Source organism: Pelodiscus sinensis, chromosome 3 (assembly GCF_052426305.1).
Source record: "Pelodiscus sinensis isolate ZL-2025 chromosome 3, ASM5242630v1, whole genome shotgun sequence".
NCBI classification, from domain to species: Eukaryota; Metazoa; Chordata; order Testudines; family Trionychidae; genus Pelodiscus; species Pelodiscus sinensis.
In genome coordinates this window covers 164783868-165360583 of record NC_143054.1, presented here as the reverse complement: position 1 = coordinate 165360583, position 576716 = coordinate 164783868, and the positions used below count along the sequence as shown (strand labels likewise).

General features: G+C 44.8%; 1 protein-coding gene across 1 annotated transcript; it reads right to left on the bottom strand.

Moving 5' to 3' along the window:
• Positions 1-236420: 236420 nt before the first annotated feature.
• Positions 236421-569087, bottom strand: LRFN2 (leucine rich repeat and fibronectin type III domain containing 2). The gene is made up of 3 exons (XM_075925386.2): positions 568716-569087; positions 312180-313572; positions 236421-239079 (listed from the first exon to the last, which is right to left on the bottom strand). Exons 2-3 carry the CDS (start codon positions 313550-313552, stop codon positions 238161-238163), a joined length of 2292 nt encoding a protein of 763 aa, XP_075781501.2. The 5' UTR covers positions 313553-313572; positions 568716-569087; the 3' UTR covers positions 236421-238160.
• Between the last annotated feature and the right edge of the window lie 7629 nt (positions 569088-576716).

The window sequence follows — 576716 nt, the reverse complement described above, 5'->3', positions numbered from 1 at the left end:
TGGAAGGGATGGGGCCAAGGGAACTGTGGCCAATGGGAGCTGCAGGGGCAGGGTGCAGCTCCACCTGCCCCTCCCCCTAGAACCTACTTCCAGGAGTAGTGTGGAGCTTGGGCAAGCAGGAAGCCTGCTTTTAGCCCTATTGCCCCAGAGCCCAGGAGCTGCCTGAGGTAAGTGGCATCCAGCTGGCGCCTGTCTCCCTGAACCTCTCCCAGACCCCTACCCCAGCTCCATCCATGTTCCCTCCCACACCCTCTCCCAGCACCTGCAACCTGCATTCCAACCTGCAGTCAGAGCCCCGAGACCACTCCCAGAGCCTGTATTCTGAACCCTTGCGCCCCAACTCCCTGAGTGTGGTGTACTCCTGCACCAGGCTCAGCCTGGAGTTCTTCCCACACAGCCCCAGCCCAGAGCCCACACTTCCTACCACACTACCAACACCCTGCACCAGCCCAGTAGATCCCTGGGTTGTGCTTAAATTAAAAAAGTAATCCTATGCTTAAAGGTTGGAGACCACTGGTCTAGTTAATACTTAATCCATGAGTGCAGGGGACGGGACTAGAAGATCTCTTGAGATCCCTTGCAGCCCTGTAATACTATAAGTGACTGTCTTGGAAAGCAGTGGCTCAGAAAAGGGCTCAGGGATCACTGTGAATAATTACTCGACTTTAGCTCTCTGCGCAACGCCATAGCAAAAATGGGCCAATGTGATGATCCTTGGATGCAAAAAGAGGGAAGTATGCAGTAAAAGTGATTTTGCCTCTGTGCACAGCACTTGTCAGGCCACTGCTAGAACACTGTGTTCAGTTCTGGTGTCCACTCCTCAAGACATATATGGAAATGCTAGAGAGAATGCAAAGGAGGGCCACAGAAATGATCCAGGGGCTGGAAAATAAGCCTTCCCATTATGAGGGTCTAGGAGGTCAGCCTATGCAACTTATCAAAGACCAATTTGTGGGGGACTTGATCATGGTGTATAGGTACATGTATAGAAAAGATACCTGGCAGAGGGGGCTTTTCAACCTTGCTGACAAAGGCAGAATACCCTGCAGCTGCAGGATGAAGTTAGACAAATTCGACCTTGAATGGCAACACAATTTTCTAGCAGTGAGGATAATTATATATTGGAACAGCTCACCAGGGGAGGTTGTGGACTCACCAAGGCTTTTAAAGAAGAGATCAGACAGGTTCTCTAAATGGTATGTTTAATCCAGTTACTGGAAGAAATCCTACAGCTTGCCTGTGTGTGTGTGCATGGGTGTGTGTGGTGGAAGTGATGGGGGCAGGGCCTTTGTTACTGTCTATGTATCCCCCTGTTCATTGTCTCCCTTCAAGGGCCTTGAAAGGAACGAAAAACTCTGCATTTTCCTCACTAATCTCATAAAATGTGTAGCTCTGCAATGAGACAATGTCTGTGTTTAAATCTCATGCTTCACTTCAGCCAATCCACTTACAGGTGTCCAGGAAGGATGTTTTCCTCCTCAATCCATAGATACCAACATAGTCTGAGCTCCCTGCCTTCAACCGAAGCATCAGGAATTGACCACATCTGAAGGCAGGACATTGGATGTGGTGGACAAGTGCTCTGAGGTGGCACGGAAAATCCCCTCTCTCTTAGGGCATATCTACACTAGGAAATTATTTCAAAATAACTAAATGCAAAATAATAACTCCCGAAATAACAAAATCAGAATAGTGTGCCCCCACTACGGGGAAACCTTGAAATTAATCCGAGGCAGGCTCTATTATTGTGGATGCACTACCTCAACTTAGAGCTCCAGGAAGCACAGGGGAGTAATTACTTTGAATTACTCTGAAGAACAGTTATTTCGAAATAGCAGCAGCGGAGCATTCACACTAACACTATTTTGAAATAACTATAAAATAAGCGTTATTCCCTGAGGGAGGCAGGAGTGCAAATTTTGAAATAACTAGCCCATTACTTTGAAATAACAGTCTTGGTAGTGTGGACGCTCCACTTGTTATTTTGAAATAAGGGGGGTTATTTTGAAATAACTCCCTTGTGTAGACCAGGGCTTAGATGCCTGGCCAACGAATCTTGATCACATGACCAGAATCAAACAGATCACCATATGCGGAGGCAGGAAGGAATTTCCCCTCAGGTCAGATTGTCTGGGCCTGTGGGGGTGTAGTCTCTCGGTGAAGTATGAAGGTATAATTCAGCTTCTGGGATCATCTCTACCTATCCTCCCTGACCAATTCCCTGTCTCTGCAGGGCTGTCAGACATTGGTGGTGCCTCAGTCTCTCCTGTTCTCAGCCTGTGGGTCTCAACTGTTTAATATTCTGAGGCCTGAAATGTGTAACCCAAGTGATTGGGCTCAAGTTATGGGTAACTGGCTGTAGTTCAGTGGCCTGTGATAGACAGAAGATCAGACTCTGTGAAATCTATAAAATTTCAACTAGTCCAGAGCCATTGGGATTGGCTTGGACATTGGCCCTAGCATATAACACAGTTACTAGTGTAATGTCCAGACCTAGGCTATGTCTAGACTGCAGGCTTCTTTCGAAAGAGGCTCTTTCGAAAGATCCTCTTTCAAAAGATCGCGTCTAGACTGCAGGCGGATCTTTCGAAAGAGAAATCCGCTTTTTCGAAAGAGAGCACCCAGCGAGTCTGGATGCTCTCTTTCGAAGACGGCCTCTTTACATTGAAGAACGCCTTCTTTCGAAAGAGGAACTTTCGAAGGAAGGCGTTCTTCCTCGTAAATTGAGGTTTACCGCCATCGAAAGAAAAGCCGTGTTCTTTCGAAATAATTTCGAAAGAACGCAGCTTGAGTCTGGACGCAGGGGAAGTTTTTTCGGGAAAAGGCTACTTTTCCCGAAAAAACCCCTGAGTCTGGACACGGCCCTAGTTTCAAAGTCAGGCCAAGAAAATGCTCCATGGAAGTCCCTCAGCAAAGTCTTCAGCTCAGAACACACTGGTATTGCAACATTGGTGACATAGCAACTTGCTGTGAGAAGGCAGCAGCCTCTGGATGGAAGGAGGTGGCTTGGCCAGAGGGAGTGATTATAGGACAATCTGGTTCTGAGTGTCCCCCTCTGACCTCAGGCACGTCACTTTTCTGTGCCTGTTTTCCCATTGTCACCTTGATGATACCTCTAGTCATTTCCCTTTGGGTCAAAATGATCTTGTCTCTGGCGGACTACAGTTGGTGAGGTTTCTTCAGATTTTTTTGTTTGTGTTATTCACAAGAGGTAGGTGCTGCTTAGAGAATCAGGGAGGTCACGCCGTGCCCCATCCCAGTGTTCTGCTGACATAATCCTCCCAGCTTCTGAGCCTTGCTTTACTGGATGACAGTTCACTTTAATAGACAACTTATGCCTATGCATGGCACTGCCCTCTTGCTGGACATGCACTCTGAGGTTCTTTGGTGTCTATATCAGTGCTCTCTACTAGCTAGGCTAGTGTAGCTGTGCCTTTCAGCTTGCTGTAGAGCAGTTGCTGGCATCTCTTGGGTCTGAAGGCTGTGAGTTCTAGCTTCCTGATGCTGTATGTGCTGCTGATGAGTATGGCAGATCATTACAAACCCACGATTGTGGTGGCTCCAGCTTTGTTGTCATGTTGCCACTGCTGTGACTAGCAGCGTGGCTGCACTCTTTTAAAGACAGAGGTTGGTTCTTAACCAATCTGTGACACAGCCATGGCTTCCCCTCTTGATAACTGATGAGACCCTGTCTGATCGCTTTCTTTTTGCATCGTGCCTGTGTGCTCATCCCCGGTGCTGCTCACCTACCTCTCAGCATCTGCGTCAGAGGGGAATTGGAAGGACGGTTTGAAGCAGATGCTTCACATGCGTAGCTTTGACTCACATGGCAATGCTGATGGGATAAAGCCACCGACAATCTGCTAAGTAATTCCTTATTGATCAGAGCTCTTTGAGGGCAGAACGCCCACCCTGTTAATACACTAGGCAGGCTGGGATTTTTGTAATAGGACAAGAATGCATGACCATAGTCAAATAGATATAAGCAATGGTTTGGAAGACAGTCTTCATCAGACCTAGGCGTGACTGGGAAGGTAAGGACAGCAGGCCTGGCTTTGGCGTTTCTGACCTGTCATGCTTGTGCTGTACTATGTGGATTGGGTCTGATGGGAACAACAGGCAGAACATATGAGGTCTGACAGCCCTGGGAGCACTTGGGGCGACTGCCAAGTTGAGAGCGAAGTTGCCCAGACATGGCAGTCTGCCTGCCCACAGCTTTTCAGAGATCTGTACTGTTTGCTCTGGATTCTGTGCAAGCTCAGGGAGTGAGGAATCAAGATTCCCTGGTTCCATTCCTGGCTATGCCATGGGCAAGTCCCTCCAACTCTGCCCCTCCATTTCCTTCAGAGCAGTATGATAATGCCAGTTAAATAGATATGTAGCCTTGCCGTCTGTTTATTGGGGGACTAGCAGACAGGCATATTCCCAGAATAAGGATGCAGGCACGAGTCAAGTAAGCGAAATAACCCTCTGTTCATTCTTGGAAGAGGGCATGTGCAGCTGCTGCTGCTGGGACATATATTTTCCCTCAGATGCATCCCTGAACTTCCTCTCCAGAGTGCACCCCAATCCCGGAATCTCCTTTGAGTTGATGTCATCCTGTGTACCAAGGGGCAGTTGTTCACCTACGCAGATAAATAATGCTATTGCTGTTGATATAATTACTAGCTGGGGGTGTCTAAATGGCTAATATTCATGATGGGGTTTGTGTTCCCCTGCTGGCAGGTGCTATCCATAGAAGTGTGAAGTACTGTAAAAAGTTAAAATCCCTACTGTCTCATTACTGGGTGCTGTGTTAACTTGCAATTCAACATCCTGCTAGCAGAGGGCTCCGTAATCCCTCCAGTAAATGGAAGGAAGGTAGAATCTGAGATTAAAGGGGGACCAGAGGCCGCATGGTAGCAGGAGCCACTGGTTGGAGGCAGCAGCCTGGGAGTTGGTTGGGCAACTTGGGAGTTGAGCCTGCTGAGCAGCTTGTTCCTGGGAAGGGGCCAGCACTAATGACAGGTGGATACTTAGGAAGCAGCCTCCAAACAGGGGGACCAGGAGGCTGGATCCGAACAAGACAGACTAAAGAACTGAACGCTGGCTGGGGATAAGATTGTGGACTGCAAGCAGCAGGAGGAGGCATCCAGCAGAGAATACAGGCTTCAATTAGAGACGCCTCCTCCAAACATCCATCCCTCGGAGTCGTAGAAACACATGGGCTTTTGTTGATCTGGTCAAGAGCTGACCTAACCTCCTGCAGTCTGTCCCTGGGGGAAGCTCCGGTGTCACCTTAATGCAGGGGTGGGGAACCTAAGGCCTAGTGGCCAGATGCGGTCCCTGGTTCACCTGGATCCGGCCCCTGAGGCCCAGGGCTCCTGCCCCCCAGCATTGGAGAGCCCTCACTGTCTCCTGCCTGCCTGATTTTTCCATAGGTCAATGGCCCCCGACCCAAAAAAGACTCCTCTCCCCTGCTTTAATGCTTCCATGCTGAACGAATCAGGGAAAACAGCCCAGTCCTTTCTTTGAAACGATAAAATGGCAAAGCCGAGCTTGCTGAAAAGGGAAAGCTTCCCTTGCATTGCCACGGGAATCTGTAATGATTCTCAGCCTAAAACTGTGCAGCTCTCAGCCATGCATTAGAATCTGCCTTGCCTCACTCGGGCGCCGTTTTGGATAGAGAGGACAATTCTCCCCACCCCTCACTTCCACCTCGTACCATTTTAAGAAGGGGGTTAAAGAAAAAAGTTTGCCCTGTACACGAGCAAAAGGTTTGGAATGGCTTCTTAAACTCTAGCACAGCATCAACTGGCAAACCTGGTAAAAATCCCTCTTTATGGGGAAAAAATTGATTCCAGGCACGTGAAGGAAAGAAGCCAGCCTGCTCCCCAGGCCTCCTTCAGGATGTGAAATGAGCAGCATAATCAATGAAACGCCATGAGACTGCTGCAGTGGCTGCTAAGCAAACTCGACCGATTGTTTAGGTTTCCTCAACCCCACAGCATCCAGTGCCCAGAGTCTCTGGGTTTGCAGCCTGCTTGTTACAGCAATCGAGTCTTCATGTTGTACCAAATAAAAGCAAGCAGGATCTTATGAGGGGGATAAGGCAAAAAGCCACATTTATTGTAAAGATAATAATAAAAAATAAAGAAAAGATAGAAGCAAACAACGTTGTTTAACTACTTATTCCTAACACTACTTAACCCTTATACACTTATATATATATATATATATATAACCATTCATTATACACAGAACTTGAATGAATGGATGTATGAGTTACCAGCCTGGAAGTTGCTTGTGACAGGATACTGGCCAGGTACTCTGTACACAAGTGATGGTAGTGGGGAGCGAAGTCCTGATCAGATGCGCATCTGAAGCTCCTGGTGGGCTGGCAGCAGAACCTTGGACTCTGATTCCATAGTTTTTTAGTCCAGTTCTTATAGGAATTTCTTCCTATGCCAGTCTATGGAAATTGCTGTATCATGCTGATGTCTCCAGGGTGGCTGCCAGGTGCTCATCAGTGATCTCATCGGGTGGACCTCCAGTTTCTCCACTTGACACCTTTTGGTTGCACTGGCACCTGACGCCTTCTTCAGCCCTTTGTTGCTGTATTCTCAGGCTGGCACCTCTCAGAGCCATTCATTCATCATCCAAGCACTCTCTCATACATTCATACAGTATTTTGTATAATAATAAAAGTTGTAGTTACAGAAAGTTTCTGGGTGGTATTGCTTAAAACATTCTCTGACTGCTAAGTAAAGTTAACAATGCCCTTAGACAATTACAGGGCTTGGCTCCCATAGCAGAGTTAGTGGCTTGACAATGCATTGTTACAATGTATCTCTGCAATGTCAATTTCAAGCAGCCCCTTGCACAAGCTTGAGCATGCCCTGGAGCACGGGGGGGGGGGCTGTTTCTGGTTACATAGGATTATATTCTTAACAGTTAGGATTATATTTTTAACAGTTCTAAGTTACATGACCTAATATATTATATTCTAAAGGGGCAATAATAATCATAAATCTAAACATTTAACAATCTTAACAAATAATAATAATAAGAAGAATTAATAATAAATCTAAACACTTTAAGTTGTGGGGAACAAATTATGGGGGGTCACTTCCATTTGGGGAATCATTTTCAATACATTAATATGTTATCCCTACATTCAGTCCAGAGCCAGCCACTTTACCAGGCGAACAGTAAAGCAGTCTTAGTCAGGCTAAGCCTTTTTGAGTGATACTGAGTTTGTAATTTTCTGAACACCTTAACTCACCTTATCTGTTCCAACCAGCTATGTAAACAGGACACCATTTATATACCAGGTCTTCATACATTGCTATTAGATCCTGAATGCTAGTAGCAAAACATTTCATCATATGGTAACGGAACAAAGGGCCCTCCCAACTTCAAAAGGAAGCTACTGTAAATATGGGCTAGCCCATTTTATTCCCTTTAGCCCTGGTTCCATCACTTGTGTTTCATGCTACCATCATCACAGATGCTACATCTAGACTACAGGCTTCTTTTGGAAGAGATCTTCCGAAAAAACTTCTTCCGAAAGAGAGTGTTCACACTGCAAAAGTGCATCGAAAAAGAGATCTGCTTTTTTGAAAGAGAGTGTCCAGACTGAATGATGCTATCTGCATGTAAGCTGTGATTGTTATGGATGGAATGGCCACCTGGGCACCTGTGCATTTTCTTCTTTCCTCTTCTTCCGAAAGTACTTCCTCTTCCCCGTCCAAACGTGCCTTTTTGTGAAAGAGCTCTTTTGCAAACAGGCTTCTTCCTTGTAGAATGAGGATTACCAATACTGGGAAAAACCCCTCTGTTCTTTCGATTTTCTTGTGGAAGAATACAATTGCAGTGTGGACGTTGCTCAAGTTTTGTCAGAATAATGGCCGTTTTTGCAACAAAACTTTGTAGTGTAGACATACTAAGAAAGAGCAAGCAGTTGTACTACAGCCATAGGGTATGTCTACACTACAAAGTTAGTTCGAACTAACGGACGTTAGTTCGAACTAACTTTAATAGGTGCTACACTAGCGCTCCGCTAGTTCGAATTTGAATCGAACTAGCGGAGCGCTTAGTTCGAACTAGGTAAACCTCATTTTACGAGGACTAACGCCTAGTTCGAACTAGCTAGTTCGAACTAAGGGCTGTGTAGCCCTTTAGTTCGAACTAGTGGGAGGCTAGCCCTCCTCAGGTTTCCCTGGTGGCCACTCTGGCCAACACCAGGAAAACTCTATGCCCCCCTCCCTGCCCCGGACCCCTTAAAGGGGCACGGGCTGGCTACGGTGCCCGTGCCAGGTGCAAGCCTGCCAGCACCCAGCTAGCAGACCCTGCACCTGGCACAGCACAGAGCCACCCACCCGATGCCCCCCAGCCCACCCCCTCTTGCCGGGACCAGGTTGGCGGGTCCCGGGAGCTTGCCCTGGACCGCAAGAGGCGGGCACCTTCCTGGGCTAGTGCGGACATCGTGGACCTCGTCCACGATCTCTGCACTAGGCACAGGAAAGTGGCCGTCTAGGGCAGGAGAGCTGCCAGCCTGGCCACCCAGGACCAGGTGTGCATGAAAATCAAGGGGGTCCACTGAGACCCCCGACACTGAGCCCTGAGCTTACAATGGCCGTCCTGGGTCAGACCAAAGGTCCATCTAGCCCAGTAGCCTGTCTGCCAACAGCGGCCAACCCTAGGGACCCTGGAGGGGATGGACCGAAGACAATGACCAAGCCATTTGTCTCGTGCCATCCCTCTCCAGCCTTCCACAAACTTTGGGCAGGGACACCACTCCTACCCTCTGGCTAATAGGACTCCATGGACCCAACCTCCATCACTTTATCTCACTTCCCTTTAAACTCTGTTCTAGTTCTAGCCTTCACAGCCTCCTGCAGCAAGGAGTTCCACAGGTTAACTATTTGCTTTGTCAAGAACAACAACTTTCTCTTACTAGTTTCAAGCCTGCTACCCATTCCTTTCCTTTGGTGTCCTCTAGTCCTTCTTTATGGGAACTCAGGAAGAACTTTTCGGAATGCACCCTCTCCACCCAACCCCTGCTTTTAGAGACCTCTATCCTGTCCCCCCTCCGTCTCCTCTTTTCTAAGCTGAACAGTCGCAGTCTCTGTAGCCTCTCTTCATCTGGGACCTGTTCCCAACCCCTGATCATGTTAGTTGCCCTCCCCTCTCCCAGCCTTTCTCTTCCCCTCTCCCACCTCCTTTTCCCAGTCTCCCCCAGTTTTTTTCAATAAAGACAGAGTCAATGTTGGAAGAAACGTTATCTTTATTTTGTACATCAATAAGAAGGGGGGCTAAGGAAGGGTAAGTGGAAGGAGGTGAGGGAGGAATGGGGTACGAGCCCCCGATGGGGAGGACTGGGCTGGCTCTGCGGGCTTCTGGGGGTGGAAGCTCTCCTGCAGCCCCCCAATTACTCCCTCTCCCCAGATGGCAGCCTGCGGCAAGTGCAGCCGGGCTGATGGCCGAGTGGTGTGATGTGCCCAGTGTGGGTACTCCGGGCACTCCAAGCCAGAACTTCTTTGCAAGCGGGGCACCCCTTAGAACTGTGTGTCCGGGGTGGGGGTCGGGACCCTTTAAGCGCAGCCCTCGGCTAGCCTGAGACAGTATCTCCATGCTCTAAGTCCTCCTTTTATGCCCTGCCGGCACTGCTTCCGGCCATCCTTAAGCCCTGTTCAGAGTCCACTCAATGTGGACTTACTAGTTCGAACTAGCAAAACGCTAGTTCGAACTAGTTTTTAGTTCTAGATGCGTTAGTTCGAACTAGCTTAGTTCGAATTAACTAATTCGAACTAAGTTAGTTCGAACTAGCGCTGTAGTGTAGACATACCCCCAGATATCAGAGTTGGAATAAGACCTAAGGTCATCTTGTCAGAGCCACACCTGGCCAATGCAAGGTTACTTCCCAGTATATTCTCAAGGATTTTGTCCCTTTTAAGGGCTCAGTGCTCATCGGATGTATGTAGTTTTATTAACATTAATGGTGCTAGAATGGTTTACACATCTGAATATCTGGCCGTAGGTTTGGATGCTAAATTTTGAAACAGTGAAGTTCCAGTGCACTTGCTATATTCTTGCATCTGGTTTCTATAATGGCATATTCAAATAGATCATTAGAAAACCACCTCTGTGCATGCAAAATCATTGTAACTGCAGGTATAACTGTAGTAAATGTAGATGCAGCATTGTGCATAGAGGAGAGACTCTACCCTCTGACATTGTACTACTTAGAGCACAGATGGGCTTGGTATTCTCTGCTTGCCATGGAATTTTTCTGCAGCAAAGTTGCCTGGAATGTATCCAGCTGTGAAATAATGTCCGAGACTAAATGGGAGCATGCTTAAGGAATGTGTCCTATCATTCCAATTTATCTTTTTACTGCTAATGGCATCCAGGGGGAATCCCCTAAATGATTCCTTCTACTTGACCTTTGTGTCTGTAGACAGTTACCACAGTCAACCTGGCCAGTGTTGTCACACCCAACGACTGTGGACTTCAGATCCTTGGCCAAATAGGTTGCATGTGGCCTAGTAACTTCAGTTACTTGGAATGCAGCCATGAGCAAGTGTAACTGCATAAAGGGCATCACTGAGGTCTTAAGATATGTAGGTGTTTATACCAAATACATGATCAGTTCACACCCTCCTTTCATAATCTCCACTTTACACATGCTGTATGCACCTGTCATCAGCAGTTAGCTATGGACGCAGGGCTGGAAGGAACACATTTTGGTATTACCTCTCCTCTTACCAATGTAGTAGGAACTAAAAGGCCATCCTTTTACTCCATACAGGGTCCAACAGAAACATGGCAAGCATAAAGATTAGTTTTTAAACCACTCTAATGCCCCCCATGATTGCACTTGGTGCTTGATTTGTGCACACAGCACACTAATATTGTTAAGGGTAATCAGTACTGCCATCCCTATTCTGCAAAGGCAGGCTGCAGCAAAACCAAGCGACACTTGTAATGTAGATCACGTGGGCAAGTATAGCTCATAATGTGTCCCTGTAGTCTGATCTACATTGGAGAAAATCCAAGGCCAAGATCTTGTTAGGGTCTTGCAGCACAAAATGCTTAATTAGAAAGGATGCGAGATAGAAGTTGGCCTGTGGGCAAACATCTTAATGAGACAGCCCATTTCCTAGGTTTGGATCTACCTTTCAAATAATTGGCATGCTATGTCCCTGACAAACACCAGCATGGGTATTGATTGAATGTGTATCAGTGAGAGCAGGAGATAATTCAGCAGCAGGAAAGATTGTGAAGGAATCCTTCTATAATAACACTTTCTCCTCCTCTAGCCCTTTTCCTATGAGGCTTACAAAGGCCTTTTTACACAATGAAAACATTAATATGTTTAGACAGACAATACACCTAAGATTTAGGTAAGGATTATTAGTGGGACTGGTCAAAAACACTAATTCTTTTTCATGAGACTATTTCAAATTATTCTGTTTTCAAAAGTTTCCATGTTTATTTTTTAAGGCAACCCCTAACATTTTTACCACATAAATAAAGACTTTTTTAAAAGCAATAAGCTTTCATCTTCCAGTTTTTCCTTGAAATAAACAGAGAATGTTGAACAAAATGAACATATTCTGAGCAAATTTTTGGTTGGACAGAAAAGCTGTTTTTCATCAAAAAATGTTTAGATGATCAACTTTCAGCAAATTCTAATTAGCATCCACACTGTACTCATAGGAAGAGCCTTGCATGGATACAAAATTGGTGCCTGCCTCTTCATTTGTATCATAGATGTGTGCAGAGGGTGTGCCGGGTGTGCCCAGGCACACCCTAATGTCTCAAAAATAAGTGGCTTTACGTTTTAATTTAATTGTATGATGCGCTCTTTTAAGTAAAGTTTTAAAAAAATTAAGTTTAGTTAAGTTTTAGTTTCTTTAGTTTGTTTGATGATGTGACGGGGTGCCAGGCTCCAACGCAGTGGAGGCCTCGGCCCCCCACACTCTCTGACCCCCCCCCCCACGGGGCTGGGGGAGGCAGAAGCTATAAGGGGGGAGCTCACCCGCATGGAGGGGGAATCCCCCTGTCAACCCTGAGCGGAAGCACGACGCGCATACACTGGCGGGGCTGGGAGAGCCGGTTGTGCAGAGCCGCCGGCTGATGTCATCAGCCTGCGCCCCGGAGGTAAGGGGGCAGGGCTAGGGTTGGTGGGGGATTCAAAAGACCGGGACGCTGGCCTAGAAGGGGGGAAAGAGGAGCAGGGATGAAACGGGGACAGGGGCCCGGGGAAGAAGCCCACAGCAACGCAGGTGGTGGATCGGCAAGCGGAGGATGGAGCCTCCACCCTGAGAAGAACGTCCTGGCAGGCAGGCGAGACCCCACACCAGAACCTAGAGGGAGGTAGGCTCCGGATTGCACCCAACACCACCGAGGGGCTAGCCGGCAGACTGATCGAGCCGTCGGGTAACGGGGAGGAGTACCCAGAGGACCTGACGGCCTGAGACTTGGAACTAAAAAGCACAGGGGAGAGAGGGGGTTGATTTTGGGGTAAGCGACCCCAATGATGATTGGGCTGTAAGCCTGAGGGGGAGCCTGAACCCTGACAGATGGTGGAGAATATGGGAAACTGATCCTCCACCCTCGGAATAAAAAAAATTGTTTTTTAAGTAGATATAGATAAGATGGAGGTAAAGGAAATCTGGCAATGGCTGTCAGAGCAGCAACGCCAGCAACAACAACAGCAGGCTCAGTTGCTGCAGCAGTTGGCTGCACAGCAACAAGAACAGCAAAGGCAGCTAATTAGGGAACTCACGGATCAGCAGCAGACTCAAAGAGAGATGTGGCTCTAGCAAGGGGCCGCATTAGCCAGAGTAGGGTCCGATGGGGGCCATGGAGGGGTGCCCCAGCTACCCGTTCGCTTAACTAAGATAGGAGCCCAGGACGACCCAGAAGCCTTCCTCAAAACATTCGAGAGAGTGGCAACAGCAGCCAGTTGGCCGGGCGACCAATGGGCTTCTTTATTGGCCCCCTATCTATTGGGACCGGCCCAGTTAGCTTAGATCCACAGGAGGCGCTTAATTATCACGAAGTAAAGGAGGCAATCCTGGACCAAATCAGGGTGAACCCCGAGACATTCAAACAAAAGTTTCGCCAAAAGCAGTATCCCCCCAGGGCATGCCCTAGGGCGGTCACCCAAAGGTTACGGGAGGCATGCTGGAGATGGCTGGACCAGAAAGACGGGCTAGCGGCCAGCTAGTCAATGTTTTAGTACTCGAGCAATTTCTGCAGATCCTGTCAGCAGATGCCCAAAGGTGGGTGCGGCAGCAGCAACCCTCAACATTGGCCGACGCGGTCGCACTGATGGAAGCCTATTTAGCCACTGAGGGCCCCGGGGAGGCCGACTGAAGGTTGAAGGGCAAGAGGTCTGGGCGCTGGTAGACAATGGTTGTGGGCAAACTATGGTGGTGGACTCCCTGATTCCTCGCCCAGAACCTGCCGGGGTCCCTATATGATTGAAATGCGTACATGGGGATGTAAAGCCCTACCCCACAGCCTGGGTAAGATTATCCGACCGGCAAGATGAGGGGATATGCAAGGTAGCCTTAGCCGAAAACTTAGAATACTCGGTGTTGCTGGGACGAGACTGGCCCAGCTTCAAGTGGCTTATCGAGGGGTGGAACCCTCGGGCAATCTGGAGGCAAGACAGCAGCCCTCTCGAGAGTGCGCTAATCGTACGCCAGATTGAGCAAGCCCTGAGCACGAGCTCGAGAGCGGCAGAAGTAAACGTGGAAGGGTCAGGGGAACCGCAAGAATGGAGCTCGACCCTGGAGGATGGGACCGAGGGGGACTTCATCAGGGAACAGCCGGATGATCCATCACTGCAGCAGGCTTGGGAGCAAGCCAGCAGAACGGACGAGGAGGTGGATGAGGAGGAGAAGCTGAAACAAGGACCCTTTTTCGAGGTACGAGGGGACCGACTTTACCGGGTCACCAAGGCTGGGGAGGGCGGGGGTGTCCTCCGGCAGTTGTTAGTACCGGTGATTGGGCGCCGAAAGGTATTAGAGTTGGCTCATTCTAACCCATGGGCCGGTCATCTTGGGTGAGAGAAGACATTACAATGTATTATACAGAGGTTTTTTTGGCCCGGCGTGCATAGGCAGGTGAGGGACTTTTGTAATTCCTGCCCCGAATGCCAGCTCACCCACCCCCGGGAGATAACCAAAGCTCTGCTGGTCCCGCTGCCAGTGATACAGTTAGATCACGTCGCTTTAGATCTAGTGGGATCAGTTGAGTGGTCAAAGGCTGGACACCAATACATCCTGGTGTTGATAGACTACGCCACTCGATACCCTGAAGTGGTGCCGTTGAAGAACACTACGGCCCAGACCCTGGCAGGCGAGCTAGTAAATGTCTTCTCCCTGGTGGGTATTCCCCGCGAGATACTCACTGACCAAGGGACAAATGTGGCATCTAAATTAATGGTTGAGTTGTGTTGCCTCTTGAGAGTTAAATCCCTACGCACCTCAGTTTACCACCTGTAGACAGATGGGTTGGTTGAGCGTTTCAACCATACCCTAAAAACAATGCTCCGTCAGTTCACGGAAAGTGACCCGCAAGAATGGGACAAACTATTACCTGCACTGCTGTTTGCGGTCCGGCAGGTCCCCCAAATCTCCACCGGGTACTCCCCATTTGAGCTCCTTTACGGGCGACAGCCCCGAGGGATTTTAGATCTGCTGAGGGAAACCTGGGAGGACCAGGAAACCTGGGTTCAGGGGACCGTCTCCTACGTTCTCCATTTGAGGGAGAGACTACGTCAGCTGGGAGACTTTGCAAAGGCCAACCCGATACAGGCTCAGGCCAAGAAGACATTCTACTATAACCGGGACACCTGGGCATGGGAGTTTAAGCCAGGGGACAGAGTTCTCCTTTCTCCTGCCCTCCAGTGAGTTGAAGCTATTAGCAAAATGGCAGGGGTCGTTCGAGGTCGTGCGGAAAGTTGGGGCGGTCGACTACGAGGTACGGTTGGTGGGGAAGCGAAAAGGCACCCAGGTTTAAAAGTGGAATCTGAGAGAGAGAGCCTCTTCCTGGATCCGCAGCCCCATCCCACGGAGCTGGGACCGTGGGCTGGAGACCTAGAGGCAGCACTGGCTGTGGACATAGGGCCTGAATTGACAGAGGCTCAAAGGAAGGACATCTAAGAGCTGCTCCAGGAGTTCGAGTCAGTCAAAGCCATGCTTGGCTGCACCACCTGGGCAAGTCACCATGTAGCCACCAAACTGGGTTGTAAGGTGAGGGAACCCGTATGTCCCCTTCCGTGGAAGATGTGGGATACAGTGAGGGAGGAGGTCCAGAAAATGCTGTGACTGGGGGTAATAGAAGAGTCCCATAGCGACTGGCGCAGTGCTATTGTGCTGGTCCCGAAACCGGATGGGACTATACGCTTCTGCATAGACTTTCGAAAGGTCAACGCAATCTCGCGATTCAACTCATACCCTGTGACCCGGATGGATGAGCTCTTAAAGCGACTGGGTCAGGCCCAATATATCTCCACCTTAGACCTTCTCAAGGGGTATTGGCAAATCCCCCTGACGCCCACCTCCAGGGAGAAGACAGCCTTCTCCACCCCCTATGGGCTATACCACTTTAGGACCATGCCCTTTGAGCTCCATGGGGCCGCCGCCACTTTCCAGAGGCTCACGGACCGAGTACTGAGGGGGCACCTACAGTACGCAGCTGCGTATATAGATTATATAGTCGTGTACAGTAGATCATGGGCAGACCATCTCCAGCACTTGCGGGCCATTTTGGGCTGACCGCGAACCCCGACAAATGCCATCTGGGGCAGTGAGAGGTAAGAAGGGGACAATTGAAGCCCTTAGCCAGTAAGGTGCAGGCCCTGGCGGACTTCAGCCCCCCCCCCCCCGGACAAAAAGGCAGGTCCAGCAATTCCTGGGGTTGGTGGGATACTATAGGCGGTTTATCCCGGGGTTCGCATCAGAGGCCGCACCTTTGACGGCTTTAACAAAGAAAAACAGCCCAAAGCAGGTGGTATGGACAGAACAGTGCGCCCAAGCCTTCCGCCAGTTAAAAACAGGATTAATGAAGGCGCCCGTCTTGATACAGCCAGATTTCACAAAAGAATTATCTTACAGACCGACGCGTCCGCCGTGGGTCTCGGAGCCGTATTGGCTCAGCAGGTAGAGGGAGATGAGCACCTGGTGGCCTACTTGAGTCGTAAACTATTTCCCCGCGAACAGCAGCACGCCACAATTGAGAAAGAAGCACTGGCGGTTAAGTGGGCAGTTGAGATATTGAAGTATTATTTACTGGGAAACCCGTTTAAATTGGTAACAGACCACGCCCCTTTACGATGGATCCAAGCAATGAAAGAAACCAACCCTCGGATAATGAGATGGTATCTTGCCTTGCAGCCATATAAGTTTGAAGTACAGCATCGCCCGGGACTAAGGCATAAAAATGCCGATTTCTTTTCCAGGGTAATGAAAGAGGAAGAGGGGCTGCCTGGGCGGACTGTGAGTAGCATAAAGGGGGGGATGTGTGATGGGTGCCAGGCTCCCACGCAGCGGAGGCCTCGGCCCCCCGCACTCTCTGACCCCCCGCAGGGCCGGGGGGGGGGGCGGAGGCTATAAGGGGGGAGCTCACCCGCACGGAGGGGGAATCCCCCTGCCAACCCCGAGCGGAAGCGCGATGCACATACACTGGTGGGACTGGGAGAGCAGGTTGTGCAGAGATGCTGGCTGACGTCATCAGCCTGCACCCCGGAGGTAAGGGGGCAGGGCTAGGGTTGGCAGGGGTTTCAAAAGGCCAGGACGCCGGCCTGGAAGGGGGGGAAGAGGAGCAGGGACGAAATGGGGACAGGGGCCCGGGGAAGGAGCCCACAGCAATGCAGGGGGTGGATCGGCAAGCGGAGGGTGGAGCCTCCGCCTTGAGGAGAACGTCCTGGCAGGCAGGCGAGACCCCACACTGGAACCTGGAGGGAGGTAGGCCCCGGATTGCGCCCGACACCACCGAGGGGCTAGCCGGCAGACTGATCGAGCCGTCAGGAGTACCCAGAGGACTGGACGGCCTGAGACTTGGAACTAAAGAGGACAAGGAGGAGAGGGGGGTGATTTTGGGGTAGGCGACCCCGATGGTGATTGGGCTGTAAGCCTGAGGGGGAGCCCGAACCCTGACAGATGAATAAAAATAATGTCTTTTTAAATTGAGTATTCAATAAATGTTCACCTTAAAAAAATATTCCTTGGGTGCACACCCTAATGAAATGTGCTGCGTATGCCTATTATTTGTATCTGCATCTGCAAAAATGATTTGTGGATATCCACATCTACAGATGCAGATGCCCGCAGATATAAAGCCAATACCAATATCTGTGGATTTACAAGCCTCTACTCATAGGAAAACTGAGGTAGAGAGCATTGCAAGGGCTGAATTTTAAAGGTGTTAAGTCTCTTTAACTCCCTGGCTGTGTCTAGACTGGCATGATTTTGCGGAAATACTTTTAACGGAAAAGTTTTTCCATTAAAAGTATTTCTGCAAAAGAGCTTCTAGATTGGCATGGATGCTTTTGCGCAAAAAGTGCTTTTACGCAAAAGCATCCATGCCCACTGAAGACGTGCTTTTGTGCAAGAAAGCTCCAACGGCCATTTTAGCCATTAGGCTTTCTTGCGCAAAAAATTAAGGTGCCTGTCTACTCTGGCCCTCTTGCACAAGTATTCTTTGCAAAAGGGCTTATCCCTGAGTGGTAGCGTCAAAGTATTTGCGCAAGAAGCACTGAATTCTTACATTAGAACGTCAGTGCTCTTAAGCAAATTCAAGTGGCCAGTGTAGACAACTGGTAAGCTTTTGCACAAAAGCAAGTGCTTTTGCGCAAAATCTTGCCAGTCTAGATGCACCCCCTATGAAATCAGTGGAATTTAGTCACCTAAGAAAAAATCAGGCCCTAAGTAACTTGAAGCAAGACTTGTAGATTTGGAAATAGAAGCCAGGAGCCCTGCTTGCTAATAGTATGCCCTAATCTAACACTTTCTCCCTTGCCTTTCTTTTTCAAGCCTATACATCTTCTAGAGAGACTGAAAATTACCGTGCAATTCATAGGTGATCCATGGGGTGGAGGGTCGGCATGTGGGGTCACATGCTCCACTAGGTGAGTCATGTGCTCCCGTAGATTTTACTTGATGAAGCCAAGTGGCCTCTCCTGTCCCCTCCCCTGTCTCCTCCTCTCACAAGCGTGGGTCGCATCTGGTGCAACTAGCTAATTTGTGCGAGGCCATGGATTCTAAACTGGGGTATCCCCGGAGAAGGTGCAATATCATTTCATGGGAAATTTTTTCATTTTGAGTTTGCACAAAAACAAATTACAAAACTGAGAAATTCCCTGCAAAATGGAACTTCTGTTTCCTGCATTGCTTTAGCTGTGTCTTAGAGTATAAGCTAGCTCAATATATTAAATGTAATGCAGAGCCCAAGAGAAAACATCTTGTCAGCACAGGCTTACTCTATGGAAATGCAATAGCCCTCTTGTTTTACTTAAGCTTAGATGTGTTAGGCAGGCAGCCAACACCGAGTCCACTTTCCTTGCCTGTCATCAGAAGCATCTACTTTAGGCAAACTTTTCAGATTCTTAGCCTTCTCAGACTTTAAAAAGCAGCTACAGTCAATTTCACCAATGCATTATCCCTTCCTGCTTAGATATTTCATAGAGTTTTCTTCCCAAGGTAAATTTCCATTTAGTTTTCCATTAATAAAGAGGGCTCCATGACTAATTACACTGTGTCTATAACCATCTCCTTTCATTTGGAAATCAAAATGAATTTGGGCTGTTGACAAGATTAATACCATATCATAATCTAGTAGCATATTGACCTGATCCCCAAAGCCCACCAAAATCAATGGGAATTTTTCCATTGTCTTCAAGGAGCTCTTGACCAGATCCTGAATCACCTTCTACCTGAAGGTGTCATAGCACTTTAAACACACACTAATGAGACAGACTTTACTACTCCATTTTACAGATGAAGAAACTAAGGTACAGAGAGAAGTCAGATGTGTTTCCTGTTTGCCTATGGTGGTGGGAAACCTTTCCCACTCTGTGGTGGTCTTAGATCCTGATTGCTGGTTTGGGAAGAAAGTTGTTTGGGAATTTCATTGTTTATCTTTCCTTCACTCTTTCCCCTCCAGTGACAAGACTGCAGGTTGAACGTCTCTAAACCAGGACTCTCTAGTTTGACATCATCCGTGCTCAGGCAGGATCATGAATGTTCCAGGACCAGACCCCTGTGGACCGGTAGGGCAGTGGGCTGCTGGCAGCCAACTGCCCAGCAGGGCAGGGAAGCCCAGTGGGGCTGGTAGGGCAGCAGGGCTGGCAGCAGGCTCCAGATGCTGGCTGGGCCAGGACTGGGGGTGGGAGGTGACAACCGGTCCAGAAATGACTTCTCCTGGTCTGGCAAAATTCCCCATTCAGGACTAGTATGGTCCCAAGAGTGGTCCATCCTGTAGTTCCTCTTCCCACACACCAGCTATCTTTAACACATTGCTGTTGTAAATCCATGTGCCAATGCCCGGCTAACCAGTCTTAATTCTCTATCTAGACTTCATTGATTCTCAGGAAACTTTCAGCACCATAATCACCTCAGCTAGCTTCAGCACCGTTTATTCACCCTAGGAGCATTTTTTTCCCATCTGGAGGGCAAAGGCAGTGGGTGGAGCAGCAGATTGTTAATGAGAAAGATGAATTATGCAGATTAAGTATTGTTTTAAAGATTATCATCAACAAACTGTAAACAGTTTATAGTCAGTCATATGCCTCTCCTGAACAATTTGAACCTATTTGTTCAAGATCAGACAATTGCGTTTAGACACAAGCTATCTCTATTGGCAAAGGCATTTACTGATAGTCCAGTATGAATTTGCATAATCCATAGCTGCACACAGTGTTGTTAATGTATCTCATTCTGCTTCTTTGAAAGCAGTTTGCAAAGAGCCCAGAGAAAAACACACACAAGCAGCCTTATTTTGTTCCTCCTTGGATTCTCATGCTGCCTGGGGATAACTCTGAGATGTGAGAGCTTTCGGGGTAAAATATGTAAATGAGCACCCAAAACGTTTCCTATTGTTTTAGAGCTCTGATAAAATCCATCCACAACACACAGTTTTTTAAATGTGTGCTGTGTGCATAAGACACCATGAGAGGGTAAATCAGTTCTCAGAAGTTGCAGATCATGCAATTCTTAAAATCAGTGGAAATGTTTTTGATTGCACTCTGCCACATTAATTTGATCTTCTTGCATCTGCTGACTGGGTTTAGTGTATCTCTCAGCAAATTTATATTGGAGAGGATTTCAGATGAAAAGTCTTGGATTTGGATGAGAAATCTGCATCCAGAGAAGTGAAATCATGCATGCTGGAGACAAAGAAGAAGTTATTGCTTGTTGAGTTTTCATGGGTGTTGCTTGCAAGAGTGCATGCTAGATCCAGGTGGCTCTTTGCTAATGAAGATACCAGTGACATTGTTGGAGTTAATTTCTAGAAGAACAAGGTGTCAACTTCTTTTAAAGAAGCAATTGTATGATCTTAGCTGAAAAAGTCATCTCTTCATTCTCTTGACATGGAGGCAGCCTACAGTAATTGTCCTATGATTTTAAATATTCTTTATTGGAGGAAGATTATTGAGAAGGGCGTAGAGAAACAACTCTACCAGTTTTTGCAGTCATCAAGTCTCCTTACCTCAGACAGTTAATGTTAGGTCTGGACATACTACAAAGACTGTGTTGATTGTATTGGCTGATGACCATCTGCTGATGGATGAAGGCCCAGGCTGCCACTTTTAGATCTGTCAGCTGCCCGGCATTGGCAATAACATTTGACCTTTGCACAGGTATGATAGACAGTGTCTACTATCATTGTGTCTCTGCTCTTATTTCTGAAAAATCTCCGAGGATGCTGTTGAGTAATTGCTCTCTCTGGCTCTTAGTCCTCATCTCGCCTGTTCAATGTCTTCTTGTTTGTACCCCCTCAATTGTCACCACCTGCCTCACGTTGCTAGGAGATATAACTAGGAGTAATATGATTAAATGTCTTAAGGAAAATTTAATCTGAATATCAAGAAAATCTTTCCCAATCATGAGAGTTACTAGACTGGAAGTAGTTAATAGGAATATTGTGGGCCAAATTCAGATCCCCCGAATATGGAATTAGGTGCAATTTTGCTTTTCATCTCTGATTTCTAGATGTGGTCCTGAGACTGGGTCTAACCTGTTCTTGGAAGTACCAGAAGTTTGGATCAGTTTCATATCAGAACATTGTGGCTTGGGCCCATCACTGCTAATTTCTCTTGTTTCATTACATTCAGCACGTCCTATTCTAATCACTTTGTGTATCTGGCAACTACTTCAGCTTTTAATATGACAATGTAACCTATCAGATACTTACTCATTTATTATTAGTGAGACTCATAAAAGCAAGAATTAATCCACAAGGACAATCTCCTGAATACATTTTCTTATGAAGTATTTCCTAACAACAGTCATTAAATGCAACAGCCATTAAATTGAGTTCCCCAATAACCTTTCAGTAGTGTTATAACAATCTCCACAATGATGCGATCGTTAAGGATTAACAAGACCAATCCCTTATTATTGGTAAACACAGTATTGGTGCTCATAACAATCTTCATAAATTCCAATTTTTTTTACAAATTCTAGTAGGCAATTTTTTACTCATAAATAATAGAAAGCTGGATTATTTTGTTTATTTTAATGAAAAATGTCTCATGCAAATGTTTATTGCTGAGTCTTTTCACTTAATCTCCCAGCATTTTTCATAGTTTACATGAAAACTCGAAACAGTTGTCAATTAAGAAACATTATCAATGTCTATAGGTCAGGTGATGTAAGCATAGGAGCCAGGAGATCATAATCTATGCGTCCAAAAGTTCTGATAATCCTCTGAATTTCATAATTATTATTTACAAGCTAAATATCATGACATCATTACAAATGGGTAAACTGAGGCTTGTCCAAAGTCACACAGTAAATCAATATCACAACTTCTAGGACTGGAACTCAGGTTCACTACTTGTTAAAGACATCTAATCTACAGAGCAGGCCTCAATCCCTCTCTGTGAAATAAGAGAAATTATATTTACTGGAGATGTCCATAGCCACAAATATATAGGCAAGTTTTATTAGCTCCATTTTTCAGATTCAGAGAATCTAGTCCATAGAAGTTAAGGAACTAGCCAGAGAAGAACTGTGGTTGGTGGTTAATTTTGCAAGCCATATCTTTTTTTGGGGGTGGGGGGAGGGAAGGAGACGGGGAAGGTAGGGAGGTGCATAGGGAAAGAACTAAACCTTTCTCCTGATATTGCTAAATCAACTTCATAATGCATACATAAGATCTTGTGGAAGTACATGGAGTAACATTACACTGCATCCATTCATTTCTACCAGGCAGTAATCAGAGTTCTGATGGAAATCCACACCTTGCCATTGAGGTCCTACCATATGAAATCCTATAGGGCCTTTCTCCCTTACTATGTCTACTTCCGCAATGATGCAGCCTCTGCTATCACAAATCTGGCTGATCTCTGGCTGGTGTCTGAAGTGCAGTTCAGACCAATGCCAGGAGAAGCAGAAGTGGTGCAAGGGAGGAGAAACATTTAAAGAACTTGTTAGAACTGGTGCAGCACTACTGGTTAAAGATATCAGGCCCTAGATTGGCAAGGCAGTGATAAGCTCCCTGGTATTCCTGAGGGTCAAAGTGACAAGGAACTCCTTCCTCCATCTTTGACAGGTTGGTATGTTATGTCTTTTCCTCCAACACAAGGGCTGTGTCTAAACTGCATCTCTTTTCTTGAAAAAGGGATGTAAATTAGATACTTTGAAATTGCAAATGAAGCCAGGATTTAAATTTCCTGTGCTTCATTTGCATAATGGTGGCCACGGGTTTTTTTTAAAACGGGGCTTTTCGAAAGAAAAACGACTGTTTACATGGGGACTGATTGAAAATAAAACCCTTTTTCGAAAGATCCTGTACTCCTCATTCGAAAAAGGGTTTTATTTTCGATTGATCCCCATCTAAACAGCCGTTTTTCTTTCGGAAAGCCCTGTTTTGAAAAAACCCGTGGCCGCCATTATGCAAATGAAGTGTGGGAAATTTAAATCCCGGCTTCATCTGCAATTTCGAAGTGTCTAATTTACATCCCTTTTTTGAGAAAAGAGATGTAGTTTAGACACAGCCAAGGATCATGGTGTCATGATTCAGCTGTGTTACTTCCTGGGGTGGAAGGAGATCCAGCTGGTAGTGCAGTGGTGTGGGCTTCAGGTGAAATAGGTTCAATTCCTGGCATGGCTGAACTTCCTATATGTAGCTTTTGGCAAGGTACTCATATATCCCTGCCTAAGTTCCTGATCTGTTAAAATGGGGGAGGCACTTTCCTATACCACAAGGCTGTTCTGAGGAGAAAGCCCATTAAAATTGTTTGTAGGATGCTCAGATTCTATGGAGAGGAAGACCACATGAATTCCACATGGAAGTTCCAGAGGAACTTATAAGATGGACAGAGAGGTTTTACTGCTGTCACCAAAAGGCTGCTGTTGATCCAGGTAGTCCATAAACAGAAAACTACAGCATGAAAATATCACATGGATGCTTTGCCAATTCCACTACTCCCTGCTTCTGCACCAGATCTGAATTCAAAATCCTCATCCTTAGCATACAAAACCCTTCGTAGACTGGGCATGGTTCTCTCAGACTTTGCTAACCTCCTTCTTCTTGAGGAATTCTGCTCCATAAAGATGATGAAACTGGAGCGGCAGTAGTGCAGCAGGACTCTGGGCATGGAGCCCCAGTCTGATTGTTCAGAGTGAAATGGAAGGCACAACATCTTCAGGAAAATCTTCCCAAGGGTCACCTAGAATTTATATAGAACAGCTTTTTGAAGATTTCCAAAAGTTTGCATATTAGGGACCAGAAGTTCATAAGGTTGATTTTGTGTGTTCTCTGCTCCTTTGGTCCTCTTGAGAACTTGTGTTGTGGGGCTTTTTATACTTATTGTTTGGCCATTTCCAAGGTGATTGGCACCTTAGAAATTCATTAGTTACATACCTTAGATTCATAGGCATAAATATTTCTTATGAAAACCTAGACCGATGGTAGTTCTCCTACACCAACCCATCAAATGGATCCACCTTCTCCTAGCACATTTCCAATCAAAAGCCCTTTTACTAGCTTGCAAATTAGGTTTCATTTTGAACAGTTTTGTTATTAAGTGGACTGAACAAAAATAATGGTTCACTCTCTTACTTTTCCCTCACCACCATTCTCAACATTGTCTCCACTCAGCCTAATAGGATCAACTGAGAGTGACTATTCAGTCAGCTATTCAGTCAGCTTCAGTAAGTTCCACTGCAGCTGCCTTCTTTGGCTCAGTGCAAAAAATAAAAAAAATAAAAAATAAAAAACCCAACCTCTTAATTCATTTGCCTGGAGTGGGGGAGGGAAAGAAAATTTGCATATTAATATGAATTATTTCCACCCTTTTTATTTGGAACCAAGATAACTCATTAGCCATAACCTGGCTTGTATTGTCAAATGTGTCTGGCCTAGGATTCAATTTCATATTGTCACGTAATAAAGAAAAAAAGCCCTAAATAATTTAAACTCATTATTCTGCTAATCCTTCCATTCTCCTGGGCTCCCTGGAGGTATATTAGGAGGTAATTGAAAACATTTTAATACACTGAAAAGATATTCAGGACTAATATAGTCAGACCTCAGTAACTCTGACTTGATTTTTTTTACACTGCTATTTAATAATAAGGAAGAAGAGTTCACTTGAGAAAATAATCCAACCAGAGATAATGCTGGGCATGTACTGTAAATAAGAAAACTGACTTTATATTGTCATCTTCAGTATGATAAGAATTTAACAGAGCTATGGACATCCAGAAGAGTATGCGGATCATGAGGTGTACTGGCTAGTGCTAGGGAATTAGCCACCAGGACTCCAGGGACCCTATTTCTGGTTCTGTCACTAAATCAACATGTAGCTTTGAGCAAGTCACCTCATTGCTTTATGCCTTAGTCTCCACCTCTGCATTCAGACCCTGAAAGGTATTTAGGAAGCTAATGGTCATTGATTTCAGTAGAAGTTAGGAATCTAACCACCTTTGTGGATCTAGCCCTCTAATACTATTTACCAACTTTAAATAATATGTGTAAAATGCACTGAGGTCCTCTGATAAAAGCTGCTGTTGAAGTGAAAGGTGATGGTGTTGCTGCAACATCCTGCCGCAGAGGAAGGGATTTAAATGCAAATGCTATTTCAGTGAGGTAGCACTTTGATACTTTAGGGCCAACTGGTGCCATTTAAACACTATCTTTTGTTAAGAATGGTGCAGTGCTTCATTACCTCTGGGAAAAGTTACGAAGAGATTACTGTGGCATTTGCTTTCACTTAATCATATGTTTAACTTTTCAGAGTGAGGGAGAAGGAGTCTTTGCAGAGCTATTGGACACTACATTTTATGAGACCTGTGATTTTCCTATCATGGTGAATTTATGATTGAAAAAGCCAACTTCCAGAGCTATAAATTTGCTCTCAAGGTTGCGTTTCTGCCGCCAGTTCACATGTTGCAGGTCGGTACTAGCTTTTTCCCAACTCTTCTTGTTGTTGCACAACGATTTATGAATCAATAAAGCTTTCATGGGTTTGAAAAGGTCTGGGCACAGGCGCCCGATGGCTCATGCAGTTGAGACTGGATTACAGAGGCTCTTGCTTAGGTCAGTGGTTCCCAACCTTTTTGAGCATATGGACCCCTTCTCAATGTATTAAAATTTCACAGACTCCCTCCCTAGGGGAGAAAAAGAAAGAAAAGTAAGGAAAGAAAAATAAAATTAAGGCTCGCCTGAGCCTTATTTTTAAACTTTCCACGGACTCCCTGCAGTACCTTCATGGACCACCAGGGGGTCCATGGACTACAGGTTTAGGTCATGTGTTTGAGCCAGGCAGTGGTAAGTAATACCCAAAAGTTTTTGCTACTAGATACCTGGTTGGAGGTGTACATAAATTAAGTGGGTGGTTTTGCATCAATTCCATGAGGACAAAACTGTTGGCACTAACTCCCCTTTGTCTCTGTGTGGTTATTTCAACAGAGAAGCCAAATATTATTAAACAGATATGTAGGCACAGAATTCCCCTCACCCACTGGAGGTGATCAAGGTGGCAGAGCAGCATTGGTAGACACTTGCAATGTTGCAGTCTGTGCTCTGTAGTTAAATAGAAAATTACTGTTTTCAGGGCTTTCAAAGCAGCACTAAGCTCGCTACTTAGTTTTAAATGAAGCTCTGTGTAACAGTTTCCTGCTCCCTCTGGCTCAGACCTTGTCCATCTTCTGGTTAATATACTAGAGTCTTGCCTAGGGACTTGGGATGCTTGCTTCAGTAAATAGTCTCTTTCACCCTGACAGATCTAGAAGGTAAAGTGCAGTGAGTAATTTATCTCCCTATATGTCCCTTTGTCACCCTCACTAACTAACCGTGATGGTTTAAAAGGGCTGCCACTGAGTTTAGTTTAAGGTAAATCAGATGATTTATATACAGTGACAGGTTTGCAAATTTACTTATATTGCCCCCTTGTTGGGTCTCAGGTTGTCTGCAGGGTTTAATTCAATAAAATACAGGATAGATTTTTTTGAAAAGCACCCATCTTGACTAGTCATCTACCTGAAATTAGCTTAATATCCTATAGCATCCCCAGAGTTCGGTGAAAAACTTGGGTTTTGGTCTACAAATATGGGCTAGAGTCACCCATGAGAGGGTGTAGGTGCAGATACACAAGGGAGCAGCTAGCGTGTGCATCCCCTGTTCTGGCATGATGAATGCAGAAGTGGGGGCCTGCAAAAGTACCCCAAAACCTTATCTTTCCAGGCTTTGGTAAAAAAAACTTCCTCAAAAAATCTTAACAACCTAGATTTTGGGGATAAAAACTCCACTGCCACCACCCAAGTACTGATAAGAAAATCAGGGGAGAGATCACTTGAGAAATCTCACCCCTAAAATACAAACTAGTACACAAAAATTAACCAATACCGGTTAATAGAAAGAAAAGAGAGAGAACTTTTATTATCATCACAATATTCTTGTTGCAAGCATCATGACTAGATGGTAAAGTCACCAAGTAATATACTCATGGAATTCCACCATGGGCCCAAACTTAGTTGCAAAAGAGAGAAAAACCCATTTTAAATGCACAGACATCAGATCCCATTTCCCACGAATTTCTCTAAACTTTACCTTATTTACAGAAGAGTCAAGAGTCTTTTCTTGGAGGGAGACATTCTGTCTGTCTCCCTTAGTAGCTGGAGAGAAACTGCTCAGGAACAAAGAAGGGAATAACCCAAAATTCCTTTGTCCCAGTTTGAAATTCCTACGTACATTCCTATTGGCCAACTCTATCTAGCTTAGGTATAGTTAACCCTTTAGAGGCTGCTGGCTAACCCTCATCATCATGACAGATGGCTATAGGGCAGGGATTCCCAAACTTTTTGATACGGGGACCAGTAAATCCATTCATGACCTTTGAAGAACCGGTAACATTCATTTACATATTTGCATATTCATTAAGCAAATGATGAATATTCAAATAAGTTGTTTCTGGTCCTCCCAAAGCCCCCCAGTGCCAGCGTTATCAAAGCTTTTGATACAGTCACCCACAATATTCTTGCCAGCAAGTTAAGGGAATATGGATTGGATAAATTGACTGTAAGATGGATAGAAAGCTGGCTAGATCAGGGTTTCCCAAACTTTTTACTTTAGTTGGAACTCGGTTTTTTTCAGTACTGTTTTTTGCAGCCCAAAAATATAAATGCATATAAAAAAAAGAATGAAAAATGAATAAATGTTCAGTGTTTCACCCCATTGCATCCTCCACCCAGCCTGGACCAGGGCTTGGGGGATCTGGTGCCGTATGGGCACTTCAGGAGGTGGGAGCAGGAGCAGATTGGGTATAGGGTATCTGGCTAGGAAGGTGCAAGGAGGGGTAGGGTTGTCAGGTGTCCTGTTTTGTACCGGAAAGTCTGGTATTTGAGGGTTTTGTCTGGGAAACAAATTGAGAAATTACCAGACATATAAAATGTCTGGTATTTTCTAATTAGGTAAGTTTTACAATAATTAGGTGTATCAGTCCTTAGCTGTGAACTGCCTGGCTGGTAGATGTGCTCACGCTGCGTGAGTGTGTCTACCTGCCAGGCAGTTCGCAACTACTCGAGGGAGGGTATGTGGAGGGGGGAGGTCGGTGGGGGGGCAAAATGGAATCCCCGGGGCCAGACTCACTTGTGTGCCCGGGTCTGCACGTGCCTTGGTCTATCCCGCTCCTGCCCCCTTCTCCTCCCGATCTCCCCAGTTCAGCCCTTCTGCCTGCGTCCAGCCCTGCTTCCGGCAGCCAGTTCCCCCTCACTCTCCACCAATCTCCCTTGGTCAGCCCCACTCCCCCAACGAAATCTCCGACCAGCCCCGCTGCCCCCGTCCAGCCCTGCTTCCGGCAGTTGGTTCTCCCATTCTCCTCCTCCTGATCTCCCCCGGCCAGTCCCCTCTGGCCCCCGGCCAGCCCTGGTTCTGCCTGCCCTCCCCGATCTCCGCCAGATAGCCCCGCTGCCCCCAACCCTGCTTCCGCTGCCTGCCCACCCGCCAGCCCTGATCTCCACGGGACAGCTCCGCTATCCCCAACTCTGCTTCCGCTGGCCCACCAGCCCCAAACTGCCCCACCGCCCCCAACCCTGCTTCTGCTGGCCAGCCGCCCGCCCGCCCCCCCATCTCCGTGGGACAGCCCTGCTGCCCCCAACCCTGCTTGCCAGCGGCCAGTTTTCCTCCCCACCTCCCCCCCACACCTCCTCCCAGCCTGGCCTGCTCTGCTCGCCTCCCAGCAGCCACGTTGAGGCCCGGTATTTTTTTCCCATGGCCCGGTATTGGGCTGCGGCCCATAGTTTGGGAAACGCTACTATAGGGCAATGATGGTTAAGACTTGTAGAGTGTCTAGGGGGGCATCTTTCCAAAATGTTCCATATGTCAGAATTAACTGAATTTGGGTGCTGCCCAGTTTCCCATGCCTCCCAAAGCATCAGCAGCTGCATCTTTCCAATTGCCAGGCAGAGACTGAGAAGGTTACAGAAACACCCAGCTCCATATTACTATTATTACTTCAGACATTGTTTAAATAAAAGCAAAAATGTGCTAGTTGCTTTTCAGACATACAAGAAAAGAAGGGCCTCGCTTGAAGGTGTTTGCGATTTAAAAGGCTGAGGTAGAGTTGGGATAAACGGAGGAAGGGGCTTCAAGAGGGAAAAAAATCAAAGGCCAACTTCTGCCTCTGTCACACCAGTGTCAGCCAGCACCTCAGTTGACTCAGTGGCATTTTTCCAAACTCACACTGAGGTCTGGTCTACCCTACGGGCCTATATCGCTAGGCCTAAATCGCTCAGAGGAGTGAAAAATCCATACCTTTGATCTAGTCCCCCTATGTAAACAGTGCTATGCTGGGGGGAGAGCGTCTCCCATCAACATAGCTACCACCTCTCAGGGAGATGGAGTAATTATGTCTACAGGAGAGCTCTCTTTCTCTCCCATCAGCATTTTGGGTGTGTTTCACGAGGCATAAAGGATCTGCCAACGAAGGATTCTGGGGTCGGCAGATCACCCTCTAGACTGCTGCGCTGTGCCGACAAACAGCTGATTGGCACAGCGCGATGGCCATTTTGAGGTAAATGAAGTGGCGATTATTTAAATCGCCACTTCATTTGCCTTTGACGAGTAAACTCATCTCCATGGGTCCGTCGATGGAGCCATGTAGTCTAAACACACCCTTTAAGTGTAGACATGCCTGAAGACTGCTGGCAGAATTTAGCCTCCAGTTCTAGTTGGTGGTCAGCATTGATCATGTTAGTGCCCTGGCATTGGGAATGGTGGTCCCTTAGTGGATATCAATGTGTGTTTAAAGGGAGTGTTATGGAGGAAGCTAATGAGCTCCTCTGGGCTCAATCACTACCAAATGGACACGCCTGCAGAGCCTGCTCCAGTTGGAGGAAGCAAGCCTGAAACAGAAAGCTGGTGACCGGAAGGGGCAGCAACCAAGAGGAAAGCTGCTGGGCCTCAGAAGGAGCTGACTCTTGTTACAGAGTAGCTGAGAGGGAGACAGCTGACAAGCCTCTACCAGCCAAAGACTTTCCAACCCCCTCACAAAGATCTCTGAAGGGGGGAAGGGGTTTTGAAACCACGTGAGCATGACCCCTGAGAAAGCTCTACCTAGCACAGGGAAGTCTGGGGCTGGAGGAAAGGGGTTCAGGCCTTGTGAACGAAGTGAGTGACAGGAGGCATTTGAAAAGGAGTGAAGGAAGGCAGGATAGATCAGGGAGGCCACCAGAGTATACTCTGTTGTGGGGACCAGGGCATTGTGGGACAGCTGCTGGAGGACTGCTAGAGTGGACACAATTCATGTAGTGTAACACTCATGCTGCATCATCCCGAGTTGGTTAACCATGGCAAAGTGGTGTAATGGGATGCATAGATTGGCAAGGGACACATTTTGACGAAGGCACCTGCACAACAAGCTTGATGAAAGATGTCTCAGGTCAATCTAACCTTGTAGTGTAGACCAGTTCCTAGAGAGCCATTGTGAGGATAAGTAATTGTTTGTAGTGTGCTTTGAAGTTTATGCTCTAAATGCTGTTCAGAAACTGCTTCTTTGACAGCTTGACATATTTTCGGAGACTGGTAATGCAGCTGCATTAAGATACTGTTCAATGAACCCTAATACAGCATCTAAATAATAGAAGTTACATGAAACTATTTTGGAAGTCCCTCTGCTTTTTGTGATGCATTCAAATGTCGAGCTCTATTGTCTGTGTCTAACTACATCATTTGTCAGATTGGAGTTGCAGCTGGAATGTGTCAGTAAAAGGCCAATTCTCATTGAGAGACATCAGCACCACCGATCTGTCAGTGCAAAGTACTCTTATTACTCACAGTTATGGTGACATCGAGACTATGACAGGTATTTCTAAGCGCTCTTTGGAAAATTATGGGCCAAATTCTGCTCTTAGTTACATCGAAGAATATCGGAGTTACTTCAATAAAATCAGTGGAGTTATTCTCGTTTGAAGGGACTAAGAGCAGAATTTGTGTCTGCTCCAGCAATTTTTGCACTGTTCAGGTGGCACATAGGGTTATGGCTGTAAATGACTGGCAGTAAGCTCTCCTGTCACTGGGAAATTCCTTCATAGCATAAAGCCTGCAGAGCCAGTTCGTGTGCCAGGTAACCTATTCCCATGTTAAGGGACAGAGAATGGTTAGACTGTGCTACACCTAAGCCTCACTGGCATGAGATACATAGAGACTTTCTGCCAAAGGTGTACATTACAGCAATCAAGGGGTTGCTCTAAACTCCTGCTTGGAGCAAATGAAACAAGGGGGGTTACAACTGGCTCCCTGACAATCTCCCATACTTGCACATGTTTCCCTGCATTTAGTGGGAATCTGACAAAAGGGAAAATATAGCCAAATAAGGTAAAGGCTTTACTATTGTTATCAAACTGGAAGTCTGCTTAAGGGATAGCAGCTTAAGAGAGCTCTGGGAAGCCAGACATGGTCACAGTATGACATGCTCCTATAAGACTCTCCAGCAATGGGTATGGAGCAAGCTGTGATTGTGTGTGCAGATGTTGGAATTGTATTCTAAATTTAATAAAATGGTCACATTTTAAATAACCTTTGGTCTCTGAGTGTAAAAAGGGTACCAATCAGAAATGTAGCTAATGCAGGGTATGGCCACCCTTCTTAGCAACAGATAAAACACAGAATGTATTTTGACTGTGGCCCACATACTCACTAGTTTCCATTTTGGGACCTGATTGTCTTAGAAATGACCTTTCTGACTCTGTGCCATCACTTGATTTCAGCTGGATGGGATGCTCTTTTGGATGGTTCAGGAATTGAATGCTGGGGAACCTGGAGTAAGGACTTTCTCTGAGGATAAACTTAAAAAACAAAAACTGGTCTGGTAGCACTTTATAGACTAACAAAACATGTAGAAGATGGTATCATGAGCTTTCATGGGCATAGCCCACTTCTTCAGATGACTAGAATTTTGAGTTTAGGATGTGCAGACCCAAAATAAATAGGGGAGAAGGGGGAAGAAAAAAAGGAGGGATGTGTGTGGAAACAAGGAGCAGAGGTTATGAAAAAATCATAGAAAAGCAGGAAGGCAGAAGGGTTATCAGTAAGCACCTGAAGATTGGCCAGTTAAAACAAAGCAGATAAGGATCAAAGTCAATAGATGGGGGGGGGGGGGGGGAGAGAGGGTGTGTTACTAACACAGGAATCTATACAAAGAGCTGTTTGCACCTTCATTGAATATTAGGCTGGTAATGACCCAGCCACAACCTTATCCCATTGAGTCCATTAGCATGAGAATTAAACTTGCTATTTTGGATTTACATTGGAGTGGCTAAGAGCAAAATCTTGCCTCTTTGTCTCTGGAATTGGTCCATCAAAGGCTGAGTTAGTTGATTTTTCAGGGCATATTGCACAACCCTTCAGGGGTTTTGAGTGTCTTTTGTGAATCAAATAGTTTCTTATGGAATTCATTTCCAAGAGATGACAAGATTAGAAAATGACTCTTCCCTCTTTTGAGGTATCTTTATACTGGGAGCTATTAAACTGTACTCTCAATATGATGATGCTTCTTTATAGCCTCAAAAACAATTCTAACATCATAATCAAAGAGGCAGACAAAGGGGGCACTGTGGTCATCACGAACAGAACAGATTATGAACAGGAGGCGACCAGATGACTCAACAACACCAGATTCTACAAGCTTCTCTCTTATGATTCCACTAAAGAATACCAAACAACAACCACCCCTGAAACAACTACTCATGAAGTTCCCTGATGCTACCCAGGACCAAATTTAAACTAACACCCCACTGATCCCCAACCAGGAGTTTTCTATCTGCTACCCAAGACATACAAACCTGGAATTGCTGGACAACAGATCATCTCAAGCATTGACACACTTACAACAGGGGTGCGTCTAGGCTGACAGCCGCTTTTGCGCAAAATCTTGCCGCTTGTCTACACTGGCCGCGAGTATTTACGCAAGAACACTGACTTTGTACTGTACAAAATCAGTGGTTCTTGCACAAATATTCCGACACTCCCGCTCAGGGATAAGCCCTCTTATGCAAGTATTCTTGCGCAAGCGGGCCAGTGTAGACAGCCAAGTTAATTTCTTGCGCAAGAAAGCCCGATGGCTAAAATGGCCATCAGAGCTTTCTTGCACAAGAGAGCGTCTACACTGGTACGGATGCTTTTGCGTAAAAGCAAATCTTTTGCCCAAAGGCACCTGCCAGTATAGATGCTCTCTTGCGCAAATACTTTTAATGGAAAAACTTTTCAGTTAAAAGTATTTGCGCAAAATCATGCCAGTCTAGACGTAGCCCAGGATTATCTGGCTATATTGACTTTCTCCTCAGACTTTATGCTACCAGCACTCCTAGCTATTTTTGGGACACCACTGGCTTGCTGAGGAAACTTCAGAACATCAGTAATCTTCCCGAAAACACCATTTTGGCCACCATGGATGTAGAATTTCTTTACACTAACATTCCACATGAAAATGGATTACAGGCTATCAGGAAAACCATCCCCGATGATAGCACTGCATACCTGATTACAGAGCTCTGTGACTTTGTCCTCACCCACAACTACTTCCGATTCGGAGACAATTTGTATCTTCAAGTCAGTGGCACAGCCATGGGCACCTGCATGGCCCCACAATATGTCAACATCTTTATGGCTGACCTTGAACAACGTTTCTTCAGCTTTCGCTCCCTAGCACCCTTACTCTGCTTATGCTACATAGATGACATCTTCATCATATGGACCCATGGGAAAGAGACACTTGAAGAATTTTACAGGAATTTCAACAACTTCCACCCCACCATCAACCTCAGCCTGAATCAGTCCACATGAGAGATCCACTTCCTTGACACCACAGTACAATTAAATGATGGACAAATGGAAACCTACCGACCACTACACTTACATTCATGACTCTAGATTCCATCTTAGACACATTTCTCAACCTATTGTATACAGCTAAGCCCTAAATATAACTGGATTTGCCCCAATCCCACAGACAGAGACAAACACTTTCAGGGTCTATATAGATCATTCATAAAACTGAAATATCCACCCGGAGAAGTGAAAAAACAGATCAATAGAGCCAAAAAAGTACCCAGACATGAACTACTTCAAGACAGGCCCAAAAGAGAAAACAACAGAATTCCACTTGTCATCACCTAGGGTGTGTCTAGACTACAGGGTTTTGTCGACAAAAGTGGACTTTTGTCGACAAAACTATACTTGTGTCTACACTGCCGCTGAGTTCTGTTGACATAACGTCGACAGAACTCAGCAGTTTTGTCGACAGCTGTAAACCTCATTCTACGAGGAATAACACCTTTTGTTGACAGAGTTCTGTCGACAGAAGGTGTTATTGCATCTACACTGTCCTTTGTGTCTACACTATCATGTCGACAAAGCTGAATGTAGTCTAGACACTCTTTGTTGACAGAAGCTTTGTCGACAGTATCTGTCAACAAAACTTCTGCGGAGAAAACCCTGTAGTCTAGACATACCTCTACAGTCCACAACTTAAAACCCTCCAATGCATTATCAACAATCATAGAATCATAGAATTATAGGACTGGAAGGGACCTCAAGAGGTCATCGAGTCCAGCCCCCCACCCTCAAGGCAGGACCAAGCTCTGTCTACACCATCCCTGACAAATGTCCATCTAACCTGTTCTTAAATATCTCCAGAGAGGGAGATTCCACCACCTCCCTTGGCAATTTATTCCAATATTTGACCACCCTGACAGTTAGGAATTTTTTCCTAATGTCCAATCTAAACCTCCCTTGCTGCACTTTAAGCCCATTACTCCTTGTCCTGTCCTCAGAAACCAAGAGGAACAAATTTTCTCCTTCCTCCTTGTGACACCTTTTTAGATATTTGAAAACCGCTATCATGTCCCCCCTTAATCTTCTTTTTTCCAAACTAAACAAGCCCAGTTCATGAAGCCTGGCTTCATAGGTCATGTTCTCTAAACCTTTAATCATTCTTGTCGCTCTTCTCTGTACCCTTTCCAATTTCTCCACATCTTTCTTGAAATGTGGCGCCCAGAACTGGACACAGTACTCCAGCTGAGGCCTAACTAGTGCAGAGTAGTTACAATCTACAACCTATCCTTGAAAATGACCCTTCACTCTCAGAGGCCTTAGGGGAAAGGCCAGTCCTCACCTACAGACAACTTCCTATCCTCAAACGCATTCTTTCCAGGAACCACGCAACACACCTTCATCATAATCATCCAGGAACCCACCTCTGCAATCAGCCCTGTTGCCAACTCTGCCAACACGTGTACACTAGAGATTTCATCACTGGACCCAACCACATCAGCCACCAAATCAGAGGCTTATTTAACTGCACATCCACTAATGTGATCTATGCCATCAAATGCCAGCAATGCCCCACTGCCATGTATCTTGGCCAGACTGGACAGTCTTTACAGGAAAGAATTAATGGACATAAATCAGATATCCAAAAAGGCAATACACAAAAACACGTGGGAGACCATTTTAATCTGCCTGGACACTCATTAATGGATCTCCAAATCATCGTGTTGTTTCAGGCCAATTCCACAAGCCAAATATACAGGGAAAGACTGGAACTTAACTTCATTTACAAGTTTAATTCTTATGTAAATAGTATGAAGAGGGACATTAGCTGGTTCACACACTACCATTGTCCTGCATTTTGCTTCAACTACCACAGACTAACACGGCTACATTTCTATCACTATTCCACATCCTAGTGACTTAACCAACCAACCAAGCAACGAAGGTGCTAATTGTTCTTATCAGCCTGTTGTAACTATTTGAACCATCTACTCACTGTCTCTCCTTTTCCCCTCCTTTCCCCCCCCCCCCCTTCTGTTATTTATTCTTGGATTTGGACTTCTAATACTCCAGTCATCTGAAGAAATGGGTTGCGCCCATGAAAGCTCATGATACTATCTACATGTTTTGTTAGTCTTTACGATGCTACTAGTCTATTTGTTGTTTTTTAAGTTTTTCATGTTACAGACTAACTTGGCTTCCCACTGAAGCTTTTTTTATTGTATTAACTCTTATGAAACCTACTATAGTTTTTACATAGATGTACCTGTGGGTCTATTTTGTGAGAGACAAATGCGAATTTCTGGTTGTGGGAGAAGGGGCAGAGACCAAAATACAGGAACAAATAAGTTTTATGAATTGTAGTTGTGTAAAAGAAAAGGCCCAATGCTACTATAACACTACTATTAGTGAAACTTTGGTTAAATCAGCATTTTCCAAACTTTGCAAAAGTCATCTGTGTTTCATTTCTTTTAATGACTTCTCTTTTAAATATATGGATGAAGCAAATTTGATGAAACTGCTCATTAAAAGATATAACAGAGACATCTTTCAAATGGGTTAAAAGGACCTTTTGAATTGTGGTTATTAAAATATCTAACAGTCTCATAAAAAACATTTTTAAAAGATTGATTTTTTTCCCTCCTACAATTTAAAGAGACATTGTCAGCTGGTCCTAGAATCCCAATTAAATATGATTTCATTTTTTAAAGTCTTACAGAAGCAAATATAGACTGAAATGTGTTCCTGATATTTTATATTTCAGTGCAGTATATCTTGTGTTTGGTCTTTAAACATTCTCTTGTGAGTTCAGAACCCAAAGAGAACTTAATTCACCAGACAGCGTTGCCATTGGCCAAGTGCATGAGAAACAGAAAATGAACCTGACCTTTCTATTAAATTGTCCAAGAAGATTTGAAAGGCAGAAAATTAAGTAAGAACATAAATGGTGAAAAATTTAAATTAGATTATAAAATAATTTATTGTCAAAAGTTAGGAAGCAATTATTATTATTTTAAATATAAGCCTTATATGGACAGTGCTCCATCCTGCTGAAACAGAGCATGTGTTCATATCCTTTTAGAACAATCCTGTCTTGGCAAAGGGAATGGACAACATGAGCACTAATAATAAAATCCACACTAATGCCCTATAAAGGGTGGCTCAAGAAATCCCTGGAATAAGCAGGCACAGTTCCAGCAAGGACTGAATTATGCCCAGAAGTCTTTTATTACATCTGTCTTTTCTGATTCATGGCATGTCCATTTCAAGTTTTGATTAATATCTGAGTTAACAAAGGTAGACAAAGTTGTTTCTTATGTTCTAGAGGGAAGACTGAATATCATAGCTAAAGATGGTTGCAAAGCTAAGTATAAAATCCTGTTTCCGCATGTGCAGTTCCTTTTGATTTCAGGTGGAGCTTGTGCGTGAATCCAAGGGCATTGTGTCCCACCAAGGTATGTGGCTTTGGTCACAGTGGGTGAAATCCTGACTGCTGTGAATCAATGGCAAAATTCCCCTTGACATCATTGCAGCCAAGCTTTTTGCTTCTTGTGTCATTTTCTCTCAAATGTCAGCATGGATCAATGGCTAGCACATCTGTCTCTTAGCTGGAAGCTTGTAGCTTCAGGGTGTGCACACTAAGACTTAGGGTGCACCTAGACATCACCCTTCTGTCAGAATAAGCTACGCAATTTGCACCATGCAAATTGCATAGCTTATTCCGAATGTAAATTGAAAGAGCTTATTTAGAAATTTGGTGCTGTCTACACAATGCCAAATTTCAAAATAAGGCACTATTCCGACATACCTCTTAACACCTCATGGAATGAGGATTACAGAGACGCTGGAATTGCATGCCCTCAGACTTTACTCATAGCAGTCATTGGAGAGAAGGACTGCATTGTTAGCACTGATATACACTAGGGAGTTATTTCAAAATAACTCCCCTTATTTTGAAATAACAAGTGGAGCATCCATACTACCAAGTCTGTTATTTTGAACTAAGAGTCTGATTATTTTGAAATGATAACTCCTACTTTCCTTGGGGGGAATATGCTTATTTTGAAGTAGCTATGTCAGGAGTTATTATTTCATTTCAAAATAATTTCCTAGTGCAGACATGCCCTTAGTTACCACCCAAGTCCCAACCACAAAAGAAAGATGATCTGGTACCAACTACACCCTTAAGTGTTGTAGCTTTTTTATCTGTTGACACTGTATTATGTCTTGACTCTAACTTTACATTGTAAATGGGCAAGGACTTTTTCTATATCTTTGCCTTTAAAACATCACACAAGTACACAGAATAGCCTTGAGTAGGGGACAATCTTTTGTCCAGGCCAACATTCTGTCTCTCCATAAAACATGCTGGGAGGTGAGTGATTCACTACCGCATGTGATTACAGGATTTGCCTTGAAACGCTATGTACCGTTACACTGGAGAAGAAAGCAAAAAACAAAACCAAGCAGCTGACACCAATTAACCAATCATCATAGAGGCTGCTGAGAGTGGAAAGGGCTGAGGGTCTATATTGGCTTGGTGAGAGGAGAGGCAACATTCAGGAAGACTGGGATGCTGAAGTGTCAAAGGGAACATAGTCCCAGAAGGGAATAGAAGGAAAGGTAAAGTTTTGGGAGAGTTGGGCACCAACTGGATCCTGCCTCTTGCCTGGGAGGTAGGCGAATGTACGAGGAAAATGGTATTAAAGACTTTGGATGCAGATGATAATAACCCAATATTAATATACCCCTTGTGTGAGCACTCCTGCATTCCATCTAAGGTGCTTTTTCCTTCCACCCTTTCTGTGGTGGTCAGCTCATCCTGACTGACCTGGCAATGGTAACACATAGAGCTGTGGGGTTTGAGGCTAAGCTGAAGCATCAACTTATTTTATAGGTCAACAGTGGCAGCCCGTCAATACAGGTAAACTAGGCAGTCACCTAGGGTGCCAAGCTTAATGGCCGTTGAAAGCTTTGGAGGCAGGGGCGCTGATGGCGTGTTTCACCTAGGGCACCAGTTGCTGGCAGCTCATCTAGGGCCACCCTTGTAAGTCAACCCATGAGTTCCTTGGGGCTGGTGGAACTCCACCAGTCCATATGCTGCTATGGTGACTGAAATGAGACTGGATTGAGTCTTTCTGCTCATTTCACAGAGACCACTAAACAGCGAGGCATATACTGGTCATGATTGTTGGACTACAGAAATGTGATGCATCTAGCCTTAAAACCTACAGTGCTTAGAAAATGTTAATTAGTTCTACAGCATGTCTCCTCAGCAACACAGGCAACTACAGATTGTACCTCCCTGGTCTGGCACCCTTGGGACCTGATCAATCCTGAACCAGGGAATCTGCCAGCCAGGAGAAGTCAATGCTGGCCCCTCTGCTGCTGCCATTTGTGGGTCTCTGCTTCGGTGTCTTCAGAGGGGCCAGTATTGACAAAGTGGGAAATGGGGTGGGTGCTCAGGGGAAGAAGCAGGATGGCTGTGAAACCCCACAGCTGGAGCGGGGGGAGGGGAGCGGGCATATGCACAGCCCTGGGGGAATGCACTGAGCCTGTGCCTATTGGACTGTGCTCCTGGCCCCTGCTGCCAGCCATGGAGCTGTGCTCCTGGCCACCAGCCGTAGGGCCCCACAGCCACCCTGCTTCTTCCCCCAAGTGGCTATTTGTGGCACTCCAAAAACTCTGGGAGGGTGGGGGAGGAGTTGCTGAGCGCAGGGCCTAGATTTTCCCCATTAATGCTCCAGCCCAGAAGCACCCACAGGGATGCCGGAGCACAGATGTTGCCAGACAATAGAAATCCAGACTATAGAAGGTCCACCCTTTATAAGCATATCACACCTGTTCTCTGTTTTCTACACTGGCTTCCCAGAATATTCAAATCAAGTTCAAGGTCTTTGCCCTTATCATCTAGATGCTCCGTGCTGTGGACTAGGACTATCTAAAAAAGATTGTCTTATGCTCTGGGATGAAGACAATGGTTGCCCACTTCACTCTTCTGGTACAATGGAACTGACAACAGCAAGAGTAACACACATCTATGCAGGATCCAGAACCTTTCTGGGGAATGGCCTGAGACCAACAGGAACTAAAGACCCACACAAATCTCTCCAATTTCCTAGTGCAAGGTTCATCTCTTTGATCTTGCCTTCCCTAACATAAGCACAGAACAACCAGTAAAGTTATTTAATAAAAATAATAAAGGGAAAAAAACTCCTACCAAGCCAAAACACTGCATATGCATCTCCATCTGGGGAAAGGAGGAGAGACCAAACAGCAGGCATGCTGCTTACTGCAGTGTTTCCTGACATCTCCCTGACCAGTTTAGAACAGCAGCAAGCCAGTCCCTAGTATCAAAGGTTGAAAAATGTAGACTTAATGTATTAATGGAAGGTACTGAGAGAGTGCAGGGATGAGAGTAGTATAGAAACTGATATACAATAGAACAACGAAAGGTAGCCTAAACTCTAGAGGCAATCTACAGGGGAAAACCTTTATAAATCATTGATAGTCTACTGAGTCATCTGGTCCCCCATTCAGACTATAAATAATAAAATAATAATTTTAAAAAGTAAAAGGAAGTTGTTGCTACAGGTTTAATTAAAGTTCTGAGCTAATTTCACAGTGCAGCCATTGGGGCTTGATAACAACAGATCTTGAGTCTCATTACTGTCATACCAGGTGGCCTGCTTTACATCTAATTGCTTCCCTTGAGTCTGACAAGAGACTGATTTGGAAAGTCAGCTCTGTTTCCAAAAGAGTATGATTTCATTTGAATTAAAATAAAATAAAATTAAAATAAAAAGCCTTCCCTACAGCTAAGTGGTTACTCTGCTCCTTATCTGCACTAAAAAGGAACTAGATTGAAGCTTGAAATAAAGATGTTAAAGGGCTTATTTAATACAGGATTAAAATTACCAGCATGAGTACTTATTTAATACTTTTATATCCTTTGCCATGTCCCTGGAAATGTACCGCCACTGCCTGTAGAAAGTTACTGGCCTAAGATGGAGGCAGAGTCACATGAGCATATCACATGTGCTTGCATGGCTCAATGGCTCACATGGCGTAGGCATTGCCCAAACTCTTGGGGCACGTCTATGCTTACTGCTAGATTGACACACCGGAGGTTGATCTTCCAGTGTTTGATTTAGAGGGTCTAGCATAGAAGGTCTAGCCTCCGCTGGCATGCAGAATTCCTTTTTTTGTGAGGAGTAAGGGAAACTGACAGGAATGTTGCTCCCGTTGGCCTCCCGCTGTGTGGATGCTGCCAAGGCTCAGCTTAAGGTAAGCTGATTCCAGCTATGCATTTTGCGTAGCTGGATGGCGTACTTTAAACCAGCTTGCCTGGTCTGGCATAGATCAGGCCTCACTGAGGCATCCACAGCAAGAGATATCTCCGTGGAATGAGTTTCTTCCATGGCCCATTGTGACAACAGTGTATCCTTGATGAGCAATGAATACATAGCTGTTGGGCCTTAATGTAAATTTTATTTTGTGGTTATTAGCCAAAATTACAAAATATATTTACAATGCCAGGACATAGCTAATATTCAAAACTTTAGATACAAAAATGATACATGCATGTAAACAGAACAATAGTATTTATCCAGTCATAACTTTTCCGTTGACATCTTAAATGACATATTTTGTGCAAGATTTGTTGAACTTGTATAACATCAGTTATATAAATGGTCATATTCAATCATATAGCCTCACAGGGGTCAACAAGTGTTCAAGGTGACACTTTGCTTAAAGATGGTAGCACCCCATAGCAGGAGTGTAATAGGGCACTTCCTGTAATGGGAGCAAGTATTGCAGTACTACCCAGCAGCAAGAGTCTGGGGGCCACTTTCTCCAGCAGCAGTATTGCCTAATGGGAAGTGTGAGGAGGGAAGGTGAACCTCAGCCATCCTAATGTACTGAGTTTTGACTCAAAGTCCTATAAAACCAGTTACTCTGTTACAGGGCTCAGGGCTCCATACCCCTAAGCACATCCCTGGGCCACTTTTTATACTTGATTCTGTCTTTGGCAGTTCACTGGCTCATTGTGGAGCATCTTCCTCTTCTGTTGCTATAGTAAACTGGCCTTCTGCAGAACAGTCAGGGTGATCAACCCTGGTGGTTCGGACTCCCGATGGCTTCTGGGAAGAGCCTGCAGCACATAACCACTCTTCTCCTCAGCCAGCCCAAACTAAGCTGAGTTGCTTCCTTTTGTATGCACCCTCCACTGTGACCAGGCCCAGCAAAGGTGAATGAGCGTGGCCTTTTGAGCCCCATCTCAGTGTAACCTTTGTGTTGCCAGTGCTGGGTTGTCACAAAGAGGATCTAGCTTTATTGTTGGCTAAGGAAGAGGTCCAGGTTGCTTATGAACATGAGATGATCTGTATAGTTTAAAGGCATCCATTTATATTCCTAACACTGAAGCTGATGGATTGCTCAGAGAGATACTTATTTGGTACTTAGGGACCTGACATATAAGAAATGATGCCAATGAGCTTTGCCTAATGTGCATCAAGGAAAGGCTTTCCATATACTCCAATAAGCTATGGATCAGGTCCTAGATGATGGTTGAATTTGATCCATTATGTAACTTTTGCAATAATCATGAGAACTCATCAAGAAAGGTGTTGGAAATATGTATGTTTTGTGAAAAAATTCAAAATAATCACTTTCTTTTTGTTTCATTCTCAATTTTTCATTTTCAAATACAAATTTTAAAAGTGTTGGGGGAAAATGGCTGCATTTTCTCTCACTTTTTAATTTTTTTCTATATTTTTCCATTGATACCGATTCCACTCCCGGACTGAGTGAAAGCTGATTTTTATAAATTGTGTGCAGTTCCCCGCAAAGGAAATGTAAGTACAAAAATGTTTATGTTTATATGAATTTGGGAAGCAGGCCCAATAGTCACTCTCTGTGAGCCTTTGTGTGGACAGAACTTGGGCCTCATAGATGCTAGGGAAAAGGGGAAAGGACAGGATGCAAACATGGTTGCATTGTAATCCTATTAAAGTTTAATTATTACTGCAGTGTTCATCCAGCTCTGTTACTACATGTCCGCCTCTTCTCAAGCACATGCTTATTCTGCTGAATCAGGGTCAGTGGATGGGATTTCTTATTTAAAATCTTTGGCAGCACTGAAATAATCCTCTTTTTGTGCCCCAGCAGAAACTCCTCCAGACATCAGATAGACTTTCAAATTTTTTTGCTGAGATAAAGAAAATGGTGTGTGTTAAAAACACAGGAAAACTCAAAACAAATGATTAGGCAGAAAAATACTGCTAAGCACTTTCCAAAGTTTGGTGCATTATTCAGAAAGGAAAAACAGGAACAACCGGTTCTTCAAGGCATTGATTGTCACATATATACTATCCATACAGTACTATATACTTAATGCACACACAATGATGACGCATTAGAATAGGAAAGCTGGCAATATTCATGGAAAGAAGTTGAATTGTGTTGACAGAAATTAATGGTCCATTTGATGACAGCAAATATATTTCATTATGTATTTGTGGTTTTGGTGGAGATCAAAAATCAGATGAGCAGCATGAAAATCATAAGAACATACAGGGAAAATGCATGGCTCAGAGAAGCAAGGGTGGGGAATGCATTCAGTGCTTTGCACCAGGCCCAACTCATTGGCAAAACATAAGTCACTGTTTTTTATTTAAAAAACTGTTCATTTGGCTTATGTGAAAGGTGTGTAGTGGGTCTCTGGTTTCTGGATCAGTTGTGAGCCATACCTAGACTGCAAAATTATGTCACTCTAACATATGTAGACCTATAGCCACTGAAGTTTTAAAATCGCTGGTGTGTGTGCACCTTTGGGTCCTCGTATCAGTGGTTTGTATCTTCCCAAGGAGCACTTGTATTGATTGTATTTTCAGTGTGAGGCATTGTGGAATGGCTCCCGATAGCCATTAATGGTCAATGTAAATAGCATAGTGTCTACACTGACTTTACATTACCTAAATTACATTGACTGTGGTTCTATGCTGCTTGGGGAGGTAAGGTTGCTAAATCAGCTTAGAGAGGTATTATGTTGATGGAACTCATATGTAAGTGAAGACTCTGCCACAGCTAGGTCAACACAAGGCAATTTACTTTGACCTAACCATGTAGTGCAGACTGTTCATGTATTAAATAGTGTCCTTAGCAGAGTCCAGATTTTGAATGGGCCATAGTGACTGAATTGTCCTCTCAGTGATAGAGGATGGGGTCTTCCCATACCAGAGTTGAACACCCTACTGGGGCAATACTGCCTGATCTCCTTATCCATCCCTTTATCTACCCTTAATTATTAGAATTACCACTCACTTAACCAGTGGGGCTGACAACCTCACCAGGCCTCTGGGCAAGGAGGGGGGCAGCTCCACACTCTTGGCAGGGCTGAGGCAGCCATTCATATCCCCCCTCTCCTGGCAGCTCTCACAGCTGCCTTGCGTGCTCCGCAGTGGTGCTCCGGTGGCAATTGAAAGGACCTGCTCTCTTTGACCCCCTCATCGGTGGTTCTGCGCTTAGCCATTCACCCCTGCTCTGATATCAGTTCTCCATCAAGTCACTTGACTAACTCTCCTTCCCCCATCACATTCCTCCTCTGTTCCCAATGCCGCACTTTGGAATTGCCACAGAGTCCCAGGCAGCTTTGGGAATGGCTCCATTGAGAACTAACACCATCTTTTTGTTAAGACGACCAGCCTTGAAGGCTTGGTCCTCGTTTGTAGTTGGTTAATGACCTACTTGCAGGTTTGAAATCATGTCTTGCCTAAAGTCGCAAGGAAAAATAAATTTGATGACCCAATCCAGGTTCCATCACGGAGCTGCCATGCAGCAAGAGTCTCATTTTGTCACAATAAATAGTCTCTGCATAGGAGCAGGCCAGGACTGGAATAGCAGGAGATGTGTGTGGGGTGGGGATGGGTTTCAAAGCTGAATGGAGGCCCAGGACTAGATCTCCAGACTCTACTGCAGGTCCCAGGATACTTTAGCAATGCTACATTATACCAAATTCACACTGCAGTCTTTTTATATATCTTTAATATGAATGTTTGCATGTTTGTGCTCTAATAACTTGGACACTGTAAGAGCTACCGCAACCAAACTTTGCATGGGAGAACCTTTCCTCCGGGAGAAGGTTTTAAGGGGCTGCCCTGCCCACCCTAGGTCCCATGCCTGCCACCTGCAGCTCCCAGTGCCATCCAGGACTCACCCCCTCTGTGACAGGACGCCCCCACCCCGCACTGAAGCCCCCGGTGAGAAAGCCCTGTTCGGGGCCGTGGGTGGGGGACCTCGGTGGTGTGCCGGGTGCTCCTGTGCCGCTGCACAGCTGACGCATTTGGACACCGCGGTGAGCAGCACCAAGAGCATTGCCAAGGGGGAGGGAGGATGTGCACTTCAGCTTCTCCCCCTTGACGTCCAAAAGTGTGGGTCCCACCCCGGGGAGGGGTGGAAGCGGTGGGACTGTTGAAAACGCCGCCGCCATGGCCGAGAGGAAGAGAGACGGAAGCAGGGTCAGTCGTTTGCAAACGCCACCGCCCAAGTAGCAGCAGGGGAGGAGGAAGGAGCGGTGCAAGTGGCGCAGCTCCAGGAAGCCGGCGCCCCTGACCAATGGCCACCCTAGAGGCACCCTGTCGACCAGGGTGGAGGTGAGCTGGGGGGTGGGCAGACCCTGGGGCAGGGGTGGACGAGGGGAGAGGAAGTAGCCCATGGCAGAACCAGGAGTGGTTGGTGGGCTGACGCGTTTCGGCAAGATGCCCCGTCAGCCGGACCGGATCACAAAGGACCCGTGTCCTTAGGGCCCTGGACTGGGGCTCGTGAGTGAGGGCAGGCCCGGGCCCCCCTCTCCTTCTCCATCAAGGAGAGCGTTGTACTTTCCTTCCAGCGCCTAGGACATTGGACATGGGTTACACCTGCGTGTGGGGGTAGGGTAAGCAGTCGTGGCCGAAGGGTGTCAGCCCCAAGGGGGGGGCAGACCTCCACCCTGGACACGGTCACACCCTCCCACCCATGAGGTTACATAAGCGACCCTCTCCCCCCTCCCCCCAGGCCAGCATGCAGTGCCCTGACCCCTATGCGCACAACAGGGCTCGGGCACCCGCCCTGCCCCCCATGGCACCTGCAGCCCTGGGCATGAGCTGGGGTGCCCCTCCCACATGTAACTTCCCCTCCACCCAGGGTCACACTCCCCCCGCCCCCGGGGATGATGCGGACCTATATTTTAATCCCTATAGAAATCAGTGCAACTTTTCTACCATTCAAAAAAAGATAATGGACTACTGTTTTTCTACATTTTGTTCTTTCAGTTTCCCGAGCAATGCCAGGTAACTCCATCTAGTATATATGTATAATATAAACCCCAGTGGCGAAACCCTGGCTTCACTCAAATCAGTTGCAAAATTCCCATTGACTTTAGTGAGGCTAGGATTTCAGCCCGACTATGAATTTAAGGAGAGTCAACATATTACAGTGTACTCAATATGTCAGTATGCAGTTTGGAGCTAGGAGTATTTATATTCCAGTGCCAGACCATTTTTGGCACAAAATTCTTTCATGAATAATTTTACCGGTGTGTGCCTCGTTTTCCTGATCTATATGTAAATAATCCACCTTTTAAAGGCTCTTGTGAGGCTTAAAGAGTTAATGTTTGCAGATTGTGTTGGAAAGGAAAAGTACTAGGGATTGGTATAGACTATTTTGAAACTTCCTTGGTAATCCAACATAAGCTTTCATTCCTTTATCTCTTAATCAGCTACGAATTCAAATTAGCAGTGGTCTTTTGCTCCTATATGTACAATGAATGATGCACAGCAATCTTTAAATCATTCCATCTATAGCAGCCTTCATCAGGAACACAATGACTGAACATCCCTCAAATGCTCCAAGAAATCAAAATGTAAATAGAGTTGCAGTGCAAACACACATGTTAATGGCCACTGGTTAATAACATTGTGTGCTCAAAATAGCTGCAGATGTGTGGCTATACAAATGGGAAGCAGCAGGAGTCTAGCTTTCAGATGGTAAAATTTTATCTTATCTAAAACATCAATAGTAACTAGTTAAGAACACCCTTTGGTGCAATAAAAGCTGATATTCAAAGCACCATTTTTTGTTCAATCCTTATAATGCAGTTACAGCCAGAGGAGCAATTTTGTAGGATTAAGAAGTGAGCTACAGGTTGAATCTCTAAAAATGGGAACTTTCTGATCTGGCAGGACAACAGATGCTCTTGGCTTAGAGAGCCCTGGTGGCTGGGAGTCAGGTGGCAGGACAACCTGCAGCTGGGAGCCCTGCCAGGGCTGGGAGTCTGGTTGGAACTGGCAGCAGTGGGGTTAGTGGTCAGGAGTGCAGCCAGGGCTAGCAGCATTGGAACAGGCAGCCAGAGCACAGCAGGTCACAGAGGGGTCAGCAACCCAGCTGGGGCCGGGAACAAAGCTGGGAGGGGGCTGGACTTGACCTTCCCTGGTCTGGTAAACTCCCTCATTCAGGACCAGTCAGGTTCTGAGGGTGTCACATCAGGGAGGTCCAACCTATAGTATTGGAGCCATTTTCCTGTCATCTTCCCATCCTAAACTTTGGGATTCAGGTTAAATGTATTGTTGATTCAAACCACACCAAGTTTAGATTTTGATTTGTCAAATCTAAAATCATCCCTAATATTGCCAGTCTTCATATACAACCTGTCTAACATCTGGATCCATGTATGATTTTTCTGCAGAGGCACACTCATGATAATGATTCTGGATTAACTACAGGTATAAACTGAAAATGAATTTGTTAAACCTCATCATTCAATCCCTGTGTTGAAACTTCCAAAGTTAATTAAACTAAACTGAAGCAAGGCCTCTTTAATTTGAATAAGGGGTAGAATGCCTTTTATCTAATCCACTTTAAATTCTCATCTTTAGGCTTGGTCTACATGTCATATTTGTATAGTAGCAGCAAAGTTGGTCGGGGTACAAAAAACCCCTGACTCATATAGCTATGCTGAGAAAACCCTCAGTGTAGATACTGCTACACTGACAGAAGAGTGCTCTGTTGACGTGGCTAACAGTTTGAGGTGCTTGTGTCCCTATGCCCACAGAAAACCTCCTTCTGTCTGGATAGGCTCTCTACACTAGGATGCTAGGTCTATATAGCTATGCCAACCTATCTCTGCTGACATAGGTTCTGTAGCACAGACATAGTCTTCATTAATTTGGATTAATTTTTCTTGAGGTTGACTGTTTAGACAAGCCTTAATAGTTAAAAATCTGTCTCACACTTCTGGCAAATGTCAGAGATCCTCCAACCTGAATAGTGTTCCTAGAGTTTCTGAGGAAAAAGTTTAGTGCCCCTATCAGTTCAGAGTTCAGCAGTGATGGGTGGTGTGCGGTGATGTGCAGTAATTGGACTATATGCACAGGCTATGTCTACTGAATGAGCTAGGAATATGATTCAATGAGAGGTAGTGGAAGTATAAATAATAATGTTACTATGGTACAGTGGGCAATGATGGCACAGCTTAGCAGTGCTGAGCCTGTACCCTTGGGCTGTGTCTACACTGCACCCCTTTTCCGGAAAAGGGGTGCAGTGTGGACACAGCCTTGGGGTTTGGGTAGGTTTGTGCTTGGCACAGCTAAGCCATGCCACTGAAGTCTATGTTACAGCGGCTACACTGCTGCTCAGACTCACACTAGCACTCATTGAACAAGCATGAACTGGGACTCACACTCTGAGCTTGCAGTGTGGATATAGCCATAGTTACCCATTTGGGTTGGATGGGATCTCCATTCCCTCATTGCTAGTAACAGTGAGGAGACTGGAGACAGAGACTTGTCATAAATGTACTTTCTAGGGGACTAGATTTTAACTAGTTCCTACACAAGTGCCCTGGGGTGGGAAGTGAGAATTTTCTTCCCCAATTGTATGTTCAGTGTAGACAGAAAGCTAAATCTGTTATAGCACCTGCCCTAAAAAGGGGCTCAGTGAATACATAGTCCTTTGTTCCCTACAACCACCTCTGTAAAGAGCCAGTGGAGCTGGTGGGATGTCAAATAGGGAGCACATAGAGAATTCCTCCTGGGTGCAGTGCAGTTGTTTTATACCTTTCCAGCTTGCCACGGATACCATCAGGCTCCAAATGTGTCCTCTACTGGACAGATTGTCAGATTTGCTCAAGTGTGTAGCCTGTCTGTGGCTGCAAGGATGTAAGACCCAGTGCTACAGCTGAAGTGATATGCTCCTGAATGGCTTGGAAACTGCTTTTCGGTGCCAACAGTGCAGCATTCGCTCTCCCAAACTTGCACAAGTCACAGTAGCCATGGACCATGACGCCCGTGCGTTTAATACAAATCCTAAATTCTTAAAATGTGCCGATGATATTTTAGAGCTTTCTGCCTCACACTAGGACCCCATGTTTTACCCATATGCTTCCACATCTATAGTTCACCACAGTGGACATTCCTTATCTTTCCTCAAGCAATAATACAGTAAAAATCGGGCTTATTTTGTCTTCTTTGAGGGTTAGTCAAAGAAAATTCCCTTGAATTTCTAGATCCTTTATGCTCATACTTTTGCTGAAGATGTCTGTTAGGAACAGTCCCCACTGTACATTGTTTCAAATCTTCCCTGTAGTTCAGATCCTTATTCCTAAAATCAAGACTAGCAACCTGCTCCATCCTCATGCCTAGTGGAGGTCAAAGTCAGGGAATGTCAGAATGCAATGGTCTATGGCTTTACACAAAAAGGCCATGGGGACCACATTCAGCTGCTAACCACATTTAATAAGCAGCATGGAATAGAGCATAGGAAGTTTTACACCAGAAACAGTGGCCTCTACCTGAGGAGGGAAAGATGCAACTTCACCAGAGGAGAGGCTCACAGTCAAATCTGCCATCCCATCCATTGAGGAACCATGATACAAAAACTAGCGTGGAGCTTAATGGAGTGTATTTATGATTCAAAGGAATTTCATGTACGTAGCAGTCAACAGTCCATAACTGTACATGTATATCCCATTGCAATCTGCTGACTCTATAGCTGGTGCCTGATTTTATAAAAGTCTTCTTGTGCCCCCATGTATTTGAACCTTTTTGCAGTATCCAAAAAACATTAGATGTTCAACTTCCTAACTGTCAGTGAAGTCTTTCTATTTACTTTAATGAGTGCAAGATCATGCACCAGAACAAAGCAGCTGGTTAGGACAGAAACACAATCCGTGCTGATAACCTGGTCTGTTCACTCTCTTTGCGGCATCTGGAATTGGCCACTGTCGGCAGGCAGGTTACTGGGCTAGATGGATCTTTGGTTTGATCCAGTATGGCCATTCTTATGGTTAGAGCATCTGGTCCTATCCATACCCTTAGAACTTACAGAGGTATGGGGGAATGAAAAATGAATGAAAACATGAATCTGAATGATAATTTTTAAAAAAGCTATAAGATTTAGGTTTAGTTGGCAAGAAGCTACGTGTCCCATTTATTGAACCCATTTCACCCAGGGCGAGTTGATAATGCAAAGAATAATTTGGTCATTGCTGTTGGGTTCTAGATATGTATTGCCAAACACAACTTTCCCATCAAGGACACTGCCTTAGCAAATGACATGCAAACTGCTGATGAGCATTTGACAGTGCCTGCTGGGATAATAAATACAATAAGTTTTGTAATTGCAATAGCTGTGAATTGTCTTAAGAAAAAAACATTCCTCCCACCAATTATAACTGGTGTATTAAGTATTGCAGTTATTAATAACATAGAACAAGAGAAAGAAAATGTAATTATCCCATCATCTGTTTACGTGGGTGGATGGCTGTGTTCACAAGCCGAGTCAAAGAGCATAATTTAAGTAAACTTGTGCTGATTGCAGAAATCTTGTCTTCTGAGAAGTGGTGTGCCCAAGTGGTTAGCAAAGGGTAGTAGGAGTCAGGAAATTTGAATATTATTTCACTGGCATACTGTTCCCTTGTACAAGTCACTTCTCCTCCTATAACCTGCCACTTAAATTGCCTTGACACAGGCCAGAAAATGCAACTAGATCATTTCCTAGTTCTTGTCAGCCTCTAATTTCTATAGTCTGACTGCCACATTTTCTCCACAGGTGAAATGGAGACAGTTCTATTAATAATATGACAACTTTCCTTCTTGGGAAGATTTGAGGTTGGACTGTTTTTTGGTAGCAGATTTAATTTTTTTAATTGACAGTATATTGAAAACTGCTGCACAAATTTTAAAAAGTTCAATATTAGGTTTAAACAGTAAATCTAGCAACCATGCCAATTTGCACAGCAATTTTATCAGAATTTATGCAATATGGGTCAAATTGTGCCTTCACTCACATGGGTGCAACTCCCATTAACACCATCAGAATCAGTATGCTTGTGAATGAGAATAGTTTTGGTCACAAGCGGTGTCAAATTTGGCCAGTTCTTGGATGGGAAATCTTCAAGGAAGATACAGGTGCAGTAGAAAGTCATGTTAATAATTCACAAAGTAACACTTCACTTTAAAGTGCTGATCTTAAAGACATTTCCGCATATGTGTAACTGAGTCCGACTAAGGTCAATGATGACCCATGTGAGCAAAGTTACTTATGAGAACGTTTGCAGCACTTGAACCTGAGGGTATGTCTACACTACCCCGCTAGTTCGAACTAGCGGGGGTAATGTAATGATCCGCAGTTGCAAATGAAGCCCGGGATTTGAATTTCCCGGGCTTCATTTGCATGAAGCCGGCCGGCGCCATTTTTAAATGCCGGCTAGTTCGGACCCCGTGCCGCGCGGCTACACGCGGCACGGACTAGCTAGTTCGGATTAGGCTTCTAATCCGAACTAGCTGTACACCAGGTGGAACGAGGTGTACAGCTAGTTTGGATTAGAAGCCTAATCCGAACTAGCTAGTCCGTGCCGCGTGTAGCCGCGCGGCACGGGGTCCGAACTAGCTGGCATTTAAAAATGGCGCCGGCCGGCTTCATGCAAATGAAGCCCGGGAAATTCAAATCCCGGGCTTCATTTGCAACTGCGGATGACTACATTACCCCCGCTAGTTCGAACTAGCGGGGTAGTGTAGACATACCCTAAGTTACTACCAAAGGTATTGTGTATCACTGTTGTCATTAAATCTTCAGGCTTTTGCAAGAGTCCGTGTGTCCTGCTCAAATTAAAAGACAGGTCATTACATTCCATTTACTATATCTTCCATTAGTTTTAATAGCATGTTTGTTATTTTTCACTGTTTCACCTAAACAGTTTTGTAGTGTCTGTGTGCTGGGTGTTCCAACAAAGATCTGGATGCAATACAGAACTGGAGGGAGGAAAGCAGTTCTTTTATACAGTCTTTAAAGCTTGCAGTGATCTCTCTATGGCTGTGTCCAGACTCAGGGGTTTTTTCGGGAAAAGTAGCCTTTTCCCGAAAAAACTTCCCCTGCGTCCAGACTCAAGCCGCGTTCTTTCGAAATTATTTCGAAAGAACGCGGCTTTTCTTTCGATGGCGGTAAACCTCGTTTCACGAGGAAGAACGCCTTCTTTCGAAAGTTCCTCTTTCGAAAGAAGGCATTCTTCAATGTAAATAGGGCTTCCTCGAAAGAGAGCATCCAGACTCGCTGGGTGCTCTCTTTCGAAAAAGCGGATTGCTCTTTCGAAAGATCCGTCTGCAGTCTAGACGCGATCTTTCGAAAGAGGCTCTTTCGAAAGATGCTTTCGAAAGAGCCTCTTTCGAAAGAAGCCTGCAGTCTAGACATAGCCTATATGTTATCAGCGAGACATGACATGGAATCTGTTTGCTTTCAGAAATCAGCATAGCAGCATAGAAGGAGCTATACAGGATATTATCCATTCTCTTGACTCTACACTAAGATGTAGAAAGGCAGATGTGTTTTGTAGCTGCTAGAACCTGTATCGGTTTCATATGAGCATCACACAGGAGTCAATTACAATGTTTTAGCCTACAGGTGACAAAGATACTAATTACTGTAGTGACATCTACCAGAGCTACAGAAAAGTGGACTTCCCTAGATCTAAAAAGCACAATGGGAGCTTTATTGACAATAAGAGGTCAGGCCTTTTGTTTTATTACTGCTATCCAACAGGCATTTCTCGCAGCACAGCAGCCCCAAACAAAATACTGGAGCATTGATTCAGCGCTACCTAGGGGTGGAAAGAGAAAAGCGTCTCCCACTGCATCACTGATGTAACAATTATGAAACTTGATGACGATAATGATGAAATTCTTAACTCTCAGGAGCTCTTCTGTCTCATGTTAAACAACTTACAGAGAATAATGGACAGCAGGACATAATAGCTTTGATGAGACAACAATGAAATTTGTTCCTCTAACTAGGCAGCAGCAGTTTTGATTCTTGTGCGTTTGGTGCTGGTGATAAATGCTCACCTCTTTGACTTGTGGACTGGTGGGCAGAGCCTGTGAAAATGATAAAAAGCCCATCTGCACTGTTGAGGGAGTAGCTACAAAGCCCAGAACTTGACAGATGATGGGGATAAAGAATGCAGGGGCAGTAGTGAAGCTACAAGTCACAGGGTGAGAAGAAGTGCCAGCGTGACGGTTCCGCTACTCATGTTAGAGAACATGTGAAGAAGATATGGCAGCAGCATGATGCAACCCAGGCCTTCTAGGGACAATTTAGCTTTATCTCCATGGCTCCTTCATTTCTTGGCAGAAGGGAGTCAGTTGTGATACAGAGTGGCTAATTTTTTTATCATAGGCTCCTAAATGACTTTCAGACCATCACCACCTATGGTCACCACTGATCTGGCTTCCATTTGAGCTATCAACCCTAGGCATGGTTGCCTGTTTGGAATCCTTGGAGCCATCCGCCCCCAATATGAGGAGAGGTTTGTCCTTTCCCCTCCTCCCCACAAGACCACTTCCCAAGCTGTGCAGGTGAATTCCAGTGGTAGGAGATAGATAAGGTAGGGAGGAGGAAGTGGAAAAGCCTGTTTGTCTTTTTCTGGAGTGAACTGCAAAATCAAAAGCTGCTCATGACCACTCCTGTGATCTCCCTGCTGACTGATGTACTAGTTGCCAGATGTATCATTTTTGCCTTTGTAAGTCTGATTTTACAGCACTTATTGGATTCAGCCTCCTTCCCTTCCCACTCTCCTGCTCTTCCGGTGCACGTGAAGACACATGGGGTATGCTGCAGCAGATTAAAAGGGACTCCCACCAGAAATAGATTTTCAGATCATTTTCACATACATATGGGCTACGTCTACACTGGCCCCATAAAACGGAATAGTCATGCAAAGCAGGTAAGTCAGAATAGGGAAATCCGCGGGCGATTTAAATATCCCCCATGGGATTTAAATAAACATGGCCGCCGCTTTTTTTCCGGCTTGGGGAAAAGCCGGGAAAAAGCGTCTAGACTGGCGCGATCCTCCGGAATAAAGCCCTTTTCCGGAGGATCTCTTATTCCTACTTTCAAGTACTTTCAAGTCTAGACGCTTTTTCCCGGCTTTTCCCCAAGCCGGAAAAAAAGCGGCGGCCATGTTTATTTAAATCCCGCGGGGGATATTTTTCACTGTTTCACCTAAACAGTTTTGTAGTGTCAGTGTGCTGGGTGTTCCAACAAAGATCTGGATGCAATACAGAACTGGAGGGAGGAAAGCAGTTCTTTTATACAGTCTTTAAAGCTTGCAGTGATCTCTCTATGGCTGTGTCCAGACTCAGGGGTTTTTTCGGGAAAAGTAGCCTTTTCCCGAAAAAACTTCCCCTGCGTCCAGACTCAAGCCGCGTTCTTTCGAAATTATTTCGAAAGAACGCGGCTTTTCTTTCGATGGCGGTAAACCTCGTTTCACGAGGAAGAACGCCTTCTTTCGAAAGTTCCTCTTTCGAAAGAAGGCATTCTTCAATGTAAATAGGGCTTCCTCGAAAGAGAGCATCCAGACTCGCTGGGTGCTCTCTTTCGAAAAAGCGGATTGCTCTTTCGAAAGATCCGTCTGCAGTCTAGATGCTTTCGAAAGAGCCTCTTTCGAAAGAAGCCTGCCGTCTAGACATAGCCTATATGTTATCAGCAAGACATGACATGGAATCTGTTTGCTTTCAGAAATCAGCATAGCAGCATAGAAGGAGCTATACAGGATATTATCCATTCTCTTGACTCTACACTAAGATGTAGAAAGGCAGATGTGTTTTGTAGCTGCTAGAACCTGTATCGGTTTCATATGAGCATCACACAGGAGTCAGTTACAATGTTTTAGCCTACAGGTGACAAAGATACTAATTACTGTAGTGACATCTTCCAGAGCTACAGAAAAGTGGACTTCCCTAGATCTAAAAAGCACAATGGGAGCTTTATTGACCATAAGAGGTCAGGAATTAGGGGCCAGTCTAGACGTAGCTTTAATGTTAGTGTAAGGTACTGGGTTGATCCCACTTTGTGTCCAAGGTCCTGTATACACACAGAAAGGATACAGTGGGAGTCCGCAGCTTCTCCTGCCACTATCTTTTGCCAATGCACCCCATCTTTGGCCTGGAAGTTGCAGCTCTTAAACATGAGTGCAACATACTTCCGTCTCTATGATCCATTCGACCCCGGATCTGTCTGCTTAGATTGCAAACAAGGGAGCCAATTGTGGAACAGTGTTTAAGTGACATGACTACCTTCCATCTGAAGAACTGGTGAAACTACCTTATTTTACACAGGACACACTGTAGGGGGCAACAATTTGGGGTTATTCACTTTCAGCCAGGGTGAGGTTGAGACCAGTGATTCAGAGATGGAAGGGCCCTAATCCCATTACTGAGGTTTCAGTAATGTTAAGATAAAATCAAACTGGTTATCATTTATGACATAATCAGCTAGGAGTTTCATTTGTGCCATTGCAAGTGTGACTGAAAAGATCCTGCCACATATGACGCACATGGACAACAGCTGTCCTGTTCAGATTATGTTTGTCAGATCTAAGGAGGTGAGATATATCTCAGACCCAAAATGCCATGCCAGTTCATCACCAATGCAGGGGAAGAGCACCGCGGCCTGAATTTCTGCTCCTCACTGTGCACTCTTAGGGTGGCTCCCTGCAGTTTGTGACTAGTGTAGCTTGAGGAGGAGCATGTGATTCCAGCCATAAGTGCTACTGCGACAGCTTGGAGAAAAACGTACCCTCCGTCTATAATTTATTATACTCACATATTTTAAATACCTTTTTAAAATCTCTACTCTCCACTGGATTTTAGCGGCAGCTTTTAACAAAACAACTATGTGCTGGGAGCTTCTAACTGATCCCTGAGGAAACTTTAAAGGAGAGATTTAGACTGAGAAAAGAGATAAAATTCAGGAGGATGCTGAAGTAAACATCCCCATTGCATGTAATGACTATCTGCTTAGTACAAAGGACATGCACTGAAGCCCTTTATCATTTGTATATAGATTGCATCTAGATGTGGTTTTATTTTTCAGTAGACATTTAGAATTCCGCTGATTTCTCTCTAACCCTGCAAAATGAGGCTGCTTCCTGTAAATGTCATCAGCTACTCAGATCAGTGTATGAAAACAGGTAAAATAAAGCTTTTGGCTTAATATGGTGTAACTCTCTTTCGCTATTTGTCTGTGGAGTGTGCAGAATGGTACTTGAATTAATCACATGCATACACATGCAGGGCAAGGCTGGCAAGTCCAAGCCATGCAGCAATGTCTTTTCATGAAGGCGCAAGTAGCTGAGGGCCAGATGATGCTCTACAGAAGAAATATCCCCACAGGGGGTAGGAATCAATGTGGGTCTCACTCTCCAGAGTTTCTTCTGAATTGCTCCATCCAAGAGCAATGGGATTTGCTGTCCTGTCGAGGAAGACAAGGCCAGCAGCATGGACATCAGGGATGGGCAAGGAGCACAGAACTATCAGTGCAGTGACCTGATGGCTTGGCCCTAGATCCCTGACTGCCTGATTTCTTTGACACTTCAATGTCAGTTGTCCCTAATGCTATATTAATTCCCTCTGTTACTTGGGAGGGGTACTGAGGATTCACATCAACCCTCATGATTCCACATTCCCCATTTTCTGATCCTTCTGCAGTGCCTGGGAAATTGCTCCCTACCCTCCTTCAGAGTAAGAAGTGGGAGAGCTGTACATGGAAGATCCCTTCTGCATGTATGTGCTATTATGGGCATGATCTGGTCCTGAGAAACATTTGTGGAGGAGGTCATACCCTTGCAGCTCTTCCAAAGTGCACAGCAGTGACACTCACTAGCAACTGTTTGGAAAATAGATAACATTTTGTGCAGTCTGAGGAAATAATTGTCCTTTAGAAGCCAGAGATAATAATCCTGGTTGAGAATATTCTATACTCCCCATAGAGGGGATACATTCCATTAAAAATGGACGTCTTAGACACTTTCTTTGCGATTACCTGCATGTTTTCAGTTGTGACTTTGTCCAAGATTCTGGTGAATACATTTTCAAAGGTAACATACTTCAGTTGAACTGCTTTCTCTTCTCTTTTCTGGGATTACTTTCTACTTTATTTTGGGGTCTTTCCTTTGGGTATGTCTACACTACAAAGTTAATTTGAACTAACAGACATTAGTTCGAATTAACTTTAATAGGCGCTACACATACAAACCGCTAATTCGAACTTAATTCGAACTAGCGGAGCGCTTAATTTAAACTAGGTAAACCTCATTCTACGAGGACTAACGCCTAGTTCGAATTAACTAGTTCGAATTAAGGGCTGTGTGGCCACTTAATTCGAACTAGTGGGAGGCTAGCCCACCCCAGCTTGCCCTGGTGGCCACTCTGGGCACCACCAGGGAAACTCTTCTACCCCCCTCCCGGCCCTGGAGCCCTTAAAGGGGCACGGTGTGGTTACGGTGCCCGTGCCAGGTGCAAGCCTGCCAGCACCCAGCCAGCAGACCCTGCACCTGGCATGGCACAAGCCAGCCACCTGCTGCCACCCAGCCCTCCGCCTCTTCCCGGGACCAGGATGGCGGCTCCCAGGAGCCTGCCCAGGGCCGCAAGAGGCGGGCGCCCGCCTGGTCTAGTGCGGAGATCGTGGACCTCATCCATGACGTCCGCACTAAGCACAGGAAAGTGGCCGTCTAGGGCAGGAGAGCTGCCAGCCTGGCCACCCAGAAGCAGGTTTGCATGAAAATCAGGGTGGTCCAGTGAGACTCCCGACCCTGAGCCCTGAGCTTAGAACATAAGAACATAAGAATAGCCGTACTGGGTCAGACCAAAGGTCCATCTAGCCCAGTAGCCTGTCTGCCAACAGCGGCCAACCCTAGGGACCCTGGAGGGGATGGACCGAAGACAATGACCAAGCTATTTGTCTCGTGCCATCCATCTCTAGCCTTCCACAAACAGAGGCCAGGGACACCATTTCTACCTCCTGGCTAATAGCACTCCATGGACCCAACCTCCATGAATTTATCTAACTTCTCTTTAAACTCTGTTCTAGTTCTAGCCTTCACAGCCTCCTGCAGCAAGGAGTTCCACAGGTTGACTATTTGCTTTGTGAAGAACAACTTTCTGTTATTAGTTTGAAGCCTGCTACCCATTCATTTCCTTTGGTGTCCTCTAGTCCTTCTATTATGGGAACTAATGAAAAACTTTTCTTTATGCACCCTCTCCACACCACTCGTGCTTTTATAGACCTCTATCATATCCCCCCTCAGTCTCCTCTTTTCTAAGCTGAAAAGTACCAGTCTCTTTAGCCTCTCTTCATATGGGACCTGTTCTAAACCTCTGATCATTGTAGTTGCCCTCCCCTCTCCCACCCTCTCTCTTCCCCTCTCCCACCTCTTTTTCCCAGACTTTCCAGAGGTTATTTCCCCCCCACTCCGAGTTTTGTTAAATAAAGAGAGTTTCTATTTTTGAACACAAGTGTCCTTTATTTTGTACATCAGGAAGGGGGGCTAGGGAGGGGTAAGTGGAAGGAGGTGAGGGAGGAATGGGGTACGAGCCCCTGATGGGGAGGACTGGGGTGGCTCCTCAGGGTGGAAGGTCTCCTGCAGCCCCCCGATTGCCCTCCCTCCGGATGGCAGCCTGCGGCAAGTGCAGCCGGGCTGATGGCCGAGTGCTGTGATGTGCCGAGTGTGGGCATTCAGGGCACTCCAAGCCAGGACTGCTTTGCTGTCCCTCATCGAGTTAGGCAAGCGAGCGGGGAACCCCTGAGAACTGTCTGTCCGGGGTGGGGGTCGGGTCCCTTTAAGCACAGCCCTCGGCTAGCCTGAGACAGCAGCTCCACGCTCTAAGTCCTAACCTGATGCCCTGCCGGCACTGCTTCCGGCCAGCCTTAACCCTGGTTCAGGGTCTACTCAATGTGGACATGCTAGTTCAAATTAGCAAAATGCTAATTTGAACTAGTTTTTAGGTCTAGATGCACTAGTTCGAATTAGCTTAGTTCGAATTAATTAATTCGAATTAATTTAGTTCGAATTAATGCTGTAGTGTAGACGTACCCTGTTCTTCCTTCCACTTTAATCTTTCTAGAATATTGATTGGTCCTTTCTGGCTGTAAAATCTATGACTATACTATCAGCTTCCAGTCTTCCCTGACATTGCTTTTTTGAGTAGTACAAATTTTCATACTAAATTATTGGATTAACGTTTTCCCAGCACTGGTGGGGGTGAAGTGGAAGGTGGTAGAGAATGGTGTTTGTAGCTAAAATAATTTTTCCCATTCTCTCCCTCCCCCAACACAGATGCCCTAAAAAAGAAGTGTGATTAATTTTCAGTTTGCCCTTTCTTTAGCATAGCAAACTTTCACTTTTGAGGTTTAATTTGACTCTGTTCTAGGATGCAACAAAAAGTTAGTAGAAGATAAAAGGGGCATATCAAGAAAAAATATTCAAAGTGAATAATTTAAGATCACATCCATAATTAATGGCATTTGGAAGGCTTCCTCTGGTGCTCTAATCATAGCTCAAAATGTGCTAATTAGAGCAGTTTGGTGCAAATCAGACCATGCAGGTGTTGAGCTGCAACTTCTGTTCTTTATAAGAAATGCTCCTGTAACTGGATCTCCCCACATTAGTGTTCACATTTAATAAATGTTTCTCCGTTTAAAATATATTTGACAGCTGCAGCACTTGCTTGTAATTATTACCTTGTTAAGCTTGGTTTGATCATGGATGCTGAACAAAATCAGATGTTTTTAATATAGAAGGTTGGTGAATGTTGTAACCGTTGACGCACATTGTAGTGGTCCCTAGGATTACTACGAGCAGTGATGGAATGGAAAAGACAGGGATTCAACAAAGCACTTAAGCACATACCTAAGTTGTCCCATGGACTTCAGTAAAATTGTTCCCTTGGTTAAAGTTAAGGAAATACTTAAGTATTGTTGCCCCTGTAATAGCAAACATTAGAACTTTCACATTTCGAGCGGAAATGCAAAGCATTTCAACCAAGACAATGGGATCTTGAAAAAAAATGGGTCACCAGTCCTCCGCCTGCGCGATTACTGTGCAACACAAAGGAACCTAACAAATGTTGACCCTCCACATTGATAAGAAACAAGATGCTTAAATATTGATGACTTTACTGAATATAACAAATAGTCTAGTAGCACCTTACAGTCTAACAAAACATGTAGGTGGTATCATGAGCTTTTGTGGGTAAGTAGGTTATGCCTACAAAAGCTCACGATACCAGCTACATGTTTCGTTAGTGTTTAAAGTGCTACTAGACTATTTGTTGTTTTTTAAGTTTTTCGTGTTACGGACTAACTCGGCTACCCCTCTGAAGCTTTTACTGAATATGTCACTTTGCCATAAATCTTGCTGAACGGATGCCTCTAGTCTATCTGGAAACTTCCCAGCTTTAAAATCTATTAGGCTGTGAAACAGTCTGCAGGGATATGTTTGTGAGCTCATCTGCTTGAGACTAGAGCTGGGTGAAGATTGCAGAAGTAGTCTGCAAACCCAGAACCATTTTGGGCGCTAAAGGTCAACTCATCAGCTATAAAAATGTCATTGCTATCAATGTTAGGCACAAATCGGGTGATCATCACATGGGCGGCTGTAGATGCTAGAAGTGATGCAGCTTTTCTTTATGACATAATATTTTAAGTTATCTATCAGGCAGCCAATCAAAAATAGAAAATCATAAAAGGGGTCAAAACTCACATAAACATAATTTAATTTTGACCAGAATTCACAGAAGGCTTCCAAATAAATTGATAATGCAAATAAGTACTAAAAATAGTACTGTTTTGGAAATTTGGGGAAATAGTGATTGGTGATGTATTTTATACATTTTGCTGTACTTTTTTGCCCTGGGTTAAAGCAGAAGTCTGTGGTTACACGATAATATGAGCTTGTTTGTACCATGTACTACATCAAAATATTTGCTATTATTTGTAGAATGGTCTGATTTAAGAAAAAGATTTTCTATCTGATATTTTTATGAAGCAATGCAGAGATAACAAGATTCCGTCGCTTGATTACAAACGTATTTTTGGTGTTATCTGCTTGGCTGGAGACATATTTCTAAAGTATATATGACACAATTGTAATTAACTTTTTACTATCACTGAATGCAATGGCAATACATGTAAACTATTTATATAACAGCAATGACTCTTAACAGAAGGGCTATGGAACATCTTGTATGAATATAAACTTGTATATTTATGTAACCCTTACATGCAACTATGAGTTTTTGAATGTCTAAAGCAACTATCCAACAAGACATATTTACTCACACAAATTGACACCATAATTTGCAGATAATGTAAACACTTCTCCCCAGAAGTTGTGTCTGATGTGTTCAATAGTGTGTCACAACACACATCAATGGCACAGTTGTATGCATGGTAGCACACCCAGTCTTCACTGCAAGAACACGAGTGAATCTGCTGCCATGATCTGCCTCAAATTTGGTATTGCAGAATGGTTGCCAGAATCTCCTTTTACTGCTCATGCACTCTTGTGAAACTGACTGGCAAGGTATACTTCAAAATCAGGTAACAATTTCTAGTCACACTTCAGGACCCAGTCACTGAGGAAGAAGTTTGCAATGTCTGATCTAGTCTTAGAATTTGAAGTCATCTTCGAGAGTTGGTGTCAAAAGGGGAGCGGGGCCAGGTCTAATCTTCTTGTATTTGCACATTCCCGTGGAGGGGACTCTCACCAGATTTGATCGATTCTTTGTTTATCATAATTGTCACCAATAGCAGCAGTGGATTGACATTTAGGCCCAGGGATAAAATTCAGCAGCCAATCAGACAGCTCCCCAAAAGTTTTGCATGCGTCAAGGTCAGTGCGTACTATCTGCAGAAGCATTGTGAGGCCAATAATAGCTAGTGTTGACTCACCATGTACTGCTGGTAACTCAACTACTGACGGATTTTTCTCCAGCCCAATACAGTGTGTTGCTTGGAGATCCATCCAAGTTGAAGAGGGAAGGGTGCCAACTCATACTTCATCAAACCCTTGATATCGACATCTCTGGATAGACAATAATTGTCAGCTTGCTGAATATCAGACAATCAATAGTCATTGCTTGTGCTATCTGATCCTTCCCATACCCAACTGCTTTATTGAAATTACTACATAATTTAAAATTGTGCCTTTTTATGGGATCACAGAGGTCCACCTCATCATTTTGCAGGCTACTGGTCACTAACTGCTTAATTTCTTGTGTACCAGTCTTTCTTATACTGCACAAATTTGCTGCAGTTTCAAGTGGGGTCACAGTACATGTTGCAACGTGCATAAGTATCTGTGTGTTGCCTGGGCTTGTTCCAGATTCAGTGCTCAAAGGATTTGCCATTCTTTTATTCACACATTTATAATATCTTGGACAGAAGTTTTCATCTGCAGCCATGAGCTTTGTGGTGTTTCTTTGTGGAGATCTGTTAGGCTACGTCTAGACTGCATGCCTTTTTCAACAGTGGCTTTTTCAAAAGTTTTTTTCGAAAAAGTCTCTGTTGAACAAAAGTGTCTAGATTGCATTACACGGATCGAAAAATTGATCCACTTTTTTGAAAAAGAGTACCCAGACTGCCAGACACTCTTTCAAAAAAAAAAAAAAAAAAAAGCCCCCCCGGAAGTGCTTCTGGCAGGGCATGGGGGCAACCTTTATTTCCAGGTGCTGCTGCCTGCCCTGTTCAGAGACGCGTGCTTAAAGGGATCCCCCTAGACAGCCGTTGCTCTGCTCCTGCTTCTGATTTGCCTACCTCCTAGAGGGAAAGCAAAGCTGCTGCTGTGCTTGCTCTGGTTGCCCTGCTTCCTCGGACACCACAGTAGTTTATCTTCAGGGTTTTTTTTCTGCTTTCCACTGTTTTTGGCCATGGAACCTCAGCTGCCCCTGGGCAGGTGATGGCCCCATGCTGCCATGCTGCAGCTTCTGCTGCATCTTCATGATGCATCTTCATGATGCCGTCATGAATCTCCTGCCCCGTATGGACCCGGACTGCACTGAGGAGACCCTCCTCCAGGATGCAGGAGCAAACTTTTTGCCCCCAAACTTTTTTGGGGACAGGCAGATTTGGAGGCACGAGATGAGTTCGGATTGGTTGGACTGGCTTGTCATGCAGCTCTGGAACGACAACCACTGGCTCTCCAACTTCCGGATGCGGAAGGCCACATTCCTGGAGCTGTGTGCCTGGCTCGCCTGTTCTGGAACACCAGGACACCCACCTGCAGCCCGCCATCCCCCTGCAGAAGTGGGTTGCAATCGCCCTGTGCAAGCCGGCCACCCCCGACAGCTACCGCTCCGTGGGACACCAGGTTGGCGTGGGGAGGTCTACTGTTGGGGCCGTCTTGATGGAGGTAAGTCATTTTCAGGGGACAGGCACTTCTGAGTTGGGGAGCGGTTGAGAAAGGGGGACTGCCAGGCAAGGGCAAGAGGGAGTGGGGGATGGAGTGGCACTTGGAAGCTGTTCCTCGGCCACCACTGCACTGATGCTAGGGGGAGGACATCCTGACAAGAGGAAGGGTGTGTGTGGGGGGAGGGTTCTCCTCCCAAGCACTTAGGTAACCTGTCTAACTCCCTGGTTTCTGTCTGTCTATTTGTCTTGTGCTGCAGGTGGTAAGGGATATGAGTGCAGAGCAGCTGAAGAGGCTCATCCGTCTCAGGGACCTGGACAACATCCTTGCCGGGTTTGCTGCCCTTGGCTTCCCGAACTGCAGAGGAGCCCTTGATGGGACACACATCGCAATCCACGCACCACCCCATCGAGCAGCCCAATTTATAAATTGGAAGAGCTACTATTCAATGGTGCTGCAGGCTCTGGTTGACCACCAGGGACATTTTATGGATATTTGCGTCGGGTGGTCAGGGCAGGCACATGATGTCTGCATATTCCGCAACTCCTACCTGTACCGCAGGTTGCAGGCAGGAACATTTTCCCCCCAGTGGCACCTCATGTTCGGGGACGTGCAGATGCCAGTGTGCATAGTGGCCGATGCGGCCTACCCCCTGATGGCGTGGCTTATGAAGCCCTACACCAGCCACCTGGATGAGAGCAAGGAGCTTTTCATCTTAGCCAGGCTCGCATCCAGGCGGAATGTGCCTTCGGCCGTCTGAAAGAGAGGTTCCGTTGCCTCCTCACATGCCTGGAGGGCACCCCTGAGAACTGTTTGTCCAGGGTGGGGGGTCGGGTCCCTTTAAGCACTGCCCTCGGCTAGCCAGAGGCAGCAGCTCCACGCTCTAAGTCCTCATCTGATGCCCTGCCGGCACTGCTTCTGGCCATCCTTAACCCCGGTTCAGGGTCCACTTAATGTGGACATGCTAGTTCGAATTAGCAAAATGCTCATTCGAACTAGTTTTTTAGTCTGGATGCATTAGTTCGAATTAGCTTAGTTCGAATTAACTAATTCGAACTAAGTTAGTTCGAATTAGCGCTGTAGTGTAGACATACCCTCACAGTGTACAAGTGCCAAGATGGGGAAGAGATTTCTCATAGTAGATGGTTCTTAAATATATTTTAAAAAGGCATAAAGAGACGCAGTGGCTGGAAGCCAAAGCTGGATAAATCCAGATTAGAAATAATTTTTAACAGTGAGTTTAATTAATCAGTGGAATAATTTACCTATGGCAGTGATGGATATGCCATCTCTTGCTGCCTATATTTAAAGTCTGGATGTCATTCTGAAAGAGATACTCTATCTCAAACAAAAGTTACAGTCTTCATGCAGAAATTATTGGATGAGGTCTTTTGGTCTGTGTTATGCATGAAGTCAAACTAGATTGGGGTGGTCAATAATTTTTGATAGGGGGGGCACTCCAAGAATTTGGTAAATAGTCAAGGTCTGCACTCTTCCATGATATTAATGGAGAGAGTACAGGGTCTGGGATGGAGAATGGGTGCAGAAGAGAGCTTAAGGTAAGGAACTGGGATGCAGGATGGTGTGTAGGATCTGGAAGGGAGTATGGGTGAAGGAGGGAGTCATGACCTGGGGCAGTAGATTGTGGTGCAGGGTCTGGGAGGGGGTTGTGACCTGGGACAGGAATGTAGCAGGAGGTGCAGGGATTTGGGTTGTGATCGGGGGTAGGGGATTGGGTGCACAGTCTAGGAGGGGCTTGTGACCTGGACGAGGAGTATAGGAGGGGGGTGCAGAGTCTGGGAGCAGATATGGGTGCAGAGGCAGGGATGCAGAGGGTTTGAGTTACATGGAGTAGGGAGCGGTGGAAGGGGGGCAGAGAGTTAGGAGGAAGAAGGAGCTGGAAAACCCAGAGGCAGGCTCTAGCCAGGAGGCGCTTAACTGGGTGGCTCCTGGCCAGCAGCCCTGCTGATTTCTCAGCCTAAGTCTCTGCCTTTCATGCTCCTACACCAGCTGCAGGGGCCATGTATGATTCTGAATACTGTGAAACCAGAGGGGGGGAATGGCATTTTGCCTGCTGCCTGTCCTACAAATAGGCAGCTCCCATTGGTCAGAAACAGGCTAATGGGAGCTACAAGATTTTGCTGAGGGTGGGAACAGTGCACAAAGCCTCTCTTTCCTTTCTCCTGGACTCACAGCATTCAGAAAGTGGCTCTGAGCAATGTGGGGGATGGGGCAGGCAGGAAGCTTGGGGGAGGCCCACACAGGCCATATCTGATGGCTTAGCATGCTGGATCTGGCCCTTGGGCCGTATTTTGCCCACCCTGGACTAGATGGACTTACAATCATCTGTCTTTAAAATGTATAAATCTACTAATCTTTTCTCTATGGGTTATGCTTCTTACTCTCTTAGGGTATGTCTACACTAGCTTGTTAATTCGAGCTAGGTAGGCCAATAAGGCAACCGGAGTTGCAACTGAAGCCCGGGATTTAAATATCCCGGGCTTTATTTGCATGTTCCCGTCCGGTCGCCATTTTGAAATTTCACTAGCCCGAACTCACTGCCGCGCGGCTACACGCGGCAGTGAAACGTTAATTCGAGCTAAGTCCTTAGTTCGAATTAACTGTTACTCCTCATTGATGGAGGAGTAACAGTTAATTCGAACTAAGGACTTAGCTCGAATTCACGTTTCACTGCCGCGTGTAGCCGCGCGGCAGTGAGTTCGGGCTAGTGAAATTTCAAAATGGCGACCGGACGGGAACATGCAAATAAAGCCCGGGATATTTAATCCCGGGCTTCATTGCAACTCCGGTTGCCTCATTCGCCTACCTAGCTCGAATTAACGAGCTAGTGTAGACATACCCTTACTTTCTCTGCTGTAATTTATTATTTGAATCAAAGTAAAGTATTTGGGAATACACTATCTTTTAAAGATGCTGTGATATATAGAAGAGAATTCAACGTGAATATGAAAGCAAAAGAGACATTGCCATAGTTGCACTAGCAGAGAATCTGTCTAATATAGTCTGGATTTTTTTTCATGGCCAGCATGATACCAGGCTTCTGTTTCTAGTAGGCACACGGATCTCTGGAAGAATTATCTCATTAAATGCTATCACACTAAATGACCATGTCACCCTTTCTTTTAGCATCAGAACTGTATGCTGCACAATCAGTCTTTTTGGAACATTGGAGATTTATGGAGACAATGAACAGTGACAACTATAGTGAAAGATATTGGGTGTTGCAGGGCAAGAACAATCACAAAACCTATTGTTGTTAGAATGCCCAGCCATTATCTGAGTGCTGTGGTACATATGGATCATTGAGACCTATTGCTTATTATCTGCGAGGCTGGCAGGATTGTCACAATGAACTTGATTTACCTCAGTGATGGTAGGAGGATAATTTAATGACAAAATGGCCTACAGATTTCACAGATAACTATTTAGTGTCCTGGATTAACTCTCTTGTGGGCTGGGGTTATTAGATTTTATAGAACCCCTGGGAGTTTGGAGTGTAGGAGTGGGTTCGTGGCTGAGGCAGGAGATTGGAGTGTGGGAGGGTGTGGGGGATGGGGTCTGGGAGTGAGTTGGGATGCAAAAGTGGGCTCCAGGCTGGGGTAAGGTTGCAAGAGGGCATGTGTGGTGCAGGCTCTGGCTGGGAGGCACTTACATCAAGCAGCTCCTGGTTGATGGCACAATGGGGCTAAGGCAGGATCCCTGCCTGGCCTGGATCCATGCTGCTCTGCTTCCTGAGGTGGCCATCATGTCCAGCCCTAGGTGGAGGAGCCAGGACACCCTGGACTGTGCTTTCTGCCCATGCCTATAGGTACCACAAGTGCCACCTTTGCAGCTCCCATTGGTTCCCAGCCAATGGGAGTTTTGGCACCATCGCTGGGGATTGGGGCACCATGCGGAGATTCCTTGAACACTTATCTCTTAGGGTACGTCTACACTACAACGTTAATTCGAACTATCTTAGTTCGAATTAGTTAATTCGAACTAAGCTAATTTGAACTAACGCATCTAGAACTAAAAACTAGTTCGAATTAGCGTTTTGCTAATTCGAACTAGCACGTCCACATTAAATGGACCCTGAAGCGGGGTTAAGGATGGCCGGAAGCAGTGCCGGCAGGGCATCATAGGAGGACTTAGAGCGTGGAGATGCTGCCTCAGGCTAGCCGAGGGCTGTGCTTAAAGGGTCCCGACTCCCACCCCGGACAGACTGTTCTCAGGGGTGCCCCGCTTGCAAAGCAGTCCTGGCTTGGAGTGCCCTGAGTGCCCACACTCGGCACATCACAGCACTCGGCCATCAGCCCGGCTGCACTTGCCGCAGGCTGCCATCTGGGGAGAGGGGGCAATTGGGGGGCTGCAGGAGAGCTTCCACCTCCAGAAGCCCACAGAGCCAGCCCAGTCCTCCCCATCGGGGGCTCGTGCCCCATTCCTCCCTCACCTCCTTCCACTTACCCTTCCCTAGCCATTCTTCTTGATGAACAAAATAAAGATAACGTGTCTTCCAAAATGGAATCTGTCTTTATTGAACAAAACTGGGGGAGACTGGGAAAAGGAGGTGGGAGAGGGGAAGAGAGAGGGTGGGAGAGGGGAGGGCAACTAAAATGATCAGGGGTTGGGAACAGGTCCCATATGAAGAGAGGCTAAAGAGACTGGGACTTTTCAGCTTAGAAAAGAGGAGATGAAGGGGGGACAGGATAGAGGTCTCTAAAAGCAGGAGTTGGGTGGAGACGGTGCATACAGAAAAGTTCTTCATTAGTTCCCATAAAGAAGGACTAGAGGACACCAAAGGAAAGGAATGGGTAGCAGGCTTCAAACTAATAACAGAAAGTTCTTCTTCACAAAGCAAAGAGTCAACCTGTGGAACTCCTTGCTGCAGGAGGCTGTGAAGGCTAGAACTGGAACAAAGTTTAAAGGGAAGTGAGATCAAGTCATGGAGGTTGGGTCCATGGAGTGCTATTAGCTAGGGGGTAGGAGTGGTGTCCCTGCCCAAGGTTTGTGGAAGGCTGGAGAGGGATGGCATGAGACAAATGGCTTGGTCACTGTCTTTGGTCCATCCCCTCCAGGGTACCTAGTGTTGGCCGCTGTTGTCAGACATGCTACTGGGCTAGATGGACCTTTGGTCTGACCCAGCACGGCCATTGTAAGCTCAGGGCTCAGGGTCGGGGGTCTCAGTGTACGTCCTTGATTCTCTTGCACACCTGCTCCTGGGTGGCCAGGCTGACAGCTATCCTGCCCAAACCGGCCACTTTCCTGTGCCTAGTGCGGAGATCATGGACAAGGTCCACGATGTCTGCACTAGCCCAGGTGGGTGCCCGCCTCTTGCGGTCCCGGGCAAGTTCCCGGGAGCCGCCAGCCTGGTCCCGGGAAGAGGGGGAGGGCTGGGGGGCATCGGGTGTGTGGCTCGATCCGTGCCAGGTGCAGGGTCTGCTCGCTGGGTGCTGGCAGGCTTGCACATGGCACGGGCACCGTAACCACACCGTGCCCCTTTAAGGGCTCCAGGGCCGGGAGGGGGGTAGAAGAGTTTCCCTGGTGGTGCCCAGAGTGGCCACCAGGGCAAGCTGGGGTGGGCTAGCCTCCCACTAGTTCGAATTAAGTGGCCACACAGCCCTTAATTCGAACTGGTTAATTCGAACTAGGCGTTAGTCCTCGTGGAATGAGGATTACCTAGTTCGAACTAAGCGCTCCGCTAGTTCGAATTAAATTCGAACTAACGGAGCGCTAGTGTAGCGCCTATCAAAGTTAGTTCGAACTAACGTCCGTTAGTTCGAACTAACTTTGTAGTGTAGACATACCCTTAGGGGCTGCAGGCACATGCTGCTGAGCCAGTGCTCAAGGCTCCAGGGCCAGAGGAGGGGAGATGCTGAAGCTCTGGGACTGCCCTGCAGCATGGACACTTGCTTCAGGCCAGATGAAAAGATGCAGCAAGCCACATTTAATCTGCAGGGCTCCCCTTAGCCAGGGACCATGGGCTGTAGCCCCTAAAGGCCTTTTGTTAATCCGGCTCTGCTGGGAACCAGCAAGTTGCTGGTGGCCTGTCCTGGCAATGCTTGCTGGCATCCCCTATCACCTGTCACATACTTGGGTCATATGTTCTGCTTGTACTAGAAAGGCTTTAATTTATACACTCCATGCTGAGTGTCATGCTTTTGTTTTTAACCTCTTTTGCCTCCTTTCTTGATGCTGAGCTTGCTAGGTTACACTGTTTCACCAGAATGTCAGGAATGGGGAACGATGGCAGTGATACAGTTAAAAATGGCAGGAAAACATCCAAAATGGTGCAATGGTGCATCTACTGCTGTGATTTTCATCTCAGAGAATACATCTGAGCCTGGTGTGGAAGGACAACACAGGCAAGCTATGATTTATTAACTGGAGTGGGGTGAGGCTGCTTGCTCATTTTCTTTCTTAAATCACTGTGAAGTGTTCGTGACTTTTCCCTTTAAAAGAAAGAAAGAAAAGAATGTGGCTTCTGGCTAGCAGAAATTTTGAAACAAGCTGGTCCCAGATTTAGCCCACAACCTTGTGCATGCCATGGCTGATCCTGCTGCGCAACATACCACGGAGTGCCAGTGATAGGCGGATGCTCCAAACTAGGATGTGAGGTCCCGTTAAGATAATTATCCCAAAGATCAGATGTTGATGTGCCATGTTGAGTGCCTCCTGGATGTGTACGAATGGGCTGGAATGTTTCTGAAAAGCAAGCAAATGAGTCAAGGAGGCAGAGCAATAGAGGACACCTGCTCCATATGGTAGGAGAATTCTAGAAGGCTTGTGTAACCTTACCCTTAGTTCTCAGCAAGCTGGGTTGAGAATGCACCTCACTCTTACCCGCTGTGCCTGTCAAAGCAGCAGAGATCCCATGTCAAAGCAGGGGAGATTGAAGTTCCCCAGGGAACTTTTAGAGTGTGGCAGCAGGGTCTTCATGGACACTGAAGGGTGGGCTACTGCGGGCTAAACTCACAGCGCATCTTACAGTGAAAGAAGTGGTTGTTCACACAAGCCCTTAAGTTCACACTAGAGCCATGTCTCCATTACAGAGCCTCTCTTCTAGGGTATGGCTACACTACAAAGTTAATTCAAAATAACAGACGTTATTTCGAATTAACTGTAATAGCTGTCTACATATACAAACCTCTATTTTGAAATTATTTCAAAATAGCGGAGCCCTTATTTCGAATTAGGTAAACCTCATTCTACAAGTAATAACACCTAATTCAAAATAGCTAATTCGAAATGTGTGCTGTGTAGACACTTATTTCGAATTAGGGGGCCTCCAGCCCTTCCCAGTTCCCCCTGGTGGCCACTCTAGGCTAAACCAGGAAAACTCTCCTCTCCGTCAGCCCCGGGGCCCTTAAAGGGGTAGACTCTGATCAGATGGCACTTGCCAGAGCCAGGCCTGCCAGAAGTCTCTGCCACAACCCAGTGGCCCCAGGATGAGCTAGGCAGCCAGTGCCAGCCAGATCTCCCCCGCCCAGTCTCCCAGCACCCAGGGGCCGTAGACGGCACACGCCCTCGTGGACTAGTGCAGAGATCATAGCCCTCATTGAGGTTTGGGAGGAGGCCCCCAATGCCCATGATCTCCGCACTAGGTGGAGGGATGCAACTGTATTTGGCCGCATAGCGGCCACCATGGCCCAAAAGGGACACAGTCGCACCCAGGAGAAGATGCGCCTGAAAATCAAAGAGCTGCGGCAGGCGTACGCCAGGGCCACCAGGGGTGGCGCTGCAGCAGGGGCTGCCACCTGCCCCTACTTCCCCACCCCTGAACAACTCCTGGGGGGATGGAGCGGTCCACGCCAGCCTGGGAGGCAGAGAGCCGGGACCGGAGGGCCTTGACTCAGGCGCACCAGAGGGGCCACCGCCAGCTGTTTTGGCACCAGAGTCAGCAGGGTTGTCCAGGGAGGCCATACCAGGTATGTGCCAGCACTGTCCCCTGCCCGGGGACATGGATCACTGTCCCCTGCCTCCCATGGATCACGCAGCCACCTGCCTTGGGCAGGTGGCTCCAGCTGCATGACACCAAGGGGCCGTGGCCCAATAGCCACATGCATGTGTGAAGAGACCTGACATGCTCCCGACCCCGGGGCGGGACCCAGCAGGACGCTCTCCCGTCACACGCCTCCTCTACACAGAGGCAGGGGGCATCTCCCCCCCACCCTGGCCACACTATACACGGCACAGGGGCATAGGCGTGGTCTTGGGGCAGCTCCCAGTCCTGGGGAGAGGCAGACATCCTGACCATCGGCTCTGACAGTGCAGGGCACGATCGCCCTCACGTCGCGGGGAGGAGGAGGGGGCTGGGCATCATCCACTGCATCCCTAGGGAGAACTGATCACTTTTCTTCTTTCTCTGCAGCTGCACTAGCTGCTCGTGCAGGGTGCACCACCCCGCCCTGGACACGATCTCGCACCTGCGGCCTGCTCCAGACCGCCAGCACATGGCAGGAGTACTGGGACCAGCACCTGGGGGCCCTGTGAGCCCTGCACCGCACCGTCCAGGCCTCGATGCTGGAGGACCTGCAGCTGCGCCGGGAGCAGCTTGCTCAGGACCGAGTGCTGAACTCAAACCTGCAGGCCCTGCTGCAGAGCATGGTGCCCCGTGCCAGTGCTGCGCCTGCTGCCCCCCCAACTACTTTTCCTCCTCCCACTCCTGGCCCCCCCACTGCTTCCTCCTTAACCTCCACACCTTCCTCCTCAAAGTCCACACCCCCCCACCTCATCCTCCGCACCCTCCTCCTCATACCCCCCAGGGATGCCGAGGCCCCCTCCCCCGCCGTGCTGGGAGGCAGTTGGCCCGGCGAGACCCCCACCACTGAGCCCTGAGCCTCCCCTCCCCCTTCTTCCCCTTGCTTCCCCCTTCCAGCTCCTTCCTCACAGTTTTCCCCCTCCCCTCTTCCACCCTCTCTCCTGCCCTCACCCACCTCCTTTCCCCCATCTCCCCAGAGTTTCATTCCCTCTCCCAAGTTAAATTGTGTTAAATAAACCCAGTTTATATTTTTGAACATACGTGTCTTTTATTTGACATCGGGAAGGGGGGGCTAGGGAAGGGTAAGTGGAAGGACAAGAGGGAGGAATGGGGCATGAGCCCCCGGTGGGGAGGACCGGGGAGGCTCTGAGGGCTCCTCGGGGTGGACGCTTTCCCTCAGGACCTCCTGGATCCTGACAGCCCCTCGATGGTCCTCCCAGATGGCAGCTTGCAGACAGTGCAGCTAGGCTGCTGGCAACTTGCCCACAAGACGCAGCAGAGTCCCTGGGGGCAGGTCTGGTTCCATGTTGCAGAGCGCCGTGGTGTCCCGAGTGAGGGCAAGCAGAGCACTCCGAGACACAAATGTTTTGCTGTCCCTCAGCGAGGTGGACCAGCAAGCAGAGAAACCTGAGAACTGTCTGTTCGGGATGGGGTGTTGGGTCCCTTTAAGCACAGACCTCAGCTAGCCTGAGGCAGCAGCCCCACACACTAAGTCTGACCCTGATGCCCTTTTGGCACTGGTTCCGGCCAGCCTTACCTTCCATTCAGGGTCCACTCAATGAGGACGCACTATTTCAAATTAGAAAAACGCTATTTCAAATTAGTTTTTGTGTCTAGATGCGTTATTTCGAATTAGCTTATTTCAAATTAACTAATTCGAAATAAGTTAATTCAAAATAATGCTGTAGTGAAGACATATCCCTAGATACACCAAAGAGACAACCTGATTATGGTGTGCAGCGTTATATGATCCTGTTTCCTAGGTACTGCTTCTTTAATTAAAAGAATTCCGCCTACCTCTCTGCTAAGGGTCAGGGCTATGAGAGGATGCAACACAGATGATCTTTGAATGAGAAGTACATTCTGGTCTTTTATTCCCCTGATGACATAATGTTCTTCCTTTATTTATCAGGCAGCCTGAAAATGCATCTTTTACTCTTTGTGCATAGGAAATGAATGTGAGGGAAAGACAATGGTTTTTATCGCTTGTGATGTATGGGCAAAAGTGGCTGAAATGCAGCGATCTGAAAGCCGCAGCAGCTGTGTGTTGTTCTGGGTATGCCGTGAGGAGGCGTGATTCCCAGCCTGGGTGGACAGAATTGTGTGCGCTCATTTGAGCTAGCATGCTAAAAAAAGCAGTGTGGACATTGCAGCCCGAGTGGTAGGTTTGTCGAATCACCCAGATACAGGGAGTCATGTGTAGGGTTGCCAGATGGTTTCAACAAAAATACTGGACACACTTGATATTACATCACAATCTACATTACATCTTATTTAGAAAATACCAGACATTTATATTTTCTCATTTCTATTTTCTCAATTTGTTTCCCAAACAGAAAGCTCAAATACTAGACCGTCCGGTTCAAAACCGGACATCTGGCAAACCTAGTCATGTGGGCTTGGGCTCAGTTCCTTGACACAACTTCCACATTGTTCTTTTTAAGGTAGTAACTCAAGTCTATCTACCTGCACTGAGGATCACGCCTCCCAAATGGTGTGAAGATGACTGTTAAGAAGAGGCCAGCGCACTATAAAAAGAGCACATTGGAACCCAAATAATATCATGTTTACAAGTCACCTGTTTCTGCTGCATTTTGTTACACCCTTCCTGGTTCACTCCCATATGCAGCAATCATTCATTTTTGTATAGACAGAGAGAGAAAAAGTGAGATGCACAGTCTGAGTTTTGCTTTCTCACAGGCCTGCTTTGAACTGTTCTCTGGCTTCTCTCTGCAGGCAGCTGGAAAACTGGAGATGATACAGATTAGAGCAGCAAAGCTGCAGGAGTTCGTCAGGAGCTAAAACAAGGAAGAAAGTGGGGGAGGAAGAGGCTGGCAGTCACTGGAAAAGAAACAAAGCCGGTGTAATGGGCAACATTTCTGAGAAGGTGGCTGTCACATGACTATTTGAGAGGGTCATAGGCTCAGAAATAAGACTGACTGACCTGAGGTGCAGAATGAAGCAAAGGGAGCTCAAGTGACCTCTGGATGCTGAGGGAAATCAATGAGTAGAATGGATAACCTTCAGCATTGGGATGGGGTGTCTACCCCACACAGGTCAACACAAGTTAAAAGGATTTGGAGAGATCAATTTGCCCAACTTGAGGCATCTAGACGGTGTGTCAGGCTTTGACTTGTTATTAAATTCAGCTGGACAGGAGATGGGTCTCCTTCAGAAGAGAAGGGTGTGAAAGCTGCAAGGCAGGCCCAGCAGTGGGACTACCCAGGAGCAATGAATTAGTGGGCTTCCTCTTTCTGGGATGGGCCTAGGGAGAGACACAAACAATCCGGTGGTGGGCCTTGGAAAAGAGGGAAGGCACAGAGGGGCAGTCTTGAGGGGTTGGTGTTACAGCAGAGAAAGGAGGAGCAGGGTGTAGGGAAACCTGGATGGCTTGGCCCCGACAATAATGTCTGCCGCGACTTGAAAAGTAAACCCCAGGCCTGGTTCAAGTCTGATGTGCCAAAGCAGGCAGGCAAGGCTTGGGTTAAAGGAAGCTGTGAGAGTCAGGAATTGTTTTGCATAACAATGAAGATTAAGCCTGGTACAGTGAGACTACATCAAAAACACACAACAAGCAACCTTGTACTGGTACTTCTGTTCTGATAAGCAAAAATTACAGAGTATAGCCATGAAACTGTTAACTACGTATATAGTTTTAGCAATCTCCTGTGTGGCAGAATGTACTCCAAATATGTGAATAATAGATGCCTTATACAATACGTAATTACCAATACGTAATCGATTGATAGAGATGATTAGAATGACCAAGTCGAGTATAAATATAGGTGTAGAAAACATAATCGGTGGAAAGGATAGGATAAGGGGTTTGCACTACCTTAATCACTGCAATTAAGTTGATGCCTGTTCCTACCCGCAAATGTATTGTGGGGAAAGAAAGCGTGGGGAAAGAAAGCGACTATGACCTTCTATCTGACAACTGTATGTTGCTAACGGTGGAACTGTGTGTGATTTATAGAAATAAGTTTCCCTGAGCTCTGCAATGTTATTTTGGCTGCCCTTGACTCCCCTATGGTGTAGTGCAATCCCAGAGACTCATCTTGGGCTAACATTACTGGCCTCTCAAATTCAATTTTGTTGTGTATTACCAGCCAGGCTGGTTCTTCTGTCTTCAGCCCATTCCTCTTCGATTTGTAGCCACTGTTGGTTACATCCCCTTTGTATTGACATCAAATCTGAAGAGACATAGTTACACACGAAGTAACATTATACCAAAAAGATAGTCATTAGCATATAGACCTTCCCCATCTCCATCTATCCTCTCAACCTATAGCTACACAACAGTCATGGGGAGGAGGAGGGAAAAATCAGCAAGCAAATATCAAGGTAACCAAGTGCAATGTGATTTGTCTTTAGAACCTGCAGATGCACAATTGACCCAGCCTTCTTACAAAGGAGATTCTTATATTGTCTGAGAAACAGAAAGAGCACCTTCTGAAGCTACAGCATTCTGTCTCCAGGAAAATCGGTCACAGTTAAAATAATCTGCTAAAGAAAAAGAATAACCCAGAAACTTGGCAGAGTCCTTGTCCCCAACCATGAATGTTGTGTTGCATTTAAAAATTCAAAAGGCACATTGGCGTCAAATATTAGTTCCACTCTTTTACTAATGAGATTTAACGGTCCATAATTTAATTGGAAGTGAATGTATCCCCCCCGCACAACTCTTGATAAAGTCTTTTGGAGACCAATGTCAATATCTACAGGCCTTCAGAGAAGCAGCTATTGATTACCTGTCTAAGACAATGATCATTAAAACCCAAGGAGATTCAGAAGAACATCTCACTATTACAAAAACTTGCATCTAATAAAATTGGCATCTATTGACTGGTCCACGGTGAAGCCCAGATTGTAAATAAATTATGTCATCTTCTCCTGAGAGCTAATTGAATTTGTGTAGCATCCAAAAACTGTAAGCTAATAACATCCACAATAGCATTAGTGTTCCCTGATTGGACTGGAGAGGCATTTCAGGACATAGTGTGGGTGTTTTTGTACATGATGGGCATAAACATGCCAGGTTTTAGAATACACTGACTCCTGCCCATTAACATTGTGATCTTTTGTCTCCTTGAGATTGAGTAATAATGTCATGTTGTGTTTTTAGATCTCCTTTCATCTAAAGGGTCTTTGCACACTGCATAGAATAGCTATATACACAAGAATCATTGCCTCTCTCTCTAAAATGAAGCCCTTTATGCAATTATTTGCCCCTCTGTGGAATGCAGCAGCTGTTAAACTATACAGAAGGTTCAAGGCAAAAAGCAAGGGAGAATAGAGTATCCAACTGAAGCTGCACGAGGCGTGCGAGCTGTACGTGACATAAGCAGGAATTCAGTCAGGAGTGAACCTAACTTCTCTATTACTGCAACAAATGAATAAACAAAAAAGATCTAGAGTCTTTAATGACTCTACGTGTTTAGGACCTAGTGTCTCATCTGAAAGACGGGATCCTTCGACACAATGATAGAGCACTACTTCAGGACTGACTGAGATGGAAATGTGTGAATCATGTTCTTCAGTATGCTATAGGGGAAGGGAGTGGAGATCTTCCATTGAAGAACAGATTAATTTACTCTTTCTGAGATTTAATTAGCCAGAATTGCATAGCAATGAGACTCATACCATAACTTAGAATTGCAAAAGGTTACAAGATTGTCTTAGAAAAATACTAAGATTTTTCTTTTGTAGAATTAGGGATGTCATGGGCAAAAAGAAGCAATGTTGAGGATATCAGTGAACATTTTTGAAAAAAAAAAAACCCCCTTTTTGTTTTATCTGGCATTTGTTGGGGTTTTTTTTGGAGGGGGGAAGTGAAAAATTTCACTTACACTTTTCGGATTTTTTTTTCTTTTCTCTTCCTTCCTCCCCTCTCCAGAAAAATAGCTTTAGGGGCATTTTTTAAGTTTAAACAATTAGAGAATGTAATGTAATACTTTCCCTCACTTTTAATGTTTGTTTGGTTTTTTTACTTTTGAAGTGAAAGAAAGTTAAAGAGTGAAGCTATTTTCCCTTTCTTAGTCTAACTTATTTAGTTTTTTCCAAATGGAAAATAAGGTAAACTGAGAGAGTGGTATTTCCCACTATTTTAAAAAAGTAATTTTAAATGTCTAGGAACTTGAACAAATATTCCATATCTTCACTTAGTTTTGTATTAGAAAATATTGTCAAATTAATTTTTGATTAAAAATCTCTTTCACTGAAAGGCAACTTTCTTACAGAAAAAAATCTTTAAAATAATTTTAGCCATTCCTATTTAAAATAAAGCAATATTTGGCAGAGAAGAAACTCAATACAGTGACAGGTAGAAAATTAATTTGCTCACCTTCCCAAAGGTGGAGATAGAATAAAGCTACATGTCTGCAGTAGAAGGATTGTCAGAGATCCATCCATGAAGAGAATAAAATTGAGCTAAGGTTAGTGAATGATGCTGTGCTTTCTCAAGCTCTATTATAGCTATATCTTCTGAGGACTCTGGACTGTGCTATGCTAGCAGTGTGGCTCATGTTATGAGCGAAGCTAGTAGATCAGGTCAGGTCATCCAATACCTCCCATAATAAGGCTCTCATTTCAGTTGCCTATAACTTTGTTAAAATTATACCACTGAAATTTCTCATGTGGGTGTCTGCCTGTGGCTGATTTTATTTCCTAAAGTTTCAGCAAAAAACTGCTCAGCCATTTCTGAGAGAGAGATGTGTGATGGAATGCAGTGTTTTGTTGATGTTAAAAAAATCTTAAAATTGTTTAATTGGAGAACTCTAATGTTATATGATATGTGGGGAATGGAGATCTTCCACATAAGTGCTGACTTATGTCATCCTTGCTGACATTTGATGTTGATTAGCTGCTAGGCCAAGGAAGCATAGCAGTGAGCCTCATACTACGACTTGGAATTTCAAAAGGTAACAAGCTGTCTAAGATAAATACTAGCATTTCCCTTTTATAGAATTAGGAATGGCATGGGCAAAAAGAAGAAATGCTGGGGTATGTGTGAAAATATTTGAACTCCCCTTTTTGTTTGATCTGACTTTTTGGGGGTCCATATTTCCTTTCTCTTCCTCCCTCCCCCCAGAAAGGTGGGGTTTTTTTTTTTTTGCTCGACAAATTTTTGTTTAAACAATCTGGCAACCCTACAGGTGAGCCGGGCAGTTGCCTGGGGCCACCAATTGGTTAGGACCAGCCCTGCCTGCACAGCTCCTGGGTGTCAATCAGATTGCATATGCACCATCTTCACAGAGTGACTGAGCGTGCTCCATCCTGAGAAATCATGTTCTGAGCAGGACTTACTTTGTAGTTACCACTCCCGGTTCTCTATGGTGCCAGAACTGAGAGTAGGCAAAGTGTCAAGTTTTAACCATTCTTGCTGAAAGTTTCCATGTAGAGACCCGGGAAAAGAGAAACCCCTTTTTGAACACACTGCCTGAAGGAAACCTTTTTTTTTTTCCTCTTTGTTTGGCCATTCCCTCAAAAATCCCAGTAACCAGCTTGGTCTCATTTCACTCCTGATGCAGAAAGATACTTAAGGAAATGCAAACTTTGAGTACCTAAATAATCTTGATATCAGCTGTTGTACTCATGTTTTTAAAATTAGGTACATGCATAAGTATCTAGGGGTGTGTCTAGACTACAGAGTTTTGTCGACAAAAGTGGACTTTTGTCGACAAAACTATACCTGCGTCTACACTACCGCTGAGTTCTGTCGACATAACGTCGACAGAACTCAGCAGTTTTGTCGACGCTGGTAAACCTCATTTTACGAGGCATAACACCTTCTGTCGACAGAGTTTCTGTCGACAGAAGGTGTTATTGAATGTAAACTGTCCTTTGCGTCTACACTACCATGTCGACAAAGCAGCTTGCTTTGTCGACAGAACTCAATGTAGTCTAGACACTCTTTGTCGACAGAAGTTTTGTCGACAGTATCTGTCGACAAAACTTCTGTCGACAGAAGCCTGTAGTCTAGACGTATCCTAGTTGAACAGCGGCCATAATTTATCATAGGATGTTATGCAGCCAATTAAGCAATGGAGCTTTGAGAAAGAGTAGAGTCTGCACATTTACCTAAAAAACCCCATAAAGACCTTGGATCAACTTTACCACTGCTGTAATTTTACTGATAATAGCTACAGCTACAGAGTTTTACCATCAATGTAGTGACCCAGTTTTACTCAAGGAGGGAAGGCCCCTATCTCGAAACTCCTTGACCTTATTCAAACATGCCAGAACCTCTTTGTGGGCTACTGAAATTTCTCTACTTTAGTTTTAAACATTAATTCAGACCAGAGAGAATTAGCGATGGCTTTTTGAGATTAGAAATATCAGCAAAAATCAGCAAAAAAAAAAATACTTATTTAGTATTTTGATGTGGAACAGGAAAAGCTTGTATGGAACCAGGCCCATAGCCTCATAATCTGATGACATTTTATCTCTTCAAGACTGTTTTTCTAAATGTTTAAATCTTAACTGTTTGTATGCCACAGGGAATGACAGTGTGACTAGGGAAACAGGGTTTACTTAATGGAAAATGTTTCAAATCCAGATTCTGTAGTTAGAAGAAGAATGTATATTTTACAGCCAGTTTTCAGAGAGGGGCAAGAAGAAAGTGGGTTCAGCTGATTTCAGGAGGTAAGTGAAAACTGCGGGACAGAAATGCAGTAAGAAGTACAACAAATGTATACCAGTGGGGGGACAGATCAGCGGACCCCATTGCTCCAGAAGGAGATCAAGGGAGTTAGGGGAGCCAGTGCTTGTTTTGTGATGGTACTGCCTGGTATGCAGTACAGGCACCTCCAGTCAGAGCTCAACAACTTTTCCCCTGGAGTACCGGCACCTTTTTTTTTCTTAAACAAAAAAAGCACTGGAGCCAACAGTGATGGCCTAAGGGGGAAATGAGGTTGACTTGGAATAACTCAAGAAGAGTAGGGCCAATGGTTGAGCAAAGAAAAAAAAAAGCATGAGATACAGAGCCACAAACAGCACCCATTGCTTGATGAAGAGAATAGGATGAGTGGATCTGAGGATGCTGTCAGATGAAGGAGTTCAAAAACCAATGACAAGGGTCAACTAATGGTGGACAATAGATAATAATAATAATAAATAATTAATAATAAAACAGACCTGAAGTGAGCCTTTGGAGAGAAAACAAGGGATCCAGCAGGGAACACTGCTCAGAGAATCCCCAGCAACATCCCAGCTCAGAAAAGAAAGTAGGGGGAGTTAATGGAGCTGAAGGTACAGGAATGACAAACTCGAAGAACAAAGTCCTCTCTTTACCCACACCACAGGCAGCTGAAGGGCTATGCTGTGCTACCAAAGCTCTACCCCACCTGCTTGTGTGTCTCAACCATGACTCGGAGAGAACAGCTCCAAGAGTAAGAGGGAAGTGACTGCCTGTTTAGTCATTAACATCTTGGTTGAGGGTCCATAAAGAGGAAAAGCTAGTACCGTCTTTTAGCAAATATACCCCGCACCCGAATATACCCCGCGGTTTTTGCTGTTTGAGTAAAAAAAATCTTGTATACCCCACGCATGAGTATAACCTGCAGGGTATACAAGACTTTTCTGTTCTGGGGGTATATTTGTTGGGGCTATATTTGCTAATTTATGGTGTGGGGAGGGGGGAATTAGCCATCCACTCACCACCCCGGTTCCTGTGCAGCCACCAGCTTCCAGCCTCTGGTGGGGAAGCGCTTATCCCCCGGTTCCTCCGCAGCCGCAAGAAGGGGTTGGGGAGCAGGAACCACCAGCCTCCAGGCGGGGGAGCGCTCACTGCCCGGAGAGTTGCTGGTGAATAAACCCCCCATATATATATATATATATATATGCTGGTGAATAAACCCCCCATATATATATATATATATATATATATATATATATATATGCCCCGTGGGGGTGGGTGCGGGGTTTGTAAAAACGAATATAACTCACGGGTTATATTCACTAAATTACGGTACCAATTGTGATCATCTTCAGTATCTGCACCCCCCACTCCCAGTGAAGCAGGGCAGTGCTATTATTCCTATATTGCAGATGGGGAGCTGATGCACAGAGATCTGCCAAGATCATTCGGGAAGTCTATGGTAGAGCATGCAATTGGCACACCCCTCCTCCCCCAACCCCAAGGGCTGATATAGGCTGAGGTTTTTGGTAAACTGGGAAACACTTTGTCCATCCAACCAATGTTTCTAAGATCAGATTAAAATAGAGACACTAAATTTTCAGAATAGATTTGTACATGACAGTAAGACGATATTTCAGTACGATTTCAAATAAAAATGCATTAGAAATGTTAATTATAATTTGTATTATTACAAATCCAAAACAGTCCATTATGCTATCCTGCTTTAACTGCCACCACCACCACCACATCTGGAGAGAGGGAGGCTGCGGATGGAATTCTGTGGTTGGGGAGAAGGGGGCTGGGGAGAGAGTTCTGTGGCTAGGGACAGGAGAGTGGGGAGAGGGGAGAGGGAACAGGGTGCCAGTGGAGGGAAAGAGAGTCCCCTGCACCCACCTCTTCCCAGGATTCCCCCCCCCCCCCGAGGGAAGCCAGTGCGCACCTCTCCCAAGGCTGAGCCCCCGTCCCGTGGTGCAGGGGAAGCTGGCGTGTGCCTCCCCCGGGGCCAACTTCCCGCGCTCCTCCTCTAGGGCCGACTCACCCCTCTTGCAGCGCAGGGAAGCTGTCGTGCTCCTCCAGGGCTGACGCCAGGAAGGGGAAGTGGCAGGGAATTTGGCGCCCCATTTAACTTGGCGCCCTAGGCGGCTGCCGAGTTTGCCTCTAGGCATGGGTCGCCTCTGACTCTAGGTCTTGCAGTGGATTAGTTCTCTAAGGATTATTATCCTGCTTCTCCACATGCACTGACCCATTTCAAATAACATGCAAACCATACATTATCCTCCGAACAACAATCAGAAGGTAACAACTTTTATTCATTGCTCTCCTGTGCTAGATTGTAACTGGCAAAAGAAAGGCTCCATCAAAACCCCTTTACCCAATCCATGGACTCATCCAGTCCTCTCTTTCCTACAAATCCTGTTTTTGCTGTCAGCAGAAAGGTATGACACAGTAGGACAGGAATGAGAAGGAACTTTATTCACTGGCACTAGTCCGCTGACCTGGTTGTTGTTATAAAGCTTCATTAGAATCCCTGTCATGAGTAATAGTTACCATCACAGTGACCTACTGAAAGCATGAGTTTGAGGTTGGGTGATTGTTATTGGTTGTGGTGAACTTTGTTTTCGGAAAAAGAAAGCAATAAAAGAAAGGCCCTAAACAGCAGAATTCAGTTACAAAGATGGCAATTGTTCTGTATCTCCCATCTGAGAATGCACAGTAGACTCATGGGAAGCTGAGATAAGGTTGGTTTGTGCAGTGACCAAGAGTCTTTCAGGATCTCAGTTCAGGCAGCACAAACATCCTGTGTTTAATTGAAAGCAAATGTCTGCTGTGGGAAGGCTACACGTAAGAGATGACACCGAAAGGTGAAAAAAGTAATTTCCAGATAGCAGAAGTTGTTTAAGCCAAAGTTTCAGAATAGTTTGCTGCAACAATAGAGCTTCAAATCCAAATATTTGTGGATCCCTTTATCTTGACACTCTCAAACTTTGTTCCAGCATCATTGCTTTCCTGCCTATGAGCTGGAAATGGCAGCCTCTTAGCGTTTAGTTGAGTAATGCTGATCATATTAGGACCAAATTCTTTCCCGGGGTACAGTCATGCAGTACCTACTGTCTTCTGTACAGTGCCTATTGACTTCACATATACAGTAGCTCTTAATGTCTTTCTCACCCAGCTAATTTTTAAAATTTAAATCCTTGCTGTGATACTCTGTAAAGTAAGTTGGGATACAAAATTAGGGCCAACTGCTGCAAATCAGTGGTAGTTGAGGATGGTCAGCACTCAGCATGATCAGGCACTAAGATTGCATTGGTTGACCCAGAGAAATGCTGCATCAGTGCCTTAACCTTCAAATTAGGGAGGAACCAAGATTGCACAGTCAAATTGAAGTTCTGTAGAAGGAGAAGTCAAGGGATTTCAGCTGCTTTCTATCTTCCTATTGAGTTACAGAAGAGATGGGCTCCATTCTAAAGTGCTGCCATTAGGTTGTGCAAAATGGCATCCACCTCTCTCCAAACATCTGGGATTAAACAGGCATTAGTAGTCAATGGTGCTCCACCTGTGTGGACTCAGAAGTGCAGCGAGGCCCCCATTCGATTCTGTGTAGGATACGAGGAGACCTGAGTGGGGGAAAAGGGTCCCAGAAGTTAAAGAGAAAGAAAAGGTGCATGTACATAGCTATGGCAGCAACTTCTGAAGAAGAAAAAGTGAAATATCATCACAAGTGTGTCAGAAACAGAGTGCTGCTCTCCAAGCTGTGGTAGAAACTGATTTTATATTGAATTTTTCTCTCTCTCTGTGTTGGAATCAATGCAGACTTTCCACAAGGTGAGCTCTGAAATAGAGATTGTTAAAGGATTTCCTGTAATGCTTTAAACCTAAAAAGGCCTAACATGTGCAGAGAAATAACAGGTTACAATTGCCTACAATTCTAGGGGCTTGATTTCTCAGCCTATTTTGCACAGGAATATGTGTGCTGGTGAGGGATTGGCATATATGTACAGCTAGGGAAACAAATGTTGCACAAGGTGACAACACTGCGGAGTATACAGTTCTGCACATGCAAAGTAAGCATTCACTTATACACCCAATTTTGAAAACTGGGTTCAAATGTTTCCTAAAGAAGCATGGGCTATTCAAAATGTGAATGGGGTATAGGGCTAGTAGGTTTTTTCCACTTCTGCCCCTGCACTTCTCTAAATATTTGTAAATCTGACTTTAAAGACTCTATTCTCTTTTAGTTAGATTCTTATAATGCCCTCAAACTCATCATATCTGAGGCCCGTCCAATAGTGTGCTGAGTAATGGGTAATCTGAAGAAGAAGAAGAATCTGCCATATGTGGTTCATTCTTTCTCACCTCCTTTTACCTCAACTGTACTTGATCTGTGCTCAGAAACATTCTTCTCCACTTCTTCTGCAGTCCAGCCTGATACAGGCTGACCCCTATGCCTGCTAACTTTTCCCATCAGGATTTTTGGGATTTACTACTCAGTACTGGACTCTGTTCCTTTAGTGTCATGATTACTGGGGAGCACAGGAACTAAAAGATGACCTTTTAGACCCACTCATTGCTCCTTACTTTCTGGGTGCTCATTAAGTTCAGGGGTCCTTCCGATCCGGGCTTTACATCCTCACTTTGGGCCGGTTTTGGTTACTATCTCATTTACATGATTGCAAATTCACAGGAACCCTACTGACGACACCAGCTTTATTTGCCTGTAACTGAGACCTGAGTTTGGCCCCTCTCTACCTCTGATCCTGCCAAATGAAACAAACAAACAAACAAACAAAAACCACACACCAGTAATCCCATTTAATACATCTAATATACCTACCAGGAAACTTGCTCTTTGGATGCCATCTAATAGACCAAGGTCCTTGTGAGTTTCCAGCTACATGAGCCCAACTACATTCTTTGGAAGTTGCTACTGTTTGGTAGGGATGTAAATTAGATGTATCACAATTGCTAATGAAGCGGGGATTTAAGCTTTTTTTGGCACGGAGCTTTGTCGGAGAAAAGCACCAGTCTAGACGCTGATATTTTGAAAAATAAAGCCTTTTCCGAAAGATCCCTTATCCTTCTTGAAATAAGGGATAGTCTTGACTACACCTCTCTGTCGACAGAGAGATGTAGATTAGGCACGTCGAAATTGCTAATGAAGCATGGATTTAAATATCCTTAAATATCCTAAACATGGCCACCACTTTTTTTCAAAATGGAGGTTTTTCGAAAAAAAAAAACAAAAAAACAATGGCAATCTAGACGCGGATCTGTCTAAAAATAAACCCTTTTTTGAAAGATCCTGTAAACCTCATTCAAGATAGCTTGGGTAGGCAATCTTATGCATAGTTTTTGCTGTGTACATGAACCTAAGTGTTTTGAACCCCAAGATACATCCTATAGATAAGTCATAATACAGTCACAATCTTTCTTGTGGCCTTGGGCAGCTCTCTTGTAGCTCTGTGTCTCACCTGTAATACAGAGATAGAGCTTCCCTACCTTACCAGGGTATTGTGAGAATAAAATCCATCCCCAGCTGTGTCTCAGATATTACTGCACTGAGGACCATGCTTAACAAGTGTTTTACAGACACAAAACAATGATATCCTGACAACGTCAGCATTTCTCTTTTCCTACACAACCTAATGCTGTTCATGACAAAGTCAAAGCCCCACAATAACCCATAGCATGTCAATACTCCTTTATGACACTGGTTGCAGAAAGTCACCCTTCGCTGCTGAGTCTGAGTCATAAGAAAACTGACATTTATCATGGCTGGCTTTGATAAAGGTGTGTTAAATGCTGAGGGTGCACCTACACAGCAGCGCTATTTCGGAATAATGGCTGTTATTCCTAAATAACAATGTGTCTACACAGCAATTCCATTATTTTGAAATAAATTTGAAACAACAGATGTCTTATTCTGATTTCTCTAAACCTCATTCCACAAGGAATAATGCCTATTCCGAAATAGCTATTTTGGAATAGCAGTAGTGTGGATGCTCCACTGCTGCTATTTCGAAATAGCTCCTCCCCAGGGCCATTCAAAGTAATTACTCCCCAGTGCCTCCTGGGGCTCTAAATCGAGGTAGCACGTCCCACATTAGGGAACCCTGCCTGAGACTAATTTTGAGGCTTCCCTGTAGGGTAGATGTGCTATTTCGAAATTCACTATTTTGGAGTACCGTATATACTCGAGTATAAAGCCGAGTTTTTCAGCACAGTTTTTGTGCTGAAAAATGCCCCCCTCGGCTTATACTCGAGTCAGCATCGGAAGTCGGGGCGAAAGCTGCTCCGGTGCCCCTGGTCTGCTGGAGACCGTCTCCAGCAGACCAGGGGCACCGGGCGGGTTCCCGTGCTTCTGAGGCTTTGCCAGAGCAAAGCTTCAGAGGCGCGGGACCCCCCCGTGGCTGCGGCTTCAGTCCGGGAGCCTGTGGTCTGCTGGGGACGGTCCCCAGCAGACCACAGGCACCCAGATTGAAGCGGCAGCAGCGGCGGTTCCCCGCACCTCTGAGGCTTTGCTCTGGCAAAGCCTCAGAGGCGCGGGACCCCCCCGCGGCTGCGGCTTCAGTCCGGGAGCCTGTGGTCTGCTGGGGACCGTCCCCAGCAGACCACAGGCTCCCGGACTGAAGCCGCAGCCGTGGCGGGGTCCCTCCCTCTGAGGCTTTGCCAGAGCAAAGCCTCAGAGGCTCTGCTCCCCGTGTCCCTGGTCTGCTGGGGAGGGGGGGGGGCGCAGCTAGTGTGCTCCCCCCCCCCCAGCAGACCAGGCTTTTGTTTTGGACTCTGGGGCAGAGCAGCTGGGGCGCTGCCGATTGGTCCTGCAGCGCCCGCTCTGGGCACTACTGGACCAACCCGGCAGCACCCCAGCTGCTCTGCCCCAGGTCCTGATTCAGCCGCTGCTGGTCAGTTTCAGCAGCGGCTGAATCAGGACGCCTGGGGCAGAGCAGATGGGGTGCTGCTAGGTTGGTCCAGTAGCACCCAGGAGCGGAGCTACTGGAGCAACCCAGCAGCACCCCAGCTGCTCTGCCCCAGGCGTCCCCAAATCAGCTTCTGCTGAAACTGACCAGCGCTGACTACAGGAAGCCCCAGACAGAGTTGCTCTGCCCCGGGCTTCCTGGAATCAGCTGCTGATCAGTTTCAGCAGCAGCTGACTTGGGGACGCCTGGGGTTCTTAAGTTGATTCTGTATGTAAGTCAGAACTGGCGGTCAGTTTCAGCAGTGGCTGAATCTGGACGCCAGTTCCGACTTACATACAGATTCAACTTAAGAACAAACCTATAGTCCCTATCTTGTACGTAACCCGGGGACTGCCTGTACTGTTTTATTAAAAATATTTAATCTGTCAAACTGCTGAATAGTTTCATATTAGTACAGTAACTTACGCCAGATTGTTAGTGCACTAAACACAAGAAAGACTGAATACTAGGACAATTGTCTGAAGAAATGTATTTAATACAACTGAATATTGGAAGGTACGTAGAAACAATTAAAGGGTTCTACTTTAAAAGAAATTACTGCCCTTCCCTGGTGGATTTGACTAAATGTTGTAGATAGAAATTCATTATACTCTTGGGTCTCGTTTATATACCAGTTGAATGACAATTGGTTTTGCCAGTATTTCACAATAAACTTTTAAAGAGAATTTATAATCCAGAGCATATTAAAAGTGCTCAGTTCAGTTGCTAAAACTTGTGAAAAGAAATGAAATGCCACATGTAGCTTTATAGGAACTTTTTGAAAAATGATATATTAAAAGGGTATAAAACATTTCTAAGATTAAGTTGGAAGTATTTTACTTAAACTTTCATGTACTTGAATAGCTGCTGTAGATTGGCAATGATGCTACATTAGGTGCTATTTTTACTTGTTGTGGAAGAGGGCAGATTTACTATATTTTTCTTTCAACTTTTTCTACATACTGCATTTTGATGTTCGTAGAGCTGGGACTGCTTCTAAGTGAGTTAAATACATTCCAATATGCTTTCTTTAAAAACTACTCCATAATAGTTTGTCAGTGATGATGACAATGTCTATGCTGATAACCTCACACCAGCTGAAGCTCTGTTTGGACATACAGATGATGAGGAGGAGAACTCCAGTTTTGAAGGATTTTAGCTCTTGTGTGTTAGCTTGGTTGCTGATTGAGCTAAGGTTGTTGTACTTTTAAAGTTACGGTATTTTGATACCATATTGTTTTTGTTGACCCCCTTTTGCACTTACAGAGCTAGGTTATTGTTTTTCTTTGAAATAAATATTCATGTAATTTTATTGGTATCTATCTTCATTTTTTACATTTACCAGTAGCTGCCTCATTTCCTACCCTAGGCTTATACTCGAGTCAATACTTTTTCCCAGTTTTTGGGGGTAAAATTAGGTGCCTCGGCTTATATTCAGGTCGACTTATACTCGAGTATATACGGTATTTCTTCTGGAATAGCTTATTTTGAAATAAGTGTGCAGTGTAGATGTACCCTGATTGTTTCCTGGAAGTACACAGAGGTTGCTGAATTCTCCAAAATTGTATGCTTGGTTTGTAACATTAGAAGCCAAGTTGATTTGACTGCAAGCAGGACATGGAAATGATCATGGAAAAAAAGCCATCTTAGGGAGCAATGGACACATTGTGTGGTTTTTTTTTCCTATCCAGCAGGGGATGAGGTCATTGTTAACAGCAAGATGGCTCACAAAGATAGCTGCTTGCAAGAACAGATCAGAGACTTATTGTGCTGCCAAGCTACATCACTGGGGATTTCAGAAGGGAAAAGAATATGCATGAAGCTTGTCTGGAGATTTACGGGAGAAAGCCAGTTCTAGCTCAATTAAACTCACACAATATTTAGCCAAAAAATAATCTAGCTCCACTTGGGTGCAAGGACCCCAGCCTCTGCTCAAGCCAATCCCTCCTAAAGCTTCAGTGTATCAGTGAGGCCTACAAACAAAACAATAGAAATATGAACATGAGAGAAAGGGAAAATAACTTGCTCTAAATCTCCCTATATGTCTTATCTGTCTTTGTTCTCTATGGCAGGAACTGACCATTTCCTGCATGTCACTGTGCACTTTGGCATTGATACTCCAATAATACTAATTAAATGTATTACAATTTGCATGCAGAGAGTTTTCATTCTAACCCTCTAATTTGCATAGATCTTTTCTTAAGCATAAAAGCTGGATTTATTCTGAAGTTTTATAGGCCAGTTTAATCCTTAGTCCATATACCACATGAACTTGATTGAAGTCAATAGAATTACACCAGGGGTTAATTTGGTCTTTCATGCTCAGTTATAAATTGAAGGTGTAGTCAAAGTATAGCTTTTACTGGGTTATGTAAACAGCTACAAAGTTAGCCATTTGAGTTAGCTGTGATTTGCAAGGACTTCACCTTCTTGGTATGACAATTCAGTCGCCATTGTAAGGTTGCTCTTGTATAGTAACTCAGTTTCACTCAGCATATCTTTCTGGGGACTCTGTATTTAGCAGAGGGAAGTGGCTGTAGCTGAGACTCTGGAGAACCAGGTTCTCTTCCCATATGTGCCATGGACCTGCTGTTAGACATTAGGCAAGTAATTTTCCTTCTCTTTGCCTGTTTCCCTATCTGTAAAACAGAGAAAATAGCACTGACCTCTTTTTTAAATCACTTTCAAACTTATCCAGAAGAAGTAGGTATTTTTATTTGTTATTTTGTAACTCGCTGCTGCTTGTTGCATATTTTTGTATCTTCCACCTAGATACAACATTCTAAATCCTGATTAGACTATTTCCCTTTTTATTTCCAGGAAGATGGCCTATCCTTATACCCCCCTTTCCCATTCTTAAAAAATTAAGTGTGTGTGTGTGTGTGTGTGTGTGTGTGAACAGCACCAAAACAGCCAAAGAGTAAAACTTTAAATGTGACATGTTTAGTAACTAAACTAGCATTGGAACAGGAAAGAACGGTTTCCTACTTTTAAAGTTATAAAGCTTGAAATTATGCCTTTGTTTGTCTGCAAAGAAAACGATATATGGAGAAGCACAGAAGTGAACCACGTGTATTCCCTCCTATCTATGCTCGCATTACAGACAGCAAAAGAATAATTTTTGATTATTCTTTCAGAAGGTAAAAGTGTCTCTGATGAAAAGTCCAGCCTCTCACATGCCACATTTTAAACCTTTTCTTCAAAACAAGGGGGCATTAAAGCTTCACAAAGAACGGGGCACAAGAATTTTTTAACATGGGCAAAACAGTGTGTTCTCCCAAGCCTTGTTCTCAGAAATGGCTGAACTGTTCTCGCTGAGAATTTTCAGATGTAGTCAGCCTGAGGCAGACACCTGGCATGGACATTTTCAAGCTAAATGGCTAAAGTTTGGCAAAGTTATAGTAGAACTGCTCAAAATTTGGAATCTCCAGTCCAAGGGAAAGCCAATATTTCAAAATGTCCTTACTTCCTCAATCAGAATGAAAAGTCAAAAGTTTGTAATGATTTGTGAAATGAACACTCTGAAAAACTTTGAGATGATCTTACAGAAGCACTTCCAGAGGTCTCTGCAGTACACAGGCAAAATGCTAGGGTAGAATAAACCCCGAAAGAAGCCATTCCAGAAAAGGTAGGTTAAATGAAGCGAAGGAAAGTAGAAACAGCCATGAAGCCAGAGATGATCGAATAGGAAAACTCCCTTAAATATTTCCATTCAGGAGGCCAAAAATACATAAATAATCCAAAACACTGGAGCAATGGGGCATTGTCTTGTCAGTGCTGCATTTATTCTTATTTTGTTGCTGTTCCAAGTACTAAGCTGATAATTAAAGCTCTGACTCTGGCACTTCTCAGCAGAATATGGATGCCAGCAATGAGGACGGGGAGAAATAGATAAATGCTCAGGTTTAAAGAAGGCTTTGCAAAAGCAAAATCAGTGATGCAGACAACCAATGAAAGGACTTTGGGTTAGAGGCATTTTTTGCTGAGAGTGAATTTCTGCATGGATTTGTGGTTTATTCTGATAGTTTGTTTTTTTTTATTAATAACAAGGGACATTAGCATGATGAATCAGACCTTTATGGTTTTTATTGCTCCCTGAAGTTACACTGGGAAAATTTAGGCTACGTCTACATTACGGAGTTATTTAGGGATACCTTTGGTATCCCGAAACAGCTATTCTGTGACTTAAGAGCAAGCCCGTTATATTGAAATCTAATGGTCTTACTATTCCAACATCCCTATAAACCTCATTGTGCAAGGGATAAGAGACATTGTGGAATAGCGTCCTATTTCAAAATTTGAAATAAGCTATTTTGAAATAAGTTCGAAATAAGCTACATACTTTGTGTAGCGGAAGTTGTGTAGCTTATTTCTAGGTAAGGATGTTGTGTAGACGCACCCTAAGAGCTGCTGTTTCTTTGAGGAAAGAAGGTGTATGGCTGTTAACTAACCTTAGGGATCTAGTATTATGAGAATGCTTCCCTACCTCACAAGGCTATATAGTTGGGGGATGATTGATATGAATGAGGTGCTCAGATACAATCATGCCTCCTATCACCAATCTAGAGAACCCAATATGACCCATCCAGCCTTTGGTCCCACTGAGACTTCTAAGCAGGATGATTATATGGCTGGTATTTTGTTGTGAGCCACTAGGAACCAGACACACAACTAATTTCCCATCAGGTGCTAGACGCTATCTATCTTCATCTGCTAAGTCTTCCAGCCTGTGACTTTTCTAGCAATATATCCCATTACTATTCCTCTGGGTCCTCCATCTCCCGCTGCCCAGGACCCCTTTGAAATAGCAACCTTTAAGGTAAGCTGCAACAGGCTTGAAATTCAATGTCGTTTACCTGAACGAATGAGTGATCTTCAAGTGTGTGTTCTTTATATGTAGACCAAAGAGATCTTATCAGGGCTTTTTCTTCTCTCCATCAGTTCCCCTCCACTTAACAATTAAATCATAGTTTGTCTGCTTTCATATCAGATCTCCACGTCAATCATTTGGGTGCATGTATACATATCTAATATGGTCACCCCAAATGTGTGGCAACACTATCACTGATTCCTCCTCATTCTTTGAATATCTCTGTGTCTGTTTCCATCACTTCCTGCTGGTCTTATTTTGTTTTTCCCTTGCATTTTGAGTCCTGGGTATGACCAAAGTTAACATCTCTAATTGGGAACTGGCTAGAAGTTTGCCATTTGCCTCTCCTTAGAGCTGTCTGTCCCCTGTCAAGTCCTGCTTAGTATATACAGCTGCACATTTTATGCATGATCTTTCTTCCCCCACCTCCCACAGATATGGCTGGAGCTGATTTTCCTTTGATATAATGAGTGTGAGGAGATTTGCCTTCTTATTGGTACCTTTCCTCTTGTGAGTCTGGCACATTTCAGCAGTTCCAACACTGTATGGTATATTGTAGCTGCTCATTTAGTCCTGCTCTCATTGCTATTTGGTCTAATTACTTCTGCCATAACACTGTCTTTAGGGCTTTTTTCCATTCATTTTTTACTGATATGCTTTATTCTTTATATGCTTTTACACACTGGTGGCTCTCCCATTTGTAGTTTCACGACTGTGTACTTTTAGCTTATTCACATGCATTACAGGGGACCTTCGGGAGAGGACAGAGAATGTAGCTCTATGGGTGGGCTGTGAATGGCATTTGTATAGTATGAGAGGAAGGGGTGTGTGTATGTGTGTGTGTGTGAGAAAGAGAGAGAGATAGAATGTGCATGCATCTGCCTGAATGCAGTATGAAAGAGGTACATGTGTGTGTGTATGTGTGTGAGTGAGTGTATATAAGAGAAAGTTGTACGTATGAGCTGAATATGTGTACGGAGGATGGCATTTCAGTAACGACACCTCAAATCCATTGTTGATGCAGGATTGGGGTGGTGCTGGTTAAAAATCTGTTGGGCTTCTCTCACAAGAATATTAGTGGCACTAAAATAGCAGCCAAAGGGTTCTTCCTCCCTCCCTAACGGCAACCTGTCATAGCACCCAAAGCCAGGCATGGGTTTATTTTTCCTATAAAGTGTTGACAAAAGCGCTTGTGTCCAATTATTAAATGTGCTCTGCCATCGTGTTGCTGCTTGTCTGAAGCTTTGGTCTTTGAAAAGCATCCGTGGGTTGCCAGTAAGGAAGCTCACTTTGAGAAAAGGGAAAGCTGCGAGATGATGCTTTATTTCTCCCCTATAGCTTTGTGTTGGGCTATTTCATAAAGAGAGTTGGGCATGGTTCTCAGCAAGGTCTCTTCTCAGATGGCCAGGAGACAGGGTTTGAAGCCAGGAGGTGCTGGGCAGTGGGCAGCTACCACTCCCCTTCTGGTTTTGGGGAGCAACACTTCCCAGCTCCATGCTCTCCTTCAGCTGGTATGGAGAGAGGCCTTCTCCTATTCCAGTCTAATTTATCCACAGCCAGAAAGGGTCAATTGAGAGCAATATGGAGCATTCTGTCTATAGGTGTCCCAGCAAGATGGTCATGCACCTTCCTTTGTCATTGTCTGTAAGAAATGAGATCCATATTAACACTTAACAGTCTCATTATTAGCCCTCTGTTCTCAGAACTTCTCATCTTTTTTATTCCCAAAAAGAAGAAAATGACTAAAGAGGCAATTTTTCTAATCTTAGAGCATGGTCTATGGTAAGTCTGGGACTGAAGCAAAGAGAGCTGTCTGGGTTATTTTCCCAACAATGTCAGTAGTTAGTTCTGTGACCTTGAGGGAGTCATTTCACCTTTTCATGCCTCTGTTTCTCTGCAGAAAAGAGAATAATGAAACTTATTCTATCTCTAGGATTAATTTGTTAATGTCTGTAAAGCACTTTGAGATTTGTGTGCTGAAATGAGAGACTTATGAAACTAACTGCAAAAGTTGAGTCTGAGCTTTGAATTTGACCTTCCTCTAAAGGGGATGTTCTTGTGAGGGCTTTCTTGGGCACATCTCTGCCAAAAACAAGATAGCTGGAGAAATATTATTTTATAGGACCGACTATAGCCTCCCCTATGATTCCATTTGTGTCTGTGCCGCAAGGCATGATGGCTGAGGAAGGACAAAAAACCAGATGAGTAAGAGTATTTCAGCTATTTCTTTTCTCCTCTGTGACTAATTGTTACAGAGAGCTTGTCTCTACTACAGCTGGTATCCATGCTGTAGCGATCGATCCACCAGGGGTCAATTTAGTAGGTCTAGTGAAGACTCACTAAATCGACTGCTGATCATACTCCAGTAGACTCCAGTACTCCACCAGTACAAGATGAGTTTCTCCCATCAACCTACCATGGTGTGGACCTTGCAATAAGTAGATTTAAGCTATATTGAATTGATTTATGCTACTAATATTACTCAAATTGCATAGCTTAGATTGATTTCCCCTTAGTATAGACTTGCCTGAAGAATCCTGTCTCATAGTTGATCTGAGAAATTTTTTTTTGAATATACTGGACTAGGAACAATGAAATACCATATAATCAGGGCTCAACAAACCACTGAATCTACTCGCCCGTGGCCCCATTCACCAGCACTTCGTGCATGCGCAGTGCTGGTCTTGCGCATGCACAGTGCGGGGCTGGCGAGTGGCTCTCGCCAGGGTTTGTCAAGTCCTGCATATAATCAATGTTCCCTCTAATTTTTTCCATCCGGGAAAAGATTGTTATATTCACTGAGGCATGTGCAGATGTACATTACCAGCAGAAACACATATTGCTGCCTGTGGCAACTGTGGTTGTTCTGCTAATAAGCTGAGCAGTGTTTGAATCTCTCTTGGGTGGACACCCAAATGCTCATCTTACTGGGAATACTGCATACCAGAGGGAAGTCTGTGGTGATGGCTACATATTATTTAGATTGCTGCTGCAAGACATTATTCAAACAGAATACAAAATCCTTTTTCTAAAAAGCCTGAAGTCAAGAAAAACAAAGACATCAGGGAAAGGTACAGTGTACAAGCAAAGACATCACAGAATCATAGAGTAGTAGGACTGTAAGGGACCATGAGAGATTACCTTGTCCAATCCCCTGCACACAAAGTAGGACTAAATATTATCTAGAGACTTCTAGACCATCCTGGACAGACATCTGTTTAGCCTTCTCTTAAAAATTTGTAGTGACTAACATCCCACAGTCTTCCTGGGTAATTAGTTCCAGGCAGTTTTGCTTAATGTCCAACCCCAAAAGCCCTTACTTCAGTTTAATCCCATTGCTTCTTGTCTTATCCTTACAGGTTAAGAGAAACAATTTTTCTCCCTCCCTGTGATCCACTGTGACGCTGAGATCCCTTTCTGCAGTTCTCATTCTTAGGCAGTCATTTTGTATTTTGTATGTGTGTAACTGACTATTCCTTCTTCAGTAGAGTACTTTGCATTTCTCCTTATTGAATTTCATCCTATGTATTTCAGACCATTTTTCCAATTTTTCCCGATAAATTTGAATTTTAATCCTATTCTCCAAAGCATTTATAACTACTTTCACCTTCGTATTATCTGCAGAATTAATGAATAAGTGTACTTTTTACACCATTATCTAAATCAAAGATAAAGAAGTTGATGAAGAACTGGACCCAGAACTGACCCCTGCAGGACCACACTCAATATGCCCTTTCAGCCTGATTGTGAACTACAGATAACTACTGTCTGGAAATAGTTGTCCTGTTATGCACTCACCTTATATTAGCTTCCTCGGTTGTATTTCTCTAGTTTGTTTATGAGGTCATGTGAGAGTATCAGAGAGAGGATAAGAAAATTGGCCTCACAAAGGGTACATCTACACAGCAGGGCAAAAGTTGAATTAAGATACACAGCCTCAGCTATGTTAATTGCGTTGCTGAAATCAAAATAGCTTAATTCACTGTTTACACAGCAGGTGATGGAAGAACACTCTCCCTTTGACTTCCCTTACTCCTTGTGAAATGAGGGTTACAGAAGTTGGAGTAAGAAGTCCTCCAGCTCTATATTATTTTGAAATAACGGCTTTCTGTATAGATGTGCATGTTGTTATTTTGAGATAATATCAGTTATTCCGAAATAACATTGCTGTGTAGACGTACTTGAAGTGAAGTCAATCTGGAAAATGAAAAAGTAGTCAGCATGTTGCAAATTACTGCAGTCAGAAAGGATACACCCAGCATCATAAGCAAGAGATCAGAACATTCATCCAAGCAATGTAGAAGCCAATATGTAAACATACAATCATGTATTCATGAAAGAAAAATCAATGGGATCTCTTCAGGTTTCAGGACTTTCAGTGTCTATAGACTCATAGACTTTAAGGTCAGAAGGGACCATTATGATCATCTAGTCTGACCCCCTGCACAGTGCAGGCCACAAAATCTCACCCACCCCTCCTAGAATAATCCTCTCACCTATATCTCAGATATTGAAGCCTTCAAATACTTTGAAGACCCCAAGATGCAGAGAATCCTCCAGCTGTGATCTGTACCACATGCTACAGAGGAAGGCGAAAAACCTCCAGGGCCTCTGCCAATCTACCCTGGAGGAAAATTCCTTCCCTACCCCACATATGGCAATCAGATAAACCCTGAATGGACGTATAAGGGATAATGTCAACCCTAAAAGACCCTAAAAGACTGGTTACTCCAGAGATACCATACCTAAGCATCATTCCCTTCTATTATCCATTTAGCCAGGCAACACTGACAGCATCTGGAGAACTTTGATGACATTACTGCAAAAGGAGAGAGACAGAAACCTTTCAAAACTCAAGCTGCTGCAGTTGGAGGAATTGCAAAAGGAGGAATTCTGGCAGCTGGGATCTATCTGATTTCATTAGTGAATGTGTAGTTGATGTAATAAAAATAATCTGTTTGCATCTCTAATGGGTTTTTTAACGCATGATGTGGGTATTTAAAAAGCTGGGAGAAATAAGCTACTGAAAATAAAATTAATATAGGACTGATTCTGCCTCCTGTACTTGCACCAAATAGTATCTTACTGTGCATGGAATTCCTTTGTGTGCCAGAAGAGCACTACAGAGTTAGGTACAATTTAGCATGAGGGAGGGTGGCTAAATGTAGCCCTAAGAATTCAGGTTTGTTTGGACAAATTTTCTCTCTGCTCATCCATTTAATGAATTTAATTGAAAAATTCAATACTATTGTAGAGGCTTGGAGGCTGGGAGAGTCTCTGGACTCATTTAATAGAAAATACACACTATCTTGCACACAGTGGAGTTATTCAGCATTGAGAATCATGTTAAGTATTGGAGAATTGGCTGCAGAGTCTGTAAAACAGGACATTTATGCAGAGTGTTGCTCACTGGGCTTGTCTCCAGACAGACTTCACTTTCAGGTCTTTCTCCAACATGATATGTTATAAGAACTCAAATTATATTGTGCAGCACCTTTCATCCGAGACTCTCAAAGTGTGCTGCAAACATGAATTATTGAATCCCCCCCCCCCCATCGGAATATAATAGCACCATTTTACAGATGGGAAAACTGAGGCAGAGTGGGCTTGGGCGGGTTTTTTTGAGCCCATATTTTCAGAAGCATCCACTAGTTTTTCTTGTTTCAGTGTTTAGGTGCCCAACTAAGGCCTGGTTTTCAGAGAGGCTGAGCACCCATGAAGCCATTCAAATGAATCAGTGTTCAGAGCCCCTGAAAAATGAAGTTTTGTGTGTCCTAGACTGGCTCTCAAAATAATGACTTGCTTGAGTTCTCACAGTGAGTCAGTGTGGAGCTGGGAAAAAAGAAGCAAGAAACCCTGACTAACCACTGGGAGACACTGCTAGGTACACAACCTGAAACAGCAGACAGCAGCAGTGAGTTTGTCCCTACTTTGTCACTATGGTTTCTTAAAATGAGAGACTGAAAAATCTGGAGACCAATTTGGCTTTGATGGAGCAGGTTGGGACTTTGTATGCCCAAATTTAATCCCCAGAACATACCAAGTAATAGAACTCTCTAAATACAGAGGTTTATATTTTAATGGAAATGCTGAATTACCTGGGATTCTAGTGTAAATCCTGAGTAATTTTTTATTTCATTGACATTACTGCAGATCTTTACCAAGATAACTGAAATCAGAGTCTGACATAGCTGTAAATCACTGCCATTCCCTGTTTCATATAGTGAGATCTTAATATTCTAAGATGGGTAGCCATATTAGTCTGTATCTGTAAAAACAACAAGGAGGGTGCAACATGAGTCCTCGTTGTCCTGGTGTTCTAGTTGCTGTTACTGTTGTTTCATATTTCTCCAAAATCATATAAGAGGTTTTTCCATCATCCTGAAGCATTTTTCCCCATCAAAAGCCCAGTTAGCTGATCCCTCCCTCACCCCCTCCCCACCTGTGATTCTTTGTTGGTATTCTCCCAGAGCACATAGCCATGATTGAAATCAGCTGGCATCTTCTTGTGCCACAAATGCATTCCAGCTACTGAACTGATTGAAATGGACAGAACATTTGCAGCTGGCTAGCCCAGAATATTTTCCATCTCTGCTTTGTGTGAGAATTGCCAGAATTGTTTGGAGTACACTTAAATCTAACTGAGTTTTGTACATCCACCTAGACACGGAAAATGTGTGATCATCTCCACTCTCTGTGCTATGACACTGCTGTGCTTAGAGTGTCTGGGAGATTCTACTGTCCAGGGCAGGAGAGTCAAATCAAATGGACATGGATGGATGTGGGTATGAGAGGGCAGACAAACCTTCACCCTTGATTCTTCCTCCTATTTTCACTAATGCTTATTGTACACACCATAAACAACTGACTATGTGCCTTATATCAGCTCGTGGCCAGTTTGTTCCCATGGTTTAGTTTCCATATCCTGGAACTGGAACACTATAATCCACAGAACAGTGACATGGATCTTTCATTGGGAGTAATGCGATTTCTCACAGAAGTCTTTCCAGGTTGCCCAGCTGTGAGACTCCCCCACCCAGTGGTAGGGGAAGCTGAAACAAAATACAGGACTATGTAGCACTTTAAAGACTAACAAGATGGTTTATTAGATGATGAGCTTTCCTGGGTCAGACCCACTTCCTCAGATCAAATAGTGGAAGAAAATAGTCACAACCATATATACCAAAGCATACAATTAAAAAAAAGTGAACACATATGAAAAGGACAAATCACATTTCAGAACAGAAGGGGGATGCGGGGGTGGTGGGGGAGGAAGGTAAATGACTGTGAGTTAATAATATTAGAGGTGGGGAAAGGTAGATGTCTGTGAGCTAATGGTATTAGATGTGATAATTGGGGAAGCTATCTTTGTAATGGGTAAGGTAGTTGGTGTCTTTGTTGAGCCCTCCTTGAAGAGTGTCGAATTTTAGCATGAATGACAGTTCAGAGGATTCCCTTTCAAGTGCAGATTTGAAAGTCTTCTGAAGCAGGATGCAGGTAATTAGGTCGTTGAGACAGTGTCCTTTCTGGTTGAAATGGCAAGAAACTGTTTTTTCTTTGTGAGCCTGTCTAATATCTGTTTTGTAGGCATTGATCTTTTGGCAAAGTGTCTGAGACATTTGTCCAATGTACATAGCAGACGGACACTTTCGGCACATGATAGCATACATTATATTTCTGGATGCACAGGAATATGTGTTCTTGATCTTATAACTCACTTGGTTAGGCCCAATAATGGTATCAGCAGAGTGAATATGTGGACAAAGCTGGCAATGGGGTTTGTTGCAAGAGAAAGTACCAGGGTTGGTATTAGTGTGGTATGTCCTGTGGTTGTTGGTAAGAATCATCTTGAGGTTAGGTGGTTGTCTATAGGAGACTATGGGTCTGTCTCCCAGAGCCTCTCGGAGTTTAGTATCCTGTTCCAGTATAGGCTGTAGTTTATTGATAATGTGTTGGACAGGTTTAAGTTGGGGGCTGTAGGTGATGACAAGTGGTGTTCTATTGTTGGTTTTCTTGGGTCTGTCTTGAAGTAGATGGTTTCTAGGTATTCGTTTGGCTCTTTCAATTTGCTTTTTTATTTCTCCGGGTGGATAGTTGAGGTTTATAAATGCTTGGTAGAGATCCTGAAGTTTCTGGACTCTGTCAGTGGGATTAGAGCAGATGCGGTTGTATTAAAGGGCTTGGCTATAGATGATGGATCGTGTGGTGTGTGCTGGATGGGAGCTGGAAGCATGTAGGTAACTGTATGAGTCAGAGGGTTTTCTGTAGAGGGTGGTGTCTAATTTTCCATTGTTGATTTGTACTGTGGAGTCCAGGAAATGGATCTCTCGTGTGGAATGGTCATGTGGAATGGTGCTACATAGTCCTGTATTTTGTTTCAGCTACACCAGACTAACACGGCTACATTTCTATCACTATTCTACATGTAGGGGAAGCTGTTTTAGAGTTTGGGAGGAAGCAAGCTAGACTCACTGAATTTCCACAACATCAAGGGGCAGCAAGGAATAATACTGTCCCCAAATGTATCTAGTTATTGACAGTCATTGCCTATGTCAGGGGTGGGCAAAAGGGCCTCTGCGAGCCGGATTTGGCCCACCAAGTGGGTGGATCCAGCCCACAGAGGCCATGCTGCTCCCCTGCCCCCAGACCAATCATGGCCTGGGGGCAGGAGAGCACTCAAAGCCTCTTCCCATCTTGTCAGGAGCACATGGCGCGTTTAAGCACCACGCACTGCTTGCAGGGCGGGGGCAGAGCGGAGGAAGCTTTTCATGCTCCCCATCCCCAGGCCCTAATTGGCCTGGGGGCAAGGGAGTACGAGAAGTCTCCTCCCACACCAGGGCCATGGGCACCTGGAGGGAATGTGTGAGGGGGTGGGTGGTGGCTAAGGCACTCCCTCACCCACAGACCAATCATTGTCTGGGGGAGGGGAACCCAGAAGTATCTCGGCCCCGCTCCTTCTGCTTGATGCCATGCACCTTCATGTGCGGCCCAGGGCCACTTCAAAAATTTCCAAAGTGGCCCCCGGCAAAAAATTATTGCCCACCTCTGGCCTATGTTATATAATCCAGGGAGGTGTAAATCATACCTCCCAGTGTGAGCTAGGCTTACTGTGGTCTATGAAGTACTTATCAGAAGAGAGAGCAGGTACCCAACTTCTGTATTACCACTGAAGATGGGACACAGCAGGCTTCATGCCTATGGAGATTGCTAAAAGGATGCTGTAAGTCAATGCTTCTCAGCATTACCATCTGCATGCCCATTTCCTGGCCAGTGTTCTCTCATTTTGGGCTCCCACTGTCTTCTGGAAGGTTTTCCTGCCCTGAGACCTCCTTTTGGCCTGACACATGGGACTCTCTTTGCAAATTGAAAAGTTTATATGTAACTTCTATTTAATTATTGTGATCCAAACATCAGCATTGACCACAAGAGAGAAATTCTGAAGCTCACAGGACATTGTGAATTAATATTCCAGACTACTTTGGCTGCAAAAGGTGACTTGTTTATTCTGCTCCAGCTGTTGATTCTCCCCAACTCCTGAGGGTGGCTATGTCTAGACTGCAGGCTTCTTTCGAAAGAGGTTCTTTCGAAAGCATCTTTCGAAAGAGCCTCTTTCAAAAGATCGCGTCTAGACTGCAGGCGGATCTTTCGAAAGAGAAATCCGCTTTTTCGAAAGAGAGCACCCAGCGAGTCTGGATGCTCTCTTTCGAAGACGGCCTCTTTACATTGAAGAACGCCTTCTTTCGAAAGAGGAACTTTCGAAAGAAGGCGTTCTTCCTCGTGAAACGAGGTTTACTGCCATCGAAAGAAAAGCCGCGTTCTTTCGAAATAATTTCGAAAGAACGCGGCTTGAGTCTGGACGCAGGGGAAGTTTTTTCGGGAAAAGGCTACTTTTCCTGAAAAAACCCCTGAGTCTGGACACGGCCGGTATGTCTACACTACAAAGTTAATTCGAACTAACAGACGTTAGTTCGAATTAACTTTGATAGGCGCTACACAAGCAAACTGCTAGTTCGAACTTAATCGAACTAGCGGAGCGCTTAATTCGAACTAGGTAAACATTCTACGAGGACTAAGCCTAGTTCGAATTAAGTAGTTCGAATTAAGGGCTGTGTAGCCACTTAATTCGAACTAGTGGGAGGCTAGCCCTCCCCAGCTTTCCCTGGTGGCCACTCTGGGCACCACCAGGGAAACACTTCTGCCCCCCTCCCGGCCCCGGACCCCTTAAAGGGGCATGGTCTGGCTACGGTGCCCATGCCAGATGCAAGCCTGCCAGCACCCAGCCAGCAGACCCTGCACCTGGCACAGCACGAACCAGCCACCCGCTGCCACCCAGCCCTCCGCCTCTTCCCGGGACCAGGCTGGTGGCTCCCGGGAGCCTGCCCAGGTCCGCAAGAGGCGGGCGCCCACCTGTTCTAGTGCGGAGATCGTGGACCTCATCCATGACCTCCACACTAGGCACAGGAAAGTGGCCGTCTAGGGCAGGAGAGCTGCCAGCCTGGCCACCCAGGAGCAGGTTTACATGAAAATCAGGGTAGTCCAGTGAGACCCCCGACCCTGAGCCCTGAGCTTAGAATGGCCGTACTAGGTCAGACCAAAGGTCCAGCCCAGTAGCCTGTCTGCCGACAGCGGCCAACACTAGGGACCCTGGAGGGGATGGACCGAAGACAATGACCAAGCCATTTGTCTTGTGCCATCCATCTCCAGCCTTCCACAAACAAAGGCCAGGGACACCATTTCTACTCCCTGGCTAATAGCACTCCATGGACCCAACCTCCATGAATTTATCTAACTTCTCTTTAAACTCTGTTATAGCTCTAGCCTTCACAGCCTCCTGCAGCAAGGAGTTCCACAGGTTGACTCTTTGCTTTGTGAAGAACAACTTTCTGTTATTAGTTTGAAGCCTGCTACCCATTCATTTCAGTTGGTGTCCTCTAGTCCTTCTATTATGGGTACTAATGAAGAACTTTTCTTTATGCACCCTCACCACACCACTCATGCTTTTATAGACCTCTATCATATTCCCCCTCAGCCTCCTCTTTTATAAGCTGAAAAGTCCCAGTCTCTTTAGCCTCTCTTCATATGGGACCTGTTCCAAACCCCTGATCATTTTAGTTGCCCTCCCCTCTCCCACCCTCTCTCTTCCCCTCTCCCACCTCCTTTTCCCAGTCTCCCTAGAGGTTATCCCCCCCCCCCCCCCACCCTGAGTTTTGTTAAATAAAGAGAGCTTCTATTTTTGACCACATGTTTTCTTTCTTTTGTACATCAGGAAGGGGGGCTAGGGAGGGGTAAGTGGAAGGAGGTGAGGGAGGAATGGGATACGAGCCCCCGATGGGGAGGACTGGGGTGGCTCCTCGGGGTAGAAGCTTTCCTGAGGCCCCCGATTGACCCTCCCCTCCAGATAGCAGCCTGCGGTAAGTGCAGCCGGGCTGATGGCCAAGTGCTGTGATGTGCCGTGTGGGCATTCAAGGCACTCCAAGCCAGGACTGCTTTCCTGTCCCTCATCGAGTTAGACAAGCGAGCGGGGAACCCTGAGAACTGTCTGTCCAGGGTGGGGGTTGGGTCCCTTTAAGCACAGCCCTTGGCTAGCCTGAGACAGCAGCTCCATGCTCTAAGTCCTAAGCTGATGCCCTGCCGGCACTGCTTCCGGCCAGCCTTAACCTCGGTTCAGGGTCCACTCAATGTGGACATGCTAGTTCGAATTAGCATTTGAACTAGTTTTTAGGTCTAGATGCACTAGTTCGAATTAGCTTAGTTCGAATTAACTAATTCGAATTAAGTTAGTTTAAATTAGTGCTGTAGTGTAGACATACCCTGACTGTTCTTGGTGGCAGGTTTTACTCCAGTCCTTTATTACATTTTCTTTGGCTCTCTTTGCCCACGGATTCCAAGGATGCCACCAGCATCCTTTACTTCTCAGGTCAAGCTGGACAACTCCCTTGTTTGTCTCATTGCTTATGTTTGCTGGTTTGGCATTGCTGATTAGCCATTGGCATACACTTCTCAAGTGCCTTCACAAAGATATCTTAGCATGGTGCTGTGTTGTTCCACCATTTGAATTGGTTCTGGTCTTGATTTTTGGCCTAGTCCCTAGTAGATGTTTATCTACTGGCAGCATGTATTCAGGAGAGACCTAATGTTGGAATAAAAGAGAAGGCTATTACAAATCAGGGCAAGGTGCACTGGCATTGCTATGTGTGGAGAGGCTCGGACGGGAGCATTGGAGATTTTAAAGTACTGGTACAGCTGTTGGGGAAGAAATGGTGATTGAGCAGTACTGGAACTGCAGAGATGGCAAGAAAGGGCAGATCAGCTTGCACTGGCAGAGTTGTGTTGAGAAAGAAGAGCATCTGCTCTCATTACTCCTGGCTTTCACCGTGCTCTCAGACCCTTGCCAAAATTGCAAAAGCCAAACTGAGATACATTTAGCAAGCAGCAAATTTGGGTTTGAGTGCCAGACTCAGTCTCTCACTTCCTAGGGTGGGAAAGATCTGAAAGACCTTCCTTACCAGCTTCTGTTCCTGCAACAGACCTTTGTCCCTTGAGGCAGGGAGAGACTGGTTTGGCAGAGACAATGCTTGGAGATCAAACGTGATTCAAGCTGCACTACCAGAGTCTGCATCACTTTCCAAGACGACTAATCTGCAGAGGTGAGGCAAGAGAATTATCCAAGATTCATCTAAGTTGTCTTGCTGTCTCCACCATGCTATGCAGCAGGAGAATCAGAGCATGTACCAAACCCAGAGACAGCTCAGCAAGCCATCTGTGTTTCTGGAGCAGAGGTTGGTGACTCTCGTGTGTATCAACGCTCGCTCATTCAAGCTGTTTCTGCCACGTTTCTGGTAAAAGTGTTTTTCCCTCCTGACATCCCCTGTGGGACTGAAGAACATCTGTGCCCTGACAAAATGCCAAACCACATGGGTTCCTCAGAAAGAAGCAGCAGCTTTGCCTTTATCTACACTAATACGTCACCATGAGTGAGAAATGCCAGGCCTCACTGGCAGCAAGGAAAGCGGCTGTGGATAGCACAGCAAAAGAAAGAGCTTAAAACTCTTAGGGATGAAAATGACTGGGTAGGAAAGCTACCTGTTCAGATGCCTTTTACATTGGGTGCCATCTGGGACAGTTGGAAATCCTCAATGAGGGAAAGGTTATCAAAATAACTGAACTGATATGTTGCAGATTCACATATTTGTTATGTTAAAAAGTTCACAGGAAGCTGCAGATTCCAGCAAGGACTCAGACACAAGGCTGTGGGATGCTTGTTTTTTTCCAAGTTAGTGGATGACCTAATTCACTGGTCAAAGTATCAGCCCACTGAGGAATGGATAGCCACCCCCCTCTTTAATATAAAGGAGCAGCCCACCAAAGCTTTAATGTTCGTCATACAATGGTCCATCTTGCTCCAAAGTGAGACATTGTTCTGAGCACCCACTCCAGTGTATCTTCTCGCCATGTCTTTGCTCTAGTGATTAGGGGTTAGTGAACTCATTCATATAAAATAGGATGAATTCTTGGAGCATAATCTCTTCTGGGCTGGCCCTGAGATTCCAGCATCATTATGTCAGGGTACAAGACACACAGGACTCAAGCTTGTGAATCTGAGTATCTTTTATGTGAAATCAGACACAGTCACATAGGAGGAGTTAGGCTCTTTTCTATTTTCTTCCCGCAGCTTTACCTCCTACCATCACTTCAAGTCCTGAATACACTTGGATATTTTTTTCTGGGAAATGTAAGACTTAATAACCACAGTGTATTTATTTCTGAGACAAACAGAATAACTGAGGATGACCTACCACTGGAGAGCTCAATGCATCATCAAAATGAAAGCTGCAGCCAAACTCCTTTAAATTTTAAAGCATGTAACTTTTCAGCGTGCAAAAGCGGCAAGGAGTCCTGTGGCACCTTTTCAGAGTGCTACATGTTTTGTCTTCCTTCTGCTGCGTACCAGTAACTCCTGTGATACCTTCTAAAGTCTCAAGATCTGATGGTGTTCACCCAAGAGTTCTGAAAGAACTCAAATATGAAACTGTGGAACTATTAACTATGGTTTGTAACCTATCCTTTAAACTAGCTTCCGTATCTAATGTCTGGAAGATAGCTAGTGTGATGCCAACATTTAAAAAGGGCTCTGGAGTTGATCCTGGCAATTAGACCAATAAGTCTAACCTCAGCACCAGGCAAATTAGTTGAAACTATAGTAAAGAATAGAATTGTCAGATACATAGATGAACATAATTTGTTGGGGACAAGTCAACATGGTTTCTGTAAAGGGAAATCAGGTATCACTAATCTAATAGAATTCTTTGAGCTGGTCAACAAGCATGTGAACAAGGGGGATCCAGAAGAGCTTTAAAAGGATCCCACAAAACGAGGTGACAGGGCAACAAAATGGCAAATGAATTTTAATGTTGATAAATGCAAACTATTTCATATTTGAAAAAATAATCTCAACTATACATACAAAATGATGGGGACTAATTTAGGGTATGGCTAGACTAGCTACCCTAGTTCAAACTAGGGTGGCTAATGTCATTTGAACTTGCAAATGAAGCCCAGGATTTAAATATCCTGGGCTTCATTTGCATGTTCCCGGGCGCCGCCATTTTTAAATGCCCGGTAGCTCGAACTACCTGCCCGTGGCTACACGCGGCACGGGCTAGGTAGTTCGAATTAGCACTCTTAATTCAAACTACCATTACTCTTCCTGCAATAAGGAGTAATAGTAGTTTGAATTAAGAGTGTTAATTCTAACTACCTAGCCCGTGCCGCGTGTAGCCGCGGGCAGGTAGTTCGAGCTACCGGGCATTTAAAAATGGTGGCGCCCGGGAACATGCAAAGGAAGCCCGGGATATTTAAATCCTGGGCTTCATTTGCAAGTTCGAATGACTACATTAGCCACCCTAGTTCGAACTAGGGTGGCTAGTGTAGCCAGACCCTTAGCTATAACCACCCAAGAGAGAAGATATTGGAGTCATTGTGGACAATTCTTTGAAAACAGCTACTCAATGAGCAGCAGCAGTCAAAAAAGCAACTAGAATGTTAGGAATCATTTAAAAAGAGATAGAGAATAAAACAGAGACTATCTTACTACCCCTGTATAAATCCATGGTATGCCCACATCTTATATTCTGCATACAGATGTGGTCGCATCATCTCAAAAATGATATATTGGTATTGGGAAAGATTCACAAAAGGGCAACAAAAATGATTAGGGGTTTGGAATGGGTCCCATATGAAGAGAAATTTATCCTTCATCTCTGAACTTGTCCTTAATATTGATGTCATGCGTACACTCATCTCTCTACCTACACACTCACAGGAGAGGGATCACTTGATGATTACCTGTTCTGTTCATTCCTTCTGGGGCATCTGGTATTGGCCACTGTTGAAAGACAGGATACTGGACTAGATGGACCTTTGGTCTGACCCCCGATGGCTGTTCTTATGTTCTTAGAGATGCATGGCGTAACAGCAGTGCCAGTGTAACATGAGAGCTAAGTTATGTATATTTATACATGAGGGCATTTGTAGAAAATACTAATCAACATGAATAAGGAGAGCAGGAGCAGGTCCTTGCTCAGGGTTAGACTGTGAAACTCTGACATGAGTGAGTTTTTGTTCCCCTAAGGAACCATACTGACTTCAAAGGCTCCTGCATATGAGTACAGGTTGGCTGCACAATCCAGTTTTTAGACATGCACCAGCTTCTTAGTGGTAGAAATGTAGCCGTGTTAGTCTGATGTAGCTGAAACAAAAAACAAGACTATGTAGCTCATCACCTAATAAACCATCTTGTTAGTCTTTAAAGTGCTACATAGTCCTGTTTTTTGTTTCAGCTTCCCAGTGTGTGGCATCCTCCCCATGTACATATCCCCTTGGCATTCAGCCTGCTGAGTCTATCAAAGCAGAAGTGAGGCGGTCAGAGGAGAGACGTCTGAGAAGAAAAGCAATTAAAGAGAGGAGGGAGGGCAATAGGAAGGTGCGAGTTAGCATTTATCAGCTATGCTCTTTAAAGTGCAATTTGCACTAATGTAAGGGCTCCCATTGACTTCAGTGGGCTTAGGATCAGATCCTAAGATTCCTTTACACTAATGTAGCTTTCTGCAGACCACTAGCAATTTCTCTGTAGCATTTGGAAATGCTATCTTAGATAGCAGAGTAAAATTGTCCCGGTATTTATAGCGTTTCCTGTCATAAGTGTATGGAAGACAATGTTGTTGTCATTGTTTTACCCTTAGAAGGCACTCTGGCCCAAATCCTGAAAAAGGATGGCTGTTTGGAGCCAAAATACCTCTGAATCGCTGAGCTTCTGATCCTATGATGATGGGTATCTATATTAAAACCATGATGAATGGCTGCATGTGGACGGAATGCTGCAAATATAGAGGAGGAATGGTCTGCACGTAGCTATCTCAGGGAGAACTGGAAAGTTTCTAAGCATAATTAGTTCAACCACTCAACTTTGTGTAAGTTTAAAACAACAAAAAACAAATAAGAAAACTCTTAACTCCAGGAAACAGCAATTTGAAGAAAGTGTGCTGCATTCTGGGAAAGAAGCTAAAATACCTCATCATATGGAGGAGGGCTTTGGCTTGGAGCCTGCAAACAGGTAGAGACTAATTGTTAGCCAACGGTGCATCTCTGAAGAAATGAAAGCATGGGGAATTTTAAAATATATTAATCTTCTACATTTTTAAGTTGAAAGGGGACACTGATAGGTCCTGAGCTGTGTGCAAGGAAGTCTTGCTGCCAAGACAGCTGATGTAAAGAGCTTCTTTGTTTAGTCTTTTAGTCTTTTTTTTTAAAGTGATAGGTTTTGTCTCAGTGTTCCTTGTTTTCCTACAAAATAAGAGTGGCATGTTCACACAAACACTTAAACATGCAGTTTTGCTGCAAATGCAGTGACATTTCTCTACCACAGTTGAAATATTTTGCTTTTCTTATATGACATGTGTAAACATTTTCCTATTAATTCCAACATGGGATTTTGTCTATTTTTTTTTTGCCTTGGCAAACAAGATTGATTGGAGAAAACTGTCAGCTTTGACAAAAGTTGTGAATTCTTGTGAAAACGCATCCTAACTTTTGATGCTTCATGTTAAAATTTGCAGAGTAAAATCCAGGATTCTGCAGAAAAATGAACAACTTAAAAATAGTGTTATTTATAATTATTTCTGTTGTTTGTAACCCCTTAGAAGCCTTAAAGCAACTCTGATTTCCTACTATTTTTTTAAGACAGTAATTGTAATGTTTAAGTGAATTCTATTCTGGCAAAAGGGTTTGCATAGACAATACTACAAATTATTAATAGTATATTTTATTCCTGTAGCACTTAGGAGATGTAGTCTTGCACCTTGTGCAAGGTGCTGTGCAACCACAGAAGAAAAATATGGTTCCTACCCCAAAGAGCTTTCAGTCAAAGTACCAGACAAGAGACAGTGGGTGGATACAGACAGGAGAGCACAATGAAACAATATTGGGCAATATAACAAATGTGCCCACCATTGGCAAGTTTTTCACAGGCTTCAGAGCAAAACTGGTTTTGGAAGAAAGATGATGAGTTCAGTTCACAGTGAGCTCTTCCCAAGAGTGAGGGGCACCATGGGTGAAAACGTGACAGTGCTTGCTTGAAAATGTAACAAGTGGGCAATGGAACTGGCAACAGGCCAATCAGAGGTGGCTGTCAGCCTCTCACAAATGAGTGAGAGATGATAAGCAGGGAGGGCTAGACTGTGAAAGGCACTGAAAGTGGAGCCGAGTAGTATATGCTTGATATGACAAGAAAGAAAGAACCAGTGCAAGGCTGCAAAGGGAGGCATGACATAGGCAAAGCAATGGGCTAGGTTAGGACAATCTCTGCACAGGATTCTGAATGGATATGAACAGGGCAAGATCGCAAAAAGAAGGATGTTGCAATAATGAAGAAATGAGATGATGAGAGTTTTAGCTGTGTTGGCTGGTTAGGAAAGGCCCTCTCTTAAAGATAGCACATTGGAGAGGTAATATCTTTGATTGGACCAACTTCTGTTCATGGTAGCTCTTCTCAGGTAAAAGACATTACCTCACCCACCATTTCTCTCCGCTACGTCTAGACTGCAGGTTTCTTTTGGAAGAAGCTTTTTTCAGAAGAGATCTTCCGAAAAAACTTCTACTGAAAGAGAGCGCCCACACTGCAAAAGTGCATCGAAAATCAATCTGCGTTTTTGAAAGAGAGCATCCAGACTGAATGGACGCTCTCTCGCATGTAAGTTGTGATTGCTATGGATGGAGTGGTCACCAGGGCACCTGTGCTTTTTCCTCTTTCCTCTTCTTTCGAAAGAACTCCCTCTTTCCCATCCACACACACCTTTTTGCAAAAGAGGTCTTTCGCAAAAAGGCTTCTTCCTTGTAGAATGAGGATTACCAATGCTGGAAAAACCCATCTGTTCTTTCAATTTTCTTTTAGAAGAACGCAATTGCAGTGTGGGCGTTCCTAAGTCTTGTCAGAAAAACGTCCATTTTACCACAAAACTCTGTAGTGTAGACATACCCTAATACACTGCAATCGACACGTCTACAACACTGCAAGCAATATCTTAGTGATTCTACATGAATGCTCTCATCTCACATTCCTTGCAACTCCGGGAGCTCCACAGGTTGCAGGATTAGGCTCTTTATTCTCTTAACATAAGTCAAATTTATTTTTCCCTACATTTCAATTGACATTGGCATTTAATGCAACTTTTTTTTGGTTCATCTTTCTTCTTTGGAGCCCAGGTGCCAAATCCCAAAACCCAGTTTCCAGCCTGGGTGGTGCGTGAGAGTGCAGGAATGTTAAGAAAGGAAGGAATCCCCACCCCCATTTAAAGCAACTTTCTGTGGCCCCACAACATCCCTATTAAAATGTGTGTGTGGGGAGGAGGGGGGATGACAGGGACAGGCCTGAAAAGTCCTACTGTTGCAGAAACTTTGACCTTGGCCTGACACCTCCCTCACAGCAGTGTTGCAAAGGAAGCATCAGTTCCATCACCCAGGAGACATTTGTAGCCATAGAAGATAGAAGTGGGGCTAGGTTTTCCCTATAATGCCCTTGGTTATGTCAGCTCAGGGAAGAGATGACAGCTTTGCATTACCTCTTCTGGCTTTCCAATCACAGAGCACAAAGCACTGTAGCTCCTACTTAAACAGTGGCAATGGAAAGCTGCAAGAAATGTTTCAATGCTGAAGTGCGTCTCAGTATGTAAATAATCAAAGCAAATGGTTTGTGGGAGATCAGTATGTGGAGAGTATATATCATCATTGTGAAAAATGATATATTTTTAACATGAGCGGGTGAGACCCCAGGGCTGGAATAAACTAGATTCCACTGTTTAAACTTCATTATGCAAAAATAAGGAGGTGGAAAATGGGAAAAGAAATGCCGTAATAAAACTGTTGTGAAAAGAGAAATAGTATGAACTGAGTCAATCATTTCCCCATGTGCCTCAGCAGCAACTATTGTCAGATACAGACTTCATTCTAGCTTCTATTTTTTAAAATGATTATTTGAATTTTGAAAAGGGGTTTAGTTTTCTGTTTCAAAAAAACCGAGTAAAAAACTAAATAACCATAGCAAGAGATGGAGAAATCATCACAGGCAAGAATGAATGTAGAGAATTTAAAGTGTAATAATGAGATTTGGGTGTCCAATTCTCTTTGGTGCCTTCGAAATCTTTACTTAGCTCTCTTTCTCTTTCTCACACCCATTTGTTTTATTACAAGATGCGTTGTGTTTGAGATACATCTGAGGATGGTGGCCTGTGTTTTTTCTTTAAAATCATACACAACATGAAATTCACCCCAGTGTAGAGGGCTGGTATAAGCCCACTTAAGGATTCCTATAGCTTGTTCAGGCCTTTGCATAGGGGTGAATCTTATTCCTAGGGGGTGGGGACATAGATATAACAGATCTATGCATCCACATCTGTGGGTTACCAGAACTGATTTATTTACACTCCTGTGAAACAGGCATATTTATTCCAGTTCACAGATGGGGAAACTGAGTCACAAAGAAGTTAAAATCTGGTTTGTTACCATTGAAGTCTATGACAAAACTCCTTTTGCATATCAACTGAAGGACTGGGGGTACGTCTACACTAAGCTAGTTCGAACTAACGCGTCTAGAACTAAAAACTAGTTCCAACTAGCGTTTTGCTAGTTCGAACTAGTAAGTCCACATTGAGTGGACTCTGAACAGGGCTTAAGGATGGCCGGAAGCAGTGCCGGCAGGGCATAAAAGGAGGACTTAGAGCATGGAGATGCTGTCTCAGGCTAGCCGAGGGCTGCGCTTAAAGGGTCCCGACCCCCACCCCGGACAGACAGTTCTAAGGGGTGCCCCGCTTCCAAAGAAGTTCTGGCTTGGAGTGCCCTGAGTGCCCACACTGGGCACATCACACCACTCGGCCATCAGCCCGGCTGCACTTGCCGCAGGCTGCCATCTGGGGAGAGGGAGTAATTGGGGGGCTGCAGGAGAGCTTCCACCCCCAGAAGCCCGCAGAGCCAGCCCAGTCCTCCCCATCGGGGGCTCGTACCCCATTCCTCCCTCACCTCCTTCCACTTACCCTTCCCTAGCCCCCCTTCTTATTGATGTACAAAATAAAGATAACGTTTCTTCCAACATTGACTCTGTCTTTATTGAAAAAAACTGGGGGACACTGGGAAAAGGAGGTGGGAGAGGGGAAGAGAAAGGCTGGGAGAGGGGAGGGCAACTAACATGATCAGGGGTTGGGAACAGGTCCCAGATGAAGAAAGGCTACAGAGACTGGGACTGTTCAGCTTAGAAAAGAGGAGACGGAGTGGGGACAGGATAGAGGTCTCTAAAAGCAGGGGTTGGGTGGAGAGGGTGCATTCAGAAAAGTTCTTCCTGAGTTCCCATAAAGAAGGACTAGAGGACACCAAAGGAAAGGAATGGGTAGCAGGCTTGAAACTAGTAAGAGAAAGTTGTTGTTCTTGACAAAGCAAATAGTTAACCTGTGGAACTCCTTGCTGCAGGAGGCTGTGAAGGCTACAACTAGAACAGAGTTTAAAGGGAAGTGAGATAAAGTGATGGAGGTTGGGTCCATGGAGTCCTATTAGCCAGAGGGTAGGAGTGGTGTCCCTGCCCAAAGTTTGTGGAAGGCTGGAGAGGGATGGCACGAGACAAATGGCTTGGTCATTATCTTCGGTCCATCCCCTCCAGGGTCCCTAGGGTTGGCCGCTGTTGGCAGACAGGCTACTGGGCTAGATGGACCTTTGGTCTGACCCAGTACGGCCATTGTAAGCTCAGGGCTCAGTGTCGGGGGTCTCAGTGGACCCCCTTGATTTTCATGCACACCTGGTCCTGGGTGGCCAGGCTGGCAGCTCTCCTGCCCTAGACAGCCACTTTCCTGTGCCTAGTGCGGAGATCGTGGACGAGGTCCACGATGTCCGCACTAGCCCAGGAAGGTGCCCGCCTCTTGCGGTCCAGGGCAAGCTCCCGGGAGCCGCCAGCCTGGTCCCGGCAAGAGGGGGTGGGCTGGGGGGCATCGGGTGGGTGGCTCTGTGCCGTGCCAGATGCAGGGTCTGCTAGCTGGGTGCTGGCAGGCTTGCACCTGGCACGGGCACCGTAGCCAGCCCGTGCCCCTTTAAGGGGTCCGGGGCCGGGAGGGGGGCATAGAGTTTCCCTGGTGTTGGCCAGAGTGGCCACCAGGGAAACCTGGGGAGGGCTAGCCTCCCACTAGTTCGAACTAAAGGGCTACACAGCCCTTAGTTCGAACTAGCTAGTTCGAACTAGGCGTTAGTCCTCGTAAAATGAGGTTTACCTAGTTCGAACTAAGCGCTCCGCTAGTTCGATTCAAATTCGAACTAGCGGAGCGCTAGTGTAGCACCTATTAAAGTTAGTTCGAACTAAGGTTAGTTCGAACTAACTTTGTAGTGTAGACATACCCTGGATGAGGATGTGATACAACTGAGTACAGGTGCCAGCTTTGTAGAGTCCTGAGCCTATGCTGTCAGCACAAGCCTACCTCTCATTTGACAAACTATCATAGACTATTTCCCCATCAGCTCCAAAATTCTTTGTCTCACTGTTGCACATATGTAATGCTTCAGAAGAACAGCAACTTCACTCCCTCCATAATAAACCCAGCCAAATTTGCAGTGCTGTCCATTGGAGAGACTGGCGAGGGGAAAAATCCTGTGGCAATGGGTTTATGCCATGACACATGGTTTACCCTGAGCATACACAATTCCCATTGTTATTAGTGGCCATAGAATTATCCAGGCTTCTAAGAATTCAGATGCCGTGTTTGTTAGTTCCCCTGCTGCAAAATCTCACAGGCCTGACTATGTATTTCTCTCTTCATCAACAGGTGCTACACAGAGCCATGAAAAGAAGTTGCCACATAAAACCCCTTTCTCAAAAGCCTTTCTCTATTCCTGGTAAGAAGGATGTATTTCACATTCAGGTTACGTCTACATTGGCAAGATTTTATGCAAATACTTTTAAAGCAAGAGTTTTTGCGTTAAAGTATTTGCTCAAGAGAGTGTCTACATTGGCATGTGCTTTTGCGCAAGAGATGTGCTTTTGTACAAAAGCATCCGTGCCAGTGTAGACTCTCTTATGTAAGAAAGCTCCGATGGCCATTTTAGCCATCAGGTTTTCTTGCACAAGAAATTCATGTTGCCTGTCTACACTGGCCTCTTGCGCAAGAACAGCTGCGCAAGAGGGCTTTTTCCTGAGCGAGGGCATCATAGTTCTTGCGCAAGAAGCACTGATTTCACACATTAGAACGTCCATGTTCTTGCGCAAGAACTCCCTGCCAGAGTAGACAGGCAGCATATTTTTGTGCAAAAGCAGGAGCTTTTGAGCAAAATCATGCCAATGTAGACACAGCCTCAGTGGTTAGCAGGGAGAAGATTAAACTCTTCTCAAACAGATTATCTAGCACAGGTGTCTTCCCCCATTGCAGATTGGCAGGAATCTAGCCATGGGCAAGAGTGATTGGGTTTGGCTGTGCCAATGACTGTGTATCAGGAGAGGGCTACAAGAAAATATCACAGAGTGATGAGGAGCCCGGATGAGGGCCGGAGTCATGGAGCAAGCAGCTGCAGCATATAGCTGCCAATTAGGGCCCAGCCATGGGCTGTATAAATAAGGGCTCCTGGAACAAGGAAGGGAGAAATTCACTCTTGCTTTGGCTGGAAAGTAGGAGGGATCTAGGTGCTAGGTAAGGTAGAGGCTTCCTGATTTAGAGCAGGGCTGGGGAAGCTCTGGCCAGGCAAGCTCCTAGGCTGCAGGGCCTGAAGCAAGGTCTCAGAGTACTAGGGCTGTGGGGAGGCAGCCAGGATAGGCAAAAGCAGCAAGTTCACAACCCCTTGCTGATGAGTGGCCATTTCAAATGGCAGTTTGCCCCAGTGGTAGGGACTAGATGAAGACTGGCCATGGGTTACTTAGGTAAAGTGGGCATAGGGGGATTGAGGGTCTCCAGAGTGCGGGGACACTGTTAGGGCAGTACCTAGCTAGGAGGGTGCCACAGTCTGGGAGAGATGTTGGCCCTGACCTAGAGTGGTGAATAACAGTAACGGGGGTGAGACACCAGCCAGAAGGAGGTGCTGCTCCAGCACCAAAAATACTAATTCCTGAAATGACCAGCAGGAGGTGTCCTTGGTAGTGAGTCTACCCTGTTACACAGGGTCAAGGGTGGCCCTAGACTAACTGGCGCCCTAGGTGAACCATGCAATCAGTGCCCCCACCTCCAAACCCCTCAATGATATTGTGCCACCATTTGGTGCCCCATTTAACTTGGCGACTTGGGTGACCACCTAGTTTGCCTATATGGATGGGCTGCCCCTGCACAGGGTCATACTGCCTTCAGGTCTGGGAAGATTTTAGTTTTCTCTGCCTCCAATTATGCTACCCCATGTGGCACGGCAGCCCATGAACAATACAGTAAGAAAAACTGAAATAGGGCACCTGTTTTAGAAGTAGCCTCTATTCCTGTTGGGGGAACATAGACCTCTCTGATGGTTGAAGTGATAGGAAGCAATTTGCTCCTCCTATCAACAAGGGATATTCAAATTTGAGCAAGAGTGGCAAATGCTTCTTTACATTTAGGGTGTGTCTAAACTACATGCCTCCGTCGACGGAGGCATGTAGATTAGCCAGATCGGCAGAGGGAAATGAAGCCGCGATTAAAATAATCGCGGCTTCATTTAAATTTAAATGGCTGCCCCGCTCTGCCGATCAGCTGTTTGTCGGCAGATTGGGGCAGTCTGGACGCGACGCGCCGACAAAGAAGCCTTTCTTGATCGGCACAGGTATTCCTCATGAAACCAGGTTTACCTGTGCCGATCAAGAAAGGCTTCTTTGTCGGCGCGTCGCGTCCAGACTGCCCCGATCTGCCGACAAACAGCTGATCGGCAGAGCGGGACAGCCATTTAAATTTAAATGAAGCCACGATTATTTTAATCGCGGCTTCATTTCCCTCTGCCGATCTGGCTAATTTACATGCCTCCGTTGACGGAGGCATGTAGTTTAGACGTACCCTTACTGAGTATCCAATAGTAAATATGCATGTGTAGGATGGGCTTTGGGATATTCTGGTTCCTAATCACACACAAAACAAAACAACAAACAGATTATAGCCAAGGTGATAATGTAAAAAAATTTTGGAAGGGATATTATATATTTTGAAATTCATGGGGTAAACCAGTCTCTAATTCATAAGAGGTCATATGACCTAGTGTTGGGGTGGATCATCCTATGACTTCCTGTTGTGGTGTTTTTTCAAGGATACTGCACTAGATGGGCCTTGATCCATTCCCATATTCCTAATTACGGTGAGGCTTGGATAAACTAATCTGGATAAGTTTCAAATGAGAACCTAGAAGCAATTTCAACACTAGCCTAAGGGGGTGTAGTTTCCTTTGAAGCCAACAGTACATTTTGTCCTTATTTGAACTGAAATGCCAAACTTTCAGTGGTTCTTGCATAACTGCAGCCTGCTAAAGTTTGCCAGAATACTTGAAAACTGGTGAAGCATGGATGATAGTGATCTGGATAAACTGCAGTTGCCAACTGAATTTTTGCAGCCAGTTCTTTCACCATGAAAAGAAAGATCAATAGGAAATGCCCCACTGAGAAGGAAAGAATGTAGGATTGTTTACTAGTGTTCATAAAATTGTCACTATTTTCACATTGAACAAGCAGAAATGTGTCAGTAAATTGCACATTTAGTAGGTAGTAAGTGTAATGGAAGACTATAAAGGTATTATGTTTGTTGCCCTGAAGCCCCAAATTATGGGTGTGGAAGTTGTAAGATGCTAAATCAAGCTATTGAGAAAGGGTTAGGGTTTTTAGAGATGAAAGTTATTAAATCTGTTCTGGTGGCAGGCAAATTATAGGGTTACTTAGGGTATGTCTACACTACAAAGTTAGTTTGAACTAACTTTCATAGGCGCTACACTAGCGCTCCGTTAGTTCGAATTTAATTCGAACTAACGGCGCACTTAGTTCGAACTAGGTAATCCTCATTCCACGAGGATTAAGCCTAATTCGACCTTACTAGTTCGAATTAAGGGCTGTGTAGACCCTTAATTCGAACTAGTGGAGGCTAGCCCTTCCCACCTTGCCCTGGTGGCCACTCTGGCCAACACCAGGGAAACTCTACTGCCCCCCTCCTGGCCCCGGAGCCCTTAAAGGGCCACGGGCTGGCTACACAGTTTCTGCCGGTTGCAAGGCTGCCAGCACCCGTGCCAGCACACCCAGGAGCTGACACCCCATGAGCCAGCCACCCGATGCCCACCAGCCCTCCCCCTCTTCCCGGGACCAGCCTGGCGGCTCCCAGGTCCCTGCCCGGGGCCGCAAGAAGCGGGCGCCCGCGTGGTCTAGTGCGGAGATCGTGGACCTCATCGAGGTTTGGGGGGAAGCCTCCAATGTCCACGATCTCCGCACTAGCCACAGGAACGTGGCCGTCTACGGCCGCATGGCTGCCAGCCTGGCCGCCGGGGCCACCAGCACAGCCGGGAGCAGGTGCGCTGGAAAATCAAGGACTTGCGGTAGTCTTACTCCCGGGCCTGCCTGCCAGGGGCCGACCCGAAGGCGTGACCCCACTTCCAGGCTCTGGACCGCCTCCTGGGGGCTCATGCCGTCCCTGCCCCCCGGGACGTGATAGATCCTGGGGCAGAGGGACCGCTCCCAGAGACATAGGAGGAGGAGGAGGAGGAGGGCTCCAAGAGCCAGGAGCCTGCCGGCAGCCTGCCCAGGACCCGGGACCCCCGAGGCACCCCACAGAGCCGCTCGCCTGTGTCATCCAAGGCCGGGGAGGCGTCCACATGTGAGTACCATCGTGCTCCCCTTATGTGTATGGGGGGCTGAGGCGAGAGGGAGCCCCAGGACCATGCGCCTGGGCTTTGCCCACCACGGAGCAGCAGCTGGGGATCCTGCAGGGCCCTGGCCTTGCAGAGGGGAGCTGGGTTTCACACACCTGGGCCCCTGGGGTAATTGACCACTGGTCTTGTTTCACCACAGCCGCAGCACCTGGGCCTGCAGGGCACACCACCCGCCTGCAGCAGCCGCCCACGCCCGGGCCAGCAGGAGAGCCAGGAACCAGGAGGAGTACCAGAGGCGGCACCTCCGGTTCATGGACCACCAGCTCCGCACCCAGGACCACTGGGTCCAGGAGGGCCTGAGGATGAGCAGGAGGAGCTTGGAGGCACTGGAGGAGCAGGGCTATGCCCTGCGAGGCCACCTCCAGAGCCTGCTTGACCGCTTCCCAATTCCTCCTGCTCCCCCTGCTCCCCCTTCTGATCTCCCTGCTCCCGCTCCTGCTTCCTTCCAATTCCCCATCCCTCCTGCCCCCCCTCCACAACCATTCCCCACCGATGCCCCCAGACCCGCAGTGTTGCGAGACAGGAGAGGCAGCCAGACCCCTACCCCTGAGCTTTCCTTTCCCTTCCTCCCTTCCCTCCCCTTCCTGCTCCCTCGTCCCAGGTTTCCCCCTCCTTTCTCCCACCCTCCTTCCTCCCTCCCCCCACCCCAGTTATGTTAAATAAAAAGATGTTTTTGTTTGAAAAACAGGTGTCTTTATTTGACAGTAGGTAGGGAGGGGAAAGGGGAAGGGGGTAGGATGGAAGAAGGCCCCAGTGGGGCATGCAGGGAGAGGTCAGTCCTCCTCCTCCACCAGGAAGCTCTCCTGCAGGGCTTCCCGGATCCGGACGGCCTCCTGCTGGGATTCCCGGATGGCGGCGGTGCGGGGCTGACCGTAGTGGCCAGCCAGGCGGTCAGGCTCAGCCATCCAGGCTGGCAGGAAAGCCTCCCCCTTTCTCTCACATAAATTGTGGAGCACACAACTTGCTGCCACCACGGGAGGGATGTTGTGCTCGGCCAGGTCCAGATGGGTGAGGAGGCATCGAAGCGGGCTTTCAGTCGCCCGAAGGCCCCCTCCACCACGATGCGAGCCCTGGTCAGCCTGGCATTGAAGGCCTGGTGGGAGGGATTGAGGTGCCCCGTGTAGGGCTTCATCAGCCATGGCTGCAGTGGGTAGGCGGCATCCCCCACCAGGCAGACGGGCATGTCCACGTCCCCGACCCTGATGTGGCGGTCGGGGAAGAAGGTCCCGTCCTGCAGCCGCTGGCACACGGAGGAGTTGCGGTACACCCGGGCGTCGTGTGCTTTGCCGGACCAGCCCACATTAATGTCCGTGAACTGTCCCCGGTGGTCACACATGGCCTGCAGGAGGATGGAGAAGTACCCCTTGCGATTCACGTAACGGGACGCCTGGTGTTCCGGGGCACGGATTGGGATGTGCGTCCCGTCAATGGCCCCCCCGCAGTTGGGGAAGCCGAGGGCGCTGAATCCCCGGATGACGGCGTCCGGGTCGGCAAGGCGGACCACCCTGCGGAGCAGCACCCGGTTGATGGCCTTGACCACCTGCGGAGAGAGACACAGCAAAGCGCCAATCAGTGGGGCACCCGGGTGGCTGGGAGCATTCGTGCCCTGGAAGTGCCCCGCGCCCCACTCCAGGAAGCAACCCCCCTGGCGGCGTGTAGTACGGCCGGGAGAGACCGACCCCTCCGGTGCGGGGCTCTTTCGCCTCCTCCCTCCCCCCCTTTGTCCCTGGGGCGGCCCATCTCCTCCTTTCAGCCCCCTTCCCCCCCCCCGGCGCAGTGGCTGACGAGTGCTATACCTGCATGAGCACCGCTCCGACGGTGGATCTCCCCACGCCGAACTGGTTCCCGACGGATCGGTAGCTTTCCGGCGTGGAGAGATTCCAGAGGGCGATGGCCACCCGCTTCTGGAGGGGGATGGCGGGCTTCATGCGAGTGTCCCTTCTGCGCAGAGCAAGGGCGAGCCACTCGCAGAGCTCCAGGAAGGTGTCCCTCCTCATCCTGAAGTTCTGGGTCCACTGTCGGTCTTCCCAGCACTCCAGGATGATGCGGTCCCACCAGTCGGTGCTGGTGTCCAGACGCCAGACACGGCGGGGCACGCCGGTGCCGGGGCGCCGCCGCGGCTCCTCCACGGCCCCCAGGGCGGCCAGGCGGAGAGGCAGGGGGCTGACGTGCACCAGGAGGTGCCAGGCAGCCTCGAGCCATTGCTGGCAGGCTTGCAGCAGCAAGTCCAGAATGTGCACCAGAAGGTGCAGGGCGAGCTCTGGCTCCATGTTGCCACCTGCGGCAGTTCCCCAAAGGGAAGCACCGACACACATGGGCGCAGAGACCAACGCTTTGCTGTCCCTCGGCAAGATTGGCAAGCAAGCAGGAAAAGCTGAGAACCGGCTGTCTGGGGGGTCCCTTTAAGCACAAGCCTCAGATAGCCTCAGACAGAAGCCACACAAAGCAAGTACTGACCTGATGCCCTGCCAGAACCGGTTTCAGCCGCCCTTAAATGCGCCCTGTGTCCAATCAGTGTGGACGCGCTAGTTCGAATTAGCAAAACGCTAATTCAAACTAGTTTTTAGTTCTAGACGCGTTAGTTCGAATTAGCTTAGTTCAAATTAGTTAATTCGAATTAGCTTAGTTCGAATTAACTAATTCGAACTAAGTTCAAACTAGCGCTGTAGTGAAGACATACCCTTAGAGAGGAGGCTGAGGGAAGAGAAAAGAAAGACAAATCCATCTAATGCACATCTCAAGCCTTTCAGAGCCATATCAAAGAATATTCCATTTCCAGCTGTTGAGCTACTCAAGGTGAATAAATTCTGATGTGTTTAGTCCTTTTTTCTTCATCTGAATAATTCATGATCCAGTCCTGGTTGCAGGGAATGTTTTCATTATTCACACCTATTACCCAAATAATCTAAATGAACATTCTGGGGGATCTTCACAAACTGTTCATTTTGATTTATCATCTGTGGTGGTGTCTGGCTCCCTGAATCACAAGATATTATTTCAGCTGCTAGATTGGATGAATTAAACTTTGTAATCAGAAGAAAGATGAACATTTTGATTTGCAGCAAAAATACCCTTGTTTACCCATGAGAATACATCTGTACGAAGAACCACCCCCATTCTCCTTCAACCTGTGTTCAGGAAAGAGAAACAGATTATGTCAAAAGCAAACAAAGGGATCAAACAGCTGTTCTGAATTTCAGTGAATGTTTGGCAATGCTGATCTTTAATGCTAGTATTATGTGCATACAAGCAACGATAATAATGGGAAAGACTCTGAGGTCCAAACCTTGGGTTTAGATAAGCACGTAAAAATTGTGAGGCCAGATTCTACTCTCTTATACTAGTGTAAATCAGGAGCAACTTAATATTTGCTAGTAGTTGCACTGCCATAAAACTGGCGAGACTCAGATGCATTTCTGGAGCTTTGGGGTCTGCAATGCGGGGCTGAGTGTTTCACAAGAACAGATTTTCCCCTCTGGTTTCTGACTGAAACATATATTCCACAAGATCAGTTCTTCTCATGGGGCTCTGGTACTTCTACTCTCCTCCAAAACACAAAAGTGTGAAGAAATGAGAGAACATGCAGGCTGCGTCTAGACTGGCATTATTTTGTGGAAATAATTTTAACGGAAAAGTTTTTCCATTAAAAGTATTTCCACAAAAGCGTGTCTAGATTGGCACGGATGCTTTTGCCTAAAAAGTGCTTTTGTGCAAAAGCATCCGTGGCCAGTCTAGATGTGATTTTGCGCAAGAAAGCCCCGATCGCCATTTTAGCCGTCGGGGCTTTTTTGCACAAAACAATTCTTCCCTGTCTTCACTGGCCATCTTGTGCAAGTATTCTTGCACAAGAGGGCTTTTTCCCAAGTGGGAGCATGAAAGTATTTGCGCAAGAAGCACTGATTTTGTACATTACAAAGTCAGTGCTCTTGCTCAAATTCAAGAGGCCAGTGTAGACAGCTGGCAAGTTTTTGCACAAAAGCGGCCACTTTTGCGCAAAATCTTGTCAATCTAGATGCACCCAGAGTGTTTCTGTATCTCCTCATCTGTGACAATGCTGCCTCACTGACTGCTTAAGCTTGTTCTTAAAGTCCCATGGAAATTAATGGGACATAAGCGAAAGCTTAAAGTTAAGCACGAATGTAGGCACTTCACTGAACTGGGACTCTATTACATAAACTGTTGCTACCCTTTGTATAGCTACCATTAGTTTTATTTGCTGAGAATTCTACACAACTGTTTGTGGATTGCATCTGAAAATCACCTCATTATTGTGATGAACCAGGGGAAACATCATAATAATAATGATGATAATTAATAACCTAATTCATCTTTGGTGTAGCTCTATAGAAATTCAGTGGAGCTACACAGAGTTCAGTTTGGTCTATTATTGTATATTTGAACCATCCCTTGGCAGATATGGAATGTCATATGACCACTTAAAAATACAATAGAGTATCATTATCATGCCAATTGTGTGCTATCTAGACAAATAAGGTTATTAGCCTGCTTCTCCCCTGGCTAAGCAGAGTGAAGGAGTAACTTCACTGAAGTCCCTGTGGTTATTTAAATCAATGGAAGCACAAATACAGTCAAACTCCCAGTCCATGCTCCAAACTTTGACGGTGTAGCCTAGACACAGATCAAAGACAACATGAGCAGCAGGTATAAGAATGGCGCAGAGGTCATCACGGCAAGGCTTTGCAAAGGAAGTTTGTGCTGACTGGGAATCGGAAGGCAGACAAGGACAATACGAATAAAGAAGGCTATTTCCAATTAAATGAGCAAAGAATTCTTCATTAGGATTCATTTTTTCGCACATCTGCCGATTCTGGTTTCATATGCTGCTGACTTACCTCGGATATATTTGTGAGAATTCTGGCTGGGGCGCGGGACAGAAAAACCCTTGCAATACGCTCTGATTTCTGAGCAGTTTCTCGCAGCTGTGAATACAGTCATCAGAACAAAAGACTGTCTGAATTCATGACACACATTACTGCTGACTGCAGCAAAAAACAGCCCTGAGCAACTGCCGGCTAGGCTGAGCAGAAGATGAGCATCCTATCATCCCCAGAGGTGACTGGGAGAGATGTCAAAAGGTTCTGGTATCAAATGTCTGCATTTAATTAAAACAAGGGGAGGAGGAAAAGGTCTAACTAATAAAGCTGGTATCCTCCCAGTTTCCATGAGGCCGGCTGTTCTGACAGACAAACATAAATTCCAAGCCAATTTTTTATTAATGAAATGTGTTGTTCTGACTTAGCTGAGCTAAAGGTGCCTGCTTCTAGGCCTCCTGCTGTATCTCAGAGCTTATTATTAGGTATAATTAGCCTGTCCTGATTCCAGTGATCAGACTTGGTTAGTAGCCACTTTAAAAAGCAGAGTTTACTGAAGGGGAAAAAGAAATAAAGAAGCAAACAACAATGTTGTGAAGTTTTTTTTTATACAAGCTGCCTGCTTAATTCAGATTTCATGCCAGTGTAAATCCAGAGTAAGGCCATTGGAGATGGACTAGACCAAAGCAGAGTAGGATTGCGATTGGGAAAATGTAAAGTCACATTGTCCTGGTCCTCTGCTCAATTGATCTGAACTTATCTCTTTTCCTGAAGATATGGATGGCTGTAAAATGCTACCTAAACAGAATTGTCCTCTCACAGCTGTGCACTTTGAACAAGTGGCTCTGTAAGATGCATCCATGACTAGGGCTCCTAGGCGCTATGTTAATATAAACACATAATAATGCAGAACAGGGAAGAATCACCCCCATCCCCTCACCTTTCTGTCTAAATTAGTGGCATGAGAGCAGGAAAGCTAGTACTAGAGCAGCAGAGAGAGCAAAGGGACTGGAGAAAGAGAATGAGCCAGATTCTGATCTCAGTTAGAGCTGTGTAAATCTGCACAGATGATCTCAGAATTAGGCTCAACAGCAGTAGCATCTACATTATAGGATGACAAACCAAATAGTATAAATTAGGAGCAATCACAAATGTTTGACCTTTGAGGGTTTGGAGAGATCTGGTTATTGTTTGCATATTCTTTTCTATGGACCATATTTCTGTCCTTTAATGTTTGCCTAGGGCTAGAAGTAAATATGAAGACCTATATCCTCAAAGGTATATAGGCTCCTTACTACCATGGAAGTTATAAAATAATAAGGGTAAGGCTATTCAGATAGCAGCTTAGCCAGTTGAGGGGAAAGCAAGTTTTCTCTGTTGCTATTATAATTTATGTACATTATGCCATTACATTATGTACCTCAAGGCCTGACCAAGATCAGGTCCTATTCAGCTAGGCAGTACACAGACAGTCCCTGCCCTGAAGGGCTTACAGTTTATGTAGATAAGGGAGATACAGGATGGGGGAAAAGAAGTATTATCTCCTTTTGAGAGATAGGAAACTGAGGCAGAAGAGAAGCTTATGAGACTTGTCCAAGACCTCACAGGAAGGCTGTGGGAGAGGAAAGAATTGAACCTAAATATATGCAAGACCCAGTACAGTGCCATAATCAGAAGACAATGTCTCATCTGTACCCTTGCATACATATCCCTCAACCAGACCGAAAAAGATAACTTTTGACTCAGGCTCTCGTGTTTTGGCTGTTTCTCTAAACTAAACTTTCTGAGGTCTGATTGCATTTCCTAATACGTGCAGTGCAGTGACACCGGCAAAAGCTACTCTATGCAAGAGGTAGCAGTGAAACTCCACACTGCTGTTTTCAGCAAAGGGAGATGTAGGCATCTGCCACTTTGTAAATCCACAGATTTCTGAGATTATCCTTCAAGGGCATTCTTTTTTACTAGTGTCCTGAAAAAATAAGACTCTCAGAGAGCTTTCATGGCAAAGTCCCGTTGACAAAATGTTAACTTTTTTGCTACTAGCCCTGTCCTCAAAAATTAAGAGTCCATTGAACTTAGTGGAGCAATAAGATGTTCTTGGAACATTTCGCACAATTGCAGGTAGTTAATTCTTTTAATTATTGATAGAATATTTGGCAATATTTTAGGATTATCTAGGGGGAAGGGGATGGGATTTGGAGCTTGTAGAAGAGGATCTGTTCAGAACTGGGTAGGAAATGCTTTTCTTAACCCACATGTATTTTTGAGATTTTGAATATTTTTTTACATCTTGAATCAGGACAACTCCCCCCCCCCCCCCCCAAAAAAAAAACAACAAAAAACACAAGAACAATTTCATGAACCAAAATCTGAATTTTTGAGAGGTTCAGTCAAAATATTTCAATTTGGTCATTTTGAAATGCTTCTTTATATATATATAAAAAAAGATTTTCCAGCAGGATGACAGAGTGAAGTTATCACATCACTCTGTGTCCCGCTTGTCTCCTCCTTCCTTCCCTCCCCTTTCCCCTGTGCTTGGCTGCTGCATGGGGCCTCGGGAGGCCCTGAAGTGGCCCCCCTCCCTGGAGAGGGCCGAACCTGTGAGCTTCACAGCCTTTCCTCTCCACCCTTCCCTGGTGCTCCAGGGGGGCACCCCCTTCTCTGGTGATCCAGGGGGATGGGAGTTGCACCCGCTCCCTGCACCCTAGCTCCCTCACACACCCCCTAGGGTGGGGGGAGAGCAGGGCCAGCCTTCCCCTGGCCCTCCTTCCTCTCTTCCTGGCAGCCAGGGGGGAAGGAAAGAGCTAGGGCCCAGGGATGGTGTGGAAGAAGCTGGTGGGTGGGGGAGAGATGGGGCTGGCCTGGCCTCTGAAGGGCCTGTTGACTGTCCGGAGAGAGCTGGGGCAGGTGAGGGCTGACACGCCTCGGCCTGGCCCTCCCTGGCAGCTGTGGGGGAGGAGCCAGGGTGGCCTATCCCTAGAGACAGGGGTTGGTGAGTGTAGCAAGAAGGGGGCACCGCCCCCTAGTGATCTTTTAATTTTTTAAATTATAAATTAGCTTCAGGTTTTGAAATAAAATCATTTCAACATAGTTCCAAAATGTGTTAATTTTGAGTTTTTTTAAAGAAAACATTCAAAACTTTTCCAGTTATCTTTCAATGGAAAAATTGGCAAAAAGACTCTTTCCCACAAGCAGTTTCTATTTCAACTTACTGGCATTTTCTGATTTACCTACTGTGTTTCAGGGAGCAGTTTTCCTTTCTGGCTTTTTATTCAGGGAGTAACATAATGAAAACAAATTTACATGAGTCATTGCATGATCATGCAAATCACAGAATGCTAATTATTTCCACATGCAGGGTCAGAACCCTTACTGATTGAATGATATAATCAATGGAGTTGCATTGAAATCAGTAGAGCAGCCCTGATTTACTCCATCTGTGGATTTGGCCCTCAGAACTAACCAAATATGGAAAATGTTAACTGGTGCTATGCAAACATCCCTCGCCTCCACTTGACAGGAAATTTTTATGGCTGCCATTCCCACACTCTTGTGGTGCTAAGCATCCAAATGACTCTGCCAACGCATCTCACTTCTGACCCGCAACAAACACCCTCCAAAACTGTCATGACATTGATTAGAAACATTGAATCAGCATTGTTGATTCATCTTGATGTGATAAATCTACAAGATTTCACTAAGCATTTCAGGGTGTGTTTTCAGCACCACCCCACTGCTACTGCTGATCATTGAAATAGGACATCTAAACCCAAATTCTTACATAAGTGCAATCTCAATGAGGTTAGTAGGATTTTCCCTGTATAAATTAGAGCAGAATTTGTCCCCATACAATGCACACACCTGTTACTGTATCCCCATCAGAATCTAAGAGAATGAAACTAGAGAAATTTTGTCACACAGTGTGTATTGTCCATTTCCTCAGTCTCGTAAATAAAATCTCTTCTCCCAAAGGTGTTTTCCTGGAAAGCTTCTGTGTTCCAGATATGTACATGAAACTGTGATGTGAGACAAAACAAATTCATTTGGGGCTCAATGAACTGTTTCATTCTGGAACACTTTTTATTGTTTCAGGTTATTTTGGGGTATTTTTCACCCTTTAAAAAATTTGCTAATTTTTGAAATGCAGTGCCATTTTGAACAAAAAATGGAAACCTTTCAAAAAGGTTGAAATAAAGCATTTTGTTTTAAAAATGGTCAAAATGAAATGAAAACCAAAATGTTAAATTTCAGCATGTCTGGAACTAACCATTTTAACACTTTCTCCGCCATCTCTGAGAGTCTTATTTTGCTCCTCCCAATTTTTTAGTCTATTTGATGCATTTGTCCCCAAATTTGTGAATAATTTCAGTGCATCCTGTTACCTTATTTTCACTAAGGACTAACCCAGGGTTACACATATAGATTTTATTAAATGCTGCTGTAACATTAAATGGAAAAGGGATTGAACCTGATTGCACACACACATCCATACACTCTCATACAAATATATAAACCCCGTCTTGCTTTTGCTTAAAGTTACAAGTCTGTTGCTCACACTAATTCATTGGCCAGGTGAGTTAAATGCTATGGCGGGGAAAGGGGACTTCTCTTGGTCAGGACTGATGCTCCAGTCTTGACAAGACAATACCTGGAGATTCATGCAAGACGCCCCATCTTTTATAGGACTTTTCTCCCATTCTAGGCTATACATATTGCTACATCAGTTCTTAATCAATCACCATTTTAGCATCTGTTTATCTAGAAGTCATTCTTCTTTGCCAGCTGACATCAGTATGTTGGTGCCTCCTTCCCAGTGTTGTTTCAAGACTGTCTTGTTTGTAAAAGGGTGCTCGCTTTTAACACTCCAAGGCCTTCCATAATGTCCTGTATTGGTCTGCTTTGTTTTGGGCCTCAGTTTATGGTACTTTGATGCCTTTTCTCCAAACACATTCCAAACTCATCCCTCCCCCAGGAACTACACAATCATTTCACACACAGGAAAAGGGTACAATTGTCCATATAAAAGGTATCAATCTATTTCAATACAAAGAATCATTCATCATATTTTCTTTATAACACAATCTATATTCTAATTATTTCTAAGAGCAACAGTGTGATCATGCTGAATCACAAGACTCCTGATCTCTTTCTCACATAATGGAATATTACATAGCTTAAAAGGTCACAACATTTACATTCACATAATACTGAAACTTACATTTACATTATACTGCATTGAGCGGAGGCTTTACACAACACACCCAAAATACATTTCCCATCAAATTTACTTTTTGCCAAAAAAAAAAAAAAAAAGAAAAAGAGAGAGATAGAGAAATCACTCAACTCTATTGCTGGGCACTGAGCATTTTAGAAACTCTAACCCATATTTAGGTGCTTAAGTGGGAGGAGAGCCTATATGAAAATCTGGCTCTAGGGGATTGGATCCAGAGTCTGGGTTTTTCTGTATTGATGATGGACTTGGACTGTCATCCTCACAGGATTCTTGGATTGTGTTCTTAGGTCAGGTCTACCCTGCAGGAGAAATTCAATTTACGATACACAGCTCCAGATACAGTAATAGCATAGCTGGAGTCAACATACCTTAAATTGAATTTCTGAGGCATCCCCACTGCAGGAGAAACTCTCCTGTTGACTTCCCTTACTCTTTACAGGAACACCATCAGCTTTCAACTTAGTGTGTCCTTACCAGACCAGCTAAATGAAACCCGGGAAGATTGATCTCAGGAGTGTTGCTTGCTGGGTAAGTATAGACAAAGCCTTAGTCCAACTCTTCATCTCCCCTACTATAATGGTCACTACCCAGCCCTCTCTTAACACTATCTTCCCCACTCTTATCAGTGCTACAGGTATTTTCTGTTCACTGCACTACTTTTAAAGGCACACTCAAGATGGGGAGTTTGCAAGGCTGTATTTTGGGAGGAGCTAGGACAAAGCAGCATGAACAAATCGCTGGAGAAATCCAGAGTTTAAAATACATTTTATTTAACAGCAATTGCACTCAAAGCTGCTGTTCTTCTTGAGAGGAGCATTAAATATTTTGGGACATTAAGTTTTATAAATGTTTCATACTTGGTAATTCTCATAAGTGGGATTCACTGTATTACTATGCCTGTAAATGCTCCCAAATCTCAGCACAGTCCCTATTAGTTGAATTGGTGATAGCTCTGCATAGCAGGATTTATGTTTTCAAAACAGAGAATAAGACAAGAATAGAACTTAGTTTAGTGACGTCCCTATTGGTACCAATAGGAAATATCACCAGAACTAGACTCCCAAAAGCAAAGCCCTGCCTAGCTGGTCTTCCAGGTCAGATTTCATTACTGGTAGACATGAGGTACATATAACCTTCTTCTTTCCTACTCCAGATCCTCTTTGCTTAGCTATTTGCAAATAGATTCATAAGTCAATGTATTATATGGACAATGGGGAACAGGGCGATATTCTGATTCAATTGCAACAGGCTGGTTCAGAAGCCTGGTCTGCTAGGCCCCTTATGCTCACAGCCATGGACATAGGGACTCAGAAGAGCTGACTTCTTACTGACTCCTTCAGTCTAACCTCTGTGAAAATTATGGAACCAGAATTTAGCTGGATATTGCATCTAGTCCAGTCTCTTGCACTTAAACTGGGATTAAATATTATTTAGACCAGTGTTTCCCAAATGGTGTTCTGGGGAACCCCAGGGTTCTATGAAGTGAAAATAAGGGTTCCGCGAGAAAAATCCATTACAATAACATGTTATTATTTAAAAAATAATAATTAATATTAAGCATTTATAAATTTTATTGAAAACAATTTTCATTTGTGTTGATCTCATGACCTTGTTTAGCATTTGTTTATTATTATCCTTACTTATTTGTGGTCTACTTTTTCAGCTCCATATATGACTGCTATTAGGGGTTCCACAAAATTCTTTTGAGTTTAAAAGGGTTCTGTGGCCAAATAAAATTGGGAAACACTGATTTAGACCATCCCAGCCAGGTGTTTGTCAAACCTGTTTTTACAACCTATAATGACAGATTCCACAACCTCCCTAGGCACAGGTGCCTGGTACCTGTGGAGGGAGAAGGTGCAGGGAGGTCCTCTTAGAGGAACAGAGAGGTGGCACCCCATTTAGCAATTGAGATTTTGGTGGGAGTACAGAGGGTGGTGCACCTCCCGAGTGCTACTACAAGTTGCCTAAGCATTTTTTTCCAGTGCTTAATTACCCTGACAGTTAGGGAGTTAGGCACCCTTGCTGCAATTTAAGCCCATTGCTTCTTGTCCTATCCTCAGATGTTAATGAGAACATTTTTTCTCTCTCCTTGTAACAACTTTTTATGTATTTGAAAACTGTTATGTCTCCCTTCAGTCTTTTCTTTTGCAGACTAAATACCCATTTTTTAATCTTCCCTGTCAGGTCATGTTTTATAGACCTTTAATCATGTTTTGCTGTTCTTCTCTGGATTTTCTCTAGTTTTTCCACATCTTTCCTGAAACGTGGTACCCAGAACTGGACACAATATTCCATTTGAGGCCTAATTGGCATGAAGTAGAGCAGAAGAATTATGTCTTGTATCTTGCTCGCAACACTCTTGCTAATAAATATCAGAATGATGTTTGCCTTTTTTTTTTGCAATGGTATTACCCTGTTGACTCATGCTCATTTTATGGTCCACTATGATCTTCAGATTATTTTCTGCAGAACTCCTGCCTAGGCAGTCATTTTCCATTTTGGATGTGTCACACTGATTGTTCCTTTCCACGTGGAGTGCTTTGCATTTTACTCTTATTTAATTTTATCCTATTTACTTCACACCATTTCTCCAGTTTGGCCAGATTATTTTGAATTATAATCCTATTCTCCAAAGCACTTGCAACCCCTCCCACTTTGGGGTATTATCCTCAAATTTTCTAAGTGCATCCTCTATGCCATTAAATAAATTATTGCAAAAAATATGGACTAGAACTAGCCCCGTTTTTCTTCCTCAGCTGTCTGCACTGCTTGAGATGGCAATCATAAAAATGAACCTGATTAGTGACAAAATTCTGATGCTGTCATTCTGATTGCACTCAGTCAAAAATCTCATTGAACTATGGGGTGATTGCCTTTGTCAGGCTGGGATCAAACCTAAACCAGGATTGCAGGAAACCAGGCCCGCTGACAGTGTGGGACAAGAGGGGTAGTTGCCCCAGGGCCTAGCAATTCAAAGATGGTGGCCATACCACAGGCCCTTTACATTGCTGTTGGAGTACTGTGTGGTGTGCTTAAGAGCCTGGGGCAGCATGCTCCCCTTGGTGCTAGTGGGGTGCAATGGTCCGGGTAGTGCTGGCTCTATAACACAATCAGGAGCAGTTCTTCCAAAAGGCATCACTATGGCCACTTTTATGATCATAATCACTCCTTTAAGAGTCACTGAGCCTGCACTGTAGGTAACACTTGCAAGCACATATGAATTGAGCAGCCTGGGTGCCCCATGATAGGTGAGCAAAGTTACTTACTAACAACTAACTCCTACACTGTACTTTGTGATGCAGTGTAGCTAAAGCCTACAGTGAATCAAAGCATGGTGCCTTTTCCCTCATCATACCTGAATCCTTTGTGTGGTCGATCACATCTGTGAGACCAACTGACAAAATCTCCGACAAACCCTGAAGGATCTACATGACCAGTGAAGCTGTTAGGTGAGTCAGCTGGGCTCTTGCCTTCCTTGTGCACCGTGAATAGACTAACCTACTAAATTCTTCTATGAGGATCCAGAGGGAATTCAGATTGATTCTCAAACCACTGATTCCTGTAAAGGGAACAGTCCTGATCGAGAAGCTAGTAAGAGAAAACAAATATGGGAGGGCTTCTTGTCATATTTTACAGTCACTTTGTCTGACTGTACAGAACATGGGGGAAAGTTCTGGCTGAACTCTGTGGCACATGACACTGGTAATGTGACAGCTGGACTGCTAAGTGCACTCCCAAGAAGACACTTGGGGGAGATCTCAAGGGAGAATTATGCCATGTGGACAGCTCCCAGATTTTCCAAAGAGCTCCTTTCTGAGTAGGTGGCAATAAAGGCCAGATTTTCACACATGTGCGACATCCTGTATATTGAGATCTTTTGAAAATCTGACCACTTATTTTAGTGCCTGAGTGGCAGCAGAGAGCTCTTGAAAATCTGTTCCTAGCGAAGGGTGCTGAGGTCTTTAAGGGCAGGACTCCTGCATATCTTCTCAGGAGTTCAAAATGTTTTTCTGAGACCCTGTCAGTTTCAACAGACCTTTCCCCCAAACTCTTTTTCCTCAGCACTGAGAAAAATTATCTAAAGGAATGAATACTGACATATCTTGTATATGCTCTCCCCATAGAACATTTGAGACCATGCACGTTTTTACAGGTCACTGTGTTTTCTCTATAGGGTATTGATTTTCTCAAGAGGACTTAAAGAAGATTAAACTACTGGGTACTGAATATTTTAAAGATGCTTACAGGAATAAAAAGCAGCTTGTCCATAGAAGAAGTTCAGCAAATGTCACAAGGATGAGCACAGTATGAAGGGTTGTTTTCTATGTAATATTAATAATTACTAACACTATTAGCTCCCCAAGTCTGATAGGGGCTTAATGGAAAACATTTTAAAAAGTCAAATTCCAGCCATAAAGTTCTTGCTATCCAAATGGTAGCATTTGACAGACAAGTGGGAAATCTGGACTTCCCATCCTGATTCCACGTGCTTCTGAGACTCTTTCTGATGTCATATGTACCTTCTGAACCCAAAGCAACAGGTTCTTCAGTTTTAATAGCAGTGACTTGAAGGCCGAAGTTTCATTACAAAGTGTAGTACAAACTGAGCAATAAATTATCCAAAGCTTCTTATGCCATAGCGAAGCATAACTGCCAGCTAATCTATAGCTGGCTAAGGAGAAGGTCAGGGATGTCAGAGTTTCATCTCTAAGCTCACTTGAAATCTATATTTGCAGTAATTTTATCTGTTTGACTCTAATTCTGTGGCTTTTTACTTTCAAAGTTTCTTCAACACACTGGCTGCGTCTAGACTGGTAAGTTTTTCGACAAAAGCGTCTGCTTTTGTGGAAAAACTTGCTAGCTGTCTACACTGGCTGCTTTGAATTTGCGCAAGAACACTGATGATCTAATGTAAGATTGTCAGTGTTCTTCCGCAAATACAATGACTCTCCCGTTCGGGAAAAAGCCCTCTTGCGCAAATGCTTTTGCGCAAGAGGGCCAGTGTAGACAGCTGAGAACCGTTTTGCGCAAAAAAGCCCTGCTGGCGAAAATGGCGATCGGGGCTTTCTTGAGCAAAACCGCATCTAGATTGGCACGGATGCTTTTCCGCAAAAAGTGCTTTTGCGCAAAAGTGTCCGTGCCAATCTAGACGCTCTTTTCCACAAATGCTTTTAACGGAAAAACTTTTCCGTTAAAAGCATTTGCAGAAAATCATGCCAGTCTACACGTAGCCACTGTGTTTAGTATTCTGTGTACTGAGTGGAATGGAGGTAGCTGAGGGTATGTCTACACTACAAAGTTAATTCGAACTAACAGACGTTAGTTCGAATTAACTTTGATAGGCGCTACACATACAAACCGCTAGTTCGAACTTAATTCAAACTAGCGGTGCGCTTAATTCGAACTAGGTAAACCTCATTCTACGAGGACTAACGCCTAGTTCGAATTAAGTAGTTCGAATTAAGGGCTGTGTAGCCACTTAATTTGAACTAGTGGGAGGCTCTGGGCACCACCAGGGAAACTCTTCTGCCCCCCTCGTGGCCCCGGAGCCCTTAAAGGGGCACGGTCTGGCTACGGTGAGGAGTAACGGTAGTTCGAACTAGGAAGCCTAGTTCGAACTACCTAGTTTGTGCCCCGTGTAGCCGCGCTGCACGGGGTTCGAACCAGCAGGGTTTTAAAAATGGTGGCTCCCCGCTTATGCAAATGAAGCCCGGGAAATTCAAATCCCGGGCTTCATTTGCAATTGCGGTATGCCTACATTACCCAGTTAGTTCGACCTAGCGGGGTAGTGTAGACATACCCAAAGTTAGTTCGAATTAGTGCTGTAGTGTAGACATACCCTGAGCTATATAAGAAAAATGCAGTGATTACTTATAATTCAGGGAGAATAGATACATATTGAATGTATAAGAATCCATATTCCTGCTGCTACTTCCTAAAATCAAGAATCTATCTGTAGATCTATTCTTCATACACTGGTATTTAAAGCACAAGTATGGGCAGTGTCCTAATTCTGCTACAGATTTTAGAAGGGCCAGGTATTATACTACCCAATAGTGGTATTTCAGAGGACCAGTGGCAAAAGCAACCCTAAAGCTGGTAGAACCAGTCTTTTCCTCCTTCCTAATCCTTGGGTGGCTCTTCTGCCCCTCTCATCCCTTGCACACAAACACAAGCTGTTGGCACAGGGAGCACAGCTGGTGAAAATCCCTGGGTCTATGTCTCCATTGATTATTAGCTACTATAATGACTGCTGAGAGCCTGTGGCAGGAAACACAGGAAAACGGAGCCTTCTGGATGTTCTTCCTTCTGTGGGGGGGGGCCATGCCAGTGCCAGGGGCCCTCTGGCCAGACAAAGATGATTTAGAGTATGTCTACGCTGTAGTCAGACAACTGGAGCTATACTATGCCAGCAGACTCAGGCACCTAGGACTCCGCCGAAGGGGCTGCTTAACTGTAGTGTTTGGGCAGAGTTTGTGATCAGGCTGCAGCCCAAGATCTCGGACCCTCCGTGCAGGGTCCTAGATCCCAGGCTGTAGCTCAAGACTGAATGTTGATGACACAGTTAAAGAGCCTCATAGCCCAAGCCCTGTGATCCCACATCCACTGGCACAGGCCAGACCCATGTGTAAGGCAGACACACCCTAAGTCACCTTTCCCCCACAATCCTCTTCTGACATGTGCAGGGACAAAGTCAAGGACTTGTCTACACTTAAAACAACACAGTGGCATATCTGTGCCCCTACGACTTCCCTGCTGTAGCGCTTCTGTACAAACAGCATCTACACCCACGGGAGGGGCTCTCTTGGGGTGTGTCTAGACTACATGCCTCCTTCGACGGAGGCATGTAGATTAGCCAGATCGGAAGAGGGAAATGAAGCCGCGATTAAAATAATCGCGGCTTCATTTAAATTTAAATGGCTGCCCCGATCTGCCGATCAGCTGTTTGTCGGCAGATCGGGGCAGTCTGGACGCGACGCGCCGACAAAGAAGCCTTTCTTCATCGGCACAGGTAAACCTGGTTTCACGAGGCTTACCTGCGCCGAGGAAGAAAGGCTTCTTTGTCGGCGCGTCGCGTCCAGACTGCCCCGATCTGCCGACAAACAGCTGATCAGCAGATCGGGGCAGCCATTTAAATTTAAATGAAGCCGCGATTATTTTAATCGCGGCTTCATTTCCCTCTTCCGATCTGGCTAATCTACATGCCTCCGTCGAAGGAGGCATGTAGTCTAGACACACCCTTGGTGGCGTACATAATCCACCTTTCCAAGAGGCGACAGCTAGATCGATGAAAGAATTATTCTGTTGACTGAGCACTGTCTATGCTGTGGGTTAGGTCAGCACAGCCTAGTAGTATGGATTTTTCACATCCCTGACTGACCTAGTTAAACTGACCTAAATTTTTAGTATACAACAGGCCTGAGCCAGACAAAAAAATCTGGTGCAATCATTGCATGTGTGTTAGTACCCATGGAGGTGAGGGACTCTTATCAGTATCTAAGGCCAGTAACTATGAAGGATGCAGCTCAAAAGTCTTGAAGAGGAATGATTTGCAAATATTTGTTTTGAAACTGCCATGCATTCTTTTTGGAATTTGAAACATTTTGACTAGCTATAGTTCAGAGAGTCATTAAGGTAAAAAGAGAATCTAAAAGTCCAGGTGCTTATGCACATTATCTAAATCAGAAACATTGGGCAAGAAATCACCTGAAGATCAATTGAACTTCTATTAATTGTTTTTCCAAAAAATGTGGGTGAAAATGGGAAAATTCTACATTGATAAAAAGAAATAAAATTATGTAATGCACAATTAGCCCGGGGGCTTAATTGCCAAGAGATATCACTGAGGCAAAACGCTTAGCAGATTTCAAACATGGATTATATATTTGTATCCAAGAGTATTCAATGGAAGGAAAGTAAATCCTTAGCTATATTCCAGGTATATTCCAAACTCAAATTGTTGGGGTTGAGGAAGAAACTCTCCTTAAGGCAAGTTATCTCACATGGCAGGATTTGGTCTTCTGAAGCATTTGGTACTGGTTATTGCCAGAGATAGTATACTGGACTATATGGACCACCGGTATAGGTCAGTAGGGAATTTCTATTTGCTTTAATTAATGAAGTTCATTAGTATGCAGACGGGCTGCTTTGCTTTTCCATACCAGTGACAAGCTAAAGTGTTCATCTAATTTTACTTCCATGCCACAATGTCTTGGATGGCATGATCCGCATGCCAAGTGTCCTACACGGCCGTGGTAATCACTAGGAGATGTTACCCTGGGAAAACAACGGTTGGCCTGAAATCACAACTATCAAAAGTGGCAGAAACTGCCTTTACTTTTCATTATGTGGTTTGTGCAGCCAATACACTTGTGCTCTATCATCTTTATGATACATATTTCTGAGGTGGGCAGCAAAATACCAATGGCAAGTGAATTTAACATGCTAAGTGCATGCCAGCCCAACCTTCCACAGAAGGTTCTGCATTCACCGAAGGCACCTCTGTGCTTTATCAGTTTAAAGTTGAGACATGTACCTCATGGCAGGGAGAAAAAAAGAGAGCAAGGAAACCATTGCCATAGAATGTTAATATATCAAAGCCTGTGAAAAAAATAATCTTGCTTTGGACTCTCTAGTTCCTTTTTCCCTCCTTGCTCTAAAATTAGGCAGAGCCATTTCAAAGGGAGTCATCTAGGCAATCCTGAGTAAAGAGAGGGAGACCAGGCCTGACATTCTCACAAGTTCAGTCAGCATGAGCAAGAAAACCATTTATCTTTTCCACCCACCTCATGTTTTGAAGAAAAAGAAAAAAGTCTGGGTCCTATTGTGAGGCAGAGTGGGGAGCAGAATTGTCAATTTTTGCTTGTGATACATGGAGGAGGGGATGCTTAACCACCAGGGTCCTGATTTTTTTGTATTTATGAGATACCACTGGCAAACATTCTGCATGATATAAAGAACTGAGTCAACAATACCTCTTTATTAAAAAACGCATGTAAGCACATGTTTAAATGCTTTCCTCGATTGGAATCTAAGAGCCCAATACAGGTGATGTTTTCCACAGCTCTAAATCTCATTTAGAAATGAGATCCACACAGACATACTGTTGTCCCAGGAAAAATGGGGAAAATTCTATTCTCATTGTTTCCAGTTTATACCAGAATGATTCCACTGACACAACTGGAGTTGCTCTGGATTAACACTAGTATAACTGGAGACCAGATTTTGGCTTTGAAGTGTTTCCTGTCCCAGATCAGAACATTGGTCTATCTAGGACAGAAAGTTTTAATAAATATGGAATACAATTGGGAAAAGGAAAATGTTGGTCAAATATCAGATACCATTTCCTAATGGGCTATGTCAATACTACAAGGCTCTTGCAGAAAAGCAATGCAAATGGAGCACTCATTTGCATATGCAGCACTCTCATTTGCATTTCCTCTTCCTTTCCCTTTTGCTCAAGAGGTTTTTGCACAAAAAAGCGCTGTGTAGACGGTGTCTTTTTGCGCAAAAACCCCCTTTTGCACAAGAGCCGTTCTTCTTAAGTTTGCAGATGATACCAAACTGGGTGGGGTTGCGACTTCTTTGGAGGATAGGGACATAATTCAAAATGACCTTAGCAAGTTAGAGAAATGGTCAGAGGTAAACAGGATGAGGTTTAATAAAGAGAAATGTAAAGTGCTCCACTTAGGAAGGAACAATCAGTTCCATACATACAAGATGGGAAGCGACTGTCTAGGAAGGAGCATGGCGGAAAGGGATCTAGGGGTCATAGTGGACCACAAGTTGAATATGAGTCAACAGTGTGATGCTGTTGCAAAAAAAGCAAATATGATTCTAGGTTGTATCAACAGGTGTGTTGAAAGCAAAACTCGTGAAGTCATTCTGCCGCTCTATTCTGCACTAGTTAGGCCTCAGCTGGAGTACTGTGTCCAGTTCTGGGCGCCACATTTCAAGAAAGATGTGGAGAAATTGGAAAGGGTACAGAGAAGAGCGACAAGAATGATTAAAGGTCTAGAGAACATGACCTATGAAGCCAGGCTTCATGAACTGGGCTTGTTTAGTTTGGAAAAAAGAAGATTAAGGGGGGACATGATAGCGGTTTTCAAATATCTAAAAGGGTGTCACAAGGAGGAAGGCGAAAATTTGTTCCTCTTGGTTTCTGAGGACAGGACAAGGAGTAATGGGCTTAAAGTGCAGCAGGGGAGGTTTAGATTGGACATTAGGAAAAAATTCCTAACTGTCAGGGTGGTCAAATATTGGAATAAATTGCCAAGGGAGGTGGTGGAATCTCCCTCTCTGGAGATATTTAAGAACAGGTTAGATAGACATCTGTCAGGGATGGTGTAGACGGAGCTTGATCCTGCCTTGAGGGCGGGGGGCTGGACTCGATGACCCCTCGAGGTCCCTTCCAGTCCTATTATTCTATGATTCTATGATTCTATGATTCCTCAATGGGACCTGGACCCCAGATAAATCCATCTTACTCTGTATGAAATCTTATAGAAAGTAAGCTCATGTTCACCCTCTTTCTCAGGCTCCTTGCTGCCCCCCTGGTGACAATGATTTACCCTGGGTTTGTTAATAAACAAAAGTGATTGTATTTAGTATACAAGGTAGGATATAAGTGGTCATAAGACACAGCAGACAGATCAATGTAGGTTACAAAACAAAATAAATCAGAAAAGGCAGCAAAGCTTAATGCACCGAGAAACTGGTTACATGTAATATCTCACCCTCAGAGTTATTCTTATAAGGCTTTTTCATAGCCTAGGAAGTCTCCCAGTCTGAGCCCAATCATTCACCCTCATTCCATCTTAGATGTTTCCAGCAGTCATCATGGGTGGTAAGTAGGGGGTGCCTGATGATTGGCAGTAGCCTTTATTCTCCTACCTTTTTTTAGGTTTTGCAAAGGGCTGGGGGGGACCCTTTGTGTTCAGTTTAAACTTTTTCTCACTTTCAGTGGAAAAGTACAGCATTCAGGATGGGTCCCTGCATCAGGACACATAGCCACATGTCTTGGTAGGATCAACCATAGCTCCTCCTCTCAGACTTACAAGAAAAACAAGTCTATTTTCAGATCATTGTCCTGAGTATTAAATCATTAAGTTCCTTGATTACTACTAATGGCCCTCACTTAGCATAACTACATTAGTAAGATAGGTTTATACTTCATATTTCTAACTTCAAATACAGGAAAGACACATGCATGCAAATGGGAAAACCATATTCAGTAGATTATAATTTTTCTAGTGATACCTTACATGGGGTATTTTGCATAAAACATATTCTAGTTATGCCATATTCATAGGAATATCTTCATAAAACCTTTGGAATGTCCCATGATAGATGATATTTTCCATCTCTAAATTGATAATTCTGCTTCTGGGTGGGGACAAAATCTGGTATGCCAACAGCAACTGAACCTACCAAAATTGTATCTTGCCAACTGTACAAAGCTGCTCATTGAGTGAGGAATCCCTTAAAAATATCAGCTGAGGCCCTGAACTATATGGGCTCGTCTACACTGGCCCCTTTTCCGGAAAGGGCATGTAAATTTCATGAGTCGTAGTAGGGAAATGCGCGGGGGATTTAAATATCCCCCGCGGCATTTAAATAAAAATGTCTGCCGCTTTTTTCCGGCTTTTAAAAAAGAGCGTCTACACTGGCCCCGATCCTCCGGAAAAAGTGCCCTTTTCCGGAGGGTCTTATTCCTACTTCAAAGTAGGAATAAGACCCTCCGGAAAAGGGCACTTTTTCCGGAGGATCGGGGCCAGTGTAGACGCTCTTTTCTGGCTTTTTTAAAAGCCGGAAAAAAGCGGTGGACATTTTTATTTAAATGCCGCGGGGGATATTTAAATCCCCCGCGCATTTCCCTACTACGACTCATGAAATTTACATGCCCCTTCCGGAAAAGGGGCCAGTGTAGACGTAGCCTAAAAGTTAGCTTAGGTACATAACCCCAACTGTTGGTATTGGCCATTAATGTATATGGTCCCTATTTGAATCCAGCCATAGTAGTTGGCATGACCATCAATGGTACATAATTCCAAGCCCTGTTTTACACTACATTTTCTGTCCTTTACTTCTGAGTCATCCTGGATTTCTCATATGAAGACACACAATGAAATGAAGGGACTGATCCATTTTCATTGATCCTGTCATAATTTTGAATGCTTCATTCATACCCCTTTCAATTCTAGACATTCCCCTTCCAGCCTAAAAAATCCTCCCAGTCCACTAACCTTTCCCTAAAGATTTTCAATCTTACTTTTCTATTTCTTGGAGTGACGTGACCAATTTTTTTGCAGTGTGCTTGAGCTGACTTTTCCAATATAGCATGTCAACACAACATATGCTTTGCTATTGTCTTTCCCTGCTTTAATGAACCTGTTTGTTCTATAACTCTATGCAGACATCTGCACTGAGCTATCTATAAACTAGGCATGTACACCATGTTCATCAGCACAGTATCTCAGCCACCCATGGGGACTCCTCAGTCTCTTTTCCCACAGTGGATCCTGTAGCTGGGTTTATAGTCCCTTAGTGCATATGAAAAGGTTGGAGGCTTGTAGAGCATCAATGCATCTTAGTTTCTACTTACTAAGATTCATGTAATCTCCCATCATGTTGCCTAATCTTCCAACTAATTTAAATCCAACTGGATTTTTTTCACTATTCTCCATACATTGTTATTTGCTGAAATAACAAGTCTCATATTAGATTTCAATAGCTTGCTGTCCTCTTTCACCTCCAAATTATTAATACATTAAATAACATTGGTCTCAATACCTACCCTTGGGGCTCATTTCTAGTCACCTTTGTTCTTGCTAAGGGACCTTCCTTACCTCTTTGTTTCCTATCACCAAATAGTCTTTTAATCTCTGGCATTCCTTAGCCTCTTTTTACTGTGGATATTTATTTTTTTCAAGGTTCCCTAAACAAGCTACAAAAACAGCTTTTTGAACTGTCTCCTAATTCACCTCCATCTCCACTTTAAATTATATTTTTCATTGTACTGTTATCAGGTGAGAACAATAATTTCTCCATTTATGATTAATAAGTCATATCTCATCATGCTATAACTTTTTAGCACATACAGCACATTGTATCCAAAGATCTCAATTTGATTTTTAGAGAATTTTTCCCTCTATGTACATACAGGGAAATTGAGGCACAGAGCAATGAACTTTTATAGGCCATTTAATGAATCATTTGGTTGAAAAAAATGACAGCTTGTTCTGGGAAGGGAAGAGGAAGAAAAGGAAGGTAACGGGAAACTATAATAAATGGAAGTCTCATCTTGCCATCTGTCTGCTCATCCTCCAGTCATTTGAGCCTATTTGATAGTACTGTAACAAAAGTGTGGTGCCATAAGATTTTTTGGATTGTCACTCTGTTGCCCATCATGGTCACTAAGAACTCAGAGACAATACATAAGAATGGCCGTACTGCATCAGACCAATGATCCATCTAGCCTAGAATCCTGTCCGTCGACACTGGCCAATACCATATGCCCCAGAAGGAGGGATCACAACAGGTAATCCTTATGTGATCCCTCTCCTTTCACCCATTTCCAGACAAACAGAGGCTAGGGACACCATTCCTACCCATCCTGGCTAATAGGCATTGATGGACCTAACCTCCATGAATCTGTCTAGCTCTTTTTTGAACCCTGTTAAAGTTCTAGCCTTCACCACATCCTCTGGCAAGGAGTTCCAAAGGTTGACTGTGCGCTGTCATACACTTTCATTGTAATTAAAAACCCATGGGCAACCCATGCCAGAATGACTTAGGTTCATGGGGTTTAGGCATGGCTGTTTCATTGCAGTGTAGACATCTAGGCTATGTCTATACTGCAGGCTTCTTGTGCAAGAACTTTGTGCGGAAGATCTCTTCCGCAAAAAGTTATTGCGCAAGGGCGTGTCCACACTGCAATGTGCTTTTGCACAAGAGATATGCTGTTGTGCAAGAGCATCCATGGCAGTGTGGATGCTCCTTTGCGCAAGAAACCCCTGTTGCACATCCACACATGCCTTTTTGAGCAAGAGCTCTTGTGCAAAAAGGCTTATTCCTCATAGAAAGAGGAATAATAACTTTTGTGCAAAAAGCCCTGTGTTCTTGTGATTTACTGTACTTTTTCTTGCACAAGAACGCACTTGTAGTGTGGATGCTCTACAATTTTTTGTGCAAAAATGGCTGTTTTTGTGCAAAAACTCTGCAGTGTAGACATAGCCCTAGGCTCAGGCTATAGTCTGATCTCTGGGACCCTCCCTTCCTGCAGGGCACTCAAGCCTAGGCTCTTAGCCTGGAAGTCAACCCAGCAATGAAACAGCTCAAGCCCAGTGATCCCGGGTTAGCTAGGAAGGTCCCTCTATGGGTACTTAATTGAATGAAAGACATTTCCTCAGAACTGCCTTGTAATGGGACGGCCCATCCTTTTAAAGGCCAGAGGCTTGGAGCTAGCTATCCCTAGGCAATTAGTCCTGCCAGCCACACTGAGGTGAGATGTGGGGTTTAATTACAGCCAGCTGGGGATGGGTCAGGAGATTCCCCTATACAGTCTGCAGGAGCTTGGGAAATAATAGAGAATGAGAAAGGTGTTTGGCCAGGGGCTCAGCCTATTAAAGCAGGAAATGCTGTAGGATAACAGGGGAATTTAAGGGTTGTGCCTAGTTTAAGGAAAACTTTGTGGGTTTTTTAAAAATAAGCTTTCATAAGTCAGACTAGGGAGATTGTTGTTACTAGATTTCTAAAAGTCTCTTTTTATTTAATTGAGAAAAAATGGGGGAAACTGAGGCAACTATGAGACAATGTGTGTCTCTGGGGGGGACACCTTCTGTTGACACTTCTTCTACAAAAGCACAGACCCCTAGCACCTGGACAGAAAAGAATCCATAGCTGCTAGTGCAATAATTAGTACCATAGGCAGCTTGCAGCCCTGCTTCCATGCAATAGAAAGCAGTTATATACATGCCCAATACCACTAGGAAATGTTGCTAGTTATTTCATTGGATCTGGCATTTGATTCTCAGGGGCTGATTGGGTTCAAGTCTCCTCATGACTTATGGAAATGTTTCCTGCATGGAGAGACTGCAGGCTTAATTCATTTTCTGGCTTTCCCCAGAACCAAAGGGAAACTCATTGGTTTGGGAACTTCCCAGGATCCTCAAAGCTCCAGTTATTAAAGTGGCAAGACAATCTATCAACTTTCAAAGCCTAACTCTGGGGGCAGGAAACATGTTTTCTTGCCTCCTTCATCTCTGCAAGCTCATGAGTGAGGCACAAATCTGTTCCTTAGTTTCTGGCAACACAAGGCTTATACGGCTATGTCTACACTGGCGGATTCTTGCGCAATAACCTGCAGAGCGTCCACACTGCCCGCCTGCTCTTGCACAAGAAGATTTACAGTACAGCATTGGAAGACAGGGCTTCTTGCGCAAGAGCTAAGCTCTTTTCTAACAAGTGCAAGCCCTCGTGTGTGAGAGCTCTTGTGCAAGATGGCAGTGTGGACACACGGAAGAGGCTTCTTGCACAAGAACTTCCTCCAGGAAAAAAAACAGGTGATTTCTCCGACACTCCATACGCGGAATCACCACTCACTGGTTCCCCCTAGCCGGCCCCTCCTTAAAGGCACAGGCCCCCTGCGGAACCGCGCAGCACACGCAGCCTGGGTAGCAGCCAGGGGAAGTGATAGCAGCCACCCAGCCACCGTGACATCCTGTAGGCCCCAACCAGGAGCCACCCCAGAGCACCCAGCAGGCCCATAGGAGCACCAAGCGGCATGCTCCATGCTGGGGCACTGCTGAGATGGAGGCCCTCTGGGACCCCAAGTCAGGAGGCGAAATGCAGAGATCTTCTCCAGGATGGCCCAGGAACTGACCGCACAAGGACACCTGGCCCGGGCCTTGGAATAGGTCCTGGCCAAGGTGAAAGACCTGTGGCTCACCTAAGTGTGGGCCAGTGAGCATGGGGGCACCAGAACCACTGCCTGCCCCCACTACCACCGCCTGCATGGCATCCTGGGGGACACGGGGGCCGAGACCCTGCAGGCACAGGTTGACTCAGCAGTGGCCACCCCGGTGGTCCGGCCACTGGAACCACAGGAGGTGGAAGGCAACTGGTCCACGGAGGAGGATGAGGAGGAGGCGGAGGATGGCAGCCAGACCTCACCAGCCCGGATCGGCAGCCAGGACGTGTCCCGGGCCTCCTCAGAGGTTGGCGAGGGATCCTCCGGTGAGTGTTGCGGCTGCTACTCGCAAGGGGGCAGGAGGGCCACAGGGTGGGGGATAGGGAGCGGCACATTGCTCTGCCTGGCCATGTGCTGTGCAACGGCATGCAGCATGTGCAACCTCGTGCAGCCAGACCGAGTGGCACAACGACGTGGCAGCCAGACCCAGCACACGCCTGGGAACCTGGGAGTTATGCACGCCCAGTCTGGGAGTGGGAGGGAGGGGGCGGCCGGCTGGGAGCAGCCCAGCCCCAAGGGCACAGCCCTGACCCCACACAGCCCGAAGGGTGCCACCCACAGCATGCAACCACGGCTGCCCATGGGACACAGTAGCTGCCCCAGGGGAGGGCACAAGGGGCCCCCCAGGAACCTCTGGGCCACCTCGGGCCCCCCCTACTGCTTTCGGGGGAATCCCCCCACGCTGGCCGCACCTGTCCCCAGGCGTCGTGGCACATGAGGATCTGGGAGGAGGGCATGGGGTGCCTGGAACACCAAGGGGCAGGGCTCACTGACTGCCTCACTGTCGTCTGCCTCCCCTGCAACAGGACCCCTTGCCAGCGAGGGAACCCCCAGACCCGTCCTACCAGTGCTAAGGAGCCAGGACTCCCGGGACCACTACGACCTGCTCCACCACCACATCTGCACGATTGAGCGTATTGAGTGCTCACTCGCTGCCAAGATCCGCGCAGATGAGGAGTGGTGGGAGTGGGTGTGTGGCCAGTAGCTGTGACTGCGTGTGCACCCTACTGGGCACAATTGTGGAGCGCATGGGCCCTGCACCACAGCACAGCGCAGCAGTGCCTCCCCCCCCCCCCCCCGCTTCCCTTCCTGCTGTGCCCATGCCTCCTCCCACGGCCCCTCGATCTCAACACCTCTTGGTGCAGCCTGCACCAACCCGGAACGAGGGGCACTGGTCCCCCTGCAACCCTGAGGGCGGGAGAGGCCACCCCTCCCACCCATGAGGCCCCCCTCGCTGTTAGGAGCCCTCCTCCTCCCCACAACCCACCCCCTTCCCCTTGTAAATAAACCTGCATTACATGTTAACTGAGTGCATGATATTTATTGGGGCGTGAGGAAAGGGTGAGGGGAAGGGGTGGTGATGGGAGCAGGAAGTGGGTGCACAGGAGGAGCCCCGTGGTTATAGGTGTAGGTGTGGCCTACTGTGGGGCCTTGTCGTGCAGCACCTGGAGGGCTTCCCGGATCTGCACCCCATTGCGGTTGACCTGCCAGGTGGGAGCTGTCTGCGGCTGCTGGTAGGCCTGGCTCTTGACTGCCATCTACCCCAAGAGGAAGGCCTCCCCCTTCCCCTTAATGATATTGTGCAGCATGCAGCATACCGCGATGACCTCTGGGATGTGCTGCACCCCATGTTCAGGCAGGTCAGGAGGCACCTGAAGCGTGCCTCCAGATGCCTGAAGGCACACTCCACAGGGTTGTGGGCCAGGTCCAGTCTGCATGGTAAGCACTGAAGGCGGGTCATGCGGTCCAGTCAGCCTGCGTACGGCCGCATGAGCCAGGCCATTAGGGGGTAGGCCGCGTCCCCCACAATGCAGACTGGCATGCTAACGCCCCCGATGGTGAGATTTTGCTGGGGGAAGTAGGTCCTCGCCCCCAGCCTGTGGCACAAGCCTGAGTGCCAGAAGATGCGGGTGTCATGGGCTCAGCCGGACCACCCCACATAAATGTCTTGGAACCGGCCCCGATGGTCCACGAGGGCTTGGAGCACTACTAAGCAGTAGCCCTTCCTGTTGATGAACTAGGCCGCCTGGTGCTCCTGTGCCCGGATGGGGATGTGGGTCCCGTCCACGGCTCCCCTATAGTTTGGGAACCCCAGGGCGGCGAAGCCAGTGAGGGTGGCATCCAGGTCACAGGGGTGGATGACCCTCTGGAGCAGCACATCATTGATGGCACAGATGACCTGAAAGGGGCACATGGAAGCACAGGGGACACATGGAATGAGACATGGTGGGTATATGGGCCCTTGGGGCATGCCCACCCCCCACGCATGCCAGGGCCCCCTCCCCCGGGGGTTCCCTCTCCTCTGGTGGGGCTACGTGAGGGAAGGATGGCATGACCCCCTGGGTGTGGGGCTTCCCCCTACCTCCACAGCCTCCCCCAGCCTGGCGGGTGTCCTGCTTCCAGAGCACAGGGGTGAGCTAGGTACAGAGCTCATGGAATATCCCCCTACACATCTGGAAGTTCTGCACCCAGTGCTGGTCGCCTCATTGTCCCAGCACCAGGCGCTCTCACCAGTCCCACTGGTGTTGTGGCTCCACAGGCGCCTGTCGGTGGGGGCCTGGGGGTGCCCGAGCACAGCTGTGGCATTGATGGTGAGGGCCTGCAGGTGCTGCCTGGTCTCCAGTGCCCGCTGGAGCAACGGCTCCACGGCCTCGATGATGGCTGTGAGGGGACACTGCTGGCCGGGGTCCTCCTCCAGCTCCATGGCTGTAACGGGGGGTGGGGGGAGAGTGCCCAGGGGCACTTGCCAGGGACTGTGGTGCCCTAGGGGTCTTGAGACAAGCTTTGGTGGGTGTGGCTGTGGCTCTCAGTCCCTCAAGGAGGTTCCTAAGCACACAACCACAGGAAAACGACTGTCCAGGGGTCCCTTTAAGCGTGTTTCCCGGTGGGAGTCCAGCGCACGCCCACAGATGCTGCTGGAGACCTCTTGCCATGACCAAAGTGATTCTGGGGCCGCCACCTTGTGCAAGGGCATCCCGCCAGTATGGATGCTTTCTTGGGCAAGAACTCATCATTCTTGCGCTGCGCTTCTGGCTGTGTGGACGCTCTCTTGTGCAAGAGCTCTTGCTCAAGATATTCTTGCGCAAGAACCTGCCAGTGTAGACATAGCCTAAGGCTACGTCTAGACTGGCCCCTAATTCTGGAAAAGTCATGCAAAGCAGGTAAGTCAGAATAGGGAAATCCGCGGGGGATTTAAATATCCCCCGCAGGATTTAAATAAACATGTCCGCTGCTTTTTTTCCGGCTTGGGGAAAAGCCAGAAAAAAGCGTCTAGACTGGTGCGATCCTCTGGAATAAAGTCCTTTTCCGGAGGATCTCTTACTTGAAAGTAGGAATAAGAGATCTTCCAGAAAAGGGCTTTATTCTGGAGGATCGTGCCAGTCTAGACGCTTTTTTCCAGCTTTTCCCCAAACCGGGAAAAAAGCGGCAGACATGTTTATTTAAATCCCGCGGGGGATATTTAAATCCCTCGTGGATTTCCCTATTCTGACTTACCTGCTTTGCATGACTTTTCCGGAATTAGGGGCCAGTCTAGACGTAGCCTAAGTGTCCAGCATGACCAACCTTCCCAAATGGGTGAAAAATAATATCTGCTGCCTTTATGCCTTGGCTCTTTCCCCAGTGAAATTACTTGGCTCAGGCAGAAGGTGCTCTTTGCAAACCATCTTGTTGCCTGCCAAGTGCAGTTCAGCTGAGCTGCCCAGCAGAATGTTCTGTGGATACTAATCTGGGCAATGTCATTTCAGCTGGGAGAAGCCTAAATGCTGCATTTGTGTGTAAAACACCTAAAAGACATGATGCCTGCACCCTTCTAAAACATTTCAAGCAACAGATGTCTAGTTTCACCATCTCTTCCTGTGGACTCCATCCACTCAAAATGGGTGAACTGGTTGTTAAAAGAAGAACCTGACCAGGACTCAAACCAAACCTGAGCTGTGGGGCACATCTGAAACAAAAAAACCCAGCAGCTAATAGTTGTTGCCTCTTTTTATTTTTGTAAATAGACTTCTTTGTGTGTGTGTCAGTGTAATGGGGTATCCAACTCTCACAAGACTTGAAGACATTAAGTGGGCCAGGTTGGCCATTTAACTGGCTGTGTTGCACTGGGAGGAGGAGCCAGGGAACAAAGATTAATTGGAGTGAAGGCTCAGCTAGACAGGAACAGGAAGGGAATTCATAAAGCTGAATAACTGACAGCAGCTGGGGCTTGTGGGGAGAAAAAGGGGGAAAAAAAGCTTCATTCACTCTCATGGTGATCAAAGGCAAGGCAGAAAATAGCCCAGTAATACAGCAGTGAGGTTCTGGGCTGTGTAGACCTTGATTGCTTGTTGTAGGGCTTCTGGGCTGCGAGCCAATGTAGTGGGCAGGCCTGAGTTCCCTGGCCAGCCAAAGGGGAAGTGGCACTAATAAGGGACCGTGAATGGGAAGATTCCTAAGAGACTTTGGTGTCCTGAAAGGGGAGCCTCACAGTGACCTGGCTGGCAGGCTAAGCCATGAAGTGGGAGTAGTGGAGCCCTGACACAGCAAGACACAGAGGGAGTGTGCATCTGCAGGGAGGAGCATAGCAGATCTAATCCTCACCTAAAGCCAGAAGGAGGCACCACCCAGCGTGAGCATAGCCACCTTGTGATGGTGAGTTTCTGAGTTTTGGGTGTAAATAGCCATGAGTGCTGCAGGTAAGGACTGACACATATTGGTAGATCGCATGTGGGCTTCAGGACTAGAACAGCAGAGAATACTGTAGCTCAGTACTGTACTACCATTCATTGGCAGAGCTGAGTAGAGGCTACAGTAGAACAGCTGCAACAGGATCAGGGTTCTGTGCAGAAACTTGCTCATCAGGTCACCTAGCTATTCTATGCCTGACTGGAGCCAATTCTATCATTCCCTTGAGTATTAAAGCTTGGCCTCAAATTGAATCTTTGTGTGATCTGTTCTCCTTTGTAAAAAGATGCCCAATTTTTTCCCAAACAATTTCCCAAAAGCTGCTGCTGATCAGAGCTGCTTGAGTGTGAATTCTCTTTCCTTACCAAAGTGATTATTCATTCCTTTGTGAAACACACTGGTTTGTTATTGTAGGATTGTTCACAGTACATGTTTTGTTTCAGTAGATTTGGTTGTGATTAGAGGAGGACTGTGAGCATATGCATAGAATTATAGATTTTGGGTGAGCTGAGCTCTATATACCTGTTCATTGTTCAGGGCCCATTAGGTTCTATATACTGCATTATTTTATAGGGGTGCTTATGAATCTTGAGCTTTGCAGGCCTGTTTGTTGTTGTAGGTTTGCTCTTTGTGCATGTTGTGTTGGGTGGCTATTTAAAGGGGTGCTCATGAATCCTGGGTATGACATACATAATTGTGAGTTTGCTCATAAAAGGTGTACTGTGCACTGCTCTATTTCTGTAGAACTGATCATTAGTATACACTTGCTGTGGAATTGTCTACCAGGGCCATGTAGCTAGAACCTTTGCTAGACTGCTAAATAGAGCAGATACTGCATAATGTCCCATCCATTTTAATGCACCACAGACGTACTGGGGCACCAGTTACAGAAGATACAAATATATACTGGGTATTATAACATACAACTGGTGTATACTTCTCAGAGGCCAGAGATTATCAGTGTGAAAAGGACATGCATGGTTAAGCCGATTGAGATGCCGTTTAAAGTGTTACTGAGCAGCTCTGGCAGTAGTATGGCCATTGTAACCGAAAATGAGGATCCTGGGGAACATGTGCATAGATACATTCACAACAAAAGGAGGAATGGAAATGACTGGAGGAGAATGCCCTGGAAGGGTATGGAAAGATTACATTAACACAACAACACTACCGGATCCTGCTGAAAATCAATTAGATGCTGTGCTTGTTTGAGCACCTTTGGCATTTCCACTTGCAGTTTGCTTTCTGGGGACAGTTCTAGCTGGAGGGAAATGGATGGTATTTCAATACTGAGCACAGTTTAAACACCTTAGTCATAAATGTGGCTAGCTCTTTAAGAGGTTTCTTCTTTAGAAATAGGAGACAGGAAGGAGACCTAGGCAAGGGAAAGTGTGGGGGGCGGGTGGTGGTAGAAGGAGCTCAGATGCTCTGGTGATGGGCACAGGACAGACAAACACACAGAAAAGAAAGATCCCCTCCAAGACCAAGGAATAATTTCTCTGCCTAAATATCCCCGGCACTGTCATTTTGCCATTATAAGATTCTTCTAGCCTCTGTTCATTAAAGAACAATGGTGAGTTAGTCCTAACACCCTGTCCCATGGTGAGCCCATGTGAATGACAAGCCAGAAGGGCAATGACCATCTTTCACAACACAGGCATCTAAGTTTACTCATAAATCATCATAGTCCCTACTGGAGCAATTAACCTTTTAGATGGCTTATTCTGGGAAGCCTCAAGCTCTGCAGAGGCTAGAAAAGTCTCCTCTGCCCAGCACTAGTAGAACAGAAGGGGATGGTCAACAGGTCTTTCCTCTCACTATCAGAGAGAAGGCTGTACCAACTCTCCTCCATCATTATGACTTTCCAAGTCCCACAGAACTATGTGCTCTTCCCCCATTTCATTTGACAACTCCCTACAGCAAAGACACAGAGGGAGTGCATCTGTAGGGAGTAGCTTGGCAGGTCTAATCCTCAGCTACACCCTGCCTCCTCTCTCCCCCGGCTCCTACTGCCTTTTAAATTGCAGAGCCACAGTGGGGTTTGGTCCTGTACCTGGCATAAGCCAGGACTGAGCTAGGCTGCCTGCCCAGCTGGCAGAAGTCCCTGTGCTTAAGGGTCCTAGCATCCTGAAATACCAGAGCCATGTGCTGCTCATGCCTAAACACGTTGTGAAGATAAATTCCAGAGTGGACTGAGAAGCTGAGATACTGTTGTGATAGATTCCACAGAAGTGCCTTGATAGGAAGACCGTTGCTGTCTCAGACACCATTTTTATTATCATGGACTTATATGAGAGAATGGCAGAATGTGTTATACCAGTGTTTCTCAACCTTTTTTAAATAAGTATCCCCTCTAAAAAAAATTTAAGTACCCTCAGTACCTACAGTTTTCAGACACAATTTTTTTCTGCCATTGCAACACATTTGTTTAAGCGACTTAATCGTAGCTGGGTGGGCGATGACATTTTTTGGGTGTAAAAAGTAAAAAATAATAAAGCGGTGTAAAACTTAAATTCAGTCTTCTCCAAATTTCAGTTGTGTTGACGAACCCCCCCCCCCCCCGACTTCTGTTGAGTATCCCTAAGGGTACTCGTACCACTGGTTGAGAAACACTGTGTTATACCATAATGTGGTAAATGTAGTTCACTGTACTAAAATCGTCACCTCTCTTTGTGGATTTGGAGAGTTTTTGGCTTCCTCCATAGAAACAGGGAGGATTTGCCAAAGGCCAACCATTTAGTCCATATTAAAGCTGGGATTAGGACTCTGGAGCTCCTATCTTCTAGTCCTATGCACAATCCACTGTGTTGCTTGATGATTCTGTTTCCATTCCTGAGTGAAATACTATGAGACAGGGGGCATAAAAAATGGAAGACAACACACAAACGTTAATGGAAGCTGTGTGAACTCCAGTCATAAACAAGTTCAGTTTGAGATTGAGATGCATGATCAGTTCAATTGTTTTTCCGATCCTGTTCCACCCATCCCTCTAGCGACAAAGTGCCTCAAAGAGTCAGTTACTCTATTGTGCATCCAGAAACGTGCTGCACTCTGGGAAAGACATTGCAACAGTACCCACATGATTAAGAGAAATGCCACCACAAACCATCTAACATATTCCTCAAATTACCGAAGCTAAGTGTATACACAATTCATAATTAATGAGCCCATTTCCTGTGTAAATGGTACAGAATTCAAGAGAGACTAGCCTGCATAATGCAGTTAAAGTCAAGCTAATTTGTTTGTGAAATTATTGCCAAGTCAAAATTTCCTTTGGAGTTTTGTTATGAACAGGGGTGAGGAAGTTCTGTGCAGTCAACACTGAGGTAATCAATTTAACTTCATTCTTGTCAATATCCCTGGCTGCGCTGGGGAAACTAAACAGGCCATGGACAGCACAGATGAACTCCATGGGGGGTCAATATGCAGTACAAATATCTGCAGGGTTGGGTCGATGGAGAAATGTCAGTGCTCAGGGTGGGGTGGGAATGGACGGCTGGAGCAGCTCTGAGGCTGAATCAGAATTTATTAAATATTAATGGGAGAGCAAGAACTATAGGACTGGGATGCTGTCTGAATTCTGCTGGGTGGGGCTAATAATCAGGGCTGTTTGGAACCAGTGTATTCTTAATCTTCTTTCAAAAATATGTACAAATGGTTCTGTCCTATTTTTCTGGTGCCTCCCTCCTTTCCCCTGTTCTCATATACTCCTTCCTTTCAAACATGTTCACTTCCCTCATAAATACAGTGGGGTACAACTTTATCAACAAATGTGTTTTTTCAGGTATCAGAACTGTTAGCAAATACAGGTCAAATTCAACACATCACTTTGCTTGAAAAAACCTGGAAAAATTGTTTTGACATTTCCAAAATGAAAGATTTCACCCACTTCAAACTGCAACATTTTGTTTATGGTTTTGAAATGAAAGGTTTTGACTCTTCATTTTGAAACAGAATTCTGTTTTGAAACATATCAATTTCTTTTAAGAGGGAGAACATCCCAAAACGACCTTTCAAACGAAACACATATTTTTTTTAAATAAAATCAGTTTCTGTTGAAACCAATTGTTTTCACTTCAGCCTCCTATCTGAAATATCTTGTTCACTCACCTCCACAGATTTTCCCTCTAATGCTCCACCATCATTCTGCTTCTTTTTCTTTTACATATGCTTACTCCACTCAGGTAATGAATGTCAATCTTCTATTCTGCTCCCTCAGTGCTTTCCCATTCTCTCACCCATCTCTGTGTTTTTGCTGCCTCAACCCTTGGGCTCATTCTTTGAGATTTGAGAAGGGCACGCTTTCTACTGAATTCTGGTCCCTTGATGTGTGTGAGGAATTTTGCTATTCATTTCATTGTGATCACGATTAAGTCAAGCGCTGGTGCGAGATGCTGGTGACAAGTCCTTCAACCACACAACAGGCTGAAAGACTGGTGAACTTCCCTCACTGCTCTGCCAATATGTCCCTGCTTGGATGAGAACTGGAGCCAGGTGGAAGACAGGGGTTTTACCAGGAAGAGATTTCTAGTAAAAAACCTTTGTTGAAAATTCTCAGAGGGGTATGTGTGTTTGTGTCACGGTCTCACAGGTAGTGTTCACACTTGGCCTGTTGGTCCCCAAGCAGAACCCTTCCCCCCCATCCAGTGCGACAGCCCCTTCTTGGGGAGTCTGCATTCTCCTTGGGGTCTGCCCCTCTGTCTCTGGGATGGCATTTCTCAGGGCCTTCAGCACACTTATCTCTGCAGTGAGCCCTCTCAGGTGGAGGAGAGTCCACTTCTTCTGGACTTCAGGCTTCTACACCCAGAGGGAATAGTGCAACCCTGTTCTCCAGACCAAAACTACACTCAGCCAACTCAAAGAGGTGGGTTTATTGAGCTTTGAATGCAGCGAAGGAACTCACAGGCCTGTAGGCCTGGTCTCCCTCAGCCTCCCATGTCTGAGTCTCCCCTGCAACCAGGTGGGCTCTGCCTGTTCTCTCGCTGTCCCGTTCAGAAGCCCCCTTCTTCCAGCTGAGCCTCCAGTATTTCCCCATAGTGGCCCTTCCCCGTCCATTGTCTTCTATCTAGGGAAGCAGGGTTGCCGGGGGCCCTCTTTTCTCTACCTCGCCTCTCTCCTCCTTCCTTTGTTCTCCCTGGCTGAGACCAGCTGAGCAGGTCACTGAGGTCTTCTCTCTGTAGCCCATTGTCCTCCCTCTGGCCAGAATTGGCTGTGCCATCTGAGCTGGGTCTCCCAGTCGCTGGAGTCGCCAGTTTTGTGCTGTTCCCTGTAACAACAAACTCCCTCTCCCCATACCTTTTAAACCAGTAATACCCAGGGACACTGCGCCCCTCTGTATGCAAACCATCTTTGAACTCCCCCCAAACTCCCACAGTTTGTATCTACAAAAACAATGTGGAGTCCTATGGCACTTTAAAGACTAGCAGATTTATTTGGGCATACGTTTTCATGGGTAAAAATGCATCTGATGAAGTGGGTTTTACCCACGAAAGCTTATGCCCAAATAAATCTGCTAGTCTTCAAAGTGCCATAGGACTCCTCATTGGGTTTTTGCTGAAAATGTTTTGATTTTCCCATGGAAAAAAAATGACAATTTTAGTTGAAAGTGTCATTGTGTTTCTTCAAGTAAAAAAACCATTGACCCCACAATTTTTGTCTCATTTTGATGTAAAGCAATTTTTATTTTGATTCAACATGTGTCTGTGATATGAATTTTCTTTCAACTTAAAATATTGGGTTTGGGTTTGGGTTTTTGTTTCCCCACAGAAAAAGTGTTTTATCTGTATCAAAAGTAGCTTGTTTCTTGTGAGGTTTTGGTGAAACCAAAAGTTGTAAGTAAGTTGGCATGGTGCCCCAATAAGAGATTGGTTGTCTAGTGGTGGGGCTATAGCACTCTAGGTGCTGTGGCCACAGTGTATTCCGGCACCAGATATGGCTGCTGAGCAGCATGATAACCATAATTCCAGGCCTGAGCCCTTTACCCTTCAATCCCCTACTTTGACTCCTGCACTCCCCATAACCCACCCCCTTCCCTGAGGGACCCCCCATGCACACACTCCATCCCACATTTAAATTTCTTATAGGAACTGTCTTATTGCAACACCCTTGACCCCCTTCCCTAACTCCTCTGGGGAACTGGGGAGTTACAATAGGACAGTACCTGTAAAATATTTATTTTCATCCCTGGATAAAACTTATTTTTGTGATTTTTTGGGGGGGCGGGATGGGAATTCCCACTTGAAAATAGGCCACTGGCCTTGCTTAGACGACTGGACTGAGAGGGAGTGTTGACTCTCCATAGGTCCTTCTGTCTTTAGGTTCTGTACCAAGACAGTCCTCATGGGGGGCCAGTTTTGTCAGTTGTACTGGTGGTTTTATGACCTGGCCATCAGGAAATCAGGTGAAGCACAAAGGAAGGAAATCAGATTAGATTTACACCAGAGTCCTAAATGTGACTCAGTATCCCATTATCAATCCCTTAAGCAAAAATGGTTATCTATAAAAATCTCAGTATTTCCTTACATGTGCCTTTTGGAAGGCACATAACCAGAACAAACTGCCTCAGATAGCATTGGAAGGTGGCAGTAGATGGAAATTTAGCAGTAATGGACCTCAGAGCCTTCTCGTACAGAGAGATTACATGTTTTTTGAAAGGCAGGAGATCAGGTGAAGTACAAAGTGGTGTTATTCCCAGTCACCACTAATTGCTGACTCTGAGCAGCCTCCCTATTCGTGTTTGCTGGTGGATGTAGGAATTTTTGCAAAATGCTCTTAAAATTGCTTTAAAGCACAGGCTTTGAAGAGGCCACAAGGTAATTTCTCTTCTATTTTCAGTGAATTTCTTTTCTGAGCCCCATTAGTGCATGACAGATGACTGAGTAGTTTTAAAAATTTTAGCTCTCATCCTTCATGTTGACCAGTAATAAACTTGAAGATAATATCCTAGAGTGAGGTGTAACCATAGCTCTGTCCATTAGTCCAGCTACTCTTACCTTTGCACATTTAGAATCTTTGCCATTTATCTTTCCCAGCTTGGATCAAATGGACTTAGAGAAATCAATGCTTCTGTGCTGTCCCTGAACCAATTTTTTTCTCCTGTGAAGCAGAGTAATGCCTCCTCTAAACAGGTTACTAACTAATGGTTAGGCACTCTGTCTTGGCATCAATGGAGTCAATAGGAAACATTGCATTGGACTTCACAGGGAGGAGGACCAGTGGATAGATCTGTGTTGTATCATTTTACAAGGGTCTTGATGAATTTTTTCATCAATCTTCAATCAGATGGTATTTTCAGTTATTCCCTTCTGATCTAAGTTTCAGGTTCAAATCCTCTGTGATTAAATGGAAATTTAAAAGTAAACCGAGTTGTGATGAGCTCTCTAGTTCAGAAGGGTTCAATCTTCCCAGAACATAACTCTCTTAAAAAATGAATTGGAAAACTGTCTAAAACTCCCTGTTCATCCAGACAGAGCAAAAAGAATTCCTCTGAATTGTGCTCTAGGCTCATTGTGGATTGTACAACCAATGCTTAAGCATGGGTAGCAGAATCAATAGGCATCTTAACCATGATGAAGTCAATTCACCTTTATTACTTTATGAAGGAATTTGAGTATACTAGGCAGGAGCAGTTGAAGGAAAACCTTTGACTATTGAGTATGTTTACAGACTGTGTTTTGTGAAGTTTTTCTTTTCCTCCAGTGACTGACAAACTTACTCCTGAAGAAAAAAGCAACAAATGGTCTGGTAGCACTTTATAGACTAACAAAACATGTAGATGGTATCGTGTGTTACAAGACCATTTGTTGTTTTTTTCTGTAACAGACTAACTCGGCTACCCCCTGTTACTCCTACAGGGTAAACTTGAAAGACAACACAAATGGTCTGGTAGCACTTTGTAGACTAACAAAACATGTAGATGGCGGTATGATGTTTTGTGGGCACAACCCACTTCTTCAGATGACTGGACTGCTACCAGACCATTTGTTGTCTTTTAAGTTTATCCTGTATAGAATAACTTGGCTACCCCATGAAGCTTACTCCTATAGGTACAACCTCTGTCCACACCAGCTCTTAGCTTCCTCATTCAATGGAATTCCTACTGCCCTCCATGTTCTCTCCATCCAGGCCTCCTGCTCCTCCAATCCTTTGTACATCAGTGCCCCATTCTGCTTGTGTTTTCTTTTAGTTCCTTCCTATTAAGCAGACTCGCCACCCCCCACCACCACCACCGAAAAGGGGGGGAAAAAAGCAGAACTTAATGTTTGCAAGCTATCAGGTTATGTGTTCTGCTTCCATGTTATAGCTTCCCCTCCCCTACACCTCACATTTTTCAGTCTTGTTTTATTAAACTAAATATGCAACAGTCTATACAGCACCTAGCACAACAGTTTTGGGCTTAATCATAATAAATTAATAAGCATTTGCCAAGGTACATGATGTAAAAGTGCAAGTACTGGATTCCAAGGGGTGTGTGCTGTTCTTGAGGTTCTTCACTTCCTGTGGAGAGTCATGTGGCTTAGGTAAAGAGGCTTCTTAGCTCATTGGGAGAGGTGCTTGAAGAGCTAGAAGCACACATTTTAAAGAGTTAAGTACCCCCAAAAGATGCATCATCAGAAACTTAACATTAATTTTACTCATATAAAGTATTTCAGTTGCTATTCTAACTATTGTAGAAATGGCAAGAGAAATGTGGTATGCAATTCTTGGACATGTTAACCTTATCCATTAGAATGTGAGAGCTTTAGTGGCCCTTTTAGATAGGGTTGCTCCCCCCGTCTGCCACTAAAGGAATTTGAGATAGTGATGACATCACTTCTGAATGACACCAAAACGGGAGGTGGTCACTCAACACTTAATTCATTGTAACTGACATTTCTGGTGTCCATTCCCCACCTCTGTTTTTGAAATATGTTGAATAAAAAACCTTCCCCCTTTATTTGAAATTCAGACAATTTGTTTTTAGGTTGACTAGCTCTACTCATTGCTCTCAGTGAAGCCAGATTCCTCTCCCTGTGCCTGATCCCATCACCTCCTTCACAGATGGCAATTCTCCAGGTCCCCTTTGTTGATAGTCCATGGCATCTCAGGTCCATTGTATAGTTTGCTGAACTCTTCTTCCACAGTTTCTTTGGCTCGTATGAGATCTCCTGAGGGGGCCCAGGATAAGTATGAGTTGTGAAGAGGAAGACCGCTCAAGACTAACACAGAAAGCCAGTTCTGCTTAGGTCCTCATTATTTGAGAAATTACACAGCATGTTGGGGTACATTTGGGGAGCTACTTCTGTGAATTGATCTATAGCTTTAAAAATGAAGTATGTCTTGGAGATTTGGGCTCATTCACCCATATGTTAGAAGACAGAAAACAAACCTAGGGATGGGCAAAGCGCCAGAGTTCAGGGTTTGTTTAGATGCCAGCCTGAATGATCAACACTTTGAGACTAGTCCCAGACTCCTCAGTTCTGGCCCTTGCTCCTTAACCCCTACTTAAAACTCTTCCCTGAAACAATCCTGGGATGGCAGCTGCATGGCTTGGGGCCTTTTTATAAAAGTACTGGGTACGTTTTGCACTGCACAACGTGACCACCAGTCATTCTACTCCTTTCCCAGACTCTTCAGGGTGCCACCAGTTGCTGAACCACCTTTACGCTGTGGCTGACCAGCTGGCACACTCCTCTTTTATTCAGCAGAACCCAGCAAAACCTGCTCCGTCCCACTGAGCTGTCCATGGGCGGTGGATAATGACATCAAGGGAAGGCATTGCCTGCCCAAATAGACATGAGTGGCCCCACCTATTCTGTGCTCCATTAGACCTCCTCCACTCTGTGTGCTGGAGGCTGCTCTTGGCCTGGCATTGGGGCTTGCAGCTGGGGTCAAATCTGACAGCCTGACCTGCACTTCCTGGCTTCTTGGTGCTCTGGGATCAGGAAGGCTGGGGATGAAGCATTCAGCATTGTAGCCTCTGGCCCTACAATCTAGCACTCCAAAATCAGGGGAGGGTGGGAGCATGTTAGCCTTTGGCAAGATCCAGCCAGCAAGCTCAATGGGGGTGTGGGAAAGGGGCCGATGGCTACAATGGGGGCTGGGTGGGCTCTGGTGGGCATGGAAGGGGTAGGGATTTGAGTGGAAGGAGTGAGGCTGAAGAGAGCTTGCCTCCCCAAGCCAGCCATTCACCCACTGCCCATGGAGCTGTCTTTGTAAGGTTAAAAATGCACAAAAGAGCAAACTAGCTTTCAGTCCCTCCAATGAAGAGACTCTCATTGCTTTACTATCATCCCATATCTGCCAAGGGCTAATTAGGAATCCCCTTGCATCCCCATCTTTTCTGTGAGAGATGCTGCATCCATCTTGGAGCTACTGTGTGTTTAGTCTTCATGAGAAATAGCTTTGGCTGTTGGCCTTCAATGAATGGGGTTGGCTGTGGGAACTCGGACAACATGTTCATAGCAACAGCATAATTAACAGTGCCTGTTCTGGTGCTGCTTGAATGTACAGATGCACACCTTCCCAAGCTGCTATTTGAGGCCATTTGAAGCAGCAGTCCCTCCCCAGTCTTGATAAAACTCATCCTTGGAAGACAGGCAGCCCATTTCTGCCTAGTTTTAAAATGTAAATGCTATTTTATTCTCTCCTGCTGTTATGACCAGTTCTGGTGGCTTTGGAAATTTTATGCTCTGTAAAGGGTGAGGATCACCAGAAATTAAAATAATACAACCTAGCTAATTTACAACCATTCTGGCTTGTCCTTCTCTCCATTAAAAGTTAGTTTTATTTATGATTTTGTTATTTATTTACTTCTGGCTCTCAGCTGTTCTTGAAATTAGACTCATTGTAGCAGTATAATGTGCAAAGAGTCTACTGACTGTGTCCGACTGAACTACATAATATTTTATGTTGATTGAAAGAGCATACACACTGCCAGTAATAAGTATTTGCTGCCCTCGGGCCCAACTCCTGCAATGTATTACAGATTTCGGAAATGTGGTCATTACTTTGTCTTAGCTGCAAAATTACTTTTATTGAATTGCAGTTAAGAAAACCAATTTTTAAAGGGTGTTGCATGTTTTCTCCACCCTGCTACATAGGACTATAACAATACCATTTAACCTCCATGAAATTCTGGAGCTGGATTTTTCAAATAAGAGAAGTCAAACCGATTTCAACCTTTTACGACCATGTGCTTTATGATAATTGAGAGGAGCTGGCTGAACTATTAGGAATTTTACCTGTGCACAGGATGGAAAATCATTTGCAAACTAATTTTGAATTTTTCGATTGAACCTTTTATTTGTGAGTATTCACTGTCTAGTTTGGACAATTTTCAAGATGGTGGTGGTTCATGATTTATCTTCTATAACTATGTGTTATATTCAGGTTTTCTATCTGGTCACTGAAGTCATATGCGATTGTTTCTGTTCTGTAATTATAACACACACTCCTACATGTCACCCAAGTTATGGTGGGTTTTGTTTTTGTTTTTGTTTTTCTTGCTCCCTTGTTGGCTATACAAAACATTTTGTAATCAAAAAATAAGTGAGCAGGACACATTTTAATCACTTCTTAGTAAATTCATCACACTTTAATGAGTACCAGGAAAGTGATCTGAATACTCCCTAATTAACTCAAGGGCCTCACAAATTGCAGCAAACCAACCTTTACCTCTCCTCTGAGATTTTACAAACTTTCCTGTCCCAGAGAGGGACAAAAAGCTACAATTTAAAAGCGCAATTAAAAAAATCCCAAAAGTTTGGTTCAGTTGAAATGCTACATTTCAATCGCTTCTACTTGGTCTATTTTTAATTTTTTAACTCTAACCTAAAGTTTCTAATGTAGTCATTTCAAACTTGAAAATCAGATTTTTTTTTTCCATATCAAATAATGAAGAGGAATGTTTTGACCATTTCAAACCATTTTTTTTCACAAAAGTTTTTTTTTCCATTGCAAGATAAATTGAAACAAATATTTTTATTGAAAAATTCCTGACCTGCTCTAATTACCAGTTTGAGTGGACCAGTAGTTTGGCTGAGTAGGGCAAACACTATGCTCCATTTTATCCAGTGCAGTCCTATACACTAATGCCAGTTTTTGTGGCTGAAGAAGGAAAGAACCAAGAGAGTCTGGTGATATGATATTTCTAGCCCCCCCCTCCAAAGGCAACATTTCAGTGTACTAAAGGTTCCAGAGGCTGGGTATGGATTTTATTTTGTTTTCTAAAGGAGTCATCGTAATCCTCGATTAGCATTGGAATTTCAATGTTCTTGTTGACGTAGATTGCAAACATACCCAGAAGATAATCATTAACCACTTTATGTAAAGTAAATAAAAAGAGAAATAAGCTCCCAGATGTTCAAAAATTTACCCAAAGGATCCCAGAAAAAGAAATTTTCTCCCAACTCTTTCTGATTTCACACCAAAATTACCAAGAGAACTGCCCTTCTCTTAAGATTTTGCTACTGTTTTCATCTGGTCTTGACCAGAACCAGAGTATAGGGATTTGTGAAATGGAAAAATAAGAAATAAAAATGTTACTAAAATACTTTCAAAACTCCCCAAAGGGTCTGATCTTTTGAGCATGGATTTCTAGTACAAGATTAACCAAACATTAGAAGCCTGCATGGAAAGATCCTCTTTGCGATACAAGTTGGGTGACGTTCACCTCATGCAGAAGAGCATCACAAGGCCATTTCAGGTGCCTTGGGGTTTTAAGTGATATTGTCCTTTTAAAAATAGGTGTAATTTGTAATTTTACCCATAAGAAGGGACATTTATATGCAAGGGTCTGAACCACTACTCCAGTGCAACCAGCTGAAAAGGGAAAGGAGTCCTGGGTGTGTTTATGCTCAATCAGTTGTTTAGCCAGCAAGATAATCAACTGTTGATATGTAAATACAGCTCATGCTGGAATGGGAAAGAGATCCTAGGTGTGGTTATGTAATCCACTTCATAACCAGTGCTATAGGCCTGATGGATGGTCAATTGTTAGAATGGAATGTGGTGTATTGTAACTAATTTGGCTATTGTGGGGTCACAAACCATGTTAACCCTAAATGTAGGAATTGTAAAATATGGCCACCAGTTCTTGCAGGAGAGACACTGTCATTGTAAAGAGTCTCAGATAGACAAGACTCCCCCTTCCAGACTCAAGTGGACTGGACTGGACTAGAGGGAAGGAGCTTCAACCAGCAGGCTTCATGCTCTCCAGGTATGAGCTATAAGACTGGTTCAACCTGTCTCTTCCCTCTTCTCTCCCCCCCTCCCCCCCCATTCTAAGGATAGACCTAAAACAGTCTCCATAAGGAGTCTCTTTGCTATTTTGAAATATTATTCCAGTGGGAGCTGGAATCTTTTGGCCAGCCTAGGTGGTGGGCCAAGAGCTGAAATTGAGAAACTGACAAAGAGCTGAAATCACTATGTTTGGTCCAGAGCCAGACCCATCGTTGAAGAAGCAGCTGTCAGGTGCAAGCAGCTGGCAGGAGTGACCGCTAGGAATAATGGCAGGTGGCCGGTGGAGGCGGGAGCAGCAGCAAGTGGCCAATGGAGTGGGTGAGATGCCTCCTCTCTCTGCCCCCCCAAGAGTGGGAGGTGAACTCTGAAAATCACCCCGAGCTCTGATCTGCCCTAACCAAGGGCAGCAACTGTGAGTGGAGTATGGAGGAAGTTTGGGCATGTGAATGGGACACTTACATCGCTGGACTTGTGAGTCTGAGGGGCAAAGGACATTGCTTGATCCACGTGAGCTGGGATGGCTACTCATGGGTTGGTTATGAACTCTGGTTGTGGTATTTTCCCAAACTAATCCTGTTACTTCTCTCCCTCTTTCATTAAAAGGTTCTTTTCTACACTCAGACTCTGTGCTTGTGAGTGGGGAATCATTGCCTCTCAGAGGCGCCCAGAGGTGTATGAATTTCCCAGGCTATTAGGTGGGGGCTCGAGCCGATTCTGTTTGAGATGGATGAAAAGGAAACTCTAGATATTGAACACGGCCCTGGCTGCTGCCGACGCTACCTGGCAGATGGGTTACATTTATAACTTTGCTTTGAATACAAGACATTGCATGTTGGTAAATCCCACTTGCATACCATGGGAGTGTTGTGTTAGAGTACCACGTCTTGTTTGAGTGTGGGGGGGGGGTTCTTATGTATTGCCCTGTTCTTAATGGGGTCTTTTAAAAGATTGATTTAAATAATAAAAATGAATTGGAATAATGAGATGGCTCTTGGTATTTTGTTCCCAAACCCAGGAATTTGTTTCTGTGTTTGACCAAGAGGAACTATATCTTATTTGAGGCAAATAATTCATCCTTCCATCAGCAAGGGAGCTTTTTATTTTCTTCCTTGACAGAGAAAAATTACAAAATGTATATATCATGTCGAATGAAAGGAGTTTCTGACAGACTCATAACATTAAAATAACAAAGACTTAATCATAGGAAGTGCTGAGCAATTGACTCGAATGAGTAACACCATGCCAACAGTCCCACGGTAGTATTTTGAGTCTAGTCAGAGAGCTAACCAATAGCAAAGTGAGGAATAGAACCCAGGAGTCCTGGCTACTAGTCCCCTCTCTCTCCATTAGACTGTATGTACTCTGCATAGCTAGGAACTTGTATAGTTTTTAAAAGCTGTATTTTGCGCACTCCTGCATTTTCTCGAGTCCTATCATTTTATTTTAAAGCTATTTTATGTAGATTAAATGTATTTTAGCAACTTTCATTATAAACTTTATTATTGGCATGATACAAATACCTTTTTTGTTACAAAAGCAAAGGACTTACAACTTGTTATATCAATACACTAATGAACAATCTGTCTTCCTTTGCCACCTTTCATATCACATAGTCCCAAAATACTTTGTGGATTTGGGGCCTGATCCAAAATGCATTAGAATCAAGGAAAGGCCCTTACTAGTTTCAAACAGCTTCAGTAAAGGTCCTTCATTCGGATATCTTTTCACATAGATTCTACACCTGTGTGACCCCTCTGATGTCAAGAGTTAATCAATGATGTGAAATCAGGACTCTGACCTAGTAGGCAAGGATCACTTCATCCACTACTGAAATGCACCCCACCCACCTTTGGGTGCACATGTGCCATTCAATACAATGTGGGGAGAGACAAGTAATTCAGCCACTACAGTGGGGTAGGGGGCAGATTGAAGAGGCAGAATAATCACTTGAGATGGATCTTGTAATGAAGGAGAAAAAGAAGCCAGACAATTATTTTTTTACAACAAACTTGAACCTTTTAAAATACTTTGATGCATTTTATAATTCCTATTTCTAGCCCATGGTTATCACTCTTTCCCTCCCCCCCCCCCCCCACTTTGGCTATGGCTTTTGAACAGCATGGGGTCAGCATGATTACAAGCTTAAAATGAAAAGAAGAAAAGCAGTATTTTATGCACTTTTTCTCTTGCCACTGCAATTTGTATACATTCCCTTTAACGAGGCATAAACATTATCCATAGATTATAGCAGCGGGCTGCTGTGCTGCCATACCTTGACCTTTCATATAATTTATATCCATGTGGTTATGAATTTTAATGTACTTGCTCCTGTGTTTTCCCCTAGTGTTTACAGCTTCTTGCTGGCTATTAAGGGAAAGGAGCACAAAGACTAGCCAGTTAAAGGCCTGGAATGCACGTTAAATAGTATTTGTATTGCACACAGTTGGATGGATTTCTTAGATCACGCAGTGCAACAGATAATGTTTGAAATGGTAGGATCTACTTGCTCGGCTCCTGCAGTAAAGCACACAGCCTCCTCAGCTGGGAGGGCACCCAGGAGCATTTAAAGTGTGACGCTTGTCAATCACGAGGGAGTAACAGAGCCCATCTGACGCGGCATGCCCGCTCCTGACTGTAACCTACTCATGCAACTTAACACATGCAAAATTGTTGTTGCCAGCATACATTTCCCACTGTGTGGTGTTTTGTTCTGTTCAGGCTGCTTACCTGCTCTGCTATGCCTGTGAAAGAAATCAAACTGGTTTTAATAGAATTATTTTTAGTTTTAGACCCGTGCATGATGCTTGTTTCTAAAACGGGTGAGGAAATAAAAGTGACACCGTGTATTTTCATGAGCATCTCAGAAGAGGGGTCATCTCTTCAGTGGAAATATTAAGCCCTCTATACCACTCTTAATCTGGCATAACTCTGAATTCAGGGGAGTTACGCTGGGCTAAATCTGATATAAAGCAGAGTGCAAAATCATCGCCCCTCCCCATCTATGCCCATTTGTGGGACTCTACTGTGTAAACAGTTATAGCTCTAATGCCATAGGCTTATGATAGACACTAAGCCAGGGGAGGCCAACCTGTTAGAGACGAAGAGCTAAAATAGTGATGGACAGGGTGAGAAGAGCCACATACTGGGGTGGGGTGGGGTGGGGTGGGGTGGGGTGGGGGAGAGGGAAGTTGTTGAGTGTTATGATGCTGAGCCAATTGGGGGCTTGTTGGCCAGGCTTCATTTTTAAATAAAATATTATGTCAACCACAATATGTCACAGCATTGTCTTTATTTATGAGAGGGGCGGGGAGTCTGTTTTGAGTCAGGGGTCACTGACCCACAGAAAAGTCAGTTGGGCCCACACAAGTGAGATGCAAAAAACAACTCCTCCAGAAAACCCCAAGCCTCACTGTGCTATTAAGGGAATGTGGCCCCCACTGTGCTGGTGGGGGTAGGGGACAGAGTGCTGGGGCAAGGTGCTGGTGGGTGCTGAAGCAGGGTTCTGGTGGGTGCTGGGGCAGGTGGCAGGGTGCTGGTGAGGGCAGGGAACCCTGTGCTGGTGTGGGGGCTGTGGCCAGGGCGAGGGGACAGGGATAGCTTGGCCGGTACCTGGGGTTCCCAGGTCTCAGGAAGCGTGCGGGCTGCTCTTTCCTTCCCCTCTTCTCCCGTCCCCTCCCATAAACAGATGACATGCTTCCTGAAACACCGGGTCTGTCGCTTGGCTGGGGACTTCCTTCCTCTTGATGCCTGCCTGTGCAGGGGGGTGTCTGTCTCTGTGTGTGTTAGAGAGAGAGTATCCTGGGAATGCATGCCAGCTCCAACGTCTCAGGAAGTGTATACTCTTCCTCTGCTCCGCACAACAGCTGCATGCTTCCTGAGACGTTGGAGCTGGCATGCGGTACTGGGATTCCTACTCCGTCTCCATCCCTCCCACTCTAACCCAATCCCCCTGTCCTCCCCTCCCCCAGAGCTAGCCCCCCCGCTATAACCCAATTCCCCTCCTCTCCCCCAGAACCAGACACACCCCCTCCCCTGCTTTAACACAATCTCCTTCCCTTGCAATCTTATGCCTGGGTCCTGGAGCCAAAGCTGCTGCTACCACCACATCTCTCTCCCTACAGGCACTAGGTACATGTGTTGAGTGGCCAGCTTTGAGCATGTGCTCGCAGGGATACCATGTGCACCCCCTAACCTGATACCCTCCCCTCCCCTTCCTCAGAGCCAGACACTTCGTCTCCCTGCTCTAACCCAATCCCCTTCCCCGCTGCCCCAACCTTATGCCCGAGTCCTGGAGCCAGAGCTGCTGCTACCACCATGCGCATCCTTCTACAGGCGCTGGGCAGCCGGCTTTAATCATGTGCTTGCCGGGACACCATGCACACACACCCCTACCTACCCGATACCCCTCTCCTCCCTCTCCTTCTCCAGAGCCAAACATCTCCTCTCTTCCCCTCCCCGCTCTAACCCAATCCCTCTTCTCCCTCTAATCTAATGCCCAGGCCTCCACCGCAGATGGAGCCAGAGCCACCGCCGCCTATGCTCAGTGGCCGGCTGCTAGCATGTGCAGGCTGGGACGTTGAGTGCAACCAGGCCTGCACATGTAGGATATGACGTCATGCGCTGGGGGTCGTGAGCGGAACATCATGGGCCTTGAGCATGCATGTGGCTCTAGAGTGGCCTGGCCATGAGAGCGACTGACCTGGGCGGTTCTGGCTCGGTTCCATTAGGAGCTGCAATTTTTTTCTTCGGGAGCCCGGGTTGGCCACCGCTGCACTAAACCAACAGTGCACGTTCCCTGGTGCATGTGCTCTCTCACAATGTTCTGTCTAGTCATGTGTAACTGAGTCACCTCCTAGAGTAGAACTCAGCTAGTTTATAACCAGTTATTTGAAATGTGACACTTTTTGTGTGTGCTGCTGCTTGTGGAATGCCTGTGAGACGAGTTGGCTATTTGTGTGTGAAAACTGGAGGAAAAATTGTTTAATTGAAATTTCAAAATGTCACCCAGTCACAGAAGCAGGCAACACTGTGACCAATAAGCCCAATGGACTCTAAAGGTCACAGCGATGATTCACTGGCAGATCCAGGATTAGAACACCATTCTTTTGAACCTCTTGATTGTGAAGTCTCTCAGACCCATACATTGGTGATGAAACTTGGGATGTTACCACACTCCCTGGCTTGAGGTGGTTTCCATTCTACGCAAGGGTTACAGTTTGAATGGCTCTCAGCTATACAAATGGTTCCAGCCCCCCGGACCAATCATATGCAATCTTTCTCTCATGTTCTGGTCTTTACACACTCCCCTACTCTCCCTCTCTTTCTATGTCTTTTCACACACACAACTCCCTCTATTCTTTCCCTTTCTCATGCCTACCCACACACCTCACTCTGTTCTCACTCATCCTCCACACTCACTCATTTTCTCTCTCACATACACACACACCCTACTCCTCCCTCTCTTCACTCTGCTATTTTTATGCAGTTGCTTGGATAACAGATAACCCCCTTCTGTCACCCTTCATTGCTTCTCGACGAGCTACCATCGTCTAATTCTGAACGTCCACTACAAATTTGTTTTGAAGGGAAGGATTTTTGGTCTCAATGACTCCTTTTGTCTCATGCACTGGCACTGAAATATTTAGACTTTTAAAAAGCTTTTGCAGCAGTAATTATTTCATTCACCTGCTTGCGGGTCGGGGTGGGGTGGGGGAACACTGCCAATGCCTTTTTCCTCTTGGGTTCACTCGTAATCTGCTGTTTGTTACCCACAGTAGAATTTGTCCTCAGGCTTCCTGTATCATACTGATTTTGACATGAGTTGCATGTTTGCCAGTTTCACATTCAGTCTCAGCACAGAGACAATATATAGTGTCCATGTTTTTGCTTTCATGCTTTTGTTTTTATTTATACTAGCTGTTAGCATAGGCAGCTGTTGGTGTCCAGATGCCAGAGGCTGGTTTCTCTAGTCTAAAGACCTCTTCATGTCAGCACCTTCACCCCTGTGAGAGGAAGGAGATGTGAAGAGCTGGGGTGCCATGGCAGTGGGATGGAAAAGAGAGAGGTGTCTTGGAGCGGAGAACTGCAATTCCTGATCTAATTTGCAGCCAGTGCTGTGAATCAGAACTGTCCCTGTGCACATGAAAGTTATTGTGCTAAAGGTTCCTGTCAGGACAGGAAGCTACAGCCAGCTCCATGTGTAGCCCCCTGCCTCTGCTTCGTTTGCATGGAGACCTGAGTCCTATGGTACTGGAAAATACATGTTACGGGGATGGACACCTTAGAAATGCATCAGTAGACCAATTGAGAGACAGTCCTGTGACCCTGATGATCCACTGTTTAGTGAACATAATACATGTGGGTGTTCCGTTCACATTCTCCAAAATATTTATCCAAACTTTGGGCCCAACTCTCCTGATCCCCCTAAAGGTGAAATTTTCTTTGGGGCTGATTTGTCATTTACACTAAGGCTGTGTCTACATTGGCATCCCTTTCCGGAAAAGGGATGCTAATGAGACACTTCGGAATTGCAAATCCGCGGGGGATTTAAATATCCCCCGCGGCATTTGCATTTACATGGCTGCCGCTTTTTTCCGGCTCGGGGTTTTTGCCGGAGAAAAGCGCCAGTCTAGACGCGATTCTCCGGAAAATAAGCCCTTTATAAGTAGGAATAAGAGATCCTCTGGAAAAGGGCTTATTTTCCGGAGAATCGCGTCTAGACATGCGCTTTTCTCCGGCAAAAACCCCGAGCCGGAAAAAAGCGGCAGCCATGTAAATGCAAATGCCGTGGGGGATATTTAAATCCTCCGCGGATTTGCAATTCCGAAGTGTCTCATTAGCATCCCTTTTCCAGAAAGGATGCCAATGTAGACACAGCCTAAGGGTATGTCTCCACTGGAGGCAGAAGGTAGAACTTCAGCTCAGGTGGATATACCCATGTTGGCTCTGATAAATCAATGAGCTAAAACCAGAAGTGTAGCTATGACAGAGTGTGTGGCAGGAGACGCTAGCCACAGAAGTATGGACCTAAGACCTTGAAAGGAGGGTCATACACAGACCAACTATCCTGCTGCTAACACTGCCACAGCTGTACTGTTATTTTCTGTGCACTAGCTTGATCAGAACTAACGGGTATTTCTGCTCAAGCTGGAAAGTACACCTATTTTCACTGTAGATAGTTCCCAGTAGTGTGAAGGTACTTTTCATTTACATTTACATACACTTTAGACCACTTTATAGCCCATTATGCTGACAGCTTGGTGTGAAGGAGTCGTATGTCTACACTACATGGCTCTGTCGACAGAGCCATGTAGATGAGCTTTGTAGACATGGCAAAATGAAGCGGTGATTTAAATAATCACCGCTTCATTTACATCAAAATGACTGCCGCGCTGTGCCGATCAGCTGTTTGTCGGCACAGCGCGGTAGTCTGGATGCTTGGCAATTGACATCAAAAGCCTTTATTGCCCGCCCCAGTAAACGTCATCCCACGAGGCATAAGTGGGCATTCGACAAAGTCTTTTGATGTCGATTGCTGAGTGTCCAGACTACCACGCTGTGCCGACAAAGAGCTGATCAGCACAGCGCGGCAGCCATTTTGTTGTAAACGAAGCGGCGATTATTTAAATCACTGCTTCATTTTGCCATGTCTACAAAGCTCATCTACATGGCTCCGTCAATGGAGCCATGTGGTGTAGACATACCCTATGGGTCTGTCTCCACTGCAGGGTTTTTCCGGAAAAACTACTCTTACGTCCACACTGCTATTGCGATCTTTTGACAAATTTGAAAGAACTGAGGTGTTTTTCTAATAGTGGTAAACCTCTTTCTATGAGGAAGAAGCCTTTTTCCAAGAGAGTTCTTTCAGAAAAAGGCGTGTGTGGACGAGGAAGAGGGTGTATGGTGTTTTTTTTGTTTTGAAAGAAGCAGCCCCAGGAAATAACACAGCTGCCCTGGTGGACACTCCATCCAAAGTAATCAGAAGTCTATAGTTCCTGTCTCCTTCCAGCATCCTGGACAAGCCTTGTGGCAGGAAGCCAGACCTGAGAGCAGCACCTGAACTGTGCAGCTCTTCCTGCCACAGGCATTGCAACCCATGGCCCGGCCACAAGCCCCCGAGACTTCTCTGGACCTCACAGGAAGAAACACCAGGGCTCCCAGGACCCAGCCAGGGCAGCAAATGGCATGTGCCCTCCTGGTCTGGAGCAGAGATCCTGTCCCTCCTCAAGCTGTGGGGGGAGGAGGAGACCCTGAAGGATCTCCACTCCCAGCACAGAAATGCCAATATCTGTGGCCATGTGGCCGAGGTCTTGGTGAAGGAGGGACACCCCCCCACCCTCAGACCTTAGAACAAATCCATATTAAAGTCAAAGAGCTCCACCAGGCCTATGCCAGGGCCAGGGAGTGCAGCTCTTGTTCTGGGGCAGGACACACGACTGACCCTACTATCAAGAGCACCACCAGATTCTGGGGGGCAGGGAAGCCCTTTCCCCACTTGTGGTGGTGGACTTGGGGCTTGAGACGTTCATTGTCACCAGTCCAGAGCTTGCTGCTGAGGAGGACGAGGGACAGCAGGTGCAGGAGGAAGAGGACCTGGCCAGCACAGTCACCCTCACCCTTGAGCTGGTACCCCAGGGTGTGGACGTGTTGCAGGCAGCCTCTGATGACGGGGAGGGATCGTCAGGTGAGTGCTCTCAGTTTTACACATACGCAGAGTGGGGGAGGTGGCGCAGAAGGGATGGGGTGTGATCATTACTTGGCCTGGACATCGTGCTGCAGTTGGTGCATGTGGAAGCACATGCAGCGCCAGTCTGTTTTACACGGCCTCAGGAGGAAGCCCCTGAGCACCCCTGGGATTCTGCTCCCAGGCTCAGGGGAGGCCACAGACACCACTAGCCACCTCTGGAAGCAGGCTGGGCACAAGGGCGCAAGCATGGCCTCATTCAGACTGAGGAGTGCTGTACACAGCACAGGGGCATGACTGCACGTGTCAGGCACCACCCATTCCTGCGGATAGCACTGTCAGGTGCAGATGTGTATTTGGGCCCCAGGGAGAACCAGGCTGCTGCAGGCCCCTCTGCCGCCCATGGAATCCCATTGTGGCCGGACACGTCTCTTGCCTGCTTGTCTGTGGGCCGGGGGGAAGGGGAGATAAGCGGGCAGCATAGTTCCCTGGGCACCTTGCAGCCCCTGTGAGGCAGGGCCAGCTGTGCAGGCCACACATGGCCTTGCTCCCAGGACATCGCCCTCCTCTGGCCTGAGGACTGTTGGTCGCTGCTCACAGAAGAGGGCACAGCCTCAGGGACAGTTTCTGCATGGATGACTGACCACCTCTCCCTCTGTGTTCTCCCCAACCAGACCAACCATTGCTGAAGGGCAATCCATGACAGCTGAGGCATCCGCCCTACTCCGGAGGAGCTGCAAGCGCGCGAGGGTGCGCAAAGACCTCCTGAGGTAGCATGTGGGCATCTTGTGCGACATGCAGCAGACCCTGACGCTAAAGGTCCGGGAGGACACTGAGTGGTGGAGCCTCATGTGGGACCAGCTTGTGTGGCAGGGCGACAACATTTGAGCCATCATGAGGGAAATAATGGCACACTTGGCTGCTCTCCCTGCTCCTGGCTCCCACCCTCCTATCTCCCCTGCTATGCCCATTCCCCCTCCCCTTGCCCCAAGTGATGCCTCTGCCCCCTGCTATCCCTGACCCTACTCCAGCCCACCTTTCTGGCCACCCTCCAGTTGTCCTAAGTTTGCCAAAGTCCCCAGACCCAAGGTGGCACTTCCAGATGCCCCACACACCACTCCCAGCCCTGACCCCTCCCTCCTCCATTCTCTCTCCAGGTGCTTGTCTCCCCCCCCCCCCAGTTTATTTTATTCAAAGAAAAATACAAAGTTCGTTTTGTTCAAGTCAGAACAGGTGTGTTTGAGACTGAAGGGAAGGGAGGGGTTGTGGTGGGAAAGGGATAGTGGAGCAAGGCACAGGACCCTAGTGGAGAGGCCTGGAGAGTTACTGGGGTCCTTGAGATAAACTGTCCCTCACGGCCTCCTGGATGGACACCCCTACCTGAATTGCCTGGCGGATGGCAGCGGTCCTTCCTTCCCGGCCAGCCTCTGTCCCCCACCCCTAACCTTAGCCCTCCCCCTTCCCCTTCACAATATTGTGGAGGTCACAACATACTGAGACCACCTCAGGGATGTTGTTCTCCCCGATACTGAAGTGGGTCTGGAGGCACCTGAACCACGCTTTGAGGTGCCTGAAGGTGCACTCCACCTGGATTCAGGCCCGGCTGAGGTGTGTATTTAATTGGTCCGTGCTGGGGTCCAGGTGGCCAGTGTATGGTTTCATAAGCCACAGCATGAGGGGGTAGACTGCGTTCCCACAATGCACAGTGACATGTACATGTCCCCAATGCAAAATTCATGCTGGGAGAAGAATGTGCCAGCCTCCCGCTTCCTGTAGCCACTTGAGTTTCTGAAAATGCGGGTGTCATGTACCCTGCCCGACCACCCCATGAAAATGTCTGTGAAGTGTCCACGGTGGTTGACCAGAGCCTGTAGCACCATGGAGAAGTAGCCCTTGTGGTTTATGTATTGAGCTGCTCAATGAGTTGGTACACAGATTGAGCACCAACTCATTGAGCAGTCTGGGGAACCCCAGGGCGGCAAATCCTGTGACAATCAGATCCAGATCTCCCAGGTGGATGACCCTGCACAGCAGGATGGAGTTGATGGCCCTCACAACCTATAGAAGGAGACAAACAAACACACAAAACAGAATGAGAGGGAGTGCCTGAGATCTTGGGAGGTGCCCACCCCCCTCAAATACCTCAGAAGCCACCCCCTGTGAGGTCGCTCCCCAGCAGGGCTGTGTGAGGGTGGGCACAACCCCCCAGGGACAGGGTTTCCTCCCACCCTCAGCAACCCCACCAAAATCCAGAAAGGCAAATGATCAGTAATGGAAGTCATCCCATGGTACACTTTTATGCAAAACATTGACAAAACCCTGAAGAATGTATTTTTGAGTACTATGGTACGCTGGCAAGTTGATTGACCGAATGGCCTAACTGGTCTGTCTTTTTCACTGTCAGCTTACATGATTGTGAACACATTTTTGGACCCTCTAATGGTTCTCATTTTCTCCATACTGATTCATAACAATATAATGACAGCCTTATGTAGCCATTGATTATCATGTTTTAGGTGTTGTTTGCCTTCGATAGGATATTAGCTAGAATTAGTTAATCTTGGCTCACAGTAAGCAACCACAAGAAGGACAGACCTTTCAGGAGCAAAAGTAAATAATTCTGGAGGAGCATTGGGTAAAACATCTGAGTTGTAATAAGAACTGAGAGGACCTGCATAATTTCCTTGACTTTTCACAGACTTGCTTTATCTCAAATGCTACAGCAGGATAGCATATAAAATAGCATTTAATGCAGGAAGTATGGGCTATGGGTCAGTAGTACTATATCTCCAGATCAACTCTCATTGGATGATTAGCCAGAAGTATTGGAAGTATTCCACCGGCATCTGCTGGCTTCAGCCTTTTCCAGATTCACAAAGGGTTCACAAAGGGTATTTCTACACTTCAGCTGGAAGCCTAAGTGAACAGTCTCATGTTAGCAGGGTGCAAGCAAGTGGGCTAAAGGCAGCCATATGAATGTTGTGGCTTAGGCTTTCAAATTTAGGAGGTTGGGTGGGCTTGAGAGCCCATGCGCCAGCCTGAATTGTGATGATCATACATACTTAGTGCACTAGCTTGAATCCACTAATGCAAATATGTTTGCAGATTGTGCCCTGAAGAGAAAACTTAGAAAATATGCAAAATAATGCCCATAGATACTCCAGGCAGACAAAGGTACTTGGATTCTCGGCTTAATTAATGCTTTGCCAAAACAATAACCAGCATATTGTCTGCACAATGCCTCAGCTCTTTGCTTTTAGCATTTGTCATACTGGTTTGGGGATCTCACTCAGAAATACTTTTACACACACTGTATACTTGGTTAGTTTTTTGTCCTTACAGTATTTTTTTACTCTAGACTGGGCATTGCAGCTACTTCCTTTGATGGGGGAGGGCTAGAAAGGATGTTAACACAATCGGTAGCATTCCATGCTTGAACACAAGAAGGGGGCACTTTAGATCTTTTATAGGAGCAATCAAGACTCACTCAAGAGACTGAATCCCTGTTTCTCAGATTTCTATGGAGTGCTACTTACTTGGGACATGTCTACACAGCAGTGTTATTTTGAACTTAGTGCGAGTCTACACAGAAAGCCCGTTGTTTCAAAATTTTGAAATAATGGGCTCCTTACTCCAACGTCTGTAAACCTCATTGTACAAAGAGTAAAAGAAGTTAAGGGAAGAGTGCTCTATTTCAAAATAACTGCTATATAGACAGCACCAAAAGTCGAAATAAGCTATTTCAGCCTGAGCTAAGTAATTGATGCTCAAGTTGAATAGCTTAGTTCAAGTTTAGTCCTGCTGTGTAGACTTACCCCGGGCAGCAGAGATGTCCTGTGTTTTGGGGCCAGCTCTGCATCCATTGAAGATATTGGGAGATGAGCCATTGATTGACCCTTTAAAAGATAATTTTTCACTCCCAGTCCTGATTACCGGGTATTGTTACTCTGCATATATGAACAACATGCACAACCCACGCCAGAGGTAGCTGAATTTCACTGCTGGATGAATTCGTTAGCATAAAAAATATTGTCCCAATATAGGATCATTCTTAGTTCAGACCTAATTTTTGCTCCGTCCACTACAGAGCTGTCTTCTCACAGCTTAACAATATAGATCATTTACATCCAAAGCATATTATCAGGGACCTGAAGTTATAACTCATGTGCTTTATGACCGTAAAGTTAATCCTTACACTCAGGTTATCTTTCCCACATCTTTATTTTACATGTGTCTCTCCCTGATTGATATCCCAGGCGAGACCTCATATTTGGACCTTAGGCCAGGTGAGAGGTGTGAGCCACATGTCTGCCTGAGATGAGAACACCATGAGCCATGCTAGCCCTCATCCTCAATAAGAGGTTTGACAAGAAATGAGCTCTAGCTACACAAGCTCAATCTTTGTTTTACTGAAGTACCCCAGTTGAAAAGGAAAATAGGCTGATTTGGAGATGAAACAGTTACTTTACTCCTTGGCTTCGAGTGTAGGTTTTATTCATTGGCACGTTGTGTCACTTGCTAGCTAACAAAGCAAATCTTGGCCCACAGCACCTGCCATGGCATGTGGTAGGTACATATGCTGCTTCTCTGCCAGAAAACATCCGGCATCCATTCTTGTGTTGCTCTATAGTATTTTTAGCCAACGGAGAAATATAGAACTTTGAGAAGCTGAGAGAGTTTTTAATTCTCTTCTAAATTGTCCATATGTTCATCCGGGGCTCTGGGATTGCATTTGTGTGTTGGGATTTGTAATTCCCCCTCCTAATTGTGTCTCCTAATGATTCTGTCTTGTAGTATAGGGTCCTGGCACATACTTTGCAGTATTCTTATGAATCAGAATCCATATGCTTAAAAAGGTTGGGGAAATTTAGCAAAAATTAACAGTACAATCCCATTGCATCAAAGCTCATGTATTAGTTCAAGCCAAGTTGCATTTTTGTCACCCATGATAACTGAAATCCTTTTAGATGCCTAATGATGATTTTTTTTATTACTTACCAAGTTGCTAGATGTGTGGCATGCTTCACAAGATAAATAATGATGAAAGTCCCTGCCCTGACAGTCATGCTGAAACTTTCAAAAGTGACTTGTGTTTTAATGCTTCTCAAGAACTGAGGAGCCCAACAGGGGCCTGAGTTTCAGAAAATACTAAGTGTCTGCTCTCAAAAAATTAAGATCTCAAACTGAGGCATGCAAGTCACTAGTTACTTCTGAAAATCTTGGCCATAGTACGACCCCAGTCTTGGAGCTCGATTTGTGCAGGCATGTGGGCCTGCCTCGGTGGATCAAATGCAGGACCTTGGTGAAAACAACAATGGATGCGAGAAACAACAAACATGAAGGTCCTTCCCTGCCATATTTTGGGCTTTTCAAGCACCATTGCATCACAATGTTGGTTTGTGACATGGGGGGCCTTTGCTTTCCCAGAGCCAGTCGGAGCTTGCTGATGGAATAGTCGATCTTGCTAAGATACACTTAGAGGATGGTAAAACTATGTTTGTGCAGAGTTAAGAGGGCCTCTTCAATTTGTAAAACTATTTCTGCTGTCATCCTCCCTGCTGTTCTGCATGCTCTGAGTACATAATGACTGACCAATAAAATACCCTCTCGTTGGCAGAATTTCTACAAATGAGCAACGGAGGCCTGCAGGAACTACACTTCATCTTGTTGGTCCAAGAGGAGCCATAGAATTTATAACTAGCTTCATTTACACCTGCTCAGTGACCAATACACAGACTAATTTTTGTGCCTCCTCTGGCTATCATTCTCAACCAACTACCTGCAGCCTTGTGCATGTAAGCTGCTATGATGGGAAAGGAATAATGTATTGCTAATATGAGAGAGCCCAATGAATCATTACATTCCTTGGAAGCCACCGACACTGCCTGGGAAATTGAAGTGGCCCCTGTGATTATTTTCCTTCTTGAAAAGTGCCTGGTCTAGTCAGAGATGCAGCACAATGAAGAGTGCTTGCGCAGTCTTTTACTTCTTCTCAAGTGGTGCTGTTTCCTAACAAAGCTCACTGTTGCCAGTGGAAAGGAATGTACTGATGAGGCTGGCAGCATTAGTGCCCCATGTGGTCCTCGGAACTCAGCAGAGCTCCCGTTGATTTGATCTAGTTGACATGAAGCGCAGAGAGTAAAAATGAGATGGAAAAAGTCCTATACAGAAATGAAATAACCATCAGACGGAATTAAAAATGCACAACGCTGCTTGCTTGCTCACTCACACATGAGCGTTTCTCTTTCTCCATCCCGTATCCTTCCCCACACCTCAAATCTTTGCATGCAAGGTTAGCTGCAGATGCTGGGAGCCCAGGGATGTTGGTTTCATCAATATCTTCCTGGTGAAAAAATCCATTTGGCTGTTGCAAGGGGCTCTGGAACCTTGCCTCCTACTGGCATCACTAGGAGTCAAGGGTGAGCAGCCACTTCTTAGGACCATGCTCTGAGCTTGTCAACCCTTTGCTGTAGGAACTGCCTCACTATTCGTGTATATTGCCTAGCACAAAATGGGCCCTTCTCAGTTCTCTAGACATGGCCATAATAAACGTGGTGAATAATAACATAGATGTCAAGTTTTTAAGGGTGGTATAATGGGTTTGGATAAAAGAAATGACCCAAATTCCAAGCCTATTTTGATGTTGGAAGACCTGTCAGTAAGTTAGGCTGTAAGCTTGGGGCGGGTTGTAGTTGTTGTTTTGCTTAAAATTCTGTGCACTTTGATTTGATGTTCCCTGATTTGTAGCTGGAATGGAAAGAGGCAATACTAATATTCAGCAGTATTATAATATTCGGCTGTTATTCTTCTCATATTTTGGACTCAATAAAATCCGGGTCATGCTGGACAGATGCAAGCAAGCTTGCTCTGGAGACAGATGAAATTGGACTTGGCACATAGTTCAGGGAGAAATTCAAATCAGCCCAATCTAAAGAACAACTCCCATTCTTAGAAGGCATCCACAGAGTGTAAATGGATGGAGATGGTTTCCCAACTGCAGGAGCAAGAGGGGGAGATGATTAAAAGAGCCCTGAGGTCTAGAAGTCTGTCTCTGAAATTCAAGGAGGAAGAGGGCACCAGATGCATGTAGAAAGAACCAGCCAAGACAAACTCAGTCTCCAGAACTCAACCACAAAGTACATTGAGATGGAGGCAACTGGGTTTGGTTCTCCTACTTCCCTGAATAAGACTAAATCTGATCTTCTCCACAATCATTTTATTCAACGTCCCATCTTACACTATACAGATGTATAATGTATGCCTCTAAGCTAATTGAAAGGCTAGATTTTTTTTTAATTTTAGGATTAGCCCATGCCTGTGAGTTGTGCATAAGCTGCATGAAACCAGGGGCATCCATGGGTAGCCCTGTATCTGATACGCTCTGGATATGACTGCATTGCAACTGGAAGTGAGTCAAGGGTGTTTGAGAGCCTGAGATGCAGCCCCCAGCCACAGCATCCACATGCTTGTTTTGAGCCCAGCTAGAGTGAGTCTCTCGTCCTAGGCTTAAGCATGCTTCCAGCAGCATCTTAGTCATATCCCCAGGCACCCAATACCCATCCCTTCTTTCTCTTTGCCCTGGAGAAGGTAGTAGTTTGCTTCTGGCCCAGACCAGCAATAAATTGCCCCCAGCTCACCTTCCCTGGCTAGCAAATGGGCAGTAAGCTGGAGTCAAGGCTTCACCCATTTCTTGCCCACTTTGTGCCATGCTTAGCCTCTCATGACAGAACACAAGGTCTGGGTTGCCTATAAGGAGGTAGAGGTATGTAATCCCTCACATGGGCATGTAGTCTGCATCGGAATCTAGCCATGCCTCCTGGGAAGTTTACCCATTTCTATCTGTCTTTCTGTCTTAACATTGGCATGGCTAACACAATGGGCTCATTCAGCACCATCACTGAACCAGTGATAGGTGTACTTCTAAAATTTCATCGATTCAGTTTAGATAAGCATCCTAAAGATTGCACCTTTCTCTGATCCTTTTGGGGGTGGCAGAAAAACCTAATGAAAACCATCTTCCTTATGAGATTTCTGGGGCTTCCTGCTTCAGGCCAAGCTGGAAATAACAGCGAGATTAACTTTTTTTCTCATGATGCTCAAGTGTTTTTTATACTGTCTTCAGATAGACTTTAGAAGTGCAAAGGTGCCCAGAAATGAAAAATAATGGGGAAGGAAATAAACCAAATGTTTCCATTAGGGCTGTCAATTGACCTGTGTTTTATAGCCTGCAATTAACACAGGACAGGATTAACGCCTTAATCCTTTTAACGCATTAATCACAGGCATTAATACTGCGCTGCCCCTTTGAAGTGCTCTCCGGCACTTCGACGGGGCAGTGTAAGCAGAGCCAGGGATCAGCTGGAGTGCTCAGATGATCCCTGGAGTGGCACTTCAAAGGAGCTTTGCAACCTGGAGCCGGGGATCAGATGGAGTCCCTAGCTGATCCCAGGCTCCTAATGCGCTGCCCCTTTAAAGCACCAAAACGGCACTTCAGAGGGGCAGTGCAAGCAGAGCCGAGAATCAGCTGGAATACCCAGCTGATCCCTGGCTCCCTGTTGCAAAGCGCCTTTGAAGTGCCGCTCCAGCTGATTCCCGGTGTGGGAATCTGTGATGTGGAGCTGGGGATCGGCTGGAGTCCCTAGGGATCAGCTGGAGTGCAAAGTGCCTTTGAAGGCTGCAGCACTTCAAAGGGGCAGTGCTGCATGTAGGTGGGGTCAGCTGGGGACTCCGTGGTGATTAATCATGATTAATTTTTTTAATTGCTTGACAGCCCTAATTTCCATGCTTGAAAAAAGGGTCACAGGTTTGGTTTAAGTTGCAGTTCCCCTGGGTCCTCATTGGCTGCGCTGAATGACAACTGACCATTTGATTCCTTTAGCTATGTCTAGACTACATCCCTCTTTCGAAAGAGGGATGTAAATTAGACATAATAAAATTGCAAATGAAGCGGGGATTTGAATTTCCCATGCTTCATTTGCGTAATCGCGTCTTTCGAAAAACGCTATTTTGAAAGTGCAACCGTGGTCTAGACATGGTTCTTTAGAAAAGAAAAGCCTTTTTCGAAAGATCCTGTAAACCTCATTTTTTGAGGAGTACAGGAGCTTTTGAAAAAGGCTTTTCTTTCCAAAAGAACTGCGTCTAGACTGCGGTTTCACGTTTGAAATAGCGTTTTTCAAAAAAAATGCCGTGATGCGATTATGCAAATGAAGAGCGGGAAATTCAAATCCTGGCTCCATTTGCAATTTCAATATGTCTAATTTACATCCCTCTTTCGAAAGAAGGATATAGTTTAGATGTACTCTTTTTCTCTCTCATTAGTTGCCATGAATCATTATATGATCTTCATCTGCAGAGAAAGGGGAATGGAAATGCAGCGTGGAAAGCCCAAAGCAAACAGCTTCATTATTGCTAGCTACTAAGGTGTTTGTTGGGAGTCACACTCACCCCAAAGGAATGGGAAGTGGATGTTCAAAGCTGGCTCCTGCTGATTCATCCTATGTGGCTCAAAGATAGCCACGGACTAACATACTTCCTTTTGTTGACTGATAAGGCTGCAGCAAGTATGACCTGATAGAAACCCATTGCCAATCTAATTGCAGGTCAGGGAAGTGATTGTTCACAGTGGCAATATTGTGGGATATATTTCTTCTCTGTAAGTGGACATTTTCTTCTGCATTTTCCTCCCTCTGGCTCATTACGCAGGAATAATAACAAATTCTAATTATCACATTACATTCATTTGTCTTTTTTTCTTTGCCTGGTCACACCGATTTCTGTTGCTCTTGCTTCTCTTTTGATTACACCATCAATTTTGATTGCTATGCTAATACTATCATACATTTAAATACTTTGCATCCTGAAGCATCCCAAACTGCTTGGCGTATAAAAGAATCACTTCACCTACCACTGAAAATGCAGCCATCCCTGGGGTGAAATGTAGCAGCTGTTTAGCAATGCCTTGCAACTTCATACCACGGGCACTGGCAGTGAAGGATAGAAAATACCATTACAGGGGCTACGTTTGAATCTAAAATTTCCACCACTGATTTTTGTGGTCTATAAAATTCCCACTGATCATATGCAACTGCTTTCACATTCTTTCATACTATATTTTCCTAATGTTTTATATTTTTTATTATTGTCCTCTGCTCTTAATACTACTGGATTCAAACTACTGTGATCCTTAAGTGCAAGTTGCTCTAATGGCTTCATTTCATGTTATTACGTCCAATGTAACATTTGACCTTGTTGGATTTTTCAACTTATTATATGTCTGATTTAAGATCCTTTAAACCATATCCAATCCCTGTAAGTTTGTACGTCATTGGAGAATCAAGTGCCAGTCAGATCTTATGGTGATAGCTGCAGTACCAGCACCTAAAGAGAGCAGAATCAGATGAATTAGGCTTTGAGTTCAAGTGCCACAGCTGTGAAATGTCATGAACCCTTCTCTTGGAATTTTGCTCCAAGATGATGTAGTGATGTGAGCGCAGCTTTATAGGAAGATTTTTGGTCATTGAGTGGTGAAATGTGGTTGGAATGGCCTCGTAACACCCCCCCCCCCCCATGCTTTATGAAAAATATGCATAACTCAGAGGCTTTGGACAAAATACCTCATGTAACCTGTCAATTTTAATATTATAATCTGCTGGATCTGTATATCCTATTTTGGTGTATTCATCATTCTTGTATGTGATGTTAGAAATATGAAGTGTGAGTCTGTTTATAGTTTTTGCTTATGAGAGCCATTGCCAATGCCCTGGAAGCCTGATGATTGGGTGATGAATGTAATGACTTGTAAATAGCCTTGTTTGTCCTGTATGTCCAAAGGTGATTGGACTAGTAAGCCATGTGACCATACCACCTGGTAAATTTGCACAGAAAGGGAGATGAAAAACAAAAGATTCCCACTCTGGGGGAGAGGCTATTTAAGCAATGGGGAAACTACCAGCCCTTTCCCTTTGACTGTCCTGGGGAAACAGCCTGGCACACTCAAAAGGGATACAAAGAAAGCTGGAGACCCAAGTCAGAGTAAAAGAGCTTTTCTCTGATTTAAGGATTATGCCTGAAAAAAGAATGGCTCTTTAGGGTAAGAATCTGCATGCAATAGGTTTCTTTTAGTGAATTAGAACTAGCTGTGCATTTCCTTTTCATTTTAATTTGGTAACTTACTTTGATCTGTCTGTATGTTTTCACTTGCAACCATTTAAATCATTCTGTTTATACTCAATAAACAAAAGTGTTTATTATCCTGCCCTGTATAAATAATTGTTACCTCAGGGGCAACAACCATCGTGCATATATTTTTCATTGATAAAGGGGGTGAATATCCTCCAAATTTCCTTGTGTAAAAGTGTTACACAATGAAAGCCAGGTTTATTTAGGGTTTTGATTCTATTGGGGGTTGGCTTCCTGGGTGCTATGCTTTAGGACAATATCCGCCTAGACCTGAAGGGGTTCAGCATCATCATTGTTTTGCAGGAAAGGCAGTTACTCTAACTCTGTGCCTTGTCTGGGAGAGAGCAAAGGATCTGGCCTGGCAGGACAAGGTGGTGGGGAACTCAGGCTATGTCTAGATTACATCCCTCCGTCGGCAGAGGGATGTAAATGAAGCACTTCAAAAGTGCAAATGAAACAGGGATTTAAATATTTAAATTGTTTTACAGGAACTTTCGAAAAAGTGCCCCATTTTCAAAAGAACCGCATCTAGACTGTGGTTTTACTTTCGAAATGGTGCTTGTTGAAAAGAGCGCCATTACGGGATTATGCAAATGAAGCATGGGATATTTAAATCCCTGCTTCATTTGCACTTTCGAAGTGCTTCATTTACATCCCTCTGCCGACAGAGGGATGTAATCTAGACATAGGCTCTGAGAGCAAGATGGGCATCAATGGAATGATTAGGATACTCTTAAGGGGGCCTCTATTACCATACCTCATCACAGGCCTTTCTTGTGGGATTGCAGCTGCATTTGAATCAAGTGAAAAATGGGCTTTTTCTGCCCATTGAAGCTGACTTGGAGTATGAATTTGGGAGTTGGAAACTGAAGCTATCAATCAATCTGAAATTCTAAGGGAAGCATAATTAGAGTCCTGGTTTTGGCCCATTGCCATTTTCAGTCTTGTATTTCTCTCTGGATAGTGGCTTAGTTAAACTCTTGTCAGGTTCACTACATCCCCCGTTCCCACATTCCTGTGCCACAAATAAAATATACAAATTAGGATTTATGATGCAATAGGGTGCAAAATTGCTCCTAACCTTTTCTCTCAGGAAATAAATGAGACTGGAGCTAACAAAAATTGTATTTGTCATTTGATTAAAACCTTTCCCAGTGCATGTAATTCAAATGACTTTATGAATTACTGTCTTCAGGGCTGGGGTTTGGAAGAAAGATTCCCTGAAGTAAGAGAGAGGATGAATGGTAAATCTACTTTTCCCTGCTAAATTTTAGGTTACCATCTCCGTGCCCATGGCTTTTACAGATTTAAGCAACTGTACATAAGGAAATGGGCTGTTATCTACAAATAGCCAATAGGCCATTTCTCCAGGTGCTGCCATCTGCCAACCTCCCCTTTGTGCTTTTCCAGAGTGAATTTAATGCTAATGGCAAATTATGCTAAACAGACAACTGTAGAGATCAAGGTCCTCTGTTTACCTAAAGAACAGGTCCAGAATGCACAGTGACAGAGCCAGGTTCCCAAATGCCACCCTGCAAACATGCCTAAACTCCAAGATGGTGCTACCACCTTGATTCATCTGAGAGGAGCTTTGTCACCTTGGCCCATCCTACTCTGAGTGTTTTCTCTCAAATGGCCGACAAAGTGAGGAGAATGATGATCATGATCTCTCTTTCTCTCTCTCCCTCTTTTGTGTGTGTGTGCGTGTGTGTGTGTGTGTGATGGAGACTCCTGAGTGACGGGCAACTGGAATTAACGATCTCCCTTGTTACTACTTTCAAAAGAAGCCATACATCCAAAAGGCCACAAAGCCTGGTTTAGCCAATTACTGTGATGTGGCCTTTGGAGTCTGAGTTGAGATGCAGTGCCATGAAGATGCTTACATAAATGAATGGATAATGTCAATATTCAGTGACATTCAATGTTTTGAAAGGCATTTCTATGACACTCATGATCTCTGAACCTTTCATATGTGTTAATCCTTACAACGTTGACAACATACAGTCAACCTGTGAAACCCCTTGTCAGAGGACACTGTGAAGTCCAAGACTATAACAGGGTTCAAGAAAGAACTAGATAAGGGTATGTCCACGAGGAGTAACGGTAGTTCGAACTAGGAAGCCTAGTTCGAACTACCTAGTTCGTGCCCCGTGTAGCCGCGCTGCACGGGGTTCGAACGAGCGGGGTTTTAAAAATGGCGGCACCCCGCTTATGCAAATGAAGCCCGGGAAATTCAAATCCCGGGCTTCATTTGCAAGTGCGGTATGCCTACATTACCCCGCTAGTTCGAAATAGCGGGGTAGTGTAGACATACCCATAGTTCCTGGAAGAGAGGTTCATCAATAACTATTGGCCAGGATGGTGGTGTGTCAGAAGCTTTGAATGGGTGACAGGGAATGAATTACTTGATGATCATCTGTTCTGTTCATTTATTCTGGGCACCTGGCCTTGGCCACCATCAGAAGATAGGCTACTGGTCTAGATGGACCTTTGATCCGACCAGTATGTCTGTTCTTATGTTATAACTCTCCTGGGATTCTGGCCAATATGCGGTCCTGGAAAGACAGTATGGTCCAATAGGCAGTGCACTGGACTCAGAATCAAGAGACTGGAGTTCTACCTCCCAGCTCTGATGCTGACCTCTGGTGTGACTTTTTTTGAGGTGGGCTTGGTAACTTTACCTCTGATTCCTCTCCCGTCCTTTGTCTGCCTTGTTTATTTGGGTCATAAGCTCTGCAGAGCAAGCACTCTCTCTATCAGAGTGGGGCTTAAATACATTACTGGGATACAATTAATAATCCCCATTTTCCAGATAGGCAACTGAGAAAAAAAGAAGCTATAGGCCTTGCCCAAGGCATGCTGGAAGTTTTGGGTAGAGTCAGCAATACGACCCAGACTTCCTATTGTCCACAAATATCCTTTATCTTAATCTTGAATCTTTTACTGCTGCTAAACACTATAAAAAAGTGATCATCTATACAGCCTTAAACCGGTGAGAAAATATGGAAGCTTAGTGCTACAATCCACAAGTAGTCATTTCTCTTGGTATCAATTTGTATACACTGCAATCCTGTCTGTGCTAATGCAGAGTCTTTATTTTGTAGAGCAGGTTCATTTTAAAGATGTTAAATTGAGGTTATCTGGCTAATCGTGTAGTTGATACAGTTTGTATTGACTACACGATTAGTTGATAAGGACCACTCTGCAGAGACAGAGTGGGAGTAGTTCCAGGATCTGGCTTGAGTTGGGACTGAGCAGTCCTGGTTTGTGCTGGCTCTGGGAGGCACCTACACTGTGGCTCTGTATTTTAAATGTAGTAAAAGCCGCCGGGGTCTTAGGACATTTAAAATGCAGAGGCACAGCATCCCAGAATGGTGCGATTCAGGACTGCTCAGTCCCGGCTCGCCCTGAGTCCAACCGCCCCTATCTGTGGTGGTCATCCCAGGCCATGGTGAACATGGGCTGCTTGGCAGCAGCAGCAGCCCCTGTTCACAAGGGAGCCCAGCTCCCCTCTAGGGTCCCTGCAGACAAGGGCTGCTGCTGGAGCAGCCTCTGCCCGTGGCGAGCCTCAGCCTGCCATAGGCAGAGGCTGCTTTGCAGCAGCATCCTCTATCCCCCCCCCACACACGTTCTCTGATAGAGGCAGCGGAGGTGGGGTGGAGGAGGGAGCAGGCAGCACCACAGAGATGGTGTTAGAGAGAACTGGCTTTTAAGCTGGCTCCCCCAGCTGCTTCTCATAGACGCAGCAAGGGGGGAGTGAGTAGTCGATACTTCAGTCGACTACCTGATAAGCTTATGCTTATTCATTTCTCTTTCTCTTTCCTAGTTCATTTCTCTTTTTTATGTTCTCAAACTATGTATAATGCAATTTGCATAACAGATTTTTTTTTTGTTTCCTCTTCTTCAGAAATTCTTTTGCTGCTCATGAAATGCTCTTTTGCCACCACACCTACGATTGCCTTTCATGTACTGATGTGTTTATAACTTAAGCACCCATATGGTGGCTACAGAGAACCCTAGCTGGTTTCTAGCCAGCACTGTATGATACTGGCTAAAGCTTATTGTACTTAACAAGCCCTGCTCTTGATGTGAAATCTAAACCATGGGGTGAATCTTGCTGAGATCCCCCCAGTCTCTTCCTTTTTATCCAGCGTTTCACTGCCTGTTTGCTGCTGATTTAACAGCTAGCAGGAATGAGGTTATTCCTTTCTACTTCCCAGGTTTGATGCTGGTTTAAGTCTTTAAATTAGGAAAGGGCTGAACCACTGAAAAATGTACTAGCATTGTTTTATAAAAAGAAAACACACAGCTCTAACGGCGAAATAGTGGGAGTGTGGTTAGAACACACTTTTGGGGAACCAAAGCTCTGGGTTCCAATCTTGTTGCTGCCACAGACTTGCTGTAAAATCTGGGAGACAGTCTTTTAAACATCTGTGAAGGAGACATAAAAAAACAATTCCTTCATAGGGTTGTTGTGAGGCTTAATTAGTGTTTATAAAGTACCTTGTGCTCCTGGAATAAAAAGGGCTAACTAAGTAAGCAGTGGATTTTATTTTTTATAATTTATTTTTAGTTTATTTCTAAATCCTCTCCCTTGGTTGAGGGAGGCTCATTAGTTGCCAGGCAAATCATTAAAAATAGCAATAAAAAGCTTTTTTAAAAAAATCCACAGCACATAAATGTGGTCAGATTATACAACAGCTGTGAAGAATAACATGAAATCTAGGACAGCTTTGATATCCCCCTGCCCCAAAACCAATGGACTGTGACATGAGACAAAATCATGTCTCCTGATATATAGTTAGTTCTTTTAAAAATGTCTTTGATTAGGTGAGAGCTTGATTAGGAAAAAACCTGTAGGGTTCTGCATGACATTTAGATAATCAAAATTATATCGTAAGAACAGTCATTGAATACAGTAGGCTTTGCACCAAGCCCGAAAAAAAATCTGAAGTCAGTATTTCCCAAAGTGTGGGTGCACCTCCTCAAGTAGAATCAAGTAGAAGCCATTACTCCTCACAGGTTTTCTCTAAAATCTTAGCTTGATTTTGCTTTTAACTCTCTAGCCATCCTAGCAGCACAGAAAACCTTGGAAATGTAAAGTGGGTGTAATTGATACAGCCATGTCTGCCTGAGTTTGCGGAGAAGATTAAATTTACCCCATCTGAATTCTCTACTCTCTGTTTCTAAACATTCAGTAATTCCCTAGTCAAGCAATGCATTTTTAACCCTCCTCTAACTTTTTATTATCTGGTCTGCATTATAGAATCACAAGCATTAGATCAGATGCTCAGATAGCAAGGCGATGGAGTCCTTGGAAATACTATGGAGAGGTTAGTAGATACCTATGTGGCCATTTAGCTCACATAAAGATTTGTTCTCATCAAGTCCACCTCCATGACAATGCAGGACAATGTTCTTAAGGATTTTTTCTAATTTTTGCAAATCTGTCAAGGCTGATTATCACTCTGGCACTTAAAGGGCAGAAGGTGAGGAACCCTGCCACTAATGGCTTTTGCTTAAAAAAATCTTACCAAGGTCCTAGAATCCCTGGCTATGGGTGGAATGCTGCCACCACCCAAATGCAAAAAAGCCCTTTGAGAACTCAGGAAGATGCACCTGAGAATTTTACCCAAGCTCTTGAATCATCCCTCAGGAGAGAGCATAAAGACAAACTGTAATTCCTAATAACTGACCTTTCAATCTAAGGCATGTACGTGCACATAGAACCTCCTGCTTTCTAAGACACAGGAATTAGATTATAGTATTTTAAAAAGTAATTATATTAACAAAACAAAGATGACCTACTTAGAAAAGCATGTTTTCTTGGTAGGTGTTACAGAGCACCTAAAACAACAACCCCCCCACCCCCACCCCCACCCAAAAAACACCACAGATTAAAAGCATCGAGAATTGCTTCTCTGGGACTCAGTTTAAAAGTTACAGGGTTTGGGGGAGCAGGCACAGACTCAGCACAGAGGAATTTAGAAATGAGAAAAAAAGAAAATAACCTGATTGCATCTAACTAAATATTCCTTGTTCAATTACCTCTCTGTTGTTCCAAGGTATAGTTCTTCTTAAGCATGAATATTGCTAGAAATGCTATGTCTCGTTCCTGGCTTAATCCACCTCTCCTCTGAACTCACATAAAGACTGCTGCAGGCAGATCACTGCTTCAATTCAGAGTTCTCACTCTCTTCCCATTGACTGTCCTGGCTCTCTGCTGACATTTCTTGGAGATTCTCAGGAACCTACTGTCTCTGGGCTTAATCCTTACAGGCAATTTAGTTAACAGAATAGTGGGGATGTTCGGTAAAGGGTAGTAGTCCTCCCATTTATCACACAGTTGAACTTCAAATCAGAGGTATAGCCACGCTCGGGCATGGGTGGGTTACGGTCAACATACCTGAAATTCAGCCCTACTCAAACCTAAGCAAGGGTGTAGTGCTGCCTCCAGGGTCCAGAGCATCACTGAACACCTGAATTCCAGAATAGAGTTATGTGCCTGCCCGTCAGAAAGCTCTCCTCTGGCAGCTCTGCTCTTCCATTTTCTAAGCTGCCCCTTGCATGTGCCCAGTGAAGCAGGTGAAGCCCTTTCCCTACAGCCCCCTAGAGGAAGAAGGAAGAAAGCTGAGCTAGCACCGTTTGTCATTGCTCATCCACCTGAAAGTCGGAGCCCACCCAAATTTCCACTCTCTACTATGCCACTGCTTTAATGTCCCAGGCAATAGATGTTTCTTGGTTTCCCTTGAGACTGACGCAACCCCCCTTTGAAACACTGTTCAACGCTATTCTATAGCTACGAAATCTGTATGGCTTCCAACTCATCCCATCTGATTCTGACTTACACCTTCAATTACACCTATGCACAGTGAGTGGAAAATGCTGCCAAACTGGAATGGAGAATGAGGCCCTTGGTGCCTTTGTCTGTAATGGGCTGTGCGTAACTGTTTGGATATATGCAAAACCTGGCTCCAATGCTAGGAATAAGAATAATTCTATGATAAGCACTAGCTTAAGCTGCAGGACTCCTCACTTCAAGTCACAGTTCAGTCACTGTCACCTCAACTGACCTGAAGCAAGTGACTTGGCTGTAAAATGGGCCTAATATTTCTGTTACATTGTGGTGTTGTGAGAATAAAATCCACTAATGATTGTGAGGGCTCAAAGATATCATTGGGACAGTCTCTAAAATGAGACTATGCCAATGATAGTCTCAATTTGGAAGCTATTTCCAAGCATATCTGCAAAAAACTGCTTTGCGTTAGAATAATTTTGGGGCTATATATTATTTCAAATTGAGATCCTGTTATGTCTCCTAAGCTCTCAAAGGTATTTGCATAAAAAATGCTTTTTGAAGGGACTTTCCCCATGTTTCTCAAACATTGTCAGTATGAAATTGCTTTTGATTATTCCTCATCAAAAGGCTCCCCTTTATCTGAAGACGTTGTTCCAATTCCTTATTTTCTCCCTTTCTCTCTAACTCTGCATACATTTAAAGCCCAATTTCAGCTCCAAACATCATGCTAAATGTTATCTGTTACTTTAGATTCCTATTTAACTGTTCTTGTCTTAATTTCATCTCTTGCAATTGTAACTCATTATTCAGGTTATTTCTCACAAGATTGATCTGAGTATTAGGGGATCATTTACTTTTCTGTTATAACAACCACTTCAACTTATAAATTCTGACTGTAAGGAGAAAATGTGCTTATCAGTTTTGTCATCATTTGTGTGAGACAGGATTGGGCTTGTGTTGCAGATACTTTCATAGCTGGTATGAGCTCTGATCCTTTATTTTCTGTGGATAATCCCTTGCTGCTGCCTCTGCTGAATATTAAAAAGTAGATGAAGTCAATGGACCTTTACTTCAGTTTTCTATGGCATTTGACTGTATGTCTGAACTGAGCTCTTCCCATTACAAGCCAACATTAAGACTACACTCTTACTTTAGGGAATCAAATACTTCACGGTGCTGCAAAGTGCGGTTTATATAGCTATTGTTTGGAAATGTTATGACTTTGTTTTCTGTTTCTTGTATCTTTATATTTGAGTCTGCTGGAGGCAGCTGCCATTTTCTGCTCAGTTCAACTGCAGTATGTTCCTAAGGTGAGATGCACTGTGCTCTTGGTTGTGGAGAAATTATTGTCTTATTTTCCAATGGTCTAAATCATTAAGTTGGAGTTACATCATTGTCTTTCTATATGGAATATGTAACCACTATGGCTGTGTCTACATTGGCACCCCTTTCTGGAAAAGGGATGCGAATGTAGACTTCGGAATTGCAAATTCCGCGGGGGATTTAAATATCCCCCGCGGCATTTGCATTTACATGGCTGCCACTTTTTTCTGACTTGGGGATAAGCCGGAGAAAAGCGCCAGTCTAGACATGATTCTCCGGAAAATAAGCCCTTTTCCGGAGGATTTCTTATTCCTACTTGAAAGTAACTCATTGAAAGTAGGAATAAGAAATCCTCTGGAAAAGGGCTTATTTTCCGGAGAATCACGTCTAGAATGGCGCTTTTCTCCGGCTTATCCCCAAACCGGAAAAAAGCGGCAGCCATGTAAATGCAAATGCCGCGGGGGATATTTAAATCCCCCGCGGAATTTGCAATTCCGAAGTCTACATTAGCTTCCCTTTTCTGGAAAGGGGTGCCAATGTAGACACAGCCTATGTGTAATGGAGTCTCACACCTTGGTCATAGAGTTGAATCCAGTTTAGGTCTAGAACAGGCTTGGGAAAAACATAGCCTGTGGACCAAATCTGGCCCCAGGGATGCTGTGGAGAGCCCCAGGCAGGCTCCCTGCTTGCATTGCCCCACGCACATACTTCTCAGAAACGTGGCTGCGGGGCAGTTTCACTTGAAAAACTGAGCCCGGACGGGAGGGAAGAAAGCTTTAGGAGATGCTCCTACCCCCAGCATAATCCCATTGGCTGGCTTCTGGTTAGAAACAGGCCAATGAGAGCTGCCTGTTTCAATAACAGGCAGTCATGAAGCAAAAGAGGCTTGTAGTTATTCACAGAGCACATGGCTGCAGCCTGTGCAGAGCCTGGGCAGTCAGAGAGCCTGATTCAGAAACAGGCTGTTGGCTGGTAAGTCCCCTGGGCAAAGCCTGCCTCTGGCACCCCAGCCCCTTCTGCAAACCTCTGCCCACCCTACTTCACATACCCAAATCATCTGAACCCATACCCCCTCCTAGATCTGGCACCCCAATCCCCTGCCCCAGATCACAGTCCCCTCCTTCCCTACCTCACAACCCAAACCCCTGCACCTCCTCCTATACCCCAATTCCCTGCCCTATGTCACAATCCAACCCCCTTCATCCTAGTCCAGTGCCCCAGGTCACAACAGCCTCCTTCATCCAAACTCCCTTCCCTTACCCCAAGCTCCCTTCTGCACCCAACCTCCATCCCAGACCCCACACCTCCTCCATTAATATCATGAAAGAGTGCAGTCCTTGACCACTTTCCAAATTCTTGGAGTGCCCTCCCCATCAAAAATTATTGCCTACCCCTGGTCTAGGAACTGTTATCAGTCTGGCTGCTGACTTAGTGTGAAATGGGATCTTAATCCACATCCCAGTTGGCTGATGTCCTATTGCAAAATCTCCCATCAGAGTGGGAGCCTAGCAGCCTGCTCCTCCAGGGCATGGAAAGTGACATTCCTTCTTACTCAGAGAGGTCTTGCCCTGTCACAGCTGAGGCCTGGCAGGATGGGAAATGTCTCCGTTCTATGGATAAAACAAGGACTTCAGTATCCAGGGCTTCTGATGCCTTACCATCTTTTTCTCTGCCCATAATTGACAGTGTCAACTATATGTAATGGGTGATGTGAGAATAAATAGATATGGCCCACTGGGAGGGGGGACAAAAGTGTTTTAAGCCTACGTGTCCCAGAGCATCACTCAGGGCACTCACAGTCCCCCTAAATCAAGACAGCCTAGCTCGGGCTGCCTCTGGCTCCAAAAACAAGAGGTGCTGCTCAGAATGGGCATACAAAAATGCACTATAGCTCCAGACCCTACCCAAACCTAGTCTCTCCCCCCATACTCTTCCACTACTTGATCTGAGGAAGTGGGTCTGTCCCACGAAAGCTCATCATCTAATAAACCATCTTGTTAGTCTTTAAAGTGCTACATAGTCCTGTATTTTGCTTCAGCTACACCAGACTAACACGGCTACATTTCTATTACTATCCCCCATACTTTGTTTGTTTGCCAGGACAACTGCCCAGGGCAGCCAACAGCTATTGTATGCGGTGCCTGCTCCAGGATATTTGGCTCCTTTATTCTGTCACAGCCACAAACAGAGACTGGCATGAGAGCAGGGTAGAGAAGGTCGCCCATAATAGGACCAAACCCTGTAGTATTTAGTCAGGCAAAACTGCTGCTGGCTTATACCTTGACAGACTAGGCAGTGAAGCTTCCATCTTTGTCTCTTGTTGTTTTCATGATAGGTTTGTTGTCACTGGCAACAGAGTCTTAGCAGTTTTATGAGGTGCTTAGAATGGTGCCAGCAACTGAACTCCATAGAAACATGTATCCTTTTTGTTTAATTATGTAGTGTTATAATTGACACGCTCTCACCATTCGGGCCCTAGCAAACCCTTGAGGAAAGGCTACCTTTGGCTAGTGCACTACAATTGGTGGCTGTGTCTACACTGGCATGAATTTCCGGAAATGCTTAAAATGGAATACTATTCCGTTTTCAGTTTTTCTGGAAAAGGAGCGTCTACATTGGCAGGCTGCTTTTTTGGAAAAGCCCTTTTTCCGGAAAAGCGTTTGTGGCCAATGTAGATGCGCTTTTCCGGAAAGAGCCCCGATCGCCATTTTCGCAATCGGGGCTTTTTTCCGGAAAAGACTACTGGGCTGTCTACACTGGCCCTTTTCCAGAACAGTGTTCCGGAATAAGGACTTATGCTCGAGCGGGAGCAGAATAGTTTTTCTGGAATAGCGGCTGATTTTGTACAGTAAAGCATCGTTGCTTTTCCGGAAATTCAAGGGCCAGTGTAGACAGCTCACAGCTTATTCCGGAAAAGCGGCTGATTTTCCGGAATAAGTGGCCCAGTGTAGACACAGCCATAGTGTAGTATCATGCTCATGCAGCACATTGCCATGTCATGATGCTGCATATGACTCTCTTGTCTATGGGCTCAGAGTTATTGCATAGTTGTGCAAATGTCACGCGACAAAATAAGGATATTGAAATGAGACTGGGACAATGTATAATGTTTTGATGGACAAAATGAGGCTGCAATGTCCACCATCAATCTCAAGGCCAACAAATAGTCTTTTGTAGCTTTCATTTGCGTGTAACATTGTGCATAAACTAGGACAATACAGTCTAGATGAAGCTACTATAAGGTGGATGCATAACTGGAAAATCATTCCCAGAGTAATTATCAATGGTTCATGGGGCCATGCTGGAAGAGAATAATGAGTGGAGTTCTGCAAGAATTAGTTTCTGGGATTGGTTCTGTTCAATATTTTCATTAATGACTTAGATAACGGCATGGAGAGAACATTAATAATATTATTGGATGATACAAAGCAGGGAGGGTTGCGAGTGCTTTGGAAGATAGCATTAAAATTCAAAATTATCTGAATAAATTGGAGAAATGGTCTGGGGTAAATAGGATGAAATTCAACAAAGATAAATGCAAAGTACTCCGCTTAGGAACAATCAGTTGCACACACACAAAATTATAACTACGTAGGAAGGAGTACTGCAGAAAGGGCTCTAGGGGTCATAGTGGACCACAGTCTAAATAGGAGACAACAGTTTGACACTGTTGCAAAAAAAGCAAACATCATTCTGAGAAGAATTAACAGGAGTGTTGCGAGCAAGACACAAGAAGTAATTTCCCCACTCTACAATGCACCGATTAGACCTCAGCTAGAATATTTTGTCCAGTTTTGGGTGCCACATTTCAGGAAAAATGTTGAAAAATTGCAAAACGTCCAAAGAAGAGCAACACAAATGATTTTAAGGTCTAGAAGCCATGACCTATGAGGGAAGATGGAAATAACTGGATTTGTTTGCTCAGGAAAAGAGAACACTGAGAGGGGGCATAATAGCAGCTTTCAAGTATGTATAAAGTTGTTAGAAGGGGGAAGGAGGAAGAAAATTTATTCTCCTCAACTCTTGATGATAGGACAAGAAGTAATGGGCTTAAATTGCAGCAAGGGAGGTTTAGGTTGGACATTAGGAAAATTTTTCTAATTATCAGGATGGTTAAACACTGTAATAAATTGCCTAGGGAGGTTGTAGAATTTTCATCAATGGAGATTTTTAAGAGCACAGTAGAAAAACATCTGTTAGTGATGGCCTAGATGGTGCTTGATCCTGACATAAGTGCAGGGATCCAGACTTGAGGACCTCCTGAGGTTCCTTCCAGTTCTAGTTTACAGGATGAATAGAGCCTAGTATTACAGGAAGAATAGAGTCAAAGGGCTTGATTCACACTCCATTACTCCTTGGTGACACCGACATAATCTGAAATAACCCAAGGGTGAATCACGCCCATTATTTCTGCCCCCTACTTTGGCCATTGTCTCAAAACTTAATCTGACCCTTGGAATTAGCTGAGAGACCCTAAGCAACTCGTTCTCTGAAGCTGTCTGCTGGAGTTCCCAGTAAGATTTTTTTGATTTTTCCATTCAAAGAAGAGTACATTTTATCTCTCTGCAGAGGAACAGCATGAGGCCTATGCATCATGAAAGTCCACCTAAACCCTGAATTGACTGCATGCAGAAGATCCGTATAAAAGCCACGTACCACATTAGACCCACTGATGTCTTTAGGCCCTTTGTACAAGGACGAATATCAGAGCTTGTGTGGCTCTTAAGTGGTGCAGTAAGTCTTGTGCGACCTCTCTGCCTAGGGTGACTTTCACTCATCTATGAGTCTTACCCACTTTTGGCCTCACTTTGTATCCACAGCCCCTTTCTCAAGTATTTTTGTCTCAATTTTGTCTTTTCTCCCCTCTGGGCATTTAGCCCAGTCTGTTTTAATTTTTACTATGCACAGCATCCCAGATACTCTTTAGAGATGGGCATGCTATTTAATGATTGACAGCCCTAATAATCAGTTAACTCATGAGATGAACTCAAACTAATCACACTATTTAACAATAGAATAAATTTCAATTGGCATTAAATATTTTTAGGTGTTTTCTGTTTTTTCAAATATATTTATTTCGATTACAACGCAGAAGACAAAGTGTGCGTGCATTGCTCACTTTATTTTATTTTTATTACAAATTTTTGCACTGTAAAATAATAAATGAAACAATATTTTTCAATTAATTTCATACAAACACTCTAGTGCAAACTCTCTATTATAAAAGCATAACTTACAAATGTCCTTTTGTTACGTAAATGCACTGAAAAACAAAACAATGCAAAATTCTACGGCCTACATGTCCACTCAGTTCTATTTATTGTTCAACCTGTTGCGAGGACAAACAAGTTTCATTACAATTTGCAGGCGATAATGCTGCTTGTTTCTTGTTTGCAATCTCATCAGAAAGTGAGAACAGGCATTTGCATGATGCTTCTATAGCTGGCATTGCAAGGTATTTATGTGCCAGATATGCTAAATATGTGTATGCCCCTTTATGCTTCAGCCACCACTCCTGAGGACATGCTTCCATGCTGATAAGGCTTGTTAAAAATAATGCATTAATTAAAATTTGTGATTGAACTCTTTGGGGGAGAATTGTATGTCTCCTGTTCTGCGTTACTCACATTCTGCCGTATACATTATACAAGTTGAACAGAGAATTTACTGAACCATGGGAGGTCAATATTGTCTAACAGCATTACCGACACTTCCACTGCTCTCTGGGCTCTTAGAAGACGTGTAGGGGTAAATTACAGATGAATAACAGCACAGAATACTCAGAGCCAGGACTAGTGGCTGTAAACAAACTTTATGGGACTGCAGAAAACTTGGCATTGTAAACAGGTGACAGTGTAAACAAGAAGCAAGAGGCATTATTTCCTACAAATTGCAATCAAACTTGTTCGAGAAATTGGTTGAACAAGAAATAGGACTGAGTGGACTAGAGAGCTTAAAGTTTTACATTGTTATTTTTTTAAATTCAGTTGTTGATGCATAATTCTACATTTGTAAATTCAACTTTCATGATAAAGAGATGTCAGTATGGTACCTGTACTGTGTGAATTGAAAAATACTATTTTTTCAGTGTAAGTATTTGGAATCAAAATAAAGTGAGCACTATGTACTTCATGGTCTGTGTGGTAATTGAAAAATATATTTGAAATGTAGAAAATATCTACATATTTATGTTACTCTATAGTTTAACAGTACAATTAATCATGTGCTTAATCTGTTTAATTTCATGATTAATGGCTTGACAGTCCCAATAAAAATGTATGCATGTTTACAGCAGAGTTTGTGGCACTTGCCAAGTAAATAATCAAAAAGTTCTTTGCTTCCAAGTCTTCTGCTTTTCTAGTTGATTTCAGAAAGGACCCTGGTGGAGCCAAATACCTTTGCAAAGGGAAAGCTGGGTGCAGCTTTTTGACCCGCTTTTGAGAAGCATTTTATGGACATAACTTTGCATCTAAAAATTAATGACTCCAAACTCACTATACAAACAATGCAGCTGTCCCTGGGGAGCAGAACAAAGGCCTGTCTCACTTGAACTAAAGAGGTGACTCCAGTAATTGTAACTAACAAGTTAGCATAGACTTTGATCCAGTCATTAGCGGGTGACCTGCTTTACACAGTAAACTAGTATATCACAATAACACTGAGTAACAATGTTTAACTACCTGGTTTGTGGATGCAATTCAGCATATAGATACCTAAATGCTATGTACTGCACCTGCAGTTGTGCCACAAACTTCAAGTTGGTTCTTTTAAAAACCCAGACCTTAGGATTGCTCCACATTGTAAAAGATTCCAATAGTTTTCTAAAGTAATCTCCTCTATATGGTTATCCACTGTGGCCTTAATTGAAAAGCTGATTTTATGTGACTGATTGCTTGAGAACAGCTGACACTCATAAAATGAAACATTAAAGATCTTGTTTATGACGTGTTGTCATTTTTTCCTTCTTACATTATGGGTCTGGGGAAAATAAACAGTTACTTGGTTCTAAACAGAAGGGCCCAGCAGCCTTCCCCAGACTGCTGATGCCAAACTGAAATTGATTAATTAGAATGCATTACATTGGGAAAAAAGCTGTGCACATTTACACTGCGGCTGCATTCGGAAATCCACCGAGTATGAAATATGACATATCTGGAAGGCAACGGCAAAGCAGCAGAAACGACTTTGCCAAACACAGCTCTCTTGTCAGTGACTTACAGGATCTTACTTTGCCCAGGTTTTGTCAACAAAATATCAATGGCAGCGTAACTTTGCTGAAGCTTCCAACACTCTTGATACTGTTAGGTGTGGGTGAGATCTAAAAGGGAGGGTCCCTGGAGTATCAAAATTGCATTTAAAGGAGTTGAGTAGCTTATTTGCTGACCATCTGATGACATCCCTTAGAGATATTTTGACAGATTCTCATTCACACTAATGCCCTTCATATTGCTCTGCCAGCATAAGCTGCTTTAAAGTACATATAATTGTATTTACTTCTAGAATGACCATATTTCCCTGTGCTGAATACAGGACACCTGGTGCAATTAGTCGTATTCAAGCAGGTTCAATGGCAATCAATCATACAAACATTCCCATGGCAGCAAGTTGACTGAGCCCCTCTTAAAAAGCAACATTGCATAGTTGAATTATTTTTATTTACCTTATCTTTAACTCTGTAGTGCTCAGATGAGGAGGGGTGACATCCACTCCTGCACACCCCTCTCACAGGGGCATGTGACTGACTGACTCAACTCTTCATGCCCGACGCTCTCCACTCTCCATGCTTGGCTGGGCCCCCAAGGTGGACCTACCTTTCCTGGTACCTGTCACAACATCTGCCTGAGACAACGTGTGCCTGGGGAGAGAGGTGAAGCAGGGTCACATGCCAATTCCCCATATTTTTGCCAGGGTTCACACCAGAATGTGGCCAGCGGCAGCCTTTTGACACAGTGTTGGAGGAAAGGGACAGGAGCTGCTCCCAGTTGCAAGGGAGGAGGAGAGGGAATGGCAATGATTTGGAAGAGCTCATCTCGTCTTCCTTGCTCCCAAGAAAAACCCTCTTGCGCAATGCTGTTACACCTATTACTTGAGAGGAAGAACGGCATTGCGCAAGAGGGTTTTTCTTGCGCAAGAAGGGGCAGTGTAGATATTCCTTCTTGCGCAAGCGTCTCTTCTGAAAAAAATGGTGGCTCATTAGGTATGCAAATAAGGCTCGGCGATATTCCACGCTTAGCCTCATTTACATATTTCTTGCGCAAGAAGCCGTGAGTGTAGACATAGCTTCAGAGATTCCCACCAGAACTGGAACTTGTAAGCAACAGGGCGTTCAGCCGGGCCAGGGAGGGCACTGGTGAGACAAAGGGCCTATATAGCAGCCTTAATTACAATTAACATTATATATGTTTGTATTCTGGTAGTGGTAAAGGCCTCAGCCTTGCTCAGAACCCCACTATATATATAAATACAGTAAGAAATGCTCCACCACCTGACGAGTTTTCAATTTCAATAGGCTAGACCAAGAAGGGGTCTCCCCAATTTTTTAAAGCTCTTCCTTGAGATCCTTACTAGGGGTACGTCTAAACTACATGGCTCCGTCGACGGAGCCATGTAGATTTGTTGTTTTGGCAAAGTCAAATGAAGCCGCAATTTAAATGATCGCGGCTTCATTTAAATTTACATGGCTGCCGTACTGAGCCGACAAACAGCTGATCAGCTGTTTGTCCGCTGAGCGCGCTAGTCTGGACGCTCCCCTGCCAACATCAAAGCCCTTTGTTGGCAGCCCCGGTAAACCTCATCCCACGAGGAATAATGGGGCTGCCGACAAAGGGCTTTGATGTCGGCAGGGGAGTGTCCAGACTAGCGCACTGAGCGGACAAACAGCTGATCAGCTGTTTGTTGGCTCAGCACGGCAGCCATGTAAATTTAAATGAAGCCGCGATCATTTAAATCGCGGCTTCATTTGACTTTGCCTATGTGTCTAATCTACATGCCTCTGCCGACAGAGGCATGTAGTCTAAACACAACCTAGATAAAAAGCACTTAGAAAAGTGCAAGGTATTATTATCGGTGCCTCCTTAAAATGCCATTGCACTAGACCACTACCAACAAATGCATTTATTAGTATTCTTTATAGGTATTCCTGTGGCATATATCACCATAGTACAGGAGAGCCTATTTACTCCTTTGAGGAGTGAGAGATTTTTCAGTGTTGAAATAAGATTAATGTTAGGAGACACACAAGTAAAAAGCCACCAAGTTGAAATCTGAGGCTGACACCCCCAGGAAAATGTTCAATGTAATGGGTGAGGATTTAGCTCCATGATGCTCATTAATGAACAGCTAGATCCCTGTGCTTTCCTCCATGCAGAGCTGGAGATAAAAACCCCATAGCATGAGCAGAAGATGGAGGGTAGTAGGCGTAACAAAGGACTGTATAGTTTTAGATCAATTTTTTCCAGTCTCAACTTTTCCTTCTAGTACTAGCAGATTTACCCAGTGTTGCTCAGGTCCTTAACACAAATAACGTTTATTTTTCTTCATTTAAGTCATTGTTCTGGAATGTGGCTGGGGATGATGGGTTTAGTGTACAGGCTGCCCTGGGTAGAGAGGACAACCCTGGCCCTCTCTCACCGCAGCAGCTTAGGGCCAGCTGAGAAGCACCTCTCCATGGCTGCTGCAGCAGGTACAGCTGGGGGAGAGATGCATGTCTCCCAACTGGGGGGCAGACAAATGCACACAGACAGACAAACTCTCTGAAATATATAGTGATAGCTGTCCCTTTCTCCACCCCTACCCCCGCTGGCCCAATGGGGTTATAGCTGTCCTGGTCCCATCTCTGGCCCCTTGCTGCCCCCTCCCCATGCTCCATGGTCATTCCGCAGTCTAACTGTATCTCCTGCCAGACCCGCCCCTTTCTATTTTATGAGAAACAATCTAATTCCAGGCATAACCCATTGTCTGGGCACAACCAAACTCTGACTTTGCTTTCAGTGATAAGAGGAAGCTGCACAGCAAATCTGTTAATGCTGGCACTCATCATTCAGGAGCCCAGGGATGTAGGAGGAGGCCAGGCAGGCCTTCTGCTGGCACTCCCCGGCTGGGGGGCATGCAGTCCTGCCTGGCACAGCCACACTGGGCAGGCTGTGGCTCCTGTTGGGGTGGAAGGAGCTAAGCTACCTGGCCCCAGGGATGTGTGTGCTGTGGCCAAGGGGCTGGACAGGTTAAAGCCAAAGGCTGGCGCTAAAGCCATCTGGCGCTAAAGCCAAAGGCTGGCGGGGAGGGGCAGTTGGAACAGAGGGGCCACCAGTGGCCGTCAAGATGGCGAGCCCCATCCCCAGCCAGCCACTCCCTTCCTGATACAGTTCTCCCTAGTGGTCACTGCAGTATAACTGTCCCCTGTGCTCACTGCCCCGAGTGGTCCCTGTGCAGTATCACATCCCTCCGATCAGCCCCCTCCCTTTCCATGTTCTGGAAAACAACCACATTCCAGGCATATCCCATTTTCCTGGCATAACCAAACCCTGACCTTGCTTTAAGTTAGGATAAGAGGAAGCTACATACCAAATTTTGTGGTCCTAGTTTTTGCCATTTAGGAGCAGTTCTTGAACAAACAGATTCCCAGACAGAGAAAAATATCATTTTACTGTATCTATATATTTTAGAGATTTGTGCATCTACCACCTTACTCTAACATGAAGCAATATACTAGAGACTGAACATTGCTGTATTAACATCTTCAGAAACGGAAATTTCCTATTTTTCCCACCTACCTGAGAAGCAGAAGTGTGAGTATAATAATGTAGTGCAAGGTTCGTCCATAGGGATTTTCAACACTTCTTCATGGACCTCTGTTACTTAAGCCAAAGAACCAACATCTGCACTAGTAGGCTATTTTACTTCAATGAACTGACCACTAGAGGGAGATGTGACATACAGTTTGCCTGTGTGTTATATTAGCTTTACCAAGTTGCTTCCTGGTATGTCCTATCCCTCTCATAGCAGGACCATCTTGAAGAAGGTAAATCTGTGCAAGTCCCCTTCAATCTTTGGACAAATAAGGGAAAATTCAAAGCAGTGGCATAGGGGAGAAAGCCGTTGCGTCCCATTACCAGTCATCTGAGCCTATGTAGTTATCTAGTTTGTTTAAAGAAAAACTGATCTATGGCAGTTTATAAAACTTGTAATGTTATTTACATGCTAGATTGAAACAGCAGCTGAGATGCCATGCTGTTCTCGTGGGTATACAAAAAGCATTTAGGCAGTTGTTTAAAAAAGCATGCACTCAGTTGAGCTCTTCCAGTCTATTAGCTAAATCCGCATTAAAACATACTTAAAACATGTGTCATCTACCCATGATCCTGAACTGCTGTCAGGATTTTGGGTAAATACTTTGAAGTGACGTGACAACACTGTCTCCACCTTGTGGTGAATGTGGGGTACTGCTGAGTTTGCAAGCATAAACACATGACTGCTGACTGGACTTCTATAGCAGCAGGCTATAATCAGAAAGTGGCCAGAGGCAGTCTATGGGCCAGATCAAAGTGTTAGGTAGGCCAGATCCAGCCCCCAGTCCTCATCTTACCCCACTCTCGTCTAGGAATTGTGGCCGATCAATGAAATCCCTAGAAATGCTATCACCTTCCTGTTTGACCTTGAGTAAATCACTTCTCCATCTGTGCCTCTCTTTGCCTCCCTTTACCTACCTCGGAGCAGTGTTGAGAACTTTAATAAGTCATTGATTTCTGTAAATCTCTGAAATGGAAATGCTTTTTGAAATGCAAAATAGTATTTTGTTACTGTGATAGAAATGTAGCCGTTAGTCTGGTGTTGCTGAAACAAAATACAGGACTATGTAGCACGTTAAAGACTAACAAGATGGTTTATTAGATGATGAGCTTTCGTGGACCAGACCCACTTCCTCAGATCAAATAGTGGAAGAAAATAGTCACAACCATATATACCAAAGGATACAATAAAAAAAATGTATTTACTTTTTTTAATTGTATCCTTTGGTATATATGGTTGTGACTATTTTCTTCCACTATTTGATCTGAGGAAGTGGGTCTGGCCCACGAAAGCTCATCATCTAATAAACCATCTTGTTAGTCTTTAAAGTGCTACATAGTCCTGTATTTTGTATATTGTTACTGTAATTATTTATAATAGGTCTTCTTCCTTTCTACCTGCTATGGTCCTACGTGCTTTTCCCAGAACTATCATCTATTATGTTTTGTTGTTAAAAAGCAGTTGGCATGTACTGGTAAAAGCAGTTACCCAGGAATTGTGATGTCAGTAAATTCTAACTGTGGTGCATGTAGGTATAGAGCTGATATGCTTTTTTTTTTTTTTTTTTTTTTTTTGTTCTGCACCACATTAAGTCTAGAAGCGTGCTATTTGTTGGAGGCAGCTGTCATTTTATGTTCAGTTCAGCCACAGTGTATTATAAAGGAATAGCACATGCTGTGCTCTTTTGAGAAGTTCTTGTATTTTGCTTATTTCTTATGTTTCCTTTGTTTCTCTAATAACAATCATTCGGACTGAAAGTAGAAGGATATTTATTGAAAAACACATTACTGATGTGCATCCTTCTCTTTTAGCAGGCAATTCATCTAATTCATTCCCACCAAAACTGGAAATCTTGCAAACATGCGATTTGGAGGGTAAATGAGGAGATTCCAATTGGTCAGGAGATGGGCCAAGTTTGAATGTGGAAATGTGACAAGGCAAATCTCAAGATAGTTAAAAACAAAAAGAAAAAACTATGTAGTACTTTAAAGACTAACAAGATGGTTCAATAGGTGAAGAGATAGTTAACATCCTGATCCCTTGGTGTGAAATTCACCCTTAGGCAGAAATCTTTGCAGCGCAAGGTTTATGTGTGGGTGGGCTTAAGTAGGACCAGTGGATTCAATCTTCAGGACCTGATCCTGCAGTGTGCCAAGTATCCTTGGAGAAGTACACAATATTCTCAGTTCCCATTTGAGTTTGCTGGGAGTTAAGCACTTCAAAAGCACTCAGCTTTGTGCAGAATCAGGATCTATATTCCTGATAATATAAATTCTGTGTGGCTTTGCAGTGTCTTGCCTTCATTAAGTACCTCTGATTGGCTCTGTTCTCTGGATAGTATCTCTGCAGGATTTTTTTTCCCCTGCCTGCTCCAGGCTGTGATGAGTGATTCATACAGCACAGAGCTGTGCTTTGCCAGGTCAGCATTTGCAGCATTATTACCATGTGCACAGTTTGTAATTCTAACAAACTTTATTTAAACATTGTGCACAGGGGGATGCGGTGTCTGCTAATTAGAAATCTCCAGGTATCTTTTTTTAATGGGTTATTAAAAAGGAAGCATTCTAAAAAGAAAAAGGCTGGAGCCAGATCTTATTTGCATTGTGCATCAACGTTAGCGTATGGTTGGTTAAGTCAATTCATTATTGATGATAATTGAGTAGTTTTTCTACAATTGGAGGCACAATTGTCCCCCACCCCCATCGCTTCAAAAAAAAACCTTTGTTAATGCATGGCTAAGGATGAGAATTGATATTGTTTGTAAAGTGCTGTGGGACCCTTTGGAAGGAAAGGCATGCAGAAATATATGGTAATGAGGCCTCAGTCCTCTTCCCAGGTTGAAATTCACTCCAAGTCCATTGAGAGAACTAGCAAGACACTTATGCCCCACATAAACCCATTACAGCTCATAGGGGGTTTAAGTGAGGCACAGAATTTGTTCTGTCCCTCTGTAAGGGGAAGAATTCTTCCCCCTCTGGCAAAATCAGTGACAATTTTGCCAGCACCTTCAATGGAAGCAGAATTGGTTCAGTGACATTCTGTCGCACTGTAAAGCAGAAGCCATTTGTCGGTTTTCACCTCTCCTGAGAGGGTAGAGGAATTATGGAGTGTGTGGATAAAAAACACAAGGGCCTCTCTGCCATTCAAATGGCACTTGGGGTGGCCCAGTAGATCTAATGGCTGTATTCCTACACTTGTTTAGGCATGAGTAAGGTGGCCAGACATCCTGATTTTAGAGGCTCTGTGTTACGTACACAACTGTACTACCCTCACCCTTCAGGGAGAAAAAGTGTCTAGATTTGCTATCTGGTCACCATAGGAGTGAGGCAGACTATTTCTATAAGAGCAAGGAGAACATTGAATCAAATATTCCTTGAAATGACAAGACCATTTGCTTAGACTTCCCACAGGGGGCAAAAGATGGTCTCTGTTGAGGCCTCCTCAGTGATGTATATACATAGGACCAGACATGTCTGTATCCTTGCTCAAAAGGGGAAAGAAAAATAGATTCTGAACGGTTCAAAGAGAGACAGAAGCTAGATAGAGAGAAAAAGAGTGAAACAGGGCTGTGGGTCAGATGGAAAAAAAGTCAGGAGAGAAGGATGAGTAAGTAAGGCTGTGAGGTCAAACCTAAAGCTTCAATCCTATGGACAACTAATACAGGCTCTACTGTAAGTAAAAATAGCCTCATCTGGGAAAGAGAAAAATATTTCCAGTCTGTTTAGTAGAGTGTTGAAGTTTTTCCCCCTCTGAATTTTTTTCCTTAGAAAACGTGCTTTTGCCTAAACCAATTTCAGTTAAATGTTTCCATTTTCTCATTAGGAGAATCCAAACAAAAAGTGTTGTTTCCAACTACTATTTTGTTTAATTTTATTTTGAAGTGAAAAAATATCACTTCAGCACATTGAATGGTTTCAGACCAAACATGATGCAATTTTCTGCTGTGACAGTTCCGATTCAGAACTTTCCATTGTGAAGAATTTTCAATATTTTGACTTTTCAATCCAATTTGAAATGGAAAGTTGATGACAAATTTCTAGCTAAAAGGAAAATGCCATTTTGGGGACAGCTATACTATTCAGTGAAAGCAGGAGACCTGGCAGCACTGTACTTTTAGTGAGGCTAAAAATTACTTCTGAGTTAGAGAGAGAGATCTATTCAAGAGGATAAATTTGGTAGCCATACTATTGAGCTTTTACCTGAGGAGCATAAGAAGTGAGAGTAGGACTGAGCTGAGATATTGGAGAAAATAAACTGATAGCTGTGTGTCCGCCTGTAGATTTTGCTCTGGTTTTACGGTATTTTAGTTAGCATTTTCTTGTTCACGTACATTATCCTAATGCTTTGAACTCTTACCACCTTTCATGTGAGGCTCTCAAAGCTTTTTGCAAATGATGAGTGATTCAATGGCACACCTCCCTGTCAGGTTCTATAAGGGTCAAATCCAAGCCCACTGACAAAATAGACTCCAAGTTGTTATTAACATGGCACCTAGGAGCCCTTCCCTCCAGGGGCTTGCAGTTAAATTGACTTTCACAGGTTTTAGATCAGGGCCTAAATGAGTGAGTATCATTATCCTTATGTTATAGACAGGGACACTGAGAGATTAGGTGAGGTGACTTACCAAAGTTCACGTAGCTCCAGATCCTGCAGTGAATTCCATGCAGACACAGGTATCATGGCAGGCCCAAGGCCCTAGTGTGTCACTGGCCAGCAGAACACAAACCTTCCAATTTCTGGTCTCCTGGGGTGTGTCTAGACTACAGGGTTTTGTCAACAAACGTGGAACATCAGGTGAGTGCTGTGAGGGTCCCCCACAACACAGGGCAGGGCAGGGCAGGCGGGACCAAAGGGGATGGTGCAGTGCTGTGACATGTCATGCTGATCACAGGCAGGGAGGGGAGGGGGCTCACCCATGGCTGCCCACGGGGAGGGCCATCCTACCCCTGCACCCGCACAGCTGCTAGACACCATGTGCTCCTGCAGGCAGTGATGCCAGGTGCAGGCATGAGTCAGGGACACAGGGATTGCCTCACAGCTGCAGGCCTCTCAGCATTCTGCGGAAATCCCAACCGTGGCCTGACATTTGTCTGTGCTGCTCGGCCATGGGGTGTGTGTGAGGGGGGGCAGGATGGTGTCCTGCACACCTTCTGGGCTCCACGGAGGCCAGGCCACACCATGCCTTACTGAGACGCACATGAGCAGCCTCTGACCCTAGGACAGGCACTGCCTGATGAGAAGAAGGAGGGCATGCCCTCTCAGGGAAAGTGTGAGCATGCATGACTGACAGCTTTTTCCTCTTGTCCTCCATAGCCGGACCAGCTGACCAGGAGGGGGGTGCCACACCTGCCCCACCACCCAGATGGTGGCAGAGAACCCATCAGCACTGGTGCATGTATTTAGACCTGGTGCTCCAGCACACCGCAGTCCTGCAACGGATGCAGGACTCATGGACTCAATGGAGGTTGGAGACAGAGGCCGAGTGGCGCCGGTGCTTGCTGAACAAATTTGCCCAGCAGTGCAGAGACATCTACACTGCGATCCGGGAGGCCATGGACTTCCCTGGTCCTGTGCCTGGTCCTGCTCCCTCCCCAACCCCTGTCTCCCCTCAACCTCTGCCCCCCCCCCCAGCTCTTGCCATCCCAGACCCAGGTACAACCCCACCTCCTGCCCAGACCCCTGCTGTCGCAGCCTGCACGCGCAGCTGGGTGCAAGAAGGCCTCCGCAGCCAAACTGTCAGGGGCTCTTCCTCCAGGCAGCCCCCTGAGCCTCCCTCCCCCCTTCCTGGCTGACATTCCCCCCTCCCACCAGTGAGAGTAACTGAGGGAAGCATTTTATTTTGTTAGCAAACAATTTATTTTCTCTGAAAAAAAGAGTTTCTTATTTAATTTTGTCAAAAAACCAACAGTGCAATAAACAGTTGAAATGTTTTCACCCACACCTGTCTCTGTTCTCATTGTGTGAGGAAGGAGTAGAATGTGTGAATGTGGGGCTGGGAGGGGCTTTGGGGAGGAAGGCACTGGGGGCATGGGGCAATCCCACAGTGGGAAGGCCCTGGGGAAACTCATTGGCCTCCATGGGAGAATTGCTCCCTCAGGGCTTCTCAGATTTGCAATCCTAACTGGTGGGCTTGCTGTCCAGGGCTGCTCAAAGTGCCTCCCTTCCACATCAGGCAGCGTCCCTCACACAGGGAGGAAGGCCTCCCCTTTCCTCTCCACCTGGTTGTGCAGCACACAGCATGCTGCAACCACATCGGGGATGTTGTGTTCCCCCATGTCCAGCCGAGTGAGCAGGCATCTAAATCTGCCCTTCAGACAGCCTTCAGGCACACTCCACCTGGTAGCAAGCCTGATTCAGGTGGGAGTTAAGGAGTTCCCTGCTCGCATCCAGGTGTCCCGTCAATGGCTTCATGAGCCACGGCATATAGGGGTAGGCCGCGTCGGCCATGATGCTATAGGCATCTGCACATCCCCCACCACTAAGTTTCTTTCTGGGAAAAAGGACCCAGCATGTAGCCTGCGGTACATGTACGAGTTCTGGAATACGCGGGCATCGTGTGCCCGGCCTTACCACCCAACACAAATGTCTGTGAATTGTCCCCGGTGGTCGACCAGAGCCTGCAGCACCATCGAAACGTAGCCCTTTCGGTTAATGTACTATGCTGCTCGGTGGGGCAGTGCATGGATGGGGATGTGGTTCCCATCAAGAGCTCCACCACAATTGGGAAATCCTAGGGTTGCAAATCCGGCCACGATGGCATCCAGGTTTCCCAGGAGGACGGTCCTGTGAAGCAGCTCTGAGCTGATGGCTGTCACCACCTGCAGAACGGGACAAATAGAAACACACAGAACAGGACATTAGAGGGGTTGGATCAGCTGATGAGAGGTGCTCCTCCCCCTTCCAGACCCCAAGAGCCCCCTCCCCCCCTCAGGCAACCCCTCCGTGTCCCCCACATCCCCGCAGGGTGAGGCCAGGCAGGCTTCCACCACTCCCACCCCATCCCCCATTCCCTGTGCCCGGTCCTGACCATCCTCCTTGTCTGCCCACCCCTGCCCCCCTGAACTGTCCCCCGAGGGTGACTTATCTCCATCAAGACGGCCCCAACGGTAGACCTCCCCATGGAGCGGTAGCTATTGGGGTGGCCAGCTTCCACAGGGCAATGGCTATACGCTTCTCCAGAGGGATGGCAGCCTGCAAGCAGGTGTCCTGGTGTTGCAGGGCAGGGGAGAACCAGGCACAGAGCTCCTGGAAGGTGGCCTTCTGCATCCGGAAGTTTTGGAGCCACTGGTTGTCGTCCCACTGCTGCATAACTAGCCGGTCCCACCAGTCAGAACTTGGAGGTGTCCAGCCTCCCAACTCGCCTCTTCATAAATAAGTTCAGGGGCAAGGGCAGCAGAGTTGCAGCCTGAGTGAGGGGCTCAAAGCTGAGCTCAGAATCCAGCTCTGCCGCAAACATCATGATGCTCTCCTGAGCATGCAGCAGAACTTCCAGCAGCACGGTGTGTGGCCATCGCCTGCCCAGGGGCAGCTCAGGCTCCATGGCCAAAAAAGCAAACAAACAAAAAACCAAACCAATAAAACAAACACACAAGCCAAAAACCAAACCTGAAAATAAACAGCTGTGGTGTCTGAGGAAGCAGGGCAACCAGAGCAAAAACTGCAGCAGCTTTGCTTTCCCTCGAGGAGGTAGGCAAGCCAGACACAGGAGCAGAACAACGGCTGTCCAAGAGGATCCCTTTAAGCACGTGTCTCTGCAGAGAGCATGCAGCAGTGCCTGGGTTTTAAGGCTGCCCCTGTGACCTTCCAGAAGCACTTCTGGGTGCCTTCTTTTGTCGACAGAGCATCTGGCAGTCTGGACGCTCTTTGTCAACAAAGCGGATCGCTTTGTCGATCCGCTTAATGTAGGCTAGACGCTCTTTGTCGACAAAGCTTGTGTCGACAGGCTGTCGACAAAAGCCTGTAGTCTAGACGTACCCCTGATGTTACCACTGGACCAGGCTCCCTTTCTGAGCCCAAACTAAAGAATAGGCCACAGGTGATAGAGGCTTGAAGAAGTGCCTGATCTATTCCCTTTGAAGACAGCGGGAGTTTTGTCAATGCCTTTAGTGGGAGCAGATCTGATCAAAATCCCTTCATCCCTTGGCACTTGTGTGAATGCTAAAGAGGAGAAGTGGATGGTGGTATTCCAAGGGCAGAATATGCTAATGATCTCAGCTTGCAAACTTCCTTGGGCTTCTCCCCTGTGGCCTATATATGTCCCTTCCTCACCACAGCTGTTCAGTAGATTACACAGGCAGAGCGATTATGCAGATTTCTTTGTTTCCCCATTTTACACCATCCAAAAATTGACCACTCTTATGAAGTGGTTGCCACATAGGGGACAGAAATGGAGCAGCATTTCATGCTGATTGGGCACAGCTCATTAGGTCAATGACAACCTTTGGCTGGCCTCCCTACAAAGGATAATTTGTACTGTGATATGTGTTGTTTTGCCATTTCTCCATCAGAAGTGGGATCAACAATGAGATGAGAGAAATAAACAAGGAGGAAGGAAGAGGAGGAAAAAGCTCTCAGACACCACGAGCTTAAGAATTAAGAAAGATACCCACAGAGCTGATGTTTAATGTTATTAAGGGTCAATGCTGGCCATTATCTATCTTAAGTAATAGATGACTGAACAAAGTCTTATGAAGCGCTACTTAATAAAATTGGAGACAGACCACAAATGCTTTTATACAGTCTAAAGACACTTTTCAGAGGATAGCAGGGGGCCAATTTCCCTCTTTTTTTAAAATAAGCAACACACATGAAAACTTCATTGAGCGTTATTCTCCACGGTATAGATGGGGTTCTCTTGTTGACTTCAGCAGGAGCTGAGGGTGCTTAGCACCTTGTCGGAAAGGGCCTTATCTTCAGAAAGAAAAGGGAAGTTAAGATTGGATTGCAGTAACTATGTGGGTGAACAATAGAAGCTGGACCCTACAAAGATAAGATACTAGAATAAGACCATTGTTCTGATCTGATATGACAATTCCTGTGTTCCTTACACATTTCATTTGTGTTAATTTAAAATTTACTTCTTACATGTATTCACAAGTATCCATTGTCATTCAGTCTGAGTACCCCATTTATGTAATTTAAGTAAAATTGGGATTTGTTGCAAAAGAAAGGGGGATTTTTGAAAGTTTCACTTGCATGTACGGGTGTCAAGGCAGGTAAACTCCAGAACTATCATGATCCATTGGCTACTGTGGGAAGATAGGATTCTGGGCTAAACAGACCTTCTGCATCTTATGGCTTGTCTAGAGACAACTTGCACCAACTTAACTAAATTGGGTAATTCAGTGATCAAATTATATGTAAACTATACTGTGGACACAGACACACACCTACAGGTCATAATAAACTTTGCACCATAAAGCAAATGACAGATTGCAATATAGTACCTGTCAAAAAAAGATATTATATGGCTATTGTTCTTTTAATGAAAGTGTAAGATTACTGTTAGTTAAAAACTGTTAACTTCTTTCAATGGGATATTTTTAAAAATTACATTGTTTCAAAAATGTGCACTAAAATTTTAGGCATTTTGATGAAAAGCCAAACAAAAAAATTCCTGGTTTGGGTTTAAAATAATTGGTTTTAAAAACCAAAACCTGAAATTTGTTTCCAAACCCCAGACTCTTTTACACCAGAATGTCAGTTTTTGGTATGTATTTTTTGTGTGTGAAAAAAATGGAAATGTTGACAATTTTTTCAGAAGAAGTAGAAATATTAGTAGAAGTAGAAATAGTAGAAGTAGTAGAAGTAGTAGTAGTAAGCATGCGCAAAGATGGTTGAAATGTTTTTGTCTGGGTGCAAAGTGGGGACTAGGTCCCTTACTGATGTATAGTTATTTACATACTTTGGCTTCAATTGTGCTATATTGATTTAAACCAGCGTGGATAAATTGTCTGTATCAGCTGTAACAATAAATTCAGACCCCAAACTTAAAGGTATATGCACAAACCAACAAAGTTAAAGGAGAAGAAAGACAGTGATATTTGGAGGGCAGAAAGGAGTATATATTGACGTCATTAAAGCTGGATGAAAAATAAATATTTCTATTTGTTGGCAAGTTTGAAATTAAAAATAGATTTGGGTTGGAATGAAAAATCATTGAAAATCCAGAGAAAATCATTTCAGCTCAAATTAAATGTTTTGTTTCAACAGCAGTGATTTTTTTTTTTTGATTTTGAGCTTTTAAAATGATTTTTAAAATAAAAATAAAGGAAATTACTTTCAAACAGAAAACTAAAAAAAATCATTTAGAGAATATCACGACTAGCTATTTTGACACTTTTTATATTTTTTTCTTTTAATGTTTTCAAAATGAAAACTTGTCTAGTTACTACATACCCAGGAATCACCAAATCTGTATCTTTCTCTAGAGGAAAAAATGGAGCCCAAATATCTCCCACTACAATTATAACGCATCTCATGGCCTAGATTTTGACCTCTGGTGCAGAAGAGTAAATCTGGAATACCTCCATTATCTTCAGCTACTTCACATTTATAGCAGTTTAAGCAAAATCAGAATCTGGTCTCATAAATGTTGCTTGAAACCATGCAAGTGTTAAATGCTGTTTAAATCAGGGTTGTGATGTGTTTAAAAATTATTTTTGTACATAATCCTAAAGAGAGAAAATATTTCTCGCCTACTTTGTGACATTTCTGAGCCTTATTTATTCTCCACAATCTTCAGTGTTTCTGCTTCTGTGTTTCCTTTTTATGTTCATGTATCCACCAGCATCTGCATGAGTGACCCTCACCTTGGTTGTTTTTCTTTTAAATAACTCAGCCATGAAAAAGCATGGAAAACTCTCACTCTAAAAGCATAATTTGACTCAGTTTCACTATGGCCATTTATCTCAATTATCTGCGTACTTGTGTGTTTGGGCTCAGATAGGACCGTATTTTTTCAGATGCTTCAAGTCCCTACATTGACATCAAATGGAATTGTGGAATTGTAGCTTCTCTGAAAATCAGGCCTATATTGTATGTGTCAGATTTGGGTTAACCTTGTTCTCTCCTTATCAATTGTAAATCCTCATTCACCAATGAAATGTAGCCACCTCTGTGATGGAACTAGCAATAGTGCTACCATGCACCAGGGCAGAAGACCATTACTGCAAGTAAAACTTGTAGGGGAATTTAGGTAGAGGGAGGGTGTGTCTGATTATTACAGCTAGAGCTTGCACTCCCTGGGTGAGGAAAGGTGTGTATACAAGCACAAGGGTAATAAGGGGTGAGCAGGGTGGGACAGCATGGGATCCCAATCAGTGACATAGCGAGGGGGAGGGCTGGGAGGGACAGTTGCTCCCGGGTGCCACACTCGGCGGGGAGCACCAATTTAGTTCCCCTCCACTCCCCCTGTCATCCCTCGGCATGCCTGCTCCTCCTTCGCCCGCCGCTGCTGGCTGGAGCCTCCTCTCCACCCCAGCCTGACCCTCCTCCAACTCCACCAGTGGGTTAGTGCATGCAGGGGCCCAGCCCCTAACTGGAGGGGGTGGGGGAAGATGTGGTACAAGTTCTACTCCTCCTCCCAGGTTTGGGCTCAGCCATGCACAAGGTTTGGGTCCCTGCTGTGTGGCAGCAGGGTGTGTGTGTGTGCATGCAAATTTTGTCTTTGCCCCCACACGCATAACACCCTCGCTACACCTCTGATCCCAATCTTGTGTTAACAAGAGGGCTGCTATTCTGTTACTCCTGCTACCAGGCAAGCAATGAGTAAAGTGAAGAGGGAACAGGTAGCGGTGTGCTTTATATCAGAGGGGTAGCCATGTTAGTCTGAATCTGCAAAAGCAACGAGGAGTCCTGTGGCACCTTATAGACTAACTGTTAGTCTATAAGGTGCCACAGGACTCCTCGGTGTGCTTTATGGGTATGTACAGCGAAAGGCTTAAAAGCAATTCCTATTATGTCCTATCCATTTGTGTGTGTGTGTGTGTGTGTGTGTGTGTGTGTGTGAGGGAGCGGGATCTGAGACATACTGCTGCTGAATGTAGCTGGCTGTACTTATCCTTCTGTGTGCCCAGGTGGTGCCCCTCCTCCCGCTCCCACCTGTTGTGGTACTGTGCACCATCCAAGGGCTCTCACAAGCAAGGCTGATCTTGTGAAGTGGGTTCATGGGGAATTTCTTTCCCTTGCTCTTACCGATTCTTCTCACAGCTTGAATGTCTGCAGCATAGGAGGAAGGCACTCTCTAAGCTACCTGTCACAAAGAAGAAACCGCACACAAACAGCAAGGAGAGATTGACTCACATTGCGTCTTTAATCCTGGCTAATTCACACCAGATGGCTCCAAAACACACCCAGGTGGAAACAAGGCAAAGTCTTCCTGAGTGAGCAGGGCACGCCCCCACATGCCTGTCCATCCTCCAAGTGACCAGAGGCTAAGCCAAGCTGCCCCCATTTACAGGAGTCCAAAGGCCCTTTTCAACAGGCATGTCTCATTGCATTACTTGTAATCTCCTTGAAGAGGTTAGTTAACCTTAAACCTTTTCTGTCCTGTGAAATCCTGTCCCTTAAGGACAGGAGGCAAGAAGCTATCCAGTTAGTGGCTTAGAACGTAGGAATACGGGAAATGCCACATTGGTTCAGAACCAAGGTGCAGTCTATTGCACTAAGCAAAGAGGTGCGGTCTAACAGGCAATGGAAAATAATGGGCACACCAAAGCCTGTGGCATTTAACACTGAATTGGACAGAGCGCTGGGGAATGTGCTGTGCACTGCCCTAGAGATGGACTGCGATCTACCATATTTTTAAATGTCTAATTTCATAGATTCCAAGGCCAGACGGGACCATCATGGTAATCTAATATGACCTCTATCACACAAGTCACAGAACTCCTACCCCCTCAGATATTTCTTAGAGCAGAGCATCCAATCTGGATTTTCAAATTGTCAGTGACAGTGAATCCACTGTGACATTAGATACATTGTTCCAATAGTTAATTACTCTCACGTTATGCTTTATTTCCTTTCTGAATTTGTCTAGCTTCCATTTCCAAGCTATTGGATCATGTTCTATCTTTCTCTGCTAGATGATTCTATGGCCTTTCTCCAACCCTGCCACCCGCTGCACAAGCCTGCAGGCCAGTAGGATGCCTCTGACTTTATAGTGCTCTGCTCTGAAAAGGAGAGAAGAGAGGTGATTTCTTCCTGGCCTGACCTAATGAACAAAATAACCAACCTCAAGCATTCATAAATTGGCCTCCCCCCTGCCAGCATCATGAGACATTTAAAAATAATGACTCGGGGGCTCTTTTTATTTGCTTTCTGGTCCTTGAGCCTTTAGCCTTGAGGTTCTCCACTCAATGAAGCTGATGTTGTCAGACTAGCATGACTCCAGGAGCTCAGGCTTTCAGAAAGTCTCCAGATATAGCAAGATTTACAATACAGTCATGGGGATATTTATGCCCTGAAGTAGAAGGGCTGACAGTCCTTTGAATTGTATGGCACCTTAGGGTATATCTACACTACCACCCTAGTTCGAACTAGGGTGGTTAATGTAGGCAACCGAAGTTGCAAATGAAGCCCGGGATTTGAATTTCTCGGGCTTCATTTGCATCTTGCTGGGCGCCGCCATTTTTAAATGTCTGCTAGTTCGGACTCCGTGCCCGCGGCTACGCGCGGCACGGACTAGGTAGTTCGGATTAGGCTTCCTATTCCGAACTACCGGTACACCTCGTTCCATGAGGAGTAATGGTAGTTTGGAATAGGAGCCTAATCCGAACTACCTCGTCCGTGCCGTGTGTAGCCGCAGGCACGGAGTCCGAACTAGCAGACATTTAAAAATGGCGGCGCCCAGCTTCATGCAAATGAAGCCCGGGAAATTCAAATCCCGGGCTTCATTTGCAACTTCGGTTGCCTACATTAACCACCCTAGTTTGAACTAGGGTGGTAGTGTAGACATACCCTCAGAGACTAACTTTTTAGGGCATAAGCTTTCCTGGGTAAAGTCTCTTCTTCAGATGAACTGGAGTGGAGTTTACAGAGGCATGGGTATATATAAGGACAACTAAAGAAAGAGGGTACTTGTGTAAATGAGAGTTCTTTTGTTGTCCTTATATATACTCTTGCCTCTGTAAATTCCATTCCAATTCATCTGGTGAATTTAACCTGGTTGTGTGTGCTCTAATCGATTGAGTTTCTTTGTTGGAAATTAGGTAAAGAGACTTTATGCTTGTGTAACCCATGTACCTTCTGGGTGTGGTGTACTATCCCATCTAGTGATACTGAGACCATTTACAGAGAGAATAATGGACCTGCTTTACAGCCTTAGCTGAGAGCGAGCTGCCCTTTAGTTCATGCAGTAAAGGTTCATGCACTAATCTCCAGAGGTCCCAACCAGGTTTGATTCCCTCTGTTAACTACATTTCGATCTGAAGGTGGTCTGGGTGGTGGTCCCCTTTCCATCCTGGGAATCAATTGCACATAGTCTAGCTAGCCCCCAAGTAAAACCCTGTGTTCTATACTTGAGCTTCACCTTTGAGATAGCCATGTCCCTTGTTCTCGAGGAGCAGAGCTGTTGAGGGCAGGCAAAGATCTGGCAGGCATAGCACCTCTTAGGGTCCAGGTTACAGAACTTTGAGGGTGTGGTGAAAAGGACACTAAAGGCCAGATATATAGATGTGTTCATGTGCCTACAGCTAAATGACTCATCAGGCTTTCAGAAGCACCTTAGCAGGTCATGCAAGGACAACAGCAGTGAGGTATTCGCAGTACTCACTTCGGTGAAATTCCCACTAGGCTCCTATCTTCATATTTAGGAGCTTAAATATCTCTCAGAAGCTGGCCCCAAGATCGCAGTGCAGCTAAGGAGACCCAAATTACTCAGCAAGCAGGCTGCTGAATTGTGAACCAGTTGCAGTTTGTTTAACCCTGATGCTGCGAGACCAAAGTAAAGAGAGTTGTGGAGATCTGGTCTGGAGAGGTAATGAAAGCCGGCATGAGCAAGGCAAAGCCATCAAAAGACAGGTTGGAGTGTGCTCTTCTAGGAAGCTGGGGAAATAGAATATAGGGTTGTGAGCAATGTTCTGCTGAGGGTTCAGGCCAGAAGAAGCCAAGCTGGGGTGAAAGTAACTTCCATTTCTTGCAGGTACTTTTGTATTGCAGCCACCCCAGTGGGCCCTCCGGGCGGGAAGTTGGGGGGAATGTGATATGACAGTGCCTGTAAGAAATTTAAACATGGGGTGGAATGTGAGAGGCTCAAGGCAGGAGTTGAGGAGTCTCAGGGTATGGGGGTATGTGCAGAAGGGGGTGGGGTGGGAGGTGCTGGAGTCAGGACAGAGGTTTGGGAATGTGGAGGCTCAGGGCAGGAGACTTGGGTGTGTAGGGGTGTAAGAGTCAGGGTTTGAGTATGAGGAGGAGCACAGGGAAGAAGGTTGGGTGTGTGTGGAGAGGTGCAGGAGTTAGGACAGGAGGCAAGGTGTCTGGAGATTTACAGTAGGGGGTTGGTGGGCCTGGGTGGGATGAAGCCCCCTTGAGATTCATACCAATGCTGCTTGGTCTTCTGCTTTCTGTCTCTGTCAGGAAGTGAGAGCATAGTACACGGCTCATGTGCCCCTTGTACTTCCCACTCAGAATGAGAGGAATGCAGCAATCTCTGCACTTTCCCCTCGCTCCCTGACAGAGATGAGATCCCCATACAAATCTGAGGGAGGAGCTATAGTCCCCTCTGCCCTCCCTAAATGACACCCTCAAGGGTGGGAGGTTTGGGGGTAGGGCAGCTCTGGACTGGTAGGGAGTGTGCTCCCAGCCACCCCTTTTACCTGCCTGGCTGTCTGCTGCTTAGCATGACAGCTTGCTGGACAGCCCCGGGAATCCAGCTGGGAGCATGCCATGTCTTCTCCTGCAGCCAGCCCACCGGCTCTTTGCCTAAGGAGTAATTCAGTATTTCATCTAAGCCAGCAAATGTTTTGACAGATTGGGGACATGCATCTTAAACTGCTGGATGCACCGGATGCCATGATATCTTTGTAGGTATGGCCACAGAGTCTTTTAATACATATGTTGTGCATGTGGGCCCTACCACTATCTTGTTACAATGCCTGGCTATGGGCCTTCTGGCCACTATGCAACTTGCTGCTCCAGGGGCAAAGTGCATCTGCTGCTGTTTGTACCAGATTCATCGCCTTTCCCAATGCCCAGTCATGCTAGTCCCTGTACTGAAAACCGAGGAGAACAAATTGAAGTTTCTCAAGACTAAGCAAACCAACATTCCTCTGCTCTAGGCATTAGCCCTCAGAGCTCACATGCAAGATCATGTGCTGAGCAGTTAGGTTGGACAATGCTATTTTGGTTTCCCTTGATTCAGTAATCAAAGGTGGCAGCACAATGCTTTGGCATTTAATACATTGATCCCTTCTGTTTGAGTGGCACCCACTTAAAGGAGTTTATCTGCTAGTGAACTAGCCCTGGTTAAGAGATTGTCTTCTGTTGTACTCCCTAGAAAACAGAGTGAAAAGCAGGAAAGTATCAATAAAGGGATACATTTGGCACTCAGTTATCAAATACACCAAACAGGGACAATTCTCTGGGACAATGTACTCACTGATACTGTATTTAACTGAGGGCCATAGTCTCTTCTCCTGTGCATAGCATGAAGGAAAATACATATAATGAGAGAGACCACCATCACAGGGAAAGGTTACTACCAAGCAGCAGCCTGCCACAACAGAGAAGCTGAGCTCCATGCAGGCAGGGAGAGGGAAGAGATGGTAGGAGGGTCCATAGGGAATGGTTGCCCAAGGTGACATGTTCCATTCTCAGGGCAGTAGACCGTAGAATGGAAGATGCGTAGTACATTTCTGTTCTTGTGCTTCAGCAAAGCAGTAGCACCTTGCTTTTAGCTTGCCCTTGTGTCTTCACTATGCTGGGGAGGAGGCAGGCTAATGCCTAGAGCTGCAGTTATAGGCATATTAGAAATGCCCAGGGCCAGAGCTGTGATGGGCATGTGAGAGAATGTGGCTGGGCAGAGATCAGTGAGAGAGGTTTATTTTACCCACATATCTTGCCATCCCATAAGAAGTGCAGGCCAGATCCTGCAAGGAATTTAGATGCTGTGCTCCTATTTAAATCCTCCCAGCAGGTCTGCCTTGATCTTCTGGCTGTTTTTCTCTCTTGCACTTGCCTGGCTCCTTCCAACAGAGGATCATGCATTGGAGTGGAAACAACTAGGTCTTTTTAATATCAGACGTCCGCTTTCAGTGGGAAGGGGCGGTTCTGGATGATAAAGATTTGGAAGTCAATGGGACCCTTGACATTCAGCCAGCTCTGATAGACAAGGCACATAGAAACCGTTTAACTAGACAAGCAGTGTTACAGAGAGTCCCAGATTAGTGTGTCAGGACTCTTGCATTCTCCCCTTACCTTGGACACTGGCCTGGGGATGTGGTCTTCTCTGCTGTTTTTTTATGGTTATTATGCCAATTGCTGCCGCATTTGCTATAGAATATAGATGGTGTGTTGTAGAATCATAGAAATGTAGGCCTGGAAGTGACCATGAGAGGTCATCTAGTCCAGCCCTCTGGTTTGAATCAGGACCAAGTAAACTTAGCACATCCCTGACAGGTATTTTGTCCAGCTTGTTCTTAATACCCCCAAAGGCAGGGAGCCTACAGTCTCCCTTGGAAGCTTATTCCAGCACTTAGCTTGGCTTGGAGTTAATTTTTTTTTCCTGATATCTAACGTAAAACTCCCTTGCTGTGGATTAAGCTAATTACTTCTTGTCCACCCTTAAGTGGACACTGAGCACAGTTGATCACTATCCTACTTATAACAGACTTTAACATATTTGAAGACTCTCTTACAAGGTCCTCGCTTTCTCATTGCTGCAAGATTTTTTTTTAATTAGTAAATATTCTCCCTCTTCACTAGTTAATGCTGGGGCTGTTGTTGTTGTTGTATTCTTTCTTTTTTCATGTATTTGTGTGGGCTTTTTCTGTGTTAAGAAACATACAGATGAATTTGGAAACGACTCAAATAAAACAAAAATTTCATCATTAGAAAGTCATTTTTTTGGTACCAGTCACCTCCCTCAAGGTTCTCCTAAAAGAAAACAAGCCCTTTGAAGCCTATCCTTTGGAATTAAAAAAAAAAAATCCTCTGCTAGTATATGGTCATGTAGTCAACTGGTGTCTCAGAGCCTCCATCCCCAGAACAGGAATCAATAAACCTGATGTGCAAATGAAAGGGAGGAGGAATACCTCCTTGAGGCAAGTTCTTACTCTAAGGCCTAGTCCACACTACACTCTCCTCCACCCTCCATTGAGCTAAGATAAGCAACTTCAGATAAGTGAATAGCGTAGCTGAACTCATTTTACTTTGACTTACTTACCGAGGTGTCTTCCATGCAGGAAGGTCGACAGCTGATGCTATCCCATACTTTTCTTGTCCTGGTGGAGTACTGGAGTCAATACGAAAGTGTGTAGAAGTAAAAAATCAATGGCAATCAACAGGATTTCTAAAATTTGCTTTCAACAGGTTCTGAACCGTGATCCCTATATGTAAGTCATACCATGTGAATACAAGGGGAATGTGGTTGAATGCTATAGGAGTGGAATCATTGCCTTCTCACTTTCATTTCACCATCTGTTCTATATGGCTGTGTCTAGACTGCATCCCTTTTCCGTAAAAGGGATGCAAATTAGACATATCACAATTGCAAATGAAGTGGGGATTTAAATCCCCCCCGCTTCATTAGCATAAAAATGGCTGACGCTTTTTTCCGGCTCGGAGCTTTGCTGGAAAAAAGTGCCAGTCTAGACGCGGATCTTTCGGAAAATAAAACCTTTCCCGAAAGATCCCTTATCCCTGTCTGGGAAAAGGGGTGGGACTTCCTCTGCCCACAGAGTCTTAGCCCCCCCTTCCTTCAGTGCGGGGTACGCTTTCCCCGTCACACTCTCCCTCTTGCTATCTTTGGTTATCGTGGAAACTGAGACTTGTATTTTGCTCTAAAACTGTATTTGCGATTTGTGGTTGCTTGACTCTCTTGTGGACACAAGTTCCAGAGCTCGGAAACCAATTCTGCCACACACAAACACAAATCTCTGAGCATGCCTAACTGATTGGGCCCCACACAGATGGGGGAGGAGGCAGTGCCTCCCTTAAACCAGTGATTAGAGCAGTTAGTGCTCAAATATTCATTGGGCCAGAGAGAGAGAAAATGATTCTATAGGATGGTGGTTAGGACATGCTCCTGGGAGATTATGTAATGTTTTATACAAACACAGGAGAGATTGAGAGACCCCGTCCCTAGAAGGTGGGAAATGTGTGTTCAAAGTCCCTCATCTTCATCAGGCAAAACAGGGATTAGAGTGACTGCTCTAGCCACTAGGCTATTGGGTATAAGAAGGCCACCTCTACTTCCAAGAGAGGATTCATGGCTGTGAATCCCACACAACAGAAGGCACCTCCCATTAGGCAGCTTGCTTCTTTTGAGGGGTGAGGGCTAAGCCCAACTGCTGTCCTCAGCATTTCTTGGCTTGTGTGGGTGGCTCACCAATCAGTTGTGGGCTGTTTGTGAATCTCATTCTTAGGCACCTACATTGCTCTGTATCTGGTGTAGGGAGCCTGGGTATCTAACTAAGGGTGGTGGATTCCACTGGGTGCCAGGGCTTCTAGAAGTTAGGCACTGAAATACTGAGTCTGTCGTCTTTGTGGATCTACCCCTGCTTTCAAGGCCAGTTGGATTTTTGCAGGGTCAGCATTTTCCTCCCCATGGTCTATGGGCCAGATGTTGCATCGGGGGTAAATTGACCTTCCTCAGTTGAGATCAGACCAGTTTACAACAGCTGAGGATCTGGCCTGATGGCTCTATTGTTGCAGATGGTCGCTTGAGAGAAGCCTGCATTTTGAAGATGCTGATGATACAGACAGAAACACCGAGAGCGAAGTCCAATTCGTATACAGCCTATTTGGGATGTTTTTCTAAAGTCTTGCAGAGTTCCCTCCACAACCCATTAAGTCCTAATTGCCATACTAATGTTATTTTATATTGTAAGTGCAGTTCCCAACTCCTGTTGTTACAGTACCCAGCGGAATTAAAACAGGCACTTAGAGTTTCACCATGTTCCTGGCTCTAACCTTTTCATTCCGCAATTACTATTCTGCCGATGCAGGCTTGTTCATTATTACTTAAAGGTATCGTCTCTTTCGCCAAGATGACTTGTGGTTGTGTAAATTAGAGCCATAACTAACTGGGTTCAGTGCTGAAGCAAGCACCTTCCTTCTGACAAGTTATGAATTAAGGGCTTCTTTTTATTCCCAGTGGAAGGAGCCTTTCTCCTTCATTTCTAATAAGGGCAATGCTGAGGTGGATTTAAAAGGTTCTTTTCGATGAAGGGGGTTTGATCTGTGATAATCTCCTCTAATCTGAGAATAGCAACAAACTGAGCACAAGACCTGAATTACAGATGCACGGTTTCTTCCCCTCTGCCCCTCCCCCTCCCGGTTTAGAGATTCATTTAAGGTACATACCCCCATGGGATGACAGCAAGGAAATGCCTTTCCAATTAGAATTTCAATTTGATTAATTATTAGGTAATCCCATCTCTGGTAATTACATTCCTCCTGCAGAAATTTCCTCTGCATTTTAGAAATGAATACAGTGTTGGGAAGTGTTGCTTTGGCTGTATTGTAGCAGCAGAAATGGGGGACGTTCTCTCTTGAGCAATGCAGTAATGACCTCTACAATTAAGGAATCTTAACTGCTTACCTTCAAAGATGTTAGAACTCTTTATTGCAAATAAATTAGCCAATAAATGAAGTCTGTTTTTAAAATTAACAGATTGGTCCCTGACTAATCCTAGTTCTAGCAAATATTTTCATTATTTGTGCATATCTGGATGAATGACTATCATTCCCACGGGTTATTCATACACTGGTCACTTTGTTGCTCTTCACCTCTGGGGGCTGAATGATAGACACCTTTCTAAATAGATGGAAAGCGCCAAAGAAATGGTGACTAATAGCACCAATAATGAATAGTGACCATTTTTTCTCATACAAGAATTTAGTGGTTTGCAAATATTCATAATGCAGGAAGAACAACCATTCCTCTGCATTCCTGTCAACACAAAGCATCAGTGGTGAATGTTAGTGAATACTGACTAACAAGGGATACGCTAGATGCACACAGATGTTAAGAATTGGAGTGTTTTTCACAAACACTGGAGGCAAGATCCTTCACCCTCTTGAGAACCTCTGGACCAGGTAAAAGGGTAGGCAGGGGAAACTTGCACAGGCCCTGTCCTTCAGCTGCAAGATCTGTGCTATTGCTGCACTGATGAGAGATGCAGCACAGAATCTCAAAGTAAATTGATCTGATTCTCCTCTGCCTTGCTCCTGGTCCGGTCATTGACTTCTCTGGAAAGTGGGTGTTATATGCTGCTATCAGCGGAGAATTTTAGTCTGGAAGGGTTTACATCCAGTTTCCACACACTTGACTCAGATGTATACAATGGCACAAGGTAGAAAGCAGTGGAGAATCAAGCCCTTGCTTTTGCAGTGTTTACAGTCCACGTCTTCTCTCTGAGAAAGATCTTTTGCACTAGCCCATCCCCTTTGCCAAGCAGTGACAGCTGGAAATTCCCTATGGACACGGCATTCCATGGGTGGCATGAAGCTGGCATAGCAGCTTTGTCACCTGCTCCTAGCACCTCTGGGGCATTACTGTTGTGTGAGAGAAGCATGGCTGGACATGTGTTGCTCTGGCAGTCCTGAGGTTCCTACATGGCTGTTGGAATGGACATAAGATGGAGCAGTCCTGTATCTGCCCCAGTATACACAGGGGCTTGTTACACTAGTTTAAAATCCAAAGTAACTCCAGATTTCCATTTGTGTAGCTGAAAAAAATTGGGCTCAATGCTGAGCATTAGATTGGCCCATTGATACCATGCTGCAGGCAGGGGCACAGCAGAGGGCTAAGCCACTGCAAAGCTCATGTAACAGAAGCCAATGCCCAGGGAACTGGCACTATCTGGATTTAGGCCAGGACATGGAACTGGCAATGCTTTCACAGAACTGATGGATGGTGTCCTCTTGCCAGTGGGTAGAGGACAGACATCTCTTCTCACCCATCTGGACCTCTCTGCTGAGCTCAACACTGTTGGTCACGAGATACTGCTGTCTCGCCTGAGAGAGATGACAGGAGTCCAAAGTAATGCGCTAAAATAATTTGAGTCCTTCTGGAGGGTTGCAGCCTAGCAGTAGTGGTGGGAAATGGCAACTGCTCCATCGGGCTCCTCACTTTCAGGTCCCACGAGGATCGTTTCTCTCTCTCTTGTCCTTTTCAACACTCCTGTATCACCATGAGGTGAACTGGTCAGATGACGTGGGCTCAAGGGCCAGCAATATGCAAGTGACACACAGTTCTATCTATCCTTCACCATATATGACTGCAGAGCTACCATCAAAACAACCGTGTGCTTGGATGAGATCAACTTGTGGATAGAGAACAGCTGACTGAATCTGAATCTGGGCAAAGCTGAAGTGATACTGGGGGCCAGAGGAAAGTGTCTGGAGGAATTTGAAGCGATGGTGCAGTTTCTTGTGATTGAAAGCTCACATCCACCATTGGTCAATTTAGTCTGCAACCCAAGAGTATCCTTGGATTCCCCTCTGACGCTGAACTCACATCACAATGGCCCCGAATGAAGCTTTCTACCATCTCCATTTGGCTGGCAGGCTGATGGCCTCAGTAAATCATGCCATCATCACTTCTCCGCTGGACTGCGGCAATGTGATTATAGCTGGGCATGCAACCCTCAGTGCCAGTTAGTACAAAACATTGCAGCCCATCTCCTCAGCAACACGGGCTACAGCGAGCATGCCACACCTGGCCTCTGCTTTCTACACTGGCTTCCTAGAGAATTGTGAATCAAATTCAAGAGCTCAGTGCTGATCATCAAAGCTCTCCATGGACTGGGCCCAGGATACCTATCAGACCATTTGGAGTTCTGGAATGAAGACAATGATTAACAATTCCACTCCTCTGGCTGAGTGCAACTCTCAACAATAAGAATAGAGCTTATACGTGTGTGGGGAGGGGAGAAAGGGGAGGAGAGAACCCTCTCAGGTTATGGATTAAGACTGTGGAATGAACTTCCCTTGGAACAAAGGACCATCAGAAATCTTGCCATTTTGCACTCCAAGTGCAAGGGGGATTTCTTTGACCCTGTCTTCTCTAATATAAATGCACAGCAAGATATATATTTAACGCACATTCACACCCACAAAAAACCATTAAGTCGCTTGACTGCATACGCTTGTTGTTCTGCAGAGGGGACAAGAGAATGGATTTCCTCATGACAGATGTGTAGTGCTGTTGCTTAATGTATTTGGGGAAGGCCTGCGGATGTTGTGGTGGTAAGGTGTAACCCCTTGAGTGGCCTAGAATAGAAGGTATTTTGGAAACTGGCCATCAGAGGATAAGGCCTTAGACATATATGAATGCTTCACCTTTCTGAAATGAGATCCAGGTCACCTGCTCAGGAGGCTGACCTGGAAGCTTCATACCAGGTGGTGTAATCCATGTTAATGCCAAATGCAATTTACGTGCAGTTGCTTTAGCTGTAAACCTAACCTACCTGACATTGCTGATATAGCTTTTGGCACTCTGAAAAATAGGACACAAGGTATAGGAGCCTTCAGTAAATATAAGGCATGCATGTGACAGGCTGGACCCCTTTCACAAGACTGTTACATTTTGTACAAAGCATATTGTGTAAGCTATCATTTGAAAATTCATGATTTGCTGAGTAGTAGTGTCCTGGTAAAATGTCTGGCAACCTTGTGTGTAAAGATCTAAGATTCCACTGTACATTGTCCAGGACATGTTCCAACCTGTTCTGGAGGGCAAAGTTCCACAGAGAAAAAAGGCTAGCCAATGACTCAACCAGGTATCAATGGGTTAAAATAGACCTGCTTCCAATTAAGTGGCCATTCTTCGGCAGAAGAAAGGATGTGGGCAAAAGCTCTATATTGTGACAGGGAAGCACCTTAAGATTCCTAGCCACAGTGACCTTCTGTCTTCTGAACATCAGCTGGAGATGATTCTTGCACAAGAGAAAAGAGTTACAAGAAGAGAGGGAAGATGCCACTAGCTATCTCTCTCTTGCTCTACCCACAGCATCATGAACTCCTGAAGAACAAAGGAGGCTGCATTGAGTTGGGGGCAGTGAGGAGAGCCTGACCTGAAAGAGGTTCAGCTAGTAAGATAGTAGGAACATGGTGAGAGAGACCTTGGCTCTGTATTTATTCTGTTAAATTACATATTAGTTTGTTTTACATTTCATTTCCTTGTAACCAAATCTGATTTATATGCCTCATTGCCTGTAGTCACTTAAAACAAGAGGACAAATTTATTAACCACTGAAAAATAGTTTTTATCTAAACCACTGTGTTTGGCTTGATGTGTTTGGGAAACTCCATTTGGGATAACAAGATTTGTGCATATCATTTTCTATTAATAAATGATGGACTTTATTTGAGCTTGTATTATCCAGGAGGATGCTGAGCAGTAACACTCATTTCTGGAGGAAAGTTTAGTACTGGGAGTTTGCTAATGTTATCCTGCGCTGTAGTTAAGGAGTGGTGGGTTATAATGTTAATATAGTATAGTTGAGAATGATTGACATGCTAGTCTGTATGGGTATGTCTACACTACCCCGCTAGTTCGAACTAGTGGGGTAATGTAGGCATACCGCACTTGCAAATGAAGCCCGGGATTTGAATTTCCCGGGCTTCATTTGCATAAACTGGGCGCCGCCATTTTTAAATCCCTGCTCGTTCGAACCCCATGCCGTGCGGCTACACGCGGCACAAACTAGGTAGTTCGGACTAGGCTTCCTAGTCCGAACTACCGTTATGCCTCATTCCACGAGGAGTAACGGTAGTTCGGACTAGGAAGCCTAGTCCGAACTACCTAGTTCGTGCCGCGTGTAGCCGCGCGGCACGGGGTTCGAACGAGCAGGAATTTAAAAATGGCGGCGCCCAGTTTATGCAAATGAAGCCCAGAAATTCAAATCCCGGGCTTCATTTGCAAGTGCGGTATGCCTACATTACCCTCCTAGTTCGAACTAGGAGGGTAGTGTAGACATACCCTCAGAGAGCAGACCAAGAGTGGGTGCTCTCACAGCAAAGCAATGTAAAATGCACCCCATGCTGGAGAACGAGGGGTTGCAATTGTCCATCAGTCCAGATTGTACCCTAGGTAATGTCACAGTGCACTTGAACTTGAGACATTCTTCCCTGAAAGGCTGTGGGAGTATGCTCAACCAAATAGCTTGTTCAGGTCACTAACCTGTAAAGCCTCAAGAAACTTTCCACAACTGGATCTTTTTGGAGCTACTGAGCAGGAGCAAATAGTTTGAAAACATTCCATAGGCTGAAATTTACTCACCCCAGCTCTTTGGGGAATTCTGGATACTAAAAACAGTCTCGTAAATTGGGAAGGTTTGTGAATGATAAAAGGCGTCAATTCATCTGGTCATTTGCTTGCCCTGAATAATTCAGACATTTCTAATTGCAACCATCAGTCAGTGAAGTCAACAGTGGAGCTGCACTAGGGTAACAGAGTGAAATAATCAGTCAAATTCAGCCTAGCTGGAGTCTTTGGCTCTGTCTACACTTGTAAGATTTAAGCACAGCCGCAGAAGCACATTAATGTGGCCATGTGCTCAGGGCACCAGTTCTGGAAGAGAGCTCTCTTGGTGCTCTATGTAAACCTCCTCCACAAGGGGAGTAGCTAACTGTGCTGTAACCTGTTTACGCTGGCACTTTATGGTGCTGTAACTTGCTGCGCTCAGGGGTGCATGTGTAGGGAGGAAAGGGTTCACCTCTGAGCAAGGAAGTTATAGTTGGTGTAGTACCAGCATTGTGCTAGGTGCACTGACGTCCAACCCAATTGCACCAGAGTTGAAAATGGCTTTTACTTAAATTCATCTAGTGATAGAGCTGCTGTTATAGAATCCAGAAGTCCTGACTAGCCCCACCCAGACCTTTTCTAACCCAAATGCATGCTTCAGCTTGAGCTAAAGGTCTCTAGCTAGGGCGGTGACAGGCCCCTAGCCTCTGTGAGCTACACCAAAGGAGACCTGGTGCCTATGCTCACTAATGGGTTACACAAGCTTGGCTTCAATTTCATGCAAACTTGAGCTTAATATTGTTTCCGGTGGACATTAAAATGGGATGAGCCTTACCATCAAAACTGTTCAACTGAGCCCAAACAAAATGTGGTGATTTTGGCTCAATGCTAAATGCAGATGCTTGCGGACAAAAGCAGCCATATTTTGTCCACCCGTGTGCGGCTGCTACCCTATGCTAACTGTTAGACAACACTCTGGGGCATGTGCATAGTTAGGTTTTGCTCATTGGCAGCTGCTTAGGCGTTTCATTTTTGTTTAGTATGGCAGTGCGACAATACAGTAAGCACTGGGTGAATGTATATGAGCTGTGTTAAGCAGGAGGCCAGGCTAGATAATATCCCATCTGGTCTTAAAAATCTACAAATGCTTGTTACACAGTAACCTACTCTTACTGTGTTTGCCAAACACCTTTTATTTGTATAGTGTAGTGAACTTTTGTGTTAAGCAGTGTCATTCTTCTTCATGCCTGGTGGTCTACATTCTCCTCCGAAATGCAAATAGTGCATGGGGCACAGAGAATATTTATCATGGTTTCTTACACTCTGCATAGCCATATAAGAAAGGTACTTCCTCAGGGCTTTTTAAAAGATTGGATCTTCAGATTAATAACATCTCTTTCTTTTCCCCATCTCCATTTGACTTTTGTGGCATGGGACTCCGTGAGCCACTCAGAACACACTGCATAGACTTAAATCAGAAGTGTTTTTATGGCAAAAAGTATGCACAAATACATGCTACGTTTTTCTTTCTGCTCAGGCACTCTACTCCCAGGAGGCAAGGCCTGGTTTCTCAAAGCACGTCTTGGCAAACTCTGACATAGAAAACTGAGAACAAGATGAGTCACTCAGTGCTCATTTAGTTCTGTATTCACTACTCCCTTTTTGGCTTGAGTACAGATTTTGAAAGAGAGTATTTCGCTTTTCCATGGCTATGACATACCAAAAGTACAGGATCGGGAGGGCCCATTTCTCTGTAACGTATTAGGAGCACAGGTTTGTGGGTTTTCTGTTACAGTCCACCTCAGGGTTTCTTATCCCTGTGTATGAAGCATGTGGCTCTGTGGGCACCACATCTGAGCCAGTCTGGCAGTTCCTATGGTCTTCTAAAGTCAGTCTGTTTCTGTATGACCATAATCTCATTTGGTGATTAAGTTCTGCAGGTAACACTTTGCCATTTCTGTGATCTGTTGGGTTCAGGCTGAGGGCATCCTTCCATGCAAATCAAGGTGTTCAGGGTCTTACTTTTTGTTGCAGCAGCAGATTATAGAAATGTGCATCTGTCTGTCCATCTGTGAGTCTAAGAACTCCTCCTAAACAGCAAGAGCTAGGGCCACCAAACTTGGTATGTTGCTTCCTCTTACCATAACTTAAAGCAAGGTCAGGGTTTGGTGATGCCAGGAAAATGGGATGTCCTTGGAACGTGATCCTTTCTCATAAAATGGAAAGGGAGAGGTCTGGTAGGAGGGAGTTAAATTGCAGAATGACTATGGGGGAGGGGAGCAAAGGGCCAGAGATGGGGGCTGGGACAGCTTTAACCCTATTGGGCCATCTGGGTCCATGGTGGAAAAACGGACACCTGGCTAATATATGTATTTCAGAGAGTTTGTCTGTTTGTATGTGTTTATCTGTGTGTTTGCACCCCTCTCCCATATGTGCCTTCTGCAGTTTGCAGCAGCCATGGTCAGGTGCTTCTCATCTGGCCCCAAGTTGCTGAGGTGAGAGAGGGCTGGGGTTGTTCTCTCTCCCAGGGCCAGTCTGCATACTGAACCCCTCATCCCCAGTCCTACCCCAGAACAATGATTTAAATGAAGAAAAAATTGAGTTAAGGTCCTGAGCAATGCCGGGTACATATTCTAGTTGGATATATAGTGAGGTTCTGCTTCCTGGTGTATTTCTGGTGCTTACCTGCTTTGGGATTCATGCTTCTCTCTGTCTGTGACCTGGATTTGAAGGAATAAATTATCTCAGAATAAGTATGGATTGCAATTTTAATCCATAAATCAGGATCTCAATCTGGTGCTAGCTGGAAAAGGAAAAGCATGTGCATTACCACAGTGGTAACAAGCAAATATAGTGGTGTGTTCTTCTGTTTCTCTGTCTTGACATAACAGCTAAGTTTCTGTGAAGTCAGTGACAGTGTAAACAGGGCCAACATCCCTATAAAAATATAGTCTAGTCTTCCTTCTCAGACACCTGTCTTGTGGCTTGACTCATAAAATGTTACAACTGGTAATTAACTGCATGGTATGAAAATATTCCTGTGCGGCTCATTCCAGGAAAGAGAAGTGGGACTATTAATAAATGATAAAGTGATGACTTTTAAAATGTGCTAAACCCCGTGGAAGAAACCATTTATTTCTGTTATAGGGATACACTCCATGAGTAGCGGCATGGAATGTATTATAAGTATTAAGCAGCAGCACTGTCTGTTGTTAAATTAGTCTAGTTTAATTTAATTTATCCAAAGAACTGAAAACAGCCTTCCTTACAAGAGTTTAAGGATTGGAAGAGAGTGGAGGAGAGAGAAGTATGTTTTGCTTTGAAAGTACCCTAACTATGTTGGATCTTAATAATGAGGCCTGTTAATTTTATGGTCAGTATTGTCAAATATATAGCATCACTCTAATAATAATTCATACCTGCATGGTGGAAATACTAGAGCAAATTCCAGAAAAATATGTAGCAACAACTAGTTAGGGGTACAGTATACACCAAGGGCAGGCATATACTGGCCTGTGGGCTAGATACACTCCACCAGGGTTAGCTCTTGATGCTGCCATATTTATCTGTGGAGATGCAGGTAAATATAGCAGCAGTGGCCGACCAGAGGCTAAACCTGGTGAACCGCTGTTATTTTATTGCCCACCCCGGTATACACTGTATGGTGAGTTGTATATTCTCCATGGGTTAATGGGTATAAAGCATTGGAAACAGATGTGCCATTCAATGCTATTCAAAGACTAATCTTTTTTGTTTTCAGATGGAATTATTCATCAGCCCCCGGGTTAGAAAGTGCTCAGATCATTGATACTGGAGTGATTTACATCACTTGCCCAGACACTTCCTGGGGCTATGTTTGGTCAGTTGACTTTGGCACTTGCCTATTGGGATACAGGGGGGAAATACATTAAACAGAATCTGTCTGAATATTCTTGCCCATACTCTGAAGGAAAACCATTGCTGTACCAAGGTATAACAATCTGGCTACGTCTACACTGCCAGTTTTGATGGCAGTGAGTATGCAAATGAGGCACAGATTAGCATATTGCCACACCTCATTTGCATAATGTTTGCATGCTGGTTTTGCGCAACCCCCCCTCCATGCTACTTCCCCCCACTGCAAAAACCCTGAATAAATTATGCAAATGAGCTGTGGCAATATGCTAATCTGTGCCTCATTTGCATACTCACTGCTGGCAAAACATGCAGTGTAGCCGAAGCCTCTGGCTACATTTATATTACAAGTTTTTGCAGCAAAAAATATGCTAATGAGGGACTCATTTGCATGAGTCACAATTCATTTGCATATTTTCTGCTGATCCATTTTTGCACTGGGGTTTTTGCGCAAAAACAAGCAGTGTGGACGTTTTCTTTTTGCACAAAACCCGTTTTTCTACAAGATTGGTAAACCTTTTTTGGGGCATAAGGATCTTGTGTCCCTCATTGGCATATTTTTTGCAGAGAAAACTCACCGTGTAGATGTAGTCTCTGAGTATAGGGACGCTGGTGCCATTCCATCTTGTATCATGCAAGGCCAGGCTGTATTTCACCTGTGTGGTATTATAGGTGCTGGCATCACGTGTGGTTGGTAGCTTATGGCTGGTGTTGCGACTGGACACCCAAAATGAGATTTAAGCACTAAGTGAGGCTTGAAGAATTCTCAAATGTTCTCTCTGTATAACTATAGGGCAAAGGGAAAGCAAATCCTCTGCAATTTTCTAGTGCTGGGAAACTCAGAAGAGCACAAAGTATCATTCATCAGAGAATATACAATCACAAGGAAATAATGCAGTTGTGCTTTGACTAAAACACAAATGTGTAGACAGCAACAAGAATATGATGTACAGCTCTCAGGCTCCCCTCAAGGTTTCATGGAGCAACTCACTCAATTTTGGGCATCTGTGCTTCCTGCATGATGATGCATGACTGCATTGTTTTTCAGCATCACAGAGCGTGGGCTGCATTTCCGAATGGAATCTTGTCCTGTTCTTTCAAATAAAGGGCATGGCACATTTTTAGAAACAATATCTATGTTCTCACCCTGCAAGATGTCAAAAAAATGTAACTTCCAAGATTTACATGCAAGCACACATGCTCAGATGTGCAGCTGTCACTTAGCATTTCCAAAGGCATCTCTTTGGCATCTGCAGCACCTTCATGTTTCCAAGCTGCCCTTCTGTGCAACAAAAGGTAAAATGGGTGCGTGCATGTATAACGATGACAGGCAGAACCGAACCTGAGACCTCATGCATGAGCCTCTACCACTTGAGATGAAAGCCCACTGGCTTATTTATAAAGCCAAAAGTCTTTCCTTAAGTAGGTGCTGTGGTGTTGGCAGATGAGGTGCCAGCTCATGCTAAGGTCTCCATGTCTCAGTAGGACACTGACAGACACAAAGCTGGAATCAGTCTGGCTCATTTTTGGGTTCATACAGTATTGATATACTAGCATGGGGGGTGGGTATTATAGGCAGGGGAAAGGCTGAGCATTCCCAACAACCTATTGGGAAAGTACCCCCCCCTCCTCCCAGGCCAGGGTACTTTTCACAGGGATGGACGTGTTGCCTGCTCTGGGGCTCAGAGCCACAGAGTGCTGTAGCCGCACCACACAGGAGCTGTGGGTGCTGACGTTGCAGCACTGAGGGCTGAGGCCTTGCCTCCCTACCCCCAGCTGAGTAGTGCTGTGGCTGTGGGCCGTGGTGGGCTCCTGTGGTGATGAGAGGGGTAGATGAGGAAGGCACAAGGGGAGGGGACAGAGGCTAGTGGAGGATGTTTTATTGATTTCTATAGGGGCTGGATCAGATGATCCATGAAGTGCTCTTCCAACCCAAAGTTAGTTTTGTGTGTGTGTGTGTGTGTGTGTGTGTGTGTGTAATTTCACTTCTCACTGAAATGCAGCCACTTCAGAGGTGGAACATGGCAGTTTTAACAGCAGCAGTCCATACACATTTAAATGAAGCACTCACCTGAAAACTATACTAAAGTGGGGTAGGATTGATCAGAGCTGTGCTAGGATACTGGGTTCAAAACCAATGCTGTTGTGAAAAGGCCCATGGGATCTTTAATGTGTGTATAAATCATGAGAATATTGGTTCTACATTTAATCCAGAAGACAGGTTTTGCAGAAACACAGTTTCACTGACCTGGCATGCAGGAGCATTAATTTAGGACTGAGTCGAACAGTGCTACTGTCATCTTCAGCACCTACATGTTACATGGTGGTATCCCAGTCAAATATTGTCCCATCCTGAACTTATAAGATCTTAGAATCTGTTATGTGTGCCAGTCTTATTTACCTTTTAATCAGTATTTGCAAATGTGTTGAGCCTCAGCTTTAGTGATAAACGGATTTAAAATAATAATAAAAATTGGTGGTCTGGTTTGTTACATTGTGGACCTTAGATCCTGAGTTTTTGGCATGCATCCACTTCTTCAAGCCAGTATCTGTTGAGTTACTTTTTCTAATCTTGTATGCAAAAATAGAAGGGTTTTTTAATTCTTTAATAAAGTGGTGTGTGTTGGATACTGCTTTTGACTTTTCATGAGGTGAACACTATTAATATTGCAAATGAACTTGACAGCTGAATTTGAAGCATTCCAGCTGCCAGGTTTAAAGGGAAATTGCAATGTAATAAAAAATAGTCTAACCTCTACATATAATAATGAAGAAAATTAAATTGCTAGACAAAATTCTTTAAGTGTCTTAAATACAATTTAAAATTTAGTATAATTAACAATCAATGGGAAGCATCATCTGGATAGTTGGCTTATTTAGATTAACACAAGAAATGCAATTTCCATTTTGAATGCATGAGCAAAGCAGGAACTTTCAAAGCTGTTGTAAAGTTATCCAAAAAAATTTTTTTTTGGTTATATGAATACTGACAATACAGGCAGTCCCCAAGTTACGCGGATCCGACTTATGTCGGATCCGCAGTTACGAACGGGGTTCCTCTCCCTGGTCTCCAGCAGACCAGGAGGAGGGGGGGGGAGCAAAGCAGAGCAAAGCCGCGGAGCACGCGGGCAGCGGACAGCCACGGCGCGTCTGGGCTGTCCCGCTGCCCCCGTGCTCCGTGGCTTTGCTCCAGACACCTGTGGTACAGCAGCTGGGGCGCTGCCAGTTGGTCCCGTAGCGCCACTCTGGGCGCTACTGGACCAACCGGCCAGCACCCCAGCTGTTCTGCCCCAGGCTCCTGATTCAGCCACTGCTGGTCAGATTCAGCAGCGGCTGAATCAGGACGCCTGGGGCAGAGCAGCTTCGGTGCTGCTGGGTTGGTCCAGTAGCGCCGAGGAGCGGCGGCGCTATTGGACCAACCCAGCAGCACCCCAGCTGCTCTGCCCCAGGCATCCCCAAGTCAGCCGCTGCTGAAACTGACCAGTGGCTGACTACAGGAAGCCCCTGCCCCAGGCTTCCTGGAATCAGCCGCTGATCAGTTTCAGCAGCAGCTGACTTGGGGATGCCTGGGGTTCTTAAGTTGAATCTGTATGTAAGTCAGAACTGGCATCCAGATTCAGCCGCTGTTGAAACTGATCAGTTTCAGCAGCGGCTGAATCTGGACGCCAGTTCCGACTTACATACAGATTCAACTTAAGAACAAACCTACAGTCCCTATCTTGTACGTAACCCGGGGACTGCCTGTATAGGGCATGATCCCAAACCTATTTAAATGGGTAGAAAGACAGTAGGTTTTGGATTATGCTCTTAGACCACTGTTAAAAGATATTGGTAATATATGCACCTGTAACATTAACCTTTAGAAAAAATAGCTTTTAATTTACCACTTCTCTGGTTCCCCTCCTATATGCTAAAGGAATCTGAATTGCTTGAGTCCTACTCTCTTGTGAAATTCTGGTTCTACTGAGTTTAATGGGAATTTTACCATTCTTTTCAATAAGGTCAAGCTTTCACTCTAAACTGTTATCAGAATTGCCTTCCATCAAAGAAGTGGAAGTAAACAGTCAGTTCCCAGTTGGTGAAACACCCACATTAATCAGTGATATTGAGTCAGGGAAATGCCAATCTTTCTGAAATCTGTTCTGGGCATTCACTAACAATCTTGCTATTGATAATAAATAATGAAACTTTCTAAGCCAGGTCCTCTGCTGGTGTAAATTGGTCTAGCTCTATTGATAAGAACATACGAATGGCCATACTGGGCAGACCAAAGGTCTATCTAGCCCAGTATCCTGTCTGCTGACACTGGCCAGTGCCAGGTGCCTCAGAGGGGGTGGACCAAAGACAATGATCAAGAAATTTGTCTCCTGCCATCCTTCTCCAGCCTTTGACAAACAGAGGCCAGGGGCACCATTCTTTACCCCCTGGATAATAGCCTTTTATGGACTTAACCTACATGAATTTATCGAGCTCTTTTTAAAACTCTGTTATAGTCCTAGCCTTCACAACCTCCTCTGGCAAGGAGTTCCACAGGTTGACTGTGTGCTGTGTGAAGAAGTACTTTCTTTTATTAGTTTTAAACCTGCTATCCATTAATTTCATTTGGTGTCCTCTAGTTCTTATATTATGGGACCAATAACTTTTCTTTATTCACCTTCTCCACACCACTCATGATTTTATATACCTATATCATATCCCCCCTCAGTCTCCTCTTTTCTAAACTGAAAAGTCCCAGTCTCTTTAGCCTCTCCTCATATGGGACCCATTCCAAACCCTTAATCATTTTAGTTGCTCTTTTCTGAACCTTTTCTAATGCCAAAATATCTTTTTTGAGGTGAGGAGACCACATCTGCATGCAGTATTCAAGGTGTGGGCGTACTATAGTTTTATATAGGGGCAGTAAGATATTCTTTGTCTTATTTTCTATCTGTTTTTAAATAATTCCTAGCATCCTATTTGCTTTTTTGACTGCCACTGCACACTGCGTGGATGTTTTCAGAGAACTATCCACAATAACTCCAAGATCTTTCCTGATTAGTTGTAGTTAAATTAGCCCCCATCATATTGTATGTATAGTTGGGATTATTTTTTCCAATCTGCATTACTTTACACTTATCCACATTCAATTTCATTTGCCATTTTGTTGCCCAATCACTTAGTTTGGTGAGATCTTTTTTAAGTTCTTCACAATCAGCTTTGGTCTTGACTATCTTGAACAGTTTAGTATCGTCCGCAAACTTTGCCACCTCACTGCTTATCCCTTTCTCTAGATCGTTTATGAATAAGTTGAATAGGATTAGTCCTAGGACTGACCCTTGAGGAACACCACTAGTTACACCTCTCCATTCTGAAAATTTACCATTTATTCCTACCCTTTGTTTCCTGTCTTTTAACCAGTTCTCAATCCATGAAAGGATCTTCCCTTTTATCCCATGACAACCTAATTTACACAAGAGCCTTTGGTGAGGGACCTTGTCAAATGCTTGCTGGAAATCTAAGTATGATGTGAATGATGCTATGCTATCGGGCCTACTATACATCTTATGTTTGTATACATTAGTATAACTGTGTTTATATTGTCTCATATATAACCATGTATACCCGAGCTAGCTTTGATCTAGGTAGTAACAGTAATGAGGTGCAAAGATAGGGGTACATACTCAAGGGGTTAGACTATGCCACTACACCACCTGAGCTGTTGCAGCATCGCACCTATTGTTACTCAAGCAAGCTAGATCAAAGTTCACTTGGGTATCATGCTTCCCACATGCAGTGTCGCTCTACCCAAAAACATCCCACTCCTAAGCAACATAGCTAAATTCAGATCATGTCAAGATTTTTCTTTTTTTAAAAATATGAATGCTGCTTATTTATATTTCAAAGCAAAACACAGGCCATTACAATAAATGAAAAGAAGGTGCTTTTTCCCCCAAGAATGTTTTGTTTTTACTGTACATTTTGTAGAAAAGAAATTAAAAGGAAAAAACATTCTGATCACAGGGATGTCATTGTCTAAAATGCCAAGTAGGAAACATGATGAATACAAGATCAAGTACACAGCCATGTCACAGTATATCTCTGAATCTTTTTTAAAAGAATACATACTTTTTTGTAGTTATTCTCTGTGCCTTACAACCTTTCTCCACACATGTTATAAAATAATATGAATGTGCAATTTCCAAAATGGTTCCCAGATGACAGATCACTGGGAACAAATAAACAAATTAAATAAACATGGTTGCTGTAGCCACCAAAATATTGGCAATCACGTTAACGGCACTAAGGACAATGAAGTCAGGTGGGTGGACCATGGGCATCCACAGTTGTCCTAGAACTGCAGCGATGCTTCCCCAACAGGAACTTGAAAACCAGGTTACAAGCCATACAGAAGAGCCACTGGTCTCAGGTAGCAAATACCTTGGCAAGGGATGGGGCAGAGGTCTGGGAGTGGGTGAAGGTAAAGATACAAGTGATACTTGGGAGACCATTTATTCTGAGAGCGCCAATCCTAACTTGTTTTCCGTGGCTAAAGAGGAATGTTCCCATTGCACGTATAATTCCCTTCAATGCTCCAAAATCTGCATTTCCCGCAATGATACAACCACACCTTGTTGTGACAAGTGACCGGACAAAAAACTTTCTTTTGCAATAGAGCTAAAGACTTAATTTTCTTTGTCAGTCAAACAGAGTGACAGAATAACCTTGGCCAGCAGCAATTTGTATTAATAATGTGGAGAGTTCACCAAAGCAGCTTTTGTTTTTGCTTCTCTCTTGCCTTTTTATATGAAATCTTGAATTCCTCCCCACTCTGCCTCCAGGACAGCAAACCACTCCCCCACAGATATGAATAGCTGCTGCAATCTGCCTTGACAAGTAGTGACCATGAAGGAGATGGAAGAAATAGGATTATTTTTTAAAATTTATTAACCCCCTAGATTTCATTTTCCTAGGACGTAAAGGGTGATGTTGAAGGCAGGTTATACAATATATGGAGATTTTTATCTTTGTACATATCCTTGGTTTCATCACAGAGATTTGATGAGAAAAGAAAAAAAAAGAAACATCCCTTTTTCCTGCAAAACACCAATGCAAACAAACCAAAACTCGCCTCAACCAAGAAGAGGAGCAGAGGAGAAAGCACACCAGGAGATTAAGCTGAAAAACCGCTCTGTTACCACAAAGGCAATTACTGTAGTTCTGTGATGACACTTGTTATTTCAGGGCCAGTGATGTTCTATCCATTGGAGCATACTTCACAAGTTACCAAAAAAAAAGGAAGGGGAACCCCCCCCCCCCAACTCTTTGAATTGAATATGTGCTGTTAAACCCACTTTAATCCTCATTTCATCTTGTTTGTTAGGTCACCGGAGGGCAGGAGACTTTTGGAAAGCAATGCTAAATACAACTGGTAGATTCTTTGAAACGTTCACACTCAGTTTTGTTGGGACTGGGTCATGGGTGCTTATTAGCATTTCATTACCCTTTTCCTCGTTTGTTGGTTTACCTCTCCCTTCCTTATATCGTCTCTCCAACACAGATGAGCATGTTTTCCCTCCCCCACTTTTCATGGCTTTTCAACAAAACCAAATTTTATTACATTTGATGTAACTGGGGAGAAGTAAGAGGGAAAAGCTCTTATTTACACTGTGCTTTCCATTACCCATTCTGAGCTCCCATAAGTTCCTTTTGCCCCTGCTAAGTCATTGTCATCGTACTGCAAGAGCATGCCATTCACCGAGAGGCTGCGCTTTGTCCAAATGTTTGTTATCTTTTTTGGGTAGGTGCAACATTGAGATGTGGCAAAGTCCCCCATGTCAAAAGAATGACTCCGTTTAGTTTTTCCCTCCAGTGGTAACATGAGGAGGCTACGGAATTTTGACTCCTGTTGGCCCAAAAGTGGTTCTTTGTCCGAATGGTGGGCCACTGTGGAAGTTCTGGAGTCTACTGTGTCCTCCTTTTTCTGACACTTCAGTTCCAGGGAGGCAAAAGCTCCCATTAATCGATCAATGTTATGTTTTGACCTAGAAGGAGGTCTCCACTTACTGGACAATGTGCCTTGTTCACTCTGGAGGCTATAGTCATCACAGTCGTGGCTATTTGCTGAACTAGAAGAGGAGGAGATGCTACTCTGCACAGACTCACAGTTAAACTCCATGAGTTCATTCCTAACCACCACTTTGGGATTCACTTGAGGCAGGACCCCATTTTGAACAGGTTGAGCTCCATTAGTCTGTGAGTAGACATTGCTGACATTGGCCATTTTCCCCTGGGAATTGTTACAAACTTTATACCGCACCATGAGTATGACGATGAACACCAGTAGAGTCGCCACAATGATGCCTCCTATGACTAAGATCATCGTCCCACCCAGGAACTGGCTGTGCATGGATTGGCACTGAGGATAGTCCTCTTTAGTGAAGAACTGGGCACACCCCACAACGTTGGTGGCTGTGAGTGTCGTGGCAGTGTCATCCCACATGGCCAAGACGCAGAGGTCATAGCCAGTTCCAGATACAAGGTTGTTCACCACGAAGGCTTTGTTTGTAGCCGGGATCATCCTTCAAGAAAAAGACAAAAGTAGGTTAAGGTTTAATGAGAAACTAATCCCCCATTGTTAATTACCAGTAGTAATGGGCCTGAGCTGTAAAGTTCAAACCTAGATCCAAACTTCCCCAAAGTCAGAGGTGCTCAGAGGTAAGGTTTTTCTTCAGATCCATCTCTCCTGTAGCCTACAACAGTCTGTGCTTTGGATGCATACAGGTAGTAGGCAGCCATCACCTTCCTTCTGCCTACACTATGAAGGATGAATACTTTTAGTGCAGAGAACTTATCAGCTGGAAATGTTGCATGTGACCTCCTTTCTTAGATGAGTGGGGAAAAAATTATCTGCAATATTTGTTGAGGAGTGGTGGAAGATTTCAGATTGAATTATAAGAGCAATTTTTGCTTGTAAATCCTTTCAAAACCAGGCAGTCCCAACCTTATAACAAATGAATAAGATATAAAAACAAAAGACGTGCTTGGAACAAAGTAGATGTAGATCAGAATGATAGTGTTCTACCGAGAGCATGGGTGGGCAAAAGGCTCTCAGCAGGATGGAATCAGCCTGCCTAGGGCTTTGATCTGGCCCGTGAGGCAGTTCCAGGCCCCGCCCCCAGCGCGTTGCCTGGGAGCTGGAGACACAAGAGCCATTTTAACTGCCTCTATTTAAAGGGCTAGCGTCTTCCCCATGCCTTGCTTAGCAGCTACGGGGAAGGCGTGAACCCTATAAATAGAAGCAGTTGAAAGGGCATATAGCTCTCGGTCCCACTGGCCTGTTGCCTGGAAGCTGCCCAGACGAGTGGCTGCTAGGCAACAGGTTAGCAGCGGGGGCCAGGAGCTGCGAGCCCTATTGTGTGAATTCTAAGCCTCCACCTCAGACAACTCTGGGAGGAGGCTAGCCCGCCAGCACCCTTCCATTGGCCAAAAGTCAAGGTGCAGGGGCCCCAGGCCAAGCAAAGCTTTCGGTAGGATAGCTTTCAACCCCTGCCCCTTCCCCTGAGGCCCCACCCCTTCTGAAATTTGTGAAGTGGCCCCTGACCTACAGCCACTTAAAGACTAACAAAACATGCAGACGGTGGTATGAGCTTTTAACGTGCTGCTAGACTATTCATTTTTTAAGTTTCTACAGCCACTTGGCACTCTTTTTCCACCAGTATGGTATAAAGCGCAGGGCAGTGGAGAACCGGGGTTATGCTTGGTTTATATGTCCTACATGAAATTGCAAAGCAGCCTTTGCATTTTTCCTCAATTTCTTCATACAGATGGTTTAGAACAGTGAGAAAAAAGGTATATTAGGTTAAAGTTAAATTCAATATAATCAGCCTGAATAGCCTTTACATCTCAGGCCACTTGATGCCATTCTAACTTACTCCACTCTAAGGCTCACTTACACTGTTAAAGTGTTTCTAAAGAGGCCTTAGAGAATTGGATCCAGCCATTCAAATCTTGCAGTCTTTGTCCAGGAAAAATCCATATTGACTTTTGCCTGAATAAGGACCGAGTAGAAACTGAATAAGAAGATCAGGATTTCACCCATCGTGACCTAAGATTTGAAATATAAAACTATGGAGCCAGAAACCATCTACTTAAGCACTCCTGGCTGAGGTTTGTTGCTGACAGTTATATATTGTTATGTTATCATATTGTGTGACTCTGGATCAAAGCTAAGACCTTCAGCAGACTCAGATCTAGATAAGAGGGAAGACTTTGCCTGCTGCAGCCTTCTCCCCTTTGTTCAGCAGCTTCAGCAAGTGGGACACTGATACCACAATGGCAAAGAACAGAAACAATTCCATGTAAGGTATTTACTTTGTACCTTATATTCAACAGAAACAGCTGATGGCAGCAAGTCACCTCATTACCTTCAGTAACAACCTTTGTGCGGCCCTCCTCCCAACAAATCTCTAGCATTTTGACATGGAGGACAAGGTTAAAAACAGAAAATGATTGAGGAATTCATTCAAGTCTTTCCACGGTGGCCTTTCTTCACCTGAGCTGTCATTTCCCACTAGCACTCAATTGATGACAATGGTAGCTGCAGAGTATTCCTGGAACACTAAACAATAGTACAGGTGTGCAGCCACACATACATGTAATAATCAACTGTATGGTTTGCGGCTCATGCCTGAGCCTGGCTGTTTATATAGCAGATCAAAAAGGTGTGTTCTTCCTGAACATGCTGGGCTAGAATTTCAGGTGCAATCTGGCTGCTTCGTTCTACACTGTCAGGGAAACCTGTCTCTAAAGCCAGTGTAACCATCTCAGGGAGGATCAAAATGACCTTCTTGTGGTGGAGCAGACACAGGTGAACTTGCACCACTGCCAGTGTAGCAGGGGAAAGGGCACTGCCAGGAGAAAGGTGGTATAGATGTCATGCTCCTGAACCATGCCAATCTTCCAGTTTATTTTGGCCTTTGTAGTTAGCTAGCCATTCACAGTCTTTGTTTAATCCTGAGTTGATTGTGTCAAACTTGAAGATGAACTGTAGCCATCCTGCAGCAAAAAAAATTCAGGATCAGACTTCAAAGAGAAACTGCTGAGCTACAGTTCATCTTCAGTTTGACACAATCAACTCAGGATTAAACAAAGACTGTGAATGGTTAGCTAACTACAAAAGCACTTCTCCTCTCTTGGTATTCACACCTCCAGATCAGCTACTAGAAGTGGGCCTCATCCTCCCTGATTGGATTCACCTCGTCATCTCTAGCCTGATTCTGGCCTGCATATTTATACCTGCCTCTGGAAATTTCCACTACATTCATCTGACGAAGCCTTGGGTCTTTGCCCACGAAAGCTTATGCTCCAATACTTTGGTTAGTCTTAAGGTGCCACAGGACTCCTCGCTGCTTTTAGAGAAGCAATGGTATCAGAGCAGTGTAAAGGTGAGCATGAAGCCACCGTTGCATGCATGTCCATGTATGTATGCACACATAACAACTTGTGTCTCTGCAATTTGGCCATAGCAGAAGACCTGGCTCATTGCTTTTAGAACACTCAACAGACAAATTAAGTATCACTCAAAGAGGTCTGGAAAATTGGACCACCTAGCAGATGCTTTCTAATTTCTACCTAGACATCCTTGGTGCCTCTAGCATCAGAGCTGATGTGTTCTGCAGACAAAGGCAGCATACTCAGGCGTTCTGAACCTGCCATCTCTAGAATGTTCAATGACAGCCACATGGTCAAGTGAGAGTTGCTTCTGATTGTGTCCCCATGGTTCTAAAGGCATTGTACATCCAACCAAATCATCACAACTTGGGCAATGTTCCTCTTAAATAAATGTTTCAGCCCATTGCCTGTTATAGCTGTATTTTAGTCCTTAGAATACAAGGCCACTGGGACAGCAATCTCATCATCTTCTGTGTTTTGAAGACTGCTAACCACCATATAAATAATTTTAGTGAAAAAACCACAGCAAGGAATGGGAGCACTCATCAGTTCAGATTTTACCATTAGAGCCTTTTGCTAAGTAGCCTCGTTTGCACATTTATATACATATTGGCCAGTTACTCTTGTTGGCTAATACTGTATCTGTTCTCTGGTAGAGTCTGTGTCAGTCATTAATGTATTTCTCAAAGTATTTACACCCATCACTCCTACCCTATTCCTGGTAGGCATGTGAATGGCAACACCTGTTCATGGCAGGCCCGGCCTGGCCGGAGCAGCACCGTGCAGGCCTGGGTGTTCCATCCTGGCCAGAGCTCCCACTCCCATTTAAGTGGTTAACCAGTTAAACAAAACATTCAGCTGGTTAACTGATTAAATGGGATTGTACATCCCTAATTCCTGGCCTATGTGGAAGCAAGGACATAGTCCAAGTCTCATAGGCAAGCCTGATCTCTTGCAAAAAACACAAAGACATCTCAGTGAGTCTGATTTCTGAATGCAGAAGAGGTGAGGCACAGAAACCAGCTGATGTTGGCAATGTACTTTCAGCTCCTCCCGTGAAACAGACTATCACTATTGCTGTCTAAACCAAATCATAGACCATTATTAGCCTACATGGAGCTTTAGGGATTCTGGTCAGCTAGAGTTTTAGAGTCCTATTAGATCTGTGCAAACTCCTCACCATTGAGTGTGGTGTTCTGTGATTAACAGGGCCTCCAACTTCAGAGCGGCTGTGCAAGATTCTCCACCTTTGATGGAGCAAAGCAAAGATTGAAGTGGCATCTCACAAGCTACCCATGTTGGAAATAATCAAAGAGTAATCAATATCCCACAGTGAAAATGTGTCTATATTGATTTTAGATTTGGGGACTCTGAAGTGCTGCCATCAATCACTGCAAACTAGAAATAAGTTTGGGGGAAGGAGGATTGTTTCTGAGTGAGCATCATGAAATACTTTAAAGATTGGGTAACTTTGTGAAAACAAAAATCAACCCCTTTAGATGCACAAGAACTGGTTTTGAGTTGCTTAACCCCTACAGTGCTTGAATCTACTACTTATTTCCACACCGAGCTGTTCCATTTCAGTAGCATTCTTTTGAATGTCATGCAGGGTGGGATATTTGAAGTACATTTATAAAACCATAGGTAATCCTCGGTTTTAGAAGTATTATGGAAAGATGATCACCCTTCCATAAGTACAGTTGCAACCAGGTTCCTATAAGCCTATTATTAGCCTCTCTACAGCTACAGCTGTGCCTACCAAAATTGACCGAGTATAAAAATTACTAGATTTCCCTGGAAGACTGTGATTTCTTTTCTGGAAAGTTAACCAAACTGTGTTTGAGTCCCAGATTATTAATAAATTGCCCTATACTGAAGTTTTGATGTGTTCCTTATGTTTCTTTGTACCACTCTAGGTTAAATAGTTAATTGCTACCTCTTCACACATTCTACACAGTTAAATCTCTTTGAAAATTCTTGTCTGGTCCATATTCGAAGAAAATAGGTTGTAAACAAGTAAAGCTGTTAATGCTTATCTGTAACTATAATTGTTATGGTCTCTGTTGATGAAATTCACCTGTGTTTGCACCTGACAAATACAAGACTTAAGTCCCATTTAAACTCCTCAAAAGGAGGTTTCAATGGTACATATGTGGCAGATAGCTCTTGAGATGACCCTGTTGATCAGCTACTCTCTGGTGATTTAGACAGGGTAGAACTTAGTGTGTCTGTGCTCTACACTGTCTAAATTACATTGACTGCTCGACTTGTAAATTAATCACTATTTAACATCCTTAGTTCAGACTGAATAACGATATCGATTAATTTACTAGTTGAGACGTTGATAGAAATTCCGCTTTACTCGACTAGTCAATAGGCACTTCTGTGTTATGCCTTTGAAATGTACAAGAGCCCCAGCAGGGGATCTTGTGCATTTCAAAGTTGGAACTCCGTGTGCATTTCAAAGCGAAAGCACCCGAGTGGAGCCCAGAATCAGTGGGACTTCCCGCTGGCCCCGGGCTGCTCGCGGCGTGCCAGCTTTGAAATGTACCAGTGTCCCTGCAGAGTGTGATCTTTCAGGAACTTAGCACAGGAAAAGTACTTTTGTGATCACTTTCAAGATACATTAGATTATTTTTCTGCCATGCCATTGAAAGTTAGAGATACAGATTAATGACACAAAGAAATTTTACTCTAATCTAATTTTGGGGGGATTCAAGCCAAAAAATTGCATGATTATACCATTTCAAACGTCACTTAGGCTATGTCTACACTGGCAGCTTCTTGTGCAAGAACTCTTGCACAAGAACACGTCCACACAGCCATGTGCTTTTGCACAAGAGCATCTCTGGCAATGTGGACGCTCTCTTGCACAAGAAAACTCTGATGGCCACTTTAGCCATAGGGTTTTCTTGCCTAAGAAACGCTGCTTTGGGTTCACACTGCCCTCTTGCGCAAGAGAGCTTACACTTGTTAGAAAAGAGTGTAGCTCTTGCGCAAGAAGCCTTCTTTTCCCACGCTTTGCTGTAAATCTTCTTGCGCAAGAGCAGACGGGCAGTGTGGATGCTCTGCGGAAGAATGGCTTTTCTTGTGCAAGAACCTGCCCATGTAGACATAGCCATAGAGTCCTTTGCCTTAAAATCTAGGAGCATAAAGTATGGGTGGGAGAACTATTTACAAAAATGATCAACTACTTTCTATATGAAGTTCCATATGGCCTACTATCATTTTGATTATTCATATTCCAGTAGTACTTAGTGCCCCCAAATGAGCTCACAGCCCCATTGTGCTAGACATCCCTGCCCAGAAGAGCTTGCTGTCTAAGGCAGTGTCTCCCAACTGCTGGGCTGCAGCCTGCTGCTGGGCTGCGGTGGCTCTGGGGGTCAGAGCTGCAGTAAGTACACTGCTCTCGCTGCAGCTGTTGGGAGAGGTGTGTCCTTCTCTGCCTTGCAGCCAATCAGCTCTGGGCAGTGGCAGGGTCTCCTCGGGCCATGGAAGAGCACTCCCCTTGCGTGGGGGGAAGGCCACGTGGAGCTTGTGCGGCCCTCCTGCCACACAAGGGACTGCTCTTCTGTGGCTGGAGGAGACCCCGCACCTGCCTGGGGCTGGTTGGCTGAGAGGCGAGGCAGGACATGCCTCTCCCAACAGCTGTCGTGGGAGAGAAGCTGCTAGGTGGTATACCCTAGCCCCCAGAACCATCACGATGCAGTCAGCAGCTCAGAAATATTTAAGAGGGGGCAGGGCTAGTGCTGGGGGCTCTGGAGGTTGAGCTAGTAGTGGGGAGCTTTGGGGGCAGGGCTGGCACTGGAGGGCTCTGGGAACCAGGCTAATATTGAGGGCTGGCACTGGAGGAGGTTTGGGGGGAGTTGGGTGCAGTGGGGCTCTGGAAACAGGAGGCTGATAATGGGGAGGGTCTGGTGGTGGGGGGTCCTTTTTACTTTTGCTTTTATTGGTGGTGGGGGGTCCTTTTTACTTTTGCTTTTATTGGTGTTTGACTCTATATGTGTATGTTCCTCTTCTCAATATTTTTTAGCAGATATTATGTCCCTCTGGGGTCTTGTATTTTAAATTGTTATATATATTTGTATTTCGTTTAAAATATTTGAGGCGGCTTACAAACATTTTTAAATAGAGAGTCAGGGTAAAACTATTCAAATAAATAAATAAGGTGGGAGGCTAGGACTGAGGCATTTGGGATGGGGGACAGGCACTGGAGAGCTCTGAGGGTGGGAGGCTGGCACCGGGGCAATGAATATGCCAATAAAATGTTGCCGGTCTGCCAAAAGTTTGTGAATGGGTTTGCTGGTTCCCGGTATCAAAAAGGTTGGGAATCACTGGAATAAGATCCTGATCCTACAAACATTGGCACACATGCTTAACTTTACCACCGTCAAGGGTCCCATTCCATTGGAACCATTCATGGTAGTAAAGTTGAACATGTGGATAAGGGTTTGCAGGACTGGGGCATAAGTGATCAAGAAAGAAAAGTTAGAATGAGAAATAAACACTGACTAAAGTGACTTGTCCCAATCACACATCTGTTCAGAAACAAATCCAGAAATGAATGCAGATCCTTTAATGCCCATAGTAGTACCTCCCCAGCAGTGCTTTTTTTGTGATGGTACTGCCTGGTACGCAGTACCAGCACCTCCAGACGCAGTGCCAGCACCTCCAGTCAGAGATCAACAACTTGTTCCCTGGAGTACCGGCACTTTTTTTTTTTTAAACAAAAAAAGCACTACTTCCCAGTATAAAACACTGCTTTTCTGATGCGTGCTCATGATATCTACGTGATCTGGCAGATACTTTATGATGTCTATGCAGAATATAAAAGAGAAAAAAAGAGCTCATCAGGGCAATGTAAGGTACAGGAATGGCTGACTTGGGCAACCTCTGAAGCTTCAAAACTCTGCGTGATAAAGAATAGTTGAGGGAGTCAGTGTGTTTTTCAATACTGCATGTAGTGGTGTCTTAGGGGTACATTTAAACTACATCCCTTTTTCAATAAAGGGATGTAAATTAGACGTATCGAAATTGTAAATGAAGCCGTGATTTGAATTTTCCATGCTTCATTTACATAATGACGGCCTTGGCTTTTTTTTTCCGAAAAGCTGCTTTAAAAAAAAAAACGTAGTCAAAAAGGGGCTCTTTTGACAAATGCCCCACTTTGAAAGAGCCTGGAGGGTTACAGGATCCTTCGAAATGGGGCATTTCTGTTGAAAGATCCCCCGTCTTGACCACTTTTTTTTCGAAAAGCTGCTTTTCGAAAAAAAAGCCGCAGCCGCCATTATGTAAATGAAGCATGAGAAATTCAAATCCCAGCTTCATTTACAATTTTGATACATTTAATTTACATCCCCCTATCAAAAAATGGATGTAGTTTAGATATACCCTAAGGCTGTGTCTACACTGGCATGAATTTCCGGAAATGCTTAAAACGGAATACTATTCTGTTTTCAGTTTTTCCGGAAAAGGAGCGTCTACATTGGCAGGCTGCTTTTCCGGAAAAGCCCTTTTTCCAGAAAAGTGTCTGTGGCCAATGTAGACGCGCTTTTCCGGAAAAGACTACTGGGCTGTCTACACTGGCCCTTTTCCGGAACAGTGTTCCGGAATAAGGACTTATGCCTGAGCGGGAGCAGAATAGTTTTTCCAGAATAGCGGCTGATTTTGTACAGTAGAGAATCGTTGCTTTTCCGGAAATTCAAGGGCCAGTGTAGACAGCTCGCAGCTTATTCCGGAAAAGCGACTGATTTTCCGGAATAAGTGGCCCAGTGTAGACACAGCCTAAGAGTGGGCAGAAAGCTGGGCATCTTACACTGCTCCTAACCTTTGTAGGACAGAGAGAGCTAGAAAGAGTTACAGATCTTGCAGAGCTGAGAGCCACATCACAGAAGAAGCATGGAGGACTCTGTAGAAATCTGAAACCCTGTAGTGGCCCCGTTACTGAAAAAGCCAACCACTGTACAAGGAAATAAACTATCCACAAACTGTATTCATTTTAAGCTAAGTTTGCTATTATGCATTTATTTTTAGTTGAAGTCTAAGCCTTTAAAAATCTGGACATAAACACTCTGGAGAAGGCTAGAAACACTCAGCTACACTAACAGTTCAGTCTCTTTAAATAAACATAACAGTATAAAATGTCATGTTGAATAATCTACAACTAACCATTGCTCATTCCAGGATAGCCAATCTATTTTATAGGGGTCCACGGGCAGCGTACTTATAACTAGGGATGTTAAATATCGGTTAATTGAATAGTCGAGTAATCTCATGAATTCTTATTAGTAAGTCAACTATTCTATAGTCTCTGGGGGCAGGGCCAGCAGCAGCACAGGGTTTCAGGTGGGAGCTAGTCCATGAGGGAAGCCAGTTTAAAAATCATCTCCTCTTGTTGCCCTGTGCTACTGCCTCTGATAAAAAGGCAGCAGCCCCTGTCTGTGGGGGTGCAGGGTCTGAGCTCCCAGACCCAGTGCAAACTACAACTGAGCCGGGCTGCCTGTCCACCCGGCTTGTAATACACTTTAAATGCAGAGCCACAGCAGGGTAGGTCACACACCTGGCGTGAGCCAGAACTGAGCCGGGCTGCTGGCCAGCCTGCTAAAAAATGGACTGGTTGGGGGGGACAATGCATGTAGTCTATAGCATTAACCTATAAGCTTTTGCTTATTGGTTAATCAGTTAATCGACTCCATTATTGCATCCCTACTTATAACCACCACAAGTTTGGAAATCACTGGCCAGAGTGACCCCTCTCCCTGCCAAACCTTTGCTACGAGCCATACGCCTCAAAATACCTCTGCTGTTCAAATGATTTCTATATTTCTTCCCCTGCCTTTTTCCCTGTGGGTAGGAAGAGCAGGGAAATGATTCCATCATGTTGATACAAGAATGTAGATAACTGATACTTAGGTTTACTACTAAAGGGTGTCACTCGGGATTTAAAAAGTCGCAGGACATTAGGAGATACTCCCACATGGAATTTGGGTGCTACCCAGTTGGAAGAGCTCTTTCTAAAATAAAATGAGTTTGCACGTCTTAGAATTGGGATTGCAAAAGACTGAAATCACAGGAGGTTTTACAGGACAGGATTGTGGCACATTGTGGCAAGTGTTATGGGAGGCAGGAATGGAATAGCAGAGATGCGGTAGGGGAAGATGAAAGTGCATTGGTAAATCTTTGAGGCAAAGAGGAACATTTGCTTGGATTATGCCTTCCTTGGTCCCATGCTTTAATCTCTTATTTTGCATGACTACTAAAATGAATGGATTACAATACACAAAACAAAAAAGACATCTCACCTCCCCAGGGGTCTTGGCTCCCCTTTTTGAGGTCAGCCTTGACTTGCCCTCAGCTCTGTAAATAGCAGACAATCTTGTAGACACAGCATAATGCAAACTGATTTGTAATATTGTGGTTACTCCTGTGGCTTCAGTTAAACAAATTAGGAAATAAAACACTTTGAAAAGCCAGCAGCAACAGTTAATTCCCAGAGCTGCTATGGGCCTCACTTTCATTCTTGGCTAAAAGCACCAAGTAGCCTTTTGGCTAGAGCACTGAACTGGAACTCCAAAGATTTGTGTTCTAATCCCTTTTCTGCCACTGGTCTACTGGGTGACCTTGGTCAAGCCTCTTCCAACAGTCAGTGCCTCAATTTCCCCATCTGTATATTGGGAGCAATGACATTGATCGCCTTCAAAAGCACTTTGAGATCTACTGATAAAGATATGATAATAATGCATAGTTCTTCCATACAATAACATAACGTGCAAATGTCCCCAACCCCTCCTTTCAAGCATTAGGGAGTACCTGTGGTGAACTTAGCAGTTAACTTTCCTGCTGATGTGTGTGTCGAGTAGATGGATTAGGAGGAAGATAGATCAGACTCATTGAGTAGATTATTTATTTCCAACTTTCCATCTTGCAAAGGATAAGATACCAACTATTCTTAGCCTGAAATTGGCTGCAGTAATCAGAGAACTTAAGCTCCAACATCCAGCCCCTGAACATGATTGAACGTTTAGAGGGAGAAGCATTTGATGACTAATTGGATCTTTGTCAAATATAGGTGCAACATTTCCCAGGGCAAAGTCTGAGGGAATGCAAGACTGCTTGCATCAGTGAGGAAGGCTAATGAATGCAAGAAGGCTAAAGTTTGGCCAAACATATGTTTGTCTCAAAGCTTTATCCATTCTTGCGATGAAGACATCTCTTTTTCAAAAGCCCCGTTTTGAGTCCTAGTCCAATAAACTGTCCATATCTCCAATATGAATCCTGGGAGTGTTAACCTAAGAGGTATATTCCCTGCACCTCAGTAAGATTCCCCTTAAGACCTTATATCCTACCAATAGAAACAGGAGAGGAAAAGACACATTAGATCATTTAGTGTAATAGCACTAATATCACTGTGCCTTCACATGACTTGTCTTCATTATTTTTACATGCCCACACACCCTTACTCTGTCCCCCCCGCTTTTCCTCCTCTTTCTTCTTCCCCTTCCAAAATGTGTCTGTGCTGGGAGAGGCTAATGAGAAAGAGAAAGAGGAGTTGGAAGAGAGCAGATAAGGGAGCGGAAGGAGTGGCAGAGCCCAAATTAAATCACCCCCCCCCCCCCGTTTTTGAGAAGTGAAACAAAAACTATTTTAACCTAAATAACTATGTTTGTTTTGAGTTTTCCTTCAGAAAGAAAGTTTAGTTAATGACAGTTTCCAATGAAAATTTACAGTTTTGGCAAAAACCCATTTTTGGCAAGGAAAAAATTCAGTTGCCTGTACATGAGAGCCTTGAAGAGGATATAAACAAGGTAGTGTGCAGCATTATGGATGGAGTCCACATGAAGAATTTGGGCTGCATTAATGGCAGATTGTGGTATAACAGGTTCAGAAGAAGGTATGAGAGAAATAAAGTAGTTGAGGTTGGAAAAGACTGGATTAATAAAAATTAGGCTGAGATAGTGGGAGAGTAGAGAATGAACTTCACCCTTGCACAATGAGCTATGCAAATTGTGTAGCTTATTTCGAGTTGATTTCGAGATAGTTTATTTTGAAATTTGGGGCTGTCTACACAAGCCTCTTAATCCTCGTCGAATGAGGTTTACCAGGACTTTGGAATAGCATGCCCGTTATTTTGATTGCATTTCAAAAAAATGGATGTGCTGTAAAGACGTGAAAAACATTATTTTGGGATACCGGACGTATCCCAAAATAGTGCTGTCTTCTAGACGTACCCTACAAGGCCTTTCAGGCCTGTAGAACTTAAGTGGTGCACAGACCTGCGAATGGCAGGCAGAGACAGGAAAAAGGTGAAGAAATGAGGAGAAAGAGAGGAAGAAATTTGCTTGTAGGAAGCTGCTTGGACTTGGAGCTTCAGCAGTGGCTGTTATAAGAGTCATTGTACACAAAAGACAGGGCAAAAAGCTTGCTATGTCCACTCCCATCTGGAGCCTGATGGAAGCGGCATCTGATATTATTGATGATGGGTGTACCTCTGCCATCTACACTAAAGTACAGGCAGTCCCCGGGTTACGTACAAGATAGGGACTGTAAGTTTGTTCTTAAGTTGAATTTGTATGTAAGTCGGAACTGGCATCCAGATTCAGCTGCTGCTGAAACTGACCAGCAGCTGACTACAGGAAGCCCGAGGCAGAGTTGCTCTGCCCTGGGCTTCCTGGAATCAGCCGCTGATCAGTTTCAACAGCGGCTGAATTTGGATGCCTGGGACAGTGCAGCTGGGACGCTGCCGGGTAGGTCCCCGCAGCGCCGCAACTCAGCGCTGCGGGGACCAACCCGGCAGCACCCCAGCTGCTCTACCCCAAGTGTCCGCAAGTCAGCCGCTGCTGAAACTGACCAGCGTTTGATTCCAGGAAGCCCGGGGCAGAGCAACTCTGCCTCGGGCTTCCTGTAGTCAGCCACTGGTCAGTTTCAGCAGCGGCTGACTTGGGGATGCCTGGGGCAGAGCAGCTGGAGTGCTGCCGGGTTGGTCCAGTAGCGCCAAGGAGCAGCGCTGCAGGACCAACCCGGCAGCGCCCCAGCTGTTCTACCCCAGGCGTCGTGGGCGAGAAAAGCCTGGTCTGCTGGGGGGGGGGGGGGGCGCACTAGCTGTGCCCTCCCCAGCAGACCAGGGAGACGCGGGTGGTGAGACTGCCGAGAAGCGCCACGGTCCTGCCCGCATCCTCCGCGGCTTTGCTCTGCATCTCCCTGGTCTGCTGGGGGGGGAGGGGCTCCCCCTAGCAGACCAGGGAGAAGCGGATCAAAGCCATGGAGGACGCGGGCAGCAGGACAGCCCAGACACGCCACAGCTGTCCCGCTGCCGGCGTCCTCCGAGGCTTTGCTCCCCGTCTCCCTGGTCTGCTGGGGGGAGCCCCTCCCCCCAGCAGACCAGGGAGATGCGGAGCAAAAGCCGCGGAGCACGTGTGCAGCGGGACAGCCGAGACGCGCCGCGGCTGTCCCGCTGCCCGCATGCTCCACGGCTTTGCTCCGCGTCTCCCTGGTCTGCTGGGGGGGGGGAGGGCTTCCCCCCCAGCAGACCAAGGAGATGTGGAACAGCTTTTCTCGCCCCGGAGGACGCGGGCGGCGGGACCGCGGTGCATCTGGGCGTCCCGCCACTCCCGTCCTCCGGTGCGAGAAAAGCCCCGTTCGTAACTGCGGATCCGACATAAGTCGGATCCGCGTAACTCGGGGACTGCCTGTACAGAAATATATGGCTGAATGGTGAGCGGTTTACAGTTTTTCTAAAGTAGACATTTCATCCAGGACCTTTCAGAAAACACTTGCTCAGCCACCCACCAATACACTCATAAATTTTTTCCTTTTAATATTTTTTCTTATTTTATAACAGCCTTAATTTTGTCTTGTAGTGGAACAATCATCACGACAGCCAAATCTCTCCTCATTTTTCTGAAACCGCTCTCCTCATCTCTTACATATCCAGCCACACTTCAGAGATGTATTTTGTCAGATGAGCCCCATAGTACATGCCATCTCATTATTACATCCTAATTTGATTATGCTTTCTTTGCTCACTTGGTAGAAGGGGGAGGGGAGAAGGAAAGAGTAACGACAAATTATAAGCCTAGTGTGAAAAAATGAACTGGAGAGAAACAGAGATTCACCTCCTGAGCTCCAGGGAAGAAGAAAAGTAAATCAGATACTGTACTTTAGGGAAAATTCATTAATGTTAGGCTGTTGGATAGTGTTCCATGGGAAGCAGAAAAAGACATTTAAAAAGGCATAGAATAAAGCACCGGAGAACATAACATAGGCCTTTAGGGAACAATCCTGCACTAGTTAAGGAATGGGACTATACGACCTGGTGAGTTCCTTTGATCTATGATACATTTCCTCCATTAGAATTTCTCCCATGCAGACTCTCGCCTGGAACAAGGAGCCACATGCCAGCTGGGCTGGAGATCCACTTTTGAGTATATGAGGAGCCACAAAATTCACTATTTGTAACAGTCTGCATACACATAAGTCTGGGAAATGGTGTTCAGCTCTTTGGTGTTATTCCTCCTCAAGTTTGGTGGTTTGGGTTCTGGATTTTTGGTTCAGGCCCAAGCTTGTCTCACTCAACCTAGTCATTCCAAGCTTCTCTGAACTTCCTGGTATTCAGAGAAAGTCGAGTTTTTTGCACCTCCACCCTGAAGCATCTAGAGCGGGCCATAGTTGGAGATAGGCTACTAGGTTAGATGCAGCCAGACCTCATCTCATCTAGTATAGTAATTCTAGCATTCCTACATGGAAATACCAGAGCTTCTGCCAGAGGGCCTGCCCAGTCCAATTGGAAGCAGAATCCCACAGAACAGGCTGACCTCAAGATCAGCCTCATTTAGCAAACAAAAGTGATCACAGATGTTTGAATAAACATCTCATTATTCATTTTCTGTGTGAATTAACAGCAGAGTACCTATGCACTAGCCAATTCATCTAGGAAAGTGCCACCCATGTAGAGAGTATAGGTGCCAACCCTCCAGGACTGCCCCAGAATTTCCAAGAATTAAAGATTAATCTGTAATTAAAGATCATATCACGTGATGAAACCTCCAGGAATACGTCCAACTAAAATTGGCAACCCTAGTAGAGAGGTTCGCTGAATGGTTAGTACTCTAGGGCTGCATCTAGACTGGCATGATTTTCCACAAATGCTTTTAACGGAAAAGTTTTCCGTTAAAAGCATTTGCGGAAAAGAGCGTCTAGATTGGCATGGATGCTTTTGCGCAAAAGCACTTTTTGCGGAAAAGCGTCCATGCCAATCTAGACGCGGTTTTGCGCAAGAAAGCCCTGATCGCCATTTTCGCCATCGGGGCTTTTTTGCGCAAAACAGTTTTTAGCTGTCTACACTGGCCCTCTTGCGCAAATACACTTGTGCAAGAGGGCTTTTTCCCGAACGGGAGCAGCATAGTATTTGCGCAAGAACACTGACAATCTTACATTAGATTGTCTGTGTTCTTGCGCAAATTCAAGCGGTCAGTGTAGACAGCTGGCAAGTTTTTGCGTAAAAACTTGCCAGTTTAGATGCAGCCAAGGTGTTTACATTAAAGATTCTGGCAAAGTATTTATGTTTTGTTGTGGGACACAAGTAAGCTATTGCTACAAAAATGAGTGCACAAAGCATGGCCAGGAAGATGAATTAAACCTGCAGAGTCCTATAAAAGGAAGCTAATAGCTGTTCCTTCTCCTGTGGCCTCAGGCTGAAGATAAAACTGACCAGCTGCAGGTTTTTATTCATTGCTATTGAACACAACACATAGTTTTGATTGATATACTAAGGAAGATTCAAGGACACACAAACATTCAGGCTGTGAATGTTTATTTCTTACACAGCTGTATATATTGTCATATACACACAATATAGGATTTGTGCTGAAGCTCTCATTTGCCAGTGAAGTCTATGAGTCATAGACCATAGGCTAAACATGCATCCTGTGACATTGGAGAACCTTTGTTAAGGCAGCTGAATTAATCTGGAAACAAATTCACTTGCACACACAGAGTAGCCATCTACCTTTAACTCATGAGTGAAATGGTTATTTATCAAATGGGCAAAAGTAGACCACTGGGAGTAAAGGACCTGTAAGTACAGAATCTAAAGTTCAAATCAGCCACTGTGTCAGTATCATAGAATACTAGGACTGGAAGGGACCTCGAGAGGTCATCGAGTCTAGCCCCCTGCCCTCATGGCAGGACCAAATACTGTCTAGAACCTCCCTAATAGACATTTATCTAACCTACTCTTAAATATCTCCAAAGATGGAGATTCCACAACCTCCCTGGGTAATTTATTCCAGTGTTTAACCACCCTGACAGTCAGGAACTTTTTCCTAATATCCAACCTAAACCTCCCTTCCTGCAGTTTAAGCCCATTGCTTCTTGTTCTATCCTCAGAGGCCAAGACGAACAAGTTTTCTCCCTTTTCCTTATGACACCTTTTTAGATACCTGAAAACTGATACCATGTCCCCCCTCAATCTTCTCTTTTCTAAACTAAACAAACCCAATTCTTTCAGCCTTCCTTCATAGGTCATGTTCTCTAGACCTTCTGAAATAAAAAGTTGTCTCCAATGCAGTCCAAGAACTTATTGGATAGTCTGTGTTCCACTGTGTTATCTGGATAGTTGAAGTCCCTCATCACCACCAAATCTTGGGCTTTGGATGATATTGTTAGTTGTTTAAAAAAAACCTCATCCGCTTCTTCCACCTGGGTAGGTGGCCTGTAGTAGACTCCTAGCATGACATCACCCTTGTTTTTAATCCCTTTTAGCCTAACCCAGAGACTCTCAACACTTCCATCTCCTATGTCAATCTCCACCTCACTCCAAGTGTGTTCATTTTTAATATATAAGGCAACACCTCCTCTCTTTTTTCCCTGTTTATCCTTCCTGAGCAAGCTGTACCCTTCTATACAAACATTCCAATCATGTGTATTATCCCACCAAGTTTCTGTGATGCCAACAGATGATTGGCAGATAGCTAATGTAACCCCCCCCCCCTTTTTTTTTAAACAAAAAAATCTCATGTGGCAAACCAGGCATTCACAGGTCATTAAGTCTAACTTCACTACCAGGTAAATTGGCTGAAAATACAGTAAAGAACAAAATTTATCAAGCACATAGATGAACAGGATGAGTTGGGAAAGAGTCAATGTGGCTTTAGAAAAGGGAAATCATCATTGGCAATTTTTTAGAATTTTTTGAGGCCATCAACAAGCATATGGACAAGGATGACTCAGCAGATATAAGTGTACGTGGATTTCCAGAAGTCCTTTTAACAAAGCTCATAAAAGATTTTTAAGAAAATAAGCATTCTATGATGTGCAGTTATGGGATAAGAGGGAAGGTCCTTTCACGGGCTACTAACTGGTTAAAAGATGTGAAACAAAAAGTAGTAATAAATGGTCAGTTTTTACAGTGGAGTAATCCTGGATAGTTCTCTGAAATATTTGCTCAGTGTGCAGTGGCAGCTACAAAAGCCAAAAGAGTGTTAGGAACCTCCAGGATACTTGAATAGTGTGCACAGTTTTAGTCACCCCATCTCAAAAATATATTAGAATTGGGAAATGTACAGAAAGGGCAAAGAAAATGACTAGGGGTTATAGAACATATGAAGAAAGATTAAAAAATATTAGGGCTGTTTCATCTTAGAAAAGAGATGACAAGAGGTGATATGATAGACATGAATGATGCAGAACTAGGAGTCACCAATGAAAATAGGCAGCAGCTTTAAAACAAACCTAAGGAAGTATTTCTTCACACAACACACAGTCAATGTGTGGAAATTGTTGCCAGGGGATGCTGTGAAGGCTAAAAGTATAACTGGGTGAAAAAAATAGATAACTACATGGAGGACACATCCATTAATGGCTAGTAGCGAAGATGGTCAGAGACACAAACCCATTCCCTGTGTGTCACTAAGTTGTGACTGCCAGAAACTCAGAATGGACAACAGAATAACTATCACTTGATAATTCATTCCCTCTGAAGCATCTGGTACTGGACATTGTTGAAAGACAGAATTCTTTCCCAGATTTGGGTTGGTCTGCCCAAGTATGGCTGCTCTTACATAAATATGCAGAATTCAGGTATTCCCTGAATAATAGGGACGTAAGAGTTAAACTCCTGGCTGCCACCAGTCAGTTACACAGTTAGTTTTGGAGCTTTTTGTTGTTGTTGCTGTTTTTTAATTTTACATCCCTACTGAAAAAGTGCCTACATTTCATCATTTCACTTTGGGAAGTTATAGTTAAAGAAAGCATTTCACTGAAATCTTTGAGAAAACATTTCAAAGCACAGACTAGTCGGAAAACATAATATGGGGATGGGGGTGGGTGATATGCTATTGAAAGGTTTGTTAAAGCCCAACTAGGTCAAAAAAGCAGCTTTAATTTACACATCCTGTAGGGGGGAGATAAGGAGAATTAAACACCTAAAGCTAGTTTGATAGTCTTGTCCAGGAATATGTTCTTTTATTCAAAAGCCTCAGACAAATTAATAGATATTCTCACAAGGTTATAGCAAATTCACAAAGTCACACCAGTAGCCCAAATACTGTGACATATTCCTTACACCATGGCACTGGGACACAGATATGGAGTGATTTGCCTGAGGTCACCCAACAGACCAATGGGAGAGTTGGGAACATAGTCCTCCTGAATCTCATTTGCTCACTAGGCCACAACACTGAACGCACTACACAAAAATAACATGGGGAAGGCTTGTCAAGTCCTCTACTTGTCAAAATAACATAGGCAAGTCCTTGTCAAGTTCCAGATACTGACTATATCTATCTGTTTCGCTATACACACCTACAGGCCGTCTTCGCTATAAATCTAAGATGCGTTTCAAAAAACTTGGACTTATAGTGAAACAACTTAAAATGGGGAATTTTTCCCCCCACGGCTGACTTCCATTTGTGCTAAAAAAATTTTGGTGCAACTTAAGAGCGGAGAATGGGAGGATTTATAATGCATCAGTTCCTACAAACATTAATGTCTTTAGTTCAGAACAAATATATACTGGGGTGACGTATAGCAGGGATGCTCTGCACAAGCCTATGAACTTACATAGTTCTCCTCTGACCCAACAGCAGATGATTATGTGATAGTTTTAAAACGTACAGCAGAGTTGTCAGCATTAATTGTGGAGGAGCTAAGGACTTCTTCTCAGCAATATGACCTCTTAAGTAAGCTTTATAAAATTGTATGGGTGGTAAAATGGCCAAATCAACAGTGGACAAACTATTTCAGAGGTACAAATGAATGATTAAAGACATTGTACTAAGAGAAGACTGAAGCATGGTTCCAATCTCTAAGATTAAAGAGTACTGCTTCATGAGACTCACCCTGATATTGTTCAAACTAAACACATTTTGCATAATTAGTTTTGAGGCCTCATGAATATAGATATTGAACAGCTAATTATAAAGAATCACCTTGTACATGATGACCAGTCACTGCAAACTTCAGATATGCTTTGCAGTCTGTGGATAAAATTAGATCCAGCTCTGGTTGGTTTATTTGTTTGCCCTGATTGACTACTAGTCTCAATACCCCAAGGCATTCACAGTCACAGATATTTCCTCCTCCAGCATTAGAAGGAAAGTTGGGGAAGTTTTTTTGCGCATTATGGATATCCGTTTGAAGTCCTTACAGATAATGGAGAAAAATTTGTGAGTAATTTCATTGAAAGATTCTTTACACATGGTGGAATCAAACACATAAGAGCTTCTCTATACTCTCCAGAAAGTAAAGAGAAAGTGTTTTCATCTTTACTTGAAATAAGCTTTCAAAGCCATTAATAGTGACAGAAGAGCCTGGAAAACATTTGCCAAAGATACTAATGTATGTAAGGGAATATTTCATTTTTGTTGGTGATGGAGACAAACTTTTGAGCAACAAAGATTTTGTCAACCTGAAGAAGAGCTCTCTGTAGCTTAAAGCTTGTCTCTCTCACCAACTGTACTTAGTCCAATAATATACATGATCTCACCCACTTTGTCTCTCTAATACAGTGTTTTCCAATTGGTGCTCCACAGAACCCTGGGGTTCCGCAAAGTGAAAGTAGGAGTTCTGTGAGGATTCAGCACTTCCCCGCCCCCTCTGAAAGAGAGAGAGCCAGCTAGCCAGCTTCTTAAAGAAGCAGCATACTTGTTTCCCCTTCTTCCCTGATGACACAGAGGCGTAGCGAGGCGGGGCAGAGGGGAACAGTTGCTCCCAGACAGCACACTAGGGGGGTGCTGGACAGGGGTGACCCCACGTGACCCACAGTGTGGAGGGAAGCACTTCCCCTCCCCAAAGGAGCCAGCACGTACTGCCTGAACAGCTGGCACCTGGTAACTTAGTCCCATGGCCTTTCTGCGCGGTGGGGGCGGAGGGAGGTCAGGAGACCCGGGTCTGCACAGTTCTGACTGTGCAGGCAGCGCTCTTTGCCCTGGACTCCCTGCACCCTTTCCCTCCCCCCCCCCTCCCGCAGGACGGCATCATGGAAGTAAGTTGCTGGAGTGCAACACCTCTGCTGTTCAGGCAGCTCGCACGCCAGCTGTTTGGGGAGGGGAAGTGCAGTCACACACTTCCTGGAACCCAGAGGTGCTGCAGGATTGCCAGGTACTGGTCCCAGCTGCCCCCATCCCCTGCCCCCTACCTAGACTCCCCACAAGTACCCTGTCCTCTGCCCCCACCAGCACTAACCCCAGCACCCAGCACCACCCTGTGCCCAGCACCCTGCCACCCACCCCAGCACCACCTTGTCCCCGGCCCCAGCACCCTGCCATCCACCCTAACACCCAGCACCACTCTGTCCCCAGCCCCAGCACCCTGCCACCCAATCCAGCACCCAGCACCACAATGTCTCTGGCCCCAGCATCCTGCGCCAGCACCCTGCCACCTGTGCCAGCATCCTGCCACCCAGCAGCATCCTCTTCCCAGCACCAGCACCCACTAGCACCCTGTCACCTGCCCCCACCAGCACAGTTGGGACCACATTAGTGAGGCTTGGGGGTTTTGGAGGGGTTTTTTTGCATCTCACTTGTGTGGCCCCAACTGACTTTTCTGTGGATCAATGACCCTTGACTCAAAACAGGTTCCCCGCCCCTCTCATAAATAAAGATGATGTTAAAACCTTTTGATTTTGACATAATATTTTATTTCAAAATGAAGCCTGACCAACATACCCCAAATTGGGGCCAAATCCCCATCTCACTGCAGCATTATAACACTCCTGCACTACCTGACCTCAAATCTGAGTCTATCATACACTGGAACCCCCTTCCTGAGCCTCTCTCATCCCCAAACTCCTGCATCCCCACATTCTCGGTTTTCTGCCACAATACTCCTGCACCATCCACACATCACAAATCTGTGTCCTGAGCCCATCATACTCACAGCCTCCTTGCCCTGAGCCCCTCACATATCCAACCCAAACTCCTGCACTGTCACATCCACAAGCCTGTGACTTGCTCGGCACCCCAACCTTGCACCTGATCCCAACACTTCCCAGCCTGCAGCCCCCTCCCTGACCCAACATCTCCTTCTCCTGCATCCAAATTCCTTCCCAGAACTTGCACTTCTCACACCCAGATCCCTCATTCCCAACCCAGAGCCCGCACCTCCTGTCTCAGCCCAGTGAGACTGTATAAAGGCTGGGGATTGCAAATGATGGAGAGGAGGGGAACAGAGGATGAGGCCACAAAGGGGTGGGGTCTTGGGGAAGGAAAGTGATTTTCGTGCATTTCCCCTCCTTTTTTTTTTTTTTTTTTTTTTTTTTTTTTGCTTGACAAACCTAGGGGGTTCCTTGAAAAGCTGAAAAGGGTTCCATGGTCAAATAAAATTAGGAAACACTGCTCTAATAGCCTGGGAATGACATGGCTATAACAACATTGCATAAAAAGATATTAATGGCCTACTGCTCAACTATATATAGATCGTCAGGCGAAATGCCTATAAAACTATTTATCTTGCAGGAAATTTGCTGTAAAATTCCCTGCCCTAGTTCAGGATTATATTTTTATGGTGTTTTGTACCTTATTTTTAGTTATGTCAACAGAAAATGAAAGAAAATGCAGATAAAAAAACCATGATGATGCAAAGACTACATTTTTCCAAGTTGGAGGATCTTGCACTATATGTTGCCAGCCCTGCAGCCAGGGCTGGGAATGCTGGACTCATTCTATAAAAATGAGCAATATGTCATCCTTAGAAGCTTGTAAAAAACTCATTCATGTTGAGGAGCAAAGAGGATGGTTTGTTCCTTTGATTCATGACACCAAACAGCTAAGGCCCATGCTATCAGAATCTAATTACATTGCCTCAGAAATTGTTTTGGACTTTAGCCTAGGTTGCCCATCAGTGAACTAGCTTAGTGAGTGGGCTGCATGAGTGCCCGTCCATCTTGATGAGCTTCAAGATTGTCGTAACCAAGACAGTCTCCTGGGATAGGATAATTTTGCTGACTGAGCTTGCATAACTAGAATTTGGAGGATGTGCCAACTGAATCATAACAGCTTTCACTGGATGCAGAGGGAGTGCATGGTCCTCAGTCAATGTTTTGTGCAATCAGCACACACTTCATTTCATGTGTCCTTGATTTATGTGTGTCACATTAGTTGTACCAGTAGGAAAAAAAACTATGCAGGGAGAAACTAGTGGAACCTTTAGCATGGTCAACAGTAAAGAAAATGTTTCAGAGGCCACACACAGAACCCCAATGTCACACATGTGGCCACAGCCTGCAAATTGCCCACCACTAAGCTAGCCTCTCCCATTTCTAAGGAGGAGAAAAGAACTCCCAATCAGGATGACATTTATTTTAGTGTAAACAGAGTCTGAATCAATGCATCCAATGCAGCCAGCTGGAATGGGAAAGAAATCCTGGGTGTGGTTATGTAAATATAGTTCAGTCAATGTTATATACCTGATAGATAGTCAATTGTTAGAATGGCATTTTGCCTATTGTAACTAATTTGGCTGTTGTGGGGTCACAAATCATGTTAAGTCTAAATGTAGGAATTGTAAAATATGACCACCAGTCACAGTAAAGAATCTCGGATGAACAAGGCTTTCCCTTCCAGACTCAGTGAAGTGAATTTGGGGGAAGAGCAGAGCTCTGACCCAGCAGGCTACATACCCTCCAAGAATGAGCTGTAAGACTGGTTAAACCTGTTTCTTTCCCCTCCCCCCATTCCGTTCTAATGATAGAATTAAAACAGGCTCCATAAGGAGTCTCTTTATTTTCTGCTGGCCTGCGCTGTGGGTCAAGAGCTGAAATTACTGAGCAGCTGGAGTCACAGAGAGCTGAAATCACTAGGTTTGTCCCAAATTACATGGTCAGTGGCAGCAGGCGGCCAATGGCAGGAGCAAGCAGCTAGGGGGTGGCTAGTGGGGCTGCTGGCAGGAGCAAATGGATGGTAAGAGCAGCAGTAGGCAGCCAGCAGGAGCAGTGGCGAGTGGCCAGCAGGCAACTGGTAGGAGTGGTCAGCAGTAGAGAGCAGGTGGATGGCGAGTGACCAGCGGAGTGGGTGAGACGCTTTCTACTTTCCACTCAGGATGGGAGGTGAGCTCTGCAAATCACCTCTGAGCTCTGGTCTGCCCTGATTAAGGGCAGCAACTGTGAGTGGGGTGCAGAGAAAGGTTGGGCATGTGAATGGGACACTTACATTGCTGAACTTGTGAGCCTGAGAGGTAAAGGACATTGCCCAACCTACTTGGGCTGGGATGTTTACTCGTGGGTTGGTTATGAACTCTGTCTGTGGTGTTTTCCCAAGTTAATGCCACATTACTTCTCTCCCTCTTTCATTAAAAGCTTCTTTTCTATGCTCAGACTCCGTGCTTGTGAGCGGGGAAGAATTACCTGTCAGAGGCACCAGGATGTGTGTGAATTTCCCAGGTTACTGGGTGGGGACTCGAGCCAGTACTGTGTGGGATGGATGAAAAGGAACCTCTAGATATTGAACCCAGCCCTGGCTGCTGCCAGAGCTATCTGGCAGATAGATTACATTAGTTAGAATCATAGAGTCATAGGGTTGGAAGAGACCTCAAGAGGTCATAGAGCCCAACCTCCTGCCCAATGCAGGACAAACCCCAACTAAATCATCCCAGCCAGGGCTTTATCAAGACAGGATTTTAAAACCTCTAGGGATGGAGATTCCACCTCCCTCCTCCCCCGGTTACCAATTCCAGTGTTTCATCACCCTCCTAGTGAAATAGTTTTTCCTAATATCCAATCTAGACCTCTCCCTTGAGACTACTGCTCCTCATTCTACAATCTGTCACAACCGAAAACAGCCTCTCTCCATCCTTATTGGAACCTCCCTTCAGGTAGTTAAAGGCTGCTATCAAATCCTCCCTCAATCTTCTCTCCTGCAGACTAAACAAGCCCAAATTCCTCAGCCTCTCATAGGTCATGTATTCCAGTCCGCTAATCATTTTTGTTGCCCCCCACTCGACTTTCTCCAATGGGTCCACACCATTTCTGTAATGGTATGTGTCAACATCCTTTCTGTAATAGTTCTAGTTAGGAAGTTAGTCTGGAATTTCAAATAAAGAAGAAGAGCCTCATATTCAGAGTAATATTAAAATTAGAAGAAGTTGGGAAAGATTGGTAGACTTGATGTATTTTATGTTAAAAATATAAAATAAAATGAAATATGGAGCATTGTTGGCATTGCATGGATCTGTCAGGAAATGTGGAGGCAGGAGGAAAGAAGCACATGGGCAGAGTTTATGGAGTTTCTGAATAAGACACTAAATATGGTTGTTAGTCATATCCATTTACATGCTGATGTAATAAATAAACAAAAGCATCTAACTGAAACCCAAGACTCTTTGCTTCTTCATGAATACATTAAGCAGTGTACTTTAAGATTCTGATGCTTTAGCTCATGGTCCAGCTCTATGATCCAGCTTGCCATTGGGTGTTTCATCAACAGGATCATGTGTTCTATATTAGGTCTTGGATTAATCAGATCCAATAGCCAATAGCAATCCTTTAGGTGAAAGTGAAGAACATCCCTGCCTGCACATTTATGGGGATTGAGGTAGAGCCTGTCTCCTTCCAGCTTCTACTACTTTTGCCAGAGGTGACAGTGAGTTGGGAGGATTGAGCCCATACTCCCAAACCAGCCTCTACACCAACTGCTGTTGGATAGGAGCAGTAGTTTGTAGGTGATGAGCCTTCTTTAATGGTCACTCAAGAACCATGCTCCCCGTAATCCATGGGCCCAGTTTTCTACTGTTCCACTCTCATGTTTGAGACAGGCTCAGTGTTGTGAGTGAGACATGAGAATTAATTCTTCTGCTCTACTCTGCACCGATTAAGCCTTGTGTCCAGTTCTGAATGCCACATTTCAGGAAAGATGTGAACAAATTTGAGAAGGTCCCGAGAAGAGCAGCAAAAATAATTAAAGGTCTAGGAAACATGACTTATGAGAGAAGATTGAAAGAACTGGGTTTGTTTCGTCTGGAAAAGAGAGAACTGTGAGGGGACATCATAGCTTTCAAGTACCTAAAAGGTTGTTACAAGGAAGAGGGAGAAAAAATATTCTCCCTAACCTCTGATGATAGAACAAGAAGTAATGGACTTCAATTGCAGCAAGAGAGGTTTAGGTTGGACATTAGGAAAAATTTCCCATCTGTCCCACTGAAATAAATTGCCTAGGGAGATTGTGGAATCTACATCATTGGAGACTTTTAAGAGCAGGGTAGACAAACACCTGAGAGGGACAGCCTAGATCAGGGGAGGGAGGTGGAGTCCTGCCATGAGTGCAGAGGACTGCATCTCTTGAGGTTCCTTCCAGCTGCATGATTCTATGGCTACCTCTAGACTGCAGGCTTCTTTCAGAAGAAGCTTTTCCGGAAGAGATCTTCCAAAAAAACTTCTTCCAAAAGAGCTCATTCAAACTGCCAAAGAGCATTGAAAAAGCGATCTGCTTTTTTGAAAGATATCATCCACACTGAATGGATGTTATCTCACATTTAAACTGTGATTACTATGGATGGAGTGGCCACCTGGGCACCTGTGCTTTTTCTTCTTTCCTCTTCTTCTTTCCTCTTCTTCCCAAAGAACTCCCTGTCCACACACGCCTTTTTCTGAAAGAGCTCTTTTGGAAAAAAGCTTCTTCCTCATAGAAAGAGGATTACCAATGCCAGGAAAACCTCTCTGTTTTTTCAATTTTATTTAAAAAGAACGTGATTGCAGTATGGACACAATTGAAGGTTTTTTTTTAAAAAACGGCTGTAGTGTAGGCATACCCTCAGATAGTTAAGTGTTAAACTCTTCTTCCTATATTGTGTGGCTGTACAAGGCTTACCCTGTTCCTGATGTAAATTAGAGCAGCCAGCTCTGATTTACATCCTAGCTTTCATGTCATCTTTGGAGCTCTGGAAAACAAATAGCTGCAGCACAGTGCACACTGGCTGTGTCCGCACCTCATGTTTAGCTTTAGTAAGAGCGGAAATTGTTGTCGTAAAATACTTTCTTGCATCAGGGCCACCTTAGCCTGGTGTAGGGGGTTCAAAGTATGCTAAGGATAACTGAGCATCTGACCTACTGTGTTTTCACCAGACATCTCAGAGCTCCTACTGGGGTGATACCACCTTCAGGCTGCCCCAGAGCATGATTGTCTTAGGAAGGTACCTTACATCCCTCTGCGCTTAAAGAGAAAATGAGCATTAGAGAGTTAAACTTTACACAGAGTCTTTTCACTCCAATTGATGGCGTAACCTTTCCCACTTCCTCACCAGGGAATCTCTTCTGGGGTTTGGCTTTTTTTCCATTTTTGTTTTTAAAAGTTTAATTAATCCTTTTCTGTTCTCATGCTTCATCTGTGTGACAAGGGAGGCAGAACAACAATCAGCAGAAATGGAACAGGCAAAACTGATGAATAGCAACATTTGCTGAATAGGGAGAGGAGAGTATAAGCTGGGACCAGGCCTCTGGGAATGGAATATCCATGCTGCTGTGCAGAAAGCACATAAAGAGAACAGAAGTGAAAATGGATGAGTATAAAACTACTGTTCTAATCACCAGCAGATTATATATGTGGATAAATCTGATGTCCAAGTGGAGTGAAGTCCACTTCCTTAACAAACTGCCAACAAGACAGTATCAGTGTATACATGTGGCTATGTACAGTGTACTTGTGTACGTGCATTTGCACAATAGTATGCATATGGACAATGAGAACATGTTTTGCTCCATATCACCGCCTTTGACACCGCTACTTACCATTATACTGTAGGTCTACAGCCACCATGTAACAAGCGTGAAACAGAGCCAGTCCAGATACTGCGTAAATTTGTTATAGCTGCTCCCATTCCCACAGACACTGCAGTCTAATGTGCTTTGTGTATACACTGTAATTAATTGAAGTCAGGCAGAAGAAACTACACTTACTATAGACAGATCCAGGCCGTGCCCAGAATGCCTCTGCCCCTCTTTAATCAGCTTCACCAAACCACAAGCAAGTATCCAAGGACAGAATTTGCACCTTAGTTCCACTGACTTACACACCTAATGACTTTCTCACCCACAATTATTTCCAGTTTGAGAACAACTTATATCTCCAGATCAGCGGCACAGCAATGGGTACACGCATGGCCCCACAGTATGCTAATATCTTTATGGCTGACATAGAACAACGTTTCCTCAACTCCCGTCCCCTTTTACCCCTTCTCTACTTATGCTACATCGATGACATCTTTATGATCTGGACTCATGGCCAAGAAACACTGGAGATGTTCCACAGAGATTTCACAGAGATTGCTGATAGAAATGATGCCAAACGGTTCTACGAAGCCCTTAGATCCTTGTATGGACCTCAGACCTCAGGGAGTTCCCCTCTACTGGACTCAGATGGTGCAACTCTCATTACTGAGAAGACTCTGATTTTACAGCGTTGGGCTGAGCACTTCCAATCCGTACTGAACCGCCCATCTTCTATCAATAACGAGGCGATTGATAGAATGCCCCAGGTGGATATCAACCACAGCCTGGATGTCTCACCATCAGAGACTGAAACCTTACAGGCCATCAGACAGCTGTCCAGTGGCAAGGCCCCAGATCTGATGCGATCTCAGCGTAAGTCTATAAGGGTGGTGGTGCAGTGCTTGTCGACAAACTCACTCAGCTGTTCCAGTCCTTCTGGAATCAAGGATCTATTCCTCAGGAACTGAAAGATGCGTCCCTCGTACACCTCTACAAGAGGAAAGGAAATCGACAAGTTTGCAATAATCATAGAGGAATATCACTGCTTTCCATCGCAGGTAAGATCCTTGCACGAGTGTTGCTGAATCGCCTGATTGACCACCTGGAACAGGGTTTATTACCCGAGACACAGTGCGGCTTCCGCAAAGAGCGTGGCACGGTGGATATGATCTTCGCAGCCCGACAGCTCCAAGAGAAGTGTCAAGAGCAGAATCGTGAACTGTACACCATCTTCGTGGATTTCACCAAGGCTTTTGACACTGTCAGTCGCGAAGGTCTGTGGCGCATCATGTCGAAGTTTGGGTGCCCTGACAGATTCATCTTGATGGTACTTCAGTTCCACGACGGCATGACGGCTCGTGTTCTGGATGATGGAGAAGCTTCAGAGGCCTTTCCCGTCACAAACAGCGTCAAGCAAGGGTGTGTGCTGGCACCGACCCTGTTCAGCATAATGTTTTCAGCCATGCTGTCAGACGCCTTTCAGAACAGTTCCTTGGGAATCAAACTGAGATACAGGACCGATGGGAAACTGTTTAACCTGCGAAGACTCCAGGCTGTCACCAAGATAAAGGAGACTGTGCTACGAGATCTCCTTTTTGCTGACGACTGCGCCCTGAATGCTGGATCAGAGCAGGAAATGCAAGCCAGCATGGACAAATTCGCAGCAGCATGCGACAACTTCGGCCTTCTCATCAACACAAAGAAAACCGAAGTGATGCACCAGCCAGCTCCAAAAGCTCAACATCAAGTGCCCACCATCACAGTGAAGGGACAAAAGCTGCAAGCAGTGGACCAATTTACATATCTTGGCAGCACCCTCTCCCGCGCAGTGACAATTGACATCGAGGTCAACTGCAGAGTCGCCAAGGCAAGCTCTGCATTTGGCAGACTGCTGACCAAAGTGTGGGACCGCCGTGGAATAAGCCTTGCTACAAAGCTTAAAGTCTATCGAGCAGCAGTGTTAACTACCCTGATGTATGCCAGTGAGACTTGGACTGTATACAGGAGGCACGCTAGGCAACTGAACCACTTCCACACGATTTGCCTCCGCAGACTTCTGAGGATCCGGTGGCAGGATAAGGTGCCAGACACAGAAGTCCTTTCTAGAGCAGGCCTGCCGTCAGTTTACACCCTGCTGATGAAAGCTCAGACATGCTGGGCAGGCCATGTTGCAAGGATGCCAGATCATCGCATCCCTAAACAGCTCTTTTATGGTGAGCTGTTTCAAGGGAAGCGATCGCACGGGGGACAAAAGAAGCGATACAAAGATACACTTAAAGCCTCTCTCAAGTCCCTGGATATTGACACCATCTCCTGGGAGACCCTGGCACAAGACCGATCAACATGGCACACACTGATCTACCAAGGCTGTCAAACATCTAAAGCCAGAAGGACAACCATAGCACAAGAGAAGCGAGCACTCTGTAAAGCCAGAGTTGCAAAAGCTGCAACAGTGGTGCCCACACATGTCTGCCCGACATGTGGTAGAACATTCCGTGCCCGTATCGGCCTTATCAGCCATTTGCGGACACACCGTGGACAGTCCACAACCCTTTAGATGTCAAGGTCCTCTTCGAATACGATGGACGAACAACAACAACACGATCTGGACGCATGGCCAAGAAACACTGGAGACGTTCCACAGAGATTTCAACAACCTACACCCCACCATCAACCTCAGCCTGGACCATTCCACACGAGAGATCCATTTCCTGGATACCACAGTACAAATCAACAATGGAACCCACTGACTCATACAGTTACCTACATGCTTCCAGTTCCCATCCAGCACACACCATACGATCCATCATCTATAGCCAAGCCCTTCGATACAACCGCATCTGTTCTAATCCCACTGACAGAGACTAGAAACTTCAGGATCTCTATCAAGCATTTATAAACCTCAACTACCCATCCGGAGAAATAAAAAAGCAAATTGAAAAAGCCAGACGAATACCTAGAACCCAACTACTTCAAGACAGACCCAACAAAACCAACAATAGAACACCACTTGTCATCACCTACAGCCCCCAACTTAAACCTGTCCAACACATTATCAATAAACTACAGCCCATACTGGAACAGGATACTAAACTTCAAGAGGCTCTGGGAGACAGACCCACAGTCTCCTATAGACAACCATCTAACCTCAAGATGATTCTCACCAACAACCACAGGACATACCACACTAACACCAACCCTGGTACCTTCCCTTGCAACAAACCTCGGTGCCAGCTTTGTCCACATATTCACTCTGCTGATACCATTATTGGACCTAACCAAGTGAGTTATAAGATCAAGAACACATATTCCTGCGCATCCAGAAATATAATTTATGCTATCATGTGCCGAAAGTGTCCGTCTGCTTTGTACATTGGAAAAACGTCTCAGACACTTCGCCAAAGGATCAATGCCCACAAAACAGATAGTAGACAGGATCACAAAGAAAAAACAGTTTCTTGCCATTTCAACCAGAAAGGACACAGTCTCAGGGTATGTCTACACTACCCTCCTAGTTCGAACTAGGAGGGTAATGTAGGCATACCGCACTTGCAAATGAAGCCCGGGATTTGAATTTCCCGGGCTTCATTTGCATAAGCGGGGAGCCGCCATTTTTAAAACCCCGCTGGTTCGAACCCCGTGCAGCGCGGCTACATGGGGCACGAACTAGGTAGTTCGAACTAGGTTTCCTAGTTTGAACTACCGTTACTCCTCATTTCACGAGGAGTAACGGTAGTTCGAACTAGGAAGCCTAGTTCGAACTACCTAGTTCGTGCCCCGTGTAGCCGCGCTGCACGGGGTTCGAACCAGCGGGGTTTTAAAAATGGCGGCTCCCCGCTTATGCAAATGAAGCCCGGGAAATTCAAATCCCGGGCTTCATTTGCAAGTGCAGTATGCCTACATTACCCCGCTAGTTCGAACTAGCGGGGTAGTGTAGACATACCCTCAGCGACTTAATCATCTGCATCCTACTTCAAAAACCTTTTAAATCTGCACTTGAAAGGGAATCCTCTGAACTGTCATTCATGCTAAAATTTGACACTCTACACTTGAGTCTCAACAAAGACTCTGGCTATCTCACCGATTACAAAGATAGCTTCCCCAATTATCACCTCTAATACCATTAACTCACAGATATTTCCTTACCTCTAATACCATTAGCTCACAGATATCTACCTTCCCCCCTCTCCCTCCGCATCCCTCCTCTGTTCTGAAATTTGATTTGTTCTTGTCATATGTGTTCATCATTTTTTAACTGTATCCTTTGGTATATATGGTTGTGACAATTTTCTTCCACTATTTGATCTGAGGAAGTGGGTCTGGCCCACGAAAGCTCATCATCTAATAAACCATCTTGTTAGTCTTCAAAGTGCTACATAGTTCTGTATTTTGTTACACCTAATGATGATATAATTCTGAGACGCGGTGATTAAATACCAACAAAATATTAAAAGGGTATTTAATTAGCATTAGCACCTCGACAGTGGCAAAGGGCTTGTTCTGTAATGGTTAAACTTCACAGGTATCTTTGAGAAATAGCAGTTGCTTTTTAAGGAGTATGCTGGTCATTTGTGTGTGTGTGGTAACACTAAAGAAGAGAATGGACAGTAACACTTTTGCCACCACAGTTCCTGGTTCCATTTCCATGTGAAGATATACACAAATATTTGGGAACATGCTTGAATGTCCAGGGCTCCCCTGCAAGACTTTCTGGAGAGTTGCTCTGCAAAAATGTGTCCTATAAACTTTCCAGTCCTCGTCTGTGACATTTGCCTTTTATGTGCCCTAATGGTTTTGCAGACAGCAATTGTAGACCTGACCCTGTCAAGCTCCTGCGTGCCTCAAACCATGGGACAAGTGCCCCCAACATTTCAGTGGGAATGACTATTACCAGAATGGCATTGCATCAGTTCATTACTACTACCAGCCTCTTTATATTCTATTCTGTTTTTAATCTTATGCCTGTCCCTGTGATGTGTGAACACCTTCTAAAAGTGCATTAAGTGACAACTCTCCACTCAAGATCTTCTCATCTGAAGAAGAGTGTTTTGCTCACGAAAGCTCATGATGATATCTATATATGTTAGTTTCTAAGGTGCCACAGGACTACTTGTTTTTATGACTAGCATCTGTAACATAACCACATTAAAGAGCATAGGATGTGCCAACACTATGCAAATGGTAGATGTCAAACAATAAATATCCCAGAAGGATGCTCCTGTGGTTAGTGCACTAGGCAAAGACTTGGGAGAGCTGAGTTCAAATGCCTGCTCTGTCACAGACTTCCCAAGGAAAGGAGTTGTTCTGTATGTAAATTCATAATTGGAGGATGTCAGTCACTCAGCCAGAGGCTAGGGGTCAATTATAGGAGTGTGTGGGTGAGGTTCTGTGGCCCGCAATGTGTAGCAGGTCAGACTAAATGTTAATGATGGTCCCTTCTGGCCTTGGAGTCTAGGTCTGCTGCTGCTCTCTCCAAAGTTAGCAGGAGGTTTGCCATTTTCTCTGGTGGTAGCACAGGATCATTCTGGATGCAGTTTAGAACTTTTCAGGGTTCTCTCATTACTATTCAGTCCACAAACCTGAAAGCTCTGGGAGCAAATCTCTAAGCAGCACCCACCCCAAGAAGCCAGGCTGAGGAAATACACAAGGGCCTGCATGGAGTAACCCTCCACCAGAGTTTGTGGAGCAACAGTGGAGCCACTCTTTGGAGACTGATATAGCAAGATAGCTGGTGTAGGGGCTCTTATATGTTCCTCCCTCCTCTACTTGCATGGGGTGGAGGACATGAAATCTTTGTAGCAAGCAGGAACTCTTCCTCTTGCCCTGCCTGCCAGTGCTAGGCACATTCCTCTCCCCTGCATCCCAGGACGCACACGACTTGCATAGAGCATTCCTCCAACATGCGGGTGTTTTAACCCTGACTCAACAGAACTGCACAGATTCGGTTTCTCTGCAGCCTCGGTGGAGGGTTTGGCCTCACAAGCGGTAAGGAAAATATAGTGGTCTCTTTTTCCTGTCTGTAATCTTGTATTTGTTCATCCCCATCTCCAGAAAGAGTCAGACTTAGTGAGACAGTCATTAGTGACTGGTGCCTGCAGGGGGAGAGGATGGAGGAAAGGTCACTCAGACAGCTAGAAAGGGGTCACATGGGGGTATCTCATTTAGCAATTAAAATGTTGTATGTATACCTCCCAAGTATTACCACAAGTCACCTATGGAGACGGGTGCCTAAAATGCTTGTTTCTGAAAGGTTTTGTTTTTGAACTTAGGAAGTTCAGCATGGCTGCTGGCTTGAGATGTGAGATGGACATAAACTATTTGATCCCCGGAGCATGTTTCTCAAATTGTATGACTGCTTTGTCCAAAGAGGCTCCACACTTTTCTGGGAGAGCGTAAGTGGGAAATTCCTAATGTCTGAAGAATTAGGAATAATCTTATGTAATGTTGTTGGAGGTCATGTTGCTGTGTCCAACAAGTGTAATCTCTATTGGTATGCAAACTGGGCAAAAAAAAAAAAAAAAAATCAAAAGGCAATTATCCCAATTCTCAGCGGTCTCTGGACACATTTCAATTCCAGAGGTGCAAGAAAACCCTAAATCTGATTGGCTCCTGGAAATTCACCTCTGTATAGGTGGATCATTGGCTGGCACAATGTCCATGCTGCAGCTCTTACTCCAGTACCATTGTGGCTTCTTGCATATAGGGTGTTGCTGGAGGAAAGGATGTAGCCAATGTTTCCTTACACACCACTGATCCCCAGCTGCCACTGACCAAAGGACTGGATAGCAGAGAGAATCTCCAGTAGCGGGAGAGAAAAGAAACCACATTTTCGACCCTTTCCTCGTTAGCGGCAATATAGACTCCTTGGCCACAGCAAAGCCTCTGGCCCTGTGTCTAAACTGCAAGTACACCAAGAAATCGTCTGTTCAAGATGGATACTAGTTTGCTAGGATCCATTTAATGGGCCTCCTGAGAAATAGCCTAAGGCCTGATTTAATAGATTGCTTTGTGAATTGCTCTACCCAAGTGATAAATGAGCCAGAGAGTGTCTAATCTCTCAAGGTGCTCTCTACTCCCTATGGGAAGTGTTTGGTATTTGGCAAGATCTGACCCACAGTCCACAGTGTTGTCATTAGTCTCATGCACTGCAGATTTTTGGCCGGGAGTAGAGCATGATGGTATCAGCTAATTGGCAAATTGACAATTTTCTATTATAATTGTGTTGGCAAAGGTGATTTTGTTGTATCATCAAGTAAGGAAAGATCATGTGATACCAGTATTTGATCAGAGCTAATAAGACCTGTTAGTCATATGATTGCTGTGGCTTAAATATAAGTGAAACAAAGGCTACATGTACACTGAGAATAGGGATGTGGTTCCCAGATTGTGTACACACACTTGGGCTAGCTGAATGAGAGCTATCACAAATATAAAGAGTAGTGGAATCACAGTAGCATGGGCAATGGTTTAGCCATGCTGAGTACAAACCTGCCTTAACCTCATAGGTACCTATAGTTACCAGTTCTAGACATAGCATAATAGTCACTCCTATTCACAAATGATTAAGAAGGTGAAGGTTCAGCGCATACGGTTGTTGCATAAAAGAGCAAGCTTGTATGAGATGCTCAGTTTCACTGAATCTGTTGACTTCAGGAGATGTCATAGATTGAGAAGCTGGTTGATACTAAGTTTGCACATTTCTGAGTGGCCACCTCATAGATTTTAAAGTCAGAAGGGACCATTATGGTCATCTAGTCTGATCTCCTGTATCACACAGATGAGAGTATTTCCCCTAGTGATTCCTACACTTACACCCATAACTTCTGGTTGAGCTACCACACATCCAGCATTGGTATTGAGACTCAGACAGCAAGGAACCATCACACTCCTTAGATATTTGTTTTCATAGTTAGTTACCATCAATGTAAAAAGTTGCATCTTATTCCAATTCTGACTGAATTCCATTAGCTTATATTCTTGCCACGAGATCATTATATTTATGTCAAATGGGCTCATATACAAGGGTTTATGTCTCTAGCTCTCTTCCTACTACCTGTATTTTGAATATAGCATTCTCAAACCTGGAGGTGGCTGTGTCTTAGGAGCTTAAGCATGTTTATATTATTACTTATTATTATATTTATTATTCAGTGCCTAGAGGTCCAGTCATGGACCAGGACCCCGTTGTGCCTGGCACTGTACAAACACAGAACAAAAAGATAATTCTTCATGTTTTAACATGCTCATTAAATGTAAGTCTACTGTGGTGCTACGTTTTAAGGTGCTATACCACAGTTCTTCCTGTCCTTGGGTCTGTTGGGGATATTGGTATCACTCAGCACAAGAGTTAGTGCAGTAGAGTCTTAAATGCCTTCACAGTAAGACATGACATTTCAAAGCTCTTGTTGCTCTGATAAAATAAAAGATGACCTTTATTCTTCACTTTTCTTGAGTCAAGGTCAGCAACGTAAGAGTGATCTACTGACAGTGACCTAGGTTGCCCACTGAGTAAGGGATACCCCAGGGTTGTCAATGATTAATATCAGTATTTCACTCATCTCAGAGCCATAACTCACTCTGTGCTTCAGTGTTCGAGAATGATGGATTATCATTGGAACAAATAAACCCATAAATAATTGCTAACCAACCAAAATATTGCCAGCTTTCTAGAGGCTTCTTTATGATTCAGACAATAGCTTTCTGTTTAACGTGTGCACACAGGAGGATGGACACAAATCACACACTGAAAATTAAAGGAAAATATTAAGGATGCATTAGCAAAACTGACTGATTAGTGTCATATACTGTCATTATTAGTCACTTTTAAGGAGAAGTAATGATGGGCAGAAAGGCATCATATATATTCAACTGCATCTGTGGCTGGCGAGGTAAATTCTTTTTCAGTTTTGCAGAAAATCACACTTTGATACTTCTCTGAAAAAAACCCCTTCTTTATAAAAATCTCATCTTCTTATGCAATAGACCCGACTTCTGGGAGTTGCACTATCAGTCGCATCATTAGGAATCAGATCCAGTGAGCATGGTGACTAAAATAAGTTTTTAGTTGTTAGTGATCTGGATTCTCATCCGACTTAGGCATCATCAAACAAATTGTAACTTTGTTGTAATTGCAGAATATTTATTGCATTTGGCGCATAAGCCAGGAAGAAGGCAGCTTGACTCTCAGATTCCGGGCAATGAATTAGTAGGTCTGTCAGAAAAATAAATTATAAACAGAGCAGATTTGCTCTGGAATAATAGAGACGATAACATGGAACCCTAAAATTAAATATTTGAAATCGCTTGTCAGAATAGAATTTATTTTACTAAAAGATTCTCTTTTAGGTCTAGGTTCACAAAACACAGAATAATAATACCTATACACAGAGCTGACTGGAAAATGTATTTCATTTTCCCTAAAAAATTTTGAGATAAACTTTTTTTGGTTCCGTTTAACTTTTGAGGCATTTTCCATGTGTCCTTTGAGAAACCAGTACCTGAAATATTTTCAGCTTTGAAAAACCAAGAATTAAAAAAAAGGGTTTCAGTTTTTCTATTTTTAATGGAAAGCTGAAAAATGTTAATAAAAAAACAAAAGTTTTCTCCTAAAAATAATCAAAAAGATTTTTTTATTATTAGTCACTTAAATATTTTTAATCAACTTTACCTATAGATATTTAAAATTAACATAAGAACAGCCATACTGGGTCAGACCAAAGCTCCATCTAGCCCAGTATCCTGTCTGCCCACAGTGGCCAATGCCAAGTGCCCTTAGAGGGAATGAACAGAAACAGGGAATCATCAAGTGATCCCATCCCTGTTGCCCATTCCCAGCTTTTGACAAACGGGTTAGGGACACCATTCCTACCTATCCTGGCTAATAGCTATTAATGGACCTATCCTCCATTAATTTATCTAGATCTTCTTTGAACCCTGGCCTTCACAACATCCTCTGGAAAGGTTGACTCAGCGTTGTGTGTCGTACTTCCCCCCTTTTTTTTTTTTTTTTTAAACCTGCTACCTATTAATTTCATTTGGTGACCCTTAGTTCTTACGTTATGGCAGGCCTGCACAACATACGGCCTGCAGGCCCAAAGGGGTTCACTGTGCGGCCCGCGACAACTTTCGGAAATAATATTTCCTCTCTCCTCTACTCTACTCCCCTATTGAATGCGGTGCTCTCTTGTGCCAGCGCCTCTCCCCCGATGTCAGGGACGCACGCACGCTCTGGCCCTGCCCTCAACCTGCGTGTGCCCCTGCCCCTGCTTCCGGCTCCCATCCCAGGACTCAGCCCCCCTGCATGCCGCTTGGCTGGGCAGCTGCTTGCGCGGCGCAGATCTCTGTCAGAACGCCGTGCTCCCCATGCAGCACGGGGGTTGGCACTGTTGGAGTGCGGCGCGTGTTCGGTATTTTTTGGGTGAGCATCTGGCAACCCTACTGGCAGCCCACAGCTGTTTTCTTTGGAGTAATATGGCCCTCGCCGCTTTCCAAGTGGTGCAGGCCTGTGTTATGGGAACAAGTAAATAATTTGAATGTGTGCTGAAGAGCCTTGCATCAATACAAATAACTTTTCTTTATTCACTTTCTCCACAGGGCATCCATAACTATTTCTCCCAAAAGAATTTGGGTGATCATCCAATCAGGTAAAAAATGATAGCTAGAGCCCTGTGCAGACACAAAAATATACATTCACACCCGATTCATGACTCACAAAAATTGTCTGGATTTGCAGGCATCTAAACAACTGCACAGGTCACCACATAGCAGTAACACAGGCCCTGAACCAACAGCCCCCCATTTCTCCCTGGAGACCTCATGTCCTGCCCCGGCTGTGTCACCTTCCCCACTTTGGATAGGAAGAATACAATCCTAGGCCTTTGTGTGCAGCAACACCCTCCCAGTGGGAAGGAAGGGTTTGGACAGCCCTGTGCAGCTGCGGGTGCTCTAACACATGCAGACCCAGCCTGGATAGAGAACAGCAACAACTCCTTTCTTCATAGCATGTGTCCTTGCTGCCCGCTAGTTTATATTACAACCAGACCTCTTTCAAAGTTGCACTTGGCCCACTCCCTTCTAGGAGTTGTAGTTTATCCCCCTCCATCAAAACAAGCTGGGGACTGCAACTCTCAGAGGGTATGTCTAGACTGCATCCCTCTGTTGGCAAAGGGATGCAGATTAGGTAGGTCGACATTGCAAATGAGGCAGGGATTTAAATATCTCGTGCCTAATTTGCATAAAAATGGCTGCCACATTTTGCGGACTCAGCACTTTGTCGACAAAAAGTGGCAGTCTAGAGCCGGATCTGTCGAGAAAGAAAGCCTTTTTTGAGAGATCCCTTATGCCTCCTGCAAGAAGGTTTACAGGATCTGTTGAAAAAGGCTTTCTTTCTTGGCAGATCCCCCTCTAGACTGCCACTTTTTGCCGACAAAGTGCTGAGTTGGCAAAACACGGTGGCCATTTTTATGCAAATTAGGCACAGGATATTTAAATCCCTGCCTCATTTGCAATGTCGACCTGCCTAATCTGCATCCCTCTGCCAACAGAGAGATGCAGTCTAGACACACCAGGAATGTCCAGCAAGCTAGTCCCATCATTGCTGCATAATTCAGAGAGCTGATTTGGACTCTGTGGACAGTGACACAGGTGTTCCATTGGCGTGAGTGTGTGCTACAGAGCCTTGCACTAACACAAAATTTTAGCTGCATCTGAGCTGCAATGCACAAAAATGGTCCACAGATAGAAAGCGGATACCCACAGATTTTCAGGGCTCTAACGAGATAGCATCTCGCCAAATACAATTAACTGATCTTGAGCAATGACTATCTATGCAGAATTGTCAACAGTGAATCCATAATTGAAATCATTATCTGAAAAATCAGTCAGATAATTGTGAACAAATTATAAATCTGGAAAAATCAAAATCTGGCCATGGATATAAACACAAGCAAAAAAAGGGTCTCATTTCCAGATAAATGATTTGTTGTGATTTATTGGCTCAGCTCTATCAGCATCCCAACTTATAACCAAAACCCAGGGAGGAATGACACAAAAATAGGAAAAAGTAGGGCTGTTGATTCATTGTGGTTACCTCACACAATTAGCTCAACAATTAATTATGATTAAAAAATTAATCACAACAACACTGTTAAACAACAGAATACCAATTTTAATTTGAAAATGTAGAAAAACAACTAAAATATTTAACAAATACATTGATATTTATTGAAACACAGAATACAAAATGAACAGGGCTCACTTAATATTTAATTACAAATATTTGCACTATAAATGATAAAAGAAATAGTATCCTTTAGTTCACTTCATATAAGTGCTATAGAGTAAACTTTTTATAGTGAAAGTGCAACTTACAAATCTAGAAATTTCGTTACATAACTTCACTCAGAACAAAACAAAATGCAACTTTAGAGCTTATAAGGCTACAGGCAGTCCCCGGGTTACATCAATCCAACTTACATCGGATCCCTAGTTACAAACGGGGAGGGGGGGCAGCTAGTGCGGGGTGCCTCCCCCACTGTCGCTACCTCCGGTGGCGCGGGGGGTGCTTCCCCCCAGCAGACCAGGGAGACGCGGAGCGGCTTTTCTCGCCGCGGAGGACGCGGGTCTGCTGGGAGGAACAAGACACCAGCCAAAAGGGGGCACTCCAGAGTGGAAAAATTAATTTCCTAGGGAACAGCAGGAGCAGCGGGCAGTGTGACCCATTGTGTTACAGTCCCCACCTTGGGAGCAACAGCTCTTTCCCTCTTCAGCACTAGAGCTGCAAGTATCTTGATAGCATCACGTGAAATTAATAAGTCCCTTCCAGCCTGGCAGAGGTGAATCTGAAAAATTACCCAGTGGTGTGGGTGGGCAAGAATGGGGAGGAGCAGGACAGAAGGGAAGAGGGGATAAGCCCCAACCCCATACCCTTGGAGTGGAGCAGGGTAAGCCCCGAGGGGATGGGTCTGGTTGCAAAGTGGGTGAGTGGACAATGAGGACCCACCTGTGGCTAAACTCCTGTTCCCACACAGAATTTTTCTTTAAAATTAATCCTGTGGATAATTTCACAGGAAGGGATTTCCATTTTCTGCTCAGCAGAATACAACAACAGCTTTGATTGTATCAATATTTCACTGTGCTCTCCAATGACTATTGATTACACTTAATACCCATTTCACTGAACCATCTGTAGCAAATTCTGTTTGCAACAGTAATATGCATTGAATAAACTTTTTTTAGTTATAAAAAACAAAGATTCTGACTATTAAATGAATAACTGGGATCTTTCAGGTACCCCAAAAGGAAGATTTGGATATAGCATGAAACACTGAAACTTATGATCAATTTTTAATTAAAATATCAACCAAAAAAACCTTCATATCAAAACAGCATGTGTTTTTCTTAGAATAAGGAAGTTGTATGAAAATCAGGGTCTTTTCCAGCTCCCCGTCCCCCCCCCTCCAAAATATGTACCTGTTCCGACGTACATACAAATTCAACTTAAGAACAAACCTACAGTCCCTATCTTGTATGTAACCCGGGGGCTGCCTGTACTCAGTCAGGGTATGTCTACACTACCACCCTAGTTCGAACTAGGGCGGTAATGTAGGCAACCGGAGTTGCAAATGAAGCCCGGGATTTGAATTTCCCGGGCTTCATTTGCATATTGCCGGGCGCCGCCATTTTTAAATGTCCGCTAGTGCGGACTCCGTGCCGCGCAGCTACACGCGGCATGGACTAGGTAGTTCGGATTAGGCTTCCTATTCTGAACTACCATTACTACTCATAGGAGTACTCTATGAGGAGTAACGGTAGTTCGGAATAGGAAGCCTAATCCGAACTACCTAGTTCGAGCCGCGTGTAGCCACGCGGCACGGAGTCCGCACTAGCGGACATTTAAAAATGGCGGCACCCGGCAATATGCAAATGAAGCCCGGGAAATTCAAATCCCGGGCTTCATTTGCAACTCCGGTTGCCTACATTACCACCCTAGTTCGAACTAGGGTGGTAGTGTAGACATACCCTCATATATCATGTTAAGCCTATCTCTAAGACAAGCAATTCTGTTTATATTTGTGGAAGATAATGCTGCCTGCTTATTTACAATGTCACTTAAACATGAGAACAGGCTTTCATATGGCACTTTTCCAGCTGGCGTTGCAAAGTATTTATGTGCCAGAGATAGTAAATGTTGATATACCCCTTCTTACTTTGGCCACCATTCCAGAGTGCACGTTTCCATGCCGATGATTCTTGCTAATGATTGAACTGATTAAATTTGTGACTGCACTTCCGGGAGGGGAGGGGAATAATATGTCTCCTGTTCTATTTTTCCTGCATTTTGCCATATATTTCATGTGATATCAGATTCGAAGGATGAGCCAGCACATGTTTGTTTTAAGAATACTTTCACAGCAGATTTGACAAAATGCAAAAGTACCAATGTAAGATTTCTAAAAATAACAACAACACTCGACCCAGGGTTCAAGTATCTGAAGTGTGGTCTGAAAATCTGAAGAGACAAGATTTGGAGCATGTTCCCAGAAGTCTTAAAAGTGCAGCATTCAATGTGGACACTACAGAACTTAACCACCACAAAAGAAAATCAACTTTCTGTTGGTGACATCTGACTCAGATGATGAAAACGAACATGCTACAGATTATCATAGAGCAGACCTCATCAGCATGGATGCATCTCCTCTGGCATGGTGTTTGAATCATGAAGGAACACATGAATCTTTAACACATCTGGCACATAAATATCTTGTGACTCTGGCTACAACAGTATCATGTGAACTCCTGTTCTCACTTTCAGGTGACATTGTGAACAAGAAGAAGGCAGCATTATTTCTTACAAATTGTAACCAAACTTGTTTGAGCAATTGGCTGAGCAAGAATTAAGACTGTTTTATTTTTGAATACAGTTATTTTTGTACATATTTCCACATTTGTAAGTTCAATTTTCATGATATAGATATTGCACTATAGTACTTATATTAGGTTGATTGAAAAAAAATCTGTTCTTCTGGATTTTATTGTGCAAGTATTTGTTAATAAAAATAAATATAAAGTGGGTCCTGTATACTTTTGTATTCTGTGTTCTGATTGAAATCAATATATTTGAAAATGTAGAAAATATCCAAACATTTAAATAAATGGTATTCTATTATTCTGTTGTTGTTTAACAGCATGATTAATCATGAAATTAATTGTGATTTTTTTGTGTCATGCAACTAATCTGTAGAGTCTGAAGATGTGTAACACAATCTTTCCCTGACTTAATGCTGCAAATGGATAGTGCTGAGAATCATGATGGTTCCTTAAATGTATCCTGGCAGCAAGGGATATAGCATCTCAACCCATAGGTGAGCAGTTCTGATCCTATCCATTAGTCAGCAATGTTATTCATTCCAATTCAAGGCTTTATTTCTGTGGACTTTTGAAATACTTCTCATATTACACATTTATATCATGATCTTTTTCAAGGATCTCAAAGCTCTTTGCAAGCATTAATATCAGATATAGCCTCACAATACCTGTGTGTGGTGGGTAAGTATAGAGAGAATAGGGTTGGTAGAAAAAAACTGAATGAAATATTTTCCTCTAAATCAAAATTTTTTTTTGTGGGAAAAGATCACTCTTGGTTTGATTTTCCTGACAGAAAATTCCATCGGATGATTTAATTTTGGGTGTTTAATTTTGGTGTCCGCCAAAATCTTCATGTGGAGTTGTATTTCCTGATGCCTTGTGCCTCAATTCTGTACTATAGTCCTTTCTCCTTGCTAGACAATATTTCTCATTATGCGCTGTAGTCTCTCCATCTACCATAATGCACTATCACAGCTCCACCATGGGGAGGTGAGAGACACACACACACACACACACCCAACTATGGAGCATGATGAGAGATCTAGTCCCTCTGGACAGAATGGCCCATATGGGAAAATAGGCATGAAGAACTGAGTACTACAGCTCCCATGAGGCCCTGCACTGGCACAGTCGCAAGATTAATGCTGATCCAAAAGACATTTTTAAACAATGCTGTTTTGATATTTTCATTACATGAAAAAATTTGATAGCTCAACTTTTTATCTTCATTCTGGACAAAACCAAATGTTGCAACATTGAAATTTCCCCAGGGACAAAAATTCAGAGTAGCTATAGTAATAAGAGTAGATTTTGTTCTGCTTTTTATTCAGCATTAAAGGAAACCAACTCTTGTGATTATTTGCCATCACATGACAAATACCTCTTTTTTGGGTGGATAAACTGAGCTTAGCTTCTGTTTAAGAAACACAATAACAGGTCTCAAAATTTGGGGCACGATGGGTTTTATGCTATTTGAAAGTCTAGCCCCATAAAATAAAAAAATTTACCCAACATCGCACAGGAGTGAGTTTTTGGCCAAAACCAGGAAATGAGGCGGGGAGTTTTGATTGTAAGTCTCTTGCTATTAGTGGCCCTCAACAACATCTTTAAGCAGAAAATTAATGTTGTCTTGTTTTTGCTATTTGCAGAGTCTTTTTCTTTCCTCTACTTATTTGGCCCTTCTAAATTAGAAAAATACAAGTAATGATGAAAACTGGGTGTGGTGCATAAAGGCCTCAGACAGCTCTATCTCCCAGGTAATCCACTCTTGGCAAGAGCATGTCTAAGAACTTCCACAAAAGAGGCTCAGAATAAGATTTTCAGGTGCAATGAATAGAGCATTTTCAGTGGCAGGATGAGAGACATTACCAGAAGAGAGCAGATGGGATCTGATACTGAACACATTCAGATCTCAATGCAATCCCCACTCTTCTTTCATAATACCTTGGCATTCTACCAAGACCAAATCACAACTAAGGAGACTGGAGACAGAAAATAGAAGAAAAGAATAAGAAAAATAAAACACAAAATCTCTTCCAAATATGCATACTGGGAACAAGGGAGACAGGAAGAATGCTGCTATTAGGGAAGCGCTCAGTGCTGTCTTCAGTAGCCGTGTGTTGCTTAGACAAAAGTTGTACCTCCCAAAAGTGTGACTCTCCGGTCCAGCAACATCTGTGGTCCAGTAGGAGCATGAATGTTCCTCAACCAGAGAGTCCTGGGGCTGTGAGCCTAGTGGCAAGAGAGATGATGGCAGCGGCAGGCTGGCAATGGGGAGGGGCGGGGAGTGCTGGGGCTGAAGATAGGAGGGCCAGTGGCCGGCAGCCTGGCCACGGTCAGCAACCAAGCCGAGCCAGAGGCAGGAAGGACAACTGGGGTGAAAGCAGTGCTGGCTGTGGGGAGGAGCAGAAGGCTGGGTGGCCAGTGGCAGGCAGGGGACCTACCCCGGTCTGCCAAGTTCCCTCCTTCAGGACTGTCTGGGTCCCGATGATTCCAGACCACGGAGGTCCAACCTATAACATGTTGTTAGGTACCTTAGAAAAAACTAAGATATACTGCTACATATTTAACTATGTACATTAACGGGGACCATGCTATATTACCAGGTATACTATCTATACTATATTTTAATTTAGAGTTGGTCAGGAATTTTCCATTGGAATGGTTTTGTGATGTAAATTTTCACTTTCTGCAAAATTTAGGTGTTTGACAGAATTTTGGATTTTTCCATTGGAAGATCACTTCCAGTGTCAAATCTTTCCCACTCCTTGGCAGGTACAGCTGACCTGACAGGCTCCTGGGAAGTCCCAAATTCCAGGTTCCCTGATTCTTAGGCAGCCTCCCAGGTAGACTACCTCAGGGCCGGGACTTCTTCCAGGGATCTCCTGTTTGCCCAATTCTCTACCCAGAGGGCTGCCCAGGTTTTGGAAAGCTTGAGGAGCCTTTGAAAAAGACAAAATGGCATTTTGCTTCAAACTGTTCAAAATGTTTCTAAGTGAAGTTTTGAAATTCCCATTTTATGGCAGACTTTGTTTTCATTGTTCCCTTAAAAAAAGTTTTGGACTTTCCTGTGCAATGGGAATTCTAGTTTCTGGCCAGCTCTACCTTAATTATAACCTGTTCTGAAATTTGAAGTTGACTTGCCAGAAATCAAGTGACATAGGCACTAGTTGAGACAGCTTATGCTGTGCCTCTGCATGCTACAGTATTGGGTACCTTAGAAATGCATGCAACAGTCAGCCCAGAATAATTCTGTTGAATGTATGGCTGATTCTCCATAGCTAGTTTCATGTGTTCCTTTCCTCTCACACCTCTTATTCTTCAGAACTTTGAAAGAAGACTAGGCAGATAAAGATGATACAGTTATGAAAACATTTGCCTATAACGTCTAGTTCAGACACCTCAACATTCATCTAAATCTGCCTATGGTAGCCATAGTAAGATTTACATAGTGAAAAGCTAACACAGGCAAGGAAATACTAGCTCTTTTCATTTAAGAATACTGTGGAAAAACCCAGAGGCTCCATATATTTACACAAACCTTGTCTTTTAAAGTCCTAAGAAGGTTAAAATCAAAATGATTTTTATTTTCTTTGTTGGAAGGAAAGTTGTATCCTTCTACCTTGCAAGAACAACCAAAAAAAATCATCTTTTGCACAGTGTCTTCTGTGTCTGTGTTTTTTCAAAAATTACCCACACCTCTGACCTCCTTCTGGGCCCTGGGTGGAAAGTTTTTGCAACTGCAACATTTGTTTTCCACATGTGACTCCCACAAGCACTTCAGGCAGCTTCTGTGGGGGGTCATTAATAAGTCAATAACAGGCACAGGCCTGTTGCAGTATGAGCAGGGCTTAAACCCCAGAGACCAGAGCATACCCCACTGGGATGAAGTCTCCATTGGGACTCTAACCTCTAACTATACTTAACAGCTACTTAACCCTAGCTACTATAAACAATTTACAAAGCTCTAAGTCAGAAGAGACAAAAACTGCTAGTCCTTGCTAAGCAAGGAAAAGGTGCCCCAACTAACCACCACAGGTGGATGGAAAGAACTGAGAGGACATAGGACTGGTGGTGCCTAATATGTGCGGCACTCACAAAGACGCTACAGCCAACCTTACAGATACCACTAAGGCAAAAATCTCCAACAGCCTTGCATGTGGCCACACACTCAGCTAGAATGGAATTGACATGAGCAAGCACTGGAAGAATTCACTTCTGTGTAAAGACACAGCACGAAGCTGAGCATCTTCATTTTGCTTTAGGGGCCTAGGCACTACCTAATCATAGAATCATAGAACACTAGAACTGAAAGGGACCTCAAGAGGTCTTCAAGACCAGTCCCCTGCCCTCATGGCAGGACCCAGTACCATCTAGACCATCCCAGACAGATGTCTATTTAACCTGCTCTTAAATATCTCCAAAGATGGAGATTCCACAACTTCCCTAGGCAACTTATTACAGTGTTTAACCACCCTGTCAGTTAGTCCCTATATACTGAAGTGGGGTTTATGTGGTGCCTAGGCTTTAGCACAGGACCAATATAGCACCTACGCCATGCGATATCTCTCTGCATGGGGGTGAATTTCACCCACAATGTTTATTCCATACTACTTCAGGCAAACTGCCATTGACCTCAGTACAAATTCAATATCAACGAGGATGTTTTGGCTGCCAAGTCAAGCTGTTTTCCTTCAGAAAAATTATTGGATTTCCCTCCTTCCTACAAATATTTTTAATTGAGATGTTTCGATTCATGTATACAATAGCCTGGCTGGATTTTGCATTGTGCCCTTTATATGGGCTAGTTTTTTAAACTGCCAACCACCACCATAGTATCTGAGCACTGCAATGAGTTTTTTCCACATCGTTCTACTGTGGAAGAGAAGACATATACTTTCCCCCTGCCCAATCCCATATGGAACCAGCAGAGGTTTGTGGAGCCTTCCTGTTTTAGGCAATCTACCGGAAGAAACAGTTAGTGGTTTTATATCACGCTATTGCCATAATCCCACTGGTTTCTCAGCTACCTACTACCCCTTTCACTCCCTAGCAAAAGGGGAGTCTGAATATGTTCAGCTTTTTTTAGCTCCCCTGCTCCATAGAGAGGTTTATACTGCAGACTTTCCATCCTGCCCACTCTAGCTCTCAACCTAACTTCCTCACCCTAATTGTGGAACATACTGGGTAGGCTCCATAATACCATTGTGATAAACAGACTAGTGACAAGATAAAGCCTTTATTGTAGAATCGTAGGACTGGAAGGCAATGTCTACACTGCACAGTTATTTCAGGATAAGCTATTCCGGAATAGTTATTCTGAAATACCTTATTTTGAAATAGCATGTCTACACTGCAGGGAAGCCTACAGTTTTACTATAAAATTACTCCAAGGCAGGCTTCCCTAATGGAGAAGTGCTATCTCGATTTAGAGCCCCAGGAGGAATAACTTAGAATGGCCATGGTGAGGGGCTATTTCAAAGTAGCAGAAGTGGGGAGTCTACACACGCCTTATTTCAAAATAGCTATTTCGGAATAGGCGTTATTCTTCATAGAATGAGGTTTACAGAAGCTGGACTAAGCCATCCATTATTTCGAAATTATTTTGAAATAATGGAATTGCTGTGTAGATGCTCGCATAGTCATTTAGGAATAACGGCTGTTATTCCGAAATAACTTTGCTGTGTAGACACACCCGAAGGGACCTTGAGAGGTCATATCTAGTTCAGTTCCCTGCACTCGTGGCAAAACTAAATATCAAGTATCTGACAGGTGTTTGTCTAACCTCCTCTTAAAAATTTCTAAGCATAAAGATTCCATGACCTTCCTAGGCAACATATTCCAGCGCTTAACCACCCTATCAGTAAGGAAGTTTTTCCTAATCTCCAATCTAAACCACCTTTGCTGCATTGATTCTTGTCCTGTCTTCAGAGGCTAGCAAGAAGAATTTTTCTCCCTCCACCTTATAACAAGCTTTTAGGTACCTGAAAACTATTATGTCCCCTCTCAGTTTTCTCTTGTCCAGACTACCATGTTTTAGCCTAGATAACCCGCAGGTTATGCAAAGTTTTACAAACCCTGCCCCCCCCCCCCCCCGCCCACAGAGTATACTTGTCTGCGTGTAATATAGGTTTTTTTTATTTACTTCAGTGATGGTTGAGGTGCTGAATCAGAATCGCTGTTGTAACCTGAGCAGCCGTCACAGGGAGGGACCAAGCAGGCAGGGCAGAGGGGGATGAGAATTCAGGGAAGAGGTAATCAGCTGTGGGGAGGGAGAGGCGATTCCCCTGCTGTGGGAATACCCAGCGACCTTTCTTCCCTCTGTTGTGTCTGTCCGAACATGGCTGGCTCTCCATGGGGGGGAGAGGTGCTCTGTTTAAGGACATAGCTCCTTTGCTCAGCTCCTGGGTCTGGCTGCTGGGGGCAGAAAGCTCACCCCGGGGGAGTGCACAGCATGGGCGGAAGGCAGCTGGGGAGAGTTGGAGACAGTGTGAGGAGTAAGCCCAGTCACCTTCCCATGCATCCTGGGACAGACAGCTCACCCCGGGGGGAGCCAGCCTGTCTGCCCTGTCGGGCTGCGGCCATCTACTCTGTGCTTTCGCAGTTGTGTATCTGGGAGCTCAAATGCTTCAAATGCTTCTGTGCAACAGGCTCAGACCCTGATGCCTGAGTTAATTACCTTTGTTATCTTTCATTAACAGTACCCACAGTTCACCTACTGTGGGCTATACATGTGCACGGGGTATACACAACGATTTTTACTCAATCAGGAAAAACCACGGGTAATACACGGGTGTGGGTAATACTTGTGAGCAGGTTATATACGCTAATTTAGTGTACACGATTTTTTTACGAATATTCCCCCATAAGTCATATTTTCTAAACCTTTAATAATTTTGGTTGCTCTTCTCTGGACTTTCTCCAATTTGTTCACATCTTTCCTGAAATGTAGTGCCCAGAACAGATCTGTTGTATCCCAGAACTTTTTTGAGTAAGTTCTTCTCTATAGATGCTCCACATTCAGCTAATCCATTATCCTAATGCTATCTAGGACTCAATCTTTGATGATAAAAGTCAGACATTTTAGCAACGCCCAGGAACTCCCTATTCTTGAACTGTCCTTGGAATTCCATGATGTGCACATACAGATTTAATGTGCCTGATAACTGTTGCCACCTTGGTATCTTCAAGTGTAACTATTTCCGGAACACTGGGAAAGTAGGCCCATTATAACCAGGTGGTCATGTTTTCTAAGGTCGAACACATCAATTCCACCTTTGCCCCATGGAGTGCCAAGTTGCTTGTGCACTGGTATCCTTTGTCCCTTCTGCTGAGTGACTTTCTACTTCTGACACATTCCACACCCACACACTGACATTTCTTTGATGTAATTATTTATCTTTAACCACTTTTCTAGTGCTCCTATTTTATTTGGTCATTACTGGATGCCTTTTGTATATACATTTCATGATTTCCTTTCCAGTCACTGTGGGAATCACAATCTGTGCCCCCCTCAACAGCACTCCTGCGATTGCTGAAAGCTGTTTTATAGTGGGAATAGGCAGGTGGGAAATGCTATTTTCCCCTCCTTTACTTTTATCACAGCTTGCATTTCATTATTTCAGGGCAGGGGACTAGACTTGATGACTCTCAATGTCCCTTCCAGTTCTAGTATTCTGTGATTCTATGATCTTTAGCTGTTTCTGTCTCCAATTCATCCGATGTGCCTAGAAATACCACACATGGCACTTTTATCATGTTCACATGTATGATTACTGCTTGTTCCAGATCATCAGGCTGCATATTATCAAATGAAGGATATACTCTTGAAACTGCTATTACTGTGTGTGACAGGGCATCCCCACCCCACACGATGCCTCCCACCGAGCAGGCGCTGCTCGTTGCCAAAGGGGGAGCAGTCCAGCGGTGTGCGGCATGCTCCGGAGCCGCGCCGGGGAGAGCGGAGCTGGTCGACGTGCGGGCGGCAGTCAGGGAGCGCAGGGGCAGCACGGAGGGTCCTGCCCTCCCCCCGAACATCCGGTGCACTGAAGGTCGGCGTAAGGACGTCGGCCCCGCCCCCTCCCAACAGGTGACGTGCAAGGGCGGCGGGATGTTTTAAAACGCTGCCGCCATAGTCGGGGGGGGGGGGGGGAGAGGAGGAAAAGAGGAAAGGGGGGGAGTTCAGAGAGAGAGGAGCTCCCCGCAGAGACGGCCAAGCCAGAAGGGCCGTTGCAGGACCAGGGATATTGCGGCGCGCTAGTCTGCTGGCCGGAGGTGAGCCCGCCGGCAGTCTGGCCACGAAAGGGAAGCTGAGCCTCCCCACGGTAAGACACTGCGGCGGGGTAAAGGAAGCAGCCCAGGGCAGAGCCCTCGCGGGTTGGTGGGCTGACTCATTACGGCAGGAAGTCCCGTCAGCTGGGACGGGTCTGAGCCGACCCATACCCTTAGGGCCCTGGACTGGGGCCTGTGAGTGAGGGCGGGTCCGGGCCCCCCTTATCCCCCGCCCCACCGCCTTGACGGGGGAATCCTGGTGTTAGTTGGGTGACTGGTCGTAATCGAACTTTCGCTGCACCAGAGTGGGGGGTCGATATAGCCGCTGGACCGGCACGCGGTTAAGAACTTATAGGACACGGGTGTAGGGTGGTGACTTTGGGTGTAGGCGACCCCGATGATGATGGGGCTGTAATCCTGAGGGGGAGACCGCACCGTGACACTATGTGACATCCAGGCTGGAATTCCAGAGTCACATCATGCTTCTGCATTACTAAGATTAGGGATATAAAATCCTGGTTAATTGGTTAACCGGTTAAGCCTGCCAAAAGGTGTATTGCAAGTGTGGATCTTGGAGCTCTGATTGACCAAGGGGATCTGCCAAAATCTTGCCAATGCATCTAATTTTTTGAAGAATTTGGCTTCTGCTATCTCAGAAAATACTCTCCTGCTTGTAGGCAAGTGGAACTTTTCCTTTTTAGGTTCTTGTTCAGCTCCTTAGCATCCATACGCAGCCACAAGTCTTCACCTTTTTTCTCTGTGATTACAAAGGCATGAACCTAATCTGCTGGTACTTCTCATCTCTAGTTCAGGGGTGGGCAATAATTTTCGGTGAGGGGCCACTCCAAGATTTTGGTAAGTGGTCAAGGGCCGCACTTTTTTGTGGAGGGGGTGCAGGGTCTAGGGTGAAGGTTGGGTGCAGAAGGGTGCACAGGATAAGGGATTGGGGTGCAGGAGATGGCGTGAGATCTCAGAGGGTGTTTGGGTGGAGAAGGGGTTGTGATCTTGGTCAGAGGATTGGGGTGTAGGGTCAGGGAGGGAGTGTGGGTTCAGGAGAGGGTTCTGGTCTGGGGAAGGGGTGTAGGGGGAGGTATGGAGTCTGGGAGGAAGTTATCACCTGGGTCAGGGCGTACAAAGGATTTGGATAGTGATCTGGGGGAGGGCGTTGGGGTGCCAGAGGCAGGCACTGGCTGGGAGGAGTTTACACAAGTGGCTCCTGGCCTGCAGCCCCAGTCTACTTGAAAATACAGACTGCTCCCTCTACGTGGCTCTCAACTCCGGCTGCCCCAGTCTCTCAGGCCAATCTCTCAGCTCCAATTGGCTGGCTGTTTTCAGCCAATAAGAGTTGAAAGATTGGCCGAGGTCAGTTCCTTTTGGCCGGTTGTTTCTGGCTAATAGGAGCTGAGGATTGGGTTGGGACAGGGAGATCTCATGAAACCTCCCCTACTCTGCAGAGCAGAGAAATGCAGGGTCTGTGCTAAACGTGGCAGCTGTACGTGCCTGAAGGTCCCAGCAGGGTGGTGTGCGGGCCGGATCCTGAGGCTTGGTGGGCCAGATCCACCCCTCAGGCCGTATTTTGCCCAGCCCTGCTCTAGATGGTACTATTTGCTATCATGTTTTTCCAGCTCCTCGCTTTTTTCCTAAGGCTTGTGGAACATTTAGCGTACGTCTAGACTACATGCATACATCTAGATTCCTGGGAATCTAGGGAGGCATACCTGGGAGGTCGACAAATGCCTTTGATGTCGACCGCGGAGCGTCCAGACTACCGCGCTGAGCCGACAAACAGCTGATCAGCTCAGTGCGGCAGCCATTTAAATTTAAATGAAGCGGCGATTATTTAAATCGCCGCTTCATTTTCCCATGCCAGGTAGTCTAATCTTCATTTCCTATGCCAGGTAGTCTAATCTACATGCCTCTGTACCCTCAATGTGGTAGGCACCACAGATTCTTCATCTTCTCTTAACTTACTAGTATATTACTGGGAGGCTCCCATTTCCCATGGATACATCTTCATATGATCTTATTAATACTTTAATATCTGGTTCTGTGTTTCTCTCTCTCTGTCACACAGTCTCTGAACCAGACCAAGCACCTCATATATTTGTAGGCCCAAGACTGCTTGCTTGCCTCTGGGTACCACCACAGATTAGTGGTTTATCTTTTTCTCTTTGCCAAAAAAGCATATGAAAGACTATAATGAAGGAACAATTCGGCATTAGGAAAGTGCACACAGTTACTTAAATTCAGTTACACTTCTCCATGCTCCTTACAACTCTCTCTTTCAGTTTCTATTATGACATTTACTTGGGCCTCAGTGTCTGTCTTCTATGTCACATAAGTGCCATTTGTGCACATTTTATAATTTCCATTGTTTTAATTGTTAGTCTCCTCTGCCATTTTATTTAAGAACAACTCTGTCTCCTCACTTGAGAAATCCATATTTTCATACATACACTTTCCTTCTTTCTGTGTACATTTCAGTATAATGGCTGGCTTACTACAGCTTCTACATATCTCCCTGAATGCTGAAAATTTCCTATATTCATTCAGATTGTTTCCTTGCTGCCAATTTCATTTCTGTGAACTTTTCCTGTGCCAGTTTAGTTCTGGTACTCACAATCATATGCTCTGTGCCTATTTCTAGGCTTTTTATTTGTGTTTCTGTTCTGCTATTTTGCATATACATGTTACCCTTTCTAGTTTCACACCCGTTTCACTTAGTAACTGCTCAGAGACTCTCTTACAATCTTATTTGTAATGCGAGCCTTTTAATATATGATATTCAGGGATGGATTAATGGGGGAGCTAGCTGGGCAGCTGCCTGGGGCGCCAACCTATGGAGGGAGCTGATTGAAGTGGTAAGGGGCACCGCACGCCCGGGAGCGGGGCCACGCATGCGCTGTGTGCCTGCTGTCCGGGGCACAAGTATGGCTCGGTCCGGCACTGGTCATATTCACAGGACTGACTTTTTAATTTTAAGTATATGATAGACTCCTCTATAGTCTCCCCTTCATTCTGTATTCTTACCCAGAATCTCTCTCTCTAACTCTCATAAGTAAAAATTTTTCTGTTTCTTTTTTTTTCACACTGATCCACAAACAAACATTTTCATTAGTTCTGCAAAACTTTCATGTGCCTCCTATTCACCATCACTATAGGCTATGTCTACTCTACAGATTTTTTTTCAGAAAAATAGCCATTTTTCAAAAAAACCTTGCAGAGCATCCACACCTCAAGCGCATTTTTGCACAAAAAAAGTGAAAGAACAGAGGGGTTTTCCTGCCATAGGTATTCCTCATTCTACAAAGAAGAATGGCTTTTTGCGAAAGAGCTCTTTCACACAAAGGTGTGTGTGCACGGAGAAGAGGGGGGTTTTGTGCAAAAAGAGGAAAGAGGAAAAAGCACAGGTGTCTTGGTGGCAATCAGAGCTTACTTTCGAGAGAGCGTCCACGCAGTCGGGACGCTTTCTTGTGCACCCCTTTTCTGATGCACTTTTGGGTCAGACCCCCAATTTAGTCTCCCCCATAAAATCTGTATAGGGTAAAAGCACACAAAACACCAAATTATACAGTGGGAGACTAGATTTCGTGGTCCATGATTCATTTTTGATGGGTATGAATTTAGCAGGGCCCTAAGAATATGGTAACAAAAACTCCCTACTGCACTGTATCACTATTGACTGTGACTGCCCCATCTAGTGCTTTTTTGTTCTGCGCCAGCAGGAAGCATGTGAGAAGATGAAGAGCATACAAGAAGTGTGACGTCTCTCCATGATCTGGAGACTTTTCCAGAGCACAGGCTTCTTCACACTTGAGAAGCTGAGTGAATGGTGCCACACAGACCCCTTTCCTTTTCATGGGCTAAAATATAGTTTAGGTTGCACCTTTCTAAACCAAGACTCTCTAGTTCAGGAATATCCATGGTCCTGTCAAACCAGAGAGCCCCAGTGGGTGGGAGTCCAGTGGCAGGAGGACTGATGGCAGGGAACCCTGCCAGGGAGCCATTGGCTGGCATATGTAAGTGGACTGGCCAAGGCTGGAAATGGGGCCAACATCTGTCGGGGGTGGGGGGGAGGGAGAGAGAAGGGGAGAGAGAGGAATGGCAACTGGGGCTGGGAACAGAGCCATGCTGGGGAGCTGATGGCAGGGAAGCTGGAATTGACCTCCCCTGGCCTGACAAACTCCCTCATTCAGGATCAGTCAGATCCTGATGGTGCCAGATCAGGGAGGTTCAACCTGTATACTTTCCCCTATTGATGCTGTTTACTTTCTGCAAAACACTTGTCCTAACCAATGAAACTACCTCCACTTTCATTTTAAACATGATCACTTTCTGGGACTTAAAGCTTAGAACAAAGGTGGGCAATAATTTTTGATGGGGGGGCCACTAAGAATTTGGAAAGTGGTCAAGGGCCACACTCTTCCATATGAATGGAGGAGGGGTAGGGTCTGGGATGGAGGTTGGGTGTTGGGGTGCAAGACGGTGTGAGGGATCTTGGAGGGAGTTTGGGCTAAAGAAGCAGTTGTGACCTGGGATAGGGGACTAGGGTGCAGAGGTTTGGGTAGTGACCTTGGACAAGATGCCAGAGAATGTTTCATTCCCTTTCCCCCACGCTTGCATAAAATGTTTTCCATTTTACTGTAAATATGAAAACTTTTCTATAAGTATTTTTGTTATTGCTTATTTGGATTACAGTAGTACCTAAACACACTGGATACACTGGGATTCATTTGAGCAAGATACCATGTGGTTCCAAACGTACTATGCTGTTGTTAGATTGTAAGACAAAAGACAACAATTGGATGCAACAACTATATGAGAAGAAGAATACTCTCTTGCGAAGCTTTAGAACCTTCCAGTTCCCTCATATATTTTTTTCTTCACTGTCTAAATTTTAGACCACTTTTTGACTTTAGCACAATATAGAAGAAATGTCTTCCTTGTCATAAAACCATTCATTGGACATTGCAAGCACACAACCTGTAATGGTATGGTTAGCATGAATCTTTACTGCTTCAAGATTTAAGCTCCCCGAATTAGGTGAAATTCTAGTGTTAGCACAAAGCCTAGGCCACCATAAAATCTCACTTACACCCTCAAAATAGGGTTTAAGGCACACATAGAGAATAGGTCTTGTGCTGGCCCCTCAGTAGAGGGATGATTATCATCCACTCTGAGCAAGCACACCTTCTTTCCTGAAGTCAGCATTCCCCACCTCAGCTTCATTATTTCCCCCTGGGGCTTTGTCCTACCTAATTTTAAGCCTCACAAGTGACATGTTTCAACCATTTCACTTGGGAAATGAATTGCACTGTTGTTATTATTTGTTGAGCTCCAGCAATGTGCTCAAGGCAGAAAATAAAAGCAGGTTCTGTCTCCAAGAACATATCTGCTATACGTCTGGCATACAGGATACATCAGGAAAGCCAGAAGGGGGTGTTAAAGGTTGAGTGTTCTGGTGGATGAGGTACTGGACTCAGAGTGAAGCTCTGTGTTTGGCTCCCAAATCTGACACTGATATGGTGTGACCTCTGGCTAGTCAATCCCCTTCTGTTTCCCCCTACTCCCCTTTATCTGTTTCATCTATTTTAGATTAAAAGCTCCTTGGGAAGGGGACTCACCATATAACTGTTCTGTGCCCAGTACAGAGCCCTGATGACAGTAAAGGCCTGCAAGCATTACTCTCATAGGGTATGTCTACACTACAAAGTTAATTCGAACTAATGGACTTTAGTTCGAATTAACTTTCATAGGCGCTACACTAGTGCTCCGCTAGTTCCAACTTAATTCGAACTAGCGGAGCACTTAGTTCGAACTACGTAAACCTCGTTTTACGAGGACTAAGCCTAGTTCGAACTTACTAGTTCGAATTAAGGGATGTGTAGCCCCTTAATTCGAACTAGTGGGAGGCTAGCCCTCCCCAGCTTTCCCTGGTGGCTACTCTGGGCACCACCAGGGAAACTCGTATGCCCCCCTCCCGGCCCCGGATCCCTTAAAGGGGCATGGGCTGGCTACGATGCCCATGCCAGGTGCAAGCCTGCCAGCACCCAGCCAGCAGACCCTGCACCTGGCACGGCTCGAGCCAGCCACCCAATGCCCCCCAGCCCTCCCCCTCTTCCCGGGACCAGGCTGGCGGCTCCCGGGAGCTTGCCCGGGACTGCAAGAGGCGGGCACCCGCCTGGTCTAGTGCGGACATCGTGGACCTTGTCCACGACGTCCGCACTAGGCACAGGAAAGTGGCCGTCTAGGGCAGGAGAGCTGCCAGCCTGGCCACCCAGGAACAGGTGTGCATGAAAATCAAGGTGGTCCACTGAGACCCCTGACTCTGAGCGCTGAGCTTACAATGGCCGTACTGGGTCAGACCAAAGGTCCATCTAGCCCAGTAGCCTGTCTGCCGACAGCGGCCAACCCTAGCTACCCTGGAGGGGATGGACCGAAGACAGTGATCAAGCCATTTGTCTCGTGCCATCCCTCTCCAGCCTTCCACGAACTTTGGGCAGGGACACCACTCCTACCCCCTGGCTAATAGCACTCCATGGACCCAACCTCCATGACTTTATCTCACATCTTTAAACTCTGTTCTAGTTCTAGCCTTCACAGCCTCCTGCAGCAAGGAGTTCCACAGGTTGACTCTTTGCTTTGTGAAGAACAACTTTCTGTTACTAGTTTGAAGCCTGCTACCCATTCCTTTCCTTTGGTGTCCTCTAGTCCTTCTATTATGGGAACTAATGAAGAACTTTTCTTGATGCACCCTCTCCACCCCACTCAAGCTTTTATAGATCTCTATCCTATCCCCCCTCCATCTCCTCTTTTCTAAACTGAAAAGTCCCAGTCTCTTTAGCCTCTCTTCATATGGGACCTGTTCCAAAACTCTGATCATTTTAGTTGCCCTCTCCTCTCCCACCTTCTCTCTTCCCCTCTCCCACCTCCTTTTCCCAGTCTCCCCGAGTTTTGTTCAATAAAGAGAGATTCTATTTTTGACCACACGTTTTCTTTATTTTGTACATCAGGAAGGGGGGCTAGGGAAGGGTAAGTGGAAGGAGGTGAGGGAGGAATGGGGTACGAGCTCCCGATGGGGACAACTGGGCTGGCTCTGTGGGCTTCTGGGGGTGGAAGCTCACCTGCAGCCCCCCAATTGCCTCCTCTCCCCAGATGGCAGCCTGCGGCAAGTGCAGCCGGTCTGATGGCCGAGTGCTGTGATGTGCCCAGTGTGGGTACTCTGGGCAATCCAAGCCAGGACTTCTTTGCAAGCGGGGCACCCCTGAGAACTGTCTGTCCAGGGTGGGGGTTGGGTCCCTTTAAGCACAGCCCTCAGCTAGCCTGAGACAGCAGCTCCACACTCTAAGTCCTCATCTGATGTCCTGCCGGCACTGCTTCCGGCCATCCTTAACTCCGGTTCAGGGTCCACTTAATGTGGACATTCTAGTTCGAATTAGCAAAACGCTAATTCGAACTAGTTTTTTAGTCTGGATCCATTAGTTCGAATTAGCTTAGTTCGAATTAACTAATTCGAACTAAGTTAGTTCGAATTAGCGCTGTAGTGTGGACATACCCATACAAATAACAACAATGAAGTAACTAATGTAGTATACTAATGCAGTATATGCAGCTCTTGGGCTACAAGGCAATCTGTCTGCATTTTGTGTTTTGCAGTGTGAATTGCTTTGCGCTCTCACTCATATTTGCTTTTACATGGAGACTTTATATTTGTTCTTTTCTTGTTTTCCTCCATCTGAAATAAAAGTAATCTAGTCTGAAAATGTTATTTTCTGTTAATTATCCTCTTCTTTTAAACATCTTATTAGCATCAAAAATATCAAGATAATTTTCTCCATATGCCCCTCTAACCACCTGCTGCTGACTTTTGGATCCAGCAGATACTAGGAGCATAGGCAAGACTGACAACCTACCCATGGTGCCTTGCTCTGTGAGTTTGTGGTAGGCTGCATAATGTGGACAAGTTACTTTGGACAACATTCAATTCTTGCCTGGAGTGAGGATGCAGATCTTCAGCTTCTGAAAACTGGGTGCCTAGATATTGACCATGTTAGATTGTACCTTATCTCATAGTGTAGATGTGCCCTTAAAGGCAAGTGTTTCTGACTGCCACTTGAGTATAATAAAGACATTTGGGCTTTCTTGCTGTCCCAGAGGCAATGAAGAAGTTTTGGATCCCATTTATTTTCACTCTCTCATTTGTCTCCTGACCTTGTGTTATGCTTCCTCATTCAGGCAGATTGATATGACCCTTGGCACCTTGTATGCAGCCCTTCCACACTACTACAGTAAATATTTGTGCACAATCTGTCTTGTGAGGTCTCAGATGCAAGCTGATAACATACTGTTTATTAATATCATGTGTGAAATGCAGCTGTTAATATTATGTGTGAAGTTATGAATTCCCTCTGTATCATGTTACTAGAATATTTTTCAAAAAGACAGACTAACCTAGATAAAGGTGATAAACATCCTGTCCTACACAGAAGACTATGGGTTTACCTCAATTTACATATTAGTGACAAAGCTAAAGCAGCAGGTGTTATCCTGACCTCAAGAGACAGAGAATTAACATGCTTCTATATTATAGCAAGACACAAGAGACAATCCCCCCAGAGTCCTTCCTGAGTTGTAAAACAAAGACAATTCCTTTCGGGATCTATGAAACAGAGAGAGACTCCATCTTTGTTCTTTCCCTCAGGAGACAAAGGGTATGTCTACACTAGCTCGTTAGTTCGAGCTAGGTAGGGTAATGAGGGCAAGCGGAGTTGCAAATGAAGCCCAGGATTTAAATATCCCAGGCTTCATTTGCATGTTCCCAGACGCCGCCATTTTTAAATCCCCCTTAGTCCGAACTCCGTGCCCGCGGCTACACGCAGCATGGAGTAGGTAGTTCGAATTAAAGATCCTAATTCAAACTACTGTTACTCCTCATTCCATAAGTAACTACTGTTACTCCTTCATTTGCATGTTCCTGGGTGCCGCAATTTTTAAATCCCCCTTAGTCCGAACTCCGTACCCGCGGCTACACGTGGCACAGAGTAGGTAGTTCGAATTAGGATCTTTAATTCAAACTACCTACTCCGTGCTGCATGTAGCCGTGGGCACGGAGTTCGGACTAAGGGGGATTTAAAAATGGCGGCGCCCAGGAGCATGCAAATGAAGCCCGGGATATTTAAATCCCGGGCTTCATTTGCAACTCCGCTTGCCCTCATTACCCTACCTAGCTCGAACTAATGAGCTAGTGTAGACATACCCAAAGAAACCAAGCAATTTGATCTCTGTGATGGTCTTGGCGAGACTAGCCATTAGAAGGCTGGAAAGGAGACTGTGTGTGAAAGAAACTATTTTGAACAAAGACTAACGTGCTAGATTAAGTTTTAGACTTTTAGATGTGTGCTTTCACTTTTGTTTATAACAATTGCTGTCTTTACCTCCTTTGCATGACATCACTTAATCTTTGCAATTTTGTTAACAAATTTGAGTTAGTTTTACTGTAAACCAATTCAGTGCTATATTTGAAGAGAAGGCTGTATTTATTCCCATTAAATTAGTACATTGTGGTGTTCAGAGCAACTTAATATCTTCCATGATTGCACAGTGATAGGAACTGCGCATTTCAGAGAAACATCTGAGGGGCTTGGAGACCAGAGTTCATAGATTGGTATCTTCCCAGGTAAAGTTTGGGCCAGGAGATCCTTGAAGAGTATTCTAGTGAGGTAGAGTGACTGGTGCAGCAGGGACCTGACATATGGCCTACTCACCAGCAAAACTTAACTCTTGCCGAGGCAGAGAGGTAACACGGCATCTAGAGGAGCTGATCCCTGGGCAAAGTGGGAGTGGGGGCGGCCCCAATGTGTGACCTCAAGCCTGCAGCACTGCAGAGGCAATTTAAAGGGCCCAGGACAGGAGCGGCTGCTAGCCTCTCCCTCTCGCATCAATGGGCCTGACAGTGGGTCAAGCTCTGGGGTATCCCAAGGAGGATGCTTCAGTTGACACTGTACACTTCAGCTTTCACTGCAGCATCACTAATTTGTTTTAATATTCCTTGTACACCACCAAAAGACCCCAATTGTGATGGGATTCCATTGTTTTGAACTCATCCTGAGATGGAAACTGTGCACACAATGGGAATTATCTATATATTTTTGTCAATTTATATATCTATATAACATGTAGGTTAGGTGGTTAAAGTACTGCTGTTTAAAAGGTAGCTAAGGATTTAACCCAGCAGGAACATACAAAGAGCAGTTTGTATACAGAATTTATTAGCCATGCTCTCAAAGGGTCAATAGTAAGAATTCATTGTGAGAAGAGGAGAAATTATCTGGAGAAATGCATAAACCAGTCTGATCAGGTTTGGTTGCCATGTTCAGAATGCCTGGGATCTTGCGGCATGAACTCTGAACAACAGGATTTTAGAATGGATAAAAAGATTACCCACAGGTGGCTTAAGGGAAGAGAAATGATGTCTGGGGACTGTTGAAACATGGTGCTGCAGTCAAAATGTGAAGTGAACTACAGTCTCACTCTCAGAGATGTATTTCAGTGTTATACGGGGGAGTTATAAAAGAATCATCCACTTGCTAGGACTCAGTTTACAGATAACTATGGTTCAACCTCAGTGATGGAATTACAATGATGGATCATTAAAGAAGCCAAAACTAAGGCTTATTCAGGAACCTAGGAGAACTCCTTGCATGTTTAGAGATAAGCTATAAATATATGTGAAAATCAAACACCTTAATTTGTGTGTAAGGTCTTTGGGACAGTAGCCATCTTTTTCTCTTGTGTGTGTACAGTGCCTAACTCAATGGGATCCTGATCCATGACTAGGTGCTATCATAATTCAAATATAACAACTATGCAGCACAGAATGCCGAACTACTTCAAAAAAACAGAAGTCTGAGAAGGAATAGGTACATTAGGAATATGCTTACAGCTCCTGGCTTCTCCTCTGTTCTACTATTCTCTGGATTCTGTTCTCAGCTTTGTGCCACTGACTCACTTGGGCAAATCACTTAACCACACTGTGCCTTAGTTTCCTTATTGATAAAATAAGAATATCCACAACTCGAAAGGTTAAAGCTGATTGAAAACCCACTGACATGGAGTCCTCACACTGATTTCAATAAGCTTGGGATCAGGCCATTAGTAAATATTTAATTAGTTTGTGTTTGTAAAGAGTTGTGTCAGTGCTATGTATTATTATTTTTCAGGCATATGAGAGTATGGGAGGTGATTATGAATAAAAAGCCAGAATTTTGCAACATTTACCACACACAGCAGCCTATAAGATGCCATAACTCTTTGCTGTTTGTAAACTAGGAAAAACTAGTAACTATGGGCTTGCTAATTAATACAGGTTGAACCTCTCTAGCCTGGCACTCTTTGGTTCAGCAACATCCATGATTGGGCATGATTTTAGTTAGCTGGATTTCTGCTTATTGTGGCTGGGGCCAAATTTCCTTTGGTCCTATAAAGTTTGTTTACAGCCACCAATTCTAGCTCTTAGTGTTCTGTACTGTTATTTAGCTTTAATTCACCCCTAAATGACTTCTAAGAGTTCAGTAAGCAGTGGAAGTGTTGGTAATGCTGCTAGACAATATTGACCTCCATGGTCTGGCAAATTCTCTGGTTTGGCACCAGTGAGGTCCTGAGAATGTTGGACTAGAAAGGGTCAACCTATATTCACAAATAATATGTATATTTTATTTAGACACAAAAATGCTGAAGCTTACCTGAAGCTTAATCAAAATGGCTCATTGTGAGAAGCATCAAACTCTATTATTATCATCATCATCATAGGTGAGGATGACAGCCCTCGGCACTTGGGATCAGTACAGCTAAGAGGGAATATGATAGATGTTGTGGGCAAGAAAATTCTCCTTAATTCCTTCCAAGTAAAAATGCTGTCTTTGATGAGTTATATAAATAATTAGCCATAGAGCTAAAAAAAAGAGGAGCCTCTCTATCTTATAACATTCTGGAACTAATTCTGGTTCACTTCTATCAGTCTCACAGCACTGACTTTGGTGGACTTGCCCCTGAGTGCCACTCCAGTAACTGAGGTCAGAATCAAGCCGTTTGTCTCTAAGTTCAGCTCCTGAGGCAGAGCTCAGAGGTACTGCTGTAATGTACTAAATCTACAGATATATCCTCAAATGTTGCCAGTCATCTGTTACACAGTAAAACAAAGGCAAGCATAGGAGGAGAAATCTCCATGGCGCAAGCATGCCTAACACAAAATGCTGTTAGTAATTTGGAAGCTGGCATGCTTCTCTGGGGCACTGCTGTTCTCTGGTCTTGGGGGTGCAATGCTGCTACACAGCTAAAACACAATATCAAGTTCCTACATATTTTCAGCATTCTAAAACACGATCCTCATAGTCTCTAAGAACTGTTATTCACAGTCCATCAAATGAAAGAGTAGATGTCTTAGTCCCAACAGACAGTGGGAATTCTAACATTTAATTACTTCTTGCCTAGCTAGAAGTGTCCATAAATTGCATTTGCTGACATTATTTTTTGCTTTTGAATTTTAAAACATTGGCGCATTGGCTTTCTGGTGCTACACCCAAACAGAGATGTGGCTGGATGTCAGTGATTGGTTTAAGGAGCTCTGTTCACTCAGCTTGTAAAATGTTTGCAAAGAAAGGAGTTGTGTAAATGGAAAGCATTAGTACACTGTTAGAGTAATCCACTCCACTCCACCATTGGCAGTGAGGCAGAGAAGAGAGAAGCGGTGGATGTGGTATACCTAAACTTTAGTAAGGCATTTGATATGGTCTCGCATAATATTCTTATCAATAAACTAGATAAATACAACTTAGATGGGGCTACTATAAGGTGGGTGCATAACTGGCTGGATAACCATACTCAGAGAGTAGTTATTAATGGTTCACAATCCTGCTGGAATGGCATAACAAGTGGGGTTCCGCAGGGATCTGCTTTGGGACCGGCTCTCTTCAATATTTTCATCAACGATTTAGATATTAGTATAGAAAGTAAACTTATTAAGTTTGCAGATGATACCAAGCTGGGAGGGGTTGCGACTAAGCTGCAGGATAGGGTCATAATTCAAAATGGCCTGGACAAATTGGAGAAATGGTCTGAGGTAAACAGGATGAAGTTTAATAAAGACAAATGCAAAGTGCTCCACTTAGGAAGGAACAATCAGTTTCACACATACAGTATGGGAAACGACTGTCTGGGAAGGAGTATGGCAGAAAGGGATCTAGGGGTTATAGTGGACCACAAGTTGAATATGAGTCAGCAGTGTGATGCCGTTGCAAAGAAAGCAAACATGATTCTGGGATGCATTAACAGGTGTGTTGTGAGCAAGACACAAGAAGTCATTCTTCTGCTCTACTCTGCGCTAGTTAGGCCTCAATTGGAGTATTGTGTTCAGTTCTGGGCACCACATCTCAAGAAAGATGCAGAGAAATTGGAGAGGGTCCAGAGAAGAGCAACGAGAATGATTAAAGGTCTAGAGAACATGACCTATGAGGGAAGGCTGAAGATATTAGGTTTGTTTAGTTTAGAAAAGAGAAGAATGAGGGGGGACATGATAGCAATTTTCAGATATCTCTAAGGGTGTCATAAGGAGGAGGGAGAAAACTTGTTCATCTTGGCATCTGGGGATAGAACAAGAAGCAATGGGCTTAAACTGCAGCAAGGGAGGTTTAGGTTGGACATTAGGAAAAAGTTCCTAACTGTCAGGGTAGTCAAACACTGGAATAAATTGCCCAGGGAGGTTGTGGAGTCTCCATCTCTGGAGATATTTAAGAGTAGGTTAGATAAATGTCTATCAGGGATGGTCTAGACAGTATTTGGTCCTGCCATGAGGGCAGGAGACTGGACTCGATGACCTCTTGAGGTCCCTTCCAGTTCTAGTATTCTATTATTCTATTCTGATTGTTTAAATAGGAAAGATGTGTAACCATTTATTCATATTTCAGAGTTTAAACTGCCTACAATAATAGTATATGTGTGTGTGTTTGTTCAGGACTATATACACTACATTTTTCAGTGGTGAATTTATAAGTTAGAGTGCAATGCTACAGAAATTCATAATTTGTACTATTGTTTATATCACCCTTTATACAAAATACTGCAAAGTAAAACAGGCTTAAATCTTTATATATAATAGTTGTGGAGTGTTTCAAATGCATACATTTTAAGTAGGTGTTCAGGATAACTGCACTTGTATTCTCCTCTCATGGTCCACCAAGGTCACCAGCTGTAACTATAGGCTTCCAACTCCTATTCATCACCTCTCTTAGGTAGTGACATCTGCCAGGAGCGCTAGTGAGATTGGTGCTCTCATGGCAGACCCTGTATTGACGATATTCCATAACCACAAGATTGTTCTCCGTCCTCACCGAAAGTTCTTCCTGAAGACCACCACCCCTTTCCACTGTAACGAGCCCATAAATTTACCTGCCTTCTTCCTGAAGCCCCAGGCAGATAAATTTATGGGCTTTTTATAGTGGAAGGGGGTGGGGAACTTCAAGAGGAACCTTGGGTGAGGATGGAGAACAATCTTGTCACTAACCCTGCTGGCAGATGACAGTGCTACCAGCAAGACCACCTTCATGGATAGGTAGACCATGGAGCACGTTACCATAGGTTCAAATGGATTAGAAGTGAGAGCCTGCAGAACCAAGTTATGGTCCCATGCCGGAGTAGGAGGCCTGCTAGGTGGGTAAGTATTCTGTATACTCCTTAAAAAGCTCTTGTGTAGAATGGTCGTGTTCATTTCCCATTCCTTGAAATTCCTGCTGAGATTGTCCCTGCCTGGTAGGTATGAGTAACAGGTAACTAGGTCTATACTGCTCTGGACCAGAATTCTATATTGAAGAGCAAAGTGGTTCTGACCAATGCCAGCGGCGGCAGAGAAGGAACCGAGAGGACGATTGCTGTGCATACGTAGTAGTGGCACTGCGAGTGCTGTCTGCTCCACATGCGCAGCCCACCAGAGGGCACTACCACCAAAAATCTCCATCTATGCACGCAGCAGTGCCCAAACACCTAGGCTGTGTCTAGACTGGCAAGTTTTTCTGCAAAAGCAACTACTTTTGCAGAAAAACTTGCCAGTTGTCTACACTGGCCGCTTGAATTTCCGCAAGAACACTGACTTACTGTCTGAAATCAGTGCTTCTTGCGAAAATACTATGCTGCTCCAGTTCGGGCAAAAGTGCTTTTGCACAAAAGGGCCAGTGTAGACAGCTCAGATTTGTTTTGCGCAAAAAAGCCTCGATCGCGAAAATGTCGATCTGGGCTTTTTTGCGGAAAAGCACGTCTAGATTGGCACGGATGCTTTTCTGCAAAAAGTGCTTTTGCGGAAAAGCGTCTGTGCCAATCTAGACACTCTTTTCCACAAATGCTTTTAATGGAAAACTTTTCCGTTAAAAGCATTTGCGGAAAATCATGCCAGTCTAGATGTAGCCCTAAGGTGGAGCACCCACCGGGACACCCCTCAAAGGAGGAGAAGCCTGGCTGATTTGCCCTATCACTCACCCACTGTTTTTGCTTCCTGATGGAACTGAGACAGCCATGGAGTGGAACACAATCATGCATAAACCATGAACCAGTGGATTCCAAAGATACTGCAGGAGGAAGCAATATGTGTCACATCTCCCCACTCCAGAGGTTACATTGCAACTCCAGCCCAGAGTAATATGTAACTAAATATATATGAAACAAGGCTTTCAAGGATACTGCAGGAAATTGCTGCATCTGTCAAATCATCATTGCTTTAATCCAAATAAAAGCAGCAAGCTAAATGTGGCCTGAGACGTTCTACAGCAATACTTGCAAATAGTCTCATCTTGTATAGTAGTTGTGACTGTTAATATTACATTAAAATAGTGCCCACAGCCTCAAAATAGAATCACAGTCCCCATTGTGCAGGATGCTGCACAAACACAGAAAAGAGAAAATCTCTGCTCCAAATGGCTTCTTATAATTCAGACATTACAGGCCACATAGTGCACTAGCCTGATCTTTCTTGATCACTATCGGAAGCATGCTGTACTTCAGCTTCTTTTAGGCAGGAGGCCATTCCTGCCAGCTGGGGGGAACTGCATACTGGGACTTGAAGTTTGAACTGACTGGAATTTCATCTGTGAAATGTACTTTTGATAAAATTAACACCCGTTGTGCCAATTTGTAAAAGCAACTGTTCCATCTCCATGTGTTACAGTTACATCTTGTCTCTCATCTATTCCTTCCTTTGATTATTTAAAGAAATTAAGGGTTAATGAAGAGTGCACAGTCCTCGAGACTAGAACCTTCTTTCTATAAGAGATAACAGTAGCATGACTTTCCCTAATACCACCTTTCCAGTATGCCCTGGCATTTATCTAGAAGAACCATTTCTAGGGGAATTTACATTCTTCTAGCATAGCCAGTTCTCAGCCTACTAACTAAAACTTCCACCAAAAAGTTTGTTACATCTGAAGGCTAGGTTGTGGACACCTATCTGCTAGGAACTGGACTTTAAACCTCTATCATTTCTGTATGTCACTACAGAGGCATCAGATAGTGCCATCTTTCAGTGATTTTTGAGTGGATATGGATTGATCAAGCCAGTGATAAAAGGCTTGATAAAAGGATAAAAGGCTTGGGAAACAATTATTTTTCCTTTGAGCCGTGCAGTGCCCTATTATGTAGCAGAGCAGGCCAGAAACTTTTTCAAGACTGGGAAAGGCAGTGAGGTCCAGTGGATATCCATATATGCCTCTTACTTACATAGCCTGCACTAGTATCTGAGTACCTCAGTTTTTAGTGCATTTATCTTTGCAAGCCCTATGTGGGGTTGGGAAGTACTTTTGCCCATGTTACAGACAAGGAACAGAGATCCAGAGAGCGGTCCAGAAAGACTAAGGGTAACACCTCATTAGCTTAAGAACTGAAGTCCTATTGTTGGTGGGACCCTTAGGTTCCTACATGCCTATATCACTTTTGAAAATAGGACTTGGGCTCCTAAGTCACTTAGGTACTTTTGAAAAATTGACCCTAAATGACTTTTCCCAAGCACACACAGGGAGTCTGAGGCAGAACAAGAAACTGAATGCAGGTCTCCCAAGGCCTAGGCTAGTGCCTTACCTGCTGGATATGGGTCGGGCACTACTCCGGAAACCTGGCTTCTATTTCCAGCTCTGTCACTCACCTGGGCAAATAGTTTTCTTCTCTGTGTTATTATTTGCCCTCTCTCCCTTTGCTGATTGTAAGCTTTTCAGGACAGAGACTGTTTGTATTACGTGCAATGGGACCCTGATCTTGACTGAGCGCACTGAAGTCTACTGTAATATAAAAGCCCATAATGGTTCCTCTGATCTAAGTTTGCTTTAGAAATGGAGTTTAAATGTGCTTTATGTTGTGTGCATGAGTGTGGGGAAGGATCTGGATGCTGAAGAGAGATTCACATAGACTTCAAAACATCCCCACAGTCGTCTGACTCCTGCCCTTGTAATCCCCACTGGCTTTATCTGCTATGGCAATTATGAGAATTCTTGCTCACTTTTCAAATAATTAGCTGTCAGAATGCAAGTAGGCAGCCATGCCAGCTGCTGCTACCTTTGTTCACCCTGGCTGCTGCGTGAAGCACGTCACCTGTCCCAGTCGGGGGTACTGAAGCCCTGAAGCAATGATTATTTCCGTCCCACTTCCAGCCAGCAGGTGCTGTTCTGCTTGTTTATGGAGATATAGAGGATTTCCAGCAGAAGGTGATGCCTTTACAGGTTGGAGGGAAAGAGTGCAAATGTGGAAAGCAAAGAGAACCAGAGCTATAATTATTCTTACAGTTAAAACCATTAATTTGGTAGGAATCAGAAAAGGAATTGTAGGCAACCTAGATGGTTCTCCTAATCTATACAGCACACGTTCTTGGATGCTGTGTGTGTCCAAGGAGGTCACTGCTAGTTTACATGCTATTGGGATACTTAGCAGAGCTTCCCACAGAATCCTCTACTTCAGTAGTTTTCAGACTTATTTCCTGGTGACCCGGTTTGGGACTGGTGCAGACGTTTGGTGTACAGGGGTGAGAGGGCTGTGGGGTGGGGACATGAATGAGGGGTTCAGAGTGTGTGGGGGGCTCTGAGCTGGGAGAGGAGTTTGGTGTGCAGGCAAGTGAGGGGTCTGGGATGGGGTTTTTGGCTCTGGGGTGGGGTCAGGGTTGAGAGATTTGGGTTGCAGGACAGGAGTTTGGGGGGCTCAGGGCTGGGGATTGGGGTATGGGGTTGCAACACAGGCCTACCTCTGGCAACTCCCAACCAGTAAGGCAGTGGGGCGCAGAGGGAGGCTGAGAGTGCCTGATACTTAACCTTTGATATCATTTGGGTGTTGAATATAATGGCCCATCCAATTCATGTCTTTGTCCAAGCCATGCAAGAGAGTATGAAATGTGCCTATGAAAGCTAGCTCTGAAGACTCTCTCTAGCTGATTCCTGAAATTGTTTTGTAACAGAATAACCACATTTAAATCCATTAATGAGTGCCCAGGCATGTTAATGCTTGTAGCCTATTCTATTAGCCTCATTTAGCATGGACACTTTAATTGACAGTTATTTCTTTCTCCTTCCCCCACACCTCTTCTTTTTCTGCGTTATATTTCAAAATCTGTGCCCCTTGCTCTATAATATTTGTCATCTGAAGAAGTGGGTTGTGCCCACAAAAACTCATGATACTATTTATATATTTTTGTTAGTCTTTAAGGGGCTAACGGACCATTGTTGTTGTTTAAGTTTTTTTAGTTACAGACTAACATGACTACTCATCCTGGGACCAAGACAACTACAGTAACATGACATTCAACACACTGAAAATGTGAAACAAGGGGCCAGATCTTTAGCTGGTGTAAAGCAATGCAGTGTCATTGATTTAATTGTAGCAACACCAATTTACACCCACTAAGGATTGGGCCCAATATTTCTGTCCTTGTAAGATGCTGAACAATTTTGTAGGTGAGAGACAGAGGAAAGAGAAAAAAAAGATTGAAATCATGTCTAGAGTTCCTTTGGGCATCCTGTGCTTCTCTCCTCATTTGTTTGGCATGTTGAGGACCAGGCTAGAGAGACAGAAGGCTTGGTTCTGATCAGAATATACCAGAGGAATTCCACCAACTGACACTGATAGAATGAAGAGCAGTCAAGCTACAAAGGAAAGACAGTGGCTACTGCATCTGTGCATGGAGTAATAGGCTAATGGTGCCCATCTGCAAAGCAGGGACTATACCATACAATGCCAGTGCCAGCATCTCTTTAAATACTCTTCCACCTGCAAGGTGGCAGGTTGCTGAGTGCAAAGCCAATCAGAGACTTTTTGGTGTGAAGAGTTATTTACAAATGCCACTGACAAAAAGGACATTTGGGATAATGATCAGAGCAATGCAGAGATGATAGCATATGGCATCTTACCTCAGAGAAGGCAGGTTGCTCTTTAAATGCCGGAGGCAATGCCAAAACCATAATTGCAAATTAAGTGACCAAACCCTCTGTGTCTGTTAACTCAAGCACTGTGCAATAACCTTGCCACGGGTGCCAGTCTGTTCTCTCAACCTTGCCCTTAGTACTCCAAGGCAGTAGAACACAGCTAATGGACTGTTGACTAAGAGCTGCTTTCTCTGCAGCTGTGCATCAAGGGCCTGATCCTGCTTCCATTAAAATTAATAGGTCTTTTGCTGTTAATTTTGATGGGAGCAGAATCAGGCCCCAGGCAGAAATTACAGGGTTACGTATAGAACACTGGGCTGCCATTCCCATTAATCCTAATAATGCCAGCACTAATGAATCAAGAGCTGAGATTTGGATTTTGATAACCTTTTGCTCCATTCAGTCAGGAGAACGGATGGAAAACATTTCTCATTATTTCCCAGGTCTTTTAATTTTCATGAGGTCACTGGAGCCCTAATATCCCATTTGCACAGTCTGCAACATGGGTAGAGTGACCCTGAAGAGACAGCAGAGGCCCACCGGGCAGATTAAAGGCATAGCATGGTCAGTGTTGCATGCCATTGTCATTGAGATCAATAGTTTTCACTCAAATGTGTCTCAACCCTTTCTATATCTCTGAGGTGATTATAAAGTCCTCATCACTGTGAAATATTGTTTGGCACTTACACAACACTTAATGTAATCCAAGTACGGCACAAAAATTCTATGTTTCGGGGTTTACTATTTACCATTCTCATGATTATGCCATGTGAGTACCTATTAAAAGAAGAGCTAACTAACGTTAGCAAATTAACTATGAGAAGTGGACAGGTTACTGAAATGGAGCTCAGGAATCCTGGGTTTGGTTCCTGTCTTTACCACTGCCTGGCTGTGTGACCTCACGCAAGTCACTTCACCTTGCTATGCTTCAGTTCTCCTAGCTCTAAAGTGTGACTAATGGCACTTACCTTCTTTTGTTAAACACTTTGGGTACATTTTGGAAAGTGTAGCCTGAAGTAATTGCCTGTTTCTACACACAGTTGAGAAGCGCGATTCCAAGATAAACCCCTTAGTTCGAGTTAAACCATGGAATGAGGTTTAACTATTAATTCGAACTAAGGGGGTTTATCTCGGAATCGTGCTTCTCTGCCGCATGTAGATGCGGGCAGTTACTTCGGGCTAGTCAGTTTCCAAAATGGTGACCAGCTGGGAATATGCTAATCAAGCATGGGATATTTAAATCCCGTGCTTCATTAGCAATTTTGGTCACCCTCATTAGCCTCCCTAGTTTGATCTAGGGGGCTAGTGTAGACGTACCCTTTAAAGTCTATGAAAGAAAAGTGCTAGGTAGAGCTAATTGCATCTCACAGTGTTTGTCAGAGAGAAAGCAAAGGCCATTGTCCCCGTTGTACAGATGGGGAAACTGAGGCACAGAGCAGCAAAGTGACTTTTCTAAAGCCACTCACCAGGCTGACAGCACAGCCATTATTAGAATTCAGGACTTTCTGACTTCCAAGTCTCTGTTCATTCCTTCAGATCATCCCAGAGATACCATTTCCACCATCATCTTTACTCCTCCTATTCTTACCAAATCACACATTCCCTGCTCCGCTAGCCAATAGATTTATTTCCTGCATCATTTTAATTTTTTTTCTGAACAGCCCTTTCTTTTATTGTCATTAGACAGTCTACATGGCTAGCTCTTGAATCAAAAGACAATCTTCCATTCAATGTCCACCTGTTTGTATTGCCTCCAGAGCTGCTCTCTCAGACTTCCCAGGGGATCAAGAATTTAGATACAACCAGCATTTGGCCAAGGGTCTTTCCTCTGGAATTGGTTCGTCAGGGAAAGTTTTTTATTCCCCTGTCACTCTACCCATTTTCACATGGTGGCGAAACCCAAGGTGAACTCCAGCTCTACAATACATTAGCCAGAGCAAAACAAATAGTCTATCTAGTAAGTGATCTGATTAACTCAACATATTTTTGATCAGAGAAAATATATGAGCAGATTGTGATTTCCTCAGATTTATTCAGCAGTTGAATTCGTTCACATTTTTTACTCTCTCCATTTGTTTTTCCAGTATCCAAACTTAGACCTGTGTCACTCAGTTGCGAGCGGCCAGGCACATCACAAGATAATGTTTCTGTTCCTTGGTTGGCTGAGCATGTAAGACCTCTCAACTCAAGTACTTGCATGTGTTAATGTAAAATTCAGTCTCTACAAACAGGGTCATTTGCCACACTGAAATCAGAGACAAACAGGGAGGTGAGCACAAAGAGACTGAAAAACACAAGTGAGCATTCACCAGATCTTGTGTTAGCTATAAGCAGGCAGGTGAGGACTCCGCCTAGAAGCAAAGGGCCAAAATATAAAATTCACCACCCTCACCACAGACCAAAAAAAAAAAAAAAAAAAATGCATGACCCCTGTATTTTGGTAAGGTGTTTCCCAGTAGGTACAATTTAGCTCAGTACATCTGCTATTGTTCTCTTTGCAGCTGAAAGGCAGAAAGGAGTATTCCTAATGATTGTTTTCATCATGAGCATAAATACACTGTATCAATTTTACATTCTTTCTTCCCAGAGAAGAGAAACACAGTAACATTTTTTCTATTTTGTTAAGGCATATCCTGCTACTTTTTTAACACCTACATTTTACAGCATCTTTCCTTTTCATGTGCTTGCTCCCCTCACTTTCTGCTTTCTTGTTTCATACCAATGGAATGCCACTGAAATCAAAACTGGTGGAAACACAGAGTAGCAATTTTGGGTAATAGGGCCCTGTATTTTTGGAGTAAAGTTATGGGTCTGGTTTCTTTATCTATAAGCACTGGTGTAAATCACAAAAAGCTCTAGTGACAATATCAGTGACAGGTGTGTAAAACTGGTGAGAGAGGAAAAGAAAGCCCCACTAGGGATTAAATATGCCAAGTTGATATTCATGGAATTTGAGGTCTTCTCTTTTCCTCGGACTAGATAAAACATAGGCTGCAGACAGACAGGATAAGCCTTCATCCACACTGTATCCCTCCATTCCAGGATGCTTTAACTCTGATCCTGGTTGAGGTAGCAAGGCAGCACCTCTACCTGGCGGAAAGGAATTTAATCTCCAATCGGAGACATTTTTGCCTTCTTTTCCAAGAGTACCGACAAGGGTGCCACCTGCAATGGTGATATTTCTCCCCCTATCATGGACACCAACTAACTATGAAACAGTCCAAAGTCTAGACACCGTACGGATTAGTACTGTATAAATGTAGCTAGATTAGATAGCGAGATCTAACAAATCATAAGGATTTTTTCTCGCCACCATCTTGGGTCAGATCCAAATCAGAGACATAATGAAAGACGACATAATCCATTATTAATCCAGTCCCTTCCTCCACCCACCCACCTACCCATCCATCCCTTCCATCTGCCCACCCATACAAGTTTCAAAGGAAAAACTGGTGGTCACATTTACCTGTAAATTAGAACTTCATCATCCGAGCAGTTGTACTGCAGCTGATACATTTTAACCCTGGGGGCCGACTTGCTCACCATCCACTTGACCAAAGCCGAGGTAGTCGTCACCTCTGACACCAAGACAGTCCTTTCGGGTGGACTTTTCGTCTCTGCTCGATTGGACTTGCTGGAGCTGGTGATGTCAGAAAGCCTGGATTTGGGTGGAGCCGCACGGCCTGTACCATTGCTGAGGTGTGGGAGCTGAACAATAGAGAGCTCTATGGTGGCAGTTGATTCTCCAGCAGCATTGGCTGCTATGCAGGTGAAAGTTCCATAATCCTTGGATGTAGTGATAACGATATCTAAGGTACCATTATCGTAGACTGCTGTCCTTGAAGAATTCCCAATGAGTCGGTCATCTGGAGCCACCCAATGAATGACTGGGGATGGGTCCCCAATGGCTTTACACTTCAGTGTGGCAGTTTGCCCTTCTAAAACCAACAACTTATGAGTATGCTGGGTAATGAGAGGTGGCTCACAAACAAATTCCTCTTCCCGTACATACCAAAAGTATCTTCCCTTTAGATTTGGAGGGGACGCACACGTTTCCATATCATCATCTCTGTCAAGCCGCCTTAACCATAGCAGCTCACAGTTACAATGCAGTGGGTTGCCCCCAAAGCTAAGTGACAGTGGCGCAGAAAATGGAGTTGTTGTTAATGGAGATAATTGGGATCTGGCAAAGATGGGATCTGGGGGGAGCTTTTGAAGTCTGTTAGAGGTTAGATCCAATCTGGCCAATTTCTGAAGATCTGCAAACGTTCCCTCTGTAATGTAATCTATCAGGTTGTGATCCAAGCTAATCTGGTGTAGGTTTATCATCTTCCTTATAGATTCCCAGGGGATGCCTTTCAGGTTATTGTAGGAAAGATCCAAGTCTTCCAATGTCAGCAGAAAATCCTCAAAGGCTTCGTCAGAGATGCTGCCCAGCTGGTTGTTATTTATTATCAAGTGCTGAAGGTTAATTAAGCCTCTCAAAATATCCTCTCCAATGCTCGGTAGCCTATTGCTATCCAAGTGCAAAGACCGAAGGCTTTCTAGATCAGCAAAAGCATAGGGCTGAATGTAACTGATGGTGTTCCTGGACAACGTGAGGTCAACAAGGCCAGACATGTTGGCAAAGTCCTGTCGGCTGATGTTAATAATGAAATTGCCGCCGAGTCGGAGTTCAACAGTCCTTCGATCTATGTCTAGTGGTACAAAAAGGAGGCCCTTGGAGGGACACAGAGTGCCAAGTGATTCCGACAGGTTCTGACAGACACAGTATTTGGGACAAGCATTAACCACAACTGCCATTCCAAACACCAGGATGCTGCAGAGCAATTTTTCCATGGTAAATCACGCAGCAGGACCTGCAAGAAAGGAAGAATTACTATTGAATCAGAGACTTTGCCAATAATGGCTCTTAACTAATATCTTCTGTCAGCCCACTGACCAGCAGGGGGTGGAGTGGGAGGGGCAAAGGGAGCAGTTGTCTCAGGGCCTGGAGATTCAAAGGGGGCCAGGGCTCCCAGCATCTGCTACTTTTGCAGTAGTGTCTGTCTACCAGAGCCTCAGGCCCTTTAAATGACTGCTGGGGCACCACACTCTCCATGTGGCTCTGAGTGCTGGGGGGGGAGCCATGCTCCAGGTGCCACGAAGGGCTGGTTGCTCCTCCCCTGCCTGAGGTCCCATCCCTATCAAGAATGCAAAGCCAGCCCCCCCTCAACTTGCTCAGGGGCCCTCAGAGCCTGTCAGCTCCCCTATCTTCCCAAAAGAATCAGCCCAGTGAAACCTCTTCCAATCATGTGAGAGAAGCTGGGGCTGGATAACAAGGGAGGTGGATCATTTGAAATTGCCCTGGTCTGTCCATTCCCTCTGACTCATCTGACAGTAGTAACTATGGGTATGTCTACACTTGCACCCTAGATCAAACTAGGGATGCAAATGCAGGCATTCGAAATAGTCAATGAATCGGGGATTTAAATATCCCGCGCTTCATTAGAATGATCTCGCTAGTGCGTTACTCTGAATGCGAACTGTTTCGAAAGTGAAAGTGCACGCCGGGATGTGTTAGTTTGAACCAAACCCCTTAGTTCGAACTAACGGTACTCCTCAAAAAATGAGGAGTAACACGTTTCACTTTTGAAACGGCTGGCATTCAGAGTAACATGCTGGCGAGATCATGCTATTGAAGCACAGGATATTTAAATCCCCGATTCATTGACTATTTCAAATGCCTGCATTTGCATTCCTAGTTCGAACTAGGGTGCAAGTGTAGACATACCCTATCAGAAGACAGGATACTGGGCTAGATAGATCATTGATCTAAACCAGTGTGCTTGTTCTTATCTTTAGCATCCACCCTTCCTAACAAGGGGCACGATTAGACTGTCCACAGCTTTCGAAAGAAGATATGCAAATTCAGCACGAATTTACATATCTTCTTCTTATCCCGTTTTTGAAAGAGATTTTCGGGAAAAAAAGCAGTCTAGACACGGTTCTTTCAAAAAAACCCCACCTTTTTTCAAAAGATCCCTTCTTCCTAACAAAATGAAGTGTACAGGATTCTTTTGAAAAAGGGTGATTTTTTTCAAAAGAACTGCATCTAAACTGTTTTGGGTTTTTTTGGAAAAAAACTCTTCCGAAAACGGGATCGGAAGAAGATATGCAAATTTGCACAGAATTGCCATATCTTCTTTTGAAAGCCGCAGGCAGTCTAGACATGCCCAAGGGGTGCTAATTCTGTGGTTACAGCATCAACCCCCCACTCCCGATAATATACTTTTTTTTCCCAGATAATGATGGTGGTGTTTCATGTTGGGGTGGAAAAAAAGTTGTTATCCAAGATGATCATTCATATTTACAGACATAATGGGGTATGTCTGTTCGTGAGTTTTGGTAACTAACTGCTCTTTAGCTATACGGAAACATAAGAGGGTTTACAGTTAAATAGTAAGTAGCTGCATGAGGACATTTCCTACTGTTGGACAATGATCTTACCTAAAATCAGTGTAACATCAATGGGAATTATGCATATTTCTCCAAGGGCAGAAGGTGCCTGCTAGCAATTACATATCCCTGCATAATAATGTAGAATTAAACTTAGGGTCAAAAGTTCCAGTTTAGAGGCTAAAAATAGCCACATTTTCCCCTTCAGTTATATGATCATTATAGTGTAATTATCTGGCCAATCCATGGAGAAGGCTAGTTTATCCCTGCCCATGGCTAAACCCCTTAGAGGCAGCTCAGGGGGAAGGAGACTCCTTGAAAAATCACTGCATGGAAATTCCCTTCAACCCCACTATGCTGTCCCACTAGGAGGTCACCTCTGTGGGAAAGGCTGCAGAGCCTGGCACAGCAGGTCTCAGAGATCTCCAGGGATCTGTAGGACATCTGTGCTAGCTCTGCCCCCAGCAAACTTCTCATTGCCTTGGCTCCTTTGCAGTGCATATCCTCTCGGGTTGGGATGGCCCCCTGGGCCTGAATGGAACCATGTACATGCTCTCAGACCTTCCCTCTTCCCTTTGGCCAGCCAGTCTCCACCCCTTTCCTTTATACCAGTAGCTCCCAACCTTTCCCAGTACATCGACCCTTTTTCAATCTATTAACATTTTACAGACCCCCAAACAATATAGCTGTGCCTGCAGTCTGCACATCCCTCACCCTGCTCTGCTTCCCGAGCTGGGTCCCTCAGCCCAATTGGGAAGCAGAATGGGCTGAGGGACTTGCTGGCTGCTGGCATGGAGCCTCAGCTCCCAACTTTTGGCAGACCCCCTACAGTACCGTTGCAGACCACCAGGGGTCTGCGGACCACAGGCTGGAAACCACTCCTCTATACAGATTATAGATCTACACAAAGGGCTTTGTAGAGACTTGAGGAAGGGAAACTGTGCTGTGAAGGCGACCAAGTGCCCCTCCATGCAGGAAAGGAGAAAAGCACATGCATAGAATCCCCTGCCCCGCTCACACAAATACACATGCAGAACTTTCAGGGGAAAAGGGGGAACTATCTAGATCCTTGTCATTACCGAAGAAGTAAAAACAGGATCCAAGACATCAGTGTCTTGAAATTTAAAGTGTTACTAAAGTGTTTAATTGTACAGTAGTTAGAATTGTGATTTCTACTCTAAAACACATCATGAACTCATTCCAACTTTCTATGTGAACCTCATCTCTTTCCCCCTTCTATCCCCTGCTCTTTTCCCCATTCATAATCCAGAACCATCTTCCTTTCTATCTCTTCAGTCTGTTGATGTCAATGCCTTCTCTCCTGCATCTTTTGCTGTCCCTAACATCCTTCTTGTGTCTCCCTGCCTCACCGCCTCCATCTGTTTCTCACATCTCATGTGCAAACATATCTTGCCATCCTGATCTGCTAGGAACATGAATTCAAAGAAAAAATCCCCACACTGAGAGACTGATTTAGAAAAAGCAACTCGTTCCTGGAACCAGATGCCTCTGTAGGCAGGAGAATAAAAATACCCCCAGATCCCTGCATCGGCTATCTGATGCTTGGATCTGGGCATACCTCCCCTACAGCCCATCATCTTTTATGTTGCATAACGTCAAACACTGTGCTCCACTGTGTGCTTTGAAGGAAGAAGTAAATCAAGCCTTAATGAAGGAGGGAAGATTCCACTCTGAAACATTTACCCAGAGTAATTCTGCTTCTGAATATTTGTAGGTGGTAAATAAATCATCTGAGTCTAAAAATGGCTTGGAGAGATGTTGCCAGTGCACACACTGTGATTTCACACAGAGCCCCGCAAAGAGCTGCAGTGATTAGCATTGAGATGCCATTCGCCCCTGAAGAGCTGACATGAGGAATGCTTTTTTCAATAAGAACAGTTAACTATGAATGTATATATACCTCACCCCACAGTTGACAAGACCATTGTCCAACCATCATAGCATAATGCAAAGAGATCCAGCTTGGTTAACAATCAGTCTCTGGCATTGGAAATCAAAGTGTCACATCAATGAATGTTTTGCAACCAGTGGAGCTGACAGCCACCATGGACCACAGGACGAGATAGGTGTGTGAGGGGTAGCGCTTCATCCCAGAAGGGGCAAGGCCAGGTGCAGCCCAGACTGCAGCTACCCCGCCCCCCTCAGAGTCACACAAAGCAGTGCTCCAATGTGTGGCATTGATTCAAAGGAGCCCCACCGCTACTGAGGCAGCAGTGAAGGCCGGAGCTTCAAGCCCCTTTGAATCACTGGGCCCTGGGGAAACTGGGAAAACAGGCCTGTCGGCGGGTTTGTTTGCAATTCTCACTCTGAGAAACAGCTCCTGCTCTCATTACAGTCAATGAGAATCAGGGCCCAGAGACATTTGTTATCGGAAGGCTCCTTTAATCATTGGTATAACATGACTCAAATTCTGACCACTTGGATGCTGGAGCACTGGGAGGTGTCCCAAATTAATAATGGGATTAAGCACATTCCAACTCTCCTAGATCTATGGAGATTTTATTCTGCTCTCATCAGCACGGCATGTGAATACCTGTGTTCCTCCTTAAATTGTTCCTGAAGCTTCAACTGGCTACAGAGTCTTCTGCCCTACGTTGTAATACAGTGTTCATGTGCACCGAAAATAGCTTCTGCTCTCTGCACAGAGGTGGCAGCATGTCACTAGTGGGAAAAAGAATTCTTGTACCCTCCTTAATAAAGTATGTAAATCAGCAGAGAAAGAAAGGAGTGATGTAAATGCAAAGTATCCCACGAGCTGGGCTGTACACAGTAGGGATTTTTGTTCACAGTATGGAGGTGGAGTTGGAATTTTTTTCTTTAATGATGGGATTGTTATCATGTATATGCTATTATTTTATAGAGTGGGAAGGATTGAAGCATCAGTGATTGCGGAGCACTACAAACATGTCAGTGAGGGTATTTTTTTAAAGGACTTGGTGCCATTTTGCCATGTATATTAAATAAGGAAGCAAAGGTTAAAAGATCTATGGTAAGGCTTAGCTACTAGATTACTGATGCAAATCAGTATGGCATAGCAAAGCTCTATAAATAGCCCTTATATGATCATCAATTGGTAGTTTTTACAGACAATGGGCTTTTTAAGTCTTAATTTTAATTGTGTTGTGAGGCCTTAATTTTGTACATTACCCTATCATTTGGAACAACAAACAGAAAGCAGCTTGGAAAACAATTTTGGTGAAAGATCAATACAGTTAATTATAAACAAGTCCTTCCCCAGCTTCTTTCTTCCCCCACATCTCCAATCCCCAAACATGTATTTGGGAATTTAAATGCACACTTAGGAGCAATGTCTTTCCTTTAAGCAACTCATTTACCTAACCACCTTTTTGTTCCCTTTTCGGTTGCTGTTAAATATCACACCAATTTTTGAGAGACAGTTGACTGAGAGCATTATAGTGAAGAAGATGCAAAAACAGGGGCAGGAATAGAACTTAATTATGAAAAACAGGCATTGATACACAGAGAAGTCTGTGAAGTAGAAGCTTCTAAATGGCAATGCAAACCCCAATGGGGAAACCATCTGTGGAAGATTTGACAGCTCATCTGCAGTGTGTGTATGTGCGTGTGTGTGAGGGAGAGAAAGCTAATGCTTTTACCAGCAGAAGGATCAATAGCAGCTTTATCAGAAGTGACAGATCATGGCAGCTGTCATTCTGACTGTAGTATGCCTTGTGGGCTACTTATCAGTAGAAAGACCCAACCATTGTTATATATCACCAGCACTGGTATTTTGGTACCATAGACTTCCTCCTGATGCCCTACCTTAGGGCCCATTTCTGTCATTTTTACTGAAGAGTAGCAAGCCCGTATGAATAGTTTCATAGACTTTAAAGGTGCTGGTTGTGTGAGAACAGTGAGCACTCATAAATGATAGTGGCTGATTGGGCTCTTAGTGATGAGCTGCTAAGCTGGAGCCCAAAGCTTTAGCATGCATTCAGTTGTGTGCTGGCTAATGGAGCTTAGCCTGCTCTTGCAACAGCAAGGCCCAGCAAGAAGTTTGCAGGGTTTCAGGACACAAGCATTTGTTCCCCGCTGAGCCCTAGGAATACAGTGGCTAGGCAGGCTTTTTATGCATGCTCCATATGAGTCTAGAACGGGCATTCTTAGTCAGTAAAGGTATGGATGAGGCTCCTCAGGGAGAGAGTTTTATGAGAGATCCCCACTCAGTTCCCTACCCTACCCTATAGTCTTGTCTAACAGGAGGAAGGGAGAATTCTAGACCATGACTGGGATGAAGCTGCAAGAGTATGGACAGTATCTAACCCCTATCCAAAGATAAGGTCCAGGCTCTCTCATGGGTTGAGATGAGAGAGTACAGATTTGCCGATCTGCCGAAAAAGTTCCCCGCTGTCGGCAGAGCCACGCTACACTTGACTTTCACTTTCAAAAGGGCGCATGATTGGCACAGCACCTGAATGTGAGTGTTCAAATTTAAATCCCGGGCTCATTTGCACTTCTAAAGTGCTCGATATGCATCCCTCTGCCAGCAGAGAGATGCAATCTAGACGTAGCCATGGTGTCCTTGGTACTTCCTGGTTTCAGACAGTGAATGTAACAATGAGAAGTGCCCTCTTCATGACATTTGGTGATTCCACTTCCAGTAACCAATGGGTTTGGGTAAAATAAGTACCACTCCAAACCAGGAGCAGCAGAGGGTTCCTAAAAGAGGAGGGGGGCCAGGTGCCCAAACTGTGGCCCTGTCTCCCCATGGCATCCTTTGCCCCCGAGGCCTCTGTCCTCATATCACCCCTTCTCCCTCAGTACTCACCTTCCACTTGTCCCTTCTTCCTGAGGATCCACACTCACATTGCCCCATTCCCCAAGTTCCCACTCCTACACTGCCCCTCCCTCAGAAACCCCACTCCTGCACCACCTCTTCCCCCCAAGACCCTGCCCCTCACTCACTCTGCCACCTGTCCTTACAGATGATAAAGGGTGGGATGGCATAGCCCTCCCACTTTTAAAACTGGGGGCCATGCTCCAGGCCCCCCACTTTACTGCTCCAAACTTTAAAACTTATACTGACCCTCCCCCACTATAGAGAGAGAGTTTGGAATTTCATTTCCTATAAAAATAGAAAGGTTCAATATTACTGGAAATGACAACCCAAAATCTATGTCTCTTGTGGGGTTTCAGTTTAGGCTGAGGGCAAAATTTGGGCTCATTCTTGTTTTACTCAAGCTCCTCCAAAAGGCGCAGACCTCAAATCTCCTATGTCCTCCAGCTCCACTTACATCCAGCCGCAACCGTTTCACAGAATGTTGATGAGATCCTTATGGTATCTCCCTGCACTGATTTACTGCAAAAGCAGCAGCCTCCCGGCAAGTCTGTAAATCTGGCAAAGTTCCTGTCTCGCTACAAGATGAAAAATAACCCCTTTAGTACTCTTATGGTATGAATTAATGTGAGCATGAGGTATAAACCCTGGCGTTTTATATTCAAATTTTCCTTATAAAGACACAACTCATGAGATGTGGCATCTCAGTTTAGGACCATCTCCAAGGCACTTGTTAGTTCTATATTCATTGAGTTTGCACAGAATTCTAATAGCCTTTGCATACAGTGGAACAGTTCATTATAAGACAACTGTCTATTCATAGCTGGGACTGTTGTATACAAGAAAAAGAGATGAAAAGGCATCTCTGCCTGCTATTTGCTGGGACCCAAGAGTTAAGGTGTCTAAGGGCAAGATCGGGCTGCCTTCTTTGAAATGACAGAATTAGGGAGAATGGAGAGGACACAAGGATCCACTCTTTCACAGCTCTGGTGTAATCTCTGTCTTTGTGATATGAGGTGGGATTTTCAATATAGCTTGGCATTGACTTAGCCTTGTGCGAGCAAAAGCACCCCTATATTCACACCCCATGCAGCACTTGCATAATCTTTGTGAAAAATATGCCTTCAGAGGTATCATTTGAAAACTAATAATTAGCTAGCCAAAAATATGCTGAAATGTGAATAGCAACATTCAGTTATGAAACCTCCCCTATGAGATGTTATTAGAACATGTTCAAAATCATACAGTCCTGCCTAGGGAAAAGTTGTTAAAACAAGTCTATCCTAAACAAAGGAATGAATATTTACCTCTGTTTAGATGTATGCTGTAAACAGGATCTTCAGAGAATGAGAGGGGAAGATAGTGACTCTGCAGAGGTCTTTGGGGTCAAGGTAGATACCACATCACATCGGGATTGTGGTTAACTACAAGTAAAAGCAATCCTTGGACATATGAGGAAGGGAATACCAAGTAGTAGTGCAAAGCTTGTGTTACCTGCTTATAAAAATTTAGTGAGACCATTACCAGAAGACTTTGTCCAGTTCTGGCATTTGGTCTTCAAAGATGTTGAAAACTTGGAAATAGTTACACACGAGCTATACAGGGTCTGGAAAACCTGCCCTACAATGGACACTAAAAAAAGCTCAATCTATTTAGTTTATCGAAGAAAAGGTTGAGAGGTGACTTCAACATGGTCTACAAAGTACCAACAGAGGAAGAGTTTTCAGATAGTGATCTATAATTTAACAGCCAAAGGCATGACAAGATCCAAAAGTTGGAAGTTGATGCCAGATAAGCTCAGTCAAGCAATAAAGTATACATATTAAACAAAGAGGATTATTAACCATTAACAGTTTACTTGGAGATGTGGTGGATTCTACATCACTCTTAATCAAGACTGGATACTTTTCTAAAAAAGAAGAGATGCTGGAACTCATAGAAATAATGTATTTGAAGCAGAAATTATGGGGTAAGGTTCTTTAGTCTATGTTCTACAGGAGGTCACAAGAGATGATTATGATGGTCTCTTCTGTTTTTAAAATCTATTATTCTAATTAACGATCTCCAACAAAATAACTAACACTTAGGAAAGTGAAACCCTGTGTTTGTATGAAGTTTAGAGCCAAAGTTTATTTACTGAAGAATAATATATGTATATGTCTCTGTTTCTGTATGGACATTTGCCTACCACTGAAGGGGTCTAGGCCACCTCCATCCTTCCTACTCTTTTCCTATCACACAATAGTTGGGTCTTCTGTGAGCTGTAATACTTATATCTAATTTTGGTTATTGGGTGTAGTGAGCGGGTGCCGTTGGCCTGTGATATATAGGAGCTCAGGCTCTCTAACCAAGCTGGCACTTCTGGGCTTAAAATCTATGACTATGTCCCTGTGCCAAGAACATGACCATTTATGCACATGGGAAAGGTGGTCTTGTGCTTCAGACCAAGAACAGGACACAAATCTTGGTTAGCTCCTGGCACTGCCACAGAATTTGCATGTGACCCTGTCAAGTCAGTTAGGCTCCAATCCCTACAAACACTTATATGCATGCTATACTTTAAGGCTGTGTCTACATTGGCACCCTTTTCTGGAAAAGGGATGCTAATGAGATCAGTCGGAATTGCAAATGCAGCAGGGATTTAAATTTTCCCCGCAACATTTGCATGAACATGGAGGCCGCTTTTTTCTGGCTCGGGGCTTTGCCGGAAAAAGGCGCCAGTCTAGACAGGGATCTTGCAGAAAATAAACCCTTTTCCGGAAGATCCCTTATTCCTGATTTTAAGTAGGAATAAGGGATCTTCCGGAAAAGGCTTTATTTTCCGAAAGATCCCTGTCTAGACTGGCGCTTTTTTCTGGCAAAGCCCCGAGCCGGAAAAAAGCGGCAGCTATGTTCATGCAAATGCCGCGGGGAAATTTTAAATCCCTGGGGCATTTGCAATTCCGACTGGTCTCATTAGCATCCCTTTTCCGGAAAAGGGTGCCAATGTAGACACAGCCTAAGCCTGTCAGGAGTTTCACGGACTTCAAGGGGACAACTCAAGTACTTAAAGTTAAGCACGTAAGTAAGCATTTCAAGAGTCTTAATCTCTTTGTGGCTCAGTTCCCCAGATGTAAAATGGAGATAATGGCTCCTTTCTCCCACCCTTTGTCTGCCTTTCTTATTTTGACTATAAGCTCACTGGGGCAAAGGCCACTTCTAACTATGTTTATGTGCAGTGCAATGGGGCTAGTACAATACAAAATAATTAACAGCATTAATTGCATGAACTTTGTTATTTCTCCAACCTCTGTATAATCTGCAAATCATGGAGAAATATATTCATGCACTTGTGGGATTCACTACTAAATTCTGCCCTTTGCGATGTGACTGATATTTTCATAGTAACTGAAACGTGTCAAATAGAAATAATTAAAAAAACAGGAAGGGTCTGGAAAGCCCCACAAAAGCCTATTAAAAGGAAAGAAATAAGTAATAGTAACAATAGTAGTTTAGAGGTACAAGTGGGAGACCGCAAAGTGTATGCTGTCCTCTGCAAGACTTGCTTGTGAACAATGTAGTCATTGCATACTCATGACAATAAAACTTCATAGCTGCCCAGACTCTTGTGGGAGTCATTGATGCGATTTGCTTCATTTGAATTTGGCTTCCCTGTTCCCATCTTTCTGCAACTGGTCCTCAGTGAAATCCTTTAGTTACTACGGACACAGCTGAAGACATTTGGGATTCTGCCTGAGTGTGGGCAGCAGGTCTGGAAGCATCTGGGGATGCAATGATCGATCTGGGCAGAGTATGAGGAGGCACGTGCAGAATAATAAAGTTAGTTCATGGAGTGATTTGTAATATAGGACAGTTTCTGTGACATTTATTGGAACCTAAAATGCATTTACTACAAGGGGCCCTAAGTCATTAAGTTCAGAACCAGGTACAAACTTAACACAAATTCTTTGTGTGGGTGTGTGGTGGGGGAGGTGTTTAGAGCAGGGGTTCTGGTTCACGCCAGCACAAAAATAGTAGAAAGCTGCCAACTTCAGGTCTGGGGAGCTTGGTTTGAGTTCATAAGAACACAACACATTCTTAAGCATGGATAACCTATAAATTAAGAGATTGGTCTCAGGTAAACACTTGACAAACTCTGTGTATCTCTATTAAGATTTTACAGCATTTCCCCACCCTTAGCTATGACCACTGGCTTTTATATGCCCTAATCTCACCCCACTTCTACCAACAAGGCCAAAACCAGTGTAATACATTCCAAAAGCTCGTCTTATCATGTGATTATGGGAAGGCATGGGTCAGATGTAATTCAGATATAGCTAGACAGTGCTAAAGTACCAGACTATCAACTTGGTGGAACTTACATTGTTTTATACACCACAAAGTTCTAGTTGCCGCTGGGTTTTGGCTGGGGAAGCTGTGACCTGATCGTAGCTTTTCTGCTGGAATATAAGAATGTAACACTGATCATCTCTGGCAGGGAAGCCACACAGTTTTAATGCAGACAAATGATTTCAGCCTTCTGTGTCTCCCAGTCTATTGAGGCATCAAATTCGCTGTATCTACCACAACATGTTCCATGCACATTAGAAGCACCAATCCATTTATTAATGGGCTAGCATAGTTAACCCTTTCCAGTTAGGTGCCTTGGCCCATTTCAAATACAAATACAAACCTAGGGCACTTCACCTTTGAATGGTGAAAGTGACCTCTGGAAACACATACTGGAATCATACCTCATGTCCAGATTTACTCATTGTGGTGCATGGGGATCTTATTCAAGGGGATATTTTAGGGATGTGTGTGTGTAACAGGGCAGTGCGGAAACAGATCGTTCAATTTACTGGAGGATTTCTGTCCTTCATAGTTTTGTTTTGTTCTGATTTATAATGAAAACCAAACATGTCTAAATTCCTGAATGGATTGGAGCACTAGCTTCAGGGTTGTGTACATACTTGGCTGCGCCAGCGCCTACCGACACCTAAGCAATTCAGCAGGAGGACTGGTGAAAAGCCACATGGGTGAGCTGAGAGGAAACCTGCTTCACAAGGAGTTTCCACTGGACCACTGTCTAGTGTCCATCGGAATAGCATCCAAATCAAACCATTGCTACCAAAAATTTTGATTTTTTACAAATCAGCAAATTCCATCAAAAAAACTTTTCAACCATCATTAGCATATAAAAATGTAGGTGGAAGTTTTGAAAGCATCAGCCCTAAAGAGAAGCAAAACGCTGTGTCCAGAGCACTACCTTTGTTGATGCATATTTATATTTGCATAGTGACAAGGAATGGGAGGACTTAATTGTGGCACTAAGTTGCCCTGTTTATTTACAGTCAAACAAATGTCACATTACCTTTTGGTTTCCTTTTCAAATAAATTAACTGTCAGAACCCCTAACCCCACCCCTTGTGCCCAGCACCCAAACCTCCAACACCACTGGGAGGTGGGGTGGCCTGTGGCCACAGCTCCCACACCAGCACCTTGGGGAGGGAGGAGGGCACATGGCACCAGTTTCCCTGGCCCCAGAGCACAGGGAGGGCAGACGCTGGGGGAAGCAACTTCCCCCCCCTCCCAGTACGCCTACAGCAGGTGTTGTGGAGCGGAGTGGGGCAGAGTCATGCCTGGTGGTTTGGGAAGGCAATGCCTATGAGACCCGCCACCCTTGCCAGAAATAAATTTGCCAAGTGCTGCCTCATGCCCTTCCTGAGTGTGAAGAGTGACAACTTAAACTTCTGAAAAACAGATACCACAAAGTTAAGGTAATGCCAACTGCAGCTGCTCCATTCATCTCTGTGGGTGTTTTCACATCCCAGGAAGTCCACACATGTGGCCCTATGCTATGTATTAAACATGCCTGATCTCAGTTCCTTACCTCCTCTCAGCACTGTGTCCTTAGTGCATGCACAGCGCATTCCCATGCTCAGTTCGCTACCACAATCTCATCCGTCTGTGCTTGGGCCTCACACCAAGAATGCCCAGCACAGATGTATGACCCCAAATTTAGACTCTACCCACAAAGCCAAGGAGGCACAGCAAATTTTATGGCACTGAGTATACATGTGACCCTCAGAACATTTAGAAAAATTGACTACAAGCCACTTCCCCACTATAATTAATGTTCACACCCTGTATTTACTTCAGTGGTACCACTTAGAACTTGGACTTTGATCCTGGAAACACACAGTGGACAAACAAAATAAATACAAGCTTGAAATTCTATTCAGCACCTTGCCTCTCTCTCTAATGCTACAAAAGATGAAAAATGTTATGCTAGAATGACATTTACCTTCAAAGTAAAGACAGCCTCACCAATCTTTCTCCCCAAGTTGTAAGGTTTAATGTTTAAATCATGGATGTTGTTTATAGCACTGAAGTTAATCCAATCCCACAGTGTGACTAAGCCACATATATTGTGCCTATCAGCTGTTCCCCCAGCAGCGGGTATTTAAAAACAAACTTAACTGGTTTCAATCTGAATGACAAGACTCCTTCCTTAGATAGGTCTGAGGGAGCGGACTTCTAAAGCGAAGTATACACAGCATTGCTGTACACACTGCCCAGCACGTGTGCGAAAACCTAGCTAGCAAATTGGACCGCACGTGATACCTAGTGAAAGTGACCAGCACTCTATGGCTCTGTTTATCAGAAACAGACTGTTTCAACAGGCATGATTTTGCAAATAACTGTATTCACAAGATTTCAGCTTCCATGAGCGGAGAGCACAAGCTGTGGTACTTAGCCTTCCAGTCACCTGATCTGATGATGCAAAGAGGTGGCTAGCTGTCCAGTGAGAATAATAATTATGTCTGACATTACATACAAGGACAGAGAGACAGCAAAGACAGAGGCCGTTTCTAAAAATCTGGGTTCATACATAGATTTGTAAGTGAGAGAGAGAATTAGAATTCAAGGCCCCATGGAACTATCAGATCATCCAGCCTGACCTCCCATAACTCATAGCACCATCCAGCACACCTCCATTAGACAACTGAAATTAGATGAAAGTAATAAAAATCCTCAGTAGGATAAACTATGATATGCCATAGGCAGGTGAATGATAGGGAGCATCTCTAGACCCTGACACGAACATCAGGCTTCCCATTAGTTTCTCAAATTACAAGATGCTTGTCCGTGATACCAGGGAACTGACTACACCAGTCTTCATTGTGGTTGCCTTTGCTAAACTGATCCGACAATATAGACATGGTTGCAGTAGCAGCCTCGAAAGTATGACTGCTGGTAATCTCTGGCCTAGAGACCCGTTCCATTCCTCCAGCTAGTGCAGAGATTCCCTCCACAAGGCCTATTTGTTCAACTTAGTAGGGTGGCCAACCCTCTAGCATTGACCTGGAGTCTCCAGGAATTCAAGATCATCCTTTAATTAAAGATCGTGTCATGTGATGAAACCTCCAGGAATAAATCCAACCAAAACTGGCCATCCTATATCGCAGCCAGGATTTGACATGCACAGAGATCCTCCCACGAAAGAAGTGCAAAGTATTACTTTCCATAGCATCTGCTGCAAGGGAGTTGATTTAGTTCCCAGACCATTTGCAGATAAATTCGCTTTTTGTCACTCTCACAGTTTAGATTTCATTTAATGCCCCTGAGCATAGGTCATTGGTTTATTACTTCATGTGGATTACTGTGCATCTACTGTTCCTTCATCAGATTGATATCTGTGGTCTCGTGAGTCAGCCCTACTTGAGCCCCATTTCTGTCTTATTTATCCATTTCATGTATTTATGAGATGCTTTACAGCCCTCCTGGCTCTCGCTTTGTCAGCACCACAGAAAAATGGCCACTGTGGCCCTTATTCACTTACCCAGATAAATAGCAAAGGCATCAAGTGATGGATCCCTCAGAAACATCCCCTCACTCTGTGACCTGTGATTACTCATCAGTCAGACCTTGTTTCCTCTCAGGGTAGCCAATTCAGAGCCTGCTCTTATCACGTGAGCCTAATTCCCTGCTGCTCTGAGAAGGAATAGCAACTCCACAGGTGGCCCTTTATCACAGACTTGTTCTAATTCACGTAAATGGCTCTATGTACTGTGATTTCCAAGCCACTTCAAAGCAGGAGACGATTAAGGTTGGGATCCTTTCTGATATCTGTGCTTGCTATTTCTTTTCTTAACTCATAGCTAACCCCTATGGGAAATCTCCAACAGAGTTTCTCAGAGGCTGTATTTGTTCTTTTCAACAAACTGCACACTACAGTTTTTCTTTGCTCTTGTGTAAAACAATATTTTAATAGACACTGTCAGGAAAAATAAATCACACACTAGAGGAGTTTTCTTACTGGTATTGCTAATAAATAATCCTGTTTTATCTTTTTATAGTTTTGTTTTATCATTAGATCTCAAGGCACCTTTGAAAGATCAGTCAGTATTATTATCCCCATTCTAGTGATGAGAAAAACAAGTCACATGGAGGAAAAGGGAAACATTTTTAGAAGTGGATGCATTAGGTCTTTGAATGCCAAATTTAAGAGACCCTTAAATGTCTCATCACGAGCACCCAAGAACTGAGGCACCCAAAAGAATGGACACATCTAAAAGTGTGTCCTAAATAATTACTTGTTCAAGGTCATACAATGCATCAGTGGGAGAGCTGGAAATAACACACAAATCTCCTGACTCCCAACCCTGTGCTTCTTCAGTGGACCAAAGTGCCCCTCAAGTCTTTATTAATCTTGAAAAAAACTTTAAGTACTCTCATAACTTTTTCACCATTGATGCAGTTTATGTTTTTACCTTTCACTCAGTTTAGATGATGATACTAGACTGGTCATGTTCATCTTTTGTTTATTGTCATTTTGGGTATATCTAAACTACACCCCTTTTTCGATAAAGGGATGTAAATTAGACATATTGAAATTGTAAACGAAGCAGGGATTTGAATTTCCCACGCTTCATTTACATAAAGCCCCATTTCAAAAGATCCTGTAACCTCGGTGTGTCCAGGTGAAACCAGAGGAGCATTAGTGAGGGGCAGGATGGGGGAAACTTGCGCTGCTGTTACAAATGCTGCATCACATAGTTCTCCCCCCAGAGCTCTCAACATGGCATCTTCCACTGGCACTAAAGGGGCTGCAGTGGGGGGAGGGGGGATCTGACAACTCTCTCTCTAAAAAAGGAAGAGAAAACATGCTAAAATAAAATGTATTTCTGATATACATTCTACTTTACTTGGCAGTTCCTTCCCACCAGCCACAGGATGACAGTCTTATCAGATAAGACTGGCCTGCCGCTGTACACTGCATTTAAATTTATATTACAAACAACAGGCTCCATTACCCAGGGATTTTCTTGCTGCATTCCTAACACATCTTTCTGCATGTTTTATTGTTACTCGTTATGCTGTTTGCTTTCTAGTGTATGCAAACACAACCCACTGTTTGTCTCAACATTTTGCTGGTTTCATCTACCTCCAGCTAAGTAGCCTGGTTTATACCTCTGCCTGGGCATCAGTCTCTGCTTACTAGCTCTGGAGCTTCTTCCTCATAGCCTCCTTTTGCCTTTCTTGGTCTCCCTTTTTGCATCTCACCACCAGCTCCTGCAATCATTTGATCGCAGGTATCTTGGAAGTGTGCCATCAAACTTAAGCCCAATTTAATTACATTTTTTAGACAACTGACCTTTGTGGCCCCAATTTATGTGAGACATTTCCTTAACTGATCCAGGGTCAAATCCACATGCTTCCTATTTCTAACTGGATACTTGACAAAAGAGGCTGCCATGTATTATTTTTCCAGGATGGTTCAAACATAGTAGTGTTTGATGGTATTTATTTATTCACGTGTTTCAGCAGATAAGATGCACCCAGCCTGGTCTCTGGATTTATGTAAGTAAATAAAAAATGAAGGCAAACTAAATGCACAGTCTCAGTTTAAAAGAGCAGCCCAACTCGCAACAATAATTCCCATTCCCTCATGAGGACCATGTCCTCAAAGAACAGACTGCATCAGATAAACTTTTGGTGACTGTGTCCTGGCTGATCTGACCGGTTTGTATGAGGCAGAGACATGGCTTCTAAGGTAACCAGGAGCCAAGCCATTGAGACCATTTATGGATCAAAGTGAGGACCTTTCACTGCACTTGCACCCAACTGTAGGCTAGTGCTAGAACTTTGACTCAATATGCTGCATGAGAGAAAGCCGTCTAAGTAAGCATGCAGCTGCATTCTGTGCTAGTAGAAGTTCCTCAGCATCCTTCAAGGGGAGTCCAGTTTAAAGCAGTCCAACATAGCAGACATCCATCTGCATTTGAGAGCACTATGGAAATCTGAGCTATGAGCTGCATCTCAGGGTATGTCTACACTACCACCCTAGTCCGAACTAGGGTGGTTAATGTAGGCAACCAAAGTTGCAAATGAAGCCCGGGATTTGAATTTCCCAGGCTTCATTTGCATCTTGCCGGGCGCCGCCATTTTTAAAGCCCCGCTAGTTCGGACACCGTGCCCGCGGCTACACGCGGCATGGACTAGGTAGTTCGGATTAGGCTTCCTATTCCGAACTACTGGTACACCTCATTCCACGAGGAGTAACAGTCGTTCGGAATAGGAAGGCTAATCCGAACTACCTAGTCCGTGCTGCGTGTAGCAGCGGGCACGGAGTCTGAACTAACGGGGCTTTAAAAATGGCAGCACCCGGCAATATGCAAATGAAGCCTGGTAAATTCAAATCCCGGGCTTCATTTGCAACTTCGGTTGCCTACATTAACCACCCTAGTTCGAACTAGGGTGGTAGTGTAGACATACCCTCAAAGAGGAAAGGCTGCAGCCTTCCAGGCAAGCAGCAATGGAAAAAAGTATGCCTGGTGACCAGTGGTGTCTAAGAGGAGCCAAAGCTCCAATAGGATGCAGAGTTGTGTGTCACCAGCATATTGGTGACCCAGCACCACTTATATCCTTGTGTCTCCCAGCAGTCTCATATATACAGTGAACTGCAAAGAGGAGAAAGGACTCCAAATAAGAGCCCTGGGGATCTCTTCGAGAGAAGACTGCAACTCCATCTCCCTCTGCCAGGATCTGCAGGTGCATCAGCAATGTCAACTATAGTGAAGGCAGATGTGTCCATGCTGTTTTATTTGGATCTTATGTTTGCCTTTGTCTGCGGCCAGATAACAGCATCTAACTAGATCACCACAACCTCTGTGCCCCATCTAGGTTAAGACCAAATTTAAAGGGGACAGAGGACTCTAAGGATCCCAGATAAAGCCAGAGCTGTACCATGAAAACCTCAATATCTTTTCTCTAGGGTGGAAGACTAGACACAGGATGTCTATTGGCGTGACTGCCAGCATAAAGGGATGGTTTCTTATACCTCATAATCACTTGTGTGATCGATGCTGGCACCCAAAGAGAGATGTTGACAATCTCTGCCAGTAACTGACCCAACAACCACCTCATACATGTTACCTTACATGGTGATGTGAGGTTTCAGTTTGAGCCCACTTCTAGGTAAGTACAGGAGAAAAAGACTCCCTCTAAACCTGTTCACACAGTTAAAAAGCCATGCCATAGCTATTTAAAAAAAATATCAGGAGAAGATTAAGTTTTACATTAGGAAAGAGATGGGAGGAGTCAAAGAATCATAATTAAGAAATGGAAAACAACACTTGGATTCCATATTGTACTCCTATATTCTCTGGTGCTTTGTTCCTGCTATTGGTAAATGAGCCACTTAATGGGGCTCCCATCTTTTCTCTTAAGCAGATATTTCCACGGGGTAATATCTCGCAGCAGCCAGCAAGCATGTCATGAAATTCAGCTGCGATATTCTTGCAATCAGAGTCGCCCCATTATGCCCACCTTGAACCAACCTCAACATTTCTTCCACTTTTTGGTTGATACATAACAAGTACCACACTTGTGTATATCCTCTTTAGTTGGTCAATAGCTGCTGCTTCTCCTGAGCATCTTCACCCACTCAACATGCCTCTTGCTGATTGGCTTTTGGAGGGTGTTACTCATTTCTGCGCCAAATCGTGAAATCCTGTTTATCTTGAACTGGGTGGGAATTTGGCCTGAGTAAAATCTGAGAACAGTCTCCAAGGTTTGACCCTCAGTAACTAGCTTCTTTTAAAGGTTCCAAAAAACTAAAAGCAGTTTCCAAGCTTCCCTGTGCAGTTGTGCTAAATAGGAGCCATGTAGCACAATCCTGTTTTCCTCTATGGCAGAGCTTGGTAATGTCCACTGACACTGCTCACTATGGCAGTCACTGAGAGGATGCCAGTAAGTACCTTATCCTTGCATGCACACACAAGTTTCATAAAACCACAAGTCAGCTGCATGGCAGTAAATGACCACAAGAGTGAAGCCTTTTGTGAGGATGAACTCTGTGTTACTTGGCTTCAGAGATGATTTCCTTTCCTTCCTCCTCCCCCAAAGAATTGGCTTTTCTTCCTTCAGGATTTCTGGCACACACAGAAGCATCATCTTGCTTCCTGACCTAGTCATGCTCTGCGAGATGTTACTGCTAGTGGCTTTTACCTCCCTGGTGCTACCAAATGGTAACTGAATTGGACCAAATTTAAGGTAAACATAGGTAGGACATCAAGCTGAGAAACATAGGTAGGTGATCTGGATTCCATGCCTTAATCAACCACTGACCTTGGATAAGACACTTCCCTTCTCTGCTAAACTAGCATAATGATACCCTCCTATGTAAAGTACTATGAGACCTACAGATAAAAAAGTGCTATGTAAGAGCTAATGCCCAAATACTCAGAGGTGTAAATCCCATTGATTTCAATGGGAGTTTGACATTTAAATACCTTGTAGGTTCTGGGTCCAAATACATTACTATTATTGATTGTATTAATTCTTTTGCCGCCTATTCAACAAAAGTTACCTTTTCTCCATATAATTCTACCTTTTATCCGTACATGTCTCACCCAGTTTTTTCTAATTATGGACAGGCAGGCTGACCTGGAGCCTGGAGAAAACCTTTCCTGGGTCAGACACTAAAGGTGCTAGAGTGTGACACCAACTATTGCTTCTATGATGGTCCTATCCCCAGCCAGTTAAAGGAGGAAGAGACAAAATGTGATGTTGGAACCTGTGTCTCCCATAGCACAAGGCATAATAATGAGAAGTTAATCTTATACTTTGTCCACACTTAAAAGTTAAAAGTGCAGCCACAGCAGTTCTTTAAATGGAAAGTGTAACCACGGCCGAAGCACTGGGAGAGATATCGTCCAGCTGCTCCCGTAACTAACAGAGCTGTAGTCTGGTTCACACTGGTGCTTTACTGTGCTGTCAGTTGCTGCACTTGGGAGGGTGTTTTTTTTCACACACCCGAGCCAGAAAGTTTTAGCACTGCAAAGTGCCAGTGTAGACTGAGCTTTAGTCTCAACATCAGTCCTATAATAAAATACAAAACAAATCTGGAAGCATCAAGGGCCACTGATAAAATCTGAAGGCATAGACTAGTCCAGTACTGAATGTCATTCTAAGGGGATACTGTTTCTGTCTATGCATGAGAAATCAAGGTTTCATGTGAGGCTAAATTCATGGAAAACCATGAATGCTGCCTAGTTTTATATATATATATATATGCACATACTTCTTGGCTTTGTAAATGTGTCCAATCCATATAGTTCAGAGGTACAGCTTATTTCCCAAAAAATGAACATCACAAAGTGTGAATGGGTGTGCAAGCTTGTGTTAACATTCCAAGTTAACAGCATACCAAAAAGGTGACCATGATTGACTAGGTAGAATCTCAGATACCACTGTGATGGCACAGTTCAAGAGGTAGAAAGAAGTGAGCAGAATAGCAAATGTCAGATTTCTGCCAAAGTTGACACAATTAAATGAAGATTTAAAATAAAACACTTCTCACATTATGCAGACTGATATTAAATCTTAGTTTCTTTCATTTAAGGGGAGGTCTTAACCCAGTGCACAACTAGAATACAGAGTCTGAACAGTGTATCCTTTTCAGAAGAGACTTGGAAGGCTAAGAAGACAGCAGGTAGCCAAGAGCATCTATGGTAACAATGAAGCATGTTACTAAGGTAATCCACTTCTGGTGAAGATCATTAAATCAAAACATCCCTCAATATTGCAAGCAGCTCTCCTCCCCATCAATCATATTTTACAGCCATAAGATTAGGTACCAACAAAAGGTGAAGAAACACAATCTCTGTATCTTCAATATTCCACAGATAAAGATGAGATTCAATCATGCTACTTGGTGAATTATGGTAAAATTATTCTCAGAAATCAATCCTCTATCAAATTGACTTGAGTGATTGCAACTGAACAACAGCCAGGAAAGCAGAGGTCCCAGATCTGTGCTGATCACTCACTTTGGAAATCAACTGAAATTGCGTAATTTTTTGCAGTTTAGGACAATAGTGGCTGTGAGTGCCTTGTCATTGTCTCACTTCTGCACAAGCTTGCCTTTTATGGGAGGGGTGCAGATTTATTCTACTTTTAGCAGAGAAGGCAAATCAATGAGTAAACAGGCTTTTCTACAGCTCAGAGATAACTAATGGATATCAAATTCAGCCATGCTGACTGTCCTATCTCAGATAACTTTCTGTGTTGACCATGGTAGAGGTTCAGCACTTCTCCACATTGCAGAATTAGTCTATATCTCAACCAGGTTACTTTTAATGTTGTGGGCAAAGGGTGAAACTCTTTTCTGGTATGATGTGGGGTTACTGTGCTTCTGGTGACAGGCTTTCAACATGCACATCGTGTTGTGCCATCTGACGGATTCTATCACATTTAACACCCCCCCGCCCCAAAATCCTTCTTAAGGAGTATCTGGGAGACAAGGTTAAAAGCCAGTCAAGGCAGGGACAATTTAGTAATATCTAGACAACAGAATGAAACCAGTCAGAGATTCAGGATTGGTAGGAGTATTAGAAACAATGGAAGATTCAAGACTGCATTTTTGCCCAAGAAAGTATTTTAGGTCCTGTTTGCTCATTTGATACTAGCTACTTATAGTCCTATTAATATGTGTGAACAAAGGGATCCTTACTAATATGTGTAAACAAAGGAAAAGACTGTGTATGTTGCTTCTGCCTAGCCAGATGGGTATGTTAGCATAATGGGAACAGATAAGAACAGATAAATGTAACTGGGCATGTTGGGAGTATAATATACAAGCACACACTTTAAGCCTGCCTCAACTCCAATCTCAAGGCCAAGTCAAGCAACCAGTCAGGAGGGGCAAAGGGAGATTGGGGGAAGGGAAAGGTGTAAAACACTATAAGGCTAAAGAAATGGCTGTCCCCGACTGTTAGTCCAACCTCACTTCTTACTCCTCCCATTGGACACAAAAGATGGGAAAAATACTCCAGACTCACAATTTATGGTCATGTGCTGTTTTGAGGTGGTTGTAAGGGGTGGGAACAAGGGCACACATTTCAAATATGCCTGCGAAGGAGGGAGGAGAACAGGACACTGGAAACCAAGCCTCTGCACTGTCAGATTTATGGATATGCTTGCTGGGAACTAACTCCAAAAAATATTGCACTGTCTGCACCTCGGACTTCTGGCCTTCTGCTTTCTGTCTGCAGACAAGAACTGGGGAGAGGGTGGAGGGAAGGTCCTCTAACAAGGGTCATTTTCCTGACACAGAACACCCATCAGTCTGAACACAGCAAATGTCAAAGCAGGTGCTCAACTAATTATCTTGACAAGAGCCAGGCTCGTTAGAATCATTAGAGAGAAATAGAGGAATATACCAACCCATGAGTTAAAAACCTGTGTACTATACAGTAGACACTACTTTTAAGAGTACCCATTAACTATTTAATTGCTGCTTCATGTATAAAGTATGTTGTAATAATTGAGCCTATAAATTTACTCTAAGTGCACACTTAATTATAAAAAGTCAGTAAAAGTTCACAAAGTGTCACAATATCCTATAATAAAATATTGATGGGAAAAGGTGAAAAAGGGAGAACGAAAGATTGCATTAAGACAAACAAAAAGAGCCTACTGAAATAATTCAAGGACAGTGTTAAGGTCATGCCCACTAAACAGGAAAATTGTGGGATTGGAAATCAGTGGACCAAAACCTGATATTTTAGGGTACGTTTACACTGCGGGCTAAAGTCAAGTTAAAATATGTAACTTCAGCTACGTTAATTGCGTAGCTGAAACTGATGTACCTTAACTCGACTTTTGGCGCTGTCTACACAGCAGGAAATCAAAGGGAGAACACTCTTCCTTCAACTTCCCTTACTCCTCGTGAAATAAGGGTTACAGAAGTTGAAGTAAGAAGCCCGTTATTTTGAAATTATTTTAAAATAATGAGCTTGCTGTGTAGACATGTCTCTCTTTCTACAAGTTTGCCTGGGCACAAAGTGGCTTATAGATCATGTGCTGTGCCTGTGTTTTTTCAGAAGTGAGGTTGCAAGTGGGGATCAACACTAGGGACAGAAGCTGCATTATCTATCTTTGCTGTTCTTTTTTCTCTCTCTTGTGTATGTTTGTCATGTTTTGTCTTCTGGGAAGTTGAACTGGACTTTAAAAACAGCAGCAACAGGAACAGCTCCAGTGTATCTCAATTAACTTCTCCCTTCCCCCCCCCAACAAATAATTACTACCATCTTTAATACCATCTAAAGACTGTCAAATGGGGAGAGTCCCTCTAAAAACTTTTTACAGCTAAAGAGAAAACAAAAACACATGGTACTGTTAAAATGAAAGCATTATGTAATACAGGCCATCCCCGGATTATGTAGAAGATAGGGACTGTAGGTATGTTCTTAAGTTGAACTGTATGTAAGTCGGAACTGGTGTCCAGATTCAGCTGCTGCTGAAACTGATCAGTTTCAACAGCGGCTGAATCTGGACGCCAGTTCTGACTTACATACAGATTCAACTTAAGAACCCCAGGCTCCGAGGCTTTGCTCTGCTTTGCTCCCTGTCCCCCTGGTCTGCAGACCAGGGGGACGGGGAGCAAAGCGGCAGAACATGCGGGCAGCGGACAGCCCAGACGCGTCTGGGCTGTCTGCTGCCCGCGTGTTCCGCCACTTTGCTTCCTCTCCCTGGTCTGCTGGAGACCAGGGAGAGGGAGGGCCCCGTTCGTAACTGCAGATCCGACATAAGTCAGATCTGCGTAACTCAGGGACTGCCTGTACTTTAAATGTTCTAATGCTTTAACTGGCTTTCCTTTTTCCTCCAACAAATAGTTAAAGAGATTTGTATTGGAGTGTTTGCCATTGTACTAAACAGGCTGAGGTCACTATGTAGCAAACCTTGTTTAAAACTGTTTAATGTTGGACAGTGAAAGGGTCACATTAACATATCTGGGCCCCTTCATTCCATCAAAATTAATGCAACGAGTCCCTGGAGGCAAACTCACACTTTCAGTGCTGCCTCATGTACTAGGTACCTCATCATTTAAGTGCCAAACAATCCCAGAGCTTCTCACAATACATTCCATTTCATGCATGTAGCATGGAGAGAGCCGTATCTAGCAGTCTTGCAGCCAAAATATATGTTTCCCCACTTTCATTTAATTCAAACCCTAACATCTTCAGGCATTTTGCTGAAAAATAAAAGGAAAGCAAAGGTCTCGGAATAAATTGTCTATGCCTTAGGGCCAAAGGATTTCCAGGAATATGCAATCCTAAAACAAAAGTAAAGGAAGGACCTTTTATCAGTTCAAGTTAAATGGTTTCCTGAAACTGCTGCCCACAGCATCAAATATATCGAAACACTATGGGCTTCTTAGGGCTCAGTCTGGAGACAGGACTTATGTTTCAACATATTCCCTGTTGTTTATCAAGGGCATAGACAAGATTAATCACAGGCCAAAGAGCTGGAAGGAACTAGATTTCTCTGCCATGCTCCTCATAGTTCTGCCCATGTGCCTAACTCACTGACTTCCAGCACTCCCTGATCTTTCAGAGCTTGCTGTCTCCTTGGGAGAAGCAGCTAGCTGTGCAGTGTATTGGTGGTATGGCATCAGCATTTGCTAAAGACTGGATTTTACCAAATTGTGGGGTGGGGGAGCTGATTAAAACCTGAAATTGATTCCGATGGGGCCCATTGATTTCAAATAAAGCTGGACGTTACTAAGGATGTGGTAAGGTCATCAGGTTTCAATGCTTTGTTTAACAATCTATATTTGAAGCCTTGTCTCACATAATAAAATAAAAAATAACCCACTGGGCCAGCCTAACAAAATTTACTACCCACAGTTATGCATAGAATGGGTGTTGTCACCTTTGAGGTCATGACCAGACTGTGGGACCACCCAGTCCTTCCAGTATGGCAAAATGGGGGGGGGGGGAGCCACATACCTAAGGTGGAAACCTGGAAAGGGAGTGGTGGCCCAGTATTTAAAAGGTTGAGGATCCCAGTCATAGAATACATAGGAAAATATCAGGTTCTACTTCCCCTTAATTTATTTAAATCAGATCCGATCAAAAATAAATAATATTTGTTTAAATAATTTCCAAATGATTGTTTATTGAGGGCAGAATTCTTGGCAAAAATGAACATTTGTGTCCTAAAAGAACTAGATAAATGTTTAACCATTCATTGCCTTGTTTTTCTGCATTCTTCACTGGGCTGCCTTGAAGTGAAACCATGCTGGCTACTGTTCATGGTGCTGAATTAGTGCCAGGCATCTTAACATCTGTCAAATCTGCTCTCACTGCAGTTCTGGGCAGTCAGTTACAAAGACTGTGTGTTTCACTAGGGCAAAATGGACAGCCTTCAATGTTTTAAGAGAGTAATTTCACAGATGGATCCCAGCAGATTTAAATAGAGGCTGAGGGGATTAATTTAGGAAGGCAGACTGAAAAAAATGGCCAGACATCAGACAAAGCCATTCTTCAGTACAACTTTACACTCTCACTGTTACTTGGAGCATAGCCTCCCTCATATTTAATGTAACCTACACTCTCATGCACACATCAAATAACATGTCAAAAATAAGAGAAAAGTAGAAGAACTTGGGTGGCATTTATTGACATTTTCAACACAAAAGAAACCAACAAGTTGCATTGTAGCTGAATGTTAGAAAGGCCTTGGTGAGTATACTTCTTATCAGTGTGGCCCTGATGGTCAATTTAATGTTGCATGATATTATGTTCCCTAGCAGGAGCTATCCCTGGAATTCCAGAAGATGGAGATCACTCCTCTCAGCTCATAGACCTTTTAATTTATGATTTTTAAAAGATCATGGTCAACTTCTAAAAGGGAAATGTAAGATGCCCACCCATGATTTAAACAGACTGTCAGCTCCAACTAAAAATGAAAAGTAGTATGTGATCATTTTCATGTTTATATTAAATAAACAAGGATCCCCCCCTCCTTCCTTTTCTTCTTTACTTTTCAGATAGAAACATTTTAAGGTCCCTTTAGAGGCTGCAATTGAGAAACATCAAAAAACCTTAATGTGGCCTGAGGGTGGGCTTACTACAAAATCATGTGCTAATAATATATTACATTTACTGGTCTTTTCATCCAGAAGAAATAGATCCCCCGGTACTTCATAAACTATATATATATATATATATATATATATATATATATATAACTTCACCTTGAATCTCACCATGGAAAAGCAGCTACCTCTGGGGAGGAATAGGATATATGATTTGCCTGCACCAGTGCTGTTGTACAGCATTTTGGGTAGGTGGACAGGAAGGAATAACATACCCTGTTGAAACTGCAAAGGGAATTTCAGTGAAGCAGAAAGTAAATACTTGAGTTGAAATTTAGGGAGGAGACATGAACTAAACAACCATTGAAGGAACAAATGCCACCACATCTCCTTGAAGCATTGGTTCAGTATTAATATATAAGGAAAGAAAAAGCACCACCTGTTTTCTCACCAAACACCACTTCATGTACCACCCTCAGATTTCCCATGAAGGTCTCTCTTCCCAATCATGCGTAGGAACAAGCATACGCTAACAACATCAGATCCAAGTTTCCATAAAAGGAGAACAACCAAACACCCCATGCCTCACTTTATTTAATGATAACCCCCCTGAATATCCAAAGCATTTTAAAACTCTCAGTACATTGTAACCGACAGTGAGCCACCTCTGTGGAGAACTGTGGCAGCTGTTCAGCAGTGCATAGCACCACTAACTAACTGTTTAAGGTATGAACTGTTAAAGAACCAAATTGAAACTACACAGGGAATTTTGAGTTGGTATAATGGAAATACCAAAGTGGAACACAGATAGACACCCATCTTAATTCCTTAGTACTGATTAGAAGAGCCATGCTAATTGATCAGGATTCCAGGCATACATCTCACAACATCAGGCTATGATACTGCTTTTGTTCTAACCCAGAGAGTGATGTCATCTTCTACACACATTTTTGCTTGATCGTCACTGTGGTTTTCCATTAAGTGAGTTGTCCACCTTAGTTCAGTTTGAAAAATATGAAAGCAACCCTCATAGGACAGCTTTTCTAATCCAGAATTGGTGCAATTAAAACAATCATTTTGGAGACTTCTCTTTTGCAGTTCTAATTTTAATAAACAGTGCTTCCTGCAGCAACCTGCACACCCAACTCAGGGCTCCACGAACAGATTAATATTCCAGAGATTACAGTTAGCAATACTGAAACTCCAACAAAATATTCATTAGTAATTCCACAGCTTTACTGTCATTTTTTCACACTGAGTTTGGTTAATGCCTGATATTGTACATATCCCTTGTTATTTAAATGTGTAATACAATAGTTCATTTATTAAAATATGACATTACCTCCTGCAATGTGTTCATGGATTAGAACTAGCATTTGTGGGCTCCACATACACCTCTGGAGCTTTCTTATTCCCCCCCCCCCGCCTCAGCTCTATCTCCTAGCATATTCACTTCATTTTGTTCATGCTAATACTGCTGCCAGGATTAGTTGTCTATAGTTACTTTATTTAATTTCATTTTTATGGGCTTTCACATCCACAAACCATCTAGTATTAAAGTACATAATCGTGGATTGGACTATTTTTAAAAGGATTGAATACATTGTCAATACAGATGTGCAAATCATAGTTAAATGCCAACTTATTTTGAACCTATGGTTATTATGAGAATTGTCATGTATGTTTTGGTGTATGCCAGCAATCTAAGGGTACATCTACACTGCGGCGCTATTTCAGGGTACTTCCTGTATTTCGAAATAGCCATTTCCGCATCTTGGAAGTGAGCCCGTTATTTCAAAATATCTTTCAAAATAGTGTGCATGCTATTCCAATGTCCCTGTAAATCTCATTGCATGAGGATTAAGGGACGTTGCGGAATAGTGTTTTATTTTGAAATTTGACAGTGTAGGCAGCGCCAAATTATGAAATAAGCTATTTCAAAATTAACTCAAAATAAGGTATGCAATTTGTGTAGCTCAAATGGTGTAGCTTGTTTCAAGCTAAGGGTGCAGTGTAGATGCACCCTTAAGAGATTCACAACTACTAGTTGTGGCAGAGGACTTGGAATAAGAATCTGCTCTGCTGTTGACTCCATGTGTGACCTTGCACAAAAAAGATAGGACTCAGGAGACCAAGACACAATTCCCTTCTCTGCCACTGACTGCCTGTGTAACCTTGAGTGAGTCCCTAAAGGTATGTCTACACTAGCTCCCTAGTTTGATCTAGAGAGGCTAATGAGGGCGACCGAAATTGCAAATGAAGCGCAGGATTTAAATATCCCACACTTCATTAGCATGTTCCCGGCTGGTCGCCATTTTAAATATTGAGTAGCCCGAAGTAACTGCCTGCGTCTACACATGGCAGTGAAACGGGACTCTGAATTAAAGCCTTAAATTGAATTAGCTGTTATTCCTCCTGGAATGAGGTTTACCAGCTAATTCGATTTAAGGGCTTTAATTTGGAATCCCATTTCACTGCTGTGTGTAGTCGCGGGCAGTTACTTTGGGCTAGTCAATTTCTAAAATGGCGACCAGCTGGGAACATGCTAATGAAGCACAGGATATTTAAATCCCGTGCTTCATTTGCAATTTTGGTCACTCTCATTAGCCTCCCCAGATTGAACTAGGGGGCTAGTGTAGACATACCCTTAGTCTTCTTGTGCCTTAAATCCCCATCTGTAAAACAGGGATAATAATTCTCCCCTGCCTTATGAGGGTGTTGGAAGAACAAACACATGAAAAACTATGAAGCACTTTGAGGTCTACTGATGATGACTGTTCAGAGCAGCAAGGTATTATTTTCATTATCTCATTGCAAATCCATCCTTTTGTTTGTTGTCAGGGTTTTGTTGTTTTTGTTGCTTGTCTCCCTTTCTCCGTTCCCCACTCCTTTTCCACTGGCAAGAAATGAAAGGGGGTGGGGGAGATTCTTAAAGGTGAAATGAAGCAACAACAACATCTAGAAACAAAATAATTTTGCTTGAATTCGTTTAATACAGATACAAAACAAAGAAACCCCAATCCCCACTCCATGAAAATTTATGAGCAAAACGCCCCCCTTCTCCACCCTGAAAAGGATTTCCATGGAAAAGACTTGCTAGTTTTCAACCAGACCTATTGATAGGCAGCGGGGCCTGGGGAAGGGAATGTTGTACTAGGGTTTCACAGACTATTACTGTCCTGCTGGGTGACTCTCTGTGCCCTTTGTAAAATAGGGTTCACAATGCTGACCTCCTTTGTGAAGTGCTGAGAGAGTGATGGATGAAAAGCAATACATAAAAGCTAGGGACCCTGGTTGTTGTCATTCCTTACAGAGGCACATCTTTGAAGTGAATATGACTGCTTCCTGAGCAGAAGTGGAATAAACACTAGATAGGAAGCTAAGGATTTGGATCATAGGGTGCATATGAAGGTTTCACAGAACTCCAATACCGGAGAAGTACCTGGAAGACATGGATCCAAATTATTGCTACCTTTCCATCTGAGGTTACTCAAATAGTGACATGCCTTAGAATGCAAATGGTGAATTTATCTTAGAGACAACCTGGGCACTCACAAAACCAATGCATGGTATCATTGCAACTAGCTGCCTGCTTCAGGGAGGCCTTGAGGTATATAAACAGGGCAGCAGCGGGCTATGCAAGACTATGCTTATGTGATAGTCATCTTGAACACCCACTGAACAGAATTCTGTAACCTTCAGGGAAAGAACAGGAGAGGTAAGTTAACTTGGCTGATGCCTGGACAGACAAGAACAGGTCAGCGAACCCTAGAGGATCTCACTGAAAAGCAACAGAAACTCAACATAAAAGGAAAGTTCTGACCTTTATGCCTAGTTCCCCTAGAGAATTACTAGAGTAATTCTTGCTCCTCTGTAGCATTTGTCAATGGTTCCATCTGCTTCAGATGCCAGACAAGCCTGTATGCCTCATTGGGAGATTAAAATAAAGAGGAAAAGGCCAGATGCTTTGTAAATGCTTCTGCTCTCCTGCAGAGGATGAGCAAATGTCAGACTGACACACCTGACGTGCAATCTTTATCCATTAAATAAATGTTAGTACATTATTACTTTAGACAATTTGAAATGAGACACAGAACTTGCTCCAGCTGGGAGATTTTAATCTTTGGGCCAGATGCACTCCTGAAGGCTGGGAAGTCTCAAATGACTTCTGCCCTGTGCCCCTACGAGCAGCAGTGCCTGAGAGGGGAATTCAGTTCACTGGTGCAGATAGCACTCCCACCCTCGGACAGATGTTCCACTAGGGAAGCAACACTGAAATCCAAACAGGATTCTGTTTTGATTCCCATGGGCAGGATGTGAGGAGTTGCCAGCCAAGAGAGGATCCTGTCCAAGGTGCGTCACAGTGCTACCCAGATCTTTGAATGGAAGTCAAAGAATTTTAAAGTCCATGCAGAATTTTGCAGGGGATCAGAGTTAACATTTTGTATTCATAAAAAATGCTGCATCCAAGAATCTCAAAGCAATCTAAGTCAGTCATTAAATGAGCCTCCAAGGCTCTCTGTGTGGTAGCCAGGTAGTACTGTACTGAATGTACTAAATGATGAACTGGGCTACCTCCTTGTAATTTCACTCTTTGCTCCTAAGTGGTGTAGAGGACTTGTTCTGGTCCTCTGCACAGCTGTCAATCTCACCCTGAGTGACCTGAATGCAATAGAGGTGGGTACACTTGGGAACAGAATCAACAAAACTCCCATTCCCTTACTCTAACCATCAAATCTCTTTGCTTCTTTGTGAAACAAGGAAATAATGGATTATTGTACATTTTCTGTTGCATTGTTTGGCACATTAAATGAAAGTTGAACAGTAGGACAGAGAAGGCAAGAGCAAGAGTGTATTGCTACATAGGTAGTCTATGACCTTCCTTAGGGAATGTCTTGAAAATTAGGCTGTCAGGTGAACAAAACCCTCCTAAGCTACTTAAGTCTACTCTTGGTCTGTAAACATATTGTGAAGCCACGGATGACCTGTCAGATTCAATTTGGAGAAGCTGAGAGTCAGTGCTCTCTTGGTGACATCTTTATGTTAGAAGCCGGCATTAAATCTTGCTTCAAAAAACACTTATTCATCCAAATAAGAAGAAAAATATATATATATGTTCCAGTTCCCATCTCTCCTTCTTTGTTTCTCAGCCTTAATTTGCCACAACCACCACTTCAGTCTTGGGCTCCCCACACCTTCCCCAGCAAATTAACCACAATCTTCAGCCACAGCATCCCTGCTACAGTAATTTTGTGTCCTATTGATAAGAATCTGGAAATGTAACAGTCATGATGACCTGCTGTCCATCCTGCTATTCCAGACCTTGGTGACCACATTCAGCTCTGAAAATGCAACTGGGACCTGCCCCACACAATACCTACCTCTGCACTCCCAGGGTATACTATATTGATTGTAAACAGCATCACATTTGGAGGTGATTTGGGGAATGAGAAAATAGTTTCTAGGGGAATGTCAATGCTAATTTTAGCTACAACTCAAACCATAATTTCCCTTCTCTGTAGATAATTCAGTTTCAGAAATCACCTTACAAGTGAAATACATAATAAAGAGAGACATACTGAGTCAAAATAATCAAATCCATTGACTTCATGGGAATTACAGCCAAGATTAATTTGGATTAAAGTGTGTTTAATTTTTGAGATAGTGGATATGACAACCATCTACACGTATGTGAAGAGTGAGGGAAAGATCTTAAAAAGGGTAGTGCAATAAGGTATTGCTAGGAGTAAAGAGGAGAACACCAACTATGAATCACATTCAATGAATTTCAGGAAGAAATTTCTTATGGTGAGATTAATTAGACTGTGAAAAAGTTTTGTAAGGTTGGAGTAGAAGAATAGCTCCTTGGAAATTTTTCAATAAATCATTTTTTCATAAAAAATTCAGTTAATGAAACAGTTGAAATTTCCTGGCTTGAAAAAAAATGACAGGAAAAACATTTTAATTGTTGAAACTTTTCATTTTGATATTTTGAAATGAAAAATTCAGGTTTTTTCATTAAAAGGACTGTTTCAAAATGTAAGTTATTTAGACAAAAAAATTAGAGATCAAAATCTAAATGAAATATTGCACTGGTTTATGACTATTTAAAAAAAATTAAACTTTTTGTCCAAATTACAGGTGGGAAAAAAATTTCTAACTCTTGAAAATACTTGAAAAATGGGGAAAAAAATTCATATCCAATTCTCGGTAGGATCCTCATCATCTTAAATTGGTAGAAGTAAACTAGAGTAAATCATTAGTTCAGTGTTATCATCCTTTTCTGGAGATAGAGAAGATGGCTTGTTGCTAATGCATTTTTTCATTTCTACTAAGACTAAATTTCCAAGGCACTGGATTGGATATTGAGCAATGGGGAATTTTACAGAGCATAAATGATGTAATGCTCATGCACAGCACAGTGAACTAAGAATTAACTATCAGTTTTAATTCTTTTTAAAGATCAGTTTAACTGGATTTCCAATATATTAAAATCTTTTTAAATAGTAAGTTTTGGAAGCAGATGAGAATTTCCTTTATTTTTCAGTCAATCATTGGCATATATTTCCGGCCAATCTCTTATTTAAATTTTACTTTTCTTTTAATTTTTTCTAAGTCAAGATATTTAGTATAAATGATCTTCCTGAAAACCGTTTCTGTTTGGACGACACTACATTTTTTAGTGGAGAAAAGTTCCGTCAAAAATCCACAACTATATCCTTTGTAGATCATTAAATTTTTGCCTTCTTTATTGAGGCTCCAACATGTATGTCTCTTGGTCTATGGAGTTTTCATAGCTTATGGAGGAAGAATGTTGTGGTTAGAACATCTGCCTTGAATCTAGGAGATCCAAATGCTGTTGTTGGCTCTGTCACTGGTATCGGATGTGACCTTGTCTACGTCACATATTGTCCTTTTTTGGTTTCATTGTTCTCATCAGAAAAATGCAGACAATAGCACACAATAGAACAAGGTGCTTGGAGGATTCACAGACCCTGTATATCATCTCTAGATACACAACTGGTTGGAAAATGTGCCTCTACAAAAAAACGTTAACTTCACAAAAAATTGAAAAATGGAAATTTTTGGCAAAAAAATTAAATACTTTGATACAGAAATGCCACTACTGTGCCTCCTGTGAGTGATAGGTTAGTAGCCATTCTCCTCTACAGCAAGACTTCCTAACTGGACTACAACTACCATCATGCACCATGAGATGCCCTCTTGGGACTGTGTACCATGGGAATCTCAAGCCATGGCACCTCATGGGAGATTAAATTGGTTGAGGAGCTTGGCTCATGGAAAGAACAGTGACAGGAGACAACCATACTAAAATTCCCACGAGGCACCTCAATTTCCAAATTGAAATATTTTGGTTTTCATTCAAAATATTCTGGCTTCTTTGTCAAAAATTGAAATTGTCCATGGAAAGCATACACTTTTTACAAAACCGAATTTGTCTAAAACTCAATTTTTCTTTAAAATACAGTTGTTTCAACAGATTTTTTTCCAATCAGCTCAAATTACATTTGTGATGGATGTGGCTATAAATATATGACTTTGCTTTCTGTGAATTCTGTCTTTGAATTTCTACAAACTCTGCCTTTATCCTGGGATTGCAGTCATTTTATCTTCAGCGTCACTGAAATCTTTCCCAGAGGAGATGCAAATACTGCTCTCTCTCTCCCTCTCTCTATGACACTACATTTCTTTTCTTGTTGCTTTTCTCAAGGTAGAAACAGAAGTAGACTTAGTCTAGAAAACAGACACACACACTTTATACATGTATATATGAAAAAACATGACACTAATAACTTTGGACACTGATACTTCTGGCCTCGATTGAAGTGGTTATCTAACCCTAAAAGATTCCATACCTCATTAGCACCAAGTTCTTTGTTCTAGCTATAAGTAATCTGCTTTGACTATATCTTTCCACTTGCCTGGAGGGAACAAGCCATGCATTTCTCCTTTCCTAGACAAAGTGTCCACATTGTACTGCACACAGTACCTCCTGGTGCTATGACACTCTAATTGCCATAATTAACACACATTCCCCACTGTATTGATTCATCTGTCTTCACCAAAATTAGCAGGAATAGTACAAGATGCACTTTAAAAATGAGCATACTATTTCATGGAGGAAAAATATTTGAAATTTTCTGGCAATAAATTTCACAATCTCAAGGACAAAAAATGAAGACCTGAAAGACTGGAGAAGAGCTAATGGAGTGTCTGTCTTTAAAAAGGGGGGGGGAAAGGAGGAGCAGGGAAACTAGACTAGTTAGTCTAAATTCAATTGATCCGCTGGTTTTTTCATTCACACTCAAACTCTCTCTGAGGAGAGAAAGAGCTGAAGAATTTTAGTATCAATAGTCAATTATCTGCTTTTTATGTCACATCAGCAGCAGTGAAAATCTGACCCACAGCACAGTTCTCCCCTCCCCCAGGGCACACTGGCATCACTTGGCTGCCCATTCAAGCTGCCGTCTGTTTCCTTTCCAGAGCCATAAGCTTCAACATGATATAAAATACTAGGATCATTGTCGCCATGACAGCTGGGAAAACCTCCCTTGCTTCCTTTTCAAAGCAGTCCACAAGAGCAACCCACCTGATGCTGACCTTCAGTTTGACTGATATGGATGTTGGTTGATTCTAGTCAACACACTCCCAGAGGGAGGCAGCAGAGACCTTGGACAGAACACTTAAGGTGTGTTATTGCACTGGGCATATTATTTCTCTCTCATCTGAGAAAAAGGGGTGTGTAGTGCAGGGATGGGCAATCATTATTGATGGGGGAGCCATGCCAAAATTTTGCTAAGGTTGTCAAGCGTTGCATTTTTCTAAGGAGGGGACGTGGGGTCTGGAACAGAGGTTGGGTACAGAAGGAAGCTCAGGATAAGAGACTAGTGTGCAGGAGTGTGCGTGGGGTCTGAGAGGGAGTTTGCATGAAGGAGGGGGTGGTGACCTAGGAGAGGAAGGGGCTGGATCACAAGGTGCAGGCTCTGGCTGGGAGGCGCTTAACTAAGTAGCTCCCAGTCATTGGTCCAACAGGAACCCCAGGCAGGCTCCCTGCCTGGCATAGCCCCAAGTCACTCAAACAGGCTGGCTTCTGGAAACTTGTGCCTCCTCGTGCTGAACTCCAGGGACTTTGCATGCTGCTCTTATGCTCAGCACAATCATTGCAGCTCCCATGGGCCAGAGACTGGCCAGTGGGTTCTGCAATGATTGCAGGGGGGACAGAGGCAGCATGTGACGTCCGCCTTCCCCCCGCAAGGGGTGCATGGTGCCTAAAGGCACATGACCCCAGCAGCTATCCACTTTGAGAAGCTTGGGGCTGCAGCACACAGGGATCCTGCCTGAGAGTCCTGGCGGGCTGGATCCCAAGGCGTGGTGAGCCAGAACCGGCCCATGGACCATATTTTGCCCACCCCGGACTTGTGGTTACAGCACAGCTAAGAGTCATGATTAGAACTGGTAGGAATACTCTCTATGAAGTGCCATTTTTCATCAAAGCCAAAACCATTTTATAGCAACATATCAGTGTCAACAACATTTTTGATGGGCTGGTTTCTAAGATCCAGGGCTCTTTGCTAACTTCTGATGAAAGAAAGGAATGAAAACCCATGTTTTCTGCTCCATCAATAAATATTTCAACAAAATGCTGTCCCACAAAAAACTTTCAAGAGTTTTGGGTTTTTATTTTCTATCAGAACAAAAACAAATGTAGAAAGCATGAAAGTCTTCTTGAAATGGAATTGTCAGTTTTGCAGTCATGTCTAGTCAAGACTCCTGCATTCTCTCCTAGCACAGCTGCTGCCCTATTTGACCCTGGATGTGTCACTTACCTTCTTTATGCCTCAATTTCCCCCAAATGTAAAATGGGGCTAATAATACCTTTTGTGCCTCCTTTCATGTATTGTTGTGAAGCTTAATTAAATCAGTGTTGGCTAAGTCATTCAGATCTTTCATACTAGTTCTTGGCATTTTTCATTTTTCTAGCTGTACAAGATGAGATAGCAGGAAAAAAAAGCACAAATCACAGCAGTTTTTCCATTGCTTAAACTTCCTTGTTTTTACATAAACAAGTCCTTTCCAGCCAGCATTTAGTACTAGCTATCTGGACCATTCCCACTGCATTTTCACAAATAAACTCTCAAGCTGACCTGAGACTCTCCTGTGAACAAGCTCTCATGGGATCTCTTAGCACTTCTGGCTTTTCACAGTGCTCAGGAGAACAGCTTCTCTTCTGCTCTTTTGCTTTTGGATGCATCTGGAAGTGCAGTGATGCAGAAACAAGGGGAGATAATGGGCAGGGCTGAGGGACTGAATTCACTGTTCTGAATCTCAAACAATGTTCATTGCAAATTCAGGTCAGGTAGTATGGCAAGGATATACCAGCATGGAGTGGAGGATGTGAGGGTTTTAACTTAACATTTGGGTCACACATCCTTCATCATGTCATACTCCAGGCAGGTGGCTGAGTTTCAACTGCATTATCCAAAAGGCCTGTGGCGTGTCACATTTTTCAGCACATCCATGGCCATGCCTCTAATTGGCCCACAGAATCGGCCCCTCTGAGTAAAAACGGGTCTGCAAAGTGTCTAGAGTGAAAGAGCACATCTCAAAACTATTAGTATTTCCTGAGTTGTCATTCCCCACTACCCACAGCCTCCTCCTTCCCCACCATTCTGTCTTTGCTTCACTTCCTACGTTCCTGCTGTGCTGCTGAGGGAAGTTGGCGAAGGATCTTAATTTCCGCTGCACCTGCACAGGGCACTTCAGGGAACAGGATTTCAGTCAATTTCACTTGGCTATTAGTACGTGTGCTCTAAAAAGCCCTGTCTAAGTCAATTATCCTGGAGAAAAAAATGGGGAATGCACATGTTCCCTCTCCTTCTGATAGCCCAAGTAGACGGTAGGGCTGAAAATGACCTCAAGGTTTGTCTAGGGCATATTCACCCTGTCTTTGTGTACATACCTAATCCATCTGCTGGTAGGGATCCAGTTAACACTTCCTGTGGAGAGGAACCTCCAATACGGCTCGGTAACCCCTAATACTAGGCTATTTAGTGTGGACTCTGGACAACAGAATGTCATACTCTAAATCATCTCAACCACTTGTCAACAATCCCCCATACCAGTCTTTCAAGGAACTGAAAATCAGAGCCAGCTGAAGTTCTGATTAATGTGCCCAGCTAAGATCCTTCTTATATGGTAAAAATAAAAATCAGTTCCCTGTGTTTTCCTCCCTTACCCCCAGCTTGTCTATGGAATCTTTCTGTTCATTAAGAGTTCGATATTTTGTGTCTCCAGATGCAGGTGCTGACTTTAAAAAAAAAATCACTGACACCGTGGGACTATTTTCCTGTCAGGGGAACCACGGGAGTCTTCCCATTACAGAGATAGGCTTCCGCATCTGCCTCCTAAGAGTAAAGATTTTGTATTATTGATAGCATCCAGTTTAGAATAATAAACGGCTGCCTGCAAACACACATGTAACCTGGTTTTTCCATTCATTATTTCTTCCAAAAGACATTTGCTAAAGAGGCCTGACAAGAGGATATTAAACATCAAGGCAGTTTGTTCCCCATCTTTGGGGACAGAAATCATTCATCTCAACCCCAGAAAAAAAATGTTTAATTTATCAGACAATGCTGCAAGATGTTATTTACTGGTATACAGGATGTACAATTTATTCAGCAAACCGTGAACATTTGAAACCTGTTCACGCTTTTCCGCAGCATAATAATTAAAAAGACAGCTTACATCACATGTATAAGGCAATGGAGCATCTAAAGGAGAAGCACAGAGGCCAGTTTGGCTGACTTTCAATATATCGTTTCTCTGTGTGGAGGTTGAAAACACAACTCTGGGTCTGATTCTTTCCTCAGCACATTAGAGCATTTGGGAGAGATCAGGAAGCATATTACCCAGGAGGGGCATAATGAGAAAGTATTAACATATGCTGGTGCAAAAGAAGGTGTTGTTGGATGGTGCTTGGTCTTTCTGTGAATGCAGGGGACTGGACTTGACACCTTGATGATTCTATGCTACTGTCTTAGGCTATGTCTAGACTGCAGGCTTCTTTTGGAAGAAGCTTTTCTGGATGAGATCTTCCTAAAAGACTTCTTCTGAAAGAGAGCGTCCACACACAAAAGTGCATCGAAAAAGTGATCTGCTTTTTCGAAAGAAAATGTCCATTCAGTGTGGACACAATCGTGCATTTAATCTGTGATTACTATGGGAGGAATGGCCTCTTTCCTCTTCTTTCGAAAGAACTCCCTCTTCCCTGTCCACACACAACTTTTTCTGAAAGAGCTGTTTGGGGGAAAAGGCTTCTTCCTGATAGAAAGAAGATTACCGACACCAGAAAAACCCTTCTGTTCTTTTGATTTACTGTTGAAAGAATGCAATTTCAGTGTGGACATAACTCAGGTTGTGTCAGAAAAATGGCTGTTTTTCTGACAAAACTGTAGTGTAGACATATTAGAGAAGATAGAATTGTCTAGCAGGCCTAGTACTCAGAAGATGTATGTTCTGTTCCTGGTTCTGCCAGTGTCCTGTTGGGGGACCTTGAGTAAATTTGTTTGTTGCTCTACTGCTTCATCCTACCATTAGCCTCTGTCTAAATTGCATCTGTGCAGGGACTGTCACTTACTGTTTATAGCACAACATCTAGTACAATGGAATCTCAGTACCAGTTGGGTCTTCTTGTACCTACTTTAATATACAAACAAGTAAAGGGTTGTAGGGGCATGTCTCTACCATGATTTACACAAGTGAACATTCAAATGGAGAAATATTGATGAGAGTGAGATTTGGAAACGTGTCCACCAGAAATATAACAACGCAGCAAGACTACAAGGTGTGCCCTATCCACTAGAGTTAGATTTAGGAGACTAATTGCCAAAAGGAGATGTCAGGAGGCTCTAGGCTTCATTCTCCTCTCCCTTACAGCAGTGAAAGTCCATGGAATTGCTCCTGATTTACACCAGTGCCAGTGACAGAAGAATCAGGATCTCTATAGCTATTTCTCTCCTGGGGGCTATTTTTAAGTTTCCCAACTCCACATTGTTTGTGAACGAATGCAAAGGCATTCATTCGTAGATTAACACGAGGCTAACATGAAGCCACTCAGGTGGCTGTGCTAGACAAATACACAGAACTAAACTCCATAACACCAGAGCAAATATATCAAGTGTATTCTCTTCCTGTGTTATTAATAAAAATTACAAGGCATAGCCAAGAATGTTAAGTTTGACATAGGAGATTGAACTGAGGCAGTCTCTCAGGGTGCAGCAATTTTCTATTGTTTCTCAGATCACCACTTTAAACATTTGGATTAAAAAAATGAATCCCTCCCCCCCACACTAATTATCAAATAGCTGACTGATTGCTTATAACTGACAGGTGTCTAGCTAATGACAGACTGCAGGAGTTTAATGGGTTAAGGTGATTGAAGCAGGAAAAGTGGTGGGGATGGGACGGGGAGGAGGGTATGATGCTTTCCCTTCATTTAGAGGTGTGTGTTTACTAATTGAAGAGTGTCAGCTTTATGGTGTCCACAAGGAATCAGATGTGGGGACTATGAAGCCCAATGAATCTGGTTCACAGCTGGCCCTCAGTACTTTTGCATCAGAGCTGAGTATCTGGAAAGGCCTCCCCAAGAAACATCCCAGGTACAAGAGACACTCGTTAAAAACTTCAGAGCCAACTCTGCTGGCTTGGTCTCTCTCTCTCTCATAGGCAGACCCCATATAGGGCATATTGCAGGGTGAGCCAGTAACCAAAGAGGGAGTATCTGGAGCGTTCACATGGCTTGATGCTTGTGCATCTGTAAGGTTACCTCACTTGTGGTAGGGGCCAAACTGGCTTTGAGCAGCCCTGGAACTGCAGTGATGCAAACGGCTTCCCATCTGTCCTGTTGCAGATGCCAGTGCAGGGATGATCCATGGCCCACAGCACGATGTTTAAAAGGTTTTCATCCAAACTAAAATATGTCACTGAACAGAACGTTGCCAGTGTGAAAGAGTCATGAATACTCCAGCACTGATCTGGGTACCGGAAAGTGAAAACAGCTACAAACACAAAAGGCTAGATGTTCCACAGGGCTGAGGCATCTAACTGCCCCTTTTGGGGTCTAAATCCAACATTTAGGCTCCCCCATATTCCAAGAACCGTTGCACAGCACTTAAACTCTGTGCAGTCTGGGGCACCTTAACTCTCTATGGGTATGTCTACACTACCACCCTAGTTCGAACTAGGGTGGTTAACGTAGGCAACTGGAGTTGCAAATGAAGCCCAGGATTTGAATTTCCCGGGCTTCATTTGCATCTTGTCGGGCGCCGCCATTTTTAAAGCCCCGCTAGTTCAGACTCCATGCCCGCGGCTACACGCGGCACGGAGTAGGTAGTTCGGATTAGGCTTCCTATTCCTATTCCTCGAGGAGTAACAGTAGTTTGGAATAGGAAGCCTAATCCGAACTACCTACTCCGTGCCGCGTGTAGCCGCAGGCACGGAGTCCGAACTAGCGGGGCTTTAAAAATTGCGGCGCCCGGCAAGATGCAAATGAAGCCCAGGAAATTCAAATCCTGGGCTTCATTTGCAACTCCGGTTGCCTACATTAACCACCCTAGTTCGAACTAGGGTGGTAGTGTAGACATACCCTATGTGCTTAAGTATCTATGGGTATGGCTACACTAGCCACCCTAGTTTGAACTAGGGTGGCTAATGTAGTCATTCGAACTTGCAAATGAAGCCCGGGATTTAAATATCCTGGGCTTCATTTGCATGTTCTCGGGCGCTGTCATTTTTAAATGCCTGGTAGCTCAAACTACCTGCCCGCGGCTGCATGCGGCATGGGCTAGGTAGTTCGAATTAACACTCTTAATTTGAACTACTGTTACTCCTCATTGCAGGAGTAGCTGCGGGCAGGTAGTTCGAGCTACCGGGCATTTAAAAATGGTGGCGCCCGGGAACATGCAAATGAGGCCGGGGATATTTAAATTCCGGGCATCGTTAGCAAGTTCGAATGACTACTTTAGCCACCGTAGTTCGAACTAGGGTGGCTAGTGTAGCCATACCCTATCAGTTCCAGTTCCTTAGCTGCCAATATTAGGTGCCTCTGCCAACAGGCACATGCACGGCTGCCTAAGTCCTCACAGCTCTGAGCAGCTTGGCATGTACTTCATACCTATGCTCTGGCAGGATTACCAGTGCATGCATTCCCCAATGTATTTTGTGAACAGGACCCCATAGGTGTGTTAATTGGCTACCTAGAAACATGCCTACTCCCTTGGACCCTACACAAAACATATAGGTTAGTGCACATGCCTAGGCTGGGGAGTCCCTAGTGTACCTAAATTAGAACTGGGACTTGAAGCCAAATCTTTTATGTCCTACATGCATGCCCTCACCACTGAATTGTGGGATTTGTAGGATGGGTTTCTTACCTTGCATCTGTTCCACTTTGCATAAAAGACTAAAATATCCATTGGATCAGACATTGGAATCTGGATCTCCCAGGTGAGTGGCCTAAGGACCAGGTCATATAGTTCTCGGTCTCTGGGCCAATTAATATTTAGTTATTTATCTAAAGTGGAACAACTTCGGAAGGAGAGCATGAGAAAGACCCATATTAGACTATTCTAGTAGTTAGGAAACTTACCTAAGGCATGGGAGGCTTGAGTTTGAATCCCTGCTATACATCAAGCAGATGTTTAACTTAAACTCTGATGATATGTATATATGAGAGGGTTGGATCACCACCATTTCATCCTGGATAATTTTGAGAAAGAACTGACTTGGTTTAGGTATTAAAGGGTTCCTGGTGAATGTAGGCCAGAGATAGACACCTAACTCCCTTTGAGGCATGGAGCTTAACCCCCACCCATCTCTCCCCAGTATTTCCTACCAGCTAGCTTAGGTGCCTTCCCATCTGCAATGCTGGCTTTTGTGAATTCCATTTTTAGGTGCCTAACTACTCCTGAGTTGTATAGGAAGCCTGGGCATGAACTCACAGCTGTGAATGCTACTATGCAGCAAGGTGTCTAAATGTTATGTGCTACAATGCTTAGTACTGTAAGAGCTAAGTTCCTCTTGCAGCTAGAGTTTTGTAAAGTTCTTCAGACAAAAATGGTTTATTCACCAAAAACGCGGTTTTGCGGTGCCCCAAAATTTTTTTCAATTTGAGTTGAATTCACTGAATCATTTCATACAGAAAAAGTAATGTTTGAAAAAGCCAAAATGTTTCATTTAGACATTTTCAAGAAACAATGTTTCAACTTTACATTTCAAAATTGTTTTTAGTTTGAAATTTAGCTAGTTTATTTTTATTTATTTATTTAGAAAATGATAAACATGAAACCTAAATGAAACAAAATGAAAAAAATATTTGGGGTCTCTCAAAATTGTTTTGGCCACCAAACCAAAAACAAACGCCAATTATTTGCTCAGCTCTACTTGTGAATCTAGTTCAGAATGAACTTGGCTCATCTAGTTTCACTGTTCAGGTTGAACTTAAACAACAAATCGTTTAGTAGCACTTTAGGGCATGTCTAGACTACATGGCTCCATGAATGGAGCCATGTAGATTTCTTTACTCAGCAAAGGGAAATGAAGCAGAGTTTTAAATAATGGCCACTTCATTTAAATTGAAATGGCTGCCGCGCTGTGCCGATCAGCTGTTTGATGTCAACCGCAGAGCGTCCAGACTACAGCGCTGTACTGACAAAGGCATTTGTCGACCTCCCCAGTAAACCTAATCCCACGAGGCATAACGGGGAGGTCAACAAATGCCTTTGATGTCAACCATGGAGTGTCCAGACTACAGCGCTGTGCTGACAAACAGCTGATCGGCACAGCGTGGCAGCCATTTTAATTTAAATGAAGCCCCTTGCCTTTGCCTACAACCCTAATCTACATGGCTCTGTCGACGGAGCCATGTAGTCTAGATGTGCCCTTAAAGACTAACAAAGCATGTAGATGGTATCATGAGCTCTCGTGGGCACAACCCAAGTATAAAGGAAGTAAAAAAAATAGTATCAATGGTAAAAAACATAAATTGGATTTTTAAATGCCCTCTGATTAATTGTCTCAATTGTCATCAGTAGCACAGGTAAACAATCTTTAATTTTCTGTACAGTGGTGCTATGATGATATTGTATCCAAGTCTGCTCAATTTACTCATGCATATTACCACATTGAAGCTGACAGGGTTACTCACCTGAACAATGGCAGCAGGAGTTGCTTTTATTGGCATGACTTTAGGATGGCTGCATTACTCAGAAATGCCAATAAAACCCTCATACCACACTGTCATGTACTACATTTTCCTCACATTTTAGAGGGAGAGAAAATTGTTTCAGAGTTATAAAATCTTTACTGCTACTATTTTTTGTGTGTGTCTCCTCTGCCTGTAAAAGCCAGGTGCTTTAGTTCCTGTCCACAGCTCTTGGAGTGATAGAAAGTCAACACTTATGCATTTTGTATTCCTCTAAAAATTATTTACACTAGAGTTTCTACAAATCAGGATGTTGCAGTTTTAAGATCAGATGGCTCACACAACCTGCCAGAGCTAAGGAAGGCCATGCTGTGCATTCTACAGCCTCCCTTCCCTCCAGTGGGCTATGGCAGGGGTTTCTATCCCTGATAAGGCACCTCTCTGACCTGAAAAGCTGTCACTGGTACAGAATTGAAATCTGTCAGTTTTCTACCTGAAGGCCAGTGAAATTGGTAAAGAAACTACACGTAGGGAAAGAAAAGTTGGCAGTAATCTGGGCAGATTTTATAGATTTTTACATTCATGGGTATCAGAGATATGGGGCCTGTGTCTCAGGACTTTTCATTGTCCATGTGCAGATGTACTGCTGGATTATCTGAAACTGCTGAATTCCCAAAACAGCAACTTCTTGTTTAAAATTCAATATATATAGTAATGAATGAATTGCCCAAGTGGATTATCTACGCCCCAGACACCAAACCATATAAATATCTCCCGGAGTTTGTTCATTAAAGCATTACAAAGCAACACTGGGAATAGCACTTATTTACTCTCTACATCAACTCCCTGCAAGGCTTTTTACTTCTATTTGTTGCATGTGCTGACATACACACACAAAAGATTTTACTCCTATTAGCCCTGCAGAGCCAGTATCATTACAGGAAAGTGAGCAAGATTCTATTTTGCTTCATGCATCAATGAAACTGTCAACTACATTCTGAGTGCGGAGTCTTTACTGGTGGTCATGTAAGAAAGATACCAGTGTGATTTTCCAATCCAAGGCTAAGGCTGCAATGCTGCCAGGTAGAAAAATCATCTTTCAACTTATCAACTGAACAATAATGTCTCTTTGACAATTGCTTTCCCATCTATAACCACCCTTTAAAAAGGGAAGCCAACACCGTTTGGAATAAGATAGCTGCTTTAGCAGCCAACAGCAGTTTGCCAAGCAATAAAATGACAAGGCTCTCGGTGGTTATTTAATTATTTAGGACATAATACGCTATTTTATTTGACAATCTGTTTGCTATGTGGATAAACTGTAAGGCTGAGTAATTTTTCCTGATGAAAGAACCGGAACATCTCCTCATTAAACAACCTCACCGGCATAGCTGTGGCAGGATGCCACAAATAGAAATGATCCATTGAAAAGAACGGAGTGCAGATGAGTGGAAGTTACAGAAAATAGAAGGGAAGAGGCATCATTCCTTAAATGCACATGAAAGGAAATGGAGATCGTGTTAGGGAATGGCTGTAGTACTGCAGTCTGAATGGCCAAAGCAAACTGGATTGCTGCAGTATGCAGTGGTGCCAATGCAGGTTATGACTGGGTGAGACAATCTGACTGTGGACACCAAATGGAGACCAGGAAAGTCACCACTGATACAGATTGAGTTACTCTGGTTTCAAACTGGGTCAACATCAATCAGTTATGTTCTTATGTGCCCTGGAGCAACTATGCCGATTGTTTGTAGAGCTGACTAATTTTTTTTTCCAGCAAATAGTAAATTCACCAAAAAAATGCATTTTTTCAGGGCTTCAAAACTATTTGGGTCAAACCTGAAAATAAATTTCAGCTACAAAAACAAAACAAATCCCTGAAGACAAAATATCAGAAAGGTTGAAATGCTGAATTTTGAGTTTTTTTCAGCAAACTATCTTTGTGTAGAAGGTTGATTCAAATAGATATTCGAACCATTCCATTTGTCCGAATTATTTTTTTAATAGATTTTCACATTAGGATGAAAAACAAATTCTGTTTGGGCTCAAGTGAACTGGTTGCTGTTCAGGATTTTTCTGGTCAGTCACCACACTAAAAAAAGACATGGGTGAAACTTTCATTGATTTCTCTAGAGCAGGGTCCACCCTTGAGTGCCTCAATTTACCCATTTGTAAGGTGGAAGTGTTAATCTTTATCTTTCTCCCAGGAGCCTTAATACTGATTGGAGTGCTTTGCTGTCCAAAGATAGGAGGAGTTTCTAAGTGCAAAGTAATATTTGTTATTAATAATATAATTACTATTAATAATTAATCAGGAGTTGTCTAAGAACTAGCTGACCATCAGCCAGACCTCTCCTTAATGAAAAAGTCCTCATGGGGGAACAGTAGCAGAATGTTCGGGACTTGGCTTAAATGTAATCAGTTGATTAGCAATCATCCAAAGAAAACCTCCTCCTTTAAAAAGAGTGAGCAAAAACCAACCTACAGTTGGTTTAGACAAGAGGCAGGTATATTAGTCATAGGCGTTTTGTATAGTACATGATATACTTTGACCAAGTTCAAGGAAAATGCAATATATTTTGATGAGGATGAGGGCCATATAAAAACCTAGAGAGACAATCTTTTAAAATAAAATCACACAAATATTGCCTACAAATCACCACAGGGTTATTTGCATTGTGATGTGGTGTTTTGACTGTGGCAGGCAATCAGTTAGTAGGATTAAACTAAATGGTTTATTCAAGCCAGCTCACTGAAATGGAAGAACTACCCCAATCTTGATTTTGGTTCTATTCTTTCCCTAACTAAGCTTCCCTGAAGCCCCCAAGCAGAGGTTGCATCTAGTCATACCTGCTCCATTCCACCAGGACTAGCTGCTATACTTGATTAATCATCTACAAACAGATCCAACTCCCAGCAAAATCTATGCTAAGGATCATACTAGGTACAGCTGCACAGCAAGCAGGAGCCCACAGCAGTGAGTCTAAGAGCCTGTGTCTACAGACTCAGGGTGGTGGAGCTCCTGTTACAGGGTTAAGAATAGCTGAGACACAGAGAGGTGTGTGTGCTTCAAATCCTGAGCTCCAACCTGAACCCAAATGTCTCCACAACTCTTTTAGCAGTGTCGCGTGAGCTCTGCAAGTCCTGGTCTGTGGACTTAGGCTTTACACTTGCCTGGTGTATCTATAGACTTCAAAGAGAGGTGGATCAGGCCCTTAAATAGACCATAAATATCCCAGGCACCGTACAATCAAAAAATCCATGCCAAGAGTCACATGATTTTCTGTTTTGAAAAGCTAAAGGCACTGACAGATGCACTGCAGATGATACAGAAATGTACAAAAAGTGAGAAACTGCCATTAGACCTTATTCTTTGCTTTCTCCAAAGCTTTTCTTTCAGTTGAATAGGTTTAGAGGGGACAGAGTTTTCATTTATTATTTTTATTACAGCTACACTTAGCAGCTCCAGTCATTGACCAGGACTGGGTTAAAAAACACACAAAGCAAAAAACCCCATTCCCTGCCCTATGAAATGTAAGTACCAACACAGGCAGGCTCATGGACAGGTGGGGGAGGGGGGGCAAAGGCGGGCCCAGGGCCCAGCGATTCAAAGGGGTTCAGGGCAGGGCATCCAGCCACCACCACTGCTAAAGCAGGGGTGTCAGTAGCTGGAGCCCTTTAAAATGCTGACGGAGCTTGTGTGGTGCACTCTGGGCAACTCTCATATTTGCTAGGGGTGGGATGGGATATAGGAAGGCATGCTCTGGGCGGCGTTGAGGGATGGTTGCCACAGCCCCTCTCCTTCCACCCAAGCCCCACCCCTTCTGGAGGCACAGAACTTCTCTCGCCCCCTCTTTGCACAGGGTCCAGCATGTCTGTCAGCCTTGGATGTTGGGAAAAGATTTTGAGAGAAGACAGATTTTTAATCTAAGAGAAAGAGGCAAAACAAGATTGAGCATCTGGAAGCTGAAGTGTGACAATTTCAGACTAGAAAAGAGGTGCAAGCTTTTTTAAAAGAAGGTAGCTAGCCCACTGGAACCATTTGCCTATGGCTGTGGTGGATTCTCCCTCCTTGGCAGGCGCTAAGTCGAAATGAGATTTTTTTTCTCTAAAAGCTAACATATAGGTCCAATGAAAGCTCTGGTCTTCATGCAGAAAATACTGGGCAAGGTTCTCTGACCCGTGTGAAGCAGGTCAGACTGGATCATCACAACAGTCCATTATGGCCTTACAATCTATGAATCTGTGTATTCCCAACTGGGCACCACACTAAAATGTATTGATACAGTGACGCTACGCCTCTGCAAAAATATCCCAGGCATCGTCAGACAAAGAGTTAAAAAATGTGATAACATACGAGAATTGCTAATTAGTAAAACGATCAATACAGCCCACACCTGGGCTTTCGTACAGAGCACCGGCAGCAGGTAGCAGCTAGAATGAAATACCTGCTGAAACAAATTTTGACCTTTTCAATCCCAGGGGCACATTCTAGGCTTGTTCGTTGTTTGGGATGTGTGTGAAACCATATGGATATTAGCTACAGATGCAGTGACTCATTCAGTTCTCTACATTGGGCTGCCTTGAACCATGTGGGTCAAGGAGGATTACAGTCATAAGTGCTGTACATTCTTCATCTGGTGTAATGGTTACTGTGTGAAGGTTATTTGGGGCACTGTCGACACCTCTCTCCTCACATAACTCCTGTTTCCTACTCCAGCTCTCTCCCTCCTCACAAATCTTAGAAGAATTAATTCAGTGGCCAATTCCTGCCTGGATCACTAGCAGCCAACACCTCATTCCAGTCCCCTATACCAGCTGCCAAAATGTTCCCTCCGTTTCCCCTTACTTTCAGTGATACTGTCGCAATCGGCAACACCTGCCTGCAACTCTGATGACAAGTGTTTCCTGCCTGCCTCTCTGCCACAGCAGTCTGTATTCTTCAGACACTATGCAGGGTGTTGGAGGCAGTCTGGGAACTCACACCTATCAACTTTTATAGGACCCTGCACAATCAAGAAATGTCTCTGGTCTTCACATTCATCAAGTGTTATAATGAATCTCTGTACCCACAACACAATGGATGGTAACACATATTTACGACACTTCATGCAACACATTTCCTGCACTGCTAACAGTAATTCACACAGATGGAAGCAGAGAGATAATCTGTTTTTGTTTCCAAACACACACATAGCCCTTGGGTTACAAGATTGTTTCTTGGTTTAGGCCTCTTCTGGATGTGCATGAGGAAAAACAATCCCTAGAGCTATCTGCCAGGGACAGATTTCTTGAACTGACATCTGATGACAAAACAGAAGGGTGCCCTATTTGGCAGCATACATCCCTTCTGGCGCCAAAGTAGGTGACAGTGTGAACCAGGGTGAGGAAGGGGATTGACTGGTGCATGTTACACTGCAAAAAATGAGAAGCCATCATGCTTTGCAGACAGAAACTGGGGGTGTGAAAGAGATTATAAGGAGAAGAGTTCAGAGCAAAGATTTAGTGCTAGACACGCTGCTACCTGACAGAAACTTTAGCATACAATAAGCAGTGCTACACAAAAATACTTAGCTCTTACACGGATGATTAAACTGAGTCTCAGAGGTGAAATGCCTTGCCCAGTGTCACCCAGCAAGTAAATGTCAGAGCTAGGAATAGTAGCCAGGTAGCCTGGCTCCCAGTGCATTCCTCTATCCTCTACTAGACCATCTTGCACCAATATAATTTATTTGGGATTGAAACACTCTTGACCGAGGGCTCACACCTACATGCCCACCCACATCCTCAATGCCCACCCACTCCAGTAAATCATATTACAACAATCCCTGATGTCCCGGGAGGCAATGGGGGAAGGCGTTCAAGCAGAGTCCACAGGATGAAATTTCTGTTTTATTTTTACATCTTATGAACTTAAATAAAAAAAAACAACACTATTAAGGATGCAAAATCAAGCACTTGAAAGTTAGGAAATGCCAGAAGATTGCCAGCACAACCACAGTTTCACTCTCCCTTGTGCCTATGCATTACAATATGTAATCTCACACTATAGTTTCACAAGACCCTTGCCTCACTCAGTATACAGAATAAACCTATTCTGGGCATAAATCAAAGTTGTGAAGGAGATTGTTTGTCTATAGCTGCCCCTGTCCCACCTCAGAGTGGAAGTGGGATGGTATGTAGTGACTGAAGCAAGGAAGTGCAGACAGAAAAGGGATAGTTTCATGATTAAAGCACTTGAATGTTTGCCTAGAAAACTGGATTGGAACACTGCCTCGATCACAGATTTTCTCTGGCAAGCAAACCAACATTTTTACTCATGGTCACTGTGTTCCTTGCTTTCTGGTCCCCACTTGAAACCATAGCACGTGCTCTACAGAAATGCTGAGCGCTCACAGATGCAAGTGAAGTCAGAGAGAGCCATGCTTTGAACATACAAAGTGCGATAAAATGATAATTACTCTGAAAAACAGTCTCTGTCACCTCGTATGAGTGGATATTTGAGAGAACTTTGGCCTTAATCTTTATCCATCCCCATTTACACCTGGGGAACAGAGATTATCAACTCTGATTGTGCCTGTGGCAAACATTCATCCTTAAACACAATAATCGAAATGGGAGATGATGTGCATGCTTTAGTATTGTCCCTTCTCTCACATTATGCATTGCTCACAGAAGTCAGTAGCGGTTTTACCATATAGCCAGGGGCAAGATCCCCCCTCTTGCTTTACAATTTACTCTCATAAAACTGTGTGAATGGGGGGAGGATACCTGCATATATACACTAGTACGTTTGTGTAAAACTACTCCCCACAAATTATTCACTTGACTTTGGTCATAAACCACATGTCCCAAAACCCAAGAGATTCTACTCACCAAGAAAGAAGGAAGAGGACAAAAGAAATACCCTATCTACAGCCATCGCTGACTGCCAAGTGGAACAGCACCCCAAGCTTTCTCGACATTCCAACTAAATCAGCTGAGGCAGTGGAGGTGGTGGAAAAATATATAAGGGCTTGTTCTAGAATCCAGTGAAGCCAGGGGAGGTCTCTCTGATTATTCCAGTGGGCTCTGGATCATGCCCTAGCTGTGCTGATCATTACTGAAAGCTTATTATCTGGTTGGTGAGTGAGTTTTATAACCAGTTGCCGAAGTGTATCTTCCTTGATAATCGCCAAATGAGGGCTTTGCACATTACTGTCACTTGCTGCAGATGGTCTGGATTAATGTGTTTCCACTGATATCTGGGTCTTCCTCCCAAACCAAAGACAAAGATTTTACAAGAAATAACACTTTGAGACTCAGCCGTTGCTATGACAATGGATGATTATTTTTGTAATGTGGGAAATGGAACAAGTTTTAGGGTGGCCTCAGCAATCTGCTCCAGCCTCTTTCCTGCTCCCCTGGCTGTTCTGTGGCCTTCGGGAAACAGGTGGGTGGGTCTCTGTCCCTTTCATAGGGGAGAAACAGCCAAGATGCTAAAACTATCAGCATCATTGACACAGAGGGGATAGTATCCCCGCACAGGAGACAATGGCTGCATAGGACTGCAATGAGGAAGACATCCTTTCCCTACTAGGAATAGTCCCCTCAAAACAAATGGGTGTGTAGGTATCGTCACTTCCAGTGCTGTTCCATATATGGTAGATAAGCAAAGGATTTCTCTCTCCAGGCTGGCAAGCTCTCTCACCTGTCATGATAACTACTGAGAAATGATTAAGATGTGTGTGTCCTCAGTACCGCTGAAAACCAGTTTACTTCTTTAACATCACCAGCTCACTTTTAAATAGCGTTTTTCAATATTAGACCTCACAGTGCTTTACAAGGAAGTTCAGTATCATTACCCTAATTTTAGACATGAGGAAACTGAGACACGGATACAAAATGATTGGCCCAAGGTCACTTGGCAGGTTAGTTGCAGGGAATGGAAACCAGGTCTCCCAAGTCTCTGTGCACTGCTCTGTCAGCAATGCCTAGATACAGATTTAGGGATGAAGTTCATCCCTTGGCAGATGACCTCCACTTGGATCCTAATAAGACCTGTTTTGAGATCTTCAGTGAAACATGAATGGCACATGGGGCAGGTGCTGCCCCTCTGCACAGGAATAGATTCCAACTCTTTAAGGGTGAAATCCTCACTCCACTGAAGTCCAAGGGAGTTTTTGCATTGACTTCAATAGGCCAAACATGTCTACCTAGGTACCTAACTTTAGGTAAATGTATTCAAAAATCCTGACCTAAATTTACTACAGGTTGCACCTCTAAAATCCGGGACTTGCTGGTCCGGCAACATCTGTGATTCTGCATGACCTTGGATGTTCCAGGATTGGAGAGTCCCAGTGTGCTGCAGGGGAGGGCAACACATGGCACAGCTGGGCTGCCGGGTGGGGGCAGGAGTCAGACTGTGATTCATTTGGGCTGCGAGAGGGTAGCCAGGAGCCAGCACGCAGTATGCTTGGGCTTGGGCTTAGGCTTGGGGAAAGAGCTGGCATGTGGCTCAGTTGGGCTGTGCGGGAGCCAGAAAGTCTGGGGTGGGGAGGAGGGACAGCATAGGATGGCTAGCAGCAAAGGGTCAGAAATGACCTCCCCTGGTCCCAAAAAATCCCTCATCCGGGACCAGTCAGGTCCCAAGGGTGCTGGACCAGAGAGGTCCAACCTGTAGAAAATAAAGAACCTCTGTGAGAACATGTGCTAAAAATTAAAAGCACAAAATATATTTTCATAGGTTAATTTTAGTAAAAAATCTGCAACTTAATCTTTGTTTTTACAACAAACTCCCTCTAAAACCAAGGTGCCTAGGCCATGATTAAAAAAGAAAAAAAACTTAATTTTTTAAAACTCACCATCTCATTATTGTTTTTCATGATTTTGTCTTTGATTACATCCCGGGGTTAATTTTAAAGAGTGACACTATAAGCCCAGAAGCTATAATCCCTTTAGTAGTTCAATATGTTTATGAGGGTGAGAGGATGTTAAATGTGGCAGTTAAAATGCTAAGCTGAGTAATCAGTTCATTAGGAATTTGCTCAATATGTTTGCTGTCTGTAGCCAAAGCATGCAAAACCGGACTTGGAAAAGTCAGCAGATAGTATAGTGTACGGAGGAGATAAACTCTTCAAACACTGACTGACAAACCCTGGGATTTCAGTGGTGCAGTTGAATATACACACAAATGCATGTATTTTATCTGCTTCCAGCACAGAAGATCCCATAGTAGAAATACTTCTAGCAAACCAGCTGTGGGTGTGCAGGCTCATCAGCTTTGAGATTCTGTCCTCAATCTGAACAGTAGCTGTAGGAGCATGTCAAGGTTGGCAGTGTTGGGAGAAATGCTGTTATTTCGAAATTAGGGGACATGGTAGTGTGGAATCTTGCCTTGTTATTTCCAAATAAGGGGATTTATTTCAAAACAACTCCCCAGTCTAGACATGCCCTCTGTCTGCAAGAGGCCAGGAACATAGGGCTAGAATTTCTGTGCTTTCACCTTGCTGAATTATTGTTACTTGCTTCAAAGGCATAACTACATTTTGAGCAAGAAGTATAATTCTCAGCTGCAGAAATACCATAGCAACACAAGCACCAGGAGGGGCTAGTTTCCCCAAATATGTACCCCATCTAAGACACTATGTATGTACTTGGGGTGAGGGTAGATCCTCCTCCTACTCCTCCTGCTATACCTCCAGCTCACAGTTTAGACATACACTAGCCATCTCACGTTGTGCAGACTGCTCCCAATAAGAGATGCCCCTCTGTTTTGACCCACAGAGAAACCCTGGAATTAGTGAAACATGAAGACAACAGTTAGAGCATCAGGAATGTCCAGACATTGTAGGCACTGATAAAGAAACAAAGCTGGGTGGGAAATGGAGAATGGGATTGGGACAGGAAATTGTACATCTGTGGGCCAGAATATTTAATATTACATATTTAATTTTACATTTGAACTAAGATTTAAGACTGTTCTTCCTTGTTCTCAATCCCATAGCTCTTTGCCCATTTCTAAGGGCTTGTCTACACAGCAAATTAGTGAGCAGCCAAGTAGTGCGCTTAGATTGACACCAGTGTTCTCTGTAAACTGTGAGCTCCTTCGGCCGTTCAGGAGAGAGGCAAATGCCATCCAGCTGATTAGCAGAGCACCCATGGCTTACCATGCATTGATTTACCATAGAGCCAAACCCTTAGTTTCAGTTCTCTTTATTGCATTCCTCTTCATCATTACAGAAGTTCATCACTGTAGTTTCAGGGAGACACCCCTCCTCCACATACATGAGTTCTGCATACTTCACTAGCTCCATCTCCCATACCAGCATCATCTAAAGTTGTGATCCTGAGCTTCCTGGTCCTCTGTGGACCAGATCCTGGCTGTGTCAGTCATCACCTCCCACTCCAAGCCCTTGACCTGTTATCACAATTAAATTTATTGGAGATACTGTGTGTACTGAAAGACTTGCATGTAGAGGAAACCAGAGATTCTCAGCAGCACTGGAATTCAAATGCCCAGCAGCTGTACCACAATGATCATAGATCTGCTCCCATTCCATGCATGAAGCCCATCCACATTCGCCAAACCATCACCTTTGTCTTCAAATTCCTGTTTTAAACCTCCTTTGAGGTCCACAATGAGGCTACGTCTAGACTACAGGCTTCCTGTGCAAGAAGTTTTTTTGGAAGAGATCTTCTGCAAAAACATTTAGAGCAAGAGCACATCCACACTGCAAAAGAGCATCGAAAAAGCAATGTGCTTTTTCGAAAGAGAGCATCCAGACTGTCTGGATGCTATCTCGCATGTAAACAGTGAATACTATGGACAGAATGGCCACCAGGGCACCTGTGCTTTTTCCTCTTCCCTCTCCTGAAGAAACTCCCTCCTCCTGGTCCACATGCCTTTTTGCGAAAGAGCTCTTTAGCAAAAAGGCTTCTTCCTCGTAGAATGAGGATTACCAATTGCGCAAAAAGCCCTCAGTTCTTTAGATTTACTGTTGAAAGAACATGCTTGCAATGTGGACGTTACTCAAGTTTTGTTGGAAAAATGGCAGTTTTCCTGACAAAACTGTGTAGTCTATACATAGCCTGAATGAGCTTGCAATTAAGGTAAAGTGACTTGCCAGTTGTGAAGACAGGAATAGAAACCACATCTCCTTAGCCTCTAGCTCTTATTGTTTTCTCTGTGTCCCTTCACTGAGTCCCTCTTGGAGCAGGCCTGCTGCAGCAGCATTGGCCATGAGCAATTACCCTAGAAAGTTTTGTGATGTGCAATTCACCATCTCTGGGTCTATAATCATTGTCAATACGCAAACGAGCCAGCAGCAGTGTCTCTTTTTACAGCACGCACACCTCTCCATTAGCATTCATCTAATTCTTTGCTCTTGTCCCACTGAGTGTGGAGTTCATTTAGACTTGCAATAGCTGAAAAGGTCAATCCACTAAACTCCCCAGGTGTTTCAGTGATCAAACCCCTCTGGAGGTTTTGTTTTTATAACAAAGATTGATGAAAGAATCTTGGAAGGGGAAAGCACAATGAAATATAAAACAATGTCATTGCTGTGCATGATGAACGAGTGTCGAGAAGAAAGGATGGGTTGTGGGGAGCGGGAGGAAACTGGTGATTATGTGGCAGCAGAACTACACTCCTCGGTGCAATGCCTCTGGGGAAGAAGAAAGAAAACATGAAAATATTATGGTCTCTCCAGGACACAATGACCCTTCAGATCACTGGAGGGAATCTCACTAATGAAGATCCTTCCTCTGAAGGTCTCTGACAACTTGACATTTGCTAAATCCCATTTGCCTCTCTAATCGTTCACAGTTAGTCACTTGGACAAATTCTGCTCTTAGTTAAACCAGTAAAAATCTTGAGTAACTCGGCTGCAACTAAGTTTGATCTGGTGCAAATGACAGCAGAATTTGACCCCTCTGACTTATAATTTTAGATAGTATTTTTTTTAAAAAAGAGCTTCATAGTTTAACATGTGACCACAGAAAGCTAATTAGTGCCCACGGGCGGGTGTATGTGTGTATAATGTACCTACCAAGGTAGCTATGTAACAAGTCGCTTTTATGGCTATCGCTATATGGGGTTGTGCAACTCCGGCTTGAAAAAGAGGCAGTGAACAGCTGTGTCACCCCAGGAGGAGCACTGGGAAGAAACTATTCCAAGATACAGTTCTTTCCCTGCTCTCTCATTGCTCTGGGGGAGAAGTAATGTACTGCAGGCCATTGCAAAACCCATCATACTCATCCAGCATATGCTGACCCCAGGAGTTAGGTGTCAGACTGGTAGCTCTGCCCAATGGGACCGATGACTTGCCAGGCCTCTGAGCATGGTTGGGGGGCTGGCTCTGCACTCCTGGAAGGAGCATGGCCTCAGACAGAAGGGACAGGGCTGTGACAGCCAGCCCCCAGCGTGCCACTTCCCCCTCCAAGCAGCCTTCAGAGCCACCTGGAGTGCGCCCAGGACTCTGGCTGCCACCACTGCTGCAGTAGCACTGGCCAGGAACCCCGAGCCCTTTTGAATTTCTGGTTCTCTGGGCAGTTGTCCCCTTTGCCCCACACTGTCAGCAGGCCTGTTTCTGCCTGTTCCCCACTCAACGTTTCTCCACTGCTTTCCACCCACTCATCCTGAGACACAGTCTCTTGCTCTCCCCCAGCAACCAAATTCAAGATTCTTGAAGCTCCTACATACAAGGGAGAGATGAGGGAGTTTATTACCCATTACTTCCCTATGCAACCACGTAGTACCAAGGGAGACACAAATCTGTCCCATAATTATATAGTATGTGTCTTTTCTTATTAGTCTAGTGGTCCATCAAGTTCTGCCTCTGATGGTAGCCAATAATCTATGCTGTAGAAAACAGCATAATTCCCTCCTCATTCACCCAGGAAATAGTGTAGTGTCCCTACATGTGTGGAAAAATTGCTTCCTGACCCCTCTGCCTCACAGGCAATCAACTTACACCCTGAAGCATAAGATTTGATTGCATTTAGCAAGCATAACTGCAGCTGTTTTATTGGGAAGAAAAACAGTTGTTACAGTTCAACAAATATGTCTCAGTCAATTTTTCTGTATGGAACACATTGTATTCAAGAATTAGGACAACTAAATGCAACCTAGGTTTAAAAAGACAGAGGGGCAGTGAGGTATTTTGGATTTGACACTTTTTTATTCCATCAAAATGTTCATCAACATCTTGCATGAGAAAAGACTCAATACAAACAAAGATTCTGGGGTATGAGCCGCATTTATTTTAATGTAATATCAGGATTGGTAGCAATTATTAAACTGAGGTTTAGCCCTGTGAAAGTAGAGCATCTTGTATATAACGAAGAAGTTTCTGATCCTCAGATGCAACAACTGCATCTACAGTAACTTAACGTTGAGGTACTCAGCATTTACAAAGTTTTAATGGAAATCTTGATCAAGCCCTTAGTCTCTGGAGCACTGGTGTACTCTGAAAAATACCCCTGGAATCAGAAGGGTCTGTGTTTCTCTTTCTCTCTCTCAATAAATTCATAACAAATTTGCTTAATTTATAATGATTCTGATGAGGGATTATGAGAAATACGAAATAAGATCATGGTCTTTCATAAAAGAACCTTCTTCCCAGCCAGAGTTAGGTAACTTAATGGGAAATTTTCCCTATGTTGCTCCAATAGCTCCACCCTGATCTACAGAAACATTTTTTATGCAGCGGGAAATAGTTAATCCCCCATCCAGTGGAGCCAATGGCCTCACCAGGCTCCTGGGCAAGGCAGGAGGAGCCCTGCTCTGTATCCCAGAAGGGGCAGGGCCTGGGGCAGATGGAGCTGGGCTGGGGGGAGGCAGCCCTCAGTGGTGCCTGAAGAGCACCATGCAGCACTCCAGCAGTAATTGAAAGGACCTGGGGCTCTGGCCACCTCCATTGCCACAGAATCACTGGGCCTCGGGGCAGTTGCCCCTCTCCCTGTCGGTGGGCCTGTCAGAGGAGACTGAGTTTTGGGTCGCAGTTTGGGTGCTGGTTCCCCTCTAACCTGAGCCAAACCAAATCCAAACTGAACGTTATATTTTAAGGCTAAACTTCCCCTCCCATAGTATTTGTTCTTATTCTGACTTCCAGACGGGACCTGAAATGGAGATTCTGTCAACCTCAGACATCAGCATCTTACAAGATTTCCAGCCAGAGCATTTGCATATTTCAAATAAGATTTACATACTCATTCAAACATCCAGATGCCTATCCAAACCGAAGCTCTGAACTGCTGAGTTTCACCCATTGCTAGTCTCTATACTCATTCTACTTTAGGTCTCTCCTAGGTTTGTGCCAATTTTTGTTTGGATATATTTGTGGAGAGTTCATCCCATGATCTAATATTTAATTAAAGATTAATCTTTAGTTCCTGGAGACTCCAGGCTAATCCCAGAGGACTGGCAACCCTAGTCTCTCCTGAGTGAAACAAGGTGCTTAATGTGAGGCAATGACGAGTTGAATGCTTGAGCACCTGTGATTGGGGACTTGCCACCAACCCATTTCACTTGAAGTATTCTGAATGGTCCTGAAGCCAGTTCTTAGCAGCGGAAGACTGACACACTCACCCACTATGTAGCCCACTTTTTAAAAACTCCACAGTGCTGAGCAGAACACATGGCCTTTTCTACCATGTGTCTCGGGGCTGGATTATGTTTCTCATTTGGCTGAAATGGGGAGTAAAGCCCCCACTGTCCCTGGTTGAGGGTGCCCAGATCCAAGATCCAGGTCTAGTATGAAGCCTGTGCTTTCCTCTCCACAACGGCCTATTGTGAGCAAGTGGTCAAGGGACTGAGCCAGGGTGAGTAAACCTCCTAATCTCTGGCCAGGGTAGCTGATCAGACATGAGGGAAGAAGATTACCTTCCTTGAAAGATGGCCGTAATTTACTGTATCATCAACTTCTGCTCTAGCCATGGGGTGCTTGACCCTCCCCCCCAGTTCCACCCCAGGTCTCATTCCAGCTCCACTCCTTCCCTAAAACTTCCGCCCCTGCATCCCGTCTACCTGTGTTTGCTCTGCCCTCACCTTGCCTCCAGTCCACCCCTTCTCTCAAGCCTCTGCCCCCACCCTGCTTCTTTCCACCCCCTCCCCTGAGCATGCCACATCCTCACTCCTAGCTCTTCTAAGTGCTCTGCAACAGCTGTTTCACAGGGGCAGGAGGCATTGGGAGGGGAGCGAGGAGTAGATCAGTTGGGCCCCAGTGGGCAAGAGATGCACAGAGGGTGTACATCTAGACTACAAGCCTCTTTCGAAAGAGACTTTTTCGAAAGAATCTTTAGAAAAAGCCTCTTTCGAAAGAGAGCGTCTAGACTGCAACCTCTTCTTTCGAAAAAGTTAGCCGCTTTTTCGAAAGAGAGTACCCAGTCTGGATGCTCTGTTTCGAAAAAGCCCTGTTTGCATTCAAGAATGCCTTTTTGAGAAAGAGCACTTTCGAAAAAAGGCATTCTTCCTCGTGAAATGAGGAGTACCACCATCGAAATAAAAGCCGCGTTCTTTCGATTTAATTTTGAAAGAACGCGGCTGTAGTCTAGACACAGGTGAAGTTTTTTTGAAAAAAGGCTACTTTTTTCGAAAAAACCCTGCCATCTAGACACAGCCCGGGAGGGAGAGGTTGGGTGCCAGTGGGTGCTGAGCACCCACTAATTTTCCCCAGTGGGTGCTGCAGCCTGAGAGCACCCACATAGTCGGCACCTATACTACCAGTCCCAAGCAATAGGCACAGAAAGAAGGAAGCATGCTGCACAGGGGTGCCTCCCCCTCAGGACCATTTTTGGGGTAACACAGCCTGCGTGTTACTCCTCATCTGGCCAAGTGGGGCTGGTGCATGGCTTCTACTTGTGATACTTGCACTTGTGGGCTGACATCCCCTTGTGTCGATGGCAGGGGAATGATGATTGCTCCCTCTAAGGGCTTTTGGCCTGTGTCATGAAGCAGGGAAGACTAAATGACCTCCGTGGCCCCTCCTGGCTTTTGAATCTATATACCCTTGCTCAGGGCTAAAGATACAATCCCCTCCAAAAGCACTGTGCAGTGTCTGTCTTTCCTCATTGAACTACTAATACAAATGCATCTCTTTGAGGCCATTGAAGTGTATGTGGATACAGCAGGGATGGATTTAGGCCACCCACGCTAAAGCAGAAAAGTCAAGACTAATTTCCCTCCTTTTGGATTGTATGCATTTTCCTTACGATGGAGCGTTTCTCAAACTCCTGAGCCAGGTCATGAGACATGCAGCTCTGGTCTCTTAGCTGGGTTCTGGGAGCATTTTGAATGTACCTACAGGCACGTGCGCTGTCCTTGGCAACTTGTTCTGTTTACTGTCTAGAATGACAGACCCAAGGACTTTCAGGTGATCTTCCCTGATGGAATGATAAATGATTTGCTTTCCATACCATTGGGATCATGCAGTCAACCCAAGAGAAGCAGCTAGTGGCAGCATGATATCAATACATCCAAGTAAATTAAAGGAAAATAAGGGAGGCATTAATATGAAGAATGTCATTGCCTTGGATGTGTTCAGCAAGAAAATGGCCTCTTCAAGGAGAGTTAGATTAATAAGATATGAGCTTCTAAGAATATATTCTCCCTCAATACTAGGAATCCAATGGCTTTATAAAAGGACGACGTTATTGCTAAGTATCAGAGGTGTGTGAGCATCTGAAGTCACATTTCCCAGTATCAATGTAGTCTGGCCAGAGCTGCCCTGTGGCACCCTTGTCATACCATAGAGACTAATATCTCTTTCTCTCTCTATATATATATATAATTTTTCCACTGTGGGACAACAAAGTGATGTTATCACATCACAGCCTCCACAAGCTGGTAGACAGACACAGGTAGGTAAAACCCTGCCCCCAGCCCCACCTCTCCCACCTTAGGTCCTGTCCCTGCAGCCAAGCTCTACCCATTGCCAGCCCAACTCTCTCCAGCAGCCACATGGAGAGAACTGCCTGGCGCACCTTGGCCCAGCCTTCCCCAGAACCTGGAGGCAGAGCTGGTCCTGGTGCCCTGCAGCCATGTCCCACCCGGCCATCCCCAAACTCCGGAAGCCTTCCCTGGGGGCAGAGCCAAGCCTTCCCCCACTGTGGAGCTGGACTTGGTACAGTGGGTGGGTGGAGGGAGGGAGGAGGTAGAGAAAGGCCCTAGGCTGGCACAGGGGGGGAAAGAAGGAACCCGAGCTGGTATGGCCACGGGTGGAGGAGATGAAGAGGGGCCCTGGCTGCCTAGCGCAGCCCAGCCCTCCCCGGTGGCCAGGGGGCAGAGCCAAAGTTGCCTACTCCCCTCCCCAAGAGGGGGGTTGGCGAGCATAGTGAGCAGTGAGTGGAGCTCCCCTAGTGTGTGTGTGTGTGTGTGTGTGTGTGTGTGTGTATTTATATTAGTATCGTGCGCTTTTGTGGGCAAAATCCACTTCCTCAGACTTTCCCACAGTGCGGGATATGACAGATTAGTTGGAGATACTGACAAGAAGGCCTTTAACTACCTGTTTGGATACAAGAGTGAATGTTGTTGATTTAGTTTCCTAAAGGGGCTCATCTTTCCAAAGTTTAGAAATGATGATCTAAAAGTTTGTATAATGGAAGACACCTTAGAGTTACGTAGATCAATCCCAACCTATATAAATGAATCGCCTTGCCCACCCAAGAAATACAGTCCTGTACTTTTAACAATGCGTAAGAACACTGCATCATACTATGGCAAGCGACAAACAATACTCTACCCAATGGAAAATGATGTGGGGAATTTTAGGTATAAGTAGGTTGCATGTAATAATCCCTCATCTTAGACTTGGGCCAGGACAAGAGGTAATGTCCCAAGTTTTGGAAAGTGTCATTAAATTGATGTTGGCAACGGTCAAAACCTGAGTGTGGTGTTCTGTTCCATCTAGTGGCACCGAGATCATTTACGGTGATTAATGAATCTGTTCTACAGCCTTATCTAAGAGGCACTTGGCTTTTGGGTCAGGCAGTAGCGACTCATACATTTAGAAACAGAGAGGTTCCAGGTTCGAACCTGCCCTCTGAGGACCAGAGTCTATCCATGTTACACAGGCAGTAGTGGCATTGCAATCCTTTCTGGTAAGAGGATGCTGATGACGCCGCAGTGTTCATGCCCTTGGAATACCCAGCCTACCAGCTGTTGCAGCTGTTCCTTCATTCATATTACATGAAGAGTCACAGGCAGCACGAAACAGTGAAATTAATCCTGACAGAGTCATGAATAAAATGTAAATCTCTCTCTAGAAGGAAACGTTTGCAGCAGAATTGGAAAGACACCAAAGATGGGGTGGGGGATTTAGGTAGCAGAATCTGCACAAGGAACACTTGGTTCTGCTAGCTTCCTTTCCTCCTATTGCCAATCAGGCTCTGGGACAGCGACCCACCCACATAGCAAAACAACACAGCAGGGAGGGAGTAGAAAGAGGTGAGAACAGCTCAGAGAGTGAAGAAACAAGGCAATCTCAGATGAGAAGAAGTGAATACTAGCATTGCAACACACAGCACATTGGGCTGTGCTGTGGCTTAATGGGAGGGTAACATGAGGAGTAACAGTTAATTCGAACTAAGGACTTAGTTCAAATTAACATTTCACTGCCACATGTAGCTGCGCGGCACTTAGTTCGGGCTAGTGAAATTTCAAAATGGCGATCGGACGGGACCATGCAAATAAAACCTGGGATATTTAAATCCCGGGCTTCATTTGCAATTCCGGTCACCTCATTTGCCTACCTAGCTTGAATTAACGAGCTAGTGTAGACATACCCTTAGTGCCTTCATTCACCCATCCATAAAACAGAGCCAATCATATTTTATTTGTATCACAGAGACTGAGGCCAAATTAAGTGATGTGGTTCAGAATCCATAAAGAAGTGGTGCTATATGTACAAAGAATGATTATTAACAGATAATAATGAATTGCATTTATATAGCCCCTATGAGCCTCAAGAATGACAGTACACTTTTCAAAACATGGACCAGATTTCACTCTCAATTGTACCCAGGCAATTCCAGTTGATGTTTGTATAGATGAGAGCAGAATTTGACCTTGTCTTTACAGGCGTCAATCATCCCGCTCTGAAGTGTGCAGGGAGGCCATTCTGCGACAGCCATGCTGCCTAGCAAGCCGGGTGCAGGAGGTGGAAGTGAAGAATTGCTATCACAGTGGAAACTACAGGGGGGAATTTTAAGTAGGCAGAATGTAATTACCTGAAATGGAATTATACATTATATACACCACACCATTCCCTATTAAAATTTAAACCCTGACGTACAACTGGGGAAGCCAGAATGAATTTCTGTGTGCAATTAATTTCAGCCTTCTCTCGGAGAACATGGAGATTCACCTGCTTGGTGCAGTGGTACAATTGGCCCATAATCACCTCTCCCCCTGACATGTCCAGAACAGGACAGTGCAGCCACAGCTTGGGTAGGGGAAGGACCAAGCAGCAGATAATACAGTCAGGCAGGCCATCCCATAGCTTGTCTAGAGAAGCAGTTAATATGTGGCCAGTTGGGATATAAGTTCACCTTACGCTAGCCTGCCAAGCACTAACTATTTGTGTGGATGCTGCTGTCATGCACTAAAGCATAGGTGTTAGCTCTGTGGTACTACCCACAGAGAAAAATTAGTGGGTGCCCAGCCCCCATTGGTAGCCAAGCTCCCTTCTCTTTCACGTCTCTCTCTAGCACCTCTCTCCTGTCAGTGGCTCCACTGATCAATTCTTCCCCCTCCCCCCCTCCTGCCACAAACAACTGTTTTGCAGCAAGCAGAAGGCTCCGGGATGTGGGGAGGGGGCAGAAAGAGGTGAGGCAGGTGAAGAGTGGGAAGGGGCAGGAGCTCAGGGGAAAAGGATGCAGTGGGGGCAGGGTTTGGGGGAAGGGATGGAGTGCAGGCCGAGCATGGAGCACCAGCTACTGGAAAAGTCAGTGCCTATGTACTGAAGTTCCCTAAGACACTGTTGCCCCACATGGGCCCTTTAAGGGTTAAAACCCAGTCCTGGGAGAAGGTTGAGAATGTGGAGGCTGCAGCTGAGACAAATGCAGCTAACTAGGGCCCAGATGGGGCTATATAAATAAGGGGAGCAGGAGGGACCTGGCTGCCAGGGAAGCTGGAGGCTTCCCAAGACAGAGCAGTGCTGGGGAAAGGCAGGCAAAGCTGGGGCCTCACCTCACTCCCAGGCTGCAGGGCCTGAGGAGTACTAGGGCTGTGGGGAAACAGCCATACCCCTTCTCAATGATGAATGGCCATTTCAGATTGCAGTTTGCCCCTGAGCTAAGGGGCTAGATCAGAGGTGGGGAACCTCAGGCCCTGGGGCCGAATTCAGCTCCTGGCTTGTCTGGATCTGGTCATTAGGGCTCAGGGCTCCCCCCAGCATTGGGGAGCCCACACTAGCATTCCAGATCTCCTGCTGTCCCCCCCACAGGGTTAGAGCACATAAAATATACTAGCCTGGGCCTCCTAAGCTCTGTTATGCCAGAGGAATGTGGGGAGTATCTTTCTCCTTCGCAGTCAGTGAGCGGTTTTTTTGTTTTGTTTTTTCTTTGCTTCTCACTTCTGTGGGCCCCTGACTGATTTTTCTGTGGGTCAGAGGCTCCCAGATCCAAAAAAGTTTCTCCACCACTGGGCTAGATGATGACTGGCAGGGGGTCGTTGAGGCAAGGTGGATGGAAGAGAATTGGGGATTCCCTGGGAGGAGAGGGGAGGATGCCAGAATGCAGGGGCACTGACCTAGGGCAGTCTAAGGAGGAAAGGGTACTGCATCCAGGAAGGAACACAGAGCTGAGCCAGCAGAAGACCTGCACCAGAGGCTGAGATGCTGACCAGTACAGGGCACTCTGAGGCAAGAGAGCAGATTCCCATAGTAATCACCAGGAGGTGCCGTGAGGCTGAGTGCTCTCACAGCTGCAACGGCATTAGCCCTTGGGTTGGAGAAAGCTGGGACCAAGCACTCCCGGTTCACGCTGTCTCCAGGATTGTGTGGCTTGAATATGCAAAGTAATTAATTATCCTAATGAATATGCAAATATTTCTATGCTGATCCGCCAAAAGTTTCTGAATGAGTTTGCTGGTCTGTGGTATAAAACAGGTTTGGAAGCACTGCTCTGGAAAGTCAGCAAGCAAGAGATTACACAGGGGGAGCAGATAAGAGAACAACTCATTTTGCTTGTAATTTATACACTGCAGCAAATACAGGGATTAGCAGCTGAAAGAGGAGAAATTTTATGTCTGCCACATCAGAAAGCTGAAGTACTCAATGATTTTTTTGCTTCTGTCTTCACAGACAAGGTCAGCTCCCAGGCTACTGCACTAGGCAGCCCAGTGAGGGAAGGAGGTGGGCAGCCCTCACTGGAGAGAGAATGAGGTAAGAACTTTTTAGAAAAGTTGGACATACACAAATCCATGGGGTCAGATTTAATGCATCTGAGGATGCTGCGGGAGTTGGCAGCTGTTATTGCAGAGCCATTAGCCATTATCTTTGAAAAGTCATGGTGATCAGGAGAGGTCCTGGATAATTGGAAAAAGGTAAATGTAATGCCCATCTTTTTAAAAAAAGAGAAGGGCAATCCAAAGAACTATGGACTGGTCAGGTTCACCTTAGTCCCTGGAAAAATCATGGGGGGGCGGGGGATCCTCAAAGAATCCATTTTGAAGCACTTGGAAGAGAGGAAAGTGATCAGGAGTAGTCAACATGGATTCACAAAGGGCAAGTCATGCCTGACCAATCTGATTATCTTCTATGATGAGGTAACTGGCTCTGTGGATATGGGAAGTCAGTGGATCTGATATACCTTGACTTCAGCAAAGCTTTTGATACGGTCTCCCACAATATTCTTGCCAGCAAGTTAAGGAAATATGGATTGGATAAATGGACTGTAAAGTGAATAGAAAGCTGGCTAGTTTGTCAGGCTCAATGGGTAGTGATCAACGGCTCATTATCTGGCTGGCAGTCAGTATCAAGCAGAGTGCCCCAAGGATCAGTCCTAGGGCTAGTTTTGTTCCTCATTTTCATTAATGAGCTTGATGAGGGGATGGATTGCACTCTCAGCAAGTTCACTAAGATGACACTAAGCTAGGGGGAAAGGTAGATATGCTGGAGGGTAGGGATAGGGTGCAGAGTGACCCAGACAAATTGGAGGGTTAGGCCAAAAGAAATCTGATGAGGTTCAACAAGGACAAGTGCAGAGTCCTGCACTTGGGACAGAAGAATCCCAAGCACTGCTACAGGATAGTGACTGACTGGCTAGGCAGCAGTTTGGCAGGAAAAGACCTGGGGATTACAGTGGATGAGAAGCTGGATATGAGTCAACGGTGTGAACTTGGAGCCTAATGGAACATTTGGGTGCATTAGGAGGAGCATTGCCAGCAGATCTAGAGAAGTGATTATTCCCCTTTATTCGGTATTGGAGAGGCCACATCTGCAGTACTGCATCCAATTCTGGCCTCCCTCCCCATTACAGAAAGGATGTAGACACATTGGAGAGGGTCCAGCGAAGGGCAATAAAATGATTAGGGGGCTGGAGCACATGATCTACGAGGACATGCTGAGAGATTTGGGCTTTTTTAGTTCGTAGAAGAGAAGAGTAAGGCAAAATTTGATAGCAGCCTTTAAATACCGAAAGGGAGGTTCCAAAGTGGATGGAGAGAGGATGTTCTTAGTAGTGACAGATGACAGAACGAGGAGCAATGGTCTCAAGTTACAGTGGGAGAGGTCTAGGTTAAATATTAGGAAAAACTATTTCACTAGGAGGGTGGTGAAGCACTGGAAAGGGTTACCGAGGGAGGTGGTGGAATCTCCATCCCTAGAGGTTTTTAAGTCCTGGCTTGACAAAGCCCTGGCTGGGATGATTTAGTTGGGGGCTGGTCCTGCTTTGGGCAAGGGGTTGGACTCAATGTCCTGAGGTCTCTTCCAATCCTATGATTCTAAAATAGATTCAGACAGCTGCTCTAGCAATGAAGAGCAGCTGGAAAGCCAATGAACAAGGTCTCGTAACCTGAGGATTCTCCCACATGGAGCAGTTGTTATGTAAAGCTTCCATACCAGTTACTAAGCCATGCTTCACCCAGGATAAGGGATAGGATAAGGAGAAAGGGAGCATGGATGGGCCATCTCTATGCCTAGTGATCCCTAACTTCTGGAGTAGCCCTTTGGAGCTTTGGGAAACCAGTGTCAAGAAGAGAAGCCTTAGTCCCCTCTACTTTACATCAGAGACCAAATTGGTTGCTGGCTAATCCCATGATGGGGGAAGGTCATAAAAGTGGCTTAATGATACTTTTCCCCCTACCCTTCCAAGCTGCCATGAGCATTTCTGTAATGCAGATCAGGAATAGGTCCGTGTGTCTTCCGGGAATGCTGACACTTCTGTGTTCTGAACCAGCTCAAAACCTGCCCTACAAATTACTACCATTTTATAAAAGGACTGGTACTTCAGAAAACACCAACAAATGGCCTGGTAGCACTTTATAAACTAACAAAACATGGAGATGGTAGCATGAGTGATACCAGACCATTTATTGTTTTTTTTCCTGTTACAGACTAACTCGGCTATCCCCTTGAAGTTTTTGGTACTTCAGAGAGAGATTTTTCCCCAATTATTGATATATACTGAACAATCAGCTCAACTCCTAAAGAACCAAAGGTTTGTTTAATGCAGGGGTCTCCAAACTTTTCTGCCCGAGGGCCGCATTAACTATCAAACAGCAGTTCGGGGGCCGACTACACACTTGAGGTCCAAATAAAAAACAATCAAAACATGGATGTTGTTTTTAATTATTTATTTAATATTATTTTATTCAGTTATTATTTAATAACACATTGATACACTACACATGAACACCTGTATTAGTGTGAATGGTGAAATTGTTTCCTGGATGCCAAAATAGAGCCCAGCCCACTAGTGACCTCATGAGAGAGCTAGCCAATAGGATAAGAACGCACTGGCCAATAGGGAGCAATTGTCCACGCCAAGTCCCAACCCCTCTTGCTGTGAGGGACGCGCAGAGCCCGGGCTCGGCCGTCGGTCCGCAGGGCGTGTGGCCGTCCGTTGGCGGCTCCGATCCCCCGCACCCCCGGCCGGGGAGTCTCGCTGCCCAGGGCAAGGGCTGCGCGGGTCCAGAGTCCCTCCTCCGTCCCGCTGGCTCCTCCGGCTTCCCTCTCCTGGCTGCCTGCCCAAAAGAAAGTGAGTGCCGGCCGCCCCTGTCCTTCCGGCCCCTCCCCCTTTTGAGCCGGCACGCACGGGGCGTGCCGCTTACCCTGGCGTCCCTGCCCCTTCTCCTCCTGGGTCCTGCCGCCTTCCTCGCCTGCCGCGCCTGCGGCTGTGCGCCCTCGCTCCCCTCCCCGTGGGCTTTCCCCTGGGCTCCGCTGCGCTGCGCCGCTCGGCGCTTCTCCGGGGGAGGGGCTGTTAGTGCGGGGAGTTTCTTCCCCGTCACAGTCTCCACGGGCCGGATGAGAGGGCCTCGCGGGCCGCATCCGGCCCGCGGGCCGTAGTTTGGAGACCCCTGGTTTAATGGATAATCATGAAAAAATAAGTTCAGAGATTCATCTGAGACTTAACCATCTGTACTGTGTGTTCTAGAAGGTGGGAAGGCCCTCTTCCAGCAAGAGAGTTCATTCTAATATTTCTCGCATATCCTGATTCCAGAGGACTCAGAACTAAAACGTTTGGTATTTGAATATCTTCTGGATTAAATTTTGATTTTTTTTTCAATTCAAAATAATTTTTCCTTGTGAAATTCACCTTACATTTATTGGGGGGGAGTGGAGTTAATCTAAAAAATGAAACAAAATGCAACTCAAAATGAATTTTCAACTTTCGGTTCAATGAAAAAAAAAGTTTTTTGTTTCGGAACCACCCAAAATGAGCACTGTTTCCAATTTAAGTCCTGTTGAATGAGCCACGAGTTATTCATATGGTTCTAGTCAGAAATGGTTTAATATGAGTTGTTCTATCAGTATACAGACACAAACCACGCAGCTGAGGTGTATGAGGGTTAAAAAGTTAACCAAATGGACCAGTGTTCGTATGAAATAGTTTCATTTTTGCATAGCATAACAGGCCTGGTTCTCCAGTGCCCTGTACCTTGAAGTCTACCAAATGCTACCACATCAGACTGGTAATATTTACACCCAATTTTACACACATGGAAATGATTGATCCATTGTTTTTTGCAGCTCTTATTACATTTTGGATGTTGAAGACAAGACAGAAAGGCATTCTATTCTCCACCTATTCCTGCTGCATCAGGCATTAAATGAAGCTGAAAACACTTTCCCAGCCCTACAGAAGAGTTGGGAAGATGCATTAATCCTTTGTACCTTTGGCCTAGTTTCATCTGAACTAAGATCTACATTGGACTTTGTTCTCAAGTTGTGGCTTTGAGCTGAACAGAGGAGAATTCCTCTAGTGGGGAAAACGGAGCAAAACTGAAGTACAAGTCATAAAGTCAGTGAGATGGAAAATTAGAAAGCAGGATAAATAGGCTCTTCAGAGGAAAATAGGTCTTCCCTGCTATAGAGAGCATGAACAAACAATAGAAACTCACGGCACTAAGGCAAACACACTTGCGGAGAAGAGGTCTCTTTCCTTTTCAGTTGCAAAGCTTTCATTGGGGAGGCAATGGGGCACAGACAAAGAATGATCCCTACTAGGCTCTTCAAATGTTCTAATCTCTTTCCAGATTGGTTTTCTTTCCCCCCACTACAGACTAGTGTGGTGTCATATCTGGTGGTGACCATTCAAAATTTGTAACCTTAATCATATTCTTTTCAATTCTATAACATTTCATGCACAATTTATTTGTATACAGCGCTTTGCACCTTAGGCTCTCAAAATGCTCACTGCATCAGCTAGTGTATTTTCCCTATTTACGGCTATGTACGGTGGGCAATAATACAGAGAGGCAAAGAGACTTTCACAGGGTCACACAGTGAGCGAGTGGCAGTCCTGAAAATACGACTTACAGGGTATGTCTACACAGCAGTGCTATTTCGGAAATAACATAATGCGCATCTACACTACAGGCATTTATTTCAAAATAATGTCGAGCTTGAGGACTTCTTACTCCGACTCATGGTAACCCTCATTTCATGAGGAGTAAGGGAAGTTGAAGGAAGACTTTTTCTTCCTTCGACTTCCTGTCGTATAGACAGCTCCAAAAGCTGAATTAAGCTATTTCAACTTCAGCTACGCAATTAACATAGCTGACTATGGGTACCTTAATTTGACTTTTGCCCTTATGTGTAGACGTGCCCACAGGTGGCTGAAAAGTTTCAACATTCACATTTTCCCCCCTGAAATGCTCATAAAAATTTCCCATTTTTCAGTCAGCTTTACTGACTCCCACTTTCCTGGAAAAATCTGAGGCACAGCAAAATTTGCACCTCAGGCCTATTTCACAGTATATGCTGTATTTCCCAACAACACTTAAGTCTAGAGTTAATTCTATTGTTCTGATACCTCTTGTCATGGTAATTGATATTATTCAGTGTTTTTTAATCAGTGAGTCAGAAGTAAATAGAGGATCTCTGCTGATAAAATGTGCAGATGACACATAAATTGGAAGATTAAGAAATAATGAGGACAAAGAAGTCACAGTGTGATCTGTAGCCTTTCTTTGAGTGGCTCTACCTTAGCAAGTGAGTTTTAATGCAGCCAAATTAATTTAAGAATAAAGAAGGATCTTCCCTATAGAATGGGAGACTGTATCCTGAAAAACCAATAGGTTGAAAAGCACTTAGGGATAAGTATAATGGAGAAGCATGATGGAGAAGCTAGTAAACAAACACCCAGCGCTATGTTGCATAAAAAAGGTCTAATCAGATCTTTGGATGTATACTCAGGGCAGTAGTGAGCAGGAATAGGAAGGTGACTTTACCTTGAGATACAGAGACTGATACTGGAATGCAGCATCCAGTTCTGGTGGACATATTTTAAAAAATGTTGAACAATTGGAGCAGTTGCAGGAAAGAGCCATACAAATAATTTAAAGGCTGGAGTAAATGTATTCCAGTGTGACAGAAACTAAAACAGAACTCTTCATCCAAAGGATGGAGAGGAGACTTGCTTAAAGTGTATTAGTACATTTACAGTGAGAAAATACAGGTATTGGAGGCTCTTTAATCTAGAGGAGAAAGGCAAGCCAAGGATCAATGTCTGGACTTTGAAGCCAGACAAACTTAAACTAGGTATGAGGCACAAATGTTTAACAGTGATTATGTAATGCCAACAGGGAGAATCAAACCTGGAATCTCTGGAACTTTACTGCGTGAGCCTCTAGTGCATGAGTTAAAAGCCAGCTGGCTATTAGCAAAGGTTGTAGAGCACAACCAATATTCTCAGTTGCCATTGGGGGGACAGTACACCACACCTAACGTGTGTGGGTTACAATTAGTTACTGGAACAAACCACCAGGGAAGCGATGGATTGTCCCTCTTTTGGAATCTTCAGATTGCACTTGGATGTCCTTCTGGAAGATAGGTCTTTAGCCAAACAAGTTCCTAGGATCAATAGAGAACTAACTGGGTGAAATTCAACAGTCTGTGCTATATAGAAGATCAGACATGATCTAATGGTCCTTGGTGGACTTAACTCTGAATCTATGAGTCAGGGCCGCTGACAGGGTGGGAAGGGGGCAAAGGGAGCAGTTGCCCCAGCACCTTGCAATTTAAAATGGCCCCAGGACTCCTGGCCACTGTCACTGTTGCTACCTTGGCCATGGCCAGAACCCCAGGCCTTTTAAATAGTGTCCAGAGTCCCCAGCAGTGCACATTTTGCAGCCCTGGCAGCACTGAAGGACTGGCTAGGGGTGGCTAACCCCCAGCCATGCCCCTTTGGTCCCATTTCTTCCAGGGGCCCAAAGCTAGCTCCCCCCAAGGCCTGGCAAAGTGTCTTATCCTATAAAGCATATAAAATATGAATTTTAAAATATGAATTGAGGTCCTGCTTGTTATACACCCAAGGCAGCAGACAGGTCATAAAACACGTAACAAGGGACAGAGATGCATTTGACAATACTAAAATTGAAACCAAGGCCTTTTCATAATAGCTGCAGGCAGATGGCACACGCAGTTGTTTATACACTTCTGATAACACTGAAGCAGAGTAACAACAAAGATTATCTTACTTCCTTGAATAGTCTCATCTACTTTTCTCTCAAGATATTCACAAGGATAAGCAGGATCAGGTCTGGAGAAAATACTTCAAGATTTAGACCACTGTTACTAAAATTGAAAGTTTTAAAAGAAAGTCGATTTTTTTTTACCATATCCTCTGGGTTTGTCACTCACATTGCACCTAGTTTGGACAAAGAAACTAGACTCATGTTGTTCCATTTTTTTTTCTAGGCAGTTTCACGTTCTAGGCCCTAGGTATCTGACTTGACACCATACTGGTGCTTTTGGATTTCAGCTACTTAGAGAATTATGTCCCTCAAAATCTCCCATTTTCATTGAAATAATAATAAAAAAAACCTCATGAAAGTATCTCCATTTAAAAAAATACATCTGTCACTCCCTCTCTTTCCTCCCCTCCCCCCATTTTGTTTTAACGAGTAGGGCACTTCCCAACCTGACAGCACCTCCTTAACAAGGTAAAGACATTCTACTTTGTCAACATCATCTGATGGTGAGACACTATTAATGGAGTATGAATGCTAAGAAGAGAGGCACTTTTAAGGGTCTTCCAGAAGAGTAGGCGGCTGTGAGAAGATGAACAACAGTCAGTTTTAAATATCTAGGAAACAGAAATCACCATCATCTTAATGTTAAACATTTCTTCTATAAGAAGAAAAGCACCTGGAACATAAACCATTTCTTAGGATGATAATGATAGGTTAAGCTTAGAAAATGGGGCATTAGGTCAATTTTAAGGCAATTGAGCTGAAAAAGAGGCAATTTTCTCTTCTCTTCACATCCCCTTTCATGAAAATGGCTTTATTTGACAATCTCTCCCACCCCCTCCTTTTTTCCCCTTTGAATGGTTTTTGGCACAACAAATAAAAATGCTCACGTTTCAATTGTAAGAAGGGCTCTGGAGTCTAGTAATGGTCTTGGACATTATGACCTTTCCAGGACTGAGCTGGTTTTACTGGCAGTATATTTCATCCTCTGCAGCAGATTTATTGCCTAACCCAGTCCCCCACTCACCATCTATGCATGTTCCTTACAAAGGAAGTGATTCTGAAAGGTGATTTAGCTGCTATTGTGCTCCCATCTCCTTCACCCCTATGACAAACAGGCACAATAGTTAGCTAACCTAAAGCACTATGCAGACAAAAAAAAGAATAATGTGAAATTCCCCCCTGTGCAGGGGGGGCAGCATAAAGCTTATAGATCCCTTAAATCACAGGTAAGCTCTATATTGAACCATTAAGTAATGCTGAGGCCTTGTGTTGACCCACTTCAGAGACATGAATTTCAACCACTATGTAGTCAATAATTAGAAATCGATTCCAACCACAAAATTTGGATCCAGAGTTCAAACACTCCAAAATTCAAATATAGTTCTGAGCCTGTCTTTATTTTCAGCCCATTGTTAGAACAGGGACAAGTAGTCTCCTAAATCAATATTTGGATTTTTAGGACTTCCTCGTCCCCCAGATTAGGGGTGATCAGATTTGGTTGAGACCCCAGGTCATTTTGCATTCAAAAAGCAAAAGATAAATCCCATAAACAAAGATATCAGCAAAGTCCTACAAATAACCCATTTTTGCCTTTTGGAAGGCAGTAAGCAGCGGACGGATAAAGAATGAATGTGATGAAAGTATAGTTCCTTAGATTTTTAGAATTGAAAGCCCTGTTAAACCAAAATGTTTATTTATTAATAGAGAATCTTTTGCAAGTATGAAACTGCTTTAGAGAATTACAAATTAGCAGCTAAATTATTTCCTTTGATCTGATCAAAATCTACTCTATATTCCAGAGAAGATAATGTAACACTACATACACAACAGGGATTGCTCACTCAGTGCTGAATCAGCAACACTATCAAACTTTTAAGGGCAGATTCCTTTCTGCACTGAGAACTGCATGGCACAAAATATTGTAAGAAAGGGATCTCTGGGAGCTATTAATGGCTCGCGGATTCTGTGGGCCAATTTGTGAGACTCCTCAGACGAGTAACAACCATCTTGGGCCTGCTCTCACCTGGGTCTGCTCTCACTTATGTCAGTTGTATACAATCACTAAGGGAGAGTGAGCAGAGTGGATGTGTGGTATGCCCCTCTTTCCCCCACCCCCCAATCCCTTGCATGCAATTAGAGGCAGAATTGTCGAGTGAGAAGCAGGCTGTACTCAATGAGAACCTTCCCACAGGGCAGCTCTGGCCAGATTCCAGCACCTTTTCGCTATTAGGGAAATGCAAATGAGCCAGATGGGAAAAGAGAATTAGCCCTGGGGGACAAAAAGTTACTTTTCCAGCCAAAATGGAAAATCTTCATAGTGTTTTGCACCAGAAAAAATAAGAGGTGAGTATCAAAAGTGCCAGAAAAATGTAGAAACATAAGTCAATGGAACTTCTCCTCCTAAATACTATAGGTTGTCATGAAAAGCTTCATGTCACACAGCACAAGATCAAAGGTGATGAGCAGGAAAGGAAACCTGATAAAGGTCCCTAGCCTCAGTTTCTCTGGAGGTAGGTGACAGGTGAGGGATCACATGAGGATTACCTCTTGTGTTCCCTCCCTCTGGAGCATCTGGTATTGGCCACTGTCAGCAGACAGGATACTGGGCTAGATGGACCATTGGTCTGACACAGTATGGCCGTTCTTATGTTCCTATAAAGATTACTCGTGCTTAGTCGCAAGGATCACATAATTCATCTACTTATTTTTGTCTCCATGGAAGACCCTCCCCACACACACTCAAGCAAAACAAAAGTATTAATCCTTAGCAAATATCCTATGCTTGGCCAGCCAGCTCTGAAATGAGAATATGGGCCAGATGCTAACTGGTGTAAGTCCACTAAAGTCCATAAAGTTACTCCAGATGTTCACCTTTGATAACAATGTCAGAAAATGGTCCATTGGCTGGTTTTTAAAGGAAGACATCTCTTTATGCAGAGTGGCACATGCAAACAAGCATCCCTGAGGGAATTTATTCTAAGTCGTATGCTTTCTACATCTAAGATGGGAAACAGCTGCCTAATAACATAGCTGTGTTCTAATACCATCTGCTTAGACTCAATCCCTCTGAGAAACCCAAGCTGCCCCTGTGCTATACATTTCTGAAGTTTCAGCCTCTCTCTGGATCCTTCTCCAGGTTGAAAAAATAAATCCCTGTCATGTTCACCCAAAGCAAAGCAATAGGCCATTGGCCATCTGTTGTTTATTTGGGAGGTTATCTTCTCTCTGCCGAGTCTGGGCATCTCAGCACTTTGCAAGTTGTCCTATTAAGCCAAATAAATGCCTTTCAGAGAAAAGATGAATTTAAAATGCACTTTTAAGAGTAGACTCAACGAGACATTTCACTCTGACTAAAACAATGATTATTTTAAAACATACTTATTGTGGTTTAGTGAGTCAATGTTCAAAAAGCAAAGTGACTATTATATTTCTTGCTCTTATATACAGTACTGCATGCTGAGCTGCTGTTTAGAACTTCCACTTTCCACATGGAGATTGTTTATTCCTCAGAGAGAGGGCTAGCGCATGGCATTTAGACACAGCCTTCCTCTAAAGACCAATAAAAAGCTGTACCCGTTGTGGAGCAACATCAGGAGATATTTTGCCTCAAAGGCACATTGCCTTCAAGAGCTCTCCTGCTGCATGTGAGAAGGGAGGGGAGCATGAACAATCTACAATTACACCCACTCTCCCCCCCCACACACACACACTTAAGCAGTGCACATACTTCCACCCTCCCTGTATGGCTGGCCTGCTCTGCCTTCTCCCTACTCCTTGCTCTCTTTCAAGGAAGTTGCTGCTAGGGCTGAGAAACTCAGTTGCTGGCCTTTATACAGGCTGTGCAATGCAGAGGGAGACTCCTTACTCTCTGCATGATTGCATAGGTGTCTTGTCCATAGCACCAATTATACTGCTATTTTACAACAGGAAGCCAGTTTGGACAGCCAGCACAGGGTAGCTACACAAATATTTACAGGAAGACTGCAGTGATTTGTTTTAATTATAACAGTGGTTCCTCAGCCCCTGTTGATCAAAGTAGACAAATTCCATGAAGCATCATTCCATTTCAGCTGAATGCGCAGAATCAACCAAGCAATTCTTTTTAATGGGGCTAGAAATGGTCTGGCACAGACTTGAAGGGAGACCCAAAGAATTCCCAGTCACTTTTTACTTTGAGGGATTAACTTTGCAAAAGCAGTGCTGTTAAAGTTAGGGAGAAGGAGGAGATGCTCTTTTCATTGGGACAGTTCCTCAGATGGTGTAATTGGCACAGCACCATCGAAGCCATAGAGCTAGAATTTATACCAACCAAGACTATTCAGGGGGAGTTTTCTTTTCCTCTCACCTATTTCTCAATGCTTTAGTTCCCATAAGCCAGCCAAGACGAGGAGTCTGCCATGCAGACTGGCACACTGACAGTAGGTCTACAAGGCACTAGAGGGCTAATTTTCAGCTTGGGCAGACCCATGCTAGCTTTAAGTGAGCTAGCACAACAAAAAGAGTGGTATAGCTGTGGCTGCATGGGCAAGAGATGGGCTAGCTTCCCCAAGTACAATACTGTCTGAACCCTGATGTATGTACTCAGGTGGCCAGCCTGTGCTACCGCCCACACAGCCACAGTGACACTGATATTTTTAGCATGCTAGCTCAATCACAGCTAGCCTGAGTTCATCTACTACAGCCAGAAGTTACATCTCCAGTTCCCGCACACATCTACCCTAGGAGCAGCAGAGCTCTGTGCTCTCACTCGTAATCTGCAGTTGGGTGGTCAAGTCAGCAGGTTTCCCTCCTAGCCTATTGTTAGTCATTCCTTATTTCATTTGTTAATAAATGCTGGGGTTGTGTTATTAGGAACTAACATGAGGAACTCCTGCTTGGAGTGTTGTAGTCAAATAATCAGCACATGCTGCACCAATGTACTTCACAAACCAGGCAACAGGGATAGAATCAAAATTTCCACCTTGCAAAGCCATCTACATCTTCTCCACCCTGCATACGTTGCTTGTCGTCTTCAGGTCTCAGCTGAAGCCCATAGAGTTCAATGGAACTCAGATGTTGCCCTTAAATTACAAGCTCTTTGGAGAAGCTCATGTCTTTTTACGTGCTCCAGTCCTGACTGGGGTGTTTGAGTTGATGAAGGCCCAGTTTTCAAAAATGCTGAGGGAACCTACTGAATCTTCAGGGGTTCAGCCTCTCCCTGACTTGTAGAAAGATCTTTGCTTGGATATTGCTACCTCCACCCTCTTGAGCTGTAAGCTGCCACCACTCCCATTCTTTTGCCTGGGCCTCATTGTGCTTCAAGAGAACTCCTGACTCCACTGCATTCCCAGTGGATGGCCACTATGGCAGGCTTTGCATAGGCACCACTAATGTCAGCTGGAGGACAGAACAGCACCCCACAGAAGACAGCCTGTTATGTGTGCCATGTGAAGGTAGCTATGCAGAGGTAGGGGACCCCAGGAATTCAGAAATCCTACAATTGTTCCAATAAGGGAAGCTGCCTTTGGCCATACTAGCACAACAGGCCTTGTCTTGTCTGAACAAACTGTGAACTAGCAAATTAAACTCCTCCCACATCACAATCTCAGTATCTTTATCACCAGTGCTGGGGTTCATGATCCATGCACTATGGACTTGCTACACAGGGAAATTCATTGTAATGAAGATAGGATGGGAATTTAAATCAGAATATCTGTTCCCGTTTAACTTCCTGCATGGACACTCATAGCAAAATTAAGGTGCCTTATTCTGAATTACCTTCAGGAACTCTTATTCCAAAATGAAAGCATCCATACAAGGAGTAAATCAGGAAAGCTATTCTGGAATAGTTCCACACGTGAACAAGCCCTTACTCAGATACAATTCTATACACACAACAAATGCCTATAACCAACCTATTCATTAGGCTAAACTCTGAACCTGAGTGAATGGGAAGTTTTGGACTCCTTTATAATTTCACTGCATAAACTATAATATAGGAGATAAATCCACTTACAGTACTTTCTCGGGCCCCTTAATGAAGCATTATTAGCCAGCAAACTGACACAGCTTTCAGGTACCAGAGAGGTAGCCGTGTTAGTCTGAAACTGCAAAAACGATGAAGCGTCCTGTGGCAACTTATAGACTAACAGATTTATTGGAGCATAAGCTTTTGTAGGCAACGACCCACTTCGTCAGATGCATGCAGTGGAAATTCCCACTACATGCATCTGATGAAGTGGGTCACTGCCTACAAAAGCTTATGCTCCAATAAATCTGTTAATCTATAAGGTGCCCAGGACTCCTCGTCGCTGACACAGCCTTGTTTCCCAAAGATACCCTATAGGAGCACCTTCCTTTCCCCCTTGCTTTTTGCTGCTACACGCTTTACAGCTTGATAATAAGCATTGGGTTATTTATTTACTTATTTCTCTCCTGCATGGGATAAGAGAGACTAAGCTGCACTGACACCCTGCCAAGAATGAGTGGGTAGCACTCTACTTGCACGGGAGCTTAGCATTTGCACTGTGTGCTGTGATGCACGTCACAATGTTTTGACACTTCATATTTCTTCCCTTTCTTCACACATGCTCCTTCATTGTGGAGACACTGCAAGATAAAAGTGAAGGTAAGAGTAGATGGATGGGGATCTTTGAAATCCCTGGGAAAGGGGAGGAGAAGAAAACGATCATTTGAGCAACACTGAAACAAAAAAATAAACAGTAACTGCAATTGACCTCAACATAATATGACATGTCATTTCCCTGTAAAGAAACTGAGCAGTATGTAGAGTGTTGCAGGAATTAATCCCAGAAGGTAGCTCACAGTCAAAGCACACAGCATCACACCACAGATCAAGTTTATTTTAATTGAAGGTTGAAATAAGGATACATCTACACTGAGCAGCTATTTCGGGACACTGAAGGTATCCTGAAATAGTTACCCCACATCTACACAAGCCACCCAGTATTTTGAAGTATTTTTCAAAATAATGGGCGTGATATTTCGGCATCATGGTAAACCTCATTGTACGGGGGGGATAAGGGATGGCTTGAAATAGTGTGTTATTTTGAAATTTGGCCCTGTGTAGACGTGCCACATTTCAAAATAAGCTATTTTGAAATAGATTTGAAATAAGATACACAATTTCCATAGCGCAAATTGCATATCTTATTTTGAGTTTAGGGTGCTGTGTGCATGCACCCTAAGTGACCTAAGATTATTGCCTTGTTTTTTATCTTTTGTCCAAGAAAGGTTAATAATTCCATAATTGTGAGGATCCGGGGAGTTTGGGCACTTCACAGAGCAAATAATTCAAGCAGCCGTCACGGTTGCATGTTATCGTTTCACATCCCAGAAATGAAAAAAAAAGTAAACAAAATATGATGGTTTTTACCAAAAGAAAAACTAGGTGCAAAAATGTGAAAGCAAGAAATCATTTCTTAAACACTTTAATTCTCCTTTTCGTGCTTCACACCATGCATAATTCAGAACATTTGTCCTTACATTATTCATGAAAATTGTTGCAAATTTCTTTTGTGTCTACACAATCTCTCTTTTTTGTGAAATTTGACAAAATTGGGGTTATTACACTGAACTCAGGAAAAATATGGGGAATTTGTACATCTTCATAGCAAATCCATTAACCTTCTGAAATGACACCATTTTCTGATTTTTTAAAAAAGGAAATGGTTTGCACAATTTGCACAAAAATAAGCAATTTTAGGTACGGAAGCAAAAGGTAGAGATACTCAGATCTGGAGTGTTTCTTAGAAATCCAATCAGTGCCCAATAATGTTCCTTCCCTACTTATCCATATGATTGACAGTATTGTAGAGTCTTCACTGAGTTTCATGGTACAATTCTGTAAATAGCCTCCGACATTCTCTAGACCAGGATTTATAGGTATGGTATTGGAGTGCTAATTATCACATTTTAAAGGCCTCCTGTAGACAAGGCATACAGCCCTGAGCATGTGCTATATCGGGGTGGACAATAATTTTTGCGGGGGTCCTCTAATTTTGGTGTCATAGGCTGCACTTTTCTATTCTATTAATGGAATGGGTGTGGGGTCTGGGCTGGACTTGGTGTGCAGGTGGGAGCTTTGGGCAGGGGTTTTGGGTGCAGGAGGAGGTGTGGGGTCAGGGAAGGAGTTAGGGTGCAGGAGAAGGTTCTTACCTGGGTCTTGAATATGGGAGGGGAAACAGCGTCTGGGAGGGAATTGTGACTGGGGCAGGAGGTTGAAATGTGGAAGGGGGTGCCAGGTGCAGGCTCTGGCCCTGGTCAGGAGGAGTTTACCATGGGCAGTTCCTGCCTGGCAGCACAGTGAGACACTCAGGCAGGCACTCTGACTGCATGCCATGGTGGCCCCACACCGCTGCCAGCTGCTGCACTTCTGGGGCAAAGGTGACTCTGAGTGCCTCTTGGGGTGGGGGGCAATGGGTCTCCATGCACTGACCCCACCAACAAGCACCGCCCCCACAGCTCCCAATGTCTGGTTTCTGGCCAATGGGAGCTATAACTTATAAGAATGGTGCTGGGAGTGGGGGCAGCACACGGAAACATGCTGCCTCCTACCCCCAAGAGAGGCACACAGAGACAAGCTTGCCCCAGCAACCAGGCATGGTGCTTCCAGGAATGGCATGGCTGTGGCCACAGCAAGCAGGCAACCTCCCTAGTGCTCTACCGGACCATGGGATATTTTCTCCAGCCCAGAGGGTCTGTATTTTGCCCACCCCAGTGCTAAGTCATTGAGTTTCTAAGCTTTAACTCACTATGAATTTCAGGAACAGGGGAAAATTCAGCTAATACACCATTGCAAATCCAGACTCATTTCACTGAAGTCAATGAAGTCACTCCATATTTACATGACTGAAACAGAGAGCAGAATCTGACCCTTCATGGTTCAGACATAAGGCATGTCCTTTACTTTTTCTGATTCTAGGTGCTGTGGATGGAGGCTTTCAGGGAAGAGAATGTAAGGAGAGAAAAGACAAATAAATGGATTTTGAAAACCCAGTCAATGACAGAGCATTTTGTAGCAGGTTCCCATTTGCTTTTCAAATCTCAGATGACTCTGAATCACGCACAGGGTGAATATTTTTAAAGGCTCTGATTTATGCACTCTAAAGAGCATCATGTTCAAGTTCAAATACCCCCCACTGACCTCAATTATTATTTGAGTTAGATTATTAACAACAATATATGTGTGCATCTCCTTTCATCCCAGTGAACAGCCCATAGGCTGGAAACTGTTCCTGCAAGCATTTTGGTGATTATCCAGGAGTAACAATTGCTTTCAAAAGAGCATCAGGATTGGGTCACAAACAACTTGCAAGGGTTGAAATGCACCCCTGTGCAGAGAGTGAAGCATATGACTTGTGCACCACCAATGTTAAAATTGGGCTCAAGTGGGAAATCCTGCTGGCCTTCTGCACACAAATGGATTTCATCTAAATAAAAAAAGAAGACTAGCTTCGTAACAAATATATCCCAATGAATACTTGGACTGACTAATGCTGCTTGCAGAAGGTCTTTCAAGACTTTGTCATATTATGAATGGGTATTTACGCTGCCAACACTTGGCTCTGGCACCCTGCTGCAATTGTATGAACTACACTAATGCGGAGTTCTCTGAGAATTATTTATAGTAAACCCCAATGAAGCCATGCCCTTTGATTTCACACCATGAGCTCTTTCTTTCATGGGCCTCTGCCAAAACCCCAGCCAAGAGTTTGCATTGCCTTATCTTAACCTGCTGCCATGCAAAGTGTGCAAATGATGCAGGTCACCATCACTGGTGAGACAGAGCAAGAAAGCTAACACTTGGCTCCTACTGAACAAGCACAGTGCAACTGTGAACTAAGAAAGGGGGCATCCGACTGACAAATAAAACCCTGGAAGCCATTTACCAAGAACAAGCAGCCACCTCCAAGAGTTATGTAGTACATTATACTCAACAGAACCCAATTTTACAAAGGTCAAAGAGGACAGTCTAAAGTTTTAGGAAGCCACGGGTTAGTGAAATTTGAAGAATGGGAAAAATAATTCACCCTTAGGCTGGCGTACATAAAGACATTTCAGATTCCTACAGTGAGGAGGAGGTAGGTAATATTAAAGTTCTCCTGCATCAACACTTACACAATCCATAAAACATACAGAGACGGATTCAAAGCCCTTTGAAGTTAATGGAAACACTTCCACGGAGTTCACTGGACTTTGGCTCAGGTCCTTATCCTTTAACTGGTTAACTATTGTAGGCAGTTTTTACATCCATACTTTGGTCTCTGTGTGTGTGTGGGGGGGGGGGGCGGGGGACGTGTTAGATGGTGCTGATGGCTTCAAATATACTGAAGGTCATCTCAGATGATCTGGTGGTCCCTTCTGATTTTAAACTCTCGACTCTAAATCTTCCCCTCCATTATTCTCCCACATATCACAGTCCCTACCAGCAATAGAGGACATGGAGTGGGAGGAAAAGGATTTAAAGAGACTTGCAGTGTAGTGTTTATCAGTGCCAATAGTTTTGCTATGCAGGCATCTTCTCTATTTGATGAAGAGCCCTAGCAGGCCCACTAATTTGGGATGCCCGCTGTTGATGCTTTAGTAAGTCTGTGGGAATCTGGGGAGTGACAGGCAGCAAGAATAGGGAGAGATAGTGTGTGCTTGGATGAGGGGCATGGATTGGGGATCTGTTGCAGAAGCAAAGCTGTGTAGCCATTAAGGCAGGATGCATAAAGGCTGGGGAAGAATGTTCCTGCTTGGTACAGGGCATGGAACTGGGAATGTGTGCAAGAGACTAGAGAAATGGAAAGGATTGAAGATGTCAAGGGAAATAGCATAAAGGGGAGAAGGATGTCAGAAAGCTACTGTAGTGGACTACAATGGCCATGGAGGATAGATGCAATTGATAAGGGGGAATGATGGAGGCTGCAATAAGGAGGGAAAGTAGCTGGGTGCAAATGAATTAAAAGGTGTGAAAAGGCCGAGAGGGATGGGTCTGCGGACCAGAAATTGGGGGATCTCAGAGATGAGGAAAGGTGTGTATAAAAGGTGTTTGTAAACGGTAGGGATATAAAATCCCATTTAAAATGTTAACTGGTTAAACTACATGTTTAGTAAAGACCCACTAAATGGGCCACCAATCACTCTCTTGCTGATTCCGGCCCTCCCTCAGAATGAGAAGCGTAAGAGAAGTCAGTGGGAGAGCTTCTCCTGTTGACCCCACAGCAGAGACACTGCGTCAACTCAGCCTAAGGTAAGTTGACTCCTGCAACGCTATTCACGGAGCTGGAGTTGTGTACCTTAGGTCAATATTGCCCTGTAGTGTAGACCTGCCCTGACAGAGAATAGGACAGACCTACCCACATTCCCTGATAGCTAATGGCTGTGCTAGGAAGAAGACTGTTCAGAATGGTAAGGATTCTGTGCGTTGCCTGAGAGGATCCCCATTCTGATCTACCTCATCAAGCCCATCAGACTGAAACATCCCACTGAAAAAACCTTATTGGCCCACAAGAAAGCTAGGGGAGTGGGAGGACTGAAACAGTCCCAGGACTGGCTGATTCTATGAGTGGGCTACAATCAGAATATCCCACAACTTAGAGAAACACAGAGTGTGGCTCAGGCACCGAGCTGGTAAGGGTTAAAGATTATGACTGGAGAGCCAGCGTGGATATGACTTCTCAGGCAAAGTACTGACTGCACTCTGTGGCCTATTTCCCACCTCCACCCTCTCAGGCACTGCTTTCCTGATACTGCCATGTCTCCTCCCAAAGAAAGTCAGTATTGGTGTTTTATTATCTCTGCCATGTGTTAAGTAGAAATAAGTTACAAATGACTAACTCTGAGGCTTAGTCTATACTGCAGAATTTTTGTACAAGAAGCCTTTTGCGGAAGAGATCTTGCGCAGAAACTTCTTGCCCAAAAGCACATCCAGACCTCAAAGCGCATCGCAAAAGTGATGTGCTTTTGCACAAGAGAGCATCCACACTATATAGACCCGTGGTCCCCAACCCGGTGCCCGCGGGCGCCATGGTGCCCGCCGGGCTCTTCACATGCGCCCGCGGAGCAATCTGGGCTGGCCCTGCCCCTGGGCGTGCAGCAGGTGCCAGCCCCGGGCGCATGGCCGGTCCCGCCCCCGGGTGCGCCGCGCGTGCCCTTGCCGACTCCGGCCCTGGCCTTGGCCCCGCCCCCGGGGGGGCCGCACGTGCCCTTGCCGGCTCCAGCGCCGGCCTTGGCCCCGCCCCCAGGCGCGCAGCGCTTACGGGGGGGTGCCGGCCCCGGGCGCGCGGCGCTTATGGGAGGGGCGCCGCCCCCAGGCGCGCGGCTGGGGGGGGCCACCCCCGGGCATGCGGCTGGGGGGGGGCCGCCCCCGGGCGGGCAAGTGTCCCCGCCCCCTGGCGCCCGGCGGGCGAACGGCCACGCCCCCTGGCGCCCGACAACCTGAAAAGGTTGGGGACCACTGATATAGACACTCTTGCACAAAAAAAGCTCTGATTGCCATTCACAGAATGGCCATCAGAGCACCTGTGCTTTTTCTGATAGGGGTTTCTTGTGGAAAAAACCCCTCTGGAGTGTCCACACCTGCCTTTTTGCGCAAGAGCTGTAGAGCAAAAAGGAGTTATTCCTTGTGGGGAGAGGAATAACTCTACCAGCAAAAGTCCTCTGTTCTGTTGATTTTCTTGTGCAAAAATGCACTTGAGGTGTAGACGTGCTGCTGGTTTTTGAGCAAAAATGGACGTTTTGGTGCAAAAACCTTATAGTGTAGACATAGCCTAAATGTTGCAATTAGAGTATTTGAAAATCAGCACAACAGAAAGTCTAAATCGGTATTTGGTAACCTGTGGCCTAAGGGCATCATGAGGCCATTGAGGTTCTGTGTGAGGCCTAAGAGACATTATGTTTACTGTTTCCAGATTTTGCTAGTTTTCATCAACACATTTTTTCCCTGCCGGCATTACAAAAATGAAACGCACATAAAGCAAGAGCCTGTGTAGTGAGGTGTGTACTGATTGCACACAGCATTGAGAGCGCCACGTGTTTCCTCTGCATACAGTCCAAGAGCTGCTATAGTTCAGTCAGCAGACCCCTCAAATTCTCGGTATGTAAATGCAGTTAGCAAACTACCCTATCCCGAGAGTCCATTTTGGTTATGACAATCTTGCAGCCCACTGAGATAAAGAAGGGCAACTGATGCAACGCACTCGCTAGCCTAGATTGCTTTCCCCCGTTCTCTCTTCACTTTTTAATATCACATTATGGATTGTTACTTCCCTCTGCCCCTTCTCCAATCCTGTCTCTCCTCCCCCCCACCCCCTGTCATGTCACAAAAATAATTAAAATGCTCCAGGCTGTTTTTAAACCTTTACTCTAGACTCGTTTAGGGGGAACAGACTTTCAGACACTGTTGATGAAGCCAAATGTGAACCCCAAGGGCTGCTTTCTTGCTGACATACTGGAAGAGATCCGTCCAAACAAAAACACAATACACAGTCCGAGAAATTGTGCTCCGGGCTGAAATTTGGCACAGAAAGGTCTGAGCCCAGGAGAAAATCTCTGTTGTCTGGTTTCAGAAAGATAATATAGTTCAGCTATTTCTACTCTCTTCTATAAAACCTTTCCCGTGTTTTTACTATTTTCTCTTTTGCCACCTATAAGACTCATGGGTAGATTTGGTTAAAAAAAATTCAGCTGACTGAAAGATACATCGAAAGGTAAATTCAATTCCAAGCAGAGGGTCTACAAAGCCCTTGTGTGGGCTCTGCACTGCCCTCTTTTCAGTGCTCCAGATGGGAGCACCGGAGCAGAAATTCCAGCCAAATGTTACCTCAGGGATTAAGTGGATTTAAGTGGTGCTTAAGTCTTGTGTTGGTGTGACAGCTGTACTCCTGGCCAACTCACCAGGATTGAACTGGGGATGTCAGAGCTAAAAACCAAGGCTCTATACCTCCAGACTGTAATAAACCGATCGTCTCGGTGGACTGGCACAGAGACGGACCTGTGCCATGCTGGTCCTTTATACCACAAGGGTGCATTTCACCTCATAATGGTGAAGGGGGAAGATAAAGATGAGGAGGCAAGGAGAATTGACTGCAATTATCTGAGGTTTTAAAATCACAAGAAGGGAGAACATTAGTTTAGGAGGGCCCAAGAGGACATTCATGGGGTGAATTTGAACAAAGGGAAATGTAGGATGAATATCAAGGAAGATGTCCTAACACTGAAGTTTATGAGACTGCCGAATAGACTCTCAGGGGAAGTGATGCTGGCAGCCCCCTTTGCTTAAGTCACTTAAAGCTACTCTGGATAAAAGGCTGGTGAATGTAATTCATTCACTTAGACTCCAAGGCCAGAAAGCACTGTTCTGATTATCTAGTCTGGCTTCCTGGACAATGCAGACCATAGAACCTTACTCCGTGATTTCTGCATCAAGCCTATGATCTAGAGCATGTTTTTTAAAAAGGCATGGTGTGGGGTAGGCAGGCACAGGGAAAGGGGGATAAAACATTGAAAGGCTTTTTCAAATGCTAATTTCTTTGATTAGTCATGCAAAAAGTTGAAATAATTTTGAGCACTTTGGAGGAACAGAAGGGATATTACTGCTGAGTTATTTAATGTTGGCTACTCTGCATGTGAGACAGCTACCTAGGAGAATGTTTACCATTGATACCAGAATTTCTTTTAATCATTTTCTAAATAGGCATTTATATGCTATGCCCTAACAGCTCAGGGAAAAAGGCATTAGCAACTACTGGGGACTTAATCCTTGGTAGCAAGTCGTCCGTAAGTACATACATCCCCTACATACACAATTTTAAAAGTTCACAAATAACCATTTGAATGATTAAGGCACTAGGCTGAAAGAAGAGAACATAGGCCATGAGCCTACAATCAGAGCTATCTGGTGCTGCCCAGAAGTCAAGGTTCTGCCTATATGGATCTGACTGCAGAACTGAATCTTACCTGCTTTCTTTTCTATAACCTATCACAGTGAAAGCTGTGTTTTCCAGCATCATGAGGAACGGGGGTTGCTGGTTAAGTCAATGTGCCAGTAACAAAGCTTACTGCTCTGCCCCTGCTGCCTACTGGCAGATCTGGCTCCCAATAGCTTGAGACAGGCTGAGGGGGAGGGAGGCACCTGCTGATGATGTCAAAGTCAGCTGTCAGAAGCCCTGCAACAGGTGGGAGTCTGGAGCGCATGCCTGAAGACACAGAGATATTGTGGCTGTGAGCAATGCTGGTTAACTGAGTGCCAGATAACAAAGCTTTCACTGCATATCCTCCAAAGAGAAGGCCGCTCTCTAGCAGGGGATGTAAGCAACTAGTTGAGTAGTCGACTACCTGATAAGCATAGGCTTATTAGGTAGTCAAGTGACTACTCGACTAGTTGCTTCCCCCGCCCCCACTTAGGGGAGGGGGAGAAGTAGGAGCCAGTTTTGGGGGGAACCAACACCATCTCCCCCAGCACCATCTCCGCAATGTAGCGGAGGCAGGGGAAGCAGAGCAGCAGTGGTTCCAGGGGTGGCACAAACTGGGACTGTTCAATCCCGGCTCACCCCACCCGCAGGAGCTAACCCTGCTGCTGCTCTGCATTTTAAATGCACATTGACTACTCAATTTGTCGACAAGTAAAGGCAATGGGAGGGGGGTTAGCTCCTGGTGGGCGGGTTCTTACTACATTTAAAATGCAGAGCCACAGCGGGAGTGCCCCTTATCAACTGAGTACTCAATGGAAATTCCATCAACTGTTCAATTACTTAATTAACTGATATTTAACATCACTACTCGCTCGTTCAGACCAGTATCCAATTTTTCAGGCACATCAGACCTTTGGGAGGTCACTTGTCTCCCACAAACACTGAGGAAAATATTGTAACAATTGGAGGCAGCTGAAGGAATGAGGTGAGACCACATCTAAAAACCACAACACACTAATGTAGCCACAGTCCACACACAGCAGTGTCTACCTCGACCACCACCACCATGTGAACAAGCTGGCAAGCTTCTAGCATCTTGGGTGTGTCCGTTCCCATCCCCCACCTGCTCTCTCCAACAATCCCCCAGTGCCCTCCAGCTAGTGGAGATGGGGAAGCCGGTTAGAGTATCAATTAACACTATGATAGTGGGGCTGATTGAAAACATTTGCACTCCTTTGGACATGAATATATATGAAGCTTGAATTTCTATTAAGACCCCCTCCCCCAGTATAATCCATTCAACTGGAATTCAAGGAGGAATTGAGAATTATTAGATAGCAATTGTGTGTCAGAAATTATGGGATTAGGCCTTTAATTATGGCCATTCCTGTCCCTGTGGCAAGGGGTTAAATGGATTCCCACATCTGAGGCCAAGAAGGATTCTCTCTCACCTCAGATGACACTGGAAGGAAAAAATGGCCTGCCTGCGGAGCAGGGATCAGTCACTGATACTTCCCCACTGATCAGTTTCCTGCCTTTGAGAATGTAAGAGGTGCATTAGAGCTGCCTGTTCCTTCTGCACTTCCAATCTGGGGCTTTAAAAGCCATGCTGAGAAATGACTGAGATCACAGAACAGCTGGTGCCTTCTGACCTGACCTGGCATTCGTCATGAATGCCAGCTGTAAATACACAAGTTCATCACTTCCCAGATGCTCTGGGATTTAACAGAAAACATTTCATCAAGTGAGTAAGAGAGACTCTGAAATCGCCTATTTAAAATAAACAAAAGCTTCAATATCACTTCTGCTTCTCTGAAGCACTTTTCCCCCCCTTGTCTCCCAAATATTCCATCTCTTTCAGCTCTCTGGAACAGTTACCCTGAAAATGATATCAGGTGCACTTAAATGGCTCTTAGATTTGGTGCTGACAAAACACTCAACATTCATCCCAGGATGAGGATTTCATGTGAGCAGCCTTCACTGTGATTTTTTTTTATACCTCCATTTTGAGTCCAGGCCAAACCCCAGAACAGGAGAAATGTCAAAAGTTTAAAACAACAGCTGAACTTTTTCAAACCTTAAAAGGGTTCAAGTTATGGCTGACATTTGGGGGTCTAATTTAATATAAGCTTGTTCAACCTGACCTTCCTTAAAGCTTTGGCCAGAAACTAAACATGATGGGTCATGTTCTTATCTATACTATAGCAGTGGAAGCGTAAAGGTCTTTAAAATGGATGTCGTAGTTTGGGTAATGGAAAGGAGCCTTAAAGTCAGAGCAGAGTGGTGTAAAGGGGCCTTAGGATAAGGGCGTGTAATCTCTCGGGCTGTGGGTGGCCCGCTTCCTCCCTACAACTAGTCTCAGAGTCCCGTTGTGGGATCAGGGCAAGGCAAACAAACAGTTAAGTAATCCAAAAAGTTCCCCGGGCATGGGCCTGTCTTCAGGCTGAGCCAGGGGCTGGGTCTCCTTGCTGGCAGAGAGCTGACAGGCACAGGTGATTTTTCCCTTCAGGGGGAAACTGACACCTAAGAGAATAGGGTGGGGGGTGATGACACAGGCCCACCCACTCCACTATGTCCCAGCCTAAGGCCCTAACAGTAGCAGTGCCAGCTGCCAATGGGTTGGCAGGGATCTTGGCCGCAACACGCCAGTCCAGTCAGTGGGCTAGCAGAGGTCTGGACCACAACCCACAGCCCAGCTGATTTCCATGTCCTTAGCTGACACTAGGTTGGCTCCTCCTGGGCTATTTCCTGGTTCTCCCTGGGGTCCTATTTGGCTTCATATCTGGTCGGAAAGCTCTGTGGGGGCCAAAGGAGCTAGCAGGGTATCCATAGTTTCTGGAGGTGTCTCAGACAGAGGTCCAGGGGGTCCAGCCCATTCTTTTGGGCCTGGTCTGGATTCTGGGGGTCCCGGATAGGCCTCAGGCCTTAGCAGGGATCTCTGCAGCCTCTCGTAGTTACAGGGCTCCCACAGGGGTCACGGTGGCCTGGAACAATCCCTAGGGCACAGCAGTGGTCCTGGCGGCCCAGCCCAGTCATCCCGCTGGGATTGGCGGGGTAAGGCTCTCCATTGCCTCTGGAGCTTCAGCCAAGCCTCCTCTCTGCTTGGCTGCTGGGCTCTAACTAAACTGGGAGCTCCCTCTCTTATACTTCTGGCTCCACCCTTCTGCTTCCGTTGGGCAGGGCTGGGGTGCTCTGGCACCATCCACCAAGGAGTCTTTAGGGGAACTTCCTCCTCTGGGTCATCAGAAGGTCATGCTGCCTCCTTACAGGGCTATTTAGTGAAGTGTATCTGAGGCATGGTGCAGTGTGTGACTGGAGCTTAAACCCCTCCAGAGCATTATTGACAATCTACAAACTATCCGGGAAAATGATCCCTCACTCTCACAGGCCTTGAGAGACAGGCCAATCCCCCAACATGAAGCAATTACTTACCAGCAGCCACACATCACACCACAGACACATTCACCCAGGAACCTACTCCTGCAACAAACCCCATTGCTAACTCTGTCCACATATTTATACAAGTGACATCATCACAGGACCTAACCACATAAGTCACAACATCAGGGACTCATACAACTTCACATCCTCTAATTTGATCTATGCCATCAAGTGCCAGCCATGCCCCTCTGCCATGTATATTGGCCAAACTGGACAGTCTCTGCGACAAAGAATAAAGGCACATAAATCAGACATCAGGAATGGTAACACACCTAAACCTGTAGGGGAACATTTTAACCTTCCTGGTCACGCAATCATGGATTTAAAAGTAGTCACTCTCATACAAAGGAATTTTACTACCCAATTACAGAGGGAGACTGCTGAACTGGAATTAATTTACAAATTGGACTCTGTCACCCTGGGCTTGAATAAAGATACTAATTGGTTAACGTACTACAAAGCCAATTTTCCCTGCCTTTGACAGTCACATTTTCACATAAAAAGTTATGAATGGGACACATCCCGCCCGCTTAATTAGCTTCATTAACATTGGTCCTAAAATTGAGAGGTAACTGCTTTTGCTGTTTATATATATCTTGGATTTTGTTATTTCCACTCCAACTTATCTGATGAACTGGGTTTTACCCATGAAAGCTCATGATCCAACATATTTGTGGTTAGTTTCTAAGGTGCCACAGGACTACTCATAGTTTTAATTTCACGTATGTGAAACAGAATGAAGTGCTAGAGAATGCAGTGTAGTGAACAATCTTCATGGTCCCAAGGAAGAAGGTAGAAACAGAATAGATTAAATCTATTTTAGGGTTTTCTACAGTGTCCCAAACTATGATATTTGAGTAGGTTCCTGGCATCTCTGCTTTTCATGACACTATTATTTCAGGTTTAGTCATCTGTTTGATCAACAGATACGTTTTGTCAAAAATTCCTGCCACTTTGGGTGACAGAGAATTTCTTTGAGGTTCTGAGAAGTTTGGGAGGTTCTTTAAGCTAAACTGTGCCATATATGCAGGGGATGGCGTTATGTTCCTGTACGGACCCAAGAGCTGTCTATGATTAAAAGCATTCTCATATTTCAGAACAGGAAAAGAAACCATTTCATTAATCTGGGCCTTTAAGATTGACACTCATTCAGGGTGTGTCTAGACTACCTAGTTTTGTCGACAAAACTATACCAGCGTCTACACTACCGCTGAGTTCTGTTGACATAACGTCGACAGAACTCAGCAGTTTTGTCGACGCTGGTATACCTCATTTTACGAGGCATAACACCTTCTGTCGACAGAACTCTGTCGACAGAAGGTGTTATTGCCTGTAATGTTGCGTCCAGACTACGGAGTTCTGTCAACAAAGCAGCTTGCTTTGTCGACAGAACTCAATGTGTCTGGACGCTCTTTGTCGACAGAAGTTTTGTCGACAGTATCTGTCGACAAAACTTCCATCGACAAAACGCGGTAGTCTAGACGTACCCTCAGTGTCAAGCACAGAGAACACAGCACTAGACATAGTCTGTATAACAATCTGGTGCACTATATTAACAACTGCCACTCACACAAGGAGAAAGACACCACTGTTCTTTTGGGCCAGGTCTACAATGGTGGAGAAAATCAGTACGAAATACGCAACTACAGGTATGTGAACCGTGTAGCTGGAGTCGACATACCTTGTCTCGGGTGGCCCCACAACAAGAGGTTAACAGGAGAAACATTCCCACTGACTTCCCTTACTTCTTGTGACAGCAAGGAGTACCACAGTCGAAAGGGGCAATCTCAGCATTTGCTAGACCCATTAAATCAAAACCTAGAAGATCGATCACTGGAGCATCGATCCTCTTGTAAGTGTAGACAAGGCCTAGCAGTCAGCTATCAGTGAATTGGTTCTGAATGAACCAGAAGTGTAGGCTTAAGGAGGAAAATGGCAAAAGAACGAGAAAGAAAAACAAGCAAAAAGCTTGTTCCTCCATCCTCTAGCTTTTTCCATTGTCTATACAATCTCTAAGTAGATTCTATTCTCAGAAGTCTATACAATCTCTAGACTCTCCTAGGGCATTAGGTGCTGAATGCTGCTTACCACTCACTGAGCAAACAGTGTTGAGGGTACTCAGCACCTAGCAGAACTTGTTCTTTTCACAGTTAACACACTCAGATTATTTTATGAAGGACCAGAATGTGGCACATGCCTGCATTAAGAGTGACACAGACTATACTACCCCATGGAAAGCTCTGAAAAAGGATGCTCCTCAGGAAGCACCAGCCCTGTCCTACCTCCTGGGGTTACTGCAAACATGGCACCTTCTTTTTGGATGCTGCAGTTTGTTGACCATTAGTTGCCCATCTCCTTGACTGCAGAGCCTGCTGCTGCTCTGTTTAACTCTCACTGGCTCAGGGAGAGGGCAGCTTTTGTACTCTCCACAGCTCAGCAGCTGTGATAGAGTTTTCTTCTCACTGAGTTCTGTGGCGGGAGGGGAACAAGGCCTTTTGAGTCCCCATTTTTCCCCACACAGGAGTCAGCTGCAGTAAGGTGCTATACATGTCTAAAGAGCTTAGCACACTTTTGGGCGATGAATGAATAATCAACAAAAAGCCCACTCCTTTGGCTAAAGCTAAACCAAAGAAGGAAAATGTGTCAAGGAGCAAAACAGTGACAGCAGCCCACTTCATTTACTTATTTACATGTAAAGTTGGCACCCAGCTCTGATGAGAAGAGGGAAAGGAAGGACAATTGTAGTAGGGCCCTGAGCTCAGAGAGATCCCCAACACATGTGAATAGATAAAGGAAAATGGGTGGGCGAAGCCTCAGCAAACATGAAGTACCAGGCCTCCAAATTTCTCTCAATGGGCTTGTTGGCACCACTGAAAGTCCTGATAACAACTGGATGTGTAAGTCCCAAAACACCCCACAAAATGGTGCCCCATGATATTTCCGAGTGCCACTTGAATAGGAGTGTTCAGAACTCCTGAAAACACACTTGCCTCATGATTTCTCAACCAAGGACATCGGAAGAGCTGCTGATAACGCTTTGACCTTCCACATGTTTATCTGAACTGGATACACAAATGACCCAGTGGCTCACTAGTGGCTATTCTACTCCATTACTCTTCTGTCAAATTGGTAGTCACCAAAAGCACCCAGTACCCCAAATGTGGCAAAGTCTGGCTATAATGAAGAACAATTCTCCTTTGTGGTGTTTGATACAGATATGTCCTTTACTAAGTTTGGGAGAGGACATGAATTAGTGGTTAAAGGAGTAGGAATCAGGACTCCTGGGTTTTATTCCCAGCTCTGGTCATTGGATGACCTTTAGCAAAATCACAAAGGTCAACATATTCCAAAATAGCCACTGACTTGGAGCCTTTAAGATATACTAAAGAAGCACAGTTTTTATATTTGCTGAGTGCTCACACTCCCTGTTGAAAACACTGAGGCTATGTCTAGACTACAGGGGTTTTCTCTGCTAGACTACAGGGGTTTTCCAGGGAACGCATCTGCTCTTCTGCTTTTTTTGCTCTTTTGAAAGCTGCGCTCTTTCGGAAGCCCTGTCTTCCTCCTCCCATGAGGAAGAAGGGCTCTACCGAAAGAGGGGTTTTTCCAAAATTTGGCCCGTGTAGACAGGGCCAAATTTCAGAAAAGCCTCTTTCAGAAAAACAATTGAAAAACGGTATGCAAATTGCAGAATGCAATTTGCATACCTTTTTCTGATAAAGCCTCGTAGTGTAGACATAGCCTGAGAGCTGAAGTTGCTCAGCACTTTTGATAAGCAGGCCCTAAATATTTCAGTCTGGGCACCCAAAACAAGAAACTCCAAATCAGTCTATTTTTTTGACAATTTTGCCTTTAAACACTCAGCTTCCCCATCTGCAAAACTGCACTGTCAATAGTGGTGTTGCCTCACAACGGTGTTGTGGGGAGTGACAGAGAGATGTTTCAGCACAGTTGGATACCCCCAGGTGAAAGGAAATGGGAAATGCAAAGCATTGCCACCACGGTGCCCTACTCAAAAGGCTTAAAGTTCAACTTGCAGACCTGCTGTCTTCTGGCACTATGTAATCTATGCTTCCGAGAGGCCTGGCTGTGCCAATTCCACTAGAGGCAGCTGAATGCCTCTGCACAGAGTGAGAAAGCTGGTTTTATGCTGACACTGGATTAAATGGAGATGAACCACTGAGAGCAATGCAACAGAGGATAAAGGGCTTACGTCTGCAGCTCGAGATTAGGCCCTGCAAGACAGGACAGCTCAGGGAGATGAGTGGGCTGTGCAAGACAGGTACATGAGGATCTGTGCCACACAGAGAATGGTCTCCTCCTTCACAGCCAGGCCCAACACCACAGTTGGCAAAAGGGAATGCTGCAGGTTCTCACATGGAATTGATTTGAACACTGTACTATGATCAGAGATATGGTAGAAAAAAGTCTAGGGGTCCATATGTAGGATCCATAGCATAACTGCCCATATGTAGAGGTGCCACTGTGGTGGTGACAGCATTCTTCTCACTTAAGCCTGAAACGTAAGTGCCAGAAGAGACAAAGCCACTATTGCTGTTTCAGTAAGATGGCATGGTCAGGACTGAACCATCTGTTCTAAGGAGCCCCCCTTCTACCTACCACATAGTCTCATGGATAGCCACATCTGGGGAGAGTAGGAGGGGAAGGGAGCTATCTTATTTACTTGTGAATAATGCAACCATATCCAGCTCATGTCGATAAACCTCTTAAAAATCCATCTGTAACATACAGAACTTCCTGCCTACAGGCTGAACTCGGGTTTTTTTAGGCCAGGTTAATATTGTGTAGTCTGATCTAGTGGATAAGCCTGAGTTCCTATTAACAAGATACTCTTCTTACCAGCAAAACTCTAAGATTTCAGGGATGTGGGACCGTCCATTCTGTCTCAAGAGCCTTTCACATCCAACTTGGCATTGAAAGAGGGTGCCATATAACAGCATTGGTGTGTGAACAAACATATATCATACACCGTAAATAGTGCTGAAATACTGTAAGCTATTGGGACCTGAAGGACCCTTGAGATAAAATGGAGACAGAGAGAGAACAAAATAGAAACAAAGAGGCAACACATCCATTTTTAGATGCCACAGTGATAGAGTTTGAGATGAAAGCCTATTATTTTGATAAGAGCTTAGCTCAGCAAATGCCAAGTATTCTGCCTCCTAATGGAATTCCTGTCATCTCGTAGCATAAATTTCAGGGTTGTAGTCAAAAGCTGTTCCCCACATTTTCTTTCCTATTTGTTTCAAGTCTATAATTTTCTGTTTTTCTCCCTCAGTCTTTCAAAGATTCAAAAAACATCCATAGATGCTTCCCTGCTTTAATGAGGAGTTTAACTTCAGCTGAGTAGATTTTGGGAGCTCTGAAGGCATGAAGGCAACAGGCCCTCAACTTGCCCAAGTGCAGTCTGACTCTGTCTATGAACTAGCTAAATAAACATTGAGGCCTGGATAATCAGGGGACAGCAAATGAGTATTTTGATGAGCTGTGACTAGAGATGCATGAAAAAGAGGTTCAATAGTCAATATTTCTCCAAAACTCATAGGCATGCAAAATGCAGCTAGATCTCTCACAACAGGCTTTTTCATGTGAAGTCATATGATGGCTTCTTCTCAGCAGGCTGCTAACACTGCAAATATGTCTTTCTGACAGCATCTCCAGGATCTGGCTCTGGCTGGAACCCGGAAGTGCAGATACATTACAAAAATTAAAAAAAAAATCTCAGCACGTGACCTGGGTTCTGATTTGAAATGCCCTGAAAGTTTTGGGAAGTTTAGCTCTGAGCTTCTGGTTTCTTACATTTCCAGGTCTTATTTCATTAGGATCGCTTTGCTCATCGCTAGCTGTGACCTCGCTCAGATAACACTTGTAGCAGTGAGTCTTACACATACGATGTTTCTGATTCCTCAGAGTTCTTTTTTTGTCCCTTTTACCTTTTATCGGTCTAAATGGTAATGTATCCATATTGCAAGGCAATAGAAACAGCGGGGATCACAGTACATCGATTCCCAAATGCCAACCTCATGTAAATGAACTCCGGGGCACTCTACTGCTGCATATGTTCCGAACGTCTTGCTGTGTCCGTGCTCAAAACAGCAGAGTCTATTTCCATTACCACATCTATCAGATGCTTACCGTGGGATTATTCCCTTTTCCAGTGGGCCATGCAAAAGATCTAAATCAAAGGAGCACAGGAAAAGTTGAGAGGTTCAAAATTCAAACAGATTTTCCACTTCTACCAGTTTGCTAGTTTCATCTTCGCTAGTAAATCTTTCAATGTTTGTTTTTCAAAACAGAAGCTTCTGGAGGCCACCTTTATTTTCCTAAATAAGTAAATAAATATGAACTGCTCAGCTTTTACACACAAACCTTAGCTATTGTGCTGAGGAGCATACTAATGGACCTAAGTAGTAAGACAGGTCAAACAGACTAGTATGGTCTATCAGCATGTGTAATAATAAGGAGCAGTAATGATACTTAGCTTTTAAATAAGTATTTTTTGTCCATCAGTTTTCAAGTAATTCACAAAAGATACAAAGTGTCATCGCTTGGGTGGTCAACATTTCCTTTGAAACTGCTTAAAAAACTGGATTTTGACTAAATGTTTTTAGAGATTAGCATCTGTTTTCTACAAAAATTTCAACTATTTGTCAAAAAGCAAACATCAAACAGTAAAATAAATAAATAAATAAATAGAGGTGTCTCATCCCTCACCCTCTCCCCGTTCTCTTTTTTCATATGGCCTGAATTCCCTAACTAGACTGTTTTATGAGGCACTGCAGTAGCTCAGCAAAGGCATGTCTACACTTCAGGGCAAACGTCGAATTAAGATACGCAACTTCAGCTACGTCAATTGCATAGCTGAAGTCAAAATAGCTTAACTCGGCATAGGTGCTGACTACACAGCAGGAAGTTGAAGGAAGAACACTCTTCCTACAACTTCCCTTACTGCTTGTGAAATGAGAGTTACAGGAGTTGGAGTAAGAAGTCCTCCATGTTGACATTATGTCAAAATAACGCCTTGTAGTGTAGACGTGCACTATGTTATTTTGAAATAATGCCAGTTATTTCAAAATAATGCTACTGTGTCAACATACCCCAACATAGAAGATCATGGTGCATCTTGGGAGATATAGCATGGCAAGGGAGTCTGGCCCACCATGCAAACTGACCGAATGAGTGATCCATACAGCTCTCATGAGACACTGTGAGACATTTCTGAAAAGTGAAAATTTTCAGTATTTTATTTTGCTGAAAATTCAAATTTTTCTGTTAAAATAAAAAATGTTCCTGTTTTCTGATACAGGCAGTCCCCGGGTTATGTACAAGATAGGGACTGTAGGTTTGTTCTTAAGTTGAATTTGTATGTAAGTTGGAACTGGCGTCCAGATTCAGCCGCTGCTGAAACTGACCAGCGGCTGACTACAGGAAGCCCGAGGCAGAGCTGCTCTGCCCTGGGCTTCCTGGAATCAGCCGCTGATCAGTTTCAACAGCGGCTGAATCTGGACGCCTGGGATGTGCAGCTGGGGCGCTGCCGGGTAGGTCCCCACAGTGCAGCACCTCAGCGCTGCGGGGACCAACCCGGCAGCACCCAGCTGCTCTACCCCAGGTGTCCCCAAGTCAGCCACTGTTGAAACTGATCAGCGGCTGATTCCAGGAAGCCCAGGGCAGAGCAACTCTGCCTCGGGCTTCCTGTAGTCAGCCGCTGGTCAGTTTCAGCAGCAGCTGACTTGCGGACTCCTGGGGCAGACCAGCTGGGGTGCTGCCGGGTTGGTCCAGTAGCGCCGAGGAGTGCCCCAGCTGCTCTGCCCCAGGCGTCGCGAGAAAAGCCTGGTCTGCTGGGCGGAGCAAAGCCGCGAAGGACCTGGGCAGTGGGTTCCCCCCCCCCAGCAGACCAGGGAGACGCGGAGCAGCTTTTCTCGCCCCGGAGGACGTGGGCGGCGGGACCACGGTGCGTCTGGGCGGTCCCGCCGCCCACGTCCTCCGGGGTGAGAAAAGCCCTGTTCGTAACTACGGATCCGACATAAGTCAGATCCGCGTAAGTCGGGGACTGCCTGTATTTACCCCTTGGTTACTTATGGATACATGAAGCCCAGGAGAGCGAAATGACCTGCTCATAGATACATGCTGTTTCAGTGGCGGAGGCAGGAAGAGTGTTCAGGTGTCCTGACTCACACCGCAGTGCCTCATGATATGTAATCAGCTGCAAGAAGTTAGTGTGTGCTGCCCAGCAATCTTAAAACAATCCAATGTGCACACCTCCAGCACTTACGAACTTGGAAGTAAAGCCGGGTTTCTAATTAAGTTTTACCACATAACTACTTTGGCATTAAGGAATGTGACTCTTTGCAGATATAGCTATGTGGGCCAGAATCCAAGCATAGATGCATTTACGCCAGGAGAAATACAGCTATTTGGTAACAGTTGGCAAATGATCCCTGTTGGATTGCTACCACTGTGTGAAGGTGCAGCACTGTTGGTAGAGTTAGCCCTGGGAGCACAGGAACAGAACTGCTATGCCGGTAGAAACTAATCATTCCATTCCTCTGCTATATAACTACTAGCCAATTAGCCCATCATAAGACAGGATTTTCAGGTCTCTCCTCCACGTCGGTCTTCTCTCCTGAGCCTCCGGTCTCTCGCTCCGTGTCTCTCTCTCTCCCCTCCTCCTCCTCCTGCTTCCTCCTCTCTCTCCTTCAGCTCTCCTCTGCCTCCTGCCTCTATCTCTGTTTCTCTCTTTCTCTTCTCCTCCCCCTTCTGCCTCTCACTTGGGGGACCACGGAGCCCAAATGGCCGTTTGGGTGCTGCACTCCCTGCGCTGCATGAGGGGTGTGGAGCCCAAACGGTTGCTTGCGCCACTTGCTCTCACGTGGTGGCCTGGCTGAGCAGCGCAGAAGTCAGCCGAGCGCCACGGCGCGAGGTGAAGGGGGGCAGGGCATGGAGCCGCTGTCATGCCACACATCACCGCCCCGCCCCCCTTTGCCTCCCACTGTGGCACTCGGCTGACTTCTGCGCTACTCAGCCGGGCTGCCTTGGGGGAGGAAGCGGTCATTTGTATCCTGCACTCCCCATGCAGCGTGGGCCTCCCAGAGGGAACAGCCAGCATTTCAGGCAACAGCGCCCCCACAGGGAACAGCCAGCATTTCAGTGTTACAGACTCTCAGACACTGGGCTACTATATATATGATGCTGCTTTGGCCTTCATTTCTCCATCAGTAAAATAGTTTTTTAAACATTCCGGACTGGATATGAAATACTGCTGAGTACGTAAGCTATTGTTTTTGCCTATAGTCTTTAAATGATTCAGATCTTGCTTGCAGAATCAAGTCTAATGAAGTCATTTGTGTTACACTAGAAAAACCTAGAACCAGGCCCCAGTTGGTCTCCAACTTGCTAATTTGAAAAATGCTTTGGGGATCCCGTCAGTGTAAAGAATACTGTGTAAAGCTAAATTATAGGCCATTCTGTAATTCATTCTACCTGTAATAAATATTTTACTTTCCAAAGCCAGGGGCATTTTTTCACATGACACAAGTTCGATTATATCAGACAGAATGTGGTAAATAATTTGCAAGAGTTAAAACAGAAACAACATTTAACAGCATTTTAGTTTAAAAAACTCAGGTGCTCCACAGAGCATAATGTCAAGTCAGTGTCATTAGACAGCCACTGAGGACTAAGCATTAATATAGTCAACTCAGACTCCCCTTTTATTAGAAACAAAATACAGGACTATGTAGCACTTTAAAGACTAACAAGATGGTTTATTAGATGATGAGCTTTTGTGGGCCAGACCCACTTCCTCTGATTTGAGGAAGTGGGTCTGGCCCACGAAAGCTCATCATCTAATAAACCATCTTGTTAGTCTTTAAAGTGCTACATAGTCCTGTATTTTGTTTCAGCTACCCCAGACTAACACAGCTACATTTCTATCACTATTCCCCTTTTATTAGTATTTATTGTCTTAGGATAAAATTTCAAATCCAGATTTCCAATTCTGAGTCCTATACTATGCCCAATAAATGTGACACATTTGCTGCAGTGGTAGAAAAATACAAGTGGACTGCTAAAGAGTTGCAGAAACCATTTGATTTACCTGGCTTACCTTCCTGATGACTTTGGCAGAAAAACATGAATATAGCGGGCAACAAGGGTTAGGATGAAGAATTCATTTTAAATCAACTTAGGTAGAACCTGCCAGCAGAACACTGCAGTAAAACCAGATAATTTATATTTCTAATGGCTCCCACAGCCCATCTTTCCTTGCTGGTGGGATGTATTTACTAGCCTCTGTTATGTAGTTCAGGTTCAAAAAACATTCCACAAAGGCTTGTTTTAGCTGATAAATCTGTTCTAGGAAAGCAAAACATCTTTCACTGAGTAATTTAAAATACATTAGCAGAGTTATTTGTTGCTTACTCAAGACACTGAGCGAGGGCTGGGGTGGGTGTTTTCTTCCCGTGTATTCTGCAGCAATGTGCTCTTTGCATAGCTGGGGAATATCGTATTTACTCCCAGTATCTTCCACTGGGAAACAGGCATTTCTCCTACAAATGGAAACACCCACATTATACTAGAAAAAACTATCATGTGGGATTTCTGACTCACAGCAGTGGGATTCTCGTGGGAAGCTGTTTTCTCAGAAACATTTTGGCCTAGATATTAGACTACAGAAATTTAAACCTTGGATATTATTTGGATAAGGTATTCAATTTAGATCATCTTAACTGAACTGAGTTCCCAAAACTTCCAAAGTTTGCTTAGTACTAAATATGTAAAAACACTAACAAATAATCCCTTCCATACAGTATTCATTTACTAAGGAGCTTGAGGCAGCTGGAATCTGTCCCCTGAAATCACTAACACTAGTTATTTCTTCTTATTCATGTATATTGTGTTAGTTACCAAGGACCCTAATCAGGGATCAAGGCCCCACTGCTCTAGGTAAACGATTTAGGTAGCTGTGCAAATGATTGACAGCTTCATTTGTTGACAGTTTTGAAAAAAAATCTAATTGAAAATTAAATCTTTCAACATTTTTGGCAAATAAAAAACATATTGCCAACCCTGACCTAACCTAACTAAAGACAGAAACTAGCAAAAACAGCAGGCCACGTAGGGCTCAATATTGGTTCTACTAAAACAAAGGTCCCCGAAAGGCAGATGTGTGTGCTATCATATTAGAAGGCAAAACTATCAAGCAAAATACAATAATTCATCTATCTGGCCACCATTGCATAGCCCACTAAAGGCCTCAAAGAAGAATGTGACATTTAAGATAGAACAAGCATACACAGCGTTTACTAAAACAATGTATGCAAATCAAAGATCTCTAGCATAAGAAAAAAACAGATTATTTTTCTGCCCAATTGTGATATCAGAACTGGCATACAGCAGCAAGACAGGGGAAGCTACCAAAAATGTTAAACATGAAAGAAGAACCCTTCAAAAATAAGTGCTTTTAAAAGATTTTGGATATTGATTCCTCACCAAGGAAGAGATGCAACGAATTGCCCTTGGCAGCTCATTTCCACCAGTATCAGAAAGTATGTGTTTGGGCAGGAGCTTCACAGGATAACAAACAGATTTCCCTTCAAAGCAACTGGCATGAGGAAATGAGGGTGCCCAAAAGATACTTTCAGAAGAACTCTTAGCAGAGAGTATGGAGTAGTCAATCTCACCATCAACCAGAAGATGGAATGTGCAGCTAATGACAGAAAGATGGACGAAATGACTGTCTGCCCTGTGCACCAAACACTGGCATGTGATGGCTATAACAACACACCCTAACCAATCACAAATCATGAGGATGGCTTAAAATGTAAAAGACTGTTGACTTGGGGGTTCACTCAACCATCTTTATAACTACCAGGCCAAATTCGTCTTGACAAAATATCACAGACAACATTGAAAAGTGAGTGGTATGGACCAAGTTTTGCCCAGGGTTACACCAAACTTGATCCACATACTTTTAGATCTGTGCGTACACTGGACGGAGCAAGAAAGGCATAAGAGAGAGAGAGGGAGGAAGGGAATGAAAATGTGTGTGGGGGTAGGTTAAATAAGTGCTGAGAAAGAAACTAAAACAAAGCACAGATGCAGATAGCAACTCAAAGATGCTGATCCATTGTATGAATGCTCACCCTCCCGCAAAATAATGTGCCATGAAAAGATGGCTTCTGGCGTGGGGAAAAAGGGAGAAATGAGTGTGGTTGGGAGAGAGGAAGGCATTGAGCTGCGTGTTAATAAAGGTTCTAATAAACCTACACCTTCAACAAAGCCAGCAGTGTTCAGAAAAAAGTGCTGTGTTGTGTGTGACCTCTCTTATATCCACAGGACAGATTTCCTCTCATCATAGTTCAGAACACCATGAGAGACCTATGATTGAGTGCATATAACCAGCTATAAAGTGGCATTAAGGCTCTCTCTATTGGGCAGCACGTAAGCATACACCTTTGTAAACCCTGTGGTCAAACCACACAATGGAAAATTGTATCAAGTATACTCCTTTTCTTGCTCCAAGCAGAGAAGGAACCTGTCCATGCTTATTCATCTTCAGCACTGGCTGTTTTTAGAACAAGGTACCCAAAGCTGCCAAACTAAAACCCAAAAAAGGGAAAATAAACCCTCAGTGAGAATTGAACAACATCCCAGTTTTGATTCATACAAGGAAGTGCTCTAATCCATTTCTCATTAACACTCACATCCCTTTAGACTGTCAAAATGGCGTAAAGGGGCCTAAGTGTAAACAAGAATCAGTCTCGTGTGTCAGTTTCTAAAGAGCTTGTAATCATTCTAGTTCATGGGCAAATAACCTATCAAGTCTGGCTACAAGAGAGCTGTAAATATAGTAGACTAACATCATCTAGAGTTCCTAAACCAGGGAAACATCTGATAGCCCAGCACAGGATTATTATATCAGTTTCCTCTCTTCGGGTATGAGAGTATTACCGAAGATCTCAACTACACTAGAAGCCTGATTCTTTTGTCACCCCACAGCCTCTCAATGCAGCACAGCAATGCACACGAGGGTGATTGTGATTCCTAAAGTGTACCAATGTGTTGCACACTAACTGGCCCATGTGGCCTCTGCTGGGGTGAATAAAATGTGTGCATTGCACCAGTAAGGTTTACTGGCTAGTCAGTGCACTTTAGAAATCCCACCTTTCTACACACATTGCTGCACCACAGCGACAGGCCCTAACCTGACATCACTCCATTTACCCTGGTGAGGTTACTTCTGCCCTGCTAGTTTGGCTCAGTGGAATGAGATATGATCCGACACCTCTGAACTGTGTATGGAGTGGATGGGAATGAGTCTGCAATCCAGGCATGGCTATCAATGTATAACTCAGGGTCATTTCAGAGACATTTCTTGAGTCAAGTCTCACTTTTGCCTTCACCACTTCACCAAACATACAGAGAAACTACAATGAACTTTTACTCACCTATGATGATGAAAAATTAAAGCAATCATATTTGCCCATATTTTAAAAAGATCATCCATATCCAACAGATAATTGTCTATGTGTTGTTATTATTTATTAGCAGCCAGTGTAATTTACATCTATTTTTCATTTATAAATAATAAATATTTAAGCTTAAAAGTTTTATTTTTAATTTGCTTAAGAATCAAAATGCATTGTTCATTGATGCCTGGGGAGGGGTCTTATAAAATTAGCCAGTTACAATGCTCCTCTCCTATTAGTGCAGTGTATTATTAGTTCTAGCCCACATCCTTATTCAAGTACTGCCTGGTGAAATCAATGAGCGAGGATTGAGGATGACAGTTATTCCTCTCTATGGGTTATTCCTTTGTAAGGAAGTGAAGCTCCATGAGATCCAACTCAGGTACTTAGAATTCTTGCACAGGGAGAACAATGGCTGTCCTCCTTTCGTGCAAGAACCTAGGAGTTGCATCCCCCAGGGTATCAGCATGGAGGTCACTTGCTCTGGCTAATCTGATGTACCTCAACAGTACTCTTCCTGGGGGAGTCATGCTGTCGAGAGCCTCCCCCTGCTGCCCCAGGGAGGTTTCACAACATGAGGGACGAAGCTGCACAACTTACTACAGGCTGCATTTAAGGAGTAAAGAATTTCATTTAGTTTGGACACTCCCCACCTCTGCCCTGTCCCAACCTTATAAAATCTACTAGCCCTGGCCCAATCCCATCTCTTACTTCAGTAGCCAAGCCACCATCGTGAGAAGCCCGTCACATTACAGTTAGAATTCACTATTCAGTTCTTTGCTCTGAAGGGGACACAAAATACCTCCAGGATCCAGAAGCAGGAAGTGTCCACATCACTTAATGATGCTGAGTAATACTGTACTCCAGGAGTAGCCCATTGACTCCATGGTTTAGCATGAGCCAAGGTACCAGAATCTACTCCTAAGACAATGTTAACACGAGCACGTGTACAACAACTATATAAAACCATACACAGGTTAAGCCAATATGTAGCTGATGCATCTGAAACGAGTGGATGTGCTGCTGAGATCATTGTGCAGAAAATTTCATGGAAAAACTTTGGTCATGGGAATCTCAAACCAAGAACCCAGATCATGAAAACAGAAGATGAACATCGGATGTTGCTCTACGTTAAATCTTAAAACCTTTTGAGAGATGCTCGCAAGTTGTGCTGATTGCAGCAGTATCATATTTTGGAACCCTGGTTCCCAAGCCACAACTCCTATTTCCAGAAACAAAGCCAGATGCGCAAAGGCCCAGGCATGTCATGCCATCTTTTACAGACACCAGCACCACTTTGGGAAGACCAAATGGCACATCTCTCTTCTTGGGTGGCTTGTCTCCCTACACACCACAGTTGACAACAACCACCAGGAGAGCGTGTGTATTTCCCTACTTTGTAATTCTGATGACAATGGGCTTGCAGTACCTACCCTAAGGTAGCGGGAAAAAGAATATTATAGCCCAGAGGGGTTGACAAGCTGCCCATGGATCTTTTGTATTATTGGGAACACAAAATACTATGGTATTTTCATTATAAAAAGGAAACCCAGGGCAATATTAAACCATTTGAAAAGTGTTTTGTCTTTTTTACCTCTAGCTTAGAGGGACAGCTAACACCCCATTCATAAGAATGAATAGAGTACACACTATTCATGCTGATTCCCGTACACTCATCAGTGGCAGCAGCATGTGGTTTTAAAGCATTAATAAATAATGTAAAACCATTTCGGACCTGCCTCTTGCTTATTTCAAAGGGCATGTCCATTATTGGATCCAGCATCTACATGGGTAGCAGCAAGTCTGTTGTGGTGGAATCTGGTGTGGTAGAAAGTGGGTATAATCTCCCCTCTGGCAGGTTGCCCATATAGGGTTAGTATTACTGTTAAAATGAGCACTGCCAGTTGGGGTGGGGCATAATCGTGTGTGTGTGTGTGTGTGCGCGCGCGCATGCGTGCGCTGAAAGCACCTGACAGAATTACCAGAGAATGGAGACAATGGAATCCATGCCTGCCCAGATGAGCCTCTCTTGTACCCAGGGAGCTGTAATTTACACCTCCTGACACCACCTTCGGTGGATCTGGCCTATTGTATATACTGCTGATGAGAAAGCCATGATAGATGGAGAGGAATCATCTTTATCAGCCCACACATGATCTATCTGCATTAATCCAGCACAGAGCCAGAGAGGGGGACTGGCTCTTCATACCAAATGTTGCCAACTCCTCTTCGCTCTGCAAAACTGGAATGGACATCTCGTGAGAAGACTCTCTCATGAGGTTTCAGCTATTTCTGGCTTCCCTTTGAGCCTGTAACACCCCCAGAGCAGTCTACCTTATTGTTCCATATAGCTACCCCTCAGAGACTTTTTACCTTATTGTAGTTCAGCTCTTTTGTTTCTAGTTCCACCATGGCTCACCGTGTTAGTGCTGGAAAGTCATATAGGCTTCAGTTTTCAGGAGTGGCTTGTATTTTTGGTTGGCACAGTTTTGAAATTTGGCCACCAGCCTCTCTGTGCCTCAAGTTCTGATTCGTTTCTCACTTATACCAATTATTCATTGGTTGACTCCCATGATTTCAAAGGAATTAAATTTGATTTGGACAGAACTAGGCCTTGAGTTTCCTGATCTGCATAACAGGAAATTAGAACAAGGATTATAATGCTGACCTATTCCATAGAAGCAACTGTGAAGCCTAATCCATTAAATGCTTATGAAGTATTTAAATCCTTGAAAGACAGGTGCTGTAGATATGCACATTTTCATCCTTCCTGTAGTATACAATGGAATGGCCACAGATACCTGCACACTGAGACAGAAGGAATTGGGGCATTTCTGCCCTAGAAAAACACTGCACTTTGTTATATTCTATTTCAGGGGATTATTCCATCCCCTAAACCAACCATAACCCTAAAAGCTGAGTTAAATCGTAGATAAGACACAGTAAAGATGGAAATGATTACCTTATTCTGCAAAGCAGAGTGTGTCCTTTGACAAGGGAATGTGCCAAATTCTGCATTTGACATTAGCCACACTGGGTTACTAGTTTACATCAAAAGTTCTGATTTTCAAGATGCTTAACACCCAAATCTCCCACTGTCTGAGAACTGAAAGTGACCAGTACTTCTGAAGACTAGGCACAAACTGTGTCTATTTTTACCCCCAAAGTATTCATTCCTTTTCCCCTTTGGATTGCCTCTTGTTTATAAAGCAATTTACATACTGCCTTTTAAAATAGACCATAAACCCTCTAGAACAGAATAAGTAGAGAGGCTGGTGAGAGATGACACACTGATTTTTGTAACTTTCATTTGGAACGCAAGGGGAGAGGAAGATCAGAGAAAACGTATTAGGAACATTTGGAAAGGAGGAAGATCAGACACCTCAAGCCACTCCAAGAGATCATAAGCCCCTGTCCTGCCCCTGACAACTTTGGCAAATTCCAGGCTTGCAGGAGACTGCTCTTCCCTTAAAAAGACCCCCTCCCCCCAATCTCAGGGATGCAGTAACAGGGGATGTTGCAGTTTTAGACTGAAGAACACTGAATAGCATGAGGGGAATCTGGGGCTGGAACGGCAGTGTGGGTGTGTGGGGAGGGGAGGGTAGATCAACAAGAGAGAAGGTAGCTCACAAATGAGATGCTTTAGCACAGAACACGGAGGTGAACCTATGCAGCTGGGAGTAACAAGCAGAGCAGAAATTCTTGGGAGTTCAGGGCTGAAGTGCATTAGCAGCATGGGGAGTCCAGGACTAGAGCAAGAGGGGACGAGGTTCACGATGAACACACAGTAAGAAAACATTGGAGGGGCAAATGCAGGGATAGCCATCAGGAGTGGGAAATCAGGGCCACTGCAAGTAAGGACTGAGTTGCATGAGCAAAACAGTCAGAGGTAAGGGGGAAAAGAGAAGCAGACAGAACTGTGGATTGGCAGAACAGTGTGCAGGTACAGCAAACCTCTTCCCCTCTTCCCGCTCATCATCCGCTTGCATGCATGCATGACTTAGGTCAAGATCCTTACCAAACACACCCCTTCACAAGCAACACATTCACACTGCAAAAGTCCCACTGCAGACAAACCTCTTTGGCATTTTCTCTCTATGTTGCACCCTAGTAACACTTTAAACCGATCATGCTTGGCTTTGTCTTGCCGTGGCAGCATCAAACATAGTTAATGAGATGAAAATCTCTGAGAGCAAGACATGCTCCCCCTCACAAGCCATGTCTGAAAGAGTGTTTTCAGCTTGATCTGCAGCACACGCCAGCTTTGAAACCTTCCCTCCCCCTTACTGGTACAAATCTCAGCCAGCTGCCCCGGCCAGAGAACTCCTTGCAGCTGCTATTGAGGATTTCGGCTATTTTCTTGAGGCCGAAGGTGACCTGATCCTTTAATCCGCCTGACTTTCCAATATGACAAGTCAAATCAGCAGAGCTCAGCCAAAGAAAGTTTTCCATGAGGCTCAGTCAATTGAACATCTAAAGTTTTCTCTTTCCTTACTCACCAAAAAGCAGCAACGCCTCTCATGTGAACTCATTCATTCCAAAGGATTTTCTAAACGTTTCGCACTGCATTGTGGAAGCAGGAACGGCAGCCTACATCATCCCCCAGCAGATCCTGGAGCCATTTGGTCTTCCAATTTTTGGAGCACCAAGCAGGCAAAGTGTATCTATGTGCATCTGGGGAAACACACTGACAAGCATCTGACTTCTTTTTAAGAGGAGCAGCATTCAGTCCTCTGACAGACCTGTTGTGACAGCCAGACACCAGTGGTTGTGGCTATGGCTAGATACCAATACTGTCCAGGCTCAGGGTTCCCTCTAAGTGAAACACTTGGGCAGCCTCCCAGGAGATATTCAAATGCCACCCACCTGATTAGCAGAGCACCTACAGCCAACAGCATGTGATTCTATCGGTGGGTCACATCTACACATGCCTTAATGTACCTAAAATTCATTCCACTCATGAATAGAAAAATTAGATGGAACAGTCTTACTTACTTTGGGGCATGGAGCCACCAGTGGTTCTGTGAGTGAACTGGAAGAGGGTTAGAAGGTACGAAATCAATGTTGGGAGAATTTCAGAAACTCTTCAGTATAGACATAGCCAATGTGAGTCAGGCAAAGAGATGGAAAATGCATGCTAGACTGCCTTGAGTCACCATCGTCTGCTTTAACCACTAGGTCACAAAGCTTCCCCAAAACAGACCCCTCACTTAAATAATAAGCAGCGGCATTCCTCTAATTGTGCTGTTATGAGCTATCGCATACAGTGGAAAGAAGCAACTATTAATATTCTGCTGCATGACAGAGGAGAGCTAGACAGACAGCATCTGTCTAGATTAGTGGTCAGCCCAGAGATGGCTGCAGCAGATGGAAAAAAGGAGACTTAGGGAGGGGAAAAATGGGGATTTTATTTCTCAGCACTAAACTGAAATGAGATAGTCTCACAACCTGTTAAGTGAGCAAGTCGCCTCTATTTGGACAGATACAAGATTAAAAGAAAAGGTTCCGATTAAACTCAAAAGAGCCTGGAACGTTAATTAGTTTTCATTCTGTCCAGCAGAAAGAAACAAAAATAAAGACATTAACAAGAGCTTTATTCAGTGAGCTATTGCTGATATAAAACCCCGCTGAGGCAGCTTCTCACTGCTACAGAGTCTATAAGATGCCCAGAGCCCAATTTAAGCTCTTCACAGGTGAGTGGCACCTGTCACTCACCAATGGACAAGATGATGGAACACACAGAATCCGTTGGTTTGAATAATAAGAGAAAGACACTACCTCAAGATATTCCACAGGGCAGAGGGACCTCTCCCTTAATGAGAGCATTAGCTAGTTTCCCCAGGCTCCTTACAGCAAAAATATAACAGCACAAAGAGAAAAACCCTCCCTGATTACATCGGGACGATGGGCACAAGCTTTTGCAGTCCTTTGCTCTTTCACTTTCATTTTGACTTTGGAATTAAAAAAAATACACACACACACAAAACTTTGCTATAATTTATTTTTCAAGTAAAGTTATTGTCGGTAAAGATACCGGACTGTCTTGGAGACGGAAGCTCTCAATGTAGTCTCAGAATAGTGACATTACAGGCTATGGTACAGCAAGCCTCCCACATATTACACCACCAATGTTCCTCCACCATGATATGAAAGGACCCTCTGGTGGGTGAAAACTGCCAGGGGGTTTAGACCCAATAATATTAGGCATTGCAGGAGTATCCTATACACAAGCACTGTCTGTATATATTCAAATATTTACTAGCTAAAGTGTCAGTAAATTGAGCTCAAGTATATGTAGCATTGTTCTTGCGCTGGCCCTTTGGACTATTAAAAGTTCTTTTTGTGCCCTGCAAATGGTTTATCTGCAATAGGCAGCTTATAGAAAGGGGAATAAACTTGTTCTGTAAAGAGGGCCAGTTTCCATATTTAAGTCAGTTCCGTGGGCTGTGCATCTGATTTTCAAAAATGCCGAGTGAGTTCAGCTTATATGCACTTCACCTGGATTTGTGGGTGATCAGCAACTCAGGTCCTGGGCCAAGTAAGGCCTGCGTACTCCTTCCGTCCACAGTAAAGCTTCCATGGATAACCATAGGAGGCCTACACATAGACCAAGGGTAGAATGGTCCTTATAAACTGACTAGACTTATATGCCTTGATCATGAGCTAGTGAATCTCAGGTCATGACTGGGGCCTAGGTGATAAAATTACTATGGCATTCGGCATCCCCCATAAATGATCCAAGAAATTTTGGGACCATCATCACCAGCCCCTTCTCATTAGGCAATTTTCATAGGCAGCTACATGCAGATAAAGTTGCAATGAACTGTAACTTAGGTACACAATAGCACCCCAAGGCCCAATTCACTACTGTTTTACTCCATTTCTTTTGCAGGTAAAACTCCATTGAAGATTTTCTTGCAATAACATGGACTAAGAACTCACTCTTAAGGAAAAAAGAAAAGAAATTGGAATAGTGCAGATTCAGTCTTTCATGAAGACCAGTTAAATATCCTAAGCAGGCCAGAAGATTGGTATCTAATGCCACTCAATTAGCTAGATACGTTCTCAAAGGCCCATTTTATCTCTTTGCCCTTAGTGCTGAAATAGCCAAAGAGATGCAAATCAGTACCAGTTGTGGCAGATGATTGAGAGATATGGACACTCTTCTTAGAGACTGAATTGGAACAACCCGCTTCTTTAATATAGCATAATGGTCGTTCACCAGCCTAGAGTCAGGCATATATGCACGAGAGGTGAAAGTCTAAGTATCACATTACTATAGCCCTCAGTCACCAAGTCCCCTGTTTAAGTGGCAAAAGAGATATCGTATCAAGCCTTGAGGAAGATTTATCTGACAGGTGCACCAGTGACTGCAGCATGAGAACTGCTAAGTGATTGTAACCCGAGGGTGCAAGGTAGAAAGGTTACCCTTACCTGTGAATTGCACTCCTGTCTCATAGTGCATAGCATCTGTGTGACCCACACCATGATTAGTATGGAAAAGCAAGTGTTCCTGCTGATGGTGTAGCTATGTCAGACTCAGCACTGAACTAATGCTCCAGCATAGCATTCGGAGGTGCAGAGTTACTGACAATGCCCTATTCGGTAGGAGACCTACACCTAACAACCTGGCTGCTTGTGGTCATTAAAAAATCCCATGGCCCTTTCCCTACCTCAGAGTCCCAGCCACATTGCCGTAGCAACTTCAGTGTAAAGCTATATTCAGCCAGTGCTGCTGTTGCTCTGTTAAATGGCTGGAACCTGCATTTCCAGGGGCGAGAAGGGATGCCAGCACAGTTTGTAAATCCCTTGGTGCAGGGTTCTGATTCCTTTCCAGATATCACCCCCTTCACACTGTCCCCCCTTGTTGCTCAGATGCAGAGATGGTATGGAGTGCTGGATTGAGGAGTGCTAGGGTTGCCAGATGGTTTCAACAAAAATACCGGACACACTTGACATGACATCACAATCTACATTACATCTTATTTAGAAAATACCAGACATTTCTATTTTCTCAATTTGTTTCCCAAACAGAAAGCTCAAATACTGGATTGTCTGGTTCAAAACCAGATACCTGGCAACCCTAAGGGGTGCTGCAGTACCTCCTGGCTTGAAGTGGCGTCTATCTTATACAAGGATTACAGTTTGGTTCAATGGTGCTCCCACTATAAAAATAGTTCCAGTGCCGCTGCGAGGGGTTGATTGCACAGGATGGGTGACCAGCATAACTGTGCACTACTCAGAGCCATTGCCTTTTGGGGCAAATCCTTTCTACTATTCTGTGAACCTCAAGGTTCCCTAGACTCTGCACAGTTGCACTGTTCCACTGTGGATTTGTGGATCCCGTACAAAGACGGTGTCCCTCCTGCAGTCCTGCCAAGAGAGGGGGGTGCCCTGAGGCTTGGTGATACAAAAGGGCCCAGAATGCCAGGCCCTTTAAATTGCTACCAGAGCACTGCACGCTCTGAGGGCTGCCTAGGGCAAGCACGGCACTCTCTGGCCAGTTCTGAGGGCTGCCTGGCTCAGCCCTGCCCCTTCTGCTCAAGGCCCTGCCCCTTCCAGGGGCACAGAGCAGGGCCCCTCGTGGAGGCCCAACAAGGCTGCATGCTATGGAACTCACTTCTGCATCCCACGCAGTGGGGTTTGGAGGGTGAGGCATAGGCAAAGCCAGGGCAGAGACAATGGGATCGGATGCTCTATGTATCCACTAGCCACTACCCATTGCAGAACAGAAACAAAAGAACTCCGGGATCTCCTGGAGGTCCATTGGAGCAGCTCTGCTGTTACTCCACAGACTGAGGAGGAGGATTCTCCCCCCCCCCCCCAACCCAGTGCTGCAGAGAACTCCACAAAAAGCACAGCTACACACTGTTCATTGGAGTCCAAGGAGTCCCCAACGCCTTTTGGCTTTGTAGAGTGGTGTTCATGATGTCACAGCTCCATAGACAGCGATGAGTCACGCTGGCACCCTGACAAGTGTGGCTGGCAAATGCAGCAGCCATTCTGTACTCAGGAATCACTCACATGCAGCCTCAGGCACTATCAGCCATTTTACTGAGAAAGGGACCTGTCACCAGAAACCTGGGGTTATCCTCAACTCTTCACAGAGTGTCGGCTTCCACCTAGACAGGTAGCAGTGAAAGACAGAAGCCGACCTTGGTTAATGTCGCAGCTGAAGATTGCGAGCATGCTGCCACTGCAGTACCCCTTATCGCTTGCACTGTAGCATTAGCTAGGGGCAGGTGCATTATGTCCGGCATTTCCCCATGGCTGTGAGGCTCAGGCACAAATGTTATGATTCAGTACAGTCAGACAAATCACACTAGTGCCTACTGTAGTAGTATTGAGAAGCATACTCCTACCTGCAGGTGGGCCACATTGACATGTATCTACTTGCTTGCCAGTCCGCTTGTGCTCAACCAGAAGTGATACAATGCAGACACTCTAAGCAAAACAACCCTATTAAAAACAAGCACATCCATCTGCTAAATCACAGTAAAAGCCCTTATAGCTGAAAGTTTGTGCAGCATTTGCTTTAGTTAATGGCAAAATGGTTCTTTAAAACAAGAGCAAAGTGGCATACTTTTTTAAAGCAGTGTTTCTTCCCATACAGATGCACAGCAGCCAAAATTTATTACCCTAATACGGTGCCTCCACGTCTGGAAATGAGCATCTTCAAGCAAATGAGTGTAAATTGCCTGTTTTATACCATGGAAAATAATTGTCAGAAAAGAGAGAAGAGTCAGGGAATCCATTAAATCCACTGGTAAGTTTGCTATGCATATCTAATCAGCCTTGGGAATGCTTAAGAATTAGATGTGGTGTATCTTTTGGTACACTTTTGGTTTATCTTTTGTTTCACGTAGGTCTCTGCGCTGCAAACTGTGTGGAGTGTGTGCACCAAGGTTAACTAATAACTAGTGAGCTGGTTTCACACTGTCAGGGTGCCAGTGTGGAACAAACCAGAGAAGAACAATCCAAATATCTGGTAGTTAAGAAGTCAGAAGACACAGATTTGGGACACATAAGGCTGGAAGAACTGTTGGTGTCATCCTGCAAGGAGTAACAAGGCTGGTGAACATCACTTTGACACCTTTCACTTGTGGGCTGGGACAGAAACATCATGTGTGGGTCCTCTGCAAGATGCTGAATTTCACCCTCTGCTCTCAGCAACACTTCTGACTTTTCAGGTCTTTCTGTCCTTAACAAGTCCCCTGATGCTTAACTCAGATCCTTTTCTCCTCTGGCATTTTGCACATCTCTTCCTCATAATGCAATCACATTGTGCGTATGGGTGGGGGGAGGAAAGGATTAAATGGCCAAAATTTCTTCTTTGTTGGACTCTGCCTACCTCGCTTCTCCAAATCAACCCTCACATCCTCTGGAGTTTCCAATTGTCAGACACACCACACTCAGTAAACACTCGTCTCTTCCCTGCCTTCTGATCATGAGATTAGGTGACAAACATATTAGCTTAGATTGTAGCTCTGCTGAGGTCGAGGGGTGATTTTCAGCAGAGGTAGGACTGTCCATTGGAAATCAGCAAAAGAGAAGGGAAGCATTTATTCAACCACTGTCAAGCCATAATTGAAGGTTTGGGTTCACTTCAATGAGATTTTAAATGGGGGTCAGGCTATTTTACCTCTCCCCTGAATGAGTCTTCTCTCCCATTTATTTACAAAAACCAAAACCAAGCTATTTTATGTCTTATCAAGCTGAAACAACAATGTATCATTAGCAAACAGAGTAAGTTACCTTAGTTGAAAATAGACATTGATTGAACAATTTGTATTCTAGATCTCATGCATTAAAGCTCTCAGAAAAAAAACATTATTTACCATAAGTGCAGGTTTTCTGCACTTACAAAACCTCTTTTGAGACTGTGACTGATAGGAAATAGGATAATGCGTTGAATAATGATGTTCTATTCTAGATCATGTGTATTATTTAAAATAGCCATTATCTGTGCCTCACCGCCCCCCCCCCCCCCCCCCCCGTCCAGCTATTTTAAAACATTTTACGAATTTAGTACGAACTGAAACTCTCTAGTCCAGCACCCTGGGGACCTGCCTGGTGCCAAACCTGAGAATTTGCTGGACCATGAGGGGACAAAATTTTCTAGCAGCATTACAAACACTTCCACTGCTTACTGGGCTCTTAGAAGACAATTAGGGGAAAATTAGAGTTAAATAACAGCACAGAACACTGAGAACCAGGACTGGTGGCTATAAAAACAAACTTTATGGGACCATGGGAAACTTGGTCACGCCCATAATAAGTGGAAATCCAGCTAATTAATTCATGCTAGACCATGGGATGTTGCCAGACCAGAGAGTGCTAGACTAGAGACATTCAACCTGTAATAAATAATTTTATAACACCTTTTTGTCAGTAGATCCCAAAGTGCTTTGCAATATGTAATATGTTTATCTTTACAACACCCAAGTGATGCACTGCTATTGGCTCCATTTTATATGTGGGAACTGTGACACAAAGAGGCTAAGTGATTTGCTCAAGGTCACTCAAGAAGTAGGTGACAGAGCACAGAATTGAACCCTTGTCTCCCAACTCCTACCAGCTGGTCCATTCTTCCTCTCTTTGCTGATGGAAAACAGACAAGCAACTCTGGATGCTATATTCCAGTGTATCTCAAAGCACTTTGGAGGAGAATAAGGCAATATACATTAGAACACCTATTACAGAAACCAAACTTGGATTGCAAATAACTTCAAATACAGCCTCACATTACAATGCTTCCTGCAGTGCTGAAGATAAGGATCAAATGTTCACAAATAGGAGGCAGGAAGAAGAGTAGGTTGCATGCAGTTCAGTTCTGGCAAATCCAGTTTGCCATATCAGGTCAATATGCAATCACTGAATAACAGAACTGTACCTTGAGAGGTCATTGAGTCCTGTTCCCTGCCCTCACGTCAGGACCAAGCACTGTCTAGACCATTCCAGATAGATGTCTGTCTAACCTGCTCTTAAATATCTCCAGTGATAGAGAATACAACTTCCTTAGGCAATTTATTCCAGTGTTTAACCACCCTGACAGAAGTTTTTCCTAATATCCAACCTAAACCTCCCTTGATGCAATTGAAGCCCATTGCTTCTTGTCCCATCATCAGAGGCCAAGGAGAACAATTTTTCTCCCTCTTCCTTTTAACGCCCTTATAAATCCTTGAAAACCACTATCGTGTCTCCTCTCAGTCTTCTCCTTCCTAAACTAAACAAGCCCAGTTTTTTCAATGGGTTGCATGTCCAACTCCTCTCTTTTCCCTCAGGAATCAATTATCTTATACCATGAGCATGGTAATGTCTGGTGAGGAAGATGTTAAAGATGAAAATATTATAATCACCTGCTTTTCATGGGAAACTTTTTCCCTTCGTTCTCAGTCAGTGAGCTTAACGTGCTGTGGGGAGGTGGAAAGCTACACTTATTTTGTTGACTTGGCTCTTTTGGATAAGTTCTGGGGTCTCACTGCAGTGGCTTAGAGGCAGGTAATTGAGATTGGATGCTTGCCAGCACATTTATTTGAATCTATACAATTCCAACACCTACTCTGAAAGGGGAAATTGGGTGGGGCCTTTCTTTCCCTTTCATAACGAGCCAGTCATTTGCAACTCCAGATTTCTTCTATGTTTACAAATAGTCCAGAAACATAAGACATTGACAGTCAGCGGGCTAGTCTATACTATCATGCTACACCAGCGTAGCTGCACTGATGCTGCTGCTGTACATCTGCTAAAGACACAAGAGAGCACTCTACCATTAGCATAATTGTTTCACCCCAATTGTTTCACCTCCTTCCCCAAGGAGAAGTGGAATTATTTCAGTCAGAGAGCATTTCCTGCCAATTTAGCTTTGTGTGGACACCACATTAAGTTGATGTAACCTTCATCGCCTGGGGGTGTGTGGGGTTTTTTTTCCACAACCCTGAGAAATGTAGGTTACATTGACTTAGCCATATCGCAGAAAGGCCCGTAGGGAAACCAGACTCATGGCTCTCATACAATTGTTTATTACAGCATGAGATGTATAGGAACTGGACCTGCCACTCAACTCCACATGCCTTAGCTGAGTTTCAGAAGTGTACTGACCTACAGAGCAGAGAGGACAGTAAACAAGCTATTAACTCCCCATTTATCAGGTCAGGTGGTATCATAATTTGAGTGTTCCTAATATTGCATTACTGAAGCCTTGCAGGGAAGACAGAGAGAGATAATGACAGGTATGAAATGAAAGGTATGGCAAACCTCATGCAGATTAACACTAATATCGTACATTCATAATAGCAGCTTACTTTTCATCCTGAAGGATCACCAAGTACTTTTAACAGCTTTGTACATACAATATCTACCTACTGGTTACATATTGGAATAAGCTGGTGAATGTGTGTGTTTGACACCACTACTCTGTTCTGGATGTAACCAAAACCACGAAAGCAGATTTCGTTGGCATTACACAGCTACCAGCAAATGGTGATTCTCCTTTACACCAGATAGTGAGGGGCTCTGTTTATATGCAGGAGGCCCTATGTTTTTTTCCTTGCTGTTGTCCTGAAACTCTGAGCCACGATGGCATTCAGAATGGTAACCACTATGGTGGTCACAGTTTTATTACAATATAGGTGTCGTTTTCTCTTCCTACCTAAAAAAAAGATAACGACTCCCGACACCTTTATTGGCTGTCCCTTGTATCCACAATTATTATAAACATGTTTTGCATTATCAGAATTGTTGATCATTGAGTTTGAAAGATCCAGCTTCGGCAAGGGATTGGAACCCTGATGGAACCTTGGCCAGAATCTTTCCCAGGTAGCAGAGATTGCTACCTTCTGTTCACTGGTCAGTACCTTGGAGACATGTGTGCCTTGCACAAAAACCAGTCACAAAAGTGGCGCAACAATAAATCTGCAGCCTCATCCCTACTCAGGCAGCATGGGCATCTGCTAAACCCACAGAAGTGGAACACAAAGAATAGCACACCTGACTCAGAAGAATTAGGGTGTCTGGGATAAAGAGGGACAAGAGCTACCTGGGCAGTTCTGAACCTTGTCAGCAGAAGCAGTGGTGTGCATGCCAACACACACACAAACCAGCAGCAATAAGACAGTTCACTTTAAGCATCAATCTACAATTTCGACTGCTCATCTGAACAACCTGGGACTGCAGCAGAGTTTGACTCTTGACAAGAACAGGCTTTTTCTCCAGGTAATCACCACATCATAAGACAAACAGGGGAAGAGTTGTTTTTTTTCTTGAAAACATGCCAATTCTACCTACAACATTTTGACCCAAACCAGGAAGGCTCTCATAGACTAACCAAATCCCCATGCAGCCAGCTCCATTGCTGGCCAGACAACGATCTGACCAGCTCTTTGGGCTGCTTGTATCAGTTGGATTCCTGTCCTGATTTAAAACAAAAACAAAAACTTCTATTTTGGTTCTTTGCAAATGAAAGTTTCATAAATTTTCAGTCCTGTGGGAGAAAAAGAAAAATATCACATTTTTTGTACATTGGTCAAATTGTGAAGGTTAAAAAAAAAGCAATAAATGTGAAATTTCCTGCAGGATGGACATTCTGGATGGTGTCATTTTTAGTATTTGCTTCTTGACTTTAAGATACCAAGAAAATAACTTGTTTCATGAGATTTCAGCACCTGCCTTTTGGCCTCATTAGTAGGCAGGATGTGTTAGCAGCTTTTGAAAACTAAAGATAATGAAAAATAGTAACACTTTTTTAGATACTTTTTGATACATGCAGAGGGAGAGCTCAAGATCTATGAAGAAATTAAACCCAATTTACACTCTCCCTCTACACCAGGGTGAATTTCACCTACAGCAAGCATTTGTCTAGATGGGGAGAAGGGTAGTCAAAGCCCTACCGTGAATTCAATTTTTTTTCCCTAAAAAAGACAACATCTAAAAGGGGCTCCCTGATGACCAGAAAAAAGGATGAGATGAGAGAATGGCTTTGATGGGGAAACTGACACGGCACAAAGGAGATTTTTTCCTATGGATGGAGGGACAATTCAGAAAACCTGCTTGTAGAAGTTGTTTGTAAATTACTGTTGATAGTTCAATATGTCTAACTCTGTTACAGTCAGCTGATAGTGTTGTTTTCTGTAGAGTAGATGCTTTCCTAAAGCTACTACTAATCATTAATCTGACAGCTTTTTCTGGCTTCTCTCTGACTTTGACATAAATCTAGAGGCTTCTAATAATTAGAAGGGGCATCGTGTAATGATCCTGGCATTGAGAGCTGACTACAAACATTGCCGCAAGGTATCGGCATGTTCCTCTATGCATGAAGTGAACACTAAAGAATGCCAATGAGGACTGATCACAAACTAAGGAGTATCCAGTGAGTTTGGGTGAGAAAAAGAAACTTGTATCCATTACTCTATTCTTTACCAGGAGGACCTCATGCCTCCAGGGATCTCTCTTTTCATTTGAAACCTTCAATGGAATAAACAAAAACCACTTTTAATAGCAATAATCACTGAATGATACATGGGGAGACTGGATGCATCACTGTTTTTTGGATAATATTCGTTATAGTTGCAGTACCACCAAGTACAGGGCTTCTCTGTGAAATGATAATCAGGTCTCGTAAGTTAAAGTTATGACATGTGCAGTACAGATTAGTAGATTGACAAGCAGCAAAATTCAAGATCCCCCTCCCCATTTTCTTCCCAATTCGGTTTACTGCTTAGCAATAAAACTTTTTGAAGTAATCCTGGGAGGATTGGTGCAAACATCAGAAATAAGGCATTCCAGACCAAACTACCTTAAGCGCAGGAGGGTCACAATCATCTTGAGTTATGTACTAACAACCTCCCATATTAAACCAATCAGGTACTGTTATCACTGCACTTAGCCACTCATTTCATGGAAATTTACTAGGATGGTGAATAAATACCAATTAGTTACCCAGGGTATATTTATTGAATGTTACAGTGTTCCCAACACACATGCACTGGTTGGTGTCATTAGCAAAGCCCATTTGATATCTAAGAAAACACAAAGCTGTAGATATTATGTATTGAAAAGAAGAAAACCAGAATTTTGTAACTTACAATATACTGAAGATGTTTTGTTGGAGTGATTCTCCACAATCTCCATGGGTATGTCTACACTACCACCCTAGTTCGAACTAGGCTGGTTAATGTAGTCATTCAAAGTTGCAAATGAAGCCCATGGTGAGTGAAACTAGATTCAGATGGCCCATGTTCCCGTGAGGGGCTGTTATTAACAGGATGCCAGGAAAACAAGGAGTGGCATTACTCTGGAAGTAACTCAGCCACATGGATAGAGCACTGCACAGAGTTTAATAAAGTTTCACTCATTCAACTTAACCTGCATTCAGATTTGCTCTGTGCTACTAAAACAAAGAGAATGTTTATTTGAATTTTAAATAGAGTGAAAATTGAAAAATAGCAAGACTTCCTAGCTTGTTTTCATTTGCCGTCAGCATAGGTGCAGAGGGACTGCAGACAACAAAATCAGTGTTGTCAACTCATGGTTTTTATCCTGAGTCTCATGATATTTAGTTGTTTTTTTTCTTGAAGCCACAGTTCCTGGATTTGTGTAAGTAAGAGAGAATCTCAGGTTTCATTTTTTTTAAAGTAACAGTTTAGCCCTCATGGATAGGGAGACATTATGTTCCTCTTTATTAGACAGAGACTGGTCACAGAGCTTGCTTATTACACACCAGAAGGGTACATTGTAAGATCCTTAAATGAACCTCAGCCATAGCTAGCAGCGCATTAAAGTAGTGTATGTTACACAGCACCACCTGGCAGAAGTATTACACAGTTTAACATTCCATTACAGGAGGAAAAGCTTAAAAACATTATCTATGTGCACCCAAAAGGCTGAGAAACCTAATAAAATGAGCCTAAAATGTATTATTTTGCAAAAACAAATCATGCTGTGTAAGCCAAACTCAATTTTATAATGCCTGGTTGTAAAGCCTTAGGTTCTAGAAGTAGAGCATGACCAATGTGCCATCCACAAGGGAGAATGAGAGCAAAGAGGGCCAGAAGGTAGGTTGGGGAATAGCTCCCTCCCTCTTATCCCTGCTTGCTAGCTATTGGAGCTAGTGGGACCCAAGGGAAGAAGCATGCTGCAAATTATGAAGTGCTGTAGCAGTCTGTTTCCCCTCAGTGCAGAGGGGTAGCTCCAGCAAAGCAGTACTTTGCTGAAATTAATTTATAATCACTTTGGGACAAACTGTTCAAAATCCTAGTCTCAGGGATGAGATGCATCTTTTCCCTCTCCATTTAGTGAGACACATCTCATGCAGAAACACACAAACAGGTCTAGTCAGTGCTGGCTTTTTTAGAAATAGTGCACACCCAAGGCAAAAGATTGAGCTTTTGAGACTCCTAATCATTCATGACAAACAAAGATGGAAAGTAGCCACCAAACAGTACAAGCCAGGTGAATTAAGCCAGCTTGATTCGCATATCAAGCAAAGAAGCAAAGAAGCTCCATGAAGGAAGCGATCATCACAAGGAGGTCATTCCTAGCTGTTGATGGCAGCATTGGCTTGTCAAAGGAGATGGGATGAATTCACTTAAAGAGAAAGGAAGGGAAGCTACTTTAAAGTTACAGCGATAATTTTAAAACTGAATGGCACTTAACATCATCTTCTTTCCCTGCAGCACATAATTGAAGCAGTATCATCACCTCATTAGCAGAGGTTATAAGCATTGAAAATATTCCTCAAAGCACCACTGACACTCCTTGGAGTATTTTGAAGGGGGAAAAAAAGGGTATTTAGGAGCAAATTTAGTTACATGGCACATATTTTCTGACTCAAGCAGAAAGTTCTTTGCATTATAAATCATAGTCAGGTCAGCACAGCAACAGCCATCTGCAGCTAAAAGTCTCAACTGCAGGAATTGCCCACAAACTGGGCCATATTTTCAGCAGTGCTGCTCTTCAAGTGTCCATTAACTTTACATTCATGGGGAGATGCTATACAACTCTGAAAAAAAATCATACCTTAGGATCGACCTTAGTCCAGAGATATGCGTGTATGCTCTAGGGCCTCTAGCTATCTCCCAAAGCAACTCCCACTGAAGCACTTTGTTGCTTTGAAACTCACTTGCTCTTGAAGTGACACTCACTTGCTCACTTCCTCTTGCCTTTACATGTGATCTCAGAGTTTGCTTTGAGTCAGCCATTTCTAAACCCTTTGGTCTATTTTTAGGACAAGGTGGACAATGACAATGATGACTTCAACTAACAATAGCAATAAGGCTGACCAAACCAAGCAGCCAAAGACAATGCTGTATTTAAGCAACATGGGTGAAATCTTGGCCCCCCCAGTGAAGTTCTGACTCAGCTCCTATCAGCTTCCATGGGGCCAGGATATCACCCCATAGGTACAAGTTTTATATCACCACTAATGAAGTCAACATGTTGTGTCATGACATGGAACACATGACATGACATGCTGCCCACTGAATTATATACTTGGGATAAGGCACAAGTGCCTTGAAACCAGTCCAAAACAGCTCATGAGTATTAGCAAAGGGGCAGCTGGTTCCTTAGTTCTCAGGTTTCTCCTCTTGCATACTATAATGACTCCTTTCTTTAGCAGGTGGCATAATGCAATAACTGGGATTTTCCCATTTGTAATATGATACAGGTTGAAACTCCCTGGTCTAGCAACATCCAGGGTCTGGCATGATTTTAGTTAGACAGATGTCCCCTTCCTATGAGTGTGGTCAAGTTTCCTGCAGTCCCATAAAGTTTGTTTACAGCCACCAGTCCTGGCTCTCAGTGTTCTGTGCTTTTATTTAGCTCTAATTTACCCCTAAATGTCTTCCAAGAGCCCAGTAAGCAGTGAAAGTGTTGGTAATGCTGCTAGACAATATTGACCTCCTGTGGTTTGGGAAATTCTCTGGTTCAGCACCGGTCAGGTCCAGAAAGTGCCAGACTAGTGAGGTTCAACCTGTATAACCAGGGAGTGGGGCTATCAGACAGACAAGGGCTATATAAAGTCTGCTAGGAAGCGACCAGGAAGCCTATTGAACAGGAGCAGCTAACTGAGATTTTCATGAGGGAGTTTAGAGGGGGAGTTGGAAGCAGGCTAGATACACTTGGCACTTTTAAAAACTTCTTTTAAACTGAAATAAATCCAAACTACTTGATTATAATAAAAACTCTATCAAGAATCTAATTGTTTGTAGGAGAAAATGCAGGCAGAAGCCCAGCAGCACAGTGGGTGTTATCTTGTTTATTGCACCCAATGTAGCATGTATGATTACTCACCCTATGGGCAGGTGGCATACATGTGCATTTGGTGCAAGGAGCTCCTGGCCCTCAGAGACTGCATACAGACTTTGGAAGCCAGAGAGGCTGAATTGGAGGAGCCAAGGGAGACAGAGAAGTATATAGATGAGGCTTTCTGGGACACTGTAGAACTGTCCCACCTCTGGTCAGATAGCCTCTATGCTGTTGAGGAGGGCAAAAGGCTCAGGGAAGGAGAATATTCAAGTGGAGCAGAGGGAAATGATCCCTTAGTTGAGACCCTCCTTCCAGATGATGTAGTATCCTCTCGCACTGATGATACCTCTCTGAGGGAGGGAACTCCAATTATTAGGAAAAGTCAAGTGTTAGTAATGGGGGATTCGATCATTGAAAGAAAAACACCTGGGTTTGTGATGACCAGAAGGACTGCATGGTGACTTGGCTGCCTTGTGCGAAGGTTGCGGCTCTCTTGAGACATCTAGACAGACTTATGTGTAGTGTTGGGGAGGAGCTGGTGGTTGTGGTACATATATGTACCAATGACAGAGAAGGGTAGGAGAGAGATCCTGGAAGCTAAATGTAGGCTGCTAGGAAAGAGACTGAAATCCAGAACCTCAATGGTAGCATTCTCTGAAATGCTTCCAGTTCCACACACAGGGCCAGGTGGGCAGGCAGAAATATAGAGTCTCAATGCGTGGATAAAATGATGGTATAGGGAGGAGGGGTTTAGATTTATAAGGAACTGGAGAAACTTTTGGGATGGGTGAACCTATACAGGAAGGATGGGCTCCACCTAAATCAAATGGAACCAATCTGCTGGCACTTAAAGTTAAAAAGGTTGTAGAGCAGTTTTTAAACTAGGGGCTAGTGGAAAGCCAACAGGTGCAGAGGAGCACATGAATCGGACCGAGACATCTCTTAGGGGGAGAGTCTATTAATAGAGATTCTCTATGTTCTAGTAAGGAAAAGAAGAAAGATAATAAAATATGGCTAAGATCAGATGAGAAACAAATGAAAAAGAGTACCATTCAAACACATCAGGAAATGGCAGACAGCTAAATAATGACAAAATTTTAAAGTGCTTATACACACACACACGTGCGCGCGCACGAAGTCTAAAAAATACAATGGGTGGACTAGAGTGCCTCATATTTAAACAGGATTTTGATATAATAGGCATCATGGAAACTTGGTGGAATAAGGACATTCAATGGAGCACAGTCATACCAAGGTACAAAATATAGTGAAAGGACAGAACTGGTGGGGGAGTGGCACTACATGTGAAAGAAAATGTAAAATCAAAAGAAGTAAAAATCTTAAATGAACCAAAATGTTCCATAGAATCTCTATGGATAGTAATTCCATGCTCTAATAATAAGAATATAGCAGTAGGGATCTATTACCAACCACTTGATTGGGATAGGGATAGGGACTATGAAATGCTCAGGGAGATTAGAGAGACTATAAACATAAAATAAACCTTATTAATAATGGGAGATTTCAACTATTCCCATATTGACTGGGTACACCTCTCCTCAGGACGGGATGCAGGGATAAAGATTCTTGACACCTTAAATATCCTGGTATCCTGTTTAAATATGAGGGTATATCCAGGATATTTAATCTTGCCCCTGCATTCCTGTGTTGTTTGCCTATATTCATTCTTTGTATTTTGTCCTAGTTTCCATTTTTTATAAGACTCCTTTTTTATTTTTAGATCATGCAAGATTTCGTGGTTAAGCCAAGACGGTCTTTTGCCATATTTTCTTTCTTTCTGACATAGCGGAATAGCTTGCTTTTGGGCCCTTAACAATGTCCCTTTGAAAAACAGTCAACTCTCCTCAGCTGTTTTTCCCCCTCAGTCTTATTTGCTTTGGTCTTCACGGCTGAGACTATTAGGAAAATTCCCAAACCTGAGCCATTCTTTTTAGATGACAAATCAGAGGAACTGTCTCAGATTGAGGTGTCATTAGAGGAGGTTCTGAAACGAATTTGTAAACTTAACAGTAAGAAGTCACTGGGACCAGATAGCATTCACCCAAGAGTTCTGAAAGAACTCAAATGTGAAATTGCAGAACTATTAACAGTACTTTAAAATGTATCCTTTAAATCAGTTTCTGTACCTAATGAATAAAAGATAGCTAATGTGATGCCAATATTTTAAGAGGACTCCAAAGGGGATCCTGGCAATTGGAGACTGGTAGGTCTAACGTCAGCACCGAGCAATTTAGTTGAAACTATAGTCAAGAATATAATTGTCACTCACATAGATGAACATAATTTGTTGGGAAAAAATCAACATGGATTCTGTAAAGAGAAATCATGCCTTTCTAATCTCTTAGAGTTCTTTGAGGAGGTCAACAAGCATGTGCACAAGGGGGATCCAGTGGATATTTGTGACGGGGCACGCGGGCCCCGCACTGGGAGCCTGCCGGGAGGCGCCGAGCGGGGTGACGGGGCACTTGCGCCCCGCACGGAGGACGCGCCGGGAGGCGCCGAACAGCCACACAGGGGGGCGGAGAACACGGCCCAGCCCGCCGCGGTGGACTCCCGGAACGCGCCGGCAGCCGGCGCGGGGAGCGTCGGGAGGCAGCAGGCGCCGCCCAGCAGGGCCCTAGAGGGAGGGGCCGGGGAGGCGCAGGGGGATGACGTCGCGGGGGAAGGGTGGCCAGGAGGCGTCGCTCAGGAAGTGACGCAGGAGACGGGGAAAGGAGCCGGCGGGGGATTTAAACTCGGGGGCTGGCACGGCACGGAGAGGACGGTGGACGGAGCAAGGGGAGGAGAAACGGAGGGAGAGGTGAGGCAGGAGAAGCCAAGAGAAGTGGGCCGGGAGGCCTGGTGGAGTAGGAAGCGGCCCAGGGCAGGGTCGTGGAGCCCGTGAGCGGGTGTGTTTTGGGGCACTCCCCCATCCGCTACGGAGGGACCGCGGGTTCCTGCCTTTAGGGCCCTGGGCCGGGGTTCAGAGAGGGGGCGGGCCCGAACCCCCCTACTCCGCCGGCAGGCCGATCCAGCTCGGGTGTAAACGCGATCTTGCGGAATAAAAAAGGGCCCCCGGCCTAGAGGGTGGCTACCCAGGCCTAGCCTTCTGTGGTCAGATCGGCCGTTAGTGGACTCCGAGGAATGAACCAGTTTACACGTGGTGGAGAATGTGGGCACGGGTCCCTGGGCCCCGGGAGTGAGAAGGGGCTCTAGGAAGTAGGGTGACACAAAAAAAAAAAAAAAAAAAAAAAAGGTGGTGGGCATAAAATAAGGGAAGTAGGACTACTGGTCCGTTTGGGGTGTTGGTAGGGAGAGAAGCAGGGGTTGACCGCCCGCGTATTACAATTGACCCCCCCCCCCCCCAACGCAGGATGGAGGTTAACAAGATTATAGAATGGCTGGTGGACAACCAGAAGCAGCAACAGCAGCACCAGAATCAAGTGTTGCGGGATATGATGACCCAATTCCAGGACCAGCAGCGGCAAATGCTGAAAGAAATCAGAGAAGGGGTGACGGCCCGAGGAACCGCGCCTGGAGCAGAGCCGGGCCCCCCAGGAGACGGGGAAGGCGACGCCATCCCGGGCGCCCAGCTGCCGCTGCGATTGACAAAGCTGGGACCCGAAGATGATCCAGAAGCATTTTTGGTCACCTTTGAGCGGGTGGCTACCGCCGCGAAGTGGCCGCAGGAGCACTGGGCCACCTTGCTAGCCCCCTTCCTAACAGGTCCGGCCCAGTTGGCCTATAGAAGTATGGCCGACAAGGACGCTTTGTGTTACTACAAGGTTAAGGAGGCCGTGTTGGACCAGCTAGGCATATCCCCGGAGACGTATCGACAGCGATTCCGAGATACCCGCTATGACCCGAAGGAGCGACCGCGGGCGCTGGGGCAGCGGGTTAGGGAAGCGGGCATGCGATGGCTGGAACCCGCCAACAAGTCCGGGCTGCAGGTAGAGGAACAGGTGGTGTTGGAACAGTACCTCCGGATCCTGCCCGCCGAGGGGCAAAAATGGGTTCGCCGGCACTGGCCGGAGTCGCTGGAAGAAGCGGTCACGCTCATGGAGCGCTTTTCGGCAGCGGAGGAAACGGGGGGAAGGCACCCCCCTCCCACTCCCTCGGGGCCGTGACGCAGCCCGGCCAGTAGCGGAGGAGCGGACACCTCACACCAGGCAGACCCACCGGCCCGCAGACCATCCCGGGGGTAGAGCGAAAACTGGCCCCAGTCTGGAACCCGCCGAGGAGGAGCGAGAACCAACCCGGAGCGAGCGGGGATCCCGGGACACCCAGCCCGAGGGCAGACCCTAGCCCGAGGGGAGCCTGCTTCCAGTGTGGCGAGGAGGGGCACTTCAAAAAAGATTGCCCCTTGATGGATTGTACCTTCGGGCAGAGACGGCGGGACGGGGCGGCCGGGACCACTTCGTCAAGAGCCCAGGTAACCAGGTGGATAAGCCTGAATGGGAAGCGGGTAAGGGCGGTGGTAGACTCGGGATGCGGCCAAACCATGGTGCGGGAGGACCTAGTCCCCGGTTCCCAGGCCCGGGGGCCCCAGATCTGGATGAGGTGCGTGCACGGGGACGTACATCCGTACCTTACCGCCCACGTATGGATCGATGATGGGCAGATCCGGGCGCGCTGCCAGGCAGCTATATCCCCCAAACTCCCCTACCCAGCGCTGCTAGGGAGAAACTGGCCCGGGCTGGCCGCCCTGCTAAAGGAATGGGGGACGGGTCACGAGGGCCCGGGGCCGGGACAAGAGAAACCCGTTCTGGCAGCCCAAGGGGAAGAGGTCCCCACCTCAGGAGAACCTGCGGCCGGGGGGCCGAACCCCCCGCTACGCCTGGAGGTGGAAGAGGGGGACTGCCTGACACACCAGAGGGAAGACCCGACGCTCCAGACAGCGTGGACCCAGGTGCGGGCGGAAGCAGAGGAAGCGCCAGAGGGAGAAGGACGGCAGCAGCTGGGACCACGATTTGAGGTACGGGGAGAGCGACTCTACCGAGTGGCGGTGGGGGCGGACGGACAGGAAAACCCCCAATTACTAGTGCCACGCCCATACCGATGGAAGGTACTGGAGCTAGCGCACAATCACCCTTGGGCGGGACACCTGGGCAGCGAGAAGACCCAGCAGCGAATCTTGCAGCGGTTTTACTGGCCCGGGGTATACCAAGAGGTCAAGAATTTCTGCATGTCTTGTCCCCAATGCCAAAGGACCTCTAGCAAGAAAGTGGCCCCCGCCCCGCTGGTTCCCCTACCCATCGTGGGCGTCCCATTCGAACGGATAGCCATGGATTTGGTGGGGCCCTTGGATAAGTCGGGGAGAGGGCATGTCTACATCTTGGTAATCGTGGACTACGCGACCCGCTACCCCGAGGCTATCCCGCTGCGGAAGGCCACCGCTAACGTGATAGCGGAGGAACTGGTCAAGGTGTTTTCAAGGGTAGGCCTGCCGAAAGAGCTACTGACAGACCAAGGCACTAACCTGACGGCGAGGGTGATGACCGAGTTGTGTAAGTTCCTACGAATCCGCAAGATCCGCACCTCTGTCTACCACCCCCAAACTGATGGCCTTGTGGAGAGGTTCAATAGGACATTGAAAGGTATGCTTAGGAAATTTGTACAGGAGGAACCCCGGGGGTGGGATAAGCTGCTCCCTGCTCTGATGTTCGCCATCCGGGAGGTGCCACAGGCCTCGGTGGGTTACTCGCCTTTTGAACTGCTTTATGGGCGGAAGCCCCGGGGGGTCCTCGACTTAGTGAGGGAAGGATGGGAAGCTCAGGTTACCCCGGCCCTGGGGGTGGTCCACTACGTAACACAGCTCCAGCAGAGACTAGGCTCCCTGGCCGGCTGGGCACGGGAGAACTTACAGAAAGCCCAGGAAGGGCAGTGCCAGCAATATAACCAAAGAGCCCAGGTCCGAGAGTTCGCGCCAGGGGACCAGGTGTTGCTCCTCTTACCAGACAGAGAGTCCAAGTTACTGGCACGCTGGCAGGGGCCCTTCAGGGTGTTAAGGAAGGTTGGGGAGGTGGACTATGAGATCCAGCTGGATGGGCCTCGGCGGGCTACCCAGATCTACCACATTAACCTGTTGAAGCGGTGGGTGCCCCGGGAAGCCTTCCTGGTAGAGACACAGATGAAGGATGTGGAATTCGGACCATGGGGAGACCCGGAGGTGACGGTCAAGGAAGCCACGCTTGGGGCCGAACTCACGGAACAACAACGACAGGAGCTCCGGGACTTACTAGAGAGACATCGGGAGGTGCTGACGAACAGACCGGGACGGACGCATCTGGCCCAGCATGAGATCGTCACCGAACCAGGGAAGCGAGTATTGGACCAGGTGAGACCCCTCCCTCGTAAGATGTGGGACGTCGTAAAAAAGGAACTGGGGGATATGCTGGACTGGGGGGTAATCGAGGAGTCGCACAGCGGGTGGCGGAGCTCGATTGTGCTGGTTCCCAAGGCAGAGGGGGCCCTCCGGTTTTGTATTGACTTCCGGAAGGTGAATGCGATCTCTCAGTTCGATGCATACCCGATGCCTCGCATCGATGAGCTGCTGGACCAGTTGGGGAAGGCCCGGTATCTCTCCACGATCGACTTAACGAAAGGCTACTGGCAGATCCCGCTGTTGCCAGCGGCCCGAGAAAAGACGGCCTTCTCGACCCCCTTCGGCCTTTACCAGTTCCGGACCATGCCGTTCGGCCTGCATGGGGCAGCCGCGACTTTCCAACGCCTCATGAACCGGGTCTTGAGAGAACACCAGCCCTACGTGGCCGCGTATATTGATGACATCATAGTATTCAGTGAGACGTGGGAGCAACATCTAGGACACGTGGCAGCAGTCCTGGAGGCCCTGAGACAAGCTGGCCTCACGGCCAATCCCAAGAAATGCCAGTTTGGGAAGAAGGAGGTGACGTATCTGGGGTACACGGTGGGTCGGGGGACGGTGAGACCCCTGGTAGATAAAATTCAAGCAGTACGGGACTACCCTATCCCCACCACAAAAAGACAAGTAAGACAGTTTCTGGGGTTGGCGGGGTATTATCGCCGATTCGTGGCACACTTTGCATCGTTAGCCACCCCGCTAACGGACTTGACCCGCAAGGGGAAGCCTCAGAGAGTCCAATGGACAGAGCAATGTCAGAGGGCTTTTCAGGCCCTAAAAGAGAGACTGACTCAGGCGCCGGTGCTCGCCCAACCTGACTTTGCAAGACCCTTTACCCTCCAAACTGACGCGTCGGAAACGGGGTTAGGGGCCGTGTTAACGCAGGAGATAGGGGGGGCCGAGCACCCGATACTGTATCTAAGTCGGAAACTCTTTGACAGAGAGAAGGGATATGCCACTATCGAGAAAGAGGCACTAGCTATTAAGTGGGCGGTAGATGCTCTACGATACTTTCTTGCAGGGGCCTGCTTTACCCTGGTAACGGACCACGCTCCTCTGAAATGGCTCAATACCATGAAGGACACCAACCCAAGAATACTTCGGTGGTACCTGAGTCTGCAGCCATACAAGTTCAAAATCGTGCATCGACCGGGGAGTGCCCATCAGAACGCGGACTGCCTATCGAGAAGGTCGGAGGGAGCCGCAGGGGAGGGGGCGAGTATAAGCAAGGAGCTGAGGGGGGAGTGGTGTGACGGGGCACGCGGGCCCCGCACTGGGAGCCTGCCGGGAGGCGCCGAGCGGGGTGACGGGGCACTCGCGCCCCGCACGGAGGACGCGCCGGGAGGCGCCGAACAGCCACACAGGGGGGCGGAGAACACGGCCCAGCCCGCCGCGGTGGACTCCCGGAACGCACCGGCAGCCGGCGTGGGGAGCGTCGGGAGGCAGCAGGCGCCGCCCAGCAGGGCCCTAGAGGGAGGGGCCGGGGAGGCGCAGGGGGATGACGTCGCGGGGGAAGGGTGGCCAGGAGGCGTCGCTCAGGAAGTGACGCAGGAGACGGGGAAAGGAGCCGGCGGGGGATTTAAACTCGGGGGCTGGCACGGCACGGAGAGGACGGTGGACGGAGCAAGGGGAGGAGAAACGGAGGGAGAGGTGAGGCAGGAGAAGCCAAGAGAAGTGGGCCGGGAGGCCTGGTGGAGTAGGAAGCAGCCCAGGGCAGGGTCGTGGAGCCCGTGAGCGGGTGTGTTTTGGGGCACTCCCCCATCCGCTAGGGAGGGACCGCGGGTCCCTGCCTTTAGGGCCCTGGGCCGGGGTTCGGAGAGGGGGCGGGCCCGAACCCCCCTACTCCGCCGGCAGGCCGATCCAGCTCGGGTGTAAACGCGATCTTGCGGAATAAAAAAGGGCCCCCGGCCTAGAGGGTGGCTACCCAGGCCTAGCCTTCTGTGGTCAGATCGGCCGTTAGTGGACTCCGAGGAATGAACCAGTTTACAATATTATATACTTAGATTTCCAGAAAGCCTTTGACAAGGTCCCTCACCAAAGGCTCTTAAGTAAACTTAGCTGTCATTGGATAAGAAGGAAGGTCCGCTCATAGACTGATAACTTGTTGAAAGACAGGAAACAAAGGGTAGGAATAAATGGTCAATTTTCAGATTGGAGAGAGAATTAGTGGTGTCCCCCACCAAGACAGTTGAGAACAAAGCAGACTGAAGAGCTTCAAATGGATCTCAAAAAGCTAGGTGATTGGGCAACAAAATGGCAAATGAATATTAATGTTGATAAATGCAAAGTATTGCACACTGGAAAAAATAATCCCAACTACTCATACAAAACTAATTTAGCTATAACCACTCAAGAGAGAGAGCTTAGAGTCACTGTGGATAATTCTTTGAAAACATCCACTCTATGTGAAGCAGCAGTCAAAAAAGCAAACAGAATGCTAGGAATCATTAAAAAAGGGATAGAGAATAAGAGAGAGAATATCTTATTGCCCCTATATAAATCCATGGTATGCCCACATCTTGAATACTGCATACAGATGTGGTTGACTCATCTCAAAAAAGATATATTGGCTTTGGAAAAGGTTCTGAAAAGGGCAACAAAATGATTAGGGGTTTGGAGTAGGTCCCATATGAAGAGAGATTAAAAAAGACTAGGACTTTTCTGCTCAAAAAAGAGGAGACTAAGGTGGGGGGACTGGGGAATGATAGAAATATATAAGATCATGACAGGCATGGAGAAAGTGAATAAAGAAAAATTATTTTTTTCCGTAACATAAGAACGGGGGGAGGGGGGGAGGGGAGGGAAGAACAAGATAAAATGAGTAGGTAGCAGGTTTAAAACAAACAAAAGCAAGTTTTTCTTCATGCAGCGCACAGTCAACTTGTGGAAATCCTTGCCAGAGGAGGTTGTGAAGACCAGGCCTTTAACAGAGTTCAAGAAAGAACTAAATAAATGTATGGAGGTTAGGTCCATCAATACTTATTAGCCAAAATAGGTAGGAATGGTGTACTTAGCCTGTGTTTGTCAGGGGCTGGAAATGGGTGACAGGGGAGTGATCCCGTGATGATTACCTGTTTCTGTTCATACCCTCTGGGACATCTGACATTGGCCACTGTTGGCAGACAGGATACTGGGCTAGATATACCTTTGGTCTGATTTAGTGTGGCTGGTCTTATGTTCTTATAAGCATAGCAAGCTGGTGAACTGCTAATCAATAATGCTCCTGTTTCCATGGACACATTGGTAGACACTAGATATAAAAAGAGAGCCCAATCAGGCCATCTAGCCCATTTCTCAGTCTGTATTAATGCAAGGTTTTGCCCTGAGGCACATTTTCTAGTGATTATCTACCAGTCCGCTTTGAAAGTCCCAAGCAATGGGGTTTCCACCAGCACCCTTGGAAAACTCTTCCACTGCCTATTAAATTTCAGTCAGAAAATCTTTCCTGATATTCAGCCTAAAGCTTGTGTTTCTGTCCCTTAGATTTTTCAGGAAAATAAGATAAAACTGTACCAGATGCCTCAGTGTTATTGTCTCTAAGCAGAACTCTAGGTCTGTGTTTTCTAGGGGGCATCAACACTTCTTTAAATAGTCCTATTAATAAGAGATACAGCACAGGCGGCTTGTGGAGCACCAAGAGGTTTTTGACACCTAATTACAAAAGAGTCTAAAACAAGTCCCTGATCTTGCTTGGAGATATATCAAGAGAGTTAGGGTATGTCTATACAGCAAAGTTATTTTGAAATAACTTTCCTAGCATCTACACAGCCAAACCGCTATTTCGAAATTAATTCGAAATAGTGGAGCGCTTATTTTGAATTTGGTAAACCTCATTCCATGAGGAAGAATGCCAAATTTGAAATAGCTATTTCGAAATAAGTGCTGTATAGACACATATCAAAATAGGGGGCCTCCAGCCTTCCCAGGGTGCCCTGGTGGCCACTCAAGCCTCAACCAAGAACACTCCTCTCCCTCCCCCCTCCCTCCTCCCCGGAGCCCTTAAAGGGGTTTACTGTGGCCACAGTGCCTGTGCCAGCTCCAAGACTGCCACTGCAGAGCCAGCAGTCACTGCCCCGACCCAGTGGCCCCAAAACATGAGCCAGCAAACCACTGGCAGCCAGCTCTCCACCATTCCCAAGGAGCAGTCTGCCAGCTCCCAGGAGCCTGACAGGGGCTCGAGAAGGCGGGCACCTTTCGGGTCCAGGGTGGAGATCATGGACCTTATTCAGGTTTGGGGGGGATGCCCCCAATGTCCATGATCTCTGCACTAGACGGAGGAACGCAGTCGTCTATGGCAGGATAGCTGCCAATCTGGCCACCAAAGGCCACATGCAAGCCCAGGAGCAGGTTTGCATAAAAATCAAGTTGATCCAGCGAGACTCCCAACCCAGATCCCCTCCTCCCCCTTCTTCCTCTTGCTTCCCCCTTCCAGCTCCATCCTCCCAGGTTTCCTCCTCCCCTCTCCCACCCTCTCTTATAGAATATAACAGAGTTTAAAGAGAAGCTAGATAATTTCATGGAGGTTAGGTCCATAAAAGGCTATTAGCCAGAAGATTGAAATGGTGTCCCTGGCCTCTGTTTGTCAGAGGCTGGAGATGGATGGCACGAGACAAATTGCTTAATCATGGTCTTTGGTCCACCCCCTCTGGGGCACTTGGTGCTGGCCACTGTCAGCAGACAGGCTACTGGGCTAGATGGACCTTTGGTCTGACCCAGCACGGCCATTCTTATGTTCTCTTCTCCCCTCTCCCACCTACTTTCCCAATTCTCACCAGAGTATCATCCCCCCGCCCCCTGTTTTGTTAAATAGAGTTTGTGTTCATGAAAATATGTGTATTTTATTTTACATCAGGAAGGGGAGTTAGGGAGGGGTAAGTGGAAGGACGTGAGGGAGTAATGAGGCACAAGCCCCCAGTGGGGCAAACCAGGGAGGCTCTTAGTGCTCCGCAGGGTGGAAGTTCTCCCGCAGGGCCTCCTGGATACTGACAGCCCCCCGATGTACCTCTCAGATGCAGCCTGCATCAAGTGCAGCCAGGCTTGCAGCAACGTGTCTACGAGAAGCACCAGAGTGCCCAGGGGCAGCTTTGGCTCCATGTTGCAGAGTGCTGTGGTGTCCTGAGTGAGAGCAACCAGAGACAAAATGCTTTGCTGTCCCTCATCAAGGTAGGCAAGCAATCAGGGAAACCTGAGAACCGGCTGCCCGGGGGCATCCCTTTAAGCACAGGCCTCAGATAGCCTCAGGCAGTAGCCACACAAAGTAACTCCTGACCTGATGCCCGGGCTGGACCTGGTTCCGGCCAGCCTTAAATACGATTCAGCGTCCACTCAGTGTGGACGCGCTATTTCAAAATAGCAAAACGCTATTCCGAAATGCATTTTGTATGTAGATGCATTGTTTTGAAATAACTTATTTCGAATTAACTATTTCAAAATAATGCTCTAGTGTAGACATACCCTTAGAGGTCACACTTGGTGCCCCCAGGAAACAGAAGGCAGTAGAGCCAATCCTTCCAACATTCACATGCTCAAGGTCAAGATGTGATGGTTAACACCCTGTGTCTAATCACAGGCCAGCTCCCCTGTGTGCATGCTTCAGTTCTTTCAAAGAACTTCAAGTCAGCCACAAGACATTACAGTTCATAGGCTAAGAAATTCCCTCTTGGTTCCTAGGAGCACACATAGCATGACTTGGTCTTTGCTTGGTTTTGTACAGTAAATAAACAACAGCTGAAGAGTTATGAAACCTAATGAGGGAGAGACTTATCCATGGAATTATTGGGAAGAGAAGTAGTCTAATGACACAGCATTTTCAATTATATTTGTATATCAGAACCATTCGGATCATGGGTAAATATATATGTCTGCTATTATTTTTCATTTCTTATTTACCTACAAGTCTCATAGAATCATAGAATACTAGGGCTGGAAGGGACCTCGAGAGATCATCCAGTCCCCTGCCCTCATGGCAGGACCAAATACTGCCTAGACCATCCCTGATAGACATTTATCTAACCTACTCTTAAATATCTCCAGAGATGGAGATTCCACAACCTCCCTGGGCAATTTATTCCAGTGTTTGACTACCCTGATGGTTAGGAACGTTTTTCTAATGTCCAACCTCATAACAGGAGAGTAAAAGATTATAGTTAAAGCACAAAGGTTGGAAGTCAGGAGACCTGTTATCCATTCACAACTTTGCCAGGCTTTCTTGGTTATCTTGGGAAAGTATCTTTAAAATTTATCTTAATAAAGGATATTGTCATGCCCTTGAAGTTGAAAGGCTGAATTCATTAATGTTTGTGAAGTTTTTTCTGATCCTTGGATGGAAGTTGCTAAAGAAACAAAAGACTTTGGCCCAGATTTTTAAAGGTAAGTTAGGCATTGCTGAGCTCAACGTCGAAATGCCTAACCAGCTTACAACTCTAAGCTTCTTTGTCTAAAGGGATTTAAGCACTTACCAGCCTGGTAAGTCAAATAGGAGTTTATAGAGAAACAAGTACCTGGGGAGTATAACTTCCATCTAAAAAAAAAAAAAGAGTGAATCCATAAAAGGACTTATTATCCACTCCATCCACAGAGCATGTTAATGTCAATACCAGCTCATGATCAATGATGCTGCTAAAGCTAGTCAAATTAGTACTGATATTTCCACTGCCCAATGCTACTGAAACTGGTTTCTGTCTCATGCCCAGGACAACGTATTTAACTATGGCTTCCCCAACGCAGTGCCATTCTTTCTAAACACCAGATTCAGAATGTGTCCTGCTAGGAATGGAACTAAATATCAACAGGGGCAGTCCTGGAGTAAACTTGATATCTTGAGTCAAGCCAGAAGAGATTCACAAATCACTTGCTTTTATTAATAGCATCAATATGAGCATTGAAGTTAAGCCTTTTACCTTCAATGCCCAAACGGGCTGCCCTGTGAAAACTGGGAAAAGGATAGGATGCCCAGTCACGCAGTAAAATTAGTTATTTTGCTGTCATGAGTAAACCATCTGTCATTATTTGCATATCACAACTCAAAGGGTGCTGAGACTAATGAAATATTTCCGGACGTAAAACATTTACAACCCAAAGTACACAACACAGCAGGGAGTGCCTACAAAGAACGAAGATGCCAGCATGCCCAAGTGTGTGAGGGCTCCTGTGTGACTATTAAAGACTTAATTAATTAAATAAATAACTCCGATCAGCTAGTCAACCTCTTCTTTCCACAGTATCATTATGCACATTCTGCCTATAGAGAAACTAACTGAGGTACAGAGGGAGGAAACTCGCCCAAAGTCTATGAGTGAGGCCAGTGGCAGAGCCAGAAATAGAAGCCAGGTAGGAGTCCCAGCGCAGTGCTCTTTCCACTAGGGGACATTGCTTACATATTGTAAGTTTAAAAAAAAAAAATCAGCAGGCAAAATCTTTGCTGGAAAGTTTTTTTTTAAAAACTAGACTGGAAAGAAAACCAGGAAGCATGTGGCCAGTGTCACTTCTGCATTGGCCCAGGGAGATAGACCTGATAACACAAAGACATTTTTCCATCTCTAGTTTGTATGACTAATTACAACACTAATGATTACATTGTGAATTGCCAATTACTCATCAAAATTACTTCCCGTCCACAAGTCTTGTTAAGTCACACAGGAAACTAAATGAAGTCATGAATGAATGATATAACAGACCCCAGAGTTTCACAAATTACCCTGTATTGATAGTATCAAGGATAAATCTTCTATATTTTATTACTACTATACTTGTTTTCTCTTATGGACTGCATATACTAATCACAGTGGTTGTCTTAGGAGATTTATAGTTGCTTCTCATCTTTACTATTGTTCATTATTAGCAGCCTTTGGAAAAAAAAAATCGAGAAAACAAGACATTTTGTTGGCTACATGCCAAGTCCAGGAAACTGAGAGCAGAGGGGTCAGAAATGGGAGGCTTTCCAGCCTGCAGTTTTATTTACCTGAATGTCAGGCAGAACACTCAATATATTTGAGTAAGTAAGTGAATTATCAATGCAACTAATAGACATTAAGGGACAAGATCCTGCTTTGAGTGAATAATTGAGGTTGCCATGTATACTGCATCACTGGAGACTGATTTCTAATCCTCATAATTCAGATGAATGCCTGCACAACTGTCCTGTCTGCAATTTGGAAATTTGAGTGTGTTGCTGCTGCAGTTTAGAAAATTTGTGTACATGTATTGGTATTAGACGGTAGAATTTAGCTCGGAGTCTTGAACTTTTTTCCTTTCTATAGAAAGTTTACATGTGAGCATGTGTCTGGGAAACAGATAAGCAACTCCTTTGTAGCGTGTATTATTAGATTAATTTCACCTTAGAAGCAACACAAAGCCAACTTGCAGGGACTGAATGCAGTAACTGCTGCAGTCTCTTAAGCAAGAAGATCAAAGTAATGTAACCTAACCCAACTATGGATCCAGTTGGACATCATCTGTCTGCCAGTGCAAGAGGGTGTCCTATAGTATGTTGTCAAGTACAGTATCTAGTGACATTTTAAAGTAACTCAGATGATGGGACTCCCACCACTTTTCTTTAGTCTGTTCTACAGCCTAGTAGATTTTATTTGGGAAGTGTTTTCTTCTGATTTTCAATGTAAATTTTATCTTGCTGCTTTTTCACCAACTTCTCTTCCTCTCTGGAGACAGGGGAAGTTAAAAAAATACTACAGAACGAGGTGACCAGAATTAGGTGACCAGATAGAGGTATAAGCTTGGGCTGTAAAGAATAAAATAGCAGCTCAAAGCTTTGTGATATGTAGAGTTCAGAACATCATGAGTTATCTGCACTTTATCTGCAGATATGGATGTGGATATCCACAGCTCATTTTTGCAGATACAGCCATGGATGCAGGTACAAATTTTATACAAATTCTATGTATCACCAATATGGATCACAATTTTTCAAGAGCGAAGTACTAGCATGCCAAACTCTGCACGTGCTTCACAAATGCAGTTCAAGCTGACTTCAGTGAAACTTCCCGAATCATCTGGTGGATGCTTCAGGCCATAAAACTCTATGACTATGTGGCATGCCTATAACATCCGGTGCAATGTGACTGAAATATAGCTCTTAGGGGTTGCATTTGGCAGGCAGCGGGTGTGTGTGTCATTTCTAGTTACTATTTGGGAAAGTGTGCCCTCATCATCCAAAGAAGCTCCTACTTTGCTAGGTTGAAACTAGAGCACCAAGCATTAAGGTTAAGCAGTGGGACAGAAGCATAGCTTAGTATAAAACTCTGTAGGGAGACCAGATTACTAGCTCCACCATACATGCAATGTATGACTTTGGGAAGTTACTTAACTTCTTGGCCTCCATTTCCCTCCTCTACAATGGGAACAATGATATTGACCTCTCTCAAAGGGAGTTTACTGAAGATTAATTCACCAATATTTGTTAAGCACCTTGGGAGCCTTCAGTAGCAGATGTCCCAGGAGCGTGAAGTGTCATCACTGCAATATGGTGCTGGTGTCATGTCTCAACATTAATCCAGAAAAGCCCTTCATGCTGTGGAGATTTTGGGTTGGGCAGCTTAGTCTACAGCAGCTGGTTCTCCATTTCCATTGGCTGAGAGGGATGGAATCACCTGTGTTAGTTGCTAAAGATGCCCCCTGGTACATTTAAAATGGGATAGCACTGGGATTGACATTCTTGTTTCAATTGCAGGATAATGCCCCAGACATGCTTTTTTAATACAGAGGCTGCTAAATTCTTGAGGTTCAGGAAGGACTGCATCCAGCAATCTTCTCCAGCTCTGATCCATCCACACAGCAGAGCCAGCTATTCAGCCCTGTGTCTGCACTTTGAAGTTCCTTGCTCATCATTCTCTCCACCTCAGTACAGGTAGATTTCAAAGGCAGAATTCCCCAGAGGCTAGAAAGGACCATCACCAGCCTCTCTTGCCTTGACAGAAGGGACCCAAACTCATAGCAGCCATTTCCACTCAGTAGCCCTCTCAGCCATAAAGCAACCTCAGCAGTATTTTTACAACGTGGAGAACTAGTTAAGCTTTATATTCCTCTCTGTGCATAACCATGCACAGGGAACAGACTCACTAAGGCAAGAAGAATGAGACGGATGGAATAAAATACACAGGTGGAATAAGAATCTTTGTGTATGACTGATATTCCCCAAACCAGCATGGAGACTGTTCAGATCAGAGTTGAATTTGAGCAGGAGTTGGGGGAAGCGTTTTGGCTATGTTAGATTATTAGCAGTGCAGTTCCAAATCAGAATTTCTATCCCATGGGATATTCCGGTATTTCAAAATTGCTGCCAAAATAGGACAGAGATGAAATAGTGATAATCATGGCAACAAAACAAGTTCAAAAACATTTACGTGGGGAAATGTTCATTCCAAACAAAACATTGTTTCAAACTTTTTGATAAAAAACATTGTTGATGAAACTGACATTCTCTAATTGCAAAGTGTCAATTTCTAACAAATTTTCTAAATCAGGAGCATTATTTGGTTGAAAAAAAAATGTTTACCAGTATTATTTATTAGGTAGTTGTGTTCATCTCCCTGTGAGCACATAATAGTTCCTTTTGTATATTTTATTTATTTCTATATGTCTATATTAATATTCAAGGATCTTGAAGATGCTGATATATTAATTCTTTACTGGAGAGTGTTTTAAGAATTATCTCCAGTTACAGGTGGGAAATGGAGACTTTCAGTAATTAAACTACTTCCCTAAGACTACACAGGAAGACTACACATTTTGCAACATCAGAACATTAACCAAGATGTGGTGTTTAAAGAGTCCCAGGCATGAGCCATATCCACAAAGCCATCCTTCTCTCTCTCATCTGTCTCAAAATATCCCACAAGATGGCATTGCCAGCCCTTTCCTTTGGAGATTACTCCACGGTTTAATGGATCTCATTGTTAAGATAAGTTTCTTTCTGTACAGCCTTTTGCTTAATGTTTAGTATTAGTCAAAGCCATTGATTTCAATCAATATTCATTTTTACTTTAGCCTTTACTGTATTTGTAGAACAAATGATTTGTGATTCTTTTCCAATTCGGTTATACATATCAACTGGTCATAATTATTTGTCAAATAGTTTTAAAAATAGTTTTCAGCATGGTTTTGGCATATTGTGAAGTACTCTAACAGCTACTATTGAAAAGTGTTATATAAGAGCAGGACATTATTATTATTATGGGTCAGGATTTGCTTTTCTTAGATTAGTTTCTCCGCGACATCACAAGGTATAATGTTTCTGTTTCCTGACTAAATGACTGATGCCTCTGACAACAGGAAAAAATAACTCCCCCACTCTGCCCCGCCTCTCAAAAAAGGAAGTGATCACTTTTGGAACACATTTTCAGGCTAATAACCACAGGGCAAGAGTTCTTGAAGCTTTTGAGATTCACAAGTGGTTTGATAAAGGAGCTCAGTCATCTGGATGACAAAGAAGATAAGTTATGAATCATAGTGAACCAGACATGCTGCTTTTAATTCACAAAAAATGCACATAAATTTTTTGATCGTTTTCTTGATTTGTTTTAATATGGGCCTGACCCAAAGGAAAAACTCCCATTGATTTCAATGGAATTAGATCAGGACTTATTTAAAAAGCACTGCTAATTTGCACTACAGGTTGTGCCTCCCTGGTCCTTCCAACACCTTTGAGACCAGACTGGTCCCGAACCAGCAATGTGTTGAACCGGGGAGGTCAACCTAGGTCCTTCTACTGACGCTGGCTGTGGGGTTCTGCTCTGGAGGTAGCAGAGGGTCCAGCACTGACTGAGCAGGGACTGAGGGGAAAGAGGCGGGGTGGCTGTGGAGCCCCATGTCCGGGAGCCAGGAGAGGAGCCTGCAGGAGGGCACCAAACTCCATGGTTGTAGGGCAGTGCTCCTGGCCCTTAGCCACGGGGCTTCACAGCCACCCTGCCTCTCCTCCCAAGCACTCCCACCTCAGTCCTTGATCCTCCCTCTACCTCCTGGAACTTGAGCACTGCAAATGAGCTACGTGCAGTGCTCCAGAAGCTCTGGAAGGGAGGGGGAGAAGTTATTAAGTATGGAGGCTTTTCTCCATGAGTGCTCCAGCCCAAGAGCATCCACAGGGATGCCAAACCACAGATGTTGGACTATGAAAGTCCCAACTATAGACAGAGCCATCCCATTCATAGGACAAATTGGGCCGGCCGCCTCAGGCCCTGTGCTTTTGGGGACCCCGCAGTGGCCACCCCAACCACCTTATGGATGTGAGGAAACTGGCAAAATACAGAGGTAAGAGGTTGGTGTGGTGGCAGCAGCTGGGGTCTCTCCCCTGTACTCACCATGCAGATAGAAGAAGTCAGAGTGGCCCAGCAGCCTGTTCATCCCATTGCACTCGGCTTCTCCATGGCGGCAGGAAGTGATAAAACCCCACCAACTGTTCCTGCTGCCCATGTGGTGGTGGGGCGGGGGGGGGGGGGGACTGTTGCCACCATGCTAGGGCGAGGTAACCCCCTGGGCCATGTTGTTTGGAGGCAGGAGCAAAGAGACATAGCAGAGGTGGAACAGGGGTGGGGTTTGGGGAAAAGGTGGGGTGGGGGCAGGGTCAGTGACCGGGTGGAGGTTGCCCCGGTCTCCATGTCTGGAGCACTGGGAGGGTTTACCCTAGGCCCCACACACCCCCTCAGGAATGCCTTGACTATAGAGGTGCAACTTGTACTAAATTGTACCCTAGTTATATCCCCTTTGCTCTACCCTTCACAAGTAGCCTGTTTTTGGCTGTCTGCTGCCTTCAAATAATTATGCATAACTTTTCTCCCTCTAGGGTTTAGGGTTGCCAGGTGTCCGGTATTGACCTGAACAGTCCAGTATTTTCACCTCCTGTCCTGTAAAAAAAATCAGAAAATACCAGACACCTAAAATGTCCAGTATTTTCTGATTTTTTCCTGGCCAGGAGGTGAAAATATCAGGTGCTTACCTGGTTCCGCAGGGGAGGTGTCTAGCCCAGAGCTGGAAGACAAGATGGCAGACAGCCTGTTAGGGCCAAAAAGTCTTAAAAGCATTTGTTAAAGGGGCCATGCTGTTTTGTTTTGTTTTTAAATGTACTTTTTTTTTTTTTGGCTCAACAACTTTGGTCTCCTCCTTTTTTGTTTCTCAACAGATTTTTTTCCCCAGGTTTTTTTTGGGGGGGGAGGGGAAGCGGGTTTTCGGTATTTTTGCTTAAACCATCTGGCAACCCTATTTCCCTCCCTAATTAGCCCACTCATCAATGGTGATGCGACTATGACTTGTAGTTCAAAACTTACTATATCTGCACTCAGTGTCTGTTTTCACCTTAAACATTAGTCATATCAGGAGCCCTATTGAGTCCAAAGAACCCTGTGAAGCAAAGGTGAACAACTCTATCTTGTTCCAAGTGAGAATACAACAATGCTCAGACACCAGAGATGTACCCCTAGAATATTAGCATAGGTGCTAAAATAAGGGGTGCTACAGCACCCCCTGGCTATAAATAGTTTCCATGATATACAGGGCTTACAGTTTGGTTCAGTGGTTCCCTGCATCTCACTGTGCACGTTGTTCCAGGACCCTGGCTACTGATATATTATTCAGCAGTTAGAAAATGTTAAACATGTTTTGTTAAAAAAATGCTAGTGCATGATTACAATCAGAAGAGTGATTTTCAAGGGGATGTTGTGTGATTCTGTATCTATTCTTACAGAGCAGCATTTTTTGTTTTGCTTAGCTTGACCAGATGGCATATGCCAAATGAAAAATAATGGCACTCAATTTAAAAGCCAAAAGTTAATTTTTCAAACTGCCAGCTCAATAAACTGAGAATCTAAAGAAAAAGAAAAAAAAAACAGATCAAGCTGTGTTCTCTTCTTTTCAGTAACATCACAACCTATAATAAAGATTCTGCAAACAAAACATGGCACATTTGGACTTTTACATTGTTGATTCCCTCCTTGCAACAATACGAATCAGGAAAGAGACTTTTGAAGAGGAATCTAAGTTTCCAGGACTTTACATATTCTGCAGAAGTATGGTAATCAGAGTTTTTTAAGGCCAAAAGTTCACCATTCCCAAAGTAGGTACTGCAAGTCATGCTTGGGAAGAATAGCTGGCAGTAGAATTCATTGGTTTTTAATATTATAGATCAATAAAAGCAGATAGACAGACCTACTACACATACTAACGTTCTTTATTTTTAAATAGCAGCCTTATGATTTATATAACAAAAACTTTTATGAAATAATTTCATTTTTAGACCAGTAAAATGGTATTGCAGTCCTACGGTAGTACAGCATATGGCATTAAGAAAGCAGTGACAATATTTTCCTCAAACAATGTTAGATTAAAGGCAACAATTAAAATCTCAGTCAGGAAGGGTCAGAAAAACAGTAGGTTCTAGAGAATAGTGGACTAGAAATCAGAAGCTACGAGTTGTGCTCTCAGCTCTGTCACCAACCCCAGCTCAGGCCCAATCTTTAATTGTGTTTCTACAGTGCCTAGCACAATTGTCCCTGTCATTATCAGCTAGATCACTAAGAAGCAATCAGCAATAGATATAAATCATCATGTTGCCCTACCACAATGCAGGGTGTTAGGAACTGACCAGCGAGCCCCACTGGAATGCATGCAGCAGACATTTTGACTTGGGTGATAAGAGTTTGGGGTTTATTTCTTTAAATCTTAAAATTGAGCTAGTAATTGCTACCTGAACAGTTTCATCCTGCAGAGGCGGGGTGCAGGGGGTGTGGGAGGAGAAGAGGACTGAGAGGGGGAGAAATTGCTTATTGTGCAGAAAGCCCCCAGCAGGCCTATGCGACACTTGATCTCTGTTTTGAGAGTACAGGTAGAACTCATACTGGTCCTCTGTGGTGTTGTGAATTGCACCTTTGGAGAGCCTGTGAGGTTAGTGGGAAGGCATCCTGTGGCAATTGACACAGCCAGACTCATGGGCCCTTGTTACACCATTTGCAGAATTAGGCAGGAGAAGGATTGTTTTTTAAATGCAGCGTGCACATATTCAAGGTATTTGATTGCTAGCAGTTATAAGCCTGTCACTGTCACTCTGCCCGGAAAAGCACAGACACAAGACACTGTATATAGATGGGCCTGCCATGTTTTGAAGGACCTGTCTCCTGTTAACTTGGAACCCTGTTTTACTGGGATTGAGGACTTTTTTAAAAAATGGGCATTATTAACCAGTGACTCATCTGAGTCCTGATGATAAAAACCCTTTATGTCCAGAGAAGGGAAATAAATAATCCCATTCATTCCTCTTACTGAATCAGGGGAAGGAAAGATGGAAAGGCTGGGAATAAAGGAGAACACACAACGCATTAAAAGGCATTCATCATGTTTGTAAACAAACTTACGCAAAAGGGACACATAAAACAAGCCTCAGGGATGAGCGATGCACAAAATAATGCAACTAATAAAAAGGGAGGTCCTAAGTCCTTCATTGGCTTAGCCGAGTGCTCAGATGCTGGTGATAAGGGCCATATAACTTTCTTCCCCCGTCCTATTCCCATTTCTTTTTTAGTCTGTCCTCCAATCCCGTTCACATCTCTAACCCATGATTGACTCTCTTGCTTTTCTGAGCAACTACCAAGCTGGCTTTCTCTTCTCCAGAGCATCTATGGCATCATGGCTCCACTATGCCAACTGGCACATGCATGACTCAATACAAAGGCCCCCAGCCCACAAAGAGCTGCATATCTCCCAAGACATGCTAGCACCTTCAACTCCACTGACTTGAAGGCAATCAGCAACTTTCAGATCACAAAGCACAGATGTCATCTGGTCTCAGGGTGGGAAGGGGAGAAACTCATCTATCTGAGAGCCATGGCCACATTCTGCCATGGCTGAATGGTCATCAATCAGGTCCACCCTGACGATGACTACCCTGAAGTAATCTAAATTAGAGGTGAGAGACAGCAGATCTGAATACTGTGACGAGGTCCCTCACCCCCAAAAGAAAAAGTTGTCTTGGACTTGACAAGTATAAGTGAACACAAGTATTCATGGCTGCTATTTGGTCATGTGAGATTATAAAATACCTACAGTTTTTCCTTGAGCACTGAGATTGTTTGAGCAATAAGCACACATCTTTGGGTCATAGGGAGCCTGCAAAACCTAATTATCGTAAGGAGGATTTCAGTTCCTCAAGAGATGATGGGCTCTTTTTTTAGCTATACACTTCTAGCACAGATAAGTCACCTGACCTGACTGGTGGGAGTCTGCTAAGCATTCAGAGCAAAGAAACAATGCTGTATTGTAATTTAAAAACCAATATACAGTAAATATCAGGCAGCAGCGATGTTCACTTGCATCGGAGCTAACTCAACCACAATGCCAGTCAGCAGTCAGTTTAAGAAACCTATCAAAATTGTCTCCATCCTAGTAATTTATGCTCTGTCAATATGATTTTTTCTGTATGTATCTTTCTGAGACATGCGTTTAGAGTATAGAATGGGGGTGGGCAAGATACAGCCCCTGTGGGCTTCCCCGCCAGCACCCTCAGGTACAGAGTAGTCTCACACCACTTTAAGCAGCTCACTGCTCCCTATGGCTCTCTGCTTTGGGTGCTGGGGAGAAAGGGGGAGGCCAATAGGAGCTGAGAGACAGGGCTGATGGCAGCATGTGAAGTGAAGCCAAGCCTCCTCCCCCTCCCTCAGTCCACCCCAGCACCTGGAACAGAGAGCCACAAGGAGCTTTTAGTCAATTTGAATAGCCTGGGGTTGCAGCAGGCAGAGAGCCTGCATTTCTAGGTAAGTGGCTCCCAGCCAGAGCCTGCCTCTGGCACCCCAGCCCATCCACAACCCAACTCTCTATCACAGGTCACCACTCAAGCTCTCTGGACCCTTCTCCCTGAAGTCACGAATCTCTCCCAGAAGCTGCCTCCCCCTTATACCTCTCCCTTAGACCAAAATTCTTTCCTGTACCCAGACCCTTTCCCACACTCTGCACCCTAATCCTAGCCCCCAGATCAGCCCACACACTCTCCTGCACCCAGTCCCCTACTCTGAGCTCCTTTCTGCACCCAACCTCCATCCCATACCCTGCCCCCTCCCATAGAAACGTGCAGCAGTTGACCACTTACCAAAATCTTGGAGTGACCCCAATCAAAAATTATTGCCAACCCCTAGCATAGAATGTACACAAATGCCAGACATCAGACATATAATCCTACCTTCAGCAATAAGCATGGAAGGAAAGGATCAAAGTTTATCGAAATATTTGGGAAGGTTTTGGTTTGTATCTCTGAGGCAGCAGATGTTGGTTACGGGTTGTTTGCAAACCGGATAGAGCACACTGAAAGAACCATGACACAGGATGTTTCAGTTTCTCCCTTTGCCACTTAATTGTTCCTTGTTTTCATTCAGCACCTGAAGGACCTTTACTGGACCTATTATTAAATCTACATGTTGACAGGTGAAATCACTTACAGCACAATGAGTATCTCCTCCTCAACATACAGACACTATCCACCCACCAATACTAGATCCCACCTCTTCCTTTGCCACAGATGATTATGTTTGAAGTTGTCTCCCTGTTTCCCATTCCTCATTCTCATTAGCAGGCAGCCACAAAGGGAGGATTATTACTTCTTCTTGATACGTTGTCTATTTAACCTCTTCTGACAAGCATGGCTAGAGAACAGGTAGGGAATTTGCATATCTGAGGCTAGTCTGGACTTTCTCCTGTCAGAGGAGATGAATGCAAACACAGATGCAAAGGGTGAAAGATCAAATCACTTCCTATAGGTTGGCCATGTGTCAAATGGCCACTTCTCCAGTGCCTCTCACCCCAGTCCACATAGTGGGAGAGCTTATTGCTGCATTTAGAAATCTATCCTTTACCTAACTGTGTGAAAATCAAAGGGCTCAGACAAGTTCCTTACACATATCTAAATGGAACATTGCAGGATCTCAATCCAGCTTTGCACATAAAGAGACTATATTAAGTGCTGATATAACTCCCTGGGCATCAAGAGAAAGATTGGAACCAATATTATCTTGCAAGGAGCTTTCACATACTTTTTCAAAGCAGCTTTTTGGCGCAACATTAAACAACAACTGAAACGCAGTTGCAGCTCTTAGCCATCATTTACTTTCTACTGACCTCATCTTTAATCCAGCTTTTCCTTCTTGTTAGGCACTACACTGACATGGACTGGGATGCATCAGTCCAGCCTCTTACGTTGTAACCAACTAGAATCCATGCCTCTGGTTTTGACTGCTATTCCAGTATCTGTCTGTTTCCTTATCTTGCCCCAGCCCATCACAACCACTGTGCCAGCACAAACACCTGCTGGGAGGATTAGAAGCCAGCTCCTATCCGAGAAGTCATGCCCAGAGGCCTTGTAAACACCCTATTATAGCCTTTACTGTAGCCATAGTTACTACATCCAGAATCCTAGCATCCATACAAGTCACCCCTTCAGCTGATCTAGTGGCACTTAGCACACACAACCAGTTATGCCTAGCTGAAGCCAGCATTCTGAAGGAAAACTCCACGAGCCACTGACACTCCACAGAGAACTTTGGCAAGACAATTCTGCTTTGAGGCCCTGATCCTGTGCCAAGCCTCCTCGCTCACCTCCTTCTAAAGTCAGTGGCAGCAGCCTGTGCACTCTATCACTTTTCTGTGGGTCTCTTCTTCTGGCTTTTATAGACACGTTGTATGGGAAGATGCTGCTTGTTTGGCACAGGTTCGTTTGTTTGGGCTACTACTCACTTCCGACCTGAAGACCAAACCCTCTGTCAGTGAGAGCAGAGATGCAGATGTTGTCATAAACATTTAGGTGGGAAATAAGGCAGCAGGAAGAGATTTGATTGTGAAGTAGTATTTTTAAAATCCCATTTCCATGCAGACAGAGGGGGAGGAAAGAGATGCTCCTGGAGAAGCAAAGATGTCTCTAAAAGACATTTTTTCAGGTTTCTGTGCAGCCTCACTGTAGGATTTTTAATGACATGTTTACATCTGCTAGTATCATGCAGGGCCCTGGCAACCTCCCAAACAGAAGGTAATTTGGGTTTTAGAATCAGAAGAATCTACCATAGTCCCCCCACTCTCCACTGAATCTGGAGGCAAGCTATATGGAAAAGTGACAGCTGGTGCCAGAAAAAGTTTTTTGTCACACTGAGGTTGACTTGATTTTTACTATTATTACACAGCCCTGTTCTGCTAGCCCACCCTGTTTCAGAGAAAACTAACATTGTATAGTAAAAGCTGATTAGTACTTTGCCATTATTTATCTATCTGGGCTACAAAGATATAAATCCAGATAGTTGAGTCTAGAGCTGTGGTTATGACGATCACAGAATCATAGGACTGGAAGGGACTATGAAAGGTTATCTAGTCCAGTATCAGTACTCAGGGCAGAGCTAAGGGCCATCTAGACCAGTTTCTTAACCTTTTTTTTTTTTTTTTTATAAAGTACCCCTTTTAAAAAAAATTATAAGTACCCCCAGTACCTACATTTTTCAAACACACCATTTTTTTCTACCATTGCAACACATTTGTTTAAACAACTTAATTGTAGCCAGGCAGGCGATGATATTTTTGGGTGTAAAAAGTAAAAAAAATAAAGTGCTGTAAAACTTAAAACAAAAATTTAGTTTTCTCCAAATTTTAGTTGTGTTGATGTGCCCCCCAGACTTCACTCAAGTACCCCTAAAAGTATTCATACTATTGGTTGAGAAACACTGATCTAGACCTTCCTTGACAGGTATTTATCTAACCTGCTCTTAAAAATCTGCTAGTTCCCTAGGCAATTTATTTTGGTGCTTAACCACCCTTATAGTTAGGAATATTTTCTTAATGTCAAACCTAAATTGCCTTTGATGCAAGTTAAGCACATTGCTTCTTGTCCTCAGAGGTTAAGAACAACATTTTTTCTCTCTCTCCTTGTTGCAACATTTTTCTCAATCATCTCTCATAAATTGCATTTCTTGACCTTTAATCATTTTTTTGCTCTTCTCTGAACTTTATCCAATTTTTCCACATCTTTCCTGAAGTTTGGCATCCAGAACTGGATACAATATCCAGTTGAGTCTAATAAGTAGTCAAACCTTAGAAGGCTTGGGGAAGAAGTAAGGGGATACAGCAGTGATGGGCTTTTTGGTTTTAGGTCACCGGTTCAAGTTAATAGGTGCAGCTAAAAGGTGCTACCATTTGGTGGCTTCTTGGTGGTCTTTGAGATATGTGTTGCTGCTTTTCAACCTAGTCCTACTGAATAGGTGCCCACAATACACAGACAAAACAAATACACACACGCAATCACTTGAAACTAACCTACGGTGACATCCTTAAAGTCTCAGCAGAGAACCAAACAAGTGGACTGAATGAGGATTGAATTGCCTTTCTATTCCTCTACATGATCCTTGAAGTCAGGACTGACACAGTAAGGAGAGGGGATTGCACTGCCAATGCCCATATTGTGTCTTTTGGGAGGATAAATGGCAAAAATCAGCCTCCAAGGCTGTGAATTGGGTACTTTTCTCAATATTAATTCACTTTAAAATATAAAAAAATCCTGCCTATGCCTACTAAAAAGCGATTATTTTAGTTAGCTTCTCAGGGCAGCTTCTCCACTCACAGGGACATATGGTCTTTGTATAAATACAAAATTCATCATGAAGCACAAATCTTTCTTTTTGGCACATTCTCCAAAATGGATCTCCCCCTGCTGCATTTCAAACTTCAGTCGACAGACAGACCACACACTTTGCAGACAGACAGACAGATAGGACTTGTGAGAAACTGGCAGAGAGCTGTCAGTTCTGATCCCATCTCTGAAGAGCAGGGAAAACGGATGTTGGTGCAGCAATGCGAAATGTGTTGTTTATATTTCCCAGAGGGGGGAAACAAAAGGCTTATACTCCATATTTTAATGTAAACAAGAATCACTAATGCTCTTCTAAACAGTAGGAGAGGGTGGGAACAAAGCAGCAAATGGTGAGTTTGAGGATTGATTCTATTGCATCCTTCCCTGGATATACTGGCATGTTAAGCAGCACATAGCTAGACTGTACAGCATTAAGATGCAGGAGAAAATAGTTGTACTAGAGAAAAGAAAATAGCACAGCATACATGAATTATATATATCATATAGACTTTGCAGATTACATAAACTGGATTAATATAGAAAGTGTCAGAGGAGCAAGCAATGATCTCCTTCCCTTCCCACAATCTTACTGCAATACTTCTTTTCCCACAAACTGCTGGCTAATTTGGATGAGGTTTGAAGCTGCTTTTGCCTTGCACTATTGTGATGAAAAAACAAAAAAACAAAAAAACAATACTGTGATGAAACTAGGTAAACACAGAGTATGTGCAAATGACACAGACCATGTATGTGGCAATTTGTAAGCACAGCAAACTAATCACCCAAACAGGAGGAGCGATGACAGTGAAACCATAACAAACCCCAGACAGGAGGTGAGTAAAAGTAATTACCAGCCTCTCCCTCCTTCACCGTCCCCTCAAGTCTTCATTACGGCAGTCTCTGCATATAATGGTCTCCACTGGAAAGTCAACACCTACAGCACAGAAGTATTTGAGGGGGCATGGTTTCCCCCTAGGGATAGGAAACGGCTGTGGTAATTGTGTGATACCTGCTGGCAAGTGTTGACTTTGCGATGGTGACTGTATTATAAAGTTAATTCCTTGTAGACAAAAAAAAAACCAAACAAACAAACAAAAAAAAAAACCAATGCATTTGTTGAACTGCACCAAATCTTAAGCTACTAATATTATGTCTTCTCAAGCTTGTCACCTCTTTAAGTACAGTGTAAAGTTACCCTCTGTATTTACCATAGAGTATGGAAAATAGCCTTGTTATACATGGTGCCTTTTTGGCACCTCCCTGGAAAAGAGGTGAGATGAGCCCCTGTCAAAAATGATTCTTGCTGCAAAACAGTGTTCTTTGGTTTGGGTGTGAAGCAGCTGAGATTCACACTGAGTTCCAGAACTTAAAAAAGAACAAGTGTTTCAGTGTGTCCATTCTTTCTGTTTCAGCCTGCTGACTATATGGCTGATATCCACTTGTTTATTTTTAAATTCTAGCATGGCAGTTAGTGGTGTTACATATGTGTGAGCTTGGTATTGCTCCTCCGTATCACGTACGTGCCTCTCAAAATTCCCAGCTTGCCAGTTCTTGCGGGGAGTCAGAAATATCTGATGACATCGGACCAACATGACATGGCATATGCCTGCCAGAGTACCCATCCCCCACCTGTCCACCTTGCCAATCTTGGATGCCTGGCAATGGTGGCACCACCAAGCACTGAAAGACAAGACACTGAATCTGGTTCCAGCTTCCCCCCCTCTCTCCCTCCTATTCTCCCCCATCTGTTTCTTCCATTTCTTTCTATGACATTTGCTGAGGTCCCTGTTCTTGTACTCTATGTTTTTATACACAGAGTTGATCTGTCCAGCAAAGTTCCTCCTTAGCTTTACAGGATTTATTATTCCTCCGGGAAGCTTAAGTGACTGACATCTTACTCCGTTTTTGAGTTTTGCCTCACATCTAAACCACATTATTCTTCTTCCCTCTAAACCTCTTTCAATTTGAATCACACTGGAGATTTAAAACAAAAATTTGTCATTACCACTAAAAAGATTCCTTTGGACTCTCTTTCCATACCGGGAGGGGAAGCAAAAACCAAACTGAGGTTCATTTTTCCACAGAAATGTTGTCATCTAGGCTAACCATAAAGTTATACATTTCTCTAATGTCTTTAAAATCCATCATAGAAGGGTTCCCTAACATCAGAGGTATGGCTATGTCTATAAAGATATATGAATGTGTATCTATGTAGATAAACAAACAACTTAGCACTTACCTTTGAGAAGTAACATTTATCCCTGGTTCGATACAATAATTTCAGATAGGCACTTAGACTCTCTTTCTATGCCACGCATCCTTTTTCAAGAGGAGATAATATCAGACAAATCCTGAGCTGATCTTCAGCTTCCCAAATCGCAGAATAGCATTGCTGGCAGCTGGAACCTGATTCAGTGAAGTCCAAGTGAGTGAATCCCTGAGACTCCTTATTCAGTAAAATCCAAAGCACACTTACATACACACCAAATATATATATATATGTATAGAAGTGCCCAACTTGCTGCTTCTTGCTTGATTTAAAAACCTCAGTCTTGGAGGGCTAATCAGTCTTCAGGCTTTTCAAGGATTCTGATCCCAGTGCATCTCAAAGTACCACATGCATTTTGGCAGTACAAATCTTCACGTTCATATTAGCAAGCTCATCTTGTGTGTGTGTGTGTATGTGTATGCACTGGGGGAGAGGGGGCAGGACAGGGGGGCGAGCAAGAGGGATACACACACACGCAGAGCTGGAAAAAGGAAAAACAGCAAACTGGAGTGATCTCACAAAGTGCTCTAGATGGCAGAGCCTGCACAGCTTGTAAGACAAGCCGTGTGGAAAAAAAAAAAAGTAATAATCCACACACGCCACCCTAGCAAGCAGCTTCAGGAATTCTTGCCTCTTCTGATGATGTAGCATACAGCCACTGCTTTATGCTGCATAGGAACCCTGGCAGACACAAGTCAATATGCTCCTACTACTTCTGAAATAACAAAATGTCCAATGGAGAAAAAAAATGGAAAAAATACATGCTAAAAATAAACTCCTCGAAAATAAAGTGTAATGGGGGATCTTGGGTGGGGGAGAGGGGCAAAGATGACTTGGTGCCAAAAGTGCACCCAAGCCCCTGCTCCTGACACAGATTGGCTCTGTAATTATGTGGCAACACACTGCCTTCCTAAGCCATTGCATAATAATAGAATCCTAAGCTGTGCAGACACTGCCTGACATGCTAAATCCTCAGAAGCAACATTCAACATTTGTTGGCAGAAAGCATGTCAATTCTCCGGCCGGGTGGGGGGAGAGGTGACATTTCAGAGTCAGACACAGGCTGCAAAGGGCTGTTGAATGGCAGCTGTGCCAAAAACACTACTACCAAGGTAGTTACAATATAATCTAATAGCACTGCCAGTTCCAGTCACATTGTTTAATACAAAGAGGAAGAATCTTTCCTGGATATATGTAGGTAGCTTTGGTGCCAACAAAAGGAATACACACAGGGATTATTTTAGTTTATTTTGCATGCTGCTGGCTGCAAGTAGATCCTCCTTTGTACTAAATGGCACAGGAATGTCCAAATATCATCACCATCATCATGTGGGGGGTTGGATGGCCCTTTCAACTAGCCAATCGATTTCCCCCTAAACCGCAATCATGAATTATCTTTCTTCTGCTCCACCATCTAGGGAAGTCTCTCTGAAGGATCTCAAAGAAAGCAGAATGCTAGATTATAACAGGAGCTAGGGAGAAGAAGGTTGATTTATAGTCTTTCTTTTGCGAAAGGGCTAAGCACAGACTTGAAATGGCATCTTAAATAAGAATCACGTGATGGATCAAATCCAGGGTCCACTTAGCCCAGTACCCTGTCTCCAACTGTGGCCAGTACCATATGCTTTACAGAAAATGCAAAACGTTTCTCTATAACCCCCACTAAGAAGGTGGCTGCTTATGCTCTGGAGAATAACCACCTTCTCCCATTCTGATAGCACACAAGGTCTGAATTTGTTCTTATTGAGTGGAGTTACACCAGTTTAAACCCAAATAGCCTTTTCTTCTCCTGACTTCCTGGGGGAGCCCTTTCTACACAAAAGGTGATCATAGCAGACACCATGCAGTTTCCACACAGGGGAGTTCTTTGTATGATACACATGGCCCTGCTAAACTTACAGTCCATTTTAGTCAATATCACAGGATTTTAAAAATAGTAAATTTCATCATATCAGCTATTTAAATCTGAAATGTCATGGTGTTGTAGCTGTAAGGGTCCTGACCCAATAAGAAGTCATGTGGGAGTTGCAAGGTTATTATGTGTGGGAGGGGAGGCGAATTGTGGTACTGCTACCCATGCTTCTGTGCAGCTGCTGGCAACAGCACTGAATTCACAGCTGGGCAGCTGGAAAGCAGTGGCTGCTGGCTGAGCGCCCAACTCAGAAGGCAGAGTCATCGCCAGCAGCAATGCAGAAGTAAGGATGGTATGGCACTGCCACGCTGATTTCTGCATTGCTGCCTGCCACGTTGGGCACAAAGTCAGCAGCTGCCACTCTCTGGCTGCCCAGCTCTGAAGGCAGCAAAAAAGTGTGTGTGACAACTGCCTCTAAAATAACCTTGCAACACCGCTATAAATCCCTTTTGGGTCAGGACCTGCAATTTGAGAAATGCTGGTCTCCACCATAAAATCTGTATACAGTATAGGGTAATAGCACACAAAAGACAAGATTTCAAAAGGGGGGGAGATTAGATTTCATGCTCTGTGATACATTTTTAATGGTTGCAAATTTGGTAGGGCTGGGGGAGGCAAGCCTCAGCATTATATTAATAGTAAATTCTATATTTTTTCATAATATGATATTAATAGTAAATCATACATTTTCTTATACTGACAACATCAAAGTCAGAATGATAAATCGGGCATATCAAAACAAGACATTTTGATAGTTTGTCATCAAAAAGATCAACACATGTAATATGTTCTTGCAAAACATTTATATTTAATCTAATTAGCATTTTCTGATGGAAAATTGTTCTGTCATAAATTTTGACTTGATCTAGATAGCAGCAGCAAAGTGGAAACATGCTAAGACCATGGGCTCAACCATCTTCCATCTGTTGTGTGGCTATATCCATTCCTCCTGTCCTTCCCCCACGCCCCTTACCTTGTGGTGCAAAGCCCTGCTATGACTCCTCCAAAATTGTAATTGCTAAAGAGGGTGCCTGCTCACGTCCCCTCCCTGCATCCCCTTTCCTCCCTCAGACACCTTCTAAAAACAACATTGAGGGGCTCTGCAGAGAACCAACACCAAGATTTTCAATAATGGGTATCATACCTACAACCATCTAAGTCAGTGACCTGACATTTTAAGGATGCTGAGAAGTCATTGCTCAGTTCTTTGGGGTTGGGGTTGGTGGTGGGAAGGGGAAAATCAAGCTACTTATTTATATCCCTACAACATGGATTTAAGCATCTAATAGACACCAGTTTCTGAAAAATCTCAGCTCACATGTTTCAAATGGAAAAAAAGTTAAACCCAAGCCCTAATCATATATGGTTCCTACAAAAGATTCGGTGGGTGCATCAAGACTGCAGGGTTTTTTTGGAAAAATGGCTGTTTTTCTGAAAAAACTTCACTTACATCCACACTGCTATTGCCTTCTTTCGAAAGAAAAAAAAATCGAAAGAACAAAGGGGTTTTTCCAACATTGGTAAACCTCTTTCTATGAGGAAGAGCCCCTTTTCTGAAAGAGCTCTTTTGGAAAAAGGCGGGTGGAAACAGGGAAGAGGGAGTTATTTCAAAACAAGAGGAAAGAGGAAAAAGCACAGGTACCCTGGTGGCCACTCTGCCCATAGGAATCAGAGCTTAAATGTGAGATAGCATCCACACTGAATGGACACAATCTTTCTAAAAAGCAGATCTCTTTTTTGATGCACTTTGGCAGTATGGACGCTGTCTTTCGGAAGAAGTTTTTTCGGAAGATCTCTTCCAGAAAAGCTTCTTCTGAAAGAAGCCTGCAGTCTAGACGTACCCATGTGGGGAAGCACTGACAGAAGCCACTTCTCTTGATGATGCCAGAATCTATGTGACTAATGTCTTAGTGTCGGATTTGAAAGTAAAGTGTCCCTGCAATGCCAGAAATCTGTACAGTCCCTACCAATCTCTCACCAGCTACCAACTACGGCCAAGCTGATCCCTAAAGGAAAAATACTTTTATACAAGTTGATTTATACAACAGTGATGAACCAAAAGAAGTTAGCTGGACATTGAACTTTGGTAAGAGGAAGGTTTCTTTTTTGATGTGCAATGCCACATCTGGGGTCGACACCCAATGGAGGTTTGAATTAGATTATATCAGGGCAAAACAAACAAGATACATTTGCAGCCACCCAGATGATTCCATCTGCTGCAAACATCACTCATCTTCATGACCATGCAGCTAACATGTGCAGATGTCTTTGTCACTGTGACTGACAGTGCAATCTGCTATGGACATCTGGAGACCATGCAGTTCCACTTCCTTCTCCCAACCCCAAGAAAAACCAAACCCAAACTGTAGTATTCATCTTCATAGATTTGAAGTGGGTGTTAAATCAATGTTTGCCAAACTACTTTATTTATTGGGGGACTGGTCCAAAGCAGGGCCGGCTTGAGCCATTCCTGCGCCCCGGGCAGTGGGCGCGCGATGTATGCACAGCTCCACCTCTGGGTGCACGGCGCATGCGCAGCCCCACCCCCCGGCGTGCTGCACACCTTACAGCTGCAATCGGGCACGTGGCGCCTGTTTGCAGCTCTAAGGGGCGCCGTGCAGCCCCCGGCCTCAGGCGCGCGGTGCCTGATGGCATCTCTAAGAGGCGCTGCACACCCAGCCGCACGGTGCCCCTTACAGCTGCCATCAGGCGCTCCGCTAGCCCCCCCTTTAATCCAGCCCTGGTCCAAAGACAGCCCACCAATGGCTGTGTTGACAGAACTAACTAGATGGTTGGTATAAAAATAAACCCATCTACTATCAGAATATGGGAGATACTAGTAGAGATTACAAATTACTTGGACAACACGCACCTGAGCAATGTATGAACCATTGAGAGAGTTGTGTGCACATCTGGATAACATTTTTCTCCTAGGGTTTTAAACAGCACATGAGTCTGAGCACAAAACTGAGCATGTCATTCTTTAACAGGGTGACTGTCCCTTTTAAGGATAGCAGTGTGTCCCCATCAGGGTGTCTTCACCTGCTCCGTGAGGACCAAAGGGAAGGGCAGAGGCAGATGGTGAGAGAAAGAAAGATGGTCCTGGGGGAACAGTTAGTGCTTTTTGGGGTTGAGAGAAAGGACCTTCACTGCCATTTCTTTAAGGGCCCAGGACCTGGATCCTTGAAGTACACCATGGAGATAAAGCTTCGCCTTTTAGCTAACCAGGATGAGCCCCAGCAAGAAAGGCAGCATATATGCTGTCTTCTTTCTCCTGTCCAAAGAGTGCACTGGCCTCTCTCACCTCAGAGAGAAAAGGAGCTGAGCTAGGTGAGAAGAAGCCAGTTTAAGGCTGCAGTGAATCCAAACTACAGACCACAGGAAGGAAGGCAGTGGGACTCCTGATTAAAGAAGAGTGAGGCCGGAATGAATGTTTTGGAAGAGACTCAGTAAAATAAGCCTCTACTTGTTGAAGTGTTCCAGCCTAAGAGTGAGGCATTGCAAGGAACTATGGGCAGGGTGCCTACAGCACTACCTCAAGCCTCACAAGGGCGATGGGATGCTGTCCATCCACACCTCTCTCTTCTTGGCAATTCATTTGGAGGAAAATCCAGTCCTCCAGCCTGCAGTCAAAGTTGTTCAACACAGAGCAAGTACCAGTTCCACCGTGCAATGGAAGGGACTTTATTACAGGGAACAGGGCACAGAGAGCTCAGCTGCACAAGGAAAGTGTCAGTGAGACACAGGCAGTGCAGGGCCAGAGACAGAAGAGTCACTGTTACATGAGTTTTCCAGGATCTTGCATGAATCTTCCTTACACAGGGGGAATCTGGAAAGGCATGTGATGCGGAGTCATTTTATGCATGGCTGCCAAAGTAAAGTTCTGCAGTCACTCATCAGGTTTGGTTGAAGAGCAGAAGCAACAAGATATGCAGGGGAAGGTATGTCCCTAGCACCTTGACCAGCTACTTGGACAAAAATTCTGTGCTAAGAATTTGCTCCAACTTTCTGATTAGATAAAGATACCTCTCTTTGCCCCCTAAAGCTGTGTCGGTTCCAGAAAAACCTTATACTGAAGCTCTGAAAGGTAAAGACAACTTTTTCATTTCTCACAGGCCTCCTCCTGCTCTCAGTGAAACCAATGGCAAACTTACCATCTATTTAAATGAGACCGGGATCAGATTTTTGCCCATATTTGCTTGATTGGGCAAGCTTATTTGGGTTCCAACCAGAACTGAAGCCACCATGTCCAAAGTTATTCAAGAAAGCTTCTTGCAATATTTCCAGCCTAACCCTACAGAACAAATGCTAAACAAAATGATCAGGGACAGATCATCAGCTGACAGATTGTTCCAGCTCCACTGAATTCAACTGAGCTGTAAAGATGAAAACAAATTGAGAATCTGGTCCCAGATCATTTTGCTCCTGAGGTGGATTGACCCCAAATTTCAAGATTTCTGAGAGATTCCCCTAACACTATTCTCTTCTTCCTCTTGCTTAAAACAAACCATGGTATATCTAAAGAGAAGTGTGCACGTTCACAGGCAATATCATGGGCACAGACCCATGCTTCAAGGAATCATCCTCTGCAGCTAAGAGCTCTAAAATGGAGTTCAACTTTCCCATATTGTCTTATCAGAGTACCTAGGTATCTCAGTCATGAATCAGGGCCCCATTCTATTAGGAACAGTGCAAACACAGAACCAAAAGAGACAGCCCCTATCCCAAATAACTTATGCTAACCTGGTATCTTTAATCATTGGCATTTACTGTGTTTCACTGTGATAGTAACACCCTCAAGCTGGCCCCAGAGCCTTTAACAGACTTTACTTGTTCACCGGTATCAGACTTCTCCTTTAACACTTTTGGTAGGGATTTGTGCCTAAGGGTTCCATGTTTAGTCTCCAGTTATGACCTTAGTAGGTTGTTGCAATGTGTTTTTCTTGTTAGTAACAAATCATGGCTTGTTGCCTTTGCCAGATGCAGGGTTCACAGCATTAAAAAGGTCACATCACTTCAGAAATATGGATAGTTTGGTGTGCTAAATAGAACTGAGGACTTCTTTGATTGGTTGAAGTACTTGAAATCCAGGATGGCAAAGATGAAAAAATGTAGCATGCAATTGTCCCTAAGCATACATGGAAAATGCAGCTGTGTAAGGTACCCAAAAATTTGGAGTTTCACAGGGATAGCAGGCAAAAGTAGATTAGCTCCCGATGTGCATGTCCAGGAGCCAACCTGCTCTCACCTGATATCCTAGTGGTGCCCCAGATTATGGCAAGTGTTGGCAGCGTGAGAGTGCACAGGGTCCAGGGAGGGAGGGAAGGGAAGAGTTACCTCATTGCCATTCCAGGCTGCCTGAGCTTAGGGCTCTATATGGAACTGCCAAGTTCCTGGGCAAAGGAGAGCGGGCAGCTTCTGATCTCAGAAGTGGCAGGGCCGGGGACTAGTTGCTCCCAGCCGCCCTTTCAGCACCACCTGGCTTGTGCTACCCGGTGCTCCATGGGTCATTTAAAGGGTCTGAGACTCTGGCAACTACCATCAGCGATGGCCGGAAGCTCCAGACCCTTTTGAATGGCCAGACCTGAGGCAGCTGTCCTTTTGCTCCCCCGAGCCTAGCTCCTCACTTGCTGGAACCATCTAATTCTCAGCAAGCTATGGAGCTGAGTGACAATCTCTGCAACAGCCAAATGAAGCATTTAATCCCCTCCCTGCTGGACTTTCCGAGGAAACATCCCATCTGGAGGGGAGGGAGGACTGCAGGGAGCCCTGGGCTGGAGGGCAGAAACAAGCCACGTGGGTGAGGGGAGGGTGTGTGTAGAACCCCATATATTCTAAGGATGGTCCTGAAGTTGAATACCAAGAGTTTTTCAAGTATGCAGTTTGCAGAGACAAACAATCATTCTGTAATCAACTAAACATTAACAACCCAAGGGTTCCTTTAATTTCAAATAACTAAGATGTTTATGATCAAATTAGAAGGCTCCAAAACACCTTCTCAGATGCTCTGCAAGAAACAGCATGCCTTGTTTTTATCCTCAAGGTATTCTCTCCAGGTTCTCTCTCTCTTCGGCCAGACCTTACGAACAGGAGGATGTATGTGTTTCCATTCACACAGTCACATGCCCAGATCAATGGGTGAAATGTAATGCTATTTGAGTAATAGGCTTAAAGTCCAGTAGGGATCATGGTAGTCAAATAAACCTGCCCACCCCCCTGCATAATATGGACCATATAAATGTATCCAGTGACTCCTGCACCAAACCCATCCAGTCTTGACTTAAAGATTTCTGAGGGAGAATTCACCCCTTTCTATTGGCAATTGTGCCAATGGTTCATTACCCTCTCTGTTAAAAATCCTCACCTTATTTTGTTGAAGAAGAAGTTCTAGCAAATTGCCCAGAAAAGCCCAGAGTGCTAACTGTGATTACTGTATTTGGATTTCTCTGCCCAGCAAATGTGGAGAGAAGAAAAAGTGGGTGTTGCTCCAAGACACATGGAGTTGTTTTACCATGGAGTAAGAGTGCATTTTGACACCAGCACAATTTATTTGCTTGAAAGGCTTTTAATAATGGCCACCTTTTCTGCACAGGTGTGTTAATCAAACTGGAGAGCATCTTTGGCAGCACTTCAATTCCTGTCATTTCTTGGAGAAACACCTACTTTTCTTCACAGCAGGAGGCAATGACATTCTACATTCTGACAGGCAGAGAACAGGAATTTGCCCCCATCTTGTTTACAGTCTAAGACTTTCATTGCCCTCAACTATCTTTACACATGGTGCTCAGCACCCAGTGGGCAGGCACAAGCATGGCTAATAGACTCATTTTTATTCCCTGGCCCTAGTTACTCCAAATAGGTCAATGTTGCAAAGGGTACATATACCTGTCACCCGGCAGGAGAATCCACTGTTAGCAACAGTTCCCATCTAGTCACAGGGTGCGATCTTTAGCAACATTTTGACCTGTTAATTCTGCAGCTACTTCCTGCTGATGATCTATTTCACTTTTCAATACTCAGGCACTATTCCAAAGACAGCTGCATTTGTGTTTTCTGCCCAAAAAGGAATGGCTAAATTTTCCACTTAAAAAAACCCCTTAGTTGTTGAACCAAAACTACAACAGCCATGACTGACAAATCAACATTTGCCAGCAGTTACCCTTCCACAATATCTGATTGTGAGAGACCAGAATTTATCTGTCAATTTATATTTCTTTGAGATTAATTGTAAGTGTTACACCAACATAATATAAGCCCTGTCTAGTGCACCTAATGTGCAAAATTTTAGTCATTAGGTTCAAACAAAAGAGCAAGCAGTTTTAGAATAGGGGATGCCTGGATGAGCTAGAAAATAAATATTTGTGTGGCTGCACCTTCCAAAGGACTGTAAATTACTAGAGAGTACAGACTAGGTACTGGCACGTAGACTGATTGTAGTGAAAGCAAACTCAAAGACACCTTTGAAGTATTTGGTTTTGAGAAGGGAATTTGGGAAATAACAGATCTAAATGGGGAGGTTTTAGCAGATGGCAGAGGAAATGGTTATTGTGCAGAAGAAAGCCCTATCAAATCTCTTTCCATCTACACCTGATCAAACATCCCATTTCTGCAAACTGATGCAACTTATACCTGCATACCTGACTCCGTAATGAATTCAATCACACCTCTAATATCAAAAAGGGTAACAGACTATAAAGGAATGTATGAAAAAGAGGGATAATATGATGCTAGATGCTGTTAGACATTATATCATAAACAATAGTAAGGGACAAAAGGGACAAGCTGGAGAAAAAGGACAGATATTCCAAAAGGATGGCTTATTCCTCTGGAAACCACATGAACAGAGTCTATCTAGAATAGCTTTTTCAGAGCTTAAGGTTCGATTTGTCATCCATGGCTTTCTTTTTTTAATCTGTTTTTCTCTATATATTATTGATAAACCTTGCTTTTCATGAGATCATCCGAGTCTCAGATTATTTTCAAGGTAAAGCCATTGCCATACATCCTTGAAAAGAAGACAAACATTTGCAGAGATGCAGTCATTGAAAGGAATACCAAGTCTAAATAGGGAGATATTATGGCTGTTCTAATGGCATTAGAGAAACAAGTTACTAGAACACTGTCCCGTTCTGAAATGCACATTTTTCCCATTTGCGCACATCCTTTTAAAGGGTTCTGAAAAGAGCTACACAAACGATTTGACATTTGGAAAAATCTACCTTCAGGTAATCTACCTGAAAGTAGTTTAACTAAGAAAAGTTTAAGAAGTGTCCTGTTTATACTCTATAAATATCTACTTAAGAAAATTCCTGATAGCATAATACTTTTAGTCTAACGGACAAAGAGCATAACAAATTCAAAAGGCTGAAAGCTGAAGAAAGACAATGTCAGACTAAAAATGTAACACCTTAATTAATGTAGCACCTTAGTCATAGGCCATTATGAATAAAATTCAGACTAGAAATAAGGATTTTTTTAAAACTTTTAGGCTATGTCTACACTGCCAGCTTTTGTATATTCTCTACCCAAGGCTTTTTGTGCAAGAGGTATTTTGCGCAAAAACAAGCAGTGTAAATGGATCCATTTTACACAAAAACTTCCTTTAGCTCAAAATCCTTTTGCCTCAAAAAAGGAAGTATACAGATCTTGCGCTAAAGGGAGTTTTTGTGCAAAACAGATCCATCTACACTGCTTGTTTTTGCCCAAAAACCACTTGTGCAAAAAGCCTCGGGCAGAGAATATGCTAATGACAGTGCGACAAATGCTAATGAGCTCTTCATTAACATACTCTCTGCTGGTAAAAGACAGCAGTGTAGACATAGTCTAGAGTAATTATTCATTGGAACAACTTACCTAGGCATATGATGGATTCTCTAGAGGTGAGTGGTGAAACTTTGACAGACATATTCCATTAGAATATACAGTTCCACTGAAATCTAAACATCTTGTGAAATCAAGTAGATTTTTCTGGAATGTTACTTAGGAAAAAACCCAAAATACGGAGCATAACAATATTGAAACGGATGTTCAACACTGTTAGAATGAAACTGATTTTCTGTTCAAAAACAACTATATTCCTTTTGAAAATATTTTTGTATTGTATTACACACTATTAGAAAATAGAAGTAGAAATCAAAATGAAATGTTAAGTTTCTCAGAGAAAAACAATGGGGGGGGGGGGGATTTCTTTTGAAGGACTTAAAAATTTTGCTCTTCATTCCCATTCAGAACAAGACTAGAGTTTGAAACCTCAAAGTCTTTTGTTGAATGGATTTTGTCCGCCACCCTGTTTTAGTGTTTTCCGTTACTTGTATGCTCAGGTATACACTAAAAGGGAAGGGGGGGGGAACCAAGATACTCAACTGAAGCTACGTAGCTGGAGCTGATGTACCTTGTTTTGAGTTTACCCACCATCCTCACAACAGCAAACACTTCTGTTGGCCTCCCTTACTCCTGACAGAAGCAGGAATACCAAACACGGAGGGGGGGGGGGGGGGCGCCCTCTGAGTTCAATTTCGTGAGTTTTAATTACACTTGCTAAATTGAACTCCAGAAGATCGACTGCAGCAGCGTTGATCTTCCATTTAGTGAAGAAGTGGCCTGTGTGTGATGGGTCGTTTACCCTCCTGGGACTATCACCTGATGTGCTGAGACCCCACTGAGCCTGCTTTCCTTTACAGTTCAGATGAGCTGTAGCCCTGTCTTATTGAGCCCAGCTCTTCCACCTGCTTCAAAAAAGACACTGGGGCTACATCTAGACTGCATACCTCTGTCAACAGAGGGATGCAAATCAAGCACGTCAAAATTGCTAATGAAGCAGGGATTTAAATATCCCGTGTTTCATTAGCATAAACATGGCTGACACTTTTTTTGAAATGGAGATTTTTCGAAAAAACGGCTGTCTAGACGTGGATCTGTCGAAAATAAACCCTTTTGAGGAATACTGATCTGTTGAAAAAGGGTTTATTTGTGACAGATCCACATCTAGACTGCCTTTTTTTTCGAAAAAGCTCCATTTTGAAAAAAGTGGCAGCCATGTTTACGCTAATGAAGTGCGGGATGTTTAAATCCGTGCTTCATTAGCAATTTTGACGTGCCTCATCTACATCTCTCTGTCGACAGAGTGGTGTAGTCTAGACACAGCCTGGGACAGGGTCAAACTCCCAAGGCTACAGTCATACACTGAATGCAGTGCAGTGTGAGACCTTTTCCCAGCACCAAATACACAGTGCCTCTGGGAGCTGAACCCTATAAAAATCTGTCTTATGCCATATAGAGCTCTATATACTATAGAACTCTATACAGTTCATGAAATTTGCCCCCTCTCAATGAGAAGAGAGATATGCACAAACTCTTTGCACTCCCTCCTTCCCCCAGGTAACAGTGACTTACATTGGGTTTATTAATAAGCAAAAGTGATTGTATTAAGTATAAAAGATAGGATTTAAATAATCATAAGAGATAGCACACAGCACAAAGTAGGTTACTAAGCAAAATAAAACAAAACATGTAAACTGTGCATAATACACTAAAGAAACTAGTTACATGTAATATCTAACCCTGAACAGTATTCTCATAAATGTCTTCACAAATCAGACATCTTTCTAGCCTGGGCCTTGTTCCTTCCCCCGCTTCAAATATTAACTGTTTTCAGGAGTAATCTTGGGTGGGGTACCCAGGAAGAACTGATGATCAGGATTACCTCATTTCTCAATCTTAAAATAGGATTTACAAAAGACAGGAGTCCTTTTTTTTTCAGTTTAACCCCTCCCAACTTCTCATGGAAAAGTATAGGGTTTATGATGGATTCCAGTATCAGGTGACATGGTCACATATCTCTGCAAAGCCCCGTCTCCATACTTCATTGTGTGACCCACCTGTCTGTAGGAAGGTTAAGATCCATTGTTTCTTGCTAATTGGCCATAAGAGCCCTGAAGTGTAATCAGTGAGAGTGACCCAAAGTAGTGAATATGCCATTACAGATACACAGTTCAATATTCCTAACTTGATCTCCAAAAATGAAACATGCATACAAGTGGGATAATCATATTCAGTAGATTACAACCTTTCCAATGAGATCTCACATGAAGTATGTTGCATAAAGCATGTTCCAATTATGTCATATGCATAAGTGTATTCCCATAAATATAAAATTCCCCATCCCAATATGCTCTAGTTCAAATATAAGTTACAAGCTCCATGTAGAAATGATTGGGTGAAGTTCTGTGTCCTGTGTTATGCAGAAGTTCAGACTAAGTGACCATAACGTTCTTAGAATTTATGACAAAATACTATGAAAAGGTGGTTTAGGGGACAAATGAGTAATTTTGCTTCAAAGTTGTGGGTGGGTGCAGGAATAGGTTGGTTCTACAGAACAGCATTTACAAGTCTATGCACCTGTGTGCATGTATAGTGCTGTGTCCTCTTAGGTCTTGTCTACACTTACTGGGAGACTGATACCATGAAGATTGATCTCCTGGGGGTTAATTTAGCGGGTCTAGTAAGGCTGCACTAAATCAATCGCTGATCATGCTCCTGTTGACTCTGGTATTCCACTAGGTCACAAGGAGTAAGGAGAGTCAATGGGAGAGTTTACGCTGGTCACGTAGCTGGAGTTGCGTACTTTAGTTTGACTTTGCCCCTAATGTAAACTCGGCCACAGTATTGTTCCTCACTTCTCAGTTTCTCTCCATCCTCTGGATCTTCACTTGGGGTTCTATACCCCCTCTACCATTCCCTCTGTTCTGACACCCCACCCAGTTTCTTCCTAAGTTCTGTATCACCTTGTCTCCCCTCCATGCTATCTATTCCCCCCACCCTCCATTAGACCCAGTCTCCTAAGAAGAGGGTGCCTCTCAGCAGTTGAGTCCTCCCCACCACTGGGAGAGCAGCTGATGGGAGTCCTCTGCCTCGGCTCTGTGCTCCAAGCCTGGATGAACATGGGATGCTCTTCCCTACTTCTTGAGATTCCAACCAATAGGAGGCCATCTGCATTCTCTCCTCCATCTTCTCTGCTGAAAGAGTCTGGTACTCCCTCCACTTAGCTGCTGAGCTGTGCTCTTGTCTCCACTCAAACTAGTCTGTCCCAGAGTGTTCTGTTGCACACAGCAGCACGTTTGGGACTAGAACAAGCTGCTCCTTCCCTCCTCTCCATCCCAGGATCAAGAATGAGGTGGAAACATGTCTACATCTTATTTCTTGGAAGAGACATGAGACAGAAAATGCTACTGCTTCTGGAAATTTCAGTTGACACAAGCCACTAACCTAAATATGGACTGTCATCAGCAGTGACATGAGGAAAGCCATTGGACCATGAGGATTAGCAGGAAAGACCAAAAGCTACCATTACATGGCACAATTCATTTCTTGTCTGAAGAGGGAAATAGTAAGGCACTTCAGATTATCATTAGCAGTGAGACTCTAATTGAAGTGAGGACCCCACCGAGCAAGGCTATGTACAAACATTGTAAGAGAGACTGTTGGTCCCAGAGAGCCTACAGTCTTAACAGACAAGACCCAGCAATGAAAGAAAGGAAGGATTATAACCATTTTACTGACAGTAAACAGTGTCACTGACACATTAAGTAGCTGACCAGGCTGACAGTGGCAGCCTTTTACAGACCCAAGAATAAAATCAGATTACTAGGGCACAGCCTAAACTAGAAGTCCATCATTCTTCTCAAGAACATGGTAAAGTAGCACACTTGTATTCTAAGGACAACCACAGTACATCGTGAGTCTGATCCTAAGAGATACTTAATACCTTCTTCAGTGCTCTCAGTTTTCAATTGACCTCAGTGGGTAGGTCTATACTATAGTGTAAACCCAAGTTTACAAATGCTGGATCCAGGTCTCACATGCATATGGACACATCCATACTAAAAACAGACCTTTCAGGTTCTAGGGACCCAAGTGGAAACTTCATCAGGCCTCAGGCACAGTTGGACTCTGGCTCTGATAGGTCCCAGGGCTCAGGTCAGTAATCCCTCAGGACCTAAGTGAAAAGATTTTCATGTGGGCACTGTATGGTGGAGCGGGGCTCCATCATTCTGAGTCTGACCTGGGCAAGCAGAGTAGATATATCCAGTGGGACTTATGGGTACTGAGCCCATTTCACTATCAAGCCTGAGATTTCTATCTATTGCATAGTTTTGCTCACAGGTTCCAAAGAAGCCATTTAAGGAGTCCATATCACAAAACATGCGTGGTTGCTGAATAACAGGCCTGGTTTCAATACTTCAATATTGTCATATCCAATACGAAGACCCTAGAGACTCAGCTTTTAAAATAAATGGTTGAAAGCATCAGCATGTTATTTTGATTCTCTGCTTCCCTCCCACTCTTCACCCCACATTAATGTTTATTCATAAGAGGCTGGGAGCTCAGGGATGAGCCTCTCTGTTTCCCCGCCTCAATCTCTCATCCAAACATTGACAACACTAGGACAATCACTACTCCCTGGAGTGCGGGACTGAATAAAGTTGATTGACACAGCTATGAATAGCTAATGTCTTATAAAGAAATACAGGAAGGCAAATTAAATGAGCTGCTTGTACTGTCATTCGTCTAAGATCACAGAGCCCTCCCTTGTTCTACCTATCCTGCTACTCTCTGAACTATCTCTGAAGATTTCATACGTATCTAATACTGTTCCTTCCAAGTTCATTCCTCAGGTCAGGGTAAAGAAATAATAAAATAAAAAAGGATTTGGTTTGATTACTGACTGGACATGGTCTCCACAGCACAGTGACATTTTGGGGAGGCAGCCTCCTGAAAAAGTCTGGGACTTGAGGAAGGACGTTGAGGCTGTAATAGTAGGGAAAGGAGGACAACCTGGGTTTGAAGCAACAGCACAGACAAATATTAGCCAAAAGTCAAACAAGAATGGTATGAAGGGGCTACAACAGCAACCAAGGGACCGGAGGGATTAATTTATATGAAAAGGTATTTGGTGACCATCTTTTATCTATGATTGAAGATTGAACAAGGGGCCTCCAGCGCTTAACTCATGAAGAGTTATTACTAGAATTAAGTCTCCGTGTGTCATAATGTTCAATGTGTGTTACAGGATACACATTGACCAGTGGATTACCCTATGGCTTTCCCCAAATGATGGGGGTAAGATAGTGGTGTACACAAGCATCTGAATGGTGTAAACATCAAGGATGGAGAGGCACCGATAGAGGGATTGAAGAAGGGAGTTAGGAATTATTGTAAGAAATTAAGCCAAATGAAATATTTACTCTGGAGATGTTTAAACTATGATGTTAATTAAGGCCATGTAATGTTCTCCCAAAGGAGGGCTGGAATGGACAAAGTCAGCTCATACTAGAGAACAATTAATTCTACAGTGTCTATTGATTAAGGTGATTACATGTTTTAATGGTCTTTTCCATCAATATGGTAGCTCTGGGAGCAAAGAGATACAAGGCTCCAGGGATCAACAGAGACCACTAGAAACTGAAGTTAAAGCAGAACATATTTGCCACACAGGGCCTGATCCAGTGCCAACTGAAGTCAGTGGGAGTCTTTCCATTCAGTTCAAAGCCCGGCAGATCAGGCCCTCAGTAAGCAGTGCTTTGCTCAGATAATGCACTACATTGGGTTTCTGTGCTTTAGGCACTAGCCACCACTCAGAGTGTATCTATGTTGTACTCACAGGATATTATTACAACTTGAACAGACATAGAGATCTAAGTTTTGTCTAGCTAGCTCCAGACCTGGATAGGGATGTAATACTGTAGTTGATTAACTGATTAACCAATAAGCAAAAGCTTATAGGTTACTGCTATAGACTACAAGCATTCTCTCTCGTCCCTCTACCCCTCCCCCGGCCCCCTGCTAGTACATTTTTTAGCAGGCTGGCCAGCAGCATAGCTCAGTCCTAGCTCATGCTGGGTTCAGAAGCCCAGCTCCCTCTCCTGGAAAGGGCTGCTGCCACCCCAAGTTGCTGCCTCTGTATCAGAGGTAGCAGCATGGGGCGATAGGCAGCCAGTCCACGAGGATAGCTGGTTTTTAAAATGGCTCCCGTCATGGAGCAGCTCCCATCTGGCACCCCATGCTGCTGCCTCTGGTACAGAGACAGCAGCGCAGAGTGTCAAGGGGCTCCTCAGGAGTGGGGTCAGAGCGCACTGGCTGCTGTCCCCACCCTATGGGGACCATAAAATAGTTGAGTAACCAATAACAATTCATGAGGTTAATCAACTATTCAGTTAATGGATATTTAACATCCCTAGTCCTGGAGCACTGAAACACTGGCAGGATCAGCCCTCTGACTAATTACCCAGGGTTCCCAGCAGGTTTGTACAGGCTGCTGTTGAAGCTCATGCTGTCATGGAAGCATCAGATTAAAGCAAGCTCAGGTATGCCTCCCTACAGTCAGACCCTAGAACTACAGCACCGACAAGCCCACCAATGGGGGAACAACGGGGCAACTGCCCTGGGGCCTAGTGATACAAAAGGTCCCAGAGTTCCTGGCTGTTGCTTCTGGAGCAGCAGTGACAGCCAGAGCCCCAGGACTTAGAAATCACTGCCAGAGCACTGTGTGGCATGCTCTGGGAGGCAGGGCACCTTTCAGGAGGGATCGCTGATTCCAGCTCACACATTCACCCCATGAGTTGAAAACTCACACTGGTCCCATTTTTATTTCCCAGCAAAATTGCTGTCACTGCATAGCAGTCTGGATGTAAGACAGAGGCAGCCATCCCTACTGCTCTTCCCCTCTCTGCACTACAGAACTGTCCGCCCACTAGAGGAGTCAGAAGGAAGGTGGCAGTTTAGAAAAGGCAAGGCCAGCAGTGCCCAGAGCTGTGTCCCTCTCTGCGTTCCCCTTGAGAGTCACTCGAGAACAATGAAACAGCAAGCTGTACAGGCAGCCACCACCACGGAGAGAAATAGTTGAGAAAGAGAACCTAAATTCAGGTCCCACATGCATGAAAAAGTATAAGGAAGAGACTCCCAAAGTGCATTCCATAGTTCAATACAAGTTCCTGGGGTGGTGGAAAATGAAAAAGGAAGCAAAAAAGAAAACGACAGACAGACACACGTGCAAGGGTAGAAAGAAAGGGGACTATGGGGGAAATCAGACTGAGTCGAGGGGGAACTCCAGTGAAGCTGGGAGCCAAACGGAAGTGAGAATTTGAAGTATAGGTGGAAGGACTCGGGGTTAAGTAATGGGAAAGGAGACAAGGGGAATATACAGGGGAAGGACAGGGAGAGTCAGAGTGAGGAAAACAGAATAAGGAAGGTGTGAAGAACTTGAGGAGAACCAGGAAAAGGAGACAGCAGGGGGCAAAAAGCATCTGCAGAGCCAGCTTCCTGTCCCCGTCAGCCGATGGTCAGGGTAGTGTGTGTGTGTGTTACACCCGAGTCTTCAACTGCTGGGACACAAGGTCCCGTCGCAGTGGGCAGTCTAGGAGAGACTGACGGGCACCCCGAGGAGTTTAACGTCCGTGTCTTTGTCCGCTAGGATCGGGATCCCTTTGCGGAGGGCAGCCAACAGGCTGACAGATGCCCCAGAGTTTATAGGAAGAGCTTATTACATCTCAGATTTTAACTGCTAGGATACAGGATCCCTTCGCAGCAGGCAGCCTAGGGAAGACTGAGAGATGCCCCTTCGGATCTGCCCTCTGGAAGTGACACAATCCAAATGCCCCAGCTCTTCCTATATCTGTCCCTTATGACTGGCTGAAGTTCTTTTAAATTGTGCTTGGTTTTGTTACAGCAACTGAAGGAGTCAGGTTAAAGCTTAAACAGTTACAGGTTTATTAAAGAAGCTTATAAATCATATGGTTACAGTGGCTATTGCTCTATTTCTTAACTGCTAGCAAATTTAGATCTTAAAAATGGTTACAAAGAAAATAAAGATAGAAAATAGAAATAATGGTACCAAGTGACAGCTTAATCTTTAAAGAGCTCTAAGTCTATGTGTACACTTAAGACAAAGGACACATCCAGGTACAATTTTTACCCCCTTCTGTGCCTCTCGACTCCAGCATATCAGGCCAGGGCCGGTCCCTCAATTCCTAGGAAAGATGAATACGAGGTGGGCGTCCCTGTGGAACCTCGGGAGGCCAATCACCTAGCCCAACCAGTAGATAGATGGTAGATTGACACTCAGAGAAAATGCGCTGCTGGACCCATCTTTATACCCATAGGGGCCCGTATTCTCTTTCTTATCTAAGATGCCAAATTATGTTGGTCCGTCTTTGTGATGCGCGTTCTTACAAGTGAGTTTCAACTTAATTTACACTTGCAAGAGAGATAACTAAATTGTGAGTACTGGACATTTTTTACTGGGCGGGAGATTTGTCCCCCCGGACAGTGTGTGTTTGTATCAATATAGGTTTCAGTCAAGGGCACTCCTTGGCAGCCTCTTGGTCAGCAATTGGCGTATCTCTGTTTACAGCCATCCAGGGTCACAGCAGCCTGCATATCCAGGCTTTCTGTCAAGGATCTTACTGCTCTGTGTGGCCTGCATGCTTCCAGGCAAGCAAAGATGGATGTTACGGGGGGGTTCCTGTCTGGCAACCCCCCTCAACTTTGGAGCTGGAATAACTCTACTCTCAGAGGGTTAGCTCAAGCCATGGTCATATTACAGGGCTACAAGTGTGGGCTGAGCTGATGGCTATGGTGTGCTCAGACAAGAGAGGCCACTTCTGAGAGGGGACTGAACAAGCCATCAGTTTGGATTCATTCCCTCAGTCTTGTATTTTGGCATAGGTGTCTAGAACCCATCATAGGTGCTTCTGAACAATAAATATAACAAAGCCAGTCTGTGCTACAGGAACCAACCAGAGGTAATTGGGAAAGATGAGTCCTTTAAAATCATTGCCAGAGATTAGGAGAGCTGGGAAAGTGAAATTTTATTTTAATGCATTTTCTGTGCCCCGGCATTCAAAATGATATTTTAGTGAGAAATTATACTTAATGGAATTCAAAGCATTCCCCTTACTAAACAAAATTAAAGACAAAAATCCCCCTTGGTAGTAAATCCAGAATGTTTCCTACAGGTCAGATAAGAACGTACACTGGGGGCCTGATGCACCATCAAGCTAGAAATTATTTCTGTTTGCATACTGTGTAGGTGCGTTTCTTGGGCATGTAGTCACAAGAGAGATTTTAAGGGTTGTTTTTTTTCCATGCAATGCATTTCTTTTGATCCAACATGCCATTCCTAAATATGCCTGAGGAAAACACAAATGCTAAAATTGGAAAAGCAGATTTTAATTCTGGATTTCCCCAAGCAGCCCTATCACTTCTTTAGTGTAATAATTAGGTCTACCCATTCCTGCCCACCGTGCCTATGCATGGTACCAGGCACTGCACTGATGCCAAGCACCGGCACTGGCTAAAGAGCATGGCATTCTTGCTCAAAGAATATTAGCACTGAAAAAGGTCTGCACAATTCTACAGGAAATTTTCAGGGCTGGGCCAAGACATGCGAGTATGTGACTATGATAGCTCTGAGTCCTACAGACACTCCTTTCCAAAATTGTTATTCAGAAACATGAGGGTCTACATTGCGATTTGGCCTAGATGCCCACACAGGGCATCTGATCTCACTCTATTGGGTTGGTTACGTGGACCTTGTTTCCACGTGTAGTAGTACATGGTTGTGCATCAAAACAACGGGAATGGGTGGAGCCTTATGTCCACTCCCATGATGCATCAAGCAGCAAAAGTGAGCTGCCCTGGAGGATGCTATCATTTGTTACTGATTTAGGCCAGCAGCACAAATTACTACAAAGACATCAGACTAGAACAAAGGGTACACCGGGAAGGGAATGTTTGTATCAGCTTATGCATGACCTCGTGACAAAGTGAAGTTACAAATCTGCACCCTGTCTGTATCGTAATGCCTACCTAGCATTATGATGACGTGCTATTTCTCTTATGATGCAAGTACTGTAAACTTCCGATAATTCAGCACCTTTAGGACCCAGGGGGTGCCGGATTATCAGATTTGCCTGACCATCGGAAGGGGGGGCTATGAGGGGTCTGGGGTGGGGCTCTGCCTGGGGCTTCATGAAGTCAGTTGCTGGTCAGTTTCAGCAGCGGCTGAATGGGGGACAACTGGGGTGCTGCTGGGTTGGGTCCCGCAGCTCCGAGGGGCAGCGCTACGGGACCAACCCGGCAGCACTCCAGCTGCTCTGCCCTAGGTGTCCCGATTCAGCCGCTGGTCAGTTTTAGCAGCAGCTGAATCGGGGAAGCTGGGGGCAGAGCAGCTCCAATGGTCCGGCTGCCCAGAGCAGTTCCGGGTTCCTGATGGTGCCGGACCATCAGGAGTGCTGGACCATTGGAGTTTTACTGTATATCTTAAAACGCTTCCCAGAACCGTAGATATCATATATAGTAGCCCAATGTCTGTGACTCTGTAAATGCTGGCTGTTCCCTCTGGGCGGCGCTGTTGCCTGAGTCACGTCCTTTGCCTCCTGCCTATGTACTCAGCTGACTTCTGTGCCACTCAGCCATGCCGCTGCAGGGGAGCAAGCGGTGCAATCCGCCGTTTGGGTGCCATGGTCCTCATGCAGCATGGGGGTGCTGCATGAGGATCACAGGGCCCAAACGGCCACTTGTGCTGCTTGCTCCCCCGTGGCAGCCCAGCGGAGCGGCGCAGAAGTCAGCTGAGCACCAAAGCGGGAGGGGAAGGGGAAGGGGCAGTGACGTACATGGCCAGGGGGCGGGGCCTGGCCATGTACGTCACTGCCCCGCCCCCCTTTGTGCCCTCCTTCGCCTCTCGCCATGGCACTCAGCTGACTTCTGTGCCGCTCAGCCGGGCCGCCGAGAGGGAGCCCAAACGGTCACTTGCTCCACTTGCTCCCCCTTGGCGGCCCACCTGAGCGGTGCAGAAGTCAGCTTAGCACCACAGCAGGAGGCTAAGGCGGATGGGGCAGTGATGTGCGGCGTGACAGCGGCTCCAGGCCCCGTCCCCGGTCATAAACATCACCGCCCCACCTCCTGCAGTGCAGCTCAGCTGACTTCTGCACCGTTCAGCTGGGCCGACGTGTGGGCGCAAGTGGTGCAAGCGACCATTTGGGCTCTGTGCTCCCCATGCAGCACCATGCCCAAGCGGCTGTTTGGGCTCCGCGGTCCACCGAGTGAGAGGCAGGAGGCGGAGGAGAGAGAGATCGAGAGAGCGAGAGTGAGAGAGAGAGAGGGTATGTCTACACTACAGCACTAATTCGAACTAACTTAATTCGAATTAGTTAACTCAAAATAAGCTAATTCGAATTAGTGCATCTAGACCTAAAAACTAATTCAAATTAGCATTTTGCCAATTCAAAATAGCATGTCCACATTGAGTGGATCCTGAACCGAAGTTAAGGCTGGCCGGAACCAGTGCCAGCAGGGCATCTGGTTAGGACTTAGAGTGTGGAACTGCTGCCTCAGGCTAGCCAAGGGCTGTGCTTAAAGGGACCCGACCCCCACCCTGGACAAACAGTTCTCAGGGTTCCCCACTTGCTTGTCTAACTCGATGAGGGATAGCAAAGCAGTCATGTTTTGGAGTGCCCACACTCGGCACATCACAGCACTCGGCCATCAGCCTGTCTGCACTTGCTGCAGGCTGCCATCCGGGGGGGTCAATTGGGGGGCTGTCAAGATCCAGGAGGTCCTGAAGGAGAGCTTCCACCCCGAGGAGCCTGCAGAGCCACCCCAGTCCTCCCCATCGGGGGCTCATGCCCCAGTCCTCCCTTACCTCCTTCCACTTACCTCTCCCTAACCCCCCTTCCCGATGTAAAAAATAAAGGACGTGTGTGTTCAAAAATAGACGCTATTTAACAAACCTGGGGGGGGGGGAGTGGAGGGGGAGGGATTAACCTCTGGGGAGACTGGGAAAAGGAAGTGGGAGAGGGAAGGGGGAAACCTGGGAGGAGGGAGCTGGAAGGGGGAAGCCAGGGGAAGAAGGAGGAGAGGAAGAATAAAACTATGGTACACCATATCTTCAGTTCTGTGTACAGATGTGGTCTCCTCACCTCAAAAAAGATATTTTGGTCTTGGAAAGGGTTCAGAAAAGGGCAACTAAAATGATTAGGGGTTTGGAACAGGTCCCATATGAAGAGAGGGTAAAGACACTGGGACTTTTCAGCTTAGAAAAGAGGAGACTGAGGGGGGATATGATAGAGGTCTATAAAATCATGAGTGATGTGGAGAGGATGAATAAAGAAAAGTTATTCATTAGTTCCCATAATATAAGGACTAGAGGACACCAAATGAAATTAATGGGCAGCAGGTTTTAAACTAATAAGCAAAAGTTCTTCAAACAGTCCATAGTCAACCTGTGGAACTCCTTGCCACAGCAGGCTGTGAAGGCTAGAACTATAACAGAGTTTAAAGAGAAATTAGATAAATTCATGGAGGTTGGGTCCATGGAGTGCTATTAGCCCAGGGGTAGGAATGGTGTCCCTGGCCTCTGTTTGTGGAAGGCTGGAGATGGATAGCATGAGACAAATCGCTTGGTCATTGTCTTCGGTCCATCCCCTCCGGGGTACTTAGTGAGGGCCGCTGTCGGCAGACAGGCTACTGGGATAGATGGACCTTTGGTCTGACCCAGTATGGCCGTTCTTATGTTCTGATGTTCTAAGCTCAGGCCTTAGGGTCGGGGGTCTCACTGGACCAACTTGATTTTCATGCAGACCAGCTCCAGGATTTGCATGTGGCCTTTGGCGGCCAGGCTGGCAGCTATCCTGCCCTAGACGGCCGCATTCCTGTGCTTAGCGTGGAGATCGTGGACGTTGGAGGCCTCCCCACAAAACCTCTATGAGATCCACAACCTCCGCAGACGACCAGGTGGGCACCCACCTCTTGCAGCCCAGGCAGGCTCCTGGGAGCTGCCAGCCTGGCCCTGGGAAGAGGCGGAGGGCTGGGTGGCAGCAGGTCGCTGGCTCATGCCGTGCCAGGTGCAGGGTCTGCTGACTGGGGGCTGGCAGGCTTGCAACTGGCACAAGTACTGTAGCCAGACCATGCCCCTTTAAGGGCTCCGGGGCCAGGAGAGGGGCAGAAGAGTTTCCCTGGTTGTGCCCAGAGTGGCCACCAGGGCAAGTTGGGAAGGGCTAGCCTCCAACTAGTTCGAATTAAGTGGCTACACAGCCCTTAATTCAAACTACTTAATTTCAACTGGGTGTTAGTCCTTGTAGAATGAGGTTTACCTAGTTCGAATTAAGCGCTCCGCTAGTTCAATTTAAATTTGAACTAGCGGTTTGTATGTGTAGCCCGTATTAAAGTTAATTCAAACTAACGGCTGTTAGTTCGAATTCACTTTGTAGTGTAGACATACCCATAAAGACACTGAGTGAGAGACCGGAGGCTCAGGAGAGAAGACCGACCTGGAGGAGAGACCTGAAAATCCCGTCTTATGACGGGCTAATTATCTAGTTTATGACAGGCTAATTGTCTAGATGCAAAAGTGTAAACATGTACACAGTTAACCAATGAGCTCAGGCTCATCGGTTAACCTTCACCTTTAAATGCAGGCTTTTGGTACGTGCGGGGAGACTGCTTAAAAGCTGGACCCAGCATGTACTGGCCTTCCCACCCTGCCCCTTCCAGGCATGTAACCACTGAAATTTTCCAGTGGTTACACATCTACTTAATTACATGCACTTTAACATCCCTAATTTATAACTATAGGTATCTTGTCATTCCCCCCAATCCCTTCTTATCTATTGTACTTTATACTATTTTCATTTCCACTACAATTCAATTTAGCCTCAGCTTCATAGAATATAGTCAATAGTTTCAGAAATTGTCACTAGATCTTCATGCCTGAATTTCTGGGTGGTCAAAGTGACAACCCTTCTGCTTAATTTTTGCAGGGGGTCCTTGGCACCTCTGAAAATCAGGCAGAACAGACCAGATTTACAAAGCTATTTAGACACCTAAAGCTCAGAGATGGCATTGTAAATCTCTGTAAGTCCTTAAAGGGTTTTCGGGGGTGGGGAATTCCAATGCATGGCTTTGCATGTGGGTCTGGAGTTCTTTAAACAAATTTGAACATAATTTTCCACCTCTTAGGAAAGAGCTTTAACCATTGAAGTACAAAATATTCAGTTGCAGGGTGCTCAGCCTCTCCTATTGAAGCTGTTCTGCTGAGGATAAATAATGACTTTTATTAATCCAGCGTGGAACAGTCAGTGGGCCAGAGAGCAGGCAAGAGCGAATAACTCAGTAGTCCAGTGCCTAAGACACTCCCCTGTGAGGTGGGAGACCCTGAGTTCAGTCCCCCTATTCTGATCACTCCATTATTTATCCACAGGAAAACACCTCCACAGGTGAAACTGGAGGTAGCCCCCACATGAGTCTCTCCTATAGCTCAGTGGTTGGAACCCCCTCCTGAGAGGTGAGAAACCCTACTCTGGCAGAGCAAGGGTATTTGAACCTCAGACTCCAACATCCTGGATGATCACTTTAACTATGGTGCTAAAATGTATAAGGTGGGTAATAACACCATCTCCTCCACCCTCCGTTTTGTATGGAGCAAGGCAGGCATTGACTCATTTCCACAGGAAATCACCTAAGCTGCCTGACTGCAAGCAGCAAGTTCCCATTCACAGATCGCTAGGGCTATGTCTAGGCTGCAGGCTTCTTTCGAAAGAGCCTCTTTCAAAAGATCGCGTCTAGACTGCAGGCGGATCTTTTGAAAGAGCAATCCGCTTTTTCGAAAGAGAGCACCCAGCGAGTCTGGATGCTCTCTTTCGAGGAAGCCCTATTTACATTGAAGAACACCTTCAAACTTTCGAAAGAAGGCGTTCTTCCTCGTGAAATGAGGTTTACCGCCATCGAAAGAAAAGCCGCGTTCTTTCAAAATAATTTCGAAAGAACGCGGCTTGAGTCTGGACGCAGGGGAAGTTTTTTCGGGAAAAGGCTACTTTTCCCGAAAAAACCCCTGAGTCTGGACACAGCCTAGCAGAGATGCGCTCCTAAGTCTGAGCTGCAGGGGGGCACCTATCTCCAAGAGAAATACAGACTCTATAACATACCCCTCTCACCAGCATCTTCCATTGGCAAAGTTAGGTAGCTTCTGGGCTCATGTGCAGGCTTGTGTGACTCAGAAAGATCACTATGGTGCTTATTTCACCCCATCATTGTATAGGAAATCTCAGCTCTAACTCAGCATTATGGATCACAATGTTGATCCTGTGATTTTCTAGGCACTTATAAGTTAGGTGCTGTGACATTCAGCATCCCAAAGTCTAAATCCCTTTGTGGATCCCACTCTCAGGATATGTCTGGACTACATGGCTCCGTCTACGGAGCCATGTGGACGAGGTTTCTAGACATAGGGAAATGAAGCGGTGATTTAAATAATCACCACGTCATTTACATCAAAATGGCTGCCACGCTGTGCCAATCAGCTGTTTGGTGGCACAGCACGGTAGTCTGGACCCTCCACGGTCGACAAGGAATGGTGTCCCTAGGCTCTGTGAGTCAGAGGGTGGGGATGGATGGCAGGAGATAGATCGCTTGATCGTTACCTGTTCAATTCACTCCCTATGGGACACCTGGCATTGGCCACTGTCGGCAGACAGGGTACTGGGCTGGATGGACCTTTGGTCTGACCCAGTATGGCCGTTCTTCTGTGCTTATGTTCTTAACCTCCTCTCCCACAAATACATAAAGCTTCTCAATTGAATGTTTTCATGGAATATGTATAGGTCACCGCAATATTGTGGCTTTGAACATATTTCCCTGAGGCGTGTGTGTTGTGGCGCGATGGTGCCTGCTGGAGCTCTCTAGCATGCAGTAGGGATAGGCACCTGCTGCAGCCACCCTTATGGGCAGGGGCCATGACTCTGCTTCTTCCTGGACTGTTGCAGGCTGGCTGATGCCTCTCCATTGTGGAGGCTATAATTGTGCCCTGGTCCCTACTTAGGATGCAAGGAGGGGGAAGATGCTTTTGCACCCCCCCATCCACCGCACAGCCAAGGAGGAGCTGAGTATAGCTTGACTGTGAACTACAAGGATATGGCCCCTGGTATCAATGAGAAACTCAGAGAATATTTGAGCTCTTTCCCTCTGATGAGCAGTTCATTTTCTGTCCCTCACTTGCACGTGATTTTCTGTATTTTATTGTAGCTGGGTATTGCCCAGCCTTCACACTACCCTGAAGAGCTCCTTTTGTAGATGGAACAATGCAACATTTTTGTGGGGCCAGGAATTTTTCCATTTGAAATGCAAGTGCTCACCTGCTTTCATCTGGGGACTGGAAGTAGAACTGACCAAAAACCTGTTCTTCTGCTCCCTGCGCATGGAATCTGTTCTCTAATGCTACCAATTCATGGCGATTCTCCTCTCCTACACATGATGAGACCTGTGTTTGTGGGAGCAAAGAGTTCTGAGTTTTATCCCTGCTGTTGCCACAATGATCTGGGGGACTTTTGCAAGCAGCAGAGCCAGAACTGTACAGTCCTGAGGGACCATGGTTGGTTTCTGTGTCATGAAAGAGGCTGTTCTCATGATTTTTCTGACTTAGCCAATAAATAAAGCTAGCATACATTTGGATAATTTAGTGTTGCAGATATGGTGCTCTATTTGCTAGTGTATAGGGATGTGGTTGCAAAGGAGAAAGGAATCCTGGAAATTATCATTTTAAATGAAAGGGATAGCTTTTAAAACATTTCAGGCTCTTCATCTTCCAGACTGCATAAGGGCTGTGTCTACACTGGGCCACTTATTCCGGAAAATCAGCCGCTTTTCCGGAATAAACTGTGAGCTGTCTACACTGGCCCTTGAATTTCCAGAAAAGCAACGACGCTCTACTGTACAAAATCAGCCGCTATTCCGAAAAAGTATTCTGCTCCCGCTCGGGCATAAGTCCTTATTCCAGAACACTGTTCCGGAAAAGGGCCAGTGTAGACAGCCCAGTAGTCTTTTCCAGAAAAAAGCCCCAATCGCGGAAATGACGATCGGGGCTCTTTTCCGGAAAAGCGCGTCTACATTGGCCACAGAGGCTTTTCCGGAAAAAGGGCTTTTCCAGAAAAGCATCCTGCCAATGTAGACGCTCTTTTTCCCAAAATACTTATAACGAAAACTATTCTGTTTTAAGCATTTCCAGAAATTCATGCCAGTGTAGACACAGCCCATGGGTTTTAAATGAACAGCTGAAATCAGTATGTAATCATTGTATCAGGAGCCCACATGGTTCCATCAAAGCAAAGGCAAACAACTGTGAAAACGCCAAAAAAAACCACAAAAAACAAAAGGAATACAAATTCCTACAGTGTTCCTTCCATTGACAGATGATATTGAGTTTGCGACAAATGTTCAGTTACTGAAGGGTTAAGCTGTAGTATAGATTCTTCAATAGGAAAAAGGACTGAGAGCCATTGTTCTGCCTCACTCTGATTTCAAGCTAGTCTGACGGTAACAATCTATGTTTTTTAAGAAGTCCCAGTTAGTTCTGCATATAAAACAGGCACTTTATCTACTGCACAACATTTGGCATTAGTTTTTACAAATAGAGTGAGAGAGGGGACATTTTTCTATGAGTGCAATAGAACTATATTGGGAGTGACAACAAAAATTGAATATAAGGTCTAATAAAGTTCAAATCAAATGTGTTCCCTAGATCCTACTAAAATCGACAAGCACAGGAAATGTCATGAAAATCAGACTTAACATATGGTCTGCTTTTGCTTCTTTAGCAATGTGTGAGAGGAGAGAGGGTGTGTGGTTTTTTTTATTACATTTGGTTGCCAGTTACTCCATAAATAGGATACACAAAAATAATTGTAATACATGTTGATAGAATGACTCAATTGGTTCATAATCCAACTGCAGCAGATGCTGGCAACACTCCAAACTCCCTGTCAAGTTTATCTTTATAGGATAAAATTCCCCCTCACTATGCAGAGAGCCTATGTACTGTTTGAGCTTTCTGTGTTGCAGTTTGCTAGCTCCACCCTTGCCCAGCAAGGGTTAATGAGTGCTTTTGGCCCACTTAGTGCTGCCTTGCTACCCTTGTGCTCACTGTCTGATAAAGAAGGGGCAGAAAACAAGGGAAAGGGATAGTTGGCTCCATAGCGAGCTGACTGTTGAGGGAGAGAGGGTGTCCTGTTTCTTGAGAAAAGGATAATTGAAGCTCCTTTGCAGAGATTGCTGACTGCCAGGACTCTGTGGAGGAAAGCAGACCTAGCATAGAACCAGTGAGTTTTCTTCACAGGACTCTTTCTTAACTGTATAATAAAGAGAGTATATGCAGAGGCTTCCTGGGACAGGCCTGAAGGGCCTAATGACACTATTGTAGGCATCCCTTGTTCAAGGTGGTGTGAAGAACTGCCTCATTAGATTCTATGTAGACGTTTGCCTACGTCAGTCTGCCCTGTAACTTTATCTTGGACCCAGAAGAGGGTATGTCCTTGCAACAAAGCTCAAGCAGCACATAGGCCTTGTGTTGATCTTGTTCATGGGGTGCATTTCAGCCACGGAGAGTACCTAGCTATGCTGTTTGATTTAGACACTGCTGCAGTTCTCAGTATACAGATGTGCACACATTTATGCACACACCCCTACCCCACAGACACACAATATACACACAAAAGCTATTGACCTACAATACATATCCCTGCTACAATCCTCCACCCAGCAGCTAGTCCAAGTATGTTTGCTGCATTTTGAGTATATGTGCAAGGGGACAATGCAGAAAACCGCCCTCATCCCCCCTCCCCCAACTCAACCCATGAAAAATATGTACTGTGGGGCTGCACAGGGTCTCCTCCAGCTCTGTTACCCACACAAATTTCTCTATCCCTTCCACACTGTAGGGACACACATCCCTGCTAATTTACACATCTACCCTTACCCAATTCCTATGGTTCAGGGCACATATTCCTATGGGTTGGCAGGATCTTTAGCCACTGAAAGAGCCTTACACAGTAATATCCTTATCTATTTATCATCTATTTATTGACATTTCCCAAACAAGCAGAATACACATGCTAAGGACACAGTCTTATGCTCACCAGTCCTAGTACAGGCAGGCTTCCTCAGTTGGCCAGGCAATATCAGTCTCTCTGGTCTTAGGCTGTGTCTCGGAGGCAAGACCAAACTCAGCCAGTCCGAGTATTGGACTCCTGAAAGCTCAACAGCTGTGGAAGGCCTTGCAGCCCCTTTGATAGGTAAGTCTGAGGTATTTATGTAGTGGTGGTCCCATCTATACTTGACCTGGCCTGTTCCCTTGTGCTGCCTTTAGGTTGTCCCAAAAGTGTCTCTCTCAGAGCTGGGTTTTCCAGTTCACCATGCATGAGTGCACACTCCATAGGCAAGCCATCTCACACTCCTTGCACAGGAAAATCACATTGGTTCTGCCATCTGAGAGGTCTGCATTCTAGTCATTCTAAACTTGTCTGTACATGGAAAGTGGAGATGGACTGGGCTGTCAGCTCAGTCTTCTCTCTCCCTCTATCAGTCCAGGTCTGTTCACCTTAGTGTGTTTCCCAGTGTGTTGTCAGTGGAGTTTTAAATGACTGAATCAATGATGCTTCCACCACTTCCGATGGGGTCTCTGTACAGACCTACTGTGTCTATAGCAAACTGTGTCTATTCATTGCATTTGTGGGCAGTGAAAATAGTGGAACATTTAGAAAACTAAGGTGGTAAGAAACCCTACCTTTCTAAGGTGGTTCATGAGCTGAACATCCTCTGATTTCTTGCCTATGATAAGGACTTTGCTTCAGTTTTATTAGAAAGTTTGTACTTGTGGTTGCCTACTGAATTTACACACTACCCCCTCCAAAGCACTCTCTTGGCATCCAGCCACATTCATTTGACTAGATTTCCCTTTGGACTTCTCTTCTAATTTTAAAATATACCCAAACACAGTCTTGTTTTCCTCCAAATTGCCTTTTTTATTCTGATGGCTGCTATGCCGGCTTTGTGGAAAAACACTATTACAGCAGAAGATCTGTGGCAAGAACACAGAACCGATCAATTTTTTTGTAAGCAAACAAATGCAACAAAGGGTTGTTTGTATCTTTTTAAAGGACTGTGGGTATATTATACTGGTACTTATAGAATTTTGAAATGAAGCATCCCTCTTCCTCCAATTCCTCGTACTGTTGCCAGTAATCATTCTAGGTTCTCTCTGAGCTCAGGGAGCAATAAAGGGGAAAAAATACTCTCTCACATCCGTTTATATTGGTGTATGGTCTGATATTCCTGAGCAGGATTCAAACTCTGGCACAAGTTAATAGCAGAAGGGATGAAACTCTGGAGGTTAAATTTCAATCATAATGTGATTATTGGCCTTTCTGAAGTTTTTCTTTTCACCCTGTTTGCTTAATGCCCTCTCACCAAATGCTATTCCTACAGGTCCTCTTTGACCTCAATTTCAATTTAATTACTTCCCAGCAAAGGGTCTTTCCTTGCTCAAACTTCTGATTAATCAAGAACACATACAGCACTGGGTTTGTATAATATAATTTGCAGTATTGGGTCATTGTCTGATTAGCAATATAAGCGGTATGTGTGGTGTGAGTTATTTCACAAGCCCTGTGTAATTATCAGCAGCACTTGCTGACCTGAAGAAGATTGGGGGGGAGAAATGTCCAATTTTGTTTTAGATGCTAATATAAAGCTTAATTTAACTTCTGTGGTGTGAAAATCAGCCTGTGAAACAACATATAATGAGCGTTGTGACATTTTTCACCATTTTAAAATTTCCCTTTCATATGAAAGTTTTTGAGAACTGTAATTTGGTTATAAAATGTATGAAACTCTGGACTTGCTTTTCACAATGAAAGCAGTTCTGCTAGAAAGTAAAAATGGGACCAGTGGGAATTTGCAATGTAACCCCAAATTAACACATTTTGAGCCTCTTTGAATTTCTTTGCAAATATTTCACACTGAATAAAAGAAAAATAGTTTAATATGTACAAATTCAAACTAGATCAGGAATATAATAAGAAAAGCATTGCTCATGTTACTTCAGATTCAGCTGAAATCAGAAAATTCAGGGAAACAGACAAATAGCTTTCCCGAACTCTATCAAAAAACATAAGCATTGTTTTTTTCAACCTTAAAGAATTCTCTCAAATATCTGACCATTTAGGTGGTTCAAACTTTGGCCAGGGGTCTTAATAGGGATTTGGAAGGGGTCCCATATGAGGAGAGGTTAAAGCGACTGGGACTTTTCAGTTTAGAAAAGAGGAGACTAAGGGGGGATATGATAGAGGTCTATAAAATCATGAGTGGTGTGGAGAGGGCTGATAAAGAAAAGTTATTTATTAGTTCCCTAAATAGAAGAACTAGAGGACACCAAATTAAATTAATGGGTAGCAGGTTTAAAACTAATAAAAGAAAGTTCTTCTTCACACAGCGTGTAGTCAACCTGTGGAACTCCTTGCCACAGCAGGCTGTGAAGGCTAGGACTATAATAGAGTTTATAGAGAAGCTAGATAATTTCATGGAGGTTAGGTCCATAAAAGGCTATTAGCCAGGGGATAAAATGGTGTCCTTGGCCTCTGTTTGTCAGAGGCTGGAGAGGGATGGCAGGAGACAAATCGCTTGATCGTTGTCTTCAGTCCACCCTCTCTAGGGCACTTGGTGCTGGCCACTGTTGGCAGACAGGATACTGGGCTACATGGACCTTTGGTCTGACCCAGTACGGCCGTTCTTATGTTCTTAATATGTAGGTACCAATTTGCTGTGAGCATGACCTTTGTAATAACTATGGGTATGTCTAGACTACCTGGCTCCATCGACAAGAGCCATGTTGATGAGGTTTCTAGACCTAGGGAAATGAAGCAGTTTATGCCTTTCTCCAGATCATTTATAAATAAGTTGAATAGGATTGGTCCTAGGACTGACCCTTGGGGAACACCGCTAGATATACTTCTCCATTCTGAAAATTTACCATTTATTCCTACCCTTTGTTTCCTGTCTTTTAATCAGTTCTCAGTCCATGAAAGGATCTTCCCTCTTATCCCATGACAACTTAATTTACATAAGAGCCTTTGGTGAGGGATCTTGTCAAAGGCTTTCTGGAAATCTAAGTACACTATATCTACCGGATCCCCCTTGTCTGCATGTTTGTTGACCTCTTCAAAGAACTCTAATAGATTAGTAAGACATGATTTCCCTTTACAGAAACCATGTTGACTTTTGCCCAATTAATTACATTTTCTATGTATCTGACAATTTTATTCTTTACTATGGTATGAACTAATTTGCCCGGTACTGACGTTAGACTTACTGGTCTGTAATTGCTGGGATCGCCTCTAGAGCCCTTTTTAAATATTGGCGTTACATTAGCTATCTTCCCAACATTGGGTACAGAAGCTGATTTAAACAATAGGGGTAGGTCTACACTACCCTCCTAATTCAAAATAGGAGGGTAATGTAGGCATACCGTAATTGCAAATGAAGCCCGGGATTTGAATTTGCCGGGCTTCATTTGCATAAGCGGGGCTCCGCCATTTTTAAATCCCCGCTCGTTCGAACCCCGTGCCACGCGGCTACACGGGGCACGAACTAGGTAGTTCGTGCTAGGAAGCACGGGGTTCGAACGAGCGGGGATTTAAAAATGGCTGAGTCCCGCTTATGCAAATGAAGCCCGAGAAATTCAAATCCCGGGCTTCATTTGCAATTGCGGTATGCCTACATTACCCTCCTATTTCGAATTAGGAGGGTAGTGTAGACATACCCTAGGTTACAAACATATTTAATAGCTCCGCAATTTCACATTTGAGTTCTTTCAGAACTCTTGGGTGAATGCCATCTGGTCCCGGTGACTTGTTACTGTTGAGTTTATCAATTAATTCCAAAACCTCCTCTAGTGACACTTCAATCTGTGATAAGTCCTCAGAATTGAGCTAAAGACATCACCTGGCTGCTGCAGCATAGTCACAGATGGGCTGTTTCCCGTTCACTGTGTATCCAGGCCCACCTTTCTCCCACCAGCCCACCCGGAGCTCCAAACAGGAAGTGGGGCCAAGGCACCAGGGCTGATCCTGGCCTGCTCTGCCTGGCGCAGCAGTGGTGGCTTATCCTAGCCTGTTCCGCCCCGTGCTGCAGCCAGGGAGAGGGACCTGGGTGCCGGGGCTTGCCCTGTTCCACCCAGTTCAGTGGCTGAGTAGCAAGGTTGAGTTGTTGGGGCTTATGCCTATCCCCCCATCATTGCCCACCCTCTTGAAATTGGGGCCCCTTCTAGCTACATCACTGCTGCGTGAAACACAAATCATTTCCAGTTACGAAACATTGTACATTTATGCTTCCTAACATCAGAGCTGCCCACAGCTAATGCATTTACATATCTGCCTGGCCTCAAAGTAAAAAGACCCTGCTGAGAAAAACAGTAGAAGACAGAGAGACGGCCTCCCTAGGAGACAAGGTCTCAAACTGCTGCCCATCCAGGACTAAATAATTCCCAGTGAGCTCCTGTTAGTGTCTGAGAGAGCTGCTTGATCACATGGTGCTGGTTCCACCTGCTTGTTTCCAGTAACTACATTACATTAAACAACAGCTACAAATACATTAAGCATATGCCTTCATTGCACAGCTAACAGCCTAGTGCAGAGCACTCCAGCCACCTAAAATAGCAAACATCAGCATGGCACAATTGCAATTCATTTTATCCTGGCAAGGCTTTCTATGATAAGAGATCAAAAGTGTCTTACACCCAGACAGCATGGATGCAGATAATTTTTAACAACAACTACTTAAGGCAGTAGGCCCCAATGAGAGAATCCTGGAAGTTAACATTATTACTCAGTTCAATCTTGCTCCCAAGTTCATCCAAACTCACATAGGGTATGTCTACACTACCCCGCTAGTTCGAACTAGCGGGGGTAATGTAGTCATCCACAATTGCAAATGAAGCCCGGGATTTGAATTTCCTGGGCTTCATTTGCATAAAGCCGGCTGGCGCCATTTTTAAATGCCGGCTAGTTCGAACCCCGTGCTGCGCGGCTACACGCGGCACGGAGTAGCTAGTTCGGATTAGGCTTCCTAATCCGAACTAGCTGTATTCCTCATTCCACAAGGAGTACAGCTAGTTCGGATTAGAAGCCTAATCCGAACTAGCTACTCTGTGCCGCGTGTAGCCGCACGGCACGGGGTTCGAACTAGCCGGCATTTAAAAATGGCGCTGGCTGGCTTTATGCAAATGAAGCCCGGGAAATTCAAATCCCGGGCTTCATTTGCAATTGCAGATGACTACATTACCCCTGTTAGTTCGAACTAGCGGGGTAGTGTAGACATACCCATATTGAACTGTTCGTCCAGAAACGGACTTGCTGGAATTAAAAAAAAAAAGCACCACTAATTTATCTCAGTATATGAGCCCCTTATTTTCTTCAGGAAGTGCTATTTTTTAATGAGGGGGGAAATATTGTTCTGGTAAGAATAGAAAAGAAAATGTATTTCATAGGAGACACCCCTTGGCTAAGGCAGATTTGTTCCCAATAGAAACATCTACATAGTAAAATGAAAGAGGGTTGGACAGTGAAAGATCAGGTTTAGGAGTCAGAAGATCTAAATTCTAACTGCATCTCTGTTTTTTCACTTACTTTCTTCGTTTGAATTACTTAAGCACTCCATGCCTCAATTTCCTGTCTGTATGACAGAGATAATAAACCCTCTGTCCCCACAGCATTGTAGTGATGTCTAACTAGTTAGCGTGAGGCAAGCAGATGTCTTCAATCAGAAGGTACATTTAAGAGTTTACTTCTATGCAAAGTAAGTTAGAGAAAATATGGAACTTTGGGTTCAAATATTTGTCCTGATTGAGTGACAAAAAAGTTTGGCAAAACAACACAGAGACGAGTTTACCCACTGTTGAAATAAGACGTCCCTTAATTCCGGAGGTGCAGAAAAGTTATCTATTGTCCTTCATATTTTATAAACCCTCTATAGAAAATTGGGTGCATCAGATTATTATGAGGAAGCCTACTTTGGTAACATTATCATGCCAAGTCAGCAGACTCAGGAAGCAAAGTTCTCAGTTGGTATAAGCTGGTGTTGCTACAAAGAAATGCAGGGACCTCAACTCCCAGTGTGTGTCAGATGTGGCCCCCCATGTGGGTGTCTTCCAGTCCAGCCTCTGCCATCCTCCTGTGGGGCTAAAACTTACAATCTACTGATGTACCAAGGGAACATGGGTGAGAATATGAGTGGGGGAGTGCCTTTTTCCTTCTCAGTCAGAGGCCATGCAGTGAGGATTTGGTTTTTGTGTTTGGGGGTTTTTTTGCTTCTCATTTGTGTGCAGCCCCCAACTGATTTTTCAGTAGCCCCTGACTCAAAAAAGGTTCCCTACCTCTGAAGAAATCAATCCCAGTTCTCAGGAACTAAAAATCTGAAGTTCAGATAAGCTTAAGTAGTTGAACTTTTGGGTTTTTATCTCACCTGAGTCTGATCTCTGATCCTTTTGAGGATCGTCCTTCACAGTACTTGAGAATGAATGAAACTGGGCTCTGTTATTATGTTGCTACAACCAAAAGAGCAGATACTGAAGATGAAGAAGAGGGCACAAAAATTTCTCAGAAAACAAAAACTACTGGAAATCAGAACTTCACTGAGGAAAGAGCCCACAACACTGCTACAATATCATGGCAGGTGGGGCAGCTTAGTAAATCAGGCTGCACTGCTATGCTCTGTAATTCCACTTCAGTCAATTGAGTTGCTCATTAAATCAATTGAATTAACTTAAAGCAGTGGGTTCCTCTATTATAACTTATTTCAAGTGGTGAAGATACCAGTATGGTGCTGAATCATGCTGTGTCCTTTCCCCTGCCTTTCTATATTTTAAGATTTTATATGCAAACTGTGTTAATATGTATTGATTGTTTCCACCATGCTGACTGTGTGCTGAATATACATTCAATTCACATGCATATCATTAAGAGGACCTCAACTATCAGAAGTCTAAAGCTGAATTACATCCCTTTAGTATTCACAGGGCATGAAAAAAGGTCCAGAGTTCCCTTCCTTTCCCTCTCCACCACAGGATTATAAAGGCCGGAGAAGCAAAGAATTCATTACAGTCCAAATATTCAATATCAGGATGGTCCAGACAGGACTGGAGATATCAGTTTTATGACTCAATCTTTCCCTGAATAAAACTTAAGTAGTTCTGAGATGAAAGCATCAGGTTCCAAGAGTTTCTATATAGATTTTTTTGCAGCCTCTTGACCTTACCAGTCCTTGGGTGAAAAATATGCTTTTGAAGTAATCTGTTTCCTAAGCATCATCAGTAATTAGCTACTTGGATTAACATTAGGCAATTGCCTATTCCCCACCAGTTGCAGGTGATTTGCTATATACTTCAAAGTAAATTCAAGATAGTGATATTGCTATATTTACAGTTTATTTGAATGTTAATATCTTCCTTTGATCTCTGAACGGAATAGAGCAAAAGACAGGAACTGTTTGATTACCTCCTAAATATATATTTGCGCACACAGAAAAACAAACATTATCAATATGTCACTAAAAGTTGCACCTAGGTCAATTAGTTTGCAAATTGCTTAGACCTTTCTGGCTCTGGGTAACATTAGTACATATCAAAAGACAATTTCCATCCCATGGGAAATTCAGATATTTTGACATTTGTTATCTTGAATCTGGACAAGAAGCTGTTTGGTTTTGTTTTTAAACAGAATTTTGTTTTCCTCAGAGGCCCAAGATTCTTGCTGTTGGCTTAGCCACAAGAGGAGATCATACATAACATCTTTTATGATGCACTGTCTGACTGGAGAGGAAGGCCTATAATAGCTATGGAGGACATGAGAGGCTCAGAACAACTCTCAGCAGTCACTGCAGCAGCTCAGGCAGACATCAGTGTTGACCTGTACTGAAAAACTGCTTCGATTTTCCTGATGAAAAATTGACAAAATTGATCTTTTCAGAAGATAAACTGTCACTTTTAATGAATCTGCATTTTCCTACAGGTAACAGTTTCATTTTAAGGTTATCAATCAGCCCTAATCTACTATATATTTAGAAAAAACAAACAATAAATAGTCTTGCAGCACCCTAAAGCCTTACAAAATGTGTAGATGGTATCATGAGCTTTCGTGGGCACACCCCACTTCTTCAGAGGAAGTGGGGTGTGCCCACGAAAGCTCATGATACCATCTACACATTTTGTAAGGCTTTAGGGTGCTGCAAGACTATTTGTTGCTTTTTAAGTTTTTCCAGTTACAGACTAACTCAGCTACCCCTCTGAAGCTACTATACATTTGAGAGAGTTGTCTTGTGTGTCCATCTGTCTGTTCAAGAACTTTTAAACAATAAGAGCTAGGAACACCAAATGCGGTATACAGTTTCCTCTCATCATAACTTCAAGCAAGGCCGGGGGTTGGTTGTGCCTGGAAAATAGGATGTGCCTGGAATGGGTTTGCTTCTCATAAATAGGGTTGCCAGATGGTTTAACCAAAAATACTGAAAACCCTCCCCCTCTGCCCCTCAAAAAAGCACCGGGAAAAAATTCTGTGGAGGAAAAAAAAAGGGGGGGGGGGAGACCAAAGTTGTTAAGCAAAAGTTGCACTATTCCCTCCAGTTTGGGACCACACACTAACCACCCATGCACCCACCCTTCTCCCTGAGTCAGGCCCCCCAGAATCCCTATCCCAATGCACTCACCCCTGCCTCAGAACCAGGTCACCTTAGTGCCCCCCCCCATCTCAATGCACTCACCCCTGCCTCAGACCCAGGTCCCCATAGTGCCCCCCCATCTCAATGCACTCACCCCTGCCTCAGACCCGAGAGTCCCTTGTGCCCCCCATCCCAGTGCACTCCCCCCTCCCCCTAAGGCAGGCATCCCCAGTGTCGGGAGCCCCCACTTCAATGAAATCTCCACCCCTCCTCCCCTTCCCCCCCTGCAGAGCCAGGCACAGAGGAACAATCTGACTTTTAAAGTGGCTGCTCCTGGTGCCCGGCCCGGCTGCCTTGGCTCACATTGTAGAGAGAGAGGCGCATCATGTGGCCAGCTCCTGGTCTCTGCTGGTCATGTGAGCCAGAGCAGCGTGTGCTCCACTCCCACCCCAGCCCAGCGCCTCCCGGCGTGGTGCCTGGCAACTGCCCCCTTCGCTAGACTCTGTCACGCTCCTCTCTCCCCACCCCCTCCAGATGCTGCAGGGGGACATTGTTCCTGCCAGGCTTCTGTCCCAAGGAAACAGGAAATACTGGATGTTGCACATGTCCGGTATTTCCTGTTTTTTTTTTTACTGGATGGATTCCACAAATACTGGACTGTCTGGGTGAAAATGGGACACCTGGCAACCTACTCATAAAACCATACAGTAAAGAGACAAGCACCAGGTAGGTGAAAGGGTCTAGGTGGGGGCACCCACCCACCATCTGGGACTGCCCCAGCCCCAAGCCTACCACTAGCTAGGCCCTCTTTAGGGAGGACTGGGGGGAAAAGATACTCCATCTCCTGATTCATATGAGGACATTGCTGGCTGTTCCCCTTTGTCAGGGCGTGAGGGGAAGTGCACAGTTTGCTCCATTCTTCACTCTGGCTGGGGAGTGCAGAGGGCAAACAAACCAGGACCTGCCACAGCCAGGGGATATGCACGCCTCCACTGGCTGTGGCCTCTGGAGCTGCAGCAGACATGGACAGACACTTCTCACCAAGCCCCAAGCTGCTGTGGCAAGACAGGGCTGTTACAGTCCTCTCTGCCTAGGCCAGGCTGCATACTGAACCCCAAACCCACTCAGAGCAATAATTTAATTAATTTTTGGTTTTCTTCATTGGAGTTAAGGACCTGAGCAGTGCCAGGTAAGTTTTCTAGTATGTACATAAAAATAAAGATGACTTGGAGGACTGAAGCCTGAGCCTGACCATGCCATTCTGCCCGAGATGGCAGAGACAAAACCAGAACCCAAGGGCTTCAGCTCCAGGCAGGGGGCTTGTAATACAAGCCCCACTGCCCAGGCTGAAGCTCTCAGGCTTGGCCTTGGGTAGTGGATTTGGGGTTTTTGCTTTGGCCCTGGGCAATAGAAAGTCTTGGCCAGTCCCAGAGACTCCATTAGAGCTGGACCATATTTTCTGAAAGACATATATTCCTCATTTAAACACTGCAAGAGATGGAGAACCCTTTGGAGCAGGGACTATGTACACACACATGTGAATTTGTACAGTCCCATACACAATGGAGTCCTGATATCATTAGGACCTCTGGGTGCTGCTGCAAAAAAGAAAAAGAAACCAAAAGGGGGAAATGTGATAACAAAGGAGGAACCCTCCAATGTAAGTGCTTTGATATCTACAGATGAAAAGCAATATGTAAAGTCACAGTACTTCAATGAGTTAGGTGAAACCTTATTAAGGGATGAGTTAAGACCTCATTGAAATGGATATGTATGAACTCTGATTTCAATTAACAAAACTGTAAACTTTACCCCCTGTAACGGGTGTCAGAACCGCACGTGGCAAAGCTCCCCGAATCCCACACTAGCAAGCAGGGGGCGGGTGCGCTCTGGGCTCTCAGAGTTGCTCCCGCGCAGCTGTGCCGGGGCTCTTCTGTGGCTGCCACTGGCACATCTGCAGAAGTGCTTGGGGCTGGCTCGTAGGCCAGCAGGACGGCACCTGCGCCAGAGTCCCAAAGCGATGGTGCAGGCTTTGAAAAGAGACCGGCCCTGGCAGCCAAGGGAGAGGAGGTGAGGACTGCGAATCACCGGCCTCAGCAGGACAGGGGCAGTACGGAGTGGAGAGATGGGCAGCTGACCAGCAACTCCCTCACGAGAGATGAAACGCTTCCATCAGTCTAAAGATGGAGCACCATGGCAAAGGGAGTAGGAAGCAATGCAGGACGGGCGGAAATGGACGTCAGGTCACAGGTAAGGCCTTGTTGACCCCCCCACGGGTTGGTGCGTTGTGGGATGAGTCCCCACCAACTGAGCTGTGGATCGGTTTCCCTGCTCTTAGGGTCCTGGGTTGAGGACTGGAGAAGGGGTGGGACCAGTCCCCCTGACACCCCTACAAAAGCACCATGGCAATATTGTGGATTATTGACTCTGTCCAAGAGACTTGAGACTTAACTGTGTGGGTATGGGATTTGTGGGGAGCACATAGAGACATTGGCGATGGGCAAAGAGGGTGGGCGGCGGCCGAAAATAGTATAGGTCCGCCCACAATGATGAGCATTGACCCAGAGAGAGTAATCCCCAGCTGGGACATCCCCCTACCTAAAACAAAAGGCACACATCTCTTCTAAGTATTGTTTTGAGTAGGGTTGTGGTGGGCAAGCAAGGGAAGAGACACAAAAACAGAGAAGGGGGAACAGGTTGAAAGGACAACTGAAAAAATAGTGGTTGACCCTGCAAGAAACATGGGAAGAAGTTTTTTGAACAGGATTGTAGGTTAAAAGGTGCTCTTGGTGCTGTGAGGAACAGAAACTGTTTCCTGATAATTGATTCCTTCTACATTCAGAGACACAGAACTTTGGTGTGATTTTATTTGTTTATAAAGAGAATATAGACTACCAATTTCTCCCAGCTAGCCCCTTTCATCTGTCCGGTGAGTCTGTCTCTTTTAAAATGGTTTTATGAGAAACAATCCCATTCTAGGCATATTGCATTTTCCTGGCACAACCAAACCCTGACCTTGCTTTAAGCAATGATAGGAGGAAGCTACATACCAAATTTGTTGGTCCTAGCTCTTCCCAGCTAGGAGGAGTCCTTGAACAGATGAGTTTGCAGACTCTTTCAAATATATAGTAAATTATTATTGCTGGAACAGCTAGGTGTGCAATATAAGCAACAAAAATGTAGTAATCTGTAGGGTAAACTGAGGCAGCCCTAAATGTTCTAGTAGGCCTCTAAACAGCATGACTCCATCCTGGGATCAAGCCTGAGAACACCACAGTAAGGATAAGAGCTGCAGGCAGTAAAAGACCCTGGACACCAAAGCAACCACGTTCTAAAACACTCAGACAGGGTCCCAGTTGGTAACGTAACACATTTTGCTTAAGATAACATTCATAAAATTTGCTTAAACTGTCTTGCTTCACTCCTAGATAATAAGCCTGAGAACCAAACGCTGCACCAACTCAAGGCCATACCCACCTGCTATAGAAACATCATCATCTATGCAGACTAAAATGTCATTACTGTTTTGCTGACATGTTTTGGCATTTGAACAATAACCACCTGTATATTAATTAATGAGTTGTTACTTTGCAATGGGCGGAGATATTATGTAATCTTTAGTAGTTCTAATGGCTTATGGGCTCATTTCGTCTTGCTGATAGACCTATCAAATCATTTTTCCTCCGTCCACCTGCTGACTATATAACCTATTGTATTGTGTTAATTAACCAGTGTTCACCAGGGTAACTCCTGTATGTCACCCCATCAGCTGGTGTATAATAAATCCTCCGCTTGTTTTCACCTCCATCCAGACTGTCCTGGATTATTTCCAACATAATCTAAATATCTAGAAATATACTTAGAGCTCTAGGTTTGTTTGTATCAATTCCATTTAAGTTTGCTAAAGTGATTTGTGATTTTGGATGTCCATCTTGAGATGTCTGAAAGGGGCCAGATTTTCAGAGAGTACTTAATAATCAGGCCTTTTGAAGGCATCTTGAGTTTGGCCATCTAAATGTACAGGCACCCAAAAATCACTAGTCCCTTTGAAAAATTGAGGCTGTAATGCACTATTTTACATTTGTTTTTTTAAAAGCAACTGACCAATTTTTTTTTTATTTTGGATATGCCCATTCAGCTTTCTTTTTTACATGCATCTCAGGGCAGTGTTCACCTTCAAAATCACAATTGCTGATATGCAAGAAGTTCACATTCCAAACAGTGGCATTTTTTATATTGGTTTTGATTTGATATTTCTGTTTTGCCCACTTCCCATGTTCCATTATGGTTACCTCTGTTTGTAAATTATGGATGACATGAGCTGTAAAACAAAATATTAATAAACGTGATTGATGCAGGCAAAAAAAAAAAAAAGGAAAACTTTTTTTTGTTTGGGACAGGTCTTGCATTACCACACGTGCACATGCGTGTCAGGGGAATTCTGCGCCTTCAGATGAGTTGCTTGCAGAGGCAGGAAAAAGTGTTATTTCCAAACCCTAGTTATTACTAGTACGAAAAAAAGAATTTTTACCTTTTCTGACTCTTCATTTTGCTTGGCACAACCTGATAGATAAATCTTATTCTCCTTTTTGACATCTAAACTACCTTCTTTTTAGGCAAATGTGATTGTTTTGGTTACAGTGGAGTAGGTTTCAGAATAAAGATATTTTCTGCCCAGCTTCTATGCTCTGACTTCAGTTCCCATTTATACCTTTCTGTCAGCAAACAGATATTAATTTCTGGCAGTTACAGTCAATATCTGATAGTCATTCTCCCTACTTTATGTAGCTGTGTGACCTTCCCTCATTTTATTCGTAATAAAGGTGGCTTTTATTTGGCTTGCACAGCATTCAGTCCAGAGGAGCACTAAATCAAACAAAATATTAAAGGATAAAAATATCATTATTTATAAACCCCAAATGAGGAAAGAGGTACTATAGTGTCTAAAAATTAGGATACCTCTGTCTACAGCCTGCAATTGCAGCCAGATGCTTGAATGGTATCAACCAGCCTAGCCTCAATGAAATCAATGGAGTTATGCTGATTTATGCAAATTAAAGATCTGACATCTGCCTGTCCCTAATTTTAGTGAATTAACATGAAGATAGATTTTCAGCATTCCTTACAAGTCTCTTTCCCCTTAATGATCTTAAAGTCTGCATAAACGCCTGTCCCTGGAGATGCATGTGCTACCCAATAGGATATTTCCAGTTCATTCATCCAACAAGAGGCCTTTTCTGAATATTTTCAACGCAACAACCAGAGCCCCCAGAAAGAAATGTTAACTGCTGGAGGAGTGAGTATTCTATCCCTGTCTGCTGAATGGAGGCAAGCTAAGAGCAAGGGATGCGGGAAGGTCCAGGGAGAATGAATATTCAGAAAATCTGAAGCAAGAGGACTAGATTCTAATGAGTTCTTCTCATGTCGTGTTGCCCCAACATATCTCCTCATCATTTGCCTATTACTGAAGGGAGCAGAGAAATGTGCACAGCCACAATATGCTCTGCCTGAGATTTTCAAATCCATTTAGGGAATTTTAATGGTGGATGTGTCCCCTTGGATGGCTTTGAAATTCTCAGCCTGACTAGGGAAGCTCCCATACACCAAGTCCTTCAGAGATCTCTGTTATAATGAACAAGAGAATCAGGCAGAAGGATCCTGGGTGAACATAAGGGCAGATACCATTTTGGGGACTTGTTATGTCCTCATTTCAGATCCATACTGAAAAACTGAAAGCCAGGATTGTTATAATTCCAAGAGCAGCTCAGGTGATGAAAAGGTGGACATAGAAGGAACAAGAAAATCATGCAAGGGTGGCAAGTATTCCACCAACTTTTGGCCAAGGACTGCCTGCCAGATATGTAAAGGGATGGACTGATTCACTGAGTTTAGAATAGTACCCTGGGAGATACACTTCCACTGGAAAAGAATCAATTGGCATGGCACTTTTAGATTTCAGAACAGACTTAACCCTGCAGGATTTATAACAGTGAGGCAGGCTTTTGAATTACAGATAAACTATTAAATATGCAGCTGGCACTCAATGCTCAAACACTTCCAGTCTCTAACTTTTACATATTAATCTTTAAGATAAAGCTGGACAGCCTTGACTTATATTGTGAGACATAATTCATGCCATGGCTAAGGGGTCTATTAAATAAATATCAAGTGGTCACAAGTGATAAGCTGGACTTGTCTTGTGACCTCATTTTCAGAAAGCACAACTGACAATAGATTTTAAAACACTAATTAAAAGAGAAAGGCTACTGGGCTTTTTAAAGAGTGAAAGCAATATTTCTAATTCTCTGTGCACTTGGCAATCTTCAATTATCTGGAAGTAGCTCTTTCTAGATCATAATTAATGATGGAGTCAGGTCAGATAATAAAAATACCTTACAATTCTATAGACCATTTAATCTAGAAATAGTGCCATAAAACCATTTTCTATATAAAGAACTATTTTCCTCACCCCTGGAGGCTATCAACAGTGCATAGCAGTACTACAGAAGAACTTTGGTCAGGAAGTAAAGATTATTATGTATCCACAGGAAGCCAGACACAAGGGAATATAAAAGTATAATTTTCTACTCTGTTGGTGGCTCCACTCCACAGTAGCAGGGATCATTCACCCTTTCAGAACAAAACTATTTCATGCTGAGCTTTCCAAGCCCAGGCCCTACAAGGAGTTGAGCATTCCCAAATCACATTGGCTTCAATGGAAACTTAAGGTGTCCCCCATCTCCAAATGGTATTTGCAGCTTTAAGAAAAATATTGCTTCACACTCCTTGGTAGGAGGCTACATACAGAACTGAGCCTTAAAAAAAACAAATAAAATGCCTGCAACACAGATGAGCGTGAACCCCCAACCTCCACAACACTTGGGGTGTTTGAAATCGGCACGCGGATCTGGTACCCAAATGGTCATCTCAGACACACAGAAGAGCAGATGGAGACCCTACGATCCACAATCATTTTAGAAACAAGCGATGAACTGGAGAGGTTGGGCTACAAAGTACTTCAAGATGCACTTGAGTTAGCACCATTCTTAGTTCACCCTCTGTTCTCAAATTGGTTCTCTAAAAGCATCTACAATATAAGCAATCCTAGACCAGGAAGCCCTACCTTCGTAACCATAAACCTAGCCAGGGAATCTTACTCTTTGTAGCCTTGGGGGATCCCTACCCTTGCCAAGGGAGTCCAATCGTATAGCCCCAGCCTTAGACTAGAGAGCCCAAAACATAATGCAGGGAACCTTAATGACCCCTGAATTATCCCAAACCCGGGGATCCTTACCCTTTCTAACCCTTGTCCAAGGTCCCCACAGACCCAGGCAGCCCTACCCTTTGTAACTATACAGTAGCCCAGGGAGCCCTACCAGCCCTAATTCTAACTGTATCTCAGGGAATCCTACCATTTATAATTCTGGGGAAACCCTGCTCATAACCCAAGCCATAGGACCTACACGCCTTTGTAGCTTTAACCCCAGCACAGGGAGCCCTATCATTTTAACACTAACACTAAGCAGGATTACCCTTTATAACTATAGCCCTAGGTCATGCATCCCTAATGGCCTCATGACCAACTCTGGCACAGAGAACCTTGGCCTCTGCAACACTACCTACATTCTTGGGAACCCTGAGGCCCAGTCCTAATCTTAGTCCCAGGACCTCTGCCCTAACCCTAACTCTAGCCTAGGGATACCTACTGGATGCAGGCGTAACATTAGCCCAGAGAATATCCATTGTTAAAGTAACCCTATATTTTTCCAACCCTAACTCTAGCCTACAATGCCCTGCTACCCTAAAATCTAACCCTAGTCTGGGGCCTCTGCCCTTTGTAACTAACAAAGTCATGAGAATGCGCAGCTTTGTACCTCTCACGATAGCAAGGGGATTTCTATTTATAGCCTTAATCCTAGCTCAGGGAACCCTACTCTTTGTAACTTTAACCCAGCCCAGCTATGCCTACTGGCCCCAGGCTTAACCATGACCTGGGGGGGGGGGCGGGGGGGAATGTTCTTTGTAACTCTAAGAGGGCCTCTCCCAGGCCTGGAAATATCCCAACACCTCGTTGCTCCATGAGGCTGATCGAAAAGCTGGCATCAGTGGTAGGGCTTGTCTAAATGCCCAGCTGGTCAAGAAGAAGTGGGAACCTTGAAGAGAACCAGGAAACATCCATTGTGCTTGAGGCTGATTTAAGTTAGTAGAATCGATAGAATCCTGGAGACAGGTAGACTCCCAAGAGCAAGACATAAACGAGATAATGATGGGGAGCCAGACAATAGCATCAAAAGATAACTGGGAAATCCTGAGATTAACACCATTTAAGGATGAATGATGGCAGCATGACACTGCAAAACATGTATACATGTAAGTTCCCATTTGAATCTAAAATGGGAGCTTTTGCCATTCGGCTCTCAGTTTGGTCCTGCAAGCCAAGTCTCCGAGGAGCCTCAAACTGTGATCAATAAACCTTGCCCAATGTTCCTTCTAAATTTTTCCATCCATGTGTGGAATATTTTTATGTGCACCAAGACATGTGCAGATGTACACCACCATTAGAAACACATGCTACTGGCTCCTGGCACTGTGGTGCTCTGCTAATCAGCAGGGCAAAATTGAATCTCTCCTGGGCACCTGCATAAGCACTCAGCTTACAGAGAACATAGACCCCGACTCCTCACTCATGCACAACCATACTTAGCCAATAAGATTGTCTTGAGCCACGACAGACTGAAAACTATACACCATCTGTAGAACACGTTTACATGTACGTGTGTGCGTGCGCTTGTCTTTATTAAACATATGCTAGCTGCTTTGATATTGTATTCTTTATAAAGGTTGGGGTCTTGCCTTTCCCCCTAAAATGATCCCGTGTGCTTTTTATAAGCATAACACCCCCAATGTCATTCTCCTTGCTGGTCAAGGGACAGTTCCTCAGGACATGCTCCACAGTGCAACAGAGGAAACATCAGGTGTCCCCCATAGAGTAATGTTCCTGGAAGGCCACTAGGAAGGACCTCTTCAGGCCCTTCCCACCATATGCCAGCAGTGGCAGAATGAAAGGATGTGGTAGGGGAGAGTCCTTCCAACCCAGTGGGAGAGGACTGATGGCAAAAATCAGCTTCCCCAGCTAGGAGAAAGGAATCAAGAGGGTAACATTGGGAAAGACAACACCCAGGTCTCCCAGAGGCTCAAAGGAGATGTTAAGACCCCTCACTGAAAGGCGTTTCTTTGCCACCTCTTGGGCAGCAGCCACTGATGCCAGAAAGATAACCACTTTCCCAAGCATCTCTGAGACCACCTTAGTGAGTTAAGACCCCCACTATTGGCCCCGATGCTCACAAAAAGGTCCCCCTGGCTGAGATGGCCACAAGGATACAACAGATGCTGTGCTTCCAAATCGGGGTGAGGAAGGGATCGAAGCCCCCTTTGTGATGGAGGAGGCAGGAGGAGATTCAGCAACCTTGTAATCTTTCCTTGTGCCTGCTGCTGCCATAGGCACTGACTCTGTGGGAGCTCCAGGGCTGGAACACCCTCTGGGAAAAATTAGTGGGTGCTGAGCATGAAGCCAAGCTGCCCCCTTCATGCCTCTTGCCTACTGGTGGCCCCACTGTCCTACTCCAGACCTCCCACAGCCTCCCAGCACTTCTGTATCATTGTGAACAGCTGATCTGTGGTGTTCCGGAAGCTCTAGGAGGGCACAGGGTGCTCTCAGGGGGAGAGGAAGGGAAGAGGTGGGGCTCTTCTAGGGTTCGGGTTCATATAGGCAGGGGATTTGGAGTTAATGTTAAGTTTCCCATGGCTAGGCTACTTGCAGTCACAATTAGTGTCCCTACAATTAGGGTTAACCACACAGTTGGCGTTCCCATAGGTAGGGCCATCTGACCTAGGGTTGGAGTCTTCAGGGTTAACAGACAAGAGAAAAGAGTTAGGGTTCCTACAAGTTGTGTTTGTAGCTAGGGTGGGGTTTCATGGGCTGGGAACTTGGATCAAAGGATAGAGTACATCGTTATAGGGCTCGCTGCTCTAAGGTTAGCATTCCTATCGCTGGCGATCCTGGAGCCAGGGCTAGGTTCCTATGGGCAGGACTCTCCTATCTAGGTATGCATTCCTCTGGTAAGTGAGAGAGACAGGGTTAAGGTTCCCAGGAGTACAACTTGCCAATCAAGTGGTGGGCTCTTATGGGTAAGGTTCGCACCCTAGCAGCTGTATGGGCCTGTGGTGCCCAGGCTCCAGGAATATTCTGGGCTCAGGGGCCTGGCTCCACCAATGTTTGGGATCAGGTCTTTCCCCTAGCCCCACCTGCTGCTCCACGTGCTTCCCCTGAGCACCGCTCCCAACCCTGCTTGTGCAGCCAATGGCTGCTTCCTGTGGCTCTGCACTGCCTCACTGGCCGGGGACACGCTCAGGTGGCTGTTCTGCCTGTGGAGGGAGGAAGCGCATGGCAGCCCCCACTCCTGGCAGGCAACAAGTTGACTCTGATGGTAGAGAGCTTCTCCTGGCTGGACCTTGAGCAGCAGCAGCCTGTCAGGCCTTGGGTGAGTGTCATGAGAGGGAGGGGAAATAAGAGGGTTGGTCCTTATAATAAAACGCAAGGGAACTGGAGAAAGGTTTTTTTCCCCCCTACCATTGTGTTATCAGAGGGCCTGCCAGGAGACACGATCACTTCCCCCTGCTCCTTTTGAAGTGCCAGCTGCTTTGCCTTCCTGTCTCAGGCCAGCTTGTGTCTCTCTCCAGTGAACTCTGCCTCTTATGCTTTCTTCTCTTTACTCATTATCACGTTTCTTCTCTTATTTTCCCCTCTCTCAAGTGGCATGCCCATCTCTGGAGCTATCTAAGTAATAATGGGCCACATCGTGAAGTTCTTACTCAGGCAATGCCTGTGGGACTTTCACACGTGTGAATGAGTAGAAATTGATTACCTTCAGTTCCACTGTAAGCTACTTTCCACAGTAGACACACTGCACACGTCAAAATGAAGGGGCCATAGATTAACAGGAATAACTTACACCAATGTCATGAGAAAGCTATGAGTGCACTCGAGCAGGAGTGACGAGTGGGGGGAGATAAGGGGGCACATGCCCCCCAAATGCCATGGGTGGGAGGGGCAAGGGCCCAGAGGGTGGCGTGAGGGACTAGCAACGGGTACCTGGCATCTGCAGCAGGGATTGGGTTCCCTTCCTCCCTCCCCCCGCACTCACCAGAAGCAATGTGGCTCCACGGCCCAGGCTCCCATCCGTGTCACTCGGGGAAGGGGCAGCTGACTTCTCTCTCCCCTTTCCCTCCCTTCCCCCAGCATTCACCAGCAGGAAGGGCAGTAATATGGCCAGGAGCTGTGGGAGCAGAGCTCACTAGGGCTGTGTCTCTCCACTTCTCCCTGCTGCCACCAGCGAGTGCAGGGGGACTGACCAGGCCCCCCCACTAGTCCCCCAGAGTGTATCGCTGGGGCAGGGAGCTTGGGGGACAAAGGCAGAGCAGAACCTGGTGTGGAGGTGGCGGTGCCGGAAAGAGTCATGTGAGGGGGGCAGTCATGCAGCTGATGCCCCTCTTGCATCCTTCCTCATCAGTTGCTCCTGGTGCTGTGGCTTATTGCTGCTCAAGCGCGTCAAGGAACAACAGCTCTGTACATAAGGGTAGTGATGCTTATTTCATTTTTATCTCATGCAGCTCAAGACCTGACGTGGCTTCTATGTACTTTTAAGCTAGGTATTTGGGTGTAACTACTAACATGTGTTGGACAATTTGCAAAGCAAACTCACATCTAATTAACTAGCATTTACAGATGATTTACCATGCCTAGCCATAGGTACACAACAATTTAAACATCCATTTACCATGCTGAGAGCATGCTACAGATCCAGGATGTAATTTACAAGGTTATAACCATGAGACAGGAAAGCCATAATTTTGACGTACAGTATCATTAAATTTGCCATCATAGACAATCAGTTGTGCTTTTCTGATACAAAACACCTATTAGAATCACTGCATGTTTGTGTCTAAGTATTTTAGAGTGTGTCCAGAATACTGTAACCATAGTGTGTGTAGGGAAAAGGACACTTGAAAAATAGTTACCCTAAACAGTTATTCCAAATCTCTCATTCACAAGTTAAGCAGCCTCCTAGCTTGGACCTGATCCTTCCCCCTGTTCAGTTCAGCAGGCATCTTAGGTGGTAAAGGGGAGGGAGGAGGTTGGTGTCCAGCAATTGTCCCTATTGGTCATTCCTTCTCCCTTCCCCCACTATATATCCCTTCTGCCCAAGGTGAAAGTTCTTTGTGCTCAGCTCAAACTTCTCACCTCAACTAGAAAAGTACAAGATGCAAAATGAGTCTCACCATCAGGTGGCCTGGTCACGTGTCTTTCTAGGACCTACCACAGTTTGGGTTTACTGGACAAACAAGCCTATTCACAGTCCTCTGTTTGAATACTGACTCATTGAAATCCTAAAAATAGCCTGACTGGCCCTCATTAGCACAGTTAGAATTAAGACCAGATTCACACTTAATATTTCTAACTTCACATCTCAGAAAAATACACCCACCAAAATGGGATACACACATTCAGCAGCCTGTACCTTTAAAATTGATGTTACTGAGGTATTTGTCTAAAGTGTCTTCGAGTTATGTATATTCATAAGCCAATTTTCATAAAGCATGAGAGGTGTGACAATTATATTGCAGGAAACTCAAAGATAAATATCTACTAGCAAGGAGAAGTACAACACACAGTTACATTAAGAAATAGAAGTACTCCTTCAGTCCACCCCACCCTCATCTGGAGGGATATCTCCATCCCTAGAGATTTTTTTAAGTCCCAGTTTGATAAAGCCCTGGCTGGGATGATTTAGTTGGAAGATTGAGGATTGGGAAGGCTGCATTTTTGGACAAAGGCACCACAGCAAACACCTGCTTTTACACCTAATGCCACAGAATTTAAGAACAAAGAATGATCAAGAGTTCAGTTTCTCCGGTCTAACTGAACGAACCCACCCACAAGCCAACTGAATACCACTCAAAGACTCTCTGTAGAAGCATGCTAAAATATTCTGAAAACTGGGGAAGTAGCAGCATCAACTGGAAATCCTGACCTCTTGACATGTAATAAAGATTGTGGTGGACTCTCCATGCTTGGCCACTTTTAAATCAAAACTGGATGTTATTCTAGAAGAAATGTTTTGCTTCCAATAAGAATTAGTTCAGAAGAGTTTTATGAGCAGTGTTCCCCAAGAGGTCAGACTCCATGATCACAGTGGTGCTTTGTGGCTTTATAAATATGATCTGTGATCTCTGACAGTCATGTGCCCAGGCAAGAAAATAACATTCTTGTGTAGCCCTAGATGAGGATTTTTATTCAAAATTTATTTATTTATTTATTTATTTTTAGGTAAAAATGGCCTAGCCAAAAAAAAAAAATCCAAATTTCACAACAAAGAAAAAAAGACATTTGATTTTTCAGTTATTCTTCCCCATCGCCTGTCTCCCTTTTCAAGCAACAACATGTAGCAGGGGGGAAAGGAGGGGAAACCAAAAACTGGATTCCAAAAATGCTTGGCTTTAATTTCTCATATATATTTTTTTAAATCAGGACATTAAGGTCAAAAACTTCTAGATTTTGGAGCACTGGGTGAAAAATAGCATTTGCTACCAATTCTACTCCTACTATGGGGTGACACTAGATGTAGGGGGGAGGGAAAGAATGACATCTCTAGCGGCACTGAAGGGGGAGAACAAGAAGCAAGTAAAAATCTGAGATGTGGCAGAGGATGGCATGTCCCATTGTCCTCTCGGATGTGTGTTCCACATACAAAGAACAAAACACATTCTTTTATTCTAATTGCTTATGGTAGAATAAGGAAAATACAACAATAAGGCCTCAAGGAAAGCAAGCAGAGTCTTTGTTCCTTTCTGTAAAAATATCCCATCTTGAATTTCCTCCCAACCCTTTCTGCTAGCAAACTTACATTTAGGGGTGTGCTACCCAGAATCACCATACACATAAGTGGTTGCACCTATACTAGGAAGATGAAAAGATAAGTAGACCACACGAGGATGTGATCCTGAATCTTCTAGGATATGGGAACTCAGACTCCCAGCCCACAGGATAATTGCCAGCGGGAGCATTTGTGCAATCTATCCCAGGTCTCCTGGCAGGCCGAGGGCCTGTCTGTTACCAGGCCCTAAGCCCAACTCCCTACTGCCATTACCCCACCCTCTCCCCCAAGGTACCCTGTTCCCAAGAATGTGGCTTTGGAGATCACTGAGAAGGGGCTGGCACTGTGTGGAGGTAATGGTCACTCTCCTACCCCCCACCCCTGCAACTCCCCATGGTGGCAGAAGATGCAGGGAAGTGGAGCGCAGCAGAGTGAGTGTGTGATAGACCCCGCCCCCCACCCCATGCTTTCTGAAATGGACTCATGCACACGAATATGCATAACTTGAAGATGCTTGGGACAAATTGCCTCATGTAACCTATCAATTGTCATGTCTTAATCTACTGGGTCTGAATATCTTATTTTGGTGTATGTATCATTGTGTGCAAAGTTAGACACATGGAGTACGGAATGGTTTATGGTTTCTAAATGTGCAAAGGAAAGTCATCAAGCATGTTTCCAATGCTGGGACACCTCAATATCTAGGCAATCATATGTAAAGAGCCCCCAGTAATCCCCAAAGCCACATCCTCAGCATGAGGTGAGAGGGTGAAGCAATGGTGAGAAGGGGCAGGACTTGGGGGCAAGTAACGGACAGCCCTCTCTCCCCAGTCCACTGGGAATCCTGGGCCAGTTTGTGCAAGAACTCCGGCTAGGAATGACCCATGGGCCAGGAGTTTGAGATCGCTGATCGAGGACATCTAAGAACTTGTCGACATTCAGACACCTAAGAAAGCTAAGGCAAATCAACTAAAAGTATGAAAATCACTAAGAGTAACTTGAGATATGTTAAATCTCCATAAATGGTCTCATTCCGGACTAAAATACTGCACATGGAAAGCAACTGCCCCAGTACAGATACTTGTGCACTGAGGGCATGTGCTGTAAAAGACACACTGTTTAGCAAGCCAGCTGCTGCTTCCTGAACCAACTTGATTTCTCAGGTTGTTTCAAGGTATGTAGAGTATGCTGTAATAATCTAGTCTTAAATGACAAACACATGAACTATGATAATAAACCTGGTATCCAATGAAATGGTTGCATTTTCTTCAGCAGACAAAGAGGAGAAAAGAGCTTCCTAGAGACTGCTACTACAACATCAGGCAGCTTTGAGTATTTGCCAATTGCCCCAAACTGCTATGTCAGACAGGGTATGTCTAGACGACAGGGCTCCGTCAACAGAGCCATGTAGCTGAGTTTACTAGACATAGGAAAATGAAGCAGCAATTTAAATAATCGTTGCTTCATTTACATCAAAATGGCTGCCGCGCTGTGCCGATCAGCTGTTTGGCGGTACAGTGGGGCAGTCTGGATGCTCCGCGGTCGACAACGGAAGCCTTTGTTGACTGCTCCGTTATGCCTTGTGGAATGAGGTTTACTGAAGCAGTCGACAAAGGCTTCCCTTGTCGACCGCGGCGCGTCCAGACTGCCCCGCTGTGCCACCAAACAGCTGATCAGCTCAGCGCAGCAGCCATTTTGATGTAAATGAAGCAGTGATTATTTAAATCACCCCTTCATTTTCCTATGTCTAGTAAACTCATCTACATGGCTCCGTTGACAGAGCCATGTAGTCTAGACATGCACACGATGACTAGAGGGCTCGCACACAACCTGTAAGAGGGACAGATATGAACCTCACTATAAGCCTGATTTTGAAGACTGATGTCTATTAGAGCTTTATCGCTGATATTGGTGAGAATGAACAAAGCCCCTGATCTTCCAACCAGCTCTGTTATGGAATTGTTTTCTCCAGGAAGAGAGGGCTGCAACTGCAAATGTAAATTTTGAACATGCAAAACTTTGTGAAATTTCAGATCTCGGATGTGTTTTAGCTCATTGAAATAATATTAGCCATTGGTAAAATTTGGACATATAGCCATATCAACCACCCCTCGACTTCAAAACACTGAATAGCTTCAGCTCTGGAATTGGTTCAAACCCATTGCTAGTGCAATAATAAAAGAAAACATCTAAGATCTGATTTTCTTATTGAAATAACTTTAAATCTGTGAAATTACACCATGTCATACTAGTGTGAGTGATCAGACTCACAATTGTAGTTTCATTGCTCTGGTACCTGAAGGTATATTTTTCCAATTGAAAAAAATTCACAATGAAAATGACCTTAAAAAATATATGTTTTTAATTCTATGGTTTACCCTGCTGGCCCATCCCCTTTGCTCAAGCTATTAGAACAGTGTACATTTAATTTTAATTACATACAATTGTTTCAAACTGGAAAAAGTAGAAAAATCAAAACTAGATGCTAGCTACGTGGAACTGTTTAATCACAGTTGGCCAAAACTATCATGCAAGGAGACTTCTAGTTGAAAGAGGCTCAACACAGCTTCTACTGACTGTGGGTATGTCTACACTACAGAGTTAGTTCGAATTAATGGACGTTAGTTCGAACTAACTTTCATAGGTGCTACACTAGCGCTCCGCTAGTTTGAACTTAATTAGAACTAGCGGAGCGCTTAGTTCGAACTAGGAAAACCTCATTTTACGAGGATTAAGCCTAGTTCGAACTAGCTAGTTCGAATTAAGGGGTGTGTAGCCCCTTAATTCGAACTAGTGGGAGGCTAGCCCTCCCCAGGTTTCCCTGGTGGCCACTCTGGCCAACACCAGGGAAACTCTATTGCCCCCTCCTGGGCCCGGACCCCTTAAAGGGGCTCGGGCTGGCTACGGTGCCCGTGCCAGGTGCAAGCCTGCCAGCACCCAACTAGCAGACCCTGCACCTGGCATGACTTGAACCAGCCACCCGATGCCCCCCAGCCCTCCCCCTCTTTCCGGGACCAGGCTGGCGGCTCCCGGGAACTTGCCCGGGACCGCAAGAGGCGGGCACCCGCCTGAGCTAGTGCGGACATCATGGACCTCGTCCACGATCTCCACACTAGGCACAGGAAAGTGGCCGTCTAGGGCAGGAGAGCTGCCAGCCTGGCCACCCAGGAGCAGGTGTGCATGAAAATCAAGGGGGTCCACTGAGACCCCCGACCCTGAGCCCTGAGCTTACAATGGCCATCCTGGGTCAGACCAAAGGTCCATCTAGCCCAGTAGCCTGTCTGCCGACAGTGGCCAACCCTAGGGACAATGGAGGGGATGGACCGAAGACAGTGATCAAGCCATTTGTCTCGTGCCATCCTTCTCCAGCCTTCCACAAACCTTGGGCAGGGACACCACTCCTACCCCCTGGCTAATACCACTCCATGGTCCCAACCTCCATGACTTGATCTCACTTCCCTTTAAACTCTGTTCTAGTTGTAGCCTTCACAGCCTCCTGCAGCAAGGAGTTCCACAGGTTGACTCTGCTTTGTGAAGAACAACTTTCTGTTACTAGTTTGAAGCCTGCTACCCATTCCTTTCCTTTGGTGTCCTCTAGTCCTTCTAGTATGGGAACTAATGAAGAACTTTTCTGTATGCACCTTCTCCACCCAACTCCTGCTTTTAGAGACCTCTATCCTGTCTTCCCTCTGTCTCCTCTTTTCTAATCTGAAAAGTCCCAGTCTCTTTAGCCTCTCTTCATATGGGACCTGTTCCCAACCCCTGATCATGTTAGTTGCCCTCCCCTCTCCCAGCCTCTCTCCCACCTCCTTTTCCCAGTCTCCCCCAGTTTTGTTCAATAAAGACAGATTCCATTTTTCAACACAATTGTCCTTTATTTTGTACATCAAGGAAAGTGGCTAGGGAAGGGTAAGTGGAAGGAGGTGAGGGAGGAATGGGGCACGAGCCCCCGATGGGGAGGACTGGGCTGGCTCTGCGGGCTTCTGGGGGTGGAAGTTCTCCTGCAGCCCCCCAATTACCCCCTCTCCCCAGATGGCAGCCTGCGGCAAGTACAGCCGGTCTGATGGCCGAGTGCTGTGATGTGCCCAGTGTGGGCACTCAGGGCACTCCAAGCCAGGACTGGTTTGCAAGCAGGGCACCCTGAACTGTCTGTCCGGGGTGGGGGTCGGGTCCCTTTAAGCGCAGCCCTCGGCTAGCCTGAGACAGCATCTCCACGCTCTAAGTCCTCCTCTGATGCCCTGCCGGCACTGCTTCCGGCCATCCTTAAGCCCGGTTCAGGGTCCACTTAATGTGGACATGCTAGTTCAAATTAGCAAAACGCTAATTCGAACCAGTTTTTAGTTCTAGACGCGTTAGTTCGAATTAACTAATTCAAAATAAGTTAGTTCGAATTAACGTTGTAGTGTAGACATACCCTGGGTCAGAGGGGTTTCCTTTTGCCTCACTGGCAGATGTCTATAGGCCACTAGGAAGGATCCAGTCTAAGTCTCTGCTGTGATAATGTCCTGGAGACATGCAGAAAGTAACTAGAGTTGCCAGGTATCCGGTTTTGAACCGGACAGTCCAGTATTTGAGCTTTCTGTTCGGGAAACAAATTGAGAAAAATAGAAATGTCCTTTTTTTTTTCTAAAAAGATGTAATGTCAAGCGTGTCTGGTATTTTTGTTGAAACCATCTGTCAACCCTAAAAGTAACAAAGGGACATATTAGCAATTCCTCTGCAAAACTCTTTGTTGGGATGGGAATTTTGACTGAATGAAGACTGAGAAAAGATTGAGGAAGGGGAGGGCGCAATAACACAGTGTCACTGTAACCTTTTATTAGTACAATACCACAGTACCATACCACAACGACAGGGTCTTGCCCAGGGGCACTTATCACCTAAAAAACATTCTAAACCATAGTGAAAGCTGAACTGGACCATTTCATGTTTAAGCCTGTTACCAAGTATTTTATTCCTTTGCTAGAAAAGCCTCATTTTGCACATACTCGGCAAATCTGCCTCCACAACACAAACAGACCCGCCCACATTTTCAGAAGTGCTCATCAGTTACTAACACAAATTAAAATGGCAACATCATTACAGGAAATGAAAGAGCCACAGACACATTTAGACCCTTAGGTACTGAAATGTTTAATTTTAAAAACCAAAGTGGATTCTTCCTGCAACAATGTTATATTATTATGTTTATTACATTCTCTTGCTCCTTAGCAACTTTTTCCTATAACCATAGATCTCAAAATACTCACATTACCATGATCATATAATTTGTAATGCTTAGCCATCGGGTAAGCATAATTTCCTTTACAAATTGCATGCTTATGCTCATACAGTGCACTTTCTTTGAAAGATTTTTTTTTTTTGGTTTTATCTTCATACCTGCAATTCACATGCTATTTTTGAAAAGATAAATGCCCACAATGTGGCTTCAGTTATTTCAGCATTAAAAAAAACCCTCTGTACATGGAAATTATGCCATCCAATTGCTAAGCAATAATGATTATATTACTTTAAATAGACAGGAGACCACTGAGAACTATAGCCCTCTATTGCACAATCTAACAGTCATAGGATTTAAAGAGAAATACAACCCTTACCTAGAAAAATGTGTTTCCGGGGGGGGGGGGGGGGGAGGGGGGGGAGGCGGAAATCAAAGCTTTCATTTCAAACCAAATGTATTATTCTGTTAATTTCAGAGCTGTGAAGAAAACCTTGATAACATGAGCGGAGTGTAACCAAACAGTATCATCCACTGGAGTCTGTGAATATCATGAAACAATAATGCTTAGAAGGTTTGGACTACCTCACTCTATGATGCTGAAATTTAAATGCAACTTATTAATTATCTTTCTTTTTAGAAGACATATCCGCAAATGCCATCATCTAGAATACCCAAATTGCCTTCTCAGAGACCAGAAGAAGTTCTCCCAGCTCGGGGCCCAAAACTCCAGTTTTTCTCCTGACAACACGTAAGTGCTGGGCAGGAGTTCTCAGTATAAAAAACATAGAACAGCAAAGGGAAATGTGGAGTCATGGTAAAAAAAATGAAGTTGATAAGGACAAACCAAACTGGAACTACTCTACCGCATATATAAAAATGAACAATAACTATTAATTCATTACCACCATTTTTAAACATGACAAATGAAGCAGCCACAGAAATTGTAACCTGCCACAACAGAATGACAAAATATTTCAGACCGTTTGCACAGAATTATTAAAGGCCATCTTTCACTAGAGAACAGAGCCCTGGATTATTGCAAATGAACTTGAATTATGGTGTTCTAGCTAATATATATGCAAATACATGGACTTGTGTGCGCTTTGGACAGAGCAACCAGTGGTGGATTAGTGCACAGGCTTACAGGATCCATGCGCAAGGATGCTAGCCAATGTGTGCACCCCAAGAGGGGCACCAGAACTTGTGTAGAAATGGGGGTGCCACTGTCACTGTGCTCCCACCACCTCTTACTCCTCTTTCCTAGGGCTCTGCCCCTGGCTACTTCAGAAACTAGAGGTGGGCCGCTGTGGAGATTCCCAGATTCTCCTCCTGCCCTGAGTTGAGGGGCAGAGGTGGAGAGAGTTGCCTAAGAGCAGCCCCTGGCCTGTGGATGGAGAGCCTGAGGCTCCCCACAATGGCCTGGGTTGTATGTGCAGCTCTTAGTATTGTCCAGCTTCAGCTTCCAGCGTGGCCAGGGAATGGGGCTTTGGGCAGAATCATAGAATACTAGAACTGGAAGGGACCTCAAGAGGTCATCGAGTCCAGTCTCCTGCCCTCATGACAGGACCCGGTATTATCTAGACCATCCCTGATAGATGTCTATCTAACCTGCTCTTAAATATCTCTAGTGATGGAGATTCCACAATCTCCCTAGGCAACTTATTCCAGTGTTTAACCAACCTGACAGTTAGAAGCTTTTTCCTAATGTCCAACCGAAACCTCCCTTGCTGCAATTTAAGCCCATTGTTTCTTGTTCTATCATCAGAGGCCAAGGAGAACAATTTTTCCTCCCTCCTCCTTGTAACACCCTTTTAGATACCTGAAAACTTCTATCATGTCCCCTCTCAGCCTTCTCTTTTCTAAACTAAAAAAGCCCATTTATTCTAGTCTTCCCTCATAGGCCATGTTTTCTAGACCATTCATTATTTTTTACTTCTCTTCACTGGACCTTCTCCAATTTCTCCACATCATTCTTGAAATGTGGTGCCCAGAACTGGATACAATACTCCAATTGGGGCCTAATCAGTGCAGAGTAGAGCGGAAGAATGACTTTTCGTGTCTAGCTCACAACACGCCTGCTAATGCATCCCCAAATCATGTTTTTTTCCAAGTGTCACATTGACGACTAGTATTTAGCTTGTGGTCCACTATGACCCCTAAATCCCCTTCAGCAGTGCTCCTTCCTAGACAATCGCTTCCCATTCTGTATGTGTGAAACAAGGAGAGAAGGAGGAAAGGCCCATGTCAACTCCCCCTTCTGGGAAAAGGCTGGCATTGCTAGGAGAGGGTGCACTTCACAGTGGGGGAGCTGATCACCTTATCTGCTCCCCTACCACAAAGCGCAGCCCCCACTGCCACCACTTTGCAACTGCCTGAGGCTACGACACCCACGTTACAAAGTCTGCAAGCCATCTCCTTCCCACCCCCCCACCATTCCCTCTACTTCCAGTGCTCCTGGAGTATAGGGGGCCCCAACATCCATTGTGTTCAGGGCCTCAATAAACCTTCATCTGTCTCTCAGAGCACCACAAGTAACTATATAAAAAAAGGATCAGATGGGTAGCCATGTTAGTCTGAATCTGCATAAACAACGAGAAGTCCTGTGGCACCTTATAGCCTAACAGACCCACTTTGTCAGATGCACGTCGCTATCTGTTAGGCTATAAGGTGCCACAGGACTTCTCGTTGTTTATAAAAAAAAGCAGATAGAAAGAGATAGGGCTGTGTATACCCTTCCAATGGAAGAGTGCCAATTCCAAACCTACCTGATGTAGAATCTGGACTCTGCTTGATTGTCTCCAAGTACAGGCAGTCCCCGACTTACACGGATCCGACTTATGTCGGATCCGCACTTACGAACGGGGCTCTCTCGCCCCGGAGGTTGAGGTGGCGGATTGCTGCCTGCGAGCTCCGGGGCGAGAAAGCCCCGTTCGTAAGCTGCTCCCGGTGCCCCTGGTCTGCTGGAGACGGTCCTCAGCAGACCAGGGGCACCGGGACTGAAGCCGCAGCTGCGGCGGGGTCCCGCGCCTCTGAGACTTTGCCAGAACAAAGCCTCAGAGGCGCAGCACCCCGCTGCCGCTGCGGCTCTCCTCCTCGTGTCCCTGGTCTGCTGGGGGGGGGGGCGCAGCTAGTGTGGCCCCCCCGCCCAGTAGACCAGGCTTTTGTTGTGGACCCTGGGGCAGAGCAGCTGGGGCGCTGCCGATTGGTCCTGCAGCGCTGCTCTGGGCACTACTGGACCAACCCGGCAGCACCCCAGCTGCTCTGCCCCAGGTCCTGATTCAGCCGCTGCTGGTCAGTTTCAGCAGTAGCTGAATCAGGACGCTTGGGGCAGAGCAGCTGGGGTGCTGCTGGGTTTGTCCAGTAGCGCCAAGAAGCAAGGAGCGGTGCTACTGGAGCAATCCAGCAGCACCCCAGCTGCTCTGCCCCAGGCGTCCCCAAGTCAGCCGCTGCTGAAACTGACCAGCGCTGACTACAGGAAGCCCGAGGCAGAGTTGCTCTGCCCCAGGCTTCCTGGAATCAGCCGCTGATCAGTTTCAGCAGCAGCTGACTTGGGGAAGCTTGGGGTTCTTAAGTTGAATCTGTATGTAAGTCAGAACTGGCGGTCAGTTTCAGCAGCGGCTGAATCTGGACGCCAGTTCCGACTTACATACAGATTCAACTTAAGAACAAACCTACAGTCCCTATCTTGTACGTAACCCGGGGACTGCCTGTATGCTTGTAAGATTTTACACAGTCGTCATCACCTGTGGAGCAATGGCTGCAGACAGGAGTTCTTAATGCATAAAAGCTGCTCTAGTGCCTGGCCATCAGTTGACAAAGATTATTCTGTGCAAACACAGCAGATACTTTTCTAAGGTAACAATTTGTCACAACAGACAAGTCTAACTTATATGGAAGTAATGAACTGCAAAGCTTTCTTATTAACTAGAAGGCCAAAGCTGGTTGTCGAGCATTATCAATTATAAAAAGCATGGAGAATGAGCCAATAAACTATTTTTCTGACCCTTCTCTAATTTAAAGCTAAATCAGCATAAATGCTTTCAATTTGTGCCAAAAACATGTATCCATACAGGCGCAAGGTATGCCAGATGACTTCAAGCTACAGAAAAATGGTATTGTTTAAGGATTATAACCTGCTTTTCTTCTGTACCCAAAATTCATAAGGAATGAAGGATTGGACTTCAAGAACATTAGGCCTATACAACATTTTTGTTTCTAACTCAGAATAAACAGGTTTCAATGAGATTTAATGAGTCGGATTTATGATTGGAGACCAAAATCATCTACTGCTTGGAGGTTGTTGCATGGTTACTGAATGCTGAAAAAGGTATTTCTTTTCCAGTTGCTATAGCGTGGGAAACTAAAGGCCAACCAACATCAGTGTTCTGTTGTTCTAGGCCCTGTACAAATATTAGTAAGACTCAGTCCCTGCCCAAAAGAGCTGGTTATCCAACCTATAAAATACAAGTCAAGAGGGGAAAAGTGATACAAAATGTAGACTATTTACAAATCAAAAAGATTGCCACCAGAACATCATAGCTAACTAGCCAGGTGCAAATCCCTCTTTCCCCCTACTCCCCCCCCCCCAAAAAAAGCGCTTTTGTTTTGTATCAGAACAGATCCAGTGTCAGATTCTTTACTTTGATCTTGTCATATCTGGGAATTATTTCTTACTAACATTTTAGGCTATTTGAAATTTGTGTTTCTCTCTCTTCTTCTATTTCTAAAACTTCTATAGGCAGCAGTCCTCCCCACCCCGTTATTTAAGTTGAAATACACAGTACAGGTAGCAATATAGTATAAGGGTCTGCTCATTCCACCTGAACACCAGCTTCAGTAAACATAATAAAATAAACCCAAACTCCTTCAGCCCTCAGTCCATCTCTGTTAAGACCTATGTAATCCAGAACCATTCACAGAGTACCATAGCAACATTTGGCTCCACAAAGTTCCATAGTGAATGGCACTATTTATATTAGCTACATATAGTCACATATGCACAGTTATCTCTCTTCTATAAAACTCCTCTTACAACCCCCTACCCTAAAGACTGGGGACACTTTCCAGCATGCCTAAAAAGATTAACAAACTTAGACTCTGGCAAACCAACAAGGGGAGAAAATTCCAAATTCTAGGAACTCTTGGGAAATACCTTAGGGGCAGTACCCTTCTAAGTATGTAGATGGAGCCCCATTGCTAGTACCTCTGATTTTTAACTGACGTTGAAGGATACATGTGTTATGGGGACACAATAATTTTGATTAGCCAGGGTTTGGCTATTTGAGCTAGCACTGTAAGAGATAGTCCTACTACTGTGGATTTCACAAATCTCAACTCAGCTGAGAGAGGTTTTTGAATAGTGTAACAGTGATTATCCAGAATCTATATACATTTTAGGATAATGAGCCAAGTTCCCTCTTCACTTCAGATTTAACTCAGCAAAACAGAAAAGTTTTAGACCCATATATTTTGTCCAACATGACCAAGGATCCGTAACTTGTGTAACTGCATGTGTGTTACACAAACTCCTGTGTAGGAGGAAAAGTGAGGGTAGACATGTGGGACAAAAATCCCTGCTACCTTTAAAGCACATCCAGCTGCTTTGTATGTTGCAGTTGTTTCTAGCTTCACGCTGGGACCACCCAGCCGATGAAATGGATCAGTAATTTACACAGGAGACATGATAGTGATTAGGTTTTGGAGTCAGGAGAACTGTAACAGTCGGCCATCCTGTAGACCTTAGTCCTGTTTAACAGGAAGTAGACTAGACACAGAGAGAAACATGAAGACCAAGGTTGCCAACTTTCTAATCACACAAAACTGAAAACCCTGCTCTGAGTTTCCACCATTGCCCTGACTTTCTGAAAGGACTCCCCCTCCCCCCCACCGCACGTTCCATCCCTTCCCCCATTGCTTGCTCTTCCCCTCCCTCATTCGCTGGGCAGAGGGCTGGGGAACAGGAAGAAGTCCATGCTCTGGGCTGAGAGTGCAGGCTCCATCAGGGCCAGAAATGAGGGCTTATGGGTCAAGGTTATGGGACAAGGCTGGGGATTTGGGGCACAAGGAGGGGCTCAAGGCTGGAGCCAAGAGGTTCAGAGTGTGGGAGGGAGTGTAGGCTCCATTTGAGGGTATAGCCTCTGGGACAGACAGAGATGGGGTGTTTGAGGTGGACGAGAGGACTCTGAGCTGCAGTGCCAGATCGACACTTACCACAGCTCCTAGGGAACAACCCCGAGGCCCTGATGGCCTCTAAGTAAATGGGCAGCCAGGGAGGCTTCACACATGGTCCTTGCACCTTCAGCCTCCACCCCCAAATACAAACCCCGCAACTCCTATTGGTTGTGCTTTGCAGCCAATGGGAATTGTAGAACTGGCACTTGGGGCAAGACCAGCAGGGAAAGCCTCCCAGGCCCAGGACACCCCAGCACCTACGGGCCAATGGGTTCTGGCAGCTGCTTCTGGGGGCAGCAGGGACCCACGATAGCTAGGGCACTTTCCTTAGCCATGGATCTCTGCTGCACTGCCAACTGAGTGGCCCCTTTGGTGTTGCCAACTGGGCCCACCACTGTCTGTTTGACCAGGCATTCCGATATAAAAAAAAAAAAAAAAGGACACCAGGCCACCCTAATGGAGACAGAGGTTAGGGCTTTTCCTGGGTAAGAAACTGAATTTGGTTATCCATTATGCTGTTGATGTAACGGTTAAATAAAAAAACCATTTTGCTGCAATCCGTGATTCCTCATTTCCTCAAATGCTACAAAAATGCCCCATGGAGATGAGCTTCTGTACAAGAGTTTAAGTGCTAAAATCTCTTTTGCATGGTTATGTTACTCAACTGTGACCACACCGGGCCTGGAGCTCATTCTTCATTTTAAACGTTGAACCATTTCTTTTAGTTTTGCCTTTGAAATTGGGATTGTGACAATGACTATAGGGAATGGTCAGAGTATCATTTAAAGTATGCACTGGGTATGTCTACCCTGCAATTAAAAATCCATGGGCTGGCCCATGCCAGCTAACTGAGGTTCGGGGGTTAATTGTGACTGTAGACATTTGGGCCTGAAGCCTGATCTCTAGTATTCTGTAAGGTGGGAGGGTCACAGAGCTCAGGCTGCAGCCAGAGCATTAATGTCTACACCACAATTAAACAGTCCCTTAGGATATGTCTACACTACAAAGTTAGTTCGAACTAACAGACGTTAGTTCGAACTAACTTTCATAGGTGCTACACTAGCGCTCTGTTAGTTCAAATTAAATTCGAACTAACGGAGCGCTTAGTTCGAACTAGGTAATCCTCATTCCACGAGGATTAAGCCTAGTTCGAACTTACTAGTACGAATTAAGGGCTGTGTAGACCCTTAATTCGAACTAGCGGGAGGCTAGCCCTCCCCAGGTTTCCCTGGTGGCCACTCTGGCCAACACCAGGGAAACTCTACTGCCCCCCTCCCAGCCCCGGACTCCTTAAAGGGGCACGGGCTTGCTACGGTGCCCGTGCCAGGTGCAAGCCTGCCAGCACCCAGCCAGCAGACCCTGCACCTGGCACGGATCGAGCCACCCACCCAATGCCCCCCAGCCCTTCCCCTCTTCCCGGGACCAGGCTGGCGGCTCCCGGGAGCTTGCCCGGGACCGCAAGAGGCGGGCACCTGCCTGGGCTAGTGCGGACATCGTGGACCTCGTCCACGACCTCCACACTAGGCACAGGAAAGTGGCCAGCTAGGGCAGGAGAGCTGCCAGCCTGGCCACCCAGGAGCAAGTGTGCATGAAAATCAAGGTGGTCCACTGAGACCCCCGACCCTGAGCCCTGAGCTTACAATGGCCGTACTGGGTCAGACCAAAGGTCCATCTAGCCCAGTAGCCTGTCTGCCGACAGCGGCCAACCCTAGGGACCATGGAGGGGATGGACCGAAGACAGTGACCAAGCCATGTGTCTCGTGCCATCCCTCTCCAGCCTTCCACAAACCTTGGGCAGGGACACCACTCCTACCCCCTGGCTAATACCACTCCATGGACCCAACCTCCATGACTTGATCTCACATCCCTTTAAACTCTGTTCTAGTTGTAGCCTTCACAGCCTCCTGCAGCAAGGAGTTCCACAGGTTGACTCTTTGCTTTGTGAAGAACAACTTTCTGTTACTAGTTTGAAGCCTGCTACCCATTCCTTTCCTTTGGTGTCCTCTAGTCCTTCTTTATGGGAACTAATGAAGAACTTTTCTGTATGCACCCTCTCCACCCAACTTCTGCTTTTAGAGACCTCTATCCTGTCCCCCCTCCGTCTCCTCTTTTCTAAGCTGAAAAGTCCCAGTCTCTTTAGCCTCTCTTCATATGGGACCTGTTCCCAACCCCTGATCATTTTAGTTGCCCTCCCCTCTCCCAGCCTCTCTCTTCCCCTCTCCCATCTCCTTTTCCCAGTCTCCCCCAGTTTTGTTCAATAAAGACAGATTCCATTTTTGAACACAATTGTCCTTTATTTTGTACATCAAGAAGAGGGGCTAGGGAGGGGTAAGTGGAAGGAGGTGAGGGAGGAATGGGGTATGCGCCCCTGATGGGGAGGACTGGGCTGGCTCTGCGGGCTTTTGGGGTGGAAGCTCTACTGCAGCCCCTCAATTGCCCCCTCTCCCCAGATGGCAGCCTGCGGCAAGTGCAGCCAGTCTGATGGCAGAGTGCTGTGATGTGCCCAGTGTGGGTACTCCGGGCAATCCAAGCCAGGACTGCTTTGCAAGCGGGGCTCCCCTGAGAACTGTCTGTCCGGGGTGGGGGTCGGGACCCTTTAAGCACAGCCCTTGGCTAGCCTGACACAGCATCTCCACGCTCTAAGTCCTCCTCTGATGCCCTGCCGGCACTGCTTCCGGCCATCCTTAAGCCTGGTTCAGGGTCCACTTAATGCGGACATGCTAGTTCGAATTAGCAAAGTGCTAATTCGAACTAGTTTTTTAGTCTGGATCTGTTCATTCGAACTAAGCTAATTCGAACTAAGCTAATTCGAATTAACGTTGTAGTGTAGATGTACCCTTAGAGACCTGCAGCTTGGGTTAACTGCAGGGTAGAGGTATCCTAGGGCAGCGGTTCCCAACCGCCGGTCTGCAGACTAGTGCCGGGCCATGAACCACTGGCTGCCAGGCCATGGCAGCTGCTGGAGCTGAAGCTAGCTGCTTGCAGTAGCTCTGGGAGCCAAGGCTAACTCCAGCCCCCTGAGCCACTGCACAGCAGCCGGCTTCAACTCCAGCAGCTGTGGCGGCTGATTTTGCCCAGCGGCAGCACTGGTTCTGAGGCAGCAGGAGGAGGTGGAACATAAGGCACCTTCCTTCCTCCTCCCTTCTCCCACCCAGGTACAATGGTGGCCCAGCCAGGACTCCATGCTTCCCCTCACCAATACCCATGGGAGCACAAGATGTGCTTTGGCATGGAGGGGGCGTGAAGGAGGGAGCACAAGCACTGCCAATGGCTGCTCCCCTTGCCCATGTGGCAGTAGCCACCATGCTCCCTAGAATGGGCAGTCTCGCTCTGGGGAGTGTGGTGGTGTGATGGGGGGTCAAATGGAAAAGGGGTGTTGGGTGATGGCGTAGTGGGGTCACAGGGCAAGAGGGTGTTGGCATGGGCTGCAGGGGTCAGAGGTTAAAGGATCAAAGGGCATGGGGCATAAGGTGGGGGTTAAAGGATGTTAGGCACTGGGGAGTAAGTGGTGGGTTGGGGCTAGGGATTAGTGGGATATTGGGGATATCAGATGATGTGTTTGGCAGGTCCAGTAATACAGAGATACAGAGTACCAGGTTTGGCTGGATGGGATCAGAGGTAGAGGGATGTGCAGTAACAATACGGGTTCAGTGAGTAAGTGGATTGGCGGACAGGTAACATTTTATTTTCATATTTGAGTACTCATTATTTGCTTAATGAATATGCAAATAGATGTTACCGGTCCACCAAAAGTTTGTGAATGGGTTTGCCGGTCCACAGTATAAAAAAGGTTGGGAACCACTGTCCTAGGGTCTGTAAAAAATGGCTTCTCTGACTTGAGTTTCCAACAGCTGTGAACAGCATTTTGAAAGGACTACAAGGATTTCTTTGTTTTCAACCCCAGAAGCACAAATCTTGATGGCTGCCACTACATTTCACTTTGACTTTTACAGTGTATAGTCAGAAACTAAACTTGTGGGGTTGCAGGTCCTGTGAACCAGAAGAACCTACTTATCCACAACTCTTGTTACAAAAAACCTCTGGAAGAAACAGTCTATTCAATTGGAAAAGCAGCTAGAGAGTTGCTGAAGTATATTTAAGACAAAAAAAAAAAGCAAGCACAAAGGTGAAACCATTTATTAACATTACACCCAACCCTACATAGCAAAATAGTTCAGTTTTGACCTATGATATTCTACTAATGCGGTCTGACCTCAGAGATGTTTCTATTTATACAGATTTATACTGTGGCCTTACAGTGTCTTTATGCCCAAACTGGCTAGGGTGGTGTTGTGCTGTGCACCTGGCATGCACCTGCAGGAGAGAGTGAGGAGAAAGAGGACAGGGAACAAAGAAAGAATTAAAAGAAATTTCAATGATCTTCATAGTTACTGCATCTAAAACTGTGTTTATGGTAGAGGTGTGAAAAAAACACCCCCAGTTTTTTTATATATCAGACCTACCCTGCATTCATCTGTTTCGTGCTGCGTTAGTGATTCTTTCTTCCAGTGAATTTAGTGTTGGTGAAAAGTGCCACATTAATAAGGCAAGGAAGTGAAGATTTAGTTAGCCACAGGAGTGATAAATATAGTCTGGAAAGCTTCAGTATGCTGCTCGGCCTTCCCTTCCAGTATAGATTTAAAACAAATGCTGAGTGTTTGGGAAGACAAACACACACACAAAGGGCCAGATCCTCAACTGGTGTAGATCAGTGTAGGTGTATCTTTGAAACTTTGACAGCCTCTGATGGGAACTGCTATAGAAATGCAGCATTGCTATGTTAAACTCTTCAGGATGCTTTTCACATTACTCAAATGGAGATAATTCTCCTTAGGTTTTTCCTTTGGCCTCCGCTATTGGGATAAATCAAGCGAGAAAGCAAGCTGACCCTCTGAATGCCTAGGCTTATCACACTCCCGCTCCGCTCTGACAGCATCTAATGAGGTGCATTTGAAACATGTAAATGCACACTTAAAGGAATTATTTACACCTTCTCTACACTCTGGGACCTTATCCCTAGGAATTAGAGATTTAAAAAAGCCTAAGAGGACATCAGTTCCATTTCCCCACTAAAGTGGAGTTGTCTCCCACATGTGAAAGAATAGGGGGGAAACACCAAAACAAATACGTCTGGAGGCTTAGTACCTTCACCCCTCCTGAAGGTGTGGTGCTTGAGATACAAATAAACAGAACACAAACACACATATGCCCAGAGCTGGGATGTGTTGGATTTGCCATACATACCTATTCTGTACACTGTGTGAACACTACCAAATAGGGTTACCAGGTGGACCCCCCCAAAAAAACCAGACACTTGATCGTGGGCAGTGGGGGGGGGACCAGTCGGGAAGGGGTCGGGGCTGGCCAGGAGGAAGGGGGGGACGCAAAGCAGAGTGGGGGGGGGGGGCTGTGGGGCTGGCCGGGAGGAACGGGGGGGAGGGAAGCATAGCTGGCGGGGGAGGAGAGGTTGGCCAGGGAAGATCAGGAGGGGAAGTGGGGCTGGCCAGGGGAGATCAGGAAGAGGAACAGGCTAGTGGGAAGCAGAGCTGGGGGTGGTGCAGGGGGTCTGGCCAGGGAAGATCAGGAGGGGACGTGGGGGAGAACCGGCTGGCCAGGAAGGGAGGGGGGGACATGAGCAAATTGGCCGGCATGGAGCGGGACTGACTCGGACACATGGAGATCCCGGGGAGCTGCCTGTCCCGTGCAGGGTCCCGGTGATGCATGAGCGAGGAGGAGGCTTCCCCTCCTTCTCCTTACACTCAACCAACTGAGGGCTCCTGGTGGCAATCGCAGCCCCATCTCCCAACTGGGACTCCCAGCCTCTCCCCTTGCTCATGCCAGGCTTCTGTCCAGTGCGCAGCCGGAAAAAATCAGAAAATACTGGACATTGAACATGTCCGGTATTATCTAATTTTTTTTATCACAGAGAGTGCAAATACCGGACTGTCCGGTACAATACCGGACACCTGACAACTGTAGGTACCTCTTCTTGCCTGAATTAGTTTACAATAAGCTTAAATAAGCTTATAAAAAACCAACAGAACACACACCTGCCACACATTAAAAAAACCCAACCCTCTCCTCCCCCCCCAAAAAAACCCCCAACAACAACAAGCCAAACCCCAGACTATTGCAGTAAGGCAGATGTAGTCTCCATATAGAACTGCTCTAGCTATGTGGCCACTACAGGATTTCCCAACACTGGTGTCTTCTTCTCGCTGCTTTTTATTCCAGATTTAGGGGAGGATTGCACTGGGAATGCAGTAGACAGAAGAGAATAAGGAACAAAAATACTTAGGACTTGGACCGTAATAGCCTTACATCGTACAATATCTTACCCCATCATCATTCCCACTAAAGACACTAAGATAACTTGGGGTACGTCTACACTACAGTGCTAGTTCGAACTAACTTAGTTCGAATTAGTTAATTCGAACTAAGCTAGTTCGAACTAACGCATCTAGAACTAAAAACTAGTTCGAACTAGCGTTTTGCTAGTTCGAACTAGTAAGTCCACATTGAGTGGACTCTGAACAGGGCTTAAGGATGGCCGGAAGCAGTGCCGGCAGGGCATAAAAGGAGGACTTAGAGCATGGAGATGCTGTCTCAGGCTAGCCGAGGGCTGCGCTTAAAGGGTCCCGACCCCCACCCCGGACACACAGTTCTAAGGGGTGCCCCGCTTGCAAAGAAGTTCTGGCTTGGAGTGCCCTGAGTGCCCACACTGGGCACATCACACCACTCGGCCATCAGCCCGGCTGCACTTGCCGCAGGCTGCCATCTGGGGAGAGGGAGTAATTGGGGGGCTGCAGGAGAGCTTCCACCCCCAGAAGCCCGCAGAGCCAGCCCAGTCCTCCCCATCGGGGGCTCGTACCCCATTCCTCCCTCACCTCCTTCCACTTGCCCTTCCCTAGCCCCCCTTCTTCTTGATGTACAAAATAAAGATAACGTTTCTTCCAACATTGACTCTGTCTTTATTGAAAAAAACTGGGGGAGACTGGGAAAAGGAGGTGGGAGAGGGGAAGAGAAAGGCTGGGAGAGGGGAGGCTGTGAAGGCTACAACTAACATGATCAGGGGTTGGGAACAGGTCCCAGATGAAGAGAGGCTACAGAGACTGGGACTGTTCAGCTTAGAAAAGAGGAGACGGAGGGGGGACAGGATAGAGGTCTCTAAAAGCAGGGGTTGGGTGGAGAGGGTGCATTCAGAAAAGTTCTTCCTGAGTTCCCATAAAGAAGGACTAGAGGACACCAAAGGAAAGGAATGGGTAGCAGGCTTCAAACTAGTAAGAGAAAGTTGTTGTTGTTGACAAAGCAAATAGTTAACCTGTGGAACTCCTTGCTGCAGGAGGCTGTGAAGGCTACAACTAGAACAGAGTTTAAAGGGAAGTGAGATAAAGTGATGGAGGTTGGGTCCATGGAGTCCTATTAGCCAGAGGGTAGGAGTGGTGTCCCTGCCCAAAGTTTGTGGAAGGCTGGAGAGGGATGGCACGAGACAAATGGCTTGGTCATTGTCTTCAGTCCATCCCCTCCAGGGTCCCTAGGGTTGGCCGCTGTTGGCAGACAGGCTACTGGGCTAGATGGACCTTTGGTCTGACCCAGGACGGCCATTGTAAGCTCAGGGCTCAGTGTCGGGGGTCTCAGTGGACCCCCTTGATTTTCATGCACACCTGGTCCTGGGTGGCCAGGCTGGCAGCTCTCCTGCCCTAGACAGCCACTTTCCTGTGCCTAGTGCGGAGATCGTGGACGAGGTCCACGATGTCCGCACTAGCCCAGGAAGGTGCCCGCCTCTTGCGGTCCAGGGCAAGCTCCCGGGAGCCGCCAGCCTGGTCCCGGCAAGAGGGGGTGGGCTGGGGGGCATCGGGTGGGTGGCTCTGTGCCGTGCCAGGTGCAGGGTCTGCTAGCTGGGTGCTGGCAGGCTTGCACCTGGCACGGGCACCGTAGCCAGCCCGTGCCCCTTTAAGGGGTCCGGGGCCGGGAGGGGGGCATAGAGTTTCCCTGGTGTTGGCCAGAGTGGCCACCAGGGAAACCTGGGGAGGGCTAGCCTCCCACTAGTTCGAACTAAAGGGCTACACAGCCCTTAGTTCGAACTAGCTAGTTCGAACTAGGCGTTAGTCCTCGTAAAATGAGGTTTACCTAGTTCGAACTAAGCGCTCCGCTAGTTCGATTCAAATTCGAACTAGCGAAGCGCTAGTGTAGCGCATAGGAAAGTTAGTTCGAACTAACGTCCGTTAGTTCGAACTAACTTTCTAGTGTAGACATACCCTTGTAGAGTAAGGCAGTACCCACCATGAGTAAGGGAATCACACTCTGGCTCTCAGTGTGATGCATGTGGATGCCAGGCTGTCTGGTTCATAACAGTGAGTGCCTACTTCAGGGTATGATGTAAAATCCCACTTAGCCAGTTAACAGGTTAAACATGTTTAGCAGGTTAAACATTTGAAAGGGAGAGGAGAGGGAGGATGCTCCGGCCGGGCCGAGCCGGGCCTGCCATGGGACTAGGGCCTGCTCCGGCCTGTCCGTCAGTTAACCACAACATCCCTACCTCAGAGCAGAATGTCAAAAAAAGGACAGACACTCCAAATGAGGTGTTCTATAACTGGATTTCACTGAGCAAGTAACAAAATGGGAACTCCTGGAACACTGAACAAGTCTTAAGGGAGTCAGAGGCTGTCTTCTTAGATTCTCCTGTCTATCTTGCCATCCAAAACTGGCTTTAGTGCTAAATGGTCCCTACAGCTAACTAAAATCACTCCACATTCAAATTATTTCCTGTCCCAAGAGATCAGTTAGGGCAGGTCTACTTTGGGGAGTTATTTCTAAATAATTCCCCTTATTTCAAAACAAGCCAAGTGTCCACACTACCAAACCTGTTATTTCAAAATAATAACTATTTTGAATAAGCTTATTCCTCTTCACAAGCAGGAGTTATTTCAGGAGGTATTTCAAAATAACCATGTAGTATAGACATAGCCTTACATTCCCCAGATCAACCTGACCCTAGATCCTACACCACAAGCAAAGCCAGTAGCCAAGCCTGTAATTAACAGTTTACCTGTGAAAAGGAAATAAGTTATTTATAGATTAAAAGAAAACCATGCACACAAGTGAGTTACCAGATAGCTAATTCCTAAGAGTGAGAGAGTTGTAATGATCTCTCATTTAATTTCAAAGTCTTTCAGGGAGGAGCTGGAAGTAGTCCCTGGAGATATGTGGCTTCAGTTTGGTGTCTATAGCCCTGAGAAAGTTCAAACTATCAAACAGAGGGAAACATTTCCTGGGATTGTGTTTTATTTCTTAGTTCAACTTCCAAGTCCATAGGTCATGTTTTCTTGCATGTAGCTAGCATTTCCAAGGTGCAATAGGGCCATTACCCAATCCTTTGTATTGTGGTCATTTTTTATGATCTGGCTATGATAGTCCTTCTGGACTGGGGGGAGTGGGCGGGATGAGTCCCATGCCTGGGTTCACAAGGTCATAGCAAAGCATTTTGAAAACTCCAGTTCATCAGATGAAGTGGGTTTTGCCCACAAAAAGCTGATGATTCTATATATTTTGGTTAGTCAAGGGCATGTTTACACAGCAGGGCTAAAGGCAAAATGAGCTATGCAACTTGAGCTACGTCAATTGCATAGCTTAAACGGAAATAGTTTATTTCAGCTTTTGGTGCTGACTACACAGCAGGAAGTCTGTGAAAGAGCACTCTTCCTCTGACTTCCCTTATTCTTCGTAAAATGAGGGTTACAGGAGTCAGAGTAAGCAGTCCTCCAGCTCAACATTATATTGAAACAACTGCTTCCTGTATGGATGCAGACTGTGTCATTTTGGAATAACATTAGTTATTCCAAAATAATGCTGCTGTATTGTATAGCCTAAGGTGCCACAGAACTACTTGTTGTTTTTTAAAGTTACAGATTAACACGGCTACCCCTCAGATTTTTCAAAGCAAAAAAAAACAAAAACAAAAAAAAACCACTTTCCTATTTTCTTTAGCATGGAATACCAATATTACAAGTGAGATTAAAACATGCAGCAACATAGATTTAATAGATCTAAACATTACATACATTCTTATAATACTAATACCTATTTTGAGCAAAATTAGCACAAGAGAACTAAGTCCCCAGTTACGAATTTGTTAGCTCTTAGCTAACACTTACAGCTCAGGCAAGAGTTGGCACCTGGCTTGCCAGAATCACAGTCTGTATATTGTCATGCATGCTTAAGTTGTGGGCTCCATTCTTGACTGCAGAAGCATTAGAAACTTCACCCAGTCTCTCTGAGATCTGCTTTATGGCTCTTATCATTTTATCATTTTATAGGCTTTCATTTATGTAGGAACAGAACAGGTGCAAAGTGCTGTAAATATAGCGTCCCTCCTTATTAATTCGGAAGGGGAGAGAAGAGATTTCAGAGTTTGAAAACAAAATGAAAGTGGTAAACCTAATAGATGGAGGGAGCTGATAGCTTGTTTTTAAATCAGACCTTAACCTTACTGCTGAGATAATCATCCATGGCTGATTGATCAAGGTAGAAAGTTACCATGTCTTTGTAAAATAGAGAAATGCTAAGCCTGTCTAATGTGACATTCTGTATCTTGCCAGCCATTTCTTGTGGAGAACTGACTCACTGCATGGTGGCATTTGAGGATAGGGAACAGCAACCGACAAGTCCAGGTGCTCTTACAGCTAGAGCCAGCATGCATGTACAAAAAGTACCAGGAAGCTAAGCAGCTGAATTTTTCCATGTATGTGCATCTCCTATGTTGTGGTATGTGTCTCACCGTGTGAAGATATCTAGGCATTTTTTATTACATGCAGGGTTTAAAAATGGGATTTCTGTGATAAAACTCAAACTAATGGAAGGTTCAGAAATTTACAGTACAGGAGTGGCTTCAGGACTCACCTTTACAGCATTTTTTACTGAGGGGTACGTCTAGACTACAGGCTTTTGTTGACAGAATTTTTGTTGACTGATACTGTCGACAAAGCTTCTGTCGACAAAGCAAGCCGCTTTGTCGACATGAGAGTCTAGACTCAAAGGACAGTGTAGATGCAATAACGCCTTCTGTCGACAACTCTATCGACAAAAGGCATTATTCCTCGTAGAATGAGGTTTACCGCCATCGACAAAACTGCTGAGTTCTGTCAACGTTATGTCGACAGAACTCAGCGGCAGTGTAGACGCAGGTATAGTTTTGTCGACAAAAGTCCACTTTTGTTGACAAAACCCTGTAGTCTAGACATACGCTAACTTGCTTATGAAAAATACATGACTATGCTACACTAAAAAAAAATATCAGTGATACTTTGCTATACATAGCAGTCCTCAGACAGAATCAGATCATCATGGTATTGTAGAAATTAAGAAAGAAAATAACCTATTAAGTCATCCTATTCATCCCTCCTCCTCCTAAGAAGGATTATAGCTTAGAGTACATTTCTACATTCTCCAATGTAGAGATGTACTGTATCTTAGAAAGTGAGTTCCTTCCAATAAGTGAAATTAGCCACACAAACTCCAGGGGAGATTTGCAAAGGTCCCAATGGAAATTAAACACCTACTTCTACTGGGAATCAGTGAGAATTAAGCATCCAATTTCCATTTGACCCTTTAAGAATATCCCCCTTGTTCTGATTCAGCTCATGGATAGGTGGAAATCTTTTAAGATTTTGTATAAGTGGAAAATAAGTGGGACTTGAAGTATTTTCAGGCTTAGGAATATAGATCAGTTGGATGCTATATTCTGGCAGACTAAATATGGGTTAGATAGCCACTGGTTATTATTTCTAGGGAAACTCTGAAAGGTGGGTCTGTGTATGCATATTATATGAGAGAGAAAGATAAGGATCTTCTCTTTGTTCATTACCTGTATGGAAATCACTTGGGAGAAAAGATGGTTTTCTTGCTACAACATTGGAGTGGGAATCGGGAAACAAAGATCAATTTATGAGGCCAACAGTAAACACAAAATTTGTCCTGTGGTAATTTTCCATATGTTGATGAGATTTCTCATCACTTTGGCCCAATAGATCACTATGGGCATGTCTACACTTCAGTGTTATTTCAAAATAGCTTATTTCGAAATAACACGTCTAGACACAAAATGCATTTCGAAATAGCAAAACACTATTTCGAAACAGCACGTCCACACTGATACTGAATCACATTTAAGGCCAGCCAAAACCGGTTCTGGCAGGGCATCGGGTCAGGAGTTAGCCTCAGGCAGAAGTCACACAAGGTACCTGAGACCTGTGCTTAAAGGGACCCCCCCCCACCACCACCACCCGACAGCCAATTCTAAGGTTTCCCGGCTTGTTTGCCTACATCGCTGAAGGACGGCAAAGCATTTTTTTCCTCTGAGTGCTCTGGTTGCCCTCACTCAGGACACTACAGCACTCTGCAGCATGGAGCCGGAGTCGCCCCTGGGCACTCTGGTGCTTCTCCTGGATGTGTTGCTGCAAGCCTGGCAGCACATTCTGCAGGCAGTAACAGTCTCCCTGATGTGCCCACTTGGCACATTGTGCCTCATTCCTCCCTCACATCCTTCCACTTACCCCTCCCTAACCCCCCTCCTGCTGTACAATAAAAGACATGTGTTCATTACAACAAAGCCTCCTTACTGAACAAAACTGGGGTGGGGGAAGAATGAAACCAAGTGAGACTGGGGAAAGAAGGTGGGAGAGGGGAGGGGAGGGGAAAACCTGGGAGGAGGGAGTTGGCAGGGGGAGGCAAGGTAATGAAGAGGGAGAAGAAGCTCAGGGTTCAGGGTTGGGGGTCTCGCCGGCCCACCTTTCTCTCAGCACTGCAGGGGCCTCAGCATCCCTGGGGGTGTGGGGAGGAAGAAGCAGGAGGGGGAGAAGGAGTGGGAGGAGGAGCGGTAGCTGGGGAGGCAGCAGGGGCTGGAGCAGCAGGAGGCAGCAAGCTCTGCCCCAGGGTCAATGACACCTGGGGGACATGGACCATCCTGCCCCCCAGGATGTGGTCCATGGCATCAAAATAGGGGCAGGGATATGGGTCTGCCCCTGGTTGGGAGCTGCCCCCTGTGGCCCTGGCGTATGCCTGCTGCAGCTCCTTTATTTGCATGCGAACCTGCTCCTGGGTTTGCATGTGGCCTTTGGTCACCAGGCTGGCAGTCATCCACCTGTAGATGGTTGCATTCCTCCATTTAGTGAGGAAGTCATGGACATTGGAAGCATCCCCCCAAACTTGAATTAGGTCTGATCTCCCCACTGGAGCAGGCAGGTGCCTGCCTTTTCCAGCCCCTGGCAAGCTCCTTAGAGCTGGCAGACTGGTCCTGGGGAGCAGTGGAGGGCTGGCTAGGACTGGCTGCCGGGCTCATTCTGGGGCCACTGAGTCAGGTGCAGCGACTGCTGGCTCTGGGCTGGCAGGCTTGGAGCTGGCATAGGTACTGTGGCCATAGTCTACCCCTTTAAGGGCTCTGGGGAGTGAGAGGAGTTTTCTTGGTTGTGCCCAGAGTGGCCACCAGGGCACCCTGGGAATGGCTGGAGGACCCCTATTTCGATATGTGTCTACACAGAGCTTATTTCAAAATAGCAATTTCGAAATGGGCGCTATTCCTCGTGGAATGAGGTTTACCAATTTTGAAAAGCCCTCCGTTATTTCGATTTAATTTCAAAGTAGTGGTTTGGCTGTGTATTTCTAAATAACTTCGCTGCGTAGACATACCCTATGACATTAAAAAAAATGTCAGTGAAAAATTCATATCTATATACTATGACCCCAAGAGCCCCTTGGTGCCAAATGAGATGTGTTTACTGTGCTCCTTGCTATGAGTTCTCAGTACAGCCACCACACTGCTGTCATTGTATTTGTCTGTAAAGAGTGTTGTGTGTAGTATCAAATAAAAGCTGGGAACACATTGGTCATTAATATCGTGTGACATCTATGGCTGGAGTGTAAAAAAGTATGTGTGTGTGCTGGAAATATGTTTTTGAGAATGCGTTGTGGGGCAGACTGGATAAACAAGTTTGTCTTAGAGAAAGAAGTGTTGCCTCATCTGTGTCTAGGGCTACACTACAAGTGCTCCAGGGACAGCAGCTGTGCTGCTTCTGATGAACACTCTAAACCAACAACTTCAGTTCCTCCACGTCCCACAAAAGGGGACTGGGTTTCTCCTGCCAACTTAGCCCCCACCAACAAATTGCTATCTCCATCGGTGCTCAGGGCAATATAATTTACATCACTGAGATGTGTGGATGAGTCACACGCCTGAGCAACATAAAAATTACACTGAAATAAGTTCTAAGTTCATAATTGAGCAGAATGGAGCCAAAGACAGATGGACAGTTCGTGTGCACCTACGCTAAACACCAGTTCTCAGGATAATGAGGAAACAGCATGGCATCAGCACTCTGGAGAACATTTTGCAGACTGAACTCCAGACAGCCACTCTGATTCTTGAGACAATGCCAGTGAACTTTGGGAAGTATAAACAACAGAAGACCTTGTTATCCACTGCTGAGGGAACAAAGCGAATAAATGCTTTTTGCATTGAGGAATGGTGGGTTCCTAGTTACAAGGGCTGGTGATGCTGAGAAGTAAATTTCTTACTTAAAGCTATCTTAGACTAGGATTGTAACATGTCAAGGGCTAGTCACTAGAAAGCATGGTCATTTTGCTTTGTCTCAGGATCATTTAAATCTCTATTTATTAAAATGTATTCTTGTTTGATTATAAATTCAGCTCAGTGCTGCAATAGTTACGTGAGGGGTATATGCTCAGCAGAGCCAGCAGGCTGGGGTGCATTTGAAACAAGAGACTTGGTATTTCCTGTGAGTATCCACTGATAGAAGAGTATCCCTCTGCAGTGTTCAGCCCCCAAGGGCGCAGGAATAGAGAGCACTGACAGTTATCTGCAAGGCAAGGCCTGGTAGAGCCCTGCAGAGTTTGAGGGGCTGGCTAACAGATTAGAGTCTGAGGGAGAAGATTCAGCTCAGCAGGCATGAGCGAGTGCACACATACACCCCATGCGCACGCACACACGCAGTATTGTATGCCCCAAGAAAATGTCTCACGTACAAGCTACTGATGACAGGCAAATTTAATCACTACTTTGAGCTAATTTCTTAACGTTCATAAAATGCTTTTTGACAAGGGAAAATGTTTTTAACTGAACTATGCAACTGCCTGAAGAAGTAAACAAACACCATTTCCAAGCACTAGTTTGCAAGGCAAGTACTAGACACTTAAATGACTCAATCTTGACTGTAATCTATGCTCATACTCAATTTAATTTAAAAAAAAACCCTACATCTCTTGCTATTAGTTATTCAGTAATCATGAGCCCATGAAAAGAACCAAACTGTGCTGCACTGTCTCTTTCACAGCAAGCTGAATTTATTGCTTCAATAGCACAGTCTAATGATTAACTTTACATGCTAATGAATGGCTCTATTTTACCACTGATCCCCTTTTGTACCCTCCGTTACATTTCTTTCAGCCTCCAGAGGTCACACACAAATCCCTGTTGAAATACTATAAACAAATCCCACAAAATCCCTCTGAATCTAGCCTAGGGAGTATCTACGGTGCCATTAAAACCTGCGGATGACTCGTGCCAGCTGACTCAGGCTGGAGGGACTCAGATTAAGGGGCTGTTTAACTATAGTGTAGATGTTGCATCCCTTTGCAGCACCCAGTCCCTAAGGGGCTCAAGAATAGGAGGCACCAAATTAGCTGTAAAGCAAGCAAGGCCTGGCAGAATCTTGAGAACTTTGATGGGCTGGATAACAGATTGGAGTGTGAGGGAGCATGAGGTGGGAGGATTCCCAGCACAGCCCCTGAGCCAGCTGTGGTTTTTTTAATTGCAGTGTAGATCTATCGCGGAATGTCTCATGCAATGACCTGAGCCAGCAGGATTTTCTTTAACAATCCTGGGTGCTGAGTGTTTCTTCATCCAAACAATATTTACAATTAGCAGGTTTTATTCATGTGTGACAAGAGCATTTCTTTCCATGGTTTATCAGATGAATAATGTGCATTTATAATTAGTTTTTAAAAAGCATATTAAAGGTTGAATTATCTGTGGCAGCCTTTTGGGAGGCACTTTACAACTGTCTCCTGTCAATACATATGTAGGCATATACTAAAAATCCTCAAGTGATTTCTTGCTGTACTGACCATGAGCTGAGATTTAAAACATGGCCACTTTAAAGCACTAAAGAAACAAACATAGCATGAGGAATTAGTCTTGGTTGTATGTGGATAATACACCATGGCTGTGTCTAGACTGGCAAGTTTTTCCGCAAAAGCAGCTGCTTTTGTGGAAAAACTTGCCAGCTGTCTACACTGGCCGCTTGAATTTCTGCAAGAACACTGACTTCCTACTGTCTGAAATCAGTGCTTCTTGTGGAAATACTATGCTGCTCCCGTTCGGGCAAAAGTCCTTTTGCGCAAAGCTTTTGCGCAGAAGGGCCAGTGTAGACAGCTCAGAGTTGTTTTGCGCAAAAAAGCCCCGATCGCAAAAATGGCGATCGGGGCTTTTTTGCAGAAAAGCGCGTCTAGATTGGCACGGACGCTTTTCCGCAAAAAGCATTTTTTGCGAAAAAGCATCCGTGCCAATCTAGATGCTCTTTTCTGCAAATGCTTTTAACGGAAATCATGCCAGTCTAGACGTAGCCAATTAGTTTTTAACATAATGATTGTTTAATCTCCTGCAATTTCCACACCACGGTTTTAGATACATTTTAAAATGTTCTGGCTTTATAGCAATGGATCCTAGACAATTACTCCTTCATTAGAGAAAAATCCTGCCCCAGTAGCTTTGCCCAGTGGCCAAACTCTGACTTCAGTATGGCCCGGAATTCCTAGCAGGCATAAGAGGGATTTACACACGGATGTGCATTCAGAGGGAAACTAACTAGGATGCCAATCAGTTACCTTTTTGCAGCTCTTCCTTGCCTGTTTGAAGTGTTATTACTTGGATCCTATTGATCATCCAGAGACTATGATTATAGTTATCATTGGCCTGTTCAGCACATTTTGTATGTTTGTGTGCGTAAGTGCATTTTATCAGTCCAACTGAGCAAGGGTCTGAGGCAAGAATGAAGGAAAAGGCACCAACAGAAGTAATCAAGAGCCATTGTGCTAATACTGATGCTTCTTCCCATTCCCTCCCAAATTGTCTTCCTCCCAGCTCCCCTCAACCACGATTGTATAGACTGCAAAAGCTTAGAAGTGACTAATAAAATGGAAGACTGCAATACATTTTACTCAATCACACCTGCTAAGTTTCACACTAAACAAAACATATTGTGAGAGATTTTGGTAGAACTATATTTTTAAAAAAAATCCATAGGGGAAACCCATTAGTAACACCAGAGCTATGACCTTGAACAACTGGCTATTATTCCTCATGTTTCCTAAAATGGTGGTGGGGCAGAGCGGGGGAAGAATACTACATTTAGCCTCTTGGCACGAAGGCGAGAGTTGCCCTTTTTTTTTTTTTTTTTAAAATAAAAGGGACAGAGAATATAAAACTTTGTCTATAGCCATAAAGAGCCAGTCTAAAAACACATCTTTAACTAAATCAGTACAAGCATGCACAAAGCCATGGCTCTGGTCCCCTTCAGAAGAATCTCATGGACTTTTTAAAGTCACCATTCTCACTGAGGATATTAACATCAAACACTACATGTAATACTACTACTTCATTGAACTGGACCCGGAATTCCCTGCAGAATTGTATCAGTGTCACACCAATGGCATTTAATCAGTGTAATGGCATGGGGATCAGTTCATGTGTTTTCCAAAATGAGACTGATTAATTCTCAAGAAGGGCAAACATCTGCCAAAAGGTACCAAGGGCAAAAGCTCCGCACAAAACTCTGCAGTCTCACTTGTGTGTTCCTGTTGTTCAACCCCACCCATGTCTTTTTTTGGCAGGAGTGTGGGGGGAGTGGGAAAATCTTGCTAAAATTCAGTGTTTCCCCCCTTTTGGAAAGCAAACAGTAACAGCCTGCTGGTGAATAACCGAGAAGGAGGATTTATAATAGGAGAGCCTGGTTTAGTTTAGTGTCTGTGCCGAACTGAACATTCCATTTTGCTCGGTGAATGCTGTTTTGAATGTAAGCATCCCTGTAAACTTCATTTATTCACCCTGAGTTCAAACATCCACATGGGGTTGGAAACCTGTCAGGTGGTAACAAGGACAGTCTTTTCTGGATACAATGCTAATGCTAAATAGAGTTGCCAATTGTCAAATCGCACTGACCCATAGACTCTTGCCATGCCCCCAGCCCACTTCTTCTCTAATGCCCTGTCGTCCCCCCACACACTTACTCTATTCACCCCCTCACACACATTCAGTGACTTTCACCAGATTACAGCAAGGCATTGGAGTGCAGGAGGGGGTGTGGAGTGCAGGCTCCGGGCGAAGGCTATCATGGAGGTGGTGGTGAAAGGTCCAGTCTCTGGCCAGGTACTGCTCTCTCAGGCAGCTCCTGAAAATGACCAGCAAACCCCTGTGGCAGCAGCTCCTAGGTGGAGTACTGGGGTCTCAGCATGTTGCTGCCTGCCGGCACTATCCCCCCCAACCAGCTCCCAGCCAATGGGAGCTGTGGAATCAGCACACAGGTCAGAGGCAGCACAGAGACCCTCCCCCACACACCCTCCATGGGCCATAAGGATGTGGTGACAGCTGCCCGGGGATCGGTGTGGAGTGAAGTTGGACAGGAAGCTTGCAGTACCTCTGCCGTGCTGTTAGTGCCGAAAATCTCCTTGGTTGGCTGCAACAGCCTCCAGGAGATAAAGCATGATTCTGGGGACTCCTTGTGAAGCAGGAGGGGTAGCAACTTAAATGCTCAGGAGGGGGGACAGCTGTGAGAATGCTAATGAGAGTGCCATCAACTGAGAGTGACTCTTTGCTGACTGCAGTATTGCTGTAGCCAGCCCTGTTGGTCCCAGGATATTCTGAGTTTACAGAAGTGAGGTTGCAGGGTTTCACCGCCCACGAGGAGGGTCAAACTCTGCACCTTGGAAATGCAGCTGACAGACTTAGAGGTAGGAACAGTGACCAGCTGCCACACAGACTCAGGGGATACAGTGGCTGGATCTCATCCCAACAGATTGGTGTCCATCCAGAGAGCAAGATGGGATCAAATTCTAAGAGGGTCATTTTAGCCTTATATAGGCATTTGCATCTATTTAGTGCTGTCACACCTGCATGAAGTATCATGCATCACAATGGTGGCAGTGTTATAGGAAGTATTTACATTCTAAAAAAAAAGTTTGAAATGTGCATTTAGTAGAGTACAAGAGAGCTAAGATTGATATTGTTCAGGTCTGAGACACAGGCAGAGTTAATCAGAGAAATTAGGGGAAAGGACAAAGGGCTGAGCTGAGATGCTGCAATGTGTTGGAGGCTTAGATTGGCACAGCAAAGGATGCTTTGCAGCCGGGACTGAAACTCACTTGCAGAATCATGCACTCTGAAATAGCAGGGGTACTGCAGGATATAAGTGAGGACCATTGTCAGATTTGTGGGGGTTAAAGTCGACACAGCAAAAGGGGGTTGCAGGTCAGGTTTGAGAATTATTAACAGAGCTGTGTAGAGGAAACATGAAGAGGGCCACCAATACTATACCTAACTTTAATTACAACTGTAAACTGCATTCACAGAAAAACGTTTTAAAAAAAAATGTTCGCCTATTGTCTCATCTTATACATACAATCCAAGTACTTTGGGGTTAGAGCTTTTATAGTTTGTGTCAGGCCTAACATGATCTCTGGGTGCTATAAGAAAGCACCAAAGTTTGGCACAAATGCAGGTATCCCTAAATTAGCCCCACATTATACTACAGCACATGCCAACTACCATCTGGCTGAAACTTGAACAGGTGTATTCCCCTTTCCAGGACAGAAGTTATATGACAATTCTGATCACAAAAAAATTTCGAGACCCCAAATGACTGTAGCAGGCAGCAGAAAAGGAGAAATGAATGTGCTGGTAATACTGCAGATGCTTTTTACCTCATTTCCAGGTAGGTAAGATTTGGAAATCATATTCAAATTACTTAAGAATGCAAGGACCTATGTGATATTCTAACAAAAAGTGACCCCTACGTCCAGTGTATTGGGCCACATTTTAGACACAGAACTAAGGTTCAGAATCTGTTCTCACTTGCAACAGCTCAAATCCAGACTGCCTTCAGTGGAGTAACTCCAAATTCATAAAGATGTAAATAAGAATGGAATTTGATCTTCAGTCAAATTAGGTGCTTGCTGACCTTGCCCTTGCACTCTCTAGGGCTTGTCTACACTATGGAGAAGATCAACCCTCCAGAGGCCAACCTTCTAGCATTCAAATTAATGGGGCTAGTGAAGACCCGCTAATTTGAACTGAGAGGGTGCCCCCGTCGTCAATGGTTGTCCTGCTAATCACAAGGAAAAAGGAAAGTCGAAAGGAGTATTTGCTCCTGTCAATCTGCTGCATGGACGGCCCAAAAACATGATTTAAGGTATGTCGGCTCCAGCTACATAATTAATGTAGATGAAGTGAACTCCCCCTTTTCGTATGGACCAGGCCCTAATTTGTAATTATTTTTCCCCTTGAATTAAAAAAAGCTAGTCTCAGATATGACTGTGGACTTTGAAAGAATAATCCAGGATCACTAAAGCAGCTCCTGCTGAAAGAAGTATAAACACACAACAGATGTGCACACTAACGAACACTGGGACTGCATTGCTCATGTCATGCAGCTTTCAGGGATTGGTCTGCAGAAGAACAAAAACAATGGAACCCCGTTTCAATTGTCATCTATTGTGCCTAGATTCTAGTATGATGGGCTATTATACTCCATGTATTGTGCCCTAGTCTCCTTTTCTCTTTCCTCCACCTGCTTCCTTTCTGGTTTTGTCTTTTTAAACTTCAGGTATGGACAGCTGACCCAAGCTGTCAACTATTTCATGCTGCTTTCTTCAAGCTTCTCTAACCTTCTCTGCAGGCATTTGCTCTGACTATATAAGCGTGACTGTTGTTTCTGGACAAAATCTGTTTGTGTTTGTCTTCCCACATATTCCATCATCTTCCCCTCAATTTGGTTTTTAATATGAATTTTAACACAGTGCTACAGAGAAAGGGCTGATTGACAGCCCCACAGACCAGAGCATCATGACCACAGAGGCTCCCTACCAGTTTGCCTCAGTTCTGACAAACAGCCAAATCTAGCGTGGGATGCAATCCAGTCATGGTTCATTCAATCCTTGGTTCCTCTCCTGAGCATGTCAACAAGGGAACCATCCAAAGTTCAGATCAGCTGTGGTCATCTCCCTCAGGTGGTCATTAATTCCAAAGAAAGGTCATCCACAAGTGACCGTCATCACTTTGTATGCGCCATTGCCCAATGGCAGTGCATAGAAACAGGCTTTGTCTGGAGAGCAGAAATGGTCACAAATATTTCTCACTTTTTTTCCTTGATAAAAAATTCCTTTTGATCAAAGTTTTTCCAAAAAGTTTGCTTTCAGAGGGGAGGGCAGGATCTGTTCTACCACTAAAGTTAAATTTTCAGAAAAAAATAGTTTTGAGGAAAAAAACCCCCACCACAAGAGTATACGTTTCCAACAAACCAAACTAAAAAGTTCATTTCTTTTGCATGTTTTCAATGAAACATACTAGGGCTGTCAGTTGACCTGCATTAATGCCTGCAATTCACACAGGACAGGATTAATGCGTTAAAAAAATTAACGGTTAATTGCAGGCTGAATGCACTGCCTCTTTAAAGCACCAAAACAACACTTCGGCTTGCGCTGCCCTTTTGACATGCTGCTCCAGTGCCTTAGTGGGGACTCCAGCTGATCACGGGCTCCATGCAGTGCTCCCCATTGAAACACCGCTGCAGTATTTCAAAGGGGAGTTGCACGCGGTTAATCGTGATCACATTTTTTTTTAATCGCTTGACAGCCGTAAAACATACTTTTCTTTTTCTTATCAACTGCTAGGGAGTAGTAAATATCCAAACAAAAAATTTTATTCATATATCACAATGAAATATTTCCCATTGTTCCATTACTCAGCCTTGTAGGGGGAAAAGAGTCTAAGAAAAGAAGATGTGTTAAGAGGCATTTAAAAACAGAAGGAAACCAATACGGATTTTCCCAGCAGTTTCATAAAATCCCTTTATTTACCAGTGCAAGTAAAAGTTAAAAAAAAAATGCTTGAATTTACTGCACATCAACAATAAGCATATGAATCTTATGCCAATATGCACCCGTGTAACAAGGACAGGGACACTGAAAATGGCCAGTGCAGTTTCATAGTCCAAATGGAAAGAACTTCAGAAGTAAACAAGAATAAGGAGGATAAAAACTAACTCAGGTATCCTAACTGCTAGCCTCTCTCCCTTTTTACTCTAGGGTATTTCTTCTCCCTATATATTTTTGACTCAAAGCTCACCGACCTACAGGCCTGCTGCCACTCACATTCCCCACTCCTTTGCCCACTTTTGATGCCTATGGGCCAGATGCTGTAGATCAGCGCAGCTTTGTGGAAGACAATGAAGCTACAATATATTGGGGCACAATCCAGACTAGGGGAAGAGAGACTATGTCACCTTGGCACTGCAGTCTTGGGTCCTTTACAGTGCTTTGCCCATAATGGCTTCCACTAGGTCTACCCACATACAGCCTTCCAGCATGCAAGCTACACCCTATGTGTAGTAGCAGACTGCCAGCTAGATCTTGACCTTCACCAGCCTGGGCTTGGTGATATTACTAGGTAACCCCAACATATCCACAATCTCAAAATTTCCCCAGGAATATCCGGTAGTGCCCACCCCCCTCCTTTAATAGAATATACCAATTTATTACTATCCAGTTTTCCAGACATTTCAATTTAAAAAAAACGAATTAGATAAAAATGGTAAAACTTTATTTATATTCAAAATCCATCTCTTTGTAGTCAATGAAGCATAAGAATCAGAAATGGTTTCAAGAAAGAGACAGATGATTTTAGTAAAAAAAAAAAAAAAAAAAAAAAAAAAAAAATCAATTTACTAACGAAAGCACCTTCGTCGAAAGAAAGCTCTCACCATGTTTCCTGTAAGGTCATGGACCAAGTTTTTCAGGTCATGACCTCTCCTGCCCCAATCCAATAGCTGCTTCCTTTTGTCCTGCAAAGGGCAGGGATATGGAGGGGGAGAGAGGTGTGCACACTCTAGAGTGTGTCTCCCTCTTTTTTAGATGGTTTTCAAGAGGGGGGCAAGCTATTTCCAGCTGAGACCTATCAGCTAAAGAGTTTCTATGCAAGGTTTGTCCTTCTGTTTCTGTGACCTGTTTGAAATCTCCCCCCTCCCCAATTTGTTTACTTCTGAAATGCAAATTAAGACAAGCACTCATTTGTTTAGGACAGACTTGTTGGCCAGCATCTATATGGGCAAGGCTGCGTGAATTTGGAATTCTGGTTAATATACAGGGAAAGCTTACAAATTCACGTGCAAAGTTGCCACATATATTATCGAGATGATACTGGCCAGCAAGTTATGGGTTTTCAAATGCTACTTTATAAAGCCTAAACCTTGTACAAAGATGACAAGAGTGTATGATACAGGACAATATCTAGTCACAAGCTGATCTCCGCACGGGACCAGGAAGGCACCTGCCTTCTCCGGCCCCTGTCAGGCTCCTGGGACCTGGCAGACTGGTCCTGGGGAGTGGTGGAGGGCTGGCTGGCACTGGCTGCCTGGCTCATTCTGGGGCCACTGGTTTGGGGCAGTGAATACTGGCTCTGAGCTGGCAGTCCTGGAGCTGGCACAGGCACTGTGGCCAGACTCTACCCCTTTAAGGGCTCCGGGCTGGGGGGGCCCCACAGGAGAGGGGGGAAGGAGAGGAGTTTTCCTGGTTGGGACCAGAGTGGCCAGCAGGGCACCCTGGGAAGGGCTGGAAGCCCCCCTATTTCGAATTAGCCCCTATTCCGCATCTACACAGAGCTTATTTCAAAACAGCAATTTTGAACTAAACCTCATTTCACGAGAAATAGTGCCTACCAAGTTCAAAATAAGCCCTCCGCTATTTCAAATAATGGCTGTTATTTCGAAATAACTTTTCTGTGTAGACATATTCGGGGAGGGAAGGGGGGAGGGAGAGGGAGAAGCTAATATTCTTTAAGCAATGTATATTATACTGCATTTTCTGTATTGTGCCTTGGGGGCTGAGATCTGCTATCTGTTTGGCACACATCACTTATGTAGTGAGTGGCAGATTCCTATAAATAAATAGCCCATACAATATGCATGATGAATACCTTCAAGGCACATTAGTGTTGGCTATTGGGTATATGTACAGTCACACTAGACATTGTCACAGCTACAGCAGACTCTTAAGGTTTACATGTCTTTTTTCAGCACATAGTTCCTTCAGGAGTCTCCTTAGTGCTTTTCCTCCAGCATTGTCTCCAAAACCCTTCTCCGTGCCAAGGGCTGCCTGCAAGCAGAACTATTTTAAAAGGTAACATCAGCCAGAAAGCTGTTGGTTTGGAGCTATAGCTCCACACTGTTGCTCGCCTCTCTCTTGCTGTCTCTGTAGAGGAGTATTCAGGGATATTATTTAAGCTGCATTCACCAAGCAATGCAGTCACCATGTATATCAGTATCATGTATGTGCCCTGCAGTACTGACTTAAAACAGCCATTTCCTCTTGAGCTTTTGTGCTTTCCTTGTTAGTTACAGCATATTGCTGCCGCTGCAAGGGGTTGCCCTTTAGGATGTCAACCTCTGCAGACTTTTCTCACACTCACCAATTGCTGATTATAATGCCAATGCCTACAGGCACGCTTTGCTTGTGGAGGACTATGTTGAGCAACATGACCTTTTCCATGTCTAATTGCCAGAGCCCTGAAAAGCCCAGCCTATGGCAAAGAAGTGGCTCATGGCAAAACATGACATCTTTGCAAAGAATTGCTGTTTTGTGATCTGACTAACAGCTTGTATGTGAAGCATATTGGGTCAATGCATTAAACTGGCAGACCAAGGGAAAGTGGAGCTGGAGGAGATGAAGAAACAGCACCATAACTTTTGATTGCTTAAAGCAGCTAGATCAATTGGCCAGAGACACAGGTGGTATTGTGCTAACAGGATTGATTGATGCACTTTACCTGGAGGAACGTGCAGCAGGGCAAACTGGGCAATAGTACATGATTCACAGAGTTAGAGAGGACAGAATCCAGCAGGGTGAGCAATTCTATTCTAACTATGAGAATAGGATATATGGATAAGCATTAGAGGGTTGATATGGGGGTCTGGTGTAAGATTTTTTTTTTTTTTAAAAAGAGAAAGTATCCAACCATAATACTGGGGAAAAAACTAAAGCCAGAATATTTTGGGGGTACATTTTGCCCTCAATGATGCTCCAAGTATCTGTAAACATTGCACAAATCAAAGTGGGGTGTAATTGTCTCTGCTTCTGCTGTTTAACAGAAAACAATTATCCCCCCAATTATCCTTGCATCAGAATGACCCCAAGCTTTGGGGAAATTCTGAGTTGGCATAGTGAGAGATGGAGCCCATCACTACGCAAAACGTGTATTGTGATGTACAGACTACATGCACTTATTTGAAGAGAAAAGGAAAAGATAGTAGAGTTTAGAAAGGAGAAGTGACAAATGCATACAAAATAATGGGTGCCGTAGAAAACCTGATCAGAAAATTCAGTTCACCCCATCTCATAATACAAAAACAAGGGGATATTGAGTGAAGCTTAAAAGATGAAAAATTGAAGACTGACAAACAGAATTCATCACAAGGTGTGATCAGAAGGCCTCTTGCTACCTCAGTTTCCTCCTTTGGGCTCATTAATCCCACAAAGGCTCTAATACCTCCCTTTCGGGGGCTGGTTTATTAAATAAAGTTCAAAATACAGACATACTGTCTTTGGTGACCTGGCTGACTATGTCCTTCAGGGTGCATCTATACTGCACTGTAGGTCGAAATGGGATAGACAATTTGCACAGCTCAAATTGCATCTCTCATTTTGATCTTATTTTGAAATTTGGCACCGTCTATACAGCACTTATTTCAAAATAAATCACTATTCCGAAACATCCTTTACTCCTCATGGAAGGAGGTTTACAGAGACATTAGAATAGCAAGCCCATTATATTTTGAAATAATGAGCGTGCTAAAAAGACGTGGAATAGTTATTTCGAGATACCACTGGTATCCCAAAATAGCACTGCAGTGTAGACGTAGCCACAGAGTTCCAAATACCATCAGTTACCACAAAATAAAGTTCATCTGTCTAAATGTGGTTTCTCCTGTCAGTTAAGGGGCCCTCTTTAAACCCTCAGAATAGACACTCTCTGAGCCAACCAGAACAGGACAGGTTACACGCACATCCCTTTTTAACAAAGGAAAGCAGCACAGAATTCATGTCTCCCACAGATTTCCTCTGCTGCCAGCAGAATAATAAATTCTGCTGGCAAGGCTCTGCAATTACACCTTTTGCCCACCAAGGGCTGCTGTGCCACAAGAGAAACCAGCTGGTTAGACTCCAGAGCAGCCAGAGGGAGGGGTCACTTTGGCTTTGGTTCCCCCACTCTCCTCATTGCACAAAGGTTCTGGCACCTGTGTCCGAGTCACATCCCTTGAGGATTTATCTGCTTATTAACCCAACAGCACCTCCCATGGCTTTCTACATGGAGCCTATGGCTTCTCCCAGGAGGACAGTGGCCAGGTATCCAGTTTTTTTACCAGAACATTTGGTTGAAGAGGGACATGGCAGGTTCAGCAAGCACTGCCTATTGCCCTCTATAGTTGCCACATTCCTAATCATGCAAACCCAAAATTCCTTGCTCCACTCTTCCTCCCTTTATCGCTTGCTCCCCCCATCCTGCTGCTCCTAGGCAGGGAGAGGGAGGAGTCAATGTATGTTGCTGTCCAAAGCACTGCCACTGCAGCTACCATTGGCAGCAGTTCCCAGCCAATGGGAGCTGCAGAATCAGTGCTTAGGGTGGGGACAGCACAGAGGCCCACCCCTCCTCCCCCCGCCACATAGGGATGCATGTATGGTGCTATAGTTGCTTCTAGGAGTGGTGCAGAGTCAAGGCAGGTAAGAGAGTCTGCATGAGCACCACTGCACTGCTGAACTGTTAGCCTTCAAAATCTCCGGGATTGGCTGCAGTAGCCTCTGGGAGACAGGGTGTCATGCTGGGAGACTCCCAGTGAGAGTGGGAGAGTTGGCATCCCTTCATACTGGGCTGTTAAAAAGTCCAGTTGGCACAGGGCTGGGTAGGCTCCCTACCTGGCTCTGAGTGGGTCTCAGGAAGCAGCTAGCACATTCCTCCAGCCCCTAGATATATGAGCAGCCATAGGGGGTGTTACCTACCAGCCCTGTGCTTTTGGGAGCCAGGGAGTGACATTCATGGAAAACCATCCGCCCCTCCCCCCTTAGCCTTTGCTGGAATCAGACAAAGCAATGAAAAGGCCAGGGAAGACACACCTAAACGGCTTCAGACAAGGGTGATACAATTAAGGAAACACCCCAGCCTCATTTGCATTAAAGATGGAACAGAGGGACATCTCATTAGCATGCAGAATGGAGAGCAGCTCTTTCAAGGCAAGAACCGCAGTGAACTTTGGGACACCGAAAGCAGAGAAGCACTGCCTGATGGGAAATCCCTGCTCCAGATGCTAATGAACCTAGGCCTGCTCACACCCAAATTAGTCATTATCAGACCAATTCTAGTAACGATCCTATTGACATCTAAAATACTGAAACTGCCTAGTTGCATTGTGAGCTCGTTCAAGGAACATCACCCATAACCAGGGGTGATCAGTCTCTATTGTCTCTCCTCTTTCTCTTTGAACTATCCCTATAAAAACTCCTATCCTTGTCCCAAGAAAACTGTTCTGATACCTGGACTTAAACTGCATCAGTCCCATTGAGACTTCTTCATCTCCTGTCTGATCGTGCTGGGGGCTCTGTTCTGCTTTTCTCCTGCCCTCCGGACCCCCCGGCTACCATCGTCATCTGGGAACCCCGATCAGTGCAAGCTCCGTGGTGAGTGAGAGAGAGAGAGCTCTCCCTCTCCCCCTCTCTCCCTACCTCTCTCTCTCTCCCTACCTCCCTCCCTCTCTCCCTACCTAACATTTGTAATCAGTTTCAATTTAGATTTAATATTGTAATTGTTAGATTTAATATTGTAACTTTGATATCTATTCACTACTCAGAAATAAATCACTTTCATTGTTAAGCTGGTTGCTTCTCTCTCTTTCTTTCTCTTTTGCTCACTCTTCCTTAAGGAGTGTTGTTTTGTGAAAGTGGGGATAGGGAGTGCTGAACCTGGGGGCTTATGAGGATAGCAGTTTAAAGTGCTGTTTAATCCAGCCCACGGAGTCCAAAGGCACATGAGGGTGCAGTGTGGCATTGCTGTGAAACCCAGCCAGCTGAGTCCAGGGACATATGAGGGGGTCAGCTTATGAGTGCTGAGTACCCAGTCCTCTCAGACGTGCTCTGATTAGTGGGTGTGAGTGTCTGTGTGTGTTGCCAAGGTGGCAAGAACCCCATCCTGAGGAACCTAGTTCCTGCAGGAGAGCCCCAGTAGGAGGGGGAATTGGCAGCAGGGAGAATTCAGCTCCATATGAGAGCACAAGTAAGCACCAACAGCACACTGAGGGTATGTCTACACTACCCCCCTAGTTCGAACTAGGGGGGTAATGTATGCATACCGAACTTGCTAATGAAGCCCGGAATTTGAATTTCCCGGGCTTCATTAGCATAAAGCCGGCTCCGCCATTTTTAAAAGCCGGCTTGTTCGAACCCCGTGCCGCGCGGCTACACGCGGCACGGGCTAGATAGATCGGAATGGCTACATAGTTCGAACTATCTGTACACCTCGTTCCATGAGGCGTACAGATAGTTCGGAATAACTACATAGTCCGAACTATCTAGCCCGTGCCGCGTGTAGCCGCGCGGCACGGGGTTCGAACAAGCCGGCTTTTAAAAATGGCGGAGCCGGCTTTATGCTAATGAAGCCCGGGAAATTCAAATCCCGGGCTTCATTAGCAAGTTCGGTATGCATACATTACCCCCCTAGTTCGAACTAGGGGGGTAGTGTAGACATACCCTGATAGAATTGTTAACTTTCCCCCAGTCCCATAAGGGTAACCCTGATAAATGAGCATACCCCAGAGTATTGGGCAAATCTTGTAACAGGGGGAAGGGGGTTGTGTGATTCCCACCCCCTCTCCCTGCAAACACTGGCCCTGCTAAGTTCCTACCCCTAGGAACTGGCCAGCATGTCTGTCCATCTCCTAAATGCCACTTGAGGAAAGTACCGCCAGAAACCTGCATCCCCCACCTCTACCCCAACCCTAAGCACCCTCCCACATTCTGAACCCCTCGGCACCACCACCTATCTCAGAGCCCTCTCCTGCACCCCAAACCCCTCATCTCCTATTCCAGAGCCTGCACCCCCAGCCAGAACCCTTATTCCCTGCCTCAACCCAATCCTCTTCCCCAGCTCAGTGAAAATGGGCAAGTTAAGAAGGGGGTATGGAGTGAGTGGACCTGGGTCCTTGGAGAAAGTGCAGAGAAAGGTTTTGTGCAATTAGAAAGTTGACATCCCACCCCAGGAGACAAGTCAAGCCTTCGTCGCACATAGCCCTATCCTGGCTTGACCACCTGCCTGATGACTCCCCTTCCTGCAATCTTTTCCACGGGCCTCTTTTCTATACCCCAGAAACCTACTGAGTCACGTGACAGGTAGGTCATGAGATATTCTTCATTCTCAATACCTAGGGAGGCAAGAGAAGCAAGTCACATCTCTCCTTCAAGAATCCTGCCACCCCTTGACAGAATATTTTCCACATGATGCAGGTGGAATTCATTGCCATAAGATATCACTGAAGCCAATAGCTTAGCAGGATTAAAAAATAATTAGACATTGATATCAATCAGAACACCCAGAATTAGAATAGCAAATATTAAAAATATAAACAAGAGTTTTGAAAGAAAAAGACCCATGGTTCAGAACATAAGCCAGACACTAATTAATAGGATTCACAGGAAGCTTTTCCTGGGGGCAGGATATTCCTTAACTTCCTCTGAAGCAGCTGCTGCTGGTCATTGTGAGAAACTGGATTCTGAGCTAGCTAGACCAGGGTCTGAACCAGTCTGACAATTCTCACATTCCATTCCTCTGTAGATTACTTCTAGTGTAACTGGAAATTTAACTGGAACACCACTCACATGAAGAAACACATACAATGGGACTATGAATTTGGGCTGTGCTCAGAATCCACTAGAAGAAACAAATCTAGATTAACAGCATTTCTAAAACTTTATCCCTCCCTCCAAAGCCAGACTCTAAATGGTTTTAGAACTTTAAAAAGTTCAAGATTTTTATTTTAATATAGAAGTTGGCCCATAAGAAATGCCAACATCTAAATATCCCTTAATTTTTGGTTAAAAAGTTTAGATACATGCTTAAGTCCAAAGCTGAACTATATGGCTGACCTGTAACTCTACCCATGAGCCAAAACCTTCAATCTGCACCTCTCTAAAATATTGCACTCCAGAACTACTGGCAGATTTTTCAAGCCATCCCCATCTTTACAAAGAAGATACAGATTGTAGCACCACATATGCAAAACAATACGCATTTAAGGTCAGAATTTGGAAAAGTGGCTTGTGATTTTACTCACCCAACTTAACACAAATCTTGAGCTATGGCCACGCTGAACATTAACAAATTAATCTGAAGCCAATGGGGAGATGCATATTCTGGCATACTAGACTTTAGACGCAGGCCTTTAAACTGAAATCATGTCATATCATATATATATATATATATATATATATATATATATAGTAGCCCAGTGTCTGTGAATCTGTAACACTGAAATGCTGGCTGTTCCCTCTGGGCAGCCCATGCTGCATGGGGAGTGCGGGGCCCAAACAGCCGCTTGCACCGCTTGCTCCCCCGTGGCGGCCCGGCTGAGCAGCACAGAAGTCAGCCGAGTGCCACGGCGGGAGAGAAAGGGGCATGGCAGTGACGTGTGGCATGACAGAGGCTCCAGGCCCCGCCCCCTGGCCGTGAATATCACCACCCTGCCCCCCCTCACCTCCCGCCATGGTGCTCGGTTGACTTCTGCGCCGCTCAGCCAGGATGCTGCATGGTAGCAAGTGGGGCAAGCAACAATTTGGGCTCCGCGGTCCCCCAAGTGAGAGGCAGGAGCGGGAGAAGAGAAAGAGAGAGTGTAAGAGGCAGGAGGCGGAGGAGAGCTGAGAAGGGTGTGTGGGGGGGGGGAAGGCAGTAGGAGGAGGAGGAGGAGGAGGAGAGAGAGATGGAGCAAGAGACCGGAGGCTCAGGAGAGAAGACCGACATGGAGGAGAGACCTAAAAATCCCATCTTATGACGGACTAATTGGCTAGTTCTCTCATAAGAGCCATCAGTGACTTGGTCCATTTCTTTAGGAACTGGTTCTCAGTTAAATACCTCAATACTACAAATGGTTGGGAAAGTTATTCCCCATGGGAGGGGAAAAAAAAAACCCTGTCAACTTTCAAAATTGTAATGATTGATAAAACACCACCTCCCCTCCCCCAAATAAAACAAAAATAGTTTTCCAGTCTGAAGATTTGATGAAAACTGATCTCTTCCCCCCCCCCCCCACTACAAAAGCTTTCATTTAGTCGAAATGCTATTTGCACCCCCCCTCCTTGGGGAGCCCTCAAGGCAGGGGGTTATGGCGCTGCGATACAACAGGATTTGGAAGACATTTAAGTGTGGGGTACTCAGCGAAGAGGGTTAGGGTGGAGGGGGTGCAGAAGTCCGGACAGAGTGCTGAGGATGTGGGGTAGTAAAGGAGTCAAGTGGGGGATGTGATGGCCTTACTTTTGCCTCTGTGTTGCAGCCATGTTGGTCCCAGTATATTAAGGAGATAAACTGGGTGAGGCAATATCTTTTATTGGTCCATTTTGGATAAAGAAGATTGAACTTTCCCGCTTCAATTTAGAGTGTGAACTCCAGATAAGTTTAGCTCTACAGATTTTAATAGAAATTAATAATCCTTCTGTAGGCTTTTCAAACTATCCTATAGAATTCAATAGGAGAAGACAGCACTGCTACTGACCTCTATTGGGTGATTTTCTTTCCCCTACATCCCCCAGGAATTATATGTACTGAATGTCTACACAATGCCTATTGATTTCATACAGATCTTTCCATTTGCAATTGCAACTACCCACTTGTACTTTTATTGAATTCCCTTTGACCTGTCTCAGCCTCAAATTGTGAGGCACTTTCTTTCAACCAGGTTTTACTGGCACAGATAATTGTTCCAAGTGAACTTCAAAGACATGGATACAACTGTTTCAATCAGAAACAAGAGGCAGAAAACACCAACCAGAATGATCAACATAGATCGAGTAGCAAGTATCAAGTCCTTGCAGAGAACTGGTCAAGGTTGATCCAGAGAATAAATTCAAGGAAACCATGATATCTGCTCCTGAGTTTTCTGTAGGAGAAGGTTTCATTCATCCAATGTGTTACTTGCTGAGAACTATTCCCTTAAGTCGCATTAAGGAAGTTACTCTTGCTGCTGCCTTCCCTATAGCTCTGCTGTAGTTAAATAGTATGCGTCGTTCTCCATGGCTGTGTGGCCAGCCCTTTTAATTTAAGTTTGTACCACTGAATGGAGTTTTTGGGGGTTGTAATAGGGTGGCACTTACCTCACAGGAATGCCCCCGCCCCCTCCTGAGTGCAAGTTGCTTCCAACAGGTTCCTTCGGGACCTAGTCCACCCTGTCACAAGGGCAGATTTCTTTTAAATGCAATCTGTCAGCAGTCAATATTTCAGGTCTCTTCCCCACCCCACCCCCAGTAAAGTTAAGATGACTATTTTTAAATCTTTTAAAGTGAGTGAATTGTTCCTTTTCAGATGAACTCTGTTATAATTGAATAAGCAAAGGCTGCATTTTGCATAATAGACACTTAATATTCAAAAGAGCGTCTTGAAAAGATACTTGAGGCATTCTCACCTGGTTTGCACAGGTACACACACACACACACACACACACACACACACAGCTCTTACTAGCTTCCACTATCAAATTGAGTTAAGCCTTACCAAAAACAACAAAACAAAACAAAACAAAAAAACACCCCCACACATTAAGTTAAACAATATTAATTTTTGCTAGCAAAGACCAAAGTTCTGTTGCTGCCACCTACTATTGACAGCTCATGAGACATGTGAATGATGGACAATTGGTCATTAAAGGACCCACCTAACACCGTGCCCCTCTGCAACATAGCTGTAACATGTGAGCCTCTTAGCTATCACAAACATTGCTTAATTGCTTAATGCACAAATGTTTAATGCTCATTTCCTTGTATGTATATGAAGCTTCCAGGGAAGGCTTTAAAATTCACACACAAGGAAGCAAATGTTGCAGAGTCTTGGGTTCAATTAAGAATAAGTAATAGAATGTTTAAAAACCACACACTGGAGAGAATTCAGGGATGGTTTATAGTGCCAAATAGCCATCCCTGCAGAGTTAATCCCTATTTATCCACAAGGAAGGTGCAGTACAATGAGAAGGAACTTACTCAAAATCGCATCAAGCCCATTTGCCTCAGCCATGACCAGAAAAAAAAAAATGTTTCCAGAGCAGAAAAAGGAGCTTAGTTTCTAAAGCCTGTTCATTCCTTAGTTATTTTGCTGATGCTATTTACAGAGGAACAATTAGCAGCAGCTGTGGTAGCCGAGAGGTATACACATCACAAAAAGAGCAATGCAGACTAGACTGACATACTAGCCACTCATTACACACATGCCACTAAACAGAAATGGTTCCACCAAACTGTATTAGATTAGAACAACACTACCTGCCATTGACAGGGTAGCTTCAGAGAGCTCTTTGTGCTTGCTGGGGGGGAGGGGGCATAGTCCTTTAACAGTGCATACATCAAATACGTAAAGGTTTAGGGCATCTAATCATCAGTTGCATTCTGTGCCAGAAGTGGATGCAACTCAGTGGAGGATGAAGTGCATAATTAGGGCATACGTAGTGCATCATTTTTTTCCATTTGTGAGGCCTTTCATGGATTCTCTGAAATGACAGGCACTATGGTCTCAATTCATCCCTGCACAAGGAGCAAAAAGAAAGAACTGGTGGGGATATGTAAGCTCCTGGGTCCGGTTAGGGAGGCCTTCAAGTCATTACAATGCTTGGCACCTGACCACCTTGTAGAATTCAGGCTCACTATGTCAGACACCTGGGCTCCCTATACATTGCATGGAGAGAGTTAGACACTTAACTCAGAGGGATTCATAGAAGCCAGAAAAACTAAACTAGCCAGTAATGGCTTGTCTCTATGGTCTAGCCCTGCACATTGAAATGCTGCACACTATTTGGTCTCTGTTGACCCTGCTGGTGCGCACTGAGGAACTTTAGTTGGTATATAGTATAAACAGACCAAATTATGTGCATTTAGAAATTATCCCCCTGTAATGCACATTGCTGCACTGTGCAGACAAGCCAGGTGAAATGCCAAGGAGAGAGGTGTTGCTTAAATACCACCCCTCAACGGAAGTTTGGCACCTAAGTCCACTCAGTATTCGTGTCTTTGAACCTTCTGCTTCAGATAGGCATCTATGACAGCCCCCGTCAGTCATTCTTCACAGAAATGAAAACCACTGTCACCTTTATATCTAACAACCCATTGCTTCGGGCTCTCACCCGATGTGAGCGATCCAGGTTCAGTTCCTCACTATGCCTCAGAGCAGAGACCCTAGCCCAGACCCCAGCTGAATGCTCTAACCATTTTGGGAGCTCACAATCTGTCCTGCTGAAACTGTTCCACAACTTGAGTATTGAGTCCCTCTGGCCTAATGAATATTCCAGTGGTTACAGCCCTTAGACCCATGTTCGAGTCCATGGATATGTAGCTAGACACCAAGCCCTTGTCTCTGCCACAGTTCATCCATCTGTAAAACAAGGAGAACACTACCTTCCTACATCATAGGGAGGTTCTGTGGTGTTCAGATACCACAGTAGTGAGGGCTTACAGCCACCTTAGATAAATAGGTAACTCAGGGGAGCAAAGTAGAATACCTGGGGCATGGAAACCTCCCAACCATGCCTCTAGAACAGTGTTTCTCAAAGTGGGCCACAAAACTTCAGAGAAACCAGCTAACTGAAGGTACAACTTGCCCACGCCACTTCCCACAGCTCCCTTTGGCTGCAAATGGTGAACCAGAGTCAATGGGAGCCACAAAGCTCTGTGGCCATGGAACTGGTAAATAAACACACTGGAGCAGCCAGTTAGCAGGTTTCTCAGGAGTGGTTTCATGGACCACTTTGAGAAACACTACTCTAGAACACTTCCTATAGTGGGAGAATTCCCAGGAAGGTGTGTTGTAGTTGTTTAAATGCTTTAAGTACCCTTGGCATAACGAGGCCACATAGCACTGCAGAATTTCTCTGTGAATATAATAAGCAGAGAGATTACTGTCACCCACTCTTTGGCTGTGTTGTCAGAGACTGGCAAAAGAACTAAAAACAACCATTTAAAGTTTATTTTTCCCTTTACTCAGCAAAGCAGTGCATCATGAAATACAAAAGGATTGCTTCTGAATCACTGAAAAGGAGTCACTGAACTGCCTACACTCACCCAACTGCCCTTCCCAAGTTCTGCCTGGTGTTTAACAAACACCATTATGTATTGGAAGCATCAACATGTTTGCAGAGAATTTTAAAGTAATTCATTTTTTACTTAGCAAATGGGTGATGGTAGACTTGTATTGCAGGCTGAGATTGTTTTCTTGCCCCAGTTACATTACAATTGGATCATTCTGAACATTTAGGGTTCACTTGTCAGAAGCACTCAGTACTCATCTAACTCTCCTCCTGCTGTCATCAGTTATACTAAGTAAGTTTCAATACCCTACCGTCAAAGTCCAATCTGGCAGAAGTGTCCGTCCATTGACACACATTACAGCACTCGAAAGAATTTTCATTTGTGTTCATTGAGTGGTCTGAGAAACAACCAATGCAAAGCCACAAAGTATGTGAGAGTGAGGAAATGAGGAAGGATGGGGGACTAGAAAAGTAGTACACTGAATATAGGAACTGCAATGTGAGAACAAACAAACAGTCCATCTAGTATAGAAACTTGTGTCTGGCAGCCAACACTGAATTCTTCAGAAAAAGCCATAAGACTACATAGGGGGAGAATGGGAAATGTTTTCCAGACTACTCTCCCCCCTGCCAAAGTTGACCAGCTGCAATCCTAAACTATGAATCCTGAGCATGATTATCATTTTTATCCTAGAAAATAGGACAGTTGGTTGAATAGTAAACATACACAAGCAATGAATTTGGTTCACGATAAATTATTCACAAGCATCCAGATGAGAGTGGAGGACTTTTGAAAAATGTTTGCAAACCCCCAAAAGCTTCAGACATTTCAAAATATGACCCTTGGTTCCTCCAAAAGTCCCTATGAATAATGCATTATTTATCATTCACTACTAATTTTGATTTCTTAAAAAAAAAAAAAAAATCTGTCAGCCAATCAGGGACTGGAAACACCACCACGTGACTAGAGATTCCAAATACTAACTAGCGAAAATGAGAAGCTCTTGGATAACCCATAATCTGACAATGTGGTTTTTATCCCCAAAATCTTATGCCCAAATAAATGTTTGACTGTAAGATGCCACAGGACTCCTCATTATTTTTGCAGCTATCCCCCTTCTCCCCCAGACCACAGTTCAAAGTTATTCATCTGAAGTATTTAGCCAACACTCAAAAGTTGGAAGTACAAGTTTAACATGTATGAAATGCTATTCTTTGGGAATGGTTACATTGCAAGTTAGTACTTAGTTACATACAAGGGAAATCAAACAGAGCAATGGCAGTCACTTACCCAAGAGACTACATTTCAAAGTTCCCTTATTAAAGCAGTAGTTAGTGCAAAGGACCAGGAAGTGGGGGTTCTATGCCCAACTCTCCCACTGACTCACTGTGCTACCTGCAGCAAGTTCCCCAACATCTGCTTATCTCAGTCTCCCTTTCTGAAAACAAGGATACCCAATGGGAATATTGAAGGAATTATTTTCATTCCTATTTGGAGAGCTCTTGGTGATCCTCTGATGAAAGGTGTGATCTGGATTTTTTTTAAATATTTTAAAAGCTACTTAGATAGGATCTATGTACTTGCAGAATTAGATTTACTCTAAATCCTGGCAACGCAGTTTAGATGGATTTTTTTGGCCTTGTGGGTTGGGATAAGGATAGAGTTTCAACTACGGAGACCTATTTGTAGGTTTACATTATGTGGCTCTCTTCAAAGCCCTACCTGTTTGTATGGAGGAAAGTCAATTCCACTCTATTTTTCAACATACTCGACTTTGCAGAGCAAGAGTGAATTTCATGCTGATTGTTTGTACTGGGGATACTGAGCCCAGTGGTTTAAGGGCTATAACCTTTGACATCTATGCTTAACATCTAGCCTGGACATTTCTAAATTCAACAGTGCCTCCCTGACTTTTAAAACCAATCCAGAAGAGGGTTAAGGGGGAACCCTCCCCCCATCACCAACAATCAAATAAAGCATTTTTCCAAGATGCACCCAACTTTTAATTAAGCACAGAAAGATTCCTGGGTATTTCACGACCAAAGCAGCAGTGTACCCAGCAAAAAAAGCCAGCTATTCCCAATCTCTCTCAAACCTGGCCTACACATCCACAGGCATGGATCTAAATTACACAACTTCAGCTACACGAACAATGTAGCTGATGCTGATGTATTTAGATCTACTTACTATGGTGAATTGATGGCAGATGCTCTCCCATTGACTCCGCCTATGCTTCTTGTTCTGGTAGAGCAGGAGTCAATGGGAGAGCACTCGACAGTTGATTAATTGGGTCTTTACCCTGCTGGATCAATTGCTCTGCATCAATCCAGCAGGTAGAGTAGACATGCCCTATGTCAACAATTCAACACACCCTGCTGCGTGTAGCAGGAGTACAAGCAGACATAGGGCTATCCTTAGGATTTATGGGGCCCTACTCAGTATGATTAAACTGGCATCCCCAGAAGAAACCTCACATTGCTGACATAACACAGAGCTTTGTATGGAGTAGACGTTGTGACAGCCCAGGCTCACAGCCCAGGGGCAAGGGGGTTTAGAGGAGGCAGCAAAGGATATCACCCAGCCCGCCTCACGGCAGCAGAGTTACATTATCCACAGAGATCTCCACACCTTCTCCCTCACGCAGAATGTGCTGTGCCCGCACATTTGGCTCTGTGAATATGACCCCACCTAAGGAAACTGCAATGCACACTGGGTGTGTGGGAGCCAGCCCTCGCTTACCAGCTATCCCACTGGTGCCCCAAATTTTCAGGGGTGTTCTACACAGCTGCATATGTTGTGGATGCCTAAATACAGCCCTGGCCAGGCACTTGCAGCTAGTTATTACGGTCTCTGGGGCCCTAACCCCACAAATAATACCACAAGCAGAAGTACTGCAGAACACACCAGGATCTGCTGCCACTAACAAGGCTGGAGCAGCTCCACCTCTCGTACGCTTTGCAGCCACTGAGGTACTTTTAGTTGTATAGGATGCAGACTGCTGGCCCATGGACTGAGGAGATGGGAAAGAGTAGGCTTTGATGTGGCCATTCCCACAGAGGCAGCATATAGGGAAGTCTGTGAATAGTCTTTATGGCCTCTGCTCCAGTGTTTTAGAGCTACAGAACCAATTATGTGGTAGGGGCGAGACAGTTAGGAGGACTACCTCTGAGCAAAGTCATTGTTAGCTAGCAAAGGTGAGAATTCTGAGACCAGAAGAGAGCACAGTGGAGGTAGCAGACCCTAAGCCTGGCAGTGTAAGATATGAGAGGGCTAAGGGGCTGGGGAGGCTGAGCTATGGAGATGCAATTGGAAGAGGAGTGGTTCACTGCCTTAGGGGCAGGGGGACCTGGGTGTTGGAGGGGAAGGATTGGCTTCCTAACTGACAGTTTTATTGTGAATCTTGTAATATTGAGTGTGTTTTCCTTAAGTGTCTCAGCTCCCAGAATTGTGAGATTTCATGAAAACATTCTCTAATCCCCGTAGCTGACAAAAAAAATAAAAACTCCAAAGGGAAACAGTATTTTTTAAATGTGGGATTTTTTTAGGGTTAAGACCGTTCCACAAGCTTGGGGGCTCGACTCCTGGTTTTTAAACTCTTGGGTCTGGCAATGCTAAGAATGAACCTGAGAAGATGGGGTTGGAGTTGGAGGGAGTTGAGGAGGGTTGGGACTGGGAGCCTCCAAGTTGGGAGGGGGGAAAATGAATTTGATTGGAAAACAGAGCAAAATAGCATTGAGTATAGCAAACAAGCAGGTCAATTTGTTAATGACTGACTATGTTTGAGACACACACAGTGGCAGAGGAAAATGAGCAGGATAAGAGCTAAATTACAGGGGGAGAATTTGGGATTAGTAGCAAACTGTGAAAGGTTACAGAGGGATGACCGATTTCCCCCTCTCTTCTCCCGAACCCTGCTATTTTTGGTGTCCCACTTTTTCTTTCTAGAGGTGGCAGAAAAGGATATGATCTACAGACTTCCTGTCATTCCCCCCCAGGCTTGACAGTGACACCCCATAATTAGTGGCCCAGTTTCTACTTTGAAAATAAAAACTTGGAGGGAGAGAGGGGAAAAAAATTGTGAGGTTGCAGGTATCAGTTATTTTGGGCACCAAACACCACTGGGACATTAGCTGGAACAAAGAATTTTTTCTTCCCCTGCTGTCCAGGCTTGTATTCTCAATAGGAACAGAGCAAGCCCCTAGTGTTTTAATTAACCCACATGGCAGAGTCTCAGACAATGACAATTTGAAACTGATTGTAGAGCAAGATTATTGTGCAAGGCACATATCTAAATCCCACAGGCATAGCACTTTCTCTCTGCTTTAATATTTTTATAGCCCTGTAGAAAAAGTAGACTCACCACAGGTATGTCTCATCACAGACAGCAGCAGTATTGCAGGCTCTCTCCTCCCATGCACCATGACAAGGGTCACTCTAGTCCTGCAGTGTCTGCCTCTTCTCATGCCTCATCCCAGAACACATTTTGTTTTTACTCCTTTCAGGGCAACAGGAAGTCCAGAGCCCTTTCCTCAGGTTTTGGTCTCTGAGTCTGGACTCCATGATTGCTTACACACTTTCATCCCCTGGCTTTTGAAGCCCTTATCTCCTCCCCACCGAGGGGTTTCTTACCACGTTCCTTAGTGGCTAGTAGGGGGAGCAAGACTCTCCTTCTCCTCTGGATTCCATTGTAGATATCTCTGTAAAAACAGGCAAGGTGCATATGTTTAGACCCTCTCTTTGCTGACTCCTTAATTTTTTTCCCTCAGCTTGCAAAACAGCCCTTTCCCACAGTTCCCTCCTAGACCCAATATGTCTATTTCAGGCAGGGTCTCACAGGTTTCAGGCTTCATCCCGCCCTCTGGGCCATCTCTATCAAGATTTTTCTCCTAGAGCTTGCCAACAAATTTCCAAAACAAAATCACAAGTTTAAACCACTTTAGCCTTCAGGGACTTTCTCTTCAGTCCTTCACAAGCCTTCCTAATACACAACTTCTTACATCTCTCTGAGAGCAAGAACTTACCTCCTTTCCCCTAGGGCTCCTCCTAACTGAGCTTGTGTCTTGTTAAGGAAACTAGACTCCTTTTCAGCTGGACCTACTTACCACCCCTCCAGGTATCAAAAGGAATGTTGATTGAGTTCTGAGGTTCCCTTTAACCCTTTGAGTAATGCTGTGAGGCATATACTCTATTATCACAAGCTCTCATCCCTGTTATGTCTGAGTACTTTACAATCATACAGGAATGTGTGTAGCCTTACTCCTGCGTAAGGCAAGAAAGTATCATTATCCTTGTTTTGTGGATGGGAAAACTGGGGCACAGAGATTACAGTGACTTGGCTCAGGTCATACTGGAAGCCTGTGATAGCACCAGATAGCCTTTGATACCCTTTGTCACCTCCAGCAGCTGCACACACACACACCGCATTATAAATAATCAACAAGTAGGGGGCAAGGAAGGATTTTTTTCTGATTTTACTGGATGGGAGACATGACACAACGGGCCAGTATGCAGAAATTTCAGGGGGGGCGAGCCATGGGAGGGGTTGGTGGTGCCTCCCCCCCATCACGGCCCAGCCCCCACCCCTAGTGTCACTTCTGGGTGAGGAAGGGGGGAATCAGCCCCAGCCTTCCCCGGATGGCTGGAGCACGGGGGAGGGATGCTGAGGCAGTGCACCTCCCAGCTTTCCTCCAGCCGGTTGGAGCACAGGCTAGGGAGGCTGGGGCAACGAGCCACCTCTGCCTTCCCTAGGTCAGCTGGAATCGGCCCCATGGCAGACCATGAAGGGTGCATGGAGGGGTGCATTTGCAACCTTGACACACATGGACACACACACTGCCCTGTGTACGGGCCTGCACAAGCACTTCTTTTCTACTCTTATGCTAATCTGCTTACTGGCCTGGTCTGCCACGGGGCCTTGGCCAATTTGGAGGCCCTGAAAAATTGCGTGTCCTCATGTCCAGACCTACTCACTGGCAGAAGCATCAAGCAGGTGGGATGGAACAATGTGAGAGATGCCCCCATGCTCTGATCCCACTCCTGCTAGGAAAGCCAGGTGCAGCCAGGGAGACCCACACACCCAGAGACCCTTGTCAAGACCACAGGAGTAGCGGAGCTCTGGCTCTCTGCCGTGACCCATGGCTGGGGGAGCTCTCATTCCCCACTGCGGCCCTGGGGCCATGATGGAGTGGAAAGAGCTTCTCTGATCTTGGGATTGTGGGGGGCAGAAAGGAGCAAAGGGGTTTGTGGGACTGGAGTATGTGGGGTGGGGGGAGGTTGGAATAGGGCAGACCATGGGTGGACGACAGAGCCACAAGGGGAAGGAACAGAACAGAATTGGGCCTCCTCTGCCCCATGGCCCCACAAAACCTTAATCTGCCTCTGGACAGGGCTAAGAGGAGGGAGACTGTGGATGACACAAATCTGGCTGGGTCAGCGAGAACAGGAAATGCTTAGGACAGACCTCCATAACCATCCTCCTAAAACACTCCCTCTGCCCACCAAAGGCTAAGTATGCATTTCAATAGCAATGTGCTTAAACCTCAACCCTGCATGAGCAACAGGCAAGCAGAACCTCTGCCCCCAACAAGCCCTGTTCATTATCAGTACATGCCTGTGCCAGTGGAGAAGCCAGTCCAAAATATACAAACCACTGTACATGAGAAGTAAGCACAAGATCAGATTTATGAGCAGGCAACACACTCTGTTCACGAAGTCTCTGATCAGTGAAATCAAAGGTTGGCTTACTAGGCCTCAGTGCAGGATGGGCTCCACCGTGAACAAATAGAATAGGTTTGACCTTCAGCTCATCACATGTACATTTGTTTGGTCAGTCTGGTTCTGCTTCTCCCTGCCCTGAAATCTGACAGCCATTTATGCCTGTACAGAGCAGGTGTAAAACAACAGAATGATCGTGTTGCCTCCCCACTTCACACAGGTGCGGAGGATGACACACATTGCAAGGCAGGGGAGAATTGTTACATGCAGTTTAAATTGGACACTGGTGCAGAGGGGATTAACAGTAAGACCCAAAGCTTATGAATGATTAAATCCCTTCCACCCCTCGAAACTGGTTATGGAGGGGAGCGGCTAGCCATGAGAGGTGTAGCCACTGCACCATGCAAGCATGAAGCCAATACAAATAGATGGCTTCTCTGGTGTGGCTGAGCTGTGCTACAGGCTGTGCTAGGGTGATAAGGGTGACTTTAAGTAACCTTCTCAGCTCCTTAATCCTTGGCCAGCTCAGGACTGGGCACTCTTCCAGGGCAGATTACAGCAGTCACGCAAGGTCCCACTGGTCAATCCTTGAAAAGTCTCAGCAGTTAGGCAGGGAACTGCTGACTACACTACAAGCATGAGGCAGAAAGCTTTGATACGAATCCAAATTATCCTGAGTGTAATAGAACTTGGACTCAACATTCAGGGTCAGATCCATCTCTAAATGTCCCTTTCTTTATTTTATACAGACAATGAGGTCTTAAATCACATGAAGAACTTGCTACAGCAATCGATACTGAGACCTTATCTGGAACACTCTGTACAGTACTGGTCATTCTTTGTCAAAGAGGCTACTAAACTCGAGGGGATTCAGAGAAGAATGCCAAGCACAATCAAGAGTTTGGCAAACATTCTCATATGACAGTGATTGGGATGGTTTACCTTAGAAAAGAGATTAATAAAAGTAACATGATCAATAAATGATAGATGAATGCTCTAGAGAAGGTAGGCTGGATGCTCCTAGGCTCATCCTACAAGAACAAGGGGTGATCTGTGGAAAATGAGAAATGGCAGAGGAAATATTTGTTCACAAAACACATTGTTTGACTGTGGAACTCAATGCCACATGATGCCATTGAGGCCAAAAATTTACCAAGATTCAAAGAGTTATTTGACATATATAGGGATAATAAGAATATCCAGAGTTATAATAGTTAATGATAAAAAATAATATTGGAATGGATATAAAGTTTCCTGATTCAGGTTTAAGACAACCTCTAACTATTGGGGATTAGGATGAAACTTTCATAGGAGGCAGATTATCCCAAATTTGCCTAATGCAAATTTTCTTATAGGTTCTCCTGAAGAATCTGGTGCAGGCTACTGTTAGAGGCTATGTCTAGACTTTTTTTTTTTGCAGAAGAGCAGATGTGCTCTTTTGGAAGCCTTGTCTTTATCCTCCCATGAGGAAGAAATGATCTTCCAAAAGAGGGGTTTTTCCAAAATTGCATGTGAATGATATGAGGGTAGGGTCTTTTCACCCAATGTTCCCTGGCAGAAAACAGGGAAAGCAGATTAGCATTGGAAACACTCCACTAAGTGTACACTGTGTTAGGCTCCCAGCTGGCAGCTAAAGCCATTATAAAGAGCTATTATAAAACCACTGTTCTCCAGTAAAAATGGATTTTAATTTCAAAACAATTCCCAGGACCTTTAGGATCTTAGGGTATTTCAGGACCCCTGTCTGTGTGGAGGCTGGGGTTACATTTGCTGAATTATCGTCACAGGCCCATAGGGTATAACTCCTATCTCCTCAAGGTATAATGTAGGACTCAATTGTGCTACCCATCAGCTGCTCCAGTCCTTGACCCCAGCCAGCTCTGCCAAAGAACCTCACATGCAGAATTCACTCCCACTCCTGAGGTGAGACCCTTCGCAACCCTGCCAACAAACCTCAGTTGTGACCTATGACAACCATTGCTGTTCCAAATACGGGCCTCTCCTGAGCAGAGTGATAGATGCACTAAACTGTATTAGCTGTGATGTGATGGGAGCCCGAAGGAAAGCCCTATGGCTATTACTGCATCTGATCCAACCCGAGCTATAAACTCAGATCTGTGTCAAAGGTTGGTGCACTAAACTCCTGTGCCACTGAGCAGAATTTACACTGACTGTAGCAGCTTCTGATCATGTAACAAGGCTGTATAGTCTGAGCACCTCCACTGGTAGCAATGGGGTTCCCCTGGACTTACAGTCCTGCAGCAGGTATCCCAAACTGATCAAAACGTGTAGAGGGGATGTTTAGAAAAAGCAGGGAGGGTACAGCATTTGTCATTTGCAGAGTGTCTTCTACAGGGAAATATTTTGATTATTGTGTCCTGAGGTGTGGCCCTTTTGGGTGCAGATGGAATGCCACAAGCCACCTGGTGGGAGGAGCCAGGAGGGCCACACCTGCATGTTGGCTGCACAAGAGTAACTATAAAAGGCCATCCCAGCTGGAAGGAAGCTGCTTGAGGTCATAGATGTTGAGGGGGGGGGGGGGTGAAATATTGTTGTTCTTATTGTATGAGTAAAGGGCAATAGAACTGTACTTAACCTGTACTGATGGAGGGCATCAAGAGAGAGGGTGGGGACAGATGTTTTGCTTGATGGTCTGTCTGAGTCACAAGTACTATTTGACCTGCCCCTCTCCACTGTTTAAAGACAGTGCTATTAGGCTCCATATATAGCCTTTTGTTTTGTTAAGTGACCACTACAGCTGATGTTGCTTATAATCAGGTCTAAGTGGTTAGTGTTCCTGTGGGTACAGTGTTTTTGTGTAAGAGACAGCCCAGACTGAACTAGCAGCAAGGTTCCCCCACTGAGAGCTCAGCTGAAATCACTGAGTGAAGAACTCTCAACACATTCAAAAAATTTGCATACATGGCTGATGAATGTACCGATGAAAATGGTCATCAAAGTATTAAGTCATTGTGTACGTTATTATCTTGATGTCAGTGATAGTCCAGTAGATTTGTTTCTAGATGTTTAAGTTATAGAAAACACATCAGCTGCATCTGTGACAACCCACATCTTAGAAGAGTTAAATGCTTGTCAATTGGACCCCAGTCAGATGGTTGCTTGTGCATTTGATGGAGCTGCAAACTTCTCTGGAAGACATGGTGGAGTACAAGCTTTGCTCAGAGAAAAGTGTAACCCTAATCTTTCCTATACACACCGCAGAGGCCATCTACTCCAACTAGCACTAGTACGAGCTGCAGAATCTTCAAAAGACATTTAAAAAGCTATACATTTAATGTCTTCATTATATTCTTTTTTCAGCAAGCATTCAAAAAGACTGAATATCTTGGAAATTATAGAAGATACACTGGGCCTGAAGTTAAAATTAGTCCAACCTGGGAAAACCCACTGGCTTTCTCATGAGCGATCCTTGGCTGTTGTCTTAAAATTACTACAGCCATTATTACTGGCTTTGGACAGTATCTACCAAGATGGGATGGATCTAAGTAGTGAGTCTGGTTGATTACTTTGCTACTACGTTCAGAGAAGACTATTACCATTCTCTCTCTCATAAATCTACTGTTGAAACAACAATAGTAGATCTTTATCTAGCAATAGAAGCTACATTTGGATCAATCAGAGAGCTATCCATTGAAAAAGTCCTGGAAGAAGCAAAGATTTCAGTCCAGAAGTTGACTAATGAAGGCATTTATTTATTGAATCCTTAAGTGAAGAGGACAAGAAGTGTTTGTTAAGACAACTGAAAAAGTACACAGACTTGATTCTTAAAAATCGACAACAGCGACGTCTAGATTCTACTCAACCTCTACGTAGCTTTTACAGATGCCTGTCCTATAAAACACCGACAGTTGAGTGGAGTGAGGCACTACCAGAAGTGGGGCTGCCATGTGCTCAGGACAGAATAGAGAATTTGAACACAGAGGCTACGTCTACATTGACATCCCTTTCCGGAAAAGGGATGCTAATGAGACGAGTCAGAATTGCAAATCCGTTGGGGATTTAAATATCCCCCGCGGCATTTGCATTGACATGGCTGCCGCTTTTTTCCAGCTTGGGGATAAGACGGAGAAAAGCGCCAGTCTAGACACGATTTTCCGGAAAATAAGCCCTTTTCTGGAGGATTTCTTATTCCTACTTGAAAGCGGCAGCCATGTAAATGCAAATGCCGCGGGAGATATTTAAATCCCCCATGGATTTGCAATTCCGAAGTGTCTAATCTGCATCCCTTTTCCGGAAAAGGGGTGCAGTGTAGACATAGCCAGAGTGGAATATCATACGACAAATGAATGAAGATTTGACTTCAACTTCTTTTTTATCATCACTAGTGGCTCGACCGGATCTTTGTGCGATGTTTCCTGGGATGAAAGAAGTAGGAATTCATCTCTTGCTACTCCCAGTCACAACAGCTACAGTTGAGCATCCTTTTTCATCATTGAATAGAATTCTGTGTTCTGAAAGAAGTTGCCTTCTGCCTGATCATGTAAATGAACTAATGAGCATATCAATTGAAGGAATGGAAGTATCAGACACATGAGAAGCCACCAAAGATGAATGCATTGCATTCGAGAAGTTCATTAACAGAGTTGTGCAAAATTATAACAAGAAATCAAGAAGGATGTAGACATAGTGCTTCATAGAAGGCTTGAGTAGCCAACTTTAATTTGTGTGATTTTAAAACATGAGTTAAATCTAATAAAATGGTCATGAAACATTTTTCAGTTTTTACTATAGTGCCATACAGCCCATCTTAGCCCTCATGGTATCACCCCTCATAGGCCCTGACACTCCCCGACTGTAAATTTGACCGCCCCCTCCCCCAATTTCAATTCCTAGGGAAAACACTGGCCCCAGGAACCACCAGAAGCTTCTAAGAAATCTCAGCACAGAGGAGCTTCTAACATTACCATTGGCTGTGTAGCCAGGAGGTTGAGCACACTCGAGAGGGAGGAGAAGGAAGCAATCCAGGAGGACCAGGCAGTGGGCTGGGAGAGAGCAAGCCTGAAACCAGTTCAGAGTGTTGCAAGCAGATCTCTGTTCACTCAGTGGCAGACTGCTCCACCATGGATAGGGCTCTGGGTTGGGACATAGTGGAGGTGGGTGGGCCCATATTCCCCCCTGTCATCCCACTCTGGGATGGCAGTACTCCCTGTCTATAGGCCAGGAGGCCTGTGCAATTGCCTAACTGATTATTTCCTCACCCCATTTAAAGACTGTGGAATTAGCCTATCGCAGCTCATCCAGACTGCAGGCCCAATATTAACTGGTAGCAGCCCACACTGCCTAAGGGCTGGATGGATAGACAGCTGATCTTTGCTCTGGTTACCAGTCAGAGTCCACAGTGCGTACCGCCTGCCCCGCTTGAAGTTGTCTCCCCTTGTTGTTGCTAATTGCCCCCTCTTGTTCTCATCCAAGATGGTTCTAGCAGTCACAAGGAGGCTCCCACACAGATGCAGAAGGATGACCCCACCAGTCTACAGGTGGGCATGGAGCAAGAGTGGCTGCCATGAGGCCAGAATGGGAAACTGGCCCCAGGAATGCAAAGACACCTTCCTAGCCTCTAGGTCTAATTATGTGACCACCCGTTGGTACCACTGTTCAGCCACTAGCCTGCTGACTCACAAGCACT

What these genes read in the sequence shown, in the direction of transcription:
- LRFN2 (XM_075925386.2), bottom strand. Translation starts at nt 313,552, where the DNA reads ATGGAAAAATTGCTCTGCAGCATCCTGGTGTTTGGAATGGCAGTTGTG. An exon ending in GATGAAGTTCTAATTTACAG is followed by an intron (nt 239,080 to 312,179) that starts GTAAATGTGACC and finishes TTTTTCTTGAAG; the next exon opens with GATGATCCCGGCTACAAACA.